This window comes from Eurosta solidaginis, chromosome 1 (genome assembly GCF_040869045.1).
Source record: "Eurosta solidaginis isolate ZX-2024a chromosome 1, ASM4086904v1, whole genome shotgun sequence".
Classification (NCBI taxonomy): Eukaryota; Metazoa; Arthropoda; class Insecta; order Diptera; family Tephritidae; genus Eurosta; species Eurosta solidaginis.
In genome coordinates, this window is record NC_090319.1 from 22,428,749 (window position 1) to 23,005,464 (window position 576,716).

The window sequence follows — 576,716 nt, forward strand, 5'->3', positions numbered from 1 at the left end:
ATTGCAGAATAAGTTTAAGCGCAGTTTAACTGACAAACTGAGTTTAAGTTGTACTGAAAAACCGAGCCTAAGGCCAGCCGAAGATGCAGAAAGTCAAGTTTATGAATACTTATGTACCGAGTGGCATACTTTGTCGAACGCTTTATTATTAGCCCTGCTTCATATGATATTTAAGTGTGATATAAAATCAGTTTAACCAATATATTTTATTAAAGCGTTGAAATAAATTATATTCGTAATTCTATATCCATATCAATTTATGTACATATATACATATATTTAATACCGCAAAATTTATATTAAATCAACTTGCGGAATTTGTGTGTCAAGTATTTTAATTTCCAACGAATTACACACACACACCATCTTTTGTGGTCAATGGTCTGACAATAAACCAGCGCTTAAAACAGAAAACGATATGGATTTATGAGCACATATATAGATATACATATCTATAACGGTATATTAAAGCAGGTAAGGAAGGCTAGGTTCGGGTGTAACCGAACATTACATACTCAGCTGAGAGCTTTGGTGACAAAATAAGGGAAAATAACTAAGTAGGAAAATGAACCTAGGGTAATCCTGGAATGTGTTTTTATGACATGGGTATCAAATGGAAGGTATTAAAGACTATATTAAAAGGGAGTGGGCCATAATTCTATACAATATAAGGTGCCCGATTTCAGAACTCCCTCGATTGGAGGGGTACCGTTGGTACTTTCTGATAGGGTTAAATATTTGGGGATTGTTTTGGACAAGAAACTGTCCTGGAGACCCAATGTGGAAGATCGGGCCAGGAAGGCCGCCATTGCCTTGTACTGTTGCAGAAGAGCTATCGGAAAGAGATGGGGACTCTCGCCAAGAATAGTACACTGGCTTTATGAGATGGTGGTCAAACCGATTCTGCTATATGGGGTGCTGGTCTGGTGGAAAGCACTGGACACGGCGAGCACCTCCAAAATGTTAGTGTCAGTGCAACGGACGGCGCTGATCGGTATCAGTGGCGCTCTCAGAACAACGCCTACCTTGGCACTGAACGTCATGCTGAACATATACCCAGTAGATAGTGCGGGAAATTCGGCCGCGGCAAGGTCGTTGGTCAGGCTTCGTGATATGGGATATAGACTTTCTGACCGCGGACACTCTAGCCTTCTTACCAGTTTCGACTTCATCCCGGACAGAACGGACTACTGTATGCCGATAACAGCTCCCTATACAACCTTCACCCAGTTAGGTGGTGGAGAGGATTGGGGAAGAGGAATTATCTGGGGCATGGGACCGGTTAACTTGTTCACGGATGGGTCAAAGCTGGATGGAAAGGTTGGTGGGGGGGTCTTTTGTCAAGAGCTAAATTTAAGCCGCAAGTTTAAGTGGGCTGATCACTGCAGTGTATTCCAAGCGGAAATTGCTGCGATTAAGGATGCGGTGGATGGAATGCTATCCAGTGCTACCACGGTTAGGGAATTTAACATCTCCTCTGATAGCCAATCGGCTATCAAGGCCTTGAGCTCAACTACAGTGCGATCGAGGGTGGTCTGGGAGTGCCTGACCTCGCTTGCGATTGCATCGAATTATTTTACAATTCAGATTATCTGGGTCCCGGGCCATAGTGATATCCCGGGTAACTGTCAAGCGGATCTCTTAGCCCGCATCGGTACAACTGAACCGGATGAAGATGGCTGTAGGGACTTCGGGATCTCGCTGGCCACCTGTGGATTGCTCCTCCATAGCTGGGCCTCGAATCAGCTCAGCAAACGTTGGGCGGATACCACGTCTTGCAGGGTAGCAAGATCTTTCTGGCCGAAAGTGGATGGCAGGAGGTCTGCTGAAATAATTGGGTTCACTAAGGCTCACCTATCAATGGTCATTGGGGTTTTGACAGGGCACTGTCCCATGGATATCCATGCGGTACGTCTCAATATACTGGAAATTCCATCCTGCTGCAGCTGTATGGAGGATGATGAGGTGGAATCACCAAATCACTTTATGCTTGATTGTCCAGCTTTTGCCAGAATTAGGCGAAAGTACTTCGGTCGCGACTCACTTGGATCTCCCGAGGATATATCCAAAGTTGAGATCGGTATCATTCGGAGCTTTATCGTTGCTACCCAACGATTCTCTAAGTAGCTGGATCTAGGTCACCGTTATTTTTGGTGTATGTGGTATCACAACGGACCTTCGTGTTGCCCAAGTGAGCTATCCTTATCAGGGCAGCTACCACCTAACCTATCCTATCCTATCCTATAATTCTATAGGTGGGCGCTATTTCGGGATATCGCCATAAAGATGGAGCAGGGGTGATTCTGTAATGTGTTTGTACGATATGTGTATCAAATTAAAGGTATTAATGAGGGTTTTAAAAGGGAGTGAACCTTAGTTGTATATGTGACACCCATTTATATTTTGCGTCAAAAAACCAATTCAATCACCATGTTTCATCCTTTTTTCGCATTTGGTATGCAATTATGGCATTTTTTCATTTTTCGAAATTTTCGAAATCGAAAAAGTGGGCGTGGTCATAACCGGATTTCGCTCATTTTTAATACCAAGATAAATTGAGTTCAGATAAGTACGTGAACTAAGTTTAATAAATTGATATTAGAGAAAAATTGTTTAAAATTTGACTTTTAAAATTATTATTTTTTTTTAAGTGGGCGTGTTCGATATCCGATTTTGCTAATTTTTATTTACCACACATATAGTAATAGGAGTAACGTGCCTGCCAAATTTCATCATGATATCTTCAACGACTGCCAAATTACAGCATGCAAAACTTTTAAGTTCCTTCTTTTAAAAGTGGGTGGTGCTACGCCCGTTGTGCAATATTTTACCAATTTTCTTTTCTGCGTCATAAAGTCAACCCACCTACCAAGTTTCATCGCTTTATCCGTCCTTGGTAATGAATTATCGCAGTTTTTCTTTTTTTCGAAATTTTCGATATCGAAAAAGTGGGCGTAGTTATTGTCCGATTTCGTTCATTTTAAATATCGATCTGAGATGAGTGACCAGGAACATACATACCAAATTTCATCATGATACCTCAAAATTTACTCAAGTTATCGTGTTTACGGACGGACGGACATGGCTAAATGAATTTCTTATTTCACCCAGATCATTTTGATATATAGAAGTCTATATCTATCTCGATTAGTTTATACCGTTACAGGGTACCGTTATGCGAACAAAATTAATATATTCTATGAGCTCTGCTCCGCTGAGTATAAAAATATCTAGGTACATACATACACATAAATATTTTTATAAACACAGATGCGCAATAACTTATGCATGAATGAAAATTTGCCCATATGTCTGGCTTGTATCACATTCATACAAAGCCACATATTTGTATGGATGCCTGTTTATTTATGAGTTGATACCTCAAAGTGATTGAACACAAAATTGCGGATTTTTGACCGTACAGTGTATATATGTACGTACACATATATGTATATACATTAGAGGTTTACGCCGATCATTTCATCGGCGGCGGCGGCGTAGGCTCTATTATATACCGGTGGTGGCGGCGCGGGCCGCGCACCGATGTACGCCGGTGTTCTTACCTCAAGAAGCTGGATTTTTCTATTTAAAAAAAATAATATTTAGGAAAGGTTTTGTTTGTATTTAAGGAAATCAACGTTTTGGCCATTTCGGAAAGATCCGGGGTTTTTGCCTCAAAATCTTGCAGATCGTTCAAAAATGTTCAGGAGCAGCTCCTTGCGGAGGGATTATCCTCGTTCACTTACTCGAGAGAGGCTTCGAACCTAACCCCGGTCTTTGGAATTGGTACTGCTGCGTCTGCTGAAAAGAAATAGGGATACATAAAATGGTCACACTTTTGTCTGTATATCTCGTGCAAAGCGTAGTTTCACCTGGGGTTAACTCTCAATAATCGTCGCGAACACAATTTCTTTAAATCATTTGTGGTTCCTCGGTGGTCACGCACAAAGGCGACTAACGGTTGCTATTAATGGTCTATGAATACTCATGACTCTCATGGCACAGGGCGCCTCCGGTTTTTTCGGCTGTTTTTAGGAGTTACACTTCCCGATGTGCGAACAGTAGCAACCCCGACCACCAGTCGCTACCACGCCTCCTGACCTTCACATCATATGCCAGCACAGAAGCTATAGGACTGCGACTTCGAACTCATGCCTTCGTCGACGTCTCTTTCTTAGAAGCTCTAAGTGTAGCTCCGAAGACTTTTCAACTGATGCTTTTATCGCGCTATGTTGCCGAGCTACACCAGAGAAACACCTTGAAAAGTTAAGGAGTGACTATTCGGCCAAGGATGCCGTCTTCGAAATCATAAGCAATCTAAGTGGGAGTCATTGCGTAATGGGTGAAAATCGTATAATACTCGGCGCATCTACATAATTAAAACTTTACAAGGACCCTGGATAAATTTTTAAAATGTAGACCAAAGTTTGCAGACGTTTGTGTTCACATCATTGATTTCAATAGTCTTCGTGAAATCAAAACGATGTTTTAGAATAAAAGTCGACCGATTTTAAGTTGAAAGATATTTACTGCTGTTTTCCGGCCTTATGATATAAGAGCTCATTATGGATGACCGCGTAGCTTCAGTTTTCAGACTGTCCGCCACGTTAGGGTAATAGCACACACGGTCATTATTTCGACTGTATTGGGAAAGCTTTTGCTTCACCACTTTGAGTGTTCTTATGAAGCACAAAGCTTCACCTGGTAAATACATATATGTGCCTACGTATTCATATTTATAAAAGGTGCCGTAACGTGTAGGGTGATATTTAAACTTGGTTGATAGGCTATAATCAATGTGATTCACTCCAAGGGACTAGTTTTCGATAGTGCCGCCAACTTTATGTCAAACCGGGAGACTTGGGTGTTGAAGGATGAAGTGTGAAAATTAAAACTAACATTTCAGACGGTATTTTATAGTTTCCCAAATAAACAACAGATTTTTGAATGTAAACACAAATGATTTTTCAAAACCTTCTCATACGTACATATATCCTCAACTTTAGTATGAGGTCAGAATCATTTCAAAGCAGCGTTTATGCCCCTAGAACCTACTAAAGGACTTTGCATCACTGATTTGACCTATTCTTTCAGCCAATCGCAATATAAATTAAAAAAAAATCTGCACTTTTTTACTTTTTTAACAACTTGAGGGCAGTTTGAAAACAATTTGAAACGCCTTGGGTCATTTTATTTGAATTCGTTGTTCATCATTAATTTATTGAAAAAAATATGCAAAGGGAGCATATAAATTTATTAAATAACTTTTCTTTTAGTGTTTTGTTTTAATAACTTGGTGAATTAGGTAATGCAAAGTCCGTGTTAAGCTGACATCGAAAGCGCCAGTGTTTTTAAATAACTTTTGTACAGTTAGAAAGAGTTAAATTTCGCAATTAGTTTCTTATAACTGGCAGTGATGCGCATTCGACCATATCCGACAAATTTTCGACATGAACAATAAATGGCCTAAACAGTCTTAAGCGAGTAGAAAATATATTAACGCGCTGGACGCCGCCGCACCGACATTTTTGACATTCGGCGGCGGCGTGTGAAAAAAGACAAAAATCGGCGGTGGCGGCGGCATTTATCAGCGGCGTATATATCTAATATACATGCTAGGCTGGAGGTGTTTGTGCGTGCATAAAGCAAGCAACACCTTCCAGTTCCCACGTTATTTCGTTCCTTTTTTTGTTTCTCTTGTTTTCACCCCACCTTTGATGTCACGTGCCAATTGGGTATACATGCATTCTATACAACTTACGTTTGGCTTTTATGGTACCACATAAGTGCTTTTATAAAAGCATACACATAATAGGTATCCAACCGTGGCCACCGTGGTGTGATGGCAGCGTACTCCGCCTATCACACCGTATGCCCTGGGTTCAACTCCCGGGCAAAGCAACATCAAAATTTTAGAAATAAGATTTTTCAATTAGAAGAAAATTTTTCTAAGCGGGGTCGCCCCTCGGCAGTGTCTGGCAAGCGCTCCGATTGTATTTCTGCCATGAAAAGCTCTCAGTGAAAATTCATCTGCCTTGCAGATGCCGTTCGGAGTCGGCATAAAACATGTAGGTCCCGTCCGGCCAATTTGTAGGGAAAAATCAAGAGGAGCACGACGCAAATTGGAAGAGAAGCTCGGCCTTAGATCTCTTCGGAGGTTATCGCGCCTTACATTTATTTTTTTTTTTTTTGTAATAGGTATCCAATCTCAACCATCATAACACACAACAACTACAATACTTGTCGATATGTAGTACCTACTAGAAAAAAGAGCATAAATAATCTCGTGCCAAAGATGCTATAGGTATACATATAACAAATAGAGCTCGTATTTGTGGATGTATGTACATTAGGGTGGTTCTCAGAACTCAAATGTATTGTGTGGGAGTGGTACAGGGGAGTCCGAAATGTCAATAGGAGGAAAAAAAGAAACCCAAAACCTTAACCGAAATCAGACGCCGTCTTATTGATTTGTTATCCGTTTATATCAGATTTTAACAGTTTTTTTTTCGACGGGTTATCAGTTTATTATGGAATGGTTATAAATTTTTTATCGATAAGAGACGTTATCGATGAGTTATTGGTTTTTTATTGAAATATAATGGATTGCCAATCGAAAAGTTGTCAACTTCTTATCTGGAATTAATTGGAAAAATATCGGTTGAATATAATAACGTTGTATATTTGTTTTCGGAGCGTTTATGATTTATTATTGACGAACTATAAACGTAATATCGATACACACGTCATCGATTAGTTAACGGTTTGTGATCGGAAAGTTGTCGCTTTTATTGAAAGTTCATCGATTTGTTATTGGAAAAGTATCGATTTGTTATCAAAATTTTATCGAAAAATATCGGTTTGTTTTCGAAGTGTTATCACTTTGTTGTCGAATATATATCGGCGTGTTATTGATTTATTATGGGCATGCTATCGATTTCTTGTCGGCATGTTATCAAATAGGTTTAATTTTATATCGATAAAAAAAGTTAGCCATGAAATCTCGGTTTGTTAGCGAAAATGTATCGATATTTTATCAACTAATTATCGATTTATTTCCGAAAATGTATCCATGCGTTATCGAAAACATATCGAATTATTATCAGAACATTGTCAATTTGTTTTACGAATGTTACCAATTTCTTATTAGCCTATCGTCGAAGGGATATCCTTTTTTAATCCGCATGTTATCGATTTGTTATCGGCAAGCTTTGGGTTAGTTATTGAAAGTTTCGCGACGTGTTATGTACAATTTATCGATAACAACGTTTTTTAATCAAACACATGCTGATAATACTTAAAGATATGTAGATTATCCGTGAAGCAACAATCTAAAAATATTCTAATCGAAACCCGAAAAGACCAATACACATAGCCGAAAACTCTATTTCATTTACTATTTGGCTCATTTCGACTGACAGTTAAAATTTTTTCGGTATGGTAAGATTGAAAAAACAGTTGCTTTGATTTTAAGTGAACACCCTAGTGCGAAAATACAACAAGACATACTCAAATAAATATGTCACACAAGTTGTTGAATGTTTTTACACAAAGCATCCGTAACAGTAACAACAACAATAAATTGAGTTAAATATTAGGTCATTAACCGTTCTAAGGGGTTATAGAAAAGTGTAATGATCAAAGTGGACGCCGCCAAAGCCAACTGTTTTTTTATGAATTGGGTGGCTGAAGTGGCGTAATTGAAGTGGGCGTAGTAGGTATAAATAGGAAAAAAAATTTTTGTGGAACTGGTTGAAACTGCACGTTATATAAACTGGCGTGTCTGTGTATGATTCGAATAATATTTAAGATTGGAAAATGGGAACAAACCGAAATACCATTATATTTACGAGGACATCCACACTGTCACAAGAGGCAGTACCCTATTAACACGGCTTAATGGCCTGTAGTCTTTTTCTTAGTGATTTCAGGGAATTTCATAATCTAGTTGCTTAAGAGTTGCACATGATGCCATGACTTCGCGCTTGATTCCATGACTTTCTACTGAACGAAACACGTTGACATGTATTGTTCTAATTCAAAATTTTTTTTCATAAACTTTGTAACTTATAACCCAGTATATATATATATTTGCACTTCCAACCTAGCGAATTCTCTTCAATGCTTGCTGAAGTCCAGCACACTTGTAGATGAAGTGCAATGTGAGTGTTTTCCCTACTTAATCGAAATAGCCAGAAGCTTATGATTCTCACCGTTTTATCGGGAGACAGTGAGCGTAGAATGGCATTAAAAGCTACTGTCGGGGTAATCATTTGCGCTGTCAAATGATCTGACGTACCTTTGTCCTAAGACTCTATTTGAAATGTTATATGCAACATTTGCATCATGTCTATTTTCACGTTTTATTAAGTGATTTCCTGGATCTTTTCTCCCGTTTTTTGTTGTTTTACTTTTACTGTCGTTGCTGTTGTGGCAGTCTTTACTACATTGTGCTTATTTTATCGTGGCTTTTGTGACAGCTTTTATTTGCTAGTTAAGTATAAGTTGCGTGAAAACTCTTATCAACCGCTATTCCAACACAGTTTGCTCAACATACCTGGGTATAAAAAATGAAAGGCACCGAAAAAGCAAATCATACAAAGGATTAATATTATAATTTGCTGTAACCACAATAAGGCAATGGTGCGGAAAGTAAGCATGAAAGAAAAAAATAGATACATATACTTTTTTTATACTCTGCCTAGCAGAGCTCACAGAGTATATTAGTTTTGTTCGCATAACGGTAATCCGTAATGATCTGGGCGAAAAACGAAATTAATTTAGCCATGTCCGTCCGTCCGTCCGTAAACACGATAACTTGAGTAAATTTTGAGGTATCTTAATGAAATTTGGTATATAAGTTCCCCATCACTCATCTCAGATCGCTATTTAAAATGAACGAAATCGGACAATAACTACGCCCACTTTTTCGATATCGAAAATTTCGAAAAACGGAAAAGGTGTGATAATTCATTACCAAAGACGGCTAAAGCGATGAAATTTGGTAGGTGCGTTGAGCTTATGACGCAGAATAGAAAATTAGTAAAATTTTGGACAATGGGCGTGGCACCGCCCACTTTTAAAAGAAGGTAATTTAAAAGGTTTGTAAGCTGTAATTTGGCAGTCTTTGAAGATATCATAATGAAATTTGGCAGGAATGTTACTCCTGGCACTATATGTGCGCTAAATAAAAATTAGCAAAATCAGATGACGAACACGCCCACTTTTTAAAAAAAAATTTTTAAGTCAAATTTTAACAAAAAGTTGAATATATTTACAGTATATAAGTAAATTATGTCAACATTCAACTCCAGTAATTATATCGTGCAACGAAATACAAAAAAAAAAAATAAAAATTTGAAAATGGGCACAGCTCCACCCTTTTTCGTTTAATTAGTCTAGAATACTTTTAATGCCATAAGTCGAACAAAAATTCACCAATCCTTCCGAAATTTTGAAAGGGCATAGCTTCTGTGCCGGTAACTGTTTTCTGTAAAAAAGGGCGGAATCGGTCGAAGCCACGTCCAGTTTTTATACACAGTCGATCGTCTGTCCACCCTCTTGGCTGTTGCACGATAACTTGAGCAAAAATCGATATATCTTTACTTAACTTAGTTCGCGTACTTATTTGCATTCACTTTATCTTGGTATTAAAAATGGGCTAAATCCAACTATGACCACGCCCACTTTTTCGATACCACAAATTTCGAAAAATGAAAAAAATGCCATACTTCTATACCAAATATGAAAAAGGGATGAAACATGGTGATTGGATTGGTTTTTGACGCAAAATATAACTTCGGTAAAAACTTTGTAAAATGGCTGTGACACCTACGATAATAAGCAGAAGAAAAGGAAAAAGTTCTGCAGGGCGAAATCAAAATCCCTTGGAATCCTGGCAGAAATACTGCTCGTGGTATTACATATATAAATAAATTAGCGGTACCCTACAGATGATGTTCCGGGTCACCCTGGTCCACATTTTTGTCGATATCTCGAACCCGCCTTCACATATGAAACTAAGGGCCACTCCCTTTTAAACCCTCAATAATAAATTTAATTTGATACCCATATTGTACAAACACATTCTAGAGTCACCCCTGGTCCACCTTCATGGCGACTTCTTGAAAAAGCGTCCACCTATAGAACTATGGCCCACTCCCTTCTAAATACTCTGTAATACCTTCCATTTGATGCCCATGTCATACAAATACATTCCGGGGTTACCCTAGGTTCATTTTCCTACATGGTGATTTTCCCTTATTTTGTCTCCAAAGCTCTCAACTGAGTATGTAATGTTCGGTTACACCCGAAATTAGCCTTACTTACTTATTTTGAATGAATTTTTTTACATGTACCCTTACCACATAATTACACAACTTAAAATAAAACAAGTAAGGAAGGCTAAGTTCGGGTGTAACCGAACATTATATGCTCAGCGTGAGCTTCAATTGTAAATTTCATTTCAGATAAATTACTTTTCTACATAACACGTGGCACCGCCCGTTTAAAAAAAAATTTCTCCCCATTTCCTCTTACAATAAAACTTGATAAGTGAAATGCCAATGATTCAAAATTAATTTTTGCTAAGTTATAGCTTATTATTCTAGTACGACTCTTTTAAATTTGTTTTATATAAAAGTGGGCGGGGTCTTTAACCGATCCCGTCCATTTTTTGCTAGAAATATTTTCTGCTATAAGGAAAATATGTGTACACAATTTCATTACGATATGTTAATTTTTCTGCGAGTTATGGCTCCCGAAATATAGAATATTGCTTAGTCATAAAAGGGGCGGTGCCACACCCATTTTCAAAAATTGTAGTGTTTTCCAATTTAATGTTATAACTAAATTTAGAAAGTAAACTTCTATTGATATAAAGCTCTTTTTCGCTAAGATATATCTTATTATTTTCGTCTACGACCCTTTTAAAAATCTTTTATATAAAAGTGGGCGTTCTCTTTAACCGATCTCGCCCATTTTCTCTAGAAATATTTCCTGCTATAGGGAAAATTTGTGTACCCAATTTTATTACGATCCTGTAATTTTTCTTCGAGTTATGGCTCCCGAAACATAGGAAATTGCTTAGTCATAAAAGGGGCGGTGCCACGCCCATTTTTAAAAATAAGAAGTTTTCCCTATTTAATGTTATAAATCCACTTGGAAAATGAAATATCATTGATATAAAACTCTTTTTTGCAAAGATATGGCTTATTTTATTCGTCCCCGACCCTTTTTAAAAATCTTTTATATAAAAGTGGGCGTGGTCCTAAAACGATTTCGTTAATTTTTCTTCAAAGCATTCCTTATAGTAAAGCCAACCTCTCTGCTGAATTTTGTTACGATAGGTTTAACTATATTTGATTAATAATATTTGTAAAATTGATTTTATCACAAGTGGGCGGTGCCACACCCATTTATACAACATTTTTCAAATTTCAACATTCTAGGTGTATTATTTACTAAATAATCAGGTTTTTTGTATTTTTCAAAATTACATATATATAAAAGGTGCGCGGTTATCACCCGATTCCGCTCATTTTCAATACCAATCTATTCTGGGTCCAGACAAGCCCGTGTACCAAATTTGGTGAAGATATGTATCTCAATATTTACTCAAGTTATCGTGTTTACAGACGGACGGACGGACGGACATGGCTCAATCAAATTTTTTTTCAATACTGATGATTTTGATATATGGAAGTCTATATCTATCTCGATTCCTTTATACCTGTACAACCAACCGTTATCCAATCAAAGTTAAGATACTCTGTGTACAAAGCACGCTGAGTATAAAAACAAATACCATATATCAATTAGAACCCATTCAACTTGTCGTCCATATAATTAAGTACAGGAATGAGTGAGAGGACGGGTGCTTTGAATATGTACATTTTGTGAGAGTGAGTGAGTTTTTATTAATTCATTGAATTTTTGGTTTTGCTTGGCCAGCCAATTGCATTTTTATATTTATTCATATGTATATACTCTCATCGGTATGTATTTAACATTTTTCGATTAAAAAAATTAAATGTTTGTCTCTGACCAAATTTTTAGATGCTACTCAATATAACACTTTAGTGCACCTACGCGGCCGCTGATGTGGGCGCTGACGTACATATATTCCTTCTATGATAAACTAAAAGATTTAAGGAAATACTTCCTCCTCCTTTTTTGCAATCTATAAGGTAAGTGTCCCAAATTTCGTGGTACTAAAGATTTGTCTGACCTTATACCTCTCTTGCGTTAAAACAAATGAAGGAAAACTAAAAGAGTAAATTTGTCCCATTTAGTTGATCAATTAAGATAAGTTTCCACCTACATTCAAACAAAACTAACAAACGTTTTAAATTATGTAAATCAAATGTACCTAATTTCGTGGTATTTAGTTAAACTCTAATTTTATGGAAAAAATAGTTATAATTGATTTCAAATGCAAATCCCTAAAGATACACAAATTGATTTACTGAAATTCATATTCAGAAATTTAAAATTTAAAACTATTTTTTTTTTTTATTGTTATTTTATTTATGAAAAGAAAGAGTTTCAAGACCAAAAAAATAAGTAAAAAAAATTAATTTAATGTACGTACTTTTCAAAACTTTTTATTTTTATTTTTTTGTTGTTGTTTTCTTTTTGATTTTTTGTTTGTTTTTTTTTTATTTTTTCATTAAATCTAAGATTTCTTAGAACTTTAGACATTATTGATATGAAATAAGTAACATTAAATGAAATGGGTTTAAAACAAAAATAAACAACAAAAAAACTTCATTCAATTGATGTAACTTGTTACTTTTCTAAAAATTACTTTTATTTGTTATTACTAAAAATGTTTTTTTTTTATTTTTGTTTTTTTTTTTCATTAGTGACACCATTAAGCACTTCTGTCAAATCTGCTTTTGTGTAACGAGCTTTTGTCATAAGGGCATGCAAAAAATTTGGTGTACGTAAATTCGTGGTATCGCTTTAAGCGGTAATTTGAGGTTTTAATCAATTTTTTTTCTATTATCAATATTCATTCAAAACAATAGTAAAGAAGTTGAAATCTTGATATATTTTTTTAAATTAAATGAAAAATTATTGAATAAACAAAAGTTATATAATGCCATTGTTTCGTTAAAATGTAGAGCTTCGCAGAGCTTTTTGATTAAAGTATTGACGAATAGATTAATAAAAGTGTACCACGAAATTACATCAAAATCTTCCTCGGGGATTTATTTAATAATTAAAATACTTACAAAAATAAGATTTCTTATGAAATGATAAAGAAAATATGAAAAACATAAACTATTATATTACCATAATTTGGAAGAAAAAATCGAAATGCCACGAAATAACGTACTACCACGAAATTAGGGACACTTACCTTACCGGTTTTCTTAAGCGTTGCCAGTGGTCTATTTATTGCTATTTTATTGTTATTTTATATCCACTGCTAATTTTTTTAATTTTTTTCATCAAGTTTTACATTATTACTTGCGGAAGTGTTTAGTTTTTTTTTAACAAAGCTTCAGGGGCTACTCGCGCTTCGAGGTAATGTGGGATTAAACACCCTAGAAAACCCACACACACATCCACAATTCTAGCATCTTGATACGTTTCCATCATTAACACACTTCCAACACATATATATTCAGCATATCCACACGTAAATACTGGACGAGAGCACCGCTAACATCAAACCTCCGATTGATAGCAACAATAACCCAACTATTAAAGTCCCTTATATCTGAGTACGCCGAATATTTTCACAAAACTTGCAATTAATTAGCACGAAACGCACCACACATCTTGCTCAGGCTTTTACAAACAGAAAGCAGATCAGAAAACCCAGACTCAGATAAAGCCTAAAGTCCAAATTTTCTGCTAAAGCAAAAACATTCCGGATGAACACGAACGGGACCCTCTCTTTGAAGAAGTGCTCCTAGCAAGACTTGCATTATATGTTTAAGACATAGCGGTTCCAATCATTCCCTAAAATTTTTTCATAGCAGTAATACGCTCGAAGGGGTTGCCAAACTGCTGCTTAGGAGCGACTCCTCTGGAAATATAGGGAGAGGTCGGTCAAATCACAAATGTCCTTTCGAAATAAGAATGTAAGCTTACAATATTAGACGGGGTCATATTAAATCGCTCCCGTGGCAATCGTGCAAGCACCGAGCTGAACCAGTACCATAATCGACAACAGTTCTTATGCTTCAAATCGGCGTTGCCAACTCATGTTTTAATATATTCCAAACCGTACTTGATTCAGATACTTCAAAAATTCAATAAAATTATTTGATACAACTTTACACCTCACTGGTCAAACTTAGACATGGCCACAACCACAAATTTTGCAGTTTAAGCACTAATTTAATTTCCAATGGATTTTGCAACTGATTAACACACAATTAAAACGATTTAAGCTTTTACCCTTGAGCAAATACTAATTACCGTTGCGCGACAACACACGCCGTTCCATATCAAAATATTACACACTTTCACAGTTTACGTGACTTAAGCTTACATACCTAGCTTACAATAGCTGGCACATAAATAGCGTGAGTAATTTTGTGAAATATTCGAAATTCCTGCTAAAATTTTAAGATTTGCATCTTTGAGCACAAGGAAACGTTGAAATGATGTTGTAGAGAGTCTAATAGCTTTAAATGGATGTTTAAACATCAAAAGTTTTTCCATTTAACCAAAGAAGCAGTTCAACCTAATGATCTTTTCGTCCAGCACACCGTCCTAATTTTACATTTCATGTCGGTGTTGAGCCGCATTAAGGAACGCCGACATCCCAGTCAACTCGTAGAAATTCTGAGGTGTACCATCGTTTGTGTGTGTGTGTACTATGTTCATGTAATCTGCACGGCTAAGTAAACTCATTAAATGACAATTTTGCTACTTTTGGATTTCAGAAAGTCTCGTATAACAACAACAATCAGTTTGCAAACAAACGTTAATACAGCGCATCATTTTAAATGTTAACTTTACAGAATGAAAGTACATACATATATGCTGCATTGGTGTAGGTGTGAATGTATGTATGTATGTAATTCTTGAATGTCATTAGCAAACGAAAGGTGCTCTTCAAACTAGCTCACCAACCGCAATGGAATACGAATTTTATACTGTTTTCACACAGAAACTTAATGATCTCATTTCACCTTCTAATGAAATCGTAAATTTTTTGCTTTCACACAGAAGTAACTGCTCGATTAGTATGAAGGATGAAATGTCAAGCGAATAAAATAACAATGCTATATGACAGACAATCATGGCGGAACGATACAAGGTGGCAGCATGGTGACATACCTACAAACAAAAAAAATTCCATGTACTTGTAAATTCGATGGACAAATGTCAAAATCGTACTGCGCCGGTAGTTGATGTATCAAATCAAATAAAAAAGGTTATAATCAGCTGTTCGATGCGCCAACTTGTATCGTTCCGCCATGCAGACAATGACATTTACTTGGACAAATGACATTCTTAAGCACTGAACACACCAAAAACTAAGAAGCGGAACGCGGCCAACAGAGTTGCATTGTGCTTTTGACTTCATTAGGCATTCGATTAGCTACTAATGAAATAATTATAGATTCGAATTTTGTAGGGAAGATTGAGCTCAATAAGCGTCTTAATGTAGAAAACTGCCTTTATTATTCAATAAGCCGTCTGTGTAAAAGTAGTATTAGAGTCCTACTATTTTCATTTGGTGAATGTTCCTAGAAAATCGAGTGCAAGCAATAGTGTGTATGTATTTGTGTGTGTGTTTGTGTGAAGTTTACAGTATAGCCAATTGGTTGAAAACTTATTCACAACTGGTATGAATTTTAAGCCCAACTAGTCAGTCAACGAAATTAAGCAGGTGGCAAATGAAAAAAATTTGTACAACAGCAAGACGTGGCTTTGGTCCAATGTATTTGTCACCCATAGGAGCGCGTTCGAGTACTACTCCCAGTAGAAAAGCCTTTGGAGGAATTTACAAGGTATAACCGAAACATCTGTCGCCTTGTCCGTCCTGATGTCACGTTGTTTAAATTTTTCACAAATTACTAAATAAATTAAAAGTTAAAAAATTGCTTCAAATAAATGTTTTCAGACATTTAAAAGCAATTAGGGCAATCCCCGCTTAATTCATACAAGCATCATAAAAGCAAAAAAAAAAAAAAAACAAGTAAGGAAAGCTAAGTTCGGGTGTAACCGAACATTACATACACAGCTGAGAGCTTTGGAGACAAAACAAGGGAAAATTACCATGTCGGAAAATGTTACCCCAGCTTCAAGAATGTGTATGACATGGGTATCAAATGGAAGGTATTAAAGAGTATTTTAAAATGGAGTGGGCCATAGTTGTATAGGTGGACGCCATTTCGGGATATCGCCATAAATTTGGAACAGGGGTGGCTCCAGAATGTGTTTGTACGATATGGGTATCAAATGAAAGGTGTTAATGAGGGCTTTAGAAATGAGTGGTGGTAGTTGTATATGTGAAGGCGTTTTCGAGATATCGACCATGTGGACCACGAATACCACGAACAGTATTCCTCCCAATATTCCAAGGGCTTTTGATTTCGCCCTGCAGAACTTTTCCATTTTCTTCTTCTTAATATGGTAGGCGTCACAACCATTTTACAAAGTTTTTTCTAAAGTTATATTTTGCGTCAATAAACCAATCCAATTACCATGTTTCATCCCTTATTTCATATTTGGTATAGAATTATGGCTTTTTTTTCATTTTTCGTAATTTTCGATATGGAAAAAGTGGGCGTGCTCATAGTCGGATTTCGGCCTTTTTTATAACAAGATAAAGTGAGTTCAGATAAGTACGTGAACTAAGTTTAGTAAAGATATATCTATTTTTGTTCAAGTTATCGTGTTAACGGCCGAGCGGAAGGACAGACGGTCGAATGTGTATAAAAACTGGGCGTGGCTTCAACCGATTTCGCCCATTTTCACAGAAAACAGTTATTGTGATAGAATCTATGTTCCTACCAAATTTCACAAGGATTGGAAAATTTTTGTTCGACTTATGGCATTAAAAATCTTCTAGCCGAATTAAATGAAAAAGCGGAGCCACGCCCATTTTGAAATTTTCTTTTATTTTTGTATTTTGTTGCACCATATCATTAATGGATGTTGAATGTTGACATAATTTACTAATATAATGTAAAGATATTAAATTTTTTCTTAAAATTTTACTTTTAAAAAATCTTTTTTTAAAAAGTGGGTGTGTTCGTAATCCGATTTTGCTAATTTTTAGTTTTTGCATATATAGTAATAGGAGTAACGTTCCTGCCAAATTTCATCATGATATCTTCTGCGTCATAAGGTCAACCCACCTGCCAAGTTTCATCGCTCTATCCGTCTTTGGTAATAAATTATCGCACTTTTTCGGTTTTTCGATATCGAAAAAATGGGCGTGGTTACGGTCCGATTTCGTTCATTTTAAATACTCGAGTTATCGTGTCAACGAACAGACGGACGGACGAACGGACATGGCTAAATGAATTTCTTCTTTCACCCAGATCATTTTGATATATAGAAGTCTATATATATCTCGATAAGTTTATGCCGCTACGAATTACCGTTATGCGAAGAAAATTAGTATACTCTGTGAGCTTTGCTCAGCTGAGTATAAAAAGTTTCATCTGATTTGAAAAACGTTTAATTTCACTGGAAAAAAGTTTTATTTGACTTGATATGGCTTCATTTGACTTCAAAAAATCTTAGTTTGATTTTAAAAAAATTTCATTTAATACGAAAAAAGTCGCTTGATTTAGAAATAGTTTCATTCTATTTGAAAGGATTTTCATTTGACTTGAAAAAAATTTCATTAGATTTAAAAAATAGTATCGTTTGAGTTGAAAGCGATTTCACCTAATTAAAAGAAAGTTTAATTTGACTTCAAAAAAGTTTCATTTGGTTTGAAAAAAGTTTAATTATGTTTGAAAAAAGTTTTAATTTATTTGAAAAGTGTTTAATTTGTTTTAAAAAAAAAAGTTTGTTTTGTTTGAAAAAAGTTTCAATTGATTGATAAAGACAATTTTATAAGACTTGAAAAAATGTCATTTGGTTTGAAGAATTTGATTTAAAAAAGTTTCATTTGGTTTGAAAAGAGTTTCATTGACTTTAAAAAAGGTTTCATTATAAGTGAAAAAAGTTTCATTTGGTTTGAAAGAAAGTTCTACTTTATTTAAAAAGAGTATTTGATTTGAAAGGAGTTTAATTTGATTTAAAGAGAGTTTAATTTTATTTGAAAGAAGGCTCATTTCATTTGATTTGAAAAAAGTTTAATTCCACTTGAAAAAATATTAGTTTTATTTTAAAAAAGTTCATTTAACACGAAATAAGGTCTGCTAGATTTAAAAATAGTTTCATTCTATTTGAAAAGAGTTTCATTTGATTTAAAGAAAGTTTCATTTGATTTGAAAAGGGTTTCAATTGATGTCAAGAAAGTTTTAATTGACTAAAAAAATGTTAAATTTAAGTTGAAAATTCATTTGACTTAAACAAAATTGTGTTCATATAGTTTTCAACAATTCTTATAAAAGGTGGCAATCTTGGAAAATTGTACTCAGTAGCAACGCCTTAATCATATAATTTGATATTCTTCCATGTTCCAAATTCGAAATAATTTTGTAAAGCTGAACAGCAACCAAAATATTTTAGAAAAATAAATCCACGTCAGATCGAAAATAATATAAATAAATAATAAACGCTATCCCATGGCGGAACGATACAAGGTGGCAGCATGGTGACATACCTACAAACATAAATAAAAATTTCATGTACTTTATTTTTGTAAATTCGATGGACAAATGTCAAAATCGTACTGCGCCGGAAGTTGATGTATAAAATCAAATAAAAAAGGTTATAATCAGAGGTCCCATGCTGCCACCTTGTATCGTTCCGCCATGCGCTATCATCCTATCAGTACAAAAATTTCTGAAATTTTGTTTCTTTTTTTTTTTTTGTTCCGGTTTCTTTCATTTTACTTCGTTCTGTGCGAAAACAAAGAAGTTTCCGTACTACTAGCCATTTCCTAGAAAAAATATGTAACTGATTTTCGTGAAGGAAACCAGAAAGGAAGCCAAAGCTATTTTAAAAATGAAACCAGTATCCTCACTAAAATAATTTTCACCGGATAATTGTTTAAGTCCCATCCTCTCCATAAATGGTCGCTGAAGGAGTTGCCTTTCTTTGGCTTTTTTTAAGATTTCAGCTATAAGGAGTGATACAGCTGTCAGATCTAGAAGCAGCAAATGGCATGAGTCCAAGAAAGCGTATGTTATTTGCCCGACATAGGTCCTGCTATCACTATTGGCTAATTCATCTATGTGATGTCCTCACGGACCGGCCAGTTCAACCTAACCCAGCATAGCATCCGCCCCTCTGTAGCCAGGTACCTAACACAAGCGAATGATGGTACCACCTCCTAAACAATTCAGTCTTTGCCCGCTCTCAAAGACTGCGGATAATCTAGTCTCGACGGAAGATATTGCCTTAAGCGCGGCCTGACTGTCGCTTAGTACAACGATCCCCTCATTCGAGTTGACTAGTTGCAGATTCATATCTTCAGATAGGCTTATGGTAGAAACTTCGGCCTGAAAATTATCCGAATTCAATGGATATTTTGGTTCTGCGACCGAAAATCCCCGCTCCGGTTAGCTCTTGTGTCTTCTTCCATATATGTATATAAGAGTATGATCTCTCTATCCGCTGGGGAAGCTCAGAATACCTCACCTGGAGCTCGGAAAAACCATTTTTATGGTAGTATTTTTTCTAACGCACTGGCTATCTTACTGCACAACTTACAAGTCCAGTTACAACAATCGAATGTCCCCCATATACATGCAAACTTTTGCAGCAATCTAAATTGAAAAGATTCATTTGAATTGTATAATTACAGCAATTGCTACAAATATTTTTGCTTGTCTTTTTGCCATCAATGGTTGAAGTTTAAACATCAATATCGATGTATTTGTAAAATCAATTTGTGCTTTTCATTGATATACAACAATTTTTGAAAGTGAAGCAACAAAAATAGTTATTTACACGTTGGTCAAAATAAGTCATTTGAAAAGGAGTTTGCTGGAAAATGAAATTATTTGCATTCGCACTAACATATATGTGTATATATTTTCATATGTATGCGTGAGTACCATTTCCAGCTAAATATATTGTTCTATTAGTTATTGAATGTTAAATATGTAATTAAATTTCAAATCCCGATTTCATAACATGGAAAGGATAAATGAAACTTGAATTACAATACTATAGTTTTAATTGATTTTAAAACAGAATGAAGAAAAGAGAACCGCGTTCATGTGTAATCTAATATCTAATATCTAATATCTAATATATATTATAAATGGCAAAGTTTGGATGTTAAGATGTTTGGATGTTTGGATGTTTGGATGTTTAGATGTTTGGATGTTTGGATGTTTGGATGTTTGGATGTTTGGATGTTTGGATGTTTGGATGTTTGTCCAGACGTTTGTCTTTGTGACTCAATAACGCAAGAACGGCTGGACCGATTTGGATGAAATTTTGCACACATATAGCCAATAGTCTAGAAGGATCTACTAGCTATATATTTTTCAAAAGGGGCGTGGTCCCCGCCCCCTAGGAACAGTTATAATTTAATTATTATATTTTTTCGTCTTTGCGACTGAATCACGCCAGAATGGCTACACGGATTTTGATGAAATTTGGGACACAGACAGTAGTCTACTAGCGAAATTTTTTTCGAACATGGAAAGAGGGGTGGGGGTCCCACGACCCTTCGAGAAATTATTTTTCATAATTTTTACACATTATAACTTTACGTATACTGGCCTTCACCAATATCACAGACTCAAGGGGTCAAATAAGTCGAGGGCTTACAAAGTAAGCAGTGACACCCTCCGCCCGCCCCCCTTTATCTCCCCCTCTGGTGTAAAATCCATAAATTGTTATAACTGAATCTAAATTTTCTCCTAAATCAATAGTTTTTGGTATCTGGTACATACAGAACGAGATCTAGACAATTTTGGAGGAACGATCAGTGGTCCTCTCCTCTACTCCCGCCATCCGCCCTCCATCAATTGTTTTTATTAGCACGCTTTTATTAGCTTTACCTGTATGTTTCTATCTAACTTTTTATTCGCTCCAATGCGACTGCTGCCTTATTAACATGGTTTTATAATTAGCTTCACTTTATTTGTAATCCCGTAAGGGTCATATCGAGACCCTTCCGGGATCATTTCTGGATGGTTTTCGGGATCGGTCCGGGATTACGCCGGGGTAATTTCGGGACTTTTTCGGGACTATTTCGGGATCATTTTGGGACCCTTCCGGGATCATTTCTGTATAGTTTACGGGATCCGTCCGGGATCCCGTCGGGGTTATTTTGGAACATTTTCGGGACTATTCCGGAATCATTTCGGGACTATTTCGCGATCATTTGGGGACCCTTCCGGCATCATTTCTGGATGGTTTTCGGGATCCGTGCGGAATCTCGTCGGGGTCATATGGGGACTTTTTCGGGATCATTTGAGGGCTCTTCCGGCATCATTTCTGGATGGTTTTCGGGATCCGTCCGGGATATCGTCGGCGTCATTTGGGGACTTTTTCGGGATCATTTGGGGGCTCTTCCGGCATCATTTCTGAATGGTTTTCGGGATCCGTCCGGGATCTCGTCGGGGTCATTTGGGGACTTTTTCGGGATCATTTTGGGGCTCATCCGGCATCATTTCTAGATGGTTTTCGGGATCCGTCCGGGATCCCGTCGGGGTCATTTCGGGACTTTTTCGCGACTAATACGGGATCATTTGGGAACCCTTTCGGCATCATTTCTGGATGGTTTTCGGGATCCGTCCGGGATCCCGTCGGGGTCATTTCGGGACTTTTTCGCGACTAATACGGGATCATTTGGGAACCCTTTCGGCATCATTTCTGAATGGTTTTCGGGATCCGTCCGGGATCCCATTAGGGTAATTTCGGGACTATTAGGGGATCATTTGGGAACCTTTCCGGCATCATTTCTGGATAATTTTCGGGATCCGTCCGGGATGCCGACGAGGTCATTTCGGGACTATTTCGGGATCATTTGGGATACCTACCGGCATCATTTCTGGATGGTTTTTGGGATTCGTCCGGGATCCCGTCGTAGTCCTTTCGGGACTTTTTTTCGACTAATACGGGATCATTTGCGGACCCTTTCGGCATCATTTCTGGATAGTTGTCGGGATCCCGTCACGGTCATTTCGGGACTATTAGGGGATCATTTGAGGACCTTTCCGGCATCATTTCTGTATTGTTTTCGGAATCCTTTCGGGATCCCGTCAGGGTCATTTTGGGACTTTTTTGGGGCTAATACGGGATCATTTGGGGATCCTCTAGAGGTCGTTTCGTGACTTTTTCTGTTTTATTTCGGGATCATTTGGGGACCCTTCCGGCATAATTTCTTGATGGTTTGCCGGATCCATCAGGGTCATTTCGGGACCATTTTGGGATCATTTGGGGACCCTTCCGAGATCATTTCTGGATCCGTCCGGGATGCCGTAGGAGCCATTTCGGGATTTTTTGTTACTTTTCCGGGATAGTTTTTGGACCCTTCCGGGATCATTTCTGGATCTGTGCGGGATCCCATCTGGGTCATTTCCGGACTATTTCGGGATCATTTTGGGATCCTTCCGGAATCATTTCTGTATGGTTTTCGCGATCCGTCGTTGATTCCCTCGGAGCCATTTCGGAACCTTTTCTGGAGTATGTCGGGGTCATTTGGGGACTTTTTCGGGATCATTTGGGGCTCTTCCGGCATCATTTCTGGATGGTTTTCGGGATCCGTGCGGGATCTCGTCGGGGTCATTTGGGGACTTTTTCGGGATCATTTGGGGGCTCTTCCGGCATCATTTCTGGATGGTTTTCGGGATCCGTCCGGGATCCCATCAGGGTAATTTCGGGACTATTAGGGGATAATTTGTGGACCTTTCCGGCATCATTTCTGGATAATTTTCGGTATCCATCCGGGATGCCGACGAGGTCATTTCGGGATTATTTCGGGATCATTTGGGATACCTACCGGCATCATTTCTGGATGGTTTTTGGGATTCGTCCGGGTCATTTCGGAACTATTAGGGGATCATTTGAGGACCTTTCCGGCATCATTTCTGGATAGTTTTTGGAATCCTTTCGGGATCCCGTCAGGGTCATTTCGGGGCTTTTTCGGGATCATTTAAGGATGGCTTTCAGGATTCGTCCGGGAACCCGTCAGGGTAATTTCTGGACTTTTCCGAGACTATTTCGGGATCATTTTGGGACCTTCCCAAGATCATTTCTGGATGGATTTCGGGATTTGTCCGGGATGCCCTCAGGGTCATTCTGGGACTATTAGGTGAGCATTTGAGGACCGTTCCGGCATCACTTCTGGATGGTTTTCGGTATCCGTTCAGATTCCCGTCGGAATAATTGCGGGACTTTTTCGGGATCATTGGGGTCCCTTCCAAAATCATTTCTGGATGGTTTTTGGGATTCGTCCGGCATCCCGTCGGGGTCATCTCGGGACTTTTTCTCGACTAATACGGGATCATTTGCGGGCCCTTTCGGTATCATTTCTGGATAGTTGTCGGGATCCGTTCGGGATCCCGTCAGGGTCTTTTCGGAACTATTGGGAGATCATTTGAGGACCTTTTCGGCATCATTTCTGGTTAGTTTTCGGGATCTTTTCCGGGTCCCATCAGGGTCATTTCGGGACTTTTTCGGCATCATTTAAGATTGGTTTTCAGGATTCGTCCGGTATCCGTCAGGGTAATTTCTGGACTTTTCCCAGACTATTTCGGGATAATTTTGGGACCCTCCCAAGATCATTTCTGGATGGATTTCGGGATCTGTCCGGGATGCCGTCAGGGTCATTTTGGGACTATTAGGTGATCATTTGAGGACCTTTTCGGAATCACTTCTGGATGGTTTTCGGTATCCGCTCAGGATCCCGTCGGAATTATTGCGGGACTTTTTCGGGATCATTTGGTGTCCCTTCCGGCATCATTTCTGGCTGGTTTTTGGGATTCGTCCGGCATCCCGTCGGGTTCATTTCGGGACTTTTTCTCGACTAATACGGTATCATTTGCGGGCCCTTTCGGCATCATTTCTAGATAGTTGTCGGGATCCGTTCGGGATCCCGTCAGGGTCTTTTCGGAACTATTAGGTGATCATTTGAGGACATTTCCGGCATCATTTCTGGATAGTTTTCGGGATCCTTTCGGGGTCCAGTCAGGGTCATTTCGAGACTTTTTCGGGATCATTTAGAGTTGGCTTTCAGGATTCGTCCGGGAACCCGTCAGGGTAATTTCTGAACTTTTCCGAGACTATTTCGGGATAATTTTGGGACCTTCCCAAGATCATTTCTGGATGGATTTTGGGATCAGTCCGGGATGCCGTCAGGGTCATTTTGGTATTAGGTGATCATTTGAGGACCTTTCCGGCATCACTTCTGGATGGTTATCGGTATCCGATCAGGATCCCCTCGGAATCATTGCGGGACTTTTTCGGGATCATTTGGGGTCCCTCCCAAGATCATTTCTGGATGGATTTCGGGATCTGTCCGGGATCCCGTCAGGGTCATTTAGGGGTGCGTTCGAGATCCCGTCAGGGTCATTTCGGGACTTCTTCGGGAATATATCGGGATCATTTCTGGAGGGTTTATGGGATCCGTCCATTACCCCTTAAGGGTCATTTCGGGACTATTAGGTGATCATTTGAGGACCTTTCCGGCATCACTTCTGGATGATTTTCGGTATCCGTTCGGGATCCCGTCGGAATCAATGCGGGACTTTTACGGAATCATTTGGGATTCCTTCCGGCATCATTTCTGGATGGTTTTCGGGATTTGTCCAGGATCCCGTCGGGGTTATTTCGGGACCTTTTCGGGGCTAATACGGGATCATTTGGGGATCCTCTAGGGGTCGTTTCGTGACTTTTTCTGTATTATTTTGGGATCATTTTGGGACCCTTTCGGCATAATTTCTTGATGGTTTGCCGGATCCATCAGGGTCATTTCGGGACCATTTTGGGATCATTTGGAGACCCTTCCGAGGTCATTTCTGGATCCGTCCGGGATGCCGTAGGAGCCATTTCGGGATTTTTTGTTACTTTTCCGGGATAGTTTTTGCACCCTTCCGGGATCATTTCTGGATCTGTGCGGGATCCCATCTGGGTCAATTCCGGACTATTTCGGGATCATTTTGGAATCCTTCCGGAATCATTTCTGTATGGTTTTCGCGATCTATCGTGGATCCCCTCGGAGCCATTTCGGAACTTTTTCTGGAGTTAGTCGGGATAATTTAGGGACCTTTCCTGGATATTTTCTGGATGGTTTCTGAGTTCCGTCCGGAAGCCCGTCAGGGTAATTTCGGAACTTTTTCGGGACTATTTCGGGATCAATTTGGTACCCTTCAGGCATCATGTCTGTGTGGTTATCTGGATAAGTCTAGAATCGTGTCGTTGTCATTTCGGGTTTTTTTGGGACTACTTCGGGAACCACTCCGGGGCGTTTCTGGATGGTTTTTGGGATCCGTCCGCGATAGCGTCGGGGTCATTTCGTGGCTTTTTCTGGATAATTTCGTTATCATTTTGGGATCCTATCAGGTTATCAGCTCATAAAGTTCTTTTTTTTACTCAATTACAAAAATAAAATGCATTAGACAGAAAAAAATTTTAAACAGATAACTTTATAAGCAGGCTAACGTGAATAGCCCACATATTTCATTTTCTCCTTGCGGACGGGGCCGCGGGTAAAGGCTAGTATATTATAAATGGCAAAGTTTGGATGTGAAGATGTTTGGATGTTTGGATGTTTGGATGTTTGGATGTTTGGATGTTTGTCCAGACGTTTGTCTTTGTGACTCAATAACGCAAGAACGGCTGGACCGATTTGGATGAAATTTTGCACACATATAGCCAATAGTCTAGAAGGATCTACTAGCTATATATTTTTCAAAAGGGGCGTGGTCCCCGCCCCCTAGGAACAGTTATAATTTAATTATTATATTTTTTCGTCTTTGCGACTGAATAACGCCAGAATGGCTACACGGATTTTGATGAAATTTGGGACACAGACAGTAGTCTACTAGCGAAATTTTTTTCGAACATGGAAAGAGGGGTGGGGGTCCCACGACCCTTTCGAGCAATTACTTTTTAATAATTTTTACACATTATAACTTTACGTATACTGGCCTTCACCAATATCACAGACTCAAGGGGTCAAATAAGTCGAGGGATTACAAAGTAAGCAGTGACACCCTCCGCCCGCCCCCTTTATCACCCCCTCTGGTGTAAAATCTATAAATTGTTATAACACAATATAAATTTTCTCCTAAATCAATAGTTTTTGGTATCTGGTACATACAGAACGAGATCTAGACAATTTTGGAGGAACGATCAGTGGTCCTCTCCTCTACTCCCGCCATACGCCCTCCATCAATTGTTTTTATTAGCACGCTTTTATTAGCTTTACCTGTATGTTTCTATGTAACCTTTTATTCGCTCCGATGCGCCTGCTGCCTTATTAACATGGTTTTATAATTAGCTTCACCTTATTTGTAATCCCGTAAGGCTCATATCTAGACCCTTATGGGATCATTTCTGGATGGTTTTCGGGATCGGTCCGGGATTACGCCGGGGTAATTTCGGGACTTTTTCGGGACTATTTCGGGATCATTTTGGGACCCTTCCGGGATCATTTCTGTATAGTTTTCGGGATCCGTCCGGGATCCCGTCGGGGTTATTTTGGGACATTTTCGGGACTATTCCGGAATCATTTCGGGACTATTTCGCGATCATTTGGGGACCCTTCCGGTATCATTTCTGGATGATTTTCGGGATCCGTCCGGGATCCTGTCGGGGTACTTTCGGGATCATTTGCGTACCTTCGAGAGATAAGTTCTTGATTTTTGCCGGGATCATTACGGGACTTTTTCGGGGTTATTTTGGGTCCCTTTAGGCATCATTTCTGGATGGTCTTCGGGATTCGTCCGGCATCCCGTCGGGGTCATTTCGGGACTTTTTCGCGGCTAATACGGGATCATTTGGGGACCCTTTTGGCATCATTTCTGGATGGTTTTCGGGATCCGTCCGAGATCTCGTCGGGGTAATTTGGGGACTTTTTCGGGATCATTTGGGGGCTCTTCCGGCATCATTTCTTGATGGTTTTCGGGATCCGTCCGGGATCTCGTCGGGGTCATTTGGGGACTTTTTCGGGGTCATTTGGGGGCTCTTCCGGCATCATTTCTGGATGGTTTTCGGGATCCGTCCGGGATCCCGTCGGGGTCATTTCGGGACTTTTTCGCGACTAATACGGGATCATTTGGGAACCCTTTCGGCATCATTTCTGGATGGTTTTCGGGATCCGTCCCGGATCTCGTCGGTGTCATTTGGGGACTTTTTCGGGATCATTTGGGGGCTCTTACGGCATCATTTCTGGATGGTTTTCGGGATCCGTCCGGGATCTCGTCGGGGTCATTTGGGGACTTTTTCGGGATCATTTGGGGGCTCTTCCGGCATCATTTCTGGATGGTTTTCGGGATCCGTCCGGGATCCCGTCGGGGTCATTTCGGGACTTTTTCGCGACTAATACGGGATCAATTGGGAACCCTTTCGGTATCATTTCTGGATGGTTTTCGGGATCCGTCCGGGATCCCATCACGGTCATTTCGGGACTATTAGGGGATCATTTGAGGACCTTCCGGAATCATTTCAGGATAGTTTTCGGGATCCTTTCGGGGTCCCGTCAGGGTCATTTCGAGACTTTTTCGGGACTATTTCGGTATCATTTTGGGACCTTCCCAAGATCATTTCTGGATGGATTTCGGGATCTGTCCGGGATGCCGTCAGGGTCATTTTGGGACTATTAGGTGATCATTTGAGGACCTTTCCGGCATCACTTCTGGATGGTTTTCGGTATCTTTTCAGGATCCCGTCGGAATAATTGCGGGACTTTTTCGGGATCATTTGGGGTCCCTTCCGGCATCATTTCTGGATGGTTCTTGGGATTCGTCCGGCATCCCGCCGGGGTCATTTCGGGACTTTTTCTCGACTAATACGGGATCATTTGCGGGCCCTTTCGGTATCATTTCTGGATAGTTGTCGGGATACGTTCGGGATCCCGTCACGGTCTTTTCGGAACTATTAGGAGACCATTTGAGGACCTTTCTGGCATCATTTCTTGATAGTTTTCGGGATCCTTTCGGGATCCCGTCAGGGTCATTTCGGGACTTTTCCGGGATCATTTAAGGATGGCTTTCAGGATTCGTCCGAGATCCCGTCAGGGTAATTTCAGGACTTTTCTGAGACTATTTTGGGATCATTTTGGGACCTTCCCAAGATCATTTCTGGATGGATTTCGGGATCAGTCCGGGATGCCATCAGGATCATTTTGGGACTATTAGGTGATCATTTGTGGACCTTTCCGGCATCACTTCCGGATGGTTTTCGGTATCCGTTCAGGATCCCGTCGGAATCATTACGGGACTTTTTCGGGATCATTTGGGGTCCCTCCCAAGGTCATTTCTGGATGGATTTCGGGATCTGTCAGGGATCCCGTCAGGGTCATTTAGGGATGCTTTCGAGATCCCTCAGGGTCATTTCAGGACTTCTTCGGAACTATATCGGGATCATTTCTGGATGGTTTACGGGATCCGTCCAGGATCCCTTAAGGGTCATTTCGGGACTATTAGGTGATAATTTGAGGACCTTTCCGGCATCACTTCTGAATGATTTTCGGTATCCGTTCGGGATCCCGTCGGAATCATTGCGGTACTTTTTCGGAATCATTTGGGATCCCTTCCGGCATCATTTCTGGATGGTTTTCGGGATTTGTCCGGGATCCCGTCGGGGTTATTTCGGGACCTTTTCCGGGCTATTACGGGATCATTTGGGGATCCTCTAGGGGTCGTTTCGTGACTTTTTCTGTGTTATTTCGGGATCATTTGGGGACCCTTCCTGCATAATTTCTTGATGGTTTGCCGGATCCATCAGGGTCATTTCGGGACCATTTTGGGATCGTTTAGGGACCCTTCCGAGATCATTTCTGGATCCGTCCGGGATGCCGTAGGAGCCATTTCGGCATTTTTTGTTACTTTTCCGGGATAGTTTTTGGACCCTTCCGGAATCATTTCTGGATCTGTGCGGGATCCCATCTGGGTCATTTCCGCACTATTTCGGGATCATTTTGGGATCCTTCCGGAATCATTTCTGTATGGTTTTCGCGATCCGTCGTGGATCCCCTCGGAGCCATTTCGGAACTTTTTCTGGAGTATGTCGGGGTCATTTGGGGACTTTTTCGGGATCATTTGGGGTACCTACCGTCATCATTTCTGGATGGTTTTCGGTATCCGTCTGGGATCTCGTCGGGGTCATTTGGGAACCTTTTCGGTATCATTTGGGGGCTCTTCCGGCATCATTTCTGGATGGTTTTCGGGATCCGTCCGGGATCCCGTCGGGGTAATTTCGGGACTATTAGGGGACCATTTGGGGACCTTTCCGGCATCATTTCTGGATAATTTTCGGGATCCGTCCGGGATGCCGACGAGGTCATTTCGGGACTATTTCGGGATCATTTGGGATACCTACCGGCATCATTTCTGGATGGTTTTTGGGATTCGTCCGGGATCCCCTCGGGGTCATTTCGGGACTTTTTCTCGACTAATACGGGATCATTTGCGGACACTTTCGGCATCATTTCTGGATAGTTGTCGGGATCCGTTCGGGATCCCATCACGTTCATTTCGGGACTATTAGGGGATCATTTGAGAACCTTCCGGAATCATTTCTGGATAGTTTTCGGAATCCTTTCGGGATCCCGTCAGGGTCATTTCGGGACTTTTCCGGGATCATTTAAGGATGGCTTTCAGGATTCGTCCGGGAACCCGTCAGGGTAATTTCTGGACTTTTCCGAGACTATTTCGGGATCATTTTGGGACCTTCCCAAGATCATTTCTGGATGGATTTCGGGATCTGTCCGGGATGCCGTCAGGGTCATTTTGGGACTATTATGTGATCATTTGAGGACCTTTCCGGCATCACTTCTGGATGGTTTTCAGTATCCGTTCAGGATCCCGTCGGAATAATTGCGTGACTTTTTCGGGATCATTTGGGGTCCCTTCCGGCATCATTTCTGGATGGGTTTTGGGATTCGTCCGGCATCCCGTCGGGGTCATTTCAGGACTTTTTCTCGACTAATACGGGATCATTTGCGGGCCCTTTCGGTATCATTTCTGGATAGTTGTCGGGATCCGTTCTGGATCCCGTCAGGGTCTTTTCGGAACTATTAGGAGATCATTTGAGGACCTTTCCGGCATCATTTCTGGATAGTTTTCGGGATACTTTCGGGTCCCATCAGGGTCATTTCGGGACTTTTTCGGCATCATTTAAGATTGGTTTTCAGGATTCGTCCGGGATCCTGTCAGGGTAATTTCTGGACTTTTCCGAGACTATTTCGGGATCATTTTGGGACCCTCCCAAGATCATTTCTATATGGTTTTCGCGATCCATCGTGGATCCCCTCGGAGCCATTTCGGAACTTTTTCTGGAGTATGTCGGGATAATTTAGGGACCCTTCCTGGATATTTTCGGAATGGTTTTTGAGATCCGCCCGGGAGCCCGTCAGGGTCATTTCGGAACCTTTTCGGGATCATTTTGGAACACCTTCAGGGATTATTTCTGTGTGGTTCTCTGGATACGTCTGGAATCATGTCGTTGTCATTTTGGGTTTTTTTGGGACTTTTCCGGGAACTTTTGGAGACCCTTCCGGGGCATTTCTGGATGGTTTTCGGGATCCGTCGGCTATAGCGTGGGGGTCATTTCGTAGCTTTTTCTGGACAATTTCGGGATCATTTGTGATCCTATCAGGTTATCAGCTCATTTAGTTCTTTTTTTTACTCAATTTCAAAAATAAAATGCATTAGACAGAAAACAAAATTTTAAACAGATAACTTGATAAGCAGGCTAATGCGAAGAGCCCATATATTTAAATTTCTCCTTGCGGACGGGGCCGCGGGTAAAGGCTAGTATATTATAAATGGGAAAGTTTGGATGTTAAGATGTTTGGATGTTTGGATGTTTGGATGTTTGGATGTTTGGATGTTTGTCCAGACGTTTGTCTTTGTGACTCAATAACGCAAGAACGGCTGGACCGATTTGGATGAAATTTTGCACACATATAGCCAATAGTCTAGAAGGATCTACTAGCTATATATTTTTCAAAAGGGGCGTGGTCCCCGCCCCCTAGGAACAGTTATAATTTAATTATTATATTTTTTCGTCTTTGCGACAGAATCACGCCAGAATGGCTACACGGATTTTGATGAAATTTGGGACACAGACAGTAGTCTACTAGCGAAATTATTTTCGAACATGGAAAGAGGGGTGGCGGTCCCACGACCCCTTCGAGAAATTATTTTTCAATAATTTTTACACATTATAACTTTACGTATACTGGCCTTCACCAATATCACAGACGCAAGGGGTCAAATAAGTCGGGGGCTTACAAAGTAAGCAGTGACACCCTCCGCCCGCCCCCCTTTATCAACACCTCTGGTCTAAAATCTATAAATTGTTATAACTCAATATAAATTTTCTACTAAATCAATAGTTTTTTGTATCTGGTACTTACAGAACGAGATCTAGACAATTTTGGAGGAACGATCAGTGGTCCTCTCCCCTACTCCCGCCATCCGCCCTCCATCAATTGTTTTTATTAGCACGCTTTTATTAGCTTTACCTGTATGTTTCTATGTAACTTTTTATTCGCTCCAATGCGCCTGCTGCCTTATTAACATGGTTTTATAATTAGCTTCACCTTATTTGTAATCCCGTAAGGGTCATATCGAGACCCTTCCGGGATCATTTCTGGATGGTTTTCGGGATCGGTCCGGGACTACGCCGGGGTAATTTCGGGACTTTTTCGGGACTATTTCGGGATCATTTTAGGACCCTTCCGGAATCATTTCTGTATAGTTTTCGGGATCCGTCCGGGATCCCGTCGGGGTTATTTTGGGACATTTTCGGGACTATTCCGGAATCATTTCGGGACTATTTCGCGATCATTTGGGGACCCTTCCGGCATCATTTCTGGATGATTTTCGGGATCCGTCCGGGATCCCGTCGGGGTACTTTCGGGATCATTTTCGTACCTTCGAGAGATAAATTCTTGATGGTTTCCGGGATCATTACGGGACTTTTTCGGGGTTATTTTGGGTCCCTTTATGCATCATTTCTGGATGGTCCTCGGGATTCGTCCGGCATCCCGTCGGGGTCATTTCGGGACTTTTTCGCGACTAATACGGGATCATTCGGCATCATTTCTGGATGGTTTTCGAGATCTGTCCGGGATCTCGTCGGGGTCATTTGGGGACTTTTTCGGGATCATTTGGGGGCTCTTCCGGCATCATTTCTGGATGGTTTTCGGGATCCGTCCGGGATCTCATCGGGGTCACTTGGGAACTTTTTCGGGATCATTTGGGGGCTCTTCCGGCATCATTTCTGGATGGTTTTGGGGATCCGTCCGGGATCCCGTCGGGGTCATTTCGGGACTTTTTCGCGACTAATACCGGATCATTTGGGAACCCTTTCGGTATCATTTCTGGATGGTTTTCGGGATCCGTCCTGGATCCCATCAGGGTAATTTCGGGACTATTAGGGGATCATTTCGGAACCTTCCCGGCATCATTTCTGGAAAATGTTCGGGATCCGTCCGGGATGCCGACGAGGTCATTTCGGGACTATTTCGGGATCATTTGGGATACCTACCGGCATCATTTCTGCATGGTTTTTGGGTTTCGTCCGGGATCCCGTCGTGGTCATTTCGGGACTTATTCTCAACTAATACGGTATCATTTGCGGACCCTTTCGGCATAATTTCTGGATAGTTGTCGGGATCCCGTCACGGTCATTTCGGGACTATTAGGGGATCATTTGAGGATCTTTCCGGCATCATTTCTGAATTGTTTTCGGAATCCTTTCGGGATCCCGTCAGGGTCATTTTGGGACTTTTTCGGGGCTAATACGGGATCATTTGGGGATCCTCTAGGGGTCGTTTCGTGACTTTTTCTGTTTTATTTCGGGATCATTTGGGGACCCTTCCGGCATAATTTCTTGATGGTTTGCCGGATCCATCAGGGTCATTTCGGGATCATTTGGGGACCCTTCCGAGATCATTTCTGGATCAGTCCGGGATGCCCTAGGAGCCATTTCGGGATTTTTTGTTACTTTTCCGGGATAGTTTTTGGATCCTTCCGGGATCATTTCTGGATCTGTGCGGGATCCCATCTGGGTCATTTCCGGACTATTTCGGGATCATTTTGAGATGCTTCCGGAATCATTTCTGTACCGTTTTCGCGATCCGTCGTTGATTCCCTCGGAGCCATTTCGGAACTTTTTCTGGAGTATGTCGGGGTCATTTGGGGACTTTTTCGGGATCATTTGGGGGCTCTTCCGGCATCATTTCTGTATGGCTTTCGGGATCCGTCCGGGATCCCGTCGGGGTCATTTCGGGACTTTTTCTCGACTAATACGGGATCATTTGGGGACCCTTTCGACATCATTTCTGGATAGTTTTCGGGATCCATCCGGGATCCGGACGGGGTCATTTCGGGACTATTTCGGGATCATTTGGGGTACCTACCGGCATCATTTCTGGATGGTTTTCGGTATCCGTCCGGGATTTCGTCGAGGTCATTTGGGGACCTTTTCGGGATCATTCGGGGCTCTTCTGGTATTTCTGGATGGTTTTCGGGGTCCGTCCGGGATGCCGTCGGGGTCGTTTCGGGACTTTTTCGCGACTAATACGGGGTCATTTGGGAACCCTTTCGGCATCACTTCTGGATGGTTTTCGGGATCCGTCCGGGATCCCATTAGGGTAATTTCGGGACTATTAGGGGATCGTTTGTGGACATTTCCGGCATCATTTCTGGATAATTTTCGGTATCCGTCCGGGATACCGACGAGGTCATTTCGGGATTATTTCGGGATCATTTGGTATACCTACCGGCATCTTTTCTGGATGGTTTTTGGGATTCGTCCGGGATCCCGTCGGGGTTATTTCGGGACTTTTTCTCGACTAATACGGGATCATTTGCGCACCCTTTCGGCATCATTTCTGGATAGTTGTCGGGATCCGTTCGGGATCCCGTCACGGTCAATTCGGGTCTATTAGGGGGTCATTTGAGGACCTTTCCGGCATCATTTCTGGATAGTTTTCGGAATTCTTTCGGGATCCCGTCAGGGTCATTTCGGGGCTTTTTCGGGATCATTTAAGGATGGCTTTCAGGATTCGGCCGGGAACCCGTCAGGGTAATTTCTGGACTTTTCCGAGACTATTTCGGGATCATTTTGGGACCTTCCCAAGATCATTTCTGGATGGATTTCGGGATTTGTCCGGAATGCCGTCAGGGTCATTTTGGGACTATTAGGTGAGCATTTGAGGACCTTTCCGGCATCACTTCTGGATGGTTTTCGGTATCCGTTCAGGATCCCGTCGGAATAATTGCGGGACTTTTTCGGGATCATTGGGGTCCCTTCCGACATCATTTCTGGATGGTTTTTGGGATTCGTCCGGCATCCCGTCGGGGTCATTTCTGGACTTTTTCTCGACTAATACGGGATCATTTGCGGGCCCTTTCGGTATCATTTCTGGATAGTTGTCGGGATCCGTTCGGGATCCCGTCAGGGTCTTTTCTGAACTATTGGGAGATCATTTGAGGACCTTTCCGGCATCATTTCTGGTTAGTTTTTGGGATCCTTTCCGGTTCCCATCAGGGTCATTTTGGGACTTTTTCGGCATCATTTAAGATTGGTTTTCAGGATTCGTCCGGGATCACGTCAGGGTAATTTCTGGACTTTTGCGAGACTATTTCGGGATAATTTTGGTTCCTTCCCAAGATCATTTCTGGATGGATTTCGGGATCAGTCCGGGATGCCGTCAGGGTCATTTTACCAAAATCATTTGAGGACCTTTCCGGCATCACTTCTGGATGGTTTTCGGTATCCGATCAAGATCCCGTCGGAATCATTGCGGGACCTTTTCGGGATCATTTGGGGTCCCTCCCAAGATCATTTCTGAATGGATTTCGGGATCTGTCCGGGATCCCGTCAGGTTCATTTAGGGATGCGTTCGAGATCCCGTCAGGGTCATTTCGGGACTTCTTCGGGACTATATCGGGATCATTTCTGGATGGTTTATGGGATCCGTCCATGACCCCTTAAGGGTCATTTCGGGACTATTAGGTGATCATTTGAGGACCTTTCCGGCATCACTTCTGGATGATTTTCGGTATCCGTTCGGGATCCCGTCGGAATCAATGCGGGACTTTTTTGGAATCATTTGGGATTCCTTCCGGCATCATTTCTGAATGGTTTTCGGGATATGTCCGGGATCCCGTCGGGGTTATTTCGGGACCTTTTCGGGGCTAATATGGGATCATTTGGGGATCCTCTAGGGGTCGTTTCGTGACTTTTTCTGAATTATTTCGGGAACATTTTGGGACCCTTTCGGCATAATTTCTTGATGGTTTGCCGGATCCATCAGGGTCATTTCGGGACCATTTTGGGATCATTTGGGGACCCTTCCGAGATCATTTCTGGATCCGTCCGGGATGCCGTAGGAGCCGTTTCGGGATTTTTTGTTACTTTTCCGGGATAGTTTTTGCACCCTTCCGGGATCATTTCTGGATCTGTGCGGGATCCGTCCGCGATAGCGTGGTGGTCATTTCGTAGCTTTTTCTGGGTAATTTCGGGATCATTTGGGATCCTATCAGGTTATCAGCTCATTTAGTTCTTTTTTTTACTCAATTACAAAAATAAAATGCATTAGACAGAAAACAAAATTTTAAACATATAATAAGCAGGCTAACGCGAATAGCCCATATATTTAAATTTCTCCTTGCGGACGGGGCCGCGGGTAAAGGCTAGTATATTATAAATGGGAAAGTTTGGATGTTAAGATGTTTGGATGTTTGGATGTTTGTCCAGACGTTTGTCTTTGTGACTCAATCACGCAAGAACGGCTGGACCGATTTGGATGAAATTTTGCACACACAAAGCCAATAGTCTAGAAGGATCTACTAGCTATATATTTTTCAAAAGGGGCGTGGTCCCCGCCCCCTAGGAACAGTTATAATTTAATTATTATATTTTTTCGTCTTTGCGACAGAATCACGCCAGAATGGCTAAACGGATTTTGATGAAATTTGGGACACAGACAGTAGTCTACTAGCGAAATTATTTTCGAACATGGAAAGAGGGGTGGGGGTCCCACGACCCCTTCGAGAAATTATTTTTCAATAATTTTTACACATTATAACTTTACGTATACTGGCCTTCACCAATATCACAGACTCAAGGGGTCAAATAAGTCGATGGCTTACAAAGTAAGCAGTGACACCCTCCGCCCGCCCTTTATCACCCCTCTGGTGTAAAATCTATAAATTGTTATAACTCAATATAAATTTTCTCCTAAATCAATAGTTTTTGGTATCTGGTAAATACAGAACGAGATCTAGACAATTTTGGAGGAACGATCAGCGGTCCTCTCCTCTACTCCCGCCATCCGCCCTCCATCAATTGTTTTTATTAGCACGCTTTTATTAGCTTTACCTGTATGTTTCTATGTAACTTTTTATTCGCTCCAATGCGCCTGCTGCCTTATTAACATGGTTTTATAATTAGCTTCACTTTATTTGTAATCCCGTAAGGGTCATATCGAGACCCTTCCGGGATCATTTCTGGATGGTTTTCGGGATCGGTCCGGGATTACGCCGGGGTAATTTCGGGACTATTTCGGGATCATTTTGGGACCCTTCCGGTATCATTTCTGTATAGTTTTCGGGATCCGTCCGAGATCCCGTCGGGGCTATTTTGGGACATTTTCGGGACTATTCCGGAATCATTTCGGGACTATTTCGCGATCATTTGAGGACCCTTCCTGCATCATTTCTGGATGGTTTTCGGGATCCGTCCGGGATCCCGTCGGGGTACTTTCGGGATCATTTGCGTACCTTCGAGAGATAAATTCTTGATGGTTTCCGGGATCATTACGGGACTTTTTCCGGGTTATTTTGGGTCCCTTTAGGCATCATTTCTGGATGGTCCTCGGGATTCGTCCGGCATCCCGTCGGGGTCATTTCGGGACTTTTTCGCGACTAATACGGGATCATTCGCCATCATTTCTGGATGGTTTTCGGGATCCGTCCGGGATCTCGTCGGGGTCATTTGGGAACTTTTTCGGGATCATTTGGAGGCTCTTCCGGCATCATTTCTGGATGGTTTTCGGGATCCGTCCGGGATCTCGTGGGGGTCATTTGGGGACTTTTTCGGTATCATTTGGGGGCTCTTCCGGCATCATTTCTGGATGGTTTTCGGGATCCGTCCGGGATCTCGTCGGGGTCATTTGGGGACTTTTTCGGGATCATTTGGGGGCTCTTCCGGCATCATTTCTGGATGGTTTTCGAGATCCGTCCGGGATCTCGTCTTGGTCATTTGGGGACTTTTTCGGGATCATTTTGGGGCTCTTCCGGCATCATTTCTGGATGGTTTTCGGGATCCGTTCGGGATCCCGTCGGGGTCATTTCGGGACTTTTTCGCGACTAATACGGGATCATTTGGGTACCCTTTCGGCATCATTTCTGGATGGTTTTCGGGATCCGTCCGGGATCCCATCAGGGTAATTTCGGGACTATTAGGGGATCATTTGGGAACCTTTCCGGCATCATTTCTGGATAATTTTCGGGATCCGTCCGGGATGCCGACGAGGTCATTTCGGGACTATTTCGGGATCATTTGGGATACCTACCGGCATCATTTCTGAATGGTTTTTGGGATTCGTCCGGGATCCCGTCGTGGTAATTTCGGGACTTTTTCTCGACTAATACGGGATCATTTGCGGACCCTTTCGGCATCATTTCTGGATAGTTGTCGGGATCCCGTCACGGTCATTTCGGGACTATTAGGGGATCATTTGAGGACCTTTCCGCCATCATTTCTGGATTGTTTTCGGAATCCTTTCGAGATCCCGTCAGGGTCATTTCGGGGCTATTTCGGGATCATTTGGGGTACCTACCGGCATCATTTCTGGATGGTTTTCGGTATCCGCCCGGGATCTCGTCGGGGTCATTTGGGGACCTTTTCGGGATCATTTGGGGCTCTTCTCGCATCATTTCTGGATGGTTTTCGGGATCCGCCCGGGATGCCGTCGGGGTCATTTCGGGACTTTTTCGCGACTAATACGGGATCATTTGGGAACCCTTTCGGCATCATTTCTGGATGGTTTTTGGGATCCGTCCGGGATCCCATCAGGGTAATTTCGGGACTATTAGGGGATCATTTGTGGACCTTTCCGGCATCATTTCTGGATAATTTTCGGTATCCGTCCGGGATGCCGACGAGGTTATTTCGGGATTATTTCGGGATCATTTGGGATACCTATCGGCATCATTTCTGGATGGTTTTTGGGATTCGTCCGGGATCCCGTCGGGGTTATTTCGGGACTTTTTCTCGACTAATACGGGATCATTTGGGAACCCTTTCGGCATCATTTCTGGATGGTTTTTGGGATCCGTCCGGGATGTGGTCGGGGTCATTTCGGGACTTTTTCGCGACTAATACGGGATCATTTGGGAACCCTTTCGGCATCATTTCTGGATGGTTTTTGGGATCCGTCCGGGATCCCATCAGGGTAATTTCGGGACTATTAGGGGATCATTTGTGGACCTTTCCGGCATCATTTCTGGATAATTTTCGGTATCCGTCCGGGATGCCGACGAGGTAATTTCGGGATTATTTCGGGATCATTTGGGATACCTATCGGCATCATTTCTGGATGGTTTTTGAGATTCGTCCGGGATCCCGTCGGGGTTATTGCAGGACTTTTTCTCGACTAATACGGGATCATTTGCCGACCCTTTCGGCATCATTTCTGGATAGTTGTCGGGATCCGTTCGGGATCCCGTCACGGTCATTTTGGGACTATTAGGGGATCATTTCCGGCATCATTTCAGGATAGTTTTCGGAATACTTTCGGGATCCCGTCAGGGTCATTTCGGGGCTTTTTCGGGATCATTTAAGGATGGCTTTCAGGATTCGTCCGGGAACCCGTCAGGGTAATTTCTGGACTTTTCCGAGACTATTTCGGGATCATTTTGGGACCTTCCCAATATCATTTCTGGATGGATTTCGGGATTTGTCCAGGATGTCGTCAGGGTCATTTTGGGACTATTAGGTGAGCATTTGAGGACCTTTCCGGCATCACTTCTGGATGGTTTTCGGTATCCGTTCAGGATCCCGTCGGAATAATTGCGGGACTTTTTCGGGATCATTGGGGTCCCTTCCGACATCATTTCTGGATGGTTTTTGGGATTCGTCCGGCATCCCGTCGGGGTCATTTCGGGACTTTTTCTCGACTAATACGGGATCATTTGCGGGCCCTTTCGGTATCATTTCTGGATAGTTGTCGGGATCCGTTCGGGATCCCGTTAGGGTCTTTTCGGAACTATTGGGAGATCATTTGAGGACCTTTCCGGCATCATTTCTGGTTAGTTTTCGGGATCCTTTCCGGGTCCCATCAGGGTCATTTCGGGACTTTTTCGGCATCATTTAAGATTGGTTTTCAGGATTCGTCCGGGATCCCGTCAGGGTAATTTCTGGACTTTTCCGAGACTATTTCGGGATAATTTTGGGACCCTCCCAAGATCATTTCTGGATGGATTTCGGGATCTGTCCGGGATGCCGTCAGGGTCATTTTGGGACTATTAGTTGATCATTTGAGGACCTTTCCGGCATCACTTCTGGTTGATTTTCGGTATCCGTTCGGGATCCCGTCGGAATCAATGCGGGACTTTTTCGGAATCATTTGGGATTCCTTCCGGCATTATTTCTGGATGGTTTTCGGGATTTGCCCGGGATACCGTCGGGGTTATTTCGGGACCTTTTCGGGGCTAATACGGGATCATTTGGGGATCCTCTAGGGGTCGTTTCGTGACTTTTTCTGTATTATTTCGGGATCATTTTGGGAACCTTTCGGCATAATTTCTTGATGGTTTGCCGGATCCATCAGGGTCATTTCGGGACCATTTTGGGATCATTTGGGGATCCTTCCGAGATCATTTCTGTATCCGTCCGGGATGCCGTAGGAGCCATTTCGGGATTTTTTGTTACTTTTCCGTGATAGTTTTTGCACCCTTCCGGGATCATTTCTGGATCTGTGCAGGATCCCATCTGGGTCATTTCCGGACTATTTCAGGATCATTTTGGGATCCTTCCAGAATCATTTCTGTATGGTTTTCGTGATCCGTCGTGGATCCCCTCGGAGCCATTTCGGAACTTTTTCTGGAATATGTCGGGATAATTTAGGGACCCTTCCTTGATATTTTCTGGATGGTTTTTGAGATCCGCCCGGGAGCCCGTCAGGGTCATTTCGGAACCTTTTCGGGATCATTTTGGAACACCTTCAGGGATCATTTCTGTGTGGTTCTCTGGATACGTCTAGAATCGTATCGCTGTCATTTCCGGTTTTTTGGGGACTTCGGGGGAACTTTTGGAGACCCTTTCGGAGCATTTCTGGATGGTTTTCGGGATCCGTCCGCAATAGCGTGGGGGTCATTTCTTAGCTTTTTCTGGATAATTTCGGGATCATTTGGGATCCTATCAGTTTATCAGCTCATTTAGTTCTTTTTTTTACTCAATTACAAAAATAAAATGCATTAGACAGAAAACAAAATTTTAAACAGATAATAAGCAGGCTAACGTGAATAGCCCATATATTTAAATTTCTCCTTGCGGACGGGGCCGCGGGTAAAGGCTAGTATAATATAAAAACGCATTGGTAACTCATGTTATGCTGGCATGTTGGTAGCACTTAGTTTGACTTTTTCAAATGAGCGGAAATTTCAGAAGCGATAGAAGTGTGTAAAACACGCGTATAAATTGGAACGAGTTTTCGCATTGTTATACTCTTATAAATTTAATGTTATATACAAGAAGTTCACGATTCTTTATATAAATCGTCAACTATCGCACATTCTGAACAAAATGGGGTAATTCTATACGACAGGTTGACACTGCTAATACGCGCCTAAAAATATCGAAAGAGTTGTCAAAAGACGCGCATTAATCTCCACAATAATCCGAAGCCGGAAAATAAAAATTTTATCTCTGTCCGCAGATATCTGCAGTTGAAGTTGGCGTTATTCATGTGGTTCTTGTAATGTTGTTGTACCCACAAAAAAATTTTGAACATAACTGTTTTGCGCGGTTATAGTTTTGGTCTCCAAACCAATGTTGAACCCACCGAGGGTAATTTTTTATAAGCGTGGCTGAAGGGAGGGACGCGCGTGTCACTTTTCGGTTTTTCATTAATATCTTTTGAACGAGTTAAGATTTTTATTTTCCGGCTTCGGATTATTAATAATGATGTCAAGACGCGTCGTTTGACACCTCTATCGATATTTTTGGACACGTATTAGCAGTGTCATGCTGTCGTATAGAATTACACAAAATGGATAGCGTGTCCCCCAAAAAGAAAATAAAGATGTCTGCTATTTGGAATAATTTCTCCAAATCGAATAAAAATAAACCCACGGCGATTTGTTCCTATTGAAAAAAGGATTTCAAATGAAGCGGCAACACAAGCAATTTGGTGGATTATCTCCACGTTGCGCTTTGTAATCGACCTCAAAAGGGAAACCTGATGGCGTAAAAGAAGCTGGACTAGCTTCGTTAGCAAGTGTGCAAATACACGTTCAAAAATATGTTGTAAAAATCTAGAACAGCGGTCGACTGCTAATACGCGTCCGAAAATATCGGGATTGGTATTAAACGACGCGTTTTGACACCAAAATGTAAGCTCTGTGTGGAGATATTTTTATAGTTGTACGAGTATTTAACAGTTTTCATGTGGCTATTGTACATAGAAAGAAAATTTGTGTAGAAAAAGGTTTTGCACGTATTTGACTTAAATCCCAAGAAGGTGTTGGACTGGCAAGTGTAATTTTTTATAAGCGTGGCCGATAGCCGCAAATTCAGAAAGATGTTCTGCGCAAAAATACTATGGATCCTACCCCCCCGGTTTCGGAGTGGTCCGGGGCCTTTTTTCGGTTTTTCGTGAATATTTTTTGATAGACATAACATTTTTTTCCGTTTTCGGATTATTGATACTTAGGTATTTTGCTCAGATTTAATTTGATCTTTGATTTGTTTATCCAATCCAGTGTAATTTTTTATAAGCTCGGACAAAAACCGCTGATGCAAAAAGTGTTCTGGATCCCACCCTCAGGGGTGCATGGTTATTTTTCGGTTTTGGAAAAATGATACTGCTTTCTCTGAACGTATCCTCGACTAGAACAGGAACCTTAATTTTCCAAACTCCTCCAAAATCTTTACACAACCGCAATGAATTGAATTTCATAATTAAAGGAATTAATACATATGTACATTTGTGTCCACACAACTGTACGCCATTTTTTTCAAGTTTTTTTTCAGCCCCGAATTGGTTTGCGTCAATCTTTTTGAATATAAAAACCTATTTTTACAGGTAACTCGAAACTTTGGAATTGTTTTGAAAATTTGAATTCTTGTTTTAGTAGACGATAACTACAAAAATAACAGCATCAATTTCCAAATATCTTCACTTTTGTCTTTTTGTAAAACTCAGGTGTGCTCCATAAGAGATAATCTGTCGCTACGAAAATTTCTCTATAGTATCGATACATCGATAGTGTCCCTCGATATTATCGGCGTATATCGATAGTCTATACTATCGATAGTTTTCCACCTCTACCTGGGTGCAACGTTTCTTAGATCATGTGCGAATCCTACGATATTATACTTACTTACAAATTGGCTCATATCCCTAAAGATAGACGATGTGAGGCTCATGAGGCATTGAACAAAACCTTCTGGCATCGCAAGAATATAACTTGGCCCTAGTCAGTAGCAGCAGATTTAGGGGGTACGGGTGTAAAAGTAAACGGTTGAGCACGCCTTTTGTTGGTGTTCTGCGCGGACGAGTTCACAGCTCCAGCTAGTAGGAGAGGCAGACTTGCCAGTTCTCACTCGAGGCAAGGTGAGATCCTAGAAAACTTCTTGTGTTTACCAAAGAACAGAGTTATTTTATAAATTAAGCCCTTGTACCCAATTGGACGTTTTCCGTTTGGACAACAAATAAATTCTGGTAGGACTATGTACACTTTCAGTCTGTTATATGAGGTCCTTACTCACCGACCATATCAACCTAGCCTAGCTGGTAAATTGAGGAAGAAATTACGAAAAACCGCTTTTGTGAACAATCGGTTGTATGGGTTATTTGGTATATATATATGACCGATCTTGACGATTTTTTCAGACAACAATGTATTCCACATAAGTATGTAAGCAGCCTGTTGAATTGGAAGCTTATTTTATTCGAAAAATTTATTGTATGGGAGATACATGCTATATTGATCTGATTCACTCCGGCCGGCTACGAAAAATTATTAATCGGACATTCAAATATATCCGATTACCATATTTTATCAAGATACCTCAAAAATTTATGAGATTTTTTGTGTTAAAACCGACAGGCAAGCAGACCGTACTACAGCTGCATATGGCTATAGCAACTTATCTCGAAATCCTCTTCTTTTCGATATAATTATTATTTATTCTATCTCTTCCTTTTTAAGAACTTACAATTTTCGTGAACTGAACCAAACTTAATAAACTATTTCATTTTCACCTAACCAGCACCAAGTCGGTCTCATTTCGAGAATATATACGAACCATTGCAGGGCTTTGGAAATCATTTACAGTATCACATCGGATCTAATACTGAACTTACGCACAGAGCTTTTTCAAGATCAATTCTGTACTATTACCAGGCCATTACAGAATTGATTTCGAAGTCATTTCGGCACTACTACGGCATCTTTTTGGAGTATTACGGTGTAATTTATGGATTTTTTTTGTGTTATTTCCAAATAATTTACAAAGCATTTCAGGAGAGTAATTTTGAATAATTTTGGCGCTGACTTTAAGACTTTTTAAATAAGTTCTTGATTTTGGGATAGCACTCGAAATAATTTCGGGACTACTTCAGGATCCACTGAAAGCAAGGACAATATCAGTTCGTTATTGCTTTCGATACTATTCCAGAACAATTTATGTATTGATTTTAGAATCATTTTGAAACCATTTCGCGATTACTACCGCTTTGTTTTTAAAATTATCTGCATAACACTCTTGTGATCATTACGGGCCGACTTTGGAATTATCCTCGAATAATTTGGGGATTATCATTAGTTACTAACTATAATGTTGGCTTAAATTTTTAAACTCGACTGCATTAGTTTTGTAGCTTTTTTTTTTTAACTCACAGGCCGACATATGTTGTTATTTGTTTTTTTATTGGATATTTCGACTTCAGTCTGAAGTCATCATTGGGAACCTTCAGATATGTTTAGAAGACTTCAGAGTTCAAAAATAGATTATTTACCATGAAAAAATGCTTAAACAATTTGATGGTAGATGCAACAGTTATTGGTTTTCAGAAAGAATATTACCATCATCGCTTTGTTATAACAGTGTGGTAAGACACATGCCGGACGCGGCAAGGTTTTAAAAGTTACGAAGTGTTTCGGAAGAACTCAGTTACAATCTGTACGTCAACCAAAAATGTCGATGTTCCAAAATTAACAAAAACCTCTAATTCCATCTCAGAATATTTCTAAGTCCAACAAGTTCTAGTAACGCTATTTACACTTTTAATTCCTGTGAGGTCTTTATTAGCTTCATGATATTATGGACTCATTAGTTCAGCGACGTTATGAATCGAATGTTTATGACTTAAATATTGTACTGGCCGTGTTTTTTTACGTGCATATAGCTCTCCGTTTGCTACTAAAAAAGAAATGCTCATCGGCAATTACACGTATTAGTAGTGTATTCTGAAATAGTTGCGACCCAAACTTTCGGATATATTGAATAACGCATACCAAATTCGAAAGTGAACAGTAGTAGAAACACACATCTTTAAGGCCCAGTTTTTCAGTAGTTGGTTAAGCTAAGCTTAAACTAAGTTTGCTTAAACGCTAGTCAAATTTAAACTCCAGTTAAACTACCGAGCAGTTTTCCAGCCACTGTTTAAGGCCGCCCTTGGGGTAGGCTTTCTTGTGCGGCAACATTGGTTTTTTTATTATCTAGTTAATTTGTAGATACGACAGCAGCTGGATTTTTTTTTTACCCAACAAACATGGAAAAAAAATTCTCCAGCGAAATATATCTAGTTTTGTAGTTGATATCTAACATCATTATTTAATTATTCTTAAACCAGGCCAGGTAGTTCTCTAGTTGATATCCAACTTCATTCTCCAATCACTATCCAACCTTTGACAAATTTTGTAGAATGTATAGTTCTCGAATCTCCAACGTCGAACTGGCAACTACATACGAGAGAAGAAATTGAGAATGAGCTGAGCTGCAACTGAGAGAATTGAGAATCAGTTTTGTGACTACTATTTTCATTTCTATATGAAAAGCGAAGTTCAAAACTATAAACTAAATAAATTATAAAATTTGGTGAAAGTGCATTTAATAAAACAAAATAATAAAGTGTATAATGTTTAATGTGTGCCAGCATATTTGATGTAGGCACAATTAAAGTTCGGTTAGTAAGTGCGTACATATGTATATATGTAGCAAGCATGCGTATTAATGTATTCACATATTTAAGTATGTATATGGCAACATAATTACTTTCATACAAAGCTGTCGCAACAACTTTTTTTGTTCGTTTGACTACTAAAACGGTCGATTACGAATCAACGATTTGTGCGCAGTTGATTCAACATCTTGTTGCGATGGATAAAAATTTACAGAATTTTCGGTTGAATTGATACGTATATCGGGTGATTTTACCAGCCTTTTTCTTTCAGTGTCCAGTTGATATCCTACATTGGATATCGAGTTGAGATGGAAACAAAATCTGCAAGGAGTTACCACCAAAACAAACAGCTGTTTATTGTGAGAACTAAACACCTGATTGATAGCAGCAATAAAGCGTAATTAATCAAAAATAAATTATATCAAAAATAAATTATATATATTTTATTTTATTTTCGTGAAATTACTGTAGTATGAGATCTTACATTTGAGTCTAGTTAGAGAAACACATGTTGAGAATTAAATTTTTTAAACTTAAGTAATAGCATTTTTTGCTTTATAAAAATGCCCACTTTTGTTGAGTGCGCTATGATTCTAGAGTTGAGCCACTGTTGCGAAATAACTCTTGAGATTTTAGAAGTATGCCTAGTTATCAACATGAGCTCTAATGCTACTCAAGCCCAAATGCTTGTTGGGTATATTCGACGCCATTTCGAACGAACTCTAATAACTGATAGATTAACTAGAGTGTAACCCTGCGAGATCGGCCGCTTAAGCTTAGTTTAAACTTCGGTTAAAAAACCTGCAAAATAAGTTTAAGCGTAGTTTAACTGACAAACTGAGTTGAACTTGTATTGAAAAACTTGGCCTAAGTATTTATTTTTTGCGCTACAACTTTATAAGTGCAAATGAAATTATGCATTTAGCAGTCCATATAAAGTTTAAATGCATATACATATGCGCGTAAAAAACACAGCTATTATTAAAGCATTTGTTATTATAAAGAATAAATTGATAAAGCAACTTTAAACTTGTCATGTCAGGCTACATAAATATGTATGCTAAAACTCCAGCAAAATATTAAAAATAAAATTTAGATCCAAAAACTTCCACTACTTATAGTTTCTTTGAAAAATATTGAAAGCCTTCTCAAAAGTGCTTATAAAAATATGTATATATGTATTTAAAAATAACAAAACGTACTAAATTATTATCTGCCTTTGATCTATGTGTGTATGTGTACATTTGCGTATGTGTATGTTGGTATTGGCCTATCCTTTTCTTACCAATTTGGATTGAACATGACTGCATTCTGGCTACGAGCATCATTTAAATAGAATGTTATTTGATGCTTTCATCTTTTGTATCCAATTGAATTGACATTAATTGAATAAGCTTCAACTCATAGAAGCAACATTTAAAAGTTTCCTTTTTAAGTGAATCTCAAGTGGTGTTCATTATACCTGGCGAAATATTGAAATGGAAAACTTTCTGTGAAGTCCGTAACTGTTGCACAAACAAGTATCAATGCGTTAGATATGTACATATGTATATTTGTCATAACAAGCGATAACGACCCAAGTGCATTTAGGATTAATTCAAATTATATCATAAAGCTTTTATAAAAATAGTCATAAACCCAACGGATTAACGGATTAATACCCTCCAAAGCCCGCCCAACCGACACGAGCGGCGCATCCGCATGACGCACGGATTGGTTTTTGTTTTTGCCGAGTTGTTGATAGGTGGAGGTTTGTTAAGCGTCGAGATTTAAAACTGCTCAGCTACAGGAGAAAAATTATCAGCTGAGTATTAAATACATAACAGTTGAAAATTATACATATAGTAAATTGTGAAATAAGTTAACGATTTAGCATATAAAGATTTTTATTATTTTTTTTTTTTTTTATTATTTTTTTGTTACGTGTTAAGATAGGATAGGGCAGTTTTCCTTATAGTAAAAAGTGAATCCGTTATATCAAATGAATTCGAATGAGAGTTAAAATCATGACACAAACACCGCAAAGGTTCATTTATTTCAAAATTAGTTCTGCACTGCCTCAAAAGAAGAGGTTTGTAATGTCTTGATGCTCGTGATGGGACATTGAAGTTTACTTCGTTCAAAAGAAAGGGGCTAGAAACTAGTCGATTCAGTAGTTTAGCCATAAATAATACGCCTAGCATTTCTCTACTGAATATTAAATTGGTTTGAGCATTGATGAGCACTGCCCAAGACCTAAAGGAGTTGTTGATCTGTTATAACAGACTTCCTATAGCTCACCATGTCAAAACGTTGCCTAACGTCGTCCCCGTCCATTAAAAGTTCTTGAACCCTTTCCGCAGCTTTCTCTTTTTTGAATGAGCTACGACGCCTTCTCTATCGAAAGCACACTTGATTTATATGAAATTTATGAATATGCTGTGCAGTAGCCCAATCAATTTTATTATAACAAAATACAAGATAAAGCCTATATATATTAAGACTCGAATTGTAAAAATTTTCTGCTTTTTTTCAAAGGGTGTTAAAGACTTTCTTCCATATAAAAAGGAAGGCCGTATATTCCTTTAGAAGAAAATGTAAAACACGCTTCGGGAAAAATGTGCTCATAAATCAATGCGAGTTTGCTTGTACATTTATAACTAAACATGGTTTGGCTACAAAACTGCATACTCGAAAAAAACTCAGAAAACTCTAAATAAAAATTTTGAAATTTTTTTTAATTTTTCATTTAGTTTCAAATTTTTTGGAGTTCGTTTTCGAGATTCGTTTGCACAGTTTTAAAATTAACAGTTACAGTTACAAAGTTTATTGGGATTCTTTCTAAAATTATCGAGAATAAAAGAGGTAGTATTTATTTTAAGAAATTCGCTGCTGTGGTTGCATCCTAATTGATTGAGTCCCTTACAAGATAGTTCTGTACATACAAGTATACAATAATTGCTCGTTTAAAGTAATAAGAAAGGTATGCGTGGTTGTGGTTCTTCTGCATTTACTAATGTATACATATTAATCAACTATGCCCGCCATCCTCAGCATTTGCGTTTATGTCTTTCCACTCGTTTTCTTATACATATCTACAATCATCAAATAAAATTAATAAAATATTGACTCTTCACAAAGAGTAATTTCACTTTTCATTTGTCACAATAAAATTTTCTTTACCTTTGCAACACATACGGCGTAAGCCTCTCCTCTTTCCTTCTCCCTTCCTTCCCTGCTTAGAAATTTACCCACTGACACATTCACTAGTATATTTTAAGCAGAGATGTAAAGTTATACGTTCTCTGATTTTCAGTATCAAACTCAATACTGACATTTTCTGTTCGCTTTTCTTTTGTATGTAAGTTTGTATGTTCAATACCATCCTTTTTAACACTTTTGTTTAATGAATTGCATATTTGTTAATTTCATTATCAATTAAGATACTGATATTGCGTCAACATTAAATAAATAGCCCCAATTAACAGTAAGGACAAAAACAGCGCCAATGCTCGTAATATTTAATTTATATGATTCCTTTTCACTCTGAATAAGTTACAATTTATAAGAAGCACATCTTCATCACTTCTGAGCAATGATTGCTTTCAATTGGAAACACCAAGTGAACCCAACACACCAGGTTTCTTCCGTGGTAAAGAGGTAAAGTCTGTTCAGAAAAATATTACTTAACAGCTTTCGGCAATACCGTCTCATCTTAGGTTAGGTAAGGTTAAAGTGGCCGCCTCCGCTGTCCAAGCGCAGACTCGAATATGGCATTGTGGCCAGTTGTGATACTACGAGGGAGCTCTTGTTTCCTTTCTGTAGAACGTAGTTGACACTAAACCAGTACGCCATTACGTTTGCCCAATGTAACGCAGAATTCAGTTAATATTAGCGGATTCTAGAAGTGTCTGTGGGAGACATCGGTATCTGGAATTCGACAGGGCGGGGCAATTGCATAGATAATGCTCTACGCTTTCTATCTCTTCGTCGTGCCTGCAGCTGCAGCAGAAATCATTTGTTTGCAGGCCGATATGAAACACATGGGCGCCCATAAATCAGCGACGTGCTAGAATACCAACTAATGGGCTAGTAGAGAGGCGATTTAGAAGTATGACCGATTACGATCTCTTTTCGACCAGATTGGCTTTGATTTGCCTGGACACCCTACATGACATGTTGGTTTCATAGCCCATCTCGCGCTAGCTTGTTACGTTCAATGAGATCGCAGCCAGTGCATGCAAGTATTCATAGAAGGATTCATCCAGCCTTGCTGTGGCCTTCAGGTGCTTGCTCGTAAGCATATATATATAGTATATTGCGTCTGCGGATGAGGAGTTTTTCACTGCTGATGCTGAGTCCACATTCCGTAGACTAAGTTTTTTTTTTTTAGAATCAATGTATTTTGCACGAGTTCGCTAAGCACAAGGCTATGTCAGAATTCTGTGTTTTGGCAGAGGAAATTACTCATCATGATTTCAAACATGTTGTTGCAATGCGAAGTAATAACAGAATTCTGGCAACCGTTAGCCCCAATTAACATTCTGTTATTCGAAAGCTTTTATCTTGATATGAACTTTTCTTTTTTGTTCATTAACTGTTCCTCTATTGTAGAGTTCGAAAAGCAGATAAAATTCAAGTAGCAGATAAAATTCGAAATATTAACAGTGCTGTTATCACTCTAACTGTCTTGCGCAAAACTAATTTCGAATGTCTTTCATACGTTATATTTGAATAATGGAGCTTTTCCGTTTTTTCAACTTCATTACAAGCTTTTTTACAATAACCCCACCGAAATTTGAATTTTCACCGATACCAATACCTTGGCCATTTTCTTATGTGAAGTTTAAAATTTAACTTCCCTATAAACATAAATTTTGTTCACAAAAAATTGTTTTGCCTTAAAGCGTACATGAGAAAGGACCCTAAATCTTAATATCTTAACAAATATATGATTTTTTGTCTTTTTGTTATTCCAATCTCCGAGCGTCGACTTTGAAGAGAGTACAATAGTTGTATACGTTCGCAGACGTGATTGCTTTGCCATTTGTTTCTATTGTGATGCAAAATTGCGATAATGGCTCACCATTCAAAATTTATTTTAAATGCGTGGGTTTAAGTTCCAGGAAAAGTAAAAAATTTTTTTAAATCGTTTTTATCTCACCATTTCCACGGAAACCACGCCATTGTTGGCAGCCATAATTTTGAAACAGTAAAAATTTCGGAATTAGCATTAACACAAACAACAACAACAGCACTGAAATCCAGCGAATAATCACTCTTGGTGGGCAATTAAATAGAAAAGTCCTCCTTCCACAAAAGAAAATCATGCTTTACAAGTTACCTCTCGTACACCTCCTGATATACGTTGCATAAGCTTGGACCATTACAACATCAAATTAAATGGCTCTGGAAGCAATCGAGGGAAAAGTTCTTCGATAAATTTACGAACCTCTAAGCGTTGGCGGTGGCGAGTACCGAAAAAGATTTAACAATGAACTCTACCCAGATATCAACATAGTCGAGAGAATTAAAACGCAGCGGGTACGCTGGATAGGCCATGTTATGCGAATAAAAGATGATGTTCCGGCAAGGAACGTATTTTTATCGGAACCCACTCCTCTGGAAGGACCAGGAGTAAAGCAAAGAAGCGGCCTTGTTGAATGCCATAATCGTTAAAACCGTAAAGCGCCAATTGAGAAAGTAAGTAATTTTTTAAAGCATGAGTTTCCCCTCAGTACCGAAAATAGTATATGTACCATTGAAATGAGGAATAGAAGGCGAACCAATTTAACATATTTATATCGTTTGTTTCTGTTATGCATGTTATCCCTATAGTTATCCTTATGCTTATCCTTATTCTTGTCATTATCCGTATCCTCGTTCTTATCCTAATTCTTATCAGTAACTATTCCCTTATCCTCAACCTCATCCTTATCATTATCCTTATCTCCATCCTCATCCTTATCGTTATCCTTATCCATACCATTATCCTTGTCCTTATCCTCATCCGTGTCCTTGTCCTTATCCTTATCCTTATCGTTATCCTTATCGTTATCCTTATCCTTATCGTTATCCTTATCCTTTCTTATCCTTATCCTTATCCTTTTCTTATCCTTATCCTTGTCATTATACTTATCCTTATCCTTGTCCTTATCCTTATCCTTATCCTTATCCTTATACCTATCCTTATCCTAATCCTTATACATATCCTTATCCTAATCCTAATCCTTATCCATATCCTTATGTACTGATATCCTTGAGGATACTTTCTCATCCTTATTCTTATCCCTATACTTATCCCTTTCTTTATCCTTATCCTTATCGTTATCCTTATCCTTACACTTATACATATCCTAATCCTTATCCATTCCTTATCCCTATCCTTATGTACTAATATCCTTGATGATACTTCCTTATCCTTAGTCTTACCCCTATACTTATCCTTTTTTTATTCTTTTCTTTATCTTTATCCTTTTCCTTATTCTTACCCTTATCCTTATCCATATTCTTATCTTTATCCTTATCCTAATCCTAATGCTTATCCATATACTTATGCACTGATATGATTGAGGATACTTCTTCATCCTTATTCTTATCCCTATACTTATTCTTTTCTTTAACCTTTTCTTTACCCTTATCCTTATTCTTATCCTTATCCTTATCATTATCCTTATCCTTTTCCTTATCCTTATCCTTTTCCTTATTGTTATCCATATCCATAACCTTATCCTCATCTTTATCCTTATCCTTATCTTTATTTATCATTATCCTTATACTTATAATATCCTTCTCCTTATTCTTATCCTTATCCTTCTCCTTATCCAAACTTATCCTTAACCTTATACTTTTCTCCTTATCCATATTCTTATCCTTATTCATATCCTTATCCTTATGTACTGATATATTTGAGGATACTCCCTCATCCTTATTCTTATCCCTATACTTATCCTTTTCTTTATCCTTATCCTCATCCCTATCCTTATCCGTATCCTTATCCTTATCCATATCCTTAACCATATCCTTATTTACTGATATGCTTTAGGATACTTCCTCATCCTTATTCTTATCCCTATACTTTTCCTTTTCCATACTCTTTTCTTTATCCTTATCCGTATCCTTATTCTTATTCTTATTCTTATCCTTATCCTTGTCCTTATCCTTATCCGTCTCCTTATCCTTATGCTTATTCTTATTCTTATCCTTATCCATATCCTAATCCGTATCCATATCCTTATGTACAGATATCCTTACCCTTATTCTTATTCTTATCCTAATCCTTATTCATATCCTTATTGTTATCCTTATCCTTATCCTTATCGTTAACGTTATTCTTATCCCTATACTTATCCTTTTCTTTATCCTTATCATTATCCTTATCCTCATCCTTAGCCTTATAATTATCCTTATCCTTACGATTATTCTTATCCTTACCTTATCCTTATCCTTATCTTTATCCATATCCGAATCCTTATCCATATCCTTATGTACTGATATCCTTGAGGATACTGCCTTATCCTTATCCTTAACGTTATTCTTATCGCTTTACTTATCTTTATGGTTACTCTTATCCTTATCATTATCATTTTTATTATCTTTATCCTTTTCTTTATCCTTCTCCTTATAGTTATCCTTGTCTTTAAACTTATAATTATCCTTATCCTTATTGTTATCCATATCCATATCCTTATCCTTATCCTTATCCTTATCCTAATCCTAATCCTTATCCTTATCCATATCCTTATGTACTGATATGCTTGAGGATACTTCGTCATCCTTATTCCTGTCCCTATACTTATTCTTTTCTTTACCCTTTTCTTTATCCTTATCCTTACCCCTATATATGTATTCTTATCCTTATCCTTATCTTTATTCTTATCCTTATTCTTATCCTTATCGTTATCCTTATCCGTATCCTTATCCTAATCTCTATCCATAACCTTATCCTAATCCTTATCCATATCCTTATGTACTAATATGCTTGAGGATACTCCGTCATCCTTATTCTTATCCCTATATTTATTCTTTTCTTTACCCTTTTCTTTATCCTTATTCTTATTCTTATCCTTATCCTTCTCGTTGTCCTTATCCTTATCCTTATCCCTATCCTAATCCTTATCCATATCCTTATGTACTGATATGCTTGAGGATACTTCCTCATCCTTATTCTTATCCCTATACTTATTATTTTCTTTACCCTTTTCTTTATCCTTATCCTTATCCTAATTCTTATCCTTATCCTTATATTTATTATTATCTTTATTCTTATTCTTATCCTTATCCTTATTCTTATCCTTCTCTTTATTTTTAACGTTATTCTTATCCCTATACTTATCCTTATCTTTATCCTTATCGTTATTCTTATCATTATGCTTATCCTATTCATTATCTTTATCCTTCTCTTTATCCTTATCCTTGTCCTTAACCTTATAAGTATCCTTATCCTTTTTCTTTTCCTTACCCTTAACCTTATCCTTTTACTTATCCTTATCCTTATGCTTATCCTTATCCGTATCTTTATCTTAATCCCTATCCTTGTCCTTATCCGTATCTTTATCCTTATCTTTAAATTTATCCTTATCCTTATTCTTATCCCTATCCTTATCCTTATCCTTATATGTACTTATACATACTACATACTTAATTGGCGCATAACCGTTTAAACGGTTATGGCCGTCCAACAAGGCGCGCCAGTCGCTCTTTCTCTCTGCCAACCGGAGCCAATTGGTCACACCAAGGGAGTTTAAATCGTTTTCCTCCTGGTCTCCGGACTCCGATAACGATAAGTGATTTGTAGAGTATGACTTTCGTTTGCCGAGAGATGACTTTACTTTTCAATTACCTATCTAGTCCAAAGTAGCATTTATTGGCAAGAGTGATTCTTCGCTGGATTTCAGAGCTGATGTTGTTGCTAGTGTTGATGCTGGTTCCCAGATAAGCGAAGTCTTTTACTATTTCGAAATTATGGCTGCCAACAAAGGCGTGGTTGCCAAGGTGCATATGTGCTATTTGCTCGATGACACCAGGTACTTCGTTTTCTCCTCATTCACCATCAAACCCATCTTTACCGCTTCTTTTTCCAGTTTGGAGTAATCAGAACTAACAGGGCGGGTGTTTAGGCCGAAGATATCAATGTCATCAGCATATGCTCGTAATTGCACGCTTTTATATAATATGGTTCCAGTGCGGTTTAGTTCTGCAGCTAGTATAATTTTCTCCAGCATTGAATTAAATAAATCGCACGATAGGGGGTCACCCTGTCTGAAACCTCGTTTAATTTCGAACGACTCGGAAAGGTCCTTCCCAATTCTGACTGAGCTGATGGTATTGCTCAACGTCATTTTGCCCAGCCGTATAAGTTTTTTGGGGAAACCAAATTTTGACGTAGCGGCATATAGGCAGCTCCTTTTCGTGCTGTCGAAGGCGGCTTTAAAATCGATGAAGAGGTGATTTGTATGGATTCTTTTTTCGCAAGTTTTTCCCAAGTTTTGTCGCGTTGTGAAAATCTTGTCGATGGTAGATTTACCGGGTCTGAAGCCGCACTGATAAGGTCCAATCAGTTGATTCACGGTGGGCTGCAATCTTTCGCACAATACGCGTTACAGGACCTTATATGCGATATTAAGAAGGCTGATTCCACGATAGTTGGTGCAGTTTCCAGTATCCCCCTTCTTGTGAACTGGGCAAGGAACACTTAGATGGTCGGGCATGCACTCGTCCGCCCATAATTTGCTTATGCATGCGCCTTAACAACTCCTCGCTGTCGTATTTGAATAGCTCCGCAGGCAATCGATCAGCGCTCGCGGCCTTATTGTTCTTCAATCTGGTTATTGCTATTTGGACTTCGTCGTAATCGGGTTGGGGGACATTTATCACATTATCATCGATTGCGGGGTCGGGTTCGTCATCCCTTTGCGGTAAATCGCTCTCTCCATTTAGGAGAGCAGAGAAGTGTTCCCTCCATAATCAAAGTACTCTGGACATGGGTTACAAGGTCGTTGTTTTCTTTCTTACAAGAGTTTTCACCGGGCTTAAAAAATTTAGCGGGCCTTATTCCTGGTGGCTAGCAGCTGAAGCGTCTCGCTTCCCATTTTAACTCGCTATAGCGTTCACACACTCCTCTTGTTGCGTTCTCTTTTAACGTAGCCCTGTAGGCAGCGTCTTTTGTTTCCGTTGCAACGCATTCTTCATCGTACCAGTTGTTTTTCCGTGGCCGCCGGTAACCAATTTTTTCCTCGGCGGCAGTACGAAGTGCTTTGGAGATATGCTCCCACTGCTCCTGCATTCCTTCAGGCTGAGTTGACCTCTCAGAGAGCAGGTGTGAGAGTCGAGTTGGGAAATCATAGGCAATCTGTTGCGATTGCAGCCTTTCGACGTCTAGATTTCTTTGTCTTTTTGGTTTTTTTTTTGTTCCTTGGTTTTAGCCGCGCATAGACGGGTGCGTATTTTGGCTGCGATGAGATAATGGACCGAGTCGATGTTAGGTCCTCGAATCGTGCGCACATCTAAAACACTGCAGGCATGGCGCCCGTCTATCACAACGTGATCTATCTGATTGCGAGTACTTCGATCGGGGATAGCCATGTAGCCTAAGGTATCTTTTTATGCATTAACCTCGTTCTGGAAATGACCATGTTTCCAGCACCGGAAAGTCAATCAGCCTCAGTCCATTAGGAGAAATTTCATTTTGTAGGCTGAACTTTCCGACTGCAGGACCAAAATAACCTTCTTTGCCCACCCTGGCTTTAAAGTCGCAAAGCAGGACTTTTATATCAGCGTCTTTCATCTCATCGTCTTTCTCCTCTGTCGGTGCATGGGCGCCGATGAATGATATGTATATTAAACAATTTTGCTTTTAATCGGATAGCGGTTAGACCTTCGTCCACAGGCGTGAACGCCAGTTCTTGGCGACAAAGTCTCTCCCCCACACGACAAAATCTCTCTCCGTAACAGCATAAACTAATCAAGATATATATAGACTTATATATATCGAAAGGATCTGGGCGAAAAAAAGAAATTCATTTAGCATTGTCCGTCCGTCTGTCCGTTAACACGATAACATGAGTAAATTCTGAGGCATCTTACGCCCACTTTTTCGATATCGAAAATTTCGAAAAACTGAGAAAGTGCAATAATTCATTAACAAAGACGGATAAAGAGATGAAACTTGGTATTTGGGTTGACCTTATGACGCAGAATAGAAAGTTTTTAAAATTTTGTACAATGGGCGTGGCACCGCTCAATTTTAAAAGAAGGTAATTTAAAAGCCTTGCAAGCTGTAATTTGGCAGTCGTTGAAGATATCGTGATGAAATTTGGCAGGCACGTTACTCCTATTACTATATATGCAACAAATAGACAAATTTTAACAAAAAATTTTATATTTTTATAGTATATAAGTAAATTATGTCAACATTCAACTCCAGTAATGATATGGCGCAACAAAATACAAAAATAAAATAAAATTTCAAAATGGGCGTGGTTTCGCCTTCTTTCATTTAATTTGTCTAGAATACTTTTAATGCCATTAGTCGAACAAAAATTTACCAATCCTTTGAAATTTGGTAATTGTTTTCTGTGAAAATGGGCGAAATAGGTTGAAGCCACGCCCAGTTTTTATACACAGTTGACCGTCTGTCCTTTCGTTCGGTCGTTAACACGATAACTTGAGCAATAATCGATATATCTTTACTGAACTTAGTTCACGTGCTTACTTGAACTCACTATATCTTGGTATGAAAAATGGGCTAAATCCGACTATAATCACGCCCACTTTTTCGATATCGAAAATTTCGAAAAATTAAAAAAATACCATAATTCTATACCAAATACGAGAAAAGGGATGAAACACGGTGATTGGAATGGTTTTTTGACGCAAAATATAACTTTGGAAAAAACTTTGTAAAATGGGTGTGATACCTACCATATTAAGTAGAAGAAAATGAAAAAGTTTTGCAGGGCGAAATCAAAAGCCCTTGGAATCTTGGCAGGAATACTGTTCGTGGTATTACATATAAAAAATAAATTAGCGGTACCCGACAGATGATGTTCTGGGTCACCCTGGTCCACAGTTTGTTCGATATCTCGAAAACGCCTGCACATATACAACTAAGGGCTACTCCCTTTTAAACCCCTTTAATTTGATACCCATATCGTACAAATACATTCCAGGGTTACCCTAGGTTCATTTTCCTACATGGTGATTTTCCCTTATTTGACAAAGGATGAAGGAAAATCTTTCCAAAAATCGTTACCCTTGGTCTACAATTTGGTCGATATTTCCGAAACGTATATGATATGGAATTAAAAACCACTTGTAAACCATCTACGAAATCCTACGAAACCAACGCAGCTAAACTCTCAGTTGAGTATGTAATGTTCGGTTACACCCGAACTTAGCCTTCCTTACTTGTTAATCTTATACTTATACTTATCATTATCTTTATCCTTATTCTTATTCTTATCCTTATCATTATTTCTATCCTTATTCTTATTCTTATCTTTATCTTTATCCACATCCTAATCTCCTCCTCATCCTTATCCTTATCCCCATCCTTATCCTTGTAGGAGTTTTCACTCTGATCACTCCAGGAATAAGAATGTTTTGCACGACATGAACTTTCAGTTCAACCACTTGACAGAAACTCAAATTATCTACTTTTTTACAGGGTACCCCTTGTTTGTGTCTATGTTACGTATACGCACCGGCGGCCGTCTATCATTTCAGGTGGAACGGATATGTAAGCCAGTAATTGGTTGGTTTTAAATAAAACAAATGTGCTTAGATTTTAAATTTTTAATTGTATATATTAATTTTGATCACTTCATTCATACATATTAATTATTTAATTGCACAATCTTCACATTTTATCGTTTTGAAAACTTTGATTTATAAAACCGCTTCGAATAGGTTCAGGCGTTACAGGAGCAGTTGCAGCCGTACTTAAAGGCAAGGCATATACTGGATATAACGGTGCAAACTCGCAAGGTCCAAATGCATGCATATCATCCTCATTTATGTCGCCCCGCAATGTATGCGTTGATTCCTCATAGGAGGGAAGAGCTGTGGAAAAATGAAATATATACGTGTAAAGTATTCATGAAATTTAAATAAAATTGGCCTTACATTGATATTATTGCATGCATACATATTTACATTTAGGGATATTGAAAAATCTTAACAGTAATTTTAAGCAATTAATTTCCTCAGTATTTAACTACATCTATATATCTATATATACATATTTATATATCATTCATCTCTGCACGTGCATCGACAGAGAAGAAAGACGATGAGGTGAAAGACGCTTTCTATGAACGTTTCAACGTACATACGAGCGCTGCCTCCGTCATGATATAAAAGTCGTGATTGGCGACTTTAATGCCACGGTGGGTGTTTTTTGGCCCACAGTCGGAAAGTTCGGCCTGCACAATTAAACTTTTCCTAATGGATGATTGACTTAGCCGGTGCTCGAAACGTCGTCATATTGACTAGGTTCATGCATGAGAATATACGATAAGCTACATGGCTGTCCCTCCATCGAAATACACACAATCAGATCAATGACGAGTGGCGTGTTGCAACCGAAAAAAAAACTCTGCCTACAGGGCTACGTTAAAAGCGAGCGCAACAAGGAGAGTGCGTGAACGCTATCGTGAGTTGGAAAGGGAAGCGAGAAGCCTTTTGAGGAAGAGAAAAGCAGTGGCAGAAAGGCGTGAGTCTGCTAGCCACCAGCAATAATGCCCGCAAATTTTACCAAAAAATCCGGCGCCAGAAGTAAGGCTTTAAGTCCGGGGAAAACTGCTGTAAGAAAGAAAACAGCGACCTTGCAACCGATGTACAGAGTACTTGGATTATGGAGGGAACGCATCTCTGCGCTCCTAAATGGAGACAGCGATGTACAGCACAGGGATCATGAGCCCGATCCTGCAATCGATGATGATGGAATTAATGTCCCCCACCCAATTATGACGAAGACAGAATAGCAATAGCCAGATTAGAAAACAACAAGGCCGCGGGCGCCGATGGAATGCTTGCGGAGCTCTTTCAATACTGCGGCTAGGAGTTGGTAAGGCGCATGCTTCTTTGCACAATATAGTCGGACGAGTGCATGTCCGATGACTGGAATCTAAGTGCTCTTTGGACAGTAAACAAGAAAAAGGATCCTAAAAATTCAAAATACGCCAAATCTTGGAAAAAACCCGCAAAAAAAATTTTCACACATCACCTCTTCGTTGATTTTAAAGCCGCCTTTGGCTGCGCGATAGGAACTGCGTATATGGAGTTATGTCTGAATTTGGTTTTTTCGAAAAATTTATACGGCTGTGCAAAATGACATTGAGCAACAACATTAGCTGACTCAGAATTGGGAAGGGCCTCTCCGAGCCGTTCGCAACTAAACAAGGATTCAGGCAGGGTGAAATTCTTTATTTTGATGTTGGAGAAAATTATACTAGCTGCAGACCTTAGCTCCTCGGTAACAATATTCTATAAAAGCGTGCATCTACTAGCAAAAGATTCGCAAAATATGGGTTTGATGTGCGAATGAGGACAAAACGAAGTACCCGCTTTCATAGAGCAAAGAGTCGGCGCATTTTCACTTTGGCAACCGCGCTACTGTTGGCAGCTATAAGAATGAAAAATGGCGCTGCGGCTTAGAAAGTATTTTTATCGAAATCCGCCTATGGAAGCACAAGAAAAGGGCGGCCTCCACTCCGCTGGAAGTATCAGGTGAAAAACGATTAAAATTCCTTTGGTGTGGCCAATTGGCGTCAGTTGGCTGTGCGGAGAAGCCACTGTCGCGCCCGTTTGCACGGCCATAGCCGCTAAAACAGTTAAGCAACAATTAAGAAAGTAAGTTTACTACATCTGTGAATGATGGGGTCAGCCCAGTACAAACACGAGCAAGCTGATAGATTAAACTAATAAAACGCATTGCGCTTGCGTGACGCACGAACATAAATGGCTCTTTTGGCCGTAACCGAAATAAGCATACGTTGCGCCCATCTAAAATATATATGCAAACGTCAAACGGAAACGTCACGCAGAACAAAACTTGTATGTCTAGCTAGCTTTTTACACAGTAAATTCAATTTCGGTTGCTCTCATACAATTTGTATGTACATGAGACATTTTTGACGCAAAACTAACGCAGTGCGTTTTTATTAGGTTGGCCTGTGAAGGCGGAGTTCGGCTGTATTGCTTTTAGTACATAAAATATTAATTTTTTACCGAATTTAGGTAATTGCTAGAGACTTAACTTTCACTTCTTGGCGCGTTCCTATAACTGAATTTTATTCACCAAATTTTAAATTATCTTGCGGCCAGATAAAGAATATAGAATTAAACCTACTTTCTATGTTTGAAGGATAATTTCGATGTTTGCAGGATATTGGATTTTAATCCACCTCGTAGAATTGCTTTAACATAGGACATAGAAAGTATTATAGGAAAAACTCTTGAACGCTATCTACCAACCCGCATACTTAAATCCCATTGAACTTGAGAGGGAATAATGGGAAGCATCCGAAGCATCAAATCGTGGTAGGAGTTCACCAGTGGGAAATACCTTTTTTCGTTCACCAATTTAACTAACAGAGCTCTTGTATTTTCATAGAAGTAACGAAAAATGTATGTTATTCGCATGTTATTTGACGTGAGAACAAAGTAGGTAATGGATTGATAGTAAGTAGAGACATACGCCGCCGATAAACGCCGCCGCCGCCGATTAGGGTCGTTTTTCGTACGCCGCCGCCAAATGTCCAGCGGCGTCCAGCGCGTTAATATATTTTCTACTCGTTTAAGACTGTTTAGGCCATTTATTGTTCATGTCGAAAATTGGTCGGATATGATCGAAAGTGGTATCAACGGATGTGCATCACTGCCAGTTATAAGAAACTAATTGCGAAATTTAACTCTTTCTAGCTGTTCAAAAGTTATTAAAAAAAAAAAACGTTTTCGATGTCACGGACTTTGCATCACCCAATTCACCAAGTTATTAAAACAAAACACTAAAAGAAAAGTTATATAATAAATTTATATGCTCACTTTGCATATTTTTTCTAAAAAATAATGAACAATGAATTCAAATAAAATTACCCAAGGCGTTTCAAATTGTTTTCAAATTGTCCTCAAGTTGTTAAAAAAAAAGCAAAAAAGGTACCGATTTTTAAAAAAATTGTATATTGCGATTGGCTGAAAGAATAAGCCAAATCGGTGATGCAAAATCCTTTAGTAGGTTCTAGGGGCATAAACACTCCTTTCTTACCTCATACTTAAGTTGAGGGTTTTGAAAAATCATCTGGGCTTACATTCAAAAATCTGTTGTTTATTTGCGAAACTATATAATAGCGCCTGAAATGTTAATTTTAATTTTCAACTTCATCCTTCAACACCCAAGTCTCCCGGTTTGACAAAAAGATGGCGGCCCTATCCAAAACTAGTCCCTTGGAGTGAATCACATGGATTATAGCCTATCAATCAAGTTTAAATATCACCTACACGTTACAGCTCTTTTACAAATGTGAATACGTAGGCACATATATGTATGTATTTACCAGGTGAGGCTTTGTCCTTCGCAAGAACCCTCAAAGTAATGAAGCAAAAGCGTATGTGCTACTACCCTAACGTAGTGGACAGTCGAACCAGTCTGAAAACTGAAGCTACGCGGGCATCCATAATGGTCACTCTCTAACGTTTCAAGGTGTTTCTCTGGTGTAGCTCGGCAGCATAGCGCGACAAAAGCATCCGTTGGAGAGTCTTCGGGGCTACACCTAGAGCTTCTAGGAAAATAACGTCGACGAAGGTATGAGTTCGAAGTCACAGTCCTATAGATTCTGTGCTGGAATATGGTGTGAGGGTCAGGAGGCGTGGTAGCGACTGGTAGTCGGGATTGCTACTGTTCGCACATCGTGAATTGTAGCTCTTAAAAGCAGCCGAAAAAACTGGAGGCGCCCTGTGCCACGAGAGTCATGAGTATTAATAGACCTTTAATAGCAACCGTAAATTGCCGAAGCCTCTCTGGAGTAAGTGAACGAGGGACAATCCCTCCGCAAGGAGCAACTCCTGAAAATTTTTTAACGGTCTGCGAGATCTTGAGGCAAAAACCCCGGATCTTTCCGAAATGGCCGACACGTTGATTTCCTTAAATACATATAAACAAAACCTTTCCTAAATACTATTTTTTTAAATAGAAAAATTAAGCTTTTTAAAGTAAGAAAACCGGCGTACGCCGCCGCACCGCCCACGCCGCCTCCGCCGGTATATAATAGAGCCTACGCCGCCGCCGCCGATAAAGCGATCGGCGTAAACCTCTAGTAGGTAGAGAGTTAGGCCAAATTCCATTAGAGAAGCGCACCTAAACAATAAATATAACCAAAAGTTGGTAGAGGGATCCTCCTAGATGCCAAAACTTATGTTTCATATTCCGTAGGCTTCATTCAATTTTCAAAAGAAATACATTTCAATGTAACATTACCTACTCAGAACTCTGTTACACGCAAACATGTTTACTGCCCCCGAATTCCAACCATCGCAATCGCTAAAACTCCATCGTCAAAAATATCTAAAACAGTATCATGTGCGCGGAAAAGTATGCTACATTTATTACCCATTGGTCGACGGGAGTAAAAGCCTATACTTTTACATGCGACTTAGGTGGTTATTCCTTGTAACCATATGTTTCATACTTTTCTGCGCACTTAATACTGTTTCAGATATTTTTGGCGATTGTGTTTAAAGTTAGGCCCGGTTTATCAGTGGTTGGTTAAGCTAAGCTTAAACTAAGCTCGCTTAAACTCTAGTCAAATTTAAACTCCAGTTAAACTACTGAGCAGTGTTTCAGTCACAGTTCAAGCCGCCTTTGGGGTATTCTCTTTTGTGCGGCAACATTGGTTTTTTTATTATCTAGATAATTTGTAGATACAGCAACAGCTGGATTTTGTTTACCCAACAAACATAGAAAAAAATTCTCCTGCGAAATATACATCTAGTTCTGGAAGTGATATCAAACATCATTATTTAATTATTTTTAAACCAGATATTTATCAAGTTGATATCCAACTTCATTCTCCAATCACTACCAACGTTTGAAAAATTTTGTAAAATTGATATCATTAATATTTTCCAATAATTATCCAACTTTCGAGAGATTTTGAGAAACCCATTTCTTCAGTTGATATCTTACATTATATATCGAGTTGAGGTGGAGTTGAAAAAAATCTCCAAGGTGGTACCACCAAAACCAACAGCTGTTTATTGTGAGAAATAAACACCTGGCTTATGGCAGTAATGAAGCGTAATTAATGAAAAATAAATTATATAGGCGGCCGCAGTGGTATGATGATAGCGTGCTCGGCCTGCCCCACCGAAGATCCCACATCAACATCATTGAATCATACATTTGATCCTACATCAACATCATTGAATCATACATTTGAGTAGTTAGTGATCCGCAAGTTGTTAATTACATTTTTTCATATTTAATTAATAGCATATTTTGCTTTATAAAAAGTTCCCTCTTTTGCTTAGTACATTATGATTATCGAGTTGAGCCACTGTTTCGAAACAACTTTTGAGATTTTAAAAGTATGCCTAGTTATCAACATGAGCTGTAGTGGTACTCAAGCCCAAATGTTTGTTGTGTAAATTCGACGCCATTTCGTACGAACGCAAATCACCTATCGGTTAACTAGAGTTTAACCCTGCCAGATCGGCCGCTTAAACGCAGCTTAAACTTTAGTTAAAGTAGACTGAAAAACTGCAGAATATGTTTCAGCGTAGTTTAACTGACAAACTGAGTTGAAGTTGTACTGAAAAACCGGGCCTTAGGGGACATACATTTTTCTTATATACGTACAAGAGCTCTGTTAATTAAATTGGTGAACAAAAAGAGTTATTTCCCCCTATTAAATATTTCTTATGCTCCCCACTATTTGTTCTGTTGATGGTTCTCTAACATGAAAAACAATAAAAAATTCGCAAAAAAGTTTGCGAAATTTAGTAGATATGATTATATGGAATAACAGCCTAACTCCTATGCTTTTACTTAGGTGGTTATTCCTTGTAACTATATGTTGCATACTTTTCTGCGCACTTATGATGTTTTAGATATTTTTGGCGATGCATTGTAAGCGTTAGCATGGTTTGGAATTTGGGAGCTGTTCATTACATGTATCTTGTTCTTCCACTACTTCCCAAGGCTCCAGCTATTTTGTGAATTACCCACCGCAGGATAGCATTTTCCACTGCTGTCCGTCATTGGCGATTTTCTATAGATACACGTCTCTGCTTCAGAAAAATATTTTAATTGTTGGTGTTTCTTGTTTAGCTCCAAAATTGTAGATGGTTAATAAATGTACTGCCGGTATGACAATTCTTTGCCGCATGTAAATTGAGTCGTATTAACAGCTGTTAGCCTAATTGTACAGTCTATAGCTTCGGTTTACCCCTTCTTCAATCCTGGAAAAACTTAGCATCATGAATGAATTCTTCAGATCCCCTAAACATTTGAAGGTGGGACCCACACAGCTTTGAACAGAGTATCTGTCGTGGTACCGGTAGCCTAATTCAGTCTTGTCCACGTGCATTTCGTAGATACCTATGCAAGGATTCGAAGCGAGAACCTTTATTGGATCTCACTTAGGTCAGCCGTTAGTAGACTAATACAGCTAAGTCAACGTGACTGGGAACTACAAATAGTGAAACAACTCACATTTTAAAGCATGAAAGAGCTCTGTTAGTCTCCTAAGATTGCGTGAATTGAGTCGAAATGGATTCAAATCCAATGCCATTTAAAGATCAGGGTAATTTTCTTTAATCAGCAAATTCCTCGTGACCACTGATGCGAAATGCAAAGTGTCAAAGATACGCAGATCCTTTACAATTCTGTTAGTGGGGTCTGCAAGATTTCAGATAAATTACCATTATTGTTAGATTAAATTTCCGCTGTTAATTATTCTAAATATCCTTGTATTCTGCAGATGGACTATTCAAGGATTCAAACAAATCACCGTATGTGGAAGCAGCATTTGCGAATATTCAGAGAACTGAAATACCGTTAGTGGAATCTACAATTCCGAATACCCCTCGTGGAACCTGCAACTCCTAATACCGGTTAATACCGTTACTGGAATCTGCAAATCTTGGTACTATTAGTGGAAGCTGCAAAATTGAATGCATTCTACTATTGGAATCTGGAATGCAGTGGTTTGAAGCTGTACTAAGGTTGTAATTAATTCGTTATTTGCCGTTAGGAGGTGATATTTTTACCCAACAAACATTTAGACATTTGTCATAAAACAAAATTATGAACCGACACATCCTCAAATCTCAGTGAGTGCGGATTCTCTACTTGAACACAAACTAAAGGTTGGTTATGGTCCGGTTTCACTTCCTTTTGTTAAGGGATGAGAGATGAATGCAAAGAAACCCAAATATCAAATTTAAACAAGGCATATCCGAATTTACTTCAGTTATCGCGTTAACAGACATAGCTTAATTTATTTTTATCCTCAACATACCGTGCACCTTTACTTGGTTCCTGGTCATATAGGAATAGAAAGTAACGAAAAGGACGATGAGTTGGCAAAGGAGGGTGCAATACTTGCTGAAACTACAATAGACGTCCCAACCCGTTTGGAAGAAATTAAAAGAAGGCAACAGCTGCATACGATCCACCAAAATTTGCAAGATAATGTGCAAACCCTTTGATATTAAACTCACAAAGTAGCTTATATCTCTAAAAAAAAAGACGACTCAAGGCTCACGATGGGCATACTACTGGAAACTGCCTTCTGGCGCCACATGCTTATAAGTAAGATCTCGTCAGTAACAGCAGGTGTAGGAAGTGCGTACTGGTGGAAGAAATGGTTGAGCACATCCTGTATTCGTGTCCTGCGCTCACCTGGTATAGACACTAGTTAGGGGTAGAAGAGTTGCCAGATTTCGAGACCGCTATTAAGCTGGGTCTTAGAAAACTTCTATTATTTTTCTATAGAACGAAGTCGTTCTATAACATAATATCTAATTGGTCCGTTTTGTCGTTATACAAATTATGTTAACACTATGGGGACATTCAGGCTATGTGAGGTCTTTATTGACCACCCAGTTCAGCCTAACCTATCCTCAACATATTGGTGTACGGACATACATACATGTATGTATGTGTGTAAATATCGGTACCTTTGAAAATATCATAGTTAGCGGAAGAAAATTAATATACTTCGATCAAAGTTCACACTGATTTTAAAAACCTGGGCATCGTCCGAATATTGACAAATTCACAAACTCCTGATTTAATAAGTGAACTCTGCATGGTTTCATACATACTACCTCTAATGGAAACTGCTATTTCGAATACCGTTCGTAGAAGGTAGAAGCTATCACTTCGAATACGGTTCGTGGAATACCGTTAGCGGTTAGTGGAAACTGCGAAACTAATTGCAATCCACTGTTAGAGGTGGAATATATGGAAATCCACCAAACGATTTAAGTCTGTACTAGACGTAAACCTGCCACGCTATTTTCCGTTAGACGGATACAAGGTTTACCGCTATTGGAATCTGTAAAACTAAATGGACTCCGCAAATTGCAATCTGCAAAAATGTAGATGAGTTCCACTTTTGATAAAGGTTTCAGCCCGTACTTAGCGAAGTTTGCGAGACTATCTACCGCTAGATGCCTTTCATGTTCCAAACTCGCTACAGTTAGTGGAATCTGCGTAACTAAATGGACTCTACAAATGGGATCTGCAAAATTGAAATAAGTTCCACTGTCGAACCGGGTTTGAAAGCTTGATTTGGATACATTTACCACACTATTTGCCGGTAGAGGACCTAGCCTTCTAGGGCAATAAGAAAACAGCTAAAGCAGAGAATGTACATATGAATACAGTGGGGTCACCGAACCTAACCTTTCCTTATCTAATTTTAATCATCCTGCGCAAGCAATAAATTTAATTGCGGTATTCCCCAATATAGAGGCATGTATCGAGCTAGAGTTCGCTGCTGGACTCTGCATATATGGAAATGTTCCATACAGTTAAGGTCTTGTACTATTGTCAGCTCTGGCTAAGAGTTTCTATGCTGTGTACCTCAACATAGACTATAACTCATTTCAAATCGGCTGCATGGAAGAGCACAAAGTGGAACCAGACTTGGCAGTCTCGGTCTTGTGGCATTACTGGATTAGTTTTTAACACTCTTCAACACACTGCCAAACCATTTGACTCTTGGTAGGAACCCATAAAAGCCGCGTCAAAGTGCATTCATCGAATACTAAAATGGTTCAATGCACCAAGCGCGACAAAATATTATGTTTTAAGTAACCAGTATTAAATAGTAGAGGCTCAAACTTTTGGTCAAAAACCTCGTCCTTTTAAACATTGATCTGGAATGGAACAAATAAGGCTAATCTAGGCCAGTACAGGTTTCTTTGCCTTTATTCGAAAGAATAAGCAATGTTTATAACAGAGGCACTCCCATCCACAATCACAACGGCGCTTTATAATGCTGCAGCTTCAAGTCCTGTCATGGAGCGACTTTAGTTGGGCCAAGCTAAATGACGAAAACTTACATTGACTTTTATTTTACTACGACCCTCTCTCTAGACAAAAATTTCTCCATCAGAGTTCCGCAGAGATATGAATGGATGACATCTCTACTCTAGGCCCTGGGTCCTCCCTCGCCTTCAAGGATGCCCCAAACTTAATGGCAACGTGGTCATGTCATCTGCTCCTAAGATCGTTCGCTCTCCGTAAGTACAATGTACCTCAGCCATTGCAGCATTTCGGTCTCATTTCAGAGTCCCAAATTCGTGGTATTTTACTTTCATCATCGATCAAAGCTTTTCAGGGCATGAAAACTTTATTAAATGTATCACTTGATTTCAGACAATGGCTGAACGAACGGTTCTCTCTCGCTAAACAACAGAGGACATAAACTATGTTGCTGGTTAGCTAGCACAGAGCGAATGAATGAGGCAAATACTGACTCATATCTGTATTCACGAGAAAGCAAATATCAGATGGGTAGTGGAAGCCACACACGAAGCGTCAAAACAAACTTGGCTTCGCAACGTAGCCTCATCTTTCCTAATGTTGATCAATGGTAAAACCAACTAGACACTGTATGATGGGAGTACAAGGCGAAAGCATGATTTTACCAAACTGTTGATTTCTGTCGAAGATGGAGGTATAGTTACAGTTAGTATATAGAAACCGTGAAATGAGCTTTGAAACATTACCCTTCATCACCATTAACAGGTTTAGGGCTTAACGCCCTCAGCGATTTTGGACGTTTCATAAAAAGTAAAAAGAGGGAGATGAAGTCTTACTCCAGCCATCCTACTAAATCAGTGGAAGTATTCTCCTTCCTATGCTTCATAATACGGATGCCGGTCGACACGTCTTCATAAATTCGCATAACGCAACCAAGCCAGCAAAAACTTCGGGTTTTATTCGTTTCATCGTGATCATGTCTGCAAGAACCTAATGCAGTTTACTACTAACACTTTCTCGATACGGTCGGCATCACGGATAGGAACATACATTTTCCGGAAAACTTTTCCCTCCAATACCTCAATAATATGGAATCTCCCGACGAGGTAAATGATTCCGAGCCACAGATCAGGACTAGTATGATAAGAGAATATAGACCGTCATTTTGGTTTGCAGAGAGAGGACTTTACTTTTATGTTGTCCACCCAGCCCAAAGTATCACAAGAGATTCTTCTGTTTACTTTGCTTTCCAAATAGACTGATCAATTTTATATTTTTCTACAGTGCCGACTCTTTGTTTGATGATAGGAAGTACTTCATCTTGGCCTCCTTTAGTGCAAGATCCGGAAGGCAGAACTAGCTGCGAATTTATTAAGGTCAATGATATCAATATCATCAGCATACGCCAGAAATTTTACGGCACCTCAGATCTACTTTTTGGTTTCCAATGGCTAGGGAGGTCCTTCGCCAACCTTTCAGAATTGATGGGCTTTCTCAACGTCATTTTGCAGGGGAGTTATGCACTCTCTCCTTGTTTTACTGTCGAAGGATTCAATCAGTTCGGAGGTAAGGTAAGGTCACACAAAAGGTTAACCTTGTTTAATTATATATCGTGTGCGATAATAAGAGGAAATTTCTGCTCTCTTTGGAGTCTAGATTCAGATTTGGAAGGATGTGGTCTATATCAATAAGCGATTAATCTTCACATAGATGACACCGTTCACATACTGTCAACAACCACACATCACTAGCAAAACTTTAAATACTTACGTAATTCTGGGTAGATATTCAAAGGCGACGCCGTCGTGTGCTCTATACTCTTTTCGACACCGTACTGTACTTGCTCACCATCATCCTCCGCCAATGAATTGATACTATTTTCTCCACCATTCAATTCGATTTCGCCGCTGACCATAGGCATCGAACTTTTACGCGGTTGTTGTTGTATTACTGGTGGCATTTGACACAGCGGCACATTGCCAATTAGCACAGGTATCGTCGTCATTTGACTCGCATACCAACCCTTCATACGTACCTGAAGTTCTATTTGATAGGTGATGCGTATAATATTGCAAGAACGTAAGCAAGTAGGCGGTGTGGCGGGCACGAGTAGGTCTTGCACTATTGTACGCGTACAATTTTTCAATACCGATTCACCTCTCGCTGTTGACATCGTGAAACGTTCGTGACATGAACCCTGTGGTGGGGTTTGACTAGCATAACGTACAATCATAATGAGGGCGTAATGAATGTCAGCGACTGGTATTCTGGTGTTGTTTATAACCAAAACATTGACTGGGATGCGTTGACCGGGTACATAACCGGTTTGTGGTATTTGTACTTGTATTTTGAGTGGTTCAGTTTTGCATGGACCGCAACAATAGGAACGATAGTTTTGGGAGGTTGAGGGCATCTGTCGTTTTTGGGGAAATAAATGTTTAAAATTTCTTGAATACGTATTATTTTGTAAAAATTGATCACCTTAATTTGTGGGGATTCATAATTAAGATCAAGCATTTTCAAAACGGTAAGTCCACGTGTATATGTCTGGTTAAATTTCCATGGTATCACGAGCGTAACCTTAACGACGTATCTTATGCAACCATGTAGACCTTCAAATGAAGTGGGACAGTTTTCAGGTAGTTTGCAGGCAAAGTTATATGTGTGAATACCCGACTCTATGGTGTACTTTTGACCTGAAAATATTTCGTATTAAAATGTTACTTAGCCTCCTGCCCGCTCAAAATTTGAGGAAGTAGGAAAAAACCTTAGCAGTAGGTGGACCTTAGAGCTTTTAGTAGACGAATCTGCAACTATAACGAAGGGAGTAAATTACCCACGGACTAGGAGCTATACAAGATGGGGTTGGGCATTTTTAAACCCGAGATTAGAAGCGCCAGCGGAACTCTTCGGTAAACCTCTTCGAAAGCGTGGAGGCTTAGGTGTGGGCAAAGCTGGACGATGGGCATCGGGGAATATCTTAAGTTAGTACACCTTGGATGCCCAGTTGCGCAGGAATCATCTACACTGCCGGTGATTGCCGACCAAGAGGCAAAACATCCTTCTATTTGGGAAAAAGTCAACTTACTTGGAACATTAACACTTTTAAGCCCCTCGAGTGTTCCGTGCTTTCGCATAGTTCTACGCAACTTCAAAGATCTTTAAGGATTTCCTGTGGCTAATTGACTTCCATTTACGCTCACAATTGGAATTTTTACTATGTTCCCCAGTCTTGCTATATGGACAAAGTCAACTTCTCCCAAGGGCTTTAGGCCAATAAATATATTCTAGTTTTGTAAGGATCAGGATTTTTCTAGAGGTTACAGTACGAAAACCTCCAGAGACATATTTCTTCATTCCGTTATGAGCCTGGACTCCGGCGCAAAGACTCATAGAAAGGTGAGAAGGGAAGCGCCAAAGCGGGTTCAATTAATAAGAAGATACGACGTCACTAAGTACCGCTGGTGCTCTCTTACAGGGTTAAGTAAGTTAAAATTATTTTTGGAAGCAAGCCTTCGTGGAAGCTTAATGTGGAGGACAGGGCTAGGAAGGCTTCGGTTACCTCATACTGCTCTCGATGGAGATATGTTTATTGACTCTGAGAAATTATACTAAAATATACAACGGAGTCTCGTTGTATTTAACAGCAGTTGGCTCTGGTTGGAATATTCGGCATTAAACGCAATGCTGAATCTGTACCAGCTAGATATCGTGAGCGATTGGTCTCAGGAAGGAGCTCGAGATACAAGCTTGTGAGTCATGGGCACTCAAATACTCTAACAAGTTTTAACTTTGTTTCATGCTGGACAGACTAATGTGCATTGATGGGGGTGGGGAGCTTATATGAAGCGGAAGATTGGTGTAATTGTTCTTACGGAAGGGTAACCGAGTGGAAAGGGGGTACTATGACCGCATTTCGGCATCCATCGCAAACTAGGCTGCTCTATCACCGGTAGTAAGGAATGATGGGATGGTATTCACTACGTTGACAATTGGGAAATATGATATATGCATACTCGAATAGTCAAGTGGTTATCAAAGCTTTGCCAAGATGAAGTCGTGGCTACCAGGGATTGTTTGGCATCTCTCGCAGTGGCATTAAAATACTTTTTGACAAAAATCGGTTTGGTAACACAACATAATGATAGCCCTGGTCCGGGTACAAGAACCCCATATTAAGGAAAAGGGGGCAGCAATGAGTGAAGGACGCCATGTTTGAGAGGAAACCCCAGCTCAAGAGCCGCGAGTCGGGCAAATTATGCGAACTAGGTCATCCCTTAGAAAATATATTTATATCGCAACTTGGAGGTCTGAAGAAAGTAAGATACTTAATATCGTAATCAGAATGATGAGGGACAAACTACATAAATCGCTACTAAATTTCGATACAACGAGATGGTACAACAAAGTTATGTAGATATGGTGCAACCACTTCGAAATGGTTACAAGTAGTTTTTCCAAATTTCCAAAGGCAAGGCGTAAATCCCATGTGCGACAAAGTCGGAGGATGCGCCGAACCTGTTATAGCATAAGAACTCGAACATACCCAGTCGGTATTGGATGGTACTCTGCTTATCTTGGCCCTTTGAAGAGGGAAAGGATGATATAGCGAAAAGTTGATAGCTTTTTTGAGCTCAGTTTGTTTCGGTTAATTTTTTTGAACCGATTACATTATTTTTAATTAGTTACTTCTTAGAACCGAATTTTTTGGGAGGATTTTGTGACTTAATATTCTTAAGTATTGTCAAACAATACATGATGTATAGTACTGTATGATCCAGCTTAAGGCTTTTGGAATGTTCAAAAACGAAATGCTAATAATGACGCGATGACTAAAAGTGATATCTTATCAGGGCAAATAATTGATTAAAGAGCCAAATTAAGTGAAACCGAAAAATTATGAAGTGAGTGTGTGGCATTTCTTCAGCGAAAATTTCGCAAATGTATATGTTGTTTTTGTACCAAGTACTTTTGTAGCAGATGTAGGAAGTGCGGGTTTGAGGAGGAAACGATCGAGCACGTTCTGTGCTCGTGCCCTGCACTTGCCAGACTAAGACTCCAGCTATTAGGAGTGATACAGCCGTCAGATCTAGAAGCAGCAAGTGGCTTAAGTCCTAGGAAGCTTCTAGTATTTGCCAAGAGGGCGGTGTTATTTTATAACATAGGTCCTGGTTTTTGATAGGTATTTTCAGTTTGGTCGTTAAAACAAACTTCTGGTAACACTACGGACTCAATCAGTCTATGTGAGGTCCTCATGGACCGACCAGTTCAACCTAACCTAACCTAAGTACTTTTGTATATATTGAAGAAAAAAATTTTGTAAATGAGAGATACTAATACTAAATCGAGAATGACTCTGCTACTTCGATTGCTACTTTGGACTCAGTATGCATTTAAGAAGTAAAGGGAGTTCTTGCTCGTCGAGGTGTCAATTTGGAGGAAAGTTCCTCACTCGTCAAACAAATACTACGCTGAATAATTTGCTCTTCATCCCTGTCTAGGTTAAAGCTCGGATTCATGAAAGATCAAATATCAAAGGAATTTGAATAATGTACTCTCAAGATGACGGAACTTGGGCCAGTTCTTCTGTACAGAACCGAAAACAGAGATAGTTAGTGTTAAACTTTGGTACGAGATAAAACTTTGACGCTAAGCAAGATTTGGCCTAATGTCGGGGTCCAGAAAGAAAGATATGAACAACTACTGGCTTCTTTTCTAAATAGTCATATTCGTTGTGTGATTGTCGAGTATGAATCTCGATTTCTTTAAGTTTGAGAGAATGCTGTTCGGCTGAGAGCGATTTTGAGTCCGATATATTCGCTTGTCATCTTACGTAGCATCTATTAGACCGAAATGTTCCATTATCAAGCAAATTTGCCTTGGATGAGAAGCATATGGCAGCTGGGCCTATAAACTCGAATCCTATACAGTTTTTGGACAAGAGATGTTAAGGACAACCAAAATTTAGAAGACAAATCAATCATAGCCAAACGGTAACAGCAGAGGCGCCAAAATTTTGCTGATGAACTTTGGGGCTTAGCAGCCTGCGAATAAGATCCAAGCAACTAGCTATGGCCGTGGTTTAAGATTGTCTTTCTTCTATATGCAAACATATCCGTACCACTTGCAAATATTGTAAATACGGGTTCCGGTGGATATAATTAACTTTTTTTTATTTAATGGCGCAAAAGAGAGTAGGAACCATAACCCTCATATGAGTTCCTGGAGCGCACTACCTGTGCTAATGTAACTCTATCAGAACGGAATACAGACTAGCCATACGATTTCAGCAGCAATTGGTTCCAAAATAAATGTGCATCTCAATGGCGCTACTTGGGCACGGATCTTTGATATCTGGGTGTCACAGTAACCAACCCACCAAGTAAACAATTTATCATAACAATAATAATTACAAACTTAGTTATTTTTAAGGTCCTTGAGATCGTTTCGAACCCATTATCAAGCACACAATCCAATCAAAGGAATAGAACAGGTTTAGTCCGAGTTCCGCACTGATTTTAAATACAACAAGGCCTTTTCTGGTATAGGAAAATTTAAAAAATAATAGGGAGTTTCATAATACAAACATAGAATTTGATAAAAAAAAAAGAATTTAATACTCACTTGTTTCTGATCCCATCAAATATGTTTTGGATTCCATATAATCTTCACGTCCATAAAAATTTTCCTTCTTATGAAAGTTTTTAGCTCTCCATTTTGTGAGTGCGTATCCGGATAGATTTAGAACCACAGCTGTATGAAATTAATTTTGTATAAATTTGTTAAAATCCTTAACATTTTCATTCAAACATAATGTGACGAATATTAGCAACACTAAGGGATACTATCATCTCTAAGCCGATACTAAGCAGTGACGTGTATGCACATCAACAAGTCAATCATTATGTCTACCCATATGTCCATACAAGCAACGGAGAGTAACGCACAAACACATGCATATATCTGAGATACTCCCAAAAGTATGCAATAATTTGCTTTGATGAGGTCGTTTACAGGAATTGCAACATAATCGCCCGGTTACTTCAGCGAGTAATACGAAGGTAAAAACTCCATCTTTTGACGGTTCTGTTCCTTTCCAGGTCTTTAAGCTACAGTTTGAGAAGACCGCAGCAGTGAACAACTGGAATGTGGATGATAAAGTTGCTGCACTGTTCATGGCATTGAAAGGGCCTGCTGCTGAGATTTTACAAACCATTCCAGAGGGCGAACGGAACTGTTATGAAGCATTGATGGGCGCTCTAGAGAGACGATACGGAACTGAGCATAAGAGACAGATATACCAAATGGAGTTACTGAACCGCTTCCAGAGGCCTGGTGGAACATTGCAAGAGTTTGCCTCGGAAGTGGAAAAGCTGGCACATTTAGCGAATGCGGACGCACCCGTGGAATACACTGAAAGGATAAAGATTCAGAGCTTTATAAATGGCATACGGGCCGTAGAAGCAAATCGAGCTACATACGCAAACCCAAAGCCAATATTCGCAGAAACGGTATCACATGCTCTTATTCAGGAAACAGCGTCGCTTCTGTGTAAGCCAGTTTTCAAAGCATGTCGTGTGGAAGTAGAAAGGCGAGTGGGTAGACGCAATTTTTGAAGCTTTAAAAGGAACGCAACAGAAGAATAATGGTGCAATCAAATGTTTTAAGTAAGGAAAGGCAGGGAACATTGCACGTCATTGCAGTACCGGTCCTGGTAGTTCCAACTTGGCTGGTCGTAAACGTAAAGCTGGAGGAGATAAGCAAGAGCGAGTCAGATGTAAAGATCGAAAACTTGCCCCAGCTATTGAATGTCACGTGATATCTATCTCGCAAATTGGAAGAAACTCGAGAAGTCTTACCGTCAAAGGAAATGTGGATGGCAAGGAGCGTGTATTGACTGTAGATACGGGCGCATCTCATTCCTTAATCCGATCATATTTGGCCAACAGGAGAGTAAAGCCATTACCTGGAGCAAGGTTGCGTACGGTCACTGGCGAGTATAAGCAAGTCCGGGGAGAAGTGATATGTGAAGTCTTAATTGCGAAGGTCATAGTTCTACACAAATTCGTTGTGGCGGAGATTGTTGATGAAGTGATATTGGGAGTGGATTTCTTGGTTGACCATGATATCAATATCGATATGCAGAGAAGGGTGATGCGTTATAAGAACCAGGATGTGCCACTTAACTTCAGTTTGGAGAAAGGGTTCAGCAGTAAGCGAGTGCTGGTGGAGAAGCCTCGACAAAGACCACGTAAGTTAAAGGTAAAAGTTGATGGAACGAATGGGCCAAATAAAGCGAAATCAAAAGTACCTGCGAGAAAAACACTGGCATGGACAAAACCAAATGGACGCACAAAAACGAAGGAAAAAATTTCCCAGAAGGAATGCGAGGGTAGTTTCAAGCCAGGGCGCACTACTATTTTGAAACGTGGGAACGATACTGATTGTGCGAAGCCTATCCGTCAAGCGCAAACTTTGCGTTCACTGGCCAAAAAACAGAGTGTGAGGAAACGGCCGAGGGTAATGTGTAGTAGGATAAAATACAGGTACGACAAGAACTATAATTCGGAAGGTTTCTTGAAGGGAGATTTGGTACTGCTATACAACCCTCACCGGCGGAAAGGTGTTCATCCAAATTTTGGTGCAGTTGGGAAGGCCCGTGCAGAGTTGTAAAGAAGATCAGTGATGTCATCTACCACACACAAACAATTGAGATACCACGAAATAGAAGGGTGGTTCAATTGGAGAGGCTAGCAGCGTTTAGATCGAGAGATTTGTCTGATCGGACGATCATACCTAGGTGGGGGGCAGTGTGACGAATATTAGCAACATTAAGGGATACTATCATCTCTAAGCCGATACTAAGCAATGAGCTGTATGCACATCAACAAATAAATCATAATGTCTACCCATATGTCCATACAAGCAGCGGAGCGTAACGCACAAACACATGCATATATCTGGGATACTCCCAAAAGTATTCAATCATTTGTGCAAGTATCACTCAATACACGCGCATGGGCTATGCGAGAAAATATAAATTCGTGCATCTGTAGATATAGCTGAGAAATTTATAGCTTGTAAACGAGAAGTAAATTCTAGAAATAGAAACGTACAGAATTATACGAACGAAAAATCACAGACTATAAAACGGGGTAAAGCTGAGAATCAGAATGAGTTTGATTTAAGCACGCTATCTGTCAGGAAGTAGTAGTATTGCGAAGTACTTGAATAAAGGCCATTTCGCATTATTGAATAGTGGAGTTATTTATTCAACAGTTTAGTGATTCGAACGTTAGCAGAATATTTGGGATGAGCCGAATTTCAGTAAATTCGTAACAATATTTACATATTTAATACAAAATTTTTTTAATATCAGCAGCTTCAACAAGATTTGTTTCTTTTTATACTCAGTTGAGCAGAGCTCACAGAGTATATTAACTTTGATTGGATAACGGTTGGTTGTACAGGTATAAAGGAATCGAGATAGATATAGACTTCCATATATCAAAATCATCAGTATCGAAAAAAAATTTGATTGAGCGATGTCCGTCCATTCGTCCGTCCGTCCGTCTGCCCGTTAACACGATAACTTGAGTAAATTTAGAGGTATCTTGATGAAATTTGGTATGTAGATTCCTGGGCACTCATGTCAGATCGCTATTTAAAATGAACGATATCGGACTATAACCACGCCCACTTTTTCGATATCGAAAATTTCTAAAAACCGAAAAAATGCGATAATTCATTGCCAAAGGCGGTTAAAGCGATGAAGCTTGGTAGATGGGTTGACGTTATGACGCAGAATATAAAACTAGTAAGATTTTGGACAATGGGCGTGGCACCGCCCACTTTTACAAGAAGGTAATTTAAAAGTTTTGCAAGCTGTAATTTGGCAGTCGTTGAAGATATCATGATGAAATTTGGCAGGAAAGTTACTACTACTACTATATATGTGCAAAATAAAAAATAACAAAATTGGATAAAGAACACGCCCACTTTTTAAAAAAAATTTTTTTAAATTCAAATTTTAACAAAAAATTTAATATCTTTCCTGTATATAAGTAAATTAAGTCAAAATTCAACTCCAGTAATGATATGATGCAACAAAATACAAAAATAAAAGAAAATTTCAAAATGGGCGTGGCTCCGCCCATTTTCATTTAGTTTGTCTAGAATACTTTTAATGCCATAAGTCGAACAAAAATTTACCAATCCTTCTCAAATTTGGTAAGGGCATAGATTCTATGACGGTAACTGTTCTCTGTGAAAATGGGCGAAATCGGTGGAAGCCACGCCCAGTTTTTATACACGGTCCACCGTCTGTCCTTCCGCATTCCGTTATCACATTAACTTGAGCAAAAACCGATATATCTTTACTAAACTTAGCCCACGTACTTATCTGAACTCACTTTGTATTGGTGTAAAAAATGGCCGAAATCCGACTATGACCACGCCCAATTTTTCGATATCGAAAATTACGAAAAATGAAAGAAATGTCATAATTATATACCAAATACGAAAAAGGGGATGAAACATGGTAATTGTATTGGTCTGTTGACGCAAAATATAACTTTAGAAAAAAACTTGGTAAAATGGGTGTGACACCTACCATATTAAGTAGAAGAAAATGAAAAAGTTTTGCAGGGCGAAATCAAAAGGCCTTGGAATCTTGGAAGGAATACTGTTCGTGGTATTACATATATAAATAAATTAGCGGTACCCGACAGATGATGTTCTGGATCACCCTAGTCCACATTTTGGTCGATATCTCGAAAACGCCTTCACATATACAACTAAGGGCCACTCCCTTTTAAAACCCTCATTAATACCTTTAATTTGATACCCATATCGTACAAACACATTATAGAGTCACCCCTGGTCCACGTTTATGGCGATATCTCGAAAAGGCGTCCACATATAGAACTAAGGCACACTCCATTTTAAAATACTCATTAACACCTTTCATACTCATTTACCCATATCGTACAAAGAAATTCTAGAGTCAGCCCTGGCCCACCTTTATGGCGATATCTCGAAAAGGCCTCCACCTATAGAACTAAGGCCCACTCCCTTTTAAAATACTCATTAACACCTTTCATTTGCTACCCCTATCGTACAAACAAATTCTAGAGTCACCCCTGGTCCACCTTTATGGCGATATCTTGAAAAAGCGTCCACCTATAGAACTAAGGCCCACGCCCTTTTAAATACTCATTAACACCATTCATTTGATACCCATATTGTACAAACGCATTCTAGAGTCTCCCCTGGTCCACCTTTATGGCGATATCCCGAAAAGGCGTCCACCCATAGAACTAAGGCCCACTCCCTTTTAAAACACTTATTAACACCTTTCGTTTGATACCCATATAGTACAAACGCATTCTAGAGTCAACCCTGGTCCACTTTTATAACGATATTCCGAAAAGGCGTCCACCTATAGAACTAAGGCCCACTCCCTTTTATAATACTCATTAACACCTTTCATTTGATACCCATATAGGACAAACAAATTCTAGAGTCAACCCTGGTCCACCTTTATGGCGATATCTCGAAAAGGCGTTCACGTATAGAAATAAGGCCCACGCCCTCTTAAAATACTCATTAACACCTTTCATTTGATACTCATATCGTACAAACAAATTCTAGAGTCACCCTTGGTCCATGTTTATGGCGATATTACGAAAAGGCGTCCATCTATAGAACTTAGGCCCACGCCCTTTTAAAATACTGATTAATACCTTTCATTTGATACCCATATCGTACAAAATAAATTCTAGAGTCACCCCTGGACCATCTTTATGGCGATATCTCGAAAAGGCGTCCACCTATAGAACTTAAGCCCACTCCCTTTTAAAATTATCATTAACACATTTCATTTGATACCCATATCGTACAAACAAATTCTTGAGTCAGGCCTAGTCCACCTTTATGGCGATATCCCTAAATGGCGTCCATCTATAGAACTATGGCCCACTTCCTCTTAAAATACTCTTTAATACCTTCCATTTGATACACATGTCATACAAACACATTCCAGGGTTACCTTAGGTTCTTTTTACAACATGGTGATTTTCCCTTACTTTGTCTCCACAGCTCTCAACTGAGTATGTAATGTTCGGTTACACCCGAACTTAGCCTTCCTTGTTTTTTTTTTTTGTTTTCGCTATATTTTCTATGAAAAGAGTAAATTGTTTATTTCAGACTAGCGGGCCCAGCAGTCGTTGTTCTGCCATAACTTTGAACAATCTGCATAACTTCTAAAAAGATCTTCTTCATAATTTTCCTCCCCATCCCTCCATCTTTTCCTTGTCCTTTTTTTCACATCTCCCCCTTTGTCTTTTCCTGCACTTTCTCATTCCCTTTTCTGCTCCTATATTTCTGTTTTCGTCTAACTCTATCTCTTTCTCAGTCTCCTTCTGCTTCCCTCTTCTCTCTAGTTCTTCTTATTTTTCCCCATCCCTTATTCCCAGTTCCAACCCCAGTCACAGTCCCAGTGCCAATATCAGTTCCAGTACTAGTTCCAGTCCCAGTCCCACTCCCATTCGTTCTCTGGTCCATTTTCGGGAAATAAAAGTGTCGTAAAGACAAATCTAATCAAAGGGCTACCTATATAATAAATTTCAGGCAAATCGAACCGTGAATATAATCTGCTCTGATCGGTCCCTGGCCCACTTCCAGGAAATAATTTTTCTCTCTGTAAGAACCATCAGCGTATTTCCAGGAATATTTTAAAAAAGAATAAGCAAAATATGTCCAACCGTTCTCAAATTTTGAGCTTAGCAACACATTCAGCAACTCATTTTTATATTATACATTTTTATCTGCGGCGCTTATTTTCCTTGTTCTGGTTTCATTTCAGTGCAAATTGGATTAAAAGTTGGGCCGGCGAGGATATCTTTGAAGTAAGAAGAAAATATTAAACTAAACGTCTAACCATTCCTGCGTAGGTTTTTGCTTTTGGGCTGATCTTAATTTGCCGTACAAGCTTCTGGTATTTTTCACAAAATGGTCGTAAGATCAAACGGAAACTTCCTCAATGGTCATAAGGGCAAAATAAGAAAGGTCATAAAGTCAATTGACCTTATGACAGCTTGAAGTGGTCATAGCGTCAACTGACCTTTTGGCCGTTAACCCCACCCCACCACAAAATATTCAATAACGGTTGTTCAGATAAACAACTTTGGCTTGAAAGAAATGGCAAAAAGCGTGTGAATACGTTTATAGTTGAATAACAAAAACAATTATTATTGGAACAAATTAATTTGAGTGCTTACGGTTGATAAGCTGATAATACGAAAATAAATAGAAAAGCAAACAAAAGTGGCATTATTGCATGCGCATATTTTTCTTGATAATGCTATAGTTAATTTTTATACTCAGTTGAGCAGAGCTCACAGAGTATATTAACTTTGATTGGATAACGGTTGGTTGTACAGGTATAAAGGAATCGAGATAGATATGGACTTCCATATATCAAAATCATCAGTATCGAAAAAAAATTCGATGAGCCATGTCCGTCCGTCCATGCATGCGTCCGTCCGTCCGTGCGTCCGTCTGTCCGTCTGCCCGTTAACACGATAACTTGAGTAAATTTTGAGGTATTTCGATGAAATTTGGTATGTAGGTTCCTGGGCACTCATCTCAGATCGCTATTTAAAATGAACGATATTGGACAATAACCACGCCCACTTTTTCGATATCGAAATTTCGAAAAATCGAAAAAGTGCGATAATTCATTACCAAATACGGATTAAGCGATGAAACTTGGTAGGTGAGTTGTACCTATGACGCAGAATAGAAAACTAGTAAAATTTTGTGCAATGGGCGTGGCACCGCACACTTTTAAAAGAAGGTAATTTAGAAGTTTTGCAAGCTGTAATTTTGCAGTCGCTGAAGATATCACGATGAAATTTGGCAGGAATATTACTCTTATTACTATATGTCTGCTTAAAAAAATTTGCAAAATAGGAGAACGACCACGCCCACTTTTTAAAAATTTTTTTTTTTTTTAATTCAAATTTTAAAAGAAAAGTTAATATATTTACAGCATATAAGAAAATTATTCCAACATTCAACTCCAAAATTGATATGGTGCAACAAAATACAAAAGTAAAAGAAAATTTCAAAATGGGCGAGGCTCCGCCCTTTTTCATTTAATTTGTCTAGGATGCTTTTAATGCCATAAGTCGAACAAAAATTTACCAATCATTGTGAAATTTGGTAGAGGCTTAGATTCTAGGACGATAACTGTTTTCTGTGAAAAAGGGCGAAATCGGTTGGAGCCACGCTCAGTTTTTATACACAGTCGACCGTCTGTCCTTCTGCTCGGCCGCTAACACGATAACTTGAGCAAAAATCGATATATCTTTACTAAACTCAGTTCACGTACTTATCTGAACTCACTTTGTATTGGTGTTAAAAATGGCCGAAATCCGACTATGACCACGCCCACTTTTTCGATATCGAAAATTACGAAAAATGAAAAAAATGCCATAATTTTATACCAAATACGAAAAAAGGGATGACGCAAAATATAACTTTAGAAAAAAACTTGGTCAAATGGGTGTGACACCTACCATATTAAGTAGAAGAAAATAAAAAAGTTTTGCAGGGCGAAATCAAAAGCCTTTGGATTCTTGGAAGGAATACTCTTCGTGGTATTACATATATAAATAAATTAGCGGTACCCGACAGATGATGTTCTGGATCACCCTGGTCCACATTTTGGTAGATATCTCGAAAACGCCTTCACATATACAACTAAGGGCCACTCCCTTTTAAAACCCTCATTAATACCTTTAATTTGATACCCATATCGTACAAACAAATTCTAGAGTCACCCCTGGTCCACGTTTATGGCGATATCTCGAAAAGTCGTCCACATATAGAACTAAGGCCCACTCCTTTTTAAAATACTCATTAACACCTTTCATTTGATACCCCTATCGTACAAACAAATTCTAGAGCCACCCCTGGACCACCTTTATGTCGATATCTCTAAAAGGCGTCCACCTATAGAACTAAGGCCCACGCCCTTTTAAAATAATCATTAAAACCTTTCATTTGATACCGATATCGTACAAACAAATTCTAGAGTCACCCCTTGTCCACCTTTATGGCGATATCTCGAAAAGGCGTCCACCTATAGAATTAAGGCCCACACCCTTTTAAAATACTCATTAACACCTTTTATTTGATACCTATATCGTACAAACAAATTCTAGAGTCACCCCTGGTCCACCTTTATGGCGATATCTCGAAAAGGCGTCCACCTATAGACCTAAGGCCCACAACCTTTTAAAATACTCATTAACACCTTTCATTGATACCCATATTGTACAAACGCATTCTACAGTCACCCCTGGTCCACGTTTACGGCGATATCTCGAAAAGGCGTCCACCTATAGAACTAAGGCCCACGCCCTTTTAAAATACTCATTAACACCTTTCATTTCATACCCATATCGTACAAACAAATTCTAGAGTCACCCCTGGTCCACCTTTATGGCGATATCTCGAAAAGGCGTCCACCTATAGAACTAAGGCCCACACCCTTTTAAAATACTCATTAACACCTTTCATTTGATACTCATATCGTACAAACAAATTCTAGAGTCACCCCTGGTCCATCTTTATGGCGATATCTCGAAAAGGCGTCCATATATAGAACTAAGGCCCATCCCTTTTAAAACACTTATTAACACCTTTATTTTGATAGCCATATTGTACAAATGCATTCTAGAGTCAACCCAGGTCCACTTTTATAACGATATTCCGAAAAGGCGTCCACCTATAGGACTAAGGCCCACTCTTTTTTAAAATACTCATTAACACCTTTCATTTGATACTCATATCGTACAAACAAATTCTAGAGTCACCCCTGGTCCATCTTTATGGCGATATCTCGAAAAGGCGTCCACATATAGAACTAAGGCCCACTCCCTCTTAAAATACTCATTAACACCTTTCATTTGATACTCATATCGTACAAACAAATTCTAGAGTCACCCCTGGTCCATCTTTATGGCGATATCTCGAAAAGGCGTCCATCTATAGAACTTAGGCCCACGCTCTTTCAAAATACTCATTAATACCTTTCATTTGATACTCATATCGTACAAACAAATTCTAGAGTCACCCCTGGTCCATCTTTATGGCGATATCTCGAAAAGGCGTCCACCTATAGAACTTAGGCCCACTCCTTTTAAAATACTCTTTAATACCTTCCATTTGATACACATGTCATACAAATACATTCCAGGGTTACCCTAGGTTCCTTTTACAACATGGTGATTTTCCCTTACTTTGTCTCCACAGCTCTCAACTGAGTATGTAATTTTCGGTTGCACCCGAACTTAGCCTTCCTTACTTGTTATGTTTATATTTTTTTTTTGTCTCTCACTCTCTTTTGTCACACTTGTTATCTACGCCTACCTTTGACGTCTTTCGGCTTATCAGCCTTTAATACCACCGATCCGTTCACCTGTTGTCCAGCAAAATAAACACCGAACTCATTGCCATCGAATTGAATATCACAACTTACTACCATTTTGCTTTAACGAGCGACCGTTACGGACTGAATGGGATAAAATTGCATACCACCTATTTTGCTCGCTACGGAAACTCTAACCACAATCAAAATTGAGTAAAACGATAAAAAAAAATTATTTGCTTTTATGGAAAACAAAAGCTTTAACGATCCGGTAAATATATACAGTTTTAATATATATGTGTGTATATACTTATATTTGCATAAATGCGCTTATCAAAACACTTTTTAGTTATCAAAAAACCATAATAATACTAAAATTTTTCAATGAATTTGGGTCGAACGGATTTTAGGCCTGGATTCTGCGATATTGTCATTTTCACGTTTAGCACCTTAAATTTAAGAATCCTGTAGTAGACGCACTTATGAGTGTCAACATTGTTGTTAGAATATGTTGGAAGTGGACACGAATCATCACCTTCGTTGTCAATTTTCAGAATTACCGACAAGAGGACTCAAACTTGCCGAGGAGCTGAGCTATGTAGTTGATCTCTCTTTTTCAATTTCATATGAGCTCCCACGGCATTCAGAAGCCTAGGATCACCTCCTTGAACTAGACTGCTCTATACTCTCGTAATCCAGAAGGGTTCGAGACAAACCTCTGGCAAAAAATTTGGTTCTACTACGTTTGCCCGTAAAGGATATATTTAACACAGTCGAACTCCTTTCCATGTATCTCCTGCATTATATTGTAACGAATTTTGAAAAAGCCCGATTTTTATGCACCTTTTGCCAGCGTTCTAATCGCTAAACTGTTGAATGAATCACTCCAATATTCAGTTTTGCAAACTGGAATTTATTTAGATTACTTTGGGAGTAGTACTTCACAATTATACTTCACAACTAATAGCGTGCTTAAATTAAAACTGATTAGTTAAAACTCAGCTTGCGCTGCTTTTATACTATCGGTTTCCTCGTTCACCAATTTCTCCTAAGGTATAGTAATTTCGCGAACTTCATGCTTGGTTACCAGCTATATACATGTATATTTGTAGTTTGTAGCCGTGCGTGTGTATGTGTGAGTAACTACTTCGGCTGATATACATATTTGTATGTGCGAGATATCTCTTCGTCGCCTTCTACATAAGAGTGGCTGCTTTATTTTTGTTGTGCATTTATTTAGTAGCAGCTTAGTGATGCTAATATTCGTCACAATATTATCCAATTCCTTGAAAGCACAGAACATACTCAACTACTTCATCGGCTTAATATTACTTCATAATTTGGTTGGTTCCCGGCCGAAGCTAAAGCCCCAGCAAGAGAACTTGATATTTCGCGACAAATAAGTCGACAAGACCACCTTTAAGCGGACTTGATTCAGAGACTAGACGGTCATCCATGAAGGCCTTGCCAAACGCGGCAAAACATAATGGAAATGTATCAAACGCTTGTGGCGACAAAGTTTTTTAGCATCCGAAAAATGCCCGAATCACTGTTCCCCCTGGCTTTTCTGAGTATGAATACTGACAGGAAAACAGTCAAAAATGGTAACCTCTTCCTAGCCACACATAGAGCCAATCTTTTCCGACAAGTGCAAGAAGGTGAACTGCAAATAATCTGAATGTTAGGTTAACATTTATGAGATAAGGGAAAAATTATATCTTCGTCTTTCTATATTAGTAGGCGCTACTGTAATCGAAATCTGGGATTCAAGGGGTTGCTAAGCACAATACGAAGCTTAATAGCTTTACTGGTTCCTAAGAGCCAACCCACCTACCCGAGTCGAATTCTATTACAAATATGAATAGACATACAGATATTTGCCAGGCGAAGTTCTGGAGACCCCCAGTTCCTCATGGAACTACGGGGTAGTAGGCAGGAAGACCTAAAAAGTTGATCGTAGTAAACCGTTTCATAGATGGTCGGGCTAGTACCTTTTTGGTGCTTGTTACAGGAACATAATGGATCTATGTCCCAAAAAGTTCCACCAACATTGGTATCACCCCCAAAATTTTCGGGGAATGTCTTCATCGCTGCAAGAAGAAGAAGAATACTGTAATTGCTTATGCATACGACAAATAATGGCAACTTTTCCGACTCTTTATGCAGATAAAAAAGCTCAGAAATACTCACTAGGCCTCAAAATTTTAGCAGAAATCCTCACTCTGTATTGCTGCGGATTGTCTCTTATGGCTCACGAACAAAATTTGATCAGCGAGGTGAACATTGTCAACGTTGAAGAGCGAAATGAAATGCGGAAGTGGCAGTTTCTGCTTGAAAACGGGCACCCCTTGAACTCCTTTGTTCTGTTACGGCATGTCAATTATGCTAACTAAGCCGCTTTTGCAACCAATGCCGGAAGGAAAGCTATCGTCTCTGTGGATAGCCTTGGTCCAAATTCAATCGGACATGCTGAGCTGCTAGTTTTCGTGGACTTTCGTTGGAATATTTAAATTCTTGAGTGGCTTTTGGTGGAATTCACAAATTTTTTGTGTTGCGATTTGTCGTCAACAGGCTAACGAGATGATCTTTATTATTAGTTTAAATGGAAGAACAATAGGATTTCTGCTAAAGCCGTCGAGAGTCTTAAAATAATTTTCCATAAATTGGTGACAATACCTGACCAAAGTTTAACGCATATATGTAGATAAAAAGTGGTTATTCCTGTTATTGTTGCTTTAACAATAACGACACTACCCTCAGGGTTTGGGGAGTGTTATCGATGTTGATGGTCTCTAGACGGCTATAACTCCGGTACTTTCCGGTAACAAAGCACCATTAAGGTACTAGCCCGAAGATCTCGGGAACGATTAGCATGACCAAATTAAACCTTCTGCGTTTTTCAACCCCTTGAATACCAAAATCTTTCTGGTTACCGAACATGAAAACTATTAACAAATGGGTTAACTCCCGTACTGGCCTATTAAACGGGGAAAAGCATTGCTACTATAACAATAACAACAAGAACAGTCAAACAAAGCTTTGAAGTGAAAAGTTTTTAGAGACAGAATTTGACTTCTACAGACAAGCGCCTTTGAAAAGTACTTCTTTATAGAATTTGAACCAAGACTGCCACGCACATAAACTAAGCACTCTAACCATAATGCTGAAAATACCATTATAGACCAGATAAGCAAATAGCGAGGTTTTGATATGACGTGCATACGCAAGGTCTCGAAGGGTGTGGAAACGAGAGAATCAATGCTGAAATGCTGCGGAAATGAAATACAAAATGAGCTAATTTTACTTCTAAGTTTTATGCTATCATTACTTTATTTTGTGTTGTTGTTACGCACTCTTATCAAAACACATTGAACTTTAAATCCAACACTTTCTTGCTTGAGTATTCTCGTGGTGTGATAAGATGAGGGTATGAAGGTCGTCAAATAATTTCATATGTCAAGTTCAAATTAAATTTGAATATCATTTATTTACAAATAATAGCAATTACTATTTTTTTGAACAAAAATTGGGTGTTCCAGTAATCCTCAGAGCCAAGTACTACTTTTTGCTGTGACAGCCGCCACAGGATTATCACCGTTAAATCTGGAGCCATCAACACTGTCAACGTCATTTATACTTGGACTTGGTATATTAAAAACAGGATAACGTGGTGCAAAATCAGTTTCGCCATAATCATGCTGTTCGTTAGCATTAATTTTTCCTGGCCTCGTAACTTGGGAGCGCTGTTGAAGAATAAAAATATTTAAAAATTATCGGTACTTGGTTGCAGGAAAGATATGTATGTACAGAGATGTGAAACTAACGATATGCAATATCAATATGTTCGATATTTTTCTAACCCATATGGAATACGAAATTCGTTCCGCAACAACCTCTAAATAGTTCAGAAACATTCCCGAAGTGATGCGAAAAGAGGTTTGAAATTATTCTAGAAAGTTCAGAAATGTTATGTAAAAAGTCACGAAATGGTTCAGAAATGATCCTGACACTCTCCTGAAATGGTACAAAAAACCGAAATTAACACTTTACCAGAGTTGCTTAGACCCCCGTTTATACCTAATAATATTGTAACGATTTTTACTTGCAAATCCTCTTATTTGCCCTTTTGCTAGGATCGTATCGCTAAACTGTTGAATAAATAACTCCAATATTGAATAACGGAAAAATGGCCTTTATTAAAATACTTCCAATAACACTCAAACTGTGCAACGAATAGCTTAATAACCAAACTGATATCTTAAAGGAAACTGACTTTCAAAATAATAGTGCTATTGCTCGCTAGATATCGTCTTACTCGTAACTGCTTGACAATTCAAATCAAACTGAATTCCATTTTACTCGCTTGTGCCGCTTTTATAGTTTACGCTGCATACATCTAGGCTCTTCTATTTCCAGAACTTACCAACTATTTCGAGTGTTTATAGTTCTCATATAGTTTCTACTTGTTTACAATTTTCTACTTTTCAGCGTCTCTCAGATGTATGTGAGTTTGTAGTTTACAGTCTCTCGCACACACATAGGCGTATAAGTAAATGCATCTGTGTGTGACATCTCTCGGCTGCCTTATATATGTGTATACATGATTTGATTATTGACGTGAACATCGCTTAGCATCGCCTTAGTGATGGTATAGCTTAGGGATTCTAATATCCGTGACACTGCCCTCCACCTAAGTCTGATCGTCCCGATCAGACAAATCTCTCGATCTAAACGCTGCTAGCATCGCCAAATGTACCACTCTTCTACTCCGTGGTTTCTCAATGCTTTGTATGCGGTAGATAGTATCACTGATCTTCTTCACAACCTTGTACGGGCCTTCCCCACTGCACCGAAATTTGGATGGAACACCTTTCCGCCGTTGAGGGTTGTATAACAGTACCAAATCTCCCGCCAAGAAACCTTTCGAATTATTTTCCTTCCTGTGTTTCATCTTACTACTCATTATCCTGAATCGCTTCCTCGCACTCTGTTGCTTGACCAATGAAGAACTACTTCGCAGAGCTTGCGCTGGACGGATTTCCTTTGCATAATCAGTATCGTTCCGACGCTTCACAACAGTAGTGTGCCTTGGCTTGAAACCACCCTTGCATTCTTTCTTCGTTTCAGTACGTCCGTTAGGGCTTTTTAATGCCAGTGTTTCTCTCACAGGTACCTTCGGTTTTGATTTGTTTGGCCCATTTGTTCCATCAACCTTTACCTTTGAATTTCGTGGCCTTCGTCGAGTCTTCTCCACCAGTACCCGATTACTGCTGAACCCTTTTTCCAAACTAAAGTTAAGTGGTATGTCCTGGTTCTTATAGCGCATAATTTTTCTCCGCATATCGATCCTGACGTCATGGTCAACCAAGAAGTCCACTCCCAATATGACTTCATCAACGATCTCCGCCACAACGAATTTGTGTAGAACAATGACTTTTCCAATTAATACCTCACATACCACTTCGCCCTGGACTTGATTATATTCGCCTGTTACCGTACGCAACCTTGCTCCAGGTAATGACTTTACTCTCCTGTAGACCAAATCAGATCGAATCAAGGAATGAGATGCCCCCGTATCTACAGTCAGTACACGCTCTTTACCATCCACATTCCCTCTGACGGTAAGACTGCTTGATTTCCTTCCAATTTGCGACACAGATATCACAGGACATTCAACAGCCGGGGCAAGTTTCCGTTCTTTACATTCGACACGCTCTTGCTCATTTCCGCCAGCTTTGCGTTTACGGCCACCCACATTGTTCGAACTATTAGGACCAAGATCGCAATGACGTGCAATGTGACCTGGGTTGCCGCACTTGAAACATTTAATAACTCCGGCATTCTTCTGTTGAGATCCCTTCAGTGCTTCCAAAATTGTGTCTACCCAATCTGGCCTTTCTACTTCCACACGGCGTGCTTTGAAAACTGGCTTACACAGAAGCGACGCTGTTTCCTGAACCAGAGCATGCGATACCGTTTCAGCAAATGTCAGTTTTGGGTTCGCGTATTTAGCTCGCTTCGTTTCCACGTCTCGTATGCCATTTATGAAGCTCTGGATTTTTACCCTTTCAGTGTATTCCACGGGTGCGTCTGCATTTGCAAGATGAGCCAATCTTTCAATATCTGAAGCAAACTCCTGCAATGTCTCATTTGCTTTTTGGTAGCGGTTTTGCAACTCAATTTGGAATATCTGTTTCCTATGCTCGCTTCCGTAACGTCTCTCTAAAGCGCTCATCAATGTTTCGTAGTGGTTCCGCTCGTACTCTGGGATGGTCTGTAAGATTTCCGCGGCAGGCCCTTTCAGTGCCACGAACAGAGCTGCAACTTTATCTTCAGCATTCCATTGGTTCACTGCTGCGGTCTTCTCAAACTGTAGCTTAAAGACCTGAAAAGGAACAGAACCGTCAAAGGATGGTGTTTTTACCTTTGTATTGCTTGCTGAAACAGCTGGGCGGTTTAATTGCAACTCTTGTATACGACCTCTCAAAGCATCCACCTCGGCTTCGATTTTTTCCTCAAACTGCGTTATTTTCTCGTCCATACGTGCTTCGAGTTTTGATGATATACGCGCCTCTTGTGCTTCGAGTTGTACTGTTATGCGTGCCTCTTGTGCTTTCAGTTGTGTCTCCATTTTTTATGTAATCTGTGTCGACATTTCTGCCATACGCGTTTCTTGTGCTTCAATCTTCGATGTAATCTGTGTCGACATTTCTGACATACGACTTACTTGTGCTTCAATCTTGGATGTTATGCGTGTCTCCTGCGATTCCAGCTGAGATGACATGTTGGTGGATATTTGTGATGACATTTCTGTTATACGTGCCTCTTGCGCTTCCATCTTGGATGTTACTGTCGATGTTTGAGCAGTTATTGCAGCCAATATCATGTTCAAGTCTGTGCTGGTAACCGTCTGCGATGTTTCGTTGTTCTCTTCAATTTTTGTTGTTGTTTCGTCCCCATCAGGATAAAAGACAAACTCGTCCACATCAATTCCTTGCGACTCCATTACCTCTCGTAGCCGTGCTTGAAGTTCGATCTTATTGCCGGTTGTATTTAATCCACGGTTCTCCAACTCCTTTTTCAGTTGCTGGATCTTCAATTCACTGAACTTTGCCATGCCCAAGTTGTATTCCCAATCTTCGGAATTTATTCAACAATTCCTCTTCTGACACCAATTGTAACGATTTTTACTTGCAAATCCTCTTATTTGCCCTTTTGCTAGGATCGTATCGCTAAACTGTTGAATAAATAACTCCAATATTGAATAACGGAAAAATGGCCTTTATTAAAATACTTCCAATAACACTCAAACTGTGCAACGAATAGCTTAATAACCAAACTGATATCTTAAAGGAAACTGACTTTCAAAATAATAGTGCTATTGCTCGCTAGATATCGTCTTACTCGTAACTGCTTGACAATTCAAATCAAACTGAATTCCATTTTACTCGCTTGTGCCGCTTTTATAGTTTACGCTGCATACATCTAGGCTCTTCTATTTCCAGAACTTACCAACTATTTCGAGTGTTTATAGTTCTCATATAGTTTCTACTTGTTTACAATTTTCTACTTTTCAGCGTCTCTCAGATGTATGTGAGTTTGTAGTTTACAGTCTCTCGCACACACATAGGCGTATAAGTAAATGCATCTGTGTGTGACATCTCTCGGCTGCCTTATATATGTGTATACATGATTTGATTATTGACGTGAACATCGCTTAGCATCGCCTTAGTGATGGTATAGCTTAGGGATTCTAATATCCGTGACAATATAATAACTTATGGAAATAGTTCTAGCAGAGGACTTTAGGGAGGTCGAAATGCCCACTTTTTCAAAATTGCTTTCAGCTTTTTTTATATCAAATATGTAGACCATACAGCAAGGGTCTTTATCAAAAAGACTCATAGCTGTAACAATATACAGGAACTTTTTAAGGGAGTATTATTCCGTAAAAGGGAAGCTGGCTAATAAAAACCTCGTATAGATTGAATGTGTCTATAGTGCTAGAAGAATTTGTATGGCGGCCAAATGGAAATCTCCAACTAGAATTTTCTAGATCTCAGCTTAGATCTGAAAACTTTGTCGGACCATGAATCTCGCAACCACAGATCTCGATCACATAACGTTTCTTTCTGCAGAGCGCATTTCCTACAACTGCTCTTACTGATGAGATCTAATTAATAAATAAGAGCTGGAAGGCAGAACCCTACCATTACGCCCAGGAGGTTTCCAGTGATCCTCGTTTGAGTGACAAGAGCAACTCAGTTTATCTAAAGTCGTAAAAGTTGAAAAAAGTAATGTCATAAAAATTTCAGCACTTCAATCCACGTCTTTACCGCTTGATTGATCATATACAACTGTCGGCTTGCAATTTCTCCCAATCTGATTGTAACGACCTTCGTATGTTCATCGAGTGCTGCGCTATCACTTGCCAGATCATCAGCCTTTTCGTTATATTCCAACCTCTTATTACCGAACGATTTGTTATAAGAGTGTTACCAGTTTGTTATCGGCGTGTTATTCAAAAATGGTCAGTATCATATCGTATCGCAAAGTTATCGATTTACTGTAGAGAATTTATAGACTATTTATCGAAAAGTTACACTTTCTTATCGGAGTGTTTGCTATTGGCGTGATGTCGCTCAGCTATCGAAAAGTTAATGGTTTTTTATCGAAAAGTTATCGCTTCGTTACCAACAACCTATAAACTTGTTATCCGAAGTTATTGAAATATTTCGACTTATTATCGAAAAAATATCGACTTTTATTGAAAAGTTATCATTTTCTTTTCGGAGTTTTACAAATTTGCTATCGACGAATTTTAGATTTGTTATCGAAAAAGTAGCCATACGTTATCGAAAAGCTGACCGCTTTGTTATCAAGAAGTGATCTACTGATTATAGGAAAGTTATAAATTTCTTATCGGAATGTTACCAATTTCTCATTGACGTGTTATTTATTTCTTATTGACGACTTAAAAGTTTGTCCATAACAAGCCGATAAGAAACCAACACAAAAACCGGGAACTCGGCGATACCAAGACAATAACAACCCAATAACTCGACGATAATAATTCGGTATCGATAATAAAACAATTATTTGATATCGGCTGTAACCGATAAGAAGCGGACGAAGCTCTTCACAAAAAACCAAAAATTTTTTGTTTGTGGAAAGTCACCTCTGTGGTGGTATAATCTCAGCCTGTGAGCCTGAGATCTAGTACACTTAGAGATATGAGTTTTCTGGATGTACACCTGTATGTTTACACTTGGAACTTCAAGAGTACCTGGTACTCACGACTGCTATGGTTTGGCCGGGAACATAGCCAGCTTGTGGCAGGGAAACTTGCATATGAAGTGGTTGACTTTTGCATGGGCCACAGCAAAAGGTTTTCTCTGATTGACAGGGGAACTTTTTAAAAAAAATTATGGTTTAATTATATTTTTTTATTTTTAAAGTTATTATTCATTTTTGTACTCACCCTCAAGACTGGACTTTCATAATTCAAATCCAACACCTTCAGCACTTATATAAGTCTGGTTCCATTTCCATGGACGTATAAGTACAACTTTTACCATATATCTTATGTGACCGTATTGTCCTTCGAAAGATGTAGGACAATTGTGCGGTAAATGGCTAGCGAAGGTGTATGTGTGTATTCCGGGCATAATCTGCGTTGTCTGATCTAAAAGGATTGACAACTATTTAGTGTTAAATTGTTGGGGTTCGCCAAAGGGCGATTTTTCAATCATTTTAATACAGTTTTACCAGGGGTAAAAATTTCCTTTACTCGACATTTAGAAATATTTTACAAACCTTGTTCACAGCCCAGGAGACAAATTTCTGATTTTATATAATCTTCATGTCCACCATAATGCTCCGTTGTGTTATTTTCACCAACTCCGCTACTCTCTGTCCAGTTAGTATGAGCAAAGCCATCGATTTCTAAGCGAATACCTTAAATGATATCATTTCAAATAACTTACTTAATTAATGCTTCCCAGATATACAGCAGCGAACGATAAAATAGAAGTGGCTACTTATATAAAAATTTGTTAATTAAATCGGTTTTTTCTTACTTAAGAAAAAACTTCTATGAATTTTAAAACTGAAACTCTGAAAAGCAATCTCAAATACCCTTTTCGAAAATTCGAAACAATTTTACAAAAATGTTTAACTTTTTATTTAGAGTATTCAGGACTTTTTGAGCATGCAGTTTTGCAGCCCAATCAATTTTAGTCTAACAAAGTTGAAGTGGTCCCTCAATATTCGCATTGAATATTGACAACTTTTTTCCGAAGGGTGTTTCAGATTTTCTTTTCAGCAAATGCCGAAAGTTTTATTTTTTATATGGAAAAAATCTGAAACACTATTTGGAAAAAAATTGCTAAAAAACCAATTGGAATTTTGAGAGACTAAAACTTGTGTGTTGATGGTCTAAATCTGATTGGGTTACACAACTGCATACTCAAGAAAATTCTGAAAGCTCTCAATGAAAATTCGAAGTTTGACTTAAATATTCTTCAGTTTTCGATTTTTTTCGAACACGTTTAGATTTAGTTGCATAGTTTAAGACACAAAATTCACAAGAGCTTACTAATAATAATTTAATATCGGAAATACAAACAAAAAAAATAATTGACGAAATTTGATAAAAAATGTCCACTGCTATTTTATTGTTCGCTGCTGTACATAAGAAAATAAAAAGAAAGTGGGATTGGTAAAAAATGTAATATAGTAGGAACTATGGTATGACGGGGAATAATCTCCTAGAAGGTTCAACGTGGTCATAACTAGAAACTTACGGGATCTATATTCAGAAAAGGATCATAAACATCGATAGCACTCCACAAAACCTTCTTTATCACTACAAAAGTAACAACAACAAAAACAACAACAACAAAAACAACAACAACAAAAACAACGCTATATATCATGCCTGTCCTTATGTATGGCTAGGAATCATGGCGGTGTGGAGGCAAGATGAGGGGGTTGAGAAGAAGACTTGACCTCCCTTGGTGCTTGCAATTAGCTACAGTTATCACGAAACAGGGATAACGCGTCACTTGTTACCTATCAAGGTTACAGCGGTTATTTATAAGAGGGAAGAGAAAAGCGAAACTGTATGATATGCTTCAGAAAAAAAGTGAAATCTATATTGATTCTGCAACGTTCTGAAAACTTCTCTCCGGCGAGTCCGTTTACTTATGGCACTTAAGATAGGTATATGGTTGTTGGGCAATGAGCGGTGAGTAGTCCTTAAACTTCTTGTCCTTGAATATGGTCAAAGTGCCCTTCAGCGACCGCAGTTTTTGGGCCTACTGACTTTCAACAACGTCATACCTACTGTCACCAAAGGACGAATTGTCTCTTGTCATGCTAATCAGGTGTTTCATTTTTAGATGATAAGAACGTATTCTTATGAAATTTTTATTTATTTAAAAACAATTAGTCATAACGACTTAGTATAAGTGTTTTTTCGTACTTGTGGTATCTTATCTTGATTTTATATATGTAAATGTGTCCCTTTCATACTATAATTCTAGGAAGCAGGTAAAGCGTGTGATTAGTTATTGAGTATGCGAAAATGTGTGTAATGTCACACTGTATCTCTGTTTATGAGAAAACCGGACCCTCTTCTTAAAAGATGTCGTGCGCATTTGAAAGGACCGAGATAACCTAAGTTTTGAATTGGTTTTTCAATCGAGGTATGTTGAAAGGAATTTTCGCCGCTCCTTGTCAAATTCTATAAAAATCAATCTCTAAAAGCTATGAAGTGTTTGAATTTGTCTATCACAGCACTGTACCTCTTTGCTTTCCCCTACAATGCCAGTTTTATTTTATAGAAGTACCCAATTTGTTCACCTTTCACTTGTTTTGGTTTGTCGGCTTGTAACGTGATTTTTCCGTTACAATTTGACCGGAAAAATAGGTGCACAACGGATTGTTGTCAAATTCAATTAAACACGCAACAACCATTTTTCAGTATACAAAATTTATTTTCTTAAATTAAAGAGTGTTAAAACTTTTTAAAAAGTATCTCAAATTTTAAACGTCGCAGAACTTAAAAAAAGTATTGGAACTTGCACTGTGATTTAATAACTGTTTCGTTAAGATATATTTGTTTGCTATTTTAACGTATTTTTGCGCTAAATGTCGCTGCTAATGGCTGCCATTATAACACAACCAACATTTGGGGCAGTGCTCTTGAAAATTAATTTTAAATCAGTGCGCGGAGTTTAAAATCAGATCTTTTCAACCCCTATACACTTACAGCACTTTTGATTTTGTTTTGCCCTGAAAAATAGGCTCAGATACAAATTCACATTTTGAATATAAAAAAAATTGTATGTCGTATGTCCTCACTTATAAATTCGATTCATATGAAAATGTCTGAATTTCATATGGAAGTGCAAAGGAAAAGCACTTCCATACGAAGCCATGTCAATTTGGTATGTTATTAAAATTTACACTAACAAATTGACAACAAACAATTTTTCAAAAACATTGTAGCACTGAGAAAAATTTTAATTCAAAATTTATTCATTAGGGGACCATCAAAATTCTTTAAACATTAAAAATAATTTTTTTGTTTTTTTTTTTTTTTCAATTTAGAAAAGTTTCAGTGTACATATAATTTTGTAAATGTATTGTGATTTGCACTTCAATATAAAAATGTTTGAACAGCCCTGTTTAAAAATAAATAGTCATATTTCTACCCCCAATTCGTAACCATTTTTAGAAATGCCAAGGTAGGCTGATATTTAGCTGATTGTTAAAAGTTACTGATCCAAACTATCAGGACTCGGTGTATATTTACTAAATTTATTTTATAAGATCTTCAAAATTCAAGTAATTTAAGTCCTTCGGGTCAAAGCTGACCCCGGTAATTAAAGTATGGTATAAAGTAAGTAAGTATAAAGCAAATTTAGCTTAATAGAATATTTTATTACACTTGTTGAAAAAAGCCGTCAATCGTTATTAAGATTTTAAGCAAGGAATGCCCAGAAAAACAAAAAAAAGTTTCTCTACAATTGGTCAAATTTGATCCGCAATTTAGCTGAAAAAATGTTGAATATATGAAAACATCATTAGCCCAATTTTAGTTTCTAAAATAAACAAAAGTTAAAAATATTATAAGTATTACGATAAAACTTTTCCAGGAAACCCGATTTTTTTCCTAAAATATGTTATATTTGACCAGAGTACTTAATGACTCTAAACATCACTTAATAATGAAAATGTGTAAAAAAAAATGTCTGATATGATTCTAAACTTTATTTTCAACATTATAACTTTTCCTATCCTAAGCGCAGGACATTTTCCTCTTTGCTTTTTTGTGTAGCTTTTTATCATTCACCCAATGTATTAGATACCGAATGTTCTTATAAATCAGTATTTTTTCTCCACCTTTCATTCTTTACGGCATACAATAACTAAAGTAACAGCTACTTGTCTCCCAGGATGCAGAAAAATGTTTGTAATGTTTATTGGGTGGAAATATTTACTTATAGACCAGTTTACGAAATCAAACGAACAAGCCCGATTCGCACGATCGAGCGAGATTGCCTGCTTATCATTTCATTGATAATTTTCAAGTGCAAATCAATATCTATAATATATCAACAAATACACTTGCCTTTGGAACGGTAATGAATAATGTGTAGTTATATGTAAATGCTATGTATTAGGGCGGTTCGATTTAAAAATCGCTCTTTGCTCTGTGAAAATCGTATTCTAGGGATCAAAATAAGAAACTTTGCCGAAGGAACCGTACCTCTAGAGCGCATTCTGAAGTTCCCCCCTTTGGGTCGAACTTTTGGGTAGAGTCAATTTCAATTCTACCTGCTGTGTCTTGTGGTGGCTTAAAAAAACAACACAAGCAATTTTACGATCTGCAATTGTGTCACAGTGATACATTCATTTTTAATTTTTGCAAATGCATCACAGTGATGCCTTGGTTTTAAAAGGGGGTTGAAAAAACGCTAATTTCTAATAATTTTTTTTAATTTCTTTTCTATTACTAAGTTAAATTCACTTCTTCATTTACATATGTTCTGAATAAATAAATTTCTAAATAGAAAAATAAACTCCAAAAAGAAAAACATAGGCATTTCAAAGTGGGATATTTCAAAATTTGCCCCTACGACCCAAAGGGGGGACATCAGAATTCGTTTTAGAGGTATGGTTCCTTCGGCAAAGTTTCTTATTTTGATCCCTAGAATATGATTTTCACAGAGCAATGGGCGATTTTTTTGCCTCCCCACAAATCGACCCGGCCTAGTATCTATATTTACTTTTTACTATCTAAGATTCTACCCCAAGAAAAATCATATCTCTAATATGGTGAAGTAGTATATACTCAAACAAAAATAGAATATAGATGCTTTTGAAATATGTATGTATTTCTATCCCCGTGTGTGTGAAATATCCAAATAAGCAATCGTTTATAAGGGATATTTTCCGGTTAATATCCCAGTCAATGGATCTAAGGAAAGACGATCACATTAGTTAAAAACCTAAGCCGGGTAATAAAGGACTACCTGCCGAGCTGTTCAAACAAAGAGGCGAAGAGTTGGTAATTTTACTTCTAAGTTTTATGCTATCATTGCTTTATTTTGTATTGTTGTTACGCTCTCTTATCAAAACACATTGAACTTTAAATCCAACACTTTCTTGCTTGAGTATTCTCGTGGTGTGATAAGATGTGGGTATGAAGGTCGCCAGATAAATTCATATGTAAAGTTCAAATTAAATTAGGATATCACAAATTCGTTTATAACATTTATTTACAAATGATAGCAACTAATATATTTTTTAACAAAAATTGGGTGATCCATTGACCATCAGAGCCAAGTACTACTTTTTGCTGTGACACCCGCCACAGGATTATCACCGTTAAATCTGGAGCCATCAACGCTGTCAACGTCATTTATACTTGGACTTGGTATATTAAAAACAGGATAACGTGGCGCAAAATCATTTTCGCCATAATCATGCTGCTCATTAGCATTAATTTTTCCTGGTTTCATATGCATAGCAGCCTCGTAAGTGGGGAGTGCTGTTGAAGAATAAAAATATTTAAAAATTATTAGTATTTTGTCGCAGTACAGATATGTAGTAGAGATGTGAAACTAACGAAATACGATATCAGTATGTTCGATTTTTTTCTAAACAAAAATTAAACTTCATTTCAAAGTATATAAGAGTAATTCTCTAGTTAATTTTTTTGGAGGCGTTTACTTCGTCAATTTTTTTGATAAAATTAAATGGAATGGATTTGGCGACAGTCGGTACTTTTGATGCCAAAACATAATTACAACTATTAGTAATATCGACACTTCAATCAATTGGTATGTACAGTACCTTCGCCATCGGAAATAATACCATAGAAATATCAGAAAGTCAAAGCAATAAAATTATTACTTAAGTTCCCCTAAAACTCTGTTCACTCCGAGATTTATATATTATGCTATATGCAGAACATTAAATAGTGCTGAAGAAGGCAGAACGCTGAAACCGATTTGTCTAACAATGGACTACGGAAATAGCACTCCCGCAACAACACCAAAAAAGTTAAAATGTTTCCGCTGAAGTCTCCAAATCTTTCTGAGACAAACAACACTGCAATTACCCAAAAACCAAGAAGATTCAGAAATCTGATGTAAAAATTACGAAATGATTAGGAAATAATCCTACCACTTCTCTGAACTGGTCATACAAAGCCATCCCGAAATTAATTGGAGATAGTCCCGGCAAAGGGAGGAAGGGTCACCTTTCCAGAATTCTTTTGATTCCCAATTATATGACCATATTATATACTCAAAATTATATACATATGACGAATAAAGTACAAGTTATAATGAATTATGAAAACAATTTTAGCAGCAGACCTTAGGGCGGTCGAAATGTTCACTTTTTCAAAAATTGCTGTCAGCTCGATTTAGGTCGTACTCGACCGTATCTTCCAGCAGCTCGCACTTCCTTCATCTGCTATTACTGATGAAATCTAATTGATAAACAAGAGACGATGGAGGGCAGACCCCTGTTGGTATGCCCAAAATAAACCTCCAGTATTTTCTCTTAAGTCACAAGAGCAACTAAATTAATCTAACGTCGTAACAGTTCCATATTATCTTTTGAAGCCCCGCGATTCAATCCACGTCTTTACCGCTTGATCTGATTGTAACGACCATCGTATATTCAACGAGTGCTGCACTACCACTTACCATCTCATCAGCCTTTTCGTTATATTCCAACCTCTTCCTGACCAATCGATTTGTTATAAGAGTGTTACCAGTTTGTTATCGGCGTGTTATTCAAAAAATATCAATATCTTATCGAAAAGTTAACGATTTGTTATAAAAATGTATATATGTGTTATCGCAAAGTTATCGATTTACTGTCGCGATTTTGCAGCCTATTTGTCGAAAAGTTACACTTTCTTATCGGAATGTTTGCTATTGTCGTGATGTCGCTCTGCTATCGAAAAGTTAATGCTTTTTATCGAAAAGTTATCGCTTCGTTAACAACAAGCTATAAACTTGTTATCCGAAGTTATTGAAATGTTTCGATTTATTATCGAAAAAATATCGATTTTTTATTAAAAAGTTATCATTTTCGGAGTTTTGCAAATTTGCTACCGACGCGTTTTCGATTTGTCATCGAAAAAGTATCGCTAAGTTATCGAAAAGCTGACCGCTTTGTCATCAAAAAGTTATCGACTGATTATAGAAAAGGTATATATTTCTTATCGGAGTGTTACCAATTTGTCATTGATGTGTTACTTATTTGTTATTGACGACTAAATGTTTGTCGATAATATGCCGATAAGAAACCGATACAAAAAACGTGAACTCTGCAATACCAAGCCAATAACAAACCAGTAACTCGAGGATAATATTTCGGTATCGATAATAAAACAATTACTTGATATCGGCTGTAACCGACAAGAAGCGGACGAAGCTTTTCTCAAAAAAACCCAAAATTTTTTGTTTGGGGAAAGTCACCTCTGTGGTGGTATAATCTCAGCCTGTGAGCCTGAGATCTAGTACACTTAGTGATATGAGTTTTCTGGATGTACACCTGTATGTTTACACTTGGAACTTCAAGAGTACTTGGTACTCACGCCCTTTTTTCTACAACTAGGCGCATATCGGATCTTAGTTCCGGATCATTTCGAAAAAAAGACATTTGTTCGATTTAGAGTTATGTAACTTGATATTTGTTAATACTTACGTATATTAGTATATTTCGCCCAGGGGCTGGGAGGTGCTGCAGACTCCATCATATTATTAGAAGATTCCACTGTATTTTTCAACGTTTTCGTTTCCAAAACATTACCTCCGATATTTCTGCTTTGCATGCCATTAACTTTGAATACTTCTGCGCTTTCAGTATGCGTTCGAGTACCTGTCCCATCTTTTGAAAACTCACTTTCCTTACCACCTTTGTCAAAGGGTGGTGGAGCTAAATTAAAACTGTGCTTCGAAGTGGGCTGTTCTTGTATTACGCGCATTAGCGGTACATTACCCACGGTGACCGGTGCACTGACGATATGACGTAAATGCAAACCCTTCACTTTTAGTGTTACCTCTACAAAATAAGCAATTTGTATAATTTTGCACAGATTTAAACAAGTCGGTGGTGTTGCTGGCACAATGAGTGGATAATTAAGTAACTTCTTGCAATGCGTCGGTATGCCATCACCTTGGGTTTTCGTTACAACAATACGTTCTACTTGTTTATCTATTGATGATGGTGGACTAAAATTGGTAACGCGCATTACAAGTTCAACTAGAATTTCTGTAATTTTTTTGTTGGTTTCATTTGAAATCAGCACACTGACTGCTATGGTTTGACCGGGAACATAGCCAGCTTGTGGCATGGATACTTGCATATGAAGTGGTTGACTTTTGCAGGGACCACAGCAAAAGGATTTCTCTGCCTCTGCTTGACAGGGGAACTTTTTAGAAAAATTATGGTTTAATAATTCTCTTTTTTAGTTTTAAAATTATTATTCAATACCTTCAAGACTGGACTTTCGTAATTCAAATCCAACACTTTCAGCACTGTAAATCCCTTTGTATAAGTCTGGTTCCATTTCCATGGACGTATAAGTACAACTTTTACCACATACCTTATGTGACCGTATTGCCCTTCGAAGGATGTAGGACAATTGTGCGGTAAATGGCTAGCGAAGGTGTATGTGTGTATTCCGGGCATAATCTGGGTTGTCTGATCTAAAAGGATTACAAACTATATAGTGTTAAGTTCACGTGGTTCGCCAAAGGTCCATTTTTAAATCATTTTAATAGATTTTTACAATTGGCAAAAATTCCCTCTCCTCGACATTTAGATATATTTTACCAACCTTGTTCACATCCCAGGAGACAAATTTCTGATTTTATATAATCTTCATGTCCACCATAATGCTCCGTTGTGTTATTTTCACCAACTCCGCTACTCTCTGTCCAGTTAGTATGAGCAAAGCCATCGATTTCTAAGCGAATACCTTAAATGATATCATTTCAAATAACTTACTTAATTAATGCTTCCCAGATATACAGCAGCGAACAATAAAATAGAAGTGGCTACTTATATAAAAATATGTTAATTAAATGTTTTTTATTACTTAAGAACAAACTTCTATGAATTTTAAAACTGAAACTCTGGAAAGCAATCTCAAATACCTTTTTTGAAAATTCGGAAACATTTTACAAAAATGTCTAACTTTTTATTTAGAGTATTCAGGATTTTTTGAACATGCACTTTTACAGCCCAATCAATTTTAGTCTAACAAAGTTGAAGTGATTGGTCCCTTCATATTCGCATTGAATATTGACAACTTTTTTCCGAAGGGTGTTTCAGATTTTCTTTTCTAACAAAGTGCAGAAAGTTTTATTTTTTATATGGAAAAAATCTGAAACACTATTTGGAAAAAAATTGCCAAAAAACCAATTTGAATTTTGAGATACTAAAACTTGTACTTTAATGGTCTAAATCTGATTGGGTTACACAACTGCATACTCAAGAAAATTCTGAAAGGTCTCAATGAAAATTAGAAGTTTGACTTAAATATTCTTCATACCAACAAAATAATTGACGAAATATGATAAAAAATGTCCACTGCTTTTTTATTGTTCGCTGCTGTACATAAGAAAATAAAAAGAAAGTGGGATCGGTAAAAAATGTTATAACTATAGTAGGTCGTTTAGATGCAGCCGCATACCTGATCACTGAGTGGACACTTGACGTCCTTCTGACCTGTGTGGTAACGGTTCTTGGCTTGGGTACCATAATTGATGCCGGACTCCGACTCAAGAGCTACTAACAGCCTTAAGGCGACTTTACGGCACATTCTGCTAGAGGGTTCCCTACTTTCATTGACAATGGCATACCTATAGAGGACATCTCGGTTAAACTCGCAGCCCTGAGCCATTCTACTCAAAGGTGGAAGCACACTGTGTGTTTCAGCAGCATTTACCATGATTGAATGGAATTATATAACTTTTACAGGGATAAGAACCTGGCTTTGATTGGTTTGAGTTTTAAACTGGAAGTTCTGCCACCTAAGTAGTTCTGTTAAAATGCTGGCTCAGCTCAACGCATGCTATGGGTCCCTCGTCATTATATAGGTTGCATTGGCTCGGTTTTTTCGCTCGGTCTTTCTCTGCACGCATGACTCACTGGGGTCCGTATAGTAGACATGAGTAGGAACGTTGATCAGCATTTGCAAAAAGTCAACCCAAATAATGAGAAGAACGGCAAATGGGATAGTTTATGAAAAAGCGCCTGTCATGGTGTGAAAGTAGCGTGAAGTAGAGTTTTAAGTGGAGCTGTCCCTCGGCTAAGATTTGTGTACTTCTGCCATGAGAAGCTCCTCAGCGAAAAATCCTCTGCCTTGCAATCAGATAATACGTTGGCCCTCGTTGTATAAATGACGCGTAGCGAGGTAAAGAGGCGTCGAAAAGACAACTAAGACCATGTCAACATTCGAACAAAATTCTCAGGGAACAACAAGTGTGTTCCATTTGTATAGCGCTGGGCGGCGATGGATTTATCGAATATTGGGATTCGCCTATTATCTCTCCATGCACAAGAAGTACGGGATTCGAAAGTTTGATTAGTGCAATAGAGAGCTTTATAGCTTCCCAGCTTCCGCAACTCAATTGTCTACGGGCGAGGTTATGTGGGTGTGGAATCTTCTAGAAGGATCATACAGATCGATAGCACTCCACAAAACCTTCGTAGAGTTTCTTTATCACTACCAAAACAACAACAACAAAACCAACGCTATATACCATGCCTGTCCTTTTGTATGGCTCGGAATCATGGACGGTGTCGAGAGAAGATGAGGGGGTTAAGAAGAAGACTTGACCTCCCTTGGTGGTTGCAATTAGCTACAGTTATCACGAAACAGGGATAACGCGTCACTTGTTACCTATCAAGGTTACAGCGGTTATTTATAAGCGCTAAAAGGGAAGTGAAAACCGAAACTGTAGGATATTCTTCAGAAAAAAGTGAAATCTATATTGATTCCGCAACGTTCTGAAAACTTCTCTGCGGCGAGTCCATTTCCTTATGGCACTTAAGATAGATATATGGTTGTTGGGCAATGAGCGGTGAGTAGTCCTTAAACTTCTTGTCCTTGAATATGGTCAAAGTGCCCTTGTTGTTGTTGTTGTAGCGATTAGGTTACTCCCCGAAGGCTTTGGGGAGTGTTATCGATGTGATGGTCTTTTGTCGGATACAGATCCGATACGCTCCGGTAATACAGCACCATTAAGGTGCTGGCCCGACCATCTCGGGAACGATTTATATGGCCACATTAAACCTTCAGGCCATCCCTCCCTCCCCACCGCCAAGTTCCATGAGGAGCTTGGGGTCGCCGGAGCCTCGTCTGTTAGTGAAACGGGATTCGCCGCTCGAAGGTGAGGTTGATAATTGGGTTGGAGGAGCTATATATTGCGCTACACAACAATAATTGGGTTGGAGAAGCTATATATTGCGCTACACAACCCCTTGAATCCCTTCAGGGACCGCAGTTTTTTGGCCTACTGACTTTCAACAACGTCATACCGACTGTCACCAAAGGACATATTGTCCCTTGTCCTGCTAATGAGGAGTGACCAAGGTGTTGACGATGTGTAATGTGTTTTATTTTTAGAAGATAAGAACGTATTCTTATGAAATTTTTATTTATTTAAAAACAATGAGTCATAACGACTTAGTATAAGTGTTTTTTCTTACTTGTGTTATCTTATCTTGATTTTATATATGTAAATGTATTCCTTTCATACTATAATTCTAGGAAACAGGTAAAGCGGGTGATTAGTTATTGAGTATGCGAAAATGTGTGTAATGTCAGACTCTCTCTCTGTTTGTAAGAAAACCAGACCCTCTTCTTAAAAGATGCCATGCGCATTTGAAAGGACCGAGATAACCGAAGTTTTGAATTGGTTTTCCAATCGAGGTATGTTGAAAGGAATTTTCGCCGCTCCTTTTCTATTTCTATAAAAATCAATCTCTAAAAGCTATGAAGTGTTTGAATTTGTCTATCACAGCACTGTACCTCTTTGCTTTCCCCTACAATGTCAGTTTTATTTTATAGAAGTACCCAATTTGCTCACATTTCACTTGTTTTGGTTTGTCGGCTTGTAACGTGATTTTTCCCGTTACAATTTGACCGGAAAAATAGGTGCACAACGGATTGTTGTCAAATTCAATCAAACACGCAACAACCATTTTTCAGTATATGAAATTTATTTTTTTAAATTAAAGAGCGTTAAAACTTTTTAAAAAGTATCACAAATTTTAAGCGTCGCAGAACTTAAAAAAAGTATTGGAACTTGCACTGTGATTTAATAACTGTTTCGTTAAGATATATTTGTTTGCTATTTTAACGTATTTTTGCGCTAAATGTCGCTGCTAATGGCTGCCATTATAACACAACCAACATTTGGGACAGTGCTCTTGAAAATGAATTTAAAATCAGTGCGTGGATTTTAAAATCAGATCTTCTCAACCCCTATACACTTATAGCACTTTTGATTTTGTTTTGCACTGAAAAATAGGCACAGATACAAATTCACACTTTGAATATAAAAAAAATTGTATAGTACTCCCATACTCGTATGTCCTCACTTATAAATTCGATTCATATGAAAATGTCTGAATTTCATATGAAAGTGCAAAGGAAAAGCACTTCCATATGAAGCCATGTCAATTTGGTATGATATTAAAATTTACACTAACAAATTGACAAAAAACAATTTTTCAAAAATATTGTAGCACTGAGAAAAATTTTAATTCAAAATTTATTCATTAGGGTACCATCATAATTTTTTAAACATTAAAAATAATTTTTTTGTTTTTTTCAATTTAGAAAAGTTTCACTGTACATATAATTTTGTAAATGTATTGTGATTTGCACTTCAATATAAAAATGTTTGAACAGCCCTGTTTAAAAATAAAGAGTCATATTTCTACCCCCAATTCGTAACCATTTTTAGAAATGCCAAGGTAGGCTTATATTTAGCTGATTGTTAAAAGTTACTGATCCAAACTATCAAGACTCGGTGTATATTTACTAAATTTATTTTATAAGATCTTCAAAATTCAATTAATTTAGTCTTTCGAGTCAAAGCTGACCCCGGTAATTAAAGTATGGTATAAAGTAAGTAAGTATAAAGCAAATTTAGATTAATAGAATATTTTATTACACTCGTTGAAAAAAGCCGTCAATCGTTATTAAGATTTTAAACAAGGAATGCCCAGAAAAACAAAAAAACGTTTCTTTACAATTGGTCAAACTTGACCCGCAAACCAAAGTTGTAATTAGCTGAAAAAATTTTAAATATATGAAAACATCATTAGCCCAATTTTAGTTTCTAAAATAAACAAAAGTTAAAAATAGTATAAGCAATATAAGTATTACGATAAAACTTTTCCAGCAAACCCGATTTTTTTCCTAAAATGTGCTGTATTTAACCAGAGTACTTTATGACTCTAAACATTACTTAATAATGAAAATGTGTAAAAAAATGTCTGATATGATTTTAAACTTTATTTTCAACATTATAGCTTTTCCTATCCTAAGCGCAGGACATTTTCCTCTTTGCTTTTTTGTGTAGCTTTTTATCATTCACCCAATGTATTAGATACCGAATGTTCTTATAAATCAGTATTTTTTCTCCACCTTTCATTCTTTACGGCATACAATAACTAAAGTAACAGCTACTTGTCTCCCAGGATGCAAAAAAATGTTTGTAATGTTTATTGGGTGGAAATATTTACTTATAGACCATTTTACGAAATCAAACGAATAAGCCCGATTCGCACGATCGAGCGAGATTGCCTGCTTATCATTTCATTGATAAGTTTCAAGTGCAAATCAATATCTATAATATATCAACAAATACACTTGCCTTTGGAACGGTAATGAATAATGTGTAGTTATATGTAAATGGTATGTATTAGGGCGGTTCGATTTAAAAATCGCTCTTTGCTCTGTGAAAATCGTATTCTAGGGATCAAAATAAGAAACTTTGCCGAAGGAACCGTACCTCTAGAGCGCATTCTGAAGTTCCCCCCTTTGGGTCGAACTTTTGGGTAGAGTCAATTTCAATTCTACTTGCTGTGTCTTGTGGTGGCTTAAAAAAACAACACAAGCAATTTTACGATCTGCAATTGTGTCACAGTGATACGTTCATTTTTTAAAACGGTTGAATAAAAAACCCACACAACTATGTTTACGGCATGCAAATGCATCACAGTGACGCCTTGGTTTAAAAGGGGGTTGAAAAAACGCTAATTTCTAATAATTTTTTTTAATTTCTTTTCTATTACTAAGTTAAATTCACTTCTTCATTTACATATGTTCTGAATAAATAAATTTCTAAATAGAAAAATAAACTCCAAAAAGAAAAACATAGGCATTTCAAAGTGGGATATTTCAAAATTTGCCCCTACGACCCAAAGGGGGGACATCAAGATTCGTTTTAGAGGTATGGTTCCTTCGGCAAAGTTTCTTATTTTGATCCCAAGAATATGATTTTCACAGAGCAATGGGCGATTTTTTTGCCTCCCCACAAATCGACCCGGCCTAGTATCTATATTTACTTTTTACTATCTAAGATTCTACCCCAAGAAAAATCATATCTCTAATATGGTGAAGTAGTATATACTCAAACAAAAATAGAATATAGATGCTTTTGAAACATGTATGTATTTCTATCCCCGTGTGTGTGAAATATCCAAATAAGCAATCGTTTATAAGGGATATTTTCCGGTTAATATCCCAGTCAATGGATCTAAGGAAAGACGATCACATTAGTTAAAAACCTAAGCCGGGTAATAAAGGACTACCTGCCGAGCTGTTCAAACAAAGAGGCGAAGAGTTGGTAATTTTACTTCTAAGTTTTATGCTATCATTGCTTTATTTTGTATTGTTGTTACGCTCTCTTATCAAAACACATTGAACTTTAAATCCAACACTTTCTTGCTTGAGTATTCTCGTGGTGTGATAAGATGTGGGTATGAAGGTCGCCAGATAAATTCATATGTAAAGTTCAAATTAAATTGGGATATCACAAATTCGTTTATAACATTTATTTACAAATGATAGCAACTAATATATTTTTTAACAAAAATTGGGTGATCCATTGACCATCAGAGCCAAGTACTACTTTTTGCTGTGACACCCGCCACAGGATTATCACCGTTAAATCTGGAGCCATCAACGCTGTCAACGTCATTTATACTTGGACTTGGTATATTAAAAACAGGATAACGTGGCGCAAAATCATTTTCGCCATAATCATGCTGCTCATTAGCATTAATTTTTCCTGGTTTCATATGCATAGCAGCCTCGTAATTTGGGAGTGCTGTTGAAGAATAAAAATATTTAAAAATTATTAGTATTTTGTCGCAGTACAGATATGTAGTAGAGATGTGAAACTAACGATATATGATATCAATATGTTCGATTTTTTCTAAAAAAAATGAAACTTCATTTCAAATTATATAACAATAATTCTCTAGCTAATTTTTTTGGAGGCCTTTACGTCGTCAATTTTTTTGATAAAATTAAATGGAATGGATTTGGCGACAGTCGGTACTTTTGATGCCAAAACATAATTAAAACTATTAGTAATATCGACACTTCAATCAATTGGTATGTACAGTACCTCTGACATCGGAAATAATACCATAGAAATATCAGAAAGTCAAAGCAATAAAATTATTACTTAAGTTCCTCTAAAACACTGTTCACTCTGAGATTTATATATTATGTTATATGCAGAACGTTAAATAGTACTGAAGAAGGCAGAACGCTGAAACCGATTTTTCTAACAATGGACTACGGTAATAGCACTCCCGCAATAACACCAAAAAAAGTTGAAATGGTTCGGCTGAAGTCTCCAAATCTTTCTGAGACAAACAACACTGCAATTACCCAAAAACCAAGAAGATTCAGAAATCTGATGTAAAAATTACGAAATGATTAGGAAATAATCCTACCACTTCTCTGAACTGGTCATACAAAGCCATCCCGAAATTAATTGCAGATAGTCCCGGCAAAGGGAGGAAGGGTCACCTTTCCAGAATTCTTTCGATTCCCAATTATATGACCATATTATATATTCAAAATTATATACATATGACGAATAAAGTACAAATTATAATGATTTATGAAAACAATTTTAGCAGCAGACTTTGGGGCGGTCGAAATGTTCACTTTTTCAACAATTGCTGTCAGCTCGATTTAGGTCGTACTCGACCGTATCTTCCAGCAGCTCGCACTTCCTTCATCTGCTATTACTGATGAAATCTAATTGATAAACAAGAGGCGATGGAGGGCAGAGCCCTGTTGGTATGCCCAAAATAAACCTCCAGTGTTTTCTCTTAAGTCACAAGAGCAACTAAATTAATCTAACGTCGTAACAGTTCCATATTATCTTTTGCAGCCCCGCGATTCAATCCACGTCTTTACCGCTGGATCTGATTGTAACGACCATCGTATGTTCAACGAGTGCTGCACTACCACTTACCATCTCATTAGCCTTTTCGTTATATTCCAACCTCTTCCTGACCAGTCGATTTGTTATAAGAGTGTTACCAGTTTGTTATCGACGTGTTATTCAAAAAATATCAATATCTTATCGAAAGGTTAACGATTTGTTATAAAAATGTATATATGTGTTATCGCAAAGTTATCGATTTACTGTCGCGACTTTGCAGCCTATTTGTCGAAAAGTTTCACTTTCTGTTTGTTATTGGCGTGATGTCGCTCTGCTATCGAAAAGTTAATGCTTTTTATCGAAAAGTTATCGCTTCGTTACCAACAAGCTATAAACTTGTTATCCGAAGTTATTGAAATGTTTCGATTTATTATCGAAAAAATATCGAGTTTTTATTAAAAAGTTATGCTTTTCGGAGTTTTGCAAATTTGCTATAGACGCGTTTTCGATTTGTCATCGAAAAAGTATCCCTAAGTTATCGAAAAGCTGACCGCTTTGTTATCAAAAAGTTATCGACTGATTATAGGAAAATTATAAATTTCTTATAGGAGTGTTACCAATTTGTCATTGACGTGTTACTTATTTATTATTGACGACTAAATGTTTGTCGATAACATGCCGATAAAAAACCGATACAAAAATCGTTAACTCGGCGATACCAAGACAATAACAAACCAATAACTCGACGATAATATTTCGGTATCGATAATAAAACAATTACTTGATATCGGATGTAACCGATAAGAAGCGGACGAAGCTCTTCTCAAAAAACCCCAAATTTTTTGTTTGTGGAAAGTCACCTCTGTGGTGGTATAATCTCAGCCCGTAAGCCTGAGCTTTAGTAAACTTAGAGATATAAGTTTCCTGGATATACACCTGTATGTTTACACATTGAACTTCACGAGTACTTGGTACTCACGCCCTTTTTTCTTCAACTAGGCGCATATCGGATCTTAGTTCCGGATCATTTCGAAAAAAAGACATTTGTTCGATTTAGAGTTATGTAACTTGATATTTGTTAATACTTACGTATATAAGTATATTTCGCCCAGGGGCTGGGAGGTGCTGCAGACTCCATCATATTATTAGAAGATTCCAATGTATTTTTCAACGTTTTCGTTTCCAAAATTTTACCTCCGATATTTCTGCTTTGTATGCCATCAACTTTGAATACTTCTGCGCTTTCAGAATTCGTTCGAGTGCCTGTCCCATCTTTTGAAAACTCACTTTCCTTACCACCTTTGTCAAAGGGTGGTGGAGCTAAATTAAAACTGTGCTTCGCAGTGGGCTGTTCTTGTATTACGCGCATTAGCGGTACATTACCCACGGTGACCGGTGCACTGACGATGTGACCTAAATGCAAACCCTTCACTTTTATTGTCACCTCTACAAAATAAGCAATGTGTATGATTTTGCACAGATTTAAACAGGTCGGTGGTGTTGCTGGCACAATGAGTGGATAATTAAGTAATTTCTTGCAATAGGTCGGTATGCCATCACCTTGGGTTTTCGTTACAACAATACGTTCCTCTTTTTTGTGTATTGATGATGGTGGACTAAAATTGGTAATACGCATTACAAGTTCAACTAGAATTTCTGTAATTTTTTTGTTGGTTTCATTTGAAATCAGCACACTGACTGCTATGGTTTGGCCGGGAACATAGCCAGCTTGTGGCAGGGAAACTTGCATATGAAGTGGTTGACTTTTGCATGGACCACAGCAAAAGGTTTTCTCTGCCTCGGCTTGGCAGGGGAACTTTTTATAAAAATTATGGTTTAATAATTCTTTTTATTTTTGAAGTTATTATTAACTTTTTTACTCACCCTTAAGACTGGGCTTTCATAATTCAAATCCAACACCTTCAACACTGTAAATCCCTTTGTATAACTCTGGTTCCATTTCCATGGACGTATGAGTACAACTTTTACCATATATCTTATATGACCGTAGTATCCTTCGAAGGATGTAGGACAATTGTGCGGTAAATTACAAGCGAAGGTGAATGTGTGTATTCCCGGCATAATCTGCGTTGTTTGGTCTAAAGGATTTAAAACTATATAATATTGAGTTCATGGATCTCATATGCAAAATGAGTGACAACAGCCCAATCTTTTTTTGCTCGACACTTATATTTAACAAACCTTCTTCACAACCCAGCAGGTCAGTTTCCGATTTTATATAATCTTCATGGCCACCATAATGTCTCTTTCTCCTCTTATTACCAATTCCTCTACTCTCTGACCAGTGAGTATGTGCAAAGCCACCAATTTCTAAGCGAATACCTGTAACGATATCATTCAGACAAATTACTAAATTATAACTTACCAGGTATGTGGCAGCTTATAAACAAACTTCTATGAATTTTCAAACTGAGACTCTGAAAGCCAATCTCAAAAACGTGTCCGAAAGTATACGGAAAGAATGCTATGAAAATTTTAAAATTTTTAGTCAGAGTTTCTTAAGTATGCGTTTTTGTAGCCCAATAAATTTTAGTCCAACAAAGTTCAAGTTACCGGTCCCTCGGAATTCGCATTGATTTTGACAGAAGGGTGTTTCAGATTTTCTTCCACACGAAGTGCGCATATTTTAATCTTTTATAAAGAAGAAAATCTGTTTTTCGAAAAAGTTTTAAGATTGAGTTGCATAGTTTCAGTTACAAAATTCACAAGATATTATTCTCAAAATATCTAAAATACATACGGCACATTCTGCAAGAGCCGCCTCTGCTTTCATTGTCAATGGTACGCCTACATATAGAGGACAACTCGGTAAAACTCGCAGCTCTAAGCGATGTTACTCATTGGTGGGAGCACACTGTGTGTGTCAGCGGCATTTACCATGGCTGACTGAAATTATATGACTTTTCCAGGGAATTTAATTAATTTGTGTCTTAAACGGGGGTTCTGCCACCTAAATAGTTGGGGATGGAGCTCAGTCGAAATGGCTGTAGAGAGAGTGTATTGTGGACACCGTATATTTGTTAAAATATTGGCGAAGCGCAGCGCATGCTATGGATCCGTCGTCACTACATAAGTTGTGTCGGTTTAAGTTGGCGCCTTTATGGCGCTTGGATTTTCTCTGCTAGGGCCACAATAGCAGACTTGAGTGGGAAGGTTAATGAAATTTAAAAAAAAGGAAGGCGCAATACACTACCGAAGCGATTAAGGCCGAGGTTCTCTTCAAATTTGCGTCGTGCTCCTTTAAATTTTTTCCCACAAATTGGCGGGACACCACCAATTGTGTTGATGACCATAGGCAAAATATCAACAAAAAAGTGACAACAATTGAAAATTGGTCAGTGAAAAATACACGCCGTGCTGTGAAGATGCCTGCTCGCATACCACACGGTCGGCTCTGGGTTCGAGTCCAGGAAATAGAAACTTAAAAAAAAAACTCCACTGACATGAAATTCTTCTCAGCGAAAATGCATTTGCATTCAAGATGCAATTCGGAGTCAGCATAAACTATGTTGGTCTCGTCCCGTCCCCGCCTTAATCATAGCAATAACATTACTGTAAGGGTAGGAGGTACTAACGAGTCACTCTAGCCAGGCTCATCATGGATCATCCGAACAGTGAATGGGTCACGGAGGGACAAGAGACCTTTTGATTTATAGCCGAATGCCGAGCGTTATCGAAATACGTATTCAGTGGCAAACGAACGGTATTGAGCAGTTCTGGTGATGAATCTCTGTCAAATAATTCGCCAGCCGCTTTACTGCAAAGTTTTGATCTTCCTCGAGCTAGATGAATTGGATTTAATCCTACTCCAGGAGCTGCGGCTGTGTAATAGCCGCAATAAAGTGTCCGGATTGAGGGCGACCGTTTATAATATGCTGGTGCTCAGGGATACAGTAATACCAAGGTATTGTGTTCTTGTTAAAAAATAGATTTAAGCTTTTTTTGTCTAGCTTATGGCATTATAAATGTAAGCCTGTGAGGTGAGGTGTGGGGAGTTTTGTCTACCCGCTGAAAACCCACAGAGTGTAGAATCCCTGTCAAGGTTAAAGCAGTTATTTTTAAATCTTAAAAGGGAAGAGAAATGAAAAGCCTCTCAGTGAAAACTCATCTGCCGTGCGGAGTCGGCATAGAAACATGTAGTTCCAGTCCCGCCAATTTGTAGGAAGAATTAAGGATCATGGCCCAAATTGGAAGAGAAACTCGCCCTGAGATCTTTTCGTAGGTTATCGCGCCTTGCATTTATTTATTTTAAGAGGGAAGAGAAAAGCGAGATTGCTGCATATACTTCAGAAAAAACGTGGAAGTTTATATATGGATCCGCAAGGCTCTGGAAAACTCTCTGCGGTAATTTTATTCCCTTGGGATACTTAAGATAGGTATATGGTATTTGGATAATGAGCAGTGAGTAATCCTCAAAGCTTCTTGTCTTTCAATTAGTCCAACTGGCTTTCAATAATCTCCTGCCGACTGCCATCAAAAGTCGAACTGTCTCTTGTCCTACTCATCAGGACTGACCAAGGTGTTGACCATGAGTAATGTGGGTTTTTTAGAAGATAAGAATGTATTCTTATGCTATTTTTTATGTATAAACAATGAGTCATAACGCCTTCTTATAAGTGTTTTTTATTATTTTTGTTACCTTATCTTGATTTAATATATGTACCTTTCCTATTATGAGTTTGAAGTATGTACATACTATAATTCTAAGAAGATGAAGCGTGGGATTAGTTTATCAGTATGCGAAAATTTATGTATTGATAGACTGCCTTTCTCTTTGTAAAAAAACCGGACCCTCTTCTTAAAAGATGTCATGAGCATTTGAAAGAACCGAGATATCCGAAATTTTGAAATAAGTTTTCAAATCGAGGTATGTTGAAATAAATTTTTCGCTGCTCCTTGTCAAATTCTATAAAAATCAATCTCTAAAAGCTATGAAGCGTTTGAATTTGTCTACCACAGCACTGTACCTCATTGCTTTCTCCTACAATGCCAGTTTTATTTTTTAGAAGTAACCAATTTGCTCACCTTTCACTTGTTTTGGTTTGTCGGCTTGTAACGTGATTTTTCCCGTTACAATTTGACCGGCAAAATAGGTGCACAACGGATTGTTGTCAAATTCAATCAAACACGCAACAACCATTTTTCAGTATATATAATATATTTTTTTAAATTAAAGAGGGTTAAAACTTTTTAAAAATATCTCAAATTTTAAGCGTCGCAGAACTTAAAAAATGTATTGGAACTAGCACTGTGATTTAGTAACTGTTTCGTTAAGATATATTTGTTTGCTATTTTAACGCGTTTTTGCGCTAAATGTCGCTGCTAATGGCTGCCATTATAACACAACCAACATTTGGGACAGTGCTCTTGAGAACCAATTTTAAATCAGTGCGTGGAGTTTAAAATCAGATCTGCTCAACACCTATACACTTCTAGCACATTGGTTTTTGTTTTGCCCTGAAGCATAGACACAGATACAAATTCACGCTTTGAATATAAAAAAATTGTATAGTACTCCCATACTCGTATGTCCTCACTTATAAATTCGATTCATATGAAAATGTCTGAATTTAATATGGAAGTGCAAAGGAAAAGCACTTCCACCACCAGCACCAAGTCAGTTTGGTATGATATTCAAATTTACACTAACAAATTGACAACAAAAAATTTTTCTAAAACATTGTAGCACTGAGAAAAATATTAATTCAAAATTTTTTTTTTATTAAGGGGACAATCAAAATCCTTTAAACATTTAAAATATTTTTTTTTTTTTTTTTGCCATTTAGAAAAGTTTCAGTCTACATATAATTTTTTAAATTTATTGTGATTTGCACTTCAATATAAACATTTTTGAACAGCCATATTTCTACCCCCAATTAGTAACCATTTTTAGAAATGTCTGGGTTGGCTGACATTTAGCTCATTATTAATTATTACTGATCTAAACTATCAGGACTCGATGTATATTTACTAAATTTATTTTATAAGATCTTCAAAATTTAATTCATTAAAGTCCTTCGGGTCCAAGCGGACCCCGGTAATGAGTACTTAATAACTCTTAATAATGAAAACATTTAATAAAATTTTTTTTTCTGATCTTAGTTTTGTTCGTCTGTTCATCTTTCACAATCGTAAAAGAGTTTAAGATGCTGTTAGCACGAACCTTTTTTATTTTCAGTTTTTTCTATCATAATGAGAAATAAAATAATTGAATTAAGAAAAAATATAAAAATTTGTATATGAAATTCGTGTAATGCAAAGATAGATACAGCATGAGCCTTTTCTAAATCCTAGCCCTGTAACGCGGTGTGTTTGGTTAAGATATAAGTTTTGAAAATTTGTAATAAAACTTTAATTTATAAGTATTTTAAAGAATGCTTGCCTTAAAACTACAGATAATTCATATCTTTAGGATATCGTTGGATCTTAAATTTTCAGCTTTACGATTTTTGTAAGCTCTAAGGAGCTACTGAAGACACCTCTGCTCTTTTTATACACTTTCATTCGCGAGTTTCATTCCGATTAATTCACATCAGGCCTGGTTCTCTGAACAATTTGCGACAGTTATTTATTGATCATATAGCTTAAGGAATTCCTATAAAACATTTAATTCTTAATTTTGAATATGTAAACAAACTAAATATGTTATAATTCTAAACTTTATTTTCAACATTATAGTTTATCTTATCCTAAGTGCAGGACATTTTCCTCTTCGCAGCTTTTCTGTGTAGCTTTTTATTATTCACCTAATGTTTAAGGTACCGAATGTTCTTATAAATCAGTATTTTTTCTCCACCTTTCATTCGTTACAGCATACTATAACTAAGGCAAAAGCTACCTATCTCCTAGGTTCAAGAAAAATGTTTGTAATGTTTATTGGGAGGAAATATTTACTTATAGACCATTTTACGATTCGCACGATCGAGCGAGATTGCCTGCTTATCATTTCATTGATAAGTTTCAAGCGCAAATCAATATCTATAATATATCAACACATACACTTGCCTTTGGAACGGTAATGAATAATGTGTAGTTATATGTAAATGGTATGTATATTTACTTTTTACTTCTAACATCTACATTCTATAGTATGAAATATGTAATAAATTACATACGGAGCGTTCCTTAGTTGGTACGGAACAAATTGAACGAACTTTTACTGCTTTCGTCTTCAACTCAGCTATGGAATCGTAACATAATAATATTTTATGCATCTAGTGAGTACGCGTTGTGCCTAGTTTACATATTTCATTAATCCGAAGTACGATTTCCAAGCTATTGTGATTTAAAAAACGGGATCCGATCACGTATCGTATGTTAAGATTCGACCCCAAGACAAATCATAACTCTAATATAGTGTAGTAAATGTTCAAACAAAAATAGAAGAAAGATGCTTTTGAAATATATGTATCCCTATGTGTGTAAAAAATCCATAATAAGCATTCGTTTATAAGGGATTTTTTCCGGTTAATATCCAAGTCAATGGATCTAAGCCCGGTTATAAGGGACTATCTGCGGAGCTGTTCAAACATAGAGACATTACGAAATTGCCTGATGATGAATTCGTGGCGGTTTTCGAAATGGTACCATCGCAATATGCCGGTAAATGTTTCTTTCTTTCTTATCAGTTTCTCTTAGAAAAATATAATTATTGAATATTCAATTATTATAAGCCGTACAAGCAACATCAAAATTTTAGAAATAAGGTTTTTCAATTAGAAGAAAATTTGTCTAAGCGGGGTCGACCTTCGGCAGTGTTTGGCATGCGCTCCGGGTGTATTTCTGCCATGAAAAGCTCTCAGTGAAAACTCATCTGCCTTGCAGATGCCGTTCGGAGTCGGCATAAAACATGTAGGTCCCTTCCGGCCAATTTGTAGGGAAAATCTAGAGGAGCACGACGCAAATTGGAAGAGAAGCTCGGCCTTACATCTCTTCGGAGGTTATCGCGCCTTTCATTTATTTATTTATATATAAGCTGGCGTTCTTAATAATAGAGGCGAAGAGTTGGTAGAGAACACGCATCAACTCCTATGGTCTGATTGGCGCATGCCTCCAAATTGCAACTAAATTGTGCTTTGCCCAATGCAAAAGAAAGGTGATCACGCAAACTGAGCTAATTACTGCGAAAATAGCCTGCTTAGTATCCCTTATAGGGTTCTATCAAGCGTGATGTATAAAGAGAAGACTCACTTCCCATCTTTTTTTCGTCGACTTCAAAGCAGCCTTTTAAAGCGCGAAAAGAAGTTGATTTTTTGCTGCTATGTCTGAATTTAAGGTCCTTGGCATGTTTATAGGGCTGTACCAAATGACGTTGAGCAACACCACCATCTCCGTAAGAACTAGAAAGGGCCTGTTGTTGTATTAACGACAAAGACAGTCCCAGAAGGTTTTGAGAAGTGTTATCGATGTTGATCGTTCTTTGTCGGATATAGATCCGGTACGTCAAATCACCATTAAGGTACTAGCCGGACCACCTCGGGAACGATTTATAAGACCACATTAAGCCTGCTCGGCCATCCCTCCTCCAGCCCTAGTTCCATAAGGGACTTGGGGTCGCCAGAGCCTCGTCTTCTAAATATGTGTATGATAAAATCATATTTGTAACAGAACTTCCCTAGCGTATTTGAAGTTGACAATTGGGCTATTGCTTTGTATTGCGCTTATCAAACCCTTGAATCCCAAAGGACCTCTCCGAGCCATTCGAAACCAAACCAGGCTTCAGACAATAGACCCCTTTTTGTGCGATTTATTTAACCTAATGCTGAAGAAGATAATTATAGCAGTCGATCTGTACCACGATGGCAAATATATTATAAGATATTTTTATTATTAGCCTTAACAAACGCGCTCTGAGTTCTGCCTTCTCTGAATTAGATAAAGAGGCAAAAAAGTGGGTAAATGAGAAACAGATGAGATATTTCTTGTCATGAAACGACACTGTTGATGGATATAAATTCTAGACTGTGAAGCACTTCGTCTATCTATAAACCAGCATTGGCAGAGAAACCAATGTCAGCTTTGAAATTAAAAACAAGTGCTATTTTGGGTTTAGTAGGCAACTCAATCTACTTGTCGTGATGTATGGCTCGGTGGTTTGTGGACGGTGTCGATAGTTTTGAAAAAAATAGTTCTCCGGAAGATTTATAGTACCTGATGCGGACGGGTATAATGATGCGGACGGTATAATGATGAGTTATATATGCTTCACGCAGATATATGGACAGTGCAATGAATAAAACCCCAAAGGCTTCGCCGGGTAGGTCATGTTGTGTTTTTACAAACGTTCTGCTCAAGAAAGTATTTTAGTCGACATCGCTATTTGGAATCAGAGGAAAGAGTAGACCGGAACTGAGTTGAGAGAGACAGTTGGGGAAAGTCTTGATCTCTCTTGATGTTTTCGATTGGCATCAGTTTTGGCGGGACAAGAATAGCTGGCATGACTTGTCGCGAGACGGCCAAAATCGCTTAGGCGGTCAGACGCCAATAAATGATAATTATTAAATGGGTGCGCATTAGTGTGAAGTCACGGTTTGAATAGCCCATGGACAAAAGCCTTCACATTCCTGCAGCAAGATAATACAGCGAATTAACTGAACTGGCTTAACTCTGTATATTCAGAGACCTGCTTCGCTAATTCATCCGCAGCGTAATTCTACTACCTAGGACCCACGTTATCAATAAAATCCACTCGTAAGGATGCCACTGCACAAATTACAAAGATCTTTAGATAAGCGAAGGTTGTTGATTTTACGAAAAACTGCAAAAACCAATTTATGGAACTTTGGGAGTTTTCACGCATGTGCTTAAAGTGTAAAGGAGTTCGGGTCGAAGAATGTTAAGTAATTGCCTTAGACAAAGAACGAGACAAACAGGTCTTTGGAGTCAAGCTGCTCATATGCAATTTGTCTTTGGATAGCAAAACAAATGATATGCATAAGGTGCCCCTTTTTCTATTCAGTCGGAAATATTTTGTGAATGGACCACACACACGTACATACGAGAGAGTAGAGAAGAGCAAGCAGGCAAACATTATTTTCAAACAAGTAAGGACGGGACTGTCTTCGGCTATGCCGAAGACTTCTTACCTTTCATGAATGGGGCTGAACAATAATCTTATCCCGTTCGTAATCTCCGAATAATCGGATGTATAAGATAAGAAATATCTAGTGAACAGATCTACATACCTAAACGATTTTTAAGATAAATATAAAATAAAAAATAGGTAGGTACTTTGTGTGAGGATGCAAAGTTTCAGGTTTTTTGTGGTCTGCGTGTAAAAACTATGACTACGAATCACGTATTTCAAAAATATATGACGTAAACGTAACTATTTGATGAAATTTGATGCATTTTGAAGCTTCTAGCCGTAAAAAAGGGGCAAAAATGACAGTTTACATGAAGTATATAATATATATACCACCGATCTCTATGATTTTTTCAGACAACAATATATGCTATATACGTAAGCATTTTGTGAAATTTGAAGCTTCTAGCTGTTAAAACGGGGTAGAAATTGCGCAAAGTTTCTTATCTGAACAATCGGTTGTATGAGATATATACTATGTATACCACCGATCTCAATGATTTTTTCAGACATCAATATATGCCAAACACGTAAGCATTTGGTGAAATTTGAAGCTTCTAGCTGTTAAAATGGGGCCGAAATCGCAAAAAAATATATATATAGTATATATATATATATATATACTATATATACCATCATATATATATTATATATATCACCGATCTCTATGATTTTTTGACACAACAATACATACTATATACGTAGGCAATCGGTGAAGTTTGAAGCCTATAGCTGTTAAAATGGGGTAGAAATTGCGAAAAGTTTCTTATCTGAACAATCGGTTGTATGAGATATATACTATATATACAACCGATCTCTATGATTTTTTCAGACAACAATATATGCTATATACGTAAGCAATCGGTGAAATTTGAAGCTTATAGCTGTTAAAATGGGGTAGAAATTGCGAAAAGTTTCTTATCTGAACAATCGGTTGTATGAGATATATACTATATATACAACCGATCTCTATGATTTTTTCAGACAACAATATATGCTATATACGTAAGCAACCGGTGAAATTTGAAGCTTATAGCTGTTAAAATGGGGTAGAAATTGCGAAAAGTTTCTTATCTGAACAATCGGTTGTATGAGATATATACTATATATACAACCGATCTCTATGATTTTTTCAGACAACAATATATGCTATATACGCAAGCATTCGTTGAATTTTGAAGCCTCTAGCTCTTAAAATAGGGCAGTAATTACGAAAAGTTCCTTATCTGAACAATCGGTTGTATGGGATATATACTATATTTACGACCGATCTCATCAATTTTTTCAGGCAACAATATGTGCAATATGCGAAAGTATATGGTGAAGTTTGAAGCTTCAATCTGTTAAATTGGGTAAGATATTTAAAAAATCTTCTTTTTCTGAAAAATCGGTTGTATGGAGGATATATGCTATAGTGGTCCGATCCGGTCGGTTACAACAAATGTCTAATCGGACACCCAAATACACCCGCTCACCAAATTGTATCAAGATATCTCAAAAATTGAGGGACTAGTTTGCATACAAACAGACAGACGGACAGACGGACAGACGGACATGGCTAAATCAACTCAGCTCTTCAAACTGATTATTTCGGTATACTTAATGGTGGGTCTATCTATTTTCCTTTAAGGACTTACAATTTTCGGTTTCGTAACGAAATTAATATACCATTTCATTTTCATGAAAGGTATAAAAAGAAAGTATTAGAGTTAAAAAATGAGGTATTTTGATAAATGTATGAAAGAATGAACTTTACATGTATTTGTCTGTGACAGTTGAAGCCCCGTCACATAAGATATTTGATCCAGCATTGTGCGCTGGCAGATAGGTAAGTTGCATGTATTTGCATATGGAACGACAAATAGCACATCAGCGGCGCCATCTGACATGCAAAACTAGCCACCTTTCAACTTTTGTTGCAACAAAGCATAAGAAGAAGAATTTGACATTTTGTCTCTGAGAGCTTTCAGACTTTGCAAGTAAAATTATTTTTGCCACTCGTTGGTACTTTTCTAACATTTTTAACAATTAAAAATTTGATTTTAAAAAATGAATGGGAGACGAAATATGTTAGCAAGTATTTGCAGGTATAGTGGGAATGTTTATAACAGTGATTCCAGAAATTTTTTAAGTAAATGGGCAAGCCGGAGTAAGTTTCAACTGCTATGTCTGAAGTTCTTTTATATTTACAAAAAACTTAAAAAAATCAATAGACGTGCAACGGTTATGGTTGAAATTTTGTTGTTGTTGTTGTTGTAGTGATAAGGTTTCTCCGGTACCACAGCACCATTAAGGTGCTAGCCTACCATCTGGGGAACGATTTATGTGGCCACATTAAACCTTCAGGCCATCCCCTCCCTCCCTAATCCCAAGTTCCATGAGGAGCTTAGGGTCGCCAGAGCCTCGTCCGTTAGTGTAACAGGATTCGCCGCGGATAGGCGAGGTTGACAATTGGGTTTGGAGAAGCTATATATTGCGCTGGCAACGTGAAGGGTTGCGCTACACAGTCATTTGAATCTGGTATTTTAGTCGCCTCTTACGACAGGCATACCTACCGCGGGTATATTCTGACCCCCTAACCCGCTGGGGTTGATTGAAATTTTGGTTTCATTCCTTGATCAAAACAGAGTTATTTTTACCTAGTTCTTGGAAATTATTATATGAAAAACATTATTGTTGCGTGCCGTCAATAGAATAAGCAATCAAAATAGAATAAAAGGTAGGCTGATAAAAAGTAAAATTTATCGCAAAAAACTCTAAGCGATAAGATAAATGGCAATATTTTTGTTTTGCTATTCTGTGGAGAATAGTGGCAATAAGCCAACTTAGTGAGAACTTTATTGCTTTATTTAAGCGATACAAACAATAACAAAACTAAACAAACAAGCAACTATAACAAAATCATGAATAAATATATACGTTTATGATAAATATTTAAAATAAGAATAACAACGATTTAAACGCATACAAAAGCCGCCCACAAGCCCGTCCAAAAGCGTTTAACTCACCTGGTTCGGTTATTCATAGCTGCGGAACACAGCCAACTCATTAACTTTTCTTCAGTTAGGTAATGTTGCAGCAAACGTACGGTCGTGCCAATGGCCAATATTTAGATAACAACGCGAACGGCTGAACTAAATATTTGGGATTGAAAATTTTGATTTATTGCGCTGTTTAAGAACTAAAGTGATAACAGAGAGGCATTTACGGGGCTGTCGCTGCAAACATATTTTTAATCTGTTTTTATCTTTTTTTAAAAAGTAGAAAATACAAAAATAATTAGTGGATTTAGTGTTTCTTAAATATAAATGTGAGCACTTCTACGATTTTTTTTATTTTTTTATTTTTACTTTAAATGATCTTTAAAAAATTTTTTTTTGTTTTAGTGGAAAATGAGTGACGGCAAGAAGTTCAATAATTGTGTTGTCGTCTTTGATCATAATGATTTTGGCACCTATTTCACTGGCCAAACTGTGAGCGGAAAAGTGATAGTTACGTTAGAGAGGCCAAAGAAATTGAAAGGTAAAAAAAATATATATAAATATAAAAAATAAACGCATTATTGAAATATAAATTAAATCAATACATTTATTAGCCGTGTTTTTTTTTTACAAGCGTATACGTTTCGTTTGCTGTGAAAAAGCGCCTATACTCGCTTAGATAATGCTTAGGAGACCCATCTAGCGGCAGTGGTTAAACAACTAGCTACAGCACTGGGTGTACGGAAAAGCGGAGACACAACCCTCTGTTGTATTTCTGTGTATAACGTATAGCTGAATCAGTTGTGATAAATAGTGGTCGCGCATAGAATACATAGAAGTAGTGCAGAGGGGGAAACATAGACACATATTTCAGTTACATCTGAGTATAATGCGTATTGAAATTTAGTAGTACTAACCTTATGCGTAGCAATATCAGAGCTGTATTTAAAGTTTTCGCTTAGCAGTCCATATAAAGTTTAAGCGTAAACGTACGTAGATGTGAAACAAGTAAGGAAGGCTAAGTTCGGGTGTAACCGAACATTACATACTCAGCTGAGAGCTTTGGAGACAAAATAAGGGAAAATCACCATTTAGCAAAATGAACCTAGGGTAACCCTGGAATGTATTTGTATGACATGGGCATCAAATGGAAGGTATTACAGAGTATTTAGAAGGGAGTGGGCCATAGTTCTATAGGTGGATGCCTTTTCGAGATATCGCGATAAGGGTGGACCAGGGGTGACTCTAGAATGTGTTTGTACGATATGGGTATCAAATTAAAAGTATTAATGAGGGTTTTAAAAGGGAGTAGCTTAGTTGTATATGTGATAGCGTTTTGAAGATATCGACCAAAATGTGGACCAGGGTGACCCAGAACATTATCTGTCGGCTACCGCTAATTTATTTATATATGTAATACCACGAACAGTATTCCTGCCATGATTCCAAGGGCATTTGATTTCGCCCTGCAGAACTTTTTCATTTTCTTCTACTTAATATGGTAGGTGTCACACCCATTTTACAAAGTTTTTTCTAAAGTTATATTTAGCGTCAATAAACCAATCCAATTACTATGTTTCACCTCTTTTTTCATATTTGGTACAGAATTATGGCATTTTTTTTCATTTTTCGTAGTTTTCGATATCGGAAAAGTGGACGTGGTCATAGTCGGATTTCGGCCATATTTTATACCAAGATAAAGTGACTTCAGATAAGTATGTGAACTAAGTTTATTTAAGATATATCGTTTTTTCGGCAAGTTATCGTGTTAACGCCCGAGCGGAAGGACAGACGGTCGACTGTATATAAAAACAGTTATCGTCATAGAATCTATGTCCCTACCAAATTTCACAAGAATTGGTAAATTTTTGTTCGACTTATGGCATTAAAAGTATTCTAGACGAATTAAATGAAAAAGGGACTCCGCCATTTTGAAATTTTCTCTTATCTTTGTATTTTGTTGCACCATATCATTACTGGAGTCGAATGTTGTCATAATTTACTTTTATACTGTAAATATTGTAAAGAATTTACTTGCAAATCCTCTTATTTGCCCTTTTGCTAAGTTCGTGTCGCTAAACTGTTGAATAAATAACTCCAATATTGAATAATGGAAAAATGGCCTTTATTAAAGTACTTCACAATAACACTTATACTTTGCAACTAGCTGGCTTAACAACCAAACTGATTAATAGCTCAAATGAAACTCTACTATTGCCCGCCAGATTGCGTGCTTAATCAATAACTGCTTGATAGCTCAACTCAAACTGAATTCCAGCGCCTCTACATTTACATAGACGCTTCCATTTCCAGAATCGTCTAGTCCATCAGCTCTCAAACTTCTCAGCTGTAACTACAATTCCACGATTTTATAGCTTCTCTCATTGCATACTTTCAGGAGTATCTCAGATATATGCATGTGTTTGTGCATTGACTCTCCGCTGCTCGTATACGTACATGGTACATATGTGGAGACGCAATTATTGTTCGTTTATGTAGATATATTATGATTGAATTTTTGATGTGAATTCACGTCACTGCTTAGCATCGGCTTAAAAATAGCAGCACCCCTTAGTTTTGCTAATATGCGTAACAATATATTAAATTGTTTGTTAAAATTTGACTTAAAAAAATTTTTTTTAAAAGTGGGCGTGTTAGTCATCCGATTTCGCTAATTTTTATTCAGCACACTTATAGTAATAGGTGTAAAGTGCCTACAATATGTCCTTATGATATCTTCAACGACTGCCAAATTACAGCGTGCAAAACTTTTAAATTACCTTCTTTTAAAAGTGGGCGGTGCCACGCCCATTGTCCAAAATTTTTCTAACTTTCTTTTTTGCGTCATAAGGTCAACGCACCTACCAAGTTTCATCGCTTTATCCGTATTTGGTAATAAATTATCGCACTCATTCGGTTTTTCGAAATTTTCGATATCGAAAAAGTGGGCGTGGTTGTAGTCCGATTTCGTTCATTTTAAATAGCGGTCTGAGATGAGGCCCAGGAACCTACATACCAAATTTCACCAAGATACCTCATCATTTACTCAAATTATCGTGTTTACAGACGGACGGACATGACTAAATAAATTTCTTTTTTCACCCAGATCATTTTGATATATGGAAGTCTATATCTATCTCGATTAGTTTATGCCGTTACGGATTACCGTTATGCGAACAAAGTTAATATACTCAGTGAGTTCTGCTCAGCTGAGTATAAAAAAAACACAGCTATTGTCAGCATGTTCCAAAAGAGGTGTGTGTCTCCGCTTTTCGGTACAAAGTTATTTAACCACTGCCGCTAGATGGGTCTCCTAAACATTACCTAAGTGAGGATAAGCTTTTTTTTACCCGCAAACGTAGACGTATATACGTGTACACAAAACACGGCTTATGTTTGTTCCGGCTATCACATCTACTCACTGTAGAGAGAGATGTTATTATTCCAAAAACTATGCATACATAAAATTGTTTACTATCCCTTCTTTTCTACTTATGTGAAAACTCAAATAAAAATAATATAATTATAGTTTAAAAAAACTAAAAAACATGCAAATATGGTGCCGTTTTATAGTATCTATAATCCACTTAGATATTTGATATTGATAGCACCGTAGCACAGAGCTTCGTGGCTCCGCTATTAAGCAAACCTCCTTTTTTAGCGAGTTATTTAACCACTGCCGCGAGTCTTCAATAATTGCCGGTAGATGGGTCTAACGTGCGCGCCTAGCCTAGAGAGTAACAACAAGCATACATAGGTTAGGTTAGGTTGGGTGGTAGCTCCCCTGATATGGGAAGCTCACTTGGACAACATGAAGGTCCGTTGTCACATACCACATATAAGAAACTAAAATAACGGTGACGTAGATATAACTACTTAGAGAATCGTTGGGTATCAACGATAAAAATCCGAATCATCCCGATCTCAATCTGGGATAGTCCTCGGGAGATCCAAGTGACTCGCGACCGAAATACTTTCGCCTAGTTCTGACAAAAGCTGGGCAATCAAGCACAAAGTAATTTGGTAATTCCACCTCATCATCATCCATACAGCTGCAGCAGGATGGAGTTTCCAATATAGTGAGACGTACCGCATGGATACCCATGGAACAGTGCCCTGTCAAAACCGTGAACCCAATTATTTCAGCAGACCTCCTGCCATCCACTTTCGGCTAGAAAGATCTTGCTACCCTGCAAGACCTAGTGTCCGCCCAACGTTTGCTGAGCTGGTTCGAGGCCCAGCTATGGGGCCACAGGTGGCTAGCGGAACCCGAAATCCCTACAGCCATCTTCATCCTGTTTAGTTGTACCGATTCGGGCTAAGAGATCCGCTTGACAGTTACCCGGAATATCACTATGGCCCGGGACCCAGATATTCTTAATTGTAAAATTATTTGATGCAATCGCAAGTGAGGCATTCCCAGACCACCCTCGATCGCACTGTAGTTGAGCTCAAGCCCTTAATAGCCACTTGGCTATCAGAGTAGATGTTAAACACCGCATCCTTAATCGCAGCAACTTCCGCTTGGAATACACTGCAGTGATCAGCCAACTTAAACTTGCGGCTTACATTTAGGTCATGACAAAATGCCCCCGGTCAACCTTTCCGTCCAACTTCGACCCATCCGTTAACAAGTTAACCGGTCCCATGCCCCAGATAATTCCTCTTCCTCACTCCTCCCTTGGGGGAATGACTGGGGTGAAGGTTGCATAGGGAGCGTTTATCAGCATACAATAGTCCGTCCTGTCCGGGATAAAGTCGAAACTGGTAAGAAGGCTAGAGTGTCCGAAGTCAGAAAGCCCATAACCCATATCACGAAGCCTGACCAAGGACCGGGCCGCGGCTGCCTTTTCCGCAATATCTACTGGATGTATGTTCAGCATTACATTCAGTGCCAAGGTAGGGGTTGTTCTCAGAGCGCCACTGATACCGATCAGCGCCGTCCGTTGCACTGACACTAACATTTTGGAGGTGCTCGTTGTGTCCAGTGCTTTCCACCAGACCAGCACCCCATAGAGCAGAATCGGTTTGACCACCATCTCATAAAGTCAGTATACTACCCCTGGCGAGAGCCCCCATCTCTTTCCGATAGCCCCCTTGCAGCAGTACAACGCAACCGCAGCCTTCCTGGCCCTGTCTTCCACATTGGGTTTCCAGGACAGTTTCTTGTGCAGAACAATCCCCAAATATTTAACCCTGTAAGAAAGTACCAACGGTACCCCTCCAATCGAGGGAGTTCTGAAGTCGGGTATCTTATATCTCCTTGTAAAAAGAACCAATTCTGTTTTTCCCGGGTTGACCGCCAATCCACATGATACAGCCCACCTAGACACAGTATCCAGCTAGACCTGCAGAACATCGCGCAGGATGTCCAGAAATTTTCCTCTGACTAGGAGAGCGAGGTCATCTGCATAGACAACCACCCTACAGGCATTGGCTTCCAGCTCCACAAGAAGCTCGTTGACTACCACAATCCAGAGCAGAGGAGATAGGATACCCCTGCACACCTTCCTCTCAGTAAATAGATAAATACTTAATTGAGGATCGCACTGCGACCATTGGTCTATTGTGCCCTCAACTGCTTCACAGCACCTCATCCAAGCCGACTTCTCTGATGAACCCTAGCAGTTCACCTGGCTTGAGGGATTTGATGTGAGAATGCTCTGGCCATGGTGAGCCCAAAAACTAGCCCTACGACTTGAGATTGCGTCACATTCCAGGAGTATATGTTCCGCCGTCTCCGCTGATCGATCACAAAATCGGCATGTGTTGTTCGATAGTATGTCCAGCTTCTGCATGTGGCTGTTCAGTCTGCAGTGTCCTGTAAGAATAGCTGTTAGGATCCTCAGGTTATCTTTCGACAGGCACATTAATGCCCTATATCGAGTTGTGTTGTAGCCCCCCAGCAGTAACTTAGATTGCCTCAGGCCTGGCATATTGCGCCAGTGTTCTTCCCTCTTTTCCCTTTCTTCTAATAGTAGATGCCCTCTGATTTCCTGCGGGCCTACTGGCAGGAACGTCTCAGGACCAATAGGTCGTGTCGTTGCTGCCTCCCTTGCCAGGCTGTCCGTTTGCTCATTGCCCTCCACTCCCCTGTAGCCAGGAGCCCAGGCCAAAACAGTTTACTGTGTGCTCCTAGTTGATTTAGCTTTTCAACGCACTCAAGGACTAGTGCTGATTTTATTTCAGACGCCGAGATCGCCTTGAAGGCGGCCTGACTGTCACTGAGTATGGCAATTGTCTCATTGGAGTATTCGCGCTGAATGTTCAGGTCAGCACACTGGCTTATAGTTCCTCTCAGTTAATGCCCCTCTCCACTCAGCTGCGACAATTCTGCTGCATAGAAGTTTGCTAATTAATTCAACCAGAGCCGCCTCGACTCCTAAACCCACCAGAGCTCTCTCGATTGCGCCCGGTAAGACATTGGCTAGAAAGGTACCCAGACCATAGTCTTTGTGTTCTTGGGACCCCTCTATTTGCTTTACAATCGAATGAAGAGCCGTTTCCGTCGATCTGCCCTTGCAGTACGCATGCTGTTAAGCCGACAGTAACCCCAGAGGTATCCTTTCCCGTAGGTACAGCTCAATCAACCGCTCAAACGTCTTAAGAAGAAACGACGAGAGATGAATGACCTGAAATCCTTAGGTGATACATGAGATCTTCTGCCGGCCTTCGGAATGAAGATGACCCTAACCGTGTGCCATGATTTCGGGATAGAGTTAAGCCTGAGGCAGTTAGTGTAGGTGATGGCCAACCAGCGGCAGGAAATCCCTAAAGACTTTTGAAGTTGCGCAGGAATGATGCCATCCGGGCCGGGAGACTTATAGGTCTTGAACGAACTTATAGCCTAGGTTATTTGACTTTCCCGTAGTAGAATGGCAGGCATTTCAGGCGAAGATCCCTGCGCAACTGGGACATCGGGAAAATAATTGTCCAGTAAAAGCCTTAGGGACTCCTCGCTACTCATTGACCAGTCGCCACCATCATCTCTCAGATACCCCCGAGGGGTGGGATTCCTAGAGAGTATTTTTCTAAGCCTCGCGAATTTATTGCAGCCTTCTACGTTTTCGCAGAAGCTTCGCCATGAATCTCGCTTGGCTATCCTTATTTCATATTTATATATCCCCTGACTCACCTTGTAAAGCTCCCAGTCCGAGAGTAATTTACTCCTCCTGGCTTTGTTAATGAGCCACCTATTTGACGCTCTGAGGTCGTCAAGAGAATCAGACCACCAGTTCGGCTTGCCCTTCCCCCTGTAAGTTTTCAGTGAACAGGACAGTTGAAAGGCGCTATTGCTTGCGGAGGTGAAGTTTTCCACCAGGACGTCTATCTCAGATTCGGACAGGTCCGAACTAATGGTAGGCGCCGCAAGGAACAGGTCTCCCAGCTTCCTACAATACAACTCCCAGTTAGTACTTTTACGGTTCCTAAAATATATTTTACCGGGACGTTCTTCGTTCACCGAGGACTGAATATATCGGTGATCAGAGAAAGAGTGCGCGTTGAGAACCCTCCAGCCAGATATCCGATCTTCCAGTTCTCTGCTAACCAGGGTGAGGTCCACGACCTCCTCTATTACCGCAGTAATAAAAGTCGGGTCATTCCCCCTATTACATATACAAAGTCCCTCATCTACAATAAAAGTAAATAAAGACTCACTTCTGGTGTTCGTATCAGAGCTACAAGCATACATACAAATGAAGCTAATAAAGCATGTTAATAAACTTTGGACTTTCAAAGCTCACATTAACCTTCATGTAACGCGGTAGTCTACATTTGTGGCAAATTTGAAAAAAAGTCCAAAAAAAATAAAAATTTCCTAACAGGTGCCAAGGTTTTTCAGTAGCTTCTTATCAAATCTTAGTCGATTTAGTGCCTCAAAATCTACTTGAAAAAAAAAGAAAACACCATCTCACATCCGGTAGTATACAGCCACACTTATGTACATGTACACATTAAAGCAAGCAACCGCACTTATGTACAAGGCAACGAAGAATATTCCATAAACATAATCAGCAGCTCGAAGTTAAGAGAAATCTCACACACACACATGTAGGCATCATCTGTGAGCAGAAGTTGTTACTCACACATACACACGCATATAGCTAAATAACCAAGTATGAGATACAACTGTTCCATGTTCGTGAAAAGTCTAGACCTTAGGAGAAATATGCGAACGAGGCAACAGAGAGTATAAAAGCAGCGCAAGCTAAGCAATAACTAATCAGTTTGATTTAAACACGTTATTAGTTGTATAATTATGAAGTACTACTCCCAAAGTAGTCTAAATAAAAACAATTTTACATTACTGAATATTTGAGTTCAGCGATTCGAACGTTAGTAGAAGGTGCATAATTATCATGAACTTTTCAAAATTGCAATATTGACTATTTATTGCTGGAAGCGAAAAAAAATATCCTCTTTCTGACGACATACGATTTTGGTTCGTAGACCAAACGTTAATAAAATTGTAAGCCAATATATGAATCAAACTATGAAAAGGGGGTTTTTGACCCCCAACACCAGAGTCCAGCTTATTTTGGTTATTCTAAATACGTAGGGTTTATGTGCTCCACTAGACCTACAAATTGCCGTATAGCTCGCCGAGAGTGTATTTTCACTGCGAAGCAATGCAACTGATGCTATATGATGATGCACTAAAATGCAGTTTTCTCAAAATGTGCTCGGGGAGTTTAATATAGCCAACAAAATATTAGAAAAATCTGAGAAGTCTGACTTCGAATTTAAATCATAGTTCAGGCACCACGTGGCGCTACAAGCGATTCATCGGACTCTGCGGTCCAAATAAACGGAAATTCAATGAGCTTCGTGAAGGAACGGCAAGTGAATTAAATCAGAGAAGAATATTGGAAAAAGGTATGGATCAAAAGGAGTAAGAGAGCCCTTGCACAATATCGTACAGCATTAAGAATTGTATAGCGTTTAGAAGTAGTCGAATCAAATGAGCTGAAGAGAGAGTGGTTTGCATGGGCCATGAGGCGTTAGTAGTACGCCGAAGGTATTTTAAGAATGTTTCTGAGAGAAAGCTTCGATACAGCAACTAATATCAGGAAGAAGAATGAAACAAAGAATTATAACTAGAGAAATGGCAATAGGTCGATCTCTTTCTGCAACTTCTGGTGGTTCCAGCGAATAATAACCAACTTAATCTGTACGTTATCCAAATGGTAAAATATTTGAGCTGACTCGAGTTTAACTCGAACTTTGGGCGCTTAGACTAAGTGGTAAAGCAAGATTTAGGCTAAGAAGCCAAGATTATATTGAGCTCACCTTTACCCGTAGTTTGAAATCGTATGGAAAAACGTGCCCTTAAATTTGTTAAATTAAATAAATTATATTCAGGTAGAAATAAAGCTATTAACGTAGAAGTATTTTTTCTTAAAAATCCTCTTAGTTTTACAAGCCATTGTATGCTTACTACAAATCTGGACTACTTTCGGCAGCCTAGGTAGGTTTTATTTACCGATTACATGAAGATTAAGATCTTTCGCACGATATACATATTGTCTAAAAAATCATGTCCAGTTTAGCAAGAAATGTGTTTGATATCAATAGAAACTGTACAAGCGTTGTAATGGAAATTACCAAACAAATTTCCCAAACAGCAGATACCGTCCACTACTGAAAACCACATAACAAACCCATAGAAAGTTTTCGAGTTTACAGTGTCAAAAGCACGACGGCGAAACAATATCTTCCTAGATCTTTTCAGCAATCTAAAAATAGTGCCGGAATTATCTCACAACGTTCCTTACATGATACACACAATCGGGAAATAATAGGGAGATGGTAAAAAATAGCTCTAATATTTCGCTCTATTGATTTTAGTCACATCTTCCGATAGAATTTCCGGTCATGATTTATACAATAATTGGAGTATGCTGTTCAGTAGAAGGTCTCAGAGTTCGGGTCAGCATCAATACCTTAGCATAGACCATACACTTTAGTGAACGTTTCTTTTTGCATTGTTCCTGTATTTGTCACTTGAGCATACACGGAAATGGTAACTTCTGAGAATGGTTATCTAAAAGTCAGCCAATTAAATAAAAGAACTTATCTGGTATCGATAAACTAACTTACGCTATTCAACGTTATTCATCCTAAGTATTATCAGTAAATAAATAATGTAAATATGTAGGTACATACGAGTATGTACATATGAAGCGAAATGTTATGATCTTACTAAGTTATTTTTTCAAATGCATGTAAATATACACCTTAAAAACAATAGGAGGGTTCGCTATGTCTTGCAAGGTGCACAGATTGCATGGATTGTTTATATCCCACGACATGAAAGCACTCCATTGCGAAGTAGTACGAAGCTTCAAAAAATTTGCACATAAAATAGCAGACTACGACAAAAAAGTATAAAAAAAATTCTAAATTTTTTAGCTAGCGAAATGAGAGGACTAAGGGCCGACTTCACTAACTCGACTTAACTTAGTTAAGTCATATTTTTTAATTTTTCTGTTTCACCACCAATACTTAGCTGAGTCACAAATTAGCCTACCTCTCAGCTGGCTTATCTCGACTTTCAACAGTGTTGCTGTAGTACAAATTTTTAGTCGAATTAAATGGCAGTATTGATACTTATTTCATTATGCAAATATAGCAACTTCGCTATTGTGTGAATTCACTGGGTGGCGTGTAATTAAAACGTAGCTAAAAATATTACTATGTATAAAGCAGCTGATAGGGTTTTTGTACGTCAAATGGGTTTAGTAGCTAAGTTGGTGAAAACGAAAAAAACCTTAGCCTCAAATATGGGCTAACCTAAGTTACAACCAAGTTTTAGCCTAAGTCGTTGGCGAAATCGGCCCTAAGAGGAAAACCGTTGAGGCAGTGTTGTTGATTTTCATTTCCTACCATTCTTTACACGAAAATATACAAATTTTAGAGCATACTATAAAATGAATCGATTGCAAATAACTTTTGCGTGCAGTTTTGTTGTGACCTTACAATCCGTGCAATCCATGCCTTCTGTGCAATCTGTGCACCGTTTGCAGACAAAGCGAATTCCCCTAATGTTCCCATTTATTATTTTGCAATCAACAATTTACATACATGAGAAAAATTTTGATATACCCGCTTTTATCCGTACACTCTGCGAGTATGCTCCCATTGTTAGTACATGCACAAAAATCGCATCTGATACGCTGCAAGTTATCGTGAGTCCATGGACTGAAATACAATCTCGTGTTTTGAATCCACGTCTACCTCGGGAACTCTTTCGTATTGCCTCAGGGAAGTGTTCCATTTTTTCACTATCTGGAAAAGTTGTTGTTGGAAATGCTCTCCGACGCCACACTCTATTCCTTCGGAACCGCGGTGCTGACAAGCTTTCATATCACTCATCCCGTTTATTATAACACTTTGCTTATAAAGGATTTCGTAGACTAGTTGCTCCAGAATTCCTTGGCTCTGGCTCTATCGTAATCAATTTAAGACGAGTTCATCAACGTATTCGCCTACAAAGCTTTCAGGCCTTCAAGCTGTGGTATACGAAATTGTTCTCGTCGCCTTCCTTGGTTTATTTGCTAACGACTACTGTATGAGTTGGGTCTTTATATTATTGGCATGCGACCGACAGAGTTGTTGTGAATGGAAGGTATCGGAGATTACTCTAACGGTTGTATGATTGGTATTCAGGGCCGCATTAACCCTCAACGGGGTCCTAACCACCCGTCAATTTCGGGGCCCTTTTTTCACGTCTGTTCCCTTCTTTTGCGATTAAAAAATACAAACTTATACATACCTTTCATAAAAATTGTATTGTCACAATGTAATAATATCAATGAAATTACTATCTACATTTTAAACATGTCTTTTTCTACATTTGTTTTCGGCAAATTCATCAATTATCGATTTTGTTCAATAAATCTGACTCAATGCAAAGTATACCTAACATCTCGAGTCGCTCTTGTCGCGTTGTAGTTCTTTCAGCAGCTTTGATTCTTTTTAATTGCGAGAAAGATCGTTCGACAGAACAATTTGTGATCATTAATATTAAAAAAATTCAAAGAGCTATTTCTGTGTTAGGAGATACATCGGCTAATTGATCTTCCATTAGAATCTTATACAAATGACTATGCGTTTTTTGTGCATCAGTGTATCTGGAGTTCACGTAACTTTGGAATTGTTTCATTTCAATGAAATATTCATCCAAATCTCTAGAATAAAAAATAATTAAGTTATTTATAGTTTCGTGGAGGTCTCCTCCATCACTTAGAGAAAAGTTGATGAGAAATGCAAATTTCTCTGAAACTTACATATACTTTCACTGTGAAGATTGTCGACGATTTCGAGCAAACCTTTTGTCCTAAAATTATAGCGAGGCGAAAATTCTACTTCTGGAGCATTTCCGTCATTACGTTATTTTTTTCTACGACGAGTAAGTTTTACGATTTCTGTTTAACCTACACCAGGTAATAATTGTTTTGTTTTTTCCTCGAAATCATTGAACTTTTCACGGAATGAAACTAAACTCTTTTCTAACGATCCCTACAAAAAAGCAAACGTTTCCAAATCTGCTTTTTCACTTTGCATTGACTTACTGGGGCTGATCACATTCAACACGGTGTCTACAGGACACAGCCACAATAAAGCAAAGCTTGACGACGACCGTAGCCAAGCATTGGTTTCTTCATTACTTGAAAGCGGCAGCTACCAATGTAAATTACAGCAAACAGTAGCGAAAAATTTAGAAAAAATATTAATTATGTTTAAAAAATGTCCAAAAGAATGATTTTAGCTTCTATTATCTGTTATCTAATATATATTATAAATGGGAAAGTTTGGATGTTAAGATGTTTGGATGTTTGGATGTTAAGATGTTTGGATGTTTGGATGTTTGGATGTTTGTCCAGACGTTTGTCTTTGTGACTCAATAACGCAAGAACGGCTGGACCGATTTGGATGAAATTTTGCACACATATAGCCAATAGTCTAGAAGGATCTACCAGCTATATATTTTTCAAAAGGGGCGTGGCCTCCGCCCCCTAGGAACAGTTATAATTTAATTATTATATTTTTTTGTCTTTGCGACTGAATCACGCCAGAACGGCTTCACGGATTTTGATGAAATTTGGGACAGAGATAATAAGCTACTGGCGAAATTTTTTTCGAACATGGAAAGGGGGAAGGGGGTCCCACGACCCTTTCGAATAATTACTTTTTAACAATTTTTACACATTATAACTTTACGTATACTGACCTTCACCAATATTACAAACTCAATGGGTGAAATAAGTCGAGGGCTTACAAAGTGAGCAGTGATACACACCCCCCTCCTTTCCCCTCTCGTGCAAAATCTATAAATTGTTATAACTCAATGTAAATTTTGTCCTAAAATCAATAATTTAATTATCTGGCTCATACAGATCGAGATCTAAACAATTTTGGAAAAACGATCAGTGGTACTCTCCTCCTCCCGCCATCCACCCTCCTTCAATTGTTTTTATTAGCACGCTTTTATTAGCTTTACCTGTATGTTTCTTTGTAACTTTTCATTCGCTCCAACGCGCCTGTTGCCTTATTAACATGGTTTTATAATTATCTTCACCCTATTTGGAATCCCGTTTGGGTCATATTGAGACCCTTCCGGGATCATTTCTGGATGGTTTTCGGGATCCGTCCGCGATCCCGCCGGTGTAATTTCTGGACTTTTTCGGGACTATTCCGGGATTATTTTGGGACACTTCCGGGATCATTTGTGTATAGTTTTCGGGATCCGTCCGGGATTCCGTCGGGATTATTTTGGGACATTTTCGGGACTATTTCGCGATCATTTGGGGACCCTTCCGGCATCATTTCTGGACGGTTTTCGGGATCCGTCCGGGATCCCGTCGGGGTCATTTCGGAACTTTTTCTCGACTAAGACGGGATCATTTGGGGACCCTTTCGGCATCATTTCTGGATTGTTTTCGGTATCCGTCCGGGTCCCGTCGGGGTCATTTCTGGACTTTTTCTCGACTGATACGGGATCATTTGAGGACCCTTTCGGCATCGTTTCTGGATGGTTTTCGGGTTCCGTCCGTATCCCGTCAGGGTCATTTCGGGGCCCTTTCTCGACTAATACGGGATCATTTGGGGACCCTTTCGGCATCATTTCTCGATGGTTTTCGGGATCCGTCCGGGATCCCGTTGGGGTCATTTCGGGACTTTTTCTCGACTAATACGGGATCATTTGGGGACGTTTTCGGCATCATTTCTGTATGGTTTTCGGGATCCGTTCGGGATCCCTTCAGGGTCATTTTGGGACTTTTTCTCGACTAATACGGGTTCCTTTGAGGTACCTTCCGGCATCATTTCTAGATGGTTTTCGGGATCCATCAGGGATCCCGTCGTGGTCATTTCGGGACTTTTTCTCGACTAATGCGGGATCATTTGGGGACCTTTTCGGCATCATTTCTGTATGGTTTTCGGGATCCGTTCGGGATCCCTTCAGAGTCATTTTGGGACTTTTTCTCGACTAATACGGGTTCCTTTGAGGTACCTTCCGGCATCATTTCTAGATGGTTTTCGGGATCCATCAGGGATCCCGTCGTGGTCATTTCGGGACTTTTTCTCGACTAATGCGGGATCATTTGGGGACCTTTTCGGCATCATTTCTGTATGGTTTTCGGGATCCGTTCGGGATCCCTTCAGGGTCATTTTGGGACTTTTTCTCGACTAATACGGGTTCCTTTGAGGTACCTTCCGGCATCATTTCTAGATGGTTTTCGGGATCCATCAGGGATCCCGTCGTGGTCATTTCGGGACTTTTTCTCGACTAATACGGGATCATTTGGGGACGCTTTCGGCATCATTTCTGGATGGTTTTCGGGATCCGTCCGGGATCCCGTCGGGGTCATTTCGGGACTATTTCGGGATCATTTGGGGTACCTTCCGGCATCATTTCTAGATGGTTTTCGGGATCCGTCCGGGATCCCGTCGGGGTCAGTTCGGGGCTTTTTCTCGACTAATACGGGATCATTTGGGTACGCTTTCGGCATCATTTCTGGATGGTTTTCGGGATCCGTCCGGGATCCCGTCTTGGTCATTTCGGGACTTTTTCTCGACTTATACGGAATCATTTCGGGAACTTTTCGGCATCATTTCTGTATGGTTTTCGGGATCCCTTCAGGGTAATTTTGGGCCTTTTTCTCGACTAATACGGGTTCATTTGAGGTACCTTCCGGCATCATTGCTAGATGGTTTTCGGGATCCGTCCAGGATCCAATCAGGGTCATTTCGGTACTATTTCGGGATCATTTGGTGTACCTACCGGCTTCATTTCTAGATGGTTTTCGGGATCCGTCCGGGATCCCGTCAGGGTCATTTCGGTACTATTTCGGGATCATTTGGTGTACCTACCGGCTTCATTTCTAGATGGTTTTCGGGATCCGTCCGGGATCCCGTCAGGGTCATTTCGGGACTATTTCGGTATCATTTGGGGTACCTTCCGGCTTCATTTCTAGATGATTTTCTGGATCCGTCCGGGATCCCGTCGTGGTAGTTTCGGGACTTTTTCTCGACTAATACAGGATCATTTAAGGTAGCTTCCGTCATCATTGCTAGATGGTTTTCGGGATCCGTCCGGGATCCCGTCTTGGTCATTTCGGGAATTTTTCTCGACTTATACGGGATAATTTGGGGACCCTTTCGGCATCATATCTGGATGCTTTTCGGGATCCGTCCGGGAACCCGTCGGGGTCATTTCGGAACTTTTTCTCGACTAATACGGGATCATTTGGGGACGCTTTCGGCATCATTTCTGGATGGTTTTCGGGATCCGTCCGGGATCCCGTCGGGGTCATTTCGGGACTATTTCGGGATCATTTGGGGTACCTTCCGGCATCATTTCTAGATGGTTTTCGGGATCCGTCCGGGATCCCGTCGGGGTCATTTCGGAACTTTTTCTCGACTAATACGGGATTATTTGGAGACGCTTTCGGCATCATTTCTGGATGGTTTTCGGGATCCGTCCGGGATCCCGTCTTGGTCATTTCAGAACTTTTTCTCGACTTATACGGGATCATTTGTGGACCCTTTCGGCATCATATCTGGATGCTTTTCGGGATCCGTCCGGGAACCCGTCGGGGTCATTTCGGGACTTTTTCTCAACTAATACGGGATCATTTGGGGACGCTTTCGGCATCATTTCTGGATGGTTTTCGGGATCCGTCCGGGATCCCGTCGGGGTCATTTCGGGACTATTTCGGGATCATTTGGGGTACCTTCCGGCATCATTGCTAGATGGTTTTCGGGATCCGTCCAGGATCCAATCAGGGTCATTTCGGTACTATTTCGGGATCATTTGGTGTACCTACCGGCTTCATTTCTAGATGGTTTTCGGGATCCGTCCGGGATCCCGTCAGGGTCATTTCGGTACTATTTCGGGATCATTTGGTGTACCTACCGGCTTCATTTCTAGATGGTTTTCGGGATCCGTCCGGGATCCCGTCAGGGTCATTTCGGGACTATTTCGGTATCATTTGGGGTACCTTCCGGCTTCATTTCTAGATGATTTTCTGGATCCGTCCGGGATCCCGTCGTGGTAGTTTCGGGACTTTTTCTCGACTAATACAGGATCATTTAAGGTAGCTTCCGTCATCATTGCTAGATGGTTTTCGGGATCCGTCCGGGATCCCGTCTTGGTCATTTCGGGAATTTTTCTCGACTTATACGGGATCATTTGGGGACCCTTTCGGCATCATATCTGGATGCTTTTCGGGATCCGTCCGGGAACCCGTCGGGGTCATTTCGGAACTTTTTCTCGACTAATACGGGATCATTTGGGGACGCTTTCGGCATCATTTCTGGATGGCTTTCGGGATCCGTCCGGGATCCCGTCGGGGTCATTTCGGGACTATTTCGGGATCATTTGGGGTACCTTCCGGCATCATTTCTAGATGCTTTTCGGGATCCGTCCGGGAACCCGTCGGGGTCATTTCGGGACTTTTTCTCGACTAATACGGGATCATTTGGGGACGCTTTCGGCATCATTTCTGGATGGTTTTCGGGATCCGTCCGGGATCCCGTCGGGGCCATTTCGGGACTATTTCGGGATCATTTGGGGTACCTTCCGGCATCATTTCTAGATGGTTTTCGGGATCCGTCCGGGATCCCGTCGTGATAATTTCGGGACTTTTTCTCGACTAATACAGGATCATTTAGGGTAGCTTCCGTCACCATTGCTAGATGGTTTTCGGGATCCGTCCGGGATCCCGTCTTGGTCATTTCGCGACTTTTTCTCGACTTATACGGGATCATTTGGGGACCCTTTCGGCATCATATCTGGATGCTTTTCGGGATCCGTCCGGGAACCCGTCGGGGTCATTTCGGGACTTTTTCTCGACTAATACGGGATCATTTCGGGACGCTTGCGGCATCATTTCTGGATGGTTTTCGGGATCCGTCCGGGATCCCGTCTTGGTCATTTCGGGACTTTTTCTCGACTTATACGGGATCATTTGGGGACCCTTTCGGCATCATGCTTTTCGGGATCCGTCCGGGAACCCGTCAGGGTCATTTCGGGACTTTTTCTCGACTAATACGGGATCATTTGGGGACGCTTTGGGCATAATTTCTGGATGGTTTTAGGGCTCCGTCCGGGATCCCGTCGGGGTAATTTCGGGAATATTTCGGGATCATTTGGGGTACCTTCCGGCATCATTTCTAGATGGTTTTCGGGATCCGTCCGGGATCCCGTCAGGGTCATTTCGGTACTATTTCGGGATCATTTGAGATACCTTCCGGCACCATTTTTAGATGGTTTATGGGATCCGTTCGGGATCCCGTCAGGTTCATTACGGAACTATTTCGGGATACCTTCCGGCATCATTTCTGGATGGTTTTCGGGATCCATCCGGGATCCCAACGGGGCCAATTCAGGACTTTTTCTCGACTAATACGGGATGATTTGGGGACCCTTTCGGCATTATTTCTGGATGCTTTTCGGGATCCGTCAGGAATTCCGTCGGGCTCATTTCAGGACTTTTTCGGGACTAATACGGGATAATTAGGGGAGCCTTTCGGCATCATTTCTGGGTGGTTTTCGGGATCCGTACGGGATCCTGCCAGGGTCATTTCGGGACTATTTCGGGATCATTTGGGGTACCTTCCGGCATCATTTCTATATGATTTTGAGGATCCGTCCGGGATCCCGTCGGGGTTATTTCGACCCTTTTTATCGACTGGTATCGGATCATTTGGGGACCCTTTCGGCATAATTTCTGGATGGTTTTCGGGATCCGTCCGGGATCCCTTCCGGGTCATTTCGGAACTTTTTCGGGACTATTTCGGGATCATTTGGGGTATTTTCCGGCATCATTTCTGTATAGTATTCGGGATCATTAGGGGTCCCTTCCGGCATAATTTCTGGATGGTTTTCGGTCATTTCGTGATCATTTCTGGATAGTTTTTGGGGTAATTTATGGACTTTTCAGAGATTGTTTCGGGATTATTTTGGGGCCTTCCAAGATCATTTCTGGATGGATTTCGAGATCTGTCCGGGATCCCGTCAGGGTCATTTAGGAGTCCGTTCGAGATCCCGTCAGGGTCATTTCGGGACTATTAGGGGATCATTTGAGGATCTTTCCGGCATCATTTCTGGATAGTTTTCGGAATCCGTCTGGGATCCCGTCGGGGTCATTTCAGGACTTTTTCGGGACTAATACGGGATCATTTTAGGACCCTTCCGGAATAATTTCTGTATGGTTTTCGCGATCTGTCGTGGATCCCCTAAGGACCCTTCCTGGATATTTTCTGGATGGTTTTTGAGAACCGTCCGGGAGCCCGTCAGGGTCATTTCGGAACTTTTTCGGGACTATTTCGGGATCATTTTGGTACCCTTCAGGCATCATTTCTATTCCGGGAACTTTGGAGACCCTTCCGTGGCATTTCTAGATGGTTTTCGGGATCTGTCCGCGATAGCGTCGGGGTCATTTCGTGAATTTTTCTGGATAATTTCGGGATCATTTGGGGATCCTATCAGGTTATCAGCTCATTTAGTTCTTTTTTTACTCAATTACAAAAATAAAATGTATTAGACAGAAACATCTTTTTAAACAGATAACTTGATAAGCAGGCTAACGTGAATATCCCATATATTTAATTTTCTCCTTGCGGACGGGGCCGCGGGTAAAGGCTAGTTTACTTCTATTTTAGTTTTTATTGACAAAATAAAAAGGACGCCACTCACTGTCGCTTCCCAAAAATAGAATTAGGTTTAATCTAGCGACAACGGCTTTCGTGATTGAATGTCGTGCTGCTCTGTCGCGCCAAAAACAACGACGCTCATAAGAACATGTGTAAAAATAATATGACAGATGTGGTGGCTGCACCGCCGCCGTGAATGTAGTCAGCCCTACTCACTGAACGCATAGCAGTAAAAATAGAGTTGAAGGCTTCTACAGCCACTGTTCCAAAAATAACCGAAAATTTTCAAAATAAAAGCAACATTTTGAGATAATTCTTTTTTTATTATTCAATATGCTCTCCTTTTACTTCGATACATTTCTTTGCACGCTAATACAATTTGTCAAATGAGAAGGAAATTTCCTTTTTAGGAACCTTGTCGTCGCCTTTTGAATGGTCAATTGAGTTTTACTTATTTGAGTAAAAATTATTTTCAGCTAATCACAGCACTCTCTAGAATTTTATGTTTGTAAGAAAATTTAGAAGTCTTTTTCATTTTTCGGGGGCCCGCTAAAATCAGGGGCCCCAGGCAACTACTTATTCTGCCTACTTGTTAATCCGGCCCTATTGGTATTCGGCAACATTTGGGGAGCAGCCGAACAACAGAGGTGGACAATGCGCGCATAGAGCAGCGGGAAATGTCATTGAGTTGAGTAAAGTATCGACCAATAGCGGCAGTCAGGTGGCGGTGACGTACTTGCCATCAGTGGCTGTTGTTTCAGGGGTATTCGGGAGATGATCTTTCTAAAAATAAATAGAGAGACTCGGTTTATTACTGGCTCGATGAATGTCAGTATCACCATATTACGGTTTTTTACCAGCCTATACTTCGTAGACCGATTAGTGGGTTGAGGTAGAAAACATCTTAACCGAGCAGCTCCTCTTAAAACTCCACTTAGTAAGGTAAGTAATTCACTGCGACCTATAGGTCCGTTGTGCCCTCCTAGGAAGTCTTATTCTCGCAAGAGCATCTTATTCTAGAAGCAAATGCACTACAGTGTCATCATTGGTGTCGCAGAAACGTCATAGGCCATTAGACCATGTGCCCAGCTTGGCAATGTAGATTTTGAGTCTGTAACTAAATTTCTCGAACGAAATAATGCTTGTCTCATCCGAGTTGGCTTGTTGTAGGTTGAGCGCTGCACACAGGCCTATGTTTAGCCCGGAAAACTTTCGGAATTTCTACCCGGGCGTATTTGAGCCATCTAGGTACCATATAAATAAATGTTCATTTCTGATTACCAGGCGTTAATAACCATTCGGTGGAAGCCGTCAACTCTATCCTTCAGTTCTATAAAGTTTGTGCTTCTAATTCTTCTTCTAGGAAGATTCTCCATAGCTATATTCCGGAACATTTTGCAGTTTGTATTCCTGGGGTTGCTCTTGTGTACTTCTTTAATGGAGACAATACCGGCAAGAAACTGGACGATACGATGGTCTGGCACATTCCTCTCAGGCCTTCTGTACAAAACGGTTATAATGAGGCCCTGTAACTTTGTCGAAGTCTAGCCATATTTATATTACACTATTTGTTTACAAACAAATCAATTACCTTTTCTCATTTATCTAGGCATTAAGCTTCAAGTCTGCGGGTTTGCTTGTTGTCAATGGCGTGAAAGATTTGGCCAAAAGATCGCCGTACAGAAGATAAATCCTAGAATGAAGCATTTATGCTTTGGACGTGAGGATTATGTGGCATCAACAACATGGTTGGTGGGTTCTGATCATTCCAATAACTTCACTATGGATGCTGGTACTTATACGTTCACCTTTTCCTGCCCTATACCAACAAATTGCCCGTCATCCTTTGAAGGCACGTATGGGCATATACGATATCTTGTTAAGGTGACTTTCATACGAAATGGCGCCGCAGACCGAATACATAATGTAGGCTTCACAGTACTTAAACTATTGGATCTAAATGAGGAAAGTAAAATAATACAGGTAAGCCAAATGTGTACTTTTTGTATGAAAAAGGTTTTCAATACACTTCTCTATGTACTCAATAGTCACCCGTTACCAATGATGCTGTGGAAAATGTGTGCTTATTGATGTCGAAAGCTGTGCATTTAAAAGTTTATATACAACAAGCTGGTTATGTGCCCGGCCAATATGTATTGGTTAGTGTCAATATTAACAATCAATCTTCAGTGGATTGTAAAAGGTTGATCATAATGTTAAATTTACGCGCCACATACACTTCAGATACGCCAGTGCATACTGTTTCGGAAAAAATATGTTTAGGAAAAAAAATTGGTGGGCATGTTCCAAAATATACGCGCAAATCATTCACTGAAACTGTTCGCATTCCAGCAACAGCACCAACTTGTGAACACATCAGTCGCGTTGTACGCATCTCTTATGAACTGTGTGTAGTGGCAGCTATGAATTCTCTAATGCGCAATCCAAAAGTACTGCTTCCTATAACTGTTGGTAATGTTCCACTGCTACAAGGCAGTATGGTTGGCGAGGATGAGTGGTTGGCCCAGAGGGAAGGGGCAAACATAGCAACGGCGTCGTCTTCAGCGGCTGCGTCAACAAATGATTTGGAGCAAGCAAGTGGTGCAGTTGGCGGTTTGACCGATGAAACGAGTGAAGACGATGACGAAATTCAATTGCGTAAGTAGATATTTAAAAACGGACAGATCTGGTAGAACTCTTCATGTATAGATTAAGGCTGAGAACAATACACCCAATAAAAGCACAAATTCTTGGCTGGATCCTTAGATGAGTGAGAGATTTCCGACACTACTATTTCAATCTTCAGAGGCTTAAAGATAAGCCCAGATAGCACCACTCTTACACATCCCATCCTTATAACTATCTTCGTTTTTCACTGGTCACGTCGGGACCTAAGCTAAGCTATAAACTACCCTATCCGTTCAGTCAAGTACATTTATCTATTTCTTGATGAGTTGACAGATTACGCTATCAATACGCGGGGTAGCTGGACACCGCCATCTGAAGCTTTCGTCCACGCATGTGTAATTCTTTTCATGATGTGCCACAGATCCTACCAACTTAAGTTCAATTTAGGATGGGGATGAAGCTATACCATGAATAAGCATTCTCAAGCCTTACTCTTGCGTCCATACTCTTAATGATGAAGCTATCGCTGTCCCTCAGGTTAATGTCACAGTGAAAGCAAATTATGTAGTAGCCGCCATAGAGGATATATTATGATATGAAGGCACATGACTTTAAGACAAGCAGGAAACAGCCTAATTGGGATGTTGTATTTATGCTGTAAGCTGAAGAAAGGCAAAGGAAGATTTGGTCTTCAATCTGCTCCAAGTTGCAGTCAGTGATCACCTACTACCTAAAGATATGGTCTCATCATCACCCTGTTGATGTGCTTTACCCCCCCCCCCCCCCCCTTTAAAACACCGAAAAATAAGCTTCGACGGCTGACGCCTCAAATAGTTCACGATCCATATCGATAACCTCAAAACGTGTCGTGTCCTCGGTAAGCAAGTTTTTATATTGATTTAATCTGAGAGATATCCAGGCTAAATCGCTTCGGCTGCGGAATCAACCTCCGTAAAACCCAAGGTTTGCGTACCTGACTAGGATGTTCGATCTTATATCCTTGGATTCCTTCCCGGATATAATCCTAACCTTCCGTGAAGGACAAGCGATCGGCTTTCTGGTTGAGTTTAGCGTGTCCCCCACTAGTAATTAAAATTTTCGCGTTGCCAGCTGTGATTGAGAAATAAACTTGCGTAATCATGTTGCGCTTACCTTCGTACAAAAAGTCATCGACCGTGACACTATCATTTTGTTTCTTTGGCTAGATTGGACAAAAAATGTATAACTTTCCAGAATTCCCTACAATCAAGAATATATTAAAGGTCCGTTTATTGCTATTTAAGCCTTTTATCATTATGGTGATGTCTTCTCTAAGCTCAGCAAAACTTAATAAACGACGATCAATGGCTAGTTTGTTCTCTTTACGTCTTCTAAAAGGTTCTTACGTTCTTAGGTTCTATTAAGGACCCAATCTCGTTAGACTGCTTTAACGAGATTAACCACAGCTTTCTAAACTAGCAATATTTCAAATTCTTAAAAGAAAATAGGGGAAAATAGGCGTTTCTAAAATATCTCATGAGTTTAATGAGTCCAAAGGCTATCAATATTCCAACACAATATAAGCTCACTATTTAGGACTTTTAATTTTCTTTACAGCTCCACCCACCTATGAGGAAGCAATGTTTATGAGCACGAATATTGCAGATAATGATGCGAACACAGTAAGTGTGGATGCACCATTTACACCACGATATCCTGTTTTTAATGTCGATGAAAATGCGCTAGCATTTAGCAGTATGGGCTTGAGTCCACCGCCAAGTTTGCCACAGAAGCGACGACGTAAAAAAAGGAGACGACAAGCGGCTGCAGCTGCTGCAGCGGAATTAGCCAAACAACAGCTACCAACAGAATCACCAATACAAATATGAAATTAGAAACATAGCCCTAAATTCTATTTCTTTATAAAATGTGTCTATGTAGAAACTAATTTCAAACTCTTGTTAAATTTAGATATCAATGAAACAGGTTCGGTAACAATAGCCATGGTAACAATTGGATAGGGCAGCAATAGTTATGTTAACAGTACTTAATTACGCAAACTATAGTTATTGATAGAAAAGGTACATAACATTAATTACGGTAATAGTTAATACGGCGACAATAGTTTGGTGGGCGTAGTTATGGTAACAATAGTTACGATAAAAATAGTTACTGCAGCCGTAGTCACAGGTGACAATTTTAATGGTAAACGTTATTGAGTAGCAGTGGCAACGACAATTGCCCTGGTAGCAATAATTCCGGTTACAATAGCCAAAATAACATTAGTTACAGAAACAATTGCTATAGTAGGAGTAAGATAGGTAACAACAGTTATGGTAGCAATAGCAACGGTATCAGTATTGAAACGATATCAGAAGTCATGGTAACAATAATAACGGTAGCAGTCTCTGAAAAGTAAAGTATTCTTTCAACGATATTTGCAAAGTATTACGTACGACATTTCCTCCTTGAATTTCTTCAAAACTTATCCCACAGCTGGTTACTTAATATATGATTGCACCAAAAATTAGACTTACTTACCTAGGCCTCATTGTACCATCTTCAATATTAAAAGAAAATTTTTTTAAAATAATACGACTTGGAAACACTTACTAAACCAGCTGTTGACTTACAAATGTAATCAGAACAGCAACCGGCTAATGCGGCAGTTACCCACGAACGTACGTAGAAAAAACGTGTCAGCTGACACGACCTATCTTATGAGTGTGCAATGTAAACGAAAACTCACCGACGTGCAACGCCCGTACGTACGTAGCCCGGAACGTAGAAATCAAAACAATTTTGATTTTTTCCGTAAGAACGTGTCAGCTGATCGCTCTCTCACTAGACATAGTTGCCTAGTAAACTTTTGTGCGCTAATTTTTGACCGTTTGCAATTTTATGCAAAAAAGCCTAATTAAAGTTTGAAAAATTGTGGAAATAATTCGAAATAATTATGTAAAAGTGCTGATTATAAATATTTAATCTATTTATACTTATTTAATTTGTATTCCGGCCTTTTACAATATCAAAAATTAAATTGGAAACAGTTGATGTTTCCATAAGCATACATGCAAAATGGTCAATGGCAACAGTGCTTATCTGTTAACAATACACACACAAATATGTTATGTACATGTACACAGACGCACATATTGATTCATACGGGCTTGAGGGTTCGGTCAAACGTGTTTTGTACGACAAACGTCCGTACGTACGGCACACGTCGGTGGGTAACTGCCGCATAATATAGTGAAGACCACGAAGAGTCAAGTCAAAACAAAAATATGTTGATGACGTCATACGTAGGAGCGTCGCTCAAACACTACCAGTTGGAGCACCATACATATTAATTTTAATTCGATACTCTCAAACGCATTGAGCTTTTGCATACATACAAATATACTACACATTGGGGTTGCCATTTTTAGGGTTTCTTACCAAACTTGGTATATTTTTTCCATTTCGTAGAAGTTTGAGGTAAGTTAGATTTTAGTTTCATTCTGATAAATAAATTTTAAAAATATTTTTTATGAACATCAAAGAAGAAAGTTGTTTGAAAATGATTATACACGGTTACAGCTTTGACCCTATATCTAAAAACTTGTTTGTACTACATATATAACCAAACCAAATTTGGCTTAAAATTTCCTGAGAATTAGTGGACAGAATTGGGTATTAGTGTTTAACTAGAGGAGTCTACACTTCTACACAATCTTAGTGGGTCTGGTTTCGAACCGACGTTCACCGGGTTGTAGTAGCTTGTCCTACCTACTGAGCTATCATATCTATGCAACAAAACATACAATAACGCTTTATATGTGCAACAAAATTTTGGAAAAAATGAATTGCAGCCCTTTTCAAACATGAAATTATTTGTTTTTAAAATTCATAAGTACATTTTAACTCTTAACCAGAAGTGTTTCTATTTTTAAATTTAATGGACTTTTTGGTTTTATACTTATATATTATTTAAGATTTCATGAGCTTAACACCGGCTTATAATAATTGAATATTCAATTATTATGTTTATCTAAGAGAAACTGAAAAGAAAGAAAGAAACATTTACTGGCATATTGCGATGGTACCATTTCGAAAACCGCCACGTAATCATCATCAGGCAATTTCGTAATGTTATCAAAGGTTTCACCGAGATTCGAACCGCGAATCACCCGGTGAAACTGCAGTTGCCTTATTTGTGATTCGCGGTTCGAATATCGGTGAAACTTGATAACATTACGAAATTGCCTGAAGATGCTTACGTGGCGGGTTTCGAAATGGTACCATCGCAATATGCCAGTAAATGTTTCTTTCTTTCTTTTCAGTTTCTCTCATAAAAACATAATAATTGAATATTCAAGCCAGTGTTAAACTCATGAATTCTTAAATAATAAGTATAAATTGAACACACCATTAAACAAACAAACTTTTTGGGCTTTTTAAATCAATTTTTAGATTTTGAAGTTTAAAATTTTAGCACAATATAAACGAAAACATACAATAGTTGAAAAATTTTGAATTTAGGTAAAAACAAAAAGTTAGAGGATAAGCTTAGACCGATTAATGCATTAAAGCTCTAATTTTTTACCATGTACAAATATAAAACAAAGTCTTTGTTAGTTAAGGACGAAATTTCAGAAATTTGAATAACGGGTCTGTAATGAAAATTTCAAACCCAAGTCTGCAGTTTTTTTTTATCTTTTTTAAACATCTGAAGAAAATTAATCCTGAGAAAATGAATCCTGAGCCCGTTAGCTATATTGATCTCGAAATCTCCAAAATTCATACATCACTTTTATTTGCAATTGGTCTCTAAGTATTGCCTTTTTGTTGCTATTCGGGGCATTCATATTCATATTACACTAATATGAAGTATGAATGTTGGAGGTTTCAAGAAGCTGATGGAGAAGTGAAATTCAGAAACATATCCTAGTAACCATCTCCGTTTGTAAACTTTATAATTTTTCTCTGACATCAATAACAAAAGCAATTGTATAAAGCATTATGAGCAAGTCTCGATAATTAAGTACAGATTTCCAATTATAGGTAAGAACATTTTGAACCATTTTTTTTATGAATAAGGGGGTAATTTTTTACTCAAAATACAAATGCAGCTATAAAAATATCACCATTTCTCTTTCTTGAAATTTTTTTTTTTGTAATAAAAACAGGTATTTTATCCTTCATATTCATAATTAATAAAAAAAGGATTATAATATAAAGTGTTTACAGTTGGAAATTTGTATGGAAATTTCATTTTAAATTTATTAAAACCTTTTTTTTTTTCTCATGCAAAAATGGTGCAGAAATGTTTCGCTGATATTCGAAATGATTTTTGGCTCAAAAATTTTGCATTAGTGACAACCCAACCTATTAGCCACGTGCCAACAATTGTTTTTGTACGCTCTATCTGTAATTATTTACTCCAAAGAGCTAATGGCGAGAAATCGCAAACTAAAATTTCTACCGCTCTTTCTAAATAAACCAGAATACGTTATAACTAAAATGTTTTGATATTTTTTGCGAGGGCAATGCGGTGGTTGCATCCGGACAGTTTGGAGCCAAAATAGACGGCGTATCTTTGTCAGCGTACTAAAGAGTATCTAAAATTTACATACAAACATATTTGTATATGCAAATTTTTTGAAAACTGAGAACATTTAAATTTAGTAAGAAGTGAATATTTTAATGAATATTAATACGTATAACAAAGAGTGCGTTTCGGTTTTAGTGGCCCGTGAAATAAAACATCTGTAGCAATTGAATGTGATTTGTCAATTATACAATTTATAGCACATAAATACATTTATATAACGAAGTATTTGTTTTACTAATAAAATAATTTATTTATACGCAAGAAAATATAAATATACTTATATATATATTTTGTTTTTGATTGAGCGTAATGCCATCCACGTGCGTGTTCGAGTTTGATCGGCCTCAACCGATTTATTATAGCGGCGAGACAATCAATGGACGCATCCAATTAACAACAACAAGTGAGAAGACCGTTAGAGGTAAGCAATTAAAAAATAAACACTTTTTAAGAAATGAAATACATAAATTTATTTAAGGCTAACATAACCGGCAGTGCGAAATTTGACTGGCCTACATTCAAAAAATACTCATCCCTTCGCTCTTTATCTCTTCCTCCTCTTCCCATAAATCTTCCTTGATTGCCAATATCCCTCTTCGCTTTCGCATACATCTCCATCTTCACATAACTTGTGTTTCACTTATCCTGCCGTTTCGAATGGCGCCATTCGACATTAAAAAGTCACAAAAGAGCGGTTCGAATAGTTAGTAATGAATTGACGAGTAATCTCGTTGGTGAGTTTGGCCATTGTATAAGTATTTGAAAAATAATGCCCTCTCTCGGCAAACGTAAATCAATCTCTACAAGTTACTTATCCCATCCGTTCTGCTGTATGGTACATGGACACTGCCAACATATGATGAGGCAGTTCTGGGAGTGTTCAAGAGAGATGTTCTTCGAAAGATATACGGACCTCTACGCATCGACAACGGCGAGTGCGGAACAAGATTTTATGATGAGAGTGACAAGCTTTACGCACACATAAACAAAGCCCAGTTCATTGAAACAAAATCGAATCAAAGATAATGCTCCTGGCAAGAAAATATTTTTATAGGATGCCGGCTACGGCAGTCGAGGAAGGAGACGGCCCCCACTCCACTGGAAGGAACAGTTTGAAACAAATTACCTTGTTGTTAGAAATTTGGCGCCTTTTAGTCCAGAGAAGAAGCGGTTGGCGCTAGTAGGATAAGTAAGTTTATAGAGCTCGAAAATAATAAACAGATTATCGATAATTCAAATTTTAGGTACTACCGATAACTTTAATCAATATCGATAGTCTGCAAAAAGGTATCCCTTATTAAAATAAAAAAAAAAAAATTAATTGGAAATAAAGTCGCATAAACCTGTTGGCCACAAAATTGTTTTTTTTTTCAACTTCTTCCTTACTGAATTAAAACATCAAAGATTTTGTCTCGAACTATTGGCACCACAATCAAAACGCGTATTTCGTTAACACTCCCTACATTTTTGGACGTCTTTAAATTAGGCTGGTCAGTTAAATCAGATGTTAATGAAAGTGTGGGTTGGAGGAGGAAACGATGGAGCACGTTTTGTGCTCGTACCCTGCGCTTGCCAGGCTAAGACTGCCGCTATTAGGAGTGATACAGCTGTCGGATCTAGAAACAGCAAGTGCATAGGTCCTAAAGGCGTTTAGTATTTGCCAAAAGGACGGAATTAGTTTATAACACAGGTCCTGGTTTTTTATAATGTTTTTAAGTTTGATCGTTGAAAAAACTTCTGGTAACACTACGGACTCATCCACTCTATGTGAGGTCCTCATGGACCGGCCAGTTCAACATAACCTAACCTAAGCAGTCGGCGACATGTACAGTTTATGATAGTACAGTCGGTGGTTTTTTGAAAATATCGAAAACTATCGATGATGTAGATATGAAACATTTTACAGCTCTACAACAACCGGTTAAACCTGTTTCCCAAAAATTTACACTATTTGGAAGTACCAAGGGATATCAAGTCTTCCTTCAACTGCCTCTCACGACTTGATGGAGGGCTCTGCAATGATAGAACCATACGAGTACTGAGTGAGTAGTATTTATAATTTCGGACTCGATGCTTTTCACAAAGTACCTATGGTCAAATTGTTGATATCGAAGACGATTCTAGTCACGGTGCTAAAGTCATGTGTTTAATGTCCATAATCGCTTAACATTTGTGTGTATTAATAAAATAAATATATTTTCAATACAAAAACAATGTTCTCTTTAACTTTTGGTTAAAAATTCTGAAGTACCCACTTGTATCGAGTATATTCGATATTTTCTACTGACTATGAGTACTAACATCGATACATTTATCCGAATATGTTATATTAGTGATATTGGTATCTAAATTTGGGACACCAAGTATCTGAATTGAATGATATAATATGGGACGATATAATACCCAGGGCTTTGCTAATGAAAAAGGGTTTCAACATCAAATTCTCCACCTTCACAGTTTTTTACCATAAATCTCGAAAACTTGTTTTAAAAATTTACGATGTTTGTACGATAATTTGGAAAATAATACCGAGTATACCGTGGTGTGACAAGTAAAAGTCAATAAGTAAAAGTTTTGGAAAAGCCCAGTTCTTTGCATAAATCTACCTTTTTTTCATCTAACTCTAGGAAAATCAAGGTAGTAGGGGCACATACCAAAAGAGGAGGCTTTGAGGGAATAGAAAATGTTATTATCCACAAAGTTTATAAAACCTACAAACGAGAAAACGTGTTCAAACTTCAATATCTTCAAATCGTTCTAAATGTACTTAATGACTTTTACCTGTCACCTCACGACATACGTATAATGCATTTTTTATTGCTGTCTAATTTCTGCTCATTATGATTGTGAGGAATATTCTAATCTTATTTAAAACAATAATACATTAGACTGTATCGAAAAATAAAGGTGCAAAAGTGCGAATTTAAATTTAAAGCTTATGTTGGAAGAATCTCGTCAACAAACTTTTCTTATTTTTTAGTCCTTGCAAATATAGCCAAGTTTTTTTTTTTTGTTTTTTTTTTTTTTTTTTTTTGTTGCAACTTGATTTTTTGACATCCGATTTTTAAATTGATGTGTCATCATTTTTGCTTTAAGAATCTTATAATTCCTTCTTATGCCCCTTTGTGCTCTGAAGTCTTTTTCTAATGGTTTTACCTATCTGCTAAGCCAGTGGAGCCCCTTAAAGTATTAGAAGGAATTAAAAAGCTTCTCGAGGTAAAAATAATGGCATTTCAACTTTTTTATTTCGTTTGGGTACCAACCCAGACTGTCATACACTCATTTATATATAAGCACATTAAACCGTATTGAACTAACTAAATGCTGGCTTTGGACTACCACAAGAAAAGAAAAATATTAAAAGAGTAGACATAACCTCTCGGTAGTTGTTGCTATCGATGTTGATGGTCCTTTACCGGATATAGATCTGGTACTAGTCCGACCATCTCGGGAACGTTTTTGTATGACCACATTGAAACTTCCAGGACATCCCCTTGATCAATGAGGAATTAAGGTGGCTAGAGCCTCGGTTGCTAAAGAAACAGGGTTGGAGAAACTAAAAATAGCGATATCAACCTCTTGAAAAGGTTTTGCTACACAACCCCATGAATCAGTTTAGTATTTAAGTCGCCTCTTACAACAGGCATACCTGCCGTGGGTATATTCTAAGCCCCCTAAACCGCTGGCCGCTGGGGTGCTGCCTTTCGGTCGACACCCTTAAAATCATTTTGTACTGTATAGTATTGGTACATTTGGCCTATATCTCTGAAACGGTTTGAGGTATTGAAATCATTGTACCAAAAACTTGTATTAACCACTTTCGTTTATTGCCCAAAGTTTGAAAGAAAATTAGTAAAGGTAAAGTGGGTTACAAGTGAGCTTTGGACCATATGAATAAAAAAACTTTACGAAGACCATTTTAGATAAACTTCTGCTTCCTCTGTTAGGAAGCTGCTGTTCTATAGTGTTCTGATTGCAAAAATATTTAGTTTTGGGCTAGGCAAATGTTTTCCTTTTTTGACACACTCTAATGGTCATACTCCCCATACATACATACATACATACATATGTATTTGGCACAATATGCCTTAATAGGTGAACACACCTTCACACAAAGAACTCATTTCATGGAATAACTTTAAAACTATGCAAGAAATATAGATACAGATACTGAAACGCGACTATGATTATTTAGTATATTACAACAACAATTCTGCTTAAAGTATTATGGGAGAAAGCCTAAGCGGTGGCAAGTTTGTCAAACAAATGTAGGTGATTTTCTTACCTTTGGCACTAATTGAAAGGTTGGGCAAAACAGGTGCCCAGGTTGCATATCAACAGGCATAAATAAAACTTTTCAGAATTCATGAAAATGAGATTGCGAAATTTTTTTTCATAAACGCACCAGTCGATGTCAAAACATGTACATGTATTGAATTTAAGCTCAGCTAGGGTGCTATTGAAAAAAATTTTGAGATATGGTTCCTTGAGAAATATTCTCAGATAAGGATTTCCGAACTGGCAGCCGATATAGGGTGATATTTTACTCAGCAGTCGAAATTTTCGCAAGCCGTCTCTCAATAGGAACCCGATTTTTTTATACATTTCATGAACATGAAATGGTATATTAACTTTGTATAGAAGATACACCCACCATTAAAAGTATACCGAATTGATCAGGGCGACGAACTGAGTTCATATAGACATGTCCGTCTGTCCGTCCGTCCGTCTGTCTGTTTGAATGCAAACTAGTCCCTCAAATTTTGAGATATCTCAATGAAATTTGGCACAAGGATGTATTTTTGTATTATATTAGATATTTGTCGGATCCGGTAGGATCGGACCACTATAGCATATATCTCCCATACAACCGATCGTTCAGATAAGTCGATTTTGGTCATTCCTGCCGCAATTTAGAAAGTATAAACATGAAACTCGGTGATATATATTTTAATATATCACAGAAGATTTTCTGGAAAAATTACTTTGATCGGAGCTATATATAGTATATATCCAATACAACCGATCGTTCAGATAGACTGATTTTTGGCAATTTCTCCCTTAATTTCCAATATAAAAACGTTAAACTTGGTGATATTTATTCTAATATATCATGGAAGATTTCATGATAAAATCATTTCGATCGGAGCTATATATAATATATATCCTATACAACCGATCGTTCAGATAGAAAGATTTTTAGCTATTTCTCCCTTAATTTCCAATATAAAAACGTTAAACTTGGTGATATTTATTCTAATATATCATAGAAGATTTCCTGACAAAATCACTTTGATGGGAGCTATATGTATATAGTATATACCTATCCCACACAACCGATCGTGCAGATAGCAAGATTTTTGACCATTTCTCCCTTAAAAAAAAAAAAAATAAATGTAAGGCGCGATAATCTCCGAAGAGATCTAAGGCCGAGCTTCTCTTCCAATTTGCGGCGTGCTCCTCTTGATTTTCCCTACAAATTGGCCGGACGGGACCTACATGTTTTATGCCGACTCCGAACGGAATCTGCAAGGCAGATGAGTTTTCACTGAGAGCTTTTCATGGCAGAAATACACCCGTAGCGTTTGCCAAACACTGCCGAGGGGCGACCCCGCTTAGAAAAATTTTCTTCTAATTTAAAAACCTTATTTCTAAAATTTTTGATGTTGCTTTGTCCGGGGTGCGAACCCAGGGCATACGGTGTGACGCTACCATCACACCACGGTGGCCGCCATTTCTCCCTTAGTTCCGAATATAAAAACGTGAAACTTGGTGATATATACTCTAATATATCATAGAAGATTTCCTGTAAAAATCATTTCGATCGGAGCTATATATAATATATATCCCATACAACCGATCGTTCAGATAAGTGGGTTTTTTGCCATTTTTTATTTTATATTTATCTTAAAAATCGTTTAGGTATGTACATCTGTTCACTATATATTTCTTATCTTATACATCTGATTATTTGAAGATTATGAACGGGATAAGATTATTGTCCAGCCCCATTCATGGAAGGTATAAAGTCTACGGCACAGCCGTCCCGTCCTTACTTGTTTAAACTTTTTTGTTACCGATTTTGATCAGAGCCGCTTACTTATTCGTCTGCGGCTCCTGTTTCATAAGCCGATACTTATTCGTTTTTGGGTACTTTTAAACAATTGTGAACCCGTTCGCTGTTTGGTATTCATCAAAACGTTTTAAGAAATAGGTTCCTTTTTTACTTTTTATAGCTTTATTGGAACTGGAGTTTTTCAAAACTAGACACTTATTCTGTTGTGGTTTCAACCGGTGCCGGTTACTTATTCCACAGGGGTTCATGTTTTAAAACTGGACTATGTTGTCTTTTTTGACATTGCCTTAACAAAATCTCTTTCCTTTAAGAGAGCTTTTGATTCTTTGGTAACCGATCAATTTCGCTTTTTGAAACGAATAAATTTTTGGCACTTTTGATTTTCAGTATCGTTTGCTTTTCTAGAACAAAAGTTAGCTTTCTGTTACTGATTACGTGTAGGAAACAATAATATTTTCGATATTTTTAGTGTTTTTTTTTTTTTTTTGCAACGATAAAGATACTCCTAGAAAGTTTTGGGGATCTAAACATGTAGATCCTGTCGCCCAAAGAAAAATTAAAAAAAGGAACATGCCACAAGTTGGAAGAGAAACTCGGCCTAAAATATCTTCGGAGGTTGTCTCGCCTTATATTTTTTTTTAGTTCAAGATCCTCCTGAAGAGATTCCAAAATCTAAAGGAAAAGTAACGTTCTATCAACAGATAAAGTGAAAAACATGATATACTGTACTACTTCATAGAACGAAATCATTCTGAAAAGATGTAATCTAAAAGTTCCCAAACTAGTTCGTAGTCACACGAATCTCCTAGTTTCAACTCGGCCGATATTTTCATTAAGAACATATTTAATTAACCTTAACACTTCATGGAAATCGCACACTTCAAAAACCAACCTTCACTCTTTTATTCACAGCACTCTACATACTCTTCGAAGGCGAAGCCAAAGTACGTTGGAAAGAGAGTCGATCACGCAGCCGTAATGGCAAAACTGAACATTATACGAAATATTTTCGCGCCAACGAGACATACTTAAACACCAGGACACACGTACATGGGGAAGGAGCCCTACAACCGGGAACTTATACCTACACATTTAACATACCGCTGCCATTGGAGTGTCCGACTTCATGTGTAGAGAAATATGGCAAGATAGCTTACGAGTTGTCACTAGTGCTTGATCGACCCTATAGATTTGATAATGTTTTCAAGCAACCGTTGACGGTATTGCACCAGGTCAATTTAAATATGCAACCACAGTTGCTGGTGAGTTAAAAATTACAAAGAGATCTGCAGTTCAAATATATTTAGTAAATTCATTTATTACCACATTAAAGATACCTATAAAAAGTGAGGATATTAAATATTTTTGCTGTTGGCCTTGCTCTTCGGGACCTGTGCTCTCTACGCTGATCATACTTTTTGGTGGTTATGCGCCTGGTCAAACAATTAAATATAAACTCGAAATAGATAATCAATCAACTGGTTATGATTTGGAAGATGGTGTGGAATTAAAATTAATACAAGTTTATAATTTTGTAGCACACACACCACATAATAAGACGCGTTATCATAGTAATACTCTAGCGCGTACAACGCAGGGTATGCAATGCTTGAGACTATCGAAGCGTTTGGTTGAGGGTGAATTGCTTATACCACCTGTGCCACCCACCTTAGAAATGGGCTATATAATTGGTGTACGTTATGAGATCAAAATGTCCATAGATACGGGTGCCTGTCATACTGATTCCGAAATTAAGGTACCCATAACAATAGGTACAGTGCCGCTAGCACAAAGTGCAACAAATCCACAAAATGCAATCGATTTGTTGCCAACAGCCCCAGTGGAGCCAGAAACACCAGGCTCGCCATTTGGCAGTGATGTACCACCAAATTATGATAAATTTAGTAAGTGATTAATGAAAATCTTTGAGTTTATAAATCTTCGACTGAGTGGAAGATCAATCTAGATTGGCAACATTTACAAAAATGTCACATAGAATTTTTTTGAAATCAGATGATGCTGTGACCTCTGCCTCGCCTTTCCTCACTTAAAATAGATGTCTAACTTTCCCTTCCTCCTCCTTTTCCTGACCTCTACCCTTCCTATCCTTCAGATGTTTACCTTTTTCCCTCTTTGTCAGCTGCCTTTTCTTCTTTACATTCATCTTCCTTCCAATTTTGATTCTTTTTATTCTTATCATTTTCCTAACCTTTTTCTTATTCCTATTCTTATTCTCATTCTTAATCTTATTCTTGGTCCTATTCTTTTTCTTATTCTTACTCGTATTCTATTGTTATTCTTATTCTAATTCCTAATCTTAATCCTATTCTTATTCCTATTCTTATTAATTCTTGTTGTTATTGGTATTCCTATGTTTATTCCTATTCCTATTCTTATCGTATTTTTATACTCAGCTGAGCAGAGCTCACAGAGTATTTTAATTTTGTTCGCATAACGGTACCCCGTAACGGCATAAACTAATCGAGATAGATATAGACTTCTATATATCAGAATGATCTGGGCGATAAAAGAAATTTATTTGGCCATGTCCGTCCATCCGTCCGTCCGTCTGTCCGTAAATACGACAACTTGAGTAAATTTTGAGGTGTCTTAATGACACTTGGTATGTATGTTCCTGAACGAAATCGGACTATAACCACGCCAACTTTTTCGACATCGAAAATTTCGAAAAACCGAAAAAGTGCGATAATTCATTACCAAAGTCGGATAAAGCGATGCAACTTGGTAGATGGGTTGACCTTATGACGCAGAATAGAAAATTAGTAAAATTTTGGACAATGGGCGAGTCACCGCCCACTTTTAAAAGAAGGTAATTTAAAGGTTTTGCAAGCTGTAATTTGGCAGCTGAGTATGTAATGTTCGGTTACACCCGAACTTAGCGTTCCTTACTTGTTATTTTAATTCTTATTCATATTTATATGCATATTTTTTAGCTCTATCTTAGTTTTTATCTTATTCTCCTTTCGTAGTCATATTCTTGTTCTTAATAATATATCTTTTTTAATTAATCTTCCTCTTCTAATTACAATTCCTCTCACTCCCCGGTCTGCCTCACACTTCCTAACGTAGTACTATTACCTACCTCAATATTAGGATCGCGATATTGCGATAAGATATTTTGGAGCCGCTAGCCAACATAGAGTTGCTTTCCACCCAACTGATCAAAAGATATTTTCAGATTAAAGAAAATCATATTCAATCTATGTTTTTTCCACTAACAGAGCCGCCCTCCTTTGAAGAGGCCACCTCGATTGGTGGTAAGTTTATTGATCGTGATGTTGATGAACGTAATCGCAATGATGAATTTATACCAAAGTATCCCATGTACACAAATTTTGCGGTAGCCACCGCACCAACACTGGACGACTCGGCACCTTTGTTGCAAACACCAAATAGTTGGGATTCAACAAATACACCATCACCGCCTTATACCAGAGAGAATCTTGAAACACAACCAGCGGCGGGTACGGTTGGAACAGTTGAATAAATTAAAGCCGCCATATATATGCCAAAGTCATTGTTATAAACTTATTTGACATTATAAACAAATTTATACGTATTACTATTAACTAAGTGTGTACATGTGTTAGGTTGGAGAAAATGTGAGCCAATATCATATTGATTAGCTTTGATCTGCACTCTTGTTCTGTAGTTCGAAACGATATTAAACATTCCTACGACAGCCGTTGCTAGTTACGTACTCTATTAACTCACGTTTTATTAGATCAAAGGCTGTTATTTCACCTATTTCTGAAGCCGTTCTGCAACAATGAAAATAAAAGATAATAAAAATGTTTCAAATCTTATAGCAAATAGAATAAGATTATTGGCCTGTCGGCTACAATGTGTTTACGAAGTTAAGGTCCGACTTAAAAAAACTTTTATTGAAAGTATGTACTCGATGATTATAAGCTGTTTTTGTTATGCTGAAAAATCGACTTTTCTTTCTTTTACAAGTAATTTGATCTCCAAGTAGAATCCTTTAACACTCTGAAAGAAATTCATGAGCAACTCAGCGTGTTAACTTAAATACAGATACTAAGGATATATCTGCTTGAAGATAATACGAATCTCGAAAGTGTAAGTCGAGCACAAGTGAGAAGAGGAGTGCGACAGCCTATCCGTACGTCGAGCACAAGTAAGGAGAGGAATTCAACAGCCTATCGGGAAGTGGTAGCAGATTTATTCAGAGTAAGAATTGCCAAAGCCCCTCCACTAGACTTTTTGCTGTGTGATCTCTTATAAATACTAGGTAGGGTTGAATTGGATAAATACCCCACATGGACCGAATGTGTCTATACTGTTACCAGAATTTGTTTAACGACCAAACGGAAAATCTCCAATTAGGCACCAGGACTTATGTACAGAATAACTCGGTTCTATTGGAAAATACCTTAGTAGCTGGAGCCTTGACTTCGCGAGCGCAGGACACGAACATAGAACGTGTTTAACCGTTTCATCGTTCCTAATTCCTACATCTGCTGTTACTGACGCGGCCTAACTTGTAAATCTTGCAAATATTACCGGATAGAGAAAATCGATGCCTAACCAAAGCGGTGAATGTCGTCTTAATTGTAATAGCAAAGTGTGAGAGCAAAAAAAGGTCTGCATTTTATTAGGAACATTTGCCGAACCTATCCCCAGGTTTGAAGCCCGCGCAATATTATCATAATAACTTACACTAGAACGAGGAATCTGGCGGATATGAAAGCCCTCAACGGGCTTATAAACTCCTATGAATAAAAGATTGCTCAACTGACTTAAAAGGGTTGAAGGCATAAAAATAATGGGACTATGCACTGTCTACTACAGCATCTAATTAAAGAAGTAGAAAAGCGAGAGAGAGAGGTAATTGTGTTAGATTTGTAGTGGCATAGAGACTTCGCTGCCAAGTACCTCGTTCACGTTGGTGGGCCATCGTCTCGCAGTACACATCAAGGCGAAGGTAATTAACTCATTTATGCTACGCAGCTCGCCGACACAGGGAACGACGCAAACAAGAAACGATCGCTCGCTCGATAAAAAAAGGTAGCGAGTTTATTCACTCAGTCATTAAACTCAACGATGGACTATCTCCCTTTATATGATAATCTCCGAAACTTGTATGAGTTTTGTCGGAGTTAAAGTCTTTTGCCAGATATATATCCGGAACGCGTCAGAAAATAGCACCATTTTCATATAATACCGGTCATCTCAGGAACACTTTGATATGTGCGCGTTGCACCTTTTATGCCATCCAACGCCCTCCTTCCGTGAGGAACTTGGGGTCCCCTGAGCCACACTTGGTAAATAGACAGGATTCGCCACAGGTAGGAGAGGTTAACAATTCTTGTGTTCTGTTCGTAAACTAGTTCCCTGGTCCACTATCCCCGGCAGTACCACTACTCCACTGTTGTTGCTAGCGTGTGATCAATTCTTCTCGCGCCTGTGAGAAGATATATCAGTACAGGTCCCACAAAGAAAAGGATAGCTTATGGGGAAACCTTGCGGTAATCTGAAGCTACTCGCAGCGCCCTTTTACGTTGTACCAAGATGAAGGCGGTTCAGTGCTTCCTTTGTTTTATTGCATACACCCACATTTTAGATCGATGTCTCTGGAAGGTAATTAAAGTTGATACTCACTTCTACGCAAGTTCAAGTTAAGTACTTCAATAGGACTGACTACAAAATATATAGTAGAACAAGACTGCCCTCGCGATGGACATAAATGTCTCTGACTGGAAGTGTGGATAATCGCCCTAAGCTCACTCACTTTTACCATGACACAGGCATTTAATGCGAATTAAAGACAACATGTCGCATGTGGGATGAAAGTCTCAGTCTTGTCGATGTAAGTAAGCGTGTAAGTATTTAAAAATAAATTATTTTTGGCAACGCTACTTGTGGGCATATAATATTTTTTTGCTTTTCTACACTACAAAGTTTATTATTTCAAAATTCTTGATATTCAACACAAAAAACCAACAGCTCTCGTATCAGTTCAACGCATTTTATTTGCCCAAAATGCCTACAAAATGCAAATTTTCTTATGAACGCGAAACGCCAGTTTATGTTTGTGGCGAAAAAGTTATTGGAAGTGTTGAAGTGAACTTCGTAAAAGAAGAACTAGTGGAAGGTATAAGAATGTATAAGTAAAATGAATAGGAAAGAGCATACAATGTTCACGGAATTATAATTCTTTTCAGATATACGCATAAATTTTCGTGGCATGGCTACCGTTAGTTGGGTTGACACCATGGCGCGTTTTCCCAAAATATATTCAGCCGAAGAAGTGTATATGGAAAATGAGATAATCGTGTTTCAGGGCGGCGATATTGCAGCAGGCATATATAATTATTCCTTCCTTTTTCACGTAGCCGATGTATGTCCGACCACTTGTACCACAGATATTGGACGCATCTTTTATGAATTACAATTAATTGTGGCATATGAAGATAAGCACAAACGTAAATTTACGAGCGAAATTATGGTGCTGCAGAGATTCGATATAAATCAAGTACCAAATGCATCGGTAAGTTGAATTAACTCAGCGCTACTTTTTGTTTAACATCATTATCACCGCTCCGCTAGTTGCCAGTAATAGCCAGCGATGAAATATTTTTCTGTTGTTGGCCTTGTTCGTCCGGTCCTGTGGCTGTAAATCTGAAAGCATCACGCGCCGCTTACGTGCCTGGAAATATGATCGAATTTAGTATTGAGCTCGATAATATGTCAAAACGTTGCAAATTTCGCATTAATATTGGCGCATATTTAATGCAGATCTATAAATTTACAACTGAAATACCAAGGCGACGCACGCGTTATATATCATATGAATTGGATGATGTAGAGCGGCGTATAAATGTGAAACCCGGTGAAATAGAGATAATGGAAGAATGTTTTACCATACCTCCACTGCCACCATCGACACAAGGTGCACATATTATATCGATTAAATATGAGTTGCGTTTGGAAATACGCGTAAATTCTGTTTCGCATGCAATGACCGATTTGATGGTGCCAATTATAATCGGTACAGCAGATGAGCAAACACCATCAGTTGCTCCTGTAAGCTACATATACTTCACATAGCTTCCAGTTGTATAAATCTAAGTAATTGTTTTTGTTTCTCTTCTTTAAATTTAGCTAGCGAAACGCAAGAGCCGCCGATAATTGTGAGAAAGTTTGGCAGTTCTGCATTTGATGTGAAAACCTCCTTTAATTTTGAAATATGTCGTATGTTTTATTTATGTAGTATGAACTAATTATGTATAAAGCTAAATATAATTATTATTTTTAACACAGCTGATAAGTAATAGGTAAGGACTCGATAGGAATAGAAGGTACCAAACCAAGACTTCTCTCTAGTTACTCACTTACTTACTTAATTGGCGCATAGCGGTTAAAACGGTTATGGCCGTCCAACAAGGGGCGCCAGTCACTTACTATCTCTGCAAACCGGCGCCAATTGGTCGCACCAAGGGAGTTAAAATCGTTTCTCACCAGGTCCTTCCAGCAGTGTGGGGCCGCCCTCTACCTCCGTTTCCATAGGCGGGTTCCGATAGAAACACTTTCTTGACCGAAGCGTCATCTTTCATTCGCTTCTCCCTAGTATCGCTCTAAATTTAGTCACACCATATTTCTCACAGCCACCGTGGTGTGATGGTAGCGTGCTCCGCCTACCACACCGTATGCCCTGGGTTCACACCCCGGGCAAAGCAACATCAAAATTTTAGAAATAAGGTTTTCCAATTAGAAGAAAATTTTTCTAAGCGGGTTCGCCCCTCGGCAGTGTTTGGCAAGCGCTCCGGGTGTATTTCTGCTATGAAAAGCTCTCAGTGAAAACTCCTCTGCCTTGCAGAAGCCGTTCGGAGTCGGCATAAAACAAGTAGGTCCCGTCCGGCCGATTTGTAGGAAAAATCAATAGGAGCACGACACAAATTAGAAGTGAAGCTCGGCCCTAGATCTCTTCGGAGGTTATCGCGCCTTACACTTATTTTTTTTATATTTCTCACAGACTAGTATTGCCGCTGCATGCATTCTAGGATTTATGCTGCTCTGGAAAAGCCAACGGTGCGATAAAGAATGTCGAGCAGCTTCGTGAGCGCTGTCGTAACAAAAAAAAAAGCTAGAAAAAATACCAGTGAAGCGTGAAATGCGTGAGTGCGCTGATAGGAAAATTCAGGGTTTGCATTCCAGAGCAGCAGTAGTAACGAAAAATTTGCTTTGCAACTGCTCTGAACTAGAGCAGAGCCGTAGCACAATAAAATAAAATATATATTCCGTATGCTCTGCTACCTTCTACGTCGTGTTTTAGAGTTGAGCAAGTAACAGAATAAAGACACCAAATGAAATGCTATTTGTAGTGAAACCAAAGAAGATAAATATAATAACCGACGTCACTCGTTACTTGTTTTTTTTTTTTTTTTGACGAGATGTGCATAAAATGTCTTCTATACATTTTCGTGGTGTCAGGTTAGGTTGAACTGGCCGTTCCATGAGGACCTCACATAGACTGATTGAATCCGTAGTGTTACCAGAAGTTTGTTTTAACGACCTAACTGAAAAACCGTATCAAAAACCAGGACCTATGTTATAACTTAAGCCACTTGCTGCTTGTAGATCTGACAGCTGTATCACTTCTAATAGCTGGAGTCTTAGCCTGGCAAGTACAGGGCACGAGCACAGAACGTGCTCGATTGTTTCCTCCTCGAACCCGCACTTCCTACATATGCTATCACTGACCAAGCCTAATTTAAAGGCATGTGACGCCAGAAGGCAGTATCCAGTCAGAATACCCATCATGAGTATACAGTCCTCTCTTTTTAATGATAGAAGCAACTTTGTTAGTCCAAGGTTGTAAGACCTACACATAATCTTCGACACTTTACAGCCCCGCGCTTGAACCCACGTCTTTCCCACTTGGTCGATCATGTCCACCTCTCGCCTTCGCTTAATCTCCCCCAGTGTAATTGGGACGTCTACGGAGCAAGCTTCAAGGGATGCACCCTTTTTAGATAGTTCATCCGCTTTTTCATCCCCATATGCCCTGGGACCCAATATAGATGTATGCCTCTCCCTGTCCCGATTCTCTCCAGAGAGTGCACGCATTTAGATGCTGTGCTATGCGAGATTATTGCCTTAATTGCTGCTTGACTGTCAATATAAAAGTTAACACGGTTGCAGCTTAAGCTATTCTCTTCCAGGGTTTCTACTGCTTTGGTTACGGCTAATATTTCCGCTTAGAAAACACTACAGTAATCCGGCAGCCTGTAGGATCTCCTTATTTCCGGATCAGCACAGTATACCGCATACCCTTCTCCTTCCACTACTTTGGAACCATCTGTGTACACATGTATCGCCTCGTCCGCCATTTGTGCACCCTTGCGCCAACCGTCCACCTCTATTGTGGCCTTAAGGTCTCCCTCGAAGCGCAGATAGGGAATCAGGTAGTCTGTTCGTCTTGTGATTGATGACGCTATACTACTATGGCCATATCGTCGGCGCTCAAGCTGCCTCGAGGCAGCGAACCTGGTTGCAGTTGTTAATTCGTGGGGTATTTGTGTTTCTTTTTCCTACAGAAAAAAATGTTAGCCTAGTTGCTTTGTTCTGTATTGTTATGCAAAAAATTTGTCTTTTCTCTTTTTTTTTTGTTGTTGGAGCTAATGTAACGTTACGATGCTGTTGTTTTGTACTTGTGGTTCATTTGTAGGTCTTGGAGATGTCGTTGTAATTTCCTGGTTTTATTGTTATTGTTATTACATCTGGATAGTCACTTCTGTTCCCACGTTGTATTGCGAGATGTCAGCGTAGTGGGATTCAAGGGGTTGATAAGCGCAATACAAAGCTTTACAGCTTCGAAACTTCCGCAACCCAAGGGGAATCCAGTTACAAAGATGAATGTATCATATACATATTTCGCAGGCGAGGCTCTGTCGACCCCAAGTTCTTCATGCAACTAGGGGGTGGGGAGGGCAAGATGGTCGAGAAGGTTTAATGTGGTCATATAAGTCATATCCGAGATGATCGGGCTAGTACATTAATGATGCTTTGTGACCTGAAGGTACCGTATCTATATTCGACAAAGGACCATCAACATCGATAACACTCCCCAAAGCCTTCGGGGTGTATCTTTATCGCTAATACAACAACAACAACATGTCTGTGTAGACTTTAGAAATGGTATGCTATACGTGGGAATATATCATGTAAGCGTAAGTGTAGTGACGACAATGTAGCATAATAAAAAAACAACGTACGTGGTAAAGTTAGGGTAGGTTTGGTGGTCGCTTTCTTTCTAGGGGAAGATCACTTGAACAGCAGGAAGGTTCGATGTGATACCACATAAAATAACGAAGATGTAGATAAAGCTAGTTAGAGAATTGTTGCGTAGCAACGGTATAGTTTGTAATGAGGCCGATCTCAACCATGGATAAATCCTCCGGAGATCCAAGTGATTCGCGACCAAAATACCCGCGCCTAGTTCTGGCAAAAGCCGGGTAATCACGCATAAAGTGAATCGATGATTCCACCTCATTATCCTTCATATAGTTGCAGCAGAGTGGGGTTCCCAGTATTACTTGCTTATGTAATGAGTTGGTTATCGATATGCTATAAATTTTCTGTCGGTAAGTTACCGGTTTTTTTATTGACGAGTTATTGGGTTGTTATCACAAAGTTATCGATTTATTATTGAAAAGTTATCGATTGTCTATCGAAAGATTCAAAATATGTTTTCAAAAAATTATCGATTTGTTATCAGAAAGTTATTGAGTTAATATTAAAAGCTTGATCATTTGCGTTGGGAGTGCATTATTATCAAAAATGTATCGACTATTGATAGAAAAGAAGAAGTTAAAGGTTTGTTATCGAAGTGGTACCAAATTGTTATCGGCGTGTTTTCGAAAAGTTTTGGAGCAAACTATTCCTTTAGTAACAGTTACTTTTGACAACTAGGTACGTTTTTGGAATCCGTCGTTTTTTGGGAACAATTCCTTTTAAGTAATGAGTTTGTTATTTAAAGCCAGGTATTTCTTTAAGCACTAATATTTTCAGAACCATTTTTTTATTGAGCCAGTTTTTTTAGAATATGTGCGCAGGCATGCTTAGATATTACCCTATCTAAGCAAAGTTTAGAAAATGAGAACCATTTCATAAATGGCCAATCTCAGCATAAATGCAATACATTTCTAGTTGAGATGGGGCATTTGTTTCTGAGATAAGGCAATTTTGAATACAAATTTAGAATAGAGTTATCTTCGAACAAATTCTGAGATAAGGCGTTTTCGAACTGACCGCTTAAGCATATCATGAAGACACAAAACTTACAAGTTCTATTACTCATTTACAAAAAAAAAAAACAAAAACCAAATTACTAGGTGTGAACGATTTTGTATTTGATATGACTAGTAATTTTTGGTTGAGCATCTCGTTCTTAGCTTCAAAATAGTTTGGTCGAAAACAGATGACGAACAAACGATTAAGAGCATACAATTCTATATGGTAGTATATAATTCCTATTTCTCAACATGAAGCTCTTATAAATTTATAAAAAAATTCTCTCAATTAATACACACACCAAGTCTCCTTAATACCTTTTAAGTTGTTACTTTATTAATTCTTCGCTGTTGTTTGTTGTTTTGCGCGCTTGCATTTGGCTAGCTAATTGTTGTAGAACTCCAGCATAGGCACTATTAGTCAACTTTGATCTATCATTTTCTTCACTTTCTCCGTCTGCTTCACTTATAGCATCTGTGCTTTCATTACTTTCTTTTGGTTTGTTGTTCATATCATAATATAGATATCTTGGTTTATAATTGGTTTGATCCAATTTGTATTTGCTCTTATTTGCTTCATCATCGAATTTTGTTTTTGGTGTGTACTCTGCTTCGCGAGAAGAAGAATCTTAAAAAGGAATAGAATTGCGACTATAAATTAATTATCATTTTAAAAAATTAACTAACACACTTTCAAATCACATCGAACTAAAACTCGGAACATTTCCAGAAGCGGGTGCTTTTTTAGAACCGGGTACTTTTAAGAACCGGTAACTTTTTTGAATAATTTAGTTTTTATTAAGCGGGTACTTCTTCAGAACCGGGTACTTTTTTAGAAACGAGTTCTTTTTTGAACTGGGTACTCTTTAAGAGACGGATACTTATTCACCCGGGTACTTTTTGAAATCCTTTTGATTACCTTTTGATAGGGATACGTTTTTGGAGCCGGGTACTTTTTAGGGCCAAGTGTGAAGTGGGCTCGTTTCAAGAACCGGGTACATTTTCCGAACAGGGTGCTTTTTAAGAACACGTGACTTTTTTAAAACGGGTACTTGTTTGGAACTGGGTACTTTTTCAAACCGTGTTATTTTTTAAAACCGAGGTCTTTTTTAAACCGGGTACCTTTTCATCTAGGTACTTATTTTCAACCGGGTACATTTTGGACCGAGTACTATTTTGAACCAAGTCCTTTTTAGGAACGTGCGACTGCGGCAAGCAAGTCGCATCGACAAGACAAAGGTTTAAGGCAGGGAGAAAAAGGGATCTCACTAACAACGTTACTCACGTCAAAGTGTTGCAGCACTTCCTTTTTCCGACTTTCAACATACTCGTTAAAATAATAAAGGCAAAAGAATACCGTATCTTGCGACAATTGCAAACTCAATCGGACCACGGTCGCTGTAGCCATATTTTCGATGGTTGGTTTCTGAGATAGCAGGTCTATTTCACTGAAAGAAGCAAACAACTCTGTACCAAGTAGCACACGTGCGGCTTGAGGTATGAATGTGTGAGCGGAAAGGGCGCGGAGAGGGAGGATTCCGGAGAGGGAGGATTGGGAAGTCGCCACATTTCCACTCCCCGCGCCTGCTCTCCAGTTATTTCTAGTGGGAAACGCACCTTATATTTTGTGTCCAAAATTCATCACTGAGCATGTAGTAATCTTAAATTATACTGGGAAGCGGACACCAAAGCAATTATAATTGTGAGTTGTAAAGCCTAACTGCGGAACAGGTTGCAGTTTCACTTGTATGAACAGACAGAGGAAACTGGTTAAAAATCACTTATAGTGCGTTATCGGGACACGGTCTTAATACTCCTGTTACCTCTCCGAGCGCTTCTTGCTGTATTATTCAGATTTTTGATATCTAATTGCTAAGTCAGGCTACCTTACCCTGAGTTTGGGTTTTAAACCCTAGTCAGCTATGTAGATGTTTTCCACTATACGTTCGATGTGGACTTACCTAAACGTACTGTGTCTCGATGCTCAAATCGTTCTCGAGTTGGTCGCGCCAGTACCTTAACGGTGTAGGCAAAACTAAGCCAGTGCTTGCATGTAACAAGATCAGAAGTGATATTCCCTCGGGCGTTTCGGGTCACAAGAGGTAAATTCCCCCATAAATCTTGGTAACGTTGTTTTACTAATGCTACTTTGGTTAATCGAGTAATAATATAGCGGATAACTCCGGTCATGAGAAAATTTTCAGGGACAGACGGTCTTGGGTGTGTTTTTTTTCGTTCGTTCTTATGGAAAGCTATTTTACATACACATGTCATATCAAACCATACCATGGTTAAAATGAACTCGACTCCCTAATTGCGCAAAGTTGTATCAATTATAAACATGAATGACTTCGTAATTTATCTCTGTAAGAATTCAGTCGCCAAATATGTACTTACCTAAAGATATCATCGACATACTACTTTCGCGTATTTCTGACGCAGGAGCTGAGGCTCCTTCAAAATTACTATGCCTTTCCATCGCTGAATCTATCAGGCTTCCACTCGTATTTAAGTTATTCATCGCGTGCATTGTTAGCTTTTGTTGGAAGCTCTCTTCCTGCAATATTTGTACTACATCGGTCTGCAGCAACGGCACTGTACCAACAGTAATTGGCACTTTTGCTTCCAACCAATGTTTTGAATGCACTGTACACAAGCGCACAAGCAACTCATAGCTTATGTGTAAGCACCGACAGTCAGCTGGATCAGTGGTTGGTACAGTTTGTGGTATTCGGAGCAATTGTAAATGTTGCGTCAACAATTCACGGGTACCACATAAATTATGCACCGACTTCGCCAACAGAGTTTGAAAATATTTAGTTTTAGTTTTTTTACGTCCATGTGAAGCGGTAATGCGTAAAATGCGTAGCAGCTCATAGCGAAGTTCGTGTAGCTTCAATTTTCGCGGATTATGTATTGAGATGTGTGCAGAAAGCAATTCACCAGGGACAAATCCATTTTGTTGTAATGTCACAAGCACTTGCATTGGTTCTTTGAATATTTTCAAAAGCACATTTTCTTCCACGTGTACTTCACGAGATTGTGCGTAGAGCTGGGCTGCATGTCGCAGATCCAATGCTTTTACCACATTTAACTTTTGCGAATAACGAAGTTCACGCTTACTCTTGTGCTCAATAAAGACTTCAATCATATAGCGTACATGAGCGTTGGGGCTTTCGAAGCTCGTTGGACAGTATACGGGTAAAGTTACGCTAAATGGGTAGACGTATGTGCCACGTTCGATGATCCTGGGTGTAGCTGTGTAAACGGTGTTAAATTAAAATGAGTTGAGCATATATAATTTAAATCAAGGATCGCAGCAGATATAAGTTTACTTGCAACAATCTCTTTTTATACCTTTCATGAAAATGAAATGGTATATTAATTTCGTCACGAAACCGAAAATTGTAAGTCCTTAAAGGAAAATAGATAGACCCACCATTAAGTATACCGAAATAATCAGGTTGAAGAGCTGAGTTGATTTAGCCATGTCCGTCTGTCCGTCTGTCTGTTTGTATGCAAACTAGTCCCTCAATTTTTGAGATATGTTGATAAAATTTGGTGAGCGGGTGTATTTGGGTGTCCGATTAGACATTTGTCGGAACCGACCGGATCGGACCACTATAGCATATATCCTCCATACAACCGATTTTTCAGAAAAAGAGGATTTTTGTAATATCTTACACAATTTAACAGATTGAAGCTTCAAACTTCACCATATACTTTCGTATGTTGCACATATTGTTGCCTGAAAAGATTGATGAGATCGGTCGTACATATAGTATATATCCCCCACAACCGATTGTTCAGATAAGGAACTTTTCGTAATTAATGCCCTATTTTAAGAGCTAGAGGCTTCAAATTTCAACGAATGCTTACGTATATAGCATATATTGTTGTCTGAAAAAATCATAAAGATCGGTGGTATATATAGTATATATACGGTGGTATATATAGTATATATATACAGTTTATATATATATATATTTTCGCAAATTTTAGCCCCATTTTAACAGCTAGAAGCTTCAAATTTCATCGAGTACTTACGTATATAGCATATATTGTTGTCTGAAAAAATCATAGAGATCGGTTATATATATAGTATATATCTCATACAACCGATTGTTCAGATAAGAAACTTTTCGCAATTTCTACCCCATTTTAACAGCTATAAGCTTCAAATTTCACTGATTGCTTACGTATATAGCATATATTGTTGTCTGAAAAAATCATAGAGATCGGTTGTATATATAGTATATATCTCATACAACCGATTGTTCAGATAAGAAACTTTTCGCAATTTCTACCCCATTTTAACAGCTATAAGCTTCAAATTTCACCGATTGCTTACGTATATAGCATATATTGTTGTCTGAAAAAATCATAGAGATCGGTTGTATATATAGTATATATCTCATACAACCGATTGTTCAGATAAGAAACTTTTCGCAATTTCTACCCCATTTTAACAGCTATAAGCTTCAAATTTCACTGATTGCTTACGTATATAGCATATATTGTTGTCTGAAAAAATCATAGAGATCGGTTGTATATATAGTATATATCTCATACAACCGATTGTTCAGATAAGAAACTTTTCGCAATTTCTACCCCATTTTAACAGCTATAAGCTTCAAATTTCACCAAATGCTTACGTGTATAGCATATATTGATGTCTGAAAAAATCATTGAGATCGGTGGTATACATAGTATATATCTCATACAACCGATTTTTGAGATAAGAAACTTTGCGCAATTTCTGCCCCATTTTAACAGCTAGAAGCTTCAAATTTCACAAAATGCTTACGTATATAGCATATATTGTTGTCTGAAAAATCATAGAGATCGGTGATATATATATTATATACTTCATATAAACTTTCATTTTTGCCCCTTTTTTACGGCTAGAAGCTTCAAAATTCATTAAATTTCATCAAATAGTTACGTTTACGTCATATATTTTTGAAATACGTGATTCGTAGTCATACTTTTTACATGCAGGTCACAAAAAACCTGAAGCTTTGCATCCTCTCACAAAGTACCTACCTATTTTTTATTTTATATTTATCTTAAAAATCGTTTAGGTATGTAGATCTGTTGACTATATATTTCTTATCTTATACTTTCGATTATTCGGAGATTACGAGCGGGATAAGATTATTGTTCAGCCCCATTCATGAAAGGTATGAAGTCTTCGGCACAGCCGAAGACAGTCCCGTTCTTACTTGTTAATGATTATTTTTGAGTTTTATATTTTCGTGGTGAAAATCATTGTTGAAAATAAATTAAAATAAAATAAAACCAAATTAAATAAAACAAAATAAAATGAAATAAAATAAAATAAAATAAATAAAATAAAATTAAAACAAAAATAAAATAAAACAAAATAAAATAAAATAGAATAAAATAAAATGAAACAATATAAAATAAAATAAATTAATATAAAATAAAACCAAATCAAATAAACAAAATAAAATAAAAACAAAAATAAAATAAAATAAAACAAAATAAAATTAAATAAAATAAAATAAAATAAAACAAAATAAAATCAAACAAAATGAAATAAAATAAAAAAAACTAAATTAAATTAAAATAAAATAAAATAAAATAAATAAAGATAACACAAAAATGAAAGAAATAAATAAAAAGGAAAAAAATTAAATTAAAAAATTTTTTGAAATAAATTAAAATAAGGTAAAATAAAGAAACAAAATAAAATAAAACAGTATGAAAAATTATATTAAAAAAAACATAAAATATAATAAAAAAAAAACAAAAAATTTAATTAAATAAAATAACCTTAAAATAAGATTTAATTAAATAAGATTGAATATGATAAAATAAAACTAGATAAGATCAAATATAACAAATTGAACAAAAGTAAGACCGACCTATAACAGTTATTTGCAATCTCTGATTTAAATAGTTATAAGATCAAACCTTCTTCAGAGCCCATGAAATAGTTGACCGTTGATAGAAAGTCTTCACGATTCGTATAAACCTCAAGTTGTTGCCCAGGCGATGCGTTGGTCAAGCTTTGCTCATGTCCTTCTTCGGTTTTCTTCTTCACACTTTTTTTCGTTTTTTTCAGCGTCTGCCATTGGACATCAGCAAAACCTTTATACTCCAAAAATATCGCTAAATGACATGTTGGTTAAAAAATTTGGTAATTTTTTTGTGTTTATCAGTAACAATGACTCATTAATTAAATTATTACCTTTGAGCAGCAATCGTACATCAAGCGTTAGTATGACACGTCCCGTTAGCTTATCACCGGGCTCATAAATGGCTTTTTGGTTATCCAAAATTACATCGCAATGTAGAACAGACATATTAGCAATATTTTAACAAAAACACAGCGCTTTTTTGAGCTTTCCCTCTACCAGCAACATTCCCAAACTGTTATTAGAAACTGTTGTAGGCTTTTAACTAAAATTATTGATTTGAATTTGCCAATGTTTTTTTACTATCACTATCTTATCGTTCAACTTGACTCATGCATTGATATAAATATTTATGAGCAGCTTATTGATATGGAAGTTATGATGTTTTTTCGAATTTAATTCAGTAAATATGAAGTGTGCATGTTATCATTACTTGTAATTCAAGAAAGGGGCATATAATAACAAACTCAAAAAAAGTTTTACCAAAGAAGTTACTTTTAATATGGTCGTTACCCTCAGGCTTGAGTGCTTTATCTCACAAGCCACCGAACAAACGCCGAAAGAATATATTTTTCCAACAAGAAATAAAAATAATATATTTATGTGAAGTAAACTCGCACTTCAACTATCATTCCACACTTACACTTCCACCCCTACTCACACTCCCATCACCACTCTCACTACCATTCCCACTACTAATATCAATCCCACTACCATTCTCATTCCCCAGCCCAATCATTATTCCTCATTTTCATACGGGCATAAGACATAAATTTTTCAAATTTTTAATTTTTCCTGTCCAACTCCGCCTCCCACTCGAATATAATCTCTACTTCTATTCTCATTTTACAAATCCGCCTCGAATTAGGAAATATAGCATACCTGGATTTCTCCTAAAAGGAGGTGCCCTGGAATTGTTCACTTCTTTAAAAATTGACATTGTCTAGTGACGAAATCAAGCTACACTGGAAATATCATTGTTAATCTGTTCCACAATAAACCCGTGTTATGACGAATTTGAATTTGATCTTGCCTGGAGTGCGTGGCTCCGCCAACTATTCCGAAACTATCTACAGCCAGTGATCACGTTAAGTTTCTCTGCAAAAGTTATCAATATGTATTAAAAAAAAGTAAAAAACAAATATAAGGCGATCGAAATATAGTTCTGAAATAGAGCGAATTCCCGTAGTTAGAATATCCCTTAGTTATACCGAAGTCAACCTGACATTCTTTCTAATCGGTCCCGAAATGATCTCAAAATGATTCCGAATAACATACCGAAGGGATCCTTTAAGAATGCTATTGGAATGCAAAGAAGCATTGGAAAAACTTCGCTTAGGCCGGACCATACATCATTACTGGGTTGCCGGTCATAAAGGCTAGAAGGTAACGAGAAGACAGATGAGTTGGCAAAGAAGGGTGCAACACTCGCTGAGTCGACGATAGATGTCCCAATCCGATTGGGAAAAATTAAAAGGAGACAGGAGTGTCATATGATCCACCAAGCAGGTAAGGCTTGGACAAAAGCGCGGGGCTGCAAAATGTCTAAGATCATGTGCAAAGCCTACAATATTAGACTCACAAACGGGCTCATATTCGTGAAGGGAGAAGACTTAAGGCTCACGATGGGCATACTGACTGGGCACTGCCTTCTATAAGTTAGGCCTCGTCAGTAACACCAAGTGTGGGAAGTGTGAGCTGCAGAAAGAAACGGATGAGCACCTTCTGTGTTCATGTCCTGCGCTCGCCAGGTCAAGGCTCCAGCTATTCGGGGCGGCAGAGTAGCCAGATCTTCGGTTTGGTCGTCAAACGGATTCTGGTAACACTACGGATACATTCAGTCTATGTGAGATGTTTATTGACCTGTCAGTTCAACCTAACCTATCCTTTAAGAGTCCAGACGGGTTTCACTATACCAGTCTCGAAATTATCGTACAATTGTCCCGAAATGTTAACAAAACTAGTTCGGAAGGGATGCTGAAATCGTTTTGAAGGATTCCCTCAATGAAATATCGCTTTCAGTTCCAGTCTTTTTACTTATTATTTGTTTTTATTGTCGAAAATAATTTTCAAGCGTACACATTTTACATAATACAACCAAATTAGTATACATCATTACATTCGTACATAACTTGTATATGAAATAATTTAATATTTTTACACTCTAAAACTAAAGCATCGAAAAGCTTATGCAGTATATATCTAATTAAGCACATTAATAAATATCATAAACTACAAAATGAGGTATTGGCATTTTGGCGAGTAGCTACTTGCTTATTTTTATTGTTCTATGGCACTTAGTACTTTTTTTTATAAGTCACTTAACTTCTATTAAGTTTTTAGAAAATATCCTCATCATCATCTTCATCATCCTCATCATATTCGTGTACTTGTTCATCCGTTTCGCTAAGTACACCAATGCTCGAACCAAAAGTATCCAAGCTGCGTCCTGTATGTCCTGTACCAAGAGAGCCGTATGAACGATAATAATTTAAACTTAATGCTGAGTCTGTACACATATTGATGGCTTGTGTGGACGAAGCTATGATATCATACGCAGGAAACATGGGCAGCTTAATGATACGTTGTTGATTTTTTGCAGGTGTTTTCGAATCTGACGATTGACCAACACTGTCTAGAGTCTGTTGGCTGCTGAGTGTGGCGAAACTGAATGAAGGCGGTACTGAAATTGAATAATGAGTAAAAAAGAAGTTCATTCAATTTGAAGCTTTGCTAATAAGTAAAACTGTAATGCTTGATTTTCATTATGTCAAATTTGATCATATACTTGGCCATATCAATGAATTTGTTTGCCGTCCGTTTCGACTTGAATTGACCAATTACCAAAACCAAAAATTGCCCAAGTTTGATATTCAAATATCATTTGTTAACATGTTGTCAACATATTTTGAGAAACTGACTAATTTGTTTGTTGATTTCCAACAGGGTGGATAAATTATGTATATTGGAAGGATTTTCCGTCATTTCTTGTAAAATTGCGTTTCGAGACAACCCGGTTTCGGCGTTGTACCATCAACAAGATAAACTAAAACAACAGATTAGAACGAAAATTTACACTGATGATGATTGCACAACGCCGAAACCGTTTTGTCTCGAAACCGTTTTGTCTCGAAACCAAATTTGACTAGGGACGACGGAAAATCGTTCCAATATACATCATCATGGAAACCCCATCCTTCTGCAGTTTTATGTATGGTGAGAAGTTGGAATCATCGAGCCACTTAAAGCTTGATTGCCCAGCTTTTACCAGAACAAGGCGAAGGTATTTCGGTCGTAACTTTGTTGGATCTCCGGAGGATTTATACAAGTTTAAGATCGGTCAACGGTCGATCGGCAACGACTCTCTTCTTCTTGTTGCAGCGACTCTCTAAGTTATTATAGCTTACGTCACCGCTATGCTATTTTATGTGCTATAACATCGGAACTTCTTGCTGTCCAAGTGAGCTTCCCCTACCAAGGCAGCAACCAAGTACCCTATCCTTGGCAATTTATTTTCGTTTGCCAACAGGCGCCCCATCGATGTCTAATGCCGTTTTGAACCACGAAATATAATGGAATGGGTTTGCGAAGTAAATGAATACAAAATTTAAGCGTGGGTTTTGATCGGCTTTTATTCAGTAATGTGATATAATGAAACCGCTTTTGATCCCAAATGACCGACCGGTCAGCTTGAAGCAGTTTTTGATGTGATTCATTTTGAGCCTATGAAGACCAAGCATCGGAAGTACCATACAATAAAGGTGTTAATTGACATACGTATACATGTCCATAAAACGAAGATATTTACGTATGAAAATAAAAGTTTTATAAGCAAAGCAACCAATTACACGCATACACATCCGTACCATCAGAAAAGATGGGTACCGATGCGAAAACGTAACATTTTTTTTAATTTCATACTTGGTATAAATGATTGTTACATACATACTAACACACAAGTGAAGCTAATAGTAGCGTGTTAATAACCATCGTTTTTCGAGCGAAACAAAAATCTAGAAAAATAACTCTTTCATTTTCCGAGAGAAAAAAGTATAAATAACTGTTATTTTCCGAACAAAATGAATGAACTCAAAGAATTATGATTAAAAGCGATTTTACAATAAGTAAAACTTATAACTGTTATAATCCTTGAACTAAACATATAAAATGTATATCTACTCACAACAACTATCATAAGAAGGTGGCTCATCATCCTCATTATTATTGGATATATCTTGAGCACGCATTCTTCGTACGCTAGCACCACCCTCAGCTACTACTTCGATAATATCGTCATCATCTTCACCCTCACCATCCTCTTCGGTACGATTAATTTCTGCCTGTACACTCCATTGCTCACCTGCTACATCACCATCTTCCTCATCAACAGTTGACATTGCCTCTAGTGTACTTGTCCTTCGTGGTTGAGTTGTGGTCACCATTTGGACGCCACATTGTTGCAGCGGTATGGTACCGATAACGACAGGCATCGACAAATCTGTATCATAATGAAAGCAACCAGTTTTCAATTTTACTTGTAGCGTATAATGTATGAAAACTATATAATTCGGATTTAGCGTAGATCGTGGCGTATCTGACGGAACGCTTACTGTACCCTGATACATTCGCTTCGTTAGACGAAGTGTACGCTCTGTAATAATACTTTTCGCTAAGGTTTTTGTATAGAAATTTCGTTTATATGGTTGGCGGGATAGGAATATGAAATGTTGTTTGAGCGATGCTTCAACGCTGGCTATGTCATAATGTGGCGATTGATTGTCCACTTCCAGAAAGAAGGGGATCTGTTGTCGTGGTACGAAACCGTTGTAAGGTAGTAAGAGAGTATACATTATAGGTCCTGAAGTGCAGGGCCAGTTGCAAAGATATTTTATGTTTTCATCGCGTATGGGTAACTGGTGGTAAAGAGAAGGAAAATAACAGTAATAGTAAGATTACATAATAAAACATAGGATAACATAACATAAAACAAATCATTACTTTTTAGTGCATAACTTAGCATAGTACTAACATACCATAGCACGATATAACACAACATAACAGAACAAAGACAAAACATAACATAGCATAACGTGAAGTGAAGTAAAGAGTAAGAAGATACCTAATATGGCATAGTAAATGCATAACTTAGCATAGTACTAACATACCATAGCACGATAAAACACAACATAACAGAACAAAGACAAAACATAACATAGCATAACGTGAAGTGAAGTAAACAGTAAGAAGATACTTAATATGGCATAGTAAAAGCATAACTTAGCATAGTACTAACATACCATAGCACGATAAAACACAACATAACAGAACAAAGACAAAACATAACATAGCATAACGTAAAGTGAAGTAAACAGTAAGAAGATACCTAATATGGCATAGTAAAAGCATAACTTAGCATAGTACTAACATACCATAGCACGATATAACACAACATAACAGAACAAAGACATAACATTGCATGACGTAAACATTAATAAGATACCTAATATGGCATAGTAAAAGCATTTACCGTAATATGACAACGTTAAATATGACATACAGTACTTAACACAACATAACGTAACGATGGTGCAATATAACATTAATATATTATAAAAGAACAAACTGCATTAAGCAATATATCATAGAATAACAAAACAGAAACCACATAAAAAATCGAAATATATCATGACATAAAACACAAATCAAAACATAAAATTATGCAATAAAACTTAGAGTTATTTAAACTCAATCGATACTTTATATTAATTGTCAATAAATAAAATAAAATAAAATAAAATAAAATAAAATAAGATAAAGTAAAGTAAAATAAAATAAACTAAAATATAATAAAATAAAATAAAATAAAATAAAATAAAATAAAAAATATATATAAAATGAGATACAATTTTTAAATTAAATAAAATTAAATTAATTTAAAATAAATTAAATAAAGTAATATACAACATAATAAAATAAAATAAAACGAGCCGGACTCGTGCGCATCTTGCGCAACCAATATAAAAGTCTCTTATAAAATATCAACAGAAATCAGCTGTCGGACGTAGCAACTGTCGGTAATGCAGTGCTAATATTCCCAATAGGGACATAGTACATAGTATTTCTTTGTGTGCTAACAATCGCTTATTTTTAACAAATTATTTTAATAAAATATAGCTAAACAAAAGCACTACGACCCAAATTTCCCAAAGCTCGCTAATAGCCCGAATCTTCATCTTTACAACCAAAACTTTATTTATAGATTTGGATTCCAAATAAGAGCGAAAAGGGGACCCGTACATAAAAACAGCAATTAGAAATAATATATATGATAAATAAAATGAAATAAAATAAAATAAAACAAAATAAAATAAAGTAAAATAAAATAAAACAAAATATTAAATAAATTAGAATAATATAAAATATAATACAATAAATTAAAGTGAAATATAATATAAAATATTATAAAATATAAAATGAAAAACAAATTTAATTAAATAAAGTGATATACAACCAAATAAAATAAAACAAAATTAAATGAAATTAAAGAAGATAAAAACAAAATAAAATATAATAAAATAAAAATACTCACACCATATTCAGGATTATGATTTAAATTCAAAGTCTGCACTACTGTAATCGGTTTGCGAAAGATCTCATCGAATGTCCATGGCTTGGCGAGTGTCAAAGAAATATTATAAGCAATGAATCCATATGGACCCTTACATGAGGACGGACAACCAGTCGGTATACGTAATCTTAATACATAAATATGTGTGCCAGCACGAAATTCCGTACTATCAAATACATTGGTGCGTGTATATAAGTATTGTTGATGACCACAATAGTTCGCCGAATCACTTTTGCCGCTGAGTGACCACTGTACACGTGCCTCACCTTCCAGAGTAACAAAGACAGCTGAAAATAAATATATAAAGTAAAGCAAAGCAAACAAGTAAGGAAGGTTAAGTTCGGGTGTAACCGAACATTACATACTCAGTTGAGAGCTATGGTGACAACATAAGGGAAAATAACCATGTAGGAAAATGAACCGAGGGTAACCCTGGAATGTGTTTGTATGACATGTGTATCAATTGAAAGGCATTAAAGAGGTGGACGCCATTTAGGGATATCGCCATAAAGGTGGACCAGGGGTGACTCTAGAATGTGTTTGTACGATATGGGTATCAAATGAAAGGTGTTAATGAGTATTTTATAAGGGCGTGGGGCTTAGTTCTATAGGTGGACGCCTTTTCGAGATATCGCCATAAAGGTGGACCAGGGGTGACTCTAGAATGTGTTTGTAAGATATGGGTATCAAACTAAAGGTATTAATGAGGGTTTTAAAAGGGAGTGGTGGTAGTTGTATAGGTGAAGACGTTTCCCAGATATCGAACAAAATGTGGACCAGGGTGACCCAGAACATTATCTGTTGGATACCGCTAATTTATTTATATATGTAATACCACGAACAGTATTCCTGCCAAGATATCAAGGGTTTTTTATTTCGCCCTGCAGATCTTATTCATTTTCTTCTACTTAATATGGTAGGTGTCACACACATTTTACAAAGTTTTTTTATAAAGTTATATTTTGCGTCAATAAACCAATCCAATTACCGTGTTTCATCCCTTTTTTCGTATTTGGTATAGAATTATGGCATTTTTTGAATTTTTCGTAATTTTCGATATCGAAAATGTGGGCGTGGTCATAGTCGGACTTCGGCCATTTTTTATACCAATTCCAAGAGAGTTCGGATAAGTACGTGAACTGAGTTTAGTAAAGATATATCGTGTTTTGCTGAAGGTATTGTGTTATCGGCCGAGCGGAAGGACAGACGATCGACTGTGTATAAAAACTGGGGGTGGCTTCAACCGATTTCGCACATTTTCACAGAAAACAGTTATCATTATAGAATCTATGCCTCTACCAAATTTCAAAAGGATTGGTAAATTTTTGTTCGACTTATGGCATTAAAAGTATTCTAGGCAAATTAAATGAAAAAGGGCGGAGCCACGCCCATTTTGAAATTTTCTTTAATTTTTGTATTTTGTTACACCATATCATTATGGGAGTTGAATTTTGACATAATTTACTTATATACTGTAAAGATATTCAATTTTTTGTTAAAATTTGACTTAAAAAAATTGTTTTTTTAGTGGGCGTGTTCGTCATCCGATTTTGCAAATTTTTATTTAGCACACATATAGTAATAGTAGTAACGTTGCTGCCAAATTTCATGATGATATCTTCAACGACTGCCAAATTACATCTTGCAAAATTTTTAAATTACCTTCTGCCCCGCCCACTGTCCAAAATTTTACTAATTTTCTAATATGCGTCATAAGTTCAACTCACCTACCAAGTTTCATCGCTTTATCCGTCTTTGGTAATGAATTATCGCACTTTTTCGGTTTTTCGAAATTTTCGATATCGAAAAAGTGGAGGTGGTTATAGTCCAATATCGTTAATTTTAAATAATGATCTGAGATGAGTGCTCAGGAACCTACATATCAAATTTCGTCAAGATACCTCAAAATTTACTCAAGTTATCGTGTTAACGGACGGACGCACAGTGTTTCGTGTAGAACAAGCTAGCTGGACAAAATTATTTTATGAGATTTTCCGTTTCATATGCTGTCATTTTTTTCAGCCATATGTTCTTTTTTTTTGTTTCCAAAATTTTACTTCATATAATAAGAAGTCCGTTCTTTTCGAATGAAACTTTATTAATGATCTCCAAATTTCTGCAATGCTTATAACTAAGTTCACAAAAATGAGCTTAAAACTAATAATAGTAACTGTAATATGTAATGTTGTTGTTAATTGCGAATAAAGAGAAAGAGATTTATTTATTGGAAGTTGTTTACGGAAATATAGCTAATAAGTGAGCGGATATGGAAAGCGAAGGAAAGGTGTAAGAGGAAATGGTATAAGTAAGAAGAGCATGACAGTTATTAGTAGAGGGTGTGTCAGTATGTGACTAATGATAATTATTGGTAGAGGATGTGTCGGTATGTGACTCCTCCGCCCCTAAGACATTTGCGTCCTCGTAAATAAGAAGCACATCTCTGAACCTTAATTATACGAATTGAAATAATCTCTTATAATGACGCTAATGCTTATACTACTCCTGAAATTTGTAACGTCTTTTTAGTTGTGTCTTATAATATCTAGGCTTTCGATTATTTGAGTTATCAGTAACATAATTACCATTTTTATTATATTCAGTTAGTTTTTTATACTTAGGCTTATTTTTAGCAATTTGTCTACTGCAAACAATATTATCTACGAGCTCCTTTGGTTCCTGATCTCTAGTTTTATTTAACTTTTGAATTCTTTCGGCTTTTTCTTTTTCATATAGCTTACTCAGTTCATCAATATATTCTTTACTGAAATTTTTTATTATAAAATCTATGGGTCTTTTCCTTGTTGTCGAGTGAATAGTATTATTATAAGATATGAAAATTTTAAAAAGCTTTTCGTCTAAATCTAGATCTTTGTTTTGAATATCGGCTTCCATTAATCGTAAATGTTCATTCAAAGTTCCGTGAAGTCGCTCTACATCAGAATTTCCAGTTTTTAGGTATGCTGTTGTCGTATGTGTTTGAACGTTCTGTTCTTTTAAAAACAAACGAACCGCATTGTGTAAAATACACCTTTCGTTGTCAAACACAATTTTGTTCATTTTACCTAAAAATTGGATTCGTTGCTTCAAAGCGGCTAAAATTGCTATCCAATTTCTGTCATTAATTCTATGAAAGGTAGCATATTTTGAAAATTTATCGATAGTTGTGAGGTACATGGTATTCCTATACGGAAACCAAATGTCTATATGTACAATGTCGTTAAAATGAGTGGGCGTCAGTTTCTTTAAAGTATTAAAAGCGTTCAAAAAGTCAATATTTTGGAAGTCTAAAATCGCATTTTTCTTCAACAGGCGAACCATAGGGTAAGCTACTTTTGCGTAGTCCCGTATAAATTTGCGGTAATATCCTGTCATTCCAAGGAATTGTTTTATTTCTTTAACATTCCTTGGGGGTTTCATATTTTCTATGCATTTTACTTTTGACGGATCTGGTTTTATACCTTCTTTTGAAATAATATGCCCTAAGAATTTTGTGGTTAAATCAGCGAATTGGCATTTACTGAATTGAATTTTTAAATCGGCTGAACGCAATGTATCGAAAATTTTTTTAATAGAAAGAATATGCTCATCAAAGCTTGTAGAAAAAATTAGTATGTCATCTAAGTAGACAACACAAATTTTGTTTATATGGTCCCTTAAAACATAATTGATTAATCGCTGAAAAGTTGCTGGTGCCGTTTTCAGCCCAAAAGGCATTCTCGTGAACTCATAATGACCGTCTGTTGTTGAGAATGCTGTCTTGGCTCTATCATTAGGGTGTACCTCAATCTGGTGAAATCCCTTCGACAAATCGATACTGCTAAAATAGCTACATTTTCCTAATTTGTCAAATAAGTCCTGCATATTTGGAATTGGGAACTTATCATCAATTGTCTGATCGTTCAATTTCCGGTAATCAATAACTACGCGCCATTGAGGTTTTCCGCTTGCGTCTGCCTTTTTGGGTACAACCCACAAAGGGGAATTATATGGACTATTACTGGGAACGATAATTTTTTGGGCTAGCATTTCCTTAATCTGCCGGTCTACCTCCGCGCGATGTACTACGGGATATCTATAGAGTCTGGTATATATAGGGGTATCAGTTTTAGTGAGTATTCTGTGCTGAATTTCGGTGGTAAAAGGTAGGTTTTCTCCTTCTTTATAGAAAATATCCTGGTAGTTATTCAAAACTGTCGTCAAAATTTCTCTATCCTTACAATTTAAATGTTTGGGAAACCTTTCAACTGGATTTATTTCTAGTTCCTCCTCGTAACTAAATATCTGCAAGTCTTCATTTTTTGTGTAATCTTCTAGTGAAATTTCTTCATCTTCATTAAAATATATAGGTATTGTTGCATTTTCTGTTATTATTTTCCTACCTTTATAATCGATTATCACATTTAGATTAAATAAAATGTTATTCCCTATAATACCGTCAAAATAAAAGTGAAAAGGGTATTCTACAAAATGTACAAAGTAGGGATTTTTATTAAACTTTTTAAAAAGCGGTATTCTAAATTCAATTGTTGTGAATATTTTTCTTCCTAAAACATGCAATGAAAATACTGTGGGTTTTATTTCATATTTGGGGTTGCATATTTTGGGATTAATTACGCTAAATTCTGCTCCCGTATCTATTATAAATCTAAGTGGTTTTATACGTGTTTGTACAACTATATAAGGTAATTTTCTGGGGCTAGTTGAAAATCCTGATTATTTTCATTAACACCCAATTCCATTGGTTCGACTGTTGCCTGCCCAGGATCTCCATTAAATTGCGTTTTAATAGTATTCGGAATAAAAGAACTTTCACGATATGGATTTTGTGATCGATTTGTTTGACCACTGCTATTAGAATATAACCTCGACTGTACTGAAGCATTTGGATGCAAGCCATTCCTACTATGCTGTCCTAATTGTTGTTGAAAACGGGCATCATTATGATTATTGTAATAATGACCTCTGCTAACATTGTTGTTGAATTGTAAGTCGTTTTTGTTACTCATATTATTTTGTACGTTACTGTTATTTGTATTGTACAACTCGCTCGAAAATCTGTTTGTTCTATTTTGTTGTTTGTATCTACTATTATTATTATTAAAAAAGCTATGCCGATCATTATATTTTAAGTACCCATTACATTTTATAATATCGTAAGCACTTTTCAAATCTTTGGGATTTCGACTAACTATAATACTTTTGACTGGCTCTGGTAAGCCGTGCTTGAAAGAGTTCAAAGCAATTCGCCCATTACTTTCATAATTAATACCAGCAATCTTAGTATTACTGAGTTGCAAGGCATTATTTAAACGACATAATAATGTATTAAGTTGATTATAAAAATGTTCTATTGTTGATTCGCATCGGCAAGACCTAATTTTATCAATAATTTCATCAACAGAGTTTTTCTCTCCGTGATTATCTACTAGAACTTTCCTGACTAGCTCCCAAGTATGAGGATTGCCATTAATTAACAATGACCGTCTAGCGTTACCAACGATTTTATCTTTTATATTTCCTATAAGTAAAACTTGTAAATCATCCGGAAAAGATTCTAAAGTTGGTATCATCAAATCTATTCGCTCTACAAACCCTAGCAAGGCGTTTTCATTCCCATCATACGGTGGAACACTATTAAGATTAGTTGAAATAAGCTTAAATTTAGCACTAACATCAAAATTATCCATTTTTAATTTTGTCTTGTTTCGCTAAACTGAATGTTAATACTTAAAAGTGTTTTTTTTTTTTTGTTTTTTTTTTTTTGTTTTTTTTTTTTTTTTGTTTTTTTTTTTATATGTAGAGTAAAGTAGGCAAATATGGACCACCAATCTTTTCTTGGTAAACAATTCACCAAATACATGAGATAATACAATGAAAATAATTTTATTGACTTTAAAAAACAATTTATTTTTATTTTTTATTGCAATAGCATAAATCCAAACTCAAAAAATATAAAAAAAATGTAAAAAGTTAAAAATACCCAGAAAGGCGAAAAAAAAAAAATTAGGGGGTAATATGGACCAGGTAGTTCATATTAGCTGCAGTGTTTACTGTGTACACATGTCGCATATAAATAGATCTTGTTCACAACCAGCACATTCTTCATGGCTCCAATTGTTGCAAGAGACGCATTGAACCCATATCTCACCAGATCGATCTTCCGAATAAAAAGTAGAGCAATATAGGCATTTCGCATCCTCTTTCTCAGTGGCGTTTGCAAATTCTAAAAATTCGTCAGATTCGTCCCGGACGCTATAACTATCATCCAAATCCGAAGAGGATGATGAATTTGTCTTCTTCCTTTTTCCTGAAAAGAAATAAGAAGAAGACGATATTATAAATACTAAATCAAAACCTTTACTTTAATAACTTTACCTGGGCATTTTTCTCTTGCGGAGTTCATTGTTTTCATAACTGATTTGGAAGTGCTGGATTCTTGAATAAAAATAGAGAACGAATGTTTTACAAATTTAATCAAAATTTTTGCTTAAGCAGTCTTACCTGCAAACTTTTCTTTTGCAAAAAGGTGCTGGGCTTATTAGAATGACTATCTTGACGTTTTTTGGTTTCTCTTAGAGGTTTGCTTTCAGCTGCTTTTTCCAACGAAATTTGTAGTGATTTCTTATACGGAGAAGACGTTAATAACGTCGACTTTCCTGCTGGTCTGCCACGATTAGAACGCTTCGTTTTTTTTTATAGGAACCGGAGATATTTCCATCGGTGTTATTACCCGAGACGTGGTTTCTGATTCTACTGTGCTTTCGTCATTCAGTATTTCTTCGGGTGCATCGCAAGCGCTTTCACAAATTCGAAGAGGAGAATGTGGTTCTTCCTCATCGGCAGCTAAAAACTCATCATCACGAAATATATGCCTGTTCAGGGGAAATATACCGGTGGTGCGAAATCCATTGATTGCGATTTCCCCACTCTGAATTCGCATATACGCCTTTCCATATAGGTCTGCCATATCGAAGTGCGTCAAAGCTCTGCAATTCGAACGCATCCAAACACGTATTTCTTCCGAAAGATATCTTTTAAGAGGCCCCATGAAAGTTTTATCTAGAGGCTGTATTTTGTGGCTTGAGTGAGGAGGGATGGATACGATAGATACGTGGTTTTCTTTAGCCAAATCAAGAATCTCAATATTTCTTGTATGACCATCTAAGACGAGCAATATTGGTGAAGCAGCTGATGGTTTGACATGTGTTATGAAGTGCTTAAATCATATTGTAAAAATATATGTTTGCACCCAGCCGGACGGATAACATTCGTATATTGATCCTGGCGGCGCTCCTTTTAATAACAAGTCTGAGCGCTTCTTGCGTGGAAATATAAATAGTGGGGGAACAAATATTCCACTTGTACTCATACAAACAATAGTTGTGATCGTAGATCCCCTCTCTGCAGATGTTAGGCTTCCAATCTGCCTTTTACCCTTCCTTGACAATACTTGGGGTAATTTTGATGGGACGACGCTTATGCCTGTTTCATCAACGTTAAAAATATTGTTGGCTGAATAAATAAAATTATCCATTTCCTTTTCAAGAATATCAAAAAAGGTATTCACATTATCTTTTGTGAAGCCTCGTGCTCTTGCCAAAGAAGTTCCCGTTGGAGAGCGGAACGCTAAATTTGGGTTCCTCTTTAAAAAACCGCGCAGCCAATTTTTACCCGCAAGCTGATTTTCTTTTGAAAATGGGTGCATAATATTATTTTTTTCAGCCAGTTGATAGGCTAAGTACTTAACATCCATTCTGCTTAGTCCAAATAATTTCGATTCCATCGTCAGAACGTAATCCACCAGCATCTTTTCAAAATGTTCTGGAAAAACTGGCTTACGCCTTAGTTTTGTATTTACGACTTCTTCGATTTCGGAATCTTCCTTTAACACTAGCCTTATTAAAGTTGACTTAGGAACATTGTGCAATTTAGCTGCTTTTAAATAACCACAGGTATTAGATCGTACCACTGTAATCGCTTTTTTCATGTCCTCGGTGTTCCAGTTTTTACGCTTTCTAGGAGCCATATCCTACATTAATAAAATTTTAATGAACTCAAGGATAATAGAGCGAAAAGAGCAAGAATTTTTTCTGCGGGTTATATGGATCACTAGTCCATATTAGCCCCTATAGTGGTAGTCCATATTACCCACAACACGTGCTGTCGAAATAACTGGGTTTAATTCGAACGCTAACGATGTTTAATAAACTATAGCCATTTAAAGTTAGCAAAACATATTTATTAAACGCATGTTATTCGTCCATTTGTTCGTTGCACAATAAATTTTAAATAAAAACGCAAATTTCACTTACTGACATATACTTATCAGCAAACACTATTTCACAAAAAATACTTTTACTCGAATACCCGCACTTGCTGAACGACAAATTCAAACTGAGGAAACTAGCGCGAATAGACAAAGAAATTAAACGAAAATAACGGAGGATGTGACGTCTGAATTTCAAGATAACTGGGTGGACCATATTACCCGCGTGGTCCATATTACCCCCCTTTACTCTATATATACATTGATTTATGCAGATTCTGTTGTTGTATATACGTATGTTGTCGCTCGTACTAGTGACTGAGCTTTTTGGTGCATTGAGTTGGAAACAAAGTTGTCGCTGCTGCTCTCAATACTCACTTTACTTTAACGTTTGTTTACTTGCGTTGGAACGGAAGTTCTTGATGTTGCTCTTAAAGCTCGCTTCACTCTCTCACTGGATCGCTTATTCTTAACGGAAGTTGCTGCTCTAAGTACTCACTACACTTTCTTCCTGAATTGCTTCTGTTGGAACGGAAGTTGTTGTTGTGTCTATCAGTTTTTACTGTGCTTATATGTAAATTTGATTGTGTAGAAACGGAAGCTGTTTCTCTTGGTAATTTTTTTCTCATTCGTAGGCGTTTTGGTTTCAAATGTCTTTGAAATGACCCTTAACTGATTTATTATTTTCTCAATCGTTTCTGCTTCAATTTTTCTGTTTACAGTTTTTTTTCACGTTTACGGTTTTTTTCTCTTCACATGTACAGTTTTATGCATATGTACATATATAGGCAGTCTAATTTTTTAAAAAAAATACACTTTTCAAAAAATGTCTAGGTATAAGCCAATATCTTAAATATTTATATTAACGAATTCACATGTCTTTGGAACTTTTCCAAACTTTCTTATTACAGTTTTTATTCGTTTGATTTTAGGTACGTATGTACGTATTAATAAACGATTTTTTTTTTTTTTTGGTTTTTTTTTTTCGCAATTTTAACTTTTTATGAAACAAGTTTCTGCTTCTTTTTCTTTATTTCAAAAACACTCCGTATTTTGAGACGTGTTAACTGCTTTTAGTAAAAATTTTAACTTTTTTACGTAGTGGGATTTTGCGTATTTAGTTCGCGTGCGACTGCGCCAATAAGAAGTCCGTTCTTTTCGAATGAAACTTTATTAATGATCTCCAAATTTCTGCAATGCTTATAACTAAGTTCACAAAAATGAGCTTAAAACTAATAATAGTAACTGTAATATGTAATGTTGTTGTTAATTGCGAATAAAGAGAAAGAGATTTATTTATTGGAAGTTGTTTACGGAAATATAGCTAATAAGTGAGCGGATATGGAAAGCGAAGGAAAGGTGTAAGAGGAAATGGTATAAGTAAGAAGAGCATGACAGTTATTAGTAGAGGGTGTGTCAGTATGTGACTAATGATAATTATTGGTAGAGGATGTGTCGGTATGTGACTATATGCATACATTTGCTCATTTCATATACAGTAACTCATGTGAATAAGTGACATAGATCCAAAAAAATTTAAAGGACTTAAGAATATTACTTTATTGTACTTAAATTGAATGGACTACAAATCTCAATACTCTAAAAAATTCTAAAAATTCGGGAAAAAAAAATTTAAATTTTTTATGAAAATTCGTCGAATTCTTCAAACATTTTTTAAATATAATTTAGTTTTTGTTATAGATCGTGACAAATTTTCTTATGGGAAATTAGTTAAAATAAATTTGCGAAAGCGAAAATTGTAAGAATTGTCCAAAAAGGGGTGTCTACTTAGTTATGTGAGTGACTGTAAATATGTCCATACATGTTTTGTATTTATTTGGGTATTTATCCTGGCACTAAAATTTTTACAAAATTATTTTATAGTACCAGTCAGGAATGTAAAAGTGAATTACAATAATAATAATAACAATGTAAATAATTAAATTAATTATGTGAAAATTACTTATTACAAAAACTTAAAAGCAAAGTATCATAAAGAGTAGAAAAGACAATAGATTTAAATTAAATAAAACCTGATCCAAAAAAAGTTATAGGGTAGGTTATCTTTTATAATTATGTTATTATTCGCTATCATCACTTTCATTCGATGAGTCACTTGTGGAATAGTCATGAGCATCAGCAACAATACTGTGAAAGCTTGAAACAACTGGGGTATTTATTGACTCCTCAACATTATCGGGGGACAGTAAATTTAAGACTTCTGAAGTCAGACTTTTAAATTTTTTCTTAGGTATCTCCCTAAAACTGTAAACTAAAGGATCCGATGTTATAAGCAACATATTCATAAGATCTCTATTCGTGGCTTCACGCGACTGCTTTTGTGTGTTATCATCCCTGAATCGTCTCAAATCTTTGTTACGGGCTTCCTGTGCTTCCTCAGAAAGTTGACCAATAGGTATACGGACATACGCGTTGATACTTCTGCCGCATAAAGTAACTCACCAGGACTTCTTGATTGCAAGAGGTCATCCACTCGACGCCGTTTGGTTTTTCTCTGCAGCTAACAAAGTCCTTCTTTCGTCTTCCGGGGCCGGGGTTACCTGAAAAAGTGGTTGGTTGGTCTGATGGCAACTTTGAATCCACCGTTATTGTAAATGTGAAGTCTGGACCCGAAAGCCACTCTGAGTTTTTATTCAAAAATCGCTCCTTATGTCTTCCAGAAGTGTTCCACTTTTGATCCAGCTTCGACGAATATGCCGATATTTGTAAGCTTAAACTTTTTATCTAATACTCGGCTGCTTCGCTTAAATCGTACTTAAGTACAACAAAACTCAATAATTCTTTATATCTGGTTTCCTTCGAATGTTGAACCCAAATGTCAAAAAACTCCGTTCTTGGTACGGTTATAACTAAACTGCTTTGTGTTGTTGAATTTCCGACAGGGTGAATAGTTGATGATTGTTGTGCTGACATCTTAAGTTTCGTTGATCGTTCTGATTTGTTATCAGTTGTGCAGTATTTATATTACATTGATGTATTGGCGTAGATACCAACAAATGAGGTTGTTTTGTGTAGCGTTCCTGTGTGGTTATACCTGCATTAGGATTGCTTTGTATGTACCTGTTTTTATGCCTTGGTGACTGGTGCGGTAGGTTGTGGCAGGTTGAAGTCAGTGATCTTCGCCTTTTTGCTTTTGGTGTGCTCTTGTTAATCTTGCTCGTTTATTTTTGTGTATTTTATGGCTTCGTGTTTCTTCCCTGTACCTGGGAATTGGTTTTGCCGTTTGTAGATCAGCTTTAAAGGTTCAAATATCTCGTCGGAGCTGGTACGTACACGTACATACATCCTATTTTATAAGTAGAGATAACTAAATCTACAAAAAAAAAATTTAAAATAGATGTGCAAAGAATTCGCAATGGTTTTTTCTTTCGACTATTAGAGAATACTTGCGACTATAACATATGTAAAATTTAGCCCGGATGTCCGCGGATGTATGTAACTTTTTTGTCCCTAAATTTAAAAATATAGAGAAAAAATATATTTTCTTCTTAATAACGGAATGTTAAATATATTGAAAATACTCTAATTGCGAAAGAATTACTATTAAAAAATTTTGCTTACCTTCGAGCTTAGAATCCATCAAAAAAATTATATAAAAGTGTTCACTTAAAAGAAATATGAAGCAAGAATTTTGCAAATTAATCAATGCATTTTACGACCACTCCTGCCTTCTTACTTCAATTACTCAGTATATATGAGCAAAAATATCAAAAGAAAGCAAAAACCCCGTTATTTTGTTTTTTTTTTTTTTCTTTCATTTCTCATTACACTTTTCTTGGAATAAGAACTTTGTATTTGTCCAGCTAGCTTGTTCTACACGAAACACTGTGGGCGGACGGACGGACGGACGGGCATGGCTTAATCAAATTTTTGTTCGATCCTGATGATTTTGATATATGGAAGTCTATATCTATCTCGATTCCTTTATACCTGTACAACCAACCGTTATCCAATCAAAGTTAATATACTCTGTGAGCTCTGCTCAACTGAGTATAAAAATCTTTCAAAATGTTGAACTTTCTGTAACCTGACGAACAAAACCCAGCCCGAGCCCTTCCCAAGCCATATAATTTCCTGCAAATGTGAATCCGTATGATTACATAGGCCGCAAAATATAAAACCCAAAAATGAGACCTTACTTTTCTAATAGTTTGTGGTACGCTGGAAAAAGAAAACATCTGCTTATAAATACCCAAATGTCAGTAAGAAGCTCACCTAATCCTGGATCCAAATAAGGTGCAACCTGCGCCATTACGTGACGCGTAGTAACCTTACACTACATTTGCATCTGCCTGCCGATAATTTAACTAAAATGTAAATGTGATTTCTGATAAGCTTGAAGAGGTTCGGAGGTCTAAACTTCGGGACCAAATTTTAAGTCTTTAAGAATAAAAGAGACCCATATGGTACTATGTTACCATTAACGTGGCTCCTTGAGCGTAAACCAGGAAGGCCAGGGCACCTAGGAAGATTTTAAGGTTTTCTATTTTTTTGTGGTTTTCAGGCATGGGTGGTAGACTTTCCAAAATCTCCTAAACAAAATGATAGGCCTATTGCATACATATGTGCAAGAAGGTCGTACACTCCAATCATATTATTGGAGAACATATAAGGAAGACAAGATATTCATAAGGACCAGAAACTATGAAAGTACCTCAAACTCTATTTTTTGATATCGTTTATGAACAGGTGCTCCTGTTTATATCTTTTACTTTATTGGCGTAAAATGCTTCCTTGCCATGTTGTTGTTGTTGTATTTACTAGAAAAACACTCCCCGAAGGTTTTGGGGAGTATTAAGGTTCTTGATGGTCCTCTGCCGGATATAGATCCGATACGTTCCGGTAACAAGCACCGTTAGGGTACTAGCCCGACGATCTCGAGGACGATTAATATGACCACATTAAAACTTTTCTTGGGTCATATATTATAAAGTGAGCACATTTGTTTATTGCTATCAGGAAACCTTCCATGCAATTGTTGTATATATTCCAGAAAAGTTTAAGTTGATGTCCGTTGAAATCACTGCACTGTCGCATCAATAACTCAAATATTCAGTGAAACAAAATGTTCTTTATTTACAAAACTACTTTGGTAGTAGTACTTCACAATTAAACTACTCGCATACTTCACTCATTGCGTGTTTTAATCAAACTAATTGCCTATTTTTCAGTTTGCGCTGCTTTTATACTCTCAGTTGCCGCATTAGGCTATTTCTCCCAGGTTCTAAACTTTTCACGAACAGCCTTATCAAATAGTTGCTTAGTTATTTCTCGTTTCTATTTTTCATATTGGATTTGTATATATACATGTATATCTGAATAATATACCACTTTATTGGTAGATCTGCCAACTTTTTAGCCCATTTTCACTTCCTACCACTTCTACCATCAAAGCCCAAAAAACTACCAACATTTGCCTTTGTAAGGAAATTACAAACGATTCAATTTCGAAGACGAAAAATTACACCCTTTGGAATATTTTGATGCAAAAAATATTCAATCTAATCAAATGACAAAGATTGTTCCCTTACTTCAAGTTTTCCATTTCACAAGATTTCCATGGAAATTCTTAACAACGAAAGGCGATCATTAATGTTATATGATAAGGAAAAAATAGAAAATATATTTTCCGATGATATTATTAAAGGATGGCTAAAATTGGGAACTGATTAGCATTTCTAATCAAATATTAATAAAAGAGTATTGTATCGGACGGACTTTATTTCAACTTCCAACTGAATTAATAAAATTTTATAAAAAATTTTTATTTGTAGAAAGTGATTTTGTTCTTTGTATATAATAACACCCATATGGCACTAGATTTTTCTTTTTTTTCTGAAAATTTTTATTTCTGAAAATTTGGTTTTTATTTAGAAAATTTGTGCAAATTCAATACAAGAAATAAATTTGTTGATGAAAAAAATGCAGTAGTCATCTACTCATCAGTTTTTATACTTACTTGAGCAGCGCTCACAGAGTATATTAACTTTGATTGGATAACGGTTGGTTGTAAAGGTATAAAGGAATCGAGATAGATATAGACTTCCATATATCAAAATCATCAGTTTCGAAGAAAAATTTGATTGAGCCATGTCCGTCCGTCCGTCCGTCCGTTAACACGATAACTTGAGTAAATTTTGAGGTATCTTGATGAAATTTGGAATGTAGGTTCCCGGGCACTCATCTCAAACCGCTATTTAAAATGAACGATATCGGACTATAACCACGCCCACCTTTTCGATATCGAAAATTTCGAAAAACCGAAAAAGTGTGATAATTCATTACCAAAGACGGATAAAGCGATGAAACTTGGTGAGTGAGTTGAGCTTATGACACAGAATAGAAAATTTTGTAAAATATTGGACAACGGGTGTGGCACCGGTCACTTTTAAAAGAAAGTAATTTAAAAGTTTTGCAAGCTGTAATTAGGCAGTCGTTGAAGATATCATGATGAAATTTGGCAGAAACGTTACTCATGATTACTATATGTATGCTTAATAAAAATTAGCAAAATCGGAGAATGACCACGCCCACTAAAAACCAATTTTTTAAAGTCAAATTTTAATGCCATAAGTCGAAATTTGGTAGGGCCCTAGAGTCTAGGACGGTAAGTTTTGAAAAAGTGAAAAAGGGCGAAATCGGTTGAAGTCACGCCCAGTTTTTATACACAGTCGACCGTCTGTCCTTTCGCTCGCCCGTTAATACGATAAATAAATAAATGTAAGGCGCGATAACCTCCGAAGAGATCTAAGGCCGAGCTTCTCTTCCAATTTGCGTCGTGCTCCTCTTGATTTTCCCTACAAATTGGCCGGACGGGACCTACATGTTTTATGCCGACTCCGAACGGCATCTGCAAGGCAGAAGAGTTTTCACTGAGAGCTTTCAATAGCAGAAATACACCCGGAGCGCTTGCCAAACACTGCCGAGGGGCGACCCCGCTTAGAAAAATTTTCTTCTAATTGAAAAACCTTATTTCTAAAATTTTGATGTTGCTTTGCCCGGGAGTTGAACCCAGGGCATACGGTGTGATAGGCGGAGCACGCTAACATCACACCACGGTGGCCGCGATAACTTGAGCAAAAATCGATATATCTTTACTTAACTCAGTTGGCGTACTTATCTGAACTCAATTTGTATTAGTATAAAAAATGGCCGAAATCCGACTGTGACCACGCCCACTTTTTCGATATCGAAAATTACGATAAATGAAAAAAATGCCATAATTCTATACCAAATACGAAAAAAGGGATGAAACATGGTAATTGGATTGGTTTAGTGATGTAGAATATAGCTTTAAACAAAAACTTTGTAAAATGGGTGTGACACCTACCATATTAAGTAGAAGAAAATGAAAAAGTTCTGCAGGGCGAAATCAAAAGCCCTTGGAATCTTGGCAGGAATACTGTTCGTGGTATTACATATATAAATAAATTAGCGGTACCCGACAGATGATGTTCAGGGTCACCCAGGTCCACATTTTGATCGATACACCTTTCATTTTATACCCATATCGTACAAACGAATTCTAGAGTCACCCCTGGTCCACCTTTATGGCGATATCTCGAAAAGGCGTCCACCTATAGAACTAAGACCCATTCCCTTTAAAAATACTCGTTAACAACTTGCATTTGATACCCATATCGTACAAACACATTTTAGAGTCACCCCTGGTCCACCTTTATGGCGATATCCCGAAACAGCGTCCACCTATAGAACTAAGGCCCACTCCCTTTTAAATAATCATTAACACCTTTCATTTGATACCCACATCGTACAAACGCATTCCAGAGTCACCCATGGTCCACCATTATGGCGATATCTCGAAATCGCCTTCACATATACAACTAAGGCCTCTTTTAAAATACTCATTAACACCATTCATTTCATACCCATATCGTACAAACACATTCTAGAGTCACCCCTGGTCCACCTTTATGGCGATATCCCGAAATGGCGTCCACCTATAGAACTATGGCTCACTCCCTTTTAAAATAATCTTTAATACCTTCCATTTGATACCCATGTCAAACAAACACATTCGAGAGTTACCCTAGGTTCATTTTCCTACATGGTGATTTTCCCTTATTTTGTCTCTCAGCTGTGTATGTAATGTTCGGTTACACCCGAACTTAGCATTCCTTACTTCTTTTGTTTTGTTTTCATGTTTTTTTTAAGTGTTATTTCCGTGAAGTGTGCTTTATTTGTTTTACAATAAAATATGAATTGTTTTGTACAAATATAAAGTGTAGCTATTGTTTTCATGGAAAAAAAATATACCAACTTCTACCACTATTTTAATTTTTCGTCTACCAACATTCTCTTTTTAAAGGTCCGTGCACTGTCTGTTGCATTCTGAGTATATGTGACGCGGTCTATGAAAAGGCGGCTTATAACTAAAAAAAAAAAACAGCAGCTGTTAACAACTGTTTCTCGCAATTTATTTTTTTGAGTCATAAGCCACCTTTTCATAGACCGGGTCACATATATGTATATGTATATGCTTGAGTAATATGCGCTTTTTATTGCTGTGTACATGTATGGCTGTTTTCTTTTCATCTGCTTCCCTTACTGTTGTTGTTGTCTAGCATTTATTACTATCATGTGATTAGAAGGTTAACCCTTGTTAAATGAGGGAGTAATGACGAAATAACTCTTTCCTTAATAGTTGTACATTTCCTCCTCTATAATGGTGCGACACTATCAATTTTGAAAAATGATTAATAGGGCGCAATTATGCACCCACAAACCAAATATGCTTATAGTAGGTAGGTCTTTCTCTTTTTATTCTGGAATATTATTATTATTGGGCCTGGAAGCACTGCGACCTTTGTGCAGATCTATTGTGCATGACTTTTCAGCCTAATATTGTTTGTGGTGGCTTTTGATGTATCGTAGTACTTAGATATAGGCTTTTTACTCCATATCACATAGGTATTCAAAGTCACCCAACCTTGGTGAGAGAGTCTCTGCCTTGCCAGAGTGACGAATTCGCATAGAATGTGAACCGGCGTTTCATCCTCCAGCTCACAGAAATGACAAATTTGAGTATCGGAGAGATTTAGTATAGTACCCAATGAGAGTTCTTTGGTCCTCCCTGCTTAGATTAATGAGTATGGCTGATTCTTTCGCTGCCGGAAGTATAAACAGTTTGGCCTGTCTCTGCCCTGGACAGTAAATTCAGTGACGTCTGAATTGTTTTGTATCGCATTTACTCATGGTTTCACATTCGGCATACATTGGAATCATCATTGACAAATTCATAATTCGGCAATTTATCAAACGTTAACGTAATTGGGTATCTCACACATCAATGAACAAACTATTATATCATATATAGACATAAAACTTGCCAACACTTTAATACGTAGGTGGCTTCATTCGATTTTTTTTATTCCTTTTTATTTTAGTTTTTTAATTAAATTTACCATTAACTCGTTTCATTTTCTCAGTTTTCAATACAATACGCCCATGTATATATTCGCCACTGTTGTAGACCGCATCCATGCGATCCAATTGAAAGGAGCACACGGTTGGCATTGTCACAAACTTATTAAGTTTTTTTTTCAAAACCAAAATTTTTAAAAATTTTTTTAATCTAAATATCTATTGCCCTTGGTCAGCGTATTTCCATAATTTTTACATCACACCACTGTCGTGTGTACACAATTTCCGCCTCATTATCCCTGTTGAGTAACGTCTTATATGCTGCACCACAAATACGCGACTAAAGCACTGCTTGTATGAAAAACAGCATCCTAGCCAAGAACACGCTTATTCATAAACTCATACATTCATAATTGAAGTGTTTCGCTTACTTTAGTACGCATTGTGTATGGTTGTTTACAATCTCTATTATGGCTACTAGCGAATCAATAAGTTGGCGCCAGAATGCTTTTGAATTTGTGTGGATACAAAAAACAAAGAATCACGAAATACAGTCAATATCATTTTAAAGCAACTACGTTTACATACGTGTAAGACCAAAAAAAAAAAAAAAAATAACAACAATCAAATATTTAACACCACAGCATCACTTTGTCATCGCCTTACAGTTAGGTGGTTTCCCTTTCAAGGAATGCTGCAGGCTGCATATTGCTAAGTAGACTTTCTATTATAATAGGGTCGTAATGTGCGTTAGATGGCTTGTCGGGCGACAGTGTTTTTTATAACGTAGACTTATTTGGTCTGACAATTTTAATGCGTTCAATGCCATTCCCGCTGGCTGCTATTCATCAATTTATAACTAGCGAGAATGGTCGTTGCTCTAATTACAACCACATACCACAATTGGCGTTGTTGTAAGTTTATTTCTACTAATACATTAAATATACACACACATAGTATATATGTATAGTAATATTTCAAAATGAGAGATCTTTGTTCCCTTCCTGTTTTTACTGCTAAAATATTCAAATATTTTATCACGCTTCTTCTATAAATGACATAATCCTGTGGCCTACTTTTAGGCACTTAACAATTAAGTTTATACGTGATAGAGACGTTACGGATTTCGACTTCGTTGTGAAGCTTGTATCTTATTATTGGTTATGAACACTGATCATCAAAAAGGGAGATATCAGTCAGAGAATGTATTGGCTAATTACCGGAAAATGTGTATGTGTAGGTAAGCGTCAATCATCCCATTTACTTACTACTTCTTCATTTGCCACCACTCCTTTTAACAAGAGATATACGCCGCCGCCGGCGAATGTCAAAAATATCGGCCCGGTACTATATTTTCTACTCATTTATGACTGTCTAGGCCATTTATTTATTGTACATGTCGAAAATAGGTCCGGTATCAACGGATGCACATCACTGCCAGTTATAATAATTCAATTGCGAAATTTAACTATTGCTGTTTATTTGTATGAGTTTATGCGGCGATTGCCCTTATTGCTTTAAATGTATGAAAACATTCTTGAAGCAATTTTTAATTTATAATTTATTTAATAATTTGGGAAAAATTTAAACAACGTGACATCAGGACGCACAAGGCGGACAGCTCTTTCGATTATACCTTGCAAATATCTTCAAAGCCTTTTCTCCCGGGAGTGGGATTTGAACCCGCACTCCTACGATGGTTGAAGTATTACATACGCATTCAGCCACGTCACGCCTTAGTTGTTGTAAACCTTATCCCAATTGCCTTCTTTTCGCATTTTTTCTTTATGCACAGTACATACTTCGTATGTTATCATGTGGTAAAGTTGTTGTTGTAGCGATAATGAAACTCCCCGAAGGCCCTGAGTGTTATGGATGTTGATGGTCCTACGACGGATGCAGATCCGGTACGTTTCGATCATCTCGGGAACGATTTGGTATGACCACATGAAACCTTCTAGGCTATCCCGCCCTCCCACCCCCTACACCCATGAGGAGCTTGGGGGCGCTAGAGCTGTTAAATAAACAGAATTCGTCATGGGTAGGTGAGGTTGCAATTGGGTTGTAGAAGCTATATATTGCGCTGGCAACACCTTGAGAGGGTTGCGCTACACAACCCCTCGAATGAATTTGGTATTTTAGTTGCCTCTTACGACAGGCATACCTACCGCGGGTATATTCTAAGCCCCCTAACACGATGGGGTAGGGAAATTTAACTCTTTCTAACCGTTCAAAATTATTTAAAAACAAGTAAGGAAGGCTAGGTTCGGGTGTAACCGAACATTACATACTCAGCTGGGAGCTTTGGAGACAAAATAAGGGAAAATCACCATGGAGGAAAATGAACATAGGGTAACCCTGGAATGTGTTTGTATGACATGGGTATCAAATGGAAGGTATTAAAGAGTATTTTAAAAAGAGTGGCCATAGTTCTATAGGTGGACCCCATTTCGAGATATCGCCATAAAGGTGGAGCGGGGGTGACTCTATAATGCTTTTGCACGATATGGATATCAAATGAAAGGTGTTAATGATTATTTAAAAGGAAGTGGGCCTTAGTTCTATAGATGGACTCCTTTTCGATATATCGCCATAAAGGTGGACCAGGGGTGACTCTAGAATGCGTTTGTACGATATGGGTATCAAATGAAAGGTATTAATGATAATTTAAAAGGGAGTGGCCCTTAGTTGTATATGTGAAGGCGTTTTCGAGATATCGACCAAAACGTGGACCAGGGTGACCCAGAACATCATCTGTCGGGTAACGCCAATTTATTTATATATGTAATACTACGAACAGTATTCCTGCCATGATTCCAAAGACTTTTGATTTCGCCCTGCAGAACTCTTTCATTTTCTTCTACTTAATATGTTAGATGTCACACCCATTTTACAATGTTTTTTCTAAAGTTATATTTTGCGTCAAAAACCAATCCAATCACCATGTTTCATCCCTTTTTACGTATTTGGTATAGAATTATGGCATTTTTTTCATTTTTCGAAATTTTCGATATCGAAAAAGTAGGCGTGGTTATAGTCGGGTTTCGCCAATTTTTAATACCAACATAAAGTGAGTTCAGATAAGTACGTGAACTAAGTTTAATAAAGATATATCGATTTAACGGCCGAGCGGAAGGACAGACGGACGACTGTGTATAAAAACTGGGCGTGGCTTCAACCGATTTCGACCATTTTCACAGAAAACAGTTATCGTCATAGAATCTATGTCCCTACCAAATTTCACAGGGATTGGTAAATTTTTGTTCGACTTATGGCATTTAAAGTATTCTAGACGAATTAAATGAAAAAGGGCGGAGTTACGCCCATTTTGAAATTGTATTTTATCTTTAAATTTTGTTGCACCATATCATTACTGGAGTCGAATGTTGACATAATTTACTTTTATACTGTAAATATATTAAATTTTTTGTTAAAGTTTGACTTAAAAAAATTATTTTTGTGGGCGTGTTCGTCATCCGATTTCGTTGATTTTTATTTAGCGCACATATAGTAATAGGAGTAACGTGCCTACCAAATTTGATCATGATATCTTCAACCACTGCCAAATTACAACTAGCAAAACTTTTAAATTAACTTCTTTTAAAAGTGGGCGGTGCCACGCCCATTGTCCAAAATTTTACTAATTTTCTAATATGCGTCATAAGTTCAACTCACCTACCAAGTTTCATCGCTTTATCCGTCTTTGGTAATGAATTATCGCACTTTTTCGGTTTTTCGAAATTTTCGATATCGAAAAAGTGGAGGTGGTTATAGTTCAATATCGTTAATTTTAAATAATGATCTGAGATGAGTGCTCAGGAACCTACATACCAAATTTCGTCAAGATACCTCAAAATTTACTCAAGTTATCGTGTTAAGGTCAGACGGACGGGGGGGACATGGCTAAATCAATTTCTTTTTTCGCCCAGATCATTTTGATATATAGAAGTCTATATCTATCTCGATTAGTTTATGCCGTTACGGGGTACCGTTATGCGAACAAAGTTATTAGAACAAAACACTAAACGAAAAGTTAAAAAAAAATTTAAATGACTCAAGTCGAACATGTCTTTAAATCGTCATCAACTTATTAAAAAAGCAAGTTACCAGAAAAAGGTGCCGATTTTTTTCAAAAATTCTATATCCCGATTGGCTAAAAGGATAAGCGAAATCAGTGATGCTACATTCTTCAGTAGGTTCCAGGGGTTCAAACACTCTTTTGAAATGATTGTACGTATGAGAAGGGTTTGAAACATCAAAAAAATAAATAAATGTAAGGCGCGATAACCTCCGAAGAGATCTAAGGCCGAGCTTCTCTTCCAATTTGCGTCGTGCTCCTCTTGATTTTTCCCTACAAATTGGCCGGACGGGACCTACATGTTTTATGCCGACTCCGAACGGCATCTGCAAGGCAGATGAGTTTTCACTGAGAGCTTTTCATGGCAGAAATACAATCGGAGCGCTTGCCAGACACTGCCGAGGGGCGACCCCGCTTAGAAAAATTTTCTTCTAATTGAAAAATCTTATTTCTAAAATTTTGATGTTGCTTTGCCCGGGAGTTGAACCCAGGGCATACGGTGTGATAGGCGGCGCACGCTACCATCACACCACGGTGGCCGCCAAGACATGAAACATCACTTGGCCTTATATTCAAACATCCGTTGTTTATTTGCGAAACTTAAAAATAGCGGCTGAAATTTTAACTTTGATTTTCACTATCATCTTTCAACACCCAAGTCTCCCAGTTTAACATTTCCTAAAGTTGGCGGCCCTATCCCAACTAGACCCTTGGAGTGAATCACATTGATTATAACCTATCAACCAAATTTAAATATCGTCTACACGTTACGGCTCCTGCTACATATGTGAGTACGTAGGAACACTCAAAGAAATGAAGTAAAAGCTTTCCCAAGACAATCGAACAAATGACGGGTATGCTACTACCCTAATGTAGTGGACAGTCGAGCTAGTCTGAAAAGTGAAGCTACGCGGTTATTCATAATGAACTCTTGCATCAAAAGGCCGGAAAACAGCAGTTTGGGCTAAGCATATAACCTTTTCATCTTTCAAGTTAAAATCGGTCGACCCATAGTCCAAAATTCAGTTTGGTTTAACGAAGACTGTTGAAATCAATGAATGAATACCAACGTTCGTAAATTTTGGTCTACATTTAAAAAAACTTTATCCAGGGTCCTTGTAAAATTAAAATTAAGTAGATGCGCCGAGGATTATAATATTTTCACCCATGAGTTAATACTTGGACTGCCTGCGATTTCGAGGGCGGAATCCTTGGACGAATAGTTACACCCTAACTTTTAAAGGTCTGGTAGTGGTCCGCAGCATAGCGCGAAAAAAAATCCGTTACAAATTCTTCGGAGCTACACCTAGAGCTGCTAGGAAAGTGACGTCGACGAAGGTATGAGTTCGAAGTCGGAGTACTGCAGCCTCTGTGCTGGCATGTGGTGTGAGGGTCAGTAGGTATGGTAACGATCATAATTGGTACTAATCGTTAAGTTGTACCAAGAGAGTCATGAGTATTAAAATACCAATAATAGCACCGGTAAGTCGCCTTTGTACGTGACCAGCAAGGACCCACAAAAGATTTTAAAAAATTGTGTCGACAACGGGGCATTAGGAGTTAGTCCACAACATCTCCTTCGATGAAACTACGCTTTGCACGAGACATACAGACAAAACCGTGACCATTTTAAGTACTTCAATTTTTTCCACCAGACGCAGCAGTAAGGGTCCCTTAGATCAGGGTTAGCTCCGATGCCTCCCTGGAGTAAGTGAATGAAGGACAGCTCCTCCGCAAGGAGCTACTCCTGAAACTTTTTGAACGATCCGCGAGACTTTAAGACAAAATTCTCGGAACTTTCCGAATTGGCCAAACCGTTGATTTCTTTAAATACATATAGGCAAAACCTTTCCTAGATATAATTTTTTTAACAGAAAAATCAAGCTTTGTAAAGTAAGAAAACCGGCGTATGTCGACGCACCGGCCACGCCGCCGCCGCTGATGAAGTGATCAGCGTAAACCTCTACTTCTAACCCACCTCAGTTTCTTAACATCATGAATTGCATTGAAATTTTATGTACTGAAGGAAATAAAACATCCGAATTTTACATACGACATAATTTTAATTAATATATTTACACATTTCATAATTAAACAATCATACTTTCTTAGTTACTTAATTTGATTGACATATAACTCACACCGCACATGCCTTAAGTAATTGTAATGTCGGCATATGATTACAAAAGTCAGCTTTGGTAAGAGCTATTCGACTATTGTTTGTAGCAACATGTTTCTGCAACATTTCTGATGATGATTCTGTAGATGAACTCAAAATCAACTCAGCAGGTGATGTGGACAACATACTTGAAGATTCCGCTTTGAAATATATAGTTTCATTTGTTATATCGTAATTCGCTTCAGCGGCTGCAAAGAAATTTATATAAGAACTTCAAATATACTAGGTGTAATAAAATATAAAAGACGTTAATAAGCTCGTACGTAAAAAATTACAAGCTTCTGATTGACAATGGCAGAGATTGCAATCTAAATAAACTAGAAAGATACATGAGAAGATTTTGGGTCTTAACAAATTATTAACATTAAATTTTAACTCTTTGACCAACCAATACTGTACCTTCCGTAATTTTCTTTTTAGACAAATTTACATAAATGCAGACTAAAGCGGGAGTCATTGGTGCCGTATGTCGTATCGCTGTAGTCGTATCCCTAAAGCGCCAAATACACGACACGAATATTTCCGCGAACATTCCGCAATCTTGTTCGCAGCTTTGGCCATACACCATACGAACTTTTGGCCGAACATTAGTTCTCTTTCAGGCAGCGATGAATACGGACAAGAATTGTGCTGCAGCAATATTGCTCGCTGTGGCAATTAAACGTAAAAAAAGAGAGAAGATCGCAAAAAAAGAATTATTGTCCATTTTACTTTTCCGCGCACGTCTGTTCCGTTCAGAAATTACTACGATTATGAGCTATTTCGCCATACACGCACGAACAGTTCGCGCAAATGTTCGCCAAAAATTAAAATATTTTGATTTTTGGCGAACATTTGCGCGAACTGGCAAACACCACCATACACGACAGAAAAGGTCGCAGAAACATGACATAACGGGAATGTTCGCGTAAATGTTCGTGTCGTGTATTTGGCGCTGAACGTAATCAGCTGTTTATCGTTACGACGGTAAACCAAAAACCAATTGGTTGGGTACGATACGGTTACGACCTTAGCGGCACCAATAATCGATTGCATTGATTCCCATAAGGTTGGTCGAATCAGCTGTTATAAGTTTACCGATACAGTTAACGATAAAGCACCAATGTCTGCAGCTTAAGTCATTCGCTACTTGTTACATAAGCAAACTGAGACTCAGTAAACAAATGGTAAAAAAATAGTGGACACGAATAGCCAATGATGTGGAGGCATATGCTGAGAGTATTGTGATTCTGTTGGTAATAATTTTGGGATAATTTTGGAACTATTTCCGAAATATTTATGGTAAAATTTCAGGTCTATTTCGGGACAACTTTTGAATAACCTCGGTAGTATTTCGTGGTTATTTTCGGAATCATTTCGGTAATATATTCGAACTGTTCCGGGATCATTTCGGAAACATTTTCTGGGTTATTGCCGAGTAATTTCAGAACTTATTCGTGATTGCATTGTGGGTAATTTCGGAGCTTTTTTGGGTCCGTTTTGTGATTATGCGCTGCATAATTTTGAGGTGATTGCGGGATTGTGTTCGAGACCATCTTGGGACTATTTAGTGGTCTTTTTGCGATAACTTCGAGACTATTTTACTATTGTTCAAGGATAATTTCGCTACCAGCTTAAGACCCAGTTCAGAATTGTTTTCGAGATAATTGCGCTACTTTTTAGGGATTGTATATGCATTGTTTTCGGGAATATCTCCGGTTAATTTTGGTTTCGGGAATACTTCGGTACTATTCTTCATTCTTCTGTATTATTTTCGGGATCATTTCAGGAAAATTTCGTAACTATTTTGCTGTCTATTCGACACATATTAAGGTTATTTTCCATGTGGGTTATTACGTGGCGGCCGAAATTATGTTAGTATAGTGGGCAAAATACAACCTTCTTACATAAAATAATTATTTAATAATCAGTGGAAATACATTTTTATTGTGTTTGTCGACCGGGCGGAAACGCAGATAGAGGTCTAATAAAAAAAATAAAGTTCCTCGAACTTGTGTTCTTTTTGCAAATCCCTTAACATTGTGGATAAGACAAGTGTGATAACTTCTGCATAGACGTCGAAATTACAAATAGAATGGATCACCTGATTTTCAAAGTGAAAATCGTGCTCTCATCCTGTATCTCTTTCTATCACCGGCTGCCAAAATGCCAAAAAGTTGCCATCTTGAACGTTCTGTCAGGCAGTTTACGGACAAGATATCACACTTATTTTATCCACAATGTTCCTTAATATTTAAATGCGCACAAAAAATACTCGCGGGAAGTTAGCGCTCCGCCTTTCAAAAAAAGCAAAGTTTACTCTTTTGGAAATTTGCTGTTCTACAGAGTATTTACATGAGCTCGTTTTCTCCATGCTCCACTGAGGCAGTAAAGTGCAGGGAAAAGTGTAAGCATAAGTCAGCTGTTTAATGGTTTTTGTCTATTCACAAAAGATTATTGCAATTTGTTCTACAAAATATTCACAATGATCCACTTCGACTGGAGGCTGGTCACCATATGTATGTTGGTGAATACGAAAAAATCAAGTCAAGCTATTTGAAGGATTATTATCTTCCAGTTATATTCTAACTTAACCAGAGAAAACGGCCCTTAGTTCTTTTACTTGTATGCTTACCTAAATTATCGTAACAGTATATGCTATGATGCAGTAGTTCATCTTCCGACTGTGTTGCCCCGTTATCAAGTGGGACTGTGCCAACTATAATTGGTACAATAAATTTTTGTAGGATACGTTTTTTATTAATCAACAAAGCTTCAATGTAAGTATTTGTTTGTATGAGACAACTTTCGCTGGCGTTCATTGAAATATTTGTAGTTAACGGTATGCATAGTTCGCCGTTAACGTTGACATATGATGACAGATTTATTATACGCAAATTGTTCCCTAAAATATTGCAAAAGTCTCTGCTTTTTGTTTCTGGATTTGTTGCATGGAATGTGCTACGCTGGCACAATTTGACCAATATTTTTTTGCAGAGTCCAAATTTGTGCCGCCCTTGCAGTTTGTACGTAATACTCTGACCTGGCACGTATCCAGTACCATTTTAATATAAAACAAAGTGGCTGGTCCATATTTGACGGTACATCCTTAGACGAATTGATTGAGTAGAGCTAGTTTTAAGAATAAAAAGAAAAGTGTTTAAAATTCTACTAACACTTTTTAAAGGGCCGTTTTCACCATCTTCTGTTATTCACTTAACAACAAGCTATCGAAATTCTCATATTCTCTATACTAAATGAAGTATGGACTGTCAATTGAGTGCACAAATCACTTAACCAGATTGCGCATTCACGAGTTCAAAATTGCTTTGTTCTGCGCAGATACGTCACAGCTGAGCCTTGAGCGAATGAAAAAAAAGAGCGGGAAAAAAATAGCTAGAGGAAAAGGGTTAATTTATACGTCATAAAAAACAGTTGGTCTAATGTCTACATGCGCATTGCGCAATCTTATTGTGTGATTTGTGATTGAGTGCAAGTCAAGAGTGTAAACAAAAATCAGCTGTTTTGTGAGTCTTTATGTATTCAAAATAGATTTTTGCGATTCGTTCTTAAAATATTCTAAGTTTTCAATTTAACCCGGTAAAGCGAAAATATCAAATGAAGCTATTATATTGCAATCCTACAGTTAAATTGTAACTTAATAGATGGTGAAAATGGTCCTTGAGGGTATGAGAATAAAAACCATTTTAGCAAAATCAATTATATAATTTACCTTACACAACTCTGGAGCCTCGTTGAGATCAAGTCGATTCTTTACGATGACGCGCGCCTTGAACACTTTATTGAAGTCTGACTTCCGTTGTAGCGTTAACTGCAAGGTGTAGACTATTTCACCATACTTCAGTGAACGGCTAGCTAGTGCATCAGTGGGCAGCGTAAAACAAAATTCCTCCATTATCACCTCATCTTGCAGTAACCGCACTCGTTTGGCTAGCGTGTATGTATCATATAAAAACTCCCGTTCACTACTATAGATCATATTGTTATCCTTCTCAATACTGTCATTATGCAGAATCAAGTCAGCTTTATTCCTCTCCAACCATTGCACACGTTCGCAACCAACTAGTGATAATTCTATTGCTGTAAGAATGAATGAAAATTATTTATTTTACTGTTAAATTTTTGAGAGTCATATCCGAGCCATGAAAAAGTTTGACAAGCCTCGATTGAGAACTCTAATTTTTTATTCACGACCACAGCAAACATTTTAAGGACTACAATGTAAGGGCATTCATGTGAAATGTCTGGACCTTAAACGAGAAGCTGTTCACGTATGTATTTAGGCGACACCCACACCTGCACACTGAGAGAAAACCTTCAGCTCAGAAATGCCACGAGCATACGCTACATACCGCTGCTAAGGACAATATAGGGTCCCTTCGAGTCCGGATAATGCAATAGTCTAATGAGGACTACTGCATTGTGCATGTTCGTGACTACTTATAAAAAATAAACGTGAGGTGGGAAGGCATCAGTTCGTAGACCTTGCCATGGGGGCTGATACGAATTCTACATAGAAAAATCCTGCTAGGAAATCTAGATAGATGATAAAAGATTTAAAGCGGGGCTAAAAACCGGTAAACCGAGATAGAAAGCGTGTTTTGTTATGGAGGAAATACTTTTTGATAGTGAAGAACGTCACATCCCGACACTTCACAGACGACGGTATATGTGACTTAGTGAATATGGCAATATCGCAGTCAAAGAAACAGAGCTGTCCGCTGAGCTGTTCAATTGCGGACAGCTTGTAAGGCCGCACATCCTTTACGGGAGAACTGAGATGCGCTCTGGGAAATTCACGAGAGGCGATACTGCCAAATGCGCAATATACCGAGGAATCAGCGCACTTACCTTAGCCCCACCAGTGCAATTATAGACCTGGTAAGTTCATTACCGACCAGACTTTCATGATACCCCAAATTTTGGCGAAAAGGAATTGGCGTTTTGTTTGAATTTAAGTTTCCTGCAAAGCCTCAAAGAGTACTAATTGAAGGACAATTATTATTAACCGATGTTAAGCTCATGAATTCTAAAAAATGTAAAACATTTTTTTTCATTTCTGTAACTTTTTTAAAATTTTAGATTTAGAATGCTTTAAAAAAAACTATTTCTATATGAAAAGTATTGAAATTAAAACTAAATTATATAAATGCTTGAAGCATGCTAATAAATATATGTGCGTTAGGGTGGTCCTTATAAATCAATTTTCCTTATTAATCAATTAGGGTGGTCACTTTAAATAAATTTTCCAAAACGTTTGGTTTTATAATACCAGGGATGCACCTTAACGTTAAGCTAATCGTTTATCAAAAAATTTCCACCGTTTCCGTTGAAACACTTCGAAATATTATCGATAAAGAAATAATCAAGATAAATTGTATCTCGTTTTTAACCGAAACGAAAAGCTTTCGTTAACGTTAAAAACGTTAACGAAAACGTGATACTTTATGTTTGAATTGTGCTGGCAATGCTATAGCCATGGTGAAGCCGTAAGGTGGCAACAACGAGCGCACATACACACACAAACTCTATGTAATTTGTTTGTGTAATTCGTTGGTGGTAATGTCAAAAATACTCTGAGAAATGTTCGTACTGTCAAAATTCACGAGAAAAGTTGCAATCAGCTTGTATAATGCTTTCACCTTTAATGACTCCGCCATCAATCAGCTTTGCCAGCATAGTTTGAAATTAATAATCAACATAAACGATTTGATTTCGTTTTGATATGGCAGAAAACGAAACGAAATCATTTCGTTAATTTGACGATCTTAACGTTAATAAACGAAACGAAATGACTTCGTTTCGTTTATTAACGTTGATTATCGTAACGAAATGATATCGTTTCGTTGGTTAAGCATGCCTGTATAATACTTAAAATCGATAGTATTATGGTAGACGATAACACATATAAACTTTGGTCATAATGTAATATATTAAGCTTTCATAGCATAATCTGAACTGTAATCACTGTGCAACACCCCTTAACCGTTTACATTGGGGACACTAATTTATAAGTGGTATTGACAAATATAATCAGTACCACTTTAAGTATTAGAAAACCAAACGATTTATTTATATTTTTTTAGTCGGCGTAGAGAAATCTTAACTTCGATCCCTGTACAACAACATTAATTGTCTGCCATCCGGGTCATAATTTTTATGTGATATTTTGAGCCTTCTTATTACCGTTTGAAGAGGTAGGACGGAAGTAAATCGGTGATTTGGTTTATAGGGACCACTTTAATGCACGTATATATCTACATATATAACTTCTTGTGTACGACTTTTTATGTTTCAAGAATGTTGACTTCATGTTATGTGACTAGTTTTTCGGTAGCTTAACCTGATCAAAACCTAACCTAGCCTAACCTAGCCTAACCTAACCTGATCATAACACTCAACTTAAATATGTACTTTGTATTATCTGAGTATATCATTCCTAGTAAATACATGTATTTTAAACATGAGTTTATAACTAAAACAAGCTTTTACATCCTTTATTAGTGCCTTTAAAACGTAGCGTATTAAAACAGTAAACAAATGATATATCAACATGCAAATGGAGATAATAAAATCAGTGTCGTAAATAGTGTTAAACAATACAATTATTTAAATTTGAAATTCTTGAATACAATTTGTTCAGTGAGCTAAAAGTATTTGGTGACTTTCGGAAACATCAGTGAAACTAAAAGTAATTGATAAATTAGCACAGATTGTTGTGAACATTTGTTTTACACTCTAATCAACTAATGAAAACTTAGTAAGTGATTTTTTTATAGATGTGTGTATGTCTAAATGCAGCAAAAAATTTAAACCTTATATAAGGCTTATTTCATATGGCCAAGAGCCGAATGGCAGTAGGCCTTAATTCTATAAGGAATATTGGTTGTATGGCATTTTCTTTATAACGCTCCTTATTTTTCTAAACTAATGTCTTCTGGCAAAAGGTTTATCTGAAAGATAACGATTTGCATAAGGCTTTTATAACACTTAACCTTAATTTATTTTAGTAATATTTATATGTTTTAATAAAGTTATTTAACATTGAATGTAAGTAAAAAGTCTGTTAAAGAGTTATTTAAATTATTCATTGTTAAATATGTTAATGTTTGTTTTGTTTTATGTTTATATTTTTATGTTAATATATACAGCTTCCCTGAGGAAGATGTGAAGTACCCATCGAAACGCGTAGGAAAAAAGAAAAACTTGTGTTTTGTCTTTAAATCATCGGCCGAAAAGCTCCGATAAGCAAAAAGTAAAATATAAATTTGCCCAAATTAATATATAAAATCTGGCATTATTATACGATATTACTGCTATAAATGGACCTTTTATATAAGGCTTATAACCCAATAAGGATAAAGCTTACATAAGGTAATGTAATAAGATCAAGCACTATTATCTGATTACAAGGTTTATAAATCAAATAGCATACAGAATAGTATGCCATATTTTAACCTAATTGTAGGTTAGGTTAGGTTAGGTGGTAGCTGCCCTGATAAGGTTAGCTCCATTGGACAACACGAAGGTCCGTTGTGCTACCACATACATAAAAAATAACGGTGACTTAGATCTAGCTACTTAGAGAATCGTTGAGTAGCAACGATAAAGCTCCGAATGATACCGATCTCAACTTTGGATAAATCCTCGGGAGATCCAAGTGAGTCGCGACCGAAGTAGTGTCGCCTAGTTCTGGCAAAAGCTGGGCAATCAAGCATAAAGTGATTTGGTATTCCACCTCATCATCTTCCATACAGCTGCAGCAAGATGGAGTTTCCAGTATATTGAGACGTACCGCATGGATACCCATGGGACAGTGCCCTATTAAACCCCATTGACCATAGATGAGCCTTAGTGAACCCAATTATTTCAGCAGACCTCCTGCCATCCACTTTCGGCCAGAAAGATCTTGCTACCCTGCAAGACGTGGTGCCCGCCCAATGTTTGCTGAGCTGACTCGAGGCCCAGCTATGGAGAAGCAATCTATAGGTGGCCAGCGAAATCCCGAAATCCCTACAGCTATTTCATCCCGTTCAGTTGAACCGATGCGGGATAAGAGATCCGCTTGACAGGGACCCAGATAATCTCAATCGTTAAATAATTCGATGCAATCGCAAGCGAGGTCAGGCACTCCCCGATCACCCTCGATCGCACTGTAGTTGAGCTCAAGGCCTTGATAGCCGCTTTCCTATCAGAGTAGATATTAAATTCCCTAACCGTAGTAGCACTGGATAGCATTCCATCCACCGCATCCTTAATCCCAGCAACTTCCGCTTGGAATACACTGCAGTGATCAGCCAACTTAAACTTGCGGCTTGCATTTAGCTCTTGACAAAAGACCCCCCCCCCCTCACCAACCTTTCCGTCCAGCTTCGACCCATCCGTGAACAAGTTAACCGGTCCCATGCCCCAGATAATTCCTCTTCCCCACTCCTCTCTCGGTGGAATGGCTGGGGTGAAGGTTGTATTTGTAAGTACGCATACAAAACCAGGCTTACATAGGACTTATAATAAGTTGACACCTGACTTGAAATTCCTTTATTCATCTTTATTATCTTCTATTTCCAAATAAGTTTTAAGTATAGATTGATGACAGATTGTTACAAAAAAGCCAAAGGTGAAAATACATGGGAAGTGTAGCCATTTTTCTTTTAGATCTTGAAAAGCTAACGATGACTGCATATAAGATTTTCCCCGGGCACCCTCAAAATCGTAAGTTATGGGTAAAAACCCAGTTTTCGTACCTTTTAACCCTTTCGAACCTATGCTACTATATACTATATTTACCTTATTCTAAGGTTAATCTGTCAGGAGTGAAACCAGTATTCCTTATTGCTTACAACCGCTTATGTCAATTTTTGTTGGGTACCCACAAGCACAGATGTTTATATGTACTACATATAAGTGCATAAATTAAATATCATATTTACCTACCTTCAACGGGCAGCTCTTTTGTCGTACTCAGTGTAATACTGCCAGTTATTTGCTCACCACTGTAGTAAATGGGCGTTGGGCGCGAAAATTTAAATTGGCATATTGTTGGCATTGTTTCCGTATTATTTGCAGTTCTTTTTTGTTAATTTATGTATTTATTTTTTTGTCGTAATCGATTTGCCATGTAGAATTTATTGCCCTTTTCCACTGAATTTAATTTGAACTGTTATTGTATTGTAATTTTTTTATACTTTCAGTCACGTCAGTGTAATTTGTTGCAATAATCATATAATTTATTATTAATATGTGGAAATTTATCTATTTTGCAAAGATGCGCAAATCGTGCAAAACATCTCTTCTAATAAAAATGAACAAATTAAGCCAACTAACGCTCCAAAATGAGCAGCCTATCTATCCGCTATGTTGGCTAAATCCAACAGGCACTGCGCAACACTCAAATCTAACTGAAATATTTGTTGATTATGGGACTGACAGTGCCGGTTCCGGACGCAGCAGCGTTGTTAAATCGGGCGTGTGATGAAGCCAATCAAATCCCGCACTCCATTACCTAGATATGCTTTGATATAGATGTATATATGTATGTACATCTGTATGTATATTAGGGTGATCCTTTTAGTAGAAAATACGATTGGTACCTGTTAAGGGGTATCTACTACACAGTTATGATTTATCTATGAAGGCCCAAAAAATTTAAACATAATTTTTTGTTTTCTATATCACATATCAATTTTGTTTCCGATTAGAAATGGCTAAGGTGTGTGTTCAAGTTCAGATTACGATTTGTAGACTCACCCAGTACATATTTTAAAATAAGAAATTTAACCGACGTTGGACACCCCTTAACTGGTTTTGATCAACGTTTATATAACACATCGCATACTATAATGTTATCGATTTTGGGTATTAGAAAATCAGTCATTGAATTTGTTCAATCTCCGTAGTGAAATCTCAACTTTGATCTCTGTACGACACTACTTAATCGCCTCCAATCAGTGATATTATTGACCGTTTAAAAGGGTAAAACTGGAGCGAGTCGGAAAATTTATTAAGAAGGACAACCCCAATGTATATACCTTTATATATTCTTTGAAATTAACAATATTTTTCTCCTGAATGAAGAACAAAAACCAATACAAAAAAGAACAAACACAGAAAGAATTCGGAAATAACACCACACATATTTTGAGATAGGTAGGTATTTGAATAGGTGTATAAAACAATAGATGTCTAACTTCAATATTGTATAGAAAGTTTATAACGTAAGTAATTATTTTATTTAGTACTGGTAACTTTTTCCTAATTGTTTTGTAGCTGCTTTGCAAGGGTCTGTTACGATATGCTGACAAAATGTGTCGAAGCATAAAAACCAGAATCGTTAAGGCCTAGTTATCTCAAAACACTTTTGATCGAAACTAATAAGATGTTTTATTTTTAGTTATTTCATCATTTTTCTCATATAATATAATCTATTAGCAGACTACTCAGTTGTTGTTCTGCATTAACTTTGGTCTATCTGGTTAGCTTTTAAGAAGTTTTAACCTCCTACCTTTCCCTCTCCTTATCCTCTTTCTCTTCCCTCTTATCTCTAGTTCTTCTTGTCCTTCTCCATTCCCTATTCCCAGTTATGGTCCCAGCTCAAGTCCAAGTCCCAGTCCATGTCCATTCCCGAAAAACAAAGTGTCGTAAATACATATCTACCAATGATATACTATATATCAAGTCCCAGTCGATCCCTGATACAATTTCCGGAAAAAAGGTTTTTGGAAATACTAATCTGTGCAAGGGCTACCTCTATATTGAATTTTTTCGGTCCCTGGTCCACTTTCCAGAAAAAAAAGTATCGTTAATATTAATCTAGGCAAGGCCAATATACCAAAATTCAGGCAAATTGTACCACGAAAAGAATTCATTCGATTAGATCTCTCGTTGGTCTTCTTCCCGGAGAGAAACTTCACAGGAACACTCTTCGGGTTGCTGTGAAGCTATCCTGCAAATTTGATAAAGATAGGTGGATTGGTTACGGAGTCCTTAACCTGCATTAAAACATTTCCGGATCGCTCCGAAACAGTTTTCAGAACTACCAGTTTTTTGGAGCACGCACAGGCCATTTCAGCATCACAACAGGACCCCTCTCTGATCATTTCGCAACTGTTTAGAAACTTTCATAAGAAATCTAGAGTGGAACATATTGGTAATCGGCATTATATTGTCTTAGTTTTATTACCTACTCTGGATGGTTTCCCATTTGAAGTCTTCAGTGAGGTATCGATTATTCATGTCAAATAACGTCTGCTGTATTTTTGTAAATTTTGCTCTAGCGCCTACCGCTACATTTTATTTTAAATTTTACTAAAAATTGTTTAAACTCTTTTTTTTAGTGACGCTACATATCATTATGGCGACCGCCATGGGGTGATGGTAGCGTGCTCCGCCTACTACACGGAAGATCCTGGGTTCACGCCCCGGGCAATGCAACATAAAAATTTTAGAAAAAAGTTTTTCCAATTAGAAGAACATTTTTCTAAAGAATTGGCACCTAGGCAATGCTTAGCAGCACTCTGAGTGTACTTTCGCCATGAAAAGCTCTCAGTGAAAACTTATTTGCCTTGCAGATACCGTTCGAAGGCGGCAGACAACAAGTAGGTGCCGTCCCGCCAATTTATAAGAAAGACTAAAAGGAGCTCGAAGAGAGGAAGAGAAGCTCGGCGTAAAATCTCTTCGGAGGTAATCGCGCCTTACATTTATTTTATTTTTACATATAATTAACTGAACCTCTTCGTTCTCTTTATATATGCTTCAAAGAATGACCCAATGTACGCAGAGTATTTCTCTAAACAAAGAAATGAGTTAGATGACTCCAGGAGTGCCATTTTGATACGAATTCGCTCGAAAAGCGAATGTCCTTTGATGGCCAGATTTCAAAAATTCATTTAGCAAATGGAGCAGCATTGCATGCCATTCTACACATCCCACCTGCAGGCCTAAAGGTAAAAAATAGCGCTAGCAACTGCAACCAGGCTCAAGACCTTGGGGCAGCCCTTATGGTCATGGCCAAACGAAGTACATAGTCCCGTACCTGAGTTTCGAAAGAGATCTTCGAGCCCTAATCAGCTAGAGTGTTGGTGCATAAAAGGCAGAACATACAACACACGTGTATACCGATGATTTAGATTAATTCATAAATATAAAGCGTTTTAAAAATGAACCGCTGGGGGTATATGGGTTAATCACATGCTCCCAAAGTATCAATAATGGAAAGAGCTCACATTACCCACCAGTTTTAATATGGTTTATCGATATCAAGCTTTTTTAGTTATATTCAAATGTGGGACCTCGTAATTTCCCGCTGTTTATTATTCTTCTTTTTGTTATTATATCTCTCGTAGTTTGTTAGTTAATTATAATTTATTTTTTATTAACTTTATTTTGTTTTGGAAGAAGCTTCCAATTTTATTTATTTTTTGCGCAGTTTATTGATGGTATTAATAAATTTATTATAAATATTATAATGAGTTAATTAATTTTTTGTTCCAAAATATACGAAGATAAAATATGCTAATCAATTAGAAATATATTTATTATAAATAAAGTACCAAGTGTGTGTATTAGAGTGTGCATAAAAATACGAATGACTTTCTTTCGCGCTAAACAATTGTAACGAATTTACTGAAACTCCGCTTATTTTACACCTTCTACTAACGTTCGTATTGCTAAACTGTTGAATAAATAACTCTAATATTCAATAATGCAAAATGGCCTTTATTAAAGTACTTCACAATAACACTGATACGTCGCAACCAATAGCTTGCTTAAATCACACTGATTGCCCATGCCTCTGCTGGTGCTGCTTTTATACTTTTAGGTTTCCTCGTTTGCATATTTCTAGGCGTTTCTCCTTCTAGAATTTACTACTGGTTTACCAGCTATAAACTACAGATGCACTTTTATAGCTTCTCGCATTGCAATATGCGCGATGATTGCATACTTTTGTGAGTATCTCAGATATATGCATGTGTATGTGTGAGAATTACTTTGCTGATGATTGCATACTTTTGTGAGTATTTCTCCGCTGCTGTATGTACATATGTGTAGACATAATGATTGATTTGTTTATGTAGATACAAGTGACTGCTTAGTATCGGCTTAGAGATGATAGTATGCCTTAGTGTTGCTAATATTCGTCACACTATTAACTAACTGTTCATCACAAGTATGCTCTATCAGAACTGCTTTCACAAATACCCCATCTCAAAATTCGGATAATAAAGCTCCTCTTGAGCCAAAATTTAATAAATTCATGCTGTAATATGGCGCTTTTGAGAAGAATTCCAAAACTTAATGTTTTCCTTAGGTAAACAGTTAGTTTTTTGTAAAAATGTTAGTCTTCAAACAAACTCTGGTATAGAGTATTTCTCAAAACTTCTCTGACATAGGGTGTTTTTGAATCGGCAAAAGCAACACCAGTTGATATACATACATACAAAAGAAGGACATACTAATTCACGCTGCGAGCAAAAAGAGAAGTTTAAAGATGATATGACCAAATTAGTCGCTGGGTATATACAAACAAAAGCTAATCTGTAGTATCTGTGCTCACTACTGGTTTACTCCACTCCTCCCCTGCAATTAATGCTTTCGTTAAAGACGATTTCGATTTTCCTCTTATCACAAAAGTTGCAATATTAACGTTCGATTGAATACCATATGTGAGGGAACTTGTTGCTGCAATCTACTTTGGACACTTGAATCTGGTGCAGCAAATGAAAAACCAGACCCACACGCATAGCAAGAAACCAGCTGTCGATTTCTTTATTCACTCTTTTGGCATCTACATTTACTTTGATGGAGTCATGTTTTGCTTTCACGATATGTAAACACCATTAGTTAGTAACATGAAAGCCACCGACCAGCTGGAGGAGACAAGACGAGGCAGAAAGTATTATGTGGCATGTACCTTTGCAGAACAGTGATAGTAGGATACATGTACCTCGAAAACTGAAAATCAAAAAGACGAAGAATATATGTATCCAATACGTCAAGAATATATAGTCACGTCCAGACATTTGCTTTCTGTTAATTGACCGAACAGACCTTTTGAGCAGGAAGCAGAAACATTGGTCACATACGTCGAAGGCTTTACGCTACCCACTATCCCGGAACTGACAAAAATTTTGGGTGTAGTTCAGAGCCCTAACAAGTCGCTTGCTGGCAGCACTTGAGGCAATGACAAAGAAATGCTCATAGCTTCCTATAAAGCAATTGGCCAGGTGCTTGTGTGCTACGTATTTCCGAGCTTAAAAGAAACACACTGAATGAAGTTGCAGGCTTGTCAAAACATCGGAACACGTCATCTACATAATGAGGCGGGAACACTCCCCATAAAGGAGGGAAACGAAATGCTGAATAAACAGCTTTAAATAATCCGAAACCCGGCATCCTAAGGGTCATCTGATTGAAGAGACCACCCTCCCTCCCCAGAGACATATGGAGTTATTTGCGCAAGCACTATAAAAAAATGTAGAGCATTAGAACTCAGCTGTTTAAGGCAGCCTCAAACAGGCCCTCAGCCTTTTCGACGAAGAGCCGGCTATTTGTGAGTGATCGCATCTATTCTATGAAGCGAAGCACTGCTACTAGAGTAGAAGAAGAAGAAAACTTACAAAATATCGGCATCTGTAGAAAGTGACTGCTTAGTGTCATGATAAGTATGATTGCTCGAAACTTCCAGCGAATAGACAGGAGTGTATTTTGGGCAAATCATTAGATATTGACAGCGTTTGTGAAGTTTGCTCTGTATTACAGAATCCTTCCTTGAGGAACAGCCACACAAAAAAGTTTGTAAATTGCAGGTCATTGTAGTGTCTTTACGGAGAAGTAGTAGATGTAACCAAAGTGGCGGATTTGCAGAAGGAAAACTGAATTGACACTAAAAGCCAGGCGGAAAAGACATAAGTGTTTTGTTGTTGTCAGTTATGGAAATGAGTAAACTGATGAGCTGCCAAGAGCAGCTGTAGATGTCCCAATCAGTTCAGGTGATATAAAAAGAAAAAAAAAAAGTGCAATTTTCAATGATAGCCGGTCAACAATTTTTTGTATTAAATTTTATATGAGAATAGGCTTTTCTTGACCATATGGTTGCTATTTTTAGTGCAAGTAAAACTTCACTATTGCGACCCAACGTTTCGCTAAGCACCTTAGCTTCCTCAGGGGCGAAACTGCATTTATTTAACATTATTTTCATCAAAAAACATTGAAAAATTACATGAAATTATAAAAATTTTGAATTTTGTTAATATACCGAAACAATAAAATTTTTGTATAAGGTCACTTACAAATATATGTACGTAAAATATCACAATTTGCATAACTACAACTAACACATCAATACCATCTGTGCGCAAAGTGCAATATTATCAACCAAGCAAGAGTTGGAGTGGGAGTGCGATTGAGAGTGGTAGTGGGAGGGAGATTAGAAGTGGTGGTGCGAGTGGGAAAGAATGTGGGTAGGATGGTAAGTGGGAATGAGAAAAAGATTGTATGAAGCTGACTATGAAAATACTCAAGATGGTGAAAATAGGACATTAATTTTATAGACAATCATACATACCTTTCCCTATGAACTTTATTATAAGATACAACTTTTTTTAGCTTAAATAACTTTTTTTATTTTCTTGAGAGAAAAAAGTGGAAATGCTATTTTAAAGGCTTAACAGTTACATAAAATAAACTGCTAACTATTTTTTTAAGTACGTATATCGTATAATATACATTTATATAAATATTAAATAAGTTTAATATAGGGATCTATTTGAAAAGGTATGATAAATAAATATTTTTATTTATTTGTAATGGAATTTTTTATAGGTAGTACTAATTTTTGAAGACTTAAATTAATTTACTTTGTGATTTGAAAATTTATGTTAAGACTAAATAGCTTGTACGAATAAATTTTTTTTTATTCGACTTTATCTTGGTGTTGTATTGCTTCAAAGGCAGGCTGTGGGGCTTTTGGGGGAATTAATCTATTAAAATTTTACTAAAAGTTTTATATGAGTGAGTTAATATTTTCCATTTATTATGTATGTATGATTCACGTGCACTTTTTCAGAAATGGCAATTTCCACTTACCTCATCCTGTTTTGTTTGTAAACTCTGTATTTTGGATTTACTTTGAAGAACATCTTAATTTCACTTTGATGCAAAAACCTCTAAGTCAAATACATTTTTAGCCACAATTGAGTGTTTTTAGAGCAAATTTCGAGGAATTTTTGATGACAAAGAAATTGATTTAGTCAACAAAATTTTTAAAACGCGGCTTTTTTGATCGTCAGCCGATATAGACAAATAATATTCCACTTGGCCGATGACATAAAATAGTTTAACATTTTATATTCTTATTTTATGTTAAAGTTTTATTAAAAAGTGCATAAACATCAATGATAAAAATTTCTTGAACAATTTATAGCTACTTAAAAATAGTGCGTATTTGATAATGCTAAATCATATTTCCAATTTGTGCAGTTTTTACATCAAGATACTAAAAATATAATTTCTGTATGTATTTTTTACCTAAATATTTCTTCCATAAAGCAAGATTAAATATTATTTTACTAGCTAGTTTTTTATACAACTTTTTAATCGTATTTGATTAGTGAAACAGGCTCACATTGCTTATAAAATTTTTCTTTTTCATATTGATGTTAAGAAAAAATTACAAAATTTGCACACGGCTATGGTAACTAGAGCATGTTTTTGAATTTCATTTGTATGGAAAGATTGGGGTTCAAGTTGATGTTGAGTGACATAAAACATACAACAGATGATAATTTTTGTAGAAACCGGGACTTGAACTCTCCTGGTATTTAGTATTTTCTGAATTGTGATTATTTTTGGCCTACAAGCCAACCTAATAAAACCGCACTGCGTTTTTTTAGCGCACGCAAACAACCGGCGTTTTTTGCCCTAGCCGAAATAAGCATGCGTTGCGACAATGTAAAGCATGTGTGCAAACGTCAAATCTAAATGTCACGCAGAACAAAAATTGGAAATCGAGTTAGGTTTTCACGCAGCAAATTCAATTTCAGTTGCTCTCATACAAGTTGTATGTGCATGAGACATTTTTGACATAAAATGACTTGCGTGCGTTTATATTAGGTTGGCTTGTTAGAATGCGGCATGTACAAAATCCAAGACACCAAATTTATTTGTTGGGATCTTTTCGCAATTTAAGTCAACACATATATCAGGATTTCGTAGAAAAAATATTCTTTTTCAGAGATCTGCATGTGCTCAGATGCGATGGATAAGCAAACTTGCCCACATTCAAAATACTATATCTCGTCGCATCTCATTCATTTTTATTTTATTTTTGAGGTAATAATATTTACTTTGTAACTGCGTAAAACAAAAATTAATAAGATACGACGATTGGAACCAAAGATATATCATTTTGAATGTTGGCAAGTTTGCAGATCTCTGAAAAAGAAATTTTCGAGGAAATCCTGATACAGTCATTTGCTTATTTCGTGCGAGCAACTTAGAAAAGTTTGAGCCGAATCAAAATTATGAAATCTCAAAAGTTGTTCGATTTGTAAAATAATGACCCTGATATATCTCATACTAAGTTTTAGAGAATTACCCTAGGCGCCTCTGAGGTTGAGTTATTTAAAACATTTTAAACATAGTACGATAAAGCTCATATTGGGAAGGTAAATGAATCGAAGAAAAGATAGAACGTATAAATATAGAAAACTATGCAAAAATGAGAGGTACTTTTATAAACAGACATTAGAATCATACATGATAATGAAAGAGCGAATGAGCTGGCAAGAAAGAACACCCTTGAGGCAACAACGGAAGACGTTTCCATTATATTGAAAAATCGTGAAGCAAAGTTAGTTATATCATTAAAAAGACGGACAGTAAGCTTATGATGAGCGTATTTCAGTTAGACCGTCAAACAAACTCTTGGTAATATTTAGAAATTTAAACCTATACCCAGATTGTAATACATAAGTATATCTATTGGAAGTATTCTGAAGTAAAATCACTGCATTTATGAAAACCAGCGTGTTGTGAGTTTGTCTTCCTGTGGAATCAGTTTTTATATACCTTTCATGAAAACGAAATAGTATATTAAGATTGTCACGAATCTCAAAATTGTAAGTCCTTAAAAGAGAAGAGATAGACCAACCAATTAGTACTCTGAAATGATCAGAATGACGAGCTCAGCTGATTTAGCCATGTCCATCTGTTTGTTTGAAAGCACACTAGTCCCTCAATTTTTGAGATATCTGAGCGGGTATATTTAAGTGTCCGGCTAGGCATTTGTCGGAACCGCGCGCATCGGATCACTACAGCATATAACAAATTTTCAGAAATTCACGATTTTTGTCGTATCTTTATCAATTTATCAGATAAATGCTTCAAATTTCTCTATATGCTTTCGTAAAAATCTATAAGATCGGTCATATATACGTAGAGCATATGTCCCTACAACCGATTGTTCAGATAAGAAACTTATCGCAATTTCTACAACATTTTCACGGCTAGAAGCTTAAAATTTCATAAAATACTTACCTAAACGTTTGATATTGTTCAGATAAGTGATTCAAGGTCTACGAATGAGATAGGATTATATACCAGCTTCATTCATGAAAGGTTTGAAGTCTTCGGCACAGCTGACTTATTTTTCTTTATTTAAGAATTCTATGAATTCCTATAGGGCAAAGTATCTGTTGACTTTTATTAATGCTACTTAAGATATTTAGATGCTTTAATATTTTCTGAATTTGCCTTGAGAAAGAGAAACCAGACGCTTAAAATCTTAAAAACACTTGATCTAAACGTTTTGTTTACATTATATCTTATCAATATTTATGTTGCCTTAATACTTATTTGATCTTTCTTTCTTTGTAAATTGAAGCTATTTATCTTATTAAATGCTTAAATATTTTATGAGCTATTTCATACCAAAGTTTTGATAATGTGTGCACTTGTTTTGCTCTTTGTTTTATTTTTTTCCTCTGGATTTACTTGTTTATGTATGTCTTTTGAGAAAGTATACAACATTTTTAATAATTTGTTTACATCTAAGTATTTAAGCTATGAAAGTACATGTGGAATAAATAATCTTGTTATGATATTCTGCAGATATAGTTATATATCATTGTTAAAGACAAATTGTATTTTCTTAACTGCTTTCTTTCTTATTGCAGACAATAAGCGTTTATATATGCTGTTATTTGTATAAAATAGGGTATCAACGGTAAACCCGTATATTTTCAACGCTCTTTGTTAACTCAGAAAACAGCACTTACTTATTTCTTTTCTTTGCTAAAAATATTCAAATTGGTAACGCTGAGCGGCTGTTGTGATATATCCGATGAATCCGATGATTGCAATTCTATGCGTAGCTGCGATGGTGATTCATCGTAGAGTGTTTCTGTACTCCGGTCAGGATTCATTTTGTTTGACAGCATACATATTTACATTTAGAGGAACAGGGAAATCGTGAAATACAATTGAAAACGTTTAAGTTGGAGAGCGTGGCGCGGTTTTTGGTGATGATGATGATATTAGTTATTCAATGATAAATGGAATGAAAGCAAAGGAAGACAAGAAAAGGTTAACATTATTTTTACATTTTTGTTTTTAGCTAAATTATTTATATTTTTTATTAGGAAAATAAAATCACATAAACAAAAACGCGTAATAACATTCCGGTGATTGTTGAATTTATTTTTATTTTATGTGCTGAAAAACAACTCTTAAATTTAATACTTTGTTAACAAACAAATCACTTTCATGCATTTTAATTTAAATTTTTTTCGGTTAAGCCATAGTTTAAATTTTTATAATATTGATAAGGTTTTTTATAGTTTTCATGACCGTTATATTAATATTATTAAAGCAATTAAAAATAAAGTAAAACCCATTATTGCGTCAAATAAATTTTGTTTATAAATTTATCGCTAACAGTCCAATAAATACCAACATATCTGGGAAAAAATGAAAATAAAATAACAGCAAGTCATACTACTGAAAAACAAAAAATAATTATAAGTACTCCTTTACTTCCTGCTTTATAAGTATGTGTTATATAGTACGTACCCTGCAAAAAATCGTGCGATTAATCCCTAAAGAGATTGGTCGCCAATTGATCTCTTTTGTCTACATGTGGGCATAATTGATCTCCTTTAGTCCCTTTCGAGTACAGTTGGGATTAGGCAGTTTGAAATCTATATAGCCCATTTAAGAAATGTTAAAAAGAACGGCAACGAAATTAGTGAAATAAAAAAGATTACAGGTGATTGAATCGACCTATACCGAACCTAAATTACTAGGACTTAACGACTTCGTCGGAGTAAGGGTTAAATTTTTAGAGAATATTTTTATTCCTTTTAGAAAAGTGGGCAAACAACTTACATCAAATAGATTTGATAGCTTGGAAAACCCGTCGATTGTGTTCCTGCATGAAAAATGCGACTGTGCCCTATTTAGGTCCTTATTGAACCGAAAAGGGAATAGTCTTCATATGTTCTTATATATGTATGTACAAAGGAGATCGTTCCTATTGATCCCTTTCGGGTATAAATGTTTATAATTAGTCTCTTCATAGGACATGCTCAAACAAAAGGGAACAGTTCAACTCATACAAAGAGATCTAAACTGGCATTAGTCACATACTCCTTTGCGACTCATCCCGGATTCATCCTAGACCAATCGCATTTTTTGCAGGGTATTAATTAGTTTTAAAATATATGTATTAGGCCTTTTCTTTAGTTCTCGATTTATGCAAAACATCAGCCGTTTAAATGAAGCTAACACGTAAATAGCTTTGACATACTGATTTTGACGTACTGATTTTGTAGGTACATGCACTTATGATGAATTTCATATCAAAACCGAAATGCATTGAACCCGACCCCCTCAGATTTTGATGAAATTTTGCATAGAGGTACACTATACGTATACAAACATAACCTCATTTTTAGCAATAGCATTTTTGAAAAATTGTGGGCGTGGCAAGGTACAACATACACTGTAATAAATTTTTTATACACTGAAAATAGTTTTATACTCAGTTGAGCAGAGCTCACAGAGTATATTAAGTTTGATTGCATAATGGTTGGGTGTACAGGTATAAAGGAATCGAGATAGATATAGACTTCCATATATCAAAATCATCAGGATCGAAAAAAAATTTGATTGAGCCATGTCCGTCCGTCCGTCCGTTAACACGATAACTTGAGTCAATTTTGAGGTATCTTGATGAAATTTGGTATGTAGGTTCCTGAGCACTCATCTCAGATTGCTATTTAAAATGAACGATATCGGACTATAACCACGCCCACTTTTTCGATATCGAAAATTTCGAAAAACGGAAAAAGTGCAATAATTCATTACCAAAGACAGATAAAGCGATGAAATTAGGTAGGTGAGTTGAACTTATGACGCAGAATTGAAAATTAGTAAAATTTTTGACAACGAGCGTGGCACCGCCTACTTTTAAAAGCAGGTAATTTAATAATTTGCAAGCTGTAATTTGGCAGTCGTTGAAGATATCATGATGAAATTTGGCAGGAACGTTACTCCTCTTACTATATGTACGCTTAATAAAAATTAGCAAAATCGGAGAAGGACCACGCCCACTTTTAAAAAAAAAATTTTTTAAAGTAAAATTTTAACAAAAAATTTAATATCTTTACAATTTATAAGTAAATTATGTCAACATTCAACTCCAGTAATGATATGGTACAACAAAATACAAAAATAAAAGAAAATTTCAAAATGGGCGTGGCTCTGCCATTTTTCATTTAATTTGTCTAGGATACTTTTAATGCCATAAGTCGAACAAAATTTTACCAATCCTTTTGAAATTTGGTAGGGGCATAGATTTTATGACGTTAACTGTTTTCTGTGAAAATGGGCGAAATCGGTTAAAGCCACGCCCAGTTTTTATACACGGTCGTCCGTCTGTCCTTCCGCATGGCCGTTAACACGATAACTACAGCAAAAGTCGACATATCTTTACTGAACTTAGTTCACGTACTTATCTGAACGCACTTTATCTTGGTATAAATAATGAACGAAATCCGACTATGACCGCGCCCACTTTTTCGATATCGAAAATTACGAAAAATGCCATAATTCTATACCAAATACGAAAAAAGGGATGAAATATGGTAAATGGATTGGTTTATTGACGCGAAATATAACTTTAGAAAAAACTTTGTAAAATGGTTGTGACACCTACCATATTAAGTAGAAGAAAATGAAAAAGTTCTGCAGGGCGAAATAAAAAACCCTTGAAATCTTGGCAGGAATACTGTTAGTGGTATGACATATATAAATAAACTAGCGGTATCCAACAGATGATGTTCTGGGTCACACTGGTCCACATTTTGGTCGATATCTGGAAAACGCCTTCACATATACAACTACCACCACTCCCTTTTAAAACTATCATTAGTACCTTTAATTTGATACCAATATCGTACAAACACATTCTAGAGTCACCCCTGGTCCACCTTTATGGCGATATCTCGAAAAGGCGTCCGCCTATAGAACTAAGCCCCACGCCCTATTAAAATACCCATTAACACCTTTCATTTGATACCCATATCGTACAAACATATTCTAGAGTCACCCCTGGTCCACCTTTATGGCGATATCTCGAAAAGGCGACCACCTATAGAACGAAGGCCCACTCCCTTTTAAAAATACTCATTAACACCTTTGATTTGATACCCATATCGTACAAACAAAGTCTAGAGTCACCCCTGGTACACCTTTATTGCGATACCTCGAAAAGGGGTCCACCTATAGAACTAAGGCCCACTCCCTTTTAAAATACTCATTAACACCTTTCGTTTGATACCCATATTGTACAAACGTATTCTAGAGTCAGCCCTGGTCCACCTTTATGGCGATATCTCGAAAAGGCGACCACCTATACAACTACCACCACTCCCTTTTAAAACCCTCATTAATACCTTTAATTTGATACCCATATCGTACAAACACATTCTAGAGTCACCCCTGGTCCACCTGTATGGCGATATTTCGAAACGGCGTCCACCTATAGAACTAAGGCCCACTCCCTTTTAAAGTACTCATTAGCACCTTTCGTTTGATACCCATATTGTACAAACGTATTCTAGAGTCACCCCTGATCCACCTTTATGGCGATATCCCTAAATGGCGTCCACCTATAGAACTATGGCCCACTCCCTCATAAAATACTCTTTAATGCCTTTCATTTGATACACATGTCATACAAACACATTCCAGGGTTTCCCTCGGTTCATTTTCCTACATGGTTATTTTCCCTTATGTTGTCACCATAGCTCTCAACTGAGTATGTAATGTTCGGTTACACCCGAACTTAACCTTCCTTACTTGTTTTTTTCTAAAATAAAATGTTAAACATGGAAAAAAAAACTTCAAAGGCCAAGCGTTTTAAAATAAAATATATTTTTTTGGAAAAGTCTATTTAATATATATAACATATCCAAAAACTAAAATGGCGTTTTTTTTTTTCTTTTTTTTTATAAAATTTTTCAAGTAAATTCATCTCTCTATATTTTGATATATGGTACTTTTGAGCTGTGATAACTACGGAACGGCTCAACCGATTTCCAGGCCGCAAGCGGCAACCAAACGGTCAGCGGAAGTAGTGCCTGCCAAATCAAAGAGGCCGAAGGTGCATGGGCTCTCTTTTGCATAAGTGGTCAAGGACAAAATCCTGCTAGGCGTCCTTGACGACAATCAGGAAGACGGCGCAGTCAAGAAAGACAAATGCAAATGGGTGAAGAGCGAGCTTTCAAACATTACCCTAGACGTGCTTATGCGTAATCTTGGATCGCCACCGGTATGCAAGGACGCCGGGTGGTTCCAGGGCAGCATCAAGGATGTGGCATGCGGAGACGAGAGGTCCGCATCTATTTACACGCGATCGAATCCGTGGGTGGAGTCTACCCTGGAGCGAATTTCAGGGCGGTTGACTTCAAGGATATCCCGTCACGGCCACGCGCAAGGATGTGGCTACCGACAAAACCAGCTGAACCGGAGGGGATACTGAATATGATAAGGATCCTCCACCCGATGCTGCCAGCCGCCAACTGGAGGGTTGTCAACGTGGAGAAAGGGGACAAAGCTACACGTCAGGCTGTCCTGCGACTGAATGAGGCATCGCTATCGGTATTGAAGAAAACCGGTGGCGAGAATAACTATGGCCTGGACACCGTCACTATAAATGTCTACAATAATGACGTCAAGGGCGCTAGAAATTTGGCAGCCGAGGTGGAGCCAGTATAAGAGAGCGACGAGGACGTATATATGAAGGCAGATGGGGGGTGAGCCAGATATAATAGACGGCTACACCTCGTCTACCTCGTCCATAGGTATAGGCGGGTTACACCTACAACACACTGAGGAGGAGCTGATGCTGACAGATGCAACTAACTTCACGCTCAAGGAGGGAGCAACGGTATGCGATGTTGGTGTGGGTCCTCCAGATAAAGTAGCCTCCGCTGCACTGCTGCTCCGACTGGCATCCAAAGGGGCAGCTGATATTGAAGGACAAAATATTTGTGGACTCAAGCCCACCGGCTAAAAATTGGCAAGTTGTGACACTTGTTAGTACCAAACTTGATGTTTTGTTTCTTCCTCAATTTAGCGATGAAGACACAACAACGATGAGCCTGAACTTAAGTATGGGTCAAATCAGGATATCATCAGCCCATGACAAGATGGTGCCGACATCGACCGTCAGGAAGCTGGTGGAAGCTACATCTGGTGCACTGATACTGGGGGGACACGTAAACGCGCACCACTCGCACAACTCTAGATTAACCATAAGCAATAGGGGAACTGAACCAACCTTTATTACAAAAACAAGAAGGGAAGTTCTCGATGTCACCCTAGTCTCAGAAGATGCGGAGGAGTTAGTCAGCAACTGAAGGGTCCTTAACGACCACTCATTGTCTGACCATCATTACATCCAATTCGACTCAGACTTGGTAAAAAGCAGAGCGCTGCCACTAGAAATATTAAAATACAAACTGGCAAGAATACAATAGGGAACTGGTTAAGTTATTGCCACTTGAGAGCATACCCGAAACGCCAGGCAGCGTACCAGAACTGGAAAGAATGGTAAATAACTTCCCGGTGGCATGCCGCAAGGCACTAGATTAAGTCTCCGCCAAGAGAATTCAAAGCGGTAAAAAGAAGCCAGCATGGTGGAATTCACAAATCGAAAACCTGCGCAGGTTAAGTAGGACCACTTTCAATGCAGCTAAAGCATCTGGCGATGAGCAGCATTGGGTGTATACAAAGAATACCTTAGAAGTTATAAGTTTCAGCTAAGGAAAGCCAAAAGATCCTCCTGGCGAGATTTCTGCAGCAGCATGGAAACAGTGTCTGAAGGGGGGAGACTCATAAAAGTACTTTCCAGATCGGCTAATATGGCCATAGGATGCTTGCAAAGGCCTGATGTTTCGTGGACCGAAACTGGGGAGGAAACCCTGGACCTACTGCTGAATACACACTTTCCAGGTGCAACTAGGACCCAACCATGGGATACACAAAACTTGACACAAGCAACAGTGCAATCTATACTGCACAACCTAATTATAATAGATAAGATATCTTGGGCCATCCAATCTTTTGAACCATTCAAAAATCCAGGTCCGGACGGAGTTACACCTATACAACTGCAAGAATCACTGGAATGCAACACTAACTGGCTATACGCTATAGTAGGAGGTGTCGTGGCACTAAACCACATCCCACGTATATGGAAAATATCTAAAGTGGTATTTATTCCCAAGGCAGGCAAAGCGTGCCACGCGAAGCCTAAGGACTTCAGACCCATCGCTTCAACTAAAGGTAATCGAGAGGCTGATAGAAACATATATTAGGGAGGCAGTAAATGACCAACTCTCTGAAGCACAACACGCCTATATGAAGGGTAAATCAACGGAAACGGCATTGCATGAAATTTCATCGTGCATAGAAATATCGTTCTTCTTCAAGGAATATTGGCTGGCAGGCTTCCTAGACATAGAAGGAGCCTGCAATAACATCAAACCCGACTCTATCATTAAGGTACTGACTGCTCTGCGCATCGGATCTCAGCTGGGGGGTCTTGTACACCAATTGCTGCTATGCACGGTAGTACAGGCAGGACTTCCAGGGGCATCGGTGAGCAGATTCGTCAGTGGGGGAACTCCCCAAGGTGGAGTCCTATTCCCTCTGTTGTGGGTCTTGGCGGTGAATCAGCTGCTAAAGGACATGGAGGAGGAGAGGGGCTGTAAATTTATAGCATATGCTGACGAACTTGCCTTGGTGATAAGTGGGAAGTTTCCACAAACTCACTGCGATATGATGCAGGTGGAATTAAGAAGGTTCGAAGCATGGGGCGTTGATAATGGTCTGGGCGTGAACCCAAATAAAACGGAGCTGGTGCTCTTTACGAGGAGGTATAAGTTAACACCTCTCTCAACTCCAGTGCTGGAAAACACAGTGCTTAATTTAAGTGAGTCCGCCAACTAACTTGGGCTCACACTTGATAAGAAATTGAAATGGACAAAAACCACCACGGAACATGTCCGTAAGGCCACGGTTGCCCTCTACACATTTATAGGGGCAATTTGACGAAAATGGGGTATGTCCCCTATGATAGTGCATTGGATATACACGGCCATAATTAGGCCAATTTTGCTATACGGGGTGGCGGTGGGTGAATGATCCTGATTGGCCCACTAACAGCATTCAGATCTACACAAATGGATATAAACTGGATAACAGGGTCTGAGGTGGTGTCTATTAGGAACGATTGGACATACAAAGATCGTTTCGCCTTCCGGATCACTGTAGCGTATTTCAGGCCGAGGTTACGGCCATACAAGATGCTGTGGACTGCCTCAGGCAGAAGGCAGTCTCTCAGAAGCACATTTATATTTTCTCAGACAGTCAAGCAGCACTGAAAGCCCGTGACTCGGTCACAACTATTTCTGAAACTGTAGTAGGCTGTCGCAGATCACTTAACGTGAAGGCTGAACAGTTTACTCTGCATCTGGTATGGGTTCCGGGACATAAGGCCATACCATGTAATGATATGGCGGATGAGCTTGCAAGAAAGGGTACCTCCCTTCCACTTTCGCCATCCTGGAAGAGGTTGGGCATGCCGCTCTCCACCTTCAAGCTCAAGATAAAGGAGGGTCTACTGATGGAAGCGGGAGATAGGTGGAAACATCATGATAGATGCCACACGGCAAAACTCACATGGCCGGAATAGAATGAGAAGAGATCGCGAGAGCTTCTAACCCTCCGTAAGAGGGATCTTTCCTTAGTTGTAGGTCTTCTCACTGGTCATGTTTGTATTGGACCGCATGCGGAAAGGATTGGCGCTCATTTAATGATTATTGTAGAAGCTGCGGCAACGAGGAAGAGCCTGAAACTGTTAGGCATCTACTCTGTGAATGTCCAGCGCTCGGTAGAAGAAGGCAACGTTTTATGTGCAAGATGTTTCTCGTAGATCTGACTGATGTAGCGGAGGTCAATGCACGACGCTTAGTTAGCTTAACAAACTCAACGAAGTGGTTTGATTAGGAGAGTAGGAACAAATCCGTGTGTTTTCACAATGGGCATATAAAGGCCTAAGTAACTTAACCTATCTTAATCGTTAATACAACAACAACAACATTTTATGCGCTGCATTCAATGCAAAAACAAAAGGGATCAAAGAAGTGTAAAGTTTTTGTTCTATATTTCGAAAGAGTTGTCTTCTCTACCCACAATTTTCTTTATTCTCGGCGTCCTTGTTTTTACTTGAGACTAAGATATGGAGTTGTTAGTTTCTTTTTGTTTTGTTATTTCGTTTCGTTTCTGGTTGGAAATATGTTGTTTAGTTATCGTTCTTTATCGTATTCTTATGGACATGCAATTGTTTTGTTGTTCTTTTATCATTTCGTTATCTTTTTTGTCATCGTTTCAATATCGTTTATTTATCGCTCCCGTCTGATTATAGTTTTGCTATCTTAATACATATATTTTGTTCGTTTCATTCTCGTTTCGTAATATTTTCCATCTCGTTCATTGTCGTTTCGTTTCCGTGTTTCTTTTGTTGCCGTTTTCCCCCCGTTTTGTTATGGTTCGTTATATCTTCGTTTGATTAAGATTGGTTATAGTTTGGTTCGGTTTAAGTATTGGTTCCTCTCCTTTGTTTACCGTTGCGCTATCGTTCCATTCATGTTTCATTATTGGTTGTGTTGTATTCTTATTATTTTGGTGTCTTGTTCGTCTTTTCTCTATTTGCGTGTTTCTTTTATTCCCCGGTGTGCATAAATGAATTTTATTATAGTAAGTAACAAAAGAAGATTTGGTTAAATATTTTTAAAACTACTGATTATGTGTCGTACTTGAACTTATATTAGCTTGATTGTATTATTCTAAGTTTGATTGTCAAACTTTAAAACTAATTCGAGAAGCATAATTTCAGGTTGACAGGCAGGCAAACAGGCTTCAAGCATTGTTTTGCAAATTAATTTGTTGTGAATACAGAAATTTATGTAATAAATGAATTATTAGAAAATAATAAAAAGTTAGTTGAAAAATATTGTTACTTAATTAATCTTAAGTTGACGTGCAGTTTAAAAAATAGCATTAGAGAAAAGAAAGTCATTACTAAAATTTTTTATCACAAATCACTTTTGTTTTTTAATCTTGCTAACAAATTAGAAATTAGAGACAATAAAAAATATTAAATATGCACATTCGAAACATTGCGTGCCATTTAAAACACATTCAACAAAAATTACATAAATAATTTTAAAATTAACTTTGGCCTGGTTTAAAAAAAAAAAGAAGCAATTTGTTTCAAGCTTAATACGCGCGTTTCTAAATATCGGAGGTAGATTCATCACTACCGGGCGGTATGACAGGTGTCTCATATTCGTAATAAACAGGATAGCGCGGCTTAAAAGACTCTGTCATGCCATTGGACACAATGCTACTAAGGCTGACGTTTTGAAAATATTCGCCGTCATCACAAAATTTATCACTTAACGCCATCGCATCTTCATAGGAAGGTGGCACTAGAAGAAGAAGCAAATTAACAGGAAAAGTTTAAAATAATTATAATAAAAAAACTAACAAATTGGATGCACTCACTCATGAGTTTATAATCGGGCGGATTATCACTTTCGGTTATAAGTAGCGCCGGCACCGTTTGCCCATCATCATTTGTCGCTGCTTCCTCTACATCAGCGTACTCCAATACCACCTCTTCATGCGCACTCTCATTTTGCCTGCGCATTGCCAACTCTTGCCTTCTACGTCCACTATAGAAACTACGACTCATTGCATATTGAGTTTGTGTTAAGCATGGCAATCCTGCCGCTGTTGCCATATTATCTATAATTGGTATGCTACCAATTGTTAAAGGTATTTTCAATTTCATTTTCCAATGAAAATCAGTTGGTTTAATTATAATTTTTATTAAATACATTATATTAATAGGACAAGACACTTTGACCGATGATGGCGGTATGGAGGGTAAACTAAGATAACCACGATATACTTTACGACTCCAACGCAAAACATTACCGAATTGTTTGCGTGCTATAAGATGCTTATCATAACGGTATTCATGTTGTGGATCATGCGATTCGTAGCTTACTTTCTGTTTCAGTTTCACTTCACAATCGGTTATATCAATGGACGATTCATTATTAATGTAGAGGACGAAATTAATTCTTTGGCCGGGTGCATAACCGCAGTAGGGGGTAGAGAATTTGACAATCAGCGGACCAGTGGGACAGCAAAAACTCCAGAAACGTTTGCGATCAAGTATTTCGAGAGGAAGCTGATAGGAGAAAAAAATTAAGTACAGACATTAGGGTGGGTCGATTTGTATGAACGAAAGTAACCGATATCGCGCCATCGATTTTTCGATACGTTTGGGCTCAGGAAATAAATAATTTTCGAGACTGCGACATTTCAATTTTTGGACTTTTTTCGACTTTGATTTTTAAGGTTCTTTCATGACCTACTAAAAAATGTTCATATGTATACCCTGTCCGACCCAAAAATGTCCGCTAAAAACGTTGCCGATAACAGTTTTTGAAAAAAAAAAAAATAATAATAATAAATACTTTACAATCAAATGAAATTTTTTTTAGTAGGTTATGAAAAAAACCTTAAAAATTAAAGTCGAAAAAAAGTAAAAAAAATTAAATTTCGCCGGCTCGAAAATTATTTTTTTGGGTATGCGCAGTGGAACTTTTTTTCCTGAACCCAAATCCTATCGAAAAATCGATGGCGCGATATCGGTAAATAAATCGGCCCAGTCTAACAGACATATCATGAAGAAATAAAAATATCATCATTATTGGCGCTATATTGGCCATTGCATAGCAATTCAGATCAAGCCTCTCCCAACTAAGTAGGAGGGAGGGAGGAAGACTTGATCTCCCTAAGTTGACCCAGTTGGCTTCAGTTATTGTGAAGCAGGAATGACTGGTCTAAATTGCAACACAACGACCAAAATCGCTTATACGGTGTAAGCACCTATGTATGTTATGACGTTTTTACTTACCCTATATATTGTATCTAGATTTAAATCAAACGGTTGTATCACCGTAAATGGCAACTTGAAGACCTTTGGATATCGAGCTGGCCGATCGATTGTTGTAATAATCTCATAATGAATCTGTCCATACTTGCCATCGAACGAAGTAGGCAGATTCTCTGGCAGTATTACGTGAAATGTATATGAATATTCGCCGGCCAACCACTCCATACACGAACTGCTGGCACATGATCCGACCACATATGAACGTGATGATAAATACGAACGATAAGCACGACACATAGCACGTTCACTATCGCGTGGGTAACCCTTTTTTATCCAGCGTATCTTTGCATAGCCGCTAACGGTGATGTGTATTGCTGATTGGCGAAGAGGATGTAAAGATATTAGAGTAATTATTATTTACTGATATTTATCAACTATTTATAAATGGTCTATCATTTTCTGGACCAAAGCCAACCAATTGGTTTTTGGTTTTTCGCCATATCCATAAAAAATAAAAATATTTGAGTTGGTGTATTTATTAACTTTTTGTATACTTTATTTATTGTTTTGGATACGTTTTGACTAAGGGACTTATTGTTTGTGGAATATGTTTGTAATTTTTTGCGTTCTCTCCATTTTTATGAAAATGTCAGCTGTTTAAGGTTATGGCACCATTAATCGATCACAATGGAGATGGTTATGGATATGGGTATGGCTACGACTATGGCGTTAGGGTTAGGGAAGTTTAACTGGCCTTTAAGGCAGATCCGCTATTCACTCAGCCATGTGAGTGCCCCGTTGCACCCTTTGTAAATTGTCTCTAATGGTGATTTCTTTTCTACACGAAAATGTCGCATTCACGCCATCTCTTCAAAAAGTTGTGTTCTGTTGTAAAACCAGTGTAGCCTCAATAGAGGGCATCATTATCTTTTCTCAACAACCCACCCTTAAAAATGGCCAAAAATGCAACATTACTTGCCCTCGCTGCCATTGACGGTGCAGAGAACAGCCCTGTCAATCAGTTGATGATCACATTGACAAATAAACAGAGTATACTAAAATGAATTTTTATAACAGCAACATTCCGGCCATTGCAGAATGGCAGCTAATAAAAGAACAAACGCCATCGAAAACCAGCAAACCAATCCTGGTGGCCATTTGCGAGGAGTACCTTGAGGCTCTGGCCAAGGCGGACTACAAAATTGCCTTTGCTTTTCGCATGGCCAAGGTAAAAGTATTCCGCGGCGACACAATCCCTGCTGAAGACGACCCTGATGAAGTTGAAGGGGCAGGTAATCTGCTGCAGGGTGTCAATATCAGGGACGGGGACACAACAGAAGTCTAAGTGTATGCAGATTAATCTGCAGCACTCTAAAAGTGCTACAGATAATCTTAAAATCCCTTTCGGTGAGGAGGACATCCACATCACCTTAATCCAAGAGCCCTGGGTCCACAATCAGGAAATCAGGGGGCTAAACATCAGCACACACAATCTGTTCTTCAAAACGGATGCAGGTAAGCCAAGAGTAAAAAGGTATAAATCCTTTCTTATGTTCACATTACAGCACAGCAGACCTAACAGTGGTAAAGCTAGAGGGCGTGTCCAACCAGGCCATCTACGTGGTCTCGGCCTACATGGCCCATGGGAGGATTGCTCCACCTCCAGAGCACACTTTGTAAATAATAGCAACGGGTGCAGCATAATTATAGGCTGCGACGCCAATGCAAGAAAGACGATATGGGGCAGCTCCTCAACCAACGAGATAGGTGAGTCCCTTCTACACTTTATTCTTAATTCTAACCTCAGTATTTGCAACATCGGCCACAAGCCCACTTTTATATTCCCTGGTTCAGACAGGTTTCAGGGCTGGGAGGAAGTCCTAGATCTAACTTTGACAACCGACGAGGACCCGGTGCTAGTGGAAAACTGGAGAGTGTCAGACAAAGCCTCTCTCTCGGACCACCGCCGGATCTTCTTCGACATCAAATTTGGATCTGGCCAGGCTCACCGCTACAGAAACCCAAGAAGAACAAAGTGGGATAAATTTGTAAGGCTATCTACGCCAGCTTTAGAAATAAGCGAACCTAACATAAACTGCCCGCAAAAGCTCGATGAGCTAGTCGGCAAGGTAGAGCTCGCGTTAACTACCTCTTACAACAAATGCACCCCATTTAGTATTCGTAAAAAGAAGTCCCCACCCTGGTGGAGCGGGGACCTTAGGAAACCTAGAACGACAGTACGGAAGGCCTTTAATGAGTGCCTCATAACCAAGGAGTGGCAGCCATATAGGGAGGCGCTCAAATCATACAAAAAAGCTATAAGGGTAGCGAAGGCTGTATCCTGGCAAGCCTTCTGCTCCTCAATAGAGAACACTCGTGAGTTCTCCAGACTGAGTAAAATTCTGTCCAAAGAACACCACAACAATCACCTCGTAAGAAGTGAGGCATGCCTATGGACAAACTCAGCAGAGGACTCCCTAGGCACACTCATCAATACTCACTCCCCTGGATGCGATCTAGCATCAGTAAAAGAATCTCTCTGCAGGGACTCTCAGCCCTCAGAAGGCTTACTGGACAGGATAATAGACAGCGAAATGATCAGGTTTGCCATAAATGGCTTCTCTCCATTCAAATCGCCCGGTCTTGATGGCATTATCCCGGTAATGCTACAAAAGCTAGGTGATCCAATGATTCTCTGGCTGGAAGTGGTATACAGAGCGAGTATCGCCCTGACCTATATCCCACAAAGCTGGAGAAAAAAAAGTAATCTTTCTGCCAAAAGCGGGCAGACGCACACACGAAAATTCCAAAGACTACATACCAATAAGCCTCACATTCTTCATGCTCAAGGTACTTGAGAGGCTTCTGGATATATATATTAGATCAATAATAACAGGACCAAACCTGTCAAAGGCACAGCACGCCTACATGAAGGGAAGATCTACGGAGACCGCCCTCCATGAGCTAACGGGCTTTGTGGAATGATCACTACACTACAAATAATTCACACTAGCAGCTTTCCTAGATAAAGAAGGCGTCTTCAACAACATCGAAACCGGCACAATTGTGAAAGCCCTGCAAAGAGCCGGAGTTGACAACCACATTTGTGGATGGACTCAATCAATGCTGGAAAACAGAATCATACCAGCGGATATGGGCTCAGTGACAATAACCCGCAAAGTTGGTAGAGGTGTACCGCAGGGCGGGGTCCTCTCGCCACTACTCTGGGTCATTGCACTGAACGAGATACTACTCGAACTCGACAAGAATGGTGTTAAGGCAGTAGCATACGCAAGCGACATCCTTCAGGGTGCGCTAAGCAGGCTACATACCTGGGCGGCATCGTGCGGCCTCAACATCAACCCTAGCAAAACAGAATTCAGTAATAGAACGAAAATACCAACATTTCGACTGCCCTCACTAGATGGTACGGAACTCTCGCTCTCAACTAGAGTTAAGTACCTAGCCGTCGTAATAGACAAGAAGTTAAATTGGAAAACCAATATCGAAAAAAGGGTAGATAAGGCGTATATCGCATACTACTCGTGCAAGAAAATAGTCAGCAGAAATTGGGGGCTAAAGCCAAAACTCATGATGTGACTCTATACGGCGGTCATAAGGCCTATCCTGACGTACGGAGACATAGCATGGTGGCCTGCCCTGAACCAGCAATACAACACTAAAAAACTAGACAAAATACAAAGGGCAGCATGCGCAGGGGTAGCAGGTGCACTTAGATCGTGCCCGACGGACGCACTAAATGTTATACTTAACCTGCTGCCACTGGCCCTTCACACCAGATATACAGCGATCATCACAGCCATCAGGCTAAGGGAGTCTGGATGCTGGACAGAAAAACGATATGGCCACAGTGACATCCTAACAAGGCTCGCCGATGTGGATTCGACAACAGATTACCTCTCAAAAACACTGATCTTCGACAGAAATTACAAGGTACAGATACCCTCTAGAACGGATTGGTCGGCCGACAAAGTTGGCAGGGAGAGGGTCACCTCACTCTACACTGACGGATCCAAAATGGACTGCGGCATCGGCGCAGATGTCTTCTCCAACCAACTAAATGTCGCAATCCCCATCCGCCTTCCAAACACAGCCAGCATCTTCCAAGCAGAGCTGCAAGGAATAGAGAGGGCCTGCATCTTCCTGCTGCAGAACCGGATAGACGGTGAGGTAGTCATATACTCCGACGGTCAAGCGGCGCTAAAAGCGCTAGAATCACCGTACAAATCCTCAAAAGCCGTCGACAACTGTAAGAGGGTGCTACGTGAAGCAGCTAACCAGGCAGCTATCACACTCAGCTGGGTACCCGGCCACAGGAACATTGATGGCAACGAAAAAGCGGATAAAATAGCAAAGGCGGGAGCATCGTTAGACATCACAGAAGCAGTCGCGGTGCATCGACCACTCACATCAATTAAAAGAGACATTCTCACCTATCTTAGGAAAATAGCAATCCGTGATTGGTACTCTACGGACACCTGTAGAACCACCAAACTAATCTGGCCAGAGTACAACCAGAAAAGAACCGATGATCTACTAAATAGGTCTAGGCAGGAAATACACAGAATCACGGCCACTATTACAGGGCACTGGCCGTTTGGCCCGCACGCGAGTAGATTGGGTATCCCCTACAATGAGAGGTGTAGGAGCTGTAGACAGGAGGATGCCGAGGAGCGGTTACCCACTTCCTATGCGAGTGCCCAGCCCTCGCGAACTTTAGGTCCCGAACTCTAGGCAACTATGTGTTTCCCGACTTAAGGGCCGTGTCAAACTGCCGCATCAAGGACATCAGTAAGTTTATAGTTTTAACCAAGTGGTTTGAGTAAAGCAACACGCACGGTACATCAGCCAACACATAATTGGTTCCAGGAGAAAGTGCATCAAAATGGCGCCTAGAGCGCTACTTGGGCCCGGCTCCATAGCCGGGCAGCACAGGTAACCAACCAAACAAAATGAAATTTATTTAAATAAATATAATTTGCGAAAGTTTTTGTTTATTTGGCGCGAAGAAACAGCTGATTACGTGACAGGGTTACAATTTGTGTTCTTTTCAAGTCATGCAGGGTGGCACTGAATATATTAAGTGGCTACAATTTCACAGGGCGAAATGAGAATCCTAAAAATATTTGCCCCTGAAATTGGCGAAATTTTCGTGTAGAAAAGAAATCACCATAAGTATTACCTTTTTTGTTGCTATTCCTTTTCTACACAATTTGGTACATATGCATACTAAATGTTATTTAATGCTTCCACTGTTCACTATTGTATCAATATTATTATGTATATTTAACTGGGGAGACAGACTCATATTGCTTTATACAATTCGTTAACTTAATTTGAAAATGTACTAAGTCAACTTTTACGAATTTTACAGGAAACGAAAAAAATGAATAATTTTAGAAATAACCTTTTTTTCAAAACTGAATTAGTTGCAATAATTTTGAGGGTAGAAGCTTTGAAAAATATAAATAAAAATCATGTATGCTAACCCAGCAGCTATTTTATGACTTCGCCCAATTCCCACATTCAAAACAAATTTTTTCTCCTGACTTAGCACTTTTTACTCAATATGTTTCCCCGTCATTCCTCACCTTTAATGATTGAAATATAACACTAAAACTATATATTTCACAAAAAATACTATTTATTTGTCAAACTATTTCTAACGGTTCTGATCTGGACTCTTTTGCCGGATGGTGGGCAGACAATAATTTATTTTTATATTCAAACAAATGCTGTGTTGTGTCTTATTCCAAAAAGACAACTGCCAAATACTTTATCTACAAACTAAATGCTAAATCTATTAATCGTTGTCAAGAGAGTAAAAGCTTGGGTGTGCAATTTTTGACTCCAAACTCTCTTTTTCTAGTCACATTGGCTGCATTGTTTCAAAATTTGTTGCAATGGTTGGGTTCAGTAGACGTAACACCAGTGAATTTAAGGACCCTATGACCCTGCTATAATAACAACAGCAACCCTATGACGTTGAAGGCACCTTATATATCCTTGGACAGAAGTCGTCTTGAATGTTGCTCAATAATATGGAATCCTTTCTATGAATCTAACTCCTACAAAATTGAGAGAGTTCAAAAAATGTTTACAAAAATTGGTTAACGTATGCTTCACTGGCCAGGCGATCTCCCATCATATACCAGCAGGCACAAATTGCTTGGTTTTCAGGCTTTGCATGACAGAGGAACTTTTATCTCACTCCTGCTTGCTTATAATGTAATAAACGAATTGCTCTGATTTATCTTCGGCATAATAGATTATTTATCGAAATAACTCATAAAACGAATTATGCTATGAATTAACCTATTACTAGGACTATACATCTAGCAAATCGATTCAGTAGTGTTATTAATCTTAATAAAAGCTTATATAAGTTTAAGCTTGAATTGTTTTCTATTTTAACATGTCTGTAAGAAAGCATGTAGTTATCTACATGTACGAATTGAAGTAGATTATGGTCAGCGCAAAGCATTTATCAAACACCAAAGGTATGTCTCAATTGGGTGAATGCAATTTCAAGGGGTTGCCAGCGCAATATATAGCATCTCCAAACCAATTGTCAAACTCACCTACCCGTGGCGAATCCTGTTTCATTGACAGCCGAGGCTCCGGCGACCCCAAGTTTCTCATGGAACTAGCGGGTGGGGAGGGCGGGATGGCCTAGAAGGTTTAATGTGGTTATAAAAATCGTTCCCGAGATGGTCCTTTCATTAACATGTTTCATTGACAGCCGAGGCTCTGGCGACCCCAAGTTTCTCATGGAACTAGCGGGTGGGGAGGGCGGTATGGCCTAGAAGGTTTAATGTGGTTATATAAATCGTTCCCGATATGGTCGGGCTAGTACCTTAATAGTGCTTTGTTACCGGGACGTACCGGCTCCATGTATATCCGGCAAAGGACCATAAACATCGGTAACACTCCCCAAAGCCTTCGAGTAGTGTCTTTATAGTTAATACAACAACAACAAAGCATGCGCGCACAAAGAAATTACTAGTAATTCAGATTGATATTATTGACAGGTTGACTTAGCACATTCTTTTTAACAGCTGACGACTTAGCACATTTACACATCATTGCCCACAGCACGTAAAAATGAAAAAAAAATATTTTTTATACCTTTCATGAACATGAAATGGTATATTAACTTTGGTCCGATGTTTGTAACGTTGAGAAATATAGAAGATAGACTCACTATTAAGTATACCGAATTGATCAGGGCGACAAACTGAGGTGATATAGCCATGTCCGTCTGTCCGTCCGTCTGTCTGTTTGAACGAAAACTTGTTCCTCTAATTTTGAGATATCTCAATGAAATTTGGCACAAGAATGTATTTTTGTTTTATATTTGACATTTGTCAGATCCGGAAGGCTCGGACCACTATAACATATATCTCCCATACAACCGATCGTTCAGATAAGACGATTTTGGTCATTCCTGCCGCAATATAGAAAGTGTAAACGTGAAACTCAGTAATATATATTCTAATATATCATAGAAGATATCCTGAAAAAATCACTTTGATCGGAGCTATATGTATATAGTATATACCTATCCCGGAGCTATATATATTATATATCCCATATAACCGATCGTTCAGATAGAATGATTTTTAACAATTTCTCCCTTAATTTCCAATATAAAAACGTTAAACTCGGTGATATTTATTCTAATATATCATAGAAGATTTCCTGTAAAAATCATTTCTATCGGAGCTATATATAATATATATCCCATATATCCGATCGTTCAGATAAGGGGGTTTTTTGCCATTTTTATACTCAGTTGAGCAGAGCTCACAGAGCGTATTAACTTTGATTGGATAACGGTTGGTTGTACAGGTATAAAGGAATCGAGATAGATATAGACTTCCATATATCAAAATCATCAGGATCGAAAAAAAATTTGATTGAGCCATGTCCGTCCATCCGTCTGTCCGTTAACCCGATAACTTGAGTAAATTTTGAGGTATCTTGATAAAATTTGGTATGTAGGTTCCTGAGCACTCATCTCAGATCGCTATTTAAAATGAACAATATCGGACTATAACCACGCCCAATCTTTCGATATTGAAAATTTCGAAAAACTGAAAAAGTGCGATAATTCATTACCAAAGACGGATAAAGCGATGAAACTTGGTAAGTGAGTTGAACTGGCGACGCAGAATAGAAAATTAGTAAAAATTTTGGACAATGGGCGTGGCACCGCCCACTTTTAAAAGAAGGTAATTTAAAACTTTTGCAAGCCGTAATTTGGCAGTCGTTGAAGATATCATGATGAAATTTTGCAGGAACGTTACTCCTGTTACTGCATGTATGCTTAGTAAAAATTTGCAAAATCGGAGAACGATAACGCCCACTTTTAAAAAAAATTTTTTTTAAGTCAAATTTTAACAAAAAATTTAATATCTTCACAGTATATAAGTAAATTATATCAACATTCAATTCCAGTAATGATATGGTGCAACAAAATGCAAAAATAAAAGAAAATTTCAAAATGGGCGTGGCTCTGCCCTTTTTCGTTTCATTTGTCTAGGATACTTTTAATGCCATAAGTCGAACAAAAATTTACCAATCCTTGTGAAATTTGGTAGGGGCTTAGACTTATTTCTGTGAAAAAGGGCGAAATCGGTTGAAGCCACGCCCAGTTTTTATACACAGTCGACCGTCTGTTCTTCCGCTCGGCCGCTAACACGATAACTTGAGCAAAAATCGATATATCTTTACTAAACTCAGTTCACGTACTTATCTGAACTCATTTTGTATTGGTATAAAAATGGCCGAAATCCGACTATGACCACGCCCACTTTTTCGATATCGAAAATTACCAAAAACGAAAAAAATGCCATAATTGTATACCAAATAACAAAAAAGGGATGAAACATCGTATTTGGATTGGTTTATTGACGCAAAATATTACTTTAGAAAAAACTTTGTAAAATGGGTGTGACACCTACCATATTAAGTAGAATGAAATGAAAAAGTTCTGCAGGGCAAAATAAAAAACCCTTGAAATCTTGGCAGCAATACTGTTCGTGATATTATATATATAAATAAATTAGCGGTATCCAACAGATGATGTCCTGGGTCACCCTGGTCCACATTTTGGTCGATATCTGGAAAACGCCTTCACGTATAAAACTACCGCCACTCCCTTTTAAAAGCCTCATTAATACCTTCAATTTGATACCCGTATCGTACAAACACATTCTAGAGTCACCCCTGGTCCACCTTTATGGCAATATCTCGAAAAGGCGTCCACCTATAGAACTGATCCCCACGCCCTTTTGAAATACTCATTAACACCTTTCGTTTCATACCCATATTGTACAAACGGTTTCAAGAGTCACTCCCTTTTAATATGCTCATTAACCCCTTTCATTTGATACCCATATCGTACAAACAAATTCTAGCGTCACCCCTGGTCCACCTTTATGGCGATATCTCGAAAAGGCGTCCACCTATAGAACTAAGGCTCACTCCCTTTTAAAATACTCATTAACACCTTTCGTTTGATACCCATATTGTACAAACGCATTCTAGAGTCACCCCTGGTCCACCTTTATGCCGATATCTCGAAAAGGCCACCACCTATACAACTACCACCACTCTCTTTTAAAACCCTCATTAATACCCTTAATTTGATACCCATACCGTACAAACACATTCTAGAGTCACCCCTGGTCCACCTTTATGCCGATGTCTCGAAAAGGCTACCACCTATACAACTACCACCACACCCTTTTAAAACCCTCATTAATACCTTAAATTTGATACCCATATCGTACAAACACATTCTAGAGTCACCCCTGGTCCACCTTAATGGCGATATCTCGAAAAGCCGTCCACCTATAGAACTAAATTCCACGCCCTTTGGAAATACTCATTAACACCTTTCGTTTGATACCCATATTGTACAAACGCATTCTAGAGTCACCCCTGGTCCACCTTTATGGCGATATCTCGAAAAGGCGTCCACCTATAGAACCAAGGCCCACTCCCTTTTAAAATGTTCATTAACCCCTTTCATTTGATACCCATATCGTACAAACAAATTCTAGGGTCACCCCTGGTCCACCTTTATGGCGATATCTCGAAATGGCGTCCACCTATGAAAGTAGGGATCACTCCCTTTTAAAAATTTCATTAACACCTTTCATTTGTTACCCATATCGTACAAACAAATTCTAGAGTCAACCCTGATCCACCTTTATGGCGATATCCCTAAATGGCGTCCACCTATAGAACTATGGCCCACTCCCTCATAAAATACTCTTTAATACCTTTCCTTTGATACACATGTCATACAAACACATTCCAGGATTACCCTTGGCTCATTTTCCTACATGGTTATTTTTCCTTATGTTGTCACCATGGCTCTCAACTGAGTATGTAATGTTCGGTTACACCCGAACTTAACCTCCCTTACTTGTTTATTTTGTATATATCTTAAAAATCGTTTAGGTATGTACATCTGTTCACTATATATTTCTTATCTTATACATCCGATTATTTGGAGATTACGAACGGGATAAGATTATTGTTCAGCCCCATTCATGAAAGGTATGAAGTCTTCGGCACAGCCAAAGACAGTCCCGTCCTTACTTGTTAAAACTGCATTAAAATAAAATTTTTCAAATAAAGTGACTTAGCACATTTTCACATTAAGCTAAGGAATTGTGTTTGTTATTGATATTAGAGAAATATTACAAAATTTAAACACGGCGATGGTTAAGGCCGCGGCACAATGAAATTTTTCATATACTTAGCTAGATACGTTTAACACAAGCTTATGCATTCCAGTAACATCGCCACAATCAACCAAGATGTTGCGCTTATAAATATGAAGTTACTTCAGAATTGGCAATGGAAGTTTATTTCACCTTGCCCATTCACATAAAAAATTTAGCGAAGCACTGTTACAAATATTCTCCACTACACTTGCAAAGTGTGCCAGCACTGTTAACCAAAGCAAATGTCAAATTCTTCTTCTTATACTTTTCTTACAACAAAAGCTGGGAGTTGGCTACTTTTCCATATCAGATGGCGCCAGTGTCGCTCAATCTACCGTTGTCCATAAAAATACGTACATAAGATTGAGTAAAACGCATTCATATTGTCATCTCTAAGCGCTGCTAAAGTAACTTGTATGAACATCAATAGATCAATCATTATGCCTACACATATGTACGTACACGCAGCGGAGAAGAGACGCACAAACACATGCAGATATCTTATCTGAGATGATGCCAAAAGTATGCAATTATAATTGTGGAAGTGTCGCTCACAAATACACGCGCATATGAGAAGCTATACACGTGCGTCTGTAGTTATAATTATATAGCAGTAACTAAGTAAATTCTGGAAGAGCCTAGAAGTATGCAAACGAGAAATCACAGAGCATAAAAGGCCGAAACAGTAGAGGCGCGACAATCAGTTCATTTAAGCAAGCTATTGGTTGTGAAGTATAAGTATTATTGTGAAGTACTTTAATAAAGGCCATTTTGCATTATTAAGTATTGGAGTTATTTATTCAACAGTTTAGCGATACGAACGGTAGTAGAAGGTTGCGAATAAGAGGATTTGCAGTAAATTCGTTACAATATGAAAAACCGCTTATGTAACGGGCCTTTACTTATATAATACTTATATAATATAATAATATATACTGCGAGAAGTCGAGAGGAAAGGACGTGTTTAAGATCGCTCGTTGAATTTTGTTTGCAAAAATGGTGAAACCCTTTGAATAATTATTAAAAGTGACAAATATGTGAGATAGAGACTCTGTAAGAAGATCAGTTCACTTTTAATTTAACAAAATCTAATATCAATAACGATTCAAAACCTAGTGAAATACCATATAAATATTTAATAATTTTATACCGGTGAGAAAGTGACTCAAGTCTAGCGAATAGAAACGCATACATATGCATATATAATTACAAATTAACACAAAACGAAAACGGCATAGTGAAAACGATAGCAAAGGCAATATGTCTGAAAGCGAAAATAAGTGTGACAAGTGCAAACTTGCAATTCGCGGGGAGACGGGAATTAGATGTGTGGGTGTGTGTGCGAAAGTATACCACTCGGCAGCAAAATGTTCCGGCTTGGATAGCTATAAAGCTACTGTAATAGGAACACATCCAATGGTGAATTTTATTTGCGAAGAGTGTATTACATACATACATAATATTGATCTGGTATTGCGAGACATGCAAGAGAGTGTTAATAGGAACAGTGGCTATTTAAAAGAATACAAAAACGAATTTGAAGAAGCTTTAAAAACCAACCAAAAAGAGATGCGGGCGTTAATGAAAACAATGGAGGAAAAATACAATGAACGTTTGGCGACCTTAAAAATGCATCAAGAAATGTATATTAAAAATGCAGCTGAAATTAAGAAAGTGCGGGAGATAGCAGAGAAAATAAAAAATCAAGCTGAAGTAGTGGGGAGGGAGAATGAGAAATTTTGTAGTGAAATAAAAACAATAGTAAAGGAGAAGAACGATGGGATACCACAACAAACATATGCAAATATTCTAAGAACGGGTGAAAATAAAAACACAGCTAGGGCCGTTCCAGAGCTTAAGAAACGGGCTCCTATTATTGTTAAACCGAAGGCAAAACAAACTAGTGAAAGAACAAGGCAAGATCTAAATAATAAAATTAACCCTAACGAGCTAAAGATAACAGACATTAAAGCGGGCCATAATGGTATTATGGTGATCGATAGTATTAATGAAGATGAAAGAAATAAGATTAAACAAATTATGGATAAAAAAATAAGTGATGAATATGAAATAAAGATACCACGTGACTATAAACCAAAATTATTTATAACAGGCATGCAGTTTGAAAAGAATAGAGATTACCTGATCGAGTGTCTAAGAAAGCAAAACAAATGCCTAGAACAGGGTGAAATAAAAATTATTAAGCAATATAATGTTAAAACTAGCAACAAAAACTATTACAACGCAATATTGGAGGTGGACGAGGAAATGTTTACTAATGCTATAAAATTGGATAAGCTCAACGTAGGATGGGAAAGGTGCAAAGTTTACGATGGCGTTGATGTGACAACGTGTTTCAAATGTAGAGGATACAATCACAAGGCGACTGAATGCAAAAACGAGGAAGTTTGTACCAAATGCTTGGGTAAGCATAAGACCATTGAATGTAATGAACAACCAGCAAACAAGTGTATAAACTGCATAAAGGCAAATGAGAAGTTAAATCTAGGACTAGATGTCAATCACTCATGCAATAGCAGACAGTGCCCAGTCTACCTAAAGCACTTGAATGCAAAAAAACAAAGGCTAGGATACTAGCAGCGAACATCCGACGCACTGATAAGCCCGCCACAATTCAATGAGATACCGCTGAAGAAAATTCGATACAAAGAAAGACTGCAGACTAGACACAATGAACTTAAGTGCATATACTTGAATATTAACAGCATAGTATCAAACAAATGTGAACTGGAAGTGTTGGCTGAAGTACATACACCAAGTATCATATTATGTTCGGAAACGTGTACAACGAAAGATGTTGAAGACAGCGAATTAGAAATAGCATCGTATAATATGGTTAGATGCGACTCGCACAGCAGGCATACAGGAGGAGTACTAGTGTATGTTCATAGGACAGTGGAGATAAATGTAATTTATAATGCTAGTGTCAATATGAACTTATGGTGCATTATAATAAAATTGAAAAAGGTCGATAAAAAGTGGCAAATAGGGGTTCTGTATCATTCACCAAGCACAAGTGATGCAGCGTTTATCGAGTACCTAAATGAAATATTAATCGATAAATTTGAAAGAAGTAAATGTAATATACTAATCGGGGATTTTAATATAAACATGAACTACATATCAACATATAGTACAAAATTGAATGAGATATTTTCTGTGATGGGTATGACCCAAAAAGTAGAATTTAATACTCGAATTACAGATGCAAGTGCATCTAAAATTGATTTATTATATTCAAATTCAGATGAAACACAGTGCAATAATTTGCCTGCATACAAAATTTCAGATCACGAAACAATAATGTTCAATATTAAAACGTCTAAATCATACCAGATGAGAATGACCAAGAAAATCACAGCTTGGGATAAATATAATAGTGAAATCTTAATAAGCATCCTGAGATCATGTAACTTCAACATAAATGAAAACCTACTAATTGATGAGAAAGTCGAATTAGTGAACAACATAATAATGCAAGCTATGGAAAGTTTAACGTATGAAAAAGAAGTTCATATCAAGCTTATGAATAAATGGTACGACAGAGAACTGGCGCAAATGAATAAATGCAAATATAATAATTATAAGCTTGCGATACAAACAGGTGATTGGAACGAATATAAAAATATAAATCGTATCTACAAAAAGCTAGTAAAAATAAAGAAAGTTAAATATATGGAAAATAAAGTCGAAATGAATGAAAATAACGCCAGAGAAATGTGGAAACATCTTAAGCAAGCGGTTTGCTTAACGAGAGATAACGAAGGGATTAAAAAGGCGATAATAGATGGTATGATGGTAGAAAATGAAACTGAGCTGGCAAATGGTCTAAATAGGTTCTTTATAAATAGCGTAATAGAAATTAATAACATCATAGAACCTTGCCGTATAGCACTAAGTGATGTACAAATCAATTCTAGATTAAAGTTTGCCAAAATAACAACAGATGAAGTTATTAATATTCTGAAAGAGTTCAAATATAAAATAGGCGGCAGAAAACTTATATCTGATGGAGTACTTAAAGATTGTATATCGTATACAGGATATTTCTACGCACAAATAATCAATAACAGCCTAGAAGAGGGTCTGGTACCAGAAAAGTGGAAAACGTCAACGGTGATACCAGTGGAAAAAGTTAAAAAGACAGTAAAACCTGAAGAACTTAGACCCATAAACACCCTGCCTAGTGATTGTAAAATACTTGAAGCTTATGTTAAGAACCAGTTAACGAAATACCTTGAAGATAATAATATACTAGCCCACCAGCAGTCAGGCTTTAGAAAGAAACATTCATGTGAGACAGCTCTTAATTTGGTGATACATGACTGGAAAGAAGAGTTAAATAAAAAAAAAGTGGTTGTTTCAGTCTTCCTAGACCTCAAACGAGCTTTTGAAACAGTGGATAGGGAGATCTTAATCAAAAAAATGGAACGTATTGGTATAACTGGTATAGAACTTGACTGGTTTCGCAGCTATTTGAAGCAGAGGAGACAGAAAACGGTTATAAATACCGTGATGTCTGATGAATTGGAAGTACCCATAGGGTTACCACAAGGCTCAGTTTTGGCACCGATACTGTTCTTAATTTATATTAATGATATAGTTAACGCTATTGAAGGTTGTGAAATCAAACTATTCGCTGATGATGCATTAATAATGATTAGTGAGAATAATATTAATTCTGCACTTTCTAAAATACAACATGAACTGAATAACCTGTATAAATGGTTGTGCGGAAATAGACTGAAACTTAATATAAATAAAACGAAATTTATGATAATAACAAGGAGGAACGTTAATGAGGATATAATTGGTTTAAAAATAAATGATGAAAGCATACAAAAAGTTGACAGTATAAAATATTTGGGAATTATAATTGATAACAAACTCAAGTTTGAAGAACATATAAACTACACAGTCCAGAAAGTTGCGAAAAAAATTGGGGTTATGCAGAGAACATCCAAATATATTCAAAAAAAGTACAAAATAATTATATATAAGTCCATTATAGAACCGCACTTTGTAAACTGCCCATCTATTCTATTCATTGTGTCAGACAAAGAAATAGATAAACTTCAAAAGATGCAAAACAGATGTATGAGATTTATTCTTAAAAAACCTAGAGATACTCGTACGGCTGATATGCTGAGAAGTTTGAACTGGTTAAGTGTAAAGCAAAAGATTTTTTTTCACGCTATGAAGTTTATATTTAATATTAAAAGTGAAAATGTACCTGAATATCTAAGTAAAAACGTAGTATTAGTTAAGCAAACACATAACATTAATACAAGGAATAAACACAATTTCAAACTGCCTTTATTCAGAACTGAAATAGATCAGCAAAATATTTTTTATAAAGGTCTAAAAAGTTTCAATGAACTGCCTATAGATATAAAAAGTTGTAATGAAATCGGGGCTTTTAAAGCAAAACTTTATGAATATTGTAAAACCTTAGCAATAAGATAGTAAATTGTAATATAATTTAATTTATGAATTAGGCTTTTTTGCCGTAATAAATAAATGAAATGAAATGAAATGAAATGAAATATACACTTAATAATATTGATATAATAGTGAGCAGCGGAGGCATTGCTTATAAAGCACTGTTTAAAATTCAATATTACTAAGCCTTTAAATATTCCACTCAATTTCGATTAAATCACATGTAGTATTTATATGTATGTAGCAATTTGTGTAGAAAAGTAAAAACAACAAAAAAGACAATGCAAAGAGACAAATAACAAAGCGTGCAGCGGAGCATGTGACTGAATGCTTAGAGGCATCTCCCTTAACACCAGTATGAAGTATGAATGTTGGAGATTCCTAGTTCAATACTTAGCACCTGAAAAACTAGCCGAGAATGAAGTGAAATGTCCCAGTAACCATCGCAATGTGTAAACTTTCTAATATTTCTCTAATAAGAATTATTAAACACATTAGTTTTCTAGACCTACATTTCTTTACACATAGAACTTCATTAATACTTGGTACTTACGTATTGTTTGGAATGAAGGCTTGAAATTATATAAACCCACGTCTGGCTGCGTAAATCGATATAGGTAAAATATAGTCGTGTTTTTACACGTATATACGTCTACGTTTGCGGGTAAGAAAAACGCGTATCCTCATTTAGATAATGCTTAGGGTACCCATCTATAGCTGTATCGGTTGCGGTGAGTAGTAGACACACACCATTTGTAGAGGTAATACATAGACACATATTTCAGTTGCATCTGAGTAAAATGCGTATTCAAATTTTGGAATACTAATTTTCTGCGCAGTAATTTCAGCAGTGTAGATAAAGTTTTACGCTTAGCAATCCATATAAAGTTTAAGCGTATATGCATATAGATGTAAAAAAAGAGCACAGCTTATATTAAGATTATATACCCTTCATTTAAAGTATACAAGCTGGTACTTTATACAAATTTCACACCTATAAATACATAAATATGTACACAGAAGCACGAGCGCTGCCCCCGTCATGATATAAAAGTCGTGCTTGGCGACTTTAACGCCAGGGTGGGCAAAGAAGGTGTTTTTGGCCCTACAGTCGGAAAGTTCAGCCTACACAATGAAACTTCTCCTAACGGACTGAGGCTGATTGACTTTGCCGGTGCTCGAAACATGGTTATATCCAGCACGAGGTTCATGCATAAAAAGATGCCTCAAGCTACATGGCTGTCCCCTGATCGAAATACTCGCAATTAGATCGATCACGTTGTGATAGACGGACGGCATGCCTCCAGTGTTTTAGATGTGCGCACGATCCGAGGACCTAACATCGATTCGGACCATTATCTCGTTGCAGCCAAAATACGCACCCGCCTCAACGCGGCTAAAAACAAGGAACAAAAAACACAAGGAAAGCTAGACGTCGAAAAGCTTCAATCACAACAGACTGCCAATGATTTCGCAACTCGACTCTCACACCTGCTCTCTGAGGGCACAACTCATCCTGAAGGAATACAGGAGCAGAGGGAGCATGTCTCCAAAGCACTTCGTACTGACGCCGAGGAAAAAATTGGTTACCGGCGGCCACGAAAAAACAACTGGTATGATGAAGAATGCCGCGTTGCAACCGAAAGAAAAGACGCTGCCTACAGGGCTACGTTAAAAGCGAGCGCGACAAGAGGAGTGTGTGAACGCTATCGTGAGTTGAAAAGGGAAGCGAGACGCCTTTTCAGGAAGAAAAAAGCAGAAGCAGAAAGGCGTGAGTGCGAGGAGCTTGAGCTGCTAGCCACCAGGAATTACGCCCGAAAATTCTGCCAAAAAATACGGCGACAGACGGAAGGTTTTAAGACCGGGGCAAACTCCTGTAGGAATGAAAACGGCGACCTTGTAACTGATGTCCAGAGAGTGCTTAGATTATGGAGGGAATACTTCTCTGCTCTCCTAAATGGAGGCAGCAATTCACCGCGCAGAGATGAAGAACCCGATCCCGCAATCGGTGATGATGGAATATATGTCCCCCCGCCCGATTATGACGAAGTTAGAATAGCAATAACCAGATTGAAAAACAACAAGGCCGTGGGCGCTGATGGATTGCCTGCGGAGCTATTCAAGTTCGGCGGCGAGGAGTTGGTAAGGCGCATGCAGCAGCTTCTTAGCAAAATATGGGCGGACGAAAGCATGCCCGACGGTTGGAATCTAAGTGTTCTTTGCCCGGTCCACAAGAAGGGGGATACTGCAAAATGCACCAACTATCGTGGAATCAGCCTTCTTAATATCGCATATAAGGTCCTTTCAAGTGTATTGTGCGAAAGATTGAAGCCCACCGTGAAACGGCTGATTGGACCTTATCAGTGCGGCTTCAGACCTGGTAAATCTACCATCGACCAGATTTTCACAATGCGCCAAATCTTGGAAAAAAACCCGTGAAAAGAGAATCGACACACATCACCTCTTCGTCGACTTTAAAGACGCCTTCGACAGCACGGAAAGGAGCTGCCTATATGCCGCTATGTCTGAATTTGGTTTCCCCGCAAAACTTATACGGCTGTGCAAAATGACGTTGAGCAACACCACCTGTTGGCAGCCATAATTTCGAAATAGTAAAAGACTTCGTTTATTTGGGAACCAGCATCAACACTAGCAACAACATCAGCACTGAAATCCAGCGAAGAATCAATTGAAAAGTAAAGTCCTCTCTCGGGGAACGAAAATCATACTCTACAAGTCACTTATCGTACCCGACCTGCTATATGGGGCAGAAGCATGAACCATGACAACAGCAGATGAAGCGGCTTTGGGAGTGTTCGAGAGAAAAGTTCTTCGAAAGATTTATGGACCTCTACGCGTTGGCGATGGCGAGTACCGAAGTAGATTTAATGATGAGCTGTACGAGCTATACGCAGACATCAACATAGTCCAGCGAATTAAAACGCAGCGGCTGCGCTGGCTAGGCCATGTTATGCGAACGAAAGATGATGCTCCGGCCAAGAAAGTGTTTCTATCGGAACCCGCCTATGGAAGCAGAGGTAGAGGGCGGCCCCCACTCCGTTGGAAGGACCAGGTGGAAAACGGTTTAAACTCCCTTGGTGTGACCAATTTGCGCCGGTTGGCGGAACGAAGGAGCGACTGGCGCGCCTTGTTGGACGGCCATAACCGTTTAGACGGTTAAGCGCCAATTAAGTAAGTAAGTAAGTACACAGAAGCAGCTATGTACGTAAAAAGGCTTTTCGCAAAATTATTTCGATTGTATCTACTGCCACTGGGGATTGCCGCATGCACATACTTATTTGCCCGCATATAATGGACAAGCTAAGCGGCAGACAAATAACGCCGCAACATAGTTCCTAAGTGCAAAATTATTAGTAAATACTTATAGCGATTGTATTGAACATGTCGTGCTTTCTTTTTTTTTGTTACAATCTTAAATCTGCCAAGTTAAGGGCCTAACTTTTTTTTGGGTAGTAGTATACCATTTTTGACTCAACCTCGTGAACCCAAGAAAAGTAAACAGCAGTAGAGAACGGGAATAATTGGTAGTATTCTAAGTGGATTTTCATCAAAGGAAACACTATTTAAAAAAAAAAAAAGTTTAGGTACTTTTTTAGACGACTTTACTTGAAAACCAGATCTCCAAACTTATCCCTTACCCGACTTTAGTAGTTCGTATATTATTATTATACTCAGAGTGCTTTGGACACAGAGTATATTAACTTTGATTAGATAACGGTTGGTTGTACAGGTATAAAGGAATCGAGATAGATATAGACTTCCAAATATCAAAATCATCAGTATCGAAAACAAATTTGATTGAAGCATGTCCGTCCGTCCGTCCGTCTGTCCGTTAACACGATAACTTGAGTAAATATTGAGATATCTTCAACAAATTTGGTACACGAGCTTATCTGGACCCAGAATAGATTGGTATTGAAAATGAGCGAATGGAAAAGGATGATAACCACCCCCACTTTTTATATATATAAAATTTTGGAGAACACAAAAAACCTGATTATGTAGTATATAATACACCTAGAATGTTGAAATTTGACGTGTGGACTGATATTGAGACTCTTGACAAAAATTTGAAATTTTTTTTAAATTTAATTTTTTGTGATAAAATCAATTTTACAAATATTAATCATAAATCAAAAGTCGTTAAACCTATCATAACAAAATTCGTCAGAGAGGTTGCCTTTACTATAAAGAATGCTTTGAAGAAAAATTAACGAAATCGGTTAAGGACCACGCCCACTTTTATATAAAAGATTTTTAAAAGGGTTGTGGACGAATAAAATAAGCAATATCTTTCGACAAAAGAGCTTTTCAATGGTATTTAATTTCCCATGTGTATTTATAACAATAAATAGGAAAAAAATAAATAGCAAAAAAGAGCTACCAATAGAATTTTAATTTCTAAATTGAATTATAACATTAAATTGGAAAACACTAAAACTTTTGAAAATGGGTGTGGCACCGCCCCTTTTATGACTAAGCAATTTTCTATGTTTCGGGAGCCATAACTTGAGGAAAAATTTTTCTTATATATTTTCCTTATAGCAGAGAAAAAATGGAAAAACGGGATCGGTTAAAGACCACGGCAACTTAGATATAAAACAAGTTTAAAAGGGTCGTCGACTAGAATAATAAGCTATAACTTAGCAAAAAATAGTTTTGAATCAATGATATTTCACTTATCAAGTTTTATTATAAGAGGAAATGGGGAGACATTTTTTTTAAACGGGCGGAGCCACATGTTATCTAGAAACGTAATTTATCTGAAATGAAATGTACAATTGAAGCTCACGCTGAGTATATAATGGTCGGTTACACCCGAACTTAGACACCTTTACTTTTTATTTATACAACTAAAAGCTATGTGTTATTAAATTTAATTCTAATCCACAAGATAAATACCAAACAAAGTAGTTAAACACGCCAACAACGTACGCACACACATCTTACTTTACTATGACAATCCATATAAAGTCCGGGAGCTAGCTATCATTTTTAGGTCTCCATTAGTGTTGAGCAAAAAATCGCTATCGACTCATTTTTCCTAATTATCTGCAAATCACTATGCTACGCTAATGTTTTATCAGGCGAAATACGAGTACACATATTTACATCAATCAACGTGACTTTAAAATTTACCAAATTGTTAGGTTTTCTATTGAAACAATATAAGTTTATTTTTTCCTAAAAAAAAACGTTATAAATACTTCGCGCCATTTACCTCCGAGGAAACCTATACCGAGCTTCTCTTCAAATCTGCGTCGTGGTCCTTGTACATGTTTTCTGCCGACACCGAACGGCAGCTGCAAAGCAAATGCATTTTTACTGAGAAGCTTTTCATGGTAGCAATACACTCGTAATATTTTCCAAAAGCTTTTTTGTCAACATTTTTGATGCTACTTGCCCGGGCTTGAAACCAGGACTTGCAATGTTAGGTGGAGCACGCTAACACTACACCACTGCGGCCTAGGTCAACTTAAGTTATAAAAGTCTGAAATATTATTATTATTATATTTCACAGAGAGGTGATGTCCGTCCAGCGCAGAACGAAACTGGAAAGCTGAACCGAAGTAGAGCTACTATTTTGAGTGAATTTCGTTGTTTAATTGTGGAACTCTAACCCGAATTTTAGCCACCAAAGATACATCGTATACGGTATGAGTTTCAGCTAAAAACGTTATCAAATGACTTAAACCTTTTGATCCACTAACTTAATGAAATAGCTCTATAGATTTGATATATAGTCGTGGCGGTTACGTGGTTGATTTCACAGCTGTCAGCCACATTCCGCCGTTTATGCATCAGCTGTGAATGTTTGACGATAGAGTAAGCTAAACCACAAAACAAACGTTGATACAATTGTTATCCAAAGCTAGTATCTGACTCCCTGACAAATAGTATTTACCAGTATATATGCAGAGGTAGGAGCGCAAAACGACTAAACAGCGAATATTCTTATTGCTAGTGCTGTGCGGCTACGAGTATTTTAGGACCCATATCCATCGGGTAAGCTTGAAACTGTACCCAGCTACGATAAACTTTATCTGCTCAATGTGCCAAAAATAACCGTCGGAGTGTCAAGATGGTTACACAAATTCTATGAAGCGGAACTCATGCGTTCAATTTTTAAGATACTTCGCAATGAGATACAGACACATATTACAAAGCACCGAGACAATGCAAGGAAAGAGGAAACAAATTTCCGAAGCTGCCGTACAGATCGAGATAAATAGATATTTCTTTAGAGAAGTGCAATACATATCTCAAAAACTTCCGATATGTGGCGCTGGAACCTTGCGATCGATTTTTTAGTAACTTTCCAATGGCTTCCAACCATTGTTAGAAGTTTGGAAAGTACCCACCTTCATTTTCAGACAGATTTAAAGGTCCCTGGTAAACTTCTAGTAACACTATGGACTCATTCAGTCTATGTGAGGTCCTCAGGGACCGGCTAGTTTAACCTACCCATGTATAGAAAACTAATATTTTTAAGTTAATAAAAGCTCACAGGGAATTTGAAATTAAGCGACAAACAGAGGTAACTTTATGGGAAACAAATAATTACGGGAGTTTTGAGAAGAGCTTCGTCGGCTTCTTATTGGTAACAACCGATTCAAACAACTTATTGCTTTATGATCGGTAGTGATTTATTACCACCGAGTTATCGGTTTGTTATAGGCTTGTTATCCCCGAGTCATTCGAGGCTTCTTTCTATTGGTTTCTTGTCGGCTGTTAATTGCCGGGTGGCAAGTGTATCAATTTTAAACTTAAATTTTTTAGGTATCTATTTCATAACGAAATTGGAAATTGAATCTTCGATAACAAATCGACAGCACACCAATATCGATTTGGTTACAATAGGATAAGAACCCCTTAACTTTTCGATATCAATTCGATAACGTTTTGATAACATATCTATAATTTTGTATAACATGTCCATAACTCTTTGATAACACGTTATAGCTTTTTGGTGCTGAGACAACAACTTTTTGATAAGAAATCGATAGCTTATCGATAACTTTTGGATTTTTCCTTATATAATCAATAATTTTTCTATAGGTAATTAATAAATTGTAAATAACAAATCAATTTCTCTTTAATTTCCTTTCCTTACTTTTGCTTTCCTTTTCTTACCTTTTCTTTTCTTTTCCTTTCTTTTCTTTTCTTTTCTTTTCTTTTATTTTCTTTTCCTTTCTTTTCTTTCCTTTTCTTTTCTCTTCCTTTCTTTTCTTAGTTTTCTATTCTCTTCCTTTCTTTTCTTTTCTTTTCTTTTCTTTTCTTTTTTTTCTTTTATTTTCTTTTCTTTCCTTTTCTTTTCTCTTCCTTTCTTTTCTTTTCCTTTCATTTCTTTTCTTTTCTTCTCTTTTCTTTTCTTTTCTTTTCTCTTCCTTTCTTTTCTTTCCTTTTCTTTTCTTTTCTTTTATTTTCTTTTCTTTCCTCTTCTTTTCTCTTATTTTCCTTTCTTTTCTTTTCTTGTCTTTCCTTTTCTTTTCTCTTCTTTTCCTTTCTTTTCTTTTCTTTTCTTTTCTATTCGTTTCTTTCCTTTTCTTTCCTTACCTTTCCTTCCCTTTCATTTCTTTTCCTTTCCTAACCTTCATTTCATTTCTTTTTCTTTCATTTCATTCCCTTTCCTTTCTTTTCCTTTCCTTCCCCTTCCGTTCCTATCCTTACCTTTCCTTGCCTTAATTTGCCGTCTGATTTCACTCTTATCAATCTACCACGTTCATTTTTCTCACATTACGTTTCAGTGAAGTGACTTCATTTACGCTTATATTCTGTATACTCCCATGCACCATACAAATCCCATACAGTATGCCTAGATTTTTGGAATCGGTTTTCTATTCCATTAGACCGGTGCCTGGGAGTATTAGAATTGGAATTGATTTCAGTGGAGATGCTTTCGGTTCTTTTTAAACTAAGATTTGGTACCATTGGTATTGGACTCAGACTCATACTCGAAACCGTTTTTCGGCAGTACCACTCGGCTTCATCAAAACACCGTACTCTCTTTTACACAAACACGCCTGCACTTCTCATTTTGCTTTATATGTATGTATTTATGTCATACATATACAAATTGTTGCTTACCTTTAATACGCTTTGTAGAGTCGACACTGAGGTCAACAACGCCAGATAGCTCCTGTCCAGCATAATAAACACCTTGAGGATTATTATCAAAGGATATAAGGCACTCAATTGGCATATAACTACGTGACTCTCAAATTGATGCTTATTATTGCTGAGTGCGATTTGAGAGTGTGTATGTGCGTTTTTCACTGTATAGATTTCTTTTATGGTTTTATAAAGATTTTTATGATATTTCTATTTTTTTAAAGGCGTTGTTGTTAATTCTTTGCAAATATGTACGAAAACTGAAATTCACAATTTATTTAAATGAAACTTTTTTGTTTTTGTATTTCTAAGTTATTTCAATGTATTTGCACGTCGCGTGATTCAGTTTATGTATTTAAGGTTACTCATACGCCTCGTGTGTCTATTAAGCAAGTGCATTTGTACATATGTATGTGTGTTTGTATGCATGAAGATTTTTGCGCAGATAAAATGTATCTGCGATTAATACAATTTTGTTACAAATTTTCCTATTACACATTTTTACTGCAAATTTAGGGTTTATGTTAATCTTATGTGCTATTATTAATACATATATACATATTTAGGTACATTTATTAAATATGTCGCTCACTTCTATTGACTTATTCTAATTTTTTCATATCATAACTTTTACATAATTTAATTAATTTTCGTATACAAAACACATACATACACAGCTCATTAGTATAGATACACACTTTGAAGTTTTTTGTATGGATTCTGCTCCTTCATTTGGCCGTTTAATTTTTATTTATTTTTAATTTTCCACCTTACCGTCACTTAAAAATTCTATTCATTTAACAACACGTTCCGTTCACTCGTATGCCCAAAAGCCATTTGTAAGTTAATGCTTATTTGAGTCGACATCCTGCCACATCGTCACCGTTATCCTTGTGCTGCATATATTTTGTATCCTTTATGTTCTCTTTTGCTCTCATTCTCTTTCTTTCTCTTTGATTTTTGCGCTATTTACCTTCGGCTATTTTTTTTTTGTTTATGCCTCATGTTGTTTACATTATTCTTGGTAGGTAAAATATGAAAAATGGACTCGAATTGAGTTTGGCATATTAACTTAATATAATTTTTTCGCACTTTCATGTATATATGTGTATGTTTGTATGAATGTATGCATGTAAATATTGCCACCCTTTCTCCGGCTATTTTTAGGCAGTGATAAGAAAACACTTGAGGAAGTGTTTGTGCCTATTTATCATAAAAGTATTAAGATTCTTAGTTAAAACTAGTAAGGGAGCCTAAGTTAGGTTGGGTTGAACTGGCCGGTCAGTAAGGGAGCTTTAGTGCGGGTTATATACTCAGCTGTGAGCTTTTATCGCCTTTATGTGGTTTGAATTTTTGGCACTAAGGCCCGGTTTTTCAGTACAAGTTCAACTCAGTTTGTCGGCTAAACTACGCTTAAACTTATTCTGCAGTTTTTCAGTCTACTTTAACTGAAGTTTGGGCTGAGCTTAAGCGGCCGATCTGGCAGGGTTAAACTCTAGTTAACCCATCAGTTATTTGCGTTCGGAATGGTGTTTGTTGTTGTTGTTGTAGCAGTGCTTCGCCCCATCCAATAGGTGCGACCGATCACAAATTGTCATCAATATCTTCTAACGGGAGTCCAAGGAAACTTGCAGTTTGAACAGGGGTGGACCATAATGTGAGGGGTGTTATAGGCGTTGGTCCCACATTACAATTAAAGAGATGGTTGTTGTCATGTGGGGACACATTGCAAGCGGGGCATACATTTTATATGTCGGGGTTGATTCTGGATAGGTGAGAGTTTAATATGTTACAGTATCCAGATCGAAGTTGAGCTTGAGTGACTCACGTTTCCCTGGGGAGTATGCGTTCCTCCTCCGCATGTTTTGGGTACTGTTCTTTGAGTACTGCATTCACCGTGCAATTCCTGGCATAAAGTTCAGACGCCTGTTGGTGGAGTTCGCTGATGACCTGCTTGTGTTTTTTGGCTTCATACGGCTAAGTTCTCAGGTGACGTATTTCCTCATAATGCTTACGGAGATGCCTCCTTAGGCCCCTGGGCGGTGTTGGCTCATCAATCAGATGTCTGTTGGGATGCCCAGGTTTCTGGGTATTCAAAAGGAACTGTTTGGTTAGCATCTCATTTCTCTCCCTGATGCGAAGTATTCTCGCCTCATAATGTAGGTGGTGTTCTGGGGACATAAGAAGACAGCCCGTGGCGGTTCTGAGAGCAACGAGTACTGTTCTATGGTGGGGGTTTTGATTTAAACCGCAATTTATCTGGGTGCTAATGGCATTTAACGCGGTGGTGGTGCTATGGAGTTTTCTGAAGCCATGCTGATGACAAGCTAGCTGCAAATTTGCTTTGAAGTAGGGGAGCAAAATGGCTTAATAGCGTTTCTTTACTGCTATTAACCAGGGTTTCTTTCTCACAATAAACAGCTGTTGGTATTGGTGGTACCACCTCGGAGAAGATTTTTTTCAACCCACCTCAACTTGATATCCAATATAGGATATAAACTGGAAAAATATGTTGGATACTCATTTGAGAGCTCTACACTTATCAAAATCTCTCAAAGGTCGGAAAATAATTTGAGAATGACATAGGAGATCAACTCGAGAAGTATACATTTTACAAAATTTCTCAAAGGTTGGATAGTGATTGGAGAATGAAGTAGATCAACTCGAGAACTATTTGGTTTAAGAATAGTTAGAGCATGATGTTGGATATAAGCCCCTGAAGTAGATATATATTACGCTGGAGAATGGTTCATGTTTTATGGGTAAAAAAATTCCAGCTGTTGCCGTATCTATAAATTATCTAGATAATAAAAATAGCAATGTTGCCGCACAAAAAAGCATATCTCAAAGGCCGCTTTAAACTATGACTGAAAAACTGCTCAGTAGTTTAACTGGAGTTTCAATTTGACTAGAATTTAAGCAAATTTAGTTTAAGCTTAGCTTAACCAACTACTGAAAAACAGGGCCTTTATCATATAAAAAGGTCTTAAGATTCTTAACTAAACTAATAGGGGAGCCTAGGTTAGGTTGGGTTGAACTGGCCGGTCAGTAAAGGCGCCTAAGTGCGGGTTATATACTCAGCTGTGAGCTTTTATCGCCATTTATATGGTTAAAGTTTTTGGCACTAAGTATAAACAAAAAGAGGAGTGGTTAGTAATTTATTTTGTTTGGTTTTATGAGATATATTTCTCGTTATAAAGAAAACATATGTAACGATTTTTGTCGTTACAGATCACCTCTTTTTCGAGTTATGGCTCCCGAAACGTAGTGGTGCCGTGCTCATTTTCCGAAACATAAAATTACTTATTTTAGTAAAATTTTAATAAATTTTTAAACGGTGTTATAATAATTTAATAATATTTTATTTATTGGTTTACAGGGTTTAATTTTCCATGTTCCCCCTTCCGCTTTTAGCCACTCTCACTTCTGCCTCAGCGAGTCTGATTATTTTATTTAAAAAAAAAAACGCAATTCATTAACAACATAACCAAGTAAAACTAATTATCGTGAAATTGGACGAGCTTCTCCTCCGATTTGATTCGTTCCGCTCCAACTTCTTCCTACGAATTGGCGGGATGGGACCCACATGTTTTATGTCGACTCAGAACGGCATCTGCAAGGCAGATGAAATTTCACTGAAAAGCTTTCCTAGGAAGCTTTTAGTATTTGCCAAGAGGACGGAGTTATTTTATAACATAGGTCCTGGTTTTTGATAGGGTTTGTCAGTTTAGCCGTTAAAACAAACTTCTGGTAACACTACGGACTTATTCAGTCTATGTGAGGTCCTCACGGACCGGTCAGTTTAACCTCAGCTAACCTAAACATATTGCCTGATATGATAGCCATTTTTACCCTAAAATACTCTTCGGATATCTTTGTACTTTTGAAAATCTGGAGAGCTAGTGTTCGATTGTAAACTCGGAGGGAAGAATTTGTAAAAGTTAAAATGCACAAAATTGTCCGCGGAGTATCATTTCGCAATTTCTTATTGGGTATAACGACACATTGGAAATAAAATAGTATTGATATTAAATTATTATTCACAAAGATATTGCATATTATTTTCTTTTCAAAAGTCTTTTATATAAAAGTGGGCATGGTCCTTAAGCGATTTCGTCTATTTTCTTCAGTCCAAGTGTGTATATGCCATGCATATATGTATAAGCCGTTTGGCGAATTATGTGATGACAACTTAGATGTCTTTTGATTTATGCAGCAACCCAAACTGTTATTCCTTTTATAATAAAAGTATTTCAGAAAATTTTGTTTCCTGGATTTTTAACTTTTTAGTTTGAAAAAAGTTATTAAACCCGTATCCTTATTTTATAAGTCCGAAAATAAAAGTTACATCCGAAAGAATAGAAATCCGGCCCTATGGAACGGCTCATCCAAATCTCACGAATTTTTATCATACAGAATCCTTCCTGTTTCAACAGAAAACCGTGTATACAATATCAAAGCAATATCCCAATTGGATTAAACTTTATCACGAAAAAAAGTTCAAGTTTACTATGGAAAGGTAAAGTATAGTACTATTAAATTTGGTTATGATTTTTCGACGATACATTTCCAGTATTCATTTGAAGTGTCGCTACATGTTTCAAATTCAGTTAGTTTAGAGAATCGATTGGTAAAGGATTCGTTTAATTTTAAAGAGCCATTTCATAGCTATAGGGTCGGACTTTTATTTGTCCTTAAAAAATAAAAATCCGGATTTAACTTTTATTTTCGGACTAACAAATTTAAAGTGTCGATGTTACTTTTTGGCCTTTCTTCGCTACACTCTTCACTTCTGAACAAAGAAAAAGATGTTTTTTTTTGCTTTCCTTTAAAAACTTTTTAAAGTTCAATGTTTATTTGTTATTAATGAAATTAATGAAAACTTTAACTTTTGAGTTTAAATAATAACTTTTCACAAACTTCGTACTCAAAATAAATGTACACATACATATATACAAAAGTATAAATATTGTAACGAATTTACTGCAAATCCTCCTATTTGCAACCTTCTGCTAAGTTCGAATCACTAAACTGTTGAATAAATAACTCCAATATTTAATAATGCAAAATGGCCTTTATTCAAGTACTTTTAAAATAACACTTCTATTGCTCGACAGATAGCGTGCTTAATCGAAAACTGACTCTCGCGCCTCTACTGGTGTCGCCCTTTTATACTGTTTGGTTTACTCGTTGACATTTCTAGGCGGTTCTGTTCTGGAATCTACTAGTTGGTTATCTGCTATAAGTTTCTCAGCTATAACTACAGATGCACAATTTTTATAGCTTCTCTCACAGCTCATGCGCGTGTGTTTGTGAGCGACACTTCCGCAATTATATTGCATATCTCAGAAAAGATATCGGCATGTATTTGTGCGTTGCTTCTTCGCTGCGTGTACGTACTAAGGCTGAGTAAAACAGCACGCACACTTATCACAGCGGCACACTCGATGACACAAAGCCGACTGTTTCTATAGCACAGAGAATGACACTCAGATCGTAAGTGCACATTCATACATACGTAGTCCATTGTGCTTGTGTTTGGCTTGTGTGTTGATTGTACTCATAATCTTGCTTGTGTATTGCGTTTAAAAGATGTGGGCACAAAATGTATACTCTAAGTTGAAAATATTCTATTTAAACAAAAGTTGTGGTTATATAACGTAGATTCCCTAAACATGGGAGTATGAAAGAAGATAAATGTTGCCATGATTAATGCGGCAGTTACCCACGAACGTACGTAGAAAAAACGTGTCAGCTAACACGACCTATCTTATGAGTGTGCAATGTAAACGAAAACTCACCGACGTGCAACGCCCGTACGTACGTAGCCCGGAACGTAGAAATCAAAACAATTTTGATTTTTTCCGTAAGAACGTGTCAGCTGATCGTTCTCTCACTAGACAGAGTTACCTAGTAAACTTTTGTGCGCTAATTTTTGACCGTTTGCAGTTTCATGCAAAAACACCTAATTAAAGTTTGAAAAATTGTGAAAATAATTCGAAATAATTCTGTAAAAGTGCAGATTATAAGTATGTAATCTATTTATATTTATTTAATATTAATTCCAGCCTTTTACAACATCAAAAATTAAATTGGAAAAAGTTAATGTTTGCATAAGCATGCATGTAAAATGGTCAATGGCAACAGTGCTTATCTGTAAACAATACACACATAAATATGTTATGTACATTTACACAGACGCATACATTGATTCCTACGGGCTTGAGGGTTCGGTCAAACGTGTTTCGTACGACAAACGTCCTTACGTACGGCACACGTCGGCGGGTAACTGCCGCATTACTTTTCTAAATGGCGTCAAACGTGGCGTTAGAGGTAAGTAACACAGTACTGTGCTCTGGTATTGTGCCAACACTCATATCGACTTTCGGTAATCAGTTATAACACAATTGTGTCAACACAATGTGTTAACACTGCAAAGTGTGCCTGTGCTACTGTGTTAACACTCAAAAAATAGTGTCATTACCCACCACTAGTACGTACATATGTGTAGACATAATGATTGAATTATTGATGTGCATCAAGTCACTGCTTAGCATCGACTTAGAGATGGCAGTCCCCTTAGTGTTGCTAATATTCGTAAAAATATGTAAAGAAATGGAGCGCGTTTGCGTTTGCCTTTGGATAGTACAAGATAGAATTGGCAAATATCCGTGTACCTGTGATTTTGCTACAGCTACTGGAATATCACAGTACATTTCAACGACAGCTCACAAGGAATATTTGTGACTGATTGGTTGTGACAGTATAATTTCCTGTTACGAATCACAGACTCAGACATAACTCTCATCACAGGAACAAATCGCTTCTATGCTAACAACCAATACAATGAGCAAGGAATTTAAGCTGCGACTGAATAACAGTAGAAGTCCCAAAAAATTATGCAGAGTTTATTATTCGCAACACAATCCGCAGGGAAAAATATAAAACTGATTCCTGTTGGGGGTATTTGTTTTGTCAGGGTTAAAAGCAGCTGTGACTGAGAGGTCACAATCACAGATAACATTGTTCCTCAAAAATTTCGGTATCGACCAACATTAGTACAAGACTGATTTTGCCATATATTATTGATGACGATGGTAGTGTATGCGCGTCACTGACATTGAGTTTATAGCAGTGCGTTATTAAGCGCCAAATACACGACACGAACATTTCCGCGAACATTCCCGTTATGTCATGTTTCTGCAACCTTTTCTATCGTGTATGGTGGTGTTTGCCAGTTCGCGCAAATGTTCGCCAAAAATCAAAATATTTTAATTTTTGGCGAACATTTGCGCGAACTGTTCGTGCGTGTATGGCGAAATAGCTCATAATCGTAGTAATTTCTGAACGGAACAGACGTGCGCGGAAAAGTAAAATGGACAATAAAAAATTTCTGAGTGAATTTATTGAATCTTCTCTCTTTTTTACGCTTAATTGCCACAGCGAGCAATATTGCTGCAGCACAATTGTTGTCCGTATTCATCGCTGTCTGAAAGAGAACTAATGTTCGGCCAAAATTTCGTATGGTGTATGGCCAAAGCTGCGAACAAGATTGCGTAATGTTCGCGGAAATGTTCGTGTCGTGTATTTGGCGCTTTAGCAATGCTTTCGCAGTTCACCATTATATCGATATATTACTTGTATATGATTATAATATAGTAACCGAGGCCCTTTGTAAATTTTCTTTAATATCAATACCAAAAAAAAAAATAAAAATTAAAGGAATATTGTATAGATAATTAATTTCTAAATATTATATTTGGGAGACGCATTTTCAATTAACATATGGAATTATATAAATACAAAAAGTGGGCGTCGTTATTACCCGATTCCGTTCATTTAAACAAAAACAACGAATGACCCAGTTACTAAAACCAGAATTCGGACAGGATTTGGTGTATTTGTCTCAAAAATAAAGTAGTATTAAATTTTTATTTAACTTATTGCTAACCACTGTTGCCGCTATTGATGCAAACACAATAGTAGGATAGCTCAACTATTGAGTATATTATGGTCGCCTTGTTTTGAATGATTATTCAAATTAAATGCCGGTCTGAAATTCATTATGAATAACCTATTTGTTTTCTAGATAGCATTGTTTTTCATTTATTCGTGATATTATTTACAATTACAAGCTTTAAGAAAACACTGTTATTATAAAGAAAAGTAAACAACAATTTTTATAAAGTTTATTATAGTTTAATTACATAGATATTATATTTGAAGTTAGTTTTGGATATAAACAGGGTTACATTAGTTTCAATCACCAGTAATCATAAACATATCCACTCAACAATGAAGTCCTTCATCACAACTGTAATCGCAATCGTATCCTTCGCTGCTGCCTTTATTCCTGAAGGTCATCCATTTAATGACTACTATTAATAATTTTAATAAACTTAAATAAATTTTAATAAAATTTGATGCAAAAAAAGTTTTTCATTCAATGTGTGAGTACGTATTAGAGATATACGCCGCCGATAAATGCCGCCGCCGCCGCCGACTTTCGTCGATTTTCGCACGCCGCCGCCGAATGTCAAAAGTGTGACGGACTTTTCCTTGACTTTGCCGGGGTTGGCCTCAGTCCGTCCAGGGTTCCTGGAAGTAGAAATTCCTAACGGTCCTTCTGAAAGAATAACTCTGTTTTGTTCGATACAAAACGTTATAAAAAATTATTTATTTGATAAAATTCTACTTTTCTACTCCTAGGCTGATTTCCTTGCTCTATAAGAGGTGACGGAGGTGATAAAGCCCTCGGCCAACCTCTGCGGTCGAATGAAGTGATAAAGCCTCCAGACGAGTATACTCTAAGTACAAATGAAGTGAAAAAGCCTTCAGGTGTACTCTTGGTCGGTAGTGATAAAGCCTACCGACTCGTATGCCTGCCTCCTAATCTCTGAATTTCAATGCGAACTCGTCGCCCTTATATACTAATTTTTGCACGCAGGCAAACGGTTATTTTATAACAACAACTTTGAACTAATGGTATTAACAATATAAAACAACTGTTAATCCGGTAAATATTTCCTTCCCATGAATTTCCATGCACCATAATGCTCCTTATTGAATACAATGCCTTTGTACTTGCTCATACTGTGCTTTCCAGGCTTTGGTTTATATATTGTGTGTTTGTATATTTGCTTGTGGTCACCTGATTCTAATATTGTGTTTTGCTTTGCCCAATGCTTCTGCCTTCTGTTGTATGGCGTGCGTTGGTGTGTTATATGCTAGTGCGTAAATATGTATAACGAAATTTCAATTAGTAGCGGCGCTTATTTTGACGACTTGCTGCTGATCTCCGTTCACTTAAGTTATTATGTATGTTGTATTTGTAACTGGGTACATTGGATTTTGAGTGTGCAAAGGGTTGATCGACCGCTGCATTTTTATGTTTTGTGCGTATCTACTTTCCAAATATTTAATGCATGTTAGGGTGATCCTATATTCAAAGTTTATGTTTGCGAAAATGTAAATATTTGGCTTGCGTGCAAAAGTGCGCAAGTGTAATTTGTTCTTCATTTTAATAATTATCAATTCAACGTACAACCGAATATATGTATTTAGAGTATAATTCATAAAGGTATACATATGTATATTTCATAAAAAATGTATAAGTGGTAAATTCAAATATAAACTCCAAGTTATTTCAAAACGTATCTTCTTTAGAAAAATGTATGGATATGTGTATGTTGTGAGGATACAAAGTCCTCGACTTTGGGGTCCTCACACTCCCCCCTCACCTTCCGCAATGAGACTCACCGTCACCAGGTCGGTGCGCGTGATCCGTACGCGGAAGTGGTGTTTGCCCATGCTGATTCGTCGTCGCTGCCGTCGCTGGCCATCAGGCTCAATATGTCGCTGTTTTTGTCGTTGAGGCTGCCGTTGACCCAGCTGGCCTTACGGCTTAATTCTTTGCTGTCGTCGTTGTGGTTGAGGCTGCCGTTGACCTCGCTGGCCTTACGGCTTAATATTTCGCTGCCCTTCCCGTCGGCGGTATGTGTGATGCCAGTCTATAAAATAAATGAAAAACTGGTGGATTTTCCTTAGGGTGTTCCCGCCATGTATAGTGGATTTTAAAAAAACGTGGTATATCATACGCATAGTTAAAGAGTATTGTAACGAATTTACTTGCAAATCCTCTTATTTGCAATCCTCTGCTAAGTTCGAATCACTAAACTGTTGAATAAATAACTCCAATATTGAATAATGGAAAAATGGCCTTTATTAAAGTACTTCACAATAACACTTATACTTTGCTACTCGCTGGCTTAATAACCAAACTGATTGATAACTCAAATTAAACTCTACTATTGGCCGCCAGATCGCGTGCTTAATCAATAACTGATTGATTGCTCAACTCAAACTGAATTCTTCTTACTCGCCTGCATCGCTTTTATAGTTTACGCTGCATACTTCTAGGCTCTTCGATTTCCAGAAGTTACTAGTTGTTTCGGCTACAAAATCGCCAGCCACAACTACGTGCACAAATTATTGCTCTCTTTTGTGACAACTCAGATAAGGTATATGCATGTGTTTGTAGTTTACAGTCTCCCGCACACACATAAGCGTATAAGTAAATTCATCGGTGTGTGACATCTCATCTCTCGCTGCCTTGTATGTAAATGTTGCTCCTCGGAATGTGTACATATGTGTAGACGCAATTATTGATTCGTTTATGTAGATACATAATGATTGAATTATTGATGTGCATTCACGTCACTGCTTAGATCGGCTTAGAGCTGGCAGCACTCCTTAGTTTTGCTAATATTCGTAACACTGCCCTCCACCTAAGTCTGATCGTCCCGATCAGACAAATCTCCCAATCTAAACGCCGCTAGCATCTCCAAATGTACCACCCTTCTAATCCGTGGTTTCCCAGTGGTTTGTATGCGGTAGATGGTATCACTGATCTTCTTCACAACTTTGTACGGGCCTTCCCAACTGCACCGAAATTGGGCTGGAACACCTTTCCGCCGGTGAGGGTTGTTTAACAGTACCAAATCTCCATTCCGGAAACCTTCCGAATTATTTTCCCTGTCGTACCTGTGTTCCATCTTACTACTCATTATTCTGGATCGTTCTCTCGCACTCTGTTGCTTGGCCAATGAAGAACTACTTTGTAGAGCTTGTTCTTGACGGATTGGCTTCACATACTCAGTATCATTCCGACGTTTCCCAACAAAAGTGCGCGCTGGCTTGAAACCATCCTTGCATTCTTTCTGAAAAATTCTTTCAGTCATTTTAGTGCGTCCATTAGGGTTTGTTGATGCCGTTCTTTTCCTCGCAGGTACTTTTAATTTCGCTTTATTTAGCACATTCGACCCATCAACCTTTGCTCAATCTACTTTCCTTGATTTTCGTGGTCTCTGTCGAATCTCCTCCACCAGCACTCGCTTACTGCTGAACCCTTTTTCCAAACTGAAGTTAAGTGGCACATCTTGGTTCTCATAATGCATCACCCTTCTCTGCATATCGATCTTGATGTCATGGTCAACCAAGAAATCCACTCCCAATATAACTTCATCAACAATCTCCGCCACAACAAATTTGTGTAGAACCATGACCTTCCCAATCAATACTTCACATATCACTTCTCCCTGAACTTGGTTATACTCGCCAGTGACCGTACGCAACTTTGCTCCAGGTAACGGTTTTACTCTCCTGTTGACCAAGTCAGATCGGATCAAGGAATGAGATGCGCCCGTATCTACAGTCAGTATTCGTTCGTTGCCATCCACATTCCCTCTGACGGTAAGACTGTTCGATTTTTTACCAATTTGCGACACAGATATCACAGGGCATTCAATAGCCGGATCTAGCTCTCTACCTCTTACTCGCTTTTGCTCATCTCCTCCAGCTTTGCGTTTATGGCCACCCACATTGTTGGAACTATTAGGACCAAGATCGCAATGACGTGCAATGTGACCTGGGTTGCCGCACTTGAAACATTTAATAACTCCGGCATTCTTCTGTTGAGATCCCTTCCGTGCTTCCAAAATTGTTTCTACCCACTCTGGCCTTTCTACTTCCACACGGCGTGCTTTGAAAACTGGCTTACACAGAAGCGACGCTGTTTCCTGAATCAGAGCATGCGATACCGTTTCAGCAAATGTTAGTTTTGGATTCGCATATGTAGCCCGCTTCGTTTCCACATCTCGTATGCCATTTATAAAGCTCTGAATCTTTACCCTTTCAGTGTATTCTACGGGTGCGTCTGCATTTGCAAGATGAGCCAATCTTTCAATATCTGAAGCAAACTCCTGCAATGTCTCATTTGCTTTTTGGTAGCGGTTATGCAACTCAATTTGGAATATCTGTTTTCTATGCTCGCTTCCATAACGTCGTTCTACAGCAGCCATTAATGCTTCATAATTGTTCCGCTCTCCTTCGGGAATCGTCTGTAGGATTTCCGCTGCTGGCCCCTTCAATGCCACGAACAGTGCAGCAACTTTATCTTCCGCATTCTAGTTGTTCACTGCTGCGGTCTTCTCAAACTGTAGCTTAAAGACCTGGAAAGGAACAGAACCGTCAAAGGATGGTGTCTTTACCTTTGGATTACTCGCTGAAACAGCTGGGCGATTTAGTTGTAACTGCTCCATACGACCTTTTAAATCATTTACTTCTGCCTGAAATTGAGCCATTTTTGCATCCTGCACTTCCAGTTTTGATGATACCTGTTCCAAAATTTCTGCCGACATTTCAGATATACGTGCCTCTTGCGCTTCCAATTGAGATGCCATATATGTCTTTTGGTCTTCCAGTTGAGATGACACTTGCGACGTCATTTCTGAAATACGTGCCTCCTGTGATTCCAGTTGGGATGCCATATATGTCTTCTGGAGTCGGAATGTTATATTTGTCTTTTGTTCTTCCAGTTGGGATGTTATATTTGTCTTTTGTTCTTCCAGTTGGGATGTTATATTTGTCTTTTGTTCTTCCAGTTGGGATGTTATATTTGTCTTTTGTTCTTCCAGTTGTGATGACATGTTGGTGGATATTTGTGATGACATTTCGGACATTTGTGCCGATATTGCAGCCAATATCATGTTCAAGTCTGTGTTTGTAACTGTCTGCGATGTTTCGTTTTTCTCTTCAATTTTTGTTGTTGTTTCGTCTCCATCAGGATAAAAGACAAACTCGTCCACATCAATTCCTTGCGACTCCATTACCTCTCGTAGCCGTGCTTGAAGTTCGATCTTATTGCCGGTTGTATTTAATCCACGGTTCTCCAACTCCTTTTTCAGTTGCTGGATCTTCAATTCACTGAACTTTTCCATGTCCAAGTTGTATTCCCAATCTTCGGAATTTATTCAACAATTCCTCTTCTGACACCAATTGTAACGAATTTACTTGCAAATCCTCTTATTTGCAATCCTCTGCTAAGTTCGAATCACTAAACTGTTGAATAAATAACTCCAATATTGAATAATGGAAAAATGGCCTTTATTAAAGTACTTCACAATAACACTTATACTTTGCTACTCGCTGGCTTAATAACCAAACTGATTGATAACTCAAATTAAACTCTACTATTGGCCGCCAGATCGCGTGCTTAATCAATAACTGATTGATTGCTCAACTCAAACTGAATTCTTCTTACTCGCCTGCATCGCTTTTATAGTTTACGCTGCATACTTCTAGGCTCTTCGATTTCCAGAAGTTACTAGTTGTTTCGGCTACAAAATCGCCAGCCACAACTACGTGCACAAATTATTGCTCTCTTTTGTGACAACTCAGATAAGGTATATGCATGTGTTTGTAGTTTACAGTCTCCCGCACACACATAAGCGTATAAGTAAATTCATCGGTGTGTGACATCTCATCTCTCGCTGCCTTGTATGTAAATGTTGCTCCTCGGAATGTGTACATATGTGTAGACGCAATTATTGATTCGTTTATGTAGATACATAATGATTGAATTATTGATGTGCATTCACGTCACTGCTTAGATCGGCTTAGAGCTGGCAGCACTCCTTAGTTTTGCTAATATTCGTAACAGTATATTTATGGGATATTTATGTAATTGTGGTTAGAGTTTACCGAGTTTTTATTCGTTGATCCGACTTCCGGGTAATTCTTGATATGAAATTTCTTCGTGTATAATTTGACACTGTCTCGGTTGGGCATGTCCGTTACTACCGATTTCATCCGGATTGAAGTAGAATCTTACAAAATAGTCTGTAATTCCGCAGTTGTCTCGGGGTGTGTGTTCGTTTAAGGCTGCCATAGCGAACTGCCTTCCCAGGTGTAATCTTGTTCCATGCGCCGGTTCTCTGGCGATCTGTAATTTATTTTCTGGAAATATTCGTACCTGATTCTCCGCAATGTTTTGTACTTGACCGTCTCTGTATGCTATCAGCTGTTGACTTGTACCTTGGTTCTCTCCGTGTTGTCTCTCGGTCTCTTCGCTGACTCGTGTGAGCGTACCGTAAATGGCTACCTCGCTGTTATTTTCCTGTTGTTGTACCTCGGGCTTGTTGTTTGCTGTTCGATTGGACAATGTTGACGCGGTTTGATCTTCACTAGCGCCCTTTTTGTATCTCTCTTTATGACTTTGCTTCCTGGATTCGTTGTTGTCGGCGGCGTCGGTTGCGTGGTATGCTTTCAGCTCACTTAGGTGGGCTGTCCTCCTCCTTCCTCTGAAGACTTTGTCTAGCTCTACGATCACTGGTGACACAAAGTTCATTACCCGGTGAGGTCCACTGTACCTTGGCGCTAGTTTGGCCGTAAAGTTATCTACCGCTTTTGATAGCTGATGCTCCTTTACCAGCACTAGGTCGCCTATCGCCGGTCGCCATTGCCTTCTTCTTAAATTGTAATACTTCGCTTGCTCTATAGATGCTCTCTCTTGCTTCCGTCGTACCATCTCGAATATTTCTTTCATCCTCGTTGACTTCTCTCCTGGGTTCGCTAATTTCTCACCTGTACCAAATGTCTGCTCATCGTTAAGGCTGTTGGGGATTACGGTTCCCTCCCTTGTACTATGTATGCTGGACTGTAACCTGTCGATTCCCATACACTTGTATTCAATGCCAGCGTTATCTCTGGTAACAACTCATCCCATGACTTCTGCTCTTTTCCCGTAAATTGTACTATCATCCTCTTGATGTTCCTGTTTGCCCTCTCTGTCGGGTTCTCCTGCGGTGTGTACGGTGCGGTTAATTGGTGTTTCACGCCAAGTTCCTCTAAGAATCTCTTAAAAAGTCTACTGATAAACTGTGCTCCGTTGTCCGTAATAAATACTTTTGGAACACCGAACCGTGCCAAAATCCTCTCTCGAAATCCTCTTATTAAACATTCTGTCGTTGCCTTTCTAATTGGTATTACTTCTACCCATTTTGAAAATTTGTCTAAGAATACTAGTGCCATTGTGTTTCCATGCTTCGATCGTGGCATTGGACCAACAAAGTCTGCACAGACTGTTGCCCAATGCTCCTCTGCAATCTTCGTTAGCATCTTACCTGCGGCTGGCTGTTGACTCGGTTTGTAAATTTGACATGTGTGACACTGCTGTACGTACTTTCTTACATCCCTGAACATTCCTGGCCAATAGTAACGTGTTGTTGCTCTTGCTATCGATTTTCGGATGCCCATATGCCCTGCGCTCGGTGTGTCGTGGATCTCCTCTAGCACTCTGCGTCGCTGTGAAGTCGGGACACACAGCTTCCATGGCACTGCATCTTCGCCATCCACCTGACTTCCTATGCGTCTGTACAACTTTCCTTCCTCGATAACGTACTCTGGGAATTTCTCCGGGGCCTTCCTTACATCTTCCATCTTAGCTTTAAGCCACTTAAACTCGTCTTTTCCGTCGTCCATCGTCAACGTACCCAACTGCTCGTCCATCGGTTGTCTTGATAATGCATCTGCCACAACGTTCAACTTTCCTTTTCGGTACTGTACGTCAAATGAGTATTGCTGTAGTTCCAGCGCCCATCTCGCAATCCGACCAGTCGGACTCTCTATCGCATTCAACCATTTCAACGCTAGGTGATCTGTTATTACTGTAAACGTGTATCCTTCTACGTATGGCCTCATCTTTCGTATTGCCCAGACTATTGCCAAACACTCCTTTTATGTCGGTGAGTAGTTCATCACTGCCTTGTTTAACCTGCGGCTTGCATATGCTATTACTCGCTCTTCGTCGCCTGAACCTTGCGTAAGTACTGCACCAAGACCAAAATCACTTGCATCCGTCTGTAAACTAAACTTCCTCGAAAAATCTGGACAAGCGAGTACCGGTGCCTGCGTCAGTGCTGCCTTGAGTGCTTCGAATGCTGATTGTTGCTCTTCAGACCACCTCCACTTACTACCTTTCTTAAGCATAGATGTTAACGGGTGTGATACTTGTGAAAAATCCGGCACGAATCTTCTATACCATGACACGACTCCTAGAAAACGTCGTAACTCTCGTATATTCTTCGGTGGTTGCAGTTCTTTGATGGCTGCTATCTTGTCTGGGTCGGTATGGATGCCTTCCTCACTAACGACATGACCTAGATATTTTAACCTTTTCTTAAAAAACTCACATTTTTCCGGGTTTATCCTCAGGTTCGCTCTATACAGCCTTCGAAATACTTCTGTTAAATGTGCAATGTGCTCTTCCAATGTTTTGCTTGTAATGATAATATCGTCGAGGTATGCAAACGCGTATGGCTCCAGTTCTGGTCCTATCACACGATCAAGTGCTCTCTGAAAAGTTGCTGGGGCTGAGTGTAAGCCAAATGGCATCACCCTCCATTGGTATAGTCCACGCCCAGGTACTGTGAATGCGGTGTATTGCTTGCTGCTTGCTTCCATAGGGATTTGCCAATATCCATTTTTCAAGTCCAAGCTACTGATAAATCTCGCGCTTCTTAATTTGTCCAAGATATGTTGTATACGAGGTAAAGGGTATGCGTCTGGTACTGATCTTGCGTTTAGTTGACGGTAGTCTACGCAGAGTCTCCATTTGCCATTCTTCTTCTTTGCCAAAACTATGGGTGCGCTGTGCGGGCTATTCGATGGTTCGATGCAACCTTTTTCGATCAGCTCGTCGACTTCCTTGTTGATAATTTCTTGCATTTTCGGATTCTTCGGATAGTACCTTTGCTTAATTGGACGGTCGTCTCTCATAACTATTTTGTGTGTGGCCACGTTGGATACTCCTGACATCTTTGCAAATACCTGTAATTCTTGGCTCAGAAATTTACTCACCGCATCTTCTGTCTTGCTAGTTGCTATCGCCGCCATTGGGTTGTGTTCCTTGAAATCTTCGCTATTTGTTTCGACCATAGTTGTACATGTCACTACGTTTTGCTTCCGTTCGTCTACTCTCAACGTTATTTCTTGACCACCACATCTCATCTCAAAGTTCTCCTTCGCCAGATAGTCCGTGCCAATTACCACCTCATCGCCCAGTCCCGGTAAGATTAGCATCTCGTTCCTCTGTACTTTATCACCCATTCTTAATTCTGCATCTACCGCTTCTTTGATTATTATTGCTCTGCCATCGCCCATTCTTACTCGCGTCTTTAGTTCCTTGAATTTGCCAGTTTTTAATCTTCTCGCCATTGCATCACTTATAAAGCTCCTCGTCGCTCCCGTGTCAATCGCTGCTACCGCTTCTTCTCCGTTCACATACGTTGTTACCAATATACAACCCTTTGTGTATTTGAACATGTCTAATCTCTCCGAGGTTGCACTTCCGAAGACCCCATCCCTCGGTTCCAATGTGGTCTCTGGTCGTTTCCCTGTGGCTTCCTACAACAATCACGAGTGAGCACGCCTATCTTACCACAAATCCAGCAAAATTCTCTTCTTATGCCTCGGCACCCGTATGAGAAGTGACCACCTCTTCCGCATCGTCTGCAGGCCGTTCTTGTATCTACATATTCTTGTTGTGGCTCTGACCTCTGCTGTTTTTGGATTTCTACTCGCTCTTCCTGTCTTTGTTCTGCCTGGAGACACTGGTACTGACCTTCTTGCCGCCGTGGTATGAATGGCCTTGTGGTTGGTCGCATTGGTTCCCTGTCAGGAATAATATTTTCATAGTCTTGAGCTAAACTTACCAGCTCCTCAAGATTGCTGACCTCGCTTCGCTTTATGTATAGTTGGTACTCTCTGCGCGAGTTTCTGTAGATGCGGGTTAATTTCTGCTCCTCGGTGTAGCCGGCGTGACGCATGATTCCTTGTAGTGCCAAGACATAATCTTTAAATAGCACACCTTGTCGTTGTACGCGCATACGAATTTCATCTTCCAATTGCTCTAAGTATCGGGAGCTTAGGAAGAACTTCGGGAAGTCCTTCTTGAAGGCGTCCCACTCCTGCCAATGCCGGTTGTTATTCCTGTACCATACCAATGCTTTGTCCTTCAATAACTCCGGCAGCGCTTTTGGAATTGCGTTGCGGTTGATTTCATACCCATCTGCTAGCTCCTCCACTCTTTCGATGAATCCTAGGGGATCTTTGCCTCCGTCGTACTTTAATCCCCACTTCCTTACTCTGTCCATGGTCGTTGCATATGTGCCAGGGTGTTGAATATAATTTGTCGTTGCGTACATACCAGGCTGCTGAATAAAATGTACCGGCGGTTGTCCGACCTCCAATTGATTGGGTGCACCATTTGCCTGTTTATCATTTCTTGGTGAATTTAGTTCGTTGCTTGTCTTTGACGCTTGTGGATTTGTTAGCCGGGCATGCCGAATCGCCAACCCTGTGAATCGATCCCGTAAGTTCTCGTTATCCTTCTCCTCTTGGATGAATGTCGCCAATCGTTTTCTTAGTTCGTCAACCGTTCCGCCATCCTCTAGCCCAAATTCCGTGCTGTAGGCTACCAGATCCTCTCGAGTGAGATAGTATACCCACGATACCTTTACCATTGTTATGTTTTATATCCTCGTCGTATTAACCCATAAGTGTGTGAACCTTGTTTCCCCTTCGTTTCTGAGTTTATCATAAAATTTGCTCTATTTAACCTGCTCGGGCGCCAAAATGTGACGGACTTTTCCTTGACTTTGCCGGGGTTGGTCTCAGTCCGTCCAGGGTTCCTGGAAGTAGAAATTCCTAACGGTCCTTCTGAAAGAATAACTCTGTTTTGTTCGATACAAAACGTTATAAAAAATTATTTATTTGATAAAATTCTACTTTTCTACTCCTAGGCTGATTTCCTTGCTCTATAAGAGGTGACGGAGGTGATAAAGCCCTCGGCCAACCTCTGCGGTCGAATGAAGTGATAAAGCTTCCAGACGAGTATACTCTAAGTACAAATGAAGTGAAAAAGCCTTCAGGTGTACTCTTGGTCGGTAGTGATAAAGCCTACCGACTCGTATGCCTGCCTCCTAATCTCTGAATTTCAATGCGAACTCGTCGCCCTTATATACTAATTTTTGCACGCAGGCAAACGGTTATTTTATAACAACAACTTTGAACTAATGGTATTAACAATATAAAACAACTGTTAATCCGGTAAATATTTCCTTCCCATGAATTTCCATGCACCATAATGCTCCTTATTGAATACAATGCCTTTGTACTTGCTCATACTGTGCTTTCCAGGCTTTGGTTTATATATTGTGTGTTTGTATATTTGCTTGTGGTCACCTGATTCTAATATTGTGTTTTGCTTTGCCCAATGCTTCTGCCTTCTGTTGTATGGCGTGCGTTGGTGTGTTATATGCTAGTGCGTAAATATGTATAACGAAATTTCAATTAGTAGCGGCGCTTATTTTGACGACTTGCTGCTGATCTCCGTTCACTTAAGTTATTATGTATGTTGTATTTGTAACTGGGTACATTGGATTTTGAGTGTGCAAAGGGTTGATCGACCGCTGCATTTTTATGTTTTGTGCGTATCTACTTTCCAAATATTTAATGCATGTTAGGGTGATCCTATATTCAAAGTTTATGTTTGCGAAAATGTAAATATTTGGCTTGCGTGCAAAAGTGCGCAAGTGTAATTTGTTCTTCATTTTAATAATTATCAATTCAACGTACAACCGAATATATGTATTTAGAGTATAATTCATAAAGGTATACATATGTATATTTCATAAAAAATGTATAAGTGGTAAATTCAAATATAAACTCCAAGTTATTTCAAAACGTATCTTCTTTAGAAAAATGTATGGATATGTGTATGTTGTGAGGATACAAAGTCCTCGACTTTGGGGTCCTCACAAAAGTACCGGTGCGGTACTATATTTTCTACTTATTTAAGACTGTTAGGCCCTTTGTTGTTCATGTCGAAAATTGGTCCGATGTAGTCGAAATGGGAATCAACAGATTCGCATCACTGCCAGTTATAAGAATCAAATTTCGAAACTTAACTCTTTCTAACCCCTTAAAAGTTAATTAAAAAGACAGGCGCTTTCCATGCCGGTTTACCACGTATTTTGCATCACCAAATTCACCAAGTTATTAAAACAAAACACTAAAAGAAAAGTTATATTAAAAATGTAAATGCTCATTTTGCATAATTTTTTCAAAAAATTAATAGAGAACACTGAATTCAAATAAAATGACCCAAGTCGAGCATGATTTCGAATTGTACTTAAGTTGTTAAAGAGGAAGTTACCCGAAAAAAGTACAGATTTTCACAAAATAATTGTATTTTGCTCTGTTTTGCTGTTGCGATTATTTACTAACAGCCCAGTGATGTCAACATTCGCCACAATATATTTGGCAGGTGAGGCTTTGTCCTTCGCTTTGTCCACACTCAAAGTGGTGAAGCAAAAGTGGTGTTCTGCTACCATAACGTAGGGGATAGTCGAACTAGTCGAAAAACTGAAGCTACGCGGTGATTCATAATGAATTCTTCTATCAAAAGGCCGGAAAACAACAGTTTGGACTGGGCATATAACCTTAACATCTTTCAACTTAAAATCGGTCGACTTTCATTCTAAAATGACGTTTTGGTTTAACGAAGGCTACTGAAATCAGTGTTTCGAACGCAAACATCTGCAAATTTTGGTCTGCATTTAAAAAAATTTATCCAGGGTCCTTGTAAAATTTAAATTATGTAAGATTATAATATTTTCACCCATGAGTTACGCAATGATATCCACTTGGACTGCTTATGATTTCGAGGGCGGCATTCTTGGCCGAATAGTTACTCCCTAGCGTTTCAAGGTGTTTCTCTGATAGTGCTCGGCAGCATAACGCAAAAAAAAATCTTTAGAAAGTCTTCGGAACTAAACATAGAGCTTCTGGGAAAGTGACGTCTGCGAAGCTATGAGTTCGAAGTCGTAGTCCTATAGGCTTCTGTTATGGCATGTGGTGTGAGGGCCGGAGGCGTGGTAGCGACTGGTGGTAGACAGTATTGCTACTGTGAAAAAAACAGTTTGGCGCGTTCATCAATAGGCCAGCGTTGGAGCTAATCGTTAAAACTGTACCACCAGAGTCACAACCGTAAGTCGCCTTTGTGCGTGACCAGCAAGGGGCCACAAATGATGTAAAGAAATTGTGTCGACAACGAGCATTAGGAGTTAGCCCAGAACATCTCCTTCGTGTGTCCATTTTAAGTACTTGAATTTTTTCGGCAGACGTAGCAGTACCAGTCCCTTAGACCGGGGTTAGGTTCGAAGGCTCCCTGGAGTAAATGACCGAAGAAAAGTCTCTCCACAAGGAGCTACTCCTAAAATTTTTGGAACGATCCGCGAGACTTTGAGGCAAAAACACCGGATCTTTCCGGAATGACCAAAACGTTCGTTTCCTTAAATACATACAAACAAAACCTTTTTTAAATAGAAAAATTAAGCTTTTTAAAGTAAGGATGCCGGCGTATGACAGCGCGCCGTCCAAGCCGCCGCTGCCGGTATATTATAGTGCCTACGCCGCCGCTGCCGATAAAGTGATCGGCGTAAACCTCTAGTACGTATACTTTGGAAAACTCGCTAACATGATAGTGTGCCATACCGACGACTCCAAAACACATCGGCAAAGAAGAGTTTGCCAATTCATTGCCGAGGGACATCCTCGTTTACTTTCCTACGGATTGCAGCCGTATGGTTTAAATTGAGCGTAGAAAATTAATCGTCGTCACACGAGAAAAACGAGATCACCTTAGTAAATCAAATATATCAGATACAAAAGTATATCATTTTTGTGAGCTGGGGGATAAACGCCAGTTCACATTATCTGCGAAAGCGCCGCTATGACAGAGACACACGCATCTAGGTGGCGTGACCCTTAATCGCTTCCTGATATGGGGTAAAAAGTCTGAAGAGCTCATGTAGCTTTTGATGTATCACAACCCGTGGTGTTCTTCCATTTTTGATGACCTTTGTTCACTTAAAACATTCTAATTTCCCCCTGGCTGTGCTGCATGGGACATGCATTCTTTGATTCTGATTATTTTCTCATTTCCTTCCGCTGAGCTCCTACGCACCAGTTCATCAGCCATTTTATTTCCCTTAGGCCGGGTTTTCCAGTGCCGGGTGTTCAGTATCCTGCCACTTCGGCCGATTAAGCTGAGATGAGCAGCAAAGTTGTATGTCATCAAACAAAGTGGCAAGTTTAAACTCTAGTCAACTTTAACTAGAGTTTAAACTTGCACTGAAAAACCAGGCATTAATGCACCTATGACCCGGAATCCAGATATCGAGTTTGCTTACATGCCCCTACTCGCTTTGAAGTAGTGTATGGTGCGGATAGCGGAGTTATTGCCTTCCCATGGATTTCCGAGCCTCGGATGATTTGCCAAATCGCTAGAACTTTTGCTTGAAACGCAAAACAGTATGACGGCAGTTTTAAGGACGTAGAAATCCCCAGGGAACGCGAACAGATACCAGCCCCCTGAGTCCACCACCGACGTTTCTGTATATATGTGCACTGTTCGTGTGTTAAGAAAGTTTTCTGACTAGAGTTGTAGATTTCGCAACAGTTTTTCGCCTCTCAAGCAACATCAAAATTTTAGAAATAAGGTTTTTCAATTAGAAGACAAATTTTCTAAGCGGCGTCGCCCCTTGGCAGTGTTTGGCAAACGCTCCGAGTATATTTCTGCCATGAAAAGCTCTCAGTGAAACATCATCTGCCTTGCAGATGCCGTTCGGAGTTGGCATAAAACATGTAGGTCCCGTCCGGCCAATTTGTAGGGAAAATCAAGAGGAGCACGACGCAAATTGGAAGAGAAGCTCGGCCTAAAATCTCTTCGGAGGTTATCGCGCCTTACATTTATTTATTTTTTATTTTTACCCTCTCCCGATATTTTAGGGCGCGTATTAGCAGTCGACCCCTTGTCTACACTTCCACAATGATTACCGAACAGTTACACGTATATATTGGTTTCAGGTAGGATTATCAAATAGCCCTCAAGCCACTCATAGCAACTTTCATCGAAGTCTGGGGTAGGCTTATAGCTAGAATTATGCTATCTACCCGCCATTGTTCTTGTAAGGTTTAAAGGCCAAATTAAACTTCCTTAGCCCTAACGCCATAATCGTAACCATACCCATATCCATATCAATCTCCAATTTGTTCGATTAATGGTGCTTTAACCTAAAAATGTGAAAATTTCAAAAAAATGAAGGAAACGCAAAAAATTACAAACATATTCCACAAAAAATAAGTCTCTTAGTCAAAACGTATCCAAAACAATAAATAAAATATATAAGAAGTAAATAAATGCGCCAACTCATATATTTTTAGGTTATGGATATGGCGAAAAACCAAAAACCAATTGGTTGGCTATGGTATTGTTATGGCGTTAGCGTTAAGGTATGGAACCATTAATCGATTAAATTGATTTCCATAAGGTAAGTTCGATTAGCTGTTTTGTCTGGTTATGGTTTTATGGTTATAAGACACTATTAATTAGCCCTTTAGTACTCAAACAAACTAAGGTTTAGTGATGGACGATATGGCGATTTTGAGCTATCAATGAAAATATATATGGCCATTTTTTAATCGCGTCTATTTTTTACAGCTATAGCCATGGTTCAACTATATACAGGTTGCTCATCTGTAAAGCAACAAAATATGTCTGTTCAAATTGTCAAAATCTGTGTATTGGGGTTGGTGCGAATGGTATGGAATGGAAACATAAAACTTAGCAGTTTTTGTATGTGTAAGTAAAATGTTGCCAATGTGTTGGTTTCATTTTGAGTTTGCATCTCCTTTTGACAATCCCTTCGACCATGCAATGACATAAATAAAATCAGCTGATGAGATGAGCCAACCTGTACATAATTGAACCATGGCTATAGCGATGGCTTTATTTTAACAAGCGATTCTATACAGAAGATATCAGTGAATATAGATATGGCTATATTTACAGCTATGGCGATCGCTTTAGTTTATCTTTAATAAGCGAATCTGCAATTATTTGTATACTTGTATATGAAAAATTTATGTTTAAGTTTCTTTACCTGAGTAGATTCAATGTTATACATTAATTTAAGTATACAGAATATATGAACCAAAATTCGAATAAAAAGAAAAAAATATGTAGCGTTTATTGTAAACTGATGTAATGTGAAAATCTTATTTTCTGAGATGTTATGATATATATTATTAACTGGCTGACGACAATATGTTCAGACTCGTATTACACTCAATGAGATGAAACTAGCTGAAATAGATGTCTATGCATCTTAGTTTTATAAATTTTGCTAATTGAAAATGCTGTTTTTAAATGTAAGATGAATCAACCCGAAATAAATCTGTATATGTAACACCATAAAAACATGATTTATTTATTATATTATACTACCCCGATGTATTCAGAAATACTCCATATGAATTTATTCTGAAAGTTGTATTTGGCTGCATAATATTTGTACAGTAAAGTGAATCAATTTTTAATGAAAAATACAGAGGAAAAAATATAGTAAATTCTTCAAACTATAATAAAAATATTCTTTAGCAGAAAATTTGCCACCCACTTCAGTGCCCTAGAAATTAGCTGGAGAATTCAACCATATAAAAACCAAATGACAAGGCTTGATTTGCATTCTCCCAAAACACTTAAATTTTGAGTTAATCTGTTTACAATAAAACGAGTGATATATGTTTCTATAATTCTTTTATTTTTCCATCAAAAACACAAATTTTATAAAGGCGTTAATGGGTACAGCCGATTTAAAAATCCGAAAGCGAAAATTAAATTTTTATTTCTGCAAAAGATATAAGCAAAAAATCGGGTCAAACTTCCATGTGGTTGTTGTTTTTTGCCACATTTGATGTACACACACACACACACTAATGCAGAAAGGTGTTCTGCGCGCATTTAGTTTTGATCCCCAAACCGGTGTCGGATCCACCCAGGGTAATTTTTTATAAGCGCGGCCGAAGGCAAAAAATTGTGCATCGGACCCCATACTTCGGACCCTCCCGGGCTCGTTTTATGGTTTTTGTAATAACTTTTGACTGAAATAAAATTTTTGATTTTCGCTTTCGGATTTTAAAACGGAGGTGTGGACGCGTCCTTTGAGAAATTTCGATAAAAATTAGGTGGTACACCGTCTTATAAAACGTTACCTTAGTTTCATGTCCGAATCAGTTTTAACAACCGTAAAATATGCTATTATTTTTTTGTTTATTTCTATACCATCCTGGGGCCCTATTCAGTAACTGTGATTTTTAAAATGTACACTTTTTCTTCATATAATTTGTATGAAAGAAAAATGTACATTTCAAAACTCATTGTATTTGGCTGCATAATATTTGTACAGTAAAGTGAATCAATTTTTAATGAAAAATACAGAGGAAAAAATATAGTAAATTCTTCAAACTATAATAAAAATATTCTTTAGCAGAAAATTAGCCACCCACTTCAGTGCCCTAGAAATTAGCCGGAGAATTCAACCATATACAAACCATATGACAAGGCTTGAATTGCATTCTCCCAAAAAACTTAAATTTTGAGTTAATCTGTTTACAATAAAACGAGTGATATATGTTTCTATAATTCTTTTATTTTTCCATCAAAAACACAAATTTTATAAAACCGTTAATGGGTACAGCCGATTTAAGAATCCGAAAGCGAAAATTAAATTTTTATTTCTGCAAAAGATATAAGCAAAAAATCGGGTCAAATTTCCATGTGGTTGTTGTTTTTTGCCACATTTGATGTACACACACACACACACTAATGCAGAAAGGTGTTCTGCGCGCATTTAGTTTTGATCCCCAAACCGGTGTCGGATCCACCCAGGGTAATTTTTTATAAGCGCGGCCGAAGGCAAAAAATTGTGCATCGGACCCCATACTTCGGACCCTCCCGGGCTCGTTTTATGGTTTTTGTAATAACTTTTGACTGAAATAAAATTTTTGATTTTCGCTTTCGGATTTTAAAACGGAGGTGTGGACGCATCCTTTGAGAAATTTCGATAAAAATTAGGTTGTACACCGTCTTATAAAACGTTACCTTAGTTTCATGTCCGAATCAGTTTTAACAACCGTAAAATATGCTATTATTTTTTGTTTAAGCCAACGTCCCATCTTATTTCTATACCATCCTGGGGCCCTATTCAGTAACTGTGATTTTTAAAATGTACACTTTTTCTTCATATAATTTGTATGAAAGAAAAATGTACATTTCAAAACTCATTGTATTTGGCTGCATAATATTTGTACAGTAAATTGAATCAATTTTTAATGAAAAATACAGAGGAAAAAATATAGTAAATTCTTCAAACTATAATAAAAATATTCTTTAGCAGAAAATTAGCCACCCACTTCAGTGCCCTAGAAATTAGCCGGAGAATTCAACCATATACAAACCATATGACAAGGCTTGAATTGCATTCTCCCAAAAAACTTAAATTTTGAGTTAATCTGTTTACAATAAAACGAGTGATATATGTTTCTATAATTCTTTTATTTTTCCATCAAAAACACAAATTTTATAAAACCGTTAATGGGTACAGCCGATTTAAGAATCCGAAAGCGAAAATTAAATTTTTATTTCTGCAAAAGATATAAGCAAAAAATCGGGTCAAATTTCCATGTGGTTGTTGTTTTTTGCCACATTTGATGTACACACACACACACACACTAATGCAGAAAGGTGTTCTGCGCGCATTTAGTTTTGATCCCCAAACCGGTGTCGGATCCACCCAGGGTAATTTTTTATAAGCGCGGCCGAAGGCAAAAAATTGTGCATCGGACCCCATACTTCGGACCCTCCCGGGCTCGTTTTATGGTTTTTGTAATAACTTTTGACTGAAATAAAATTTTTGATTTTCGCTTTCGGATTTTAAAACGGAGGTGTGGACGCGTCCTTTGAGAAATTTCGATAAAAATTAGGTGGTACACCGTCTTATAAAACGTTACCTTAGTTTCATGTCCGAATCAGTTTTAACAACCGTAAAATATGCTATTATTTTTTTGTTTAAGCCAACGCCCCATCTTATTTCTATACCATCCTGGGGCCCTATTCAGTAACTGTGAGTTTTAAAATGTACACTTTTTCTTCATATAATTTGTATGAAAGAAAAATGTACATTTCAAAACTCATAGTTACTGAATAGCGCCTCTGTGTTTCCGATTCTTTTAAATATTTATCGCATTCTGTTTTCTGCACAAGTGGACCAAAAACTTTCTCGTATTGATAACCATCTTCATAAAGCAATAGCACTTGTGATGGTTCATTATCTATACCTGGCATCTCTAAATACTGAAATGTTGCATCATCAATATTTTCCTTCCATAATTCCTCCGATTTGTTGTTGTTGTTGTTGTAGCGATTAGTTACTCCCCGAAGGTTTTGGAAAGTGTTATCGATGTGATGGTCCTTTGTCGGATACAGATCCGATACGCTCCGGTAACACAGCACCATCAAGGCGCCGGCCCGACCATCTCGGGAACGATCTATATGGCCACATTAAACCTTCAGGCCATCCCTCCCTCCGCACCCCAAGCTCCTCCGTGAGGAGGAGCCAGAGCCTCGTCTGTTAGTGAAACGGGATTCGCCGCTCGAAGGTGAGGTTGATAATTGGGTTGGAAAAGCTATATATTGCGTTACACAACCCCTTGAATCCCTCTCCAATGTGTTTATTTGTGATGCTGATATTTGTCGTGCACGCAACTGCTCTTGCTCGGTAGGCACCTTTACCAACCACGGCAAAAACGAGCGATCAGTTGTAAGTGGCTTCCATTGTTCTTTATCCCAATTCATATCTTTCAAAGACTTTCACGCTGCACATTGACTAAACTTTAAATTTATTCGTTTAAATAGATACACTTTTTAATATTTACTCCATTTTCAGCTTACCGGCATAACAAAACTACAACAGAATCAGCCTGTGGTGGGATGAATCTTAATATACATTGCGCCACACGAGTAACATTTTAGTACTGTTTTCCAAGTGGACCTTCAGAACGTAGGGTGCCTTCCCTATCTTTAGCCCTCACAGAATGTTTAACAATTTGGGATCCAATAGTGGAATTCACTAACTTATAACGATGCGATTTTTCGAGATTTTAATTAACGATTTTGTCGCTTTTCTTATCGATTGCACTATTCACTAACTTTGTTTTAACGACTCGAAATAGATGAAGTTGAATTTAATTTTCATAGTAGAAAGGATGCAGCACGGCTTAACGAAACTCAAAAAATGCGAAAACCACAAAAGGAATGCCAAAAATGAATTCTGTATACTAACTGCTTTTAAGTCATTAGCCGTGTTTTTTATACACGCGTATACGTTTAGGTGTGCGCGTGAAAAAAACGCCTATCCTCGCTTAGATATTACTTAGGAGACTCATCTAGCGGCAGTGGTTAAACAACTAGCTGCAGCCACAGGGTGTACCAAAAAGCCGAGACAAAACCCTCTGATGGTCATATACCCTATGATATACATATAGCTAAATCAGTTGCGATGAATTGTGGACACACATAGAATAAATAGAATTAGTGTAGAGGGTGAAACAAAAACACATATTTCAGTTACATCTGCGTATAATGCGTATTGAAATTTAGTAGTACACATTTTATGCGCAGCAATTTCAGAGGTGTATTTAAAGTTTGACGCTTAGCAGTCCATATAAAGTTTAAGCGCATAGACGTTTACGTAAAAAAACACGGCTATTATTGCGCAAGTTTTTACCTATTTTCAAAGAGTATACATTTGTTAAGAGGCGTCACTCGATACTTTGTTGTTGCCAAAGCAACCCTGTCATGTCGAATGTGATTCTCAAGGAAGTTTTGTTTAGTTTTTTTTAATTGAATCCTATATAGTTATGCGGTAAAGTGACTTTGCATAATTACGATTTTTGGAAAGAGAATTAATTAATTAATTTAATACAATCAGTAAAATAAACACAAATACCCCACGAAAATGTATAGAAGGCGTTTTTATAAATACATCTGATAAAAAAAACCAACGACTACCTTGAGAAAACATCGAGTAATTTGCTTTGGCAACAACAAAAGTATCGAGTGACGCCTCTTGACAAATATATACTCTTTGCTATTTTAACAAAAGGTAAGTAAATGCGGTATTAATTTCATATATCTCGCCATAACCAATTTCTCACACTAAAATAGAATGGCGTCAACAAGTAATAGCACTGAAAGAAGAAGACGTACCACAGAAGAGCAGCTAATTCAGATGGTTGATTATTTGATGGTAACTTCAGGATTAGCTGGATCTAGGTTTTTAAAGCTGCATGGAAAAACCGAATAAGACAAAAAGTGGAGCGAAATGTTCATCTTGTGATACAAAGTACTCATTTTGATTTATAAATAAAGCAGCTTTTTGTATTTGAAAGTATTTATTTAATGTTCCGATTTCCTTTCTTAACTAAAATTGCCAGAAATATTAATTTCGTGATTTTTAACGCGCCAAATTCACTTGCCGTTTATTTAACAACATAGCTGATCGTCGATAACCAAATATCGATGCAACGTAGTTACTGAATAACGAAATCGTTATAGTAATCGAATCGCAAATAAAGCGATGGCAAATGTGGTTAAACAAGTTAGTGAATTCCAATACAGATGTGCTTCCACGCCCATTGCAAAACCATTTTTGCAATTATTGCACATCACTTCGTCGTCGAAATTGCTGTTGCACAAGTTTGTTTTGTTTCGTTCGCCGTTTCCACAATTTCTCTGTACAAAAAGCAGACCTTATTTACCACTATCTGTTGACGAGAAATTTTTTCGTTGTGCAGTTCTTAAGACAACTATTCCGATTTTTCGATAAAGCTGGAAAACTTTTGTAAAACTATATTTTTTCCAATTTTCGATAAAATTATTCCTTTTTGTATCCAATAAACTTTTTTTACTCAGTCGGAAAGTAAAGCACACAGATGAGTATTGGGGAACGATATTTCACCATCGATGATTGCATTGCCGCTATCACTATTAGTATTAGAATTTCATGCTAAAGGAAAATCGCCAATCGCTATTGGCGATATTCTGCCAACGGTGACTGTCAATCAAAAGAATCGAATGAAGGAAAATCGTGAATCACTGATATATTTGGATTGCATTAGCTATAGATAATAGCGATTTGTCAATACCGCCGATGCAATCACCAAAAGCGAAATATCGTTCCATCACTACTACGGATCAAAATGTGTTCAGGGCTTTATATTTTATTTTGTTTACAATCAGCTGCTTCTTTGCGTTTACCTCGTATTCGGTTGTTTGCGTGTATCACAGTTGTGTTGTTTATCAAATATAAAATTATATATGTTTTTGTAAAGATCCAGCAATAATTATCCAATAACAATTTTTTTTTGTAAGAATTTCATACGGATCTATAATCTCTATCCTTAGAGCATGGCTATGACCTATCACAATTTTGACATTTGATCCTTTTGTCAATGTAGTCAAGGAAAAATAGCGCCAAAATTGTCAATTATTTGCAAGCGTCAAAAGGTGAAATAGTCATTTACACTGCAGTTGGCCGTGAAATCTTTGAAATATAGTATTTATTAATTCGAAATATTAAAGTTGAAAAAAATGTATCGTCCTCGGAAGTGCTGTGTGCCTGGGTGTGCAAACAATAACAAAGGTTTTACGATGTACCGTTGGCCAGAAGACGAAGAATTATCCGAAATGTGGCGCCAGAGTGTTGGTCTTCCTCGTGGGACACATTTACCTCCTTATAACATGTTTGTTTGCCGTGCGCATTTCAAGAAGAACGACATTGGAAAAAGGCGTCTCAAAAAAGGTGCTATTCCCATTTGTTTTTCCAATGCTGGTAAGTTTTTATTAATTTTATTATGCATTTTATATAAAATTTGTGGATGTAATTTTTATAGACGGTGCTCACGGTTGCCACACAATATCTTTATCGCCATTGTTAATGAGCGCTTAACTGCCAATCCATGTTGGGAGCATCCAAGGAGCTGAAGTCTTCCTAACCTGTCCTTCCAAACTCAGTTAAAGTGTCCCTTGCTTTGTTTCCTGCCACGGGTGCGCGAAGCTTATACAGCTCACCAATTAAACTCCCTTTTCTTCTTTCCATTTCGTTTTCGGTTTTAAGATCATCACAGTCTCGAATTTATATTCGTAGACTCAGTCAAGTCGGCCAATGTGCGTCTGCACCGTTTCTTTCTTTGATGACAGCAAGTACTTTGTCATGCCCTTCTACACCACACGAACAACGTTTTTTCCCTTTTTAATGCAAGCCAGAAAAGGCAAAATTTACAGGTCGTTTGCTAACGTCAGTTATATCAATGTCTTCACTATAACACAACAATTATAATATATTGTACCATCTTTCTTTAGATCCGATGTTAGAATAGACTTAGTCGGCATCAACTAAAGAATTAGGAGTTAGCTCTGTCTGAAGTTTCCTATGGATTCGAATGCCTTGGAGAGGCTCTTTCAAATCCTTATGGAGCTGGTGGTTCTACACAACATTTATTTAAATTTAGACATAATTACATACATGCAACTCCTTTCGCACCTTCAAAAGCTGGCTTGAGGTAACAAAGTTCCCCGACACATTTTCCAAATCCTATCGTAATGGTAATCGCGTGCGCTAATAGTAAAAATGTCCTAAAAAGGTTGGGAACTTTGAAGGTCTATTAAAAACACATCTAGCCATTGAATTTTTTACATGATTTCAGTAGTTAGTAGCTATAACTTGGCTAGTTTCCAATATTCTTTTATACTATCTAAATCTTTTTTTTTTTATGGACTGAAGACGATGAAGATGTGGCTTTAGTGTTAAAAGCGCTTCAGGATGATGAGATTACTAAAGTGTCAGAAAACTCCAAATTAATTACCCCGCATTTCGCTGATGAGGTATATAAAATTGTTGAGCACAATGAAGTGGCTGAGCAAGAAGAAGAAAAGCTTATTGATCTTCTTATTGAAGAGGATCGTTCACGCACATCTATCGATTTGAGACCAAATGCAAATAAGACAGAGATGGAACTGGATATCAGTCAGGGTGAGTATGCAAACTCGTTGCTCACATTTGAATACATTGGGTCATGGTCATCGTCAAAATAATACTTTATTATATACTATTAAAAATTAATTATGTTTCATAAAAATCTAGCTAATTCAAATATTTGGCATTTAGAGGTTATGAGTAGCTTCGAGATATCCAATTCATTTTCTACTAAAGTGTATACTCAATTTACTAATACCACAACCAACCAGCTAGAAAACTGTAAAAAAATGAAATTTGACATATAATTTATATAAGTATATTAATATTAATTATTCCGACATTAATTTCTCATCACAGAAAGAGGGGTGGGACGGCCTAGAAAGTTCGAAGCGCCACATACAATAGGTGCGACCGATCACAAATTGTCATCAATATCCTATAACGGGAGTCCAAGGAAATTTGCTGTTTCAACAGGGATGGACCATAATGAGAGGGGTGTTAGAGGCGTTGGTTCCACATTACAATTAAAGAGATGGTTGGTGTCATGTGGGGAACATTGCAAGCAGGGCATACAATGTCGGGGTTGTGTCTGGATTGGTAAGAGTTTAACCTGTTACAGTATCAAGATCGAAGTTGAGCTAGAGTACTCGCGTTTCCCTGGGGAGTGTGCGTTCTTCTTCCGCAAGTTTTGGGTACTGTTCTTTGAGTACTGGATTCACCGGGAAACTCCTTGCGTAAAGGTCTGCCGCCTTTTTGTGGAGTTCACTGAGGACCTGCTTGTGTTTTTTGGCTTCATACGGCTGAGTTCTCAGGTGCGGTATTTCCTCATAATGCTTACGTAGATTACTCCTTAAGCCCCTGGACGGTGTTGGCTCATCAATCAGATGTCTGTTGGGATGCCCAGGTTTCTGGGTATTCAACAGGAACTGTTTGGTTAGCATCTTATTTCCCTCGCTGATGGGGAGTATTCTCGCCTCATTATATAGATGGAGTTCTGGGAACATAAGAAGACAGGCCGTGGCGGTTGTGAGAGCAGTATTTTGGCAGGCCTGTAGCTTCTTCCAGTGAGTAGTTTTTAGGCTTGGCCACCGTATAGGGGACGCGTAGCACGCAATCGGCTGGCCAATTGCTTTGTAAGTGGTAATAAGCGTTTCTTTGTCTTTTCCCCAAGTACTGCCAGCAAGAGATTTGAGGATTTTATTACGGCTCTGCATTTTCGGTACAATTGTGGCTGCATGCTCAACAAAATGTAGATCCTGATCCAACGTCACACCCAAGATTTTGGGTGTAGGACAGTCGGTAGCGTAGTGTCATCGACGTGGATGTTCAAAATGTTCGACATTTGGGTCGTCCATGTTGTAAATGAGGTCGCGGAGGATTTAGTCGGTGATAATGCCAGGTTTCGTGAGGCGAGGTAACCCCATTTAATTTGTTGCGGTAATATCTAGTCGTTTTTCAGATAGTCGACATAGTGTTATAGTATGCTAAAAAACCTGTGATGATGCCCGTTTAATTAGAATCCACAGTAAGCAGTTTTTGTTGAGTCCAAGAAACATGGGCAAACAGACAACGACTTTATACGGCTTCAAATAAAGGGGTATATCTGAAAGTACTGTGAAGAGATTCCGTATTTTGAACTCAGCCGTTTAATCGAGATAGGCATTACTCAACCTTATCCACACACGGTGTTTGAATTCAATACCCAATTCTTGCAGAGAAGGAAACCAGACTACCCTCCACATGTGTCTGGTGTTAGCTGAGAACGACCCGTTCGGGGCAACCATCATTTGCATTATACACACTGACAGGAGTATAACCGTCCTAATTATGTTTTTTTTCTTTACGTTGAAAACTTTAGCTGCGCAAGAATATATGAAAAAGTCATGCTGCTAGGAGCTGCTCCGAAGATGCCAATTTTTGGACGCTACGGGTCTAACTTATGGGGTGACTTTCAAATTTCGTTGCTCTAACCGTAGCTTTTTTTTAAATTCCTTGGACTGCCGTCAACCCTATGACAGGCGATTTACTTGGCCTTCCGTTAGGGATTTCGGTGACATTTCGTGAATGGCCAAACTACCCTAAATTATACCCGAAACTCAGTTTTTGGGCACAAAATCACATTCGCCTTCTTCATCAGAACGTTCCAAAAGTTTTTTGAGCTTTCGTAAACTGGGAACACTGAACAAGATTGTCTGAACGTTTATTGTCACAATGCAAGCATGCATGTTAATCTTCTGAACGAAATATTGGGCGAAAGGCAAACGACGAAAACAGCTGACTATACAAATAACAACTTAATAATTAGTTTTTCTTTTAATACAAGTAACTTTCTGCGATTGTAAGAGCAGAGATACAAATATAAGTAAGTGTTATCTGTTTAAAAACAAAGACTAAACAATAACTCACTACCTTGCAATCCTCTTTATCTGCTCTCTCCAACGATTAGTGCAATTAAAACATTTTTTAGCTCTACACAAAATGTCTACAGCAAATTTATCATGTAATGTTTTACTGTATATTTGTGTGCCTAATAATATTACTATAATAATTCCATTACAGCATTACGTTTAAAATATCGTGAGAAGAAGGAAGTTTTTCTTGAGCAAAATATTAAAGTCAAAGAGCCTATTGCATTATTTCGGGAATGGATGGAGCAGGCACTGCAGACAGAGGAACTTCTGGAACCGAATGCGGCCTGTTTAGCTACAGTGAATAAGTATGTGTATGATTTGATAAGAAGAAAACTAAATTATGCCCAAATAATTTGTAATATTTAAAGAATTATTACCAACAACAAATGACGAGTACAAAGCATCAAATCCTTCTGGTAGACAATTCATCATATGACCTTCCTGAAAATAAACAAAATATCATGGAGAATATTTAGTTTACACCTGAAGTATCCAGTGGTGCTCAGTCGTTATCTAACATTAGATATTAAAAAGCGGGTCTAGTTACTTAATCTAATCGATATCTGCCTTTAGTCTTTGTTGTTGATGATTGCTGGAAATGCGCAGCTATGTCGGTAACCAGTCCTATTCTCTAAATATAGATAACAATGAGAAACACTGTATAAATATAGCTTTCTCTAATCGAGAACATGTATAATTGTGCTCCAATCTTATTCTAATGAAATTTTTTAATGGTAGTCTAATATAAATCGAATTTGTATAAGTATTCGAATAATTTTATTAGTGTACTTTTTTAAAACATTTCTCTACTCAAAAACTACACTTGATATCTCAAGTGACATCCGATATTGCTCTAACATTGGAGACTGTGTGTACTGGGGTGGTGAATTACCTACCCGGAATTTGATGCTTTACTGTTGCACACGATTTGTTAATTCAGGGATTCAAGGGGTTGTGTAGCGCAATATATAGCTTCTCCAACCCAATTGTCAACCTCACCTTCGAGCGGCGAATCCCGTTTCACTAACAGACGAGGCTCTGGCGACCCCAAGCTCCTCATGGAACTTGGGGGTGGGGAGGGAGGGATGGCCTGAAGGTTCAATGTGGCCATATAAATCGTTCCCGAGATGGTCGGGCCAGCACCTTAATGGTGCTGTGTTACCGGAGCGTATCGGATCTGTATCCGACAAAGGACCATCACATCGATAACACACCCCAAAGCCTTCGGGGAGTAACCTAATCGCTACAACAACAACAACAACAACAACAACATTTGTTAATTCAATTTTGTCTGATTATAACTTTTTGTTATGCACTCTTTATTTTTAATTTTTCTTGCAGAGATGGCAAGCCCTCAAATCGTTTTGTTTTACTTAAGGATGTCACTGATGAAGGTTTCCGTTTCTTCACCAATTATGGCAGTAATAAGGCTAAAGATATTGCAAATAATCCAAATGTTGCAATGACACTCTATTGGTTACCACTTCGTCGCCAAATACGTATTGAAGGTGTGGCTGAGAAGATACCACAAACGGATTCCTTAGCATATTTTCGTCAACGCCCGCGTGCCTCACAAATCGGCGCTTTGGCTAGTGAACAAAGTACACGTATACCATCACGTGAATATTTGGATGACATAGAAAGTGGTATAAAAGCAAAATTAGGACCAAATGGTCAAGTACCATTACCCAATTGGGGTGGCTATCTAATACGACCGCATACAATAGAATTTTGGCAAGGACAGACGGATAGATTACATGACCGTATACAATTTCGACGTGGTCCTGGAGTTGAGAAGGTATAATAAAATTGTTTCTATAAATATAAATGTATAAAATATAACTGCGAGCTTTACATAATTAGAGGATCATTATTTGTTTTTCATACAACGTCCTCCGTCAGTTACTTAGACCTGACTATGGCTTGCATCGGCTCTGAGGAGTCGCACAACTATTTTATCTTAAGCAGTCAATAGGCTCCGCCACCGTGGTGTGATGGTAACGTGCTCCGCATACCACACCGAATCCCTGGGTTCACACCCCGGACAAAGCAACATCAAAATTTTAGAAATAAGGTTTTTCAATTAGAAGAAAACTTTTCTAAGCGGGGTAGCCCCTCGGCAGTGTTTGGCAATCACTCCGAGTGTATTTCTGCCATGAAAAGCTCTCAGTGAAAACTCATCTGCCTCGCAGATGCCGTTCGGAGTCGGCCTAAAACAAGTAGGTCCCGTCCCGCCAATTTGTAGGAAAAATTAAAAAGGAGCACGACGCAAATTTGAATAGAAGCTCGGCCTAAAATCTCTTCGGAGGTTATCGCGCCTTACATTTATTTTTTTTTTTAGTCAATAGGCTCATAAACTAGGTCTATTATTTGTCAAGATGACGAAGTTATTTTTGAACATAAGCTCTCGTTCCTCAGCGTGTATTTTATTTGGCAGTTCATAGCTTTTGCAAAAACTATAGCTAAGTTTTAATCAAACTGAAATTGAAAAAGGCGCATGTTAAGTGTGTCACGGTAACTCATTATTTGCGGAATGTGGCATATAATCTAGATGATAAATTAACTCTTTTTTCATTATATATGTGTATAAATATCGAAGTTTGAGATGAGCTATATTGTGTGGAGAATACTCCTCAGTAGCTATGCTTTAGTTTCAGTATAGTTGGGGGATTCGTTATAAGCTTTTACAAATCTGAATTCATAATACATATAATGTTTTTCTTTTGTTTCAGGAAATCGATGAAACTCTTGTGCATAAAGGTGAAAATGGATGGGTTTATGAGCGTTTGGCACCTTAGATAGATTTAGCAAGAGTTCAAATTTTATATTTTACTGAAATGCGAAGAAATTACTAAATACATTCTGCCCGTTATATGTATGTGTTATTATCATAGGTATTCTGAATTAAATTTTGTTATTCACTTCAATTAATTATATCTTTTATATCACTTCCGATTAAACGATGTTAAAACAACAACATGAGGTCATACTTCGAGAATAGATAGATAAGCGCACATCCATAAAAACAACGTTACTTCCCGTTTCCACCCGATCAAAAATGTTTCGAAAAAAATCCAATGGGTCCAGTGGGCCCAGATGGATGGCTATGCCGATAAGGATATACCTCAGCGATATCGGTTTCAGGTGTCGAACCCACCTTTTCCAACTGTCACTGTAATTCCTGAGAAATAGAAGCAACCAAGGCTGGTACGGCTACTGGAACTGCGATTCAGACAGTAAAGCAGGACCCGTTTTAGGATTTAGGTTCTCCACTCCCAGGACAATTAAGATGCCAAGCAAGAAATCTGCTTTATGGAGTAAATGATTGATATCCATACGGAACTACTCCAATATCATTAAATAATGAAGGTAGATGATCTAGCGGCCACCGTGGTGTGATGGTAGCGTGCTCCGCCTATCACACCGTATGCCCTGGGTTCGCACCCCGGGCAAAGCAACATCAAAATATTAGAAATAAGGTTTTTCAATTAGAAGAAAATTTTTCTAAGCGGGGTCGCCCCTCGGCAGTGTTTGGCAAGCGCTCCGGGTGTATTTCTGCCATGAAAAGCTCTCAGTGAAAACTCACCTGCCTTGCAGATGCCGTTCGGAGTCGGCATAAAACATGTAGGTCCCGTCCGGCCAATTTGTAGGGAAAATCAAGAGGAGCACGACGCAAATTGGAAGAGAAGCTCGGCCTTAGATCTCTTCGGAGGTTATCGCGCCTTACATTTATTTATTTATTTTAGATGATCTAGCATTGCGACTCCCAAAATCATTAAGCAGCCAACCTTTATAAAGCTTCTCCTGCTGGGCTATATTCTAAAGGGGTATACAGAGGTGAAGTTCGTATTTTAAATAAAATCGGGGAAACCCGTATAACTTCCCTCTACGTTTATACCCATCAGAGAGAAAAATGAACTTCCTCTGCGTAGGAATCCCCCTTGCGGAAAAATTTCAAATACTCTGTAAACTGGAAGATAAAACGCCGACTCAGATTGTCTGCGAATGCGTTGCTCTAGCAAGATATAGGCTGTCCTATATACGTGGCGCGACTCTTAGTCCGTTCGTAACAAGGAGTAAAAAGCCTGAGCAAATGTTATGTAGAACCAAAACTTCTTTCCTACTGCGTTAAAAGATAATTTACGTTGTTTTTGTTCCTTAATCGCAAAAACCACTCCTTCAAAATTAAGCGATTGTGACGGATATGGGCAGACATTTGTAGTGCTTGGACACCCGTTGTATAGAGCGTAGAGCGTTTGATTGCTGTACCGTTCCAGTTCGTGGCCATATGACAACAAAAAATAAAAAGCTACAGAAAAAGTTTTTCAATAAGAACAACGCCCGTAGTCAGTGCTCGACAAGTGTTTCCCAAGACAGTCGGTTCTATGTACCGGAGCGACTCGGGATTGTCCCGACCAAGTACTGTCATTTCAGTGTAACCCCATCTAATTTGTTGAGTCCCTCCTACAAATTGTCATCCTCCCAGCAGCTCCTTGCAGCGGGATTGCTTCATATTCTCTTGCTCCGGGAAGGTATCGAACCCAATCCGGGTCTGTCTCCTGACCCCGGTCCTGAGAAATGGTTTTGCTGCATCTGCCGGAAAAGAATCTTTTTAGGACGGTCATACTCTTGTTAGTGTGTCTCGTGTAAGGGATGGTTGCATCGGACAGGTTGTTCTGGGCTAGATCACAAAACCAGACGTCCACGTAACTTCTATAAATCTTTTGTGGCTCCTTGCTGTTCACGTCCAAGGGCATCCCGTAGTCTAAGCCTTAGCGCCAACCCAAATACACCGGGTACCCCAATGCTTTCCCAAGGACGTCCAGTCACAGGGCCACAACAGCAGTTGCGTCCTAACCTTCCACAACCCAGGCGTAGTAACCCGTCACTTACTCCCAGAGTGACGACGTCTCCCTCCTTACACTTCAGAATTCTGCAGTTAAACTGTAATGGATTAACTGGGAAGATCACGGAGATAGTGTATTTCATGAAGCGGCACAACATACGCATTGCTGTGATTCAAGAGACTAAACTCACAGCAAGATCTGCTCTGCAGACCTGTTCTGGGTATAATGTCCACAGAAAAGATCGCGAAAGCGGAAATGGAGGCGACCTCGCGTTTATCATACACCACTCTGTGCAATATCATATATTTGATACTGACGTCGGCCGCAGGGACAGTGTCTTAGAACGTCAAAGCTTATCTGTCCAGTCAGGCGATCCAAACCTAGAAATCATCAACATCTACATCCCTCCTGCCACCTTTTGCCCCAGTGGATACCGCCCTAATATCAGCGCCTTACTCACTAGCAGGGATGCACCTTAACGTTAAGCTAATCGTTTATCAAAAAATTTCCACCGTTTCCGTTGAAACACTTCGAAATATTATCGATAAAGAAATTATCAAGATAAATTGTATCTCGTTTTTAACCGAAACGAAAAGCTTTCGTTAACGTTAAAAACGTTAACGAAAACGTGATACTTTATGTTTGAATTGTGCTGGCAATGCTATAGCCATGGTGAAGCCGTAAGGTGGCAACAACGAGCGCACATACACACACAAACTCTATGTAATTTGTTTGTGTAATTCGTTGGTGGTAATGTCAAAAATACTCTGAGAAATGTTCGTACTGTCAAAATTCATGAGAAAAGTTGCAATCAGCTTGGCTAATGCTTTCACCTTTAATGACTCCGCCATCAATCAGCTTTGCCAGCATAGTTTGAAATTAATAATCAACATAAACGATTTGATTTCGTTTTGATATGGCAGAAAACGAAACGAAATCATTTCGTTAATTTGACGATCTTAACGTTAATAAACGAAACGAAATGACTTCGTTTCGTTTATTAACGTTGATTATCGTAACGAAATGATATCGTTTCGTTGGTTAAGCATGCCTGCTCACTAGCAACAATCGCATTATCCTAGGCGATTTCAATGCCCATCACGATCTATGGCATTCAAACTTGTGGGCGGACAGTAGGGGTGAGATGTTGGCGGATCAAATAGAAGAAACGACGTTCTGCACAATAAACGGAGACGCCCCCACACGAATGGTAGGAAGCTGTCACAGTTCGCCGGAGCGCAGAACTCGTAAACTGCGTCAACTGGCAGCCGATGCTAACATTGGCATCCAACCACCTGCCTACTTATTTCGCTCGAGCATACCGCCGAATTCATCGTCACAGAAAAACGCACTTTCATAAACTTTAAAAAAGGAAGGTGGGACGAATACTAATCCTTTACAGACAGCCGCTTTGCTGCCCTCCCTATCCCGACTGATGCCCGCCAAGGGGAGCGTACTTTCCGCAAGGTCATTGAATCCGCCTCGGCAAGCTTCATTCCCGCCGGTAGAATTCCCGAATTCAGCCCCATTTTCCGGCGGAGGCCGCAAATTTAGTGAGAGAACGTGACCTTGTAAGACAGCTCGATCCCGGAGACAACCAAATAAGGGATATAAACCAACGCATCAGATTGCTTGTGGATGAACACAAGCGGGCGTAGTGGGCGGAGCACCTAAGCAGTTGTAATCTCTCTGCCGGTGTAAGTAAACTCTGGTCCACCGTAAATTCCCTATCGAATCCGTCCAGGCACAATGACAAAGTTTCCATCGCCTTTGGCGATAAAGTGCTGTCGGATGCGGAAAAATGAGCTACCGCTTTCTGCCGACATTATATAATGCATTCTACGGTCGATAAAGATAGAAGGAGGGCCAACAGACACGCTCATAAACATACACCCCTATTCTGCATTTCGATTACGTTCCCGTTCTACGCTCCGCTTAAATCGAAGTTCGGTATTCTGCATTACGACGGAATCGTAACGAGAAGAAGAAGAGCAAATGATTTTTCGAAATCAGCTGTTTGTACGGAATGTGTGAACAATGGAACAAAATAAATTAAAGAAAATTTGTAAAAAACACTGAAAAACGTTAATATTTTATTATCCAAGCCATTTTGTACAAAGAAAAGGAATAGAATATATTGCCGTCGTGTTATATTTTTTTGAGTGAAGAGCTTTCATAATTGTAAGTGTGTTTTTGTTGTTCTTTTGTCCAATTCCCTGCCGTGGCCACCAAGTTTTGTTAAAACGGATTCCTGCACGAATATAGTTGACATTTTCTGAATTTTATGGATGCTAATTTCATTGCAGTGGCCTAAAATACTTTATGAAGATTTATTTATTCTTTCCGCAAGGATTGTTTACGTTTTCGCTTCAACTTCCTCTACTCCGGCAGCATGCTTTGGCATATAACTGGACCCAACAAACAGACAAATTATAGCTGTCTATTATAATGGAAGCAATAGCCTCGGCATTATTTGTAGAGTTGGAAAGCAACGCATACGAAAATGGCCAAGCGAGAATGGAAAGGCAAATATTGCGAGATTTGTGTAATCCATTTGAGAGGAGTGAATTGTAAGATATTTAACTTAAAAGTGGTAAAGTTTAATGACTTATTTTCTTATTTAGGTTCAAAAAAACTTTCGACTCAATAAGGATGCTTTCAAGTATGTGTTAAATACTTTTGCGGGGCAAATACGTCCAAGGACTTCGACATCGACATGTTGTTTTTGACCTGGAAACATATAAAAAGCAATCATAATCAAACCTTTTACGTTTCTGAACAAGTTTTACTTATATTTTTGCTAAAATTCTGTTATAAATTAATAAAAAAATAAAAAGAAAATATTTTTCCGCCAACTAATTTGCAACTTAGAAAAACGGAACTACGATCGAAATGCAGAATACACAAAATCGAACGATTCGAAGTTGGATCGAAAGAGATTGGAACACAGAATACCAAAATCGCCAAATCGAAAAAATTCCAATCCAAGTCGAAATGCAGAATAGGGCTGATAAATTCAGCGCGTCACCAATTACCATTACCGCCAAAGAGGTTGAGGATGCCATCGGTCATGCTCAACAATCCAAAGCAGTGGGCCCAGACGGCATAGCCATGCCGATGCTTAAAAGCCTAGGGAAAGAGGGTTTCAAATATTTAACGCATGTCTTCTACCTGTCTCTTTCCACCTTTGTCATTCCCGAAAATCGGAAAATGGCCAAGGTGGTCCCGCTACTAAAGCCTGGGAAACGAGCTAACATAGGAGAGTCATATCGCCCGATGTCTCTCCTATCGCCAGTAGCCAAGACGCTTGAAGCCATTTTGCTCCCCTACTTCAAAGCAAATTTGCAGCTAGCCTGACATCACCATGGCTTCAGAAAACTCCATAGCACCATCACCGCGCTAGATGCCATTAGCGCCCAGATAAATTGCGGTTTAAATCAAAACCCCCACCATAGAACAGTACTCGTTGCGCTAGACCTATCAAAAGCTTTCGATGCGGTCAACCATGGCACGCTACTGCAAGACCTCGAAGGGTCTTCCCTTCCCCCATGTCTTAAAAGGTGGACCGCAAATTATCTGGGTGGTCGGCAGGCATCGGTGCAATTTAGAAACGAAACATCAAAACCACGAAGAATTAAACAAGGGGTGCCACAGGGTAGTGTCCTATCCCCACCTTTGTTTAATTTCTACATATCTAAGCTACCTTCGCCACCAGAAGGAATTACTATCGTTTCCTACGCCGATGACTGCACAATAATGGCCACAGGCCCAGGCCCAGGCCCACAGATCGATGAGCTTTGCAACAGAATAAACGGCTACCTCCCTGATCTCTCCAGTTTCTTCGCCTCGCGAAACCTGGCATTATAACCGACTAAATCCTCCGCGACCTTATTTACAACATGGACGTCCCAAATGTCGACCATTTTGAACATCCACGTCGATGGCACTACGCTACCGACTGTCCTACACCCCAAAATCTTGGGTGTGACGTTTGATCAGGATCTACATTTTGGTGAGCATGCAGCCGCAATTGTACCGAAAATCAGAGCCGTAAATCCTCAAATCCCTTGCTGGCAGTACTTGGGGAAAAGACAAAGAAACGCTCATTACCACATACAAAGCAATTGGCCAGCCGATTGCATGCTACGCGTCCCCTATATGGTCGCCAAGCCTAAAAACTACTCACTGGAAGGAGCTACAGGCTTGCCAAAATACTGCTCTCAGAACCGTGTAAAGTTTTAATGTTAAAAATATATAATTATGTACAATATGGAATTTTTTTGTCGCAGACGAAGAAGTCTAATTATCGTTAAAGGTTACAATGAACTTATAAAGTGTTATATTTCTTTACAGTTAATTTACTTTTTCCTTTTTAGTTAATTTTATTAACCAATAATAAAAGCTTATTTTTAAAAAAGTTTTTTTTCTTTAATTGAATTTTTTACTCTTTAGTTCGTTTTATTAACAAGTAATAAAAGCTAGTTCTTAGAAAAGCTTTTTGCTTAAATTTAATTTAAATATCAATTTTTTTTTAATTTTTAGTAGGGCAAAATATTGTTTAAATTAGCTATGTAATCTGTACTTAGTTATTTGTAACGTTTCTCATCCTATCCATTTCTTTTAATGCATCAACATTACAAAGTTTCTTCGAAGTCAACTTTGAACAGTCAAGTTCTTTGATTCGAAGACCTGCTAAAGACCTAACTCGGCTTAAAGCCACCTAAGCTTGTCCATCAGCAAATAATTTGCAGCATAGATAAATAACAGCATGATCTACCTGCATTTTGTGCACAGTTGAAGCCCACGACAAGACAATCGGGAGTATCCTTCTTTCAGCTGTGCCATGATTAAATTTAGAAGGAAATTGAACTGATTTAGGCTGTATCATGTGAACGCCATCGTTACCAAAGTCTACGCGAACCGATGGTATATCGTTATGGTATAGTTGAGCACGTCAGTAATATGGCCATATAATTTCAGTGATGTGACCCATTGCTCCATTTACAAGTCCCTTAGCAACGTCAAAGTTAGATCTCTACATAACTTTAGCACCAACAAATATTTCTAGTTCTTTTGGAAGACCTCCTGTTTTGTTAATGGTTGAGTGTATTATATTATTAACATCAATCTGATCATTGTTTTTTGTTCCATCAATTAATTGATCTTGCTAATAATCAGTTATCAGCTGAGTTAAAGAAATTGTGCTTTTGAAACGATACGTTGAGCCAACTGTCAACAACCAATCGATAAAAACGTTGAGTGAATAGAGCGGAACATTTTTATGCTCAGTAATTTGCCGTAAAGTTGCAACTGGGCGTTCCAAGAAGATATCATTAATCAACTTCGCCAGCAGTTGTGCTTTTGGAATGCGCCCCATGTTTGTTCAACTCATTCAAATAAATTTGTATATATGTGCATACATATGTTCACGTGTTCTTGCAACAATAAAACGTTAAATACATAAATACATATGTACATATGAATATACAGATTTTCGAGGAAACATATCATATGTGTTTGCCAAATGTGGCTTCACTTCGGATATCAGCATCTTCGGTTGTCAGATCTTTCGCGTTCAACGCTAACGCGGTGTCAGGATGAAAAAGACTCTCAACCAAATTACTGATACGAATCGCTACGTTTAAATAACCCTGACTGAGTATGAGTACACGATTTTTAATATCATGATGCGAATATATTGGGCCATATTCATAATCGAAATAAAATGTGACTAAGTTAGTTGAAGCATTTTTGACAGAGGCACATATAAAATTGTGTCAAACAGTGCTAACTAACTTAAAATTATATTTTATTGTGACTTTGCCTATGTCGCATTCAATTTACAACTACAAAGTACGCTTATGTTCATATAGCGTTATTCTCATTGCTTTGCTATCGAGTTGTAAAACATAATTTGCTATGACGTAGAAGCCAACAACACTAATTATAATGTCTTTTGCATCGCCAGAAATGTGGACTGCCAAGCTCACTATCCCTAGGTGAGGTAGATTTTCAGAGTTTATTTACAAAGTACGTTGATGATCAAGCCTAGCTCGACTTTGCCTCAGAAAACAGCATCGATGTTGCTGTTGTTGCTGTTGTGTTAACGATAAAGCCACTCCCCGAAGGCTCACTTGTAGGAATTCATAATGAAAATGTATTCTTGTAAATTGCCATTCATGAAAGGTATTAAGTCTTCTGCATACCTGAAGACGGTCCCATTCTTACATTTTTATACTGAGATGAGCGGAGCTCACAGAGTACACTAATTTTGTTCGCATAACGGTACCCCGTAACGGCATAAACTAATCGATATAGATATAGACTTCTATATATCAAAATGATCTGAGCGAAAAAAGAAATTCATTTAGCCATGTACGTCCGTCCGTCTGTCCGTAAACACGATAACTTGAGTAATATTTGAGGTATCTTAATGAAATGTGGTATGTAAGTTCCTGGGCACTCATCTCAGATCGCTATTTAAAATGAACGAAATCGGACTATAATCACGCCCACTTTTTCGATATCGAAATTTTCGAAAAACCGAAAAAGTGCGATAATTCATTACCAAAGACGGATAAAACGATGAAACTTGGTAGGTGGGTTGACCTTATGATGCTAAACAGAAAATTAGAAAAATTTTGGACGATGGGCGTGGCACCGACCACTTTTAAAAGAAGGTAATTTAAAAGTTTTGCAAGATGTAGTTTGACTGTCGTTGAAGATATCATGATGAAATTTGGCAGGAACGTTACTCCTATTACTGTATGTGTTCTAAATAAAAATTAGCAAAATCTCATCACGAACACGCCCAATTAAAAAAAAAAAAATTTTTAAAGTGAAAATTTAACAAATAATTGAATATCTTTACAGTATATAAGTAAATTATGTCAACATTCACCTCCAACATTAGTTTCGAAAGCTCTCAGTTGAGTATGTAATATACGGGTACACCCGAACTTAGCCTTCCTTACTTGTTTTGTATTATTTCTAATACGTGGCGGTCTGGTGAAAACATCAACTCAAACAACGTTATTTGTGGTTTCCATCTTCATTTTTATACTCAGTTGAGCAGAGCTCACAGAGTATACTAAGTTTGATTGGATAACGGTTGGTTGTGCATATATAAAGGAATCGAGAAGATATAGACTTCCATATATCAAAATAATCAGGATCGAAAAAAAATTTGATCGAGCCATGTCCGTCCGTCCGTCCGTTAACACGATAACTTGAGTAAATTTTGAGGTATTTTGATGAAATTTGGTATGTAGGTTCCTGAGCACTCATCTCAGATCGCTATTAAAAATGAACGATATCGGACTATAACCACGCCCACTTTTTCGATATCGAAAATTTCGAAAAATCGAAAAAGTGCGATAATTCATTACAAAAGACAGATAAAGCGAAGAAACTTGGTAGATGAGTTGAACTTATGACGCAGAATAGAAAACTAGTAAAATGTTGTACAATGGGCGTGGCACCACCCACTTTTAAAAGAAGGTAATTTAGAAGTTTTGCAAGCTGTAATTTGGCAGTCGTTGAAGATTCAATTGTCTAGGATACTTTTAACGCCATAAGTCGAACAAAAATTAACCAATACTTTTGAAATTTGGTAGGGGCATAGATTTTATGACGGTAACTGTTTTCTGTGAAAATGGGCGAAATCGGTTAATGCCACGCCCAGTCATATCTTTAATGAACTTAGTTCACGTGCTTCTTGAACTCACTTTATCTTGGTATGAAAAATGAACGAAATCCGACTATGACCACGCCCACTTTTTCGATATCGAAAATTACGAAAAATGAAAAAATGTCATAATTCTATACCAAATAAGAAAAAAGGGATGAAACATGGTAAAGTAATTGGATTGTTTTATTGACGCGAAATATAACTTTAGAATAAACTTTATTAAATGGTTGTGACACCTACCATATTAAGTAGAAGAAAATGAAAAGTTCTGCAGGGCGAAATAAAAAACCCTTAAAATCTTGGCAGGTATTGCATATATAAATAAATTAGCGGTATCCAACAGATGATGTTCTGGGTCACCCTGGTCCACATTTTGGTCGACATCTGGAAAACGCCTTCACATATACAACTACCACCACTCCCTTTTAAAACTCTCATTAATACCTTTAATTTGATACCCATATCGTACAAACTCATTCTAGAGTCACCCCTGGTCCACCTTTATGGCGATATCTCGAAAAGGCGTCCGCCTATAGAACTAAGCCCAGCGCCCTTTTAAAATACTCATTAACACCTTTCATTTGATACCCATATCGTACAAACATATTCTAAAGTCACCCTGGTCCACCTTTATGGCGATATCTCGAAAAGGCGAACACCTATAGAACGAGGGCCCACTCCCTTTTAAAAATACTCATTAACACCTTTCATTTGATACCCATATCGTACAAACAAAGTCTAGAGTCACCCCTGGTCCACCTTTATTGCGATACCTCGAAAAGGCGCCCACCTATAGAACTAAGGCCCACTCCCTTTTAAAATACTCATTAACTCCTTTCGTTTGATACCCATATTGCACAAACGAATTCTAGAGTCACCCCTGGCCCACCTTTATGGCGATATCTCGAAACGGCGTCCACCTATGGAACTAAGGAATACTCCCTTTTAAAATACTCATTAACACCTTTCTTTTGATACCCATATTGTACAAACAAATTCTAGGGTCACCCCTGCTCCACCTTTATAGCGATATCTCGAAACGGCGTCCACCTATAGAACTAAGGATTACTCCCTTTTAAAATACTAATTAACACCTTTCTTTTGATACCCATATTGTACAAACAAATTCTAGGGTCACCCCTGGTCCACCTTTATGGCAATATCTCGAAAATGCGACCACCTATTCAACAACCACCACTTCCTTTTAAAACCCTCATTAATACCTTTAATTTGATACCCATATCGTACAAACACATTCTAGAGTCACCCCTGGTCCACCTTTATGGCGATATTTCGAAACGGGGTCCACCTATAGAATTAAGGCCCACTCCCTTTTAAAATACTCATTAACGCCTTTCGTTTGATGCCCATATTGTACAAACAAATTCTAGGGTCACCCCTGGTCCACCTATGTGGCGATATCTCGAAACGACGTCCACCTATGGAACTAAGGATTACTCCCTTTTTAAATACTCATTAACACCTTTCTTTTGATACCCATATTGTACAAACAAATTCTAGGGTCACCCTGGTCCACCTTTATGGCGATATCTCGAAACGGCGTCCACCTATGGAACTAAGTATTACTCCCTTTTAAAATACTCATTAACACCTTTCATTTGATACTCATATCGTACAAACACATTCTAGAGTCACCCCTGGTCCACCTTTATGGCTATATCCCTAAATGGCGTCCACCTATAGAACTATGGCCCACTCCCTCATAAAATACTTTCATTTAATACGTATGTCATACAAACACATTCCAGGGTTTCCCTCGGTTCATTTTCCTACATGGTTATTTTCCCTTATGTTGTAACCATAGCTCTCAACTGAGTATGTAATGTTCGGTTACACCAGAACTTAAGCTTCCTTACTTGTTAATAATGTTCTAAGCTTGCATATATTCGCTAGTCGAAAAAATTTGGCCTACTTTCTTTACAAAAGAACAAAGCAATAATGATTTCACAGACCAAAATATTGTTAAAGTTTTGGTAACCTACTGAGCTGTCAACTTGGTAGCCATACTGTCGCCTCATACAAGGGCTACGACTGCTTGGGCTTTTGTTTAGCTACAAATTTGAAACTTTTCGACAATGCTCCGATTTTTGCTAACGAATATGTGATGTAGATGCATATTCATACATATATATAGTACATTAGGGTATCCCACATAACACCTATCTAAGAAGTTACTTAGTTAAAGTGATTGCTCCGCGATAACGAACGCCATTTGGGTGCACTATGTGAAACTAAGTCTTCCTTCAACTAGCTCTTCGCTTTCGTTGTACTGAGTTCATATCTGCTTGTCATTAGACCTCTTGACTTGGTATGAGATTTCAATTAAATGGGAGTGGCGTTAGCAAGAACAACAATACTTGGGAGTCTACTGCTGATAGATATATCGACACTTTTGGAGTAAGGAACAACTATGATTTTGGCAACAAATATACTACCTATATATGTAAGGTAGACACCAATGCATGTGCATACATTCGTCACTAATCACATATTTGTGATTCACCGTGCATTTCTTTACTTTCTAAGTGCATGAACTTTAGAGAGCAACCTTAAGAAATTTTACGGTACTCTCTGCACGCACAAATACATTCACCTTTTCGCTATTCTATTCGTGCACGATTTTGTATTTCTTTCTCTATTTTATTTTCTTTCATGTGCATGTGTGTGTGCTTAAAGCGTCCTGGGAGCAGACAAAAGGAAATACGAACGAAGAAGAAAATGAAAAGCCGACAAAGCCGACAAAGTTGCACAAACCTGCAAACAAACTTTTTTGCATATGTATATATGTGTGTGTTGGATTCACTGCCGCAATGTTGCCAATTCATGAATAATTTGTTTTTATTAAAAGTTATGTTTCCTTATCACATGTTACTCACAATACCGGAAATAATCAGCAGATTCTGGATTCAGGATGACAGCCATGTCAAGATGTGCTGCATGCTTTTAGGCGCACCAGAACGTTCATCTATCCCAGCAGGAAGAATTACCCTGCAAAAATCGCGAGTACTCCATGCATGCATGTATGGAGTACTCGCTATGGACCAAGCCAGTGCTCCAAAATTAACCACAATTCATACAAAAAATATGGTCCAATTAACATTGCGATGTCCTAGGACTGGACCATATACTCCAGTTCCGCATTACATCAGAGTAATCCATGGAGTACCCACAGTCCAATAAACAGCGTGTAGTGATTACAATCGTTAAAAACGAGCAATGATCGGCTTATAATATGTTCGTGTAGACACATGAGTTGGTCCATTGTTGCATTACAGTGGAGTATAATGGTAAGTACTCCAGTATGACAAAAGTTGACCACATGATCCAACGATTTTTGCAGGGTAACAGTCAGTTAAAAAAAAATAAATGTAAGGCGCGATAACCTCCGAAGAGATCTAAGGCCGAGCTTCTCTTCCAATTTGCGTCGTGCTCCTCTTGATTTTTCCCTACAAATTGGCCGGACGGGACCTACATGTTTTATGCCGACTCCGAACGGCATCTGCAAGGCAGATGAGTTTTCACTGAGAGCTTTTCATGGCAGAAATACAATCGGAGCGTTTGCCAGACACTGCCGAGGGGCGACCCCGCTTAGAAAAATTTCTTCTAATTGAAAAATCTTATTTCTAAAATTTTGATGTTGCTTTGCCCGGGAGTTGAACCCAGGGCATACGGTGTGATAGGCGGAGCACGCTACCATCACACCACGGTGGCCGCAATAAATCAACTTGCATTATAATTTGATTATTTTGTTTTGATAACCATCTTGCTTTGGCGATGATCAGGTGGTTTCAGGGTTGTCAGGGGTGGCTACTCCAATAAAGACATTGCATGATTTTTTGACCAGTTAATAACTGACTTTTTCTGGTTAAATGAAAACTAGTTATTTTCCTGACTCCCCCAAAATAATAAATTATGAATATGATTTCTTTTAGCAAATTGATAAAAAAAGGCGGTACCTCAAAGTACAAATTCCCTGACCAAATATCGTCATTCTCAAAAATGGATTCAGTTTCTAGGCTTCGATATCTTTTCTATTATTTTTGTCGGCACTTTGGTTCTCCGAATTTTGCATGTCTACTTAAGTGAAATATCTACAATATGCCCTGTCAGCATTCTGAAAGTTGAAAATATAAGCTGCTTTTTTCGATAAAATTTTACGGATTCTCGTAGCATACATTAAGGCACAAAGCCTGTTCATGTCTTTAGAATTTTTCGTGGTATATGTCTTTAGAAGTTTTCGTGGTACTCGTATCCTGTTTGATTATTTCACTGTGCAACAAATTTTTAACAGCCTAGCTCACTTACGAAAATGTCTTTTTGGCTGCTATTTATGGACAGTACGAATTAAATGATATTTCCGTGATTGCCAGAGGACTAAAATATTGTAACGATTTTACTGCAAATCCTCTTATTTGCCCCTCTGCTAAGTGCGAATCACTAAACTGTTGAATAAATAACTCCAATAATGAATAATGGAAAATGGCCTTTATCAAAGTACTTCACAATAACACTTATATTTTGCAACTAGCTGGCTTAATAACCAAACTGATTTATAGCTCAAATGAGAACTCCTTTCAAAATAATACTGCTATGGCTCGCTAGATAGCGTCTTAATCGAAACTGCTTGATAGCTCAAATCAAACTGAATTCCAGCGCCTCTACATTTGCTGCTTTTTATACTCTCTGATTTCAACGTTCGCATCTTCTAGGCGCTTCCAGAATCTACTAGTTGCCATCAGCTCTCAAACTTCTCAGCTGTAACTACAATTCCACGATTTTATAGCTTCTCTCTTTGCATACTTTCAGGAGTATCTCAGATATATGCATGTGTTTGTGCATGGTTTCTCCGCTGCTCGTATACGTACATGGTACATATGTGTAGACGCAATTATTGTTTGGTTTATGTAGATACATAATGATTGAATTATTGATGTGAATTCACGTCACTGCTTAGCATCGGCTTAGAGATGGCAGCCACCCTTAGTTTTGCTAATATTCGTAACAATATTCTCCGCAAAATTTCACCAAGGGCGGTCTCGCACAAAATTTCGGTACCAACAACGTAAAAAGAAAGGTAGAATAAAAAAGAAAATTTGCACCTAGAGATATGCAATAAATTGTTGGGTCATCCCGATATTTAACTTTTATTTTTTATAAAGGTGTATTAATGTTGAGAAATGTGTTAAACTAACATACTGGGTATGATCCTTTGTACGGAAATTGAAAATAGAAAAAAGCATGCAAAAATATTGCATACTTTGAGGCGAACATTTTTCTTTTTTTCTAGCTTGCTTCCTGCAAGCAATGTTCAGAGGCGCTTTCTGTTATCCCAGCTTTGGCAAAACATTGTCGGAGGTATCTCTCTGTGCCTCTCAAATGGGTTCCTTGGATGCTATCAAATTCCTTCGAAATATTCTCTCACATCAGTATGAGTCCCCTTTGCCAATTTCAACTTCCCAAAATTGTCTATCGAAAGCTGATAAGAATTCGTATGTCATATCGAATGAGTGACTTGCGCGATAAAAAGTGTTGACAGGGCTAGAACCTTTTAATCTTCTACATATACTCGTATTATGTAATGCTAACTTCATTAAACGTCTTTTGTGAGAGAGTCAACGAATGAAAATATTAAAAAAACAATGTTCCCCTCACAATTTTTCACTTAAACTAAAATTATTTGGATCAAAAATTGCAAATTCAAAGAGTTCAAAACGATTCCGGAATTTTACTTTACGGGTATGTGTCCTTTAGTTAAGCGACTGCAAAATTGCTGTTGCAGCTAAGAAAAAACGTACGATATAACTTGTAAATCGGTTCCATTTTTTTGCGAAAACTGGAACGCGCTTTTTACAATCTCGATGAATTTGGCAACTCTATTAACTAGCAAATTATAAACACACCGGCCAGGCATAGCAACAGTCGGCAGTAACCAACCCAAACCCTAAATACATAAATATACTAATACATGCGCACATCAAAAGACAGTTCCTTAAATTAGTATAAGAGTACAACTTGAATAAAAACTATTTTTCGAATTATTCGAATGTTCTAATCAATTTTCAGAATAAGATTAGAGGAAATCGAGATACCATTACATTGATATTGAAGATTTCAACAGCTGGCAAGTAATAAAATTAAGAACGATTTAAAAAATTAGACAAATGTGGTTATACATGGCGTATACGTTATACTTGAAAATTGAAGTCCGATTTTAAAAAGATATTGGAATAATCTTTGAGTTGCTGCGACTATTTGAATAGTCCAAAAAAATTAACAATTCCCAAAGTGATTTTAGATTAATAAAATTACAAACATCTAAAATAGAATAATCGAATACTCGATCAAACGAATTATTCAAATAATTTTAAGAGTTGTTTTGGGGATAATTTTGAGACTATTTCGTTTGTGATTAATTTTCGGGAACTATTTGACACTCGTTTAACCCTCCAATTAGCGAAATTTGACACTTTGAACTGTATCCACAAACATTTGAAATTTTATATAAATTTTGAAGAAAACTCGTCGCAAACTGTGATTACCCAGGAATAGGATGAACTTTTATTGATAAATTTTGAAATGATAACGAACCACGAGGTCTTATAGGCTTAAAAATATGTTCGTCGAGCCAGCAGACAACGCTAAAATGTGACATAATCAACTTGGGTACAAACAAAATATAAAATAAGAAAAAAAGTATCGATTTCCGAATTATTATAAAGACCGCCTCTATACTTAAAAAGTCAATAAAGCTTTTCATGCTCGGGTGGGTAGCATTAAAGTTATTCACAAAAATAAAGCCTTCTCATCTGGCCAGACGCCACAATCTATCAGAGGGTTAAGGACTATTTGCGGCTCTATTGAGGTGTGTTTTCAGATGATTTCGGATTATTTCAGAACTATTTCTAGACTTTTAAGATATAATTTCGGGACTTCCTTGCGTGAATTTTCCAATTTTGAGAATAATTTATTGATCATTTTGTGGTTATATATGCGGTTGGGTTCGGTTTATTTTAGGATGATTTCATGACTATCTATGAATAGACTTTGGGCTGTGGTAATTACGAAACTATGTTGTGGTTGTTTCATAATAAGTTTACGGTCCAAGGAGATTAATTAATTTTATTTAGATTTTTTTTTCCTGAAAAATATTTTCCAGGATAATTCCGGGAATATCATCAGATCACTTAACTGATGTACTTAGGATCATCACAAAACAATTTCCAGATAGCTCCAACCTGGAAACATTTTTAATTAGGTTTCTTTGGAATAAAAAATATATTAGCAATAAGTTTTCAGCGAGACTGGCTCATATTGCTTTATAAAATTTTGCTTTTTGTTAATGATATTAAATGAAAATTAAAAAAATTTGCAGACAGCGACATGTTTCCGAATTTCATTTTTCTATATCAGCTAGCGCTTCAGGTGCTGAGTTTTGAAATCGAACTCACCTGCATTCATACTGGTGATAATGCAAATGCCTCTACACACCCAGTCATTTGAATGCCCCCGCTGGACGTTTTGTAATAGGCCTTTTGTTGCTAGTGACTTTTTTTTGACATTGGGCATTTAAATGGCTGAGTGGGAAAAGGCATTTACCTCAACACCAATATGAATGCAGGGGAGCTCGAGTTTGAAACTTGTTGTGGTTCAAAAGTTATAAGTGCCCAAACGAACAGACATTGAAATTTATAGAAATTGGCTAGCAGGGTGGTACCCGGCGTTGCTCAGGTTGGGCAGATACTAATCTAAACAAGAAGGTGTATTTTAACGCATACCTTGCCGTTACTCAAAATCAAGCAATCAGTATATGTGACCCGGTCTATGATAAGGTGGCTTATGACTCAAAAAAAAAAGAAATTGCGAGAAACAGCTGTTAAAGATGAACAATGCATTTCTTCAGTTTCTTAGTAGTTTTTCTTTTGCATTATGAACAGTCATGCCCAAAAGACAAAGCACAAACCAGTTTCTGACCGATATTTTGGCTCCATTGCCATCGAAAAAAATGCCACCAAAAGAATCTGAGGATCCTTCACCAGTCACCAAAGTGGCATCGAAGGGACCAAAGGCTTCATCGTCTTTCATTTCTGCTCTTCTTTCTCTACATTTTTAATACACTTCTGAGCAAGTTAGGAATTTCTAGTTTTCACCACGTGAAAGAGCGTCTCAAAAACTATCGAAACCAGAAAACAAGTGGAAGCACTTTTTTTTTAGTCATAAGCCACCTTTTCATAGACCGGGTCACACATAAGATTTTATTAATCTTCAAAATGTATCTCCCAATTTTTCTCATTCTTACCCACTATAATTTCCTTATCTCTCCCTCTATCTCTCTCCTTCTTTTTTCTTAGATCTCTCATTTCTCTAATTTATCATTCTTTGCTTTACTTTTCAAATTTTATTTTGTCACACACAATTCATACTCAAAATCTCATAACTTAATCAAAATATTCTAGCTGCACAATTTTTGTCTATCATCTTATATAGACAGCTATTTGTACAATGGAATGCTTAAATTCAATAAAAACTTTTAATCACTCAATACAATCGCTTTAACTTTTTGTGAATTCAATGCTATGACCAAACAAAAGTTTTGCATTTAAGTACGTACATGGCGTATGAGTAACTTTTGCCGACATACAAAATTTGACGCACACACCAGTGGCGTAAGTAAACTTGAAAAAAAAAAAAATATAATATATTTAAAATTCTTAGCTCCGAAATATGAAAAACTTTCGTCTTGATCGAAGGAACCTATAGCCAACATTTGGTGATGATTGAGGTGTGGGAAATACATTTCAATAGGGAACACACACAGAATTTGATTTATATATATGTATATAGATTATAGTGGCACTATTCTATGGACCGCAGCTGTATATATAAAAATTGCTACAGGAAAGTAGCAGCAATAGAAGCATAAAATTAAACAGTTGCACAGTAGCAGCAAAGCACATTTGACTGCGATTTTTACGCTACCAAAAGGGAGTAGCGATTTTTTGTAAACTTGCCTCTACAATTGCAAAAAAATGGACAAATTAGGCAGAAAAACTAAGCCAAATAGAAAAATTTCACCAGATATTAAAAATAAAAGAAAATAAGCAAATTTAGCAAATAATGCCTTAAAGTTTCAGTGTGTGTGTGTGTGTTCTTGAAGCAAATTTACAATACGTTAAATTGAAAAAATTTCTTAACTATTTTATGCGCATATTTTTGTATTGAATTAACAGTGGACATTTTGTGCATATTCAATAATGTTAAATGTGATTTAATAGTAAAAAGATATATTAATTATACCAATCTCAAGCATGGTAATAAATTGTGGCCATTGGCAGCTACAGGTATTTAAATAAAAAAAAATCATGATTTATAACAATATATATATGTGCGCTAAAATTGTCCTTTTTCCTTTGGAAATTTGCTGCTAAACAAAAAATTCATTACCGCGACTGCGGTACAACAAAAATTTCAACGGAAACGCGCACGCCCTTAAAATATATGCCTTTGAACACAGCGTATTGTGTTAGCAAATACACATCCATGTATTTGTGTAGTATGTTTGAGTGCATATCAGCTGTACTTGTGTGTATGTGTGCATGTACGCTTTATTGGTGGTGCTAAGAGCTATTGCTTTACTATACAATATGATGTAATTAAAATTTGATGCACAGCATTTCGTGGCGTTGGCATAATATATAATGAAAGGAAGAAGAAGAGAAAGGAGGAAAAAAACAGAAGGAAAGAGATTAACAACAATAAAATCAACAAGAAACTGCCAGCTATTTTTTTTACTACGATTTCTGGTACTACAATTACAACAACTACGCATAGAACTACAAACTATTACAATTTTACGCAAAACAAAAATATGTGTAAAATAATGAAAATAAAATTGGACAAAAATAAACGCAAAGTAGCGGATATAACTGCATTCGTCGATGTAAAGGAAATGATGTTGAAATGAAATTAATTTGATAAACAAGAAAAATGTTCGTTTCCAAGCGTAGCAAATATTAAAAAAAAGCCAAACCTTTATTCATGCAGCTGAGCAATGAGCACCGGGCATGACCACCTGAGGCTGCTTTTAACACACATACAAACACGAAAATGAATGTGCGTAAAATTGCGTAAATGTGTATGGATTTTCAAACAATCAAGCACATAAATGCATTTATATGCTACATTGCTGCATAAATTGAGTTTGTAGTGTAAGTGTTGCATACTTCAAGGCGCATAATATCTGCGAAATAAGTGAATGGTCAAATAATATTATTTAATAAAATGAATTAAATAAAAATTTCTAAGAAAATTACAATGCAAAGCATAAAATATAACGTAACTTTTGTAACTAACGTTAAGCCGGAGTCATTGGTGCCGTATGTCGTATCGCTGTATCCGTATCCCTAACGTAATCAGCTGTTTATCGTTACGACGGTAAACCAAAACCCAATTGGTTGGCTACGATACGGTTACGACCTTAGCGGCGCCAATAATCGATTGCATTGATTCTCATAAGATTGGTCGAATCGATGTTATAAGGTTACCGATACGGTTACCGATAAAGCACCAATGTCTGCAGCTTTAAAAGTGTATAATCACTTAGTTAACAATTGAGTGCGGCCTACTTTTAGGCGCCATAAAGAAATATAGATGCAGCGCGTTTAAAGAGCCTTTTACCACAACAAATGTGCAGGCTTGAATTACAAATGAATCAGAGAAAATAAAGATGTTTTCAACGAATTTTTCGCAAATATTTTCAGTTAGAAAGTAATAAATGTTTTTGCATACAAAATTGAGTTGAGGTGAGAAAATATAAAAAAAGGTTCAAATATTTCTTCAAAGTGTTTGTTTGTTCGTTTATTATGCTATCGTCCAGTTGGTTGCATACTTCCATATGAGCCAATCGGCTTAAATTAACTAACTTCAAAGAAATACAACCAGCGAAACCCAGACGTCCCTACAGCACTTTCGGGTAATGTAGCCGTAACCATGCGGGTTAAGACATCCATACTCCAGATACAGATTATCTTAATCTCAAAATATGAAGAAGAAATCGGAAGCGAACCATGTCTGATACCTCTCTCCAACGTAGCACAGTTGATATCTGGGTATCGATAGCCGCTTGGCTATCTAACTGCAATGTCACTTGATAGCATTTTGTTCACCACACCCTTAATTGCGGAAAATTTCGTTTGGAAAGTATAACAGCGATGGGGAAACTTGAAATTGGGGACTATACCGAGCTCAAACGAAAGTTCCCCACCAAGCCATCTTTCAGCTTCGAAACATCCGTGAAACAGTTAACTTGTCAACTGCTCCAGATGAATGATTCTCGCTGGTTTTCTGTATTGTTGTTGTTCTTGTTGTTGTATTAACGATAAAGACACTCTCAGAAGGATTTGGGGAGTGTTATCGATGTTGATGGCCTTTGCCGGATATGGATCCGGTAAGTTCTGGTAACGAAGCACCAATAAGGTGCTACCCCGACCATCTTGGGAACGATTAATATGAGCACATTAAACTCTTTTAAGCCATACCGCCCCCTAGCCACCCAGGCAGAAAAATAATGCGCAGCTTGCTCACAAAAGCCCAATTTGAAGACATTGCTTCACTATTCAGCCCTACCATGAACCATCATTTCTGTTGCCATATCTGAAAGACTATTCTTCGACCTACGTGCAGCAATATCTCTAGTTACTTCTTCGACGAGGTAGTCAAATTTTTTTCTCCTCAACGAGAAAATATAATTTCCCGGAACGAATGTTGACAGCTTCTGAGTGCATTAAGCTGAAAAAAATAGTTTGTTTTTTCTTTCACTTTTCTTGGACCGATATTAAATTCGGAGGCGGATGCCAGGAAGTTACTCATTGTATGACACAGACATATGGTTCTTCGGATGTGTTCCGAGAAGATGAGTTTGCTGATAAATATGGCTTGCGTATAGCTTCGTATGTCTACTTCTTAGTCTCAAACCGACGTATCAATGCTATTGGTTAGCTGCCTTTTCTTCTTTCTCTTCTCCTTGTAACGATAAAGTCACTTCCTCGAATTGTTGGGGAGTGTTATCGATGTTCATTGGCCTTTTCCGGATATAGATTCGGTACTTTCCGGTAACAAGCACAAATTTACAAGCCCGACCATCTCGAGAACAATCAATAACGACCACATTGAAATTTCCGCGCCCTCACCCTTTAGCTGCATGAAAACGTGGCGTCGCCAGAGCCTCACTTGTCTATGATACATTCATATTTTTAACAGGTTTCACCTCGGGCAGATGGGGTTAACAATTGGATTGGGGAAGCTGTAAAGCTTTAGTGTTTTGTATTGCGCTAAGCTACCTCTTGAATCCCGATAGCTACCTCTTCTGTACGATCAGTTATCCCTCTATGTACAGTGCTCATAAATTGATCACTGGGCGAAGGTCACGATCAGTCAACCATCGATTTGCATGGTTCAAAACTTGGTTTAGTTGGAACTGTGTCAGTTTACAGTTTAGTGCTATTATGACTGAAGCCGCACCGGAAACTTTATCAAATTAAAGACCGCTCTGCCTGTTGCTTTCCCTCTTCTTATAAAATAAGTCATTTTATACGCTGGGTACCGGCCCCTCAGAAAACCAGCGTTATAGTGCCTTTAGTATGTAATGACATACATGCTTACCGACGAGGGCAGTCTTTTGCCGGAAATGAACTAGGTAAGGACCGTCACTAGCACTTTTCGTTATAGCTCCGACTGCCGTGGTGATAATGTTTTCTTTGCTATATAACTTGAAAGACAGTGACAAAGATTGGGGAAAGGTTAGTGGAGTCATATCCGATAATCGGTCATCGAGTTGAACGTCAACTTGCCACATTGCGATTACTTTGAAAAAGCCTTTTAAAAATGTAACATTACGACATTACGAGAAAAACTAATACTCGAACGATAAATAACTATATGAGCTTTGAAAGTTCCATATTTCGTTAGAGTTAGTATTTGTTTCCTCATTCATTGTTGCACCATCCAGTTAGTTGTAAATTTCCATCGAAGTCAAACGACTTGAATTAAATAATTACTAAGATATACAAATATAATACAAACGATATACACGGGTTAGAATGAAAATGGCACTGAAGATGGCTCAACGCTTAAACCCATTTGTTCTCAAACCAAACCTGCGGTTCCCGTGGTGGGATGGCAGCGTGCTCCGCGTACCACACCGAATACCCTGGGTTCACGACCCGGCCAAAGCAATATCAAAATTTTAGAAACAAAGTTTTTCAATTAGAAGAAAATTTTTCTAAGCGGGGTCGCCCTTCGGCAGTGTTTAGCAAGCACTCCGAGTGTATTTCTGACATAAAAAGCTCTCAGTGAAAACTCATCTGCCTTGCAAATGCAGTTCGGAGTCGGCATAAAACAAATAGGACCCCTCCCGCCAATTTGTAGAAAAGATTAGAGGATCACGACGCAAATTTGAAGAGAAGCTCGGCCTAAAATCTCTTCTGAGGTTATCGCGCCTTACATTTATTTTTATTTATAATTTTTATGTGCCCTGTTGGTTAGGTTGAACTGGCCGGTCAACAAAGACCTCCCATAGGCTGATTGCACCCATAGTGTTACAGGATTTGTTTGAGAACCAAATGGAAAAACTTCAATCAGGTGCCAGGACTTATGTTATAGAATAATTCCGTCCTCTTTGCAAATGCTAGAAGTTTTATAGGACATAGATTAATTCCTGCCTCGAGATCGAGATCTGGTAACTCTGCCGTTCCTAGCACCTGGAATCTTGACCTGGCGAGCGTAGCACACGAACACAGGACGTGCTCAACCGTTTCTGCGTGCAGCTCGCACTTCCTACATCTGCTGTTACTGAAGAGGCCCAACGTATAAGCATGTGCCCTGTTGGCATAATAAAATCAAATACGTGTAATTACTATTGCCCAACTCTGAAAAGTATAAAAGGGATGTAAACTCGATATATTCTCTATTCATGAACTTATTTCATTTCTCTACTTTCCAACTTCTGACCACAAGTTAGATATTTTTACTACAGGTACAATGAAATCAAATTACTAATTTAATAGAAATGAAAGCATAGTTCTATGAAAAATTAAATTAATAAAGACACTTATCTACAATAAAGCAAAAACAAAGCAACAATAATAATTCGCTTGAAAAACAATTAAAATTATGCCTACAGCATTGCTTTACAGTTGCTGCATTTTACAACTTCACGCCCATCTTCCACTTTTTCTTCAGCAACAGCAACAAAGAAAGAATCGCAAGAGTGCGAACATCATCATCATAAACATGAACGCTCCTAGGGCAAACAGTGCAGATGAATAAGAGAGAGAAAAAAATCTGTTGCATAAACAAGAATAAATGAAAACAAAAGATTGTGAAGCAAAATGAAAAAGTAGCACAAAAGCAAAAAAAATTAAAAATATAATGAACCAATTTGAGAAAGCAAAATAAATTCAAAGCAATTTAAATATTATTAGCCCCCGAAACTTGCAAGCTCCAACAACAATATGTCTAATTTTAAAGACACTTTGCACGTTGGCCCATTTTTTGGTTCTGCTACTGTAGCAAGTGGCAGCCGTGGCTTAGCTGCTGCTGCAGCTGCAACAGGATATGGTCGCGGTAGTGCGTTGAGTAGCGGTCGAGAGAGCGTTTGCAGTTCGAGAAGTGTTTCGCCTATACCTATTATAGCTATAAGCACGGGCGATGAATCGTCCGAATCAGAGATTGAAGCTGAACCGGCGCGTATATTTCATCGACGTCTATCAACGAAGCGGAATACTAACTCAACTGTAAGTTTTTATCTTGATTTAATGAGACTTTTTTATATCACTGTACGTAATTAGTATCTTTTATGACATTGGGTTAGGTTGAACTGGCTGGTCAATAAAGATTTCACATAGTGTTAGCATTGATTGTGTCCATAGTGTTAGCAGAATTTGTTTTACGACCAAACATTAAAAGCCCCAACTAGGTACCAAGACTTATGTTGTAAAATAAATCTGACCTTTTGGCGAACACTGAAGTATTCTAGGACCTAGCTTAATAGCTGACTCAATATTTGGCAACTCTGCCGCACACGAATACAGGACATGTTCAACCGTTTCTTTCTGCAGCTCGCACATCTGCTGTTACTGACGAATTCCAACTTATAAGCATGTGACGCCAGAAGGTAGTGTCCAGTTAATATGCTCATTGTCAGCCGTAAGTCTTATCTCTCTAGAGATATTAGCAATTTTGTGTGTCTAACGTCGTAGGATTTGCACCTGATATTAGAAAATTTTCAGCCCCACGCTATTGTTCACGTCTTTTCTGCTTGATGGATCATATGCCATTCCTGTCTTCTTATGATTTCTCCCAAATGGATTGGGACATCTACCGTCGAGTCATCGGTCTACTGTCGAGTCATCGAGCGCTGCACCCTACTTCGCCAACGCATTGGACTTTTCATTACCTTTTATCCCTTTATGGCCGGAAGCCCATATAGATGTATGGTCCGGCCGGAGCGAAGTCTTTCTTATGCTTCTTTGCATTCCAGGACTCTTCCATTACATTAACAGGAGTCAAAGATATTTCTCCAACTGTGATTTTATTGCAATGACCGAAAGATCATAACAAATCAAGACTAATTGTGATGCCATCTGCTAATAATCCAATAATAGATGTTTAAATACACCTCTGAAATTGCTACGCATAAAATTAGTACTACTAAATTTCAATACGCATTATACTCAGATTTAACTGAAATATGTGTCTATGTTTCACCATCTGTACTAATTCTATGTATTCTATGAGCCACCACTATTCATCTCACCTGATTCAGCTATATGTTATACACAGAAATACAACAGAGGGTTGTGTCTCCGCTTTTCGGTACACCCTGTGCTGTAGCTAGTTGTTTGACCACTGCCACTCTTCACTAGACCAGAACGCTAATTAAGGTTATTGGCCGGTCCACCATATCGATCGTACAGCCAATGTAGCTCCTTGAAGGGAGCCTCCAGCGTTTTCCAATTGCCCCTCGAGAGCAGTACAAGGCAACCGAATGCTTCCTAGCACTGAGCTTCACATTACGTTTCCATGGCGGCTTACTATTAGGAAAACTCCCAAGGTACTTAACCCTGTCAGGCAGCACTAGCCGTACTACCCCAATGGATGGCGGTGTAAATTCAGGTATCTTGTAACTCTGCGCAAACAAAACGAGCTCAGTTTTGCTAGGGCTGACAGCTGATCCATAGAATGGTAATGACACCCAGATAGCCCTGCAATTCGTTTCTCAGTTTATACGTAAATTTACCCCTGATAAGATTTGCCAGGTCATCTGCAAAAGCAACCACTTGGCAGCTCCTGCCTTCAAAGTCCTGAATCAGGTCGTTCAATACCACAACTCAAAGCTGAGGAAAAATACTTTGTTTTTGACTATATTCTAAAATTTGGAAACATAACTCAACTCCCGACAGTTGGCAGAAATGGGGGCCTGCCTGCTGTAACAAAACAATTAGAATAACGAAATTGTTGAGGGTTAATCAGTATAGTTGAGATGTCGCACAATCCTTTCAGATCTATGCTCCAAACAATTAAGTTTCCTTTTCAAACTCAATATACCTGCAGAAGCTATCAGAATGAGGAATGGTCGATTTATAGTTTTCTCTACCAATGAATCTCTTACGAATGAGTTGAGGACACCGTGCACCTACTCTATCAACTTTTCAATCAATCTAGGGGACCCTTGAAACTGAAGCGCGGTGTTAAATGAAATTCTCAGGTAAATGGTAAAAAGTGACTCTTTCAACCTATGCAATTATATATTAGCCGTGTTTTTTAACACGCGTATATCCGTTTACGATTAAACTTTATATTGACTGCTAAGAGACAAACTATAAATACACCTCTGAAATTGCTGCGCATAAATTTTGTCCTACTAAATTTCAATACGCATTATACTCAGATGTAACTGAAATATGTGTCTTTGTTTCACCCTGTACACTAATTCTATGTATTATATGTGTGTCCACAATTCATCGCAACTGATTCAGCTATATGTTATACCCTATGGACATCAGAGCGTTGCGTCTCCGCTTTTCGGTACACCCTGTTGCTGTAGCTAGTTGTTTAACCACAGCCGCTAGATGGGTCTTCTAAGCATTATCTAAGCGAAGAGAGGCGTTTTTTAACACGCGCAAACGAAACGTATACGCGCGTGTTAAAAAACACGGCTATTTACATTAAATCAACAATCACAAATATTTACGTAAGTAATATCAATTACATTAACTCATCACGCAGTCAGTAAAAAGTATTTTTGACGTAAGCAAGAATGGTTGTGATTATTACCTTGGCAAGAATATTGTCAATCAACAAGACAGTGAAAAGTGATAACTAACTATCCCTCACCATGCAATGGGGTTTCTCTATGTGCTTTGAAAGTCTGTCCACTTCAACCTAGTTTTATATACAAAATGGTCAGTACTCTATGGAAATAGACGGCAGGAAATACGAAATACAATGACGGCATTAAATACGTGAATGACCAAACCCGTCAACAATGTTAGAATGTTGTTATTATTAGCGGTAAATGTGCAATTTGTGTTGACACGCCAACAAAGTTATGTACGTCTACATAGAGATATGAATACCGTGATTTTACTACGATAGTTTCAAAACTGCTTTAGGGTCAATTCGTGACTTTAACGCCATCATTTCGGAATCAATTTCAGGATAATTCGGAAAAACATTACCACTAAGATGGGATATTTTCAGTACCACTTCAAGAAATTTAGAGGCCCCGTCGGTATGACAAATCGACGTTTCGAATAAATATCCTACAAAGAACCATCAACAACGACAAAACTTCCAAAAACTTCAGTGAGTCTCGCTTTTGCTGCAAGATAACTTTGCCTACCAATGGCAAATCCTGTTTATTTAGCAAGCGATGCTCTGGCAACCCCAAGTTTCTCATGGAATGAGGGGGTTGAATGGCTGAGATGGTTAAAAACACTTCAAAACTTGCGGTATTTTTTTCCAAACCATTTCGCCACTTTTCCGATATATTTTTCGGAATAAGTTAAGGTCCATTTCGGAAAACATTTGGTTGCATAGCTATGGATCAACATTTTACATACTCTTCAACGCTACGAAAGACTACGACGTGCATCCTTAAACAGTTCTTCCTATTATGAAGGCCCGAAAAATACCTCTACCTGATGGGTTATCCGAGAACGTAAAGCTTGGTGCTAAAAGCCGTCCAGAGCAACTAATGTACATGTACGAGAAATGCTTGAAGTCAATGAACACTCACGTTAAGTGGAATAAAGTGCACCTCGTAGTAATCCCAAAGGCAAGGAAGACTCCAACTCCCCATTGACTTTGCAGTTTCGGTCAATATGCATGTTTGATTCGGCTGGGAAAAAAGAAAAAGCCTTCTAAAACAACGAATTAAAGTAGCCATTGAAATGAAAGGGGTTTGTCCCACCTGCAGAATAGCTTTCACAGAGACCACTCCACAAAATCCTTCCTAAGAAGCCTACACAGCATTCCATGTTCATAACTTGATTGGTCACGCTGGACATGAAAAACTCCATTGACACACTAAGCACTTTTTTCAAGATAGCTCATACTTATTTGCCAAGAGGCTACTTTAAAGATCTTCACGTACTAAATCAAGATTAGGAGCAGCTACGAATGTGGCTGGTGTGCAGGTGTGAATGGAATTCATCTGTCATTGGCAGTAACAATGAAGCTTCAGTGCTGCGAGAAAGTGAATCAGGAAACTGATTTCCTAGTTGAAGCCATGCTTAAAGCTGTCACATGAAGAGATCCCTTCTACTTGTCCCAATTTCTAATTGGAAACTACTTCTTCCGTAATTTACTACAGAGAATAGAGGTGATCCAAAACTGGAACCGCCCCTGCTATTTACAAATAGAGGACGTTCGCTACACATTTTTCGAATCCGACTACTTCACACAATAGAAAGCAGAATGGTAGAGAAAATTTGTGATCGATCTCAAGGCAGTATCATTCAAAAGATGACATGGTTTAATCACTGATGAGGTTAGGACAGCAGTAACGTGAGGATATATATAAAGAGCTTATGTAGTTTTTTTCATTTGATGATTTCTTATTTACAATAGACAAAGTGACATTCTCCTCTCGGGAAGACTACTACCTAGCCGTATTACTTACGTAAAGGTAGCCTTAAGGTTCAGTGTTGTTTTCATTTGATATTTTATCATTTACAGTTAATTTTTTTCCTCCCATCTTCAACAGTATATTCTCATATTAAACAGACTATTCTTAGTTACAGATGACGCTCTCGCATTTCCTTTTGATGCTTTGATGTTTACAACTGACTATTGTTATGTCGAAATGATGATTTAGTATTTACAATTGACAGTTCTTATTTAAAGCGCTTCCATCTCCAGCAGTTGTTTCTCACTTTAAATTGACTGTTCCAAGTTACAACTGATTGTTATCACTTCCATATGACACTTTTCCATTTTCAACTGACTATTCTCATATACAACGGGCTACTCTCAATTAAAAATGGCGCTATAGCGGCCGACGTGGTGTGATGGTAGCGTACTCCGCCTACCACACCGAAGATCCTGACAAAGCAACACCAAAATCTTATAAACAAGTTTTTTCAATTCGAAGAAAATTCTTCTAAGCGGGTTCGCCCCTCGCCAGTATTTGGAAAGCACTCCGAGTGTATTTTTTCCATAAAAAACTTCTCAGTGAAAACTCATCTGCCTTGCAGATGCCGTTCGAAGTCGGCATAAACAATTAAGTTCCGTCCCGCAAATTTGTAGGAAGAAACTAAAAGGAGCACGACGTAAATTGGAAGAGAAGCCTGGTCTAAAATCTCTTCGGAGGTTATCGCATGAACCAATAAACAAATCTCGCATTAAAATTGAGAGAGCAAAAAAATCATAGTTAGCTGGGAAATAAATTTTATCGGCGTGACGTCACGCTTTTGACAACATGTTTCATTGCTAACGCAGTGTTCAGACTTTATTCGAAACGGAGTATTTTGCTCCGCTCATACCTCCTACTACATTTTTTATCTCAAAGTTTTATTGGGGTCGAGTTGAAAACGAAATTGTATCACTACCTAAATCATGCGCGGTTCCAGGGGGGGGGGGGAACTTTTTTGTATTGACTGTATTGAAGTATATAATACAAATCTACATAGTAGTTTCTTATCACAAAACGGATTTTTAATAATTTTTAATTTTTCTTGCTTTTTTACGTTATTATTATATATATTTAAAAGGCTACGACGACAGCAAATACTTCGTCTTGTCCACATTTACTGCAAGACCCACTTTTTTTGCTTCTTTATTTTATACCAACTCTTCGCCTCCATGTTTGAACAGCCCGGCGCGTATCCCGTCATTACTTGGCACCTTGTGATTTTTTAGCCGTGATATTGCTATTCTCACTTCACCATTGTCGGATGTCGGAGCGTATTTTTCATCATCGGCGATCGGGGTATCGGGTCCGTCTTCCCCCACACTCTGTACGTGAGTTATCATTTCACCATTATCGTTCCTATAGAAATCTGTCCCGGTCTTGAAACCGATTCCATGTGCACCTGATATGGCAGATAACTTTTTTGCTGAGAAACATTTCACGGTAAAAACACAATCGAAGGATTTGCCAAGCCACCAAATCAATTCGATGATAGTTGTTCGCCCGCTTTCAAAAAGGAAAAAAAAATATACTCCGAAAATTAAATTTTTACTCAGGTAATAGTTTTAAATACTCCGAACACTGGTAGCGAAATATGAGAGAAATGTAATAAAACGGAAAACTTCAAAACGCTGAAATTCGATTACAAATACATCGATTCCGGAATGCGGGATTTTGGCTCATTTGTTTACGGGTTATCGCACCTTACATTTATTTATTTTATTTTTATCGCATTTTCATTTGGTGCTTTCTCATTTACAAGTAACTATTCTCATATCGAGGTAACGCATTCGTGTTTATAATTAAGCATTCTCATTTTCATTTGACGCTTTCTCATTTACATCTGATACTTTTTGATTGACAACTGAATACACTCAATTACAAGTAGCACTTTCAATTTTTCATTTGACATTTTGGCATTTAAAATTTACTGTTTTCATTTCCATATGACGCTTTCCCAATTTGAACTGACTATTCTCATTTACAACTGGCTATTTTCAATTACAAATGACGCTATCGCATTTTCATATTATGCTTTCCCATTTACAAGTAACTATTGTCGTATCGAAATAACGCTTGCGTGTTTACAATTGACCATTCTCAATTACCGTTCAACTTGTAGGAAAAACTAAAAAGGATAACGACGAAAATTACAAGAGACGTTCGGCCTAAATTCTCTTTCGATGCTTATCGCGTGTTCCATTTTTTTATACTCAGCTGAGCAGAGCTCACAGAGTATATTAACTTTGTTTGCATAACGGTACGCCGTAACGGCATAAACTAATCTAGATAGATATAGACTTCTATAAATCATTTGATACCCATATCATACAAACACATTTCAGGGTTCATTTTCCTAAATGGTGATTTTCCCTTATTTTGTCTCCAAAGCTCTCAGCTGAGTATGTAATTTTCGGTTACACCCGAACTTAGCCTTCCTTACTTGTTTTAGTTTTTATTTATTCTCAATTACAATGGTAGCTTTCCCATTTAGATCTGACGCTCTCCCATCTTTAATTGAAAATGCTATAGCCACCATATGAAACTTATCCTCAGTCGATTCAGAAAGTTTTCACAAGTACTACTGATTATATTGTGACGAATATTAGCAACATTAAGGGATACTATCATCTCTAAGCCAATACTAAACAGTGACTTGTATGCACATCAATAAATCATATGTCCATACAAGCAGCGGAGAGCAACGCACAAACACATGCATATATCTGAGATACTCCCAAAAGTAGGCAATCATCTGTGGAAGTATCACTCACATATACACGCGAATTGCTATGCGCGAAGCTATAATAATCGTGCATCTGTAGTTATAGCTGAGAATTTTATAGCTGGTAAACGAATAGTAAATTCTAGAAACAGAAACGCGTAGAAGTATGCGAACGATACACTACAGAGTATAAAAGGAGTTAAAGCTGAGTAAGCACGCTATCTGTTGAGAAGTAGAAGTGTTATTGTGAAAGTAGTCTAATAAAGACCATTTTGCATTACTGAATAATGGAGTTATTTATTCAACAGTTTAGCGATTCGAACGTTAGCAGAAGGTTGCAAATAAGCGGAATTGCACTAAATTCGTTACAATATTTAAATGAATTTTCTGCGGTTCAACTTTCATACCGAAGGACACATCTTTTGTTGCATGGAACCATACACACATACACATTGGCATAGCAACACATACATGTGTTTCATTAATTGATGTCCATATAACAATTGATGAATTTTTTGTTAGCAAACAGCACTTCGTTGCCAATGTTTGTTTACCTTCATACCCATAAGCAAACAATTGCTGACATTTGTTGTGGTTTTCAATAATTGCAATTTTATCTGCCCTTTTACGGTTATTTACACAGACCAATGAGTTGACTGTGCTTGTGTTTACACAAATTGCCAATGTACAGAACATTTTTTCGCGCTAAAGTCAATGGAGCAGTGGAGCAGCGACATATGTATATATGGAAAAGATAAGAAGACCCTGTTGGGAAAACTTAATTTTGTATTGACATGATAATGGAAACAAAACAAGATTTAATAACTGTAGGTGTTAGAATAAAGATGACAAAAGGAATTCAAAAGGACAAGTTCACTTTGGATCCATTGGTGTAGGGCGAGCTTAGCACCTCCTATCTCGTAGTCTCTCATTACTCCATTTCCTTCTGTAGAGAAACATCATCTTGAAATTCCTGCCCAGGTAGCCCTTGGAGGATGCCCTACCAAGCAATCAACCAAATATAAACACAGTCCCGGAAATATTTTTAAGGTCTAAAATCTCAACTCCCTCTCTCTGTAAGCAACTTATTAGCCTGCACCCAATGAGATTAAGTGAAATATTGCGAGACAGTTGACACAGGTACAGGACAAGCAGATCGCTCCTTTCGACGAGAATACTGCAGATAAAGACACTCCCCGAAGGTTTTGGGGAGTGTTATCGATGTTGATGGTACTTTGACGGATATAGATCTGCTACGTTCCAGTAACAAGCACCATTAAGGTACTAGTACGATCATTTCGATTTGGATGGTGATTTTATTAAACCTTCTATGAGGAACTTGGGGACGCCAAAGCCTCGCCTGCTGTGTATGACACATTCATATTTGTAAAAGAATTCCCCTGGCGTAGGTGAAGTTGACAATTGGTCTGCGGAAGCTATAAAGTTATGTATTGCGCTTATAAACCCCTTGATTCCCAAAATCCAGACGGTCTTACACTACAGTGACTTAGTGATTTCCACTTTCCAGGATTTAAGAGGGGCGTTCGACATTCCAGCCTACAGGGGTACAAAGCAATCGCTCGACAGAAAAGGATTTCGGAAACAAGCGTAAGGTAAGCCGAAGCTACATTATAGGACAAGAGCGTACACTTGAGGACAACATAAAGAATCCCAAAAGAAGGAGAATTGCTGTATCTCTCGGGGCTTTTCATGGTGGACGAACTCTCGTACATACTTAAAAACAACAGAATTCGATGCCGCGGATGTGTGGAGGTCACTATTCCTATTCGAATGTACTATTTGCAATACTGTCTGCAAAGCAATACATTTAACGAAGACAGATTAGTACTAATTGGTCTGGAAGATTGTGCTGCTATTCTGATAGAAGATTCGGAATAGCGAATCTTGAATATAAGTGCTTAAATGAACTTAACTAATAATCGACTGTCTGAGATAAATCGTCCTGTATGAAGTGCTCTGATCAAATGAGGGCACCCTGCCTTAGTTGTATAGAGTTCCAGAAAGACTCTGCAGCGTTCACGCAGCTTAAAATTTCAGCTTACATTGAGCTCCTGATAGAATTCCCCTATCCAATTCTACTTCGATATAATAGCGAACCAGTTAATTAGTCCACTGCTCCTCTATTAAGCGAATGACTGGGTTCAAGCTTGCTTGGGAGTTGTTAAGGGAGTACAATAGTTTGTTCTGTCTGGAATAAAGTTGAAGCAGGTAAGAGTTCTGGAGTGCACACGCTACTAGTGTGTTACACTAGATCAGCGCTACTTAAGACAGAATCGGTTTTCTCAAAAATCATACTTTGCAATAGTCTTGAATATGGGATCTTATATCTTCAATAAAAATAATCTGGCCCGTTTTTCCTAAACAGATAGCCAGTCCACTTATTTCAGATTACCTAGTCGCCATATTCAGTAGCCCTTCCAAATAATCTCATCCATGATGTAATTTACCCATGACCAAGATTGCAGGGGAATTTGTGTAGGTAACCGTTTCCTTCTAGCTCAGCATGGAAATCGTTTACTACCGAAACTCAGAATAGAAGAGATGAAAAATTCCATTGGCTCGTGCCTCTGCTCATATTCCTCCCTGTTGTGGCCCCTCCCCACTTCACTACGACCATTCTGTTGCACAAAATTTGTTAAACAATCCAACGTGAGCTCAGCGAACAATACCTCATGCAGGGTAGTGAGATTCTTTTGAACGGAAATAACTATCAAACTTGCTCTCGAAGTTATTGTGTTCTTCATTTATAATTGATGACTGCTGTTTTGAGGAGGTCCATGCGTTACGTATTTATGTACTTATAAACTTTTCCGCTGGAGCTGCGCGAAGAATAGAGTCACTTCATGCTTCACTGCCCATTTTTTGCGAGAACTTAGCGAAAATTTATCTTGGGTGAAGATGGGTCTTTCTCGACCACACAACCATTTTCTAGTAGCTTTAACCTAATCTCATTGTTTAAATATAATTATTGGAATACTATGTTTACCGTCCCCAAAGTCACCTAGGCTACAAGGTGTCAGCTGGAAAAGCCCTATTGGTGAGCATGTATGTACATTAGGGCGGGTCAAATTGTATGGGGAAAAAAAACGTCAGGTGAACATCCAGTTTCTGAATCAATGGGTCATACTGAGTAATATTGTCCACGGGACCATATGTCTGAAATGAATTTAGAGCCTCCATAATCAAGTAAGAAAATTTTGATATACAATTTTCTAACAAAATTAGGGACGCTCGAAATTCATTTCAGACCTATGGTCCCATGGGCATTATGAATCAGTATGACCTATAGATTCAGAAACTGGATGTGCCTTTTTAACAATAAATTTGACCCGCTCTAATGTACGTGTATTTCAACTTCAATTGTTCACCAGCTTTCCACATTTCTAGGTACCTCTTACTTTGTCCTCTTCCATTTCCAATATTTGTTGTCTATATGTTTGTTTACGCTTTTATTGGCTTGTTGACTTTTCTTCCTGCACGGCTGTTGCCCTTTGGCCTTCTCTTGAATACCGTTTTCGCTTTTTTCAATGAAAAGTTTCTTCACCAGCCATTGGCAAAGCAGGATGGCCCTTCCATTTCGCACTCTTTCAACGAACCCGCTGCTCATTTGCTTCAAGCTTGTGCCTTTGAGAGGAAAACTTTCGTATACTTTTTTCAACTATTCACCTCGTCGTTAACGATTCTGGTGGATTACCAAATAAATTGTTGTTGACATTGAAAATATTAAATATTGAATTGGATTCATTTCGTTTGCAATTAAAAAGTTTATATTTTTCTGAACCCATTGAATTAACTGACGTCGTTTCCCATTTTGTACTTTGGTTTCAATATATTTTTACCGTAATGCATTTGTCTGTGTGTGAGTGCTTGGATATTTTAGTCTCAACCATGACGTAATTATGCAAGGTGACAGCGCTGTGACATCTGATTTGTACTTTTAAGCTATTGCATAGATTTTATCGCGGGCTTGGCGACTAAATCAAAAAAAACCGTAACGGATATTTGCCAAAAAAGATCCGAAAAGTCTCGAAAAGGTTCGAAAAGATTCGAAAACGTTCGTAAAGGTTCCGTGTTAGCAACAGGCCAAATACATAATATTGGATCTCTATCATAATCAGCGGTGGGCAGGTTACCAAATTGAGAATGTGTTAGTAAACACGAACGCGTAGCGAGCACGAAGCAAAATCAATTATTTATTTAGTTTGATTTCAATGCTTGAACGGTATACATGTGTCACACTCATTCTTTGGTACTCTGTTTTAAGCGCGCGTGCGACACTTTTTCACCGTACGACCATCGAAATCAAACTAAAAGAGCTGTCGGTGACTTTCACGAAGTAGCCATTGTGCTATCGCTTATCGTATACATATATGGTCGCTTACAAGCCAACCTAATAAATCCGCACTGCGTTTTTTTAGCGCACGCTAACAACCGTCGTTTTTTGCCCTAACACAAATAAGCATGCGTTGCGACAATGTAAAGCATGTGTGCAAATTTCAAATCTAAATGTCGCGCGGATTGGAAAATTGGAAATCGATGAGACATTTTTGACAGAAAATGACTTGCGTGCGTTTATATCAGGTTGGCTTGTTAGCAGGTGCTAAGCTCACGCCCACCCCGGATCATAAAGTTAAAGTTAAAGTGAATGTTAAAGTTAAAGAGAAAGATAAAGTTAAAGTTAAAAATAAAGTTAAAGTTAAAATGAAAGTTAAAGTTAAAGTCAAAGTTAAAGTTAAAGTTAAGGTTAAAGTTAAAGTTAAAGTTAAACTTAAAGTCAAAGTTAAAGTTAAGGTTAGAGTTAAAGTTAAAGTTAAAGTTAAAGTTAAAGTTAAAGTGAATGTTAAAGTTAAAGTTAAAAATAAAGTTAAAGTTAAATTTAAAGTGAATGTTAAAGTTAAAGTGAAAGTTAAAGTTAAAGTTAGAAATAAAGTTAAAGTGAAAGTTAAATATTAACTTCTCATTTATTCAATAAAAGAAAAAAATTTGTTTTCTTCTCGGTCACCACGCTTAAAAAGGTTAACTTGAATTAATATCAAAGACAAAACTTGAATTAATATCAAAGAAAACAAAATGTTGCATAAATATTATAATTGCATAAGTTGATAATATGCAATAGCTTTACCGCGGCAGTCCCCGAGTGCCACACGTCCTTTTTTTAATATGATTTGATACATCACCTTCGGCCGCAGTACGATTTTGACTTTAGTCTATTGATTTACAAAAACAAAGTACATGGAACCTTTATTTATGTTTGTAGGTATGTCACCGTGGTGCCACCTTGTGTGGCTCCGCCATGGTCTCAACTTTCAATAACTGCCTATGCTTTGACAGCTAAATTTCTTTTTTCTTCTTCTTTTAGGCCACGATTAAAGAGGGCTTCCTGCTGAAGCACACGTGGTCGTTTCAGCGCTGGCGTCGTCGCTATTTTCGTTTGAAACGAAATATTTTGTATTACGCCAAGGATGTTAAGGTAAGTTTAGGCCTTAATTAAACTTCTTACTTAACTACTGACTTTGAAATCAATTTCATAATTTTAAAAAATATTTAAAATTTAAAATGAATAAGATCCGAAAGTTTCAAACTCACCTACCCGTGGCAGATTTTGTTTATTAATAGGCGACGCTCTGGCGACCATAGTTCTTCAGGGAAAGAGGTTGTTGGATGGCTTAACGATTCAATGTTAGTTTTTCGGAACGTATCGGCTAAATATCTCGCAAAGGACCATCAACATCGACAAAACTCCCCAAAACCTTCAGGGAGTCTCGTTATTGCCGCAAGAAAACCTCGTCTACCCATGGCAAATTCTCTTTATTTAGTAGGCGATGCTCTGGCATCCCCAAGATCCTCACGGAAGAAGGGGATTGGATGGCTAAAATGGTTCAAGGCCACCCTTAACCTTCGAGTAAGCTCATAATCGCTACAAGAAAAAGGAGAAGAATACAAGAAACCAAAAAATGTGTGTGAAAAACTGCATGGACGGAGATGTTTGCCCTCCTCAGATATTCCAGAAGGAGTTTTCTACAGGAGTAGCCTATTCTCAGGATCGAAGCTCAACAAGGTGGTTTGGGTATTCTGTTTAAAATCATGCGCACTCATTTTCAGAATATTCCCGTCGCGCAGAAATCAGCTACATTATCGGAAGTTGTCAGCCTTAGAGTAATGCCATCTATCCTAAAAGTTTCTGGGCCGATTGACTTAGTTCCTTCGTAGATGTGGAAGACTTCCTGCAGCTGGCTGGCTGCTTGAAGTTGAGCTATGTTCCCAAGTCTTCGAATATTTTAAAAGTTAAATTTATTCCAAATGCCGGTTAAAAAACTAAAGTATGTACCAAAGACTTAGTGCCTGGAGTATGATTCTCCGAGAATGATAATTGCAGAAACGGCTCGCAAGTCTAAAGCAAAGAATTTTTGCTGGACAACTTTATTAATGTCGACGGATTAAAAGGCGTTACTAGCATTTTGAGTAGAATCGATTCTGATAAAATACATTAGCAGGCTGATGATTAGCAGAATGGTCACTGGGAAGGCTGCGTGGGTTGGGGAAAGAAGGGTTAGAAGGGGTTAATAGAAGCTACAAAGAAGAACCTATACTTACGAACTGGAAATATTTCTGGCCCTTATTGTAAATTTTTCAGGAGAACATGATTTTTGACCATTTGAAGAAACTGCTGTTACTGTCTTATAGGCTTAAGTAACTTGAGATTAACTCATTTCCCTACATTTTGCCGATTCCTGCATCTTAATTGTCTGACGATGGTAAGGAAGATTTAAATTTTAAATAAAAAAGGACTTGGCGGGATTTATCTCCGATAAAATTTGTGTCGTGCCCCTTTTAGTTAAAATTTCACTCCTTATAATTACCGTTTGTGAAACTACGAGGCTTTATATGGAGTAAGTGGCACATATCTAGTCTAATCATATGGTCCGCGGGCATTCATAGTGCGCCAAAATGTTGTCAATTACAAAGCGGAACGTCCCATGATCACCCAAATTTAGAGCCAAGACCGAAACTCCAATCGATACTTCAATTGAGATTGAACGAAAAACTGGAACCAAGACCGAAACTGGAAATGGAACGCAAACGAAATTCGAATTTCAACTGGAACTAAGGCTAAAAACAAGACTAAAAACAAAACTTGAGCCCACACTATAGCCCGAACCAAAATTGGGCCCGGTCTGAAAGTTAAACTGAACCCGAGACCGGAACTAGAATTCAGACCAAAAATCTAACTGCAAATGAGACTGACAGAAAAACTGCAGCCAAGGCTGGGATCAGAACAAAACTGTAAATGATAACTGGAACCATAGCCGAAAAGGAAACCAAAACTATATCTTGGACAGAAATAAAATCTTAAATGAGGCAATTTCTGAATGTGAAAATAGATCGTATAACTATCACTAAAAGCTAAATTAGAACTGGAGCTGAAACGAAGTTAAATTCGAACCGACAACGGAATTGGAACTAAAGCCAAAATCATAAGTTAGCTAAGGTTACTCAGGGACTCCGCGCTTGGATTTTTTCAGCGACTAAGCTCTGCAAAAAGTCCGTAACAAAAGGCAACTGAAATCAAAAACAGGTACATAAATGAAACCAAGCGCAGGACTGATTTTTTTGACTCCTCGATAATCCAGTTCTGTGCACAACCTATTCAGCTTCACCGCTGAAACCTTTTTAGCCCCTTCTAACTCCTCCCGATATCAATTATATTGTTTATTTTGGAAAACATTTTAATAATGCGATATTCCGACAATTAAGGCGACGGTTGTTTTGATTATAACTTTTAGATCTCTCCAAAGCCGGGAGAATGGGTGTGAGACTTTAACCCGCAGTCTTGTGGTGGTCGGTTAACAAGTTACGCAAGCTATACCTGTTTCGTGATAACTGACGTCAATTGGGACCACCAAAGTCTTCCTACACCTGCCTCTCCCAACTCAGTGGAGGTCTCCCACCTCCTCTGCTTCCAAACTGCGATGTTGTCTCAAATACCTTCTTGGCTGGAGCGGTTTTCTCCATTCACATAACATGACCTAGACACGAAGGCTTAAGTTTGTTATTCGTTGCACTATCGCTATATTTGCATAAGGCTCATACAGCTTATCATTATACCTCCTTCGATACTCGCTGTTGTTATCTCGGACGGGTCTAAAATATTTTGCGGAGAACTTTTCTCTCGAACACTCGAAGAACCATCTCATCTTCTCGACAACGTCTAAGCTACTTTTAGAAGCATAATGACGAGCTATTGTTATCGTTTAAACGGGAGGTGTTGTTATTGTTTAACCGGAGGTGCTTAGTGATTGGAACTGTTATTAAAGCAATTTTTAATTTTAATATGTTATGATGTATTTTGAAGCTGGAACAATACAGTTTATTCAACACTTATTTTTGACATATTTTTTGTTCATATTTTATTTTTAGAAAGCTCATCAATACAGCAAGTCTTTATTTTTTTCATAAACGTTTTCCCACCCTTTCAGTTTTTCCATATCTGGCCAATCCTTAATTTCCAATTCTTTGCCAATATACAAACATTTATAAGCTGGTTCGGTCTCTTTGACTGGCTTCCAATGCAATGACTCCATACCTTTCACATCTTTATCATTAGGGTCACCCGTTGTAGCAAATTTTGTCCAAACTCCAATCATACGTTTGATATTTTGATAATCGGGATTATCTTCAGAGATACGATTTGCCAAGAAATGCGAAAAGAGAAATGGTAGATCTCTGCAATGGTTTACACCCTTAAAAGAATATTGTACTTTTAAAGTACTAAACGGATATAGAATATTAGACTCATAGTCGAAATAATATAGATATGTAGGGGCTGCAGGTGCATTCTTTAAACGAGATAGTACGGCGCGATGTTGTGGAAAGTAAAAAAGTTCATAACCTTTGATCTGAAAGAAAATAAGATTGAAGTTTTTAAAACTTGCCGCTAAATTGGGAGTGGTAAAAATATTACGTCTTACATCTAAATAATCCTCTGCGCTTGGATTGTTGTTACTTGCGTGTATCTGTTTCAGTTTACCTGCAATTTCATCTACATATTCACCATCCAAAAGTTCATTTGGAACAAAGTTGCGACAAGTTTTCAGCTCTTGCAATACCTGTGGATTGGATTTCACATCTGCAGAAACCAGAATTTATTGTAATTAAATACTTTGTTAATTCTCTACATACTTACTTGACGCCATCAGCAAACCTTCTTTTGAAGTGCAACCCATAAGTATGGGTATTTGATTACTCCATGCTGTCTTCATAAGTTTACGTGGACTTTTGGAAATGACACACTGTGGTGTTTCATATTTTTCTACGCACGGCACAAACGGACACAATAATTTATGTTGCGTTTTCATTGTGTATAAAAGTGTTTTTTCGGATGCTGCTAACACAGCTGGATTAGCGTTCATTAAAAATTCTAGCACTTGTTTCTCATCATCTTCAGCTTTGTAACCAGCCAATTTTGCAAGATGGTAACCTAATTGCTCGTATTCATTATTTGCCCAATCAGCTAACGCGACACCAGATTGACATATGGCTCTGTGAAATAGTCCTCTCGTTTGTTCTGTGATACAAAGATAATGAACTGAGGCACCGCCAGCACTTTGACCAAACACAGTTATACAATTGGGATCGCCACCAAAATTTGATATATTTTTTTTGATCCATTTAAGTGCTAATATTTGATCTTTTAAGCCAGCATTACCTGGTACATTTAGTTCTGGTGAACTTAGATTGAGAAAACCTGCAATTAATGGTAGTAAGGTTATTGCTTTATTGTGTATGTGATATATTGTAACGAATTTAAGTTAACTCCGTTTATTTTACACCTTCTACTAACGTTCGTATCGCTAAATTGTTGAATAAATAACTCCAATATTCAATAGTGCAAAATGGGCTTTATTAGACTACTTTGAAAATACTTCACAATAACACTTATACTTCGCAACTGATAGCGTGCTTAAATCAAACTGATTGCTGCTTACTCAGCTTTCGCTCCTCTTATACTCTCTGCTGTGTCGTTCGCATACTTCTAGGCGTTTCTTCTTCTAGGATTTACTACTTAGTTACCAGCTATAAACTACAGATGCACGCTTATAGCTTCTCGAATAGCCATATGCGCATATATATGTGAGTGATACTTCCACCGATGATTGCATACTTTTGTGAATATCTCAGATATATGCATGTGTTTGTGCGCTTCTCTCCGCTGCTTGTACGTACATATGGTAGAGATAATGATTGATTTGTTTATGTGTGACTTCTTAGTATCGGCTTAGAGATGATAGTATCCCTTAATGTTGCTAATATTCGTCACAATATGTTATCGGACTATTGCAGGACCTTCTCGTAATGATTGGGACTATTTCTGAATCACTTCGAGAATTCCTCAATATTTCGGAATATTCCTAAACCGTTTTGGGATTGTTTCCGAATTCCTTTTGTGTCAACTTCTATTTATAATTTCGGTATTGTCGGGACCATTCCGGAGCTACGTCTGTAAAATTCCAGAGCTATTTATTAATAATTCCGCATTATTTCATTATTATATTTGAGATTAAATACAGAATTATTTTGAAAGCATTTCTTATTGTTTTCTTTATTTCGGGATTATTTTTGGAATGATTTCCTAACTGCGTCGAAATTTTATAAGATCTATCTTGGCTATTTTATATGACTATATATTTACGGGATCATTTACGAAATACTTCGTGACCTATTTTATATTATTTCGACATTAACTACATAACATTTCGGTACACTTTTTTAGTTTCGGGGATCGCAATTATTTTAAGATTGTTTCGACAGCATTTCGGGATTGTGTCTTGGAGCTTTTCGGAACTAACTTGGAACACTATTTCTACTACTTTCTGAATACGTTTTGAACTATCTTTCAATCTATTTCTAAACGATTGCAAAGATCATGTCAGGAATGTATCGGTGACATTTAAGAATTGGTCTAGAGTAATTTCCAGTTTGTTTTAAAGATTTCATCATAGTAAAGTAGGGAATTAACCAATTATTTGTTTCGCGATCCCTGATGCACTTAATTGCACTGTAACGTATATGAATTTTTGCTTCTATAAGAAAATTGCCTAAGTTGCTATCGACCGTGAAGGGTACGCAATCCAAGTACTTCGTAACTATATCTGCCGTTAACTACGAAGCGAGCGATTTCCTTTCATGGTTTTGGATGAGATAACTGTCAGGTAGCTTAGTGAACCTTTAGGACAGGAACTTGGAACTATTTATTGAGCCTTGGTTAAGTCAGTCAGTTTCCTATCAGAGATACATACTTTCATTGCCTTCTGTTGTTGCACCACCAAGCATAATTTTCATGACATCCCTGAGACAGCTTCCGCAATGCTTCTCTAGTTTACGATGGGAGACTTCATCTGGTTCGTTTCTTGTTAATTCTCCCAAACACGCAGCAGGCTCACTAGCATTTGAGTTTCAAATATAAAAATCTATTGACGTACTTACCGAAAACGCCAACACGATATTGCACCGTAACCAAAATGACATCCTTTTCCATAAAATAATCAGGTCCATACCAATCCCTATTGGCCTCACCAAATATGAAACCACCACCATGTATCCAAATCATAACGGGAGTGGGTTTTTCAGGTTTAATCTTTTGATTGATAATAACATTATTAAAATTATCATAGTATATTTTGTGGACAAGCTACTCACATTTTTTGTATAAACACTCAGATATAGGCAGTCTTCAGATCCTTCCACTTTGCCTGTCGCTAAACTCATTTGTGTTGCTTTGTCCTTCATGTAGTAACAATCCAGCACAGCCGTCCATGGTACAGGTAGTTCCGGTGCTTTGAAACGTAAATCTCCCATTGGTGGCTTAGCATATGGTATGCCCTCAAAGCTATAGAATGGTACATCGTATAGTGTTCTTCGTTTTAAACCACTCACTTGACCATACTCAGTATCGGCTAGGACCGTCTCATTTGTGCTAAGACGGTATTGTGTGATTTTATATCCAAGGACGCTAGAAAAGGAGAAATTTTTGTTAAAAATTATACTTTGAAAGTTTTCGAAAACTTTGCACTCCTTTAAAACTACTCTGCTAGAACCATGACAATAACTAGACTATTGTCACTAACGCCCTAGTTTTGGCATGCAGAAATTTAATGCCAATACCAAGCAAAACCAATGCAAAAAGAGGAAGAAAGACAAGTAAGAAATTATAAGTATAAATGGATTCGAACATTATATACCCGACTGTTGATTTTCACAAAAAAATCTGGGTTTTTCTGACCAGGAAGATGTTGTTATGACCAAATTTTGGCGTCTCTCTCTACGTCTTTTTATGGTCAAGTTCCCTACAAAAACTTCCCAGGAACTTCAACATTTTAACGAAATAAGTTGAGTATAGTGGGAGGATATATATTGACCTTTTTCTTTAAAAATAATTTTAAAGTTTTAACAGAAGAGTATGTTTCAAAAGATGTGTGCGACATAAATCGGTTTTGTTGCATATGTAAGTGATGCCGAAATCAAACCGATATGAAAATGTCCGTATACTTACATATGTGGATAGCCTTGCTTTCACTAGTTGACCTTTTTCACTATGTGATCTTATTTAACATCTGATGTGGTGGAACGCAATCGATGAACGCATGTTTAAAGAAATGGTTGACAGCGAACATACACACATTGTTTTTGTTTTTTTTTTTTGAAAATTTTATTTTGTTTAAACAAGCTTGGATATATTAGTAAGGAGTCAACTATATTTTTCTTAGTAGAACGGAAGGAAATATTTCAAAGTTTGATTGCATGTAACAAATATTTCAATCAAGTGATTCGTTGTTGTTTTATAGCGGTGTAAACTACAATTTTATGATTTTTTACTTTAAAATGCAAAAAATCGTTTTCAAGTCAGAACTTTCTGTGCGGAGTTATTATATCAACGTGTTAAGGAAAATAAGTAAGGCAGTCTAAGTTCGGGTGAAACCGAATATTACATACCCAGCGGTACACTTGAAATGCTGTTGTTGTTTGTTTTGTGTGCTTGATAGTGTTACAAGGCTGCGCAATAATACATATACATACTCAAATTATCCTGAACTAATTTTCGTTTAATAGAAGCAAAAAGGATGCAGAGGCTAACACCAATGACCTTCAGCCCGCAATAATGCAGTTTTCCTTCAGATTATAATGGCACAAAATACGATTGGTACAATACCATTTTTTTCGCTAAGATTTAACATATTGTAACGAATTTACTGCAAATCCTCTTATTTGCAATCTTCTGTTAAGTTCGAATCACTAAACTGTTCAATAAATAACTCCACTATTCAATAATGCAAAATGGCCTTTATTAAAGTACTTCACAATAACACTTATACTTCGCTTACTGATAGCTTGCTTAACTCAAACTGAATTCTCGCGCCCCTACTGTTGTCGCCTTTTATACTGTCTGGTTTCCTCGTTGAATACTTCTAGGCTTTTCCGTTACAGAACTTACTAGTTAGTTATCAGCTACAAAATCACCAGCCACAACTAGGTTTATAGATTCTCGTATGCGCGTGAGTGATACTTGCACCAATTATTGCCCTCTCTTGTGATCACCTCAGATAAGATATATGCTTGTGTTTGTGCGTTGCTTCTCCGCTGCGGGTACGTACATATGTGTAGACATAATGATTGAATTATTGATGTGCATCAAGTCACTGCTTAGCATCGGCTTAGAGATGATAGTACCCCTTAGTGTTGCTAATATTCGTAACAATATTATTTTTTCCTACGACCCAATTTAAAGTCATTTATATAAAAGTGGCCATGGTCCTTAACCAATCTTATTCATTTTTACTAGAAATATTTCCTGGAAAAATATGTGTACCCAATTTTGTTACGATATGTACATTTTTCTTCGAGTTATGTCTCCCGAAACATTGAAAATTGCTTAGACAAAAAAGTGGCGGTGCCACACCCATTTTCAAAAATTTTAGTGTTTTCCAATTTAGAAAGTAAAATTCTATTGACACAAAGCTCTTTTCGCTAAGATATAGCTTATTATTTTCGTCGACGACGGTTTTAAAAATCTTTTATATAAAAGTGGGCGTTGTCTTTAACCGATCTCATTCATTTTTTCTAGAAATATTTTCTGCTATAGGGAAGATTTCTTTACCCTATTGTATTACGATCCGTTAATTTTTCTTGTAGTTATGGCTCCCGAAACATAGAAAATTGCTTAGTCATAAAAAGGGCGGTGGGTTTTTATATTTGAAGATTTTCCAAAACTCGCGGCAGTGGTTAAATAACTCGCTAGAAAATGGGTTGTGCTTAATAATGGAGACACGAACCTCTGTGCTGCGGTGCTATAAACATAAAATATTTAATTTGATTGTAGATACTAAAACGGCACCATTTTTGCGTGTTTTTTTAGTTTTTTAAAATTATGTATTATTTTTAATAGTTTACACTCACTTTACATGCCATTTCAGACGTTCCATAAAACTTAATAAAGCCATTTTGAATTAGAAGTTTCTTACTCTTTTTAATAAGAAACAAACACAAAACCAAAAAACCAGAAAAAAACACGAAATTAGTTATTCTTTATATTTGAAATTTTAAGGAAGCAATAAATAGTACCATTCCATATGATTATTTCAGATGTACTAACGTCAAAACACAATTAAACTTATTATAAATAGCAATTTCATTAGCTTTGGTATATACTTATGTATGTACATATGTATGTACGGTGACGGCCGCCGTGGTGTGGTGGTAGCGTGCTCCGCCTACCACACTGAAGATCCTGGGTTCAAGCAACTGGCAAAGAAACATCGAAAATTTATAAGACGGTTTTTTTAATTAGAAAAGTTTTTCAGAAAAAATGCATCTGCCTTTCAGATGATGCCGTTCGGTGTCGGCATAACACAAGTAGGTCCCATTCCGCAGACAAAATTAAAAAGAGCACCATACAAGTTGGGACAGAAGCTTGGGCTAAATCTCTTTACTATTATGAACATGATACTAGTCCTACGCTAGTTTTTTGCAACCATTCTAGAAAATGGAAAATAATATAACTAGAATACAATCAGGTATAGTTGTTTTGCTAGTAACTTATAATGCCATTTTGTTCTCCCAGCAACTTTTTGTAAAGCAACTAGAAGACCCGGCAGACGTTGTCCTGCCCTTAATTTGGCTATCTGCATACCTTTTTAAAAACTTTTTTCGTCTGACTCTGCCCTGCCCCCTCTTCACTTTTTCCCAATCCTTTTATTCACTCCTCCCTCCGCCTTTTTCGCTTCATTGTCTTCTCTCAATTTCTTCTCATTCCTATGCATCCCTTATTGCCTGTCTAAGAGGGTGGTATATATTTTATTCCAGTCCTAGTCCCAGTCCCACTCCGTCTCTGGATAATATATTACTCTGTACTAAAGCACACATCAACAGCTTTCATTTGATATCCATATTGTATAAACACTGTCTAGGCATTCACTGCCCACGTGTTGGCCTATATATCGAGACCATAGTCACACAGGGGTATGAAAATTACCCTCTGCTAAAGCACTCATATAAACACATTCTAGGGGTACACGGGTCCACGTTTTGGCCTATATCCCGAGACCCTAGTCACCCAGGTGTATGAAAATTACCCTCTAATAAAGCACTCATCAACAGCTTTCATTTCATATCCACATTGTATAAACACATTCTAGGGGTGCCCGGGTCCACGTTTTGGCCTATATCTCGAGACCCAGTCATCCAGGGGTATGAAAATTAGCCTCTACTAAAGCACTCATCAACAGATTTCATTTGATATCCACATTCTATAAACACATTCTATGGGTACCCGGGTCCACGTTTTGGCCTATAGCTCGAGACCCTAGTCACACAGGGGTATGAAAATTAACCTCTACTAAAGCACTCATCAACAGCTTTCATTTGATATTCATATTCTATAAACACATTCTACGGGTCCCGGGGTCCACGTTTTGGCCTATATCTCGAGACCCTAGTCACCCACTCGCCTATCCTATATTTCAAGTTAGATCAAACTAAGTACGGGGTGCAAAACAAATTCAAAATCGGTTTAGTAGTTTAGGAGTCCATTGGCCTCAAACATAGTGACACGTGTTTTTTATATATTAAGATGAAAGAAATATAATCCTAATTGATCAGCCTAATGTACCAATATGAATAACTGAGTAAATTATGTACAACATATTTATGTAAACCTGCGTATTTATGTAAACCTGCGAGTAAAAAAGTAGTAGCAAAAACGATTAATACATTTTATCAGTTATTTTCTTATTGTATGACGAAAAAAAAGACGCGATGCAGAATAGTGTGAGTGCGAGAAGCTTCAGATTCAGGCTGATAGGAATAATGTCTGAAAATTCTATCAAAAAACCCGTCGAATGACAAGACGGAGGCAGATTCCTGCAAGTACGACAATGGCCACCTCGTAACTGACATACAGAGTGTGCTAGCTAGCGAGGGAGAAAACGAACCCGATAACCCAATCGCCGATGATGGAAAGCACGTTCCGACACCCGACTATGACGAAGTGAGAGGAGCAATATCCCGCTTAAAAAATCGCAAGGCGCCAGGTAAAGCCCAAATACCCACCGAGCTGTTCAACAAGGAGACGAAAAATTGGTAAAGAGTATGCATTAACTCCTATGCACAATATGGTCGGATGAGCGGATGCCTTCATATTGGAAGTTAAGTGTACTCTGCCCAAAAGAGGCAATCCCGTAAACCACGCCAATTACCGCGGAAAGAATCTGCTTAATATTATGTATAAGGTTCTATCTATTTAATTGAACCTTATCAGTGCGGCTTCAATCTTGTTAAATCTACTATCAACCAGACTTGCAGATTTTTACGGTAAGAGAATCGAGACTCACCATCTTTTCGTCGACTTTAAAGTGGCATTTGACAGCGCGAAAAGAAGCTGCTTGTGTACTGCTACGTCTGAATTTAAGTTCTCTGCAATGCTAATAAGGCTCTGCCTTACTGACCTTTAGCAACAGGTCCGTAAGGATTGGGAAGGACTTCTCCGAGCCATTCGAAACCAAACGAGGCTTCAGATAAGGTGACTTCCTTTCGTGTGATTTATTCAACATAATGCTGGCGAAGATAGTTCTACCAGCAGAACCAAACCGTGAGGTATAATCTATTATAAGAGCTGATGATATTGATATTATTGGCCTGAATACACGCGCTAAGTTTTGCCTTCTCGGGATTAGAAAAAGAAGCAAAAAAAGTGATTCCCGCGGTAAAGGAGGATAAGACGAAGTACTTGCTGAATTCCAAAAGAATAATCGGCGCATGCTCGCCTTGGCAGCCACGTCATTTTCAACGGATATAAATTCAAGACTTTGAAGGATTTCGTCTATTCGGGAAGCAACCTTAAAAGCAATGTCAGCTTAGAAGAAAAACGTAAAATAAATCTTATCAACAAGTGCTAATTTGGACTGAGTGGGCAACTGAAAAGTAAATACCTCTCGCGACTGACATAAATCACGCTCTAAGATGCGACGGGCTCTTGGAGTGTCAGAGAGAAACATTCTCTTGAAAATTTATGGTTCTGTCCATGATGCCGACGACGATTATCGAAATGGGTTTAACCCTCCGATAGATAGTGGCGTCTGGCCAGAGGAGAAGGCTTTATTTTCGTGAATAACTTTACTGCTATCCACCCGATCATGAAAAGCTTTAGTGACTTTTTAAATCTACAGGCGGTCTTTATAATAATTACGAAATCGATATTTTTCTCTTTTTATTTTGTCTGTTTTTTTGTACCAAAGTTGATTATGTCACTTTTTAGCGTTGTCGTCTGGCTAGACGAACATATTTTTAAGCCTATAAAAGCTCATAGATCGAATTCATTTCAAAATTTATCAATAAAAATTCAAATATTTGAAGGTAAAGTTCAAAGTGTAAAATTTCGTCTGGCCAGACGACAACGCTAACATGTGTTGAATTTATTCACCGCTAATCGGAGGGTTAATGAAGATCTGTATGAGTTTTACGCAGATATGACGATAGTGCAGCGAAAAAAATCAAAAAGCTTTCGCTGGCTGGGTTTTGTTATGCGAATGGACGAAGGCACTCCAATAAAGTATTTTAGTCGACACCGCAGTTTGGAAGCAGAAGAACGTGACGACCTCCACTGAGTTGGAAGGGGCAAGGGACGGAATGCTTGACTTCACTCGATACTTCCAATGGTGCCAGTAAACACGAAACAAGGATAGTTGCCGTGACTTGTTAAGAAACGGCCAAAATCGCTTAAGGCGGTAAGAGCCAATGATGATGATGAACGACGAAAAAAATAAGGAAAATTTTAAAAACGTTAAAAAAAAAATATATAAAATTAAGAACCTTTAAAACATTTTGTTTTCAAATTTTATTAGGAATTTAAATTTTTTTTTCTTTTTTAAAAATAATATTATTCTGTTATTTTTTCTCGGCCATCTCAGAAGTATGTGTGTTTATTTCACTAATTATTTTCATCTGAAAAAGAAGAGGAACACTATTTAATACAATCTCAGCTATTTTGCAGAGCGCCAAGAAACAATTAAAAGTGAGGGTTACACCAATGTAACACTTTGTTCTGACTATTCAGCTTTCACAACATTTGTTTGTCTGTCTTTATAGTTTCTATTCGATTTCTTGCCAATTGAAAATTTTGACAATTTATGGCGGCCACCGTGATGTGATGGTAGCGTGCTCCACCTACCACACCGAATGTCCTGGGTTCACACCCCGGGCAAAGCAACATCAAAATTTTAGAAATAATGTTTTTCAATTAGAAGAAAATTTTTCTAAGCGGGGTCACCCCTCGCCAGTGTTTGGCAAGCACTCCGAGTGTATTTCTGCCAAGAAAAGCTCTCAGTGAAAACACATCTGCCTCGCAGATGCCGTTCGGAGTCGGCATACAACAAGTAGGTCCCGTCCCGCCAATTTGTAGGAAAAAATAAAAAGGAGCACGACGCAAATTGGAAGATAAGCTCGGCCTTAAATTTATTCGGAGGTTATCGCGCCGTACATTTTTTTATTATTTAATTAATAATTTGGGAAAAACTTAAACAACGTGACATCAGGACGGACAAGGCGACAGCTGTTTCGATTATACTTTGTAAATCTCTTCAAAGCCTTTTCTTCCGGGAGTGGGACTTGAACCCGCACCCATACGATGGTTGAAGTGTTACAAAGCCACGTCACGCCATTTGTTGTAAACTTTATCTCAATTGCCTTCTTTGCATATTTTCTTTATTCATAGCCCATACTGCGTATGGCATCATATGGTAATCATATGATTTTGACAATGTTGCTACATCTGTCGAAGAATCAGAGTTTCAGAAACGTTTTTGAGTGCGCGAACTACGAAATACGCTCTGAAATTCGCAATACTAGATATTTGAAAGCTTTTTTTCCGAAGCGCTTTTTTACTTTTGCACTTTTTTATGGAAGAAAAACTAAAAAAAAATTGAAAATCTAATTGTTTATCAACGTGAATTTCAAGTCTCTACAAACTTGCTTTTGTTGGACTAACATTAATTGGACTTCGAATCTGCAAAATTACTCAAAAAACTTTCTAAAACTCCAAACCAACAAATTTTCATGTAAGTTTTTAAAGAAAACCAGAGTTTTTGGAAAATGTTTTTAAAATTACGTTTATAGCTTTTGCTATAGAGTTCATAAAAGTACTTTGCTAAATTAATGGAAATTAAAATAGAAGAACATAACTGTTAAAATTTGTTAAAATTGTTTGGTACAATTTTTTTACTCGCAACTGTATGTGTTTATTGTGCGGTTATACTGCCGTTAAAGTTACTATCAGCAATAAATTACGTTCTGCAAACAACTATTAAGGTATATTTAAAATTTAAAGTTTAAATACCTAACCTTGCCCAAATAAAAATGAGTTAAGCAACATTATTTGAAGAGTAAACTTCTATAGCAGGTTAAGTACGTTTATTATATGTGACGTCAAAGTAGAGATAACTTCATAATTTCAGTAACTTTCCAGTAGACTGGCCAAAAATAAATCAAAAAGAAATCTACAATTAAGTATAAATTTAGCATAATCACACGACCCTCTTTAAAGTTAAACTATAAGCAGCAATGAATAAAACCTGAAATTCAATGACGTCAGCAAACTTTTTCGAACTTTTATATTTCGAAAATGTGTACTATGCGTTTGGCGAGCTTTCTTATGGTGGTACCAGTGCTGCCAAGTCCCTGTCATATTTAAATAGAGATCATCAACAACTTCAGCAACACGTACAAGACATTTCCTATTAATTTTATTTAAGGTAAATGGAAACCTAATACGAATTTTTATTTACGCAACCCATAAACGTTTCCCGATAGGTTTATGGATTGCGTAAATTTGACCATATTTCTGCGTGGAGAACCTCTCTTCTGGGATGTGAGATTTCCGAATATATGAAATCCAGAAACTGTATTTTCTTATATCGGCTTATTCGCTGCAAAACACCTCGGTATCTATATGATAAACTCACATTCCCCTGATCGGAGCGCTCCTTGGAGTTAATACTTCCACACATTTAAATTTAAAAATTCGGAAAGGGTGTTTTTCACTAACACCGTACGTCTTTGGAATTCAATTCCTTATTCCGTAAAAAGCCAGTTTCACAAAGGCAACTTCCAAAAGGGGATCTACAGTCACTTCTCTGCTTGTCAATGAATCATTATAATTTTAAGAGTGACTTAATTTCAAGCTGTAATGTTTGTCCTACACATTTTAATCTTAACATAATTATAATTTTTTATTTTATGAAATTTAATAATATTTTAAATTTTTTATTTTATCGGCTCTAGCAAGCCAAGATTAGTGAGAGTGCTGATTTTTTTAAATTACTTATTTGCATTACTTTTAAGATATGATGTATCTGATATCTCTATTTTATTGTTTCCCCAAGCATTTATATTTTTGATAATTTTGCTGTTGTACTATAAAAGACTAAATCTTATTGTACTAATGTCTAATTACTACATAAATACAAATACAAATACAAATTTTCTCCGTATTTTTTATACATATATGTATGTATATACATCTACATTAGAGACCAAAAAAACTTACCTACTTACTTAATTGGCGCTTACCGTTTAAACGGTTATGGCCGTCCAACAAGGCGCGCCAGTCACTCCTTCTCTCTGCCAACCGGCGCCAATTGGTCACACCAAGGGAGTTTAAATATTTTCCACCTGGTCCTTCCAAAGGAGTGGGTCCGCTCTCTACCTCTGCTTCCATAGGCGGGTTCCGATTGAAACATTTTCTTGGACGGAGCGTCATCTTTCATTCGCATAACATGGTCTAGCCCGCGCAGCTGCTACGTTTTAACTCGCTGGACTATATTAATGTCTGCGTATAGCTAGAGATGGGAAAGGAGTTAACACGCAAATGTTAAATACCCGGTAAATTGGTTATATGTACATATATGGTAGAAATGGGTAAATACCCAAATATTTACCCAAAAGAAGGGTAAAAATAATCTTTTGGAAAATATGGGAAACAAACACACAAATTCAAACCAAAATGTACCCAATTTGTCATATATTAGTGGGTAGTTATCCATTACGCTATCGTTGAATTAATTTTAATCTGCCGTTGCAAAATTTTAAGTTTACCCAGTAAACATTTTAAGTCAAAAAAGAGTCCGAAAAAATATCTAAATTGGAACGTTTACAGTCGGTATGCACTCATTTGGGAGGCCGAAATCAGTGTATTTCCCCTCTTGCAATGGTCGTCCTATATGAGCCTATTAACGTGTATCATTTGAGCCTTAATAAGAGTCCGACATAAGTCTTCAAAAGGCTTTTAAATAGCTCATATTATACTCTACTGGAACTATCCGGCGTCGTTTTTGACCCTAATAAACTCTGATTATCTGACACATAAATCGCCTATTTATTAGGCATCGTCAGCGCTTATTAGGGGCATATATAGTTCGACGCACCAGGACAGAGCGTATCAGCTTTGCGGTCACATTCAAAATGTCGAGAAGCGTCCATGAGCGGAAAAACGTCGATGCTTATATAAAACAAGTAAAGAAGGCTAAGTTCAGCGTCATAAGGTCAACCCGCCTATCAAGTTTTATCGCTTTATCCGTCTTTGGTAATGAATTATAATATAATGATAATTATCAAACTTTTTCGGTTTTTCGAAATTTTCGATGTCGAAAAAATGGGCATGGTTATATTCCGATTTCACTCGTTTTACTGGGTACCATTATGCAAACAAAATTAATATACACTGTGAGCTCTGCTCAGCTGAGTATAAAAATAATAGCAAGGGTAATAATAATGTACAAATGTAACTCATTTTGTATTAAAATGAAAAATTGTCGTAACAAAGTTTCAATATTTGTTCCAAACTCGCTTTGACGAACACAAACATTTGATAAATGATAATTTTTGCATGCTAGGTTAGGAGCTTTTAGACCATTAAATAAAACGCAAAATTAAATTGCCTTTTATCCCCCTACGTGTTTCGGCGCTTTTCTGATTTCTATATTGCCCACTTATTTTGGAGTAGTTTCGGATTATTAAATTATGAGCGTCGCGGGCATGTTTAGGGGTATACCCTATAAATATTCTCGAAGCGCTCACAGTTCTGGAGTTCAATATTGGTTCGAAATACCTGAAAAATATCAGCCTCAAAAACGCTACGACCTAAGAGCCTTTTATGACTCCAATTTGATGAAATTATAAACAAACGAAAAATATTTAAATCAGTAAAATGGGTAGCTCCGGAATAAAAACTTAGACATTTTTCTGCGACAATTTATTCTAAATAAATAACTAATTGAACTAATAGTTATTTCATTTCTATCTTATCCTCGTGGGAGTTTCATCACAGCAATTTTTCCCGCTATGTTTTCCGCTTCGGATATATGTCAAAAATTCTTTCTAAAATCCCTGAAGTAGTGTCATTAAAGAACTCAAAATTAGCAGTATATGACGCCAATAAGGCTCATATATGATATCGGAAGGAGGCCTGTATAAGACTTATGTTAGAGGAAAAATATGAGCGTGGTAGAAGCCATATAGCATTCGCTTCAGGCTCCTAAATGAGCTCATAATGAGTGCAAACGATACAAAGTTTGGACTCCTTTCAGACTAATTGTTGACTACAAGTGTTTGCTGGGTTGTTTGTTTAAAATGAAAACGAAAATTTTTTAATTTCAAATGACGTATAAATTTAATTGCTGATTTGTAATTCCAAGCAGCCACGATTCAAATTATATTTAAATACCCAAAAAAATATACAAAAAAGGAATATTCCGGATATTTTCCTGGTATTTACCCGGTCTATCCTTCCACTCGTTTTTTATAAGGTTAATTGAACATAGAGTACTAGTGTTAAGGTTCGGTATCGGGCTCCGTAATCTTTTTTAATAATTCGATAAGCTCCATTTTATATTTTTGTTTTACCCTTTGCTTGCATTTTTTATTATTTCTTAAAATTGGTTCCGATTTATCCAAACTCTACTAAATAAAGGGACTGGAGGGAACTTACTACAATGTAGATAAAAGAGATCAATTGCAGATCACTCCCTTTTGTGATTAATCGCAGAATTTGTTTAAATGAAACAAAAATGCATACATATTCACCTAAGTGTGATCTTTATAAAGAATTTTTTTTTAGTCTGATCCCTCAAAATGGTATTATCATCAAAATTATCGTACTGAAATGTTCGTCCCGATTGGAAATGGTTGATGCGTGTTTCACCGGGACTATAGTTCAGATTACGCTACGAAGACTAAATTTATTAAAATATGAACTTTAACTACTTTATGACACCTCCCAATCGGTTCCGATTAGACTTACTTACTTAATGGGCTCTTAACCGTTTAAACGGTTATGACCGTCCAACAAAGGGCACCAGTGGATTCTTGCTCATATCAAGGGAATTTAAATCGTTTTCAATTGGTCCTTCCAGCGGAGTTGGGTGGCGTCGGTCTTCCTCTGCTTCCTTAGGCGGATTCCGATAATAAATACTTTCAGCCAGCATAGCCGATGCGTTTAAATTCGCTGCACTATGTTGATGTCTGCATAAAGCTCGTACAGCTCATCATTTAACCTTCTACCGTCGCCAATGCGTAAATATTTCGAAGAACTTTTCTATCGAACACTCTCAGAGCCGTTTCATCTGATGTTGTTATGGTTCATGCTTCTGTACCATATGGCAGTACGGATACGATAAGTGACTTGTAGGGCATGATTTTCGTTTGCCTAGAGAGGACTTTACTATTCAATTGCTTACCTATTTTAAAGTAGCATTTATTGGCAAGAGTGATTCTTCGCTGGTTTTCAGAGTTGATGTTGTTGTTGGTGTTTGTTTAGGTTAGGTAAGGTTAGGTTCAAGTGGCTGCTATCCACGTCGGAGCGGCACACCTAGCCCTTTATAGGCCCATTGTGAAACCACCCGGATTTGTTGCTACTGTCCTAATCAAATCACTTCGTTGAGTTTGTGAAGCTAACTAATCGTCGTGTATTGACCTCTGCTATATCAGTCTTATAGAAACATATTGCCCATAAAACGTTGGTTTCTTCTACCGAGCCCTGGACATTCGCAGAGCAGATGCCTCTTCAGGCTCTTCTTCGTTGCCGCAGCTTCTACAATAATCATTAAATGGAGCACCAATCCTTTCCGCATACGGTCCAATACAAACGTGTGTTTGTTTGGTTCCAATTAGAAGTAAAATTTAAATATAATGTTTCCTATTATCTATATATATAAAAAGAAGTGTACATTTTGATTGTCACTCCATAACTCGAGAACGGATAGAAAGATTGTGATGAAATTTTTAGGAAAGATGCAGGAAGGAGAGATGATGGTTAGTTGATTTTGAAATCCCAAATCGGTTTAGCTATTCTTGAGTTATGATTTTTTTTAATCTAATATATAAAATTCTTCTGTCACGGTGTTCGAGGCTTAACTCCTCCGAAACGGCTGAACCCATTCTCATGAAATTTTGTGATCATATTGGGTAGGTCTGAGAATCGGCCAAAGTTTACCTTTTTTTCGCTACGTACCTAGGGTCTTGAGATTAAGACGTGGACCCGGGTACCCCTAGAATGTGTTTATACAATATGGACAGCACAAGCTGTTGATGAGTGTTATAATACGGATAATTTTCATACAATTGGGAGGCTAGGGTCTCGAGATATAGCCCAAAACGTGGACCCGGGTACCCCTAGAATATGTTTATACAATATGGATATCAAATGAAAGCTGTTGATGAGTGCTATAGTACAGGATAATTTTCATACAACTGGGAGGCTAGGGTCTTGAGATATAGCCCAAAACGTGGACCAGGGTACCCCTAGAATGTGTTTATACAATATGGATATCAAATAAAAACTGTTGATGAGTGCTATAGTACAGGATAATTTTCATACAACTGGGAGGCTAGGGTCTCGAGATATAGGCCAAAACATGGACCCGGATACCTCTAAAATGTGTGTGTATTATGGCTATCAAAAGAAAGCTGTTTCTGAGAGCTCTAATGTTCATTGTGATATTCGATTTAGTCGCATCAACCTGGCAAAACTGATAAATATGCATGCGGAGCGGAAGTAAAGACAAGAATTAATAATACCCACATACCTATTTACATACGTCCTATTCGATTTGCCTGAAATTTCGTATATAAATTTGCCTATATTAGTATTTACGATGCTTTTTTCAGGGAAGTATACCAGAGAAGGACTGGGACTGGGATTAGGACTGGGACTGAGACTGAGACTCCGAGTGGGACTGGGACTGAGACTCGGAATGGGACTGGAACGAAATACATACCACCCTCTGGGGCTGGAAATAATAGATGAAGAAGAAGGAGAAAAACTTGAGAGAAGAGAAAAGAGAGAAGGAGACTGAGAAAGAGATGAAGCAAAAAAGACGGAGGGAGGAGTAAATAAAAAGATTACGAAAAAGTGTAGAGGGGTAGGGCAGAGTTAGACGGAAAAAGCTTATTAAAATGTATGCAGATAAGGCAAATTTAGGGCTGAACAACGTCTGCCGGGTTTGCTAGTATAATTATCGATTTTGCGTATTAGAAAGTAAAAAATTTAGTTTTATGTTTTACAGTTTCTATAGAGGACTCTTAATTCCGAACTCTGTGCGCCACCCCTCAATTGTCTCCAGCTCGTATCAAAATCCTTCTTCTGCCATGAAAAGCTCTCTGTGAAAACTCATCTACCCTGCATGCCGTTCGGAATCAGCACAAAACAAATAGGTTTCGTCCCGCCCATTTCTAGGAAAAATTAAAAGGAGCACCACGCAAATTGGAAGAGAAGATCGGCCATTAAATCTTGTTGGAGGTTATGGCGTCTTATATTTATTTATTTATTTTTAATTTTTATTTTTAAAGAACTACCATAATGTACATTTTTTTAGTTGTTTATTTTTAAAGTTCCATACAAAAGTTTTCTTAATCCAAATAAATTAGACTTAAAATTTAGTAATAAAAATAAGATACAATGTCTCAAGAGGAGCTCTCAGCATCTAGGATCTATTATTCGTATACTTTTGTGGTAACAGATATTTCTAAGAAAGTTTGTATGTTATTCAATGATATATGAAAATCTAGGTAATATTTTGGGAATATAATGAAAAAACAAGTAAGGACGGGACTGTCTTCGGCTGTGCCGAAGACTTCATACCTTTCATGAATGGGGCTGAACAATAATCTTATCCCGTTCGTAATCTCCAAATAATCGGATGTGTATGATAAGAAATATATAATGAAAAGATCTACATACCTAAATGATTTTTAAGATAAATCTAAAATAAGAAATGGAAAAAAACCCCTTATCTGAACGATCGGTATGGGATATATATTATATATAGCTCCGATCGAAATGATTTTTTCATGAAATCTTCTATGATATATTAAAATAAATATCACCAAGTTTAACGTTTTTATACTCAGTTGGGCAGAGCTCACAGAGTATATTAAGTTTGATTGGATAACGGTTGGTTGTACAGGTATAAAGGAATCGAGATAGATATAGACTTCCATATATCAAAATCATCAGGATCAAAAAAAAATTTGATTGAGCCATGTCCGTCCGTCCGTCCGTCCGACTTAAGTAAATTTTGAGGTATCTTGATAAAATTTGGTGTGTAGGTTCCTGAGTACTCATCTCAGATTGCTATTTAAAATGAACGATATCGGACTATAACCACGCCCACTTTTTCGATATCGAAAATATCGAAAAACCGAAAAAGTGTGATAATTAATTACCAAAGACAGATAAAGCGATGAAACTTGGTAGGTGGCTTGAACTTATGAAGCAGAATAGAAAATTAGTAAAATTTTGGATAATGGGCGTGGCACCGCCCACTTATAAAAGAAGGTAATTTAAAAGTTTTGCAAGCTGTAATTTGGCAGTCGTTGAAGATATCATGATGAAATTTGGCAGGAACGTTACTCCTATTACTATATGTGCGCTTAATAAAAATTAGAAAAATCGGAGAAGGACCACGCCCACTTAAAAAAAAATTTTTTTTAAGTAAAATTTTAACAAAAAATTGAATATCTTTACAGTATATAAGTAAATTATGTCAACATTCAACTCCAGTAATGATATGGTGCAACAAAACTCAAAAATATAAGAAAATTTCAAAATGGGCGTGGCTCCGCTCTTTTTCATTTAATTTGTCTAGGATACTTTTAATGCCATAAGTCGAACAAAAATTTTCCAATCCTTTTGAAATTGTAAGGGGCATAGATTTTATGAAAATGGGCGAAATCGGTTGAAGCCACGCCCAGTTTTTATACACAGTCGTCCGTCTGTCCTTCCGCATGGCCCTTAACACGATAACTTGAGCAAAAATCGACATATCTTTACTGAACTTAATTAAAATTACGAAAAATGAAAATAATGCCATAATTCTATACCAAATACGAAAAAAGGGATGAAACATAGTAATTGGATTCGTTTATTGACGCGAAATATAACTTTAGAAAAAACTTTGTAAAATGGTTGTGACACCTACCATATTAAGTAGATGAAAATGAAAAAGTTCTGCAGTGCGAAATAAAAAACCCTTGAAATCTTGGCAGGTATTACATATATAAATAAATTAGCGTTATCCAACAGATAATGTTCTGGGTTACCCTGGTCCACATTTTGGTCGATAACTGGTAAACGCCTTCACATATACAACTACCACCACTCCTTTTAAAACTCTCATAAATACCTTTAATTTGATACCAATATCGTACAGACACATTCTAGAGTCACTCCTGGTCCACCTTTATGGCGATATCTCGAAATGGCGTCCACCTATAGAACGAAGACCCACTCCCTTTTAAAAATACTCATTAACACCTTTCGTTTGATACCCATATCGTACAAACAAATTCTAAGTTGCGATACCTCGAATAGGCGTCCACCTATAGAACTAAGGCCCACCCCCTTTTAAAATACTCATTAACACCTTTCTTTTGATACCCATATTGTAAAAACACATTCTAGAGTCACCCCTGCTCCACCTTTATCGCGATATTTCGAAACGGCTTCCACCTATAGAACTAAGGCCCACTCCCTTTTAAAATACTCATTAATACCTTTGGTTTGATACCCATATTGTACAAACGCATTCTAGAGTCCCCCTGGTCCACCTTCATGGCGATATCTCTGAAAAGGCGACCACCTAAACAACTACCAGCACTCCCTTTTAAAACCCTCATTAATACCTTTAATTTGATACCCATATCGTACAAACGAATTCTAGAGTCAACTCTGATCCACCTTTATGGCGATATCCTTAAATGGCGTCCACCTATAGAACTATGGCCCACTGCCTCATAAAATACTCTTTAGTGCCTTTCATTTGATAGACATGTCATACAAACACATTGCAGGGTTTCCCTCGGTTCATTTTCCTACATGGTTATTTTCCCTTATTTTGTCACCATAGCTCTCAACTGAGTATGTAATGTTTGGTTACACCCGAACTTATCCTTCCTTACTTGTTATATTTGGAAATTACGGGAGAAATTGCCAAAAATCTTTCTATCTGAAAAATCGGTTGTATGGGATATATACTATATATAGCTCCGATCAAAGTGATTTTTTCAGGATATCTTCTAAGATATATTAGAATATATATCACCGGGTTTCACGTTTATACTTTCTAAACTGCGGCAGGAATGAACAAAATCGTCTTATCTGAACGATCGGTTGTATGGGAGATATATGGTATAGTGGTCCGATCCCACCGGATCCGCGAAATGTCCATTATAATACAAAAATACATCCTTGTGCCAAATTTCATTGAGATATCTCAAAATTTGAGAGACTAGTTTGCGTTCAAACAGACAGACGGACGGACAGACGGACATGGCTATATCAACTCAGTTCGTCGCCCTGATCAATTCGGTATACTTAATAGTGAGTATATCTTCTATATTTCTCAACGTTACAAACATCGGACCAAAGTTAATATACCATTTCATGTTCATGAAAGGTATAATTAAAAAAAAAAATTATCAATTTTTGTTGTTATATCGGCCTACTGATTTTAAGATCGCGGGTTCGAATCGAGCTCAAGGCCTAACATTAATTTTTTATCATTATTATTGTATTTTTTATCATTATTACAGCTGTGATGGCTAAATGGTTATAGCAGCGGCGCCTAAACGTTGCCGATGAAGGAATTTAGCAGTTCCCGAAATGGATCTATACAACGAGCTTTGGCAGTTGTCTAAATTTTTTCTTTCTTCTATTCTAATTTAAAAATTTTTTCAATTAAGAAAAAATTTATCATAACAATAATAATGAGAAAAAAAAATTATATAAATGTAATATGATTTGTACAAGATAAAAAGCTGATAAAAACTACATATTTAGGCTAGTCCTGTAGCTACCAAAATTTTAAGGTACCTTTTGATGTTTTCACATCTCTGCAAGGTATACTCATTTCGAATCGAAGTGCGCTTTCTTCAGGTTGGGAGAGTTTAATGGGTTTATTTGTCGCTCTGCGGTATCTGTGGTACTATATAGGTACAGCATCATCATTTTGCACCAAATTATTTTTGTCGAGGTGGATAAATATCTCTAGCGGAGTAAATCCTATTTACAGAGACTCTTTTATATAATTTTCATTTGTGTAGAATGGCCCATTTATAAGGTTATTCATATCGCAGTTCAAGCATCTTTGTATGTGATTTCTTATAAGATTAATTATGTAATTATCTATCCTGAGAACTTTGGATTTATTATATAGTTGGCTATTGGGATAGCATTGTTTGTAATCACTTTGTAGTTTCCTATAAAGTGATGTGTATACTCTTAGACATTTGCGTTCAAAAATTCGAATTCTTTCCATGTAGGATCTAGACCATATATGAGCGGCGTATGTTATTGTGGGTCGTATTAAACATTGGTACAAGATTATCTTGACTCTAGATGATACATGTCGTGAATAGAACAAGTTTTTATATGAACTCTTTATTTACATGATTATTAAATTATATGAACTTGCCTAGGTTTATTCCTAGATATTTTACATTTTCCCGCACCGAAATATTTGAGCCGCTTGCGCTTGCTTTTATTCCGAATTTTTTCCAATTGGCTTAAATTTTTAACAGGGGCCTAAACAAGATTGTTTCGCACTTGTTTGTGTTTATTTTAAGGCACCAATTTTTTGTGTATGTTTCTATCTCATCAAAGGTTTTTTGAAGATTTGAGTTTATGGCATATATAGTCCAAAATAAAAATGTTTAAGAGTATTGGAGAGTTTACTGTTCCTTGCTGCAACCCATTTTCCATTTTGAAATTTTGGAAACTTTGCATTTTACCATTAGATATTGTGAATTGCTTTTCGTATATCATGTTGTAAGTTAACATTAACAGATGCAGAAGAAATTTGTATTTCATTAATTTAAATATTAGACCATTCAACTATAGTCTATCAGATGGTGTTTCTAAATCAATCAGACAATTTTGACACCTTGCCACGCCCACAACTTTTCAAAAATGCAATTTCTAAAAACGAGGTGGCGTTTGTATAGGTAAAGTGTAGCTCTATGGAAATTTCATCAACAGCTTAGGGGGTCGGGTTCAATGCATATCGGTTTTGATATGAAATTCATCATAAGTAAGGTTTAAAATTCAGAAACACGTTTTTATACTCAGTTGAGCAGAGCTCACAGAGTATATTAAGTTTGATTGGATAACGGTTGGTTGTACAGGTATAAAGGAATCGAGATAGATATAGGCTTCCATATAACAAAATCATCAGGATCGAAAAAAAATTTGATTGAGCCATGTCCGTCCGTCCGTCCGTTAACACGATAAATTGAGTAAATTTTGAGATATCTTGATGAAATTTGGTATGTAGGTTCCTGAACACTCATCTCAGATCGCCATTTAAAATGAATGATATCGGACTATAACCACACCCACTTTTTCGATATCGAAAATTTCGAAAAACGGAAAAAGTGCAATAATTCATTACCAAAGACAGCTAAAGCGATGAAAGTTGGTAGGTGAGTTGAACTTATGACGCAGAATAGAAAATTAGTAAAATTTTGGACAATGGGCGTGGCACCGCCCACTTTTAAAAGAATGTAATTTAAAATTTTGCAAGCTCTAATTTGGCATTCGTTGAAGATATCACGATGAAATTTGGCAGGAACGTTACTCCTATTACTGTATGAACGCTTAATAAAACTTAGCAAAATTGGAGAAGGACCACGCCCACTTAAAAAAAAAAAAATTTTTAAAGTAAAATTTTAACAAAAAATTTAATATCTTTACAGTATATAAGTAAATTATATCAACATTCAACTCAAGCAATGATATGGTGCAACAAAATACAAAAATAAAAGAAAATTTCAAAATGGGCGTGGCTCCGCCCTTTTTCGTTTAATTTGTCTAGGATACTTTTAATGCCATAAGTCGAACAAAAATTTACCAATTCTTTTGAAATTTGGTAGGGGCATAGATTTTATGACGCTAACTGTTTTCTGTGAAAATGGGCGAAATCGGTTGAAGCCACGCCCAGTTTTTATACACAGTCGTCCGTGTGTCCTTCCGCATGGCCGTTAACACGATAACTTGAGCAAAAACCGATATATCTTTGCTAAACTTAGTCCACGTACTTATCTGAGCTCACTCTATCTTAGTATTAAAAATGAACGAAATCCGACTATGACCACGCCCACTTTTTCGATATCGAAAATTACGAAAATGAAAAAAATGCCATAATTCTATACCAAATGCGAAAAAAGGGATGAAACATGGTAATTGGATTGGTTTATTGACGCGAAATATAACTTTAGAAAAAAACTTTGTAAAATAGTTGTGACACCTACCATATTAAGTAGAAGAAAATGAAAAAGTTCTGCAGGGCGAAATAAAAAACCCTTGAAATCTTGGCAGGTATTATATATAAATAAATTAGCGGTATCCAACAGCTGATGTTCTAGGTCAACCTGGTCCACATTTTGGTCGATATCTGGAAAACACCTTCACATATACAACTACCACCACTCCCTTTTAAAACTCTCATTAATACCTTTAATTTGATACCAATATCGTACAACCACATTCTAGAGCCACCCCTGGTCCACCTTTATGGCGATATCTCTAAAAGGCGTCCACCTATAGAACGAAGGCCCACTTCCTTTTAAAAATACTCATTAACACCTTTCATTTGATACCCATATCGTACAAACAAAGTCCAGAGTCACCCCTGGTCCACCTTAATTGCGATACCTCGAAAAGGCGTCCACCTATACAAATACCACCACTCCCTTTTAAAACCCTCATTAATACCTTTAATTTGATACCCATATCGTACAAGCACATTCTAGAGTCACCCCTGGTCCACCTTTATGGCGATATCTCGAAAAGGCGTCCACCTATAGAACGAAGGCCCACTTCCTTTTAAAAATACTCATTAACACCTTTCATTTGATACCCATATCGTACAAACAAAGTCCAGAGTCACCCCTGGTCCACCTTTATTGCGATACCTCGAAAAGGCGCCCACCTATACAAATACCACCACTCCCTTTTAAAACCCTCATTAATACCTTTAATTTGATACCCATATCGTACAAACACATTCTAGAGTCACCCTTGGTCCACCTTTATGGCGATATTTCGAAACGGCTTCCACCTATAGAACTAAGGCCCACTCCCTTTTAAAATACTCATTAACACCTTTCGTTTGATACCCATATTGTACAAACGCATTCTAGAGTCACCCCTGGTCCACCTTTATGGCGATATCTCGAAAAGGCGACCACCTATACAACTATCACCACTCCCTTTTGAAACCCTCATTAATACCTTTAATTTGATACCCATATCGTACAAACACATTCTGGAGTCACCTCTGGTACACCTTTATGGCGATATTTCGAAACGGCGTCCACCTATAAAACTAAGACCCACTATCTTTTAAAACCCTCATTAATACCTTTAGTTTGATACCCATATCGTACAAACAAATTCTAGGGTCACCCCTGGTCCACCTTTATGGCGATATCTCGAAACGGCGTCCACCTATGGAACTGAGGATCACTCCCTTTTAAAATACTCTTTAATACCTTTCATTTGATACCCATATTGTACAAACAAATTCTAGGGTCACCCCTGGTCCACCTTTTTGGAGATATCTCGAACGGCGTCCACCTATGGAACTAAGGATTACTCCCTTTTAAAATACTCATTAACACCTTTCATTTGATACCCATATCGTACAAACAAATTCTAGAGTCAACCCTGATCCACCTTTATGGCGATATCGCTAAATGGCGTCCACCTATAGAAATATGGCCCACTCCCTCATAAAATACTCTTTAATGCCTTTCATTTGATACAATTGTCATACAAACACATTCCAGGGTTTCCCTCGGTCCATTTTCCTACATGGTTATTTTCCCTTATGTTGTCACCATAGCTCTCAACTGAGTATGTAATGTTCGGTTACACCCGAACTTAACCCTCCTTACTTGTTTATTATCAGTTTTCTGTGTGAAGTTATTTATAAAATCAACATTCGACGTATTTAGTTTTAAGATGCATATATAAAGATTAGCTCATTTCTGAGTCTAAATTATATCGTCGCCAAAACGCAAACGAGAAAAAAAGAAGAATTTTGTGTTTTGCCTTTTACCTTTCGTAAGCTCAAATTAGTACACAATTAGACTACATTTTTTAATGGACCAATACATTTCAGTGCGCTTTCATATATTTTTTGTAAAAATTGCCAAAAACATAACACCAGTTTCATTGTCGTGCACAGTCAGTTATTTATATAACAAATTATTATTAACCTAGGCTGTGCTGCATTCTTGTTAGATACTAATTTTTATGTAAAAGCATCATTAATCGATCAAACAATTATTTATATTAAGCACTATCAGCATTTGTCACCTTATTAATCTACACAAATTATATAAATCACCACGCAATATTATGGAGTCTATATATATATATATATATATATATATGCATATGTAGTATATACAAATGATATTTGTATGTTATTCATTGTATTTATGCATGTATGTATATGTAAATATTAGGTTCGTAGAACCTACCCTGCAAAAATTGTGCGATTAATCCCTAAAGAGATTGGTGTCGGATTCATCTCTTTTGTCTACATTTGGGCATAATTGATCGCCTTTAGTCCTTTCGGGTACAAGTGGGATTGGTCAGTTTGAAATCTATGTAGCCCATTTTAAGAAATCAAAAAAAAAAAAAAAAAGTAAGGTCGGGACTGTCTTCGGCTGTGCCGAAGACTTCATACCTTTCATGAATGGGGCTGAACAATAATCTTATCCCATTCGTAATCTCCAAATAATGCGCTATATAAGATAAGAAATATATAGTGAACAGATGTACATACCTAACCGATTTTAAGATAAATATAAAAAAATGGCAAAACAACCCCCTTATCTGAACGATCGGTTGTATGGGATATATACTATATATAGCTCCGATCAAAGTGATTTTTTCAGGATATCTTATATGATATATTAGAATATATATCACCAAGTTTCACGTTTACACTTTCTAAATTGCGGCAGGAATGACCAAAATCGTCTTATCTCAACGATCGGTTTTATGGGAGATATATGTTATAGTGGTCCGATCCTACTGGATCCGAAAAATGTCTAATATAATACAAAACTACATCCTTGTGCCAAATTTCATTGAGATATCTCAAAATTTGAGGGACTAGTTTGCGTTCAAACAGACAGACGGACGGACGGACAGACGGACATGGCTGTATCAACGCAGTTCGTCGCCCTGCTCCATTCGGTATACTTAATGGTGGGTCTATCTTCTATATTTCTCAACGTTACAAACATCGGATCAAAGTTAATATACTATTTCATGTTCATGAAAGGTATAAAAACGGAAACGAAATGAGTCAAATAAAAATACAAACAAAAACAATAGGGGTGGATGGATGGCGCAAGGGTGCTCAACTAGCGTACGAGGCGATACATGTGTACACAGATTGTTCCAAAGTGGTGGAAGGAGTAAGGTCTGCGGTATACTGTGTTGATACGGAAATAAACAGATACTACGAGCTGCCAGACTACTGTAGCATTTTCCAAGCGGAAATATTAGCCGAAACCAAGGCAGTAGAAGCACTGGAAGAGAATAGCTTAAGCTGCAACCTTGTTAACAGCGAAGCAGCAATTAAGGCAATAATCTCGCACAGCATAGCATCTAAAAGTATGTTAGAGTGTAAGCAGTGTCTGGAAAGAATGGGGACAGGGAGGAGCATATATCTTTATTGGGTCCCAGGCCATATGGGTATAAATGGGAATGAAAAAGCAGATGAACTAGCAAAAAAGGGTGCATCCCCTGAAGCTTGCTTCGTAGACGTCGGAATTATATTGGGCGAGATTAAGAGAAGGCGAGAGGTGCACGTGATTTACCAAGCGGGAAGGCGTGGACCTAACCGCGGGGCTGTAAAATGTCGAAGATTATGTGTAGGTCTTACAACCTTAGAATAACAAAATTGCTTTTATCATTAAAAAGAGAGGACTGTAGACTCATAACGGATATTCTGACAGGACACTGCCTTCTGGCGTCACATGCCTTTAAATTAATCTTGGTCAGTGATAGCAGATGTAGGAAGTGCGTGTTGGAGGAGGAAGCGGTCGGGCACGGTTTGTGCTCGTACCTTGCGTTTGCCAGGCTAAGACTCCAGCTATTAGGAGTAATATAGCTGTCAGATCTAGAAGCAGAAAGTGGCCTAAGTTTAAGCTTCTAGTATTTGCCAAGAGGACGGAGTTATTTTATAACATAGTGTGACGGTTATGAGTGACACTAAGTGATACACACATCCCTAGTATGATGCTAAGTAAATGAAGTCACAACAACAATAAAGCAGACAGTCACTTGTATCTACATTAACGAATCAATCATTATGTATACACATATGTAGGTACACGCAGCTGAGAAGCAAGGCACAACTACATGTATAATATCTGAGATACTCCTGAAAGTATGCAATGAGAGAAGCTAAAAAATCGTGCAATTGTAGTTACCGCTGAGAAATTTGAAAGCTCATGGACAACTAGTAGATTCTGGAAATGGAAGCGCCTAGAAGATGCGAACGTTGAAATCAGAGAGAGCAAACGTAGAGGCGCTGGAATTCAGTTTGATTTGAGCTATCGAGCAGTTTTGATTAAGCACGCAATCTGTCGGGCTATAGAATAGTTTCATTTGAGCTATCAATCAGTTTGGTTATTAAGCAAGCTAAATGTTGCAAGGTATAAGTGTTATTGTGAAGTACTTTAATAAAGGCCATTTTTCCATTATTCAATATTAGAGTTATTTATTCAACAGTTTAGCGATACGAACGTTGGCAGAAGATTGCAAATAAGGGGAATTGCAGTAAATTCCTTATAATTGGTGTCAGAAGAGGAATTGTTGAATAAATTGCAAAGTTGCAGAGCACAACGAGGACATGGCAAAGTTCAGTGAATTGAAGATCCAGCAACTGAGGAAGGAGTTGGAGAGCCGTGGATTGAATACAAGCGGCGTTAAGCTCGAACTTCAGGCACGGCTACGAGAGGCAATGGAAGTAGAAGGAATTGATGTGGACGAGTATGTCTTTTATTCTGATGGGGACGAGACAACAACAAAAATTGAAGAGAAAAACGAAACATCTCAGACAGTTACGAGCACAGACTTGAACATAATTTTGCTGCAATGTCTGCTTAAACATGGACAGTGTCATCTCAACTGGAAGAACAGAAAACGTATATGTCATCACAGATGGAATCCCAAGAGACACGAATAACATCGAAGATTGAAGCACAAGAAACGCGTATGTCAGAAATGTCGACACAGATAACATCCAAGATGGAAGCACAGGGGGCACATATTGCAGAAATGTCGTCAGAAATAACATCGAAGATTGAAGCACAAGAAACGCGTATGTAAGAAATGTCGACACAGATTACATTCAATATGGCATCCCAGCTGGAATCGCAGGAGATACGCATAACATCCAAGATGGAAGAACAAGAGGAGCGCTTATCATTGCAGGTGGCACAAATGTCTTCACAGCTAGAAGCACAGGAAGCAAGGGTAACATAAAAGATGAAAGCGCAGGATGCAAAAATCGCTCAATTTCAGGCAGAAGTCGATGATTTGCAGGGTCGTATGGAGCAGTTACAATTAAATCGCCCAGCTGTTTCAGCGAGTAATCCAAAGGTAAAAACACCATCCTTTGACGGGTCTGTTCCTTTCCAGGTCTTTAAGCTACAGTTTGAGAAGACCGCAACAGTGAACAACTGGAATGCTGAAGATAAAGTTGCTGCACTCTTCGTAGCATTGAAAGGACCAGCTGCCGAAATCTTGCAGACTATTCCAGAGTACGAACGGAACAGCTATAGAGCATTGATGGCCGCTGTCGGGAGACGCTATGGAAGCGAGCATAGAAAACAGATATTCCAAATTGAGTTGCAAAACCGCCACCAAAGAGCGAATGAGACTTTGCAGGAGTTTGCCTCGGATGTTGAAAGGTTGGCACATTTGGCAAATGCGGACGCACCCGTGGAGTACACCGAGAGGGTAAAAATCCAGAGTTTTATAAATGGCATACGGGACGTAGAAATGAAGCGAGCGACATATACAAACCCAAAACCCACATTTGCAGAAACGGTATCCTATGCACTGACACAAGAAATCGCGTCGCTTTTAAGTAAGCCCGCATACAAAGCTCATCGTGTGGAGGTAGAAAGGCCAGAGTGGATAGACGCAATATTGGAGGCGCTGAAAGGATCGCAAAAGCGGAGTGAAAAAGTTATCAAATGCTTCAAATGCGGTAAGTCCGGTCTTATTACACGTCATTGCGATCTTGGTCCTGGTAGTTCCAACTTGGGTGGCCGTAAACGCAAAGCTGGAGGAGATGAGCAAGAGCGTGCCAGATGGAAAAATCGAGAGCTAGCTCCAGCTATTGAATGTCCTGTGATATCTGTGTCGCAAATTGGAAGGAAATCAAGCAGTCTTACCGTCAGAGGGAATGTGGATGGCAAAGAGCGTGTACTGACTGTAAATACGGGCGCATCTCATTCCTTGATTTGATCTGATGTAGTCAACAGGAGAGTAAAACCGTTACCTGGAGCAAGGTTGCGTACGATCACAGGCGAGTATAACCAAGTCCAGGGAGAAGTGATATGTGAAGTCCTAATTGGGAAGGTCATGGTTCTACACAAATTCGTTGTGGCGGAGATCGTTGATGAAGTCATATTGGGAGTGGACTTCTTAGTTGACCGTGGTATTAGGATCGATATGCCAAGAAAGATTATGCGCTATGGGAACCAGGATGTGCCACTTAACTTCAGTTTGGAAGAAGGGTTCAGCAGTAATCAAGTGCTGGTGAAAGAGATTCGACAAAAACCGCAAAAGTCAAAGGCAGCAGATCGCGCAAGGGTTGATGGAACGAATGGGCCAAACAAATCAAAACTGAAGGTACCTGCGAGAGAAACACTGGCATTGACAAAACCTAATGGACGCACAAAACCGAAGCAACGAATTTTCCAGAAAGGATGCGAGGTTAGTTTCAAGCCAGAACGCACTACTCTTGTGAAACGTGGGAACGACACTTATTATGCGACGCCAATCCGTCAAGCGCAAGCTCTACGAAGTAGTTCATTGTCCTAGCAACAGAGTGCGAGGGAACGATTGAGGACAATGAGAAGTAAGATGAAACACAGGTACGACGAGGAAAATAATTCGGAAGGTTTCCGAGAGGGAGATTTGGTACTGCTATACAACTCTCACCGGCGGAAAGGTGTTTCATCCAAATATCGGTGAAGTTAGGAAGGCCCGTGCAGAGTTGTGAAGACGATCAGTGATGTCATCTACCGCATACAAGCAATTGGGAAACCACGAAATAGAAGAGTGGTACATTTGGCGGTGCTAGCAGCATTTAGATCGAGAGATTTGTCTGATTGGGACAATCAGACTTAGGTGGAGGGCAGTGTAACGATTATGAGTGATACTAAGTGATACACACATCCCCAGTCTGATGCTAAGTAAATGAAGTCACAACAACAATAAAGCAGACAGTCACTTGGATCTACATAAACGTATCAATCATTATGTATACACATATGTAGGTACACGCAGCTGAGAAGCAAGGCACAACTACATGTATAATGAGAGAAGCTATAAAATCGTGCAATTGTAGTTACCGCTGAGAAATTTGAGAGCTCATGGACAACTAGTAGATTCTGGAAATGGAAGCGCCTAGAAGATGCGAACGTTGAAATCAGAGAGAGCAAATGTAGAGGCGCTGGAATTCAGTTTGATTTGAGATATCGAACAGTTTTGATTAAGCACGCAATCTGTCGGGCTATAGAAGAGTTTTATTTGAGCTATCAATCAGTTTGGTTATTAAGCAAGCTAAACGTTGCAAAGTATAAGCGTTATTGTGAAGTACTTTAAAAAAGGCCATTTTTCCATTATTCAATATCGGAGTTATTTATTCAACATTTAGCGATACGAACGTTGGCAGAAGATTGCAAATAAGGGGAATTGCAGTATAATGTTACAATAGGTCCTGGTTTTTGATAGGGTTTTTCAGTTTGGTTGTTAAAGTAACCTAACCTAACAAGTGATTGAATCGAATAAAAAATTAATGTAAGTTGCGAGAACCTCCGAAGAGATTTTAGGCTGAGCTTCTCTTCCAATACGCGTCGTGGTCCTCTTAGTTTTTCTTACAAATTGGCAGGACGGGACTGACTTGTTTTATGCTGGAAGGCAGATGAGATTTCACTGAGAGCTTTTCATGGCAGAAATACGCTCGGGGTGCTTGCCAAACACTGCCGATTGAATCCAGTTATTAAAAAAAAACAAATGCGGAGCCCTATATCGAACCTAAATTATTACGACTTAATAGTTGGGGTAACATTTTCGGAGATCATTTTTTATTCCTTTTTGAAAATCGGGCGAACCGCTTACATCAAATAGGTTTAGTGGCTTGGCAAACCCTTCGATTGTGTTTCTGCCATGACAGTTTTTCAGCAATAAATTCATCTGCTTTAGCAATCTCTTATTTCAATATAAACCTGAAATGAAACTAAAAAAATTTGAATTATTGTTTTATTTTAAAATGGATTACATGGATGAGTATCATTTTGCTACCATTGGGGTTATAAATGCGACCAGTCCCTATTTGATTACTTATTAAACCGACAAGGGCCTACACTTCATATGTTTCCATATGGGTACAACCATATTGGTACTATCGATCCCTTTCAGGTATAAATGGGTACAATTTGTCTTTTCAAGGGACATGCTCAAACAAAAGGGAACAATTCAACTCATATAAAGAGACCAAAACTGGCATTAGTAAGCATACTTTTTCCGACTCATCCTGGATTCATCCTAGTCTAATCGCATTTTTTGCAGGAATATAACACGTTCGATGAACCTAATTTTGCTTTTTCTTGTGTGTGTGTGTGTGTGTGTGTGTGTGTGTGTGTGTGTGTGTGTGTGTGTGTGTGTGTGTGCATATATCAAAATTTGGATCCTTCGTTCGTTCGTAGTTGTGGATGTGTGTATAAATTCATACTTATACATACTACTACATTGTATTCCATTGAGCATATGTGCCCCAAGCAGAAAATTTTCCATTCTTATCCCGTTTTTAATGCTCATATCATTTGTTATTTCTGCTTTGTCGTATATTTATATGTACAAAATTTGTACTTACATACATACAAAGGCATGTAATTGTTCACGTGAAGTTGCACATTTTTATAAGAAAGCTGGAAAAGGTGCTCTTGGAATAGTTAATAGCATAGATATACTTGCATAGATATACATATATGTATACTAGACTGGGTCGATTTATTAACCGATACCGCGTCATTGATTTTTCGATAGGATTTGGGCTCAGGAAAAAAAGTTCCACTACGCAAACCCAAAAAAATAATTTCCGAGCCTGCGAAATTTGATTTTTCTGACTTTTCTTCGACTTTGATTTTTAAGGTTTTTTTCATGACCTACTGAAAAAATTTTCATTTGATTGTAAAATTTTCATGTCGGACAGGGTATACATATGAAAATTTTTTAGTAGTTTAGTTTCACTTCGCACCTTTTTTTCCTGAGCCCAAATCCTATCGAAAAATCGATGGCGCGATATCGTTTAGCTTTCGTCCATACAAATCGACCCACCCTAATGTATTGTAACGAATTTAGTGCAACTCCGCTTATTTGCAACCTTCTACTAACGTTCGTATTGCTAAACTGTTGAATAAGTAATTCCAATATTCAATAATTCAAAATTATCTTTATTAGAGTACACTCCACAATAACAATTATACTTCGCAACTGATAGCGTGCTTAAATCAAACTGACTGCTCATGCCGCAGCTGGTGCTGCTGTTATACTCTTCGGTTTCCTAGCTGGCATATTTCTAGGCGTTTTCTTCTCTAGAATTTACTACTTGTTTACCAGCTATAAACTCACTAGCTATAAACTACAGATGCACGTTTATAGCTTCTCGCTATATCGCGATGATTGCATACTTTTGTGAGTATTTCAGATATATGCATGTGTATGTGTGAGAACTACTTTGTTGATGATTGCATACTTTTGTGAGTATCTCTCTGCTGCTGTATGTACATATGTGTAGAAATAATGATTCATTTGTTTATGGAGATACAAGTGACTGCTTAGTATCGGCTTAGAGGTGATAGTATGCCTTAGTGTTGCTAATATTCGCCACAGTATATACATATGTATATGGTCCATATAAACCAAACTAATGATTTCTTCCGTCTCAATAAGGCGGTACCTAGGCCTAAAATATCACTTATAAATTTAGATCCCGATTGGAAACTGTGGGAGAGTGGTACGCAATCGTGACGGTTTAGTTTTAGATGTAATAAGTCTTCATAGGGCAATATTCGCTTGGATCCCTGTCTAACACGCCTTAGTTGTTTCTAATCGCCACCAAAATTAGTGTGTATTATTAACGATAGAATTATCAAATTTTGGTGTTAAAAGGCAAAATATACAATTCATTGAGCAATTCTAATTTTGACAACGAAAACATGTGACAACCCTTAACCGCTGCCAAAAAAGACCAAAATTGATATGTGATTTATCTGACTAAGGTATTATTATCTGAAAGGGTGGAAGTGGAAAATATCGTTTATTTAATTTGTTATACCACCCTAATATACATATACATATATATGCAGGAACATTACCAAAAGATACATAAGCATACATTTTTTTCTTTGATGTCTGAATAGTTTTGCCCGCGGCATAAAGAAGTCCAACGAGTTGTTCGTAAATAAGACACCAAGGCTTAGGCTCCGGAATGAACACCAACCAAATAGGCACAATAAAATCGCTAAATAAAGAAAAGTGAAAGAAGAAGTGAACCAGAAAATAAAGAAAAAATTAATATTAATATAAAAGACGAAAATTATAATTAAAAATAAAAGAAAATGAATTAGAGGGCCAAGGAGATGTAGAAGAAGTAGAAGAGGAGGAAGAAGAAGAAAGAAGAGAAGGAAGGAAATAAAACCAGAGGAAGAAGAAGAAGAATATGAAAACGAAGAAAGCGGACGGGAAAAAGAATTAAAATAATAAGAAAACTACCAAAAGCGCAAAAAGTGGAAAAATAATAACCAGAAGCGGAGAACAAAAACGAAGAAAGAAAAAAGAATAGAAAATCGAGAAAAACAAAGATTAAGAAGATCCACAAAGGTTAAAAAGCGCTACGATATAAGGGAAAGGGTAAAGTCAGCAACTCCCATCACTAATCATTAATGTCGAAATCATCAAATTAAGAGGTTTGAACAGTGAAATATAATAGGGGCTAAGAAAAAAACCTGCAGTAAGAAAAGCTTGTCGGAGTATACGATCAAATTTCAAAGCCCGTACCAGATCTGTGCACTAAGTTTAGCGCCAACCATGTAAAAAGCCATAGCAATGCTAAAAATCTGATGAGATCTTTTCTGTTTGATGACGACCACGGAAAACATTTTTAGTACATACTACGATTTATGGCTATGTCGCTGATATATCAGGAAAATGTACAGTTGCTCGGCTGACTGATGTCCTTTTGAAGTCAATAGCTGATATTACCGCGATATAGTAAGCAAGAGCTTAGATGTCATGCAAAACGGGAATAGGATCTTGCGATATTTATCATAGTAGCAATAAGAAGGTTAACCCAAATAGGGCCAAAATGTCGGTCTTGTGGTGAGATGGAGACTTCAGGGCTGAGTTCCGTTATTTGCGGCAGTGTGGAAGCATCTCGCCAGGAGCCGCATCAGAACGAATATTTTCATTTTAACATTTATTTGCGCGCACGAAGATGATGCGGCGGCGTGTATAGGGGTACCTTTTTATGAGAAACCAGGAAAGATACACGGTAATTTTACCGTCGTGATATTAAAAGCATGCTTTGCGATTTACTTCAGTCTGGAAATTCAAGCTCCACGCTATAACAGCTCTCAACGGGTTGAGGTTGATTGATTTAATCGCGACTTGAAATATGGTCATCAGCAGTATTACGCTGCGGCATAAAAAGATAAACCAAGATATTTGGCAGTCTCTTGATAGCAAAACATGAAACCAAATCGATCACGTTATGATTGACGGCAGGCATACCAACAGTGCCCTGGATTTGCGCAAGCAATAAATTCCCAATTCTCTACTAAAAGTATTACCTTGTTGGAACCAAAATAGACATAGTCTTCTCCGCAAGAGATTCCATCACACTGAATATATACTCGAGCAATGAGACAACATTTCTCATTCAATAAGAGTGGTGTATAAGAGCATAATTTTAACATAAAAAAGAGACGCATATTTAAAAGAAAGGATTCAGTACTTATAAGAGAGGAGAAGCTCGGCCTTAAATCCCTTCGCAGAATATCGCGGCTTGCATTTATCTTTTTTTTATTGGAAACGGCGTGAGCGCGTGGAGCTTCAGATGCTGGCTTAAAGCAATTATGCCTGAATGTAATATCAGAAAATCCAGCGGATGAAAGAAACTTTCACAATCGTTCTAGATTCCCCCGGTAATTATATCGGCCAACTGTTAAGGGGCATACAATCTGTGCTTAAGTTTTGGAGGAAACACTTCTCTTTATTACTAGACAGCGAGGGCGATGACGAAACACTTTAGTCCAAAGTTGACGAACTGCTTGCACATTATCAGTTTGTCGTCAGACCTAATTAATCTTATAACACCCCTTTTTTAGGATAATTTTTAAAATTTTACCATTATACAATTACAGCTTATGAGAAAGCTTTTACAGGTATTTCCTACACCCAAAAATTTCAATACATATGTATGTATGTACATATAAAGTTATGAAAACATCGCTTATAAAACATATGCTCATTGAAAATGATAAAACCTGTCAATGACAGTCACACACACACTTCCAACACATATACATACATTCAGGCCCGAAGAGGGGGGGGGGGGGGAATGGGGGAATTTCCCCCGGGCCAGGGGTTTCTCAGGGGCCCGCGATTTAGAGGCACTAAGACATTTTCTTTAATTCAGGAGAGTATTTAGTTGTTCCTTGTGCAAATTTTAAGCCGAATTTCAAAAGCCACGAATATTGATAATGACTTTTTGCCTGGGCCTTCGAGGTGACAATAAAAAATTCAAACAAAAATGTATGTTTACATGAATCGGAAATCGTAAAGTTTTCGTGGTGACACTGATGAAGGTTCATCTTCAAAAAGTCTTCCAACAATACCACCAACTCTGTATCAAAATCCAGATTATTTAAACGACTTTAATGTCGGTAGCGTGAATAATGAGTTTTTGCGATTTGAAGGAGTAAACGAAATAGTTCGCCGAGGTCATCAAAAGCGTCCTGTTATTTTTCCACGTGATTGTCAATACGAGGCATTTCCTACCTCGTTTTTAAACAGAATCTTGCCAAATGGAGAGAAAGTGGAGCGTGACTGGTTAGTGTGGAGTGCCAGTAGCAATGCTTTTTATTGCCTACCATGTCGCCTGTTAAGCACCAGTACTTTAAATCGACCTAAAATGTGTTGTCCTGTCGGATATTTGAAATTCCAGGTATGGGAGAAGCTATACGATAAACTGCAATCACACGAAAATACTCAAGATCACACTAAATGTTATATTCAATGGCGATCTTTACAAAATCTAATTCAAAGGGAGGCTACAATTGATACACTTATCAATGAACAGCTAATCACTGAAACTCAAAAGTTGAAAGAAATTTTATATAGAATTTTGGACACTATTTTATTTTTGGATGAATGAGGCCTAGCTTTCAAAGGCGAAAGTATATATCTTGGTAAACGAAACGATGGATATTTTTTTGGAATCTATGATCTGATAAGCAATTATGATCCAATACTTAGAGATCATTCCCCAGACATTCAGAACGAGTTTATAGAAATTTGTGCAAAGCAGGTGAGGGAAACTATATTAGATCAAGGCAAGAAAGCCAAGTATTTTGCTATTACCGTTGATGCTATGCCTGATGCTAGTCACGTTGACTACGTTCATTTTGCCTTAACTCTATTTCAATTAGAAAGCAACAAATTTTATAATTCAAGAACGATTTTTGACTTTCGTGAAATGTAACCAAAAAACTGGTCAGAAAATCGCTGATCTAATTTGCCATATTGGATTGAGAATTGTCGTGCACAAGAGTACGATAACGGCCCCGATATGAAAGGAGCTTACAACGTTGCATTACGTCACATTCTCGACAAAAACTCGAATGCTGATTACTCGCCTTATGCAACCCACAGTCTCAATTTATGTTGTGCTGATGTTGCAGAATGTTGTACGGCTGCAACTACTTTCGTCGGAGTTGTACAAAAATGTTTTTCAGCAGCACTTCACAAAGATGGGACATCCTCAAAAAAATGTACCGAGCTCTTTTCATAGTCTTTCAGCCAAAAGCCAAATTTGACTGCGCAAGCATAAGGAGATGTTACCGGCATTGTCAAGTACATAAAGTTCGAATGTATCTTGCTGACCTCTATTTAGTTCAAAATACTGACTACCATTAATGAAAGAAACGTAGTCCTCCAAGCTAGGACGCCACCATAGATGTTGAGTTCCGACATCTAGATACTTTATTAGCTGATTTGAAGTTGATCAGGAACCAATGGGAAACAATTTTAAACGAATGCTAAACAAAGATTCCGGACATTCGAAAGAGAAAACCCAAAAGACGTTCTGAAGTTAATTTAAATGAGATGATTACGGATGATTCAGGGTCTGATTTTAAAAATAATACATTCCTGGTGATCATTGATTCGGTAATCAATGGTATTACTGAACGATTTGCAGCTATGAGATATTTGAGCGAGACGTTTCCTTTCAATTTGAAGACATGGACGAAACTACGGTTCGGGCGAGCGCAGCAAAATTTGTCGAAAAATACAAGCCGTACCTTTCCCAAAGCTTAGAATGCGAAATAATTCACTTGAAGCACATTTACGAAGCACATTTTTATAAAGGTCTGTCACCATTGGAATTGCTAAATGTAGAACGTTCCTTCACCGTCCTTTCATAGATCGTGTTCATCTCAAGACCTTGTTTCAGGAATTGCCACGCTTTGTGTTGAATCCGTTTTGGCATGACAGTTAAATTTTCATATTATTATAAAAAAATTTTGCAGCGAAAAAAGAACTAAAGCCACTCTTTGATATCCGAACGTTCTATATTGAATAATAAAAATTTATAATCATCATTAAATTTATCAGAAATGCATTAAAATGTTACCATATAACTAGAAAAGATTAGTTGAAACAATATGTGGCTGTTAAAAGAGAATTGTATTTCTACGTTACAATAAAATAATATATTTATGTTTGTTTGTTTAACGGTGTGTTCAATTTATACTTATTATTAAGAATTCATGAGCTTAACAATAATTGAATATTCAATTATTATGTTTTTCTAAGAGAAACTGAAAAGAAAGAAAGAAACATTTACTGGCATATTGCGATGGTACCATTTCGAAAACCGCCAACGTAATCATCATTAAACAATTTCGTAATGCTGTCAAAGTTTTCAACGAGATTGGACCGCGAATCACACGGTGAAAATGCAGTTGCCTAAAACAATAATAGTAAATAGTAAATATTCTGTGTTAATTTTATTTTCAGCTTTTAGTTCAAAAATCATTTAGTTGATGTGGCAACATTTTTTTTTTTTTTTTGATGTAATCCATCAATAATAATTCATGAATGAGACGTCATTAATTCAAATTAATCCAATGTATTAGTGGATTTTTTATAGGGGGCCCGTAAATTGTGTAGTCCCGGGCCCGGATTTTCTCTCTACGGCCCTGTATACATTTACATACAACAAAAGGTTAATTAGTACTTTACCTTTAAAACCCGTGTGTGCTTTGTGTGAGATATTCGCTCATATAAAGGGATGAACAAAATAGGATTTACTAACTTGGTTAGTATTGTTGCAGTTGTTATACTGCTCCCGATTTTCCACTCCATCACACAATATTTTATGGCCACACCACAGTTTATTTTGTTGTAGCCATAAGCATGCTTGATGCGTGAAATTTACCACAAAACTCGTACAATCTAGATGTAGATATCTATGTATGTATATGTGTTATACAAAAACTGTAACGTAAATTGTAGTAAATTGCAAAGTTTAGTTTTTCTTTTTGAAACAAATTTGACGTCAGTATTTTACTCAGAGAGTCAGATGGAGTTGGTGCTCACAAAGCTTTCAGTGTGAGAAATTGTATACGTACATTTAGGGAAAGGATTAAGTACTACTTTTGGGGTTATCAAAAAGTAGTATATTTTAGCAAGTGTAGTAAGTAATACATCCAAAATTCTACTTCTATCCATTTCACAAACACAGTAGTTGACAAAGCCATCTAACAAAACTTTCCAATCAGTTAGTAGCTGTAATTTTGTTGTCAATTTAAAGAGAGTAAATTTTCGGAATACTGTTGAATATTTCACTATAAGTTAGCTTTTTTGCGCCAACTGATAGTTTTTTATGCAGGGTTTCTTCTGACTATATACTAGGAAATTCTGTTTCGTAAGTTAAGCAACTCAAATTGCCACTCTTGGTTCTAAATTTAAATTTTTGAAGTTGTTTCTAAGTATAAACTTAACTTAAAAATCTAACGGCATTTTTCCCAAAATTCGTGGAGCAATTAAAAGCTTTCCCATATCGCATAAAAAATTAGACAGTACCATCCTTCCATGTGTTGACTCACGGTATTCTCAAAAATATATAAAAAGTAAACGTATGAGCTTGTAACTTACTATAATGTACTGTATCGAATTTTGGGAAACTCCGCTTACTTTACACCTTCTACTAACGCCCCTATCGCTAAATTGTTAAATAAATGACTCCAATATTCAATAGTGCAAAATGGTCTTTATTACACTACTTTGAAAATGCTCCACAATAACACTTATACTTCGCAACTGATAGCGTGCTTAAATCAAACTGATTTCCCATGCCTCAGCTGGTGCTGCTTTTATACTCTTCAGTTTCCTCGTTTGCATATTTCTAGGCGTTTCTCCTTCTAGAAATTACTACTTGTTTACCAGCTATAAACTCACCAGCTATGATCTACAGATGCACGTTTATAACTTGTCGCAATATGCGCGATGATTGCATACTTTTGTGAGTACCTCACATATATGCATGTGTATGTGTGAGAACTACTTTGCTGATGATTGCATACTTTTGTGAGTATCTCTTCGCTGCTGTATGTACATACATATGTGTAGACATAATGATTGATTTGTTTATGTAGATACAAGTGACTGCTTATTATCGGATTACAGATGATAGTATGCCTTAGTCTTGCTAATATTCGTAACAGAACATTATATATAAGACTACTGGCAGATACAGTAGATGATATACTGGCCAAACTTACTGCACCCGATTCTTCCAGCAGGTAGGAAGCCTTAAAATATAGCCGTAGCAAGTATGCCTATCGAAGGAGGCGGCTAAAATACCAAATTGATTCAAGGGGTTGTGTAGCGCAACCCTTTGAAGGGGTTACCAGCCCAATGTATAGCTTCTCCAAACCAATTGTTAATCTGAAGGTCCTCGTGGATCTAGGGGGTAGGAGGGCGGTATGGCGTTGAAGGTTTCATGTGGTCATACTAAATCACTCCCGAGATGGTCGGGCTAGTACCTTAATGGTGCTTGTTACGGGAACGTACAGGATCTACATCCGCCAAAGGACCATCAACATCGATAACACTCCGTCGTCCTTATCGCTACAACAACAACAACTGCACCCGATCCTTACTTTGCCGCTAGAATTTTAAGTTTTTCATTAAACTTATATTGACTAAAAATTTTTGGTTGAGCTCAAGGCCGGGTTTTCTTAAATAAAACACTTGGATCTGTACTTTATTTTGGTTTTTATTTTTGAATGTTTCGACTTCAGTCTGAAGTCATCCTCAGGACTGGAATATAATTATTGAAAAACCAAAAAAGTTATCAACAAACATTCCTTACTTACATCTTAAGCTGCGCTTTGAAGACTAAACAAAAAGCGAACTTAAGATGTAAGTAAGGAATATTTGTTGATAACTTTTTTGGGTTTTCAATAATTATATTTTATGTGTTAATTCCATTCCTGAGGATGACTTCAGACTGAAGTCGAAATATTGAAAAATAAAAACAAAAATAAAATACACAGCCAAGTGTTTTATTTAAGAAAACCCGGCCTTGAGCTCAACCAAACATTTTTAGTTAATCTTAATACTAACGGCCAAAAACGAGACAAATAATTTAATTTATATTGTCAATCTTTCTGTCCTATGCATCTATCGTCTCGTCTTTAATTTTCGCTTTTCCTTACTCTGCACTGACACCTCGCTGTGCACCTTTTGCTTCAACTTCGTCTCCATATCCATCTCCATACTTCAATATTTTATTTCTTGAGATGTATTTGTCAACTTCCATTCTGATATATCCGCCTTCCCTAGTTGATGGATTATATTCTGTAGTAAGAGCAAGAGTTTTTGCATCTTAATTTACAAAAAAAGTGCGCAAAAGACTCAGGTTAGACCTGCAAAGGCTCCCGCATTTGTGGAGTTTCGCTTTAACCTGGTCTGGTAGCTTGACAAAGGTTATCCAATTCTAGTGCTCTCTCTTTCATATGCAGAACTAATATTTAGATACTTGTTGTTTTTTCTGTAGAATTGAAAAGTATTCACAGATACTTTCATGTCTGTAGTCCTATCCTTTTACAAAGGACTTAGGCGATTATTGCTTGTGAGCACATATATGTACGTGAATATTGATAAATAGGGATGCCGTGGCGTATAAGCAACATAGGGCAAAGTAGGGTATATTGGAGTTCCTCTTTTAAACACTAGAAAAGCTGTTAAGCTTTCTTAGAGATGACTTTTGAGCTCTTAAATATTTTCAAATTTTTTTGTAAAAAGTAACAGAAGGTAATATATTCCCTCGTTGGGAATACATTAATTTCATCACGTTTGTATCTATAGCTGGTAAATTTAAGACAGAACTAGATTTTTTTATTATTGATTGCTCTGTGGCTTAGTGTATGAAAACATTTTAAAACCATTTCTAATTTTTAAGTTATTAAATATATAAGGCAAAATTTTATCAACACGTGACCAAGACGGGCAATGCGACAGCTGTTTCGATTGTACTTTGTAAATTTCTTGAAAACTTTTTCTCACAGGAGTTTGTGTTCAAATACCGCGACGATTACGAAAGTATGGTTTTAGCGCAGCATTTAGTTTCTTCATAGCTTCATGGCTTCCTCATTACAATTATCAACCTAAACATGCCGATTCCTATTACGAATAAAAATGAATACGCAAACATATTTAGCAACAGATGCTCCTTAATCCTTAACGCAAATACAACAACAACAACTGCAGAAATGTTAGAAGACCTTGCTAGGTTAATTTCCGGAGTTAAGTAGAATGAAGTTGATAACTCTCGGCCAACTGCATATCAATGACACAAATTCTCTACAAAGCGGCTCAGTTCAGTAAATTTGGCAATTTAACTGGTAAATGCTGTATATGACCTAGACAAAATCCCACTTTTGGCCTCAAATTAAATCTGATAATCAGTTTCCGTGATGTTATGACTTCGGAGTATTTCACCTAAAAAACGAGACCAACATGATGACATTTTCTCCAGTTGTTGTCCTTCTATTTTTTTATTATTATAATTCCCTTTCGTTTTCCTCTTCCTCTGTTTCTTTCTCTACCTCTTCCTATCCACCCACTCTCTCTCTCTTTATCCTTATCTCTTTTCTTCTGATAATTATTTTCGGTCATGTTGTAACTTTGAAGTTTTTTACCTTGCAACCAGACAAACGTGATGATATTTTTCTCAGTCGTTCTACTTCTATTTTCTTTCTTATACCTCCTTTTGTCTTTCTCTATTTCGTCCTCTTCCCACTCTCTCTCTCTCTATCCTTCTCTATTTCCTTCTGATAATTATTATCGGTCATGTTGTGACTTTGGAGTTTTTGACCTTGAAAACGATTTCAACGTGAAGATATATTTCACAGTCGGTCTCTATTTTTTTCTTCTCCTTTTGCTCCCAAACTTCCCTTTCGTCTTCGTCTCTTCTTCTTTCCTCTCTGCCTCCATCCGTCTTCCTTTCTTTCACCCTCTTCCACTTCGCCTTCGCCTTCCCTTTCTTCTTTTTATCTTTATCTAATTTTTCAATTTCCCTTCCTCTTTCTTTTCCCCTGCATTTTTGTCTTCGTCTTCGTCTTCCTTTTCCCTTTGAGCTTATTCTCTTTTTTCCTCTTCAACTTCCCCCTCTTCTTGCTCGTCCATTTCCGTCCCCTTCAATTTTTGTTTTCACGTCCTCTTCCTCACCTTCTTCCTCTTTCTCTACCCCCCTTTTCTATCTCCCTCCTCTTCTCCTTTATATCATAGCCCAGCTGTGTTTAACGAAATCTCTCCACTGTGCCATCTATAGAACAAAAGCAACGCCTTTTAGTTGAATAAATAAATGAACCACCTCTACACACTTTTATATATGTATAAATATTTCTTGATAGTAAAAATTTGTTTGCCTTGACTTTTAAGAATTCAAACAAATATTTGTTCATTTACATTATACTAAGTACATATTGTTCTACAAAAACGGGCATCAACCAGCACATTCCTTGACACTACATGCAAAAAAATTTAAAATTCCAACTGCCGCTAAGAGAAAAGCTTTTAGTCTCAACTCAAATACTCTCAGCATATTTGTTTGCTTTACGCTCTCAGCACTTACTAAAGAAAACATGTGCGCGTTGTAAACGTCATCGTATCTTATAGCACACCTGACCATATCATAAGGATTTTGTTAGGATATATAAACAGAAAAGTGTAAATAAACTCACACACACACACACTTAAGTGAGAGTAGATTTGCCTGGTTTTGCCGCCATTGTAATGGCAACGAGCTTTCATAGTATAAGTGTGGTGAGTTTTAAGCGAGCGCGCCTATAAATACGATAGCACAGCATGCTTGTAGCTCAGTTGAAATTTACATCGTGTACCTATTACTTGGCTAACAAGAAAAAGAAAAGTTCATAACTACAAAAAAAAAAATTGTAATACTAATGTATAAATTAACAGTTTAACCCTTATATGTGCTAAAAGTTATATGTGTAAATGTTAAATTAATTAAATTATTCTAAGAAATCAATAAATTTAAGAGCAAAAAAATATTCATTTGTTACATAAATTTATGTATAGTTAAATAAGTCATTCAACTAAAACTACTTGTTCTTAGCTTTGATTAAAGTTTTGTGTAGAAAATTTCCAACATATCGACAAAAGCGAAAAAAAAGCAATTTTCCTTAACTTAATATTTTCTGTCACATCGCTGCTTCACACAAAGTAAACGTATGTTGCCTACATTTAGGCGTTTTAACTTCGAAAGTGCTCAAAAGTGTTAGCAAAATATTTGCATATTTTACATAAATGTGTTAGTATGTTTATATTGTTTTAAGTGAAGAGTTCACTTAAAATTCAGAGATAACGTAAATATATCTAACAAAATCATAATATGAAAAGTTTACCGCATGTGAAGGCATGTGAGAGTTACGGATAATAACGCGAGGAGAAACACTAACACATAAATGCCTACAAGCATTATAATGAAACAAAGCATTGACATACACATTTTTCATATGTGTATGTATGTACAAAAGTGTAAGCAATATAGAAGTAAGGCTGGTCAAAAATATTCAGGCACCTAAAGCGTAAAAAGCAAAGAAGACAAAAAAACTTAACTGAAACCGAGCTGCTGGCAGAAAAACAATATTAAATTATTTAAATAAATATTTAAGGTAAGCTCTTGCGGAACATGACTTACATTTTTTTGTTATAAATTTTGCAAATATTTATTGATTTATGGCGCTTTTTAACGGAAAATTTTACTTTTTAGCAAATTCGTTTTAGAGAAAAATTAATTTGCATATACCTCATAAATCGTTTTTGTCCAACGAATAAACCACAATTTCATAAGTGCAAGGCAAGTAGTAAATCATTTCAGGTACATGGGAGAAATACTAAGATGATTGTATTGGTATACTTATTAAGTATATCTTAGGGTGCTTAGTTTTAAGCAAACATTTTTTTTAAAGTTGAACTTTTAAAATCAAATAGATTTTTTTAATAATCGCAACACCTTCTCCGATATTCGCCGTCGACATCACCGACAATACCATGCGTCTTCTAAAGCCCTTTTTTCGAGAACTTCAAGGGGCATCTTATCTGCTCTTGACACCGTACACGATTTCGAGTCATAGCTCAGAGCAAGTATGATGTGCTGATAATCATTAGAGACTTAAAATAGTGCATTTATTCTTCGGCAAGAGACTTATTAACAAAAAAGATTCATTGTTTAAATTTTATTTTTTCATTGTTAATGTAGGTTTCCAGATAAACGAAGTCGTTCACAATTCCAACAGTGACGAGGCTGTCTAAGAGGAATTACTCCACTTATTTTTCGTACTCCAATTATTCTCCTTAAATATATCTACGCCAGACATAGAAGAGTCTACCATGTAAGAGAAGAGGGTATCAATATCATCCAAGGTCATCTTCACTATTTTAATATTGTACCGTGTTTTTGGAAGTTCCTGATTATTCTGCACTTTCTCTGATATCTGAATCTGATAAATAAATAACTCAAATATTCAGTAAAGCAATATGTTTTATACTTACACTACTTTGGTAGTAGCACTTCACTGATAGCGTTTTAAAATCAAACTGTTTCATGTTTCCTAAGCTTGCGCTGCTTTTATACTCTCTGTTGCCTCATTTGCCTATTTCTCCTAGAATCTAGACTTTTTGCGAACAGCCCTCTCGAATATTTGTATCTCATAGTTCGTTATTTAGTGCTATATACATATGTAAGTAATGTCACCTTTGCTCTTAGTTGATGATTAAATGATATTTGACCGTTTCTCTTTCTTCTTCGCTCTTAGCTGCTGGACTACATGTATGTATGTGAAATATTCTCTCCGCTATTAGCTTCGCTGTTTACATGTATGTGTGGCTGGTTGCTTAGATGTTTACATGTACTTATATGTGACCGCTTGTTTTGCTATTGTTGTGCATTTATTTACTAGCAGCGTAGAGATGTACCGAAATGCTAATATTTGCCACAATACATTTTTCATTGCAATTAAAATGCTCTTCTTCTTGAAAGACGGACTTACCATGTCTGAAGCCGGGTTCGATTTTAAGTAGCTCTGTAAAATATTTGCCAATCCTTGTATAGCTCATCGCGTTATTCAGTAGTAAAAGCTTTGTATGCATCTAAAACTCATGCTTGCGAGCATATAAACAGACAGAGAGATAGTACATGCCAATTCCCCATATCATATTGATTCTGTGTTTTGAACTGGCAATCTCTTAAATTCATACTAGTGTAAAGGGCTCTATCCACCTAGCTATATAAATGCTCCGCTGCACGCTTTGTAATTTGTCTCTAATTATTGTCTCTTTGCTGCTTTGCCTTTTATACATAGTTCGATACGTCTACACTATATGTTCTAAATCTAAATTCCGGGGAATATTTTAAGGCTCGCTCAACAGCCGTGTGCAATTTTTTTAATACATCTAATTTTTTTTTACCTCAAATCATAAAAGAGCTTTTTTTTACTTAATTAAAAAAAATCAGAGACTATGTAAGAACCACTTTCTTTTTTTATATTAACAAAGTTGACTCCGCCAATAGGCAGTATTAGCTTTCAGAGCTAACAAGGAAAAAGTTGCTCGTACGCCGTGCTGTACCAAGTTATACTAGGCAACGCTCTGTATGTTGAACTCAAAGCGATTATCGTATGCGAAATGGTGATTCCTTTAGGATTAAATTAATATTGTTATTATTCAATTGTATGAAATATTATGCATCTTATCTTTTACAACTCAGCTAATATAAAAATTTTTTTTAAACATATCGCTTATCTTTGCAGCTCGCCTGCCACACGCTGTAACATTTAACTTAGGTCCGGTTTTTCAGTAGTTGGTTAAGCTAAGCTTAAATTAGGTTTGCTTAAACTCTAGTCAAATTTAAACTCCAGTTAAACTACTCACAGTTTAAGGCCGCCCGTGGGTTAGGCATTTTTGTGAAAACATTGGTGTTTTATTATCTAGATTATTTGTAGATACGGCAGCAGCTGGATTTTGTTTACACAACAAACAAGGACAAACATTTCTCCAGCGAAATATATCTAGTTCCAGAGGTGATATCGAGCGTCATTATTTACTTATTCTTAAATCAGATAGTTCCCGAGTTGATATCGAAATTCGTTCTCCAACTATCCAACCTTTGAGAAATTTTGTACAATTTATAGTTCTCGAGTTGATCTCCAACGTTGAAACCTTCCTTAAGACGTCATTCTTAAATTATTTTCGGACCTTTGAAAGATTTTGGGAAATGTACAGTTCTCAAATGAATATTCAGCACATTTCTCCAGTGATATCCTACAATGGACATAGAGTTGAGTTGGAGTTGAAAACAATATCTCCAAGGAGGTACCACAAAACCAACACATGTTTATTGGGAGAAATAAACAGCAGTAATGAAGCGTAAATAAAAACAAATTATATATAAATTTTATTTTATTTTCGTGAAAATACTGTGAAATGGAATCTTACATTCGAGTCCTGTCAGAAAACCACAAGTTGGCAATTGAATATTTTCATCTTAAGTAATAGCATTTTTTGATGTATAAAAAAATCCCTCTCTTGCTGAGTACGCTATGATTGTCGAGTTGAGCCACTGTTTCGAAACAACTCTTGACATTTTAGAAGTATGCCTAGTTATCAACGTGAGCTCTAATGGTACCCAAATGCTTGTTGGGTATATTCGACGCTAACTAAGTTAGCTAAATATTGCCGAAATATTAAAGACCCTAGTAATAAAATTAAATTAAATTCCAGCTAATGTCAAGTAAGTTTCGTAATTCTTAGAAGTAGCTTAAGTGTGCTCAAAATTGTATTGTTATGGCGAACCAATTAAAAATTAGAGTGAGCTTAAAAAGATATCACAAAATCTAATATAATACAATTTGCTGCCCATATTTGTTTTTCTGAATTCAAAATTTAAATTTAAATTAGATATTATCCGAGTGATTTAAACATTGAATGTGCTTATTGCTACAAATGAAAGTAAGCGTAAAGGTATTCTGGATGTGTTATTTTTGGTCAAAAGAATCTAAATATGGAAAACACAACACTGGTAAAAAAAAAATTTTGAAACAACTCTACACTGGCTACTATCGCTTATTGTTGAAGTGTTCTATGGTTAGTACGGTACAAATCGTATCGCGTAACGTGCTGAAGTAATGGTGGATGTATATTGAGTTGATTTCCGAACTATTTCTGATTACTTCTTAATCTTTTTGATTTTCGAATATTTCACGAAAATTTTGCGATCATTATACTATTGTCAAACAGAAAAATATATTGAGGCAATTTCGATTTAAATTGAGTGGTGTTCATACAACTCAATTTAGCATACACAATAGTAATTTGATAGTTGGTTGGCTCATCTCTACAGCAACAACATACTTTTGTTCAGACTGTCAAAATGTGCGTGTTGGTATTAGGCGAATGGAATGGAATAAAATCAGAAAACTTTGCAATTTTTGTGTGCCGTAAAAAAATGTGTTCAATGTTTTGGTTTTATTTTGAGTTTGCCATCTTCTTTTGACAATCTCTACTCCAGTGAAATGAAAAAAATAAAATCAGCTGATGAAAAGAGCCAACCATATAAATGAGCCATGCATAACTGACGTTTAAATCTACTCAATTAACACACTTTACAAGGTTGCATTTGCAGTTTGAAACAATTTATTACACAATTTTTTTTAAACTGGCAATTTATTATTGCTATATTATATGATAAATTACGTAATAAATTGCCCAAATGGTATAAATTGCCAATTTGGTGTGTGTTTGTACATAGTATTACATTTTCAATCTTAATTTTTTTTGGTCCATTTCAGGTGAAATTATGTGTAATATATTATATGTGACTTGGAATCATGAAACGACCCTATTCTGCGAAAATACCTTTCTTTACTTTTTGAGTGATTCTTATACGAAATTTAACGCTACTTCAAATGGAACAAACCGACGTTTTTTATCTTTCTTCGCTTTTTCACAAATAGCTTTTAAATCCAAATCGGACCACAAATGCGATTTGTTTAAAATTTTCGAGCCATGCGCCACCTATCGGAGCTTTTTTCCTTATTATTGCATTGTAATCAGGTTCTGAACTATATTCCAAGTTTCAAGGTTGTAGCTTATCGGGAAGTTAATTAAATTTTAATTACAAAATTTGTTCATAACGGCCGGCCGCTACACAGAGTCAAGTTAAACAAAAACTTTAAACGCGTTATTCTCGAAAACTTGTTTTCGCAAAATAGGGTCGTTTCATGATTCCAGGTCACATAGGTTTATATCCATTGATCCATAATCCTGAAAAAAAAGAAAATTCAAAATGATCTTGAAATAGCCCGAAAGCGTTCAAGAAACAGTACCAAAGAAAATATTGAAACGACTGTCAATCGAGTATGAAATAATCCCGATATGATCGCAAAATGATTCTCAAATAGTTCAGAAATAATGCAGTAAAATTGTAGGCTATTGCGACCGCTGAGTGGAATATCATCTGCCGTTCAAATAATGCATTATCTCAGAATTTGGCAGAAAAATGCTCTATCTGGAAAAAATTCTGATATAAGAACCACTCTGAGGTGGGGCGTTATTCAAACGTTTTTTGAGGTAAGTAGTGGTTTCTATAGACTTCCCTTCGATACCTTAAAGGCAATTTTTAAATGACCGAGCCTACTGAGTTTAGCGAAACATTGATAAACAACATAAACCTAGGTGTAGGAGAGTGATTTCGTCACAATGCGGGAGTATCCATTGTAATACCATTAATATTAATCAAGGTAAACATCACCTGATCTTATGTGGTCAAAGCAGTATAACAACATCCACATATTCATGTCAAAAAAGGTACGTTTATAGACATGCGACTAAAAATTTGGTTGGCGAAAGTTTGTTAACCATTCAGATCTAAAACGCATCATAAATTGGCTCTTCACTGCCTAAGCGATTTTGGCAGTTTCGTAACAAGTCGCGCCAGCTATACCTATTTCGCGACAACTGGAGGAGCACCAAAGGAGGTAAAGTCTTCATCCAACTGCCTCTCCCAACTCAGTGGAGGTCCTCTCCCTTCTTTGATTCCAAACTGCGTAAATACTTTCTTGATCGAAGCGTCTTCGTCAATTCGTATAACATGACCTAGGCAACGAAGCCTTTGGATTTTTATTCGCTGCACTGTCATCATATCTGCGTAAAGTTGATTATATCTCCTTCGATACTCGCCATCGACATCTTGAACAGGACCATAAATCGAACTTTTCTCTCGAACTCTCCAAGAACCATCTCATCTCCTCTCAACACTTTCCATGATTCCGATCCATGCATCAAAACAAGGCTTGATTTTTCAACGTCGAGAGAGGACTTTATTTTTCATTTGCCTACTCAGTCCGAAGAAGCACTTGTTGTCAAGAGTTCTTCTTCGTTTGGTCTCTAAGCTTGCATTGCTTTTGCTGTTAAGATGAAGTTCTTCACAGCATTGAATTTTTATCCGTAGGCAGTGAAAAAAGGGCTGTGAAGGCGCCAATGTGCCGATGCTTTCTTGGATGACAGCAAGTATTTCGTCTTGTCTTGATTTACCGCAAGGCCCACTTGTTTTGCTTCTTTATATAATCCCGAGAAAGCAGAACTCACCTGGTCGATAATAAATTTAACAGGTCTGAAGCAGCGCAGATAAGGTCCATTCAGTTTGTTGACTACGGACTTCAGTCTTTCGCACAGTATGCTAGATAGAACTTTAAACGCGATATTAAGAGGGCTGATTCGGTGGGGATGGGTTTGCGGGGTCGCGTTTCTTGTGGATTAGGCAAAGTACACTTCCGAGTACAGATCTAAACATGTCCAGCTAAAGAAGAGAACTCATTTACGTGGTGTTTTACATAATTAATAAGAGCCGTGTCCTGTGAGACAATAATTATATCCTTATTATCAAAATGTTTCACTCAGAGGAAGTCAAGGAAGAAGTTTACAAAAAAAGCTATTTGTCTCGTTTACTTAAGCTCGTAGACCATGAAAATCTCTAAAAGTCTTGTCTGAAAAATTTTCGAATTCTAGAGAGAAGCGGTACCAATCCCAGTTTTTTTTAAATTTGTAGGTTGATCTTCGGCAAAAGTACGACTCATTTTGTTAATCAGACAATATCTTGTGGTTGAGAGCCCTATGATACTAGACTATTGAAAAAGATTAATCTAAGGCATTATTTAAATTTGTTTCTTGTAAAAAGGGATTAATTTACATAATTAATGGATAAATGTGACTTGTTGACAGTTCATTGGATGACCTGGATCGGGGCAGTCCTACTTATATACATACTTACCTTTAGTACTAAGGCACATAGTCCAATGAATGGGAATGACTTAATCGCCTTCCTATTTTATGCTGAGAGTTCTGATATGTAAGTTTATATCTATTTCGATAATTGGATGCCATTACAGACCACAACTAGACGATCTTAATTATAGCAATAAGTGTAACAAGCACAAATGGATATAAGAAACCGAAACGGTGTGAGTTTAGTGCTTTTTTCCATCAGTGATCAGTCTTGCAGGATATGCTTGGAATAACTTACTTCCGTTTATATTGCTATTTAATTTCATTATTATTCACGTAAAACTTTAGGCTATAAAAAGCTGAACAATCTGGTTCCACCTTTATAAAAATTTGATTTAATTATTTGTATCTATTAATATTCTTTTACCCACCATTTAACTTCTTTTATTTTCAGTTCCTATTTGTTTTTCACTTCATCTTTCTAAAGAAAATGTAACGCGGTAAAATAATTACACTTTAAGTGATATTCGCTCATCTGCAATTTATATCTTAACACAAACTAAGCTAATAACGACAGCAATTAAATTATAAATATACACATACATATTTTTTATACAGCTGCGATCACGAAAATAGCAGTGAACAGTTTTAGCAAATTTCGCAAATTATATTTTTCTATATATTTTTATTTAATAATTTTGGAAAATAACTTCATGAATGCAAAATAATCTAAAAAACGTTTTTGAAAAATTTCAAAAATACCAGAAGTTTGAATGTTTCAACTTCAAAATTTTTATCAGCATGCAGCTTTATAGCCAAATTAGTTTTAGTTTTACAAAGTACCAGTTATAAGTCTCTCAAAATTTAGAATGAATTTTGTCAATTTTTTTTTTTTTTTGGAAGTCTGTTTTAGATTTTCTCTCATTGGATTGGGTTTATTTTTTAATTGAAACAATCACCCCATGAAAAAGACATTTTGAAAAATTATAGTTGTTTAAGCGACTTAAGCTATGAACATTTTTCGTTCGTTTGTTTCAGTAGCCATTGAGTGTGCTTGTAATTCTCAACTGGTTAGTGAAATATTCTAAAGACATAGTTTGAGTTTTTTAATTAAAAGCGAGGTTCTTCGGATGGTGTGCTAATACATCAGAGCCCAGTGCTCGCCTCCATATCACACTTTGAAGGGGTTCTTCAAATAGAAGATGAAGTGGCTCGTTAGAGCGAAACCTCAGAGTGCCCAACGCTCGCCCCAAATTAAATAAATAAAATGTGTACTGATGCTATGCATCCTCCCATGACTTAAACACACCAATAACACTAAAACTACCCAACTTAATAAACTGAATCCCTTAAAATAAACACAAATAAATAAATAAAGGTGTAATGATGCTATGCATCCTCCCATGACTTAAATACACCAATAACACTAAACCTACCCAACTCAATAAATGGAATACATTAAATCAAAACCCCCATAAACTCAATACAGTCCATTAATAATAATAATTTATAAATTTAAAAAAAAAGGAAATGCTTGGTGGGAGTTGAACCCGCAACCCCTGGCGTTTGGTCGGGTACGTCAGCCACTGTGCCACGACTCATACGCTTACAAGCACATAAAATTACTCATTTATAACTCCTATTAAACTGCTCGCCCTCAATTGCCCAAAGCTTAGACATGGTCCTTCGAGCCGGATCACTGGCTCGTATGGAAGTTTCATTAGACGACTAAGCCGTCTAAGGGGGGAGTATGTCTAAGCGACTTAAACTATGAACATTTTTCGTTCGTTTGTTTCAGTAGCCATTGCCGGTAGCCGGATTCACAAATGGGAAATCCGGATATCCGCTGTTCTGCTATCCGGATACGTAAACGGAAAATCCGGATATCCGTATGTCCGGATACTGGAATATAAAAGTTGAATATCTGAATTGAACGAAGCAAACATCGAAAAATTATTCACAAAATATGTTTGTAGATTATTAAATTAACATCAAAAATTAAAAAGCTACAATTTTACAAACAAGTGAAAATAAGAACAGTGCCATTTTTATATTGTGAAAAAACGTTGTTAATCGATTTAAATGTTCCCACGAATTTATTGTTTTTAATGTTAAATAAACATACATGGTACATCAATTTGGTGCTTTCACTGGATATCCAAAAATACGGTTATTAACCGGATCTTCATAAATCCGGATATCCGGATATTTTCACAAGCGAATATTAACCGGGTATCCATGCCGTCCGGATTTTATCCATGTCAACGGATATTCGTATGGATATCCGGATATTCGAATATGCGGATAGTCCCAGCCCTAATGTTGACACAAAGATATCTTAAGCTAAGTATCTTCAGTTATGCTCATACTTCATTATTCATAATGAAGCCTGACGCTCTAGACTATTTGTTTCCGTGCTCAATTGCTATGTCAGTCATCGTTTGGAGGAGTTTATCTCCGGCCTGCCTTCTATTTAACTAAATCGCATTTGCTGATGAAAGTAATTTTCAAATTGCACGCACGTGCGTGCGCTTTCTGCATTGCACGTAATCAAAATGATTGAAATATTATTCAATTCACAAATGTAAGGAAATAATTCATGAGCAATGGGTTCATGCTTACTTCATACAAGTAGGAAATCTCAAGAGTTCAATCTTATTTTGATATATAGCACAAGCCATATACTTAAATTAATTTCTTCAACATGAAGTGGTATGCGAAATTTTGGTCGCTGCGCAAGTATTTTGTGCACTTACTTAAAAAAGGGAAGATAGACTCATCACGCTTTAACTTTAACAAATACAAAAGTTGCATCAAGATTGCAAAAAAGATTTAAGTGGCGCAATATTGTGATTGGAGAAGTGCCTTAGAGTCAATGGAAATAATATCAATTGACCTTATGACCACTTAAAATGACCAAAAAGTCAATTGAAGTTATATGCGGCATACTCTATTCTGCGCCCTAGGTACAATAAGCTACAGAGAAGATGTTATGCGGATTACTTAAAAAAGATTAAGCATAAAATTTCCTCTAATCCAAAGTCGTTTTATTCGTTTGTCAACTCGAAAAGAAAAATCAAGAGGTTTCCAACCGTAATAGCGTTTAACGATCTAAGTTATAATGATGACGATGAAATTGCCAATATGTTTGCCACCTTCTTTAAATCTTACTCCACTGCCTATGACTCCCCGCCATTGAACTATGCATTCAAACTGTCCTCGCTTAATTCAGCATTTGTTCCGTATATTCATACGGAAGACTTACTAAAACATCTGGAAGGCCTAAAAATTTCCTATTCTACCGTACCTGATGAAATTCCATCTCTTGTGCTAAAAACGTGTGCTAAATTCCTGTATACCCCTCTTACATGTCTTTTTAACGCATCCCTGAAGCAAGGGATATTTCCCAGAAAGTGGAAAGAGTCTTTTATAATACCACTTTACAAAAATGGGAATAGATCATATGTTTCAAATTATCGAGGAATATCAAAGCTTAGTGCTATACTCAAACTTTTTGAATCGATCGTCACAAAGCAACTAGATCATAGGGTATCCTCAATCATTGACTTGTCTCAACATTGTTTTTGCTCGGGTAAATCTACCGTGACTAACTTGCTTGAGTTCACAACTCATGTGTTGAACGGATTTAGGGTTAATAACGAAATTAATGTAATTTATACTGATTTTAGTAAAGCTTTTGATAAGGTTTCCCATTCACTTCTTCTGTTCAAACTCGATCGTTTTGGCTTCCCGCCTATCTTGGATATCTTCGTACTTGATGGATAGAAAATAAACAGTTATATTTAATAACTGTAGGTCAGAAGCTATAAATGTTACTTCTGGTGTTCCTCAAGTCAGCCACCTTTGTCCAGTGCTGTTTCTGCTGTTCATTAACGACCTTCCAAATGTTTTGAAGTACTGCAAGCCGCTAATGTACGCTGATGATGTCAAACTTCTTATACCTATCCGCTCACCTGTGGATAGATCAAATCTACAATCGGATCTGAATAGCCTAGTCGAATGGTGTAGTGTAAATGTAATGTTACTAAACCTCCCAAAGTGCAAGTTCATGTGCTTTACAAGGAAATCATACCAATCTTACGATTATATGATAGATGATTACACAATTAAACAAGTAATTAGTTTTGTAGACCTTTGGGTTACGATGGACCCTAAACTCGACTTTAAATTGCACATAGAAGGTTGTGTGAACACAGCCAAAGGGACTTTGGCGTTCGTTAAACGGTGGTCTAAAGAATTCGATGATCCATATATTACTAAAAATCTCTTTATATCTTTAGTGCGGCCAATATTAGAATACGCTTCGATAATCTGGAATCTTCGTTACCAGACACACTGCGAAAAATTAGAGTCGGTTCAAAAGCAATTCCTGATTTTTGCGGTAAGGGACTTATGATGGGACCCCTCAAGGATTCTTCTTCCCTACTCCTGCCTTATTCAGCTCCCTACGTTACGGAGTCGTAGGGAGATGGTAGGTATGTTATTTGTAGTAAAACTTATTAGAGGGATGGTAAATAGCCCTTTCCTGCTCGGTGAAATTTTATTTAATGTTCCCTTTCGACCATCTAGACATTTTCAACCGCTTCATATAAGCACATGCAGATCGAATTTTGAAATACACGAACCTCTTCGTTGTCTGTATACTGACTTCAATAAGCACTGCAAAAACATTGATACGTATGACACACTCTACCTAATAAAAAAATATCTGCTGACTACATTGAATACGCAATGATTTGGGTGGGTGGCTTGGAATCACGTCCTTTTCAACCTCCCACACATCGCAGCCCTACTTGTTGTGTGTCAGATATACATCAGCTGCTCGAATTCACGTCTTATCACCAGCTTCAGTAACTTTGGGCGGGTGGCTTGGAATCACGTCCTTTCCAACCTCCCACACATCGCAGCCCTACTTATTGTGTGTCAAATATACATCAGCTGCTCGCAATCACGTCCATTCTGACAGCACTAATAATCAATTCCCGTTGCTCGGCATCACAGTCCATCCCAACAACTGATTTAATAATGTATAATCATATTTTATAATATAATTTTGTTCAATTTGTACGCTTCTGTAATTTATCTGTAATCCGTACTATATTTAGTCTGATTAATTGCTAAACAGGCGGCCACCGTGGTGTGATGGTAGCGTGCTCCGCCTATCACACCGTATGCCCTGGGTTCAACTCCCGGGCAAAGCAACATCAAAATTTTAGAAATGAGGTTTTTCAATTAGAAGACAATTTTTCTAAGCGGGGTCGCCCCTCGGCAGTGTTTGGCAAGCGCTCCGGGTGTATTTCTGCCATGAAAAGCTCTCAGTGAAAACTCATCTGCCTTGCAGATGCCGTTCGGAGTTGGCATAAAACATGTAGGTCCCGTCCGGCCAATTTGTAGGGAAAATCAAGAGGAGCACGACGCAAATTGGATGAGAAGCTCGGCCTTAGATCTCTTCGGAGGTTATCGCGCCTTACATTTATTTATTTTAATTGCTAAATTTGTAGACTAATAAATAAATAAATAAATAAATAAATATTGTTATGATCATCCTCCTTTTTCGAAATGGTCATAAAGTCAACCTTTTTTTTCAAGTGACCATAGAGCCAATTATTTTGTTTGGCATCTCCACGTATTAAAATGTTAACAATTGTTTATACTGGTTTGTTGTTTACCTTGAATTACAGTAAAGTTTTATTAGTTCGGCTACATTTTTGTTCATCCTAATGAAAAGAGAACTTTTTCATTCACAAATTGCTGTTAAAAGTTAAGATCTTTTTCCAAAATGTTTCTTCACGCCATTCAATGCGCACGACCACGACAAGCTGTCACCAAAGTCCTCTAACGGAAGTCCAAGGAAACTGGCAGTTTCAACCTGGGCGGACCATAGGGAGATTGGTGTTAGCGGCGTAGGTTTCACATTACAATTGAGAAGATGGTGTCATGTGGAGGCGTATCGCATGCAGGACATACATTACGTATTTGTGTGTTGATTCTGTACAAATAAGAGTTTAAATTGTTACAGTATCCAGAACGAAATTGGGCCAGTGTGACTCGTGTCTCCATTGTTAGTGTGTTTTCTTCTTCTGCAAGGGTAGGATATTGCTTATTGATTATGCCTTGTCTGGATAAAACGGCTGTGTAGGCAGGTGCCGAGTCTCGTATATAGTGCTTACGGAGATGTTCCCTTAACCCCGTGGAGGCGGGGCTAGATCAAGCAGTTGTTTGCTATGATGTCCTGGTTTGTGATAATTAAGCAAAAACTATGTAGGTGGTATTCGGGGGTCATTAGGGACATACGCTAGCATTTTGATAGTCTTGCAGCCTTTTCCAGTATGTGTTTCTGAGAGTAGGTGACCAGAATCGTGAAGCGTAGCTCATGAGCGGCCGGCCAATTGATTTATCTTTTCCCCTGGTGCTTTCGGCAAGCGACTTGAGGATTTTGTTGCGGCTATGTACTTTAGATGCAATTTCGGTGGCATGCGCCTTAAAGGTCAGAGTATTATCGAACGCTACGCCTAAGATCTTTGGGTGACTGGCAGTCGGTAGCGAGACATGATCGAGGTGAACGTCCCATAATTGCGAGATCTGTTTCTTCCACGTCGTAAACAGAGTGGCCGTGGATTATGTCGGTGATAATGCCAGGTTGCGCGAGGAGAAGAAACTAGAAAGATCGGCGAGATGGCTGTTTATTTTAGAAACTAATTTATCAATTGAAGTGCCAGGTCCCGTCGCCATAATTGTGTAGTTATCGGAATAGGAAATTATTGGCACTCCTACTGGTGGGAAGGAAGTCTTGATATGAAGGAATTTAACAGAAGAGGGGATAGGACACCACCCTGTAGTACTTCCTGTTTAATTTTCCTAGATTTTGAGATTTCGTTCCTAAATTTAATCAACGCTTGCCGACCATTCAGATAATTTGTGGTCCATATTATTATAAAAGGGAGAAGTTGTGAACCTTCTTTGTTCTGGAGTAGCGTGCCATTGTTGACTGTGTGATATCGGCCTCCCTTAACTGGTTTTGCAAGATTTAGTAGCAAGGACGGAAAATAATAATTTTTTTTTCGGAGTCGAAAAAGTCCCGGTCAAAAAATTGTCCTAGGTGAAAATGTTTGAGTTCTCACGTATCCCTATAGCAATATCATGTCGAATCATACATCCTTTTTATTTTTCGAACTTTTTCTATAAAATTCCAGATATAAAAGTAAAATCCGTATCTTTATTTTTTGAGTCCGATAGAACTACACTGAAAGAAAAATACTGGTAAAATCAACCAAAATACGGGTCAATTCAACCGAAATTTCTGTCAATTTTTATCCATCGCTACAAGATGTTGAATCAACTGCGCACAAATCGTTGATTCGTAATTGACCGTTTTAGTAGTCAAATGAACAAAAAAAGCTGTATGAAAGTACCTATATGCCCCCATATAAATAAATAAATGTAAGGCGCGGTAACCTCCGAAGAGTTTTTAGGCCGAACTTCCAATTTGCGTCGTGCTCCTTTTTAATTTTTGTTACAAATTGGCGGAACGCCACCTACTTGTTTTATGCCGACTCCGAACGGCATCTGCAAGGTATATGAGTTTTCACTGAGAGCATTTCATGGCAGAAATACACTCGCAGTGCTTGCCGAACACTGCCGAGGGGAGACTTCGCTTAGAAAATTTTTCTGCTAATTGAAAAACCGTATTTCTAAAATTTTGATGTTGCTTTGCCCGGGGTATGAACCCAGGTTCTTCGGTGTGGTAGGCAGAGCACGCTACCATCACACCATGGCGGCCGCCATATAAATACGTAAATATGTGAATACATAAATACGCATGCTTGCTACATACACATACATATGAATATAGAAATAAAAATAGTAGTCACAAAACTGATTCTCAATTCTTTCAGTTGCAGCTCAGCTCATTCTTAATTTCTTCTCTCGCATGTAGTTGCCACACTTGATTGTTGCGAACAAAACTTGTAGTATAAATGTTTGACGTAACATTTTAAAAGGAGAACTTGTAAGTTATAGAAAAGTAAAGAATCAAATCGCGGGAAGGTAATTCACCAATGGAGTAACTTTACATGTAATTCGCCAAGTTTAATTTTCGTAACACTTTAAGTTGAAACGATTCCAAAACAACTCAAACTTTTATTTTGTCGGAAACATCAACATTAAAAAAGGATGTTTTTTTTTATTATCTTATTAGATTCGTTCGCGTGAGTGAAAATTCATAAAAACTTGAACAAAATGTTACTAATTTTGGATAAATCCTGTTCGTTCAAACAAAACTTTTGCAACCAGAGGGCGCCATTTTGCATTTCGCTTGGAGGAGAAGTTGCAAAATTGTACCCGATAAATAGGTGTTCCGGTATCTCATAATTTATTGCACAGTAAATTCAAAAAAGGGTTTTTCGTTTTGTATACATAGCTGAAAAGCTATTTTTTTGTTGTTTTCCCATTTTGTGTGTTTTTGAGGTAGGGTGATTTTCTTATTTTGGTATTTTTTTTTTAAGCAAGTTGCACCATCGTCATAAGTAAAAAGTAGAGAGAGCAGTGAGCGTAAACTTCTCTTTGAAATTTGCTCATGTATTGGCAGTTGTTCGCCGTTGAAATGACCTGTAAGATCAGTTGTGTTAACAGAAAAATCGGTTAGATTGATTAGGAATCTGTCAATTTTACAAAATTTTGTTAACTTAAGAGCGACAATTTCTCTTCTGTTGAAGTGACTAAACTAATTTGTTCGCTTGACAAAGAACTCGGCCTAACACCCGCGCTGTTAGCTCTGCTTACTCCAAACTGGAAAAAGAAGCTGTAAAGATGGGTCTGATGGTGAATGAGGACAAAACGAAGTAACTGCTGTCATCGAGCAAAGAGTCAGCGCATATGCGCCTTGGCAACCACGCTACTGTTGGCAGCCATAATTTCGAAATAGTAAAAGACTTCGTTTATTTGGGAACCAGCATCAACACTAGCAACAACATCAGCACTGAAATCCAGCGAAGAATCAATCTTGCCAATAAATGCTACTTTGGACTAGGTATGCAATTGAAAAGTAAAGTCCTCTCTCGGCGAACGAAAATCATTCCCTACAAATCACTTATCGTACCCGTCCTGCTATATGGGGCAGAAGCATGGACCATGACAACAGCAGATGAAGCGGCTTTGGGAGTGTTTGAGAGAAAAGTCCTTCGAAGGATTTATGGACCTCTACGCGTTGGCGATGGCGAGTACCGAAGAAGATTTAATGATGAGCTGTACGAGCTATACTCAGACATCAACATAGTCCAGCCAATTAAAACGCAGCGGCTGCGCTGGCTAGGCCATGTTTTGCGAATTAAAGATGATGCTCCGGCCAAAAAAGTGTTTCTATCGGAACCCGCCTATGGAAGCAGAGGTAGAGGGCGGCCCCCACTCCGTTGGAAGGACCAGGTGGAAAACGACTTAAACTCCCTTGGTGTGACCAATTGGCGCCGGTTGGCGGAGCGAAGGAGCGACTGGCGCGCCTTGTTGGACGGCCATAACCGTTTAGACGGTTAAGCGCCAATTAAATAAGTAAGTAAGACAACGAACTCGGTCGAATTAACCATAATTCGATCAATTTCACCGAATCTCCGTTAAGTCAAGTACAACAGAACCGATTTATTGATTTTACTAGCATCATTTCTTTCAGTGTAGTTGAGCTTGATAACAAAGAAACGGTTTATCCGAATAAAAAAATTTGTTTAACTAGTACTATCGGACTCAGGTAATAAAAATCCGAAAAGTTTTGTCTTGATCCCAATATATTAAAAGTCCGTAATTAATAGTTTCGTAAGGAATTATATTTGAAAAGGAATAATAGTTTCCGCCCCTGTTTAGTAGTGGTATTATTCTTGCCATTTTCCATTGTTCGGGAATGACTTCAGCGACAGGTTTAAAACGTGCGTTAGGTAGTTTATTCTCTCAGCGCCAAGATGTTTACGCATTAGCACGGATATTCCGTCTATGCCTATTGATTTGGAGCGCTCTTCCTTGTGGATGGCTTCTGCAACCGCTGTGGTAGTGATGGTAATGACTGGCACATCGTGTTTGTCTTTATGTGCCTGTCTGTTTGCACGACGTCTGGCTTTGGCTACTGTAGAATGTATTATAAATTGTTGGCAAAAGCCGCTCGCGCATTTCTTGGAATCAGATAGAGTTCTATTACCGAAGACCATGGATAATTTATCGTTGTTTTTAGTTGGATTGGAAAGGGATTTGACGGTTGACCACAATTTACAAATACCCGTAGAGAGGTTCCAATTCTTTAGATGCTCCTCCCATACGGTACGTTCGTTTTAATTTACCAGCCGCATAATATCCAAGTTGACACTCCTAAGATGGGGGTCTCTAGGGTCGAGCTGTCTCGCCAGGTCACATTCTTTTGCTAAGTTTGTGGCTTCAGTCAGATAATGCGGTATGATTTCAGGTATTCTATCGGCCGGTATAAAGCGTGTAGAAGCAGAAGCGGTGACTTTGCGGAACGCACGCTCGCTTTGCCGGAAATCAGTCGGGATGGGGGCAGCAGCAAAAGAATGATTTGTGAAACTTATGTAGCCTTCCCAGTTAGATTTTTTAAAATTAATAAAAGTCCGCTTTTCAGATGTAATGAAATTGGCAGGTCGCTGTGTTGAAAAGAGTATGGGCAGGTGGTTAGTTACTAAAGTAAGGTAGTCGGCGTTAAAGGTTCAGATTCGTCGGGTCATATTATGCGAATGGACGAAGAGCTCCAGCCAAGAGGAGCGGGGAGACCTCCACTGAGTTGAGAGAGGCAGTTGCAGGAAGACTTGACCTCAGATGGTGCTCCCACTTGGTGTCAGCTATCACAAAATAAGGAAAGTTGGCGTGACTTGTTACGAAAGGGCCAAAATCGCGTAGGCTGTAAAGCGCCAATTAATGGCAATGATGATGATCCCCGCGTCGTGCGCTTGACATTTTTATATTTGTAAGTTTTAGGATTATGCGCACAAACTGTAAACATATATCAGATATTGGATGTTAGCACATCATCAAGAAATATTACACTGAAGATGGCAAAATACCGCAACCAGTTTATCTGCAACCCAAATATGACAAAGTGTTACGGAAAATCGGTCCCTATATATAGTTTCATATTAAACTGTATAAAGTTGAAACGGTACAGAACTCATTTTTTTATTACTCTGGGATTATAAAAAAAGTGCAGTCTGTTGCCTATTTCATCTCCTGCGTATTAATGTTCTTTTCCATAGCAAACAAGAAACAATGACATTGTCAGAATAATGGAATTCAGATTGCAACTGCAAGTGAAATCAATCAAAGTTTTATGTAACTTCATATGTGCATGTGCTTATGTATGTATGTTTTCATCTACGATGCACACATGTAGCTACGTGTGCAATTTAAATGTGACAAATTGAGACCTAAATGCAGCAGCTCAAATTGTTGCAAAGCCGTTAAGAGCATTGTTGTGCACGCATGCTTACTAACACCTTTGCAGTTACAAATTGGTTCATCTTTATTTAACTTGTACATATCGAAGTGTGTGTGTACATATACCATTCCTGTATACCGATTTTCGCACATAAATAATGCGGTTGCCTTAAACAATGCGATTGCCCTGTAGGGATCTCGAATAGTTAGAAACATTTTCTCAATTTGGTTCAATATCAATGGTTTTAAAAAAAAATATAAAAGTAAAAGAGCAAATCTTCTTGAATTGATATTTGATGACCACTTACTGCTGGTAAAAGTGCATAGCACCAAACGGTACCAAAAATGTTCCAACCTAAAAAAAAGTTGCATTTATGTTGGAGCTCCGATGCGTCGTTCATGTTAAAGCTGTGATGTTACACTCGAGTGTTGTGAGAAACATCCCTGCTTTCATCGAGGCGCTGCCTGCAATACGCAGTGGCCGTCCCCCCTTAATCTAAACTGGTATTGGGGCTATATCTTGAAAGTACCCTTCCAGCAAACTACAAAAGAATAAAGTCATCTTTGGTCCAGTGATTAAGTTAAGTTGCCTTTTCCACACCGCGTTTTCCTGTGATGTGTCAGATATATAATACTAACTTGTTAAACTTATGGGTAAATGTCAGTTTGGTTTTTATAGAGGACGAAAAGTCAAATCTGCAAGACTATCCAAGAGAATGATCGTTTCTCTCGTAGAATCTGATAATATGTATTTTTAACAACAAATTACAACTGTCGGAGCTTATGATTCTTGTTTTTATGCTTAACTACTATAAGGGAAAGGAAAAAGGAAACTGAACAGGAAAGTTAAAAGAAAAATTAAGGATTGCCTTCTATTCGAAATTTCAAAATTATTTCTTTAAAATTTTTCTGCAGCTGCGACAGTATGCATTAGATATGACGCCCATATAGACGTCGTGAGCACCTCTTAAAAGCGTTTTAGAGAGTCTTTTGTGAGAATGTTTATAAAGGACGATAACTTATGACTTATATATTGCCAAATGTGTACTTATGCTATCATATGAAGGTTAGAAAAGTCTTGGTGTCTCGCACATTTTATTCGCGTCCACATAGAGCTAAAAATAGGCCTTTAGTTTTCTAATCATTTTGTGGAAGGCCTTATCTGAGCACGTATCCTGTTATACGATCCGTAATCAAATTAAATTTTTTAAATCGCTATAGCACGGAATTATTGGTTGGGGTAACAAGTGAAATAGTAACTATTGCAGCGAGTTGTGGAAAATTCCGCTTATTTGCAACCTTCTGCTAACGTTCAAATCGCTATACTGTCGAATAAATAACTCCAATATTCTGTATTCCAAAATGGTCTTTATTATACTACTTTGGGAGTACTTCACAATCATACTTCACTTCGCAACTAATAGCGTGTTTAAATCAAAACTCATTAGTTTTTACTGAGCTTGCGCTGCTTTTATACTCTCTGTTTCCTCGTTCATGCATTTTTCTTAAGCTCTAGTAATTTTGCGAAAAGTTGTAACTCACGCTTGGTTACTGGCTATATAAATACATGTATATTAGTAATTTATAGCCATACGCATGTGTGCGTGTTATTAACTACTTCGGCTGATGACTACATGCCAGTGTGTGAAATATCTCTTCGTCGCCTTCTACATAAGTGTTGCTAGCTTTAATATGTAGATGTACATAAGAGTGACTGCTTCGTGTTTTTGTTGTTGCGTGGTTATTTACTAACAGCCTAGTGATGTCAAAATTCGCTACACTATTAATGCTTTTGACGAAAAGCTTGGCAGATTAATTATTTTAGTTTGAGTGGGCCCAGGGCTCACAGAACATGATCTTTGATTCCATGCTCTTTAGTTGCCTACGCATCAACAAAAGTAAGGCTGTTCTCAAGGTTGTTTCTTTAGCTACCCAATGAAATGGTGGTCCTTGGAGTATAGTATTCAGCTCCACCTTCGAGATGAAACAAAAGTGCCGCTAATGCTGATCTCTTGGCTGTTTTGAACTTTTTGCAAACACTTAAGATTTGTAAATTTTGTAAGTGCAGACCACCAAACCCGAAAACCGCGCAGTAAAATAATGGCTGAAGAATGACTCCTTTTACCAGTCTAAGTGTGGAGTGTTTAAACAGCTTGTTGTTGTATAAACATCTTTGCTTGTGATATGGGGAATTCAGAATGTATATTAATGGTGTGAAGGCGCATTATGTATGTGGTAGTATGATCTATAGGGGAATGTGTGGGAGTGGTGGGAACTACGGACAAGAGAGTGGAGAAGAAACCAAAAGGAAACCCGAAAGTATACTTTTTTCGCTTTGTTATGGCAGTGTTAACGGTTTGCAAACGAGCTACGATTTGTTATCGGTGCGTTATCAAAGAGTTAAAAACTTGTAGAATTGTTGTATGTGCTTTTTCGATAGACAAAGTTTTCGATGATATATCGGCTTGTTATCGAAGATTTTCGAAAAATTATCAATTTGCTTTCGAAAAATTAAATATTTTTATAGATAATATAACGATTTGCAATCGAAAAAGAAATCGAAAAAAGTTATCGAAATATTATGTATTTGTTATCGAAAATAAATGGGGGTTCTATAGAAAGTTAATCGATTAGCAATCGAAAATGTATCGATTTTCGACCGAAAATAAATCAAATTGTTATTGAAAAGCTATCAATTTACATTTCGAGTGCTGCCGATTTTTTTAAATGATGAGTTATAAAAATTTGCTAAAGAAATAAATACGTAGCGCGATTTACTTCCGAAGAAATTTAGGCCGAGCTTCTGTTCCAATTTGCGTCGTGCTCCTTTCTTATTTTCCTTACAAATTCGCGGGACGAGTCCTACATGTTTTACGCCGACTCTGAACGGCATCTGCAAGGCAGATGAATTTTCACTGAGAAGCTTTACATGACAGAAATACACTCTGAGTGTGTGCAAATCAACTCCGAGGGGCAATCGCGCTTAAAAAAAAACTTTTTCCTATTGCAAAAACTCGACGTTAAAAAAAATGTCGATGTTATTTTGTCCGGGTGATGAATTCGGGACAACCGGTGTGGTAGGCGGTGCATTCTACCATAACACCACAGCCGTCGCCGACGATTTATAGTTATAGATTTGTTATGGCCAAATTATCGGTTTTGGTAGATCAGCAAGTTATTGGCGAGTTATCGGCTTGTTATCAAGCTGTTTTCGGTATGTCATCGACAAGCTGATGTCCATTAAATTCATTTCATTTCAGTGAAACATTCAAAATATGCGCCACCTAGCGGAGATTTTTTTTCATAGGTCGCTTTCTATTGTTGTGTGTATTATGTGTTCCAAATATGAGCCAAATCGGGCCACAAATACGATTTTTGAGAATATCTCAATCCTTGCGCCACCTAGCGGTGATTTTTTCTTATTATTGCATTGTCATCGGGTTCTGAACTATACTTCAAGTTTCAAGCCTATATTTTATCGGGAAGTTACTTAAATTTCAATTACAAAATTCGTGCCAGTCAACTCAACCTAAATATAAAACCGTTTAAAAACCGTTTAATAAAACAGTTGAAAGCTCCCCATAAAACACACATTAAAAACAATTTTCCCACAGGGTTTGTGGAATTCATATCCTCAATATGAATAATGTAGCCTTCAATGCAAGTAAAACAGAGTCCATATCTAGATGTATATACGTATATATATTTATACATACATATGTTCACACATACAAACTTAAAGTGTTGTTAAAGTTTTGACAAGAACTTTGCCACTGATTCTGAGGATAAGCGACGTAAGTGTGAATGTGGAAGATGAGACGATGACTCACGTGAAACTATGGAAAGATAAGAAAAAACAAGCAAGGAAGTCTAAGTTCGGGTGTAACCGAACATTACATACTCAGCTGCCAAATTACAGCTTGCAAAACTTTTAAATTACCTTCTTTTAAAAGTGGCGGGTCCACGCCCATTGTCCAAAATTTTACTAATTTTTTATTCTGCGTCACAAGGTCAACCAACGTGCCAAATTTCATTGCTTTATCCGTATTTGGTAATGAATTATCGCACTTTTTCGAGTTTTCGAAATTTTCGATATCGAAAATGTGTGCGTGGTTATAGTCCGATTTGGTTCATTTTAAATAGCGATCTGAGAAGAAAGACCAGGAACTTACATACCAAATTTCATTAAGATACCTCAAAATTTATTCAAGTTATCGGGTTTACGGACAGACGGACGGCCGACATAGCTAAATGAATTTCTTTTTTCGCCCAGATCATTTTTATATATAGAAGTCTATATTTATCCCGATTAGTTTACGCCGTTACGGGGTACCGTTATGCGAACAAAATTAATAAAAAAAGTTAATAATAGCAATTTATAAAACACGGAAATATATTTATACTAATAAATTATTTAAACAGAGTTAAACAGTTGGAGTACGTGATAATCGTACTTAATCGAAACGTGCTCATATATAACAAGTTTGGGACTGAGCCACTTAAAATTTCGAATGTGCTATTGTTTCACGAAAACTGCAAAGCATTTATTTAAATTGGTGCTTCAGCCCACACACGCCCACACAATTCTACCACGAGCATATTAAGGATAACGTAAATATGTATGTTAGTCAGCAAGTGATATTCGAATGTGCACATTTCTTAATGCGGTTTTGTTTATGCATGTATGTATGCGTGTGAGTGCACACAACTACAAGTAAGTTGTTAAGACGTGTTGACTTAAGCAAACATTGTAAATGTGTGTGTACCTACAATTGCACGTACAAATAAAAATAAGTGTGCACTTATTTCAAGCTTCGTTAGCTTGTTTACCATTGTGTATGGTTTTGATTGACATTGACGTTAAATGAAATATTCAACTGACATATGAAGTCATAAAGTCGATCGACTGTATATGTAAGCAGTTTACAGATTACACGTACACTACATCATTCCATAGATATAGGTACGTTCCGGTAACAAATCACCATTAAGATACTAGCCCAACCATTTCGGGAACGATAAATATATAAATATGACCATATTAAACTTCCTAGACCATACAGCTTTCTCACCCCCTGGTTCCATGGTGGGGAACTTGGAGTGGACAGGGCCTCGCCTGCTAAATATGTATCGCGTAGGTAAGGTTGAAATTGGGTTGCGAAAGCTTTGAAGCTATAAAGCTGTGTATTGCTCTTATCAACCTCTTTTTCTTTTCTTTCTTTCAGCAAATTCATTTGAAAAAGATAAACGCAAAAACGATTAAATTAATTACATGCTTCCATGCTCGACAGCTATCAGTCATTTGAGGTATCAATTGACAGGTATGGCTGATTGAAATTTACATCAGGGCGTAAAGCAAAGTTTCAATCAGGTTGTTAGAAGCGACATGACAAAGCTGATGTAAACATTCTGTACATGTGTATGCATACACATACATACCATGGTTTTCCATACGAATAAAAGGAAAAATTTATGCAAGTGTATTAGTGATGTCAACAATTCTGTTAATGTGTTGGAGTTTCCGTCAGCTCTGTCTAGCAGGGTAGCTATTGCACTCAATTTAAAATTTTAGATTGTGCTACTTTTTCGTTATATGTAAATATACCTTCTAAATAAATAAATGAGAGAAATTCAAAGTTTTTTCCGTTGTCTGATTACTTCTTGAATTTTGACTTATGAATTTCGCCTTCTGAAATTTGACTTCTGAATTTTGCCTTCTGAAATTTGACCTTTGAAATTTAACTTCTGAGACTTGACTTCTGAATTTTGAACCCTGAATTTTGTCTTTCTGAAAAAAGGGTTCTGTCTAATATTTTCTGAAAAAATGTGTTTCTTAATTTTTGTTTTCTGAATTTATGGGGGCGCACGACCATTGTAATTAATACCCTGCCGAGTCATAAATTGGGAAGGCTTACTTAGTTATTTCCACATCATCTTGAGCACTAAGCTGATAATCTCCTTTTCGACAGATCTAGCTTCCGTATAAATCTGTCCGAAAGGATTGCTACGACCAACCAGCGTTTAAGTAGTTGACTGCTTCGACACATCACTCATACTCATATAGCCGACGTAATAGTGTTTTCTACCGAATTTTACGTTAGGGCGATAATACAAACGATTTGTTTGCTGTTTGTGTGACTTTGGTTTGAGTTCAATGTAATTATTTTATTCCGTTTCGGTTTCGGCTGAAGTTCGAAATTATATTTTGTTTCATTCATTACGGCCTCATTCGTCGAAACAACTTCAGTAAAGTTCGTTTGGTTTAGGTCCGTCCTGAAGTTCAGTAATGTTAAGTGAAATTATTCCTGATGCGTTTTGGTTCCAATTTGGTTTTTAACATCATTTTGGTTTCGGCCCAGCTCCTGCTTTGATTTTCATTTGTTAATATATTTGTTTACCGAATGTCCTGGGTCCAAGATCTGGACAAAGTTAGATGAAAAATTTGGTAAAAAGTTTTTTCAACTATAAAAAGTTTTCTAAGCCTCAACAGAGGTTTGGCAAACATTCAGAGTGTATTTAAGCGCTGAAAAGCTTCTCAGTGAAAATTCATCTGTCCTGCAGCTGATGTTCAGAGCCGGCATACAACATATAGGACCCATCGGCCAATTTCTCAGAGAAAAAGGAGCAAAACGCAAATTGGAAGTGAAGTTCTGCCTAAAATCGGCTCGGAGGTAAATCGCACCAAATATATTTGCTTCTTTGTTTTTGTTTTTTTTTTTGTTATTATTATATTTATTATTTTTTTTTTAATTTTGATTCCTTCTTTAAAATTAGTATTGATTGATATCAGTTTTATTTTTAAAATATTTTAAGGAATTTAGAGAAATTCCACTTATTTCCAAACTTCTGCTAACGTCCGAATCGCTAAACTATTGAAGAAATCACTCCAATATTCAATAATGTAAAATGGGCTTTAGTAGACTACTTTGAGAATACTTCAAAATAACACTTATACTTCACAACCAATAGTGTGCTTAAACCAAAACTGATTAGTCATTCCTCACCTCGCGCTGTTTTTATACTCTCTGTTGCCTTGTCCGCATATTTCTCCAAAGGTCTAGACGTTTCTCCTTTTATAATCTTCTGCTAAGTTACCAGCTATATTCGTGAGTATTTGTAGCTTATAGCCTCTCGCATAGCCATATGCGTGTGTATGCGTGAGTAACTACTTCGACTGATGACCGCATGTGTGTGTGTAAAATATCTCTTTGTTGCCTTGTATGTATGTGTGTAACTGATGACTGGTGTACTCATGTCAGGGTTGAGTCATTTTGAAATGAAACAAATCAAAATAAAAAATAAAAAATTATTTATTTTAAATTTCCTTATTGATGAATAAAAATTTATTTTTTTTTTTCAAGCATTTCTTGAATAATGAATAACATTTTCTCGTTATTCAATATATTCTAATTGGTGATAACCGCCCAATCTTATTTATGCAAATTTTGAATAAAGAGTTGAGTTATTATTCATTATTTACAAAATATGGAATAGCAATAAAATTTTAGTTTTTATTCAGTTATTCAAAAATAAAAAAATAAACCATCGAGATGCCCTGAAAATATACCCATTTGCGTAACCAGTTCGCGTGCAGTTCTGAAGCTTCTTAGGGTAATATTGAGATGATTTTGGGGAGTACTCGCGGGGTTTTTTGGGGGCCGTTTGGGGGTAATTTCTGGGGATCTTCCCGAGGTCTATTGGGGTCCATTTCAGGGGCTTCCTCGCGATCTTCCTAGGGTTTTGGGGTCATTTCGGGATGGCTATTGCGACTCGCTCTGGGTCTTTTGGAGGTTATTTTGGCATGGCTTAGGGGAGTACCTCGGGCTCCTCCCGGGTTCATTCCGTGACCTTTTTGGGACTTCCTCGGGGTCATTTGGGGGTAATTTCGGGATGGTTTCGGGGACTCCATCGGGGTCATTTGGGGTCATTTCAGGATGGTTTTGGGGACTCTTTTGGGGTCCTCCCGGGGCCATTTGTGCGTCATTACGCGATCTTTTTGTGGACTCTCTCGGTGTCCTCCCGGGGTCATTCGTGGGTCATTTCGGGATCTTTTTGGGGACCCCAGGAGGACCCGAGGGAGTCCACAAAACCATCCCGAAATGACCCCGAGCAACTCCCCAAAACCATCCCCAAATGACCCCGAGGAAGTCCCAAAAAAGGTACCGGAATGACCCACGAATGACCCCGGGAGGACCCAGAGGGAGTCCCCAAAACCATCCCGAAATGACCCCGAAATGACGCCGAGGGAGTCCCCACAAAGATCCCGAAATGATCCTGAAATGACCCCGAGGGAGTCCCCAAAAAGATCCCGAAATGACCCACGAATGAACCCGGGAGGACCCCGAGAGAGTCCCCAAAACAATCCCGAAATTACCCCCAAATGACCCCGAGGGTGTCCCCAAAAATATCCCGGAATGACCCACGAATGACCCCGGGAAGACCCTAAGGGAATCCCCAAAACCATCCCGAAATGACCCCGAGGGAGTCCCCAAAACCATCCCGGAATGACCCCGAGGGAGTCCCTAAAATCAGCCCGGAATGACCCCAAAATTACCCTGACGGAGTCCCAAAAAGGTCACGGAATGACCGCGGGAGGACCCCGAGGTACTTCCCTAAACCAAACCAAAATGACATCCAAAAGACCCCGAGGGAGTCGCAATAGCCATCCCGAAATGACCCCAAAACCCTAGGAAGATCGCGAGGAAGCCCCTGAAATGGACCCCAATAGACCCCGGGAAGATCCCCAGAAATTACCCCCAAACGGCCCCCAAAAAACCCCGCGAATGCTCCCCAAAATCATCTCAATATTACCCTAAGAAGCTTCAGAACTACACGCGAACTGGTTACGCATATGGGTATATTTTCAAGGCATCTCGATGGTTTATTTTTTTATTTTTGAATAACTGAATAAAAACTAAAATTTTATTGTTATTCCATATTTTGTAAATAATGAATAGTAACTCAACTCTTTATTCAAAATTTGCAAAAATAAGATTTGGTGGTTATCATCAATTACAATATATTGAATAACGAGAAAATGTTATTCATTATTCAAGAAATGCTTGAATAAAAAATATCATGTTATTCATCACTCAAGTTTTCTTGAATAATGAATAAAATTTTATTTTTTATTTTTTCGTCAATGGTTATTCAAATTTGTTGATAACGCCCATCCCCGATTCATGTACACCAGTGTGGCTTGCTCCATGTTTTTGTTGTTGTGCAATTATTAATAACAGCTTAGTGATGTTAAAATTCACAATATTGGAAAATTTTAATAAGATCACAAACACAGACTTTTTGTGCACGAGGCATTAGTGATACACACAACCGTGTTTTCCTTACGCGTTTAAAGCTTTTGCATCAGAGAGGTCTTTTTCTTTAATTCCTTTAATGCCAAGTGGTTTTTTATGCGGTGTGTCCTATGATGAATTTATCTAGCTTGCAGTTTTTTACTTTGCAAACTTCTCTTTGAAGGAACACTCTTGGTGAACAGGATTTCAGTAAATTACGCTGGAGCACTTCCACAGAAGATCCCTCTCATTTCACTATATCCCCAAATACTACACGATTTATTTAAGGCTTTCTCGCTATCCTGTTTTCAGAGTTCTTACTTGATTCGATTGCTTTGAAATTAAGGTCCTCGTTAGGTATTAAGAGATCCATATTTAATCATATTTTCATTGAACAAATGTCCTTCAATGACCATCCACAATGCATCAAGGTAAATTATATAAATAATTTATACTAATCAAACAAATATTTTGTGCAATTATTAATGCAAATTGAGGCATACATATATATCGATTACCTGCTACAGCTGCATCAATTTAATTGCAAATTGCAAATGTATCTGGATTCAATGTTAACTCTGTCTAAAAGCGCCCGTATATTGTATGGAATGTCAATGTTAAATTGCTTTAAGGCAAACACTGCAAGGACATCTATGTATGTTCCGATGTATGTAAATTTGTAGGTAAATACATATTTAAGTATGTAAATAAAAAAGTACTTTAGATTACATGATGAAATGCCCACATCTCATGGTTTATGGATTAAAAGTTATAAAACCAAGAGCAATGTGTTGCATAACAATCAATGCGAAGAAAATGGAATAAAAGAAAAAAAATATTTCATATTCATAAAACACATGAATAGACTATAAAATTGTGAATAAAAAAAGCAAGCGAAAGTGCGGAAAAATGAAAAATATAATAGTTATTTGCATAGGATATAAACTGTATGCATATGTGCATACACTGAAAGAAATCGTAGGTGATAGCAAGAAAAAATTCTTGAAGAGTTTTCATGAAATTGTAAACTTTTTTTATTGAGAGCCAAATTTTTAACATAAATCAAATCAACAAGCATATAATGATCAATAAATGTTTAAATTTGGATACTCAATCTAATAATTTTAAATAACAAATCAAGGATCAGTACGTTCAAGTAAATGGAATTGCTATGTCATCCACTCGTAGTTTTTTTGATATCCGCGCATACTTCGATTTAAATTAATAAATTGATATTGTATCACATTCTGATACTCTTTAACTTGATGTTGCCGCTAAGAATAATTTCAAAGGGTTACCATCTCCCTGATTCAGTACCTGCGCTACTAAGGGGCTTATAAAGGTGGATAATTGATGCAAGGGTGCCCAAATGGCGGACCAGGCGATACATGTGTACATCGATGGCTCCAAAGTAGTGGAAGGAGTAGAGTCTGCGTTATACTGTGCTGTTCCGAAAGTAAACAGATCCAACAAACAGCCCGATCGCTGTATCGTGTTTCAGGCGAAAGTAGTAGCCGTAACCAAACCTGTAGAAACACGGAATGAAACTAATTTAAATTGCAACCGTGTCAAATTTTATATTATCCCGCATAGTACAGCATCTAAAAGTGTGCTGAAGTGTTGTAGACAATCCCTGAAAAGAATCGGGATAGGAAGAAGCATACATCTATATTGGAACCCAGAGCATATTAGATAGATGGAAATGAAAAAGCGAAGCGAAATTAGGCTTAGTCAGTGATGGCAGATGTAGGTAGTGAGTGTTGGAGGAGGAAACAATCCAGCACGTTTTGTGATCATGCCCTGCGCTTGGCGGGCTAAGGCTACAGCTATTAGGAGTGATACAGCTTTCAGATCTATAAGCAGCAAGTGGCATAGGTCATGGAAAGCTTCAAGTATTTTTCATGCGAACGGTGGTATTTTATAACATAGGTCCTTATTTTTGATAGATTTTTTCAGTTTGGTTGGTAAACAAACTCTTGGTTATGCTACGGACTCATTCAGTATATGTGAGTCCTTGTGGGGCGGCCAGTTCAACCTAACCTAACCTGACATCTACTTCAGAAACTTTAAATAGCCACCTAGTCCTATTATATTTTCGGTGTGCAACGGAGTGGGTGAATCCAGAATGTAAGAGTAGGAGTACTGCAAGCGTTAGCGTAGTCTTTGGAAGTGATATAGAATGTAACTTTAGTTGTAGTAATCGGCGTTTGTTTGCTGTATGTACTCACCCAGAATGTAAGCGTTAGTGTAGTCACTAAATTATAGCATAATGTGAGAACAATGTATGTGGTAGATTTGATATGAGGGAATTCAAACATCAAGTCGGTTAATGGGAATCAACGAATGCAGAAAAATAAATCGATTTTAATTATAATAAAATAATTTAAAAAATTTGTTAAGTTAAACGGTTTTATTGAAAACAATACTTACATGATGTAATAATAACACTAAAAGCTAGAATATAATTAGGTAGGTCCTAGATCCGTTGATAAGACAATTAAATAGAAGCGTTGAATGCGTCAAATTTCTATTGACAGTCAACCACTCATATCTTTATAAACGATATTTTCATATATGCATAACTAAGAATAACTGAACCTTAATCAGGTTATGCTACGCCTAACATTTTTAGAAATTTCACGCGTCCAACGCTTTTATTTAATTGCATGATCAACGCCCTAGATTGACGAGGAGTGTGGTGACTAGTACCTAGGACTTACCTAATTATATTCTAGCTTTTACTATTATTATTACTTCATGTAAGTATTGTTTTCAATAAAACCGTTTAACTTAAAATTTTTTTAAAATTATTTTATTTTCAAGTTTTTAGTCTTTATTTAATTGCCTATTAGCTCTCATTCTATTTAGTTCATTTAATGACTCATTATTATAAGAACTCTTTCCAAACACTTTACTCCACTCTGCGCTACGTATGCTTGTCCCTCCTCGAACTCTAAAATATTTTGATGTCACTTCTACCGGACTGTATGTAATATGTGTTCCAAATATAGACCAAATCGGACCAAAAATACGATTTTTTGAAATATTTCGATCCATTCGCCACCTATCTGAGTTTTTTTCTTATTATTGCATTGTCATCGGGTTCTGAACTATATTCCAAGTTTCAAGCTTGTAGCTTATCGGGAAGTTGCCTAAATTTTAATTACAAAATTCGTTCACAACGGCCGTCCAGCCGTGCGGCCGGCCTGTCAAGTCAAGCTAAATAAAACCGTTTAAAAAGGGGAAACCGAAGTGCTAACGGTTCGTTATCAATAAGTGAGCAGTTTGTTATCGACAGGATCAGGGAGTGTTATTTATTTTATTTATCAACCATTGTTTATTTTATTATCAAACAGGTTTGTTATCGGTGTTTTGTCGATAAGGGATAGACAAGTTATCGAATTATCGGTCTATTATGTATTTATTATCAAAATTGTGTCGATTGTTTATCGAAAACGTTACAAACATGTTATCGAGAAGTTATCAGTTTGTAGTTTTACAAATTTTCTATCAGTGTGTTGTCGACTTATCGACTCTTTATCGATGCTCTATCCAAATTTTGTCGATTGTTGATCGAGAAGTTACTGACAGAATATCAAATAATTATCGATTTGTTATCAAAAATTGTCGCTTTTTTATCAGAGTTTAAGACTCATTATCGAAAAGTTGCCGGCATGTAATCGAGAAATTATCGATCATTTGTCGAAAAAGGTATCCATTTGCTACCTGGCCGTTACCAATTTATTATCGGCGTGTTATCGATTTGCTATTGACCGCTCATTGGTTTATTGTGAAACCAATATCGATAAAACATCAATATAAATTCGATGACATATCTGTTTCCTATTGAATACAAGCCGAACATAAACCTATAAGAAGCCTGTGACTCGAAGATAAAGAGCTGATAATAAACCGACGATAATTTCACTTTCGATATCGTTTGTTACCGGTAAGAAGCCGACGAAGCTCTGCTCAAATAAACCGAAATTATTTATTTTTAGTAAAGTTACCTGTGTTGTGGTTCTACTTCAACCACTGGGCGAGTTAACTTATGGAATTTTATTTTCTGAAAATTATGTCACTCTGTTGGTTCCTCTCAGCTCTCGCGTGAGCTTGTATGCTTCTTTTACAAACAAGAGGAGGTCGCTTTACCTACAAATAGAGCCATTTTGCATAACGGCAGATGACGTAGTACAAAAGTTCGAACTTAAAAGTACAACATGAGGGTAAACATTTTCCAGAAAAGAAAACGCGATTAGTTTTCTTGGAACACAATCGGCGGGACCGGATGATGTGACACCGGCTATGTTACAAGCCGCTTGTGACGAACTGATACCACATCTACAAGACATCTTCTCAAGATGCCTACAAGATGGTTAAGTACCCGAAACCTGGAGAAATGTAGGGGTGGTTTTCATTCCCAAAGCAGGAAAACTTAACCACTCGGAAGCCAAAGACCATAGACCAATAAGCCTCTTCTCCTTTATCCTTAAAACAATGGTGAGACTTATCGATCTACATATCAGAAACAATGCCAATCTCTGGCAGATAGATGCAGCTCAGCGTGCTGCTGAGACATACCAAAAAGGCAAATCATTTGAAAGCGCCCTTCATGAGGCAGTCAGTGCCATCGAGAACTCACTAAGCTGCAAGGAATACACGTTGGCAGCTTTTCCTCGACATTGAGGGCGCTTTTAACAACGTGCAGATGGAGGCCATCGGCAAGGCTCTTACACGATATGGAACTCAAAGCTCACAAGTCTTCTTGCAGGGATTAGCCGCTGGAGGAGCTCTACGACTAAGAGAATCCAAAATGTGGAATACAGCTAAGCACGGACACGCGACGATTCTGGACGATATGACGAAGGGGCAATTAAATGGAATAATAACCGACCTAACATCCAATACAGACCACATCACAGGGTTTTGGACTTGCAGGTTCAGAACGTACGATATCCTTCAAGGGAGGAATGGGAAGTAGGCTTAGACAACTGCAGGGGCATCTCAATATACACCGGCGGCTCGAAAATGGAAAACTGAACTGGGGCTGCTAATTCCTGACACATGCAGTGTATTTTAAGCCGAGGTTTATGCCATAGATAGAGCGGAAAAGCTGCTCCAAGATAGTGTGGTCTACAACACCGACTTAATAATCTTTGTTGACAGCCAAGCCGCCTTAAGGGCATTAGAGTCCAACATGATAAAATCTGACATCGTGCGGAGGTGTAGAGCCTCTCTGGCTTCTATAAGTCATCTCAATACCTCTCTTTGCTGGGTACCTAGGCACAGCGGAATTGAAGGGAATGAACTCGCGGATGAGATGGCTAGGAAAGGTTCAGACTTAGACATAAGTGAGGTGGACAGCTCCGTCCGACCGCCGCTCCTAGGGAGAATCGACGAATATGAGAACAGGGAAACGGACTTGCTATGGACCAATAGGGTTGATTGGGAAGCCTCAAGGTTCTTATGGCCATGCTTGAATAGGAAAGGCATCAGCTTCCTTCTCAAACTGAACAAATCTGCGGAGAGGGTACTTACGGGTGTCATCACAGGTCATTGTGCTATCGCACCAATGCTCCGACGGTGGCGAATACCAACAAGCTCCCTCTGCAGAAGCTGTCAGGATGAGGAGGAAGAGGAGTCGATCTAACACTTTCTTTGCCGATGTCCGGTGCTTCAAAGGCGAAGGCTCAGATTTCTGGGCTCACGCTTCTTCGACAGCCTGGCAGAGGTTGGGAAGCTCGACGTCTCGTTTCGTTTTGGGTTCATCAGGGAAAGCAAGTGGCTCGTTGAGGACCGCTAGGAGGTAGTGGGGCTAATCCAATTTGCCGCCACCCTATACTTACTGAGGCACTCACAATGGGCAAAAATGTCTTCGAGTGGAAGTGTGGGTAACACCCACGCACGCGCTCTTAACCTAACCTAACTTTTTTAGACGAACACCTTTATATCGAACTTCACGTGTACTTGATAGTCACGCCTATTTTTCTTAACTCCTAACTCAAATTAAATAATTTCTGCCAAGTTGATGTTACGAAGTTGCCACCCAATTAAATTTTTCAAAAAAAAACAAAAAACATTAACATATGCGACCCGGCCTATGAAAAGGTGGCTTTTGACTCAAAAAAAAAAAAAAAAAACTACTTAGAAACTGAAGAAATGCATTGTTTATCTTTAACAGCTGTTTCTCGCAATTTCTTTTTTGAGTCATAAGCCACCTTTTCGTAGGACGGGTCACATATATGTAGATTTGTCCCATAGACCTACCACTTGATTTCACTATAGGTATTCGTTTGTTTATTAACTACAATTTTGGAAACAGCTCTAGCGTTGTTACAGTCTAAGACCTTGTGTAAGTGTTGCCACTCAAAATTTTTTTAAGGTGGCCATCTATTTGAAAGATTTTAAAATTTAATTAGATACAGAAGTATATAACTACAAGATGAATAATATTTTGCGAAATGTTTAAGAAAAAAGTAAATCTAAGGCGCGATAACCTCCGAAGAGATCTAGGGCCGAGCTTCTATTCCAATTTGCGTCGTGCTCCTCTTGATTTTTCCTACAAATTGGCCGGACGTAGGTCCCATGTTTTATGTCGACTCACTAAGAGCTTTTCTTGGCAGAAAAACACCCGGAGCGCTTGCCAAACACTGCCGAGGGGCGACCCCGCTTAGAAAAATTTTCTTCTAATTGAAAAACCTTATTTCTAAAATTTTGGTGTTGCTTTGCCCGTGGTGTGAACCCAGGGCATACGGTGTGGTAGGCGGAGCACGCTACCATCACACCACGGTGGCCGCAAATGTTTAAATATACTTAATTAGGGTTGCCACTAAGTTACGTTGCTACATAGGCTTGCCACCAATCTTTGTTAATGCCACCTGAAATAAAAAAAAATATAATTATATGAGCGAACATATGTATGCACGTAAATCATTTCACTTAGTCTTTAAATAGATTATTTTTGAATTTTGAATAGGTTTACCATTTAAATATAAATTGAACATAGCGTAGCTGCAGAATTAATGGTGCAGAGTAAAACCACGCCAACCTTAGCTCTGCCACCATTGTATTTTATTTATTCGTTAACATGCCTCCACACTTTCTCTGAGTGTAACATAACTGCAACCTTGTAATATTATGGGTTTTGAAATGGCGCACAGGTAAACTAAAATGTAAGTGTGTATATAAAATTTTCATGTATGTATGGGCGTCATCACTGCGACTTTGTTGTACTCAAATGTTCGTATGTATATCAAAATGTTAAATTGTACTCAAATGTTCATATGTATGTATGTTAAAATGTTTGTACGCGGCTGAATGAGATTCAACCTTGTTGGACTGTTAATGGTGATGATATTTAATAGTGAGCGCTACATATGATTATAGAAAAATCGGATGTTGGTAATTACATGTTACCAAAAGCTATAATCTGCTTAAGTAGACTTAGTACAATTTAATGTTATACAGCCTCGCGAGCGTAATTAAGTTGCATAACATTTACTTAGAATAGCCAGCTAGCATGGAGTCTGGTGACAGGATGGGTAATTTGCGGCGTCAACATTTTTTTTTAATGTGTCCTTCGTTAATGAGAATTTGCTTGCTGATGGTTTTAAAAAACAAGGAGGGTAAATAATTCTTGTTCTGTGAAATGATGAATTGAAAAAAATATTCATACATTTTTGTTAGAAGTTTTATATTTTTTTTTCTCACCTGTTCTCAGAAGAAGAAATTATCTTCCATATAACTAATTATTTCAGCACACTAAAAATTTGATTTTCCCTTTAACTTATCTGTTTCTAAATTTTTTGTAAATTAGTGAATTTTTTTACCATTCGTAATAGTTCTATGTGAATTGAATTTATGCCAGCTCCCGACATCAACTGGTTTACCAAGCAACGTAGAGTTGGGACATGGAAGAAAAACAAGTTCTGAACTAGAACTAGTAAAAATGTATGTACACATGATCTTGTCGCAGCAAGAATGCCTGCGAAATGCAAATCCAAATTATACTAGCTTTGTGGAATCTGTTCAGCCAGCGCACCATTAGATGACCTAGTTTCTGGAGCATCTGAAAAATGATACGATCTGATTTAGGAGGTTTGTAATTATTTGATATTTGAATTGCATTACTGATATTCTCGTTGTATATCCCCGTTTGGGGGCAGAGGTAGTTTTACCCGCGTGTGGTTTGAAGCTAGTTCTAAGCTGTTTCTTTCCACATACTACCATCTGCTATTACAAAGTTAGTAATGACGAAAATTTCCATGTTATTAAGACACGTTTCCATGTCTTTAGAAAAAATTCATTGTTTTGAGCGTTGGTCGCCGGACTTACGAAAAAATATGGCCCAATGGGCGCTATCCACGCGTTTTTACCATTGAGTGTCGTTCATTTTTGTCGAAGGTATATTTTTTAACTCAAAAATTGCGTTTTTGAGTTATGATAAGATGATAAAGATATCTTTTGGAACAATTTTTCGTCATCCCTGTTCGAATTCCGCGAACGAAAAATAACACTGAAGATGACGCAATGCCGAAACCGGGTTTTCTCCAAAACGATTTTTTTCCAATATACGTCTACTTGTGCCCTGTCGAAGAATCAACAAGACAAAATGATAGAGCTTACGAACCAAGAACTGTACTTTTCTCAAATTTGTTCCAGTGTACATCAACTGTCTACCATTGTGAATGATGACTAAGTGTGTTATCTTATCTGTCAACTGCCAGAGAGGCTGTTCAATATGGCTTTTTCAGCGTTTTGACAGGCTGTTCAATATGGCGGCGCCTATCTTCAGCGGATGATAGAAAGGGAGACAGAATGAGACAGCGATAGTCAAATACAAATCAGGTGATCCAATCACTTTGGAATTTTGACGTTTATGCAGAAGATATCACACTTAGTCATCATTCACAATGCTGTCTACCCTGTCGGAAAATCAAAGCAACAAAATGTATCAAAATTATAAAGCTTACGAACGCAGAGAGAATTCCGAGACTCCAGAGAGAGCAAGAATTTTTCTTCTCCCTAAATTCTCGAATCTTTGAATACTTGTAAGGCTCGCGAGCTTCTTCACATTCATTTTAATTGCTGAATTGGCAGTATTATATGCAGAGCTTAAGATTTCTTCTGGAACTTTTCGCTTGTTTTCGATAAGAATTCGTAAGCTCTATAAAATACTGCCATTGCAGTGATTGAAATTAATGTGGAGAAGCTCGCGAGTCATAGGAGAACGAGGCGATACTCACAAGAAATTGCTTAACGAAGAAATTCGAGAAGTCGTAGTCTCTAGTAAATGTTTGACATACTAATATATGAATCTAAGATATTTTCATGAACCGTTTTTCGAGTCCGGGTACATTTTTAGAGCCGTCCACATTTGAAGTACTGGGAACTATTTCAGAACCGCGTAGTTTTTAAGAACCGCGTCCTTTTTTGAGCAGGATGCTTTTTCAGAACCGGGTCCTTTTTAGAAAACCGCGCCCCTTTTAGAAAGAGGTATATTTTTAGATTCGGGAACTTATCGGTAACCTCGTACTTTTATGAACCGGGTAATTTTATAAAATGTGGTACTTTTTAAGAACCGGCTACTTTTAGAATTGGGTACTTTTTAGAAAGAGGTATATTTTTAGCTTGGGATACTTTCAATAACCTGGTAATTTTATGAACCGGATACTTTCTAAAAATGTGGTAAGATTTTAAAATCGGTTACTTTTTGGAATTGGTTACGTCTTTAGTACCAAGTAATTTTTTAGAGCCGGACAGGCTACTTGGCAACTCTCTAAACACAAACAAGTAAAGGTGTCTAAGTTGGGGTGTAACCGAACATTATATACTCAGCGTGAGCTTCAATTGTACATTTCATTTCAGATAAATTACTTTTCTACATAACACGTGGCACCACCCGTTTACAAAAAAATGTTTCCCCTTTTCCTCTTACAGGAAAACTTTATAAGTGAAATATCGTTGATTCAGAACTATTTTTTGCTAAGTCATAGCTTATTATTCTAGTTTACAACCCTTTTTGACTTGTTTTAGATCTAATTTGCCGTGGTCTTTAACCGATCCCATCCATTTTTACTACAAATATTTTCTGCTCTAAGGAAAATGTGTGTACACAATTTCATTACGATGTGTTAATTTTTCTTCGAGTTATGGCTCCCGAAACATAGAATATTGCTTAGTCATAAAGGGGGCGGTGCCAAACCGATTCTGAAAAATTTTATTTCCAATTTAATGTTATAATTCAATTTAGAAAGTAAAATTCTATTGACACAAAGCTCTTTTTCGCTAAGATATAGCTTATTATTTTCGTCCACGACCCTTTTAAAAATCTTTTATATAAAAGTGGGCGTGGTCCTTAACCGATTTCTTTATCTTTTCTTCAAAGCATTCCTTGTAGTAAAGGCAACCTCTGCCGAATTTTGTTACGATAGGTTTAACGATTTTTGATTTATAATTAATAATATTTGTAAAATTGATTTTATCACAAGTGAGCGGTCCCAAGACCATTTTAAAAAATTGTTCCAAATTTTTATCAAGTGTCTCAATATCAGCCCACATGTCAAATTTCAACATTCTCGGTGTATTATTTACTAAATTATAAGGTTTTTTGTGTTTTCCAAAATTTTATTTAAGTATATAAAAAGTAGGCTGATAACCACATCCGATTTCACTCATTTTCAATACCAATCTATTCTGGGTCTAGATAAGCTAGTGTACCAAACTTGATGAAGATATCTCAATATTTACTCAAGTTATCGTGCTAACGGACGGACGGACATGGCTCAATCAAATATTTTTACGATACTGATGGTTTAAAATATCTATCTCGATTCCTTTATACCTGTACAACCAACCGTTATCCAATCAAAGTTAATATACTCTGTGTGCAAAGCACGCTGAGTATAACAAGGAACTTTTTGTCGAAAATTCTACATTATTACTTTTGTGCATCTCGGTCAGCTTCCCCTGGGGGTTAGGTGTTTGTACTATTTATACTGAAAGTACTTTTGCAACTCTGCCAAAGTTAAAGTTTCAATGTGCGGATAAGTTAGTTGTAGTATTTTAATGGAAACTAATGAGTCATAGAGGTATAGAATACAATTTCAAAACAATAATCAAATATGAATTATGCGTAATTATTATTAAGTAAGTTTTGCAAACTTTAGCAAAGTTTTCAATAGAATAATAGAAGCCACGCAATTAGATTGGTGAAATCAAAATATGTATGTAAATATGTAATATTGCAACGCTTCTTCAAAATGATCTATTTCTGTTTAATTTCGAAACCACATTATAAGTACAACTAAGGATATATATGTATATATATGCTTGTATTTATATAAATACTTTCTTTTCATGGGCATGCGAATGCATTCAAAGTCTTAACCTTTTAAAACATTTCCATTAAAAGAGCACTTAAACTTAAAAACATACTTGATTGTCTGATATTCGTAAGCACAAATGTTATATGTGGTATATCCCAACTAACCAAAAGGAGGGGAAAAAGTTTGGGTTAAAAGGGCTACGGCAGATGCACAGTAAGACCAGTTTTAGAAGGGTCATTGTTATACCACTCAAAGATACGATTAGTACTCTTCTTCGTATCATTTTGATGAACCGATAAAGACTAACTAGTCTTAGTGTAATGTTCTACGACCTGGTGTAAATTATTCAGAGAGGGCGCTCCAGTCAGTGCTGCCGGTGCCAGTTAATGCTTTTCAGTTGCAGATGAGGTGATCCACCATTATCTCCTCTTCGTCATCATATACTCTGTTAGCTTTATCTTACGTGTGGCAGAGGGTATAACTCAGCATTTTTTGTTAGGAAAAATTTGCTTGATCGTGACCTTTATAGAGAGCTCGTATTCAATACAGTTTTCTCAATGACGCTCTGTTTCGAGACCCAAGTGAGGTATATGCAATTTCGATGAGCCATATCTTGAAGAAATCGGCTACAGATCAGTGTAAGCTAAGAATTGAATAAGTAATACGCAAGAGATTTTATGGCAATATGGCTGACGCTAAAAGTAATATTTCTTTGACGTGGTGTGTTTTCTTATCCAAACCACGGCTTCCATAAAAGTTGATATTTCTGCCTTAAGAAAACTTCAATGATCAGGAGACTAAAAACAGTAAGAGGCCTTGGTCCCTTGAACTAACCCCTTCTCCAAAATTACCGATTAAATTAGAAACGTTGGCGTATATGAAAATGCTACCATCAACAGGGAGGCACCGAGCCAACTCTACCCAATAATTTTAATTGTGAATGTTTACTGTGAAGTCGCAGTCTGCAACTGATTCACTGATCAGTCTTCAGTTCTTTGGCTCATAATGGGAATCCTTGAAAATAACCGTGGCACTTATCCACGCACTCGGAATATAATTGAAAGTCAAGAAGGTGGCGTAAATGTGAGGCAACCAGTTAGCTTATAGCTCTAAAAAGTCATATAAATGCTCTACGACAATCCCGTCCGATCTAACAGGATCGGAAACTATTTACTTTATAAGCAAAACTTAAAATTAGGATATTTTTGGAACACGAGGTGAATCCGAATCAATTCATCAGATAGACTTCTTTCAAAAACACTCTCGAGGTGCTTGATGTAATATTTGCAACTTTTTAATACTTCTTCGAAGTTATATATGAGTTTTCTCATTTTTCTCATAAAGCTCATTGCTTCTGAAAAGGCGATCTTCGAAGATACTCAAAATTCAACCTTTTCTTTATTTCGGAGCAATGCGATTTTGGTTAGTCGGCATATAAGTTGAAGCCTACATTATATATGTATGCTTAATGTAAGGAATATATCTTTACGTATGTATGTATGTTCTTTTATTTAAATCTTCACTCAATTACAGTGTAATGCGCTTAAAGCACGTACACATTTGGCATAGTCTGTTGTAAGGCGCCTACATCATTATAAGCAATATACATACATACAAATGTATCTAAATGTAACTTGAATACGTAGAAATAGATGTACCGTTATGATGTGAATAGTAGCTAACCAAATATGTACTAACGTTTGAAGTTCGTAGCGCAAATATTTTCCAAAAATTTTCTTTCAAATTACAACGAATTGAGCATCACTTCTTAATTGAAAAAATAAAAAAGAAGCAGGGCTGAATTTCCAACGTTAACTTTCCTTTGCTCATCAACCACTCCAGCCGTTACCCTATTCGTTATCTCTCTATCCCAGGTTCGCTCATTTTTACCTTTTCTCTCTCTGAGTAAATAACTTTCCGATACTGCGAGCTCATCCTCTAAACTGTTGTGCTCCTGGCAGCAGATTGCCTGCTGCACTGAGTGGTTCGCCATTTTCATTCCGTCTATTAAAAGCACCTTGATCGCATTCATGCGATCGCTGTCTCTTCTTTCCGTCTGAGGACTCTTCCTCTTCAAACTGGCTACATTGTGGAGTCTCGCCGAAGAAATGTTATTGCTGTAGACGTGCCTGTTGCAAGAGATGACTCAAGCCAAAATACCAAATGGTTTGAGGCGTTTTCGTTGCCGAGGCAGTCGAGCCAGTATGAAACGGTGTTAGTACCGGTAACCCTGTTGCTACTTCATTACTATTTTGAAGACTGTTGTCTTCGAAGGAATGTGACGCCACTCCATATATTCCCGTATTCCTTAATTCGCTTTAAATTTTCGGGTACGCCATCCTGGATATACGACTAACTGCCTGTCAAAATAGGTTAAGCGGTCTAATAATACAAATTGGGTAGAAAACCCGTCTGCTGCAGCAGCGCCTTTTGCTGCCGTAAGGTCGCCTTTAATTATCCAACCCCGTTATTGTCTGAAAGGCTCTATTCAAGTATAGTTGAATATCCACCATAGCCGAAAGATATTTTTTTTGGCAAACGAAGGAGACACACTGCCGCTGTAGAGTTCTGCTAAGTCTTTCCAACAGCTTTGAGGTACCTGCCTTAGCGTGGCAAAAACCAATGGGACCTTGCAGCGAAAATGTAAGACAGTCATACAAAGCACGTTTTGCACTACTCCTAAACTGGTGTTAATGGGATGCAGAGAGCGGCAATTGGTTGCCACACTTGTTCCACCAGCATTCAAGTCTGAGCTTATGCTATATGAACTTAAACTAATAACTGAAATATAGCGATTTCAGAACCGCCCACGACTGGCCAGTTAAGAGCGCATTCAACGGGTCTGCAAAGGGGGACATTTGCCATTTTGTAGGTCATAACAATGTTAAAAGAGCACTGAAAGGAGATAATATTAGAACTCTCTATTCCTTCTAGTTCTTCTTCTACCTTTCCCTCTCTCTCTCCCTCTTCCTCCACCTATTCCTCTCCGGTGGACTTTATAGATACATGACAACCTCTCCCTCTTCTTCTCACTTCAGCCTCACCATCCCCTTCTCCCTTCACCTTTTTACTCTCCCTCTTTCCTTCCTCTTTCTATTTATCTTCCTCTCCCACTCCCTATGTCTCCTCTATTCCCTTTACCGTCCCTTCCCCCTAACTTTTCCTAATCTTTTTTCTCTTTCTACTGCTGTTCCATTATTTTTATATTAATCTCTATCTTTATATTTCTCTTTTTCCTTCTCTTTATCTTTCTTTATTTCTCCTCCTCTCCCCCTCGCTAGTGCTCTACCTCTCGCTCACGTTCTCCCTCTATATCCCTCGCTCTTTTCCTCCCACTCTATGTTTCCATTTCTCTTTATATTGCTCTCTATCTTTCCATTTCTCTTTCTTCCTCTCTTTATCTTTCTTTGTTTCTCCTCCTTTCTCTCTCGCTCAAGCTCTCCATCGCTCTTCTTCCCCTCTCTCTCCGGTAAAATTTATATGACAACGTATATATAAATGAAGTCTTACTGAAGAAATAAAGCTTTTTTATACCAGCATGGAAAACTAAATTTTATGTAAGCTTAGAGACTACATGAAAATATCAGGGGAGGAATTCTTGTTCTGTGAAACAATGAAGTGAAAAACATTTTTCGTGCATTTGAATAAACTTTATTTTTTGAATTTTTTTCATCTCTTCAAAGACCAATTACCACCTCAGGATCAAAAAGTTTTAGGGATACTACATTTAACCATTCGAAATTTTACATGTTAACAAATATTTTTGTGAAAAGACTAATCAAAAAATTAAGTATTCTATTTACTTTTTACACAAACTTTGGTTAAGACTTAATTTGATTTTCTCTTGCGCATTCTTTTTATTTCTGGCAGTGCGACATTTTATGCTTTAAGTTTAACCGATAACACTTGGAATGTGCGCGTAAATGGCAGTCTCGCAGTAATTTGTTTGCCATCACTTTCTCACCCTTTCAAAATTTGGAAAGAAAAACGTTTTTGAAGTGAATGGGTCCCAATGGTAATAACTCAGCTGCGCAACCCTCTTTTTCAGTAGAACTTAATTTAAGCAAACACAGCAAACAAAGAACTTTTTTCTTAAAATTTTTATAAAGTTTTTTTATGTGCGTTTCATTGATATGCTTACGGAATTGTCTAATTATGCACTTTTCCCTTGAACAAAAGTATCTTAATCTGCCCTGACCTTCGGGGTTTTCCATTTAAAGTGTTTAGTTTTCGTTTTATTTAACTTTACATTCACTTATATATGTTTTTATATATCAAGTACACTGAAAGAAATGGTGCTAATAATTCAACAACAAATCGGTTCTGTTGTTCTTGACTTAACGGAGATTCGATGAAATTGATCGAATTATGGTTAATTAGACCGAGTTGTTTGTCAAGCTAACAAATTAGTTTAGTCATTTCAACGAGTGTATTTCCGCAATGAAAAAATCTCAGTGAAAGCTCATCTGCCTTGCAAATGCCGCAACATAGGTACTTTCGTACAAAGCTGCCGCAAAAACTTTTTTTGTTCATTTGACTACTAAAACGGTCAATTACGAATCAACGATTTGTGCGCAGTTGATTCAACATCTTGTTGCGATTGATACAAATTGACAGAAACTTCGGTTGAATTGACCCGTATTTCGGCTGATTTTACCAGTCCTTTTCTTTCAGGGTATGTATATTTATACATACGTACTTCCAAAATGTGCCTACATACATATAAAAGTGTATACAAAGAACCATACAAAAATATAAAAGGTCAATAAGGTTTCACATTAGCCACTTGCCCTTATACATAAATATTTATTTGAACCGTCACGCCTACGTGTCTGAAGCATTTATCGGCATTTTATTGTTTTAGTAACGGATGTCAAAGGGAAGGAAATATGCATAACACTTAATATGAATTTAAATATTGCATGAGAATTTTTGGGCTTAGCAGCAAACAGTTTTTGACTTAACGTACAAACGATAAAGTTTGGCATGCAAAGTTTCAAAATTACGTGCTTCACATATATGTATGTAGATTAGGCCGGCTCATAAAAAAAAAATGAGTGTGTGTACTTATGTACGCGCGTGAGAAGTAATACTTCTTTGTCATCATTAAAAAATAGTTTTTAGTTGCATGCAAATAATAAACGAGCTGGACAAAGAGCCAACAAAGTGTAAGTGGCAAAATGAAATAAATAAACATTTCATTTCTAAATTTAATTGTATCATAAACTTGCGAATTAATCGAATTTTATTATTTTTAAGCTATGGCCACTGACATAGCATCTTCTGGTAATGACAGAACGAGAACTTCAGTTGTCAGTGGTTTATGGTAAAAAGGGCTACCAATATACCAAATTTAATACAAAACTAATAGTGAATAGAATTTGATTGAATAAATACAATTTATTGCACTTTCCGAAAAGAAAGGAAGTACGCCTATACTAATTTTCAAACAAATCACACCATGAACTATTTTATTTAGAAAAAATCGGTCGCTGGTTCATTTCCCGGAATAAAAAATTTCGCAAATATTATCTTTTCCAAGAGGTACTCCTGCACCGAATTTCAAGTAAATCGCGTCATAAATAAGAGTTTTGGAATTGGTCGCTCCATGGTCCACTTCCCGGAAAGAAGTCAGTCAAATACAGCGAAACGGTAAAACGGTACGGTTGTGTTTATTTCTGCTCCTTGAATTTTACATTTTAAAATGGTAAAACTATATTCAAATACTTCTTAAGAATAAATAATGTGTGAGACAGAGACTCAAAAAGCGGAAGCAGAAGTTGGTTTCAAGAATATTATACCAAATAAAGTTTGATTTTTTAAATTTAATATATTTGCGAGAAAGTGACTCTAAATAAAGAAAGCAAAACGCATACACTTACAAAGTTTGATACATATATATACATATATTCATCCTATATAAAAAATGGAGAGTAAATGCGACAAGTGCAAAAGTACAATACGTGGAGAAGTGTCAAAAATTCGTTGCGAAGGGGTATGTGGGAGATATTATCATTTAGCACCAAAATGCTCTGGCATAGACCAATACAGTGTTAATAAATTAGACGAATGTGAAATGCTTAGATTTATGTGTAATGATTGTGTGCAGTATGTGCATAACGTAGATGACATTCTAAAAGATATGCAGATGGTAGTGAGCAAAAATGGCAAACAACTATCTGAGTACAGGAATGAATTTGATAATGCTCTCAAGAAACATGAAAGAGAAATAAAGCAAGTTTTAAAAGCAGTGGAAGTTGCATTTAGCGACAGAATTAAGGCAATGCAAAAAGCGCAAGAATCATGCGAAAAGAGTGTTGTAGAAGTGAACAAAATACGGGAAATTGCTGAAGGCTTCAAGCGAAGCAGCGAGCAGGTCTGTGATGAGTTGAAAACAAACAAGGATGACAATAAGAAAATGATTGAAGAAATAAGTAAAGAGAATAAAAAAATGTGCAATGAAATAAAGAAAAATGTTAATAGTGTTGAAGCCAAAGTGTCATACGCAGCGATAACAAAAAATGATGGACAAAAAAAAGAAGTGTTACCAGACATTAGAAAGAATCATCCCCTAATTGTCAAGCCGAATAAAAAGCAAAATATAGAAATAACCAAAACTGACCTAAACTCGAAAGTTGATCCTAAAGGGCTGCAAATAACTAATATAGTAGCAAGGCAAAGCGGAGTTGTTATTGTTGAAAGCGAAAATGACCATGAGCGTGACAAAATAAAAAATGCCATTGAGAACAATCTGGGAAATAACTATGAGGTTAAGATTCCCAAAAAAGTGAAACCAGCAGTCATGGTGACTGGTATAAATTTTAAATATAGCGACGAGGAACTGGTGCAAAGAATTAAACGACAAAACATTTGTTTAAGTGAAACGGACATCAAAATTGTTAAGCAATATGAAGTGAAAAAGAACGAGAAAAACTATTATAATGCTGTGATAGAAATGAATGTTGAAGCGTTCGCAAATGTACTAGCTGGAGAGAGGCTTAATGTAGGTTGGGAACATTGCCGAGTATATGATGCAGTGCAGGTATTGTGTTGTTTTAAATGCAAAGGCTTCAATCACAAAGCGGCTGACTGCAAGGAAAAGGAAGTATGCACAAAATGCTTGGGTGAGCATAAGCATACACAATGCATAAAAGATGCAGTAAACAAGTGCATTAACTGCATACGAGCAAACAAGCAGCTGAATCTAGGACTTGACGAAAACCATGATACTCTGGATAGAACTTGTCCCGTATACCAACAAAAGCTAGATGCAAGGAAAAGGAAAGTTGTTTATTAGCAACCAAAGAAAATCCTTACAGCAGCGCAAAAGTCAAAATATTATTCAAATCGAGATAGCAATATATACAACTTGGAATGCATTTATCTTAATATTAGTAGTATCATAGCAAATAAAATCGAGCTGGAACGTCTTATTGAAATAAGAAGACCAAGTATTGTGTTATGTACGGAAACGTGTACAACAGAACATATCTTGGATTCTGAACTTAGTATTCCGACATACAAATGCATTCGTTGCGACTCTCAAAGTAGGCACACCGGCGGTGTTGTCATGTATGTGAATGAAAATATACAATTTAGCATAGTTTGTAATAAAGCTATCAACATGAATGTGTGGTGCATTATTGTAAAAATAAACAAATGCGCGTTAAAATGGAAAATCGGTGTACTATATCACTCACCAAGTAGCAGTGACTCCACCTTTATTACTTCTCTAAATGAAATCATCACTGAACATCTCAAGGAGGCGGATAATAATTTAATAATTGGTGATTTTAATATCAACGTAAATGTATCGTCAACATACTCAAACCAGCTAACAAGTTTATTTGCACAAATGGCAATGATACAAAGGATAAACTTCGACACAAGGATAACAGAGTACTCGTCTACAAGAATTGATTTGCTATTCAGTAACAATGATAAAGTTAAAGCAGTAAATATAGGTGAACATCGCATTTCTGACCATGAGACAATCCACTTCGAAGTGCCAACAACAAAGCTTTGTAAAATGAGAAGGTATGCTACTGTTACATGTTGGGAGTACTATAGTGCTGAAAATCTTTTAACTTTGCTACGAACATGCGATTTCAGCTTTATGTCAATTTCCGGAGTAGAAACTAAAACTAAAGCCCTAAACGAAGTTTTAACTGTGGCTATGCAAGCACTGACTTATATAAAGAGGACCCAAATACAGATAAGAAATAAGTGGTACGACCGAGAATTAACAAACCTGCATAAAAGAAAAATAGAATCTTATAAAACCGCTCGAAATACTGGATTTTGGGACGAATATAACGTCATTAAGAAAATATATAAAAGAACCATAATTTATAAAAAAAAAAAATACATGGAAGATAGAGTAAATCATAACAATGGCGATATGAAACGTATGTGGAAGTGTCTAAAAGACCTCGTCGAGCTTAATGATGTTAAAAAACATATCACTAAAATTGTAATTAACGGTGAATGCCTGGAAAATGAATATGATATAGCTAATGCCCTAAATAACTTTTTTATACAAAGTATTGTTGAAATTAATGATAGCATCGAAGAAATTGTAAATGGGGATGAAATAAGCGCAAATCATAGTAATCCATTTGAAACATTTAAATTTACTGACATGTAGTGGACGATATTATTATTATCACAAAATCACTTAAAAACAAATATGGCGGCGACAAGCTTTTATCGGAGGGTGTCGTTAAAGATGCCATGACATATACTGCTAATTTCTACAAAGACATAATTAACGAATCCTTAAACAGCGGTATTGTACCTAGTTACTGGAAAATTTCAACAATAATACCTCTTGAAAAAGTAAAAAATACAATGAAACCCGAGGAACTACGTCCAATTAACACGTTACCTACAGATGAAAAAATTATGGAGACAGTGGTGAAGGATCAACTTGTGGCATACTTAGAGAAGCACAATGTGATTATCCCAGAACAATCGGGATTCAGGAAGAGCCATTCTTGTGAAACAGCGTTGAATTTGGTAATTGCAGATTGGAAAGAAGACATGGCGGACAAAAAATTTACGGTGTCTGTCTTCTTGGATTTAAAACGGGCTTTTGAAACTGTCGATAGATCTGAGCTATTGGAGGTTATGTTTAAAATTGGTATAAGAGGAAAGGCTTTGGAATGGTTCCGGAGTTATTTGGGTGACAGAAAACAGAGAACGATAATTGGAAAGGAGGTTTCATCAGTGGTGGATGTTAACATTGGTTTACCACAAGGCTCGGTCTTGGCGCCAATATTGTTTACATTGTATATCAATGATATCAAAAGATGCTTAAAATATTGTAAAATACGTCTATTTGCGGATGATGCATTGCTTATCATAAGTGAAAAATATGCAGAATGTGCCATGCTGAAAGTACAAGAAGACCTGGACTCGCTATACAAATGGTTATGCCTTAGAAAACTGAAATTAAATGTCGAAAAAACTAAGTTCATGATATTTTGTAAAAACACTAATATCATAAGTAACAATAGTTTAAATAATATTACGCTGAAGGTAAAAAACATGGAAATCCGAAGAGTAGAAAAAATTAAGTATTTAGGAGTTTTGATTGATGATAATCTAAATTTTGGAGAGCATGTAACTTATCTGGAAAGGAAAATTGCACAGAAAATAGGCTTCATGTATAGAACATGTAAACATATCAGTCAAAGTCATAAAATATTGGTATATCGTTCAATTATTGAACCACACTTTATTTATTGTCCTACTATTCTGCTATTAAGTAATGATATATATATTAAGAAACTTCAAATACAGCAAAACAAGGCAATGCGATTTATTTTAAAATGTCCTCCAAGAACGCCAAAAATTGTAATGCTCAATAGATTAAACTGGCTTAGTATTAAACAGTCAGTTAGTTATTTCACATTGAAATTTATACACCAACTTAGGTTAGGAATGTTACCGAATTACCTGAGTAGTAAAATACATTATAATCATGAAATCCACAATTATGGAACAAGAAATTGCAATAATATAAGACTGCCTAGAATAAGAACTGAGTTCGCCAAAAGGTCTCTTGAATATTTAGGGTATAAAATGTATAATGAGTTACCTTCTGATTTGAAAGACTGTGAAAATATTAGTAAGTTCAAAGAAAAATTGTTTTTATATTGTACGTCACTAAATGTGACATGAGTATTTATGTTTTATCTCTTATTTTAACCTAAACTAGGTCTTAAAGACCGTAATAATAAATAAATAAATAAATAAAAAAATAATCAGCTAGCCACGGAAGTACCCCTATACTAAATTTCAAAGCTAATCGCAATATAAACTTTTTTATTTAGAAATAATCGGTCTCTGGTGCACATCCCGGAATGGGAAGTTTCTCAAATATTATCTTTGCCAAAGAGATGCCGTTTTAACGAATTTCAAACGAATCGAAATAAGATTTTTTGGAATAGGTCCTCCTTGGTGCAGTTCCTGGACCAAGTTGTGAGTCTAAAGCATCCTCAGACCCCCTTGAGCACACATACAGAATGTTGTCAAAATCGGTACAGTCGTTTAAGATGACTTAAGTGAGAAACAGACGTACAGAAGAAATATATATATCGTGGCGAATGTTAGCATCTCTATGATGTTAGTAAATAATCACAACAAAAAAAAAAAGCAAACAGCCACACTTATGTACATTTCTATTTTGTTGGTAGCTTTTTTTCGAATACATACATATATACAAACTGAGACTTTAGCGTCACATTTTGAAAAATTTCACGCTAATGATTGTTCCATAACACGGCTAAAGAAGTATAACTTAAAAAAAAAGTATTTTAAATTTTTGAATGTTCGTTGCGGTCCCAATAGCTCCCGATTTTGACTTGTGTGTGTAACGAAAATCAGTGTATTTTAAATTTGCTCAGAGACGCATATATTTTGGACATACCAAAAAACTTTTCAAAGTAATTACATTAAAACATTGACTTAAATTATTTTTCGGACACCCTAATGGATATTGTCCTCAATAACGATAAGCGTGTTGGCCTTTCACATTCCCTCTAAATATTTAAATATTTATAAGAACCCCATGCAGGTAGAAAACTGTAAGGCCATTTAAGTTTTAGGTGAAACCGAATGCTATATACCCAGCTATAGCCTGCATTCGGGATAAATTGAAAGAGAAATGTTACTAACGTAAAACTTGCTTTCTTTTTTTTTTTGGAGATTTGTTGAAAAAGTAAATGCCATACGCACTGACTGCAATATCTTAAGCTTCAATGAATCTCTCCGAGTGTGGGAATAGCATTTTCCTTGAAGGACCAGCAACTGAAAACTTAATTCCCATGGCCGGCGAAATTCACCATATCCGCATTTGGCATTACTTCGGGACCGCACTTGGCATTACCTCGGCTATGGGTAATATTTCACACATCTTCTCATTTGCCTCACTTCCCTTCATCAGTTACGGTTTTATACCTTCCCCAGTAGGTGATCAATGCAAGTAATCGGTTTCGGTTAAAACCTTGTGTCAGGTACAATTCAGCTCTTCCGTTTGGTTTCAGTGCAGGTTTAAGTTTCCTGGTCCAGTGTTGTTACTGCTTCATTGTAGGTGCAAGCGTTCGATTCTTCTCGCACACATATATTAACAGCATTCCCTCTTCGAACCGCTGTCGTATATTGATTTTCTTTCCTCAGCGATTAATTATTTAGTTTTGATTCCCGCCACGACCAGATAGCGCTGCAAGCTGAAACTAGAGTTATTTGATTTTTCGGATATTTCATTGCATCCGCCCAGATTTCTGAACTGTATACTAGCAAAGACTCCAAGGTTGAAGCATGTAGCTTCCTTGTAGGAGATGAAGAGGTTACTGTCTAGCCTCAACCTCAGATTTTGCATTGAAGAGCATGTTTCTATTTGCTGATTTCCAACCGTCATGATAATGATAGTGGGGATCTGCCTCTTCGTGAGGATAACGATCTTCATTTTCACTGCTGCCAGCTGAAGACGGTGATAAACTGTCCATTTGTTTCGCATGGCCTGATTGAGTATGATCTGTCACAGCCCGCAACTTTTTGTTGTTATGACAGCTGCCACATCCTCTGCGACAGCGATAAGTATTGTGTTTTCTGGCATGGCCAACCAAAGATAGCTATAGTAAGTAATATTCCAAAGATCGCCACTTAGCTATGAACCGTGGGTACCTCCAAATGGTATTTTTTCTTGTGTTTTGGTCTGTTTCGTTCCACCTGGCCGAGTTAAAAGCATTTTATTGGTACAACGTGAAAAGCAAAACAGTAGGTCTTGCTTGTTGGCACGCTATCTCGTTATTTTTACGGCGTCTATCACTTCTGCCATTGTATGGGTGCACAGTGGAATGAAAGACGATGGAGACTTGGGGTTTCTTTTCCTTTTGAATGAGAATAAGCCCTGCTGTCTTTCATCTAGCTAGCCATAACGCGCAGGTTATCCGCTGGACCTTGAAAATTTTCTCGGTTTCCTGATTTGCAAGCCAGTTTTGAGCTCTGCATAGAGGTATGGTTCTACTTTGTAGCCTTCTGAAATAATGCGCCCTCACATGATTGGGTGGGCAAACAGATATCCACAGTGTTTCTTATATTGCCCTTGTGCATCATCCGGTTTGTTGGAAGAACTTCTTGTTTACTATTTTATATTCTTCACCCCAGGGTTCCCGATCCACTTCCTTACAAATAACTTTTCTGCACGAGAGTGTTTTTTTTTTGCTTAATGGCAGTGCTGAAACTTTTCTTCACTCCCTTGTATACTTCCGACTTTTCCAGAGTCTCAGGCCTGCCCTACGCTTAGGTTGTATGTATAGCTCTGCAATTTTTTGCGTCCTATTATAATGTTTTGCATTATCCGTTAGGTGTCTGCCTCTGACCGGGATAGTTAAGGCAGAAAGTGATGAAATTGTCAAGAATTACGTCCTCCAAGGCTCTCCATACAACAGCGAACTGCAGCAGGCTTTCTGAAACTAATATTATGTCAAGAATCGAGTATCCAAAGGCCGGATGTTGATATTTCGGAGTAGTATGAGTTTGTTGTATAATTCGACTTAGCCTGGCTGGCGTCCCAAGATCTAGTCTTTCTCGACTTTCATTCGATGGCTCCTCCACTAAAACCAACCCCCATTCGGGGACCAGTAGCAGCTGAATATTTTGGTATAGGTTAGCGGCAGTTACACAGATGCAGTCTTACACGGATGCAGTCTTACCCGGGAACATGGTTCATAACATTGCCGTTTGCATCCACCATCTTATACTTACCAATTTTGGATTTTTCTTTTTTCAAGTTATTACATTTTGATTTTCGGTTTGAAGGAAAGCGGCCTATTGAATTTTCATATTTCCAGTTTAGGAATATGTTTTTTTAATGTAAGATACCTTAGCACAAATAAGAATAAAAAAAAAGAAATATTTGTATGTAACAAACACCTAAAACACTGAAATGAGAACGATTAATTCAGTAATACGCATACAAATGCGTGTTGTGTATGTATATGTTTGTATGTTCACGCATGCATGAAATGTTAATATTCATTCATATATTGCATTGAAATCTAAACAAACTGCGAAATATAAAATGCAAGAATGCTATAAAAAAACAACATGCACAAGGTCCTACATACTGCATGTAAATGCATATGTATATGTTTACGAATTTTCTTTCTCACTTTTCTTTTATGTTTCATTTGAATGTTAAGTTCATATTTTATTTGCGACGCTATTGGTGAATGCCTTTGGAGCTAAATGTATGTATATATTAAAGCATAGATGAATGACAAATAATGAATATTTATACTATATACATATGTATATATCTATCAAGGTCTCCTGGAATTCAAATATTTACATGTATTGAAGGCGAGTGAATGGGAGGCGACTTTCCTTGTGCTGCCAAATGTTGATTTAATTTTAGAGCACAGTAATTTGAAAATTTTTCAAAGGATCAATCATTTTATAAAAAACGCTCATAATGAGCTCAAGATCACAAAGAAAAATTTTAAATCAAGATTATGTTTTGCCGTGGAATCATAATAGACACGAAAAATCTACAGGTACACCTAGGCGTATGAGCAACATAAGCAACATATAAGAGGGTAATAAGCATAATACTTTGGAGCAAATGTAGCAGTTGGGGACTTCCATTATTGAGGTGTTGACTTGAATCTTCCTTACATTTTTGATGCTATTTTTGAAAAGTTTCGTGCAGACTCCGAATGGCTTATTTTGGTCCAACTCTCTGCATCAGAGGAATGGGGCTGGAGTTCTTACAAGTGAATTGTTTTAAATATTATATGGTTATCGTCGAAACAGAAGTATAATAGAGAAGAACAACGAAAGAAAAAAAAAATAATAAGCACTTTGTTTTATTAAAAATCAACCAGTTACACGCAAACAAACCCTTGAACTTGAATAGACGAACACCGTTGCATATAGGTAACATTTTTATACCTTTCATGAAAATGAAATGGCATATTAAGTTTGTCACGAGAAGAAGGTAAAGAAATAGAATCACCAATAACTATACCGAAATGAATCAGATGGCGGACTGAGTTAAACCAGCCATGTCCGTCTGTCTGTTTGTGTATCCGATTTATCATTTGTTGGAGCCGACCGAATTGGGCCACTAAACCGATACAAGCGGGGAATAGTACTTCACAATTGTACATCACCACCAATAGCGTGTTTAAATCAAAACTGAGTAGTTATACCTCAGCTTGCGCTGTTTTTATACTCTCCGTTGCGTCGGTCGCATATTTCTCTCATGGTCTAGACTTTTCACGAAAATGGAACAGTTGTATCGCATACAGGGTTAATTAGCTATATTCGTGTGTAGGTGTGAGTAAGAACTTCGTCTCTTAGCTTATGCTTTCATATGAGTATGTGCGGTAATTTCTTTAATTTAAGCTGCTGGTTATGTGTGTGGAATGTTCTTCGTTGCCTTGTACATAATTGTGGCTGCTTGCCATTTTTGTTGTTTATTTTATTATTTACTAGAAGACCCGGCAGACCTTGTCCTGCCCTAAATTTGGCCTATCTGAATAAATTTTAATAAGCTTTTTCCATCTGGCTCTGCCCTCCCTCCCTCTTCACTTTTTCCTAATTCTTTTATTCACTCCTCCCTCCGTCTTTTTCGCTTCATCTATCTCCCTCTTCATCTCATTCTATCTCTTTCTCAATCTCCTTCTCTCTTTTCTCTTCTCTCAATTTCTTCTCATTCTTCTGCATCCCTTATTGCCTGTCCCAGAGGGTGGTGTGTATTTTATTCCAGTTCCAGTCCCAGTCCCACTCCGAGACTCAGTCCCAGTCCTAGTCCTAATCCCAGTCCCATTCCGTCTCTGGATAATATATTACTCTGAACTAAAGCACTCATCAATAGCTTTCATTTGATATCGATATTGTATAAACACTGTCTAAGCATTCACTGGCCCACGTTTTGGCCTATATCTCGAGACCCTAGTCACCCAGGGATATGAAAATTACCCTCTACAGAACTAAAGACTCTCTTGAATTAAAAAAAATGTCATAGTACCTCTAAATCGCGGGCCTCCTCAGAAACCCCCACCCGCTCGACGGTCCTGGTGATGTGCTATACTTGATATCATTCGCTAAACTGAGATACAATCTATCCTATATCTCAAGTTAGATCAAACTACACACGGTGTGCAAAACAAATTCAAAATCGGTTCAGTAGTTTAGGAGTCCATTGCGCCCAAAAATGTTGTGACACGTATTTTATATATATTAAGATAAGATAACAGCATAGTGATATCAACATTCGCCACAATATGCTCAATATCTGATACCATCGATTGTTCAGATAAACAATTTAACGTATTTGGTTCCTCATTTTAACAGCTAGAAGCTTAAAATTTTCCAGGATGTTTACATATAAGGCATGAAACCGTCTCTAAAAAATTCATTAAGATCGGTCGCATGTATAATATAAATCTCACACATCTATTTTTTCAAATTTTATAAATTTTTGAAATGTCAACAGATTATTGTTCAGCTCCATTCATGAAAGGCTGCAGGCAGTCACGTTTTTACTTATTTGTTACTATTTCTATGTAAAGTAAATCTCTAGTTTGGAAGAAGTGTACTTCAAGTGCATTTTTAGTTCACCTTCAATCACTGTGATTTTTTTTCAACAGGCGAATTTAACATGGCGATGTTATAGACGGTGGATATTGCTCCCCTCTGCATAAGCTTTTCTATAGTTCCGAACTACTTTAAATCTAGCTACTATATTAGTTCTTAGTTGGTACTTTAGTTCTGTTCTGAGCTAGAAATTGGTATCACAAGCTACTAATTTCTCAACATGCTTGATATAGATAGTTCCATACAAATAAACATACAAGCGAAGCTTATATAAGCATGTGAAAAAACATCATCATCATAATTAATCGGCGTTTAACCGCTTTACCGATTTTGACGGTTTCGTAACAAGTCACGCTAGCTATCCCTGGTTTGCGAAAACTGTCGCCAATTGGGAGCACAGAGGGAGGTCAAACCTTTCTCTACCTGTCTCTTCTAACTCAGTGAAAGTCTCCACATTGCTCAGCTTCCAAACTGCGGTGTCGACTGTCTCACCTTTTTCGCCACCGTCTATGACTCCGAGCCATAAATCAGTAGAGGTGTGATGAGTGACTTGTGGAGCGTAATTTTGGTTCGTCGAGGGAAGAATTTACTTTTAAGTTGGTTTCTCAGTAAAAGTAGCACTTGTTGGTAACATTTATTACCCGTTTGGTGTCTAATCTGAAATTGTTTTCGCTGTAAATCCAGATTTTCAAATCGACGAAATCCTTCACAGTCTCGACGTCAGTGCAGGATTCTGAAGATTCTGGCATGGCTCTAAGATACCCTCACAAAGTCGGTACCTAAGCTTTCTCTACCAAAACTGGCCTCCATGATCTCATATGTAACTTCCATAGAGATATCCCTAGACTGCAAATAATATAAACTGACAATTTTTTAAGAAAATTAAGGATCTTTTTAAATATAAAAATCGATACCCTAGGCAGATCTAGGACAAACAGCCATATATGTCAATGGACGAAATTAATGCTGCAAAATAGGATCATACCTGGGGAAAAGGTCAAACTACCAGCCTTGTGAGCAAAGACTGTATAGGGTAGCGTTTCCACGCCGAGTCGGTGGGTCGTAGCACTGAATGAAATTCTACAAAAAGCTCAATAAAAATGGAGTGAACGATGCACACGATTTTATTATTGCTGTATCTGGGCTTTGCTCTTAGACTTTAAGTGATATACTAGCGGGGGCGCATGCAGGCTATACGGTTGGGCCTTAATGTAAAGCCTAGTAAGACGGAGCTGATGCTGTTTCTTAACAAGAACAAAATATCGCAGTTTCGACTGCCCTCTCCAAAGGCTTTCTGGTTTCATTGAGAGGTTTCATAGGGTAAAGTTACCTTCAACAGGGGACTGAAGAAAGAGGAAGGACGAAACTTTACTTCGAACCGAGAGGTCTGAAATGGACTGCGTCATGAGAGCTGGTGTCTTCGCAGAGCAACCAGAGGTGTCATTGAGATAGAAGATTGCAGGAGTTAGCGGTCTCCAACTGGCACTTCTCGAACACCTGTAAGATCACCTAGCAAAATTGGTCGACTTACCATAGAAAAGATATATTTAGGATCCCGTAACAATGACCGATTGGCCTTCATGTTAAGAGAATAAGGTTCCCTTTAAACAGAAAGTAAAGAAAAGAAGCTGGTGGCAGGGTTTTTATAACTCCAATGTCAAATAATCAATTTGAAATAAAAATGTTGATTCAGCCTTTTTCAAAAAGAACTAAAAAATGTGACAGTCTGATGTACTTACATATGTTAAATATATTTTAGTATTCCTTGCGTGTCATGAACTGTATTTTTTCTTAATGAGCTTCTGTCTTAAAACACATATTCTTGAAATCATTCCCAAAGGCACATTTATAAGTGCGGAGTTTATTCTAAAGGGCAGCGCCTAATATCCAAACTCTCTAAAATGGAAACGGAAATTTCTAACATTACAAAAATGTAATGGAAAAAATATATCTACTCTATATTTATAAAGAAGAAGTTGTCTATGTATGTGAATTACGCAGTAGAAAGCATTATAAGCAATTTATTTTTCATGCAACGATAGTCAATCGAATTTACGCCTGGCACTTAACATTTCTACTTTATTGCCTTTTTCTACAGATCTTCATACGCATCGATGCTCACATATACATATGTGCATATGTAACTTACTTTGACTTATTAAGGTATTTTCGCCGCGGGCTCCCTTTTTGAACAATTTCAGACACCAATTTGTGCACCTTTGGCGCAAATTTGTTTATTACGCATAATCAAATTTGAAGGCAGTTGGAGCTTTTGCAATTTTTTTTTCATTAAGTGTTTAATAAAGTTATGTGAATTTTTAACGCGCAAAGAAGAATAATTTGTAATTTCTAAGATATTTACACGTTTTATCAATTATGTGAAATAATTTTTACGCGAGAATGTAAAATATTGTAACGAATTTGGGTAAATTCCGCTTATTTGCAACCTTCTACTAATGTTCGTATCGCTAAACTGTTGAATTAATAATTCCAATTTTCAATAATGCAAAATGGTCTTTATTAGACTACTTTCACGATAACACTTCTACTTCTCGACAGATAGCGTGCTTAAATCAAACTGATTGCCATGCCTCAACTGGCGCTGCTTTTATACTATTCGGTCTCCTCATTTGCATATTTCTGGGCGTTTCTAGAATTTACTATTTGTTTACCAGCTATAAACTCACAAGCAATAACTACATATGCACGCTATAGCTACTCATATGCCCGTGTATATGTGAGCGCTACTTGCAAAAATGATTGCCTACTTTTGTGAGCATTTCAGATAAGATATATGCATGGCTTTGTACGCTAATATTCGTCACAATATATTAGTATTCGACTGTAGAATCTGAAAATTTCGTAAAATTCGCATGACTATATAAATAAAAATCACTTTTTGTGATTAATTTTAAGCGGTTATGTATATAAAATATATCGCCGATCCCATGGAAGATTAGCACGATTCCTGTTCGCGTCAGAGGCTAGCACAGTTCGTTGTTCGCAAAGAAACCTAAAACGTTTCAGTGGTTTGCGTGGAAGAATAACACATTTTTTTGTTTCGCGCACAACTGAAACGTGTTAGTCTTCCACGCGACCAAATGTAACGTGTTAGTCGTCCGCGGGAATTTGAAACGTGCTGGTCTTCCATGGGATCGACGATATTGTAACGAATTTAGTGCAATTCCTCTTATATGCAACCTTCCACTAACGTTCGAATCACTAAACTGTTGAATAAATAACTACAATATTCAATAATGCAAAATGTTCTTTATTAGACTACTTTCACAATAACACTTCTACTTCTCGAGAGATAGCGTACTTAAATCAAACTGATTTTCATGCCTCAGCTGGCGCTGCTTTTATATTATTCGGTTTCCTCGTTTGCATATTTCTGGGCGTTTCTAGAATTTACTATTTGTTTACCAGCTATAAGCTCACCAGCAATAACTACAGATGCACGTTATAGCTTCTCATATGCGCATGTATATCTGAGTGATACTTACACAAATGATTGTCTACTTTTGTGAGCATCTCAGATAAGATATATGCATGGGTTTGTGCGAATAATGATTGATTCGTAAATGGAGATACAAGTGACTGCTTAGTATCGGCTTAGAGATGATAGTATCCCTTAGTGTTGCTAATATTCGTCACAATATATTAGTCTACCACTGTAGAATCTGAAAATTTCATAAACTTCCCTTGAGTATATAAATAATAATCACCTTTTGTGGTTAATTTTAAGCGGATATGTATATAAAATATATCGCCGATCCCATGGAAGACTAGCACGATTCCTGTTCGCGTCAGAGACTAGCACAGATCGCTGTTTGCATAGAAACCTAAAACGTTTCAGTGGTTTGCGTGGAAGACTAACACATTTTTTAGTTTCGCGCACAACTGAAACGTGTTAGTCTTACACGCGACCAAATGTATCGTGTTAGTCTTCCGTGGGAATTTGAAACGTGCTGGTCTTCCATGGGATCGACGATATTGTAACGAATTTAGTGCAATTCCTCTTATTTGCAACATTCTACTAACGTTCGAATCACTAAACTGTTGAATAAATAACTCCAATTGAATAATGCAAAAATATTCTTTATTAGACTACTAGAAAATAACACTTATACTTCGAAACTGATAGCTTGCTTAAATCAAACTCATTACTGCTTCTTAGCTTTACCTCCTTTTATACTCTGTGATTTCTCGTTCGCATACTTCTAGGCGTTTCTATTTCTAGAATTTACTTCTCGTTTTCAAGCTATAAATTTCTCAGCAATAACTACAGATGCACGATTTTATAGCTTCCCGCATAGCCCATGTGCGTGTATACGTGAGTGATACTTGCACAAATAATTGCATACTTTCGGGAGTATCTCAGATATATGCATGTGTTTGTGCGTTACTCCCCGCTGATTGTGTAGACATATGGGTAGACATAATGATTGATTTGTTGATGTGCATACAAGTCACTGCTTAGTATCGGCTTAGAGATGATAGTATCCCTTTGTAGTATCCCTTATTGCTAATATTCGTCACAATATCATCGTTAAATTTACATAAGTCCTTTATAAGGACAAAATTATGTAAATATAAATAAAAATGTGTGACAAAAAATAACTAAGAATGGGACTGTCTTCGTCTGTGCCGAAGACTTTATACCTTGCATGAATGAAGCTGAGAAAAAATAACACTACAGATTCAATTCAGAGCGGGACACTTGGTGATCACAGTTGTACCAAAATTTCCAAAGAGTAAACTGTATGTATTAAAATTAACTAATTAAAAGCTGCGGCTATTTCAGAATCACCTACGACTGATCACGATAGAATCACCAACGATGCCTTCAAAGAGTTAGTTCTGTAAAGAGGGAAAATGGCCATTTTTTTATCACAGCGTTAAAAGTGTCAGTTAGAACAGCTGCTAGCGAAAGGAATTAGAAAAATTATTGTCACCTAATGCGATAGTTCTATGCTAGCTCAGAACAGCAGAAAGTTTCAGGTTCATATCGAAGATATTTCGGGGTAATCTCTCAAATTTATTGAGAATATTTTCAACAACGGCGGGCAAGTCTTTATCCACCTGCCTCTCCCAACTCAGTGTAGTTCTCCCTTAGAGTTAGACAGAGGAGAAGCAAGTGAATAGCTAGAGAAAGTCAGAATAGTGACTGTAAGTTTTGATCATACGGCTGGAAGTATTTCATATTTGTCTTAACGTTTCTAGGATTAGCCAGGGCTGTTTAAAACAACGATAACTTAAGGTTTTTTTTTTGCCACCGATTTATTGAAGCAATTCCGCTATTTACATATTTTTACACCAGCCACCACTTTCCGCTCAATGAGCTTGGTTAACAAAGGTGAATGTTGTGTATTGGGATCATATAACCCGAATTTTCGTATTACAAGCTTCCTTTATACTCATCTGCAACTTCATGTTGCAATATGTTTTCATATTTCTTAGTAGTAGACAATGTGATACTTTGAAGATCCCGCCATTCAGTTCCGTGCACTAAAATATTATTTCCTCTCAAAATAAGTAATAAGCGTGCCCATAAATTAAAACATAAACGACAGACGTTAATTTGATGCATGTTATTTCATATTTAAGAAAGGTATTAATGTAATATTTTTTTATAATATGAAAAATATCAATTCTGCAGGTAAATCAAGAAGCAACACTTAGAATTATCAGTGCAAGTATTGTCAAATGCGATTATACAATGTAATATTGATCTCATGTGTCTGGTTTATTGTATCATGAGTTAAAAGAAAAGTTTTCTTATAAATGGAGAAAATTGTGTAAAGAAAATATTTAATTGGGTACCTGTCAAGGGCGTGGACTTATAGTCGAGGTCCTACTGCACATTTTTATACAAATCTAAGAAATTCTTACTCATCGTATTGAAACTTTACTCAATTTAAAGTAAATACTTTAGAAAGTGTTTTTGCTCGATTTAGGTATGTGTTTTTTCCCAGTGTATATAAGATACATCAAAGCTGTCACATATAGTCGTGCGCATTTACCAGAGTCATATTCGCTTGAAGCATGAAGCCCGAGAAATAAAGCTTAAGTATAATTACCTTATGATTTGACAAATTTTCAAAATAAAATCTGATAGTAAATAGCAATTCGAGTGAAGCATATCTTGCTTAGAAGGATATCTTTAGTGCCGCCAAAAAATCAATTTCTTTTCACTACTATTTCGTATTACATACTACTATCATTTTACTGCTTTGAAGACTTTCTAAAACGCTTTAAATAGCAAAAAATCATGTTTATATTAAGCACATACATAATAATTACACGGTCATTGCTGACATTGACGACTATCAAAGTCCAAGTTGGCTGAAGCTGACAAATATTGCGCACAAAGCAATTCAACCACTTAAAAACCTTTTATACTTTTTTAAGACGTCAGCACTTGCTCACTTTCCTTCAATTACGCAAACTTCTCTTGTTCCTTCCGTTTTGCTTTTTAACAATTTTCTCCTTCTTATTGTAAATTGAATGAGCACTTTGTTGAAGCTAAACAAGTTCAATCTATTGAGCGAAAGGAAATGCTGTAATTGGCAAAGTCCAACAACAGACCCAATGCGTGTATGGAGGCAAACATTTTAAATACAAACATTCAAACTAATTTGAAGTGTTTTTGTTTTTAAAGTTCGCAATGAATTTCAGCACTTAACCACATAGTTGATACATATATATTTGTACAATCAATCGCCCTTGAGATCCAGCATCATAACATGAAAAAGCCATTTCGTCGACAGTGCTTCAACAGTAAGGTGGGTGACATAAAGTCAGCAGCCAAAAAGGCCAATTGATGTTATGAGCACTTCAAATGGTCATAAGGTTAATTGGCTTTACGACATTTATTAATTGGACTTTATGAACATTTAAGAAATTTCGATTTGACCTTATCACAATTTAGGGTAGAAAACTATAACCAACCAATTTTAGGTCAGCACAAAGTCATAAAATTTGTGGCGAATTTTTTTGGACGTTTAGTTGAAAATATTCTTTGTATTTATAAGGACTCCCCACCAGCCCAGCTTTTAGTCCAATTTGAACTTAAAAGAAATCAGAATTAGGAAAAGAAACGCCGGAGAGAAAAATTCGGAATCAAAATTTGCTCAATTTCTTATTCCAAATATTCTCTTACAAACTTTTAGTTGAATGAGTTTTTCTAATCTCAGAAAGGACATCATTGGACCAATTTTTGATCCAATTTTTCTCTAGAATAACATTCAAGTAAAGAAAAAATGTGCCACATCCAAAAATTTTACATAAAATACATTACTTTTTTCCTACTCAAATGATAACAGTAATTCGACAGTTGTGAACATTTAAATACACGAAATTGCGAAACAGATTATTGAATTAATGTCCACTTGAGAAAGAAGAATAATAGCAATATCGTTGACAATATAAACATTTCAAATTTGAGTCTGTGACTTTTTTATTGGATCATCATCATCATCATCATTAACAATGATTAAGCGATTTTGGTCGTTTCGTAACAAGTTGCACCAGCTATCCCTGCCTCACGATAACTGATGCCAATTGGTAGCACCAAGCGAGCTAAAGCTCATACAGCGCACCATTATACCTCCTTCGATGCTCACCGTCGGCATCACGAACATGAACATGAAATTACGGAGAACTTTTCCCTCGAACACTCCAAGAGCCATATCATCTTCATTCGATATCGTCCGAGAGAAATTCATCAGGATAGACTTATTGAGCGTGATTTTGTTCATCGAGAGATAATTTTACTTTTCAATTGCCTACTCAATCCAAAGTAGCACTTGTTGGCAATAGTTATTCTTCATTTGGTTTTTAAGCGGACATTGTTTTTGCTGTTTATTCTAGTTGCCTTCACAGACGTTAAATTAAGTTTAACTCGGTTCATCCCGCAAGCTCTTGAATTTGATGTGGTCTCCTAAACAGCTCGACCACAAAGTCGGGTGCTATGGAGCTTGACTAAGCTTACCTTACCTTAGTAAAAGCACTTAAAATGCTTCTATCTAATGTTATCTCTCAAATTTTAATAAAAAGTTTGATATGACGTTATTTGTGTGAGACACATTCCTTTAAATCCCTTGTAGAGCAAAATAATTTTGCAAACCCTTCTTTGCCAAAATTCAACCATTATTACAGCCAAGCAGGAGATTTTCTACATACATATAAAGAAACCAGTTTGAAATAGGCACCCGATCGAACTTTGTTTAAATAGTTAGACTGGAATCGATTAAGAAAGACATACCCACTGTGGATGGTGTACTTAAACCATCTGGGCTCGGTTGAGCTAAAGGACCTGGAGCATTGTATGATTTGTTGTATTAAAAAAGATATTCTAAAGACTATTTTGGAATATTATAATGATCATTGTCGATTTCGATCCGGATACAGTTAGAGACCATTTCGCATTCATTGCAAGATCGATTGCGAAAAGTTTTGCATTGATTTGTGGGATCAGTTTAATACATTTGCGGAACCCGTTTTGTGAATTTTTGAGGGATACGTCGACATAGTCTGGCGATCTTTATCGAATTATTTCGGGGTCTAGCACTGAAAGTTTCTTTTATCTACTACTCTTATGTACTACAGTACCCAGATCGAAGTTGAGATAGAGTGAGGCGCGTTTCCCTAGGGAGAGTGCGTTCCTCTTCTGCGAGTTCTGGGTATTTCTCTTTAAGAACTGGATTCGCCGCGCAGTTCCTGACATAGAGGTCGGACTCCTATTTGCGGATATCACTGAGGTTTTGCTTCTGCTTTTTTGCTTCATACGACTGTGTTCTCAGGTGCCGTATTTCCATAATGCTTACAGAGATGACCTCTTAAGCCCCTGGGAGGTGCAGCCTTATCAATCAGATGTCTGTTGGGATGCCCAGGTTTCTGGGTATTCAACAGAAACTTATCGTTCAGCATTTCATTTCTCTCCCTAATGGGGAGGTGGTGTTCTGGGGACATAAGAAGATAGACTGTAGCGGTTCTGAGGGCAGTATTTTGGCAGGCCTGTATTTTCTTCCAGTAGGTAACCTTAAGGCTTGGCGACCATATCGCAGACGCGTAACATGCAATCGGCCAGCCAATTGCTTTGTAAGTGGTAATGAGCGTCTTTTTGTCTCCCCACGTGCTGCCGGCAAGAAATTTAAGGATTTTATTACGGCTCTTAATTTTAGGAGCAATTGCGATTACATGCTCTTCAAAATGTTGATCCTGATCGAACCTCGCACCCAATATTTTTTGGTGTAAGACAGTCGGTAGCGTAATGCCATGGACGTGGATGTTCAATATGGTCGCCATTTAGAGCGTCCATATTGTAAATAAGGCCGCCGATGATTTGGCCGGCGACAATGTCAGGTTACGCTAGCCGAAAAAACTGGAGAGATCAAGGAGATAACTGTTTATTTTATTACAAAGCTCATCGAAGTGTGCGCTTGGGCCCGTGGCCATTATTTAGATATTATATTCCTGAATTGCACCGATGCTTGCCGATCAGACAGATAATTTATGGTCCACCTTTTGAGATTTGGGGGAGCAGGACACCCTTTCAGGTCTTGCAGTAACGTGCCGTGGTTGACCGTATGAACGGCATTTGACAGGTCTAACGTTACAAGTACTGTCCTATGGTGAGGTTTTTGATTTATCCGCAATTTATTTGCGTGTTATTGATGTCTGTTATTAAAGAAGTGAAAGTGTGCGATATGGTAATGTAAGTTGCCAGAAAATACGCAGAGATCTCCAGTAGATATGTAACTGAATTATTTCAATGTATTATGAAATACATACAGCTCAATATTTATGCGCAATTAAAAAAATAACAAAATTTGTTTCTGAGAAAGCATTGGCTCAGCAGATATTGCGCACATACCAAAAAATCTCTACGAAAATCAACGAAAGAAATAAACCAAAGCAAAAAAAAAGTAACTACTACCATCCTGACGCATGATAGATTTAATGTGCATGGTAAGTGAGAAATTTATTGCTCATTTTCATATCAATCAATTGTGTTAATCACAGCAAAGCTTAAGTTAATAACTTTTTTTGATTGTTTTGTTCTGAGTCGAGCAATCGGTATTAATTATTTATTGTGTGTGCGATAAAAATCAAAACCCGCCCTAAAAATGTTTGAGTATGAAGGTTTGGTACGACGAAAACTCTCAAGCAGTGAAAGAAAAGTGACTTTGGTTGAAACTTAAATTTTTGTTCAACCCGGAACTAAAGCGTCAATATTGTAACGAATTTAGTGAAACTCCGCTTATTTCACACCTTCTGCTAACGTTCGTATCGCTAAACTGTTGAATAAATAACTCCAATATACAATAATGCAAAATGGTCTTTATTAAAGTACTTCACAATATCACTTATACTTCACAACCAATAGCTTGCTTAAATCAAACTGATTACTGATTACTCAGCTTTAACTCCTTTTATACTCTGTGATGTCTCGTTCACATACTTCTAGGCGTTTCTTCTTCTAGAATTTACTACTTGGTTACCAGCTATAAACTCACCAGCTACAGATGCATGTTTACAGTTTCTCATATGCGCGTGTATATGTGAGTGAAACTTGCACAAATGATTGCCTACTTTTGTGAGCATCTCAGATATATGATTGTGTATGGGTGGGAAATACTTTGCTAATGATTATTGCTTACTTTTGTGAGCATCTCTCCGCTGCTGGCATGTATTTATGTGTAGACATAATGATTGATTTGTTTATGTACATACAAATCACTGCTTAGTATCGGCTTAGAGATGATAGGTGCCGTTATTGTTGCTAATATTCGTCACAATATATTAGTTTTAAATTAACAGATCGAGATATGTATTTGTTTAATGAATGCCAAAAAGGAAAAATCAGGGGTAGTGACTTATAGGTTCATTTAATAGGTTTAGGGAGTCTATGTGCTATAACACTATGGTCACAATGGTACCGTCACCAGACTAGCCACTGTGAATGCGATAAAAAGCAAAGTTTTACCCAGACAACAATTTTGTCAGGTACTTGTAGGCGGGGCCTCTTCAATCAGATTTCTGTTTGGATGCCCAGGTTTCTGGGTATTCAGATGAAACTATTTGTTCAGCACTTAATTTCTCTCCACAATTTAGAGTACTCTTGCCTCATTATGGAGATGGTGTTCTGGGTATATAATAGCCCGTCGCGGCTCTGATAGAGAATTTTTGACAGGCCTTTATTTTTTGGCAGTCAGTATCTTTAGGCTCTGCGACCAAATCGGGGTTGCATAGTATGCAAGAGGCCAGCCAATTGCTTGTAAGAGGTAATGAGCGTTGTTGTTGTCGTTGTCTTTGTAGCGATAAAGTTTTCGCCGAAGGCTTGGGGGAGTGTTATCGATGTGATGGTCGTTTGCGGGATATAGATCCGGTACGCTCCGGTAACAAAGCACTATTAAGGTACTAGCTCCACCATCTCGGGAACGATTTATATGGCCACATTAAACTTTTAGGCCATCCCTCCCTCCCCACCCCCAAGTTCCATGAGGAGCTTGGGGTCGCCAGAGCCCCGTCTGTTAGTGAAACCGGATTCGCCACGGATAGGTGAGGTTTACAGTTGGGTTTGGAAAAGCTATATATTGCGCTGGTAACCTGAATGGGTTGCGCTACACAGCCCCTTGAATCTGGTATTTTACTCGCCTCTTACGACTGGCATACCTACCGCGGGTATATTCTGACCCTCTATCCGAGGTGCTAGTCTCAAGAGATTTGAGGATTTTATTACTGCCCTGGATTTCAGGTACACTTGCGGTTCCATGCTCGCCAAATTGTAGATCCTGATCGAACGGCATACCGTTTGGTAGCGTTTTGCAATCGACATGAATGTCCAATATGGTCGAAATTTTTTCATGTATGTTGTAAATAAGGTCGCCGTTAATTTGTTGAGTGACAGGTCAGGTCAGGTTTGACGAGGCGAAAAAGAATTATGTCGTTCCTGGGTCTGAAATTTTTTCAAATTTTGTCGGCTGGTGTCACTCTAACTGTTATCCTGTAAAAGAAATCAAAATTAAAGAAATGTAATCCAGAAAAACTCAACGGATTGCCTGAGCAGTATTGAACACCACCTATGTAGGTCTTCAATGTGACATAAAATGGGTGCGAGGGTTGAAAATGTCAAGGTATCGCAAGTACAGTGAAGTTAGACTGGTAAACCTAAATTTCAGTATTTCTGAACAGGTCAACGCATATTCACTTTACTGGAATTTATAAAGACAAATGCTTTACACAGATATGCCTGCTGGGTGGATTAACATATAACATAGTAAGATTATCTTTATTTATAAAAATCACGTGTCACATTGTTTATCCGCGATGTACTCCTAAACTACTAAACCGTTTTTTAATTTGTTTCGCACCCCGTGTGTAGTTTGATCTAACTTGAAATACAGGGTAGGTTATATCTCAGTCTATAGTCGCAATATTATTTTATTGCAAAAATTTTTATTTGTTTATACGTAATAATAAAATGTTAGGTATACGCACCGGCACTCATATTTTCAGGTGGGATATTCTTCCGTGTAGTTGGTTGGTGTTTAATCAAACAACGTGCTTATCAATAAAAAGTATTATAGCGAACGATATCAAGTATAGCACATCACCAGGCCCGACGAGAGGGGGTGGTGGGGGGGGGGTAATTGGGGGGATTACCGCCGGGCCCGGTATTTCTGAGCGGACCCGAGATTTAGAGGTACTAAGAAATTTTTTTTAATTCAAGAGGGTCTTTAGTTGTTCCATGTGCAATTTTTAAGCCGAATTCCAAACGCAACGAATATCTGCATTTCGTTTTAATATTATAGTGAAGTGTGAAAAATAAAAATCTATATATATATAAAGAAAGGCAAAAATGTGTTAGTTGGTCGCCGGTGTTTGCGTCGGCTGATTTTGTTCAAACTTTCACACAAGGTGCGTATACCTCACTAGGTGGTTATTACATAGGTTTGGTTGCAATCGACGTACACGGTCTCGAGATATAGGCCGAAACGTGGACCCAACTACCCCTAGAATGTGTTCATAGAATATGGATAACAAATGAAAGCTGTTGATGAGTGCTTTAGTAGAGGACAAAAATGTCATACCCCTGGGTGACTAGGATCTCGAGATATAGGCCAAAACGTGGTCCCGTGAATGGTTAGACAGTGTTTATACAATATGGATATCAAATGAAAGCTTTTGGTGAGTGCTTTAGTACAGAGCAATATATTATACCGCTGGGTGACTAGGGTCTCGAGATATTGGCCAAAACGTGGACCCGGATAACCCTAGAATGTGTGGGTAATATGGGTATCAAATGAAAGCTGTTGCTGAGAGCTCTAAAGTAATTTTCATTGTGATATTCGATTTAGTCCCATGAACCTGGAAACCTGATAAATATGCATGAGAAGCCGAAACAAAGGCATGAATTAATAATACCCACATACCTATTTACATACGTGCTATTCAATTTGCCTGAAAGGAGGAGTGAATGAAAGGATTAGGAAAAAGTGAAGAGGGAGGGAGGGCAGAGTTAGATGGAAACAGCTTATTCAAATGTATGCAGATAGGCCAAATTTAGGGCAGAACAACGTCTGCCGGGTCTGTTAGTAGAATCTACAAAATAGTATTTTAATCAGGCGAAGAGTCTCGCTCGTAAGTTTTTCAGATTATCTGTGGATCAACTTATCGAACTCCTACATCCCTGCTGTCTGATACTTTTGAAGTGTTAATAGGAATGTACTTGGATCGCATCTTAGTAAAGTTTTTGAGTTGAAAATATTTATTCGTATTGTGGCGAATATTAGCATCACTATGCTGTTAGCAAATAATCTCAACAACAAAGACAATAAGCAGCCACGCTTGTGTACATGAACACAAAGAAATTATCTCGCATACGCATATGCAGTCATCAGCTAATAGTTGTTACTCACACATAAACACGCATATAACTAAATAACCAAACAGGAGATAAAAATATTCAAGAAGGTGAATCGTCTAGACCTTAGGAGAAATATGCGAACAACAGAGAGTATAAAAGCAGCGCAAGCTGAGGAATAACTAATAATTTTGATTTAAACACACTATTAGTTGTGAAGTATAATTGTGAAGTACTACGCCCAAAGTAGTCCAAATAAATACCATTTTGCACTTACTGAATACTGGTGTTACTTATTCAACAGTTCAGCGATTCGAACGTTAGCAGAAGCTACAAAATTCGTTACAGTATATTAAACTGGCGAAGTAGGTATCCCAATGGCAAATATCAACATTAGTTTGCTCTGCACTTGTCAATTTTTCGATTATAACCTGAAACTAAAAACATTTTAAAACTTTTTTGTGCAGAATGTATGCTGGATCTTTAGTTGCTTCCTGTAGCAATTGTAAAGAGTGGGTAATGGAAAAAAAATCCTTTTACCTTTCCCCGTAATTCATAGAAATAACGAGTTGAAGGCCACGTGTATTACATATAAAGTTAAGAGAACTTTTAAACTTTTGCTATTAACGCAACGATGCTTAGAAAAAGAGAAAGAATAAATGATGGAGGGTAATAAAATATGCTCGAAATATTAAAAAAAAAATTACGCAAGTTGAAGCCACAAAGTAAGATATCAAAACATAAAGTAAAAAACTACAATCTCTAAAGAATAATTTGAAAAAAAAAAAATGTGAAAGCAAATGAGTTATTGACAACTTTAACCATAATTTTACAGGCCAACAGTTTGAATTTACATAATCAAAATATTGTAAGCCCTAAGTGAATTTAAGAAATTTATTTGAAAGGCAGACCTCAATTGTCTCACAGGCTTTCAAGTTTAATATATTGAAATGAAAACTGAAGGATTTGGGTTTGATTATTCATGCGCACTTTCTTCACAAATTCTTTGTAACGCATTGCTTGGATTCTTTTATACATACTTTTGGATAGTATAAAGTCATTTGACCGCAAAAGTTAAACGAAAGCAGCAAACCAAAACTTCAAAACTTTCACTGTACCGGTGTGAGACAAAAGGTCAAACATTAAAGTTAATATATTGTAACGAATTTGCTGCAAATCCTCTTATTCGCAACCTTCTACCAACGTTCGTATTGCTAAACTATTGAATAAATAACTCCAATATTTAATAATGCAAAATGGCGTTTATTAAAGTACTTCACAACTAATAGCTTGCTTAAATGAAACTGATTGTCGCGCCTCTACTGTTGCGGCCTTTTATACTCTGTGATTTCTCATTTGCATACTTCTAGGCTCTTCCAGAATTAACTTAGTTACTGCTATAGAATTATAACTACAGATGCACGTGTATAGCTTCTCATATGCGCGTGTATTTGTGAGCGACACTTCGACAATTATAATTGCATACTTTTGGGAGCATCTCAGATAAGATATCTGCATGTGTTTGTGCGTATCTTTTCCGCTGCGTGTACGTACATATGTGTAGCATCGCATACATGTAGCATCGCTTAGAGGTGACAGTACCCCTTAGTGTTGCTAATATTCGTAACAATATTTTAATACAATTTTCATGAGACATTTTTTATTAAATTACTTCATTGTTATGATCCAAGATCCCAGTGTCGCACAGTGGGACAGATGAAGATGCTAGGCGCACAACAGAAAACTCTCATGTCTAGTAAGTTTAAAATGCAGTTTCGATAATTTTCCGGGTACCGAAACCAAATATATTGCCAGGTTGGAAAGTTTTGTGTTTTTATTATTATAAAGCACAAACGATTCACAGAAATGGTTAAAAATCTGGCTCATTTAGTTTCAAGCAAGTCGTGTTTAGGGGAAAATAATTGGCAAAGCGTTTAAAATCGCTGCTGTTATTGTTGTAGCTTCGCCCAACCAACATATGCTATCACTCGCTAATTGTTATCAATAACCTCTAACAGGTGTCGAACGCATACTTGCAGTTTCAACAGCGGTTAACCAGAGAGAAAGGGGTGTTGAGACGTTTGTTTCACATTGCAGTTGAAAAAATGATTGATTTCATTTGGGGAAAATTTACAATCGGCACATACATTATTCATGTCAGTGTTAAATCTGGTTAGGTAAGAGTTTAACCTATTATAGTATCCAGATCGAGGTTTCCTTCTTCTACTGCGAATTTTTGGTATTTGACTGTTATGTTTTTCGGGTTTCGCCAGGCAAAGAGGTCAGACACATTTTGTTGGATATCTCTAAGAACTTTTTTGTTTTTCTTCATACGGCTGAGTTCTTATGTGCAATATTTCATCATCATGCTTTCGGAGATTACTTCAGCAGAAACTGTTTGTGCAGCACTTCATTTCTCTCCATAATGGCGATTACTCTCACCTTGCTGTGTTAATGTTGTTTTGGGGACATAAGAAGACAATGCGTAGCAGTTCTGAGAGCGGTGTTTTTCCAGGTCTGTATTATCTTCCAGTTAGTAACCCTTAGACTCGGCAACCATATCGGGGTATTTATTGTAACATCATACAAATTCGTGATATATGTGCTGAAATTAATTACATTTAAACCCACTTACCCACTTACATTGGCACTCAGAATGCTCATCCGTCCCAAGGTATATACGCTTCTTTAGGTCCTGTATAATTTGTTCTATATTTCATGGTTCCGAGGTAGCAAAAAATAGTTTTAACAAGAAACTGCGTTTTTCGTTTACTACAAAGAGCGGTGCCATTCCCATTTTCGAAACTTGTGAACCTCTGAGCTGAGATTCTAATGCTAGTTCACATACAAAATTAAATTATATGAGGATATTTGATTCGCCCATTGGGTTAGGGGGCTTTGAATGTACACGCGGTAGGCTAATAAAATACCAAAATGATTTAAGGGGTTGTGTAGCGCAACCGTTTCAAGGGTTTCCACCGCAATATGTATAATCTCCAACCCGATTGTCAACTTCAACTACCCGTGGTGAATCCTGTTTCATTAACAGCCGAGGCTCTGGCAACCCCGAACTCCAGATTGATCTAGGGGGCGGTATAGCCTAGAAGATTTCATGTGGTCATACCAAATCGTTCCCGAGATGGCCGGTGTATTACCTTTATGGTGCTTGTTACCGGAACGTACCGGATATGTATCCGGAAAAGGACCATCTACAGCGATAACACTCCCGAAAGCCTTCGGGGAGTGTCGTTATCGCTACAAAAACAACAACAACAACATATATTTGATTCATAAATCGCTAAGCAGTGATAGTGGAATAATCCATAACTACCAGCAGGCCGTTCTGGATACTGCAACAGGTTAAACTTTTACCTATCCAGAATCAACCCCAACATACAAAATGTATGTCCTGCTTGCAATGTGACCCCACATGATACCAACCATCTCCTTAATTGGAATGTGAGACCAACGCTTCTAACACCAATCTCACTCTGGCCCACTCTGTTGAAACTGCAAGTTCCCTTGGACTCCTGTTAGAGGATATTGATGAAAATTCGTGAGTGGTCGCACCCACTGGAACGGGCGAAACACTGCTACAACAACAACATCAACTGTAAAGTTGCGGATCTCGACTATAAGTCCACGGCCGTAACAGTAACACAATTAAGTTTTATAATTTTTTTTAATAAATTTTTTTTCCATTTCGACGGCACTTATGCATGTAAAAGAATGCTGTGGTGTACGTGGGGTTTATCGCCCTCTCTCTCTCACTGGGTATTTACAGCAAGTGTAAACCCTGTTCTATACTATGGGGTATGGAGCTCTTGTTTGGTGGAAAGCCACACAAAAAAAATAAGGTCTGCGGTATACTGTGCTGATCCAGAAATAAATAGATCCTACAAGCTGCTAGATCACTGTAGCGTTTCCCAAACGGCAGTATTAGCCGTAACCAAAGGAGTAGAAACAGTGGAAGAGAATAGCGTAAACTGCAGCCGTGTTAACTTTTATATTGACAGCCAAGCAGAAATTAAGGCAGAAATATCTAAAAGTGTGTTAGAGTGTAAGCAGTTTCTGGAAATAATCGGGACAAGGAGAAGCATACATCTATATTTGGTTCCAGGGTATATGGGAATATATTGGAATAAAAAAGCGGATGAACTAGCTAAAAAGGGCGTATACCTTGAAGTTTGCTCCGTAGACGTCCCAATTAGATTGGGCGACATTAATGAAAGCTAAAGGTGGACATGATCGACCAAGCGGGAAAGGCGTGGGTTCGTGCACTGGGCTGTAAAGTGTCGAAGATTATGCGTAGGTCTTACGATTTTAGACTAACAAAGTTGCGTCTATCATTAATAAAAGGGAACTGTAAACTCATGACGGGCATTCTGACCGCAAACTGCCTTTTGCAGTCACATTCCTTTAAATTAGTCGTAGTATGTGATAGCACATAGAAGTGCGGGTTGGAGGAGGAAACGAACGAACACGTTTTGTGCTACTGCCCTGCGCTCGCCAGGCTAAGACTCCAGCTATTAGGAGTGATACAGCTGTCAGATCTGGAAGCAGCAAGTGGCTTAATCCTAGAAAGCTTCTAGTATTTACCAAGAGGGCAGAGTTATTTCATAACAGAATCCTGTTTTTTGATAGGGGTTTTCAGTTTGGTTGTTAAAACGAACTTCTTGTAACATTAAGGACTCATTTAGTTTAGATTCGAGGGGTTGATAAGCGCAATATAAAGCTTTATAGCTTCAAAGCTTCCGCAACCTAATTGCCAAGCTCTGGCGACCCGAAGTTTCTCTTGGAACTAGGGGGTGGGGAGGGCGAGATGGCCGGGCTAGTAACTTAATGGTGCTTTGTCACCAGAACCTACCGGATCTACATATATCCGGCAAAGGACTATCAACATCGTTAACACTCCCCAAAGCCTTCGAGGAGTGTCGTTATCGTTAGTACAACAACAAAAACTCATTCAGTCTATATGAGGTCCTCGCGGACCGGCCAGTTCAACCTAGCCTAACCTTTCCATTGTTATAAATGGAGTTATTAATATATATATATATGTATAATTAAATTAATATAAATAATTAAAGTTATTCCTATAATCAAGGAAAAAAAATGTCTCAGTTTTTGAGAAAATTACATTTCTAGATTAAAGAACGTGTTTCTATGGTGCAAAATCAACCCATTTTTTTCGTTTTGAGAAATTTTTAGGTATTTATTTTTTTTTTTTTAGAGTATGTATAGCTTGTGTATATAATCCAGCTTTAGTATTATTTATTTTTCGTGAGAATTTTTTTTTTTTAATTTAATATATTGTAACGAATTTAGTGCAATTCCGCTTATTTGCAACCTTTTACTAACGTTCGTACCGCTAAACTGTTGAATAAACAACTCTAATATTCAATAGTGCAAAATGGCCTTTATTAAAGTACTTCACAATAACACTGATACTTCACAACTAATAGCTTCCTTAAATCATACTGATTACAGATTACTCTGCTTTAACTGCTTTCATACTCTGTGATGTCTCGTTCGCATACTTTTAGGCATTTTTATCTTCTAGAATTTACTATTTATTTACCAGCTATAAACTCATCAGCTATAACTACAGATGCACGATTATAGCTTCTCGCATAGCCATATGCGCGTGTATATGTGTGTGATACTTCCATTGATGATTGCTTACTTTTGGAAGTATCTCAGATATATGCATGTGTTTGTGCGTTTCTCTCTGCTGCTTCTATGCACATATGTGTAGACATAATGAGTAATTTTTTTACGTACATACAAGTGTGGCAGCTTGTTTTATTGTTGTTTTGGCTTTATTTATTTAGTTTCAGATTAGTGATGTGAGTATCACTTAGTGTCAATAATATTCGTCACAATATTTATGAGAGCACACAAATGGGTATATAATATTCGGTTTTGTCCGAACTCGGACTTCCTTACTTGCTATAATTTTTGCTTCATTTTAATTCAATTTCTGCATATTTATAGCAATGAACTTTTTACTGGGTTTGGCTGGGCGCTTTTCTTCATTTTTCGATGCGTTTCGCTTGCAGACAGCTTTGACATTGACTAAATTGACTAATAAATTTCTGCAGAACACAATTTATAATTACATTTTACCAATACCCTTACTTTATACTTTTATTGAGTATTAGTCGCGTTTAGAGACATAAACACACAAAATATCTAGATTTTAAATGTCGCAAGTGGCTTCTAAAGTCTGCTGTATAGTAATTGTATCGTTTCACATTGCAAATGCTATTTAAATTAAATTTCTCTATAACATTTTTTTGTGTGTCAAATAACGATCAAAACTGGAATTTGTGTGATATCTACAACATTTTCTAGGATTTTAGGGACTTAGGTTTATTACGTACTTACAGATTTATTACATACATAAGATCTTTGTTATATTGCCTGTTAGGGCTTAAGAGATTAACAACTAAGGCATTGCTTCATTTTAAGGAAACTTTTTTAAGGTTTTCATGATTCCCACTTATATTTGTACAAAAGTAAGCTTAGACACTGACATACGTTTCTCGTTTATCTTGAGCTATTCATGTGAACAAAAGCACATTTTCCAAAGAGCCTAAAGATCCACAAATTATTGTAATGTTCCACAAGGCAAGTATTAAAGTCGTTGATAAGAGATATTTAGTAAAGGATGAGTGAGTGTGGTGCGATATCACTAACACATGTAATTGAATTGCGCCCTCAATTTCTGGAAATCATAAAAAGGAAATTTGACAAGTGTTGTGTAATAATAGCATTAAAAGTTAACTTTGTTCGTTTTGCCAAGACAAAGCAACGCGTGGCTGTATTAAGTAGAGCGTGAGAAGTTTAAGAACTTGCTATTTTAATGGCAGGAGAGCATATGTACAAAATGATTATATTTGAACATATACATATGTACATAACATACATTCATATGTTCATAACATGTTTCTGTACTGTTTGCCAGCAAAAAGAGAAAGCAATAAAGTTTTAAATTTTTAGTAAATATTTCATACGCAAAATCACCTCCTGACTAAAATGCAATAAAGTGTGAAAGGTGGCCTAAAATTTGCATATTTTGTAAAGTCGTTGTTGTTGAAACAAATGTTGAATAAGATAAATTGGTTGGGAGTAAATTTATGTACTAAGCGCTTATTTTCACTTTCTTTATCCTATTCTTATTCCTACTCCCCATTTTTTAACTTCTTTAAGGCTTTACAATAATCGCAAAGCAAAGATTCGTGGCGCTATTTTTTCTTTCATACGGAGGTGGAAGCTGTTCCCACTTTTGACGGCAAAACAATTAGAGAGTATTCAAATGCTCATACATGTATATGTATATGTATTTTTCCGTCTAAATATTCCTTAAAGCTTTGACATTGAAGACATAAGTATATATGTTTATTTTATGTAAGTAAAGTAAGTGTGGGTTACACAGCCTACGGGTTGCATGTAGATAAGGTACAGTCATTCCAATAAAATAAGTAAGCTTACTTTAAATTAGAGCTAACGATTTCTTCTCGAACACAATCGAGATTTTCGACACCCGCAAAATCGAGAACTCGACTTCCCGCGAAATTCTCGTATCTCGAAAGACTCGTAAATCTCAGAGCTTCTCGACATAAATTTAATTGCTGTATGAACAGTATTTATACACTTGGTTGTTTTTACTTGTGAATTTTTATTTCTATTATTGTTACCTTTATATTAAGTCGCTTTCATGTTTGTCCCCTCATTTCCATACGAATTTTTGAGCCACGGAAAAGTCTTTTTCGGTAACTTCCCGTTGAGCTAGACACTTGATACTTAGAGCATAGTTCAGATGTGCGAGACATTACAATGCAAGTAAAAACAAGTAAGGAAGGTTAAGTTCGTGTGTAACCGAACATTACATACTCAGTTGAGAGCTATGGTGACAACATAAGGGAAAATAACCATGTAGGAAAATGAACCGAGGGAAACCCTGGAATATGTTTGTATGACATGTGTATCAAATGAAAGGCATTAAAGAGTATTTTATGAGGGAGTGGGCCATAGTTCTATAGGTGGACGCCATTTAGGGATATAGCCATAAAGGTGGATCAGAGTTGACTCTAGAATGCGTTTGTACGATATGGGTATCAAATGAAAGGTGTTAATGAGTATTTTAAAAGAGAGTAATCCTTAGTTCCATAGGTGGACGCCGTTTCGAGATATCGCCACAAAGGTGGACCAGGGGTGACTCTAGAATGTGTTTGTACGATATGGGTATCAAATTATAGGTATTAATGAGGGTTTTAAAAGGGAGTGGTGGTTGTTGTATAGGTGGTCGCCTTTTCGAGATATCGCCATAAAGGTGGACCAGGGGTGACTCTAGAATGCGTTTGTACGATATGGGTATCAAATGAAAGGTGTTAATGAGTATTTTAAAAGGGAGTAATCCTTAGCTCCATAGGTGGACGCCATTTCGAGATATCGCCATAAAGGTGGACCAGGGGTGACCCTAGAATTTGTTTGTTCAATATGGGCATCAAACGAATGGTGTTAATGAGTATTTTAAAAGGGAGTGGGCCTTAGTTCTATAGGTGGATGCCGTTTCGAAATATCGCCATAAAGGTGGACCAGGTGACTCTAGAATGTGTTTGTACGATATGGGTATCAAATTAAAGGTATTAATGACGGTTTTAAAAGGGAGTGATGGTTGTTGTATAGGTGGTCGCCTTTTCGAGATATCGCCATAAAGGTGGACCAGGGGTGACCCGAGAATTTGTTTGTACAATATGGGTATCAAAAGAAAGGTGTTAATGAGTATTTTAAAAGGGAGTAATCCTTAGTTCCATAGGTGGACGCCGTCTCGAGATATCGCCATAAAGGTGGACCAGGGGTGACCCTAGAATTTGTTTGTACAATATGGGTATGAAAAGAAAGTTGTTAATGAGTATTTTAAAGGGAGTGATCCTTAGTTCCATAGGTGGACGCCGTTTCGAGATATCGCCATAAAGGTGGACCAGGGGTGACCCTAGAATTTGTTTGTATGATATGGGTATTAAATTAAAGGTGTTAATGAGTATTTTAAAAGGGCGTGGGGCTTAGTTCTACAGGTGGACACCTTTTCGAGATATCGCCATAAAGGTGGACTAGGGGTGACTCTAGACTTTGTTTGTACGATACGGGTATCAAATGAAAGGTGTTAATGAGTATTTTTAAAAGGGAGTGGGCCTTCGTTCTATAGGTGCTCGCCTTTTCGAGATATCGCCATAGAGGTGGACCAGGGGTGACTTTAGAATATGTTTGTACGATATGGGTACCAAATGAATGGTGTTAATGAGTATTTTAAAAGGGAGTTGGACTTAGTTCTATAGGTGGACGCCTTTTCGAGATATAGCCATAAAGGTGGACAAGGGGTGACTCTAGAATAAGTTTGTACGATATGGGTATCAAATTAAAGGTATTAATGAGAGTTTTAAAAGGGAGTGGTGGTAGTTGTATATGTGAAGGCGTTTTCCAGATATCGACCAAAATATTTACCAGGGTGACCCAGAACATCATCTGTTGGATACCGCTAATTTATTTATATATGTAATACCTGCCAAGATTTTAAGGGTTTTTTATTTCGCCCTGCAGAACTTTTTCATGTTCTTCTACTTAATATGGTAGGTGTCACAACCATTTTATAAAGTTTTTTCTAAAGTTATATTTCGCGTGAATAAAGCAATCCAATTACCTTACGATATTTCATCCCTTTTTCGTATTTGGTATAGAATTATGGCATTTTTTTCATTTTTCGTAATTTTCGATATCGAAAAAGTAGGCGTGGTCATAGTCGGATTTCGTTCATTTTTCATTCCAAGATAAAGTGAGTTCAGATAAGTACGTGAACTGAGTTTAGTAAAGATATATCGATTTTTGCTCAAGTTATCGTGTTAACAGCCATGCGGAAGGACAGACGGACGACTGTGTATAAAAACTGGGCGTGACATCAACCGATTTCGCCCATTTTCACAGAAAACAGTTAACGCCATAAAATCTATGCCCCTACCAAATTTCAAAAGATTGGTTAATTTTTGTTCGACTTATGGCGTTAAAAGTATCCTAGACAAATTAAATGAAAAAGGGCGGAGCCACGCCCATTTTTAAATTTTCTTTTATTTTTGTATTTTGTTGCACCATATCATTACTGGAGTTGAATCTTGACATAATTTACTTATATACTGTAAAGATATTAAATTTTTTGTTAAAATTTTACTTAAAAAAAATTTTTTTTTAAAAGTGGGCGTGGTCCTTCTCCGATTTTGCTAATTTTTATTAAGCGTACATATAGTAATAGGAGTAACGTTCCTGCCAAATTTCATCATGATATCTTCAACGACTGCCAAATTACAGCTTGCAAAAGTTTTAAATTACCTTCTTTTAAAAGTGGGCGGTGCCACGCCCATTGTCGAAGGTTTAATTTTCTATTTTGCGTCATAAGTTCAACTCATCTACCAAGTTTCGTCGCTTTGTCGGTCTTTTGTAATGAATTATCGCACTTTTTCGGTTTTTCGAAATTTTCGATATCGAAAAAGTGGGCGTGGTTATAGTCCGATATCGTTCATTTTAAATAGCGATCTGAGATGAGTGCTCAGGAACCTACATACCAAGTTTCATCAAGATACCTCAAAATTTACTCAAGTTATCGTGTTAACGGACGGACGGACGGACGGACGGACGGACGGACATGGCTCAATCAAATTTTTTTTCGATCCTGATTATTTTGATATATGGAAGTCTATATCTATATCGATTCCTTTATATATGTACAACCAACCGTTATCCAATCAAACTTAATATACTCTGTGAGCTCTGCTCAACTGGGTATAAAAATCCGATAGGTGGGGCACGGATTGAGATATACAGAAAATTAATTTTAAAATGGAAATTTTGCGATCTACTTTTAACTAACTTCTAGGTGATCCAGAGACTTGAAACTTAGTACATAGTTTGTGAGTCGATGGCACTACAATTCGTGGGAAACAAAATGCCGCCAGGAGGCAGACGAATAGGATAAACGAAAATCCCTGAAAATCCTTGAAAAAACGCAGGGAATCGATTTTTAAGTAACTTCCCGATGAGCTAGAGACCTGAAACTTGGGCGGTGAGTCAGAACCCGGTGACAATGGAATATTTGATCAAAAAAAATTCGCTAGGTGGCGCACGCGGATCGAGATGGTAAGAAAACAAATTTTAATTTGAGAATTTTCAATCCATATTTAACTAACTTCCCGCTTACCTAGAGACTTAAAACTTGGCACTTAGTTAGAGGCCTAGTGACAATACAACTTATAGAAAACAAATTTCTGCTAGGTGGCACGCTAGTCAAGATAACTGCAAATCCTTGAAAAACGAGGGGAATCTTGCAATTGATTTTTAAGTAACTTGCCGGTGAGCTAGGGACTTGAAACTTGGGCCGTGAGTCAGAACCCAAAATTCCAAATGCCTCTTTGTAGGCAGCGCTAAAAAAGTGAAAATAACAAGTAAGGAAGGCTAAGTTCGGGTGTAACCGAACACTACATACTCAGCTGATAGCTATGGAGACAAAATAAGGGAAAATCACCATGTAGGAAAATGAACCTTGGGTAACCATGGAATGTGTTTGTGTGACATGTGTATCAAATGGAAGGTATTAAAGAGTATTTTAAAAGTGAGTGTGCCATAGTTCTATAAGTGGATGCCATTTAGGGATATCGCCATAAAGGCGGACCAGGGCTGACTCTAGAATTTGTTTGTACGATATGGGTATCAAATGAAAGGTGTTAATGAGTATTTTAAAAGGGAGTGGGCCTTAGTTCTATAGATGGACGCCTTTTCGAGATATCGCCACAAAGGCGGCCAGGGGTGACTCTAGAATTTTTTTGTACGATATGGGTATCAAATGAAAGGTATTAATGAGTATTTTAAAAGGGAGTGGGCCTTAGTTCTACAGATGGACGCCTTTTCGAGATATCGCCATAAAGGTGGACCAGGGGTGACTCTAGAATTTGTTTGTACGATATGGGTATCAAATGAAAGGTGCTAATGAGTATTTTAAAAGCGCGTGGGCCTTACTTCTATAGGTGGACGCCTTTTCGAGATATCGCCATAAAGGTGGACCTGGGGTGACTCTATAATGTATTTGTACGATAAGGGTATCACATTAAAGATATTAATGAGGGTTTTAAAAGGGAGTGGTGGTAGTTGTATATGTGAAGGCGTTTTCGAGATATCGACCAAAATGTTCACCAGGGTGACCCAGAACATCATCTGTCGGGTACCGCTAATCTATTTATACTATTTAACTAGCTTTACCAGGCGCACGTTGTAACGCCCGAGATCGAATGGATGTTGCGTTATTTTTTCTGTTTTTTTGTTGATAATTTAATTTATTGTTCTGTAAATTGAATTGAATTTTGTACGCATATTTGGTGAAATTTTCTGTTAAAACATTTTATTCTTGTATCTTATTTTATATTATTGTATTGCTTTTACCGCTGATGATTGTTGCTTTGATTACATTCCGAAGAAGCATGACTGGTGAGCCACTTTTCAAAGTTGATATATGCGCAGGCATTCCTTTTGGTTTTAAGGAGTATAGAAATTCATTTGGATAATTCACAATTTTATCTTCATCTGTAACTGTGTCGATCGATTTATATTTCGTCACTTCACCAGGAAATTGATTTTGAAAGCGATCATTGATTTTGTTAACATGATCATTTTTGGGAGCTAAGATAGTTCCTTCGCATAGCCAAAAACAAAAACATTTCAATTTAAAATTCTTAATTCTGAAATATGAAAAACTTTCGTCTTGATCGAAGGAACCTCGAGCCAAAATTTGGTGATGATCGAAGTATAGCAAACACGTTTTCATAGGAAACACGCACACAGAATTTGATTTTTATTGAAGATGTAGATAGACTGAAGCTAAACAATTTTTTTAACAGCGGCAGATTACTAAACGACCAAAAGGCATAACAGCTAAACTCAACAATGCAGTCAAATTTTAGGTGTTAAAATAACTTAAGTTTGTACGGCAGCCATAGTTTTTCCCCATTCCACATTTTACTACCATTACGACATCCAGATATATACAGTATAATATATTCCATTTGTATGGGAGGCTCAACGCCCCCTTTTCCCCACTTCCGCATTTTCTTGGTGGTGTTAGGGATTGACCTCATATAACTCCTTACTGAATTTCAATGTTCTGGCATGTATACCTTCAAAGGTATGCAGTACCAAAGATTCCATTTGTATGGGAGGTGCCACGCCCCTTTTATATATCGAAATTATTTTATACTAAAACCTTCCCGTTGATCGAAGGAACGCATAACCAAAATTTGTTGATGATTGATGTGTGGGAAATACGTTTCCATAGCGAACACACACACACACAGAATTTGATTTATATATATATATGGCTAAACCGATTTGGGATTTCAAAACCAACTGACCATCATCTCTCCTTCCTGTATCTTTCCTAAAAATTTCATGGCAATCTGTTGAGCCGTTCTCGAGTTATGGAGTGGCAATGAAAATGTACACTTCTTTTTATATATATAGATACCACGAACAGTATTCCTGCCATGATTCCAACGGCTTTTGGTTTCGCCCTGCAGAACTTTTTTATTTTCTTCTACTTAATATGGTAGGTGTCACACCCATTTTACAAAGTTTTTTCTAAAGTTATATTTTGCGTCAATAAACGAATCCAATTACCATGTTTCATCCCTTTTTTCGTATTTGGTATAGAATTATGGCATTTTTTTCATTTTTCGTAATTTTCGAGTTCGAAAAAGTGGGCGTGGTCATGGTCGGATTTCGGCCATTTTATACACCAATACAAAGGGAGTTCAGATAAGTACGTGAACTGAGTTTAGTAAAGATATATCGATTTTTTTCAAGTTATCGTGTTAACGGCCGAGCGGAAGGACAGACGGTCGACTGTGTATAAAAACTGGGAGTGGCTTCAACCGATTTCGCCCCTTTTTCACAGAAAACTGTTATCGTCCTGGAATATAAGCCCCTACCAAATTTCACAAGGATTGGTAAACTTTTGTTCGACTTATGGCATTAAAAGTATCCTAGACAAATGAAATGAAAAATGGCAGAGCCACGCCCATTTTGAAATTTTCTTTTATTTTTGTATTTTGTTGCAACATATCTTTACTGGAGTTGAATGTTGACATAATTTACTTATATACTGTAAAGATATTAAATTTTTTGTTAAAATTTGACTTTAAAAAAAATTTTTTTTTAAGTGGCCGTGGTCGTTCCTCGATTTTGCTAATTTAGCATGCACACAGTAATAGGAGTAACGTTCCTACCAAATTTCATCAAAATATCTTCAACGACTGCCAAATTACAGCGTGCAAAACTTTTAAATTACCCTCTTTTAAAAGTGGGCGGTGCCACGCCCGTTGTCCAAAATTTTACTAATTTTCTATTCTGCGTCATAAGCTCAGCTCACCCACCAAGTTTCATCGCTTTATCCGTCTTTGGTAATGAATTATCGCACTTTTTATGTTTTTCGAAATTTTCGATATCGAAAAAGTGGGCGTGGTTATAGTCCTATTTCGTTCATTTTAAATAGCGATCTGAGATGAGTGCCCAGGAACCTACATACCGAATTTCATGAAGATACCTCAAAATTTACTCAAGGTATCGTGTTAACGGACGGACGCACGTACGCACGGACGGACGGACATGGCTCAATCAAATTTTTTTTCGATATTGATGATTTTGATATATGGAAGTCTATATCTATCTCGATTCCTTTATACCTGTACAACCACCCGTTATCCAATCATATTTATTATATTCTGTGAGCCCTGCTCAACTGAGTATAAAAAGATAATACAAAAATTTTAATACCTTTATATAAATGGACCAAAAAATAAAAGGCAATTTTTCCTTTAATACAGACATAATATTGCTGAACTTTGACCAAAAAACTTTAACAATAGCTCTTGTAAAAGAATTTTGGGATTTAAAATTGTAAAGGTAGAGCGCGTGCTTAAATTTTAAATAATCAATTAGTTAATCCCAAGTACATTCTATTTTTTGGTCCATTTATATAAAGGTAGTTCTTACAATTTTTTTATCATCTTTATTTGTGATTATATTGCTTTCCAATGACGTTTAACTCAACACTTATTTATTATACTCAGCGTGCTTTGCGCACAGAGTATATTAACTTTGATTAGATAACGGTTGGTTTTACAGGGATAAAGGAATCGAGAGAGATATAGACTTACATATATCAAAATCATCAGCATCGAAAAAGATTTGATTGAGCCATGTCCGTCCGTCCGTCCTTCCGTGCGTCCGTCGTTCCGTCCGTCCGTCTGTCCGTCTGTCCTTTAACACGATAACCTGAGTAAATATTGAGATATCTTCACGAAATTCGGTACACGAGCTTATCTGGATCCAGAATAGATTTGTGTTGAAAATGAGCGAAATCGGATGATAACCACGCCCACATTTTATATATATAACATTTTGGAAAACACAAAAAACCTGATCATTTAGTAAATAATACACCTAGAATGTTGAAATTTGATGTGTGCACTGAAATTGAGACCCTTGATAAAAATTTTTTTAAAATGGGCATGGCACCGCCCACTTGTGATAAAATAAATTTTAGAAATATTATTAATCATAAATCAAAAATCGTTAAACCTATCGTAACAAAATTCGGCAGAGAGGTTGCCTTCACTAAAGGAATGCTTTGAAGTAAAATTAGCGAAATCGGTTAAGGACCACGCCCACTTTTTTATAAAAGATTTTTAAATGGGCCGTGGGCGAATAAAATAAGCTATATCTTTGCAAAAAAGAGCTTTGAATCAATAATGTTTCACTTATCAAGTTTTACTGTAAGAGGAAATGGGGAGAAATTTTTCTGTTAAACGGACGGTGCCACGTGTTATGTAGAAAAGTAATTTATCTGAAATGAAATGTACAATTGAAGCTTACGCTGAGTATATAATGTTCGGTTACACCCGAACTTAGACACCGTTACTTGTTATACATATAATTTTGTTGACGGTATTTTATTTTTTTAACGAGACATCGAGAACACGGCTTCTCGTTATATTCTCGAATCTCGAAATACTCATAATAGTCGCGAGCTTCTCGACTTTCAATTTAGTCGCTGCATTGGCCGTATTCTATACATTTCGGTGTTTTTTAGTTGTGGTTTTGTGGAAATTTTCGCTTCTCCTCCAGAAATACTCGTAAGCTCTCTATAATATAGCCAAGCCTCACGAGCCTTACGAGTAATGCGAGATTCGAGGATCTAGCGACACTTGCGAGAAATATCTTCTCGAACAAGTTCGAGAAATCGTAAGCTCTACTTTAAATGTTTTGCCGGATGTTTGAAATATTGCAAAATTTGAAAAATAAGCAGGGAGTAAAAACCACTTATAGAGAGTGTCTTATAGTAGCTAAATGCTGTTACCATCTCAGTTCTTTCGTTAACTCTTTTTTATAAAGACATGAAGCAAAGTGCAAAAACTTGCCATTTCTCATAAAGAGGTACTGCTTATGGAAGCAGTTTGTTTCCAGAACATCAGAAAGATCTCGTTATACTTTTCTATTCACTTTCCAAGATACAGGTCATTTGCTTAACTCACTTCGCGCCCGTTTAAATGGTTAAGCACCAATTAAGTAAGTAAATAAGGGGTTAATTTAGTTCGCTTCCATCCGAAGTATGGTTATCTGCAGTAGAAAATTGCAGCATAAAAATATACATCAAGCTACCTTGCTGTCTCCAGATTGAAGAAAATGAAACCAAATCGTTCACGCCGAAATTCACTGCAGGTAAAACTCCATCATCCTGGTTTGGCGCACTTTATGAGGTCCAAATATCGATTTTGACCATTATCTTGTGGTAGCTTAGATACACACATGCACAAAGAAAGTACACACAGTGAAACAATGAAAGTTTTCGCCAAGAAGTTGCTCAAGATACTGGCAGCCTATAATTGCAATATTCGGCTTTCACAGAGTATTCTTCGATAACGATAAGAAAAGTCACACTGCTTTGAAATGAAAGCATGCCGGCTGCATGCCGGCGTGGAAACGCGCAGTATATTGGAGAGATATCGTGACGTGAAGATCGTGAGAAACGCCCAAGTAGAAATAAAAAATGTGAGGCAGAGCAGCGTCACCGAAAAATTTGGTGGATGGCGAAATGTTTCAAGATTGGGTAAGACATCTGCACTAATGATAGTACCGACATGGTTACTGACATAAAGAGTGTGCTTTAGTTATGGAGGAGTACTTTTTCTTATTACTAGATGGCAATAAACGTCCTGCCACCCAACTCTGAGTGGAATAGCAATGTCCCGCCTAAAAAAAAACAAGGCGACATGCCATGACTTTGCACCCGCCGAGTTGTTCAAACACGGTGGCGAAGATCTGGTCAAAAGTGTAATTCGACTCCGATGCTGAACGTGGTCAGACGAGTGCATGCCCGAAGATTCGAATCTAAGTGTGCTTTGCTCAATTCACAAGATAGATCCATCATACTATTTAGTTACTATAGAATAAGCCGATTTAATATCGCGTATAAGGCACTATCTAGCGTACTTTGCAATATTTCAAAGCCAGCGAATTTATTGGATCTTGTCAGATCGGGTACATCTACTATGGAACATCACAATACGCCAGGATCTGAAAAAGGCTTATGAAAAGCAAATTGATACTCACCATCGTTCTTTCGAATTCGAAGCACCCTTTGACAAGGTAAAAAGAAGTTGCTGGCATGCTAGGATTTAAGTTCTCTTTACAGCTGATAAGGTACTGTCTAAGGCCACTGAGCTACCCCTCCAGTTTTGCAAGGATTGACAAGGACTCTTCCGAGCCATTCGCAACCAAAAGGGGTTTCAGCCAAGGCGACACCACTTTATCAGCTTTCTTTAGCCTTATGGTGAAAAAATTATTCTAGGCACGTACCTAATCCAGGTGGAGCTTAAAATTTGCGACCTTACGCTGATGATATTAATATCATAGGTGTTAATAAAAGCGTCGAAAGTTCTACCCCATATGGACAGGGTAAATTTGCAAAAAGTGAGTCCTGTGTGAAATGAGGATAAGGCGAAGTACTAGGTATCGTGTGTTTTGTGCTTTGGCAGACACGTCATTCGTGACCTACATATATTATATTTGATCAACAGTGAAAATAATGACAGCTTTTAGTGCTACTTTCGAATAATAAAGCGATTGGAAAATAAACTCCTCTCTCGACTAACAAAAATCAAGCTCTTGAAGACACTCATCATATCTCTTCTGATCAATGGCTCGAAATAATGGAGTCAAGAAAGGATGAGATGGCTCTGGGAACATTCTAGTGAATATTTCTCCAGAAAATGTATGGTCCTGTTTGTGCTTTACGTAGATATGAATACACTGCAACGAATAAAAGCCCAAAGACTTGACACAGCATAAGTCATGTTATGCGAATTAACGAACGCGTTCCGACCAAGAAGGCATTTGAACCGACACACGCATTCGAAAGCAGAGGAGGGCGGTGTACTCCATTGAGTTAAGGGAGCCAGAATGTAGAAGGCTTTTGGGGAGAGCGATTGAGGGTGAAGAAAAAGGAGAGGGTAAAAGCAATTGTCATTGTAATTGGACAGGTAACAAGGACAAAACAACTAGGAAACTTTGTGAAATTAATTAACTAATATGAATTTGCATATTTTTAACATTTACCGCACCTCAACTATACAAAAACTATGTTTTCGCAACTACTTTTAGCTATTACAGGCTTAAGGTCAAACAAAATGACTTTGTAAATATTTCAGATTCACAGTTAAATAGAACAAACCTCAAATTTAAGGTAAACTAAGAGTAAAGCTTGTCAAAAACTTTTAATTAACACAACATGACTGTAATTCAATTAATTTATCTTTTTACTTGTTGACACACCTGCACGTAATTTTTGCAATAATGTATGATAAATATGTGGGGTATTCCATCCCATTTCGACCAATTTTGAACCCGACCCCTTTAAATTTGGCTGAAAGTTTTTCTTCTTTTTCTAGCTTACGAAAGACGTTTTTCAGAATTTTTTCAAAGTTTTTCATCCAACTCAAAAAAAGTTATGAATTTAAAAAAAAAAAACACCGTTTTTGTTTTCAAAATGCTATAACTTTTTCAAAAATTGACCGTTTGGGATCTCTTTTTTTTATTTGTTTTTAAGTCTACTTTTCTGAAAAAATACAAACAAATTTTTAAAGTTTTTTTTTTGTAGTTTTTCAGTTTTTCGAGATTTTTCGAATTTCGCCATTTTTTTTTTCTCATAAAAAACTTCAATGAATTCTGCAATCATCCTTTCTAAACCCGGAGTGGGCCGATTATTATTATTTTTTTTTTGTTTATTTAATTGAAAAAAAAAAACTTTAAAAATTGTTTTTGTATTTTTTCCGGAAAGTACATTGAAAACAAATTAAAAAAAAAAGATCCCAAACGGTCAATTTTTGAAAAAGTTATAGCATTTTGAAAAAAACACCGTTTTTTTTTTTAAATTCATTACTTTTTTTTGAGTTGGACACCGTTTTTGTTTGAATTGAATAAAAAAAATAAAACAATCGGCCCACTCCGGGATTAGTGGAGATGATTGCAGAATTGATTGAAGGTTTTTATGAGAAAAAAAAATTAAAAAAAAAAATTGCGAAATTCGAAAAATCTCGAAAAACTGAAAATTTACAAAAAAAAACTTTAAAAATTTTTTTGTATTTTTTCCGAAAAGTACATTTACAAACAAATTAAAAAAAAAAGATCCCAAACGGTTAATTTTTGAAAAATTTATAGCATTTTGAAAAAAAACACCGTTTTTTTTTTTAAATTCATAACTTCTTTTGAGTTGGATGAAAAAATTCTGAAAAACGTCTTTCGTAAGCTAGAAAAGAAGAAAAAGAAGAACTTTCAGCCAATTCTAAAGGGGTCGGGTTCAAAATTGGTCGAAATGGGATGGAATACCCCATATATATATCGGACAAAAAGCGTGTTTTTGATGAGGCAACTCAACTTTGTATAGCCTTAGCTCATGTTGGGAGTAAATGAAACTACAATAGAGCCGATCAGATTTAACCGGCTTAAAGACTTACCAAATTTTGTACCTACCGCACCCAAATCTAGCAGTGCTCGTAACCATACGATGCTAATACTCGTACCATTGTGTACCTTTGACATACTATAATTTATTAGAAAAGTAACTTAGAAGTATACGCGCCTGCTGTTGCGCCTTAGGGCTTATGCTGCATTATAACCTCAAAGAAAGTTTCCTTTCGCAAACTTGGGTACTAAATAAAAAAGTTTGAAAGAGAAAGGCTGCTTAAAAATGCAAAATTTAAGAGGCAGGGGTAATTGAAAAAAAAAATAAAAATATTTTCTTTGTATTGGTTTCAAAGTTCACCAAAACTCTTGAAGCCATACAATCTTTTGTTTAGTTTTCTTTATGTAGATATGCACCTAAGCCGTGGGTCACACACACACGAGTATATCACGTATATCATGTGTCCCTATCTAGTTTCACATTTTAAATATTGAAATTCTGTCTAAGTGGGTTTGATAAAAGTTGATAAGCGTTATTGTTAATTTACCGACTACACATATAAAATTTAAGATGAACAAGTTGAAAGCTGTCATACTGAAGGTCACGTATACACAGGGCCACCCTTTTATGTATGTATGTATTAGGGTGGGCCAACAATATTTTTTTCCCTTATTATTTAAGAGGCGCTTCAACGCAATTTTAGTTTCTCTACAAATCGTATGGAGAGCTTACAAGCTTTCAAATGAACCAAAGCTCTAATACTGTTTTCACACAGAAACTTAATGATCTCATTTCACCTGCTAATGAAATCGTAAATTTTTTGCTTTCACACAGAAGTAACTGCTCGATTAGTATGAAGGATGAGACAGACAATCATGGCGGAACGATACAAGGTGGGAGCATGGTGACATACCTACAAACAAACAAAATTCCATGTACTTGTAAATTCGATGGACAAATGTCAAAATCGTACTGCGCCTGTAGTTGATGTATCAAATCAAATAAAAAAGGTTATAATCAGCTGTTCGATGCGGCCACCTTGTATCGTTCCGCCATGCAGGCAATGACATTTGCTTTGAAAACTAAGAAACGGAAGCGGAACGCTGCCAACAGAGTTGCATTGTGCTTTTGACTTCATTAGGCATTCGATTAGCTACTAATGAAATAATAATAGATTCGAATTTTGTAGGGAAGATTGAGCTCAATAAGCGTCTTAATGTAGAAAATTGCTTTTATTATTCAATAAGCCGTCTGTGTGAAATTAGTATAACACTTTGTTTCAAACCCACTCACTAATTCGTATAGGAAATTGAATGGCCTACAAATAAGTTGTAAAGGGTTTTTCCTCTTAGATGTTATGGCCGAAGGTTTAGCGCTGGCAACTGTAAGAAGGCTTAAGGTCAGTATAGGGCCATCTAGTATCGAGGCAACGGAACATACAGTCCCGTGCCTGAGCTTCGAAAGAGATCTAGAGGCCACAATTGAACGGAAGAGTTGGTGCTACGATGCAGAAATGGCAGAACATAACATATAACGTGTATACCAATTGTTCTTAATTAACGGAAGGTGTCAGGTCCACTGTACCTATCCGTAAATAAATAGAGACTGCAGGCTGACAGACATCTTTTAGAGGAAATTGTAGGCGTGATGAAAGCAGCAGAAATTTTGAAAAAATTCTGTATAATCAGGCGACGATTAAGGCAATAAACTCACAAAGTATTTCATCAATAAGTATTCAAGTATCCTGGAATGCCAAGAAGCATTGGAAAAACTTCGTATAGGCCGGAACATACATCTGTACCAGATTTCCGGTCACAAAGGGGCAAAAAGTAACGAAAAGGCTGGAGGATTGGCATTGGAGGGTGTAACACACGCTGAATAGACAGTAGACGTTTCAATCCGTTTGGGAGAAATCATAAGGAGACAGGAGTTGCATGATTCATCAAGCATAAAAGGCATGGACTTAAGCTGTGGCTGAAAAATTTCCAAGATTATATATATATACGACGATATTAGACTCACAAGGTAGCTCATATATATGAAGAGAAGACTTAAGGCACACAATGGGCATACCAACTGAACATCTCCTTTTGGATTCACATGCTTACAAGTTAGGGCTCGTCAATAACAGCCGATGTAGAAAATGCGATCTGCATGAAGAAATGGTTGAGCACGATCTATGTTCATGCCCCGCGCTAACCAGGTTAAGGCTCCAGTTATAAGGGGCGGCGGAGTTGCAGATCTCGAAGCAACAATAAAGCCAGGTCAGGTGGACGTGGTCTTAACACTAAATTAATTACTAAATAATCAGGTTTTTTGTGTTTTCCAAAATGTTATATATAAAAAAAGTGGGCGTGGTTATCAGCCGATTTCACTCATTTACTCAATACCAATATATTTATGATCCAGATATGCCCGTATACCGAATTTTGTGCAGATATCTCAAAATTTTGCTGAAAATATCGAGTTAGCGGGCGGACAGACGGACGGACGGATAATTTTTTTTTGTTCGATACTGATGATTTTGATATAAATCTATCTCGATTGGTTTATACCTGTGCAATCAGTCGTTATGTTCCCAAAGTTAATGTGGCCTTAGGTTAAATCCCGACAAGACGGACCTGCTTCTCTTTCGAGTACCAAGTATCTGGGACTAACAATTAACTGCAAGTTGAATTGGAAAGTATGCATCGAAGAGCGGGTACAGAAGGCCTGCATCGCCTTCTATGCCTGCAAATCAATATTTGGTAAGAAATGGAGACTCAAGCCAAGCATGGTACTTTGGATGTACGAGGCGGTGGTGCGACCGGTGCTTGCCTATGGTTCCATAGTCTGGTGGGAAGCTCTAATTAAGAGCTACAATATCACCAGCCTGCAAAAAGTCCAGCGCACAGCGTGTGTTGTTGCCATAGGGGCCGGACGCACTTGCCCCACAGCTGCTTTAGACCCCATTTTGCACCTACTTCCGATCGACTTGCATATACTTTGTACATCGTCACAAACCGCCCTGAGACTCAGGGAGTCTGGGTGTTGGGAGGATACCCAGCAAGGGCATAGTAATTTCCTAAATAAACTTCCGGATGGTACATGTAGTACCGATACAGATTACTACCCTCGCAAACTAAAGTTTGAGTACGGTTGTAATACCGCCATTTCAAGCAGGAACGAGTGGAAGAAAAACCCGGGCATAAGAGACGACAACATCCAAATCTACACTGACGTCACCAAGATGGAATCGGGAGTGGTGGCCGGAGTCTTCTCTGAGTCCCTAGATTTGTCTGCATCATTCAGACTCCCATCGCACTGCAGCGTGTTTCAAGCAGAAATCCTCGCGATTTGGCAAGCCTGCAAATCACTGGAGGGCTTGAATGTAACTGGTAAAGTTTGCATCCTGTCGGATAGCCAAGCAGCGATAAAAGCGCTTTCCTCGCCACACATTAACTCAAAATTAGTGTGGGCTTGTAAGCGACTCATATCCCAGTTATCCACCAATCTAGAACAACGCTTTATCTGGGTCCCGGGTCATACAGGGTAACGAGAAGGCTGACGAGCTAGCACGCAGGCGCTCATCGGAGATGAACGAGGAAATAACCAGAGTCGAAGTAGGCATACCCTTAGCACTAGCCAAGGGGAATATCCAAAGCTTCTACTTGAAGAAAGCACAAACAAAGTGGATTAGCATCACCACCTGTGCAATATCAAAATCCCTTTGGCCAAACTATGATGGAAAGAGGACGAGAATTCTTCTGAACAAATCCAGGACTAACACACGCAAACCGATAGCAGTCTGCACCGGTCATTGGGCAGTAGGTACGCATGCGGAAAATATAGGCATTCCGTATAACGAATACTGCAGAAGCTGCAAAGATCCAAATGCCAGGGATACAGTAGAACACTTTATATGTAAATTCCCGGCTCTAGCTAGAGCCCGGCTAAGGTTCCTTGGAACTCCGTTTCTAGAAGACCTCAGACGGTTATCTGTGATAGCAATCTCGAATATTCTTAATTTTATCAACAACTCTGGCTGGTTGTAATACATTTACCGTAACATTCCGTAGGTGTTTAGACGAGTTATATGGCATGAAAACGGCTTTAAATAGCTACTTGGGCGAACAGGGTCGCAGCCATTTCACCTACCTACCTAGTATACTCTGTGTACAAAGCACACTGAGTATAAAAACTGTAATTTTTATACTCTCGTCTTGGTTTTCCTGCAAAATATTTTCACCATACCAATAGAAGAAAAAAAAATATTTTTTTTTTGGCTCACCTTAATGTAAACTCATATTTTCATGTATTTCAGATTATATGACTTCTTTGTAAGTGTGATGCTATAAGCGACGCAGATTTTAACAATGTTTGTGATGCTGATGATATTTAGCTGTTTTCATTAAATACAGATTGTAGAAGTACTTGCCTGATTTTTTGCACTTCTCAAGTTCAGTTGTTTCTTGATAGGCATTTTTAGTGAAATAATTAATTTTGCTTGCTTTTCTTGTCTACTTTGCCAAATAGTCGGTTAATGGATGAACTTTGATGAGAAATGTTTCGAACTTGATTTTTAGTTCGGCGTCATAGAGGGAGTAAGAAAACATTTGACAGGCAATGTATGCTGTATTTAAGGTTTGTGATAAACCTCTAGTGCTTTCAACTATAGATTTTGAAGGCCAAAAACGAAAAGCAAATGAAATTCAAAGAGAAGCTTTTAGAATTTTTTTAATTTTATTTTTTTATATATTAATTCGATTAATGCAAGGCAAAGGTCTATGTTACTTTTAATGCTATCAATGTAATTTGGGGAGACAGGATTTTTGATGTATAAACATCTTTATTCAGGGTATGGTGGAATACATTACACTGAAAGAAATGGTGCTAGTAAAATCAACAAATCGGGTCTGTTGTTCTTGACTTAACGGATATTTGGTAAAATTGATCGAATTATGGTTAATTCGACCGAATTCTTTGTCAAGCGAAAAAAATTAGTTTAGTCATTTCAACAGAAGAGAAATTGTCGCTCTCAAGTTAACAAAATTCTGAAAAATTGACAGATTCCTAATCAATCTAACTGATTTTTTTTGTTAACACAACTGATCTCGCTGGTTATTTCAACAGCGATCAATAGTCAATAGATGAGCAAATTTCAAAGAGAATTTTGAGCTCACTGCTCTCCCTACTTTGTACTTATGTATGCTGCGTACTATATGTATGCACATATTTACGAATGTATATGGCGGCCGCCATGGTATGATGGTAGCGTGCTCCGCCTACCACGCCGAGGACCCTGGGTTCACACCCCGGGCAAAGCAACATAAAAATTTTAGAAATAAGGGTTTTCAATTAGAAGAAAATTTTCCTAAGCGAGGTCGCCCCTCGGCACTGTTCGGCAAGCACTCCGAGTATATTTCCGCAATGAAAAAATCTCAGTGAAAACTCATCCGCCTTGCAAATGCCGCAACATAGGTACTTTCGTAAAAACTGTCGCAACAACTTTTTTTGTTCGTTTGACTACTAAAATGGTCAATTACGAATCAACGATTTATGTGCAGTTGATTCAAGATCTTGTTGTGATGGATAAAAATTGTCAGAAATTTCGGTTGAATTCACCCGAATTTCGGTTGGACTTCCATTGCCATTTATATGGCTTAGCACCAATTAAGTGAGTAAGTAAGGACGGGACTGACTTCAGCTTTGCCAAAGACCACATACCTTTCATGAATGAAGCTGAACACTGATCTAATTAAATTTGAAAAATTCACGTTATCTGACATATTCCCAACATTTAAGCATCTTGTTCATTTTCAGGCTTACAGGTTTTACAATCAGGGAGAAATGGCAAAAATCCTGAACAATTGATTGAATGAGATATATATCTTATACATATATATGTGACCGACCTTGAACATTTTCCAAGGCAGTAATGAATACCTTATATGAAAAGACTGGTGAAGCTATTGAAATAAGGCATTCGACAAAATTTCTCATAGTACTCTCATTGAAAAACTCAGTTTTATGGGTCTTCATTCTAGTTTCCTTAAGTGGCTCAAGTCTTACCTGCATTGCAGGAGTTGCACGGTTGTTATAGACGGTGTGTTCTCACAGCCATTCTGTGCTAAATCTGGTGTACCACAAGGTGGCATCTTAGGGCCTTTATTATTCATCTTATTCATAAATTATATATCTTCTTGTTTCAAAACGTCTAAATATCTTTTATATGCAGATGATCTTAAAATTTACTCCGTGATAAGTGGATCACATGATTCGTTAGTGCTACAAGGTAGCTTAATAACTTTTTTGATTATTATGTTGTGAACAGACTCTCTCTTAATATAAACAAATGCCACAAAGTGTCTTATTCGAAGATGATTACACCGTTGGAGACGTGCTATTATTTAGCGGACTCATGCCTAACCGAGGTTAGTCAAATTAAGGATCTAGAAGTGTACTTTGATAGAAGACTTAGTTTCAACACACATTTAAATTATATAATTTCTAGTTCCCTCGAAACACTGGCCTTTCTCAGGCGCCACCCTTCTAACTTTTCAGATCCATATACTTCCAAGAATTTGTATTCTGCCTTTGTTCGTTCCAAGCTGGAATACGCAGCTTACATATGAAGACCATACCACGGAGTCCATATAAATCGATTGGAGAGAGTTCAGAAGTTCTTTATTCGTTTTGCATTACGCTCTCTAAATTTTTCTGACCCGATTCCGTCATGCGATGTTCTTAGCAGATTAATTGGTATATTATCTTTATCTGATAGAAGATCGCTCTTGTCAATATCTTTTATAGTTGACCTTGTGTCTGGCAAGATTGATTATCCTTCTATGCTTCAGCTTATTCACTTTAATGCGCCGTGCAGAAACTTACGAAATTCTGATGCTTTTCGTGTTGGAGTTATCAGAGCAGTTTATGGTTCCAATGCCCCATTGTGCAGAACGCTGTCTAAATATAACTGTTTCTCAAATTTTTTAGATCTAGATTTAACCTATCCTAAATCGGTAATTCACTTAAAATTAAAAACTATTTTTTTAAGCAATCTTTAACTATCGTTTTATATACTTTAATCTTAAGTGTCTGCTGTATTTTTTAGACATAAATAAAAAAATAAATAAAAAAAATAAGAAAAAAATTACGAAACCGCTGTTATCCGAAAAATTGGTTATATAGGAGTTATATTTTATGTGGTAGCATCCGATCGGTTCCGACGAATGTTTAATGAGACACCCAAACATACCTGCTTACCGAATTTTTCCTCTATTTATTTATTTACTTAAGTCTTGGGAATTTTTACATTTCTACGGCCCACTTGCAGAACATTCAGAGTTAAATAGGTGATTTCGGAGTCAGGTAGCTCGGAGTCAAATTGTTCTTTCTATAGCTCTGGCTGTATCTTGCAGAGACGAAAATTTTGCCAGAGCTAACTAACTCAGCCCTTCTCTCAGTTTTGCAACACTTGTATTTTCGTCTTAAATATTGAGGTGCAAACCACAATACATATACAAAATTATATGTGCACTGAACCTTTTTTAAATTGAAAAAAATAAAAAATTATTTATAAAATTTTTTTACAATTTTGGTGGTCTCCTTAATGAATAAATTTAGAATTAAAATTTCGAGAATTGTTGGATATCTTATATATAAATAGACAAGATGAAAAATGTGGAACCGTTTTCTGCTAAACTATGATTCTAAGATATACAAATTATATATGTGTTGATAGGAAATTTTGAGGTGAAGTGTTATCCATAAATAAAAAAAAATTGAAAAATCATTTTAATATAAAAAATTTAACATAAAAGTCACACCACTACACATGCACTTATTCATACATACACACGCTCTGTGTGAGTGTATTTGCTTTTTGTGTACTTGTTGAGAATGAGTGAAGCGAAATCATTTCCAAGAGAATAACGCCGTACGAATGTAGTCTTTGTTTTTGGTTTTGTATGTTTTCTGGATATTCGAAAAATTACTGTATTTTTGTTGCTATTTTTTCACAACTTTATACTGGTAGCACCAAAAGGGGGTTTGGCGTCCTTTCACTTTAGATGAACTTATTTAATTAGTTTACCGATACGTGTGCTAAAGTGAAAACCTCTTTTATCTCTCTATAAATAGTACATTAAATAAAACGTGGATCTTATTAGTTAAATTTAATTTAAAAAAAACTGTCGTAATTTTGTTTACAGAAGTTAAGAAAAAAAATGTTCTTAATTAATATGTTAAAATTTGTGATTTTAATTATTGTATTTGCATTAAGTCCAAATATCCGTTCCTTTTCTGTCCTTCGCTTTCTTTTCTTTTCCTTTCCTTTCCTTTCCTTTCCTTTCCTTTCCTTTCCTTTCCTTTCCTTTCCTTCTATTTCTTTTCTTTCCTTTGCTTGCCATTCTTTTCCGTTCTATTCTTTTATTTTTGTTTCTTTGTTTGCTTTCCTTTACTTTCCTTTCCTTCCTTTCATTTCCTTTCCTCTACATTCCTTTCCTTTCCTTTCTTTTCCTTTCCTTTCCTTTGAAGAAAGCTTTCCTTTCCAATAAAAATTGTATATATAATTTTAACCGCTTATGCGGTTGAATTTCAACCACTGGGCGAACTCTAGTAAAGTTAATTTGCTTATTTTTTTCGAAGGGTGAAATTTACTCTACTTTGATATTGAGATCTCTTAAGGCATAGGTGAAGTTGAACTGGCCGGTCAACAAAGACCTTACATTGACTCAATTTGTCCAAAGTGTTAACGGAATTTGTTTGAGGACCAAACGGAAGAACCTCAACTAGGTGCCAGAACTTATGTTAAAGAATAACTCCATCCTCTTTGAAAATACACGAAATTTTCTAAGACCTAGCTTAATTGCTGCCTAGATCTGGCAACTCTGCCGCAACTTATAGCTGTAGCATTGATCTGGTGAGCGTAGGACACGAACACAGACTTTGCACAACCGCTTCTTCTTGCAGCTCGCACTTCCTACATCTGGTTTTACTGACGAGGCCTGGCTTAGTGTTAGGCATGCGACGCCAGAAGGCATTGTCCAGTAAGTATGCCTATCGTGAGCCCAAGTCTACTCGCTTCAGAGATATGTGCCATTTTGTAAGCCTAACATCGTAGGATTTGTGTATTATTGTAAAAGATTTCCAGCCCCTCTCTTCTGTCTACCCCTTTCTTCCTAATTGGATCATATTCAAATCTTGTCTCCTCATGATTTCTCCCAAATCGATTGGGACGTCTACGGTCGATTCAGCGAGTGCCGCATCCTCCATTGCGAATTCAGTATAGGTATATGTTCTGGCTTGAGCGAAGCTATGCTAATGCTTCCGTGGATTCTTGACGAGCTACTGTTGCCTTATTCGCCGCCTAACTACCAATATGTATATTGATGCGACTGTACCATAAGCAGGTATAGTATATTCCGAGTAGATTATATTTTGATTTTTTTGAACTATTTAACATCCATAAAAAAGTAGAAAAGTTAAATAATCTAAGGTTAGTGTGTATTTTTTCGGTTCGCCAACAGGACGGATCGAAGTTGGATAAGCTATCGCTTCGCTGTCGAGAAGTTATCAATATCTAATCGAATAGTTACCGCTTATCTATGCAAGAGCTATCGAATTATTATAGAAAATTTGTCGATATTAAATAGAAAAGTAATAAACTTACTATATACAAGTTATCGATATTTTAACGAACAGTAATCGATTTTTTAGTAGTAAATTGAAATATGATCGATTAATTATCGAAATGTTGTTGGTTTGTTGTCAAAAAGATATCGATTTTACTTCAAACAGTTATGGAGTAATAATTCAAAAGGGATCAGTTTGTCATCAAATAGTTCATGGTCAAAAATTTACGATTTTCCATGGAGTGCTCTTAATTAAAACTAAACTTAAACGGAGTAGTTCTATTTCGATTAGTTTTATTTCGATTTTTTTGTCAGCACTTTGCTTCGAGATTGAGAAATTATACAGTGCTAAGGACGTTGGAATCTGTTTCATCGACTGAATTTCCAAAGATAGGCCATGAAAGTTGTGCTATTTTTATAGGGAAAGACATTTGGAAATTAGGAGAAGTGCTTGCTTTGCAAAATATGAGGGTGTCTCGTTAAGAAATCACTAGTATCACTGAGATGATTTTCAGAAGAGCATTAAAGACATGCCGTATGCTCACAGTGTTCAACAAAGTTTAACATTCTGGGAGGAATCAGATTTTATCATCAATCAGCTTATCACTACCACTAGCGTGCTCCTCACCCAGTAATTTGAAACACCCTCGCTTTACTTCAGGATAATAACTAGTGCCGATTTTTTAAAGGAGAAGCTGCTACACAGTCAACTAAAATATTATTATAAACAAATTTACTATAAAGCAAAACATTTGATGAATAAAATTCACAATTTTAATCTCACAGTTCCAGTTGTTCAAAATTTCAAAAATTTTGATCGAACATTTGAAGCTCAACTGATCGAACAAGTTTCCAGTGAGTATCCAGCTACTTGAAATGCCCTATACCCGGGTATCTAGACCTCTACTCGTAATATTTCAATTAACACCCTCATTCTTAATCTAAGCTATAGATATTTGTTACGAAATGTTCCAAATATTGCTATAATTGTTTATGTTTCAACGAAATCTATACTTAACAATTGACAGTCAATGCGTGCCTGAATCAGATCAACTTCTTTCCGAATATGTATGGAAAATTTTTAGACTTAGCATTTGTTGACGACATATCTAAATTCTCTATAAATCGGTGTGAACCTCTTGTTTTGCCAGAAGATGTTTACCATCCTTCTCTTGAGATAACTTACGAAATCATAAGCAACGAAGTCGGCTGCACTAACAAAACACGTGTCTCTATCAGATGCTTTGATTTTTCCAAAACTAATTTCAACAATTTAAATAAAGAGCTTTCTGAGATAACGTGGCCTCGATATAAAGAGGATGTAGAGGAAAACGTTTTACATTTTAATAAAACCATTTATACTTTATTTGAAAAACATGTGCCCAAACGCACATGCTCGTACATTGAACCAGTGCAAGCTTGGTTTACTAAAGATTTAAAAGCTTTAAAAAATAAGAAATCACGTTTATTCAAATTATATAAGAGAACCGGTTTACATTCTCATTATGCACAGTACGCTATTTTCCGTCATAAGTATTTTAAACTTAATAAAAAGTGTTATAAAGCTTACATATGTAAAATTAAAAGAAACATTATTTGCCACCCGAAGTCTTTTTATGATTTCGTAAATTCTAAACGCAGAACTAACGGGTTTCCTTCTGCCATGAAGTTTAGAAATAGCATTTTCAGCCACGATCAAGAGATTGCAAACTTCTTCGCTCAATTTTTTCACTCTAATTACTCTGCTGTGGTTGATTCATCACCTACAAATTATCCGTATGAGCTCCATTCTAGTAAATCAATATATGCCCCACATTTGCTGCCTGAAAATGTTCTACTACATCTAAAGACCCTGAAAGAATCCTTCAAATACGGTCCCGATTTGATCCCAACATGTTTTCTTAAAAAATGTGCGGAATACATTTACCAGCCCCTTACTGATCTGTTTAACCTCTCTTCAAAAAATGGCATTTTCCCGACGGCTTGGAAGGAATCTTTTCTTATCCCACTCCATAAAAAAGGAAGCAAGTCGTCTATTGAAAACTATCGTGGAATAGCAAAGCTCTCCGTTATCCCTAAGCTTTTCGAAGCAATCGTTACTAATCACCTTACGTTTTCGATTTCTACATTGATAGATAGTTCTCAGCATGGCTTTTGTAGAGCCAAATCAACCACAACCAATTTGCTTGAATTTACAACTCACGTCTTTAATGGGTTTAGAAACAATCATCATACCGACGTTATATACACTGATTTCAGCAAAGCATTCGACAAAGTACGCCACTCATTACTTGTTTATAAACTCGAATTGCTTGGTTTTCAACCTGGCCTAACTCGCTGGATCTCCTCCTATCTTTGCGGTAGAACTCAAAGAGTCATTTTTAAAAACCTTTGTTCGAATGTCATGGATGTTCCCTCCGGTGTGCCTCAGGGCAGCAATCTCTTTATAAACGATGTTTCCACAACTATAAAATCTTCTAAAATTTTAATGTATTCCGACGACGTAAAACTTTTTAAGTCATACGTGTCGGTTGAAGAACGTTCTGTACTCCAGGCGGATTTAAATCGTTTAGTTACTTGGTGTAATGCGAATTTTATGCCTCTCAACATAGAAATATGTAAATCCATGTGTTTTCACGTGGGAACATACAGCCAGCTTCCTACACAATTAATGGCCAAACTCTGGAAAGCGTTGATGTTTTTGTCGACTTGGGAGTTACAATGAAATGCAAACTTAGTTTCAACCCTCATATTAATGCCACAGTCAATAAAGCGAGAGGGGTTTTAGCATTTGTGAAAAGATGGGCAAAAGAGTTTGGTGATCCTTACGTTACAAAAACCCTTTTTACATCATTGGTGAAGCCGATATTAGAATATGGATCGATAACTTGGAATCCGCGTTATCAAGTTCATGTGGATAGACTAGAATCAATTCAAAAACAGTTTTTACTTTTCGCCTTGAGAAATCTTCAATGGGACTCTCCGTATAATCTTCCTCCTTACACTAATCGATTAAAACTAATAAATCTTCCTACACTTGCAAGTCGTAGAGAAATGCTAGGTGTACTATTTATGGCTAGACTTTTAAATGGATCGATTTCAAGCCCATTTCCTTTGAACGAAGTAAACTTGAATGTTCCATGCCGAGTTTCAAGGCATTATAAACCTATAATTCTTAAACAATGCAGAAGCAATGTCCAACTACACGAACCTTTTCTATGTTTGTGTGAAGGTTATAACTCTCACTCGAGAATAATTGATGTTTCGGACTCGCTCTTTGCCATAAAAAAGACGGTTCTATCTTCTCTTAATAATTAAAAAATTATATTTACTTTTAGTCTACTGTACTTTGTGAATCTATATTTCTCAGCTGATGAGTTTCTCTGTAGCTGAGAGATTTTAGATCTCGGCGCTTAAGAAGCCACTGCCTCTCAAAGACTCGGTAACAAAAAAATTATAAATAACACATAAATAAGAATTAGGATACATAAAAAAAAAAAAAAAAAAAAAAAAATTAAAAAAAAAAAAAAACAGTATGTATGAATTAAAAAACAACCAAAAACAGGATTAGCCTGGTTTCATCGGGCCACTTGAGGGCAGTGCGCTGCCACAACATCCGAGAAAAAAAAAAAAAAAAAGTTGCTCATACGCCATGGCAGCCTAATAGAGAAAAAAATTTTAAGCAAGCACGACATTTCAATGCAGTGGTTAAACAGCACTTTGATATTTATTTCATCATTCATCAGCTTTTATTGGTTTAGTGAGTTATGCCAGTCCTTCCAGTTTTCCAATAACTGACACAAATTGTGATTACCAAAATCAAGTCTTCCTCTTACTTGGTAAATTATATGAACGTATTTCCCTCCGCTGCACAGTGTATTACTTTCATGTTCTAGAAAATATTAATTAAAAAAAGTATATCTTTGATTTCAAAAATTCTTTTGAAATGCTATTTAGAAATACGTAATTAAGCGAAAAAATAAAAAACTAGGAAATTTGAACAAAATTGAATCGACTAACGGAGCTTTATTTGGAAGCATATCAATTGAGAAAAAGTTTTAACTCGAATTTTTGCCATTGAGTATGAAAGTTTAAATTGCTGGCCTGCTGTGAGTTGTACTTCGATTGCTAAAATATAATATTGTATTTAATTTCTGAGGTATGCTAATTTTAGTAAATATACATTTTTGTGATTTTAATTGAACAGGAATTAGTTTTTCATGTTATAGTGGGATAATGTTAAATTAAGTAAAATTTTTGAAATGTTTTGAATTCGTAAGACCAGCAATCTCGTTATCCGTGTTTATCCGCTTTAATTTTTTTCTTAATTTGTTTACTGCTATTCGTTTAATTAAAATAGTGCAACTGTAACTGCAGGAAAATGCAGGTTTTCATGTAATATTTTGTTTTCTGGAAATATGGCAATTTCAAGGGACGAACCTTTCGAGATTCGGTATAAGCAAAATAACGCAAAAGATAGAATGACAAAGTTGACTCCAATAAAAAAAGCAGTTTCAAAATTTTTGAGTGGAAAAGTTGCAGACGTATTTTAAAAGAAGAAGGGATGACTAGTGATATCTTTTTCGGAGGCTAGTCGTCAGTCGAAAAGGAAAAAGTTATCACATTTGATAAGAAACTATTCAAAAGAAGAGTTGGCTTTGCAACTGCTTCTAGCTTGAGGTTAGCAGTTCAGCGGAATGCAGCATTAATGGTAGAAGCCATCACCAAAAATGAAGACGGAACTAAATTTTAACATGTTCTTACTCGTCCAGCATTAGTGATATTTAATTATACTCCAGAAGAGGCAGTAGCTCTATAAACAAATCAAAAGTTTGCATGTAAAACGTATTTGGAAATACGATCTGGGGCCAAATAAAGTTATGCTGACATTTACCCAGCATATGAATACCTAAGAAAAGGAAAAAAATTGCATGTTATCCTCCAAAAGAACCCATCCTTATAACTGATCTGTCAGCGGAAGTCCACCTGCAAGCGTTGGTGGACAAAACTCTTGAAAGAACGGAAAAAAAGATCGTTGAAGAGAGAAAAAAAGATTTAAAGAAGACATGGGGTTATTAGTAGATTTTCCAAAACAAGGCTTTGGGATGACCAATGATGGCAACACAGCCAGATGTTTTTCCAAAGCCCTTCAAATGCTGCGGAAATTACTGGAGTTGACGAAAATCTAATTAAGCGATTTGCTGTTATATTTCAAACTATGTCATGTGGATGCGCCATTGACCACAAAAATGTTTGTAGATTTGTACCCATGGTATTACATGCCATCGAGCATTCATAAAATTTTGGTTCATGGGGCAGGCATTATTAATAAAGCATTACTTCCAACAGGAAAGCTCTCAGAGTATGCACTGGATAATAGAAATAAAGATTCTAAGAGCTACAGGCAAAACATCATAACAAAGATGTCTCGTAAATATACAATGGAAGATTTATTCAATATTTGTTTTTTGTCGTCGATCTCCTAATATACTCTATTTCAGAAAAGAACTCGAAAGAATTTGAGGCAAATTCGACAAAGAAGTACTTAAACCATTGTCAAACCCTGTAGCAAATGTTGATCAAGGCTCCGACATCTCAGACCTAGATGAAGGGTTCGACTCAAGTTTCAGCGATTAACATAAGGTTATCGTCTTAGATTTTTTTGATTTTGATTACAATTATTTAAGTTGATTGCAACTACTTATTACTACATACAAAAATATGCTTTTCTTCACGATAATACGTTTTATCTAATGCATTTTTTAACTTTGATATAACCTTTTTATACTCAGTTGAGCAGAGCTCACAGAGTATATTAAGTTTGATTGGATAACGGTTGGTTGTACATATATAAAGGAATCGAGATAGATATAGACTTCCATATATCAAAATAATCAGGATCGAAAAAAAATTTGATTGAGCCATGTCCGTCCGTCCGTCCGTTAACACGATAACTTGAGTAAATTTTGAGGTATCTTGATGAAATTTGGTATGTAGGTTCCTGAGTACTCATCTCAGATCGCTATTTAAAATGAACGATATCGGACTATAACCATGCCCACTTTTTCGATATCGAAAATTTCGAAAAACCGAAAAAGTGCGATAATTCATTACAAAAGAGAGATAAAGCGACGAAACTTGGTAGATGAGTTGAGCTTATGACGCAGAATAGAAAATTAGTAAAATTTTGGACAATGGGAGTAGCACCGCACACTTTTAAAAGAAGGTAATTTAAAAGTTTTGCAAGCTGTAATTTGGCAGTCGTTGAAGATATCATAATGAAATTTGGCAGGAACGTCACTCCTATTACTATAAGTACGCCTAATAAAAATTAGCAAAATCGGAGAAGGACCACGCCCACTTTTAAAAAAAAATTTTTTTTTAAGTGAAATTTTAACAAAAACTTTTATATCTTTACAGTATATAAGTAAATTATGTCAACATTCAACTCCAGTAATGATATGGTGCAACAAAATATAAAAATAAAAGAAAATTTCAAAATGGGCGTGGCTCCGACCTTTTTCATTTAATTTGTCTAGGATACTTTTAACGCCATAAGTCGAACAAAAATTAACCAATCCTTTTGAAGGGGCATAGATTTTATGACGCTAACTGTTTTCTGTGAAAATGGGAGCAATCGGTTGATGCCACGCCCAGTTTTTATACACACTCGTCCGTCTGTCCTTCCGCATGGCCGTTAACACGATAACTTGAGCAAAAATCGACATATCTTTAATGAACTTAGTTCACGTGCTTACTTGAACTCACTTTATCTTTGTATGAAAAATGAACGAAATCCGACTATGACCACGCCCACTTTTTCGATATCGAAAATTACGAAAAATGAAAAAAATGCCATAATTCTATACCAAATACGAAAAAAGGGATGAAACATGGTAAGGTACTTGGATTGTTTTATTGACGCGAAATATAACTTTAGAAAAAAACTTTATAAAATGGTTGTGACACCTACCATTTTAAGTAGAAGAACATGAAAAAGTTCTGCAGGGCGAAATAAAAAACCCTTAAAATCTTGGCAGGTATTACATATATAAATAAATTAGCGGTATCCAGCAGATGATGTTCGGGTCACCCTGGTCCACATTTTGGTCGATATCTGGAAAACGCCTTCAAACTACCACCACTCCCTTTTAAAACCCTCATTAATACCTTTAATTTGATACCCATATCGTACAAACTCATTCTAGAGTCACCCCTGGTCCACCTTTATGGCGATATCTCGAAAAGGCGTCCACCTATAGAACTAAGCCCCACGCCCTTTTAAAATACTCATTAACACCTTTCATTTGATACCCATATCGTACAAACATATTCTAGAGTCACCCCTGGTCCACCTTTATGGCGATATTTCGAAACGGCATCCACCTATAGAACTAAGGCCCACTCCCTTTTAAAATACTCATTAACACCATTCGTTTGATGCCCATATTGTACAAACAAATTCTAGGGTCACCCCTGGTCCACCCTTATGGCGATATCACGAAAAGGCGAACACCTACAGAACGAAGGCCCACTCCCTTTTAAAAAAAACATCAACACCTTTCTTTTGATACCCATATTGTACAAACGAATTCTAGGGTCACCCCTGGTCCACCTTTATTGCGATATCTCGAAAATGCGACCACCTATACAACAACCACCACTCCCTTTTAAAACCCTCATTAATACCTTTAATTTGATACCCATATCGTACAAACACATTCTAGAGTCACCCCTGGTCCACCTTTATGGCGATATTTCGAAACGGCATCCACCTATAGAACTAAGGCCCACTCCCTTTTAAAATACTCATTAACACCATTCGTTTGATGCCCATATTGTACAAACAAATTCTAGGGTCACCCCTGGTCTATCTTTATGGCGATATCTCGAAACGGCGTCCACCTATAGAACGAAGGCCCACTCCCTTTTAAAATACTCATTAACACCTTTCTTTTGATACCCATATTGTACAAACAAATTCTAGGGTCACCCCTGGTCCACCTTTATTGCGATATCTCGAAAATGCGACCACCTATACAACAACCACCACTCCCTTTTAAAACCCTCATTAATACCTTTAATTTGATACCCATATCGTACAAACGCATTCTAGAGTCAACCCTGATCCACCTTTATGGCTATATCCCTAAATGGCGTCCACCTATAGAACTGTGGCCCATTCTCTCATAAAATACACTGTATTACCTTTCATTTGATACACATGTCATACAAACACATTCCAGGGTTACCTCGGTTCATTTTCCTACATGGTTATTTTCCCTTATGCTGTCACCATAGCTCTCAACTGAGTATGTAATGTTCGGTTACACCCGAACTTAACCTTCCTTACTTGTTTAATTAAAATTTATTAAGCTAAATAAAAACTTAAAAAGTGGTGAAATAATAATAAATATTTAAAAATAATATATTTATTTTTATGTAAAAACGTTAGTTGGTGAGTAGAGCTGGAAAAATTAATTATTTATTCCAATCGTGGCTTTATACCAGCTAGGTTGATGATATATCACACTGTGCGATGCTGCAAAATTCAGGTGACGAATAGACGACTTTTTGGGCCATGACTCCTTTTTATCCGCAGACAGACATTTTGTGCTGATGCGAGTTTATTACAATCATGAGCAATAAAATAACCTTCAAGGTACAGATACGCCAATTGCTTAATTTGGTTACAGCCAGTAGTTGGTCTTGTCCTCGTTTGCTTGACTTTTATTTATTCGATATAATTCATCTAAACTGTCACGCTGATTTCAATTTATTTATTATAATGATATATTGTATTTACATACAGCTGCATATAATGCTTATTTATGAGCTATTAGCTGATTTTCCTTAACGTTGTGCTTTTAAGACACATTAAAATCATAATAATTTTCGCACCTTTTTCTTGTACAAAGGTATTTATTTCAAGTTTGGTCACCATCAACAATTCCTTTTTGTAAATAAAATAATATATTAGTCTTCATTGCCAAACTCAGCGGCTAATTCCCTTCGACCACGAACAAAAAGAAATATACAAATTATTTTGCTTGATGAAATGAAATTCCATGTATACTTGGCATACCGTACATAGTTCGAATGCTTTATTTTCATTCTATGATGAATTCATTGCTCTGACTCAAACCCATCTCATTGCTAGCGTAGCATGAAGCAAAATAAAAGGAAATACAAAAAAAAGTAAACACGTATTTCAATTTCCGAAATGAAATTGAACCGTAGCACAATTTTCTCACTATAGCCATTGAAAGGATTGCTTGTTTGTGCGTATTTATGTAAGTATGTACATAACTATGTATAAGCCTGGACTTGAATTTGCCTGCTGAATTGCTGGAACTGAATGTTGAAAAGAAAAAGGCCGATTCTTGAACTAATATTTGTGTCATATACAGAGGTGGGCACGAAAAAAGCAGTGGCGATTTTAATAAATTATAATTTTTTTTTTACCTAGTTGAGCAGAGCTCACAGACTATATATTAACTTTGATTGGATAACGGTTGGTTGTACAGTAGGGCGGGTCGATTTGTGGGGAGGCAAAAAATCGCCCATTGCGCTGTGAAAATCATATTCTAGGGATCAAAATAAGACACTTTGCCGAAGGAACCATACCTCTAAAACGAATTCTGATGCCCTCCCCCCCCAGGCAGGGTTAAATTTTGAAAAATCCCACTTTGACCCATTTAGAGTGCTCCAATCGAGTCCAAATAAATGACCGACCCCCACTAACTTTGGAGGCCCGACCCACCGATGCCAGTGGCACACCCCTGGAACCCCCCTGGAGGTTCACCATACAAACATTTCAAAAAATCGCCTGTTTTGCACTTTACATGCACTTTACCCCCGGGGGGGGGGGGGGGGGGGGGTACAGGTATAAAGGAAGTGAGATAGATATAGACTTCCATATATCAAAATCATCAGCATCGAAAAAAAATTTGATTAAGCCATGTCCGTCCGTCCGTCCGTTAACACGATAACTTGAGTAAATTTTGAGGTATCTTGATGAAATTTGGTATGTAGGTTCCTGAGCACTCGTTTCAGATCGCTATTTAAAATGAACGATATCGGACTATAACCACGCCCCCTTTTTCGACATCGAAAATTTCGAAAAACCGAAAAAGTGCGATAATTCATTACCAAATACGGATTAAGCGATGAAACTTGGTAGGTGAGTTGAACTTATGACGCAGAATAGGAAATTAGTAAAATTTTGGACAATGGGCGTGGCACCGCCAACTTTTAAAAGAAGGTAATTTAAAAGTTTTGCAAGTTGTAATTTGGCAGTCGTTGAAGATATCATGATGAAATATGGTAGGCACGTTACCCCTATTACCATATGTATACTTAATAAAAATTAGCAAAGTCGGAGAACGACCACGCCCAATTTTGAAAAAAAAAAATGTTTTTAAGTCAAATTTTAACAAAAAATTTAATATCTTTACAGTATATAAGTAAATTTTGTCAACATTCAACTCCAGTAATGATATGGTGCAACAAAATACAAAAATAAAAGAAAATTTCAAAATGGGAGTGGCTCCGCCCTTTTTCATTTAATTTGTCTAGGATACTTTTAATGCCATAAGTCGAACAAAAATTTACCAATCCTTGTGAAATTTGGTAGGAACTTAGATTCAAGGATGATAACCTATTTCTGTGAAAAAGGGCGAAATCGGTTGAAGCCACGCCCAGTTTTTATACACAGTCGACCGTCTGTCCTTCCGCTCGGCCCTTAACACGATAACTTTAGCAAAAACCGATATATCTTTACTAAGCTCAGTTCACGTACTTATCTGAACTCACTTTGTATTGGTATAAAATATGGCCGAAATCCGACTATGACCACGCCCACTTTTTCGATATCGAAAATTACGAAAAATTAAAAAATGCAATAATTCTATACCAGATACGAAAAAAGGGATGAAACATGGTAATTGGATTGGTTTATTGACGCAAAATATAACTTTAGAAACAATATTTCTAAAATGGGTGTGACACTTACCATATTAAGTAGAAGAAAATGAAAAAGTTCTGCAGGGCGAAATCAAAAGCCCTTGGAATCTTGGCAGGAATACTGTTCGTGGTATTACCTTAAGGAATTCAATTGCCTTGATAAATTCTTATACAATCAGTATATTAATAACTTCGAGAATAACATCAAATCCAATCCAAAGACCTTTTGGAATTTTATTCGTTCTAAGCGATCATCTTCAGCTATTCCGTGGTCTGTGTCTTACCAAGGTATAAATTCAACATCATCTTATGACTCGGCAAATTTGTTCGCAGAGTTTTTCAAAGCGAATTTCGACTTTAGTGACGCTCCGAGTGACAATAGTGGTATGCTAAATAACACATCGTCTTGTCTTAACTTCCCAACATTAGTTCTTGACATAGATGATATTTTTATAAGTATTAAGACTATGAAGAGCTCAAAGCAGTGCGACTATCAACAAATTTCATCTTTTTTTCTAAAGAAATGTATGGTTTCGGTTGCGGAACCCTTGTTGTACATTTTTAATTTGTCCCTAAAGTCAGGCATTTTTTTGGATGATTGGAAAATTACTTATATTGAACCAGTTCATAAGAATGGTAATAAGAGTGATGTTTCGAATTATCGAGCAATTTCTAAATTGCCCGTTATATCGAAACTGTTTGAGAAAGTGGTTATGGGAAAGTTAATGTCGTTAGTTCAGCGGCATATCTCCATAAATCAGCATGGATTTGTTCCAGGACGTTCACCAATTTCTAATCTCTCAGTATTTTCCAATTAGTGCATTTCAGCGTTCACAGATGGTTGCCAAGTCGACTGCATATATACTGACTTATTCAAAGCTTTTGATAGAGTATCTCATCGAGTATTATTGGCTAAGCTACAGCGCTGGAGGTTTTATTCCACCTTGTTATAATAGATAAGTTCATATTTATCCAATAGAATCAATTTTGTTGTTATCGATAATGTAAAGTCAGCGCCATATGTGGCTACTTCGGGTGTGCCTCAAGGAAGCCTCCTTGGTCCGCTCTTCTTTATAATGTTTTTTAATGATGTCAGTGTTTGCTTTAAAAAGTGCGGTCATCTTATTTACGCTGATGACTTGAAAATCTTTTACAAAATAAAAAATGGGTCTGATGTTCTTGCACTTCAAACAGAATTAGTTGCTTTTAATGAATGGTGCAACAGGAATAGCCTTGCTCAATATCAGTAAATGTTACAGTGTTACGTATTCTAAATTAAATAAGAAGTTGATTTCAACTTATTACGTTTCTGATATACCTTTTGTAAGAGTTAATAAAATTTTTCTAAGCGGGGTCGCCCCTCGGCAGTGTCTGGCAAGCGCTCCGATTGTATTTCTGCCATGAAAAGCTCTCAGTGAAAACTCATCTGCCTTGCAGATGCCGTTCGGAGTCGGCATAAAACATGTAGGTCCCGTCCGGCCAATTTGTAGGGAAAAATCAAGAGGAGCACGACGCAAATTGGAAGAGAAGCTCGGCCTTAGATCTCTTCGGAGGTTATCGCGCCTTACATTTATTTATTTTTATACTAAAAAGTTATTTTATAATGCGTTTGTAAGATCAAGGCTGGAATATGGTTCTATAATCTGGTATGAGGTTCACAGTAAAAGGATTGAACGTGTTCAAAAATATTTATGAAATATTGATTATGTGACATAAATTTTGACCTGCCGATCCCTTCATATACATCCAGGTGTAAGTTTATTAATCTGCATACATTAGAGAGTAGAAGGGTAATTTCTTCTATTATATTCATTTATGATATCGTTAATGGCATCATCGATTGTCCAATACTTCTTGCATTATTGAACTTTCATGTGCCACCACGTAACTTACGCCAACATAATGTGTTTACTATTGAAAAGTTAAGATCTAATTATGCGATGAATGCTCCAATCACACGCGCTCTAAGTGTAATCAAATCTATTAATTCCAATCACTGCATTGACTTTTCTATATCTCGAACTTGCTTTCAAAATATGTTATTTTATGTTTTAAGCTAAATAGTTTAGTACTATCCATATACATATGTACACCTATATCCATATGGAATCTAGTCTGTAAAATTTTTGTAATCATAGACTGAAATAAATAAATATGAAATATGAAATTAGCGGTATCCAACCGATGATGTTTTGGGTCACCCTGTTCTACATTTTGGTCGATATCTCGAAAACGCCTTCACATATACAACTAAGGGTCACTCCCTTTTAGAACCCTCATTAATACCTTTAATTTGATACACATATCGTCCAAACACATTCTAAAGTCACCCCTGGTCCACCTTTATGGCGATATCTCGAAAAGGCGTCCACCTATAAAACTAAGCCCCACGCCCTTTTAAAATACTCATTAACACCTTTCATTTGACACCCATATCGTACAAACATATTCTAGAGTCACCCCTGGTCCAACTTTATGCCTGTCATTTGATACCCATATCATACAAACGCATTGTAGAGTCACCCCTGGTCCACCCTTATGGCGATATCCCTAAATGGCGTCCATCTATGGAACTATGGCCCACTCCCTCATAAAATACTCTTTAATGCCTTTCATTTGATACGCATGTCAGACAAACACATTACAGGGTTACCCTCGGTTCATTTTCCTACATGGTTATTTTCCATTACGTTGTCACCATTGCCCTCAACTGAGTAAGTAATGTTCGGTTACACCCGAACTTAACTTTCCTTACTTTTTTTTTATATTTTCCTTAGTTCAAGAAAACACATACATGAATTTTGTTACTGAGAATTTATCAATTTATTATCAAAAATTATCGATATGTTTTGAAAAAGTTATTGCTTTGCTGACAAGAAGTTATCGATTTATTTACAGAGTGTAACCAGTATATTATCGGCGTGTTATCGGTTTATTATCGATGACTCATCGGATTGTTGTGAAACAGATACCGGTAAAATTGATAATATAAAATTAATGACACAGCTGCAACCCGTCGGTGTAGGGGCGCTGAGATTGTTAGGTTCTCAAACCAATCTCAGCAAAGTTTTCGAAAAAGTTCGAAACTTTCTAATATGCATTTAAAAAAAAAAAAATATATTAATTTTCTATATCATATAGTTCAAGAAAAAAAAGGTCCATGAATTTTGTCACTAAGCGTACCTATCGCAAAAATGTTTTCGAACAAATTTTAAAATTTCGAATATATATCTTAGAAAATAAATTTACTATATTTTTTTTTGCTCCAGAATTCAAGAAAAACTTCCATGAATTTTGTCAGCGAAACAGCAGAACCAAAAACAAAACATGTTTGAAAAACTGTTAAAATTTCGAATATGTACGTATTTTCGAAAAAAATTTTTTTGAAATTTTTTTATTGTTAGTATTTCAAGAAAAAACGTCTTTGAATTTTTTTCACCGTAACAACAGAACCAAGCACAAAAATAATTTCGAAAATCTTCGAAAATTTCGTATTTTTTATTCACAATTTTCAAATTTTTTTTTGTCTGCGCTACAAAACTTCTTTCAATTTTAATCTGACAAAGTGCCAGTTGAAAATCTTTAAAAATTCGCGGTAATTTTTGACAATTCTTTTCCAAAGTGTTTTTAGATTTTCTTCCATACTAAAGATGCTTGGAAAATTATTTTTTTTTTTTAGAAGGAAATCGCCATTCGTCAAATATTGTCAAAAATCAATGCGAATTAGGTGGCCGCCTACCACACCGAAGGTTCTTTTTCAAGTCCCGTTCAAAGCAACATCGAGAATTTAGAAACCAGTGTTTTCAATTAGAAAAAAGTTTTTCTAAGCGAGGTCGACCGCCGGCAATAATTTGGCAAACAGTCCGAGTGTATTTGTGCCATAAAAAGCTTTACAGTGAAGGTTCGTGCGCTGTCGGCATAATGCATATGGTTCCCGTCCTAGCAATTTGTACGAAAAACTAAAAGGAGCACAACGCAAATTGGAAGAGAAGCTCGGCCAAAATCTTTCTGGAGGTAAATCGCGCCAACTGTTTATTTACTTTTTTTTAACTTCTACTTTATAAGATGAAGACCGATTGGGCTACGAAACTGCATGCTCAAAAATATTCGGAAAATTTAAAATAATATAGTTCAAAATGTTTGTAAAATTTTCGAATATTTTCGAAAGCGTGTTTAAGTTTGTTTGGAATAGTTTCAGTTGCAAAACTTAGTGTTTTTTTTTTTTTTTGAATTAACAGAAATTTGAAACAAAAGAACCTATTTGTCGAAATTTGTTGGGAATGGGGACGCTGCTTTCGTGTCCGCAGCTGCATATATGTATAAAATTAGCAGACTTATAAATATACAAAGAATTTCAAGCAAGAAATGTTTTCTATGAGTTTTACACATACAAACTCTCTGTATATATTCTACATAAATAAATATATCTGCGTCACTGAATATCCAAATACCCATATTGTTGATGAAAATTGATATGCCAGCTATAAGTTTATACCTAAACAAGTAAAGGTGTCTAAGTTCGGGTGTAACCGAACATTATATACTCAGCGTGAGCTTAAATTGCACATTTCATTTCAGATAAATTACTTTTCTACATAACACGTGGCACCGCCCGTTTAAAAGAAATTTCTCCCCATTTCCTCTTACAATAAAACTTGATAAGTGAAATATCATTGATTCAAAACTATTTTTTGCTAAGTTATAGCTTATTATCCAAGTATACGACCCTTTTAAACTTGTTTATATCTAAGTTTCCGTAGTCTTTAACCGATCCCGTCCATTTTTTCTAGAAATATTTTCTACTATAGGGGAAATTTGTCTACCCAATTTTATTATGTTCCGTTAATTTTTCTTCGAGTTATGGCTCCCAAAATACAGAAAATTGCTTAGTCATAAAAGGGAGGGTGCCACACCCATTTAAAAAAATGTTTAGTGTTTTCCAAATTAATGTTATAAATCAATTTAAAAATTAAAATTCTGTGGATACAAAGCTCTTTTTAGCTAAGATATAGCTAACTATTTTCGTCTATGACTCTTTTAAAAATCTTTTGTTTAAAAGTGGGCGTGGTTTTTAACCGATCTCGTCCATTTTTTCTAGAAATATTTCCAGCTTTTGGGAAAATCTGTGTACACAATTTTATTAAGATCCGTTAATTTTTTTAAAGTTATGGCTCTCGAAATATAGAAAATTGCATAGTCATAAAAGGGGCGTTACCACACCCATTTTTTTAAATTTAAAGTTTTTCCTCTTTACTGTTATAAATCCACTTGGAAAATGAAATATCATTGATATAAAGCTCTTTTTTGCAAAGATATAGCTTATTTTATTCGTCCACGACCCTTTTAAAAATCGTTTATATAAAATTGGGTGTGGTCTTTAACCGATTTCGTTAATTTTTCTTCAAAGCATTCCTTATAGTAAGGTCAACCTCTCTGGCGAATTTTGTTACGATAGGTTTAACGATTTTTGATTTCCGATTAGTAATATTTGTAAAATTGATTTTATCACAAATGGGCGGTGCCACGCCCTTTAAAAAATTTTCAAATTTTTATCAAGAGTCTCAATATTAGTCCACACGTTAAATTTCAACATTCTAGGTGTGTTATTTACTAAATAATCAGGTTTTTCTGTTTTCCAAAATGTTATATATATAAAAAGTGGGAGTGATTATCATTCGATTTCGCTCATTTTCAATACCAATCTATTCTGCGTCCAGATAAGCTCGTGTACCAAATTTCGTGAAGATATCTCAATATTTACTCAAGTTATCGTGTTAACGGACAGACGGACGGACGGACGGACGGACATGTGTCAATCAAATTTTTTTCTACATTGATGATTTTGATATATGGAAGTCTATATCTATCTCGATTCCTTTATACCTGTACAACCAACCGTTATCCAATCAAAGTTAATATACTCTGTGTGCAAAGCACGCTGAGTATAAAAACAATAAGTTGTTAGGAAAAATGAATGTGTAACGCATGACTGAATTCTTTTTTTTATCAGAGTAGAAAACCAGCAGATGCTGACGAAAATGATCCCCTGCTTACTTCACACTGGAAAAAGAAACGATAAAGATGAGTTTAAGTGAGAGCAAGAACAAAGGGATTTGCATTTTGGCTACCTCGTTATGGTTGATAACCACAATTTCAAAAGAGTAACGGATTTCGTTTATCTGGAAGTGAGCGTTAAAGCACTCAAAATGAGCTTCCACTCAAAAGGCTTCTTAGGTGTTCCAGCTTATTCCCCTTTGCACTTACTCAGCTGGAACGACCAGATGGAAAATTTGATTGAGCTCTAATATTCTTTCCAATGGGTGCCACTTAGCGATTTACTGAACGGGGAAAACTGTTCAAACGGCTGAGCACCAACTAAGAAGAAGAGGTGTCACTGCTTCTGTGATAAACTTTAACATACTTTCAAATTTAACCACTTGATTGTGTATTTTTTGTAGCTAAATAGTGACCCACATAAAGCAATTCTGTCAAGTGATATTCATTGAGACGGAGTAATAAATAATTTGCTTTATTAAAAATCAACAAATTACACCTAAGCATATCCGTACCAGCTGAAAAGGTAAGTATCGATGCATATACATACGTAACATTTTCTCAATATTTGGTATAAAGAAGTTACGTAAATACAAATACACAAATGAAGCTAATATAAGCATTTTAAAATCACATAACTTTATTCTGACATTCTTCTGAATGGCCGACAACCTGGAAGCACCAGCATAAGAGTCGACGACATTGGTGGATCAGCAGCGGTTTAAGAGCTTTACAGGTCATGTCGCTATCTATGAGTTTAAGGCGAACATCAAGTAACTGACTTGATATCACATTGAGTTCTGAGTAGTATACACCATGGAGAGTCCTCAATGAGCCAGACTTCAATATATCAATGAGCCAGACTTCAATGTATCCGTAGTTTCGGTAGAGAAGGGAGGAACCTCAGATATTACAGGTCAATTCGCTAAGGTGGAGTAAAGAGCAAAGCCATCTTTAAAGGCAGCTAAACGAAATGCTAGAAGGGGGTAACGGATACACAAACTCAAAATAAAAAGAGTAAATAGAGTCGAATGGTAAAATTTTACCATGTTTGGACGAATCGACTAAATAGGCCGAAGTACTGGTACAATAACAACATCTTTAATAACACCAAAAGAAACAGCATTAACAACAACGGCTACGGTAACAAGCTCGAATTTGAGGTCGTATTAAGGGGAGGTAAATTCCAAGGCCTAGTACAACAAAAATGTGGGGAATGGTCACTGTGTAGCGTGGTTATAAACATAGAGGTAACCTTCAAATACTACATGTACGCCTTAGGGGTCTTCTCAGACATTGCCGGGGCTTTTAACATTGCTACTAACTAGCGATCATGAATGTTCCTTACATTGCGAATTGGTACTTAGAAGATTGTTTTGCAAATGCGGGCCTTATAAGGTCACGAAATCAGTGGACAAATACACATCGCAGGGCGATAAAACTGTGAATGCTGCTTATCAACCAAATGTTCGGTTGTTTCGACGAGAGATGCGTTAAACTTTCAACGTACGCAGATAATGCCGCAGTTTTCATAGGTGGAAAATGTCTTCCAACAATTAAGCTTTTTGATGGATCGGTCACGCGTCAAGAAATACATACCAGTTATTCTAATGTCAGATTGACCACCAGCGACGAGAAGATAGTTTTAGTATTGTTTACTAACCTTATGAAAGTGAGTCGTGACCAAAGTACTTTCGCCTTGTTCTGGCGAAAGCTGTGCAATCAAGCATAAAGTGATTTGATGATTCCACCTCACCAGCCAGATGTTCCGCATGGATACCCATGGAACAGAGCCCTGTAAAAACGCCAATGGCCATTGATAGGTGAGCCTTAGTGAACCCAAGTAATTCGGCAGACATCCTGTCATCCACTTTCGGCCAGAAAGATCTTGCTACTCTGCAATAGGTGATGTCCGCCCAACATTTGCTGAGGTGGCTGGAGGCCCAGCTATGGAGGAGCCAACCACAGGTGGCCAGTGGAATTCCGAGATCCCTACAGCCATTTAGGAGAGCCCTTAAACGTAATCACAATGGCTGCACTATATGACATTCTGTACATCCAACCTGTAGGGGAGATCTAAGAGCAACAATAGAGGATTTAAGAGCCACAATAGCAGTGGGAGGTTGGCGCAAAGCAGTGGAAAAGTTAGGGGTGGCGATATAAGTGTGCACAGCGTGTTCAAAATATATGTACGAGGTAGGGTGTGTGTTATACTGTGCTGATGCGTAAATAAACAGATTCAGCAAGCAGCCAGATTACTTTAGTGTCTCTCAGTCGGAGGAAAATAGGTTAAACTGAAGTCGCATCTATTTTAATATCAACAACCAAGCAGCAATTAAGGCAATAAGCTCGCGTAACACACAACTTAAAAAAGGAGAAACTTGCATATATTTTGGATCCCCGGAAATATGGGAAAAGATACAAATAAAAATACGGAAGAGCTTGTAAGTAAGGGCGTATCCCTCGAAATGTCTACCGTAGGAGCACCAATCAGATTGGACGATATAAAAGATGACAAAAATGCACATGATGGATGAAGCAGATAAAAATGTAGAGGGTACATGATGCTGAACTAACGAAATAACACTTGCCACTAAAAGGAGTGGAGTATAGGCTCATGATGGCTTTATTAACTGGGCACTGCCTTTTAATTAAGGCTAGTCAATGACAGTAGATGTGGGAAATGCAGTTTAAAGTATGAAACGAGAGCGTACGTTTCGTGTTCAAGTCTTCCTCTCATAAACCAAGACTCCAGTTATTAGGAGTGACACACCCTATCAGTTTGGAAACGAATGCGATATTAGCCGCAAAGTCATTTCGACGGGGTGTTAAGCCGTAAACTAATATTTCCGAATGACTTATTTTCTCTTGTTGATTTTTCGACAGGGTGCATTAATGATGTATTTTGGGACCCTTGTTTCGTCATCCCTTGTCAAATTTGGTTTCGGGACAAACCGGTTTCGGTGTTGTGCCATCATCATCAGTGTCGATTTTCGTTCTAATCTTTTTTTGTCGTTTATCTTGTATTTATAGTTCTAAACCCACAAAGAAGGTCAAATGATTAGAATTACTGACCTTTACCCGCACCAGTAAACCACACAAATCGGTCAGTAAAAACAAACCCCGGTTCTGAATGAACGCGCAGCACATGCACATAAATATACACAAAAAATACATTTTGACAATACCTACTCGTGTACATAGGCCCTATAAATACAAGAAAGACGACAACAATAAATCAGAACGACAATCGACACTGATGATGGCACAATGCTAAAACCGGTTTGTCTCGAAACCAAATTAGACAAGAGATGAAGGAAAATCTTTCCAATATACATCATAAAATGTCCGAATGTAACACTCGCCAGCCTACAACAAACAAATCCGAATAGTTATTTCAGTATACCCTAATTAAGCCTTACTCGGCTCAGTCTTAATATTATAACAAATATACGTTTTTCTTTATATTTTCAGAGCTAAAATTTTTCGCTTCTATTGTTAATATTTTATATTTTTTTCATTCCTGGATGTGTATCCCGCGCCGCATAGTAGGTTCGCTAACTTGTGTGAATATTCTCTCGCAGCAAACCAAATGTATGTTTTGGATGCCTAATTTCAGGACTATCACTGGAGGTTCACAGGCTGCATGAGGCCTTTTAAAGCAAAAACTCCTCGCCAGCCGCTCTTGTTCGTGGGCTGTTTATTTGAATATTCGCAGCTAATCTAAATTAATATGTCGTTCACTCTTTGCTAGCAGTAACTACTTGGCCTGAGCTCAGCCTATTAAATCTAGAAGCATTTACAAGGAAAGCTCCTTGAAGATTGAGTTGTTTTTTAGCATAGGAATTATGGACACATTAAGGCTTTGTAAGGTCCCCAAAGGCTCCCAACTTAACCTAATAACTATTTAGAATGAATTAATGAATTCTACAACACCACAGGGAGCTGGAATAGCCTATCACATTTTAGTTAATAAATAAACAAGCTAATGGCGGCATGCAAATAGATCAAATAACAAACAAGCACCATAAATATGTAAATAGAGAATAAAAACAGTTGATTGCGATATCTTTGCAGCATGTACCAAAAAGCTAAGTACATGAAAGAGTCCTCTGAAAAACTGAATAATTTGTTTTTACAATGCAATAAACTTATTTTTGTATACATGTTATTGTATTTGTAATTGTATTGTTACGCTGACATTTTTAAGTGCTTGCTGATGCTTGCGATGTCATTGCTGTTACGGATGACTACTTCATAGCTTTGTTATACTCAGCGTGCTTTGCGCACAGAGTATATTAACTTTGATTGGATAACGGTAGGTTGTACAGGTATAAAGGAATCGAGATAGATATAGACTTCCATATATCAAAATCATCAATGTCGAAAAAATATTTGATTGAGCCATGTCCGTCCGTCCGTCCGTCCTTCTGTCCGTTAACACGATAATTTGAGTAAATATTGAGATATCTTCACCAAATTTGGTACACGAGCTTATCTTGACCCAGAATAGATTGGTATTGAAAATGACCGAAATCGGATGATAACCACGCCCACTTTTTTTATTCATATGCAACATTTTGGAAAACACAAAAAACCTGATTATTTAGTAAATAATACACCTAAAATGCTGAAATTGACATGTGGACTGATACAGAGACTCTTGATAAAAATTTGAAAAAAAAAAAAAAATTTAAATGGGCGTGGCCCCGCCCACTTGTGATAAAATCAATTTTACATATATTATTAATGATAAATCAAAAATCGTTAAACCTATCGTAACAAATTCGACAGAGAGGTTGGCTTACTATAAGGAATGCTTTGAAGAAAAATTAACGAAATCGGTTAAGGCCCACGCCCACTTTTACATAAAAGATTTTTAAAAGGGTCGTGGACGAATAAAATAAGCTATATCTTTGCAAAAAAGAGCTTTATAACAAAGATGTTTCATTTCCCAAGTGGATTTATAACAATAAATAGGGAAAACTCAAATTTTAAAAAATGGGCGTCGCACCGCCCCTTTTATGACTAAGCAATTTTCTATGTTTCGGGAGCCATACCTCGAAGAAAAATTAACGGATTTTAATAAAATTGGGTACACAAATTTTCCCTATAGCAAGAAATATTTCTAGAAAGAATGGACGAGATCGGTTAAAGACCACGCCCACTTTTATATAAAAGATTTTTAGAAGGATCGTAGACGAAAATAATTAGCTATATCTTAGCGAAAAAGAGTTTTGTATCAATAGAATTTTACTTTCTAAATTGAATTATAACATTAACTGTCTTCTCCATTTACTGTCTTTTTGAAAAATACGTACCTAAGCGGATTTGTGTACATTCCGATACAAGCCAAGTATGGTTCACTAAAGAGCTGAAAATTTTAAAGAATAAAAAGTCTCGATCTTTCAAGTTGTTCAAAAAGACGGGTTTACATAACCATTACTTACAGTACTCGATTCTACGCTGCAAGTATTTTCAATTGAACAAAAAGTGTTACAAAGCTTATCTTTGTAAAATGAAAAGAAATATAACTTGCAACCCGAAGGCATTTTACGGATTCGTAAACTCTAAACGCAGGGTGAAAGGGTTTCCATCATCCACGAAATTCCAAGATAATATTTCCAGCGACGATCAAGAGATCGCCGACTTCTTTGCGGAATTTTTCAAATCAAATTACTCTATTGAGACCAACGTTTCACCTAATGAATACCCATACCATATTGATTCATGTTATTCAATCAGAGCTCCATTTATATCTTCAGAAGATGTATTATCTTATTTAAAAACTTTAAAAGTATCATATTCATACGGCCCCGACAGGATCCCGACACACTTTCTTAAAAAATGTGCCGCAAACATCTATCAGCCGCTAACAGATTTATTTAATTTATCTTTAATTTATGGCGTTTTCCCAACAATATGGAAGGAATCTTTTCTTATTCCGCTTCATAAAAATGGAAGCAGGTCTTCAATAGAAAACTACCGGGGCATAGCAAAGTTATCCGCTATCCCAAAGTTATTTGAGGCTATTGTTACCCACCACCTAACATTCTCTATTTCCCCCATAATTGCAAGCTCGCAGCATGGGTTCTGTAAGGGCAAATCACCTATCACCAATTTACTAGAATTTACAACCCACGTTTCTAATGGATTTAGAAAAGGCCTTCACACTGATGTAATTTACACCGATTTCAGTAAAGCTTTCGACAAAGTATCACACCCATTACTTATTCATAAGCTCAGTCAACTCGGTTTTCAACCCCGTCTTATATGTTGGATTTCTTCGTATCTTGGTTATCGTACGCAAAAAGTAATCTTTAAAAATACACTTTCTGGGGTCATCAATGTTTCTTCTGGTGTTCCTCAGGGCAGCCATCTTGGTCCGATTCTGTTCTTGTTGTTCATAAACGATATATCTGGTACAATTAAATACTCAAAAATCTTGATGTACGCAGACGATGTAAAACTTTTCAAATCATGTGCCTCGGTTGAGGAACATTCCTTGCTTCAAATGGATTTAAATCACTTGGTTACCTGGTGCAATGTAAATTATATGCCGCTCAATCTCAAAAAATGTAAATTCATGTGTTTTTCTCGGAGAGTTTCGCCACCAGCTTCATATACAATTAACAACTATAGTCTAGAAACTGTAAATAATTTTATTGACTTGGGAGTCATGATGGATTCCAAACTTAGTTTCAATCTTCATATTAATGCTACAGTGAATAAAGGCAAAGGTGTTTTTGCATTTGTTAAACGGTGGTCAAAAGAATTTAACGACCCTTACATAACTAAAGCACTTTTTACAACATTAGTTAGGCCAATATTAGAATACGGCTCGATAATTTGGAATCCGCGTTATCAAGTCCATGCAGACAGTCTCGAATCAATACAAAAACAATTTTTACTATTTGCCTTAAGAAATTTCCAAAGGGACTCTTTAACTAATCTTCCACCTTATACTAATCGATTAAAGCTTATCAATCTTCCAACTCTTGCTAGTCGAAGGGAAATGCTTGGTGTGATATTTATGACAAAACTTTTAAATGGATCAATTTCGAGCCCATTCCTTCTGAATGAAGTGAACTTTTGCGTTCCCTCTCGGACATCGAGACACTTCAAACCTCTTCTGCTGAAACAATGTAGAACGAATTTCGAACAAAGTGAACCTTTTCGGCATTTATGCCAAGATTATAACTCTCACTCAAACACATTTGATAGCTCGGACTCCCTTTTTTCTATAAAAAAGATTGTTCTCACCTCTCTAAATTAATGTATAATACGTTTGCTTCTGTTCTCTTTAAGTATTACGCTTGGCTGATGAAATTTCTTCTGTAGCTTAGCAGTCTCAGATCGTGACGCTTGACAAACCGCTGCCCATCAAAGACTCGGCAAAATAAAAAAAAAAAAAAAAAAAGTTATTATATATATATATAAATCGATCGCGTGAACAGGATTAGCCTGGTTTCATTGGGCCACTTGAGGGCAGCGCGCTGCCACAACGTCCATTAAAAAAATAAAAAAAAAAAAAAATTGGAACACACTTAAATTTGGTAAAATGGATGTGGCACCGCCCTTTTTTGTCTAAGCAATTTTCAATGTTTCCGGAGCCATAACTCGAAGAAAAATTAATGGATCGTAATAAAATTGGGTACACATATTTTCCTTATAGCAGAAAACATTTCTAGTAAAAATGGACGGGATCGGTTGAAGAGCACGGCAATTTAGGTATAAAACAAGTTTAAAAGGTTTAAAAGGGCCGTAGACTAGAATAATAAGATATAACTTAGCAAAAATAGTTTTGAATCAATGATATTTCACTTATCAAGTTTTATTGTAAGAGGAAATGGAGAGACATTTTTTTTTAAACGGGCGGTGCCACGTGTTATGCAGAAAAGTAATTTATCTGAAATGAAATGTGCAATTGAAGCTCACGCGGAGTATATAATGTTCGATTACACCCGAACTTAGACACCTTTACTTGTTGTTTTTGTTTTTGGATTAGTTCGACTCGATGCTTCAACTATTTGTGGACAAGAGCAAGTTCAAGTACATTTAGCTGCAATTGAATGACAAAAAGGTAGCCGTTGACACGAGTCATTGACATGGCTAACACGACCAAAAATTTAACAATAGAATGTCGAGAATAAAGCTAAAAATTTGTTACGATACTTATGTCATAAAATATAATCAAAAGCAAATAAGGAGATTTAATAAGTGATTTCAAGTTTGAAATATATATAAATACACATTAGAGCGTGTCAAAGTGTATGAATGGATTTTTTTTTCATCAGGAGTATAGCAAAAACGTAAGTTACATATCATTCAAAGAAAAACGGTTGAAGATGCCTTAGCCGTAAGTGCGATTTCGAGTACCCGACTTTTGCAAAATAGATATTTCGCATTTGAATGTAGAGTTTGGCCAAAGAATTTTTATAGCTTCTGATATAATTATAGGAAATATATCTCATTAGGCTTACTTAAAAGGTATTTTACGTACATTTCAGAATCTGTACTAATGTTTATAGTGTTTTTGAATTTTAGTACAGATATCAGGCCTAAATTATGAGAAATTAGCCTAAAACGAAATTTTAACTACTATATTAGCATTTTTTTCTTTACAGCTAAAATAAGTTCAGAACATTTCCCACAACTTTCGTTTAGGCAGTTTTATTTTTTCGAATTCGTTTTAGTAGAAAAAAATTAAAAAAAAACCTATGTTTTCAAGTAATGGCGGCCTCCGTGGTGTGATGGTAGCGTCCTCCGCCTACCGCACCGTATGTCCTGGGTTCGCACACCGGGCAAAGCAACATCAAAATTTTAGAAATAAGGTTTTTCAATTAGAAGATAATTTTTCTAAGCTGGGTCGCCCCTCGGCAGTGTTTGGCAAGCGCTCCGAGTGTATTTCTGCCATGAAAATCTCTCAGTGAAAACTCATCTGCCTTGCAGATGCCGTTCGGAGTCGGCATAAAACACGTAGGTCCCGTCCGGCCAATTTGTAGGGAAAATCAAGAGGAGCACGACGCAAATTGGAAGAGAAGCTCAGCCTTAGAGGTTATCGCGCCTTACATTTATTTTATTTTATTTAAGCAAAAAAACAACATTTTTACAATTTCAATGTAATTTATTAAAAAAAATTATTTTTTACTTAGAATTGACCATTTTAACGTCTTTTTCAAAATAAAAGTAATGTTATGCTATTATTTTTTAAAATCTTTTTTTGGCATTGTTGTGTTTCTTCTACAATGTCATCCATATATTCAGGTATTGTGAATTTTCTATCATTATGTAGATATTAATACAGATTCTGAAATGTACGTAAAATACCTTTAAAGTAAGCCAAATGTGATATTTTTCCAATAATCATATCAGAAGCTATGAAGATTTTTTGGCCAAACTCAACGTTCATATGGCAAAAGTCGGGGACTCGAAATCGGAACTACAGCTATGGTGTTTTCAACAATTTTTCTTAGAATCATCTGTAGATTCCGTTTTTGCTATACTCCTGATGGAAAGACAATTTTACCTACTCTAATACATATATATATTAAGTGAGTGGCTAAGACGCTATCGTTTTTCATGAAGAAAGAATAAATAATTTTGCGTTGAGGCATTGGTTCTAAATTGTAATTGAAATATGGTTGGTGTCTTATGGGGGCACGTTACAATCAGGACATACAGTATTTATGACGGGAATGATCCTTGATAGATAAGAGTTTAACCTATTACATTAGCCAGATCGAAGTTAAGCTGCGTCTCTCTACGGACGTAGCTTTCTGAGGTCCAACGCCCTTTTGTGGATATCACTGAGGACGTTTTGCGCTTTTCTTTTGCATAAGGCAGAACTTTTAGATGCCGTATTTCCTCATGTGACTTGCGGAGATGAGTTATTAAGTCCTTGGTTGTCGCGGCCTCCGCAATCAGATGACTGTTGGGATGCCCAGGTTTCTGGTTATTTAACAGAAACTGTTTGTTCAGGACTTCATTTCTCTCCCTTATGAGGAGTATTCTCGTTGCACTGTGCATATGGTGCTCTGGAGACATAATAAGATAACACGTAGTAATTCTGAAAGCGGTGTTTTGACAGGACTTTAGGTACTTGCAGTGTATATCCTTTAGGCTCTTTGATCATGTTGAGAATGCGTAGCAGCCAAGCGGTCGGCCAATTTCTTCATGAACTTGAGCATTCCTTTATTTCTACCCCAAGTGTTGCCGACAAGAGATTTGTGGATTTTAGTATGGCTCTGGTTTTACTGTAAAATTGCGGATACATGCTCGCCAAAATGTAGATCCTGTTCGAACGTCATACCCAGTGTTTTTAGATGTAAGAGTCGGAAGTGTAATACCATCGACGTGTCATTGACTTAGTCGATATTTGCCTTATTTATTAATGTACAGTCGTCGGCGTAGGATACAACGGTAATTGCTGCAGGTGTCGAAGGGAGTTTCGATATTTAGAATTTAAATAAAGCGGTGATAGGGTACCACTTTTTGGTACCCTTTTTTTAATTCTACTGGGTTAAGAAAATACGTTCGTGTATTTTAATGTTTTTCTGGTCAATTTAATTTTATATCTTAACCAAATTTTTGGCTTTTCGACGTTCGTGCATTGCGGTGATGCCTGTCGTCAAGACGGAAAATATGCAGTCCACCTTTTTAAACTAAGAATAAGGGTGGACCCTTCAAATTCTTGCAGAAACGTGCCTTGGTTGACTGTGTCAAAAGCTTATGATGAGCCTAGCGCTATGAGCGCGTTCTGTGGTGGGGTTTTTGACTAAATCCGCAATTTATCTGCGTGTTTTTTAAAGCCATACTGATGTTTGGCAAGTCGCAGGTTCGAGGTGAATTTGCGGAGCGAAATGGCTAATATTGTATGATATGATTCTCCTACGTTGGCTGATTTACCAGGCTTTAGTAGCGGTACCACCTTCGCCATTTTCGATTTTTCGGCGCTGACGAAAGTGGACAAAGACAAATTGGATTTGTTCACCGATTGTTGTACATATTGCCAGCAAAAATAGCTCATAACTTTTTGGCATCCGGCAACACTTTAACGCGGAAGGCAATACATACTTCGTCGTTGTGCTAAGTCGTGAATGGTGGACGGTGGACTAAAGCTAACCCAAACTGCCATAAAGGTAACAATTCTTTAGAAGTTTCTCCTATTTCGTCCGCTTATGTTCCACAAGCTGTCTGATGCGCTGGTTTAAGGGGGCATATTGGGGATTCGCCCGCCAGTGTCGTGCTGTCTCATAGGATCAAGTTCTCCCCCTAAGGCTGCAGCCGCCATTGAAAAGTGTGGCCGGCTTTCCAGTACTCTTCAGCGGGAATATAATTAAGCTACGTAAATTCAATGACCTTGCATGCTCTCCTTTAAGAATATCAGTCGTGATGGCAGCAGAGTAATTTATTGTAGTAGGAGCGTAAATATATGCATCAACAAGCAATTAGGAAAATCTTGTACAACAACAAGACGTGGCTTTGCTACAGCCTCTTCGTCTTTGTCAGTCCAGCAGTGCTGGTTCGCTTTTACAAGGCATATCGAGGTATATTGTTAAGACTTATTCATGGGATGGTATGAGGTCTTCGGCACATCCGAAAATCGTGCCGTGTTTATTTGTTAGCCAATGAGTTTAAGTGGTAGCAATTTTCGTCTCAAGTGTGCTTAACGTAAGTATGTTATTTACTTTTCTTACTTACTTACTTAATTGGCGCTTAAACGGTTATGACCACTTTTCACTTAGGTAAAATTGAGTAGTTGCTAACGTTGCTATGATCCATGAAATAATTATTAAGATGTCATAACAAAAAATGTACTAAATACAAATTAAGTCTATCAATCGACTGAATTAATGCACCAGTACAAGCCATTACTAACATTCGTATATGTACAATCGACTTAATATTATTATGTAGAGCATTGAAAGTTTGTAAGTGTGTGCTATTAAATACTATTGGAATTATATGAAACATATTGCAGTAATAAATTAGTTTTCGTGCCATTGAAAGCTCCAATAGCTCACTTAGTATGCTTTTAGAAAATGTGTACTACTAAGTTAACGAGTATAACAATATATGTAGCCACGGTTGCCACACCATTTTTCATTTGGGATCAAAATTCATCGAAAAAAGGACCAAATCTCAAAAACAAAAAATAGGACCAAAGGACCATGGATGTTTCCATGATTTCCTATAAAAAATTTTACTAAACAGACTTTAGATAGATAATTTATTTAGGATTTTACTGCCCTACCTGACCATAGGTCTATTGTGCCTAGTGAATACTTTGCTTTAATTCCAACTGAACAACCAAAGATAAAGTGTACTTCATAGTATTATATAATCATATTTCTTGGATAAGTCTATGCCTTTCACAAACCAAACGTTGTGAATCTACTTTTGCTAACAAAGCTCTTAGTTCCAGCATTATGTTGTTGATTGCAGTGAAATAAAATGTATGACGCAGTTAAGTTATAGTAAGGGTGTTAAAGCCTGCATTATCATCCCTAAACCTCACCTGGAGAGGTCGCTGGTGGAAACTCGCTGCAATCACTCGTTGCGTTTCTTTCCCTTTTGTGGACTTTGCTCTACTAAAAACGGTTCCGTTAAATGGCATCAGTTCGTTAGAGCCTATAAAAGGGACGAACAGCTATAGGCTCTCCCTTATTCTTTTACCACCGACCACCAGGTGAGTGTTTTACCATATCATTTATTTTGCCATTATATTTGTGATTTACATATATTTTGAATAAAGGCCTGTGCGACAGGCTTGCATATATATATATATACCTATATCGTTGCATAGTTAATTTGCATCTTTATTTGTTGTTGGACAGCTAAGTACAGCTGGTAAGTTTCGCATTATCCCGAGTTTCAAGAGCCGGCTCCCCATAGGTTCCCCGTTTCCGGAATTCACGAGGAATTCCGGCTTCATTTATCCCCGCTCGAACAAAGGGACTGTTCAAAAATTTTCGTTCTGGTGTTGCCGAACTATGTGGAAAACTCAATAAATCATAAATTAACCTGAACAATTTGCGAGCGCTATTTTTATAGATGCTTAATTTTTTCCCTTAACGTTTAATCTTCATATTTAAATATCGACCTGCCAAACGAGAAGTAATGCATAAAATTTCTTTGCACAAACTTTTAAAGTACTAGGGCTCACGGCAAAAAGCTCGCTATAACAATAAGCTTGAAACATTTCTGGTACTGTGACTACTTTTACAATTCTCCATAAGATATCATTTTCATAGCTTTCTATCTTCATATTATAGCAACGCTTCTCGCTTCCACTCTGTTGTCGGCCCTTACTTTGGCACATTGATATAGTTATTCCTTCGCAAATTCTCATTGCCTTTCGATATTATTGAATGAGTAGCATGTATACTTAACATAAAAAAAAATTAGTTTCACTCTTTTACTTGGGTTTCAATTCATTTAACTAGATGCCCATCGTAATCATCAGTGGCAATCACTGTCAAATACAAGTGACAAAAATCTTTCACTACATGTCTGATAACCAATCGAAATGTCTAGCCATTATTATCATTATTATTATGAAACATTTATTATGAAAGCGGACAAAGGAAACACCACTGTTCTAATCGAAAAAGAGAAATATATATCCAAAACCGAAGATCTCATAGAGATGAATGTCGTAGAATGAGAGAGGATCCCACAGATGAATACCAAAAACAAATCAAAGTTGCTATCAAAAATGCAACAAATATATTAGATTCTAACATGGCACATAGATTGGTCCAAATGAACCCTTCGGCTCCTCAACTGATTGCACTACCAAAAATCCACAAGCCGGACACGCCAATGAGGTCCACTATTAATTTTAAATCGGCGCCATGTTACAGATTGTCCAAATATTTAAAAACGATCTTGAAAGGTACTCTGGAGCTAAGGAACGAACATGCAATAGTTAACACTACCGAGCTGATAGAGAGACTTGAGACCGTAGAGCTAACAAAGAACAGCAAATTGGTATCTTCTGACATAAAAGATTTATACCCATCAATACCACTATGGGAGACTTTGGACATAGTTAGCTCAAAAATACTTCATAATACAAAAAACAAAATAAAAAATATTCAAATCACAAATACGCTAAGAACCACTTTACGTCAAAACTATTTTCAATTCAACTATAAAATATATAGACAAACAAATGGTCTTGGAATGGGAAGCCCCACAACAGCAATTCTTATGGAAGTGGTCATGCAAAATCTGGAAGAAGAGTACATACAGGAGAGGAAGTCCAAATTAGGCGTGTCATTTTATGCTAGACACGTGGATGACATAATATGCGTTTTAACTACTAATAACAAAGAGCTTGTATCGGAGTACCTCAACAATCCGCACGGAAATATAAAATTTACAATGGAAACCGAAAAAGACGGAAAATCAACTATCTATACCTCACGATAAATATTGATAAAGAAGCCAAAGATTTAACTATGACATATATAGAAAGCCAATGGCCACCGACACAATAATACATAATACCTCAAATCATGCCCAACAGCATAAAAATGCAGCATCAAAACACTTGGTACATAGACTTGAAAGAACACCTCTTACACAATAGGCATATAAGAACTTGAGGTCATATATAATATCGCTGCAAACAACGGATATAAAAAAGCACTAGTAGATAAGTTCAGAAGGACAAATGGAGAACCAAAAAGAAATAATGTAAAGGAAAATAAAAAGCTGGACGAATATGACATATACTGGAAAAGCAACATATAAGTTGGCAAACTTCTTTAAAAAATACAGCATTAACACAGCATTCAAAACATCGAACAATTTAGGGCGAAAACTAAGAACTAACACTAACTCAGAGGATCCGTATAGCAGCCACGGCATATACAAGCTTACCTGCGGATGCCAGCATAGTTACATAGGACAAACAGGACGGCAAATAAGAACGAGGTCCAGAGAACATATTAGAGTTTACAACAAAAAAATGCGGAATCCAAACATTATACCCGAGTCTAACTTCGCGAATCACATGGTCGAGATTGAATGTTCCCCAGCAAACATCAATAAAACAGTTAGGGTTCTTCACATACAAGCAAAGGGCCGACGTATCAACGTACTCGAAAACATGGAAATCTACAAATAGAAAACATTCGACGGTAGAATAATAAACGAACAGATAAACACAATTTCTGACACAATATTCGAGCTTTTAAAACTTGTTACAGACAAACACACAACAACAAATAAACATAAAACAATTAACACACTAAAACAACAAACCCACAAGGAAGGTCAAACGACTAAAATTACGGATTTTTACCTATCCCAGTCAGCCACACAAATCGATTAGTAAACTACCCTCGGTTCTGAATGAACACACAGCACATACACATATTTAAATTATACACAAGCATCAATTTGGCAAAAACTGCTCATGTACCTACGAACTATAAATACAGGACAAACGACAACAACAGATCATAGCGAAAATCGACACTGATGATGGCACAACGCCGCAACCGGTTTGTCTCGAAACCAAATTTGACAAGAGATGACGGAAAATCGTTCCAATATACATTAAGAAACCGAGTTTTTTTTTTTTTGATAAGTCGGTTGTTTCATCAAACAATTAACAAAAATCAGTTTTCCTACACTTTTCTGTTTAATGCCTCGTCCAAATTATCTCCTAGATGAAAAGTCATTGTGCTGGTACATTTTATTGACTGAGGGAGGAATTTGTTGTGGTGAGAGTTCTATTAAAGTAAATTCAAAATTTTATATGGGTTAACGAACGCGTGGAAAATTTCTGAGCAATATTGTGAAAAAGAAAGAAACGTTACTGCCTAAGAAGGGCTACTGCATAAAAAGGACCAAAATTGAGGAGAACGTTCCAAAGTGGCAACCGTGTATGTAGCATACATCACATTTTGTACTTAAAACGATATCATTTACATCCTTAGTACCTACAATGTAACGCAATAAATTTCGAAATGCTATTTGCAGCTGCTACTGCTGTGATATTGTTGAAATTAATGTTTTTACAATTGCCGTCACTACTCTTCAACAAAACTGAAAATGTTGTTGACAGTTGACAGAAATTACTTTGATCCAAATTTTGCTGAGCGTATTAGAGGTATTTATCAAATACAGAAAACGATTATTAGTACTGTAACGAATTTGCTGCAAATCCTCTTATTCTCAACCTTCTACTAACGTTCTTATCGCTAAACTGTTGAATAAATAACTCCAAAATTTAATAATGTAAAATGGCCTTTATTAAAGTACTTCATAATAACACTGATACTTCACAACCAAATAGCTTGCTTAAATGGAACTGATTGTCGCACCTCCACTGTTAAAAATAAAAAAATTTAAGGCGCGATAACCTCCGAAAAGATTGTAGGCCGAGCTTCTCTTCCAATTTGCGTCGTGCTTTTGATTTTCCCTATAAATTGGCCGGACGGGACCTACATGTTTTAGGCCGACTCCGAACGGCATCTGCAAGGCAGATGAGTTTTCACTGAGAGCTTTTCATGGCAGAAATACACTCGGAGCGCTCGCCAAACACTGCCGAGGGTCGACCCCGCTTAGAAAAATGTTCTTCTAATTGAAAAACCTTATTTCTAAAATTTTGATGTTGCTTTGCCCAGGGTGTGAACCCAAGGCATACGGTGTGGTAGGTGGAGCACGCTACCATTACACTACGGTGGCCGCCTCGACTGTTGCTGCCTTTTTATACTCTGTGATTTCTCGTTCGCATCTTCTAGGCGCTTCTATTTCCAGAATCTACTAGTTGGCCATCAGCTATAAAATTACTACGTTTTTAGCTTCTCATATGCGCGTGTATGTGTGAACACAATTATAATTGCATACTTTTGGGAGCATCTCAGATAAGATATCTGCATGTGTTTGTATGTGTGAGCGACACTTGCACAACCATTGCATACTTTCGGGAGTATCTCAGATTTATTCATGTGGTTGTGCGTTGCTTCTCCGCTGCGTATATGTACATATGTGTAGACAAAATGATTGAATTATTGATGTGCATATAAGTCACTGCTTAGCATCGGCTTAGAGATGATAGTACCCCTTAGTGCTGGTAATATTCGTTAGAGTACAAATGCGCTGTGTAGGTATGGTTGAATCGACTGATGTAAAAGGACCTCACTGAGACTGACTGTGTTCACCGAATTATTGCAATGTTTTAGTTTAGTGCAGTTGAACAACAAGATTAATGGGTGTTAATCTACCAAACGAAAACATTAAAATGGCAAATTCAGGAAGAGAAATAGAGAAAGCGCAAAGCAAGAAGAACTAAATGAAAAATTAAATATAACATGAACCTTTTTTGAAAAGAATTATAAAGACCAGCATGATTTTTGCGCTCATTAAGGTGAAGATTGTGAATTTAAGGCGATGTGAAGACAAAAGTTAAGCCGAATTTTAATGGAAGTGCCCTTTGCAGACACTTTCAACATTCGAAAATTAGCGATCGCATACAAATCAGCAGATGAACTTTTCATTCAAAGCGAATTAGGTATAGAATTTTAAATAAATAATTATCATTGTTAAGTTTTATGCGCAAGGCGAATTCAGTACCAGGCACTGTTATCCCAACAGCTGTTTGCCTCTTCTTGATTATTTTTCATACAGCGCATTGTACTTCAATATTTCAGTTAATTGAAATCAATTAAAATTTTATTTTTACTTGACATTCTTCTGTACGCCGAATTGGTACTGTTAATTCCTAGTAGAACCAAGCCATGCGTCAATAAACACATCCCGCAATAAAAAATGAGAGAGCAAAAAAAGCGTTACGTCACATTTTTGACAACATGTTTCATTTCTGACGCAGTATTCAGACTTTATTCAAATCGGAGTATTTTGCTACGTTCTTATCTCCTACTATATTACTTACCTCAAGGGTTTATTTGGTTGAAGTTTTCATTGCGTACGTATGAAAAGCTGATTGTTTCGGTCGGAGCGTATTAGTCCATCCGGATAAAATGACATAGCTGCTCTGTCGTCATATCTGCGAAAAGCTCATATAGCTCATCATTATACCTCCTTCGATACTCGCCGTCGACATCACGGACAGGACTATAAATCTTCCGGAGAATTTTGCTTTCGAATACTGAAAGAGCCATCTTCTCTTGATAACTTCCATGATTCCGAGGACACATTTCATCAGGACAGGTATGATGAGTGAATTGTAGAGCGAGATTTTTGTTCTTCGAAAAAGAAGCACTTGTTGGCAATAGTAATTCTCCGTTTGATTTCTAGGCGGACATTGTTTTTGCTTTTAATGCTGCTTCCCAATTAGACGAAATTCTTCAAAAGTAACGTAGCTACAAAGGTCACGATGAGAACAAGTACTTCGTCTCGTCCTCATTTATCGCAAGATCCACGTTTTTTGCTGCTTCACCTTATACCAACTCTTCGCCTCCATGTTTTAACAGCCCGGCTGGTATCCCGTCATTACTTGGTACCTTGTGATTTTTTAACTGGGATATTTTCATTCTCACTTTGCCATCGTTGGATGCCAGATATTGTTTTTCATCATCGGCGATCGGGGTATCGGGTTCTTCTTCCCCCACACTCTGTACGTCAGTTACCAGGTTGCCATTATCAATCCCGCAGAAATCTCCCCCGGTCTTGAAACCTTCTGTCATTAAAAGAGAATGGAATATGTATGGCAAACCGAAAATAATAATAAAAATATTTTTTCGCTTTAAATATCCGGGGAGATAGAGCCCACTTTTCTTCCAGAATATGGTGCGCTAATGGGAGCATTAATTGGTCATCCTACATGTTTTAGGCCGACTTCGTATGTATCTGATAAGGCAGATAACTTTTTTGCTAATAAACATTTTACAGCAGAAACATAGTCGAAGGGTTTGCTAAGCCACGAAGTAAATTTTATTTTAGTTGTTCGCCGGCTTTCAAAAAAGGAAGAATAAAATTACTCGGAAAATTCAATTTTTACTCCGTCGTAGTCGTTTACTTCGGTAACAGTTATAAATACTCCAAACACTGGTAGCGAAATATGAGAGAAATGTAATAAATCGAAAAATTTCAAAAGCTCTACGTCATCAAACTTTTTTTCTTCAAATTCGATTACAAATACAACAATTCCGGAATGCGTGATCTTGGCTCATTTGTTTATGGAACCAGACCTTTGATAACACTACTGGACCGAACAGCACTTTCTCACTAATTTGAGGTCGCTGATTTTAAACTTGCAGTCAAGTTGCTTCAAGCAGCTAAATATTTTTTAAATAAGGATATTATGCCAAAAAAACACTTCTAAGTTGATATATTACCAATGTAGGTGTAATAACTGCTGTAGTCCATTGCTTTCTATTATGAGTTCATCAAGAAGAATGTCTGCAAACAATCTAAACAGTTCTTGTTTTATTTGTGGCGCTTATATATTCAAGGCATTTCGTTTGAATCCGTCAGACCTGATGAAACGGCTTATACGGATTTATTCGATTCCTCATATGAAACTTATATCAAACCTAGGATTCCAAGTTTGGTATGTAAAAGTTGAGTTGAGCCATTACGCTTTCGGCCAAAAAACCTCATTTTAAGAACCTAACTCCTATGATATGACGTGGACCGTCTGACCATCTCAGTATCTGTTATTTCTGGGTGGAACGCAGGAATAAACCGCTGAAATCTGGATGCATTTATCGCAATCAACTGAGTGCTGTTCGAGCAGCCCTAAGCTACACCTGTACCATTTTCCTGAAAATTAAGGCGTTCTCGGTAAAGAGCAAGGCGAGTGCTTTTACCACTGCTGTTCCAGCAGTCCTAAGCTCCACCTGAACCGTTTTCCTGAAAATTAAGGCGTTCTCGGTAAAGAGCAAGGCGAGTGTTTTTACCAGGACTTCTGCACTATGGAAGAGTAATATCAAGCACACTGGAAATCATTCTAAATGGATTTATCCCAACCTACTGACTGCTGTTTGATTAGTCCATAGCTACCTGGGCCATTTTTTTTTTTTTTTTTGAAAGTTAGCGCATTCTCTGTGAAGAGTAAGGGAGGGTTTTTCACCAGGATCTCCGCACTATATAAACATATAAACTGGGCCAAGCTGGACGAAGCATTTTTTGTCATAAAAGAAAAAATCAAAAAATTGCTCCTTGACAGCCACGCCCCTTCCAATTGATATTCATTCTATACAGTCAACGACTACAAAGTCTTGATGGGATCCAAAATGAATAGTACAAACAACGCTTACTTGGAGATAAAATGGAGAATCCTCTTATCAAGAAGTGCAATTAACAAAAACAACGCTCTTAAAAAGCGGATGTACATAAATTCTCTGTTCACTTAAAATCGATCAAAGCTCGAAGGGGTTTCATTATTATCTTATGGCGCTGTCAAAGTTTTGGAACGCCGCCAAAGTCGCGTCTTCGCTTGTTATCGGTCTTTGAAAAGTATGAAATGTATAAATCAAATCTTATAGTATAAAATAGGAGGGCGCCCTACTCCTTATAATTTTTCGTGATCCGCAAGTCAGCAACATTTGGTTAGAAACACACATGCAACGCAAGCGTGTTGGGAGCAGCTTACATATTCCCGATATGCTCTGAAGAGACATCATAAAAAAACCCAGTAGAAGAGGCTTTCATGGTATGATGAAAACTGCTGTCGCATTGTCCATTCGTTCCGCACTGTTTCATTTTTTTATACTCAGCGTGCTTTGTGCACAGAGTATATTAACTTTGATTGGATAACGGTTGGTTGTACAGGTATAAGGGAATCGAGATAGATATATACTTTCATATATCAAAATCGTCAGTATCGAAAAAAAATTTGATTGAACCATGTCCGTCCGTCCGTCCGTTAGCACGATAACTTGAGTCAATATTGAGATATCTGCACCAAATTTTGTACACTGGTTTAGCTGGACCCAGAATAGATTGGCATTGAAGATGAGCGAAATCGGATGATAACCATGCCCCCTTTTTATATATATAAAATTTTGGAAAACACAAAAAACCTGATAATTTAGTAAATAATACACCTAGAATGTTGAAATTTGACGTGTGGGCTGACCATATTGAGACTGTTGATAAAAATTTTGAAAATTTTTTCAAAATGGGCGTGGCACCACCAACTTATGATAAAATCAATTTTACAAATATTATTAATCATAAATCAAAAATCGTTAAACCTATCGTAACAAAATTCGGCAGAGAGGTTGCCTTTACTAAAGGAATGACTTGAAGAAAAATTAACGAAATGTGTTAAGGACTACGCCCACTTTTATATAAAAGATTTTAAAAAGGGTCGTCGACGAATAAAATAAGCTATATCTTTGCAAAAAATAGCTTTATATCAATGGTATTTCATTTCCCAAGTGAATTTATAACAATAAATAGGAAAAACTACAAATTTAAAAAATGGGCGTGGCACCGCCCCTTTTACGACTAAGCAATTTACTATGTTTCGAGAGCCATAACTCGAAGAAAAATTAACGGTTCGTAATAAAATTTGGTACACAAGTTTTCCCTATAGCAGGAAATATTTCTAGGGAAAATGGACGAGATCGGTTAATAAAGACCACGGCAACTTAGATACAAAACAAATTTAAAAGGGTCGTAGACTTGGATAATAAGCTATAACTTAGCAAAAAATAGTTTTGAATCAATGATATTTCACGTATCAAGTTTTACTGTAAGAGGAAATGAGGAGACATTTTTCTTTTAAATGGGCGGTGCTACGTGTAATGTAGAAAAGTAATTTATCTGAAATGAAATGTGCAATTGAAGCTCACGCTGAGTATATAATGTTCGGTTACACCCCAACTTAGACACCTTTACTTGTTTTTATTGGTGCTGATGATGTTGATTTCGTTTTGTGATACAAGCTGGTGGTCTATTTGAAAATGTGTCAACAAAATTGTAACATTTTACAGCCATTGTAATTAATAACAAAAACAAAAAGAACTTTTCTAGCTTTGTTAGTTTGGCCAAATTTGGCATTGTAATTACAATAAAAGGAAAATTTGTTTTGAAAATAATTACTAAACAAAATATACCTGTTACTGACAGTGTAACTTTTAAGTAATTGAAAAACCACAACCACGTGTATATACACTAGACTGGGTTGGTCCCCATCCAAAAAAAAAAGTTGCTAATGTCGGCCCCTAAATTTGAAGATTATGTTGAGAGGGTTTCGCAAAAATTTTTTTTAATTTTTTTTGATCCTTCGAAATACAGCCGAAAATGTTTTTTCGTTGTAACTTGGTTATTTGACGTCCGATTTTTAAAGTTGATATTTCATTATTTTGGCCTTGAGAAGCTTCACAATTCCGTTTTATGTCCTTTTAAGCTATGAAGTCGTTTTCACATGATTAGGTCAGCTAACAAAATTTTACCCCCCCCCCCCCCCCCCTAATGTATGTTTTTTTCCTTACCAAACGATAGTACTTAAAAATTCAAGAAAATGTTGCTTAGAAACAATATTACTAAAATAATAAACAAAGAAGTTATAACAATTTCAATATTTATTGCAACTGTTATTTTACCTGATTCTTATTATACTTAGACCTGAAATTCATGATATTTTTGGAGGAAAAATTGCAGGGTTTGCATTGAAAAGTTAATAAAGATATGCCAAATATCATGAATAGGGGAAGTCAAAGTAAATAAATGAGTCAAACCTGTTGTTTCGTATTTATAATAATAACACTATCCGACAAAATCAACTTTTTTTCTGGGTATTGGACAAAACCCACTTTTTCGTAGAGATTGGGGCTTAAGTAAACAAAGTACTATCTCCGTTTTTCTAACTTAGCCTCCAAAAAAAAAAAATATCGGCTTACGAAGTTCGAAATTCGAAATTCTACATTTCGAAATTATATTTTTTTGTGAACGCGTTCAGCAAATAAAATTTTGTTAGCTGACCTAATCATGTGAAAACGACTTCATAGCTTAAAAGGACATTAAACGGAAATGTGTAGCTTCTCAAGGCCAAAATAATGACATATCAATTTTAAAAATCGGACGTCAAATAACCAAGTTACAACGAAAACCCTTTTTGGCTGTATTTCGAAGGATCAAAAAAAAATTTTAAAAATGTTTCCGAAACCCTCTCAACATTATCTTCAAATTTAGGGGCGGACATTAGCAAATTTTTTTTTCGACCCAGTCTAATATACACCTATATTATAAATATAGAATAAACACATACTCATATACATATATTGGCTTATCTGTTTACCTCTGGTTTATTTTTGAAGCCAAGAAAGCATTCTAAAAATTTTATGTTTGCATAGAGATTAGTTTAATATTTGCCTTTTTCTTCAATATCAAATGTAAACAATTTATTTATTATTTATTCTTCTGTTTATTTATTTACAGAGTGAAGTATTTGATGAAATTGATTTGTCCGATTTATGTACGGCTGAATGTAGTATAAAGAACGTAAATCACAGCTTTCAGGTACGTTGTTTAAATAATTGTGTATGTATTTAGCATTATACAATTGTTTTTGATATTGATACTTGAGAAAAATTAAAAAATTAAGCTTATTAAGCGCGCCTTTAAATATTTCACACAATTTGAATTGAAAAACATATTTTAAACTTATGTACCAAAAATTGTGTATGAAAAGAATAGCAACAAAAGGGAAATACTTAGAGAAAGTTTACAAAACATGCTTTAACACCAGTATGAAGTACGAGTGTTTGAGATTTCGAGTTAAAAACTCAGATCAGGAAAAGCTAGCTGATTTGAAAGTGGATTTCAGAAACATGTCCTAGTAACCAACGCCGCACGATCGGGTATTTGGTCAATCTAGCAGCCCAAAATTTAAAACAGCAGTTATTTCTGTTCAAAAAGTGGTTGTCTCGCTTCATTGTTATAAATGGAAATATTGGAGAATAAATGAACGGTGTTCCACACAGAATTACTATGGATCGGGCCACCGGTTTAGGATGGACCCGGGGTAATTTTTTGGCATTACATGAGATATGTCAATATGGGTATCAAAAGAAATGTATTATACTCCGCATTTCTATTGACATTTTTAAGTAGGGTTGCCACTTAGGGTTGCCACCTCAGCTTCTATTTATACTCAGCTGAACAGAGCTCACAGAGTATATTAATTTTATTCGCAAAACGGTACCCTGTAACGGCATAGACTAATCGAGATAGATATAGACTTCTATATATCAAAATGATGTGGGCGAAAAAAAAAATTCATTTAGCCATGTCCGTCCGTCCGTCCGTAAACACGATAGCATACATAACAGTAAATTTTGATGTATCTTGATGAAATTTGGCATGTACGTTCCTGGGCACTCATCTCAGATCGCTACTGAAAATGAACGAAATCGTACTATAACCACGCCCACTTTTTTGATATCGAAAATTTCGAAAAACCGAAAAACTGCGATAATTCATTACCAAGGACGGATAAAGCGATAAAATTTGGTAGGTGGGTTGACCTTATGACGCAGAATAGAAAATTAGTAAAATTTTGAACAACGGGCGTGGCACCGCCTACTTTTAAAAAAAGGTAATTTAAAAGTTTTGCAAACTTTAATTTGGCAGTCGTTGAAGATATCACGATGAAATTTGGTAGGAACGTTACTCCTATTACTATATGTGTGCTAAATAAAACTTAGCAATATCGGATAACGAACATGCCCACTTTAAAAAAAAATAATTCTAAAAGCAAAATTTTAACAAAAATTTAATATTTTTACAGTATATAAGTAAATTATGTCAACATTCAACTCCAGTAATGATATGGTGCAACCAAATACAAAAATAAAAGAAAATTTCAAAATGGGCGTGGCTCCGCCCTTTTTCATTTAATCTGTCTAGAATACTTTTAATGCCATAAGTCGAACAAAAATTAATCAATCGTCGAAAAATTTGGTAAAGGCATAACTTCTATGACGATAATTGCTTTCTGTGAAGATGGGTGAAATCGGTTAAAGCCAAGCCCAGTTTCTATACACAGTCGACCGTCTGTCCTTCCGCTCGGCCCTTAACACGATAACTTGGTCAAAATCAATATATATTACTAAACTTAGTTCACGTACTTATCTGAACTCACTTTATCTTGGTCCTAAAAATGGGCGAAGTACGACAATGACCACGCCCACTTTTTTGATATTGAAAATTGCGAAAAATTTAAAAAAAATGCCATAATTCTATACCAAATACGAAAAAAGGGATGAAACATGGTGATTGGATCGGTTTTTTGACGCAAAGTATAACTTTATAAAAATCTTTGTAAAGTTGGTGTGACATCTACCATATTAAGAAGAAGAAAATGAAAAAGATTTGCAGGGCGAAATCCAAAGCCCTTGGAATCATGACAGGAATACTGTTCGTGGTATTACATATATGTATAAATTAGCTGTGCCGGACAGATGATGTTCTGGGTCACCCTGGTCCGATATCTCGAAAACGCCTTCATATACTACAACTAAAGTTCACTCCCTGCTAAAACCCTCATTAGTACCTTCAATTTGATACCCATATCATACAAGCACATTCTAGAGTCATTCCTGGTCCAACTTTATGGCGATTTCTCGAAAAGGCGTCCACCTGTAGAACTATGACCCGCTCCCTTTTAAAATACTCTTAATTACTTTCCATTTCATACCAATGTTATACAAACACATTGCAGGGTTACCCTAGGTTCATTTTCCTACATGGTGATTTTCTCTTATTTTGTCTCCAAAGCTGTCAGCTGAGTATGTAATGTTCGGTTACACCCGAACTTAGCCTTCCTTACTTGTTATATGCCTTTGTATATCCACTACCATCTCGGAAACGGCTTAACCGATTTGAATCAAATTTGGTACATCGATATATTATTACAATTAAGGATTTTCGCTCCTGCTTTCTAATAAATACATTTTTAGATAGGGTTGTCACCTCGTATATCCACTACGATCTCGAAAAAAAGAAAAAAAATATGTGACAACAAATTCATGGTTTAATTATTCATCATTAGTATCAATATCAATAGCAATGTCGTCCTCATCATCACATTCAATATCTATGAAAAAAGGTTCAGCAGAAAGCAGATTCTCTTGACTCTCTTTTGACAATGGCATTGATGTTTTCTTTATTCGGGGCCTCTTTCTCGTCAAAAAAGGATTCGAAGTTAAAAGCAATCCGTTCATTACATCGAAGTTGCAAGAAGTTCTTGAATGTTTTCTTGTAAAACTATCACGATAAAAGCGAAAATATTTGTTCCTTGCTTCACTGGCTTTTTCTGATAATTGGCCGATAGGCAATAAAGAATTTTCGATAACAGTTGCGCCGTGTATTCGAATTTCGTGTACTGTGGGAGACATCGGATACCAAGAATAAGGGCTAACACACAGCTTTGCAGTTTTCATGACACCAGAACTTTCATGTTCATTGTTCAGAAAATGAACCCTTATACTATACTATAAAAATGTGTCTACTCATTGTGAGTCCACACGTTAGCTCAGAATCCTTAAAAGTATAGATTTAAGAATTCTCGAAACTATTTTATCTGACGTTTTTCTGACAAGCTAGTTGAATAGTAGTCTAAATAGGAGTTAGTAAATTGCATGTATCAGCTTCCTTAACGATTGAAATCCAAGTGTTCTTTGCACTTTGATAAGAAAAGGGATACGGCAAACTGGGCCAACTATCGCGGAATCAGCCTTCCTAAAATAGCATATACGCTGTTGTCAAGTGTATTGTGCGAAAATTGAAGCCCATCTTGAATCGGCTAATTGAACCTTATCAGTTCGGCTTCAGACCTGAGAAATCTACCAACGACCAGATTTTCACAATACGCCAAAAAAGAATCGATTTTAAAGCCGCCTTCGACAACACGAAACGGAGATGCCTATATGGCGTTTGTCTGAATTTATTTTCCCGGCAAAACTTGTTCCACAAAAAGTAAGAAACGTCAAGTCCGAATGAAAATGATGAAGAATATCTACCATTGCTAGACGTAATCGCTTGGAGGCGAATGGTTTGTCTGAGATATCGTTCGCAATACAGAATGAAGCCCTAAATTACTCTGCCGATACTTTTAGTTGACTAATTCACGAGTCGCATTTTCGAAAGGGCACATCAGCGCCTATTGAAATCAGCTTGATCGAGCCAAACCAATTTCTCAACTAGCGATAGGCGATTTTAAGTTTATCTGAAGCGCTTTAGCTCATTCGGTACAATTGGGATGGACATTGCAATTCCAAGTAGAGTTTTCTTCATATGTGCATAGAGTGTAGGATATTAATGTCTTGAAACATAAAATAAGCGCATCAAGTCCTTCCAATTCGTAACTTGTTATATAATAAAAAATATGATATTGTGACGAATATTAGTGACATTAAGTGATACTCCCATCACTAATCTGATACTAAGTAAATAAGGCCGCAACAACAATAAAGCAATCTGCTACACTTGTATGTACATAAACAAATTAATCATTATGTCTGCACACATACGTGCGGGGCAACAGAGAGAGATACTCACAAGCGCACGTCATCATCAGCTGCTCACATATACACACGCATATGGATACAAATTGCAAATATACGTGTATATACCTAGTAAACAAGCATCAGGTTCACGAAATTACTAGACCTTAGGAGAAATGGGTGAACGAGGTAACCGAACAATATAAAAGCGGTACAGGCTGAGGCATCACGAATCAGTTTGAGTTAAGCAAGCTATCAGTAAGCGAAGCATAAGTGTTATTGTGAAGTAATTTAATAAAGGCCATTTTGCATTATTGAAGAGTGGAGTTATTTATTCAACAGTTTAGTGATTCGAACTTAGCAGAAGGTTGCAAATAAGAAGAATTGCAAGTAAATTCGTTACAATGTAATAAATTTTTTTGAACCAGATTTTGCACGAGAATCAGTAAAACATACTTATAAATTAGTAATAAATTGCCATCATACTTAAGGTCTCCTTAATCAAAATATCTGCCGTACTTACGTAGTTAGTAAAAATTTTAATGATTGCTTTGTTTTTATAAAACACGACCAATTTATTTCATATTCATTCTCTCTTAATTATGCTTTTTGGTCAAATCGCCTTTCGCTGGTAATTAATATGCAAACATTTACATTTACTCAATGCGCTTCGAAAAAAAAGTATGAAAGAATATGCATTTGATCGAGTTAAACCGCGTTTGAATTCTTTTTCCTCATTTTAAATAGGATTCAAGTGATTTAATTGGTTTCACTTGTGTGCTCTGCTAATAACATGATGAATATTTAATAGCACTCTGTTAACATCAACCCACCAAAACGTTAGCTAGTATTGTATGAATGTGTATGTGTAAATCTGAATGATCTGCAGGAAATGAGAGCAATAAATGTCTGGAATTATTTGAAACACTTAGTAAAATGTAAATCACAATTTTTTCAAGATTTTATCAATTTGATTGAAAATTCTATGAGTTTGACTTGTCACTCCTCTTGATGCCTTACCATTTTTCCGGGGAGTATAGCAGGTATTAGCAAAACTGTTAATTTGACAGTTAGTCATAATATTGTAACGATCTAGTGCAATTCCGCTTATAGCTAAACTGCTGAATAAATAACTCCAATATTCAATAATGCAAAATGTTCTTTATTAGACTACTTTGAAAATACTTCCAATAACACTTATACTTCGCAACTGATAGCGTGCTTCAATCAAACTGATTTCCCATACCTCAGCTGGTGCTGCTTTTATACTCTTTGGTTTCCCCGTCGGCATAATTCTCGTCGTTTCTGCTTCTAGAATTTACTACTTGTTCACCAGCTATTAACCACAGATGCACGTTGATAGTTTCTCATATGCCCGTGTATATGTGAGTGATACTTCGACCGATGATTGTATACTTTTGTGAGCATCTCAGATATATACATGTGTTTGCGCATATCTCTCCGCTTCTTTGTTTATGTAGATACAAGTGAATGCTTAGTATCGGCTTAGAGATGATAGTATGGCTTAGTGTTGCTAATATTCGTCACAATATCCTCCTTTGTGTGGATTATTGTGCCCACTTGATCGCTTACTAGATATTGGAAACTTAGAATTGTTTGCCTAAAAAATTGGTGTTGCTAAGTAAAATTTAGTGAATCTTCCAAATTCCGGTGAGAGAAACCTAAGAAAAAATACACAAATTTCGAGAAAGTCATGGAGTGGGAGTGGGAGTGGGTTCGGTAGTGGGTGGAAGATATATGCCATAAGGGATGGACAATAATAAAAATAAAATAAAATCAAAGATAAAATAGAAGAGAATGGGATGGAAAGTGAAAACGTGAACCGAGAGTCTTTTTTTGATATGTGGGCAAACCAATTTTTGGGCAGCACAGTCTGCCTGGTATTCTAGTATATCTTATAATATAAGGCCACCGAAAGCACTGGGAAATTCTTTGTGAAAGCATCATTTCAACTTCTGAGAGATCTAAAAAAAATCAACAGCGCAACATTTTTATTTGCTTTTTATTTAACTTGACTCTGTGTAACCAGCGTTACAAGTTTTGTCAATGAAATTTAAGTAACTTCCTGATAAGCTAGAAGCTTGAAACTTGGATAGTATAGAAAATAGTTCAGAAAATAAGAAGAAAAAACTCCGATAGGTGACACATGGATCGAAATATTTCAAAAAATCGCATTTGTGATCCGATTTGGCTCATATTTGGAACACGTTTTATATACATGAATAGAAATCGACGTAGGTTAGGTTAGGTTGGGTGGTAGCTTCCCTGATAGGGGAACCTCACTTGGATAACATGACGGTCCGTTGTGATACCACATATAATAAACTAAACTAATGGTGACGTAGAAATAACTACTTAGAGAATGATCTCGATCTCAACCATGGATAGCTCCTCGGGAGATCCAAGTGAGTCACGACCGAAATACTTTCGCCTAGTTCTGGCAAAAGCTGGGCAGTCAAGCATATAGTGATTTGGTGATTCCACCTCATCATCCTCCATACAGCTGCAGCAGGATGGAATTTCCAAGCGACATAGGAAATAAAATAAAAATACTCGTTGGGCTTGTGAAATTTTGGTTTATAGTCAACCGCTCATATCTTTACAAATCATATTTTGATATATGTATAAGTAAGACCAACTGAACATTAATCACGTTATGTACACCTCACGTTTTTAGAAATTTTACACGCCCAACGCTTTTATTTATTTGTCTGATCAACGCCCTAGATTAATGAGGAGTGTGATGACTAGTAACTAAGACATACCTAATTGTTTTCTATATTGTTGTATTGTTATTACTTAATGTAAGTATGTTTTTAATTTATTTTCCTTTTTACTTAAGTATTATTTAAGAATTCATGACACAAAACGTCATTAAATGGCCAACTGTTCAAACAATAAAAATTTTTGGGAATTTGATTAGATAATTTTCAGCTTCATTCATGAAAACTATGTGGTCTTGGACAGAGCGGACGGCAGCGCCGTCATTATGTGGTGGCTAGAACTTAAGCTATTTTTCTAAGCCATCTGGTTTCATTTCCCACAAAGTCACTCAATTAATAGATTCGTATACATGTTGCATATATGTACATGAATAAGCACACATACGGATTGTTAGTTGGGGTTTTTATACTCAGCTGAGCAGAGCTCACAGGGTGTATTAACTGTGTTCGCATAACGGTACCACGTAACGGCATAAACTAATCGAGATATATATAGACTTCTGTGGTGTAGAGGTGTCTTAATGAAGTTTTGTATGTAGTTTCCTGGGCATTCGTCTCAGATCGCTACATAAAATGAAAGAAATCGGACTATAACCACGCCCACTTTCGGAAAACCGAAAAAGTGCGATAATTCATTACCAAAGGCGGATAAACCGATAAAAATTTGTAGGTGTATTCGCTTGCGATGCAGAATAGAAAATTAGTAAAATTTTGGACAATGGGCGTGGCAACTCCCACTTTTAAAAGAAGGTAATTTTAAAGTTTTGCAAGCTTTAATTTGGCAGTCGTTGAAGATATCACGATGAAATTTGGCAGGAACGTTACTCCTATTACTGTATGAACGCTTAATAAAAATTAGCAAAATCGGAGAACGACCACGCGCACTTTTAAAAAAAAAAATTTTTTTAAGTCAAATTTTAACAAAAAAATTTATTTCTTTACAGTATAGAAGTAAATTATGTCAACATTTAACTCCAGTAATGATATGGTGCAACAAAATACAAAAATAAAAGAAAATTTCAAAATGGGCGTGGCTACGCCCTTTTTCATTTAATTTGTCTAGAATACTTTTAATGCCATAAGTCGAACAAAAATTTACCAATCTTTGTGAAATTTGTTAAGGGCATATGACGATGACTGTTTTCTGTGAAAATGGGCGAAATCCGTTGAAGCAACGCCCAGTTTTTATTAACAGTCGACCGTCTATACTTCCGCTCGGCCCTTAATACGATAAATTGAGCATAAATCGATATATCTTTACTAAACTTAGTTCACGTACTTATCTGAACTGAGTTTATATTGGTAATAAAAATGGGCAAAATCTGCATATGACCACGCCCACTTTTTCGATATCGAAAACTACGAAAAATTAAAAAAATGCCATAATTCTATACCAAATATGAAAAAAGAGATGAAACATGTTAATTGGATTGGTTTATTGACGCAAAATATAACTCTAGAAAAAACTTTGTAAAATGGGTGTGACATCTACCATATTAAGTAGAAGAAAATGAAAACGTTCTGCAGGGCGTAATCCAAAGCCCTTGGAATCATGACAGGAATACTGTTCGTGATATCACCCTGAGCCCACATTTTAGTCCGCCTTCACATATACAACTTAGGGCTACTCCCTTCTAAAATACTCATTACATCTTTCATTTGATACCCATATCGTACAACCAAATTCTAGAGTCACCCCTGGTCCACCTTAATGGCGATATCTCGAAAAGGCGTCCACCTATAGAGTTACGGCCCACTTCCTTTTTAAATACTCATTAACACCTTTCATTTGATACCCATATCGTACAAACAAATTCTAGAGTAACACCTGGTCTACCTTTATGGCTATAACTCGAAAAGGAGTTCACCTATAGAACTAAGGCCCACTTCCTTTTTAAATACCCATTAACACCTTTCATTTTATACCCATATCGTACAAAACAAATTCTGGAGTCACCCCTTGTCCACCTTTATGGCGATATCTCGAAAAGGCGTCCACCTATAGAATTAAGGCCCACTTCCTTTATAAATACTCATTAACACCTTTCATTTGATACCCATATCGTACAAACAAATTCTAGAGTAACACCTGGTCTACCTTTATGGCTATATCTTGAAAAGGAGTTCACCTATAGAACTAAGGCCCACGCCGTTTTAAAATACCCATTAGCACCTTTCATTTGATACCCATACCGTACAAACAAATTCTAGAGTCAGCCCTGGTCCAGCTTTATGGCGATATCCCTAAATGGCGTCCACCTATAGAACTATGGCCCACTGCCTTTTAAAATACTCTTTAATAACTTACATGTGTATCAATGTCATAAAAACACATTCCAGGGTTACCCTAGGTTCATTTTCCTACATGGTGATTTTCCCTTATTTTGTTCCCATAGCTCTCAGCTGAGTATGTAATGTTCGGTTACACCCGAACTTAGCCTTCCTTACTTGCTTCCCTTATTTTGTCTCCAAAGCTCTCAACTGAGTATGTAATGTTCGGTTACACCCGAACTTAGCCTTCCTTATTTGTTGATTTATGTGTTTACCAGAAAAATATCTTGTAAATTATATACATACATACATATATAGCTTTCGAAATTAAGCCGATTTTTGGTGAATGAAAGTTTCGTCATTAAATATGTATGTACCAACAGAATGCAATAACACTCAAAACATTGAAAAATTTATTGCTTCATATTAAGCTTGCGATTGATAGCGTGAGCAGCAAATTGCTTTCAATTTCGCAGCAAAATGTAATGTATTTGACAAAACTTTCTGTGCAATTAATTATTAATGTAAATTTGTATTAGGTAGGTAAGTATGTATGTTCTATGCGTACAAAAAATGTACAGCTGTTAAAGCTTTTTAATTCTGTTATGCGACTAATTTGATAATTACTTAATTATTACCAACTTAATTATTATTATTTAATTATTACCAACTTCACACAAAAGCTTAATTAAGCCATACACTTTTTTAATGAAATAATTCAAGATAATATGTTCCGTCGTTACTCCTTATAAGAGAGCGGAGAGATGTCAATGATAGGAACTCCGAACTCCCTTTATCCGAACCGAGCCTATTTGATGATTTGCAGTCAGAGAATATACTTATTCGGTTTTATTTCGACAGAATCTTCCCGATATCAGGCCTCCACATGAACTAAAAATGACTTCACCACAGGAAAAGGCGTTGCTGAGGAAGGTAGTTTTCTTGTTTATTTTTAATATTTGACCGCTGAGCCCGCCTTGAAAGGCAGGTGTTCGTACGAACAAGATGATGAACTTTAGATTTTTGTTTATAGGCAGGATAAGAGAAGGAGAATGAATCGTAAGTCAAGGAAAACCAAAGCGATGCGTCGGACTTGAGTAGCGTAAGTAGTCGAAAGTTAACGAGGTCTGTGATGAAACGGCATGTGACTCTTACGGGAAAAATTAATTAGAGAAGGACACGGAGCAGATGGACTAAGGGAGCTCTGCCGCATTACTGTGTAGCACTAAGAATTGTCCAATGCCTGCGGGCAGTGGTCAACCTAATAGAATTTTAGGGTGAGTGTTTGGAATGGGCTCTTGAGGCGAAAGAAGTAAGTCCAAGGCAGTCAAAGAGCAGTCAAAGAGCAGTAATGACCTTGTTCAAGGGCTGCGAGGCAGGTCAGATGCAAAGACAAAACAAATAGGTCTAAAGCACCGCAAAAACGCGGGAGCAGCTACCACGAAAACTGCAAGTCAGAGAAAGAACATGAAAAGTGGCAATATACCAATAACGCTAGTAAAAGTAGGAGATAATTCAAAGGGAGGTAACGCAAAGAATCTCCGGATTTCTCTGAGGTGCCAAAGAAGGGTAATACTATGATGAATACAGCTATTGTTGAAATGAAGTGTCATGTGGGAAGCAGTCACTGATTGTGGCGCTGGTTGATAGTAGCATTCTTTTAGGATAGATGCCTACTGAAAAGGGATCTGCAGAAAAAGAGCTTGAAAGTTAGTGGTCAAAATGATAAAAAAGAACTTAGTAAGCCGTTACGCACTTTTGTTCTGGTTGAGCGATACAAAGAGCTTGCGGCCAACGTCATAAGCGCGGTAGCAAATGTGCACCACAATACGTGGATAAGGAGTCGATGCAAATGACAAACGTGAGTCTCTTTTTTGTTACATATTGCGAAGAAATTTGCTGATAGTTAACAGACGATGGGGTCTATATCTATACGCATTGCTTTATGCTATAACGGGATAATGGTTGTATCCCAACAGTGTTAAACACCCTTGGGAAAATGTTGTCTATAAAGGGATTTCTTATAAATAATAAAAAAAAGCAGCAAAATATTTTAATGGGGGAGGCGCAGCGACTCTCCTTTTCACTTCAATTTCGCTTGGTGCTACATACAGCGGAGTATTAAAACTATTAATTAAGACATAACGAAGAATTCCATATACATTTCTTTGACGGAAGGATGAATTTATTATATTTGCTGTTGTAGCGCCAATATACGTCGTAAAGTTCTCGAAAAGAGTTAAGCAAATGGCAGTCACTCACATATGAGTTAGTACTATTTCCATGCTAATACCGGGCTGCAATGGCACACAATTACAATTATTCAATGGTATTCAAAATAAATAAATGCAATGCGTGCTAACTTCCAAAGTGAGTTTAGGCCGGGCTTTTCTTCTAATTTGCGTTGTGCTTCTTTAATTTTGCCAATGAATGGGTGGGACATTCGTTACGCTGACTCCGAACGGAATTTGCAAGGCAGATGAATTTTCACTGAGAAGTTTGCCAAATCACTGCCGAGGCATGATGTTCCTATGACCGCGGGTTGAACCCAGCACCTTTAGGTGGAGCACGCTACCACTACACTAAGGGGGATGAAATGGTATTACGTTCACACTTATGCTTGGTGTTGTACGTGACTGTACTCTATTTAGTTTGTATAGGTTGCATGTTAGTTTACAAAAGCGTAAATTGTTATCAATCAATTAGATTGTACGTTTAAGTATTTTATTATGGCGCCGTTTGAATACTAATAATTTAATAACAGCTTACGATGCCTTACAGAATGCTATCAGCGCCCATATTTTCCACTGACTTGTCGAATCGCCCGCCCTTGCTCGGTCCTTAATTGCTTTCATTCAGTTTGTAACCATTCACAGGAAAGCATGCAACAAAAAAATTTAGTTGGTTCTAACTGGTAAGAGATTTGCTATGCATGAAATGAATTAAATATGGAAAATGTGTATCGTAGTATGTGTGTGTAAATTTATGTACGTGTCGATTGTTTATTTGACGCCAAATAATTAATTGCGATAATTTTAGTGAGCAATTTTTGAAAAAAAAGTTTTTAATGAACACGAAATTTACAAAAAAAAAGTGGTATCAATGTGGAAAGGTTTTTATTTGAAACATGCCCGTTTGCTCGTCCGTTCCTTAACATGAAGATATTTTTAATAAACTTAGTATATATATAGATGATAGGAATGCCTACTTTTAAAAAATCTAACAAGTCGAAGAGTTAGTCTAGTGAATTGAATTTGCGGTAAATATAAGATAGCGCGAAACTGCCTACATTTAGTAAAAGTAAACTAAAATGTTAATATCATCTTAAAATTTGACAGAGGTATTGTTCATGCTATTATAAATAGACCTAAGCTAAAGTCTCTTGTTGTATGACAAAAACTTCTGCCGAGAGACCGGGGACAAGTAGAGCTCTAGGCGCCATTCTAATGCATAGTTTCCTGGAACCGGAAAAAAATTTTAAAATCAATGCAAATTTTGAGAGATCTATTACTTGTACTTTGCAAGACTGAAATGGACTGGGCTACAGAACTGCATTCTAAAAAAGTGCTTAAAATTTTAACTAAAAAAATCGAAATTTTCGTAAATTTTTCTCGAATTTTCGAGATTTTTTTCGAAAAAGTATTGAGATAGGTTTGTAGTATTCCAGTTATCAAATTCAAACGACTTTGTACTTAAATTAGTTAAAGTGAAAAAAAGTAATTTAATTGACTAAATTTGATATAAACTTCCACGGCTTTTCTGTTTATATATTATCTATTTGTATATTGTGGCGAATATTATAATCACTGTGATGTTAGTAAATAATCCCAACAACAAAAAAAAAAAGCAGACACACTTATGTACAAGGGAACAAAGAATATTCCATACACATAACCGGCAGCTTGAAGAATCATAGAGGTTATTTCACATACATATATGTAGCCGGCAGCTAAGAGCAGAAGTTTTTATTCACACATTCACACGCATATGGTTAGAAGAAAAAAAAAACATAAAATACAGATATACATGTATATAGCTAAATAAGCAAGCATCAGATACAATTGTTCTAGAAGCCATGCTTGTGAAAAGTAAACCTTATTAGAAATATGCGAACGATGCAACAGAGAGTAAAAAAGCAGCGCAAGCTGGGGAATAATAATCAGTTTGAGTTAAACCAGTGTCGTTGCGCCAAACTTGCTCCACATATATGAGAAATATTTTGATTGGGAAACGCAACTGGTATGACGGCCTTTCCATGTGTAGCTCATCTTCCAAAGACGTTTAGGTTTGGGTTTTTACCTTTTTGGGTATGTGGTATTAAGTAACATTTCACTACAATATGAGTTTTTGAAATTATTTTATATTAAGTTGTAACAACCTCATTCTGGACTCTTTTTTTCTAAGCCAAAAAAAATTTTACTTCAGCAGTGCAAAAAACTACTATAGAATGTTAAAAAAACAGTAACAAAATTGCCTTGAATGTATCATTATGTTTTCATTTTTAAGTCAGCTCCATATATTTTGAGCATTTTGTATTTCCCCGGTTGCGCCAAATGTATTAGTTTCGGAAATATGATCTTTTAAGCGAGTGATCTCTTTTTTTTGCGATATTGGAGAGACTGGAGAATATTTCTGAATAAAAAATGAAATTTTTCAAAAGGTTTGCTATAAATGCATCCTCTGCATGTTGTAATTTTAACTTTAATTTCCTACTGCGATGCTCATGCTCTCGCTCTCACTAATACATTTACATTTAAATTTTTCCCGACCACTGATTTAAACACGCTAGTGGTGAAGTATACATAAATGAATTTGTGAAGTACTACTCCCAAAGTAGTCTTACTAAAGACAATTTTACAATACTGAATATTGAAGTTATTTATTCGACAGCTCAAATATTCGAACGTTAGCAGGAGGTGCATAGTATTATATGGAATTATCTTTGGATATTTTAATTGAAGCTTCGAGATTTTTATATTGAAACAAAGACCTTAATTTATATGAAAATATGCAAGGTAAATAATGAATTACTATAATTCAAATACCTTTTTATAATTGCCAATTTTCCTGGAAAAGCCAACTAAAAGTATTAAATGTTTTGAGAACATATTCAGGTCAAACACAATACATACATATGTACATACCTAGTACGTGTATAAATAATTTACAAAGATACATTTTGCAAACCATTTGGGATTTGTACCAAATTTCACCAGCTGTGTTTGAAACATTCCCCCATTTTACCTTAGTCAGCGCTTTTTACGCCAAATACCCTAATTTATCATAGCAGATACTTACTTGGGTTCGTGTATGAAGATTTCATGGCATTTGACCCAACTAATGACTGGACGCGTACTTGAAGGTTATTCAATTGGGACAAAAGTCATGACATCTGCATAAATTGTTGTCCTTTTTGAACTGGAGCTTGTAATTGGAATTTGGGTTCAATGAAGAAAAGAAAAAAACCCACATAAATAGCATGAGTTCCAAGTACTCGTGACGTTCGATGTGTAAGCATACATTCGTCTAGAAAATTAATGTTTTTAAGTAAATAAATGCTCGCAACATCGGTAGATTATCCAGAAACAAACAATTTCCGTCTTTTCGAGAAAATCTTCGTCGGCTTCTTATCTAATACAAACAATACTGAATATTAATTTATTATCAATAGCGAAACATAATCCTCGAGTAATCGGTTTGTAATCGAACTACAATCACCCAGTTTTGGCCCTCTAATTGATTTCCAATCGGATTGCAATCGACGGGTTGCGGATGTATAATACATTTTATATTTATGTTTAATCGGTATCTGCTTCGTAAATCACTAATAATAGATCGATAACACGCCGATAGGAAATTGGTAACACACTGATAAGAAATCAATAACTTCTCGATATCAAATCGACAAATTTTTGTTAGAAAATCGATGCCTCCCTTTTAATAAAAGACTTCAAGCTGTCAGCATTGCCCAAAAGTATATATTACTATTCACAACCGTTTCGCACATACCTCATCATTGCTAAGAGATTCGGCTGGCTTTCGATTTATTAAAAAAAAATTAATTTGTTATCCAAAAGTTATCGATATGTTATCTAAATATTAACGGCTTTTTATCGAATAACTATCGGTTTGCTTTAAAAAATTTATCGATATTTTATCAAAAAGTTTTAGATTTTTTGTCGAAGTAGTACCATTTATTATTGGTGTACTATCGATTTTTTTATCGAAACGCTTTAGATTTTTTTTCAAAAGGTTATATATTTGTTTAAAAAAATTTACCGGCCGGAGTCTTGTCAATATGCTATCGGAGCAAAATCGATTTTTTATTGAAAATTTGCACACTTTTTTCGAAAAGCTATCGATTTGTTATTAAAAAGTTATGGATATGGTATCGAAAAGTTATCGTTTTATCATGGCAGTGCTGCCAATTTGAAATCAGCGTGCTATCGGCTTTTTGGTTTTACGACTTTTTGGTTTGTTATGAAACAGCCACCGATAAAATTTCGTTAAAAAGTCGATGACACATCTCTAACCCATCGATAAGAAGTTGATAAGCAAAAAGACAAGTATATGACATGGCGATAACAGGCCGATAACAAACTAATAACTCGAACAGAGCAGTAAAACTATTGCTTGTCTATGTCGCTTATAACCGATAAAAAAACCAACGAATCCTTACTCAAAAGCCCTAAAAGTATTTGCTTCTGGTAAATTTACTTCTGTTTTGGTTTAACTTCAAGACTTGGGCGAGCTGTACTTAACTTGTTGTTCTGTTGGTTTCTGTACCGCCCAGATACCAAAGATCCGAGCCCAAGTAGCGCACGGTCGCCATTCTGATACATTTCTTTTGTATCAAACTTTTCTGGCTAGTCGGTACTCCGTTCGAACCGTTTGGAGCGGACAATAAACCAGCGGAAATCTTTTACAGAGCATTTAGCTACTTCCTTAAGTTCCAGTAGTATTTAACTGCATATGTGACCCGGCCTATGAAAAGGTGGCTTATGACTCAAACAAAGAAAACTACTAAGAAGCTGAAGAAATGCATTGTTTATCTTTAACAGCTGTTTCTCGCAATTTCTTTTTTGAGTCATAAGCCACCTTATCATAGGCCGGGTCACATATAGTTAGAAACCTAGTGCGTGTTAGGGTTGGGTAGTGCGCGACCGCCTCCTTGATGTCCTCCTCACCGCAGCTCCAGCACGCAGACCTATTGGGAAGTAGCCCGTGATTATGGTAGTGATTATAAAGATTCCTTTATTTGACCTATAAAACAGATTTACTGCTCTTGCTGTTTTAGTTCGTCCAGGTTTGCTTGGTTATCTTGCAGGTGTCCGAAGAGTACCAGTTGGAAACTGTCAACTCCTACTATGTAGAAGCTCCACTTGGAAGATACTAGCAAAATTGGGTAGACGGATAGACAGCGACTTAATTTAAAAGCATTCGTTTTCTAAACGTACACATTTTTGTTGTCGAAGTAGATACGTTCAACACACACCTTACATATACACTTGCATTTTAACCTCCAGACATACACATATATACCACAATCTCTGTTACATAGCAAACAAGGATACTGCTTTTTAAATTATGTGAAAAAATAGCTACAAATGCACATCGGCTTCCTTCACTTGGCCCGGATGTAGTGAGTTGTAAATTAAATACCACATTTTCCTCTCACTTGCTTTTAATAGATGACCGTGATCAACCATCAACTGTCATCTGTCGTTTACTAAACAATTTTTTTGCGGTTCGGTATTCTAAGGACAAAACAAAAACAAATGTTGTTACTGAAGTCTGTAGATCCTAACACAAACTGATGGATTGTGGTTTAAAGGAATCTCATTACGTTAAAGGTTTTGACTTATGTTATGTTACCCAGCGGTATTTTTAAATAATAAAGTGGCACATTTTCGATACTTGAAAGACTTAAAATTTAGAGGATTAAAACAACAATGGCTTAGCTTGATGTACTTCCGTGGAGAATGTAGTAAGGAAATATACCTGTACTTGTTCGTTGCTAGCAGCTTCAATCCATAAATGCGCTTTTGGCCAGGCGTTCAATAGCCTGAAATCGGCCTCAAACTTTAACCAAAAGAACCAATACATATTCAGCAATGTTGCACTCCATCTTTGATTCGTTTTCAGTCATTGGCTGAGCTGATTATTATATAGCAGTCCATTGCTCTTACCCCAAATCCTGTTAGGGTTTCCATCATAGTTACAAATGACCATGCTTGCTTTAAGTGCTTAATGCTGTTGTGGTGAAAGTGGAAAAAGGAAAGCAATCGATTAAATTACCGCAAGTACATATATGAATACATTAGGCTGTTCCATTTTGTATTGAATTTTATGATTTGGATGATAATGAAAAGAAGGCTTATAGAAAAGTGTGGCCAAGGAAAAAAACTTCTTAACAATTTTAGTCCGTACTAAGCTCTTACGGGCCAGACGTTTCGACCTAATCCGAATTTGCCTGTGTTCATGAGATCCAATATTAAGAAACTGTAATGAGTGAGATGAAGCGGTTTAAAATTAAAGCATAAGGGTATCGCTGACTATTATGTGCCGTTGAAGGCTTCAAAATAGTAGTGAACTGGTTTACTTATTCAAGAATGGGTTGAAGTTACACGAAAAGAGAGAAGGAAAAGTTTCAGTCAGAAGCTCGCTGTAGGCCACATATTAAAGTTGCCTAATTAATGCAGTGACATTTTCTGCTATTAAATTGTTATATATCTCAACATCCATTCTGAAAGCCGAGCAGCTATCAACGTCCTATGATAATATCCCACCTCGCTTGCCGTTACGTTGAGCTATTGTAAGACTAAAATCATTTCGTTCTCGGCGCATAGCAACATCACGCGACTCGCCTAGAGCCCGTGGGTATAACAAAACTGGCTTTAGGCATTACGGCCACATTTAGTTTGCTTCACTAATGATGGGATCGAGCCAAATAAGTAAAAACTCTGCACACATTACCCATTGCAGGGTAGCAAGATCATCCTGGCCAGAAGTGGATAGCAGGTGGTCTGCTGAGAATGATGGTTTCACTAAGGCTCGTATATGAATGGGGTTTAGGGTTTTGATGGGTCATTGTCCAATTGAAGTCAAAGCGGTATTTCTCAAAGTACTACTCGAACGCTCATCTTGCCGCAGCTGCATGGGCGATGACGAGGTGGAGTTGTCGAATGACTTCATGCTGCACTATCCATTATCATCATATTTTTTCCCAGTGCTGCGGTATTACTTCCTCTCTGTTATGTATCCTTTTTCGCTACCCTTGTTATTTCAGGTCACCAATATCTGCCCCACCTTTAGCGAGCTAGTATTGTCCCTACTTTCATTGTTATTCGCGTCGGATTGAATTCTTTGCGCGCTATCGTCCTCTACATTTTTCTATCACACTAGGGGTAAGGATGTAACCTATTTTTTGAGTCGTACTACCACTTTTTCGGGCTAAGCGGGCTTATTTTAAATATGCAGTACACTTGCTGTTATAAGGTCATAGCTTCTTCTGCTTTTTCAAAGTATTTTTCTTTTTTGGGTAGCTGAAGTCACAGCGTTATCTCCCGTTGACTTCTCTAACAAAGGCGGAGTCTTAACATTGCGTCTCTGTGTACTGTCTACTCAGCTTCTTCAATATACCTGAAACCTCTGCCTTTTCTAACCGATTGCATAATAGGGGGTTTGTGGTTAAAAATGCCTTGTTAGGTTACCCACTTCGACCTGCGGCTATACGACTCTATCAAAAGTACTCACTCTGCCGTCCGGTTGGGTTACCTAAGATTTTCATGCCCTGAATAATTTTTAATGCTGTTTAGTACGGGAGCGGGCTTCTTTATGTGAGGTTAGGTTAAGAATGCGTGTATCGGATCTTCCAGAACTTCGGTTCGAAGGAAGTTTTGTGCATTGTCCGCTGGCAGCACTTCCGTTTAAACAGATTAGTTCCCAATAGTCCTAAACGAACCACTTCTTTTCTCTGATGAACTCAAGCATGAGCGTGAGATCCACTTTCCCAACCACTGCTAGATTATCAAAAACCCTGCCCAAACATTGGTTGACACATCAACTAAAGAAACTACGTTGAACCCTTCTTGGGGTTCTCTGCTCACTACGCCTGATTTTCGCAGGCATGTAAGCCTTTGCACCTTCCCTGCTATTCGTCTATTGCTCTTTCCTTACTCTCTCTACCTTGTTCCCTTCTCTAACCGGCTAACTCTTCTGCTGCCTCCTCATCATGGCCACTGCTTTTCCGGAACCTTTGCGCTTCAAGTCCAACGAACCTCTTGTAGCGTTATCATCCTTCCTAGCTACCATATATTTCGACCTTATCTACATTATAAGCATTAAATATTTAGAAAAGGAAGCGTCCGTGACAGCAGCAACGTCCACCACTACTTTCTGTGGTGTCCCGTTATCGGGAAGGCTCCTATATATCCATGTGGCTGCAAATCAGAAAATATGCACTATCATCATACAATTTCTGTTTAGTGGCACTAGTAATTATTGGTCGTCGGACCCACCCACGGCGCAACATCGTAGATGCAGAAACATAAACCACTCAGACTATTGGACTATTGATACAGTTCAGTCTAGTTGAAGTACAGATTGAAATTCTTCTTCAACATACTCAAATCTACTTACCCACAATAAAATGGCCAAACTAAAAAATATCACAAAGACATATTTTTTTTGGCCAAACTCGCCAATGGTGAATTTTGAAATACTAAATGTTGCAGCCTACGTAAATATAAAAAACTTTTTAATAAATTTTTCAAACTAACTTAAACAAGTAAGGAAGGTTAAGTTCGGGTGTAACCGAACATTACATACTCAGTTGAGAGCTATGGTGACAACATAAGGGAAAATAACCATGTAGGAAAATGAACCGAGGGAAACCCTGGAATGTGTTTGTATGACATGCGTATCAAATGAAAGGCATTAAAGAGTATTTTATGAGGGAGTGGGCCATAGTTCTATAGGTGGACGCCATTTAGGGATATAGCCATAAAGGTGGATCAGGGTTGACTCTAGAATGCGTTTGTACGATATGGGTATCAAATTAAAGGTATTAATGAGGGTTTTAAAAGGGAGTGGTGGTTGTTGTATAGGTGGTCGCCTTTTCGAGATATCGCCATAAAGGTGGACCAGGGGTGACTCTAGAATGCGTTTGTACGATATGGGTATCAAATGAAAGGTGTTAATGAGTATTTTAAAAGGGAGTACTCCTTAGTTCCATAGGTGGACGCCGTTTCGAGATATCGCCATAAAGGTGGACCAGGGCTGACCCTAGAATTTGTTTGTACAATATGGGCATCAAACGAAAGGTGTTAATGAGTATTTTAAAAGGGAGTGGGCCTTAGATCTATAGGTGGACGCCGTTTCGAAATATTGCCACAAAGGTCGACCAGGGGTGACTCTAGAATGTGTTTGTACGATATGGGTATCAAATTAAAGGTATTAATGAGGGTTTTAAAAGGGAGTAATCCTTAGATCCATAGGCGGACGCCGTTTCGAGATATCGCCATAAAGGTGGGTCAGGGGTGACTCTAGAATTCGTTTGTGCAATATGGGTATCAACTGAAAGGTGTTAATGAGTATTTTTAAAAGGGAGTGGGCCTTCGTTCTATAGGTGTTCGCCTTTTCGAGATAGCGCCATAAAGGTGGACCAGGGGTGGTTTTAGAATATGTTTGTACGATATGGGTATCAAATGAAAGGTGTTAATGAGTATTTTAAAAGGGCGTGGGGCTTAGTTCTATAGGTGGACGCCTTTTCGAGATATCGCCATAAGGGTGGACCAGGGGTGACTCTAGAATTCGTTTGTGCAATATGGGTATCAAACGAAAGGAGTTAATGAGTATTTTAAAAGGGAGTGGGCCTTAGTTCTATAGGTGGACGCCTTTTCGAGGTATCGCAATAAAGGTGGACCAGGGGTGACTATAGAATTTGTTTGTGCGATATGGGTATCAAATGAAAGGTGTTAATGAGTATTTTTAAAAGGGAGTGGGCCTTCGTTCTATAGGTGTTCGCCTTTTCGAGATAGCGCCATAAAGGTGGACCAGGGGTGGTTTTAGAATATGTTTGTACGATATGGGTATCAAATGAAAGGTGTTAATGAGTATTTTAAAAGGGCGTGGGGCTTAGTTCTATAGGTGGACGCCTTTTCGAGATATCGCCATAAGGGTGGACCAGGGGTGACTCTAGAATTCGTTTGTGCAATATGGGTATCAAACGAAAGGAGTTAATGAGTATTTTAAAAGGGAGTGGGCCTTAGTTCTATAGGTGGACGCCTTTTCGAGGTATCGCAATAAAGGTGGACCAGGGGTGACTATAGAATTTGTTTGTGCGATATGGGTATCAAATGAAAGGTGTTAATGAGTATTTTTAAAAGGGAGTGGGCCTTCGTTCTATAGGTGTTCGCCTTTTCGAGATAGCGCCATAAAGGTGGACCAGGGGTGGTTTTAGAATATGTTTGTACGATATGGGTATCAAATTAAAGCCATTAATGAGAGTTTTAAAAGGGAGTGGCGGTAGTTGTATATGTGAAGGCGTTTTCCAGATATCGACCAAAATGTGGACCAGGGTGACCCAGAACATTATCTGTTGGATACCGCTAATTTATTTATATATGTAATACCTGCCAAGATTTTAAGGGTTTTTTATTTCGCCCTGCAGAAATTTTTCATTTTCTTCTACTTAATATGGTAGGTGTCACAACCATTTTATAAAGTTTTTTCTAAATTTATATTTCACGTCAATAAAACAATCCAATTACCTTACCATGCTTCATCCCTTTTTTCGTATTTGGTATAGAATTATGGCATTTTTTCATTTTTCGTAATTTTCGATATCGAAAAAGTGGGCGTGGTCATAGTCGGATTTCGTTCATTTTTCATACCAAGATAAAGTGAGTTCAAGTAAGCACGTGAACTAAGTTCATTAAAGATATGTCGATTTTTGCTCAAGTTATCGTGTTAACGGCCATGCGGAAGGACAGACGGACGACTGTGTATAAAAACTGGGCGTGGCATCAACCGATTCACAGAAAACGGTTAACGTCATAAAATCTATGCCCCTACCAAATTTCAAAAGGATTGGTTAATTTTTGTTCGACTTATGGCGTTAAAAGTATTCTAGACAAATTAAATGAAAAAGGGCGGAGCCACACCCATTTTGAAATTTTCTTTTATTTTTGTATTTTGATGCACTATATCATTACTGGAGTTGAATCTTGACATAATTTACTTATATACTGTAAAGATATTAAATTTTTTGTTAAAATTTTACTTTAAAAAAAAATTGTTTTTTAAAAGTGGGCGTGGTCCTTCTCCGATTTTGCTAATTTTTATTAAGCGTACATATAGTAATATCAGTAACGTTCCTGCCAAATTTCATCATGATATCTTCAACGACTGCCAAATTACAGCTTGCAAAAATTTTAAATTACCTTCTTTTAAAAGTGGGCGGTGCCACGCCAATTGTCCAAAATTTTACTAGTTTTCTATTCTGCGTCATAAGTTCAACTCATCTACCAAGTTTCGTCGCTTTATCTGTCTTTTGTAATGAATTATCGCACTTTTTCGGTTTTTCGAATTTTTCGATATCGAAAAAGTGGGCGTGTTTATAGTCCGATATCGTTCATTTTAAATAGCGATCTGAGATGAGTGCTCAGGAACCTACATGCCAAATTTCATCAAGATACCTCAAAATTTACTCAAGTTATCGTGTTAACGGACGGACGGACGGACATGGCTGAATCAAATTTTTTTTCGATGCTGATTATTTTGATATATGGAAGTCTATATCTATCTCGATTCCTTTATATATGTACAACCAACCGTTATCCAATCAAACTTAATATACTCTGTGAGCTCTGCTCAACTGAGTATAAAAAGTTCACTTACTTTGTAATAACAGGTAAGTAATGATAATTTATATTTGCAAAATTACTCTTGTGCTCTAAGTCATAAATCTCCTTCCTATCAAGCATCAAACTCACGAACCAAATTCTTAATTCAAGGAAAAAACGATTGTAAAAATGCTATAATCGTAAAATTGTCATTAACCACAAAAACAGCAACAACAGTCTTATGACTGGGAAAATGTTCTGCGTATTTTCGCAAGATTTTGCAAATAACTCAGCCTTGCATAAAAGTTTTAAGGTCTTATTATTTGCTATAAAACCAAAAAAGTTGTAATAGTAAATGTGGCAAAGAGGGAGGAGCGAAATATTTATGTTATAGGGTGGTTCAACTTTCAGCTTCCTTCCCGATAGAAATTTCACACATTCGTGATGAAGTTATCTGCAATAACTGGAAAAACAGACTAAGTGCCGTGAAATTCACATAAGTGTACGTGAGCTTGGGTGTAAGCTGCTTCTTGTAATACAATTTGATGGATACGTGGACTGCAGAAAGTAAACGCACACAAGCACAGCTACGTTTGTGGTTATAATACTGAGTTGGGCCTATACCAAATAAAAAAGTTGCGAAAGTGCGCCACTAAATTTGAAAATTGAGTTGAGAGGATGTCAAAAAAAAAAAAAAAATCTTTTGCTCTTTGCAAAACACGCGAAATTGTTTTTTGTTAGCATTTGATATTTGAAATTTGGTTTCTTAAATTTATATATCATTTTTTTTTTTTGCCTAAGGAATCTCCACAGTTCGTTTTAATATCCTTTTAAGTTCTGTAGTCGTTTTCCTGTGCTCTTTTCATTCCTTAAGGGATCACAACTGGTTTAGCAAAAAAAGAGTATAAAGTATAAGAAAATTACTGCGGAGCTCAAAATGATATTAAGAGAAACTACATACAGCGATTCTTATGAGAAAAATTGGGACATATCAAATTTAACAAGTAAGGAAGTCTAAGTTCGGGTGAAACCGAACTTTACATACCCACTGTACACTTGAAATGCTGTTGTTGTTTGTTTTGTGTGCTCAAGAGTGTTGCAAGGTGCGCAAAAATGCATATACATATGGTCCTATTTTGAACTAATATTTCTTAGAGGTATGCCTCCCGAAACATAGAAAATTGCGTAGTCGTAAAAGAGCCCATTTTTTTAAATTTGAAGTTTTTCTTATTTATTGTTATAAATCAACTTGGAAAATGAAATACCATTGATATAAAGCTTAGTTGCAAAGTTATAGGTTATTTTATTCGTCCATGACCCTTTTAAAAATCTTTTATATAAAAGTGGGCGTGGTCCTTAACCGATTGCGTTAATTTTTCTTCAAAGCATTCCTTATAGTAAAGGCAACCTCTCTGCCGAATTAAAAAAAATCGAATTTAAAAAAAATAATTTTCAAATTTTTATCAAGAGTCTCAATACCAGTCCACACGTCAAATTTCAACGTTCTAGGTGTATTATTTATTAAATAATCATGTTGTTTATGTTTTCCAAAATGTTGTATATATAAAAAGTAGGCGCGATTATCATCCGATTTCGCTCATTTTCAATACCAGCCTATTCTGGGCCCATATAAGCTCGTGTACCAAATTTGGTGAAGATATCTCAATATTTATTCAAGTTATCGTGTTAACGGGCAGACGGACGGACATGGCTCAATCAAATTTTTTTTCGATACTGATGATTTTGATATATAGAAGTCTACGTCTATATCGATTACTTTATACCTGTACAAGCAACCGTCATCCAATCAAAGTTATAATACCCTGTGTATAAGTACAGCTGAGTATAAAAATATTTCGTTTGATACCCAACTTCGTAATTGCACAATGACTCATTTTTATTTCAATGAAAATTTGCTTACTTGGTGTCCGGGAAAGAGATTATTTATAAGATTGGTAAACATTTTGGAAAATACTCATTTTAAGCTCCAAAGCTTATTGTGAATTTAAGCACAGTTTGCTCAGAAAACAGCATGGGAGCCAAACCGGTCTCCCCACTCAACTTTTCCCTTTGTACTTAGGCGGATACTTAATGAGTAGAAAATTTTTCATATATTCGCTTACCATAGCCTTAATTGCATAAGAGCTATATCTTTTGACATTAAAACAAGACGATAATTAAGCTTGTATACTTCATTTAATATATGTGACCCGGTCTATGAAAAGGTGGCTTATGACTCAAAAAAGAAATTTCGAGAAACAGCTGTTAAATATAAACAATGCATTTCTTCAGGACGTCTGTGCTCTTGGTTTTTTTTTTTAGTCATAAGCCACCTTTTCATAGACCGGGTCACATATGTACTTTCACTCAAGCAACTTAAATTCACGGCTTAGTGTTAAAGAAACTTCTGATGTTGACTCTGAAATCCAGATATTAAAGAAAAATATCCTTTAAACTTTCAGTGCAGCTGCGACAACAAACTCTCCTGTACAATCAGTGCAAGTTGACAAGAAAAATAAACTCGCATAAATTATGTAATATGAAAATGGGTATGCATTTTGCGTCAACTGAATTTGCGTTTACGCGCATTTTCATAAATATACTCGCAAATTCAATCAGTTGTGACATTATGTCGCAAACAGATGATGTCTGTTTGTTTTGTTTTTATGTAGAAAGTTGATATGCTGAATTTTAACGTAAGGTATGACGTAATTCTCAGCAACAGTTATGAATATTCAAAAACAAACTCGTTAAAGCAACAATGAATGACGTTTTGAGCAGGGTTTGAAAATAACTTTTACTGGTTAAGATTTAAAGCGAAAAAAGAAAGTTAAAGTCATCTGTACAAAAATAATATCAAAGAAATCCGTTTGAAAGACAAGAAAATTAACTTTTTTTAATTTTCCCCCCTCGAAAAGCAATATTTTTTTTATTTTTTTTAGTTTGCCTCTAAAATAATTAATAGTTAGTTCATTTTTTTATTCCGCTTGGAGAAAAGTTAAAAATTTTGAGTTCTTTGTTTTACTTGACAAGATATAATTTTTATATATTGCTCAGAAAATTAAAGTTTTTTTTTTAAGTTTTAAATTTTTTTTGTAATATACATATTTATTATTGAGTTGTTGTTTCAAAATATAATAAGAATGTTTTAGTTTTTTATTTTGATCGGAAAAAAATTTGAAAAAAAAAATTAAAACAATAAATATTTTCCGAGCGAAATAACAAAAAAAGTATCAATATTTTCTAAGTAAAATAAAAGCCTTATAAAATACATTAAATATTCTGAACAAAATAAATAACTCAAAAAATAATTATAGTTGTTCGAGAAAGTTTTTTTTTTTTTTTTTTGCTGAAATATCTTACATTGCATTCAAAATGCAACGCTGCAAATCTAAACTCAGACCGAAATATAAGTTGTATATTAACCATATATATTTATACGTGGAACTATTAGACATAAAATCAAACCATTTTTCAAACGACACTATGAATAAATATTGTCAAGCGAACGGACACGTTTTTATTTCCTCTGCCCGAAAAACTCCTACAAAATTTATTCAAAATTTTTTGGAGTTTTTTTCGATTTAGAAATTTAAAAAAATTTAAAAAAATCAAAACAATAAATATTTTCCGAGCGAAATAACGGAAAACGGTCAAAATTCTAAAATCAAAATTCTGAAGTCAAAATTCCGGAATCAAAATTTTGGGTCGGCAAAATTCTGGAAGTCAAAATTCCGGAATCATGGCATGGCGTAGCCGGTGTTGGATCGGCTAAGGGTTATTTTTTTAAAGTGCGCCCGAGGGCCGCCTACGCAGAAGGACATCACCGTGGCGGTAGCCACGGTTATACCACACACCGGGACTTGGCATGGCGTAGCACAGGGTTATTTTTTATAAGCGCGGCCGAAGGCCGCCTATGCAGAAAGGTGTTCTACGCATTATTGACTTCCATAATATTGATTTCCGGTGTTTCGACTTCCGGAATTATGAATGCAGAATTTCCAAAAAAGCAGAATTTTAACCCATTTTTCATTTTGCTCGAAATATATTCATTTAAAATTTTGGAGGTTTTTCATTTTGCTCGAAAAAAATCATCTGAGTAAAATAGTAATAATTTATAACTCAAAATATAATTATAATTTTTCTCGCAACAAGAGCAGGCAAGTCGAAGGAAAAAATTGTACGTTGTTTTTTTAATTGTTTTTTGATCTTTTTATTTCACTCCGATATTGTTTATTATATTTTGAGTTTTCTTATTTTCTCCGAAAAATAAAAATAATAATAACAAGTAAGGAAGTTTAAGTTCGGGTGTAACCGAACATTGCATACTCAATTGAGAGCTATGGTGACAACATAAGGGAAAATAACCATGTACGAAAATGAACCGAGGGAAACCCTGGAATGTGTTTGTATGACATATCTATCAAATGTAAGGCACTAAATTTTATGAGGGAGTGGGCCATAGTTCTATAGGTGGACGCCATTTAGGGATATCGCCATAAAGGTGGATTAGGGTTGACACTAGAATTTGTTCGTACGATATGGGTATCAAAAAAAAGGTGCTAATGAGTATTTTAAAAGGGAGTAATCCTTAGTTCCATAGGTGGACGCCGTTTCGATATATCGCCATAAAGGTGGACCAGGGGTGACCCTAGAATTTGTTTGTACGATATGGTTATCAAATTAAAGGTATTAATGAGGGTTTCAAAAGGGAGTGGTGGTAGTTGTATAGGTGGTCGCTTTTTCGAGATATCGCCATAAAGGTGGACCGGGGTGACTCTAGAATGCGTTTGTACAATATGGGTATCAAACGAAAGGTGTTGATAATTTTTTTAAAAGGGAGTGGGCCTTAGTTCTATAGGTGGAAGCCGTTTCGAAATATCGCCATAAAGGTGGACCGGGGGTGACTCTAGAATGTGTTTGTACGATATGGGTATCAAATTAAAGTTATTAAAGAGGGTTGTAAAAGGGAGTCGTGTTAGTTGTATAGGTGGTCGCCTTTTCGAGATATCGCCATAAAGGTGGACCAGGCCTGACTCTAGAATACGTTTGTACAATATGGGTATCAAACGAAACGTGTTAATGAGTATTTTAAAAGGGAGTAGGCCTTAGTTCTATAGGCGGATGCCTTTTCGAGGTATCGCAATAAAGGTGGACCAGGGGTTACTCTAGACTTTGTTTGTACGATATGGGTATCAAATGAAAGGTGTTAATGACTATATTAAAAGGGCGTGGGGCTTAGTTCTATAGGTGGACGCCTTTTCGAGATATCGCCATAAAGGTGGACCATGGGTGACTCTAGAATGTGTTTGTACGATATTGGTATCAAATTAAAGGTATTAATGAGAGTTTTAAAAGGGAGTGATGGTAGTTGTATATGTGAAGGCGTTTTCCAGATATCGACCAAAATGTGGACCAGGGTGACCCAGATCTGTTGGATACCGCTAATTTATTTATATATGTAATACCTGCCAAGATTTCAAAAGTTTTTTATTTCGCCCTGCAGAACTTTTTCATTTTCTTCTACTTAATATGGTAGGTGTCACAACCATTTTACAAAGTTTTTTCCAAAGTTATATTTCGCGTCAATAAACCCATCCAATTACCATGTTTCATCCCTTTTTTCGTATTTGGTATAGAATTATGGCATTTTTTTCATTTTTCGTAATTTTCGATATCGAAAAAGTGGGCGTGGTCATAGTCGGATTTCGTTCATTTTTTACAACAAGATAAAGTGCGTTCAGATAAATAAGTGAACTATGTTTAGTAAAGATATGTCGATTTTTGCTCAAGTTATCGTGTTAAGGGCCATGCGGAAGGACAGACGGACGACTGTGTATAAAAACTGGGCGTGACTTCAACCGATTTCGCCCATTTTCACAGAAAACAGTTAACGTCATAAAAGCTATGCCCTACCAAATTTCAAAAGAATTGGTAAATTTTTGTTCGACTTATGGCATTAAAAGTATCCTAGACAAATTAAATGAAAAAGGGCGGAACCACGCCCATTTTGAAATTTTCTTTTATTTTGTATTTTGCTGCACCATATCATTACTGGAGTTGAATGTTGACATAATTTACTTATATACTGTAAAGATATTAAATTTTTTTGTAAAATTTTACTTAAAAAAAAATTTTTTTTAAGTGGGCGTGGTCCTTCTCCGATTTTGTTAATTTTTATTAAGCGTACACATATTAATAGGAGTAACGTTCCTGCCAAATTTCGTCATGATATATTCAACGACTGCCAAATCACAGCTTGCAAAATTTTAAATTACCTTCTTTTAAAAGTGGGCGGTGCCACGCCCATTGTCCAAAATTTTAGTAGTTTTCTATTCTGCGTCATAAGTTCAACTCACCTACCAAATTTCATCGCTTTATCTGTCTTTGGTAATGAATTATTGCACTTTTTCGGTTTTTCGAAATTTTCGATATCCAAAAAGTGGGCGTGGTTATAGTCCGATATCGTTCATTTTAAATAGCGATCTGAGATGAGTGCTCAGGAACCTACGTACCAAATCTCATCAAGATACCTCAAAATTTACTCAAGTTATCGTGTTAATGGACGGACGGACGGACGGACATGGCTCAATCAAATTTTTTTTCGATCCTGATTATTTTGATATATGGAAGTCTATATCTATCTCGATTCCTTTATATATGTACAACCAACCGTTATCCAATCAAACTTAATATACTCTGTGAGCTCTGCTCAACTGAGTATAAAAATATATCAGAGCAAATAAAATAAGTTAGGTTAGGTTAGGCGATAGCTGCCCTGATAAGGAAAGCTCACTTGGACAACACGAAGGTCCGTTGTGATACCACATACAACACAAATAACGCTGACGTAGATCTAGCTCCTTAGAGAATCGTTTGGTAGAAACGATAAACTTCCGAATGATACCGATCTCAACCTTGGATAAATCCCCGGGAGATCCAAGTGAGGCACGACCGAAGTACTTTCGCCTAGTTCTGGCAAAAGCTGGGCAATCAAGCATAAAGTAATTTGGTGATTCCACCTCATCACCCTCCATACAGCTGCAGCATAATGCTGTTTACAGTGTATTGAGACGTTCCTCATGGATACCCATGGGACAGTGCCCTGTCAAAAACAATAAAATAAGTTAAACAATAATTAAAATTTTTCGAATTAGTTTTTTTTTCCTCGACAAATAATTTTTATTTCGCTAGGAATATATTATTCATTTTTTGAGTTTTTAATTCAAAAATTATTAACAGTTTTCTGAGTTTTTTTATTTTGCTCGGAAAAGAATTATAAAAACTCAGAATATAGTAAACATTTTTTCAGTGAAATAGGTTAGGTTAGGTTGAACTGGCCAGTCCATGATAACCTCACATAGACTGAATAAGTCCGTAGTTTCTTTTAACGACCAAACTGAAAAACCCTATCAAAAACCAGGACCTATGTTATAAAATAACACCGTCCTCTTGGCAAATACTAGAAGCTTCCTAGGATTTAACCCACTTGCTGCTTCTTGATCTGACAGCTGTATCACTCCTAATAGGTGGAGCATTAGCCTTGAACGTGCTCGATCGTTTCCTCCTCCAGCCCGCACTTCCTACACCTGTTATCACTGGCCAAGCCTAATTTAAAGGCAGTGAAATATATAACTTTAAAAAATTTATAAATGATATAGAAACAATATATAACTGAAAAAATATTATTAACTTTTCGGGCGAGTAATTGATATTAGAGAAAAATTGTAAGTTTACAAACGGCGATGGTTACTAGGACATGTTTCTGAATTTCACTTCTTCATCAGTTAGCTTTTCGGGAGCTGAGCGTTGAACTCGGATCTCCAACATTCATATCAGTGCAAGCCTTTAGCTGCTAAGCGGCGAGTTTTTTATTTCCTTCGACAAAAAGCTTTTTTTTGTTGGAATATATTCTACTCCGAAATTACTAATAATATTTTGAGTTTTTATAATTCTAAATATAAAATAATAAAAATAATAATAAAAAAAATAATTATAAGAAACTCAAGAAATAAGAAATATTTCTCATTGAAATAAAAAAAAACACTCAAAAAATTATTAATAATTTCTGAGTGAAATAAAAAAATCAAATACCAATTAATATATTATAAAAAAAAACTGAAAATTTGTAATATTTTTGAGTGAAAAAAAAATTAAGGATATTCCGAGTAATATAAAAACTCAAAAAAAAAAAAAATTAATTTTTCGAGCGAGTTTGTTATTTCCTTCGGCATAAATTTTTTTTTTTATTTTGCTCGGAATATACTAATTATTTTTGATTTGTTACATCTCACTCAGAAATTCATGATAGTTTTTTTAGTTTCTTAATTCACTCAGAGAAAAAAACTCACAATTCATCCCTGGCAGTGACGAATAACACACAACCAACACACATGCCTACCTACCTGCTGTAGGTATACTTTCCACACTCTCCTTTGTTTTAATTCATTTATTTTGTGTAGTCTACTTAATACATTTTCAGTGTCGTGCATTGGTATATACGGCACGCGCCATAAAAAAAATAAAAACATTTTTTGCACGCCAATTCAAAAGAAGTGTTAAAGTGTAAGTGGGGCATGCTGCCAATTTAACATCGCAAGTTATTTGCTTGCCATATTTAAGTTTTGCTGTATCTATTTATTTTTATTATACGTTGCATACAAGCAAATTAACTTAAGTATAAGCTCATGAAAGGGTTTACTTTCGCCAACGTAATGCTTTTTTCATTCATTTCGGTTCACGATATTTAATTAGGCATACGCCATGGCCGACCTTTAGCTCTGTCATATTGGGTGCGGCGAATTCCTTAAATATTGGAAATTGACTTTTTTTTTTTCAATTAACATGCCCTTTTTCCTCTTTTTTTTTGAATGCATACAATGTTTCATTTGGTTTTCGTATAGAGAAGTTTTAACTCGTGCGTACATGCGAGTTGGTTCAATAAAAGTTTTACGCAAAAACTTTTAGCTGAAAATGCAATTAACTTTCTATTCCTCATTCGTCATCGTGAAGTTAGTCCGCGCTTACAAAAACACGTTTTTATACTCAGCTGAGCAGAGCTCACAGATCCTCCGGAGATCCTGCATTTAATTCCCAGGTCAAAGCAAGAAAGAAGTTTTTTCAATAGGAAAAAAGTTGCTCTAACGGCAGTGATTTGGCTGGTATCCGAGTATATAAAACCCGCCAAATTGCAGAAAAAATTAAAAGGAGCGCGACGCAAATTGGAAGAGAAGCTTCTTCCTTAACTCTCTTCTTAGGTTATCGCCTCTTGTGTTATTAATTTTTTAATAACATATTTATTTAGGGTTCATGATGCGAAACGATATAAGATTTGTAGTTTTCGAATAGGATTGGCGTAACTTTGTCCGATAACTTGTGAAAACAGTTTGTTTGCGCCCTTAATAAAAGACAAGTTCGCCAATTCAGTCCAATTTGGGCATCTTTGTTATTGCCCTTTTACAAACACCAGCTCCACCTGTTGCTCTCTCCTTGCTTTTCTGCATACATAGCTTTCCCTTTCTTCTAATTACCACACGATTATGAACATAGGAGGAGATTTTGATAAATTTTGTTTTAACCCTGTTATCGAGGTCAGATAGAAATCTATAAAAAATGTGTAAGACTAAGCCATATTACACCAAGAAGAACCCTTCAGTGGCAAGCTATTGTGGTTATAATACTGTCCTTGTATGCCACAAAAATGTTGGATAAAGTCAATATAACCTATGTTCGATTAATCAAAAATATCATTGCCGAGGCAGTCAGGCTACTACCGCAGCGTACTCGATTCTTTCCCAAAAAGAAGTGCCCAAGTAGTACGGTTTTGGTTACAACAACAAACCAAGTACTGAAGCAATAATAGCCTTCGCATCCAATTGCGAAAGTTCTTAGCAAACACAACAGAATATCTTGAGGATCATCAGTCTTACATCTTTTGGGTATGCATAGCAAAAATAATCTAAAGACCCTTTAATCGCACTCTCATTCCCAGTGATATGAAGAATATTTAACAACATCTTTCAACAAGCCGTAATAGAGTTTTAATGCAATTGGTACTGAATAATCCTCTTGAGGCTTTCACAAAGTTCCTCTTATGGAAATGACAATATAATCAAATGGTATGCATCCATAAAATAACGTTATGAGTGACACTGGAGTGCAGAAGTGGATCACATATGGACGTCGCGAAAGACTTATCGCTTGGAAGAACTCTCAATAATAATTCTGCGATGGTTAAAATGAGTTTATTAGCTTGGGGCTCAAGCTTCTAGCAGACTTTTAATACCACGGCGATAGACAGTAAACTGTACTAGAACAAATATATAAAGAACAGAAACCAGAACCGCCCTCTACGCTTCTTCAGCAACTGTGGTCGAAACGGAAACTATGCTGTCATCTCGAAAGAAGTTGTAAGGCAGTTAAATTGAACGCAGTTCAGCGCTAAAGTGAAGCAAGTCTTTGCCTGCTATCTGGGAACTATTTCCGATGACTTGCTTTAAATATGTCATAACATATCTGCCTTTACTCTAAGCAAACCTTTACTCTAGATCAGCCTTAACACACTTGATGGCACTGCAGATACTATCTACCTAGAAAATCTGTCACTCTCTGCAAGTATAAGGCTGCAAAGTTATCACAAACAGCCCTTAAGGAGAACGCTTGATAGCCATTATCTCAGAATCCCACAGCAGTGGCAGTTTCTCCGGCGTCAGATTTGCGATCAATGTCCCTCATAGTATGAACACTTCATCAAAGGAATCTTTAGATTCCAGGCAGTTTCTAAATGGTCTGTCCTCTCGATACATCACATCTGTAATATGAGACACAGGTCAAAGTAATGTCCCTGCAAACTTGATGCAAATAAACGATAGTGCCAGATGTAAGGTAAATCCAGTTAGAAACCGAAAAAGTTTTCTAATTAATACTAACCATTTTTACCTATCTCCATTGGCTGTGTTATTAACATACCAGCATTTGACGGGAGTGTACAGCGAATGCATGGAAATGCCAGAAAATATTCTTGTTTGGACCTAGATAACAAATAAAAAATTTTGAGCATGGTATTTGCAGATCCCTCACTCTGGTTAGGACACAAACTAAATGTTTGCAAAATGTCAAATACATTCCAAGCTTCATCAGTTTAACAAATTGGTTCAATTTCCTAATTTTGCTTAAGAGAGAGATGAAGTTCTTCACACCTGTCTACTGAGTTGATGCCGTCTTCTTTGTTGGACGATCACTTACCGGTGTTTCGTTATTTTTAACCAGACTGTTTACAATGTAGTTTCTCTTCCACTCTCTTGTATATATTATACTATATCTCTTGTAGATATTACAAGACCCGGTCTTCAACTTTGTTTGCCAGCTCCATCTCATTTTGTTTATATCTGTGATAAACTAGTCGGGATGCGGTGCCTTCCCTTGAAAGAGGCCGTACCTTCCATGTAGATGCCCTCAAATCATACGCATTATAACGTTTGCCATGGTTACTTATAATCAAAAAGAATTCATATCCCAAGCTTTTTACGTTTTGTCATTTGTGGTAATAAGTGGGCTTACGTGGAAGATTCAAAGCTCATCGCACAACTTCTCCACGAGATTACTAAATAATAACACTTTAACAAAGCAAGCCGCTACCTTGCTCCGCACTATGCATCAGATGGGTTGATACGTAAGTCTTGCACTTATACGGCTCAAGTTGCACAAATTGTACAGAGGTAGAGTTCTTTTATATAAAGGCTGCCTTTAAACATTTCCAATCGCATATTTGCGTGATTTTCACAACACAACAAACCAATACACCCATCAACCCGCAGGTATTTTGCTCAAATATCTAGGCTAATAAATACGTGTTGTTCTTAACCGCAACATCTAATTACAAACATCAAGTTACAAATATGTTATCATTAAGTCTAAGGCGTCTGTAGGTTTTTGTGAGGTTACAAAAGCGAGTGTATTCTCACCTTTGAACTGAAAATAGTTACGTTTCACTTGCAGTAAACCACAAATTACATACATACTGACCTTTCACAGCATTCAAAGTGGTCTAACCTTGTACCTCGTTAACTGCTTTAATGCTATAACCAGCATGCCTAAGATCAATTGCAGGTCACCACGCCAAGAATCGTTTCATACATCTTGCTAAACTTAAGGTGCCACGAGTAAGCTGTTCACAAAGCTGAGATCACATGCATAAGCATGAAGTTATATATGTACATAAATAATGAAATTCCGTTGGTATATTATTTCAGAAACAGTTATTGCTAATGTTGTGCTTTTCTTTGTATTTTGCCGACGTTGAAATCTTTAAAGGGTTTATCAGTTTGTATGAGCAGGATTATTTCTAGTTACATCTTACCTCACACTATGGGCAACTCCTGAATGTTAGCGCTAATGTAGATGTAAGTGTAGTTACTACACTGTAGCGTAGTGTGGGAGTTACGTTTGTGTTAGAGTTGATATGAGCGAAAACTGAAAGACAATCTGCTAATGAAAATTAACGAAGGCAGAAAAAGAAATATATTATAAATGTATAAAGAAGAAAGTTAAACAGAAACAAGTAAGGAAGGTTAAATTCGGGTGTAACCGAACATTACATACTCAGTTGAGAGCTATGGTGACAACATAAGGGAAAATAACCATGTACGAAACTGAACCGAGGGTAACCCTGGAATGTGTTTGTATGACATGTGTATCAAATGAAAGGTATTAAAGAGTATTATATGAGGGAGTGGGCCATAGTTCTATAGGTGGACTCCATTTAGGGCTATCGCCATAAAGGTGGATCAGGGTTGACTCTAGAATTTGTTTGTACGATATGGGTACCAAATGAAAGGTGTTAATTAGTATTTTAAAAAGGAGTGATCCTTAGTTCCATAGGTCGACGCCGTTTCGGGATATCGCCATAAAGGTGGACCAGGGGTGACCCTAGAATTTGTTTGTACGATATGTGTATCAAAGGAAAGGGGTTAATGAATATTTTAGAAGGGAGTGGGCCTTAGTTCTATAGGTGGACGCCTTTTCGAGATATCGCCATAAAGGTGGACCAGGGGTGACCCTAGAATTTGTTTGTACGACATGGGTATCAAATTAAAGGTATTAATGAGGGTTTTAAAAGGGAGTGGGGGTAGTTGTGTAGGTGGTCGCCTTTTCGAGATATCGGCATAAAGGTGGACCAGGGGTGACTCTAGAATTTGTTTGTACGATATGGGTATCAAATGAAAGGTGTTAATGAGTCTTTTTAAAAGGGAGTGATCCTTAATTCCATAGATGGACGCCGTTTCGAGATATCGCCATAAAGGTGGACCAGGGGTGACCCTAGAATTTGTTTGTACGATATGGGTATCAAATGAAAGGGGTTAATGAATATTTTAAAAGGAAGTGGGCCTTAGTTCTACAGGTGGACGCCTTTTCGAGATATCGCCATAAAGGTGGACCAGAGGTGACTCTAGGATGCGATTGTACAATATGGGTATCAAACGAAAGGTATAAGTGAGTATTTTAAGAGGGAGTGGGCCTTAGTTCTATAGGTGGACGCCTTTTCGATATATCGCCATAAAGGTGGACCAGGGGTGACTCTAGAGTTTGTTTGTTCGATATGGGTATCAAATGAAAGGTGTTAATGAGTCTTTTTAAAAGAGAGTGATCCTTAATTCCATAGATGGACGCAGTTTCGAGATATCGCCATAAAGGTGGACCAGGGGTGACCCTAGAATTTGTTTGTACGATATGGGTATCAAATGAAAGGGGTTAATGAGCATTTTAAAAGGGAGTGGACCTTAGTTCATAGGTGGACGCCTTTTCGAGATGTCGCCATAAAGGTGGACCAGGAGTGACTCTAGAATTTGTTTGTACGATATGGGTATCAAATTAAAGGTATTAATGAGGCTTTTAAAAGGGAGTGGTGGTAGTTGTATATGTCAAGGCGTTTTCCAGATATCGACCAAAATGTGGACCAGGGTGACCCAGAACATCATCTGTTGGATACTGCTAATTTATTTACATATATAATTCCACGAACAGTATTCCTGCCAAGATTTCAAAGGTTTTTTATTTCGCCCTGCAGAACTTTTTCATTTCATTCTACTTAATATGGTAGGTGTCACACCCATTTTACAAACTTTTTTCTAAAGTTATATTTTGCGTCATTAAACCAATCCAAATACCATGTTTCATCCCTTTTTTCGTATTTGGTATAGAATTATGGCATTTTTTTTCGTTTTTCGTAATTTTCGATATCGAAAAAGTGGGCGTGGTCATAGTCGGATTTCGGCCATTTTTAAATACCAATACAAAGTGAGTTTAGATAAATACGTGAACTGAGTTTAGTAAAGATATATCGATTTTTGCTCAAGTTATCGTGTTACGGCCGAGCGGAAGGACAGACGGTCGACTATGTATAAAAACCGGGCGTGGCTTCAACCGATTTCGCCCTTTTTCACAGAAATAAGTTATCGTCCCAGAATCTAAGCCCCTACCAAATTTCACAACGATTGCAAATTTTTGTTCGACTTATGGCATTAAAAGTATTCTAGACAAGTTAGATGAAAAAGGGCGGAGACACGCCCATTTTTAAATTTTCTTTTATTTTTGCATTTTGTTGCACCATATCCATTACTGGAGTTGAATGTCGACATAATTTACTTATATACTGTAAAATTATTAAATTTTTTGTTAAAATTTTACTTAAAAAAAAATTTTTTTTAAAGTGGGCGTGGTCGTTCTCCGATTTTGATATATGGAAGCCTATATCTATCTCGATTCCTGTATACCTGTACAACCAACCGTTATCCAGTCACAGTTAATATACTCTGTGAGCTCTGCTCAACTGTGTATAAAAAAAGCAGGACTTAAAAGAGATATAGTAGTACAATGAAACTGTCGATAATTGTGTGTGTGATATACGTATGATTATCCTCACATTTGTGGAAGCCCTACCAGGGCATGTTAAGGAAAGGAAGATAATTTCATGGCCAAAGTTTTATGAGTTTGCTTTCGATAACAAACATCATCGGCGAGTTATTGGTTTGTTATCGGAAATCAATCGATATGTTATCCAAAAGTTTTAATTTATTATTGAAAATTTTACCATATGTTATCAAAAAATTTTTGATTTGTTTTCGAAAAGTAGCCGATTTGTTATCGGAGTGTTACCATTTTGTTTGCGGTATGTTATGGATTTGTTATGGAATTTATCCACTTGTGGTAAAAAATCGATAAGTTTTAATAATTATTAGCATGGTGTTACCATATTGTTATCGATTTATTTTCGAAAAATACTACAAATCGATAGCTAGACGATCTCTTCGCGATCGCCTTTGTTTTAAAAAGTCAAAAATTGAACCCAAAACAAGTTTTTTGAATTCTGGATAATTTCAAGAAGGTTTTCGGAGTTTTTTGTGACCTAAGTATGTCTACTTTTTGAATTTTTTCAAAACTATTTCGAAATGGTTTTCTAAAAAATTTCGGAATTAATATGGGATCTCTGTGGGATTATTTCAGCACCGTTTTTAAATTATTTTCGAAATCAATTCGATAGTATTTCATAATAATTTGGTAATTGTTTTCACGGTTCATTTCGGGAGTGTTTCTTGGATTTATTAAACTCCTTGTTAAAGAATCATATCGAGACTTTCCGTAGTCATTTCGGTAATAATGTCGAACAAGTTCATGATCTTCGCGGAATGATTTCAAAATATTTTTCGATGCATTTCACACAGTAATATTTAAACTCAAATTTTTCGTAGACTTGCTTGTATTGCTGTATATATGAATGCCAGCGTGAGCTTTTTTCTACGAGCACGTTCTTTGTGGAACTCAAAAGGTACTTCGAAGGCTACAATACTAGAGTAGTGAACAGCGAATTTCTTCGTCGAAGTATTACTTTTATTACCTCTCGAATGTCAGAGTAAACAAACAGCGACTAACTTAAAAGTTAGAAGAGTATGTTATCTGGATATTTAGTTAATACCACTACTCGCATTGCCATTGACGTGGAGTCATCTAAGATAGATAGAGGCATCGAGCAAAGATATTCTCACATTCAGACCACTACGACACAATTTTGGAAATCTAAATGCTACCGCAACCATAACATCAAAATAAATTGCAGGGGTCAGCGAAGTTGTCGCCACAACTGTCACTTTAAATATAATCCCAATGGTAACCGTTATCATAACCCTTGACACCTTTAGGCCATAAATGTAACAGCCAGCGCTACCGTAGCCTTAATCGTAGTTGAAATCATAATCATAGCCTTAACCTTAACTACTTTAGCCGTAGTCGGAGCCTCAGTTTCAGTGAAGGTATAGTAAAACCTAGCAACAGCAGCAGGTAAATGTAGGTTAGGTAAGGTCAAACTGGCCGGCTCCGCTACCTAAGCGAACACTCACGATAATTAGATAGGAAGCAGCTTTACAGCTGTTTATATAGTCAGCTTAAAACACTTCAGTGGTCTAGTAAGCATACAAGTTTACAACCGTGAATACAGATATTTCTTGGCTAACCTTTTCCATACAATTTGTTGAATTAAAAACTCGTCTAAAGTATTCAACTTCGTTTAGGTCTCTTTCTCCTATCCATCTCCATCTATATCACCATCGAAATCATTTTGATCATTGTCTTCGACATCCAGATTATTATGCTTATTCTTTTGCAGTTCTATTTTTCCGTTCCCTTCTTCAGAACAATAATCAAAGTACCAAATATTTCTTTAAGTAGCTTTTCGGCACATAAACAGAAAACACTACAGTTTTTTCAATTATTCTACGCGCTTCGTTGATTTTAATAAATCTTCACTATGGAAACTCATTTATTTAATAAGCATAAAACGTAAAAAAAAATCAGACTCCCTGATTACTGAAGTGAAAACGAATTTCTGTTAACGACGTATAAAAAGCATAAACGCGTAAACAAATTTTTTGGTGCTGCTTACCTCTTATGAGATTTAGGCCGAGCTTCCCTTATAACTTTCGTCGTGATCCTTTTTATTTTACATATGTAAGAATTGACGGGCCAGGATTTACATGCTTTATGACGACTCCGAATGACATTTGCAAGCAGGTTCATTTTTGTTGAGAAGCTTATTATTCCAGAAATACACTCGGTGACTTAATTTTTTTTTTCTAAATGAAAATTGTGTTCTTAAAGATTTTAATGTTGCTTACATGGTCTGGTCTGGAACTCGTGACTTTCAGTGTGATAGGTCTAGCATGCTATCACCGCATCACGGCAGCCTCAGAGCCTCTGATTACTATAATAAATCACACTCCCTGATGATGATGTATAAAATGCATCGAAACGCGTAGGAGTGTAGAAGTATAACTTAAGTTGTCTTCTTCTGTTTATCGGCTGAAAAGCTCCTTAAATAATAAAAACCATACACTGGCTCTTAATAAGCAATAATGATATAATTTGTTTTGCCATATATTAGGTATGAGATTATGGCCAAGCGCTCTCTCTATGGTGTGTTGGCAGAATACACCCGAATGCCTTTCTAAGCTAATTCCGAGGCTACCCCATTTTAGAAAATTTGTCTATATACATTTCCGTCCGTATACATTTAATTTTTTTTTTTTTTCATAATTTTTTCTAAATTTTCACATTTTATTATACTTATTTGGTTTATGTTCACTCTCTCAATATTTCACTTGAGCAACCTAAAATTGATCTCATAGAGACCCAATTATGTAATTGCAGGTAAATAATAATTATCAGCGCTACTAACGGAAATACTCAAAGAGTGTACATAAACCATATCAGAATCAGAAAATCGTCTAGCTTAATAATAAGTCAAAAAGGAAGTGTTACAGGAACGAAAAGAAAATGGAAAAATATATGCGCAAGGAAAAAACGGTTAATTCGTTATATTCCCGCCTGTTTAAGCGACTTAAACTAAGAACATTTTTCGTTCGTTTGTTTCAGTAGCCATTGAGTGTGCTTGTAATTCTCAACTGGTTAGTGAAATATTCTAAAGACATAGTTTGAGTTTTTTAATTAAAATCGAGGTTCTTCGGATGGTGTGCTAATACATCAGAGCCCAGTGCTCGCCTCCATATCACACTTTGAAGGGGTTCTTCAAATAGAAGATGAGGTGGCTCATTAGAGCGAAACCTCAGAGTGCCCAACTCTCGCCCCAAATTAAATAAATAGACGTTTTTCTTGTAGAAAATGGGGTGCCAATACCTCAGAGCCGTCCCGTGCTCGCCTCCATATCACATTTTAAAGGGTTCTTCAAATAGAGGATGAGGTGGCTCAGTAGAGCGAAGCCTCAGAAGCCCCCCAGTGCTCGCCCCCACATTAAATAAATAAAAGGTGTACTGATGCTATGCATCCTCCCATGACTTAAATACACCAATAACCCTAAAACTACCCAACTCAATAAATGGAATACATTGAATCAAAAACCCCATAAACTCAATACAGTCCATTAATAATAATAATTTATAAATTTAAAAAAAAAAAAAGGGAGTGCTTGGTGGGAGTTGAACCCGCAACCCCGGGCGTTTGGTCGGGTACGTCAGCCACTGTGCCACGACTCATACGCTTACAAGCACATAAAATTACTCATTTATAACTCTTATTAAACTGCTCGCCCTCAATTGCCCAAAGCTTAGACATGGTCCTTCGAGCCGGATCACTGGCTCGTATGGAAGTTTCATTAGACGACTAAGCCGTCTAAGGGGGGAGTATGTTTAAGCGACTTAAACTAAGAACATTTTTCGTTCGTTTGTTTCAGTAGCCATTGAGTGTGCTTGTAATTCTCAACTGGTTAGTGAAATATTCTAAAGACATAGTTTGAGTTTTTTAATTAAAATCGAGGTTCTTCGGATGGTGTGCTAATACATCAGAGCCCAGTGCTCGCCTCCATATCACACTTTGAAGGGGTTCTTCAAATAGAAGATGAGGTGGCTCATTAGAGCGAAACCTCAGAGTGCCCAACTCTCGCCCCAAATTAAATAAATAGAGGTTTTTCTTGTAGAAAATGGGGTGCCAATACCTCAGAGCCGTCCCGTGCTCGCCTCCATATCACATTTTAAAGGGTTCTTCAAATAGAGGATGAGGTGGCTCAGTAGAGCGAAGCCTCAGAAGCCCCCCAGTGCTCGCCCCCACATTAAATAAATAAAAGGTGTACTGATGCTATGCATCCTCCCATGACTTAAATACACCAATAACCCTAAAACTACCCAACTCAATAAATGGAATACATTGAATCAAAAACCCCATAAACTCAATACAGTCCATTAATAATAATAATTTATAAATTTAAAAAAAAAAAAAGGGAGTGCTTGGTGGGAGTTGAACCCGCAACCCCGGGCGTTTGGTCGGGTACGTCAGCCACTGTGCCACGACTCATACGCTTACAAGCACATAAAATTACTCATTTATAACTCTTATTAAACTGCTCGCCCTCAATTGCCCAAAGCTTAGACACCGCCTAACATTAGCAAAGCTCTTTAAAAAAAAATTGGCCCACCTTAATAAATAAATATAATATATACTAAAGGCATAACGTCACATACCAACAGCTTCCTTTGACATTTACTGCGATTGATGGATGAGCGATGGAAGCATGATGGCATTAGTAATGTGCTACCAAAGAACATATATACAAACACACCAACAAACATGTAGATCGGTATTGGTTATGTTATAAAGAGATATGAAAGCGTAGCCTTCCATATAATGAATGACATGCTTCATAAAAAAGAATGTCACAGAAAAGAGAGTTAGATTAATTTACTTTTGTACTTATTGCTGTATGGATGTAAGTACATAAAAATATATAAAAAAGGATATATATAGTATATTGAAAGTTTTAAGGGTAAACCTAAAGTTACAATATTTACTCAGCTAAGCTGACCTAACTGACTTCGGTGCCAATTTTGCTGCTTTTTGATAATGTCAATATGTGCTATATACATATATGTATTTGTGCTAAGTTCTATAGCTTGCACTCGTGTGTATGTGTATATCATAACCATGTAAATATGCATAGAAGTGCAGACAATTTGTATAGGAGCACATGCATATGAGGCATTCCCTATGAAAAGATAGGTCGACCTCTCTGATTTGCTTCAAATTCGGAAGACATGTAGTATTTGACGTCTAGAATAGTGTGTGAAAATATTTTTTTAAAATTTTGAATATTTTGGATTTTATTGACAGTTGAAAATTTTTGAAAGGTTTTCTTTGAGTTAAAATATCTTTTAAACTATTAATTTTAGAAAAAAATCTTTTGCTGCAAAAAGTTTTCAAAATTATTGAAGTTTATAAAAAAAATTATATGTTCTCAAAATTTTGAAAAATAATATGATTGAAAAATAAAATAAAATTTTTTTTTATTCTAAAGTAATGAAGGATATCACTGATTCTCTTTAAAAAAATCTGAAAGAAACTTGAATATGTTCTTAACCTACCCTTCAAATTTAAAAGAATGTTTATTTTTGTTTTCGAGAAAAAAAATTTTAAATTTTATGTTGAATAAATCTATGATTTTTACGCACAGTAAGTTTGTAATATCCATGATACCACTACTGTTTATTTATTTCAAAAGAAAATGATTAATTGGCTTGTATCAAAATATAATAACGACAATGTTAAAAAAATTTACTACTTTTCAAATGGCGCATTTTCGCAATATAAAAGTAAATACAATTTTATTAATTTAATGTATCACTTTCAGGATTTTAATATAAAAGCGGAATGGCACTTTTTTGCCACATCGCATGGTAAAAACGCTTGTGATGGAATCGGTGGTACTGTTAAAAGATTTGTTCGACGAGATAGTTTACGCTGTCCTGACTCCACACCAATTACTACCCCAATTGAATTTTGTAATACTGTCAAAAATGAATTTAAAACAAGTAAGGAAGGCTAAGTTCGGGTGTAAACGAAAATTTGCATACTCAGCTGAGAGCTTTGGAGACAAAATAAGGGAAAATCACCATTTAGCAAAATTAACCTAGGGTAACCCTGGAATGTGTTTGTGTGACATGGGTTTCAAATGGAAGGTATTAAATAGTATTTTAAAAGGGAGTGGGCCATAGTTCTATAGGTGGACGCCATTTCATGATATGGCAATAAAGGTGGACCAGGGGTTACTCTAGAATGTGTTTGTACGATATGGGTATCAAATTAAAGGTATTAATGAGGGTTTTAAAAGGGAGTGGCCCTTAGTTGTATATGTGAAGGCGTTTTCGAGATATCGACCAAAATGTGTACCATGGTGATCCAGAACATCATCTGTCGGGTACCGCTAATTTATTTATATATGTAATACCAGGAACAGTATTCCTGCAAAGATTCCAAGGTCGTTTGATTTCGCCATGCAGAACTTTTGTCATTTTGTTCTACTTAATATGGTAGGTGTCACACCCATTTTTCAAAGTTTTTTATTATATGTTGCGTCAATAAACCAATCCAATTACCATGTTTCATCTCTTTTTTCATATTTGGTACAGAATTATGGCATTTTTTTCATTTTTCGTAATTTTCGATATCCGAAAAGTGAGCGTGGTCATAATCGGATTTCGGCCATATTTTATACCAAGATGAACTGAGTTCAGATAAGTACGTTCGGTACGATATGTCGGTTTTTGCTCAAGTTATCGTGTTAACGGCCGAGCGGAAGGACAGACGGGCGACTGTGTATAAAAACTGGGCGTGGCTACAACCGATTTCGCCCATTTTCACAGAAAACAGTTATCGTCATAGAATCTATGTCCCTACCAAATTTCACAAGGATTTGTAAATTTTTGTTCGACTTATGGCATTAAAATTATTCTAGACGAATTAAATGAAAAAGGGCGGAGTTACGTCCATTTTAACATTTTCTTTTATCTTTGTATTTTGTTACACCATATCATTACTGGAGTCGAATTTTGACATAATTTACTTTTATACTGTAAAGATATGAAAATTTTTGTTAAAATTTGACTTAAAAAATTTTTTTTTCTAAAAGTGGGCGTGTTCGTCATCCGATTTCGCTAATTTTTATTAAGTACACATATAGTAATAGGTGTAACATGCCTACCAAATTTCATCATGATATCTTCAACGACTGCTAAATTACAGCTTGCAAACCTTTTAAATTACCTTCTTTTAAAGGTGGGCGGTGCCACGCCCGTTGTAAAAAGTTTTCTAATTTTCTATTTTGCGTCATAAGGTCAATGCACCTACCAAGTTTCATCGCTTTATCCGTCTTTGGTAATGATTTATCGCACTTTTTCGGTTTTTCGAAATTTTCGATATCGAAAAAGTGGGCGTTGTTGTAGTCCGATTTCATTCATTTTAAATAGCGATTTGAGATGAGGGCCCAGGAGTCTACATACCAAATTTCATCAAGATGCCTCAAAGTTTACTCAAGTTATCGTGTTTACAGACGGACGGACAGACGGACGAACGGACGGACGGACATGGCTAAATGAATTTCTTTTTTCGTCCAGATTATTTTGATATATAGAAGTCCATATCTATCTCGATTAGTTTATGCTGTTACGGATTACCGTTATATACTCTGTGAGCTCTGCTGTTCCAAAGCTGATTACCAAAAAGAAAAAGATTTCCTAAAGGATCGTTTCGCTACAGCTGTTCGAATCAATGGCACACGGTCATTCCACAGCTTTATACCCTTTTCAAGCAACGATATTAAATGTAAAATTGTATCGACTTGCAATGAGAGCGATTGTAAAATTTTTAAAGTAATAAAAAAACTGACCTAATTTAAAATATAAAACTACATTATCATAATATTTATGCCATTTCGAAGTGTTATATTGTGTAAAAATTTTTGTATCACAAACTTTTTTTAAAGAGAATATGTGCTATCCTTCATTACTTAACCCTGAAAAAAAAAAATATTATTTTATTTTTCAATCATATTATTTTTCAAAATTTTGAGAACATATAATTTTTTTTATAAACTTCAATAATTTTAAAGACTTTTTGTATTAAAGATTTTTTTCTAAAATTAATAGTTTAAAAGATATTTTAACTCAAAGAAAAGCTTTCAAAAATTTTCAACTGTCAATTAAATCCAAAATATTCAAAATTTTTAAAAAATAATTTCACACACTATTCTAGACGTCAAATACTACATGTCTTCCGAATTAGAAGAAAATCAGAGAGGTCGACCTATCTTTTCATATGGAATGCCTCATATGTACATATGTGAATTAAGCTTATTGAGGGCAACGTGATAGCAGCAGTTAGACCAAAGTACACTTACAGGAGTATGCGGGCGTAGCTGTCGACTTGTCAATACCCACACACTCAAAAGCATTTTAACTGGAAATCACTCTATGGCATTATCTTTATTAGAGTGCGGACTGTGTAGGACTTCAATTGTGCAAGCAAGTTTGCCCTTTTAGTTGGCCAATATTTTGTACGGTGTATGTACATACATTTGTGTGCGTTTGTCAGTTATATTGATGTTGATGTTAGTTCACATTATTTTTATGGGTTTATTCGCTTCGCAGTAATTGGTATATGACTTTTATAAGCTGACGACTTATATTTGGAAATAGTAAATATAATATGCTTATGCCATGCATAAGAATAAGGCAGACATCGATTATGGATATTTTTTCCGGAGAGGCGTGTAAGACCGGCCGAGATATTTAGGTCTCGTTCTTACAAGGGCTAAACATCTGAGATTAGAGTAACTAAATAATGCCAACTCGAGACCCTTGGATTTAAATGCGCACATCATAAGGAAAAGCGTTGTTAGAACCACAGTAACCATAAGCGGATGAACATTGGTAAACCACTGCATTTTCTTTAAGCGAGCCAAGTAAAAAACTTGACAGTGATACACCGGAAGTTTGCGAGTTGAGATTTCAGGCAAACTAGCTACTTGCTAGAGGAAACCTGAAGTTCAAGTCGGAGGTGTCCGTTCAAGTAAAGGTATTACCAGACAGATATCCTTATACCCTTGCACTCAAATATCCTTTACCAAAAAATAGTTTTTCGCCAGTGCGTGTGAGGTAAAGGAAATCTGAACAGCCCACGACTTCACGGTATCAGAGCTGCGCATTCTATTTGAGTAAGTTTTAAATTAACATTCCATCCATCAGCTGGAATTCGTTGTAGCGATCGATCGAAGCCTACCTCTTGGCAGGAAATATGGATGAAGAATCTAACAACATCAGCTAAAGCCGTCGAACGGCAGTAGGACAAGATTGTAGCGAGTCTCGAAAACTCTTTGCTGACCGAAAGCAATACAAGGAAACTAAGATTTCTAGCTCTGTCTTCCAGAGTTAGATTTCGTTACTATAATGATTCTACCGTACGTAAGCTTGTGAGACAATACCAGTGGCATTTCCAGCAAATAGTTGTGGTTAATTCAAAGATTTTGTGTCTCCAATTTGTAAGAGTGTATTCTGAAATCTTCCCTTACAATGTTATCAAGTCATCACGACATTATGGCAAGGATTTAATCCAGGTCAAGCCAGCCTCTATCTGCTAGGTGCTAATGCAGGTCATTTGCAACCAAATGCACAACCAGAGGAGAAAGAAAACCCCCTTTCTCCCCCTCCCTTTGGCGCATTTCCACTCCTATTTCTCTGAACTCACTGCACACTTTACGCCCCCTTAACCTCCCTACACTGCCATGACATTTCAGACATTTAACAGATCTCAAATAATTCGACTCCCTCTGCTAGCAGAGTCTCTTCGATGACCCATGGTAGGAATTGTAGAAGACTCTTTTGATATCCATAAAGGTGCCCAGCAAAAAATATTTCGACTCCTGGCCTAGAAGGTTTAATGTGGCCGTGCTAATCGTTCCCTAAATGTTGATTTGGTACCTGCAAAGAACCAGCAACATCGATAACCCTACCTAAAACCTTCGGGGAGCATCTCTAATACAACAAAAAATACAACCGCATTCCATAGCCCACCCTCTGGCAAATGGGATCCAGCCAGCAGTTGAAAGTTTTTTAATTTCAAAGAAATATAACATTCCGCCCCAAAAACTTGTGATTCTTAAAAAGTGAACAGTCAGTACAAAATTGCTTTCCAAAAGGGGATTAAACTTAGGCCAGAAATCCCAGTAGCTAAGTAGGAGTAGACTGTAACATCCGAAAAAAGAGTATCTATTGGAACTTAAGATGATTCTTCGCCGCTCATCCCAAATCTTCCATCCACATCATTCTGATGCTCATTCTGATACGCAAATAGAACAAAAGCAGAAGCTTATTTAGGATTTTCACTTGGCTCTCCTTATCTTCCTTTTAAAAATAGCCAACCCTATCTAATAGGAATCCCAATCTGAGGGTAATTCACTAGTCTTTTCTCTACCGAACCATCTACAGGAAGCTCTAAATTTGCTTAAGGGGATTTTCCCTGCCACTGTGATTCTTCGCTTGGTGGCAGTAAGAACAAGTACTAGTACATTGCGTAGTGAATTAAGTCACCAGCGTATACCCTACAGAATTCCAGCTTAAAACCATTCAATTGAAATGTCTTGTCTGAGTTTCGTTAAAGGGGTTTTGACTGGACAAGACTCGAGAAAAAGTGCTGGAAGAGAACACTACAGTTCAAAACTATGGGATAGGAAGAGTGACTCGATCCCTATGGCAAGCATCTTATCCAAATCTCATTCATAAACAAACGAGGAAGTGGCTCCCCTCCGGCCTTGTATTTTATGCTTCTCCATAGGTGGCGATGGCATTAAGATGCGATGTTAATTCCTGCACCCGTCCCTGTTTATTCAGTAATAAGTATGGTGACGGTTGGGCATGTTTTCCCAAGACTAGTAACATTTTCTCTTCCCACTTTCCTCTTATGTTATAACAAAACGTTTTTAACACAGACTTTTCGTTGACTATAGTACTTGGGTATGTCTCATGGACCAACTATCTACTCCGTCATGTTAAAGGTAGAGAAAACAATTTGAAGCGGCTGATCTAGTGGCCTTTCATCATCTTTTCCGTTGATTGCTGCATCCCGTGAAATTGACTTCTAATTGTACTCGAAATTTCGTTCCATTACTTAAATTTATACTTTGACTCAAAAGCTTTTTCAAGAGTATTTATGTAAATTACTTTCTTTCTAGGTAATCACCGCCACACGTTCGCTCGTCCTCTGCGCTGAATCACGTCGCGAAATGGAGGACTGGCTTTCATCGTTAAAATCCGCCTCACTGCCAGCGCGTGCACGTGGCGATAGTTTTATGATAGAGCAACATGATTTATTCTTCAATCATCATCATTGGTATGCGACATCACATGCGCGTCCCACATTTTGTAATGTTTGTCGTGATATCCTCTCTGGCGTCACGTCGCATGGCCTGTCGTGTGAAGTATGTAAATGTAAAGTACATAAACGTTGTGCTGCCAAAGCGATCAACAATTGTAAATGGACAACGCTAGGTACAGTGGGTAAAGATATTATTGAAGAGCCTGATGGCACTATTGTTATGCCACATCAATGGATGGAAGGAAATTTGCCCGTCTCATCGACTTGTTCGGGTTGTAAAAAAACTTGCGGCTCTGTGTTGCGTTTACAAGATTGGCGTTGTTTGTGGTGTCGTGAAACAGTGCATGTAGCCTGCCGACCACACATTGCAGTCGCATGTCCGTTAGGACCAGCCAAATTGTCGGTGGTGCCACCTACATGCGTACATTCTATTGGCAATGATGACTCATGGGAATTGGTGAGTCCAAGAGGCAACTTTTCACCACTCCTAGTCTTTGTCAATTCAAAATCGGGTGACAATCAAGGCGTCAAATTCTTGAGACGTTTCAAACAGCTACTCAATCCAGCGCAAGTTTTTGATTTAATATCAACGGGACCTGGACTGGGATTGCGTCTCTTCAGACATTTTGAAATGTTTCGCATATTGATTTGTTCTGGTGATGGCTCTGTGGGATGGGTGTTGAGCGAAATCGATCGTTTCAATATGCATGTAAGTATGATAATTTAAATTATGTAGAAATTGCAACTTTTCTATTTTTGTTGCTTACGTAACACTATTCCATATATTTTTCTCTTCCCACCCACGCAGAAACAATGTCAAGTGGCTGTTTTACCACTCGGCACTGGTAATGATCTCGCGCGCGTTTTAGGTTGGGGTTCGTCTTACGATGATGATGCGCATCTGCCACAAATACTTGAACGGTATGAGTCGGCGAGTACAAAAATGTTAGATCGTTGGAGTATAATGGTATTTGAAAAAGCAATCGCCGTACAACCAAAGACACCAAAGATGTCATTGTCGAGCGCACAGGAAGCGTTACTTACGGGCATGGTTACTGCAGCAAATTTAAATCTTCGTTCCATTGTCGAAACGGATGACACTCAAACACTTGTAGCTGCCACTAAAACTTTGTGTGAAACTTTAGATGAATTAATGGTGCAAATATGTGAAAGTCGCAAAGAAGATGAACAATTGGCATTGAAATGTGACATTCTACGTGAAAAATTGGGCATGTTATTAGATGCGTTACGAGAAGAAGAGACTGGTGTGCATGCCGGCGATGATTTGCTAACGACAATCAATAGTTTTATAGAGAAAGGTGCGGCGGCGGCCAATTCACCGATTGCCTCGCCAACACCCTCGCCATCGGCATCTTCACTGCTGTAAGTTTATTTGAATTATATATAGATATATACATATCCAGTTGCTGTAAAGCATTGCGTATTATTACTTTGTTTGCGTGGCATAAGGGTTCCCACAAAAATTTGGAGTGAGTACCAAGTACTCATGAAGTCTTACGTGTAAAAAATAGATGTCACCCAGTGTCGAAATTTCAAACGTTTTCCCATAAAAACATACGCATATTAACTTAAAAGGATGATAACATCGCCTGATACAACTTTAGCTTCGGCTCCAGTTTCGGTTTCATAGTTTTTTGATTTATATCTGACTTTAATTTAACTCAATTTTGACTGACAGTTCGGCCTGCATTCTTTTTCCGCTTGACGCTTCGCATGAAGTTTCAGTATCAGTAACGATCTCAATTTCTGGCATGGTTTGGTGTTGGTTCGTGGTTCCATTCCGTGTTCGGTGAAGTTTTTGTATCGGTTTCGGCCCGGTTTTGTTTCCTTAGCCATGTCTGCTCTGGGTCAAGTTTTTTGTTTTTTTGTATCAGTACTGGTTTCGGTCTCGCTTCGGTCCAACTTTCGTCCCGGTTCTTGTTTTGGCCAGGTTTTCATCTGGTTTCATTTGAAGGCTCATTTCGATTCCAGTTTCGATTTCGGTTCTGTTTTCGGTTTCAGGTTAGATTCCGTTTTCGGTTAGGGCTTCAGTTCCAACAGCGTTTCCAGTTCCGATTCCGGGTTCGGTTCTGGCTTCGATTTCAATTTCATTTTTGCTTCCAGTTTCGGTTAAATTTTTGGTTCCCGTTTCTGCTCTGGCTTAAATTTTTAGGTCAGGTTTCAATCCGGTTTTGGTTCTGGTACCGGTTTCGGTTCCGGCTTTGATTTGGGCTGATGTTCGGGTTTGAGTGCCGCTTTCTGTTCTGGTTCAGACTTGCATTCCCGTTACTTGTTTCTACTACAGCTTGGTTCCAACTTAAGTTAACGACTTCGAAGTCAGTTTCGATTCTTGAATCAGTTTCGGTCCAGTTTCCGTCAAATTTGATTTCGGGTTTCCATTTCGGTATTAGTTTCGGTCATTTATATATACGATGTCATGCGATGTCATATTTTCTTGGTTCACATACGCAAGAAGATTGAGTAAATTTTCGTTTGTATGTATAAGATGAAAATGGTACGCTATATTTAGCCCTCATAAGGGTTTTGTCCACATTCGTCTTAACAAAATGTTCCTTTTATTTCAACGATTTTTGTTCACAATGAGATAGTACATCAACTCGCTATAAGAATTTTTTTAATGTAGGTGTTGCAACGCGGTGTATTCAACCAAGTTTATGTTGAAGTTGTCCATGCGTTTTACCCAGTTCTTCTTTTCAAAGCTTAAATAAAAAATAAAAAAACTCACCCAAGTAAGTATTCCTTCAGATTCATTCCAGGTGTCTGTCCTTTTTTCTAGTTAATCACATTCTTATATGACTAATTGTCATATCAAATCAGCTTCGGTCCTATGATATAATATACCAACATTGATATCATATCTTACGCCATTAGATCTTTTAATTAGCATATGTATATTACAAGTTGTATCTTATCACTTATTTTCATATCATATCGGATAGTATTATAAAAATAGAAGGTGTCAAATACCATAATAAACTGTCATGTGATATCATATCTGACTTATTTTCCGTCATCCCTTGTCATATTTGGTTTCGAGACAAACCGGTTTCGGTGTTGTGCCATCATCAGTTTCGATTTTCGTTCTCTCCAGAACTCTAGTCTCGAAACCAAATCTGATATCCTTAATAACCTTTAATTTGATTTGTTGTCACATAAAATTCCAGCATGTTATATCGCGTTGTTCCATTTCTAATCATAAACAACGTATGATAGTAAACTTCGCCTTTTTATTTACGTTACAATGTATATGACATTTAATCATATCATCACGTCAATCCAGCAATTACTATCGATCACATCCAATCACATCTCACTGCACGAAAGAGAGGAAGAGTTATAGGGAAACTGAAAAAAATGGAGGCGAAGGTAAAGTAAGAAGTAGAAAGTGATCGATGAAGAGGAAGAGAAGAAGCCAGATTATGAGCAGGAATATATGGAAGTTATAGAAACATGAAATGCTTATCAGAATTGAGGGGAGGTACCGAAACATAACGATAAACGGCACGAAAATTTTTAAAATAAAAATATTTTCGGACACGGAACCCATTCGCCTGGTCTGTGACGATCACCCAGATTGCCATCAGTTCGAATCTTATTACATTTAATTCATAGAATTTCATAATGCATTCAATAATATTATAATATCATACGATATCATGTCACATCATTTTATGTCATATCATAAGAAATCACTACATATGTATTTCCGTGCAGCTCAGTAGCACAATGTATGATAGGTAGATATCTAACGTGACTTGTTTGCTGAAACTGTTAGATCTGAATATGAGTTCAACCGCATGAAACACGTGAATATGATAAAAATATTCCTTACAACATATTTACATATTTGATCATAGATTTTTTTACGTAATTTGACAATTAACTAAAGATTTGCTTACATAAATATATATATACTTCTTTCAGTAATCCAAACATATCAATTGAAAAAACTGAAAAGGATCAATTAAATACCAATGAAAGGCGCAATAGCCGCACATTACACAACACAGAACGTGAGTCGTTACAATGTCGCGCAAATAGCGTCAAACGTGCCATGTACAATGTGGTCGAACACTCTGAACCCGGACGACCCAAACGTTATCAACGAAAACTTTCCATAACACCATTTGAGGCACTCAAAATGCCCAACGCATCAAGTGAATCAACGCCATGCTCATCACCACTACCCATTATACCACCAATCAATATAATTTCACCAACAATGGAATGTTCACGTCTAACATGCATCTCACCACTGCCTGATACACGACGCGACTCAACAGATGATACTTTTTTTAATTCAATTAGTCTACCAGTACCACGCCAATTTGCCGATAGTCGCCGTAGCTCGGGCGTACCTGAAGTTATACAAGAAATTGAGGAATGCGGACAAAATGGTCAAAGCGAAATTGTTTATCGTGTTGGTAGATTGTCATTGAGTGGTGGCGCTAACATCGATGATCACAACAATCGTTTACCGCTGGTCGGTGATAATACTGATTTGAACTCGCCTACAGAACGAAAAATTGATTTTCTCAGTGTGCCAATAATTACGAGTGAACATATTGTAGACCCACTATCAGATTTTCGCCCAATTGAGGTATTCGAACGAAATTATTATATGAGTCGCGAATTGGACAAGGAAAAAAAACAGCAACAAGATTTACAAGCTGGCATAGATTATGAAAAGGGAGGTTATACAGAGAAAGCAGTGGAAAAAGATTGCGAAAATGTGGTTAGTCATCTTCAGGTACCCAGTGATGTAGTCACAAACCCCAAAACCCCAAATGTATACACAAGCGAATGTATAACAATCATTGATACAGATGTAAACACTGTACGTAACGTACGACCAACTGTCGCATGTGCCAATTGGGTCGATATATATTGTCAGATAATGATAATTACCTATGTTTATTATTCTTTATAGGAACACGATCAATCAACTACGGATGAGCTACCTGTTGGCGAAGCGAGTGATGTTCTATCGGCTATTGGGGATGAAGAATGCAGCGTAGCTTCGGAGATATTCGATAGACAACTTGAACAGCAGGAGTCTGATCGTCCATTACGTTTGGGAGATATTATACAGGTAAGTTCATTGAGGAAAACGAAACATCAACCGATGTACATAATTCTTCACTTACATAGAATTTTGATGCAAATTCCTTCACGCATATCGACTCACCCGAAACGAGTGATGAAACCGAACCCATGCCAGGCGAATCGCTTATGGACGATATAAGTTCAGTGTTGGGACACGATATTACATATGCCTTGCAGGATAATACCATAACCGATGATACAACGACACTTTGCTCAGACACCCGACAAACACCAGACAAATCGATACGAAAAAAATCATTCAACAACAACACGAGTGTAAAACGACGTGATATACGTCGCAATTCATCACCACCACGCTATGCACAGTTGGCGCGTATGGATAGCGATGAAAATTCACAACAATTTGGTTTTGAAAATATTGTTTTCGAAATTGATAATCGTTGTGATGATCAAAAGATGCGCGAACCACCAAAATATTGTAGCTTGGCGCAATTTGTAGAGGGATATGATATAGCGCGTCAAAGTTTTAAGGTAAGTAGTGTATGTGTTTTAAGGTTCATATGTATGTTAAGTGTGTTTATGTATGTACATATACAGTTACTCACAGCTACAATGGGATAATGTTTAAAATATGAATAAAGTTTCTAGTTTGGGGCTATTTGAGAAGAGCTTCGTCGGCATTTTATCGGTAACACCCGATATCGACCAGTTTTGGTTTTACTATCGGCCTATTATTCAAAGTGAGCTTAACATCGAGTTATTGTTATTGATTTCTTATCGCCTTTTACGACGGATGTCTCATG

General features: G+C 37.4%; 15 protein-coding genes and 1 long non-coding RNA gene across 31 annotated transcripts in view; 6 read left to right on the forward strand and 10 right to left on the reverse strand.

Moving 5' to 3' along the window:
• Nucleotides 1-58,414: 58,414 nt before the first annotated feature.
• LOC137250145 (arrestin domain-containing protein 17-like) lies at nucleotides 58,415-84,724 on the reverse strand. The gene is made up of 5 exons (XM_067782490.1): nucleotides 84,570-84,724; nucleotides 74,754-74,882; nucleotides 70,611-70,825; nucleotides 69,900-70,542; nucleotides 58,415-58,696 (listed from the first exon to the last, which is right to left on the reverse strand). The coding sequence occupies exons 1-5, from the start codon at nucleotides 84,682-84,684 to the stop codon at nucleotides 58,494-58,496; spliced, it is 1,305 nt and encodes a 434-aa protein (XP_067638591.1). The 5' UTR covers nucleotides 84,685-84,724; the 3' UTR covers nucleotides 58,415-58,493.
• Nucleotides 84,725-94,054: 9,330 nt separating this feature from the next.
• On the reverse strand, nucleotides 94,055-96,775 carry LOC137250147 (uncharacterized). 2 transcript variants are annotated; one of them, XR_010952784.1, is made up of 3 exons: nucleotides 96,433-96,775; nucleotides 94,384-94,524; nucleotides 94,055-94,252 (listed from the first exon to the last, which is right to left on the reverse strand). It is a non-coding gene; the product is annotated as an uncharacterized lncRNA (long non-coding RNA). The 2 variants fall into 2 exon arrangements; XR_010952785.1 differs by having other exon boundaries at nucleotides 96,375-96,775.
• Nucleotides 96,776-99,342: 2,567 nt separating this feature from the next.
• Nucleotides 99,343-106,462, reverse strand: LOC137250230 (arrestin domain-containing protein 17-like). Its single transcript, XM_067782677.1, has 5 exons — nucleotides 106,200-106,462; nucleotides 102,941-103,081; nucleotides 102,595-102,809; nucleotides 101,806-102,532; nucleotides 99,343-99,628 (listed from the first exon to the last, which is right to left on the reverse strand). Exons 1-5 carry the CDS (start codon nucleotides 106,312-106,314, stop codon nucleotides 99,414-99,416), a joined length of 1,413 nt encoding a protein of 470 aa, XP_067638778.1. The 5' UTR covers nucleotides 106,315-106,462; the 3' UTR covers nucleotides 99,343-99,413.
• Nucleotides 106,463-108,894: 2,432 nt separating this feature from the next.
• Nucleotides 108,895-148,988, forward strand: LOC137250236 (arrestin domain-containing protein 17). 2 transcript variants are annotated; one of them, XM_067782698.1, is made up of 5 exons: nucleotides 108,895-108,971; nucleotides 124,023-124,158; nucleotides 144,388-144,761; nucleotides 144,827-145,436; nucleotides 147,003-148,988. In XM_067782698.1, the coding sequence occupies exons 2-5, from the start codon at nucleotides 124,029-124,031 to the stop codon at nucleotides 147,272-147,274; spliced, it is 1,386 nt and encodes a 461-aa protein (XP_067638799.1). In that variant the 5' UTR covers nucleotides 108,895-108,971; nucleotides 124,023-124,028; the 3' UTR covers nucleotides 147,275-148,988. The 2 variants fall into 2 exon arrangements, with proteins under 2 accessions (XP_067638799.1, XP_067638791.1); XM_067782690.1 differs by lacking the exon at nucleotides 108,895-108,971 and adding an exon at nucleotides 123,590-123,946.
• Nucleotides 109,126-134,821, reverse strand: LOC137250220 (arrestin domain-containing protein 17-like). 3 transcript variants are annotated; one of them, XM_067782666.1, is made up of 5 exons: nucleotides 134,703-134,821; nucleotides 112,734-112,874; nucleotides 112,416-112,645; nucleotides 111,621-112,347; nucleotides 109,126-109,454 (listed from the first exon to the last, which is right to left on the reverse strand). In XM_067782666.1, exons 1-5 carry the CDS (start codon nucleotides 134,758-134,760, stop codon nucleotides 109,240-109,242), a joined length of 1,371 nt encoding a protein of 456 aa, XP_067638767.1. In that variant the 5' UTR covers nucleotides 134,761-134,821; the 3' UTR covers nucleotides 109,126-109,239. The 3 variants fall into 3 exon arrangements, with proteins under 3 accessions (XP_067638767.1, XP_067638747.1, XP_067638757.1); XM_067782646.1 differs by lacking the exon at nucleotides 134,703-134,821 and adding an exon at nucleotides 115,578-115,789 and having other exon boundaries at nucleotides 109,134-109,454; XM_067782656.1 differs by lacking the exon at nucleotides 134,703-134,821 and adding an exon at nucleotides 115,578-115,789 and having other exon boundaries at nucleotides 109,135-109,454; nucleotides 112,416-112,630.
• Nucleotides 148,989-149,597: 609 nt separating the features above from the next.
• Nucleotides 149,598-160,975, forward strand: LOC137250244 (arrestin domain-containing protein 3-like). Its single transcript, XM_067782710.1, has 5 exons — nucleotides 149,598-150,984; nucleotides 151,287-151,402; nucleotides 157,970-158,319; nucleotides 158,391-158,961; nucleotides 160,300-160,975. Exons 2-5 carry the CDS (start codon nucleotides 151,291-151,293, stop codon nucleotides 160,563-160,565), a joined length of 1,299 nt encoding a protein of 432 aa, XP_067638811.1. The 5' UTR covers nucleotides 149,598-150,984; nucleotides 151,287-151,290; the 3' UTR covers nucleotides 160,566-160,975.
• A 1,869-nt stretch (nucleotides 160,976-162,844) lies between these two features.
• LOC137250250 (arrestin domain-containing protein 3-like) lies at nucleotides 162,845-164,338 on the forward strand. Its single transcript, XM_067782725.1, has 4 exons — nucleotides 162,845-163,193; nucleotides 163,264-163,589; nucleotides 163,649-164,125; nucleotides 164,204-164,338. Exons 1-4 carry the CDS (start codon nucleotides 163,082-163,084, stop codon nucleotides 164,228-164,230), a joined length of 942 nt encoding a protein of 313 aa, XP_067638826.1. The 5' UTR covers nucleotides 162,845-163,081; the 3' UTR covers nucleotides 164,231-164,338.
• A 4,094-nt stretch (nucleotides 164,339-168,432) lies between these two features.
• Nucleotides 168,433-174,734, reverse strand: LOC137250195 (arrestin domain-containing protein 17). Its single transcript, XM_067782603.1, has 4 exons — nucleotides 174,551-174,734; nucleotides 174,274-174,471; nucleotides 170,731-171,591; nucleotides 168,433-168,961 (listed from the first exon to the last, which is right to left on the reverse strand). Exons 1-4 carry the CDS (start codon nucleotides 174,663-174,665, stop codon nucleotides 168,663-168,665), a joined length of 1,473 nt encoding a protein of 490 aa, XP_067638704.1. The 5' UTR covers nucleotides 174,666-174,734; the 3' UTR covers nucleotides 168,433-168,662.
• Nucleotides 174,735-176,691: 1,957 nt separating this feature from the next.
• On the reverse strand, nucleotides 176,692-199,115 carry LOC137250192 (arrestin domain-containing protein 3). Its single transcript, XM_067782593.1, has 4 exons — nucleotides 198,838-199,115; nucleotides 181,087-181,412; nucleotides 178,681-179,410; nucleotides 176,692-177,180 (listed from the first exon to the last, which is right to left on the reverse strand). The coding sequence occupies exons 1-4, from the start codon at nucleotides 198,947-198,949 to the stop codon at nucleotides 176,837-176,839; spliced, it is 1,512 nt and encodes a 503-aa protein (XP_067638694.1). The 5' UTR covers nucleotides 198,950-199,115; the 3' UTR covers nucleotides 176,692-176,836.
• On the reverse strand, nucleotides 185,799-186,882 carry LOC137238580 (probable ATP-dependent RNA helicase ddx42). Its single transcript, XM_067763758.1, has one exon. The coding sequence runs from the start codon at nucleotides 186,810-186,812 to the stop codon at nucleotides 185,799-185,801; it is 1,014 nt and encodes a 337-aa protein (XP_067619859.1). The 5' UTR covers nucleotides 186,813-186,882.
• Nucleotides 199,116-204,930: 5,815 nt separating the features above from the next.
• Nucleotides 204,931-214,467, reverse strand: LOC137250255 (arrestin domain-containing protein 17). Its single transcript, XM_067782737.1, has 4 exons — nucleotides 213,988-214,467; nucleotides 208,766-209,133; nucleotides 207,668-208,164; nucleotides 204,931-205,241 (listed from the first exon to the last, which is right to left on the reverse strand). The coding sequence occupies exons 1-3, from the start codon at nucleotides 214,097-214,099 to the stop codon at nucleotides 207,994-207,996; spliced, it is 651 nt and encodes a 216-aa protein (XP_067638838.1). The 5' UTR covers nucleotides 214,100-214,467; the 3' UTR covers nucleotides 204,931-205,241; nucleotides 207,668-207,993.
• A 6,195-nt stretch (nucleotides 214,468-220,662) lies between these two features.
• LOC137250201 (arrestin domain-containing protein 17) lies at nucleotides 220,663-332,711 on the reverse strand. Of its 5 annotated transcripts, XM_067782623.1 has the most exons (6): nucleotides 260,624-260,875; nucleotides 259,927-259,978; nucleotides 235,613-235,965; nucleotides 234,187-234,880; nucleotides 233,943-234,110; nucleotides 220,663-224,452 (listed from the first exon to the last, which is right to left on the reverse strand). In XM_067782623.1, exons 1-6 carry the CDS (start codon nucleotides 260,630-260,632, stop codon nucleotides 224,328-224,330), a joined length of 1,401 nt encoding a protein of 466 aa, XP_067638724.1. In that variant the 5' UTR covers nucleotides 260,633-260,875; the 3' UTR covers nucleotides 220,663-224,327. The 5 variants fall into 5 exon arrangements, 4 of the variants coding, with proteins under 4 accessions (XP_067638724.1, XP_067638730.1, XP_067638738.1 ...); XM_067782629.1 differs by lacking the exons at nucleotides 259,927-259,978; nucleotides 260,624-260,875 and adding an exon at nucleotides 332,525-332,711; XM_067782637.1 differs by lacking the exon at nucleotides 259,927-259,978.
• LOC137238581 (repetitive organellar protein-like) lies at nucleotides 247,615-258,704 on the forward strand. Its single transcript, XM_067763759.1, has 4 exons — nucleotides 247,615-248,841; nucleotides 248,953-249,541; nucleotides 249,665-250,447; nucleotides 258,619-258,704. Exons 1-4 carry the CDS (start codon nucleotides 247,615-247,617, stop codon nucleotides 258,702-258,704), a joined length of 2,685 nt encoding a protein of 894 aa, XP_067619860.1.
• Nucleotides 290,516-297,617, forward strand: sgll (sugarlethal). Of its 5 annotated transcripts, XM_067782525.1 has the most exons (7): nucleotides 290,516-290,758; nucleotides 290,834-291,083; nucleotides 292,035-292,283; nucleotides 292,587-292,826; nucleotides 294,789-294,945; nucleotides 295,982-296,438; nucleotides 297,373-297,617. In XM_067782525.1, exons 2-7 carry the CDS (start codon nucleotides 290,843-290,845, stop codon nucleotides 297,436-297,438), a joined length of 1,410 nt encoding a protein of 469 aa, XP_067638626.1. In that variant the 5' UTR covers nucleotides 290,516-290,758; nucleotides 290,834-290,842; the 3' UTR covers nucleotides 297,439-297,617. The 5 variants fall into 5 exon arrangements, with proteins under 5 accessions (XP_067638626.1, XP_067638616.1, XP_067638627.1 ...); XM_067782515.1 differs by having other exon boundaries at nucleotides 290,516-291,083; XM_067782526.1 differs by lacking the exon at nucleotides 292,587-292,826 and having other exon boundaries at nucleotides 290,518-291,083.
• Nucleotides 332,712-337,512: 4,801 nt separating the features above from the next.
• Nucleotides 337,513-343,753, reverse strand: LOC137250167 (esterase B1-like). The gene is made up of 6 exons (XM_067782553.1): nucleotides 343,585-343,753; nucleotides 340,831-341,143; nucleotides 340,618-340,768; nucleotides 338,318-338,878; nucleotides 338,103-338,260; nucleotides 337,513-338,030 (listed from the first exon to the last, which is right to left on the reverse strand). Exons 1-6 carry the CDS (start codon nucleotides 343,626-343,628, stop codon nucleotides 337,560-337,562), a joined length of 1,698 nt encoding a protein of 565 aa, XP_067638654.1. The 5' UTR covers nucleotides 343,629-343,753; the 3' UTR covers nucleotides 337,513-337,559.
• A 38,482-nt stretch (nucleotides 343,754-382,235) lies between these two features.
• The window catches only part of LOC137250171 (diacylglycerol kinase eta), a 207,883-nt gene continuing 13,402 nt past the window's right edge, over nucleotides 382,236-576,716 (forward strand). For 3 of the 4 annotated variants that reach the window (XM_067782561.1, XM_067782566.1, XM_067782581.1), the window contains exons 1-7: nucleotides 382,236-382,983; nucleotides 521,698-521,778; nucleotides 570,683-571,534; nucleotides 571,634-572,208; nucleotides 574,771-575,683; nucleotides 575,777-575,938; nucleotides 575,998-576,444. In XM_067782561.1, coding sequence (XP_067638662.1) covers nucleotides 570,734-571,534; nucleotides 571,634-572,208; nucleotides 574,771-575,683; nucleotides 575,777-575,938; nucleotides 575,998-576,444 — 2,898 coding nt within the window. In that variant the 5' untranslated portion in view covers nucleotides 382,236-382,983; nucleotides 521,698-521,778; nucleotides 570,683-570,733. The remainder of the gene's footprint in view (nucleotides 382,984-521,697; nucleotides 521,779-570,682; nucleotides 571,535-571,633; nucleotides 572,209-574,770; nucleotides 575,684-575,776; nucleotides 575,939-575,997; nucleotides 576,445-576,716) is intronic. The other variant, XM_067782573.1, reaches the window with a different exon arrangement.

Coding starts and splice junctions, on each gene's coding strand:
- LOC137250145 (XM_067782490.1), bottom strand. CDS start 84,684: ATGGTAGTAAGTTGTGATATTCAATTCGATGGCAATGAGTTCGGTGTT. Junction 70,826..74,753: donor TTTGATGGGATCAGAAACAA/GTGAGTATTAAA, acceptor AAATATTTTCAG/GTCAAAAGTACACCATAGAG. Junction 58,697..69,899: donor GAATATCTACCCAGAATTAC/GTAAGTATTTAA, acceptor ATTTTTCCACAG/CTCTTCCCTCCTATGAGGAA.
- LOC137250230 (XM_067782677.1), bottom strand. CDS start 106,314: ATGGTTGTTGCGTGTTTGATTGAATTTGACAACAATCCGTTGTGCACC. Junction 102,533..102,594: donor ACGAAAGTCCAGTCTTGAAG/GTATTGAATAAT, acceptor TTTTCTAAAAAG/TTCCCCTGTCAAGCAGAGGC. Junction 99,629..101,805: donor GGCGAAATATACTAATATAC/GTAAGTATTAAC, acceptor ATTCTTCAACAG/CACTCCCCACTTACGAGGCT.
- LOC137250220 (XM_067782646.1), bottom strand. CDS start 115,692: ATGGTTGTTGCGTGTTTGATTGAATTTGACAACAATCCGTTGTGCACC. Junction 112,875..115,577: donor CAAACCAAAACAAGTGAAAG/GTGAGCAAATTG, acceptor ATATCGTTACAG/GTATTCGCTTAGAAATTGGT. Junction 112,348..112,415: donor ATGAAAGCCCAGTCTTAAGG/GTGAGTAAAAAA, acceptor TTTTATAAAAAG/TTCCCCTGCCAAGCCGAGGC.
- LOC137250236 (XM_067782698.1), top strand. CDS start 124,029: ATGAGTGACGGCAAGAAGTTCAATAATTGTGTTGTCGTCTTTGATCAT. Junction 144,762..144,826: donor AGGAAAGTAAAATAATACAG/GTAAGCCAAATG, acceptor TGTACTCAATAG/TCACCCGTTACCAATGATGC. Junction 145,437..147,002: donor CGATGACGAAATTCAATTGC/GTAAGTAGATAT, acceptor TTTTCTTTACAG/CTCCACCCACCTATGAGGAA.
- LOC137250244 (XM_067782710.1), top strand. CDS start 151,291: ATGCCATCCACGTGCGTGTTCGAGTTTGATCGGCCTCAACCGATTTAT. Junction 151,403..157,969: donor AAGTGAGAAGACCGTTAGAG/GTAAGCAATTAA, acceptor TTTTATTCACAG/CACTCTACATACTCTTCGAA. Junction 158,962..160,299: donor ACCAAATTATGATAAATTTA/GTAAGTGATTAA, acceptor TTCCACTAACAG/AGCCGCCCTCCTTTGAAGAG.
- LOC137250250 (XM_067782725.1), top strand. CDS start 163,082: ATGCCTACAAAATGCAAATTTTCTTATGAACGCGAAACGCCAGTTTAT. Junction 163,194..163,263: donor AAAAGAAGAACTAGTGGAAG/GTATAAGAATGT, acceptor AATTCTTTTCAG/ATATACGCATAAATTTTCGT. Junction 163,590..163,648: donor ATCAAGTACCAAATGCATCG/GTAAGTTGAATT, acceptor CCGCTCCGCTAG/TTGCCAGTAATAGCCAGCGA.
- LOC137250195 (XM_067782603.1), bottom strand. CDS start 174,665: ATGTCTGTTCTACATTGCGATGTAATTTTGGATAACCAAAAAGCCATT. Junction 174,472..174,550: donor TGTACGATTGCTGCTCAAAG/GTAATAATTTAA, acceptor CATGTCATTTAG/CGATATTTTTGGAGTATAAA. Junction 168,962..170,730: donor TATGTCGATGATATCTTTAG/GTAAGTACATAT, acceptor TTCCTTTTTAAG/ATTCTTCTTCTCGCGAAGCA.
- LOC137238580 (XM_067763758.1), bottom strand. CDS start 186,812: ATGGATAATTTTGATGTTAGTGCTAAATTTAAGCTTATTTCAACTAAT.
- LOC137250192 (XM_067782593.1), bottom strand. CDS start 198,949: ATGCCAACCGTGTGCTCCTTTCAATTGGATCGCATGGATGCGGTCTAC. Junction 181,413..198,837: donor GAAAATGAAACGAGTTAATG/GTAAATTTAATT, acceptor ATTTATTTTCAG/CTGTCTTTGTTACTCTGGAA. Junction 177,181..178,680: donor ACCTTCTTATGATAGTTGTT/GTGAGTAGATAT, acceptor ATTCAATTTCAG/TACCGCCTTCATTCAGTTTC.
- LOC137250255 (XM_067782737.1), bottom strand. CDS start 214,099: ATGCCAACAATATGCCAATTTAAATTTTCGCGCCCAACGCCCATTTAC. Junction 209,134..213,987: donor AAAAGAGCTGCCCGTTGAAG/GTAGGTAAATAT, acceptor TCATTCTTACAG/CAATAGAATTATCACTAGTT. Junction 208,165..208,765: donor AGGCTCCAGAGTTGTGTAAG/GTAAATTATATA, acceptor TCTTAAAACTAG/CTCTACTCAATCAATTCGTC.
- LOC137238581 (XM_067763759.1), top strand. CDS start 247,615: ATGTCTGAAAGCGAAAATAAGTGTGACAAGTGCAAACTTGCAATTCGC. Junction 248,842..248,952: donor AGTGTATAAACTGCATAAAG/GCAAATGAGAAG, acceptor CTAGGATACTAG/CAGCGAACATCCGACGCACT. Junction 249,542..249,664: donor TGAGATATTTTCTGTGATGG/GTATGACCCAAA, acceptor ACAAAATTTCAG/ATCACGAAACAATAATGTTC.
- LOC137250201 (XM_067782615.1), bottom strand. CDS start 260,041: ATGCCAATTGAGTGCCTTATATCCTTTGATAATAATCCTCAAGGTGTT. Junction 234,881..235,612: donor ATCTAGATACAATATATAGG/GTAAGTAAAAAC, acceptor TTCTCCTATCAG/CTTCCTCTCGAAATACTTGA. Junction 234,111..234,186: donor GCCCGATTATAAACTCATGA/GTGAGTGCATCC, acceptor TTCTTCTTCTAG/TGCCACCTTCCTATGAAGAT.
- sgll (XM_067782515.1), top strand. CDS start 290,843: ATGTATCGTCCTCGGAAGTGCTGTGTGCCTGGGTGTGCAAACAATAAC. Junction 291,084..292,034: donor CATTTGTTTTTCCAATGCTG/GTAAGTTTTTAT, acceptor TATGGACTGAAG/ACGATGAAGATGTGGCTTTA. Junction 292,827..294,788: donor TCGGGGTTGTGTCTGGATTG/GTAAGAGTTTAA, acceptor ATTCCATTACAG/CATTACGTTTAAAATATCGT.
- LOC137250167 (XM_067782553.1), bottom strand. CDS start 343,628: ATGGCTTTATTAAGTTTTATGGAACGTCTGAAATGGCATGTAAA. Junction 341,144..343,584: donor CGTCTGAAATGGCATGTAAA/GTGAGTGTAAAC, acceptor CTCCTTTTCTAG/CGTCCTTGGATATAAAATCA. Junction 338,879..340,617: donor ATATCGTGTTGGCGTTTTCG/GTAAGTACGTCA, acceptor CATTAATTGCAG/GTTTTCTCAATCTAAGTTCA.